This window comes from Anser anser (assembly GCF_964211835.1).
Source record: "Anser anser genome assembly, chromosome: 6".
NCBI classification, from domain to species: domain Eukaryota; kingdom Metazoa; phylum Chordata; class Aves; order Anseriformes; family Anatidae; genus Anser; species Anser anser.
Window position 1 is genome coordinate 24,305,676 of NC_139726.1, and position 410,657 is coordinate 24,716,332.

At 37.1% G+C, this 410,657-nt stretch overlaps 3 protein-coding genes and 1 long non-coding RNA gene across 9 annotated transcripts; 1 reads left to right on the top strand and 3 right to left on the bottom strand.

Annotated features, from left to right (window-relative positions):
* The first annotated feature begins 638 nt into the window (after positions 1-638).
* LOC310901471 lies at positions 639-3,041 on the top strand. Its single transcript, XR_014585836.1, has 2 exons — positions 639-757; positions 2,807-3,041. It is a non-coding gene; the product is annotated as an uncharacterized lncRNA (long non-coding RNA).
* Positions 1,756-245,734, bottom strand: TTN (titin). The gene is made up of 323 exons (XM_083841011.1): positions 245,521-245,734; positions 243,313-243,416; positions 239,992-240,195; positions 239,043-239,330; positions 238,208-238,296; positions 237,873-238,117; positions 236,303-236,591; positions 235,929-236,081; positions 235,341-235,460; positions 234,220-234,354; positions 233,295-233,432; positions 232,686-232,823; positions 230,677-230,952; positions 230,439-230,564; positions 229,073-229,354; positions 228,769-228,834; positions 228,000-228,258; positions 227,616-227,676; positions 227,291-227,503; positions 226,441-226,583; positions 224,285-224,490; positions 223,913-224,143; positions 223,107-223,351; positions 222,154-222,377; positions 221,874-222,038; positions 221,602-221,770; positions 219,554-221,244; positions 219,167-219,448; positions 218,625-218,891; positions 218,218-218,490; positions 217,847-218,110; positions 217,488-217,748; positions 216,676-216,936; positions 215,920-216,183; positions 215,567-215,827; positions 215,127-215,387; positions 214,419-214,679; positions 214,191-214,332; positions 213,937-214,102; positions 213,491-213,722; positions 212,644-212,928; positions 212,410-212,535; positions 210,232-210,420; positions 205,866-205,922; positions 191,271-191,549; positions 189,626-190,189; positions 188,616-188,897; positions 188,238-188,516; positions 187,585-187,863; positions 187,211-187,489; positions 186,800-187,087; positions 186,394-186,672; positions 186,012-186,293; positions 185,622-185,900; positions 185,233-185,511; positions 184,821-185,099; positions 184,416-184,703; positions 184,038-184,316; positions 183,622-183,903; positions 183,217-183,495; positions 182,801-183,079; positions 182,419-182,697; positions 181,981-182,268; positions 181,467-181,745; positions 180,975-181,256; positions 180,082-180,360; positions 179,691-179,972; positions 178,885-179,163; positions 178,473-178,760; positions 177,988-178,266; positions 177,608-177,886; positions 177,225-177,503; positions 176,818-177,105; positions 176,386-176,673; positions 175,198-175,479; positions 174,133-174,411; positions 173,733-174,014; positions 173,309-173,587; positions 172,888-173,175; positions 172,403-172,681; positions 172,024-172,302; positions 171,669-171,947; positions 171,231-171,518; positions 170,773-171,060; positions 167,755-168,036; positions 167,220-167,498; positions 166,824-167,105; positions 166,423-166,701; positions 165,658-165,945; positions 165,234-165,512; positions 164,863-165,141; positions 164,491-164,769; positions 163,663-163,950; positions 163,221-163,508; positions 162,360-162,650; positions 160,351-160,638; positions 159,144-159,236; positions 158,736-159,018; positions 158,289-158,472; positions 157,847-157,936; positions 157,497-157,764; positions 157,134-157,394; positions 156,348-156,557; positions 156,137-156,214; positions 155,996-156,022; positions 155,242-155,289; positions 154,257-154,313; positions 154,077-154,154; positions 153,561-153,815; positions 152,898-152,990; positions 152,245-152,322; positions 151,480-151,545; positions 150,826-150,909; positions 150,488-150,550; positions 150,155-150,229; positions 149,734-149,811; positions 149,139-149,216; positions 148,897-148,977; positions 148,420-148,497; positions 148,121-148,201; positions 147,855-147,938; positions 147,437-147,535; positions 145,907-145,984; positions 144,967-145,041; positions 144,698-144,772; positions 144,361-144,444; positions 144,013-144,075; positions 143,634-143,711; positions 143,306-143,380; positions 142,232-142,315; positions 141,864-141,944; positions 139,615-139,698; positions 139,088-139,411; positions 137,007-137,084; positions 136,739-136,816; positions 136,444-136,527; positions 136,140-136,226; positions 135,525-135,605; positions 135,231-135,320; positions 134,929-135,012; positions 134,142-134,216; positions 133,873-133,956; positions 133,428-133,505; positions 133,142-133,225; positions 132,826-132,909; positions 132,287-132,610; positions 131,576-131,662; positions 130,536-130,619; positions 129,974-130,054; positions 129,242-129,325; positions 128,514-128,597; positions 128,228-128,305; positions 127,054-127,131; positions 126,407-126,487; positions 126,084-126,194; positions 125,217-125,297; positions 124,413-124,496; positions 124,023-124,103; positions 123,672-123,752; positions 123,231-123,314; positions 122,760-122,909; positions 120,992-122,011; positions 120,801-120,884; positions 120,491-120,565; positions 119,691-119,774; positions 118,636-118,719; positions 117,552-117,635; positions 117,187-117,297; positions 116,730-116,855; positions 116,380-116,463; positions 115,325-115,408; positions 114,241-114,324; positions 113,876-113,986; positions 113,329-113,544; positions 113,022-113,120; positions 112,675-112,758; positions 111,933-112,013; positions 111,458-111,553; positions 110,798-110,872; positions 109,798-109,878; positions 108,199-108,303; positions 107,578-107,655; positions 107,140-107,193; positions 106,812-106,895; positions 103,829-105,769; positions 102,804-102,854; positions 101,753-102,148; positions 101,266-101,541; positions 100,776-101,051; positions 100,478-100,617; positions 99,853-99,979; positions 99,498-99,761; positions 99,114-99,380; positions 98,713-98,976; positions 98,041-98,180; positions 97,790-97,916; positions 97,404-97,670; positions 97,035-97,301; positions 96,252-96,518; positions 96,015-96,154; positions 95,057-95,183; positions 94,179-94,321; positions 92,127-92,250; positions 90,992-91,258; positions 90,734-90,831; positions 90,391-90,559; positions 90,028-90,294; positions 89,636-89,902; positions 89,266-89,544; positions 88,751-89,159; positions 88,521-88,645; positions 88,159-88,425; positions 87,303-87,572; positions 86,905-87,207; positions 86,478-86,780; positions 85,924-86,111; positions 85,722-85,836; positions 84,913-85,197; positions 84,496-84,647; positions 84,211-84,358; positions 83,891-84,068; positions 83,066-83,187; positions 82,669-82,956; positions 82,279-82,575; positions 81,988-82,174; positions 81,284-81,399; positions 80,888-81,187; positions 80,346-80,645; positions 80,147-80,252; positions 78,863-79,059; positions 78,451-78,756; positions 78,073-78,351; positions 77,311-77,610; positions 76,910-77,212; positions 76,438-76,812; positions 76,036-76,338; positions 75,265-75,564; positions 74,880-75,176; positions 74,502-74,786; positions 74,117-74,410; positions 73,387-73,686; positions 72,967-73,275; positions 72,685-72,875; positions 71,769-72,198; positions 70,952-71,260; positions 70,400-70,548; positions 70,279-70,311; positions 70,051-70,180; positions 69,649-69,948; positions 69,244-69,561; positions 68,855-69,151; positions 68,447-68,746; positions 67,455-67,769; positions 67,210-67,358; positions 66,165-66,315; positions 65,783-66,064; positions 65,390-65,692; positions 64,911-65,213; positions 64,510-64,791; positions 63,761-64,060; positions 63,362-63,664; positions 62,933-63,241; positions 62,570-62,851; positions 62,027-62,326; positions 61,588-61,881; positions 58,511-61,477; positions 58,083-58,403; positions 57,686-57,970; positions 57,162-57,461; positions 56,560-56,862; positions 55,239-55,514; positions 54,827-55,126; positions 54,434-54,736; positions 53,906-54,205; positions 53,499-53,786; positions 53,110-53,406; positions 52,718-53,020; positions 52,319-52,624; positions 51,242-51,529; positions 50,840-51,130; positions 50,460-50,747; positions 49,705-50,295; positions 49,510-49,614; positions 48,825-49,022; positions 48,444-48,740; positions 47,743-48,330; positions 47,345-47,647; positions 30,108-47,213; positions 29,482-29,778; positions 28,791-29,378; positions 28,388-28,690; positions 27,951-28,247; positions 27,207-27,494; positions 26,821-27,120; positions 26,422-26,724; positions 25,955-26,260; positions 24,081-25,847; positions 23,686-23,982; positions 22,596-22,883; positions 22,204-22,503; positions 20,050-22,116; positions 19,656-19,958; positions 19,269-19,574; positions 18,883-19,173; positions 18,457-18,756; positions 18,041-18,346; positions 17,598-17,903; positions 17,217-17,498; positions 16,328-16,921; positions 15,946-16,233; positions 15,527-15,826; positions 14,792-15,094; positions 14,177-14,479; positions 13,481-14,065; positions 13,030-13,335; positions 12,633-12,932; positions 11,779-12,354; positions 11,384-11,689; positions 10,700-11,293; positions 4,627-10,577; positions 4,388-4,541; positions 3,172-3,465; positions 1,756-3,039 (listed from the first exon to the last, which is right to left on the bottom strand). The coding sequence occupies exons 2-323, from the start codon at positions 243,401-243,403 to the stop codon at positions 2,741-2,743; spliced, it is 103,383 nt and encodes a 34,460-aa protein (XP_083697137.1). The 5' UTR covers positions 243,404-243,416; positions 245,521-245,734; the 3' UTR covers positions 1,756-2,740.
* A 6,679-nt stretch (positions 245,735-252,413) lies between these two features.
* Positions 252,414-336,782, bottom strand: CCDC141 (coiled-coil domain containing 141). The gene is made up of 32 exons (XM_083841090.1): positions 336,634-336,782; positions 336,243-336,412; positions 334,259-334,329; positions 330,510-330,747; positions 328,826-328,948; positions 316,822-317,013; positions 314,590-314,698; positions 314,035-314,288; positions 309,429-309,548; positions 303,530-303,724; positions 299,370-299,542; positions 296,188-296,329; positions 294,390-294,509; positions 291,951-292,142; positions 290,705-290,881; positions 288,175-288,354; positions 287,174-287,296; positions 286,381-286,569; positions 285,916-286,095; positions 284,685-284,834; positions 277,798-277,938; positions 276,397-276,585; positions 274,657-274,840; positions 273,373-273,482; positions 271,452-271,556; positions 270,709-270,789; positions 266,236-267,122; positions 264,110-264,282; positions 255,614-255,768; positions 255,387-255,516; positions 255,127-255,292; positions 252,414-252,713 (listed from the first exon to the last, which is right to left on the bottom strand). Exons 4-32 carry the CDS (start codon positions 330,609-330,611, stop codon positions 252,593-252,595), a joined length of 5,163 nt encoding a protein of 1,720 aa, XP_083697216.1. The 5' UTR covers positions 330,612-330,747; positions 334,259-334,329; positions 336,243-336,412; positions 336,634-336,782; the 3' UTR covers positions 252,414-252,592.
* An 11,683-nt stretch (positions 336,783-348,465) lies between these two features.
* Positions 348,466-402,408, bottom strand: SESTD1 (SEC14 and spectrin domain containing 1). 6 transcript variants are annotated; one of them, XM_083841353.1, is made up of 21 exons: positions 398,686-401,538; positions 398,342-398,440; positions 396,079-396,216; positions 395,918-395,989; positions 388,168-388,247; positions 381,987-382,095; positions 378,494-378,584; positions 377,393-377,506; positions 372,996-373,109; positions 370,959-371,053; positions 370,030-370,085; positions 367,275-367,486; positions 363,807-363,929; positions 360,618-360,812; positions 359,899-360,013; positions 358,670-358,829; positions 354,786-354,867; positions 354,343-354,465; positions 352,811-353,002; positions 351,515-351,636; positions 348,466-349,219 (listed from the first exon to the last, which is right to left on the bottom strand). In XM_083841353.1, the coding sequence occupies exons 4-21, from the start codon at positions 395,947-395,949 to the stop codon at positions 349,090-349,092; spliced, it is 2,145 nt and encodes a 714-aa protein (XP_083697479.1). In that variant the 5' UTR covers positions 395,950-395,989; positions 396,079-396,216; positions 398,342-398,440; positions 398,686-401,538; the 3' UTR covers positions 348,466-349,089. The 6 variants fall into 6 exon arrangements, with proteins under 6 accessions (XP_083697479.1, XP_083697480.1, XP_083697482.1 ...); XM_083841354.1 differs by lacking the exons at positions 395,918-395,989; positions 396,079-396,216; positions 398,342-398,440; positions 398,686-401,538 and adding an exon at positions 401,964-402,117; XM_083841356.1 differs by lacking the exons at positions 395,918-395,989; positions 396,079-396,216; positions 398,342-398,440; positions 398,686-401,538 and adding an exon at positions 401,964-402,111 and having other exon boundaries at positions 367,284-367,486.
* Between the last annotated feature and the right edge of the window lie 8,249 nt (positions 402,409-410,657).

The following is a 410,657-nucleotide window of genomic DNA, read 5'->3' on the forward strand; positions in this document are numbered from 1 at the left end:
CAGCTCACTTTGGCTCTGGCTTTGTGACTTTAACACTATCTGTGTGATGCTGAGCTTGCACCATGGATGATTTCAGCCCTGTTAGTGCTGTATAGCACTAAGCTAAGATACCCTGTTGAGAAGCAAGGTCTGTTTTCCCAGCTGGTGAATGGTGCTAGATCTTGTGTTTCTGGTAACCTACGTAGGCTGATTAGCATGGGGCTTGAGGGTGTTAAGCCTCTGTGTACACTGCACAGTCTAAGTCCCCAGCTATGACAACATATCTAGGAATGTTTCATACTTCAGCTAAAACACGTTCTCATGCTCTTGGTAGGTTTACAGTGGTGTGAGTGCTGCAGCAGATGATTTTGAGGGCATTTACACTCAAGCTGTGGCTTCAAATAGTGATTTTATTTATTTATTTTTTAAGTACCTTAAAATTATTAAATACAAGCAGCTTTGTTTAAATTGCCCTGTCAAATTCTATTACTATAAAATTTTCTTCAGAATTTTTATATCCCTACTAGCTTGTCTGTGGTAGCCGTTAGAAATGTGTTAACAACAAGAAAGATAAATGTCAGGTGAGTGCAGGCCCCCCCCCGCCCCCCGCCACCAACCCCAGGGGTGGAACTGCCCTGCCTGGTAAGAGTGTAGAGTAGCAAGGATCAGGGAGGAGAGGTGGTGGATTTAGTAACAGCTTGCTGCTTTGGTCCCAATGCAGGGTTTGTCTCATCTAAGTTTAAAACTGCCCTACATAGGTACTTGCTGAAATAATTAAGTAAGTTTTTTTGTTATTTGTTGTCTGTTACACGATACATAAAAAAATGTATCATTTGGATAGCTAGTGGTTGATAGTATATAGGCTTATAGGAAAGAAAAAAGAATCAGTCTGTTTCTCTAGTGCATCTTTTTAGGATAAGCTTTTAAACATACTACCTGTGTTTACTGCTTTTGGCAAACTTGGGATCTTTCATTTTAGCAGTAGTACGCTGGGAGTCATAATACGTGGTGTTGCCAAATAACTCTCCTGCACCACTTACGAGACTTCTACAGGCTCTGAAGCAGTGTTGCATTGCTCTGAGTTTTTGCTCTCAAGCTCTTTCTACTGATCAGAGTGAATTCTAGAAACAGAATTGCTCTTTTGAACTTGATACTCTTTTCCCATAACCAAAACTGTGACCTGCCTGTATGGGATTTGTGATTTTCTCCCCCTGCCCCAGAATGTAAAAGCTTTGCTCCCCATAGGTGTGTCAGCTGACTTGAAGGGTGAAGAGCTGATGGGCTATGGGCCCTTAATGACCTGCAGCAGGTGAGAACTTTTAGGTCCAAGCAATTAGTCAATGGTCAACTAGTCTGCACTAGCTGCAGCTGCCAAAAAGAGGAGCCAATAGCTGGGTTTCCTGGAGGCAGTTTTTAAACTGGTTCCAGCAGAGACCAGCTGTTAAGAGATTACTAATGTTTCCATATAGGGTGTAGTGGAAGGCCTGGAAATTCACTCAACAGAGACATAAAAACAGCATAATGCTTAGGCATGTGCTAGAATTTATCCTTAGTCAGTGAAGAACCTATGAAAAATTTTTTACTTTTTGTTGTTAGTCCTCTATAGTCTGATGGCCAGGATGTTTCTGGTAGATGGCTAAATTTTCAACAGTTACCCAGCTTACAGTGGGGAATCACAGCTCTACCCAGACTTTTCTTTCAGCAACTCTCTTTCTGTAGTATAGTACATGAACTATAAAAGCAAAGCACAATAAATAAATAACAAGGAATCACACATTTTAAGGTGCAGATAGCATGCTTTATTTCAAATTAACAATTCTATCTCAAGGAGGCTCAACAGCTAACAAGATTTATTACTACATTAGGAGAACTACAGCAAATTGAAGTGCAGGGTGGTATTTGATGTTGTAACAACAGTTTGTTTTCAAACTGTGGTTCACTGCTTAGTTGCCTGGAAGTGACTACTAGGTATCTAATACTACCACACAAACTCAATCACTGCACCCTACGAACCTCCGAGAGTTGGTACTGCTGCTGCACTTGAGTACCTCAATAGCTTTGTTGATTAAGGGGATGGCCAGGTGATGTTACTTTTTAAAGCTATTCAGGCAGTCAGTGTGTCAGAAACAGTACCCAAACAGTGGGTGAACAAAGTGTTGGCCGCTTGCACTTTGTCCAAAAATTGTCAGTCAGGCATGGAAAGTATGACATAATCAGATAAAACGTAAAACATTAAAGCAATGCTTACAGGAGGGTAATTGCAAACATCACTAATGCCTTACATTTCTGATTCAACATAAATAGTTGTGCACGTAAGAAATACAATGCACAGTATCATCTCTTAGGTGTAGGTAATCTTCAACAGGGAGCCTCTCTACCTGTTGAGGCATTCTTAGACATCAACAATGAGTTGAGGCACAAAAATTAGTTAAATGTTGAGCAGGGTAGTCGTTTGCTAGGAAACTTTCTCCTACCAACTGTTAATTCCAAAAGTTACATTTCAAAATGTCATAAAATAAATGGTACAAAACTTCATAACCGTTAACTTCGGCTATATACAGTATGTACATGTCAGTGAAAAAAGTGTTTAAAATTCTTAGGTCAATAATGACTATAAGTCATAATGTATATCTTTGGACTTTGTCTCATTCAGGTAGGTACAAAAATATTTTTTTTTTATTATTATTTACAGATCAGATATTTCAGTCCATATATTAATCACTTGTAAAAAGACAAGTGTAAATAATACAGATCAAGCTCTCTAAATTGATCGAATATTAATATTCACAGTGGCAGAATCAGTACCAAATTCATTTCCTAAATTCAGGGTATAAAGTCCACCGTCGTTCTTCTGGACATCCATGATGATCAAGGTGGTTAGATCTTCGCTGGTTTCAATGTGGAATCTGCCTTGCTGGTCCTGACTGGTAATTTTTCTTCCTCTGCAGTACCATGTTATTTCAGGAGCAGGTTCACCCGAAAAGGCACAAGATACTGTGAGAACTTTTCCTTCATCAATACTGATATCAGATGGGAGAGCTTCAATTTTGGGTGGTATTCCTTTACAAAACAGGAGAAGAAATATCAAGTTAGTCTGTTTCCACTAAGCCCTTTTGACATGCAGCAGGTTTACTCTAGGGACTACTTCAGGAGATTCAAAGCACTAACTCTACCAATAATTGTATTGCTCACCTCTCAGACCTGATTTAAGCATCTTACTAGTTGAACTTTCCAGTTGAGCCACACTAGATTTCCCCATAATACTGCTGGAGCTCATCTCTACAAAGGATTCTTTCATGGAGGACATGCTTTTGGCAGACATGCTCGCAAATTTCATTTCAGTCATGCTGCTACTGCTGAAACTGCTGAATGAAGCCTCTTGTTTAGAAGAAGCCATTTGAAAGGACTGAGAAGAAAAACTTTCGTGCATGCTTGCGTCGCCACTTGTCTTCAATACTACCTCTTTTGGAGGTTCTTCAATTAGAGCTGGGAGCATCGCAAACATAGAAGAAAAACCAATAACATTGCATTAACTAAAGAAGTCATGCAGTCTATATGGTTAATTTCACAGAAATGAAGAGCGCATTGTTTGCTTTCAATGGAAAACTGCAGTGGAGAATAAAATTTCATTTGATTCAAGATGTCCAAGTTACAAACGCTAATTTGTAAATGAAACAAGTAGGAAGCAGAACTGTTACTAGTATGTATGAGCTTGAAGGAAAAACATACTTAAGAAGAAATAGGTCATCACACAGCATTTCCTATTAAAGCTATTATTAGAATTTGACATTGAGAAATTGTGTGTTCAGTTCATATTTGTAGAAGTTGTGAAACATTTTCAAGTTCTTACAGGTATGGTATTGTGAGTTCTATACTTCACTGCACTGTTCTGTAACTATCAAAGAAAGCAGAAGAGATCGGTCACTGCAGCTTTCCTTTAAGCACAAACACATTCATCCAAGCAAACTATAGTAACCTGTTGGTGCTAGGAACGGAGATGTCCTTGTACAGCCAGTAAAATCCTAAACCTGGTTTAGTTATGGATAAGTTACCCTAACAGTTTTTAAATGCAGAATTACTTTATCAAAACAGATTCTGGTTAGCAATTGAGAAAAGAGTACTTGCCAGACCAAGGTCTTAGTAACAGGGTCATCCTAGAAGGAATGTTCACAGCTTTCTGTTAACACTCATCTATGGATGTAACGGAGCATCTGTGTGCTCCTCTGTGGGAAGATTTCTAATGCTGTTTTAGTTTTGCAGATATATAAATATATAAAATAAATAGAAACTTGTTAAACTACCTGTATCAACTTTACCGGAGTTTTATTTATCAAAAATCGTTTTAGTGGATGCACCACAGCAAAAAGTCCTGATTAGTCTGAACACAAGACCCAGAGAACAAACTTACGGAGTACAGTCAAAGATGCTGTAGCAGAGCACTGCCCATGGTAATTTTTAGCTTTGACTGTGTATTTTCCAGTGTCACTTACTGCAGCATTTTGAATCTGAAGAGAATATATATTTTTAGAGCGAGTTACTCTGATGTGTGATGAAACAGCAATCTGAGGAGGGAAAAAAATGTTTCATTAAGATCAGATTTATGAAGAAATCTAAATTTTCAAGTAAATACCTGAAGCAAATACTTACAGGTTGATTATTCTTAAACCACTCAATTTCAGGAGAAGGATCCCCAGAAACTTCACAGGTGAACAATACATCTTGTCCTTCATTGACATTTTGAGACTTAGGTTGCATGATAAATGCTGGTTCATTTGAGCGCTCTTTAGAAAAGGTAAGAACATACTGGCATTTAATAATGCCCTCGTCAGTTTTACCTTCACAGGTGAGTATACCTTCATCTTTATTGCTAGCCTTCTTGATAGTTAGTGTGTGATCACTTCCAGAAACACCGTATCTGTAATCATCTGAATTTCTTAGCTCCATTCCATTCAGCACCCATTTTACTTCAGAGGCACCAGGAATGCTGGCTTTCAAAGTCACTTTTTGTCCTTCAGACACTGTCATTTGAGTTGAAGAAGCTCTAACTTCTGCTTTCAATTGTTTGACATCTTCAGTAACAATTGACTTTTTAATGACTTCTTGAACTGCTGCTTTTCCTTCAGTTGCCACTGATGATTTCTTCTGGGTAGAAACTGTAAGTACTTCATCTTCTTTCTGAACTGATTTACGAGTTTCAGATGATACCCCTCTTATCTGGGAATGGATATTTTTAAATACTTGTCCAGTAAACTGGAAGTTAGTTTTTGAAATGCCTCCTTCCCCAGTAATTTCACAGGTGTATTCTCCTTTATCAGATTCCATGAGGTCATGAATTTTGAGCTCATAGGTGCCATCTGCTGCGTAATGAAACTTGAAATGATGGTCTTCTTTCAGTTTTTTGCCATCCTTATACCAAGCCACTTCTCTGACACTTAAAACACTGCTTTCAACTGCACAGGATAACTTTACCTTATCTCCAAGAGTTTCTGCTTTCAGCTGCTGTTTTATCTTTGGAGGAGAAGCAGTTGGTAATTGTACTTTCTCTGTTGGTACTGTTTTGTCTGCAGGCGGTGACTTTGCTTTTGGGGGGCTACTGATGGTTTCAGGAGATTTCACTCGTTTTGGAGACTTAACTGGTTCTGGAGACTTTACACGGGGCTCAGGAGATTTGATTCTTGGAGGTGATGTAATTGTTTTTTCAGGAACTTTTGCTCTTTGAACGGTCAAAGTAAAGTGTGCTTCCTGTCTTCCTTCTGAGTTTTCCACCACAACAGTATAACTCCCTTCATCTGACATCTGGACCAAGGAAATCTCAAAAGTAGACTTGTACTGTGTGCGTGTTACTTGGAAGCGCCTTGAAGAAACAATAGGTTGACCTGCACGGAACCATGTTATTGTTGGTGCTGGTTCACCATCAACATCACAGGAAAATCTTGCAGTCTCCCCTTCAGAAACTGTGATCGATCGTGGTTTTGTAAGGATTGTTGCTGGCAGAGTGCTTTTAAATGCTTTATGTACAGTCCTTTCTTCCAATGATTTTTCTTCTGCTGCAGTGATTTTTTCTTCAGAAGAAGCATAGTGTTCATATGATAAAAGTGATTCTCTTGTTGCTGATATCTCTGATTTGACCTCTCTTACTGAAGAACTTGCTTCTGTAGCAGATGCTTTCTTGAATGAGGAGACTGCATATGCCTCTGTTTTTGTCAGGTCAGGTAAAATTGATCTTGGTACTTCTTCATCTCTCCGCTGGGAAGAGTATGTAGTGTAGTCTCCTCCAGTAACATCTAATGTTGCATAATCAGAACATTCTCCTTTGTAGTTTGTGCATACAGCCCGGTATGTTCCACTATCGTCAATATGGCAGTCAAGAATCTCCAGAGTTAATACCCCACTGGTATTAGTGAAATGTATCTTGCTGCTCTCTTGCAGCTCGATACCATTGTGGTACCACTTCACTTCAGCAGTTGGTTTTGACTGGACATTCAGAATGAACCGGGTATTATGGCCACACGGCACCCGATGTGAGCGCATTCTCAGGGTGATGCGGGGAGCATGGTCAAGTGTGAAAGGCTGTTGAGTTAGAACTTCATATTTCCTTTCCATAGTTTTCTGAGTTTTCAAAGCAGATTTCATGGACTCATATCGAGAAAATATATCAAATCTTGCCATCCTCTCAAACCGAGAGAGTGATCTTTCACTAGAAACTGGGCTAGGTGAGCGAGGTCGAGTTCTCTCTGGTGTTGGGGATCTTCTCTCACTTTCTTCAGGAGGCCGTGAGCGGGGTCTAATTAATTCAGATACAGGGCGCATCAACTCAATGTAAGTTGGAGAGAGAGATCTTCTTCTTCTTAGTAATCTAGAGGGAGGTGAAAATTCCCTGTGAACATGTTGCACCATTTCTATTTCTTCTTCTTCTTCTGATGTGATCTCAGTTATTTCTCTTTCCCTCCTTCTCCTAAGTCTACTCTTTTCCTCTTCTGCCATATATTCCAGCTCACTCTTGTACTCAGAGAGCCGTTGAGCAGTGCCAACTGGACGGAGCAATTCTTCATCCTCTCTTTCATCCATTATTCTTTGTTTTTGTTTTGGTGGTCTGTAGGCAGCCCTGTCATGCCGCTGACGAAGCTCTGCATAGCTTGCACTGGTTTCAGCTTTAATTGGAATGTGGTAGCTTGAATACCTCATCTCTCTTTTTCTTTCTTCCTCTGAACTGACCTGTGCTCCCGCAGTAGAATACCGAAGTGCAGACAATTCAAAGCGTGGGGGGCTCCTACTTGGTGGGGAAGCAGAAAAGCCTAACTCAAGCTCTTCTTCAAGGCGCAGTCTTTCCTCTTCAGTTCTCTTCATGGCTAAATAGTCATCAATAGGCAGGAGTAATTCCTCATCAGACAAGTCACCAAGTGATCGCCTCCTTGGTCTATAGTAAAATTCATAATCTGGAGATGGGGTACGCCTACGTGCTGGTCTCACAGTTTCAAGATCATCTTGTGTTAGCTTTGGTATGCGCCACTTAGGTTTATACTGATCAGAAATGCGTGGCAGTGGCATCACGTAGAACTGCTCCCACCTGGAAAGACGTATGCGTTTCTGGCGTTTCTGAACAGTTCTCTCAAGTTTTCCTGGCATTTCATACTGGTCTCTCAGCCTCTTGTACCACTTCATATCTGACAGAGGCACAAAGTGTTTTATGTTCTGATCTTCTTCAATAGTAGTGCGCACATGTTTGCGAGGCTCTGGGACCTCGTATGGCATACGAAGTCTTCTTTCTTCCTTCTTCTCTTCTTTCTTAATTTCATATTCACCTTTGACAGTCTTAGTGCTGACAGCTGGTTTGTATAAGATAGCAGCTTCTCTGAGAGCCTCTTGTGCCGTTTGTGTCAATGGAACAGGTTCAACCCCAGAAAGGATTTCTGCCATTCTTAAGGTTTTGTCAATTTGCCTCTGTACATGCTTCTCCCGCTCTTCTTCAGTCTTGTACTCACGTTTGACATATTTCAAGCGTTCAACTTTTAGATAAGCCTGACAGCTTGTAGATCCAGCACTGTTTGTAGCAGTAACTCTGTAATAACCGCTGTCTTCTGGTAAAGTATCTCTGATATGTAAAGCATAGTAATCTAAACCTTCATGAATTATATCAAAGTTAGGGCCAAAGGACAGAGGTTGACCATCTTTCTCCCATGTCAGTGTTGGTTTTGGTACACCAGATACCCTGATCTCAAAACTGACATTTTGGCCTTCTTGACATTCAGCATTTGCCAGCAGTCTTTTAAACATCGGCCTTAGTGTAGCGTCTGCTGGAGGTGGATGTGGAATCACAGTCAGCTTAGCTTTGCAGCTGTCTTCCCCATATTTATTGCGTGCCACAATACTATATTCAGCATCATCCTCTTCAGTGACTTTATTGATGACAAGTTGGTAAAGACCCTTGTCTGATTCAAAAGTATACTTCTTATCATCATCACCAGGTTTGATTTTCTGGCCTGATTTGAACCATGTTACACGAGGTTCTGGGTGGACTGTTATAGTTACACCAAACCTGACATTTTCTCCAATGTATGCGGTGCGATTATACAAAGGCAGAGTAAATTCTGGTGGACGCTCTAGTAGTCTCATTGTATCAACCCGGCGTTTCACTTTCCTAATAGTTCTACATCTGTAGTGCTCAGAAATTTCTCTCACACCTTTAACAAAAAGTTCTGCATAAGAGCTGTCTTCACCATAGTCATTTACAACCTTGCATCTGTAGGTCCCGTCATCTGATTTAGACACATCTTTGACATACATGGTTGCCACACCTTCTTCGTATTTGATTTCATATTTCTCATTGCTTTCTAATTGCCTCATACCAAAGTACCAGGTGACTTGTGTGGACTGATCATAGTTTTCAATCCTACATACATATTTGGCATGCCCTCCTTCTTCTGTAACAGTATGGTTTATCTGCCCAGCAATAGGACCAATGTCTATTGGTGCAACTTTAACTTTAGCCACTGTTACACCTTTCTGAGATCTAATTGCACCTCCACAGGAAATGCGGGCTACTGACACAACTGTGTTCCACTCCTTCTTTACTAGAGTTTGGTAGTAACGCCGGTGTCTTAAGGTCTTGATGGCTTTAGTGCTGGTCTTTTCTATTTGCTGTTTTAGCCACACGTGGTTAAGTGCTTCAGCAGCTGTCATCCGAGCTTTTCTTTCCTTTACTAGTAGGCGATCAATGAAGTCCATGGCCTCAATGCTTATATCTTTGAATGATTCATCATCAAAGCTGTATTCAGCATTTAGAATATTTTCAATAACCTGTTGGTTTGTTTCAGCAATGAAAGGATTAATGCCACTGAGAAGTATATATGTTAGAGCACCAACTGACCACATGTCAGTCGCTGTGCTGACCAAATCATGATGATGCACTTCAGGTGCATAATATTCAGGAGAAGTGAACTGAAGTCTAAAGCTGTCTCCAGGCTTCAATTGTCTGGCTTGACCAAATTCAACAATTTTAACTACTGAGCTTCTTCTTGTGAAGTAAATAATATTGTCTGGTCTGATATCAAAATGTCCAATGCTGTGGCGATGTAAAAATTCTAGTGCATCACAGACCTGCCGTATATAACTCACTATTTCTCTTTCATTCAGTTCAAATGAAGCAGTGCTGATTCTTTCAAAGATGTCAACTCCAGAAATAAATTCAAAGATCATAACCAATTCCTCCAGGCTCTCAAATGATTCATGAAGATATAGGATATTTCGGTGCCTAGCAATGTTTAGAATGGAAATTTCCTTCTTTACCAAAACTTGGTCAGCACCTTTTACTTTGACAAACTTAGCCAGGTAAGTCTTTTTTGAAACTGCCTCAACACAGCGGTGTGAAATGCCAAACTGCCCACGTCCAAGCTCTTCTGCAATCATGTACTTGTCATAGAGTTCCTTTGTAGAATAGTGAGCCGCTTTAACTGTGGTGACTTCTCTGGTCTCATCAACTTCTTCATCATAGTTCATTATTCTGGTCTTATCTTCCTTTGTTATAATTGGTTCAGTAGGTTCAGAGGGCTGGCTTTGGCCAAACTTGTTTTCTGCAATTACACGGAACTGGTAAGTGGTCTTGCCAAACAGGTTCACCACTGTGTATCGTGTATCACGAGCTTGTGCAACACGAATCCATCTCTCTGCTGTTGTAGCACGTTTCTCAATAATGTAGTTTATGATTCTGCTTCCTCCATCTGTAGCTGGTTCATTCCAGGTTAAGTTAACTGAATCCCTTGAAATGTCAGTTACCTTTAGACCTCTTGGTGGGTCAGGCACATCAGCCACATCTAATTCAACTGTTTTTTGATCAATTCCAAATCTGTTTTTGGCACAAACAATGTAAAACCCTGCATCTTTTCTGTCAACACCGTTTGGGAAAACAAGAGATGTGAATGATCGTGTAACAATGACTTGGTAATGTCCATTAGTGTCAATGAGATCTTGTCCCTTCTGCCATGTGATCACGGGGTGTGGCTTGCCACTGAACGGAATCTTGATGCTCACTACTTCTCCTCGGAGGGCATGAACAGCTCCCATGCCTTCCAGGTTCTTGGGCAAGTGAATCTTTGCAGGAACTGGAAAGGAAAGAGGAAGGAAAAAACAACACTTGAGCAAAAACACCTGAAAAGAGCACCAATAATTTAAATATTCAAAACTTAAAAAATAATTTATCTTGGGAATCAAGATCCTTCATTACCTTCAACATCTAAAGAGGCAGTGCCAGACACAGATCCTCCTTGGTTGGTAGCTCTAACTTGATATACTGTGGCATCATCATCCGTTACATTTGTTATGACCAGCTGATGATATCCACCCTTGAATTCCTGTATTTTGATCTTTTCACCATCTGGCATGATTTCCTTGCCCTGCCTGTACCACTTGACAATTGGTTTAGGATGACCAGTGACTTTGCAGACAAAGGTGGCATTAGCTTGAAATTTCACATTCAGATTTCTTAGTTCTTCTTTGAAATGTGGTGCTTGAATCGGTACATCAGATTTTGGAATGACTGGTTGTGATACCTCACTCCACTCGCTTTCACCACCTAGATTTTCACATTTTACACGGAACTCATACTCAAGACCTTCAATAAGATCTTTCACAGAATAGACAGTTTCACGAATTTCGTCTGTTGTGACGGAAATCCACTTGTTTTGTTTTTTCTCACGCTTCTCGAGATAGTAAGTTCTAATCTTTGCCCCTCCATCACTTGCAGGTGGCTTCCATGAGACAACACAAGAATCCTTTGTGACAGCACTTGCTACTGGCTGACCAGGTTGTCCTGGTTTTTCTATAAAGAATAAAATAATTCAAAGATTAAGTGAGCTTGCCTTAGTAATTATAGGGACATACACAACTGGATATTTTGGTGTTCACTTACCAAATGGAGGCTTCATAACAACAACTGATGAGACCTCCAGTGCTTCACTAATGCCATATGTATTCTGAGCAGAAACACGGAAATAATAGCCTGCATTTTCAGTTAGGTTAACAATTCTACAGGTTGTGCCTGAAATGCTTGAAGAAACAAGTTGCCATTCAGTTCCTTCCTTGGCTTCACGTTTCTCTATGATGTAGTTTGTTATCATAGCACCTCCATCATCCTCTGGTGGTTTCCAGCTAATCACCACAGAGTTCTTCAGTATAGACTCTATAATGATAGGTCCTATTGGTTTATCTGGCTTATCTGTAAAAGAAAAAAGCAGCATATTTTTAGTTCTTTTGCCAGTTAATATTTCATAAAATATTCCACAAAAATAATGAACATAAAATTACCTTGTATTTCCACATTAAGTACGGTGTCAACTGTTCCAAATGTGTTACTGAGTTGCACTTTGTACTTCCCAGCATGAGTCTTGTGTTGAACATTCTTAATAGCAAGATGAGTATAATGTTCTGTGTTCTCAATAGTAACTGTTTCTGATCCTCTCAGAGGTTTGTTGCCATGGAACCAAGTTATTGCTGGTACTGGTCGGCCAATATACACAACGTGAAGGCGGAGGGTGCCACCTGCACCCGCATAGTATTTCTCCTTCAATGGAAAGCCTGGGTGGAACTGAGGAGGAGCCTGCAATAATAGCTTGCCACTAGTTTCAATTTCTCCGACATCATTGGTAGCCATACAAGTGTAGAGACCTTCATCCTCTTGTTCGTCTGTTATTACTGTTAGCGTATGGTTGCGTCCATCAGATGACATTTTATATTTTCGGCTTTGCAGCAGCTCTTTGCCAAAGCGATACCATTTAATATCAGGAAGAGGTCTCCCAACAATCTGGCATGTCAGTTGAGCTGCTTCACCCAGTTTAGTTGTAACATCCTGCATTTCTTTTCTTATGGCAGGTGCTTCTCCAGCTAGAAGAAAGAAAATTAAAAAAATAATGAAGATGAAATGTTCCTCATTAAAAAATAATGAAGAATAAATGTTCCTCTATTACTATGGTGCTGGAATTTAACCTTTATTTAAAATTGTGCCTCTTATATTTGAATGACTGGGCTGTGCTTTAAGACAGTCATGTTGGCAATTAACATGTAAAGCAAACAGCATATTAAGTGCAGCACCATGGTTTATGAAACACAAGATCATGGCAATATCACAGTAAATATTACTTTTTTTTTTTTTTTTTTCTTACATGTTAGTTTAGTTTTCACGGCCATAGCAGTCCTTCGAGGTCTACTGAGTCCAGTCTGGTTTTCTGCAAAAACACGGAATTCATATTCTGTGGCCTCTAGTAAACCTCCTACTGTAAACTGTCTGTCCTTGATCCGTTCTTTATTGCATTTTTTCCAGGTGCTTTCTCCGGACTGTCGATACTCAACCCAATAGCCAAGGATTTCTTTGCCACCATCACTTTCAGGTCGTTCCCATTCTAATGTAATGCTGTCTTTAAATATAGAAGTGATCTCAATTTCTCCAGGTTGGCTTGGTTTGTCTGAAAATTGCAGAATATACAGAAGTTAAATTCCTCTTTGAATGTCACTAAATTGCTGTACACAAGCAATTAATTGTTAATGCAAACATTTTCTTACCAAAAGGATCCTTGCAAACTACTGGTTCAGAAGCAGGACTTGCTTCACTTTCACCAATATCATTTTGAGCAATGACACGGAACTGATATTCTGCATCTGGAACAAGTCCTGTGACCGTGTACATTGTAGTGGTGATCTGTGTTTTATTATGCCGGACCCATTTTTCTGTAGATGTCTCTTTACGTTCAATGTAGTAGCCGGTTACACGAGAACCACCGTCATCTTTAGGTCTGGACCAGGACAAGTTAACAGAACTCTTTGTGACATCAAGTACTTCAGGTGGGTTGTTTGGAGGCTCTGGAGGATCTGTTAATAACGATAACAACATAAGTAATAGAAATAATAATGACAGCATTAAAAAAATTGCATAGTCTATGGCACTTTTAGAACCATACTGTAGTAAGTAAACAGTAGTAAAAAAATATTTAAAAAATATAAAATGGGGACTTACTTAGAGGTGTCTTTGGTATGGCTGGTTCTTCAGATTTGAGAGATTTGCTAATACCAAAATGGTTTTCTGCAGAAACACGGAAGTGATACTCCACATTTTCTTTCAGCCCTTTCACTACTAATGATGTCCCTTTTACTCTAGAGTCAACAGTGTACCAGGCAGTCTTTGGTACTTCTCGTCTCTCAACAATATAACCTAGTATATCTGCACCACCATCATCTGTAGGAGGTCTCCAGCTTACTCTGACAGAACGAGCTTGTATATCATCATACTCAAGTGGCCCTTCTGGTGGATTTGGTATGCCAATCACTCTGACTTTAATATACACAGCTTTTTTGCCACACTTATTTTCAAGTGCCAGATCATAGGTGCCGGAATCTTCTCTTTCTGCATCTTTGATCACAAGTTCTGTGTGAGTGTCAGAAGTTGCAATCATGGCCCTCTTGCTGATGTCATGTCCTTCTTTCGTCCATTTGCATATTGGGATGGGCTTACCCTTAATGGGTATTGTAAGCCTGATAACTCCACCTTGTCTCACCATGAGACCTTCCTGGTATTTTTCATCAAGTTCATAGTCAGGATATTCTGAAAGAAAATTAACATGTCATGCTATGTCTGTTTTACAGACAATATGCCTCCTTTAGGCAAATAGGTCTTTAGGACAGCTTTCAATGGGAGTTAAGACAAGTGTCTTACCAAGCATTTCTGTTATTTTGACTGTTCCTGGCACTTCAGCAGGTTCTCCTGGCCCACCAGCATTACAGGCTAGCACACGGAATCTGTACTCTGCACCTTGAGGGAGATGTGTCAAGGTATATTCACGAATCTTGGTTGGAGTAGTATTGCATTTGGTCCATTCAAATTGATCAACCTTCTGCATCTCAATTAAGTAGCCAGTAACTTTAGAACCACCTTCATCTTCTGGTGGACTCCAAGCCAGGGAGACAGATGTTCTTGTAGTATCAGTGACTCTTGGATTCTGAGGTTTACCGGGAGGAGCTGGAAGAGAAGACCAGATGGGGGGGTGGGGAAGGGGGAGGCTCAGTGGGAACTTTTTTATGAACATTTAAAAGACATAACAAATGCTAACTTCTAGCATATGATCTGTATTAAGTCATAATAGGATTTATATAGGGCAACTTGGAATGAAAGATTTTCACTAATATTTTCCTTGGTTTCCTCCAGTCAGAATCTCCCCTGACATTCATTTTCATAGCCAGATAAATTTCCAAATTACAAAAAAGAGTGACTTCTAGTAGGATCATTTCCATTCTGCTATCATGTGCTTAATCTATATAGGAAATTACTTACCAATTGGATCTCTTGCAATGGCAGTCTTGGAAGGACGGCTGGGTTTCCCAGCACCTCTGGCATTGATTGCTGTAACCCGGTGTTCATATTCTAATCCTTCAACCAACCCAGTGGAACGGTAACGAGTCATAGTAACTGGAACTTTATTTACACGGATCCATCTATCTGCTCTAACTTCTTTGCGTTCCACAATATAACCAGTAATCTGTGAATCACCATCATCTTCTGGAGGATACCAAGTTAATGTCATGCCATCTCGAGAGACATCAAACACTTCTGGAGTGCCAGGAGGGCCAGGAATACCTGTAAAAAGAAAACACAGAATTAGTGAAGAAAGCACCAGATGGTTCTACACAGAAATATGCAACATACTATATAGGACAAGGTAACATCAATGTCCTATCAAATTCTTTTTATCAGCAGATATCAAAGTAGTTTAGAAACTAGATCAGTGAAATAATCCTGCTTTTATAATGGGGTAAAGCAATTTTTCAAGGTCAACTGTAGACCTGAGCATAAAATCCAATTTTACTGTCCAGGTTCTGTGCAGTGCATCTATAATACCTGCACAGGTTTGTGGATGGCATTGTTCCCTGGAAGTATAACAAGACTACTGTGCATGATAATGTATATTATTTGAACAAAAGAGGTAGTTGCATCTAGAAAATTGTATTTTTGTGTGGCTACATAAGCCCATGTACATGTATTTTTTTATATTTTTAAAGGTAGACTTACGAATTCTACTCTTGCATTCTATAATTTCAGACTGCAGATAAGATCCAATTCCAAAGCGGTTTGTAGCAGCCACACGGAATACATATTCTGCACCTTCAACAAGCCTGGTAAACTTGTATGTTGTCCTGGTTACTGACTCCGAGACTGGAAGCCATCCAGGACGGTGAGCATCACGCTGTTCTACCACATAGCCACTAAGTGTAGCTCCACCATCCAGCTCAGGTGGCTCCCAGGAGATGGTAACATAATTTGAATCAATTTCATCAATTCGGATAGGTCCAACAGGTGGTCCAGGTTTGTCTATGAAAAAATAAATAAATTTAAAGGCCAAAAAATAATGTTGAGAAAAGGAATCATATCACTGGTGACAAAGTTCAGACAGTTAAAGATCGTGGACAATTACTTGCATAGGTTCTTACCAAGGATTATAACTTTTATTGTATCAGTAACTGTTCCAGTTGTGTTCTTCAGTTCAAGTGTATACTCGCCAGTGTCATGTATGGTGGTCTCACGCACAGTTAATTTAGCCATTTTGGCAACGGTCTCCATTTTGATGCGTTCTGATTCTTTTAGTTTAGAACCAGCCAAGAACCAAGATGCAGCTGGAGGTGGCCGTCCTTCAATTGGAATAGCTAACTCAATGGGCTTGCCAGCAGGTACATGAATTGTTTTCTGAGGTATTCCAGCAAGGTCAATTGTTGGCAGAACTAAGAAAAGAAAAACATTAATATTTTTGGTAACCATTTTATAAATAATACGTTCATTTGGTGTCAGCTGTTATTTTTAACAGTAGATACCTACCTTTTTGGTCCTGTACTGTCACTGCTGTGACAATCTCTCGTGGTTCTGACACACCCTTCTGATTCTGTGCTCTGACCCTGAACAAGTACTGCTCACCTTCATTGAGAGAGATAATTGTATGTTCATAAATAGTAGGCTTCACTGTCACTACCTTCAACCATCTTTCTGTTCCAGCTTTGCTGGCCTCAATAACATAGCCAGTCAGTCTGCTTCCACCATCATGTGGTGGTTTCTCCCATGCAAGAGTGACAGTTGACTTAGTGGTATCAATCACTTCAAGTTTTTGTGGTACCATAGGTACATCAGATACTAGCATTGCGTCAGATGTCTCACAAGCTTCACCAATGCCATAAATATTTTCTGGCAGTACTCTGAAATAATACAAAGCTCCTTCTAGAAGTCCAGTAACTCTATAAAATGTCTTGCTGCATTTGGTAGTGACAGTCTTGTAAGCTCTCATGGAAGCTTCACGTTTCTCAATTATATAATTGCTGACTGGGGCTCCACCATCAATGGTTGGAATATCCCAAGTAAGTGTCACAGAATCTTTTGATACTTCCTTAATTCTCACTGCAGCTGGTGGACCAGGTGTATCTAAAACAACAACAACAACAAATTATTTTTTTCTTCCAGATCCCTTCCTCTTCTGGTCAATGATTCAGTTCTGAATAAAAAAAGAGGAAAAACAACATTTGGATTTGATTTATAAACTAGCACAGCTTTTAAAAACTACTTATTTTCCTCTGGGTTGAATTGTTTCTTTGAGTTCCCAAACATTCTTATGTTATTTAAACTAAAAAATTCCTTTGGAAATAACTTAGTTTCTTACTCCCAAGCAACATGCACTATGAGTGGTGTAATACCCATACATAACTGTAGCAGTACTTACCATACACTTTTACAGAAATAGTCGCTGATTTTTTTCCTGATTGATTTTCAGCCTCAATGACGTATTTTCCAGCATCATACCGATTAACTTTATCCACAATAAGTAGAGTGTAACTGTCGGTAGTATCAATAATAGCTCGACTTACAAGGTCAACACCCTGCTTGCTCCATGTGATTACAGGAGCAGGTCTGCCAGACACAGAGACCATTAGGCGCAGGGAACCACCAGCTCTCACTGTTACTGTTCTCTTCAGATCATCGGCAAGCTCAAGCTCAGGTATTTCTGATGAAGGGGTGTAAGAAACAGAATGAATTAATCTTTTAGTAGTTTTGAAGGAAAACATAATTATTCCTTAAAATACACACTGAGTTTTCAAATTACCTATTCTTTCCACAGGTTCTATTTCTGCTGATGATTCACTAAATTCACTCATACCATTCACGTTTGTAGCAGCAACTCTGAATTGGTATTTCTGGTTTGTTTTAAGGCCAGTTACAGTGAACTCAGCATTCCTCAGAGTGGGAGTTGTATGTGGTCGGTACCACTGTTCAGTACCTTCTTCTTTCATTTCAAGCACATAGCCTAAGATGTCAGCACCACCATCATATGTGGGCTTTGACCATGCTAAACTTATGCTGTGCATGGTAGTATCCACAACTCTTGGAGCTGAAGGTGGTGCAGGAGTATCTTTGAAAAAGAAGAAAATGTATTTCATATTGGTGCAGGGAACATTTCACAGTTTATATATAAAAATATATTTTAACATAAAATATATTTTATATTAAATATATTTATAAAAATATATTTTAAATGTGGCAACTTACATGATGGCTCTTTGCATAACATGTATTGTGAAGCTTCACTAGGCTCACTGTTTCCAGCAGCATTCACTGCAGTGACTCGGAACTGGTACTGGCTGCCTTCCATAAGACCAGTGACTTTCAGTCTGGTATCATAAATTGTGTAATCTCTGTTCACTCGTGTCCAGCGCAGACTTTTCCTTTCACGTTTGTCTACAAGATAGTCCTTAATCTCACTGCCACCATCTGATTCTGGTTTTGTCCACTGAATAATGACGTGTTCCTTGCCAACACTCACTTCTTCAGGAGCACCAGGCTGCGTTGGGATAGCTGTTTTTTTTTTTTTAAATGTGGGAAAAAAAAAAGTTTTACCATTTTTTTTTAATCTATGAGAAACATTCCACACATTCTGACACAGGATGGAAGGTATTAACACTCACTGAAAGCATTCCTGGCAATGACAGGTTCTGTTTCAAGTGGAACACCTGGCCCATATTTGTTGACAGCTCTGACACGGAAGATGTACTCATTATTTTTAATAAGTTTTGTTACCACACATGATAACGTCTGGCATTCAGCCTCAACAATAACCCAGTGAAGTCTGCTGGTTTCACGCCTTTCGACGATGTAGTGAGTGATTTGTGCACCTCCATCTTCCTCAGGAATATTCCATGCCAGAGTACATTTCTCTTCTGTTACTCTGCTAACTGTGATTTTGCCTGAGCATGGACCTGGTGAATCTGAGTAGAGGTGAAAATAGGTATTGTTATTAGCAGCTAAGAAAAACTTCTCACTTATTTAAAATAATGCCTTTTTTTTTTTTTTTTTAGTATATTATATAAGAATATTAATCATGGAATACATACCAAGCACTTTGACAAGAACAGAAATTTGTTTTGTCCCACTGGCATTTTTAACTGTTAGAGTATATTTTCCACTATCGCTTCTGTCACAGAACTTGATAATTGCAATGGCTCGTTTGCTGGTGTATTGCAGAGAGATCTTTTCACATAGGTCCAGTTCCCTGTCGCCTTTGGACCAGAAGACTTTTGGTTCTGGTTTCCCACCAACAGCTGCATCGAGAACAAGATCAGATCCAGCCCTAATGGTCACAACTTCTCCGTGCAATCTAGCATCGAGTTCAGCCTTTGGTGGTGCTGTCATAAAGAAAAAAAAAGATTAAAAACAAATTACATGACAGTATTAAAAATGGAATGTTATATTTTATTTGTTCCAAATGAGTATTTCTTACAGTATTCATCTTTGCAAATGACAGCACCAGTTGATTCAGATCCTTTGCTAATCACACCAGCAGCATTCTTTGCTAGTACACGGAATTCATATGCTTCATCTTCACTAAGAGCTGTCACAGTAAAAAAGTTTTCCGAGACAATGGTATAATTGCATTTCAGCCAGCGTCCATCACCAGATTCATTATATGGTTTACGCTCTATAATATATCCAATAATTTTACTTCCACCATCGTAAAGTGGTGCTGACCAGCTCAGGGAAACGGTAGATCTGGTGACATCTGTTACTTCCGGTCTTCCTGGTGGATCTGGAGAAATAAAACAAAAAATGAGAAATGTAATTCTCTTTTAACTTAATTAACAAAACAACTATTGAAAGTAATACTTACCAACTGGATTTTGAGCCACTACAGGTCTGGAAGCTTCACTAGCTTTGCTAACACCTGCAGCATTTAGAGCATACGTTCTGAATTGATATTCTAGGCCTTCCACCAATCCTGTGACTTTGTAGTTGCATTCACAGCAGGGCACTTTGTTTTCCTTCACCCAAAGAATAGTGTTGCGCTCCTTCTTTTCAACCCAGTATCCAATGACTCTGCTGCCACCATCATGATAGGGTTCCTCCCAGCGAATTGCCATGGCAGTTGCAGACACAGAATAGACTTCTGGCCTTGAGGGTGGGCTTGGTGGGACTAAACACAAATGGGAGGTGAGGAGAATGTTAGTTGTTACAAATAGTTACAGTAGTCCGACGAAAACAACAGATTTAAAAGTTTCACTTACCAAATGGATGCTCAGCTACCACAGTTTTTGATTCAAGGGGTTTGCTGACACCAAATCTGTTTTCTGAGCTTACTCTAAAACTGTACTCCTGGTATTTTGTAAGATGAGTAACTTTGATCTGTGTACGTTTTACACTGGAATTTACCAGTTGCCACGCTGTTGTTCCAGATTCACGTTTCTCTACAATGTAGTTTGTAATGTCACTGCCACCATCATCTTCAGGTTCTTTCCAGGTCAGCACACAGGATTCAGCAGAGACAGACGATATTTCAATTGGGCCAGTGACTGGACCTGGCCTTCCTATGACTACCACTGTGACAGTAAATGTTTTCACACCAGCAGTGTTTTCAAGTGTGAGGTAGTATTTCCCAGAGTCACCTCTCATACTGTCCTTTACAGTAAGTGTTGTTCTGTCTTTTGTTGTCTTGATGGTCACTCTCTCAGTTTCCTTCAGCCTCATCTCCTCAAGTTTCCATGTCACTTTTGGAGCTGGGCGGCCACTAATCGGTATATCAATAGTAAAGGTGCCTCCAGCCTTGCATGTTATGAGCTGTCTGCTTATTTCACTGAGATCTGCTGTTGGTTCAATCTGTGGCTCCTTAATAATAACAGAAGAGAAAGCTTCTCTTGGCTCACTGTAGCCAGCATCATTCTTTGCCTTGACCCGGAACTCATATTCAGTGTTCTCCACCAGGCCTTCAACAGTGAAAGTAAGTTGTTTTGTTTGACCAGCTTCAATCCAGTAGTCAGATCCTTTTTGTTTCATTTCAAGAAGGTACCCAGTAACACGACTACCACCATCATGGTCAGGTTTAAGCCAAGCTAATACTACAGAAGATTTAGTTGTATCAACAATATCTAGTCTCTTAGGTGGAGCAGGTTCTTCAGTGGCTATAATTGGTTCCGTCAGTTCACAGGGTTCACCTACACCATATTCATTTTCTGCTGACACTCGGTAGTAATATGGGACACCTTCTGCCAGATCAGTGACCTTAAAGATTTGTCGAGTGCATTTTGAACTCACCACTTGCCAGCTACGACGGCTTGCTTCCCGTTTTTCCACAATGTAGTGATGGATACGTGAACCTCCATCCAAAACAGGAGCATCCCACATTAAAGTAATAGATCCTCGAGTCACATCCTTAAATGTAATAGGACCAGGTGGACCAGGAGTGTCCAAAACTTTGACAGTGAATGTAATTGACTTACTTCCACTGTTGTTTTCCACAGTAAAGACATACTTGCCAGCATCATTTCTATTGCATTCCTCCACAGTCAATGTGCTGAATGAATCAGTTGTTTGAATGTCAGCACGCAAGCTAAGATTTGCATCTGCTTTGGACCACACAGCAGTAGGAATAGGTTTTCCAGAGAAGGCAATAAACAGACGAATGCTTGCACCTGCTCGTACAATATGAGTCTGCTTGAAGTTTGCATCGATATCAATTTCAGGTGCAGAAAGCCTGTCCACGGTTTGGACTGAAGCAGGAACTTCACAGCTTTCTCCTTTTCCAGCACCATTGACAGCACTAACTCTGAATTTATAGTGTTCTCCTGCCTCCAAATCAACAACAGTATATTTAGTAGCAAGAACGGTCTCTGCATTGACTTTCTGCCATGCTTCTAGGTCAGCTTTGCACATCTCAATAATGTACCCAATTATTTCCATACCTCCATCAAAAACTGGCTTGGTCCACTCTAAGCTTACACTAGTCTTTGATGTATCTGTCACCTTTACAACATTAGGAGCACTTGGTGGGCTCACGGGTTCTCTACATTTAATCAACTTTGAAGCATCACTTGGAGGTCCAACTCCTGCAGCATTTTCAGCCATGACACGAAATTCATACTCGTTGCCTTCAATAAGGCCAGTTACTCTGTATCTGTTCTCAGCAATGGGCCTCTTACTGGATACTTTAACCCAGCGCATGCTCTTCTTTTCTCTCCTTTCTAGAATATACTCATTTATCTCACTTCCGCCATCTGAACTTGGTCTTTCCCATGTGAGTGTGATACTGTCTCCTGTTACATTCGTGGGCTCTGGAGTTCCTGGGGCATCAGGAAGAGCTAAAATAAAAATAAAAAGAAAAACATCGTTAGAAATACAAAATGTTAACTCAACAGTTACTTCTACAGAATGAGACGGAAACTTACTGTAAGGTATTTGTGCTGTAACTGGATCAGACTCCAGTGGTCTGCCAACTCCAAATTTGTTTACTGCAGAGACACGGAACTGGTACTCATTGCCCTTTATTAATTTAAGTGCAGTGTAGCTGCAAGCTTCACACTTGTCTTCAACTAAAGCCCAAGCAATCCTGCTGGTTTCACGTTTTTCAATTATGTAGTGGGAAATAGAAGCACAACCATCATTAGCTGGGGGCTCCCACCATAATGTCACTTTTTCTCCAGTAATGTTTGTGAATCGTATTGGTCCACCAACTTTTCCTGGTGTGTCTGCAAAATTAAAGGTTCAGAATTAAAATTTGCTGGCACTTAGATTAAAATTCTATTAAAAAAATACAGGCTGAAAGTGTATGGTGCAGTACCTTGTATTCTGAATGTAATATCTTCTCGTTTAGTGCCTGATGCATTTTTGGCTTCTACTGTGTACACTCCACGATGATCCCGGGTCGCATCTCTAATGAAGATTGTGCTATATCCAATAGCTGTAGTTATTTCTATACTCATTGTTTTTTCAATCTCCTTACCATCTTTAAACCATGTCACCTTAGGTACTGGACGTCCTTTGATTAAAGCTTTAAGTCTAATGCTCTCTCCAGCTTTAACAGTAAGGCCTTCGAAGTGCTCAGGGCCAAATTCAATTGTTGGAGCAACTAAAAAAGGAAAATATAAATTAATTCTCATATAGCTAAGTAATTTTTCCTGATACTATTTTATAGTAATTATAAACGATTGTTGTATAAGAATTATGAACTGTAAACGTATTTATCCTGTTAGCAATCAGTGCAATGTATTACCATAGGTGAAATAAATTAATGTTTGTTGTTACAGCATGTCAAGCTGAGTCAAATTTTCATTTCTAAATTACTCAGTGCATCAGATTATTACAGTCTATTATTCCTTTCCAACTTTTCTGTTGCTTCTTATCCAACACATGTAGAGTGCCATGACTTTCAGCAAAAGTATCTGGAAACTGATTTCCCTGGACAGGTTTAAATTACTCTGAATACCTTCCTGAAGGTCACAATCATCAGTAACTTTGGAAAGGAAAACCAGAGGGCTGCCATCCAGAATAACTATGGCTGCCAAGTCTGAGAGTACATTATAAGAACTGTTAAAGTTGCCACAGAGTAACAAAACCATAACTACATCAAAAACATATTGTAGGACGATATTTCATTTTCAAATAAATCCCAGCAAAATTCTATTTATAAGACAAAAGAAGTCTATTAGTACATTGAATAAAAAATTACTGCTTTACTCTAATACAGCAATTGATTACCTATGTCTACCAGATTTAGGTTATAATTTAGCTCCTCCCACCTTGGACTCAAACAGAAATGATTCTGAGTTGGCTGGAAGGGCAGTCATGTATTCCTCCCACTTTGGCCTCCCATCTTCCGGAAGCTCTAGTTGGCTTCAGTACCCAAATACAATTATATTAAGAAATCTTACCATTTTCATCTCTGGTCATGATATAGCCTGAAGACTGTGAAGGTGGGCTAATTGTGCCAACAGCATTTCTTGCAAGAACTCTGAATTCATATCGGTCACCTGGACTGAGTCCTGTAACTGTATATTGGCATTCACTGACATCAGTAAAGTTGCATCGGAGCCAACGGTCTTCACTTCCTTGCCGCTTCTCAATACTGTAGGCCACAATCTTACTGCCTCCATCACGCAGTGGGGGGGTCCATTTAAGAGTGACTGTTTCCCTGGTGACATCAATGTAATCAGGAGTACCAGGCGGGTCTGGAAAAAAAAAAAAAAATATTTATTTCTATTACTGTTCACCATAGTCTACAACACCAGAATTTTCTTAGGTGAAGTGTGACTGGTCATTCACTCACCTACTGGAGAAACTGCCAAAGTAAACTTGCTCGGCTCACTAGCTCGGCTTAGACCAGCAGTGTTTTCTGCATACACTTGGAACTGGTAATCCAGGCCCTCAAGCAGTCCAGTAATTCTGTATTCTCTGTTAGATATTAATGCAACATTAACCTTCTGCCACAAAATACTGTTTCTTTCCTTCTTTTCAACATGGTATCCAATAATCTCCGAGCCGCCATCATAAACAGGAGCATCCCAAGCTATGGTCATTCCATCAGCAGTTACATTGTATACAACAGGTTTGCCTGGGGCACCTGGTGGTCTAAATTGATGCTTTGCCACAACGTCTGCTGAGACAAGAGGTGGGCTTACTCCGTATCTGTTTTCCGCACGAACTCTAAACTGATATTCAGTGTCTTTAACAAGGTTTGGTACTTTGAAAATTGTTCTAGCAGCACTCGAGCACACCAGCTTCCAGTTCATTTGTGAAGTTTCTCTTTTCTCAATACTGTAGCCAGTAATTTCTCCTCCACCGTCATCTTCAGGAGCTTCCCATGACAAAACTACACTATCTGCTTTGATTTCATCTAGTCTTAAAGGTCCTTTTGGCTTAGATGGAGGACCAAGAGTGATGACAGTGATTGCAAATGTTTTTCTGCAGATGACATTATCAAGAATCAAAGTATATTTGCCACCATGTTCCTTTTTCACATTCTTGATACTTAAGCTTATCTTGTTTTCAGTTTTCTTGAAACGAAGCTGTTCAGTTTCTTTAAGAGGGAGGTTGTCCTTGAGCCAGCTCATTGATGGCTTAGGTTTACCTTTATAGGGCAATTCAATATGCAGGTTATGTCCAATTCTTACAGCAATTTGACCTCCAGGAATGTCAGAAAGGTCAGCTTCAGGTGTTATTGTATGTTCTTTCACTGTAATGGGTCCAACCATAACACTATCACTCATGCCCTTTTCATTTTTTGCAAAAACTCTGAATTCCATGACAGAAAGTTCTTTAAGTTTTTCAACTTCAAATTCACAGCTCTTGCTTGTGCCTGCATATGTCCATTCTTTTTCTTCCTGCTGCTTCTTTTCAATAACATAGTCTGATATAATGCTACCACCATCATAGTCAGGTTTGCTCCACTGCAGTTTAACAGATGTCTTTGTAGAATCTTTCATAGCTAGGTCTTTTATAGGTCCAGGTATGTCTGCAGCTTTCACCGGTTCAGACGTCTCACAAGGTTCACCCAGTCCAATTTCATTTTCAGCAAGAACACGGAAGAAGAATGCAGTCTTTTCTGACAGGTTAGTTAGCTTAAAAGTGGTATGAGAACACTTTGTCGTTACAGTTGACCAGGCCCTCTTTGTAGCATCTCTTTTTTCCACAACATAATTTGTTATTTCAGAACCACCATTAATGAGAGGTGGCTCCCATACTAGTGTAACTGTTCCACGAGAAACATGCTTAAGCTGTAGCTTCTGGCAGGCAGATGGCGTGTCAAGTACTTTTACATTCACAAATGATGATTTTGGTTCTCCAACTCCATTTTCAATTGTAAGAACATATTTTCCTGTATCATTTCGGGTAACTTGAGGAATAGTAAGTAATGTAGATGATTCTGTATTCTGGATGATATATCTTTCATCAGTCCCAAGATTCTTGTCACCCTTTCTCCATGTGACAGTTGGAGGAGGTCTTCCTTTGAATGGAATTGTTATTTGCACATCTTCACCTGCTTTAGCAACAATAGAGGTCCGGAGGGCAACATCCAGATCGATTTCTGGTGCCACTGTGGAAATAAATAAAAATGAATAATGCATATTTGGAATGTAAAATAAAAAGTGCTTTGAAAAATCAAAACACGGGAAAGTGGTAAGTCACTGAAAGGTACAGTACCAAGAATATCTTTAGCTTGAACAGGTTCTGTCATTTCAATAGGCTCTCCTTGTCCAGCAGAATTTATAGCAGACACACGGAAATAGTAATTAACACTTGGCTGAAGGTGGGATACAACATACTCAGTTGTTCTCACTTCTCCTTTAGTGCTGACTACAGTCCATTCTTGCTCTTCACCCTCCCTTTTCTCAACCACATAGCTTGTAACTGGACTTCCTCCATCATAAGCAGGCTTAATCCAGCCAAGGGTGACAGATGTCTTCGTTGTATCCACAACCTTCAACTTTGTTGGTGAGCCTGGTTTATCTGTAAGTTATGGTTAAAAAAAATAAATCAATCAAAAGACATACTTACATTTAATCATAAAAAGGAAAAAAATCTGTCTCAGTTATATTTATGCAAGCCACCCTAATTGTTCGCTGTCCACTGATCTCTAACCAATTAGACATATTGTGATTGTCTCTTACCAACAGGATCTGCGGCTTTGTAGAAGTCAGAAGCTTCAGAGAATGGACCTTGTCCAGCTGCATTGACAGCACAAACTCTGAAATGATATTCGCTATTTTCAGTCAAACCTGTTACTTTCTGTCTGGTGTCACGAATGGTTTCTTTAGTAACCTTGAACCAACTAAGACTTTTCTTGTCACGTTTCTCAAGAAAATATCCTGATATTTCATTGCCTCCATCAACAGTGGGCCTATTCCAGACAACAGTCATAGAACTTTTGGTTATCATTGTGACTTCTGGTACACTAGGTGGTCCAGGCGCAACTGAAATAAAAATACATATATGTTAGTTGATCAATACCATGTACAAATAATACACAAGATGATCCAGTTACATTAGCTATTTTATATGTTTCTTACCAAATGAATTTTTGGCTATAACTGGTTCAGACTCCAGTGAATCACCAACTCCAAACTTGTTCACACCACGGACACGGAACACATACTCATTTCCTTTGATGAGTTTTGTTGTAGTTACAATACACCCCTCCAGTTTTTCAGAAATTAAAGACCATACAACCCGACTTGTCTCCCGCTTTTCAACAACATAGTGTGTTACAGGTGCACCACCATCATCTGTTGGAGGGTCCCACATTACTGTAATCTTTTCAGCAGTGACTGTCTTAAACTGTATAGGTCCACTTGGGGGTCCTGGCTTGTCTGTGGAAGGTGCAAGAAATCATATGTAAGTATTTATTAGTAGATTACTGTTTAATAATGTAGTACAGTCATATCTCAAGACATACCAAGTATTTGTACTCTAACATGGGCTGACGCTGAACCCATGGCATTCTTCAGTTTTAATTCATAAGTTCCACTGTTGAGTCGGGTTGCATCCTTGATGAGTATAGAAGCAAATTCTGTTGTGTTTTCCATTGAGAGTAGTGCACTGGTTTGTACCTCATTGCCATTTTTGAACCATTCAATTGTAGGTACAGGCTTTCCTGAGATGCCTAGTTTTAATGTAACTGAAGTTCCTGCTTTATATTTTACCACTTCTGTATATTCCGGTGGTACATCGATTTCAGGTGCACCTTAAGAAAAAATAAGAAAAAAAAAACATAGTTATTTTAAACTTGTATTTAATAAAGATAAAATAAATAATATTTTTTCTAAGTGAACAGTTACAGGCATTTTGTAAATATTGGTTAAAGTAAAGCTAGCATGCATAACTTAAATCAGAATCCTGGAACAAGTTAGAACTAACACTACCAAAAAGGCAACAAAATGTATAAATATTATTACTTTGGCCATGGGCTGACTTCCATTGTCAAAAGAATAAAAATATCATAAGACTGTAAAAATGCAGATACAGCCAAAGATGCTCATTACAACCATGCCCAAATAGCTCAAAATCATTCAAGCTTAGTAAATCAATCAAGGTAAATTAGCTTTCTGTATTAAAAAAGCTGTGGTTCTGCAAAGTAGTGCTGCCTTTAAGCTTTCTAGTAACATAAAATGATACCATTATATCATTACAAAACACTTACCATATGTATCAACACATGTAATAGGACCCACTACATCTGATGGATTACTAATGGAACCAACGGCATTCTTAGCAAAGACACGGAATTCATACCGAGAATTCTGTGTCAGACCAGATACTGTGAACTGAGTCTCAATAACATTGGTGAAGCTAGCTTTTGTCCATCTGCCATCTGGAAGATCACGTTTTTCTACGATGTATCCAGTGATCTTGCTACCGCCATCAAATGCTGGCTTCTTCCATGACAGAGTAATAGCAGTCTTCGAGATATCTGAGACACGAACGTTTCTTGGTGGTTCTGAAGTAGGAAACATGAAAGTATTTGTAATGAATAACGGCTGTTTTGGCTTCCTGTATAAGACAGAGTATCATGGGGGGTGGGGATGGGTAAACATTACTTCAGTGGTTGGGCTTCTTTATCTTCTGGAGAATACATACCACAAGCATCAATTGCAAGGACTGGATCAGATGGATGACTTGCTTTTCCAATGCCAGCTGCATTTTCTGCATAAACTCTAAATTCATAGATAAGGCCAGCACTGATGGTGGTGACCTTAAAGTGAGTTGTACGAATGAGGGTCTTGTTAGCCTTCTGCCATAATATACTATTTCTGTCCTTCATTTCCAGGTGGTATCCAATGACTGCACTGCCACCATTAGTGACTGGTTCATGCCATCCAACAGTAATACTCTCTCGGGTGACATTAGTGACCCATGGTGTAGAAGGAGGACCAGGGGTAGCTGATGATATCAAAAGAATTGATTAATTGTTAACAAAATGAGACTTCAAACATCTGAACATTAAAATGTTGATGTACAGTGTGAGAAATATATTACTTACTGTAAGGAAGCTTGACAACCACACATTGTGAGTCAATGTGATCACTAATGCCAAAACGGTTCTCAGCTTTGATGCGGAATTGGTATTCTTCTCCTGTTGTAAGCTTCATGACTTTAATAACAGTTCTAGCCACAGTTGCAGACACTTCAGACCAGACAGCAGTGCTTGTTTCTCTTTTCAGTACAATATAGTTGGTAACTTGACTTCCACCATCATAAGTTGGTGGCTGCCATCTGAGTGTTATACTCTCTTCAGTGATATCACTAAGGACAACAGGACCAACAGGAGGACCTGGTCTATCCAACACAACAATATTAATGAATGACTTTGTGGTGCCACTCGAGTTGGCAGCAGTAATGTCATATCTGCCAGCATCAGCAGCTACGCTTTCTTTAAGGTTAATAATGAAACTTTCTGCTGTAGTTTCGGTGTGAAATCTCATGGTGGGTTTGAGTGGGACACCATCTCTTGACAATGTCACCTTTGGTAATGGTTTTCCAGAAACTGGAATTTCAACTTTCAGGTTTGAACCCGCTCGAATATACACAGTATTATGAGGGAAGCCCTTCATGTCAATCTCAGGAGATTCTGAAAAAGAAAACATTTTCAAATCATTAAAAAATATTATCTCTTTTGAAGTATGAACCCAATTTAATGTATATCAACTTTTGTCTCATGTCAGGAAGCTTACCTAATTGTTCTTTAACTGTAACAGGGAGCAGTAGTTCCTTAGGATCACTTAAACCTGCTTGGTTTTCTGCAGACACTCTGAAGAAATAGTCAACATTCTCCTTAAGACCATGGACAACATGATGAGTTGTCTTTACAACTGCACACTTAACCCATTTTTGCTGTCCTTTCTCAAGAGCTTCAATGAGGTAGCTCACAATTCTGCTTCCACCATCATGTTCTGGTTTTAGCCATGAAAGAGAAACGCTGTCCTTTGTGACATTTGTTACTCCCAGTTTTTCTGGTGGGCTGGGTTTTTCTGACAAGAAAAAAAAAAAAAGTTTAACAGCTTAAGCAATATACGAAGTATTTCCTTTTTATGTTACAATTACATAGGAATGCCATCTGGATTGGGAAAATATATTTTTAATGAATTCGTATATTAGAAACATTTTAAGTAAAATGCAAGCAAAACTTAACATTCAAGCTACTACTTAGCATTTACTTTTGTAAAACCACAGACATAACCACCACATATTTACCTTTCTTACAGTTAATAGATTTAACATTTTTATATTATTTTGAAGTAAACATTTTAGAATATGTATTGCTACATAATATTAAATTATTTTTATTAGTGAAACATACCTGTTATTTTAGTTCCCTCCTTGGTCTCACAAGGCATTCCAACACCATACTCATTTTCTCCAGAAACTCGGAAGTAGTAAATGGCACCTTCTTGTAAGCCAGTTACTTTATATGACAGACGGTGACAATTATTGGTCACAGTGACCCATGCTTTTTTGCTAGCTTCTCGTTTTTCAATAATATAGTTCTTCACAGGTGCCCCACCATCATTTTCAGGAACATCCCACGATAACACAGCAGACTCTTTAGTTACATCTTTTGCTGCAATATGAGATGGTGGGCCAGGAGTATCAAGAACTTTGACAACTAAAGTCAAGGTAGCAGTATTGAGGATGTTTTGTAATGTCAATGTATATTTTCCAGAATCACTTCTTGTTGCTTTTTCAATAGTAAGAGATGTGCGATTATCTGAAATATCGATGCTTGCTCGTGTACGGAGATCAGTATCTGGTTTGTTCCATGTTACATTTGGGACTGGTTTGCCTCTGAAAGGAACTGTCATTGTGAATGATTCACCAGCTTTTACAATTAGTGTCTTCCGCATTTCACTATCAATATCAAAAGTAGGTTCCTCCTCTCTTTCTTTTGCCACCTGAGGTTCTGAGATATCACTTGGTTCACTGACACCAATTTTATTGATGGATCTCACTCTAAAGACATACTCAGAGCCTGATGCTAACCCAGTTATTGTGTACTCTGTACCTCTTAAGTTCTGAATAGCAGTTGTCCAGTCAGTTTCATCAATTTTCTTGTATTCAACTGTGTATGCAGTTACTGGAGCACCTCCATCAAATAGTGGTTTTGTCCACCCAATTGTGATATTTGACCTTGTAGAATCCATAATCTTAGGTTTAGATGGGGGAGATGGCAAGAAAATTGGATCTTCTGCCCGAATCAATGGTGTGCTTTGACTCGGAAGACTGAGGCCAGCAGCATTTTCTGCATAAACTCGGAATTCATATTCACATCCTTCACGGAGACCAGATGATTTCACTCTTAAATCATAAACTGGCTTTTTGTTTACCCGGATCCATCTTAGGCTAGTTTTCTCACGTCTTTCAATTACATAGCCAGAGATCTCATTGCCTCCATCAGTCTCAGGTCTTGCCCAGCACAAAGTGATTGAATCTTTGCTCACACTGGTTATCTCTAAAGATGTAGGTGGACTGGGAACTGTAAATGGGTCTAGGGCTTTGACAGCAACACTTTCTAGAGGCTCACCAACACCATACTTGTTAACTCCCATCACTCTAAAAATATACTCATTACCCTTCAGCAGTTTTGTCACTTTACAGGATGTTGTTCTAAGCTCTCCTTCACAAAGAGTCCATGCAATTCTACTGGTCTCACGTTTTTCTACAATATAATAATCAATATCTGCACCTCCATTTTCTTGAGGGGGTCCCCATGATAAATGACACTTTTCAGCAGTAAGGCCATTTATTTCTAATGGGCCTGCAGGTGGGCCAGGTCTATCAAGTACTTTGCAATTAACTGCCAAAGATCTTGTTCCTGCAATATTTTGTAATGTTAGTACATACTGTCCTGAATCACCTCGGATACAGTCCTTAACAGTTATTGCAGTAGTGTTGTCTGTTGAGGCTATTTCAACTCTAGCTTTTCCCTCAAGCTCTTTGCCATCTTTTGTCCACGAAATCACTGGAATTGGCCGTCCTGCAAAATCAGCATTGACTTTAAACACTTCTCCGGCTTTCACAACTACAACATCTCTGAATTTGACATCCATCATAATTCTTGGAGCCTCTACATCATCTTTTACAGTCACAGGTCCAGTTGATTCAGACGGCTGACTGAAAAGTCCAGCAGCATTCTTTGCAATCACACGGAATTCATATCGCTGGTCTTCTGTAAGTCCACCTACATCAAAATACGTTTCTTGCACATTAGTAAAATTACACTTTAGCCAGCGACCATCTGGTATCTCTCTGCGTTCAATAATATATCCTGTTACTTTAGCTCCACCATCATATTCTGGTTTAGTCCATTTCAGTGAGACACATGTTCTTGTAATATTAGTAACTTCTGGTTGACCAGGAGGATCACATGGATCTCTTGCAGCAACTGGTTCACATGATTTACTGCATTTGCCTATGCCTGCAATGTTTTCAGCATATACACGATATTCATATAGCAGTCCTTCATCAAGACCTGTAACTTTCATTTGTGTATCCGGTATAAGGCTTTTGTTGACTTTTGCCCAAAGAATGCTGCTTCTTTCTTTACGCTCCAAGTGATACCCTAGTATTCTGCTACCTCCATCATTAACTGGTATCTGCCATGTTACAATCATGGAAGTTTTAGTTGCGTGTACCACATGAGGAGTTCCAGGTGGTCCTGGAGGCTTAAATGGATACTCTGCCACAACAGATGGAGAATTAGTGTAAGTGCTTTTCCCATACCGATTTTCTGCACAAATACGGAACTGATATTCAGAACCAGTGGTAAGTCGAGCTACTTTAATTGATGTTCTTGCAACTGCTGCAGATACTACATCCCATGTTGTTGTGGTAGTTTCTCGCTTCTCTACAATGTAATTGCTAATATGGCACCCACCATCATATTCAGGAGGTTTCCAAGACAGAGTTACACTATCAGCACTAACTTCATCAATATGAACATCAAGTGGTGGTCCTGGTCTGTCAAGGACAACTACAGTTAAAGAAGCTGTTGATGATCCAGCAGTATTTGAAAGATGTAATTCGTAATGTCCCAAATCTTCATTTGAAGCTTCCTTAATGAATAGTGAAGTTGAAGTCTTTGATGTCTGAACATTTACCCTGGTTGTCTCTTTTAAGGGATTCCCATCCTTCTTCCAGCTAATGGATGGAAGAGGTCGCCCTCTGAATGGCACTTCAATCTTAAGATCATCTCCAGCTTTCACAGTGAATGTGTTGAAAAGGAGCTCGGCAGATGGCTGGATTTCAATATCTTTTGCAACAACTGGGACACCAAGTTCTCTTGGATCACTTTTTCCTTTTTCGTTAATAGCAATCACTCTGAAACTATACTCTTCTCCCATGCTTAAGCCTGTTATTGTTGCTTCTAATGTTTTCACTTGGGTACATGCACTCCATTTTATACTTCCTTTGGTTTGCATTTCTACTATATAACCAGTAATTTTACTGCCACCATCACTCTCTGGCTTTTCCCATTTAATTGAAGCAGAGTTGCGAGTCACATCAACAAGGATGACCTTTGCAGGTGGAGAAGGTGGTTCAGAAACCTTAATTGGGTCAGGTGTTTCTGCTGGTAAGCCAACCCCATATTCATTTACAGCTAGAACACGGAAGTAGTAACTACATCCTTCTTGCAGTTGAGTAATTTTGAAGGAATTCTTAGTGCAGTTGCTTGTAACCGTGGCATATGCTTTTCTTGTGGATTCTCGCTTTTCAACTACATAGTTGGTAATTTTAGCTCCACCATCAATAAGTGGTGGTTCCCAGGCTAGTGTTACAAAATCTTTTTTCACTTCTCTGATTGTCAGATTTATGGGTGCACTGGGCGTATCAAGCACTCTGACATTAACAAAAGCTGATTTTTTGCCACTGTTGTTCTCTAAAGTTAGATTATATCTACCACTATCAAATCTATTCACATTGTCAATTACCAGCATTGTATAGGAACTGGTGACTTCAATCTGAGCTCGATCACTAATTGTTCCTTCTGCTTTCTCCCATTTAACTTCAGGTTCTGGTCTTCCTTTGATGGTGACAAACAGACGTAACGTACCACTAGCACGTACAGTAACTACTTTTCTGAGATCTGCATCAAGTTCAATTTCAGGAGGTTCAATCTTGTCTGCTGCTATAACTGTACCAGGTATAGTAGCAGGTTCTCCTACTCCTTCTGAGTTAATGGCACAGATGCGGAAGTTGTACTCCTGGTTCTCTTTAAGTTTTGTTACAGTGAACTGTTTTGCTTGTAATCCTGTTGGTGGGGTGCAGGTAGTCCATTCATCAGCAGCTGCTTCTTTTGCTTCTACTATATATCCCTTAACTGGAGCACCACCATCATAAATGGGCTTACTCCAGGCAAGGGAAACTGATGACCTGGAAGTATCTGTAACCTTTGGATTGCTTGGTGGACCTGGTGGATATAAAACATCACAAGCACGATAGAAAACGGATGGCTCACTGGGTTCCCCTATACCTGCAGCATTTTCAGCAGAAACCCTGAATTCATAGAAATGCCCATCACTAAGACCTGTTACTCTGAATCGCAAGTCTGTCAGCCTTTTCTTGTTACATTTTGTCCACCGGACACCATCTTTGTCTCGTTTTTCAAGTATGTAACCTTCGATTTCAGCACCCCCGTTGTCTTCTGGACGACCCCATGTTACAACCATAGAATCTTTTGTGATTGCTGAAACTTCAGGTGTTGAAGGAGGACCAGGGGGTTTGTACGGATTACGAGCCACAACTGGCTCAGACTCCAAGGGTTCTCCAGTTCCATATTTGTTCACTGCCATTACACGGAAAATGTACTCATTGCCAGCAAGGAGTCTGGTTACTTTGTGGTTAAGAGCCTGCACATCTGTAGCTACTTGTGTCCATGAAAGCCTGCTTGTCTCTCTCTTCTCAATGATATAATGTGAGATACTAGAACCACCATCATGTAAAGGTGGAGACCATGCCAAGTAGCATTTTTCTGCTGTGACACCGGTAACCTTCAAAGGTCCTTCTGGAGGTCCTGGCCTGTCAAGAACTTTTACAGTGATAGGTATAGATTTTGTGCCACCCACATTCCTGAGGTTAAGAGTATAGTGACCTCCATCTACTCTTACACAGTCCTTGACAGTAAGAGTTGTTTTTTGAATGGTAGATTTAATTTCCATTCTTGCAGTTGCTTCTTCAAGATCTTTACCATCTTTTGACCATGCAATGTCAGGAATAGGTTTGCCGTGGATATCAGCTTCAAGAGCAAAGGTTTCTCCAGCATGAACAACAATTACATCTTTGTATTTAGGATCCAGTGAAGCCCATGGTGCTTCAATTTCATCTCTGGCAGTAATGGGCCCTGTACTTTCAGATGGTTCACTCAAGCAACCTGCTGCATTTCTTGCAATGACTCTAAATTCATATCGTTGGTCTTCAACAAGACCACTTACTGTAAATTCTGTTTCTAACACATTTGTAAAGCTGGCTTTCATCCACCGACCATCTGGTAGTTCTTTCTTTTCTACAATATATCCAGTTATTTTGCTTCCACCATCATATTCTGGTTTCTTCCACTTCAGTGTGATATTATTTCTTGTAACGACAATGGCCTCGGGGCGGCCAGGTGGGTCACATGGATCTCGGGCAACAAACAATTCTGACACTTTGCTGACTTTGCCAATGCCAACGATGTTTTCAGCAGAAACTCTGAACTCATATTCAAGACCTTCTTCAAGGCCATCTGTTTTATATTTGGTGTCTGCAATGAGTGACTTGTTCTGTTTCATCCAAAGAATGCTGTTCTTATCTTTACGTTCGAGATGGTAGCCAAGAACTTTGCTTCCTCCATCATTAACTGGTTCATTCCATTGTACAATCATATGGTCCTTGGAAGCTGCTGTTACGAATGGTGTTCCAGGTGGCCCAGGCACCTTGTAGGGGTATTGCACAACAACTGGCTTAGAGTCCAAAGGAGAGCTCTTTCCATATCTATTTTCAGCAGAAATCCTGAACTGGTATTCAGAACCTGTTTTAAGCTTTGTTGATTTGATAGTTGTTCTTGCAACAGTTGCTGACACAATACTCCACGTGGTAGTGCTTGTGTCACGCTTTTCCACTATATAGTTGCTTATCTGACAGCCACCAGTATAATCAGGTGGATCCCATGATAAAACAACAAAGTCTGCACTAACTTCATCAAAGCGCACAGGTCCTCGTGGTGGGCCAGGCTTCTCCAATACAATGATGCTCAGGTGCTCTGTTGCTGTACCTGCTGTGTTTGATGCTGTTACTGTATATTTACCGAAGTCCTCTTTGTTGCTTTCCTTAATATGTAAGATAGTTGATGTTGATGTATCCTGAATATTTAATCTGGTTGTCTGTTTCAGTGGCTGCTCATCTTTTGTCCAAGTAATAGTAGGTTTGGGTCTACCTATAAATGGTACTTCTACCTTTAGATCTTCTCCAGCCTGTACGCTATATGTATTAAACATCAGCTTGAAACTTGGCGCAATTGTCAAGTCTTCAGCTATCACAGGAACTCCAAGTGCTCGGGGATCACTTTTGCCTTTTTCGTTGTAGGCAATCACATGGAATTGATATTCCTGTCCTGGACTCAGACCAGACACAACTGCGGTGCATGTTTTGGTCTCACTAACAACACTCCATTTTTCTGTTCCTTTAGGCAGCATTTCAACAATGTATCCCAAAATTCTGCTACCTCCATCATGTTCAGGTTTTTCCCATGTGAGTGATGCACTTCTCTGAGTCACATCAGTGAGAGTTACTTTTCCAGGAGGCAGAGGTGGCTCTGAGGCTTTCACAGCATCTGTGGTTTCAGCTGGAACGCCAATTCCAAATTCATTTTCAGCCATGACTCTGAAGTAATAGATTGCTCCTTCTGTAAGATTTTCAACTCTAAAGCTTGTCTTGCCACACTTAGCACTGACATTTGCAAATGCCTTCCTGGTTGACTCACGCTTGTCTATTACATAGTTCTTCACCTTTGCACCACCATCGATAATGGGTGGTTCCCAAGATAATACAGCAGAATCCTTCTTTATATCCTTTACTACTAAGTTTTGTGGTGGCCCTGGTGTGTCTAAGACTTTTACGGTAACAAATGCAGATTTAGAACCACTGCTGTTCTCCAACATAAGAATATACTTTCCAGCATCATTTCTATCACAGTTGTCAATTGAGAGTTGTGTGTAGTTTATGCCTTTATCAATTTGAACTTTATCCGTGAATTCACCTTCTTCTCGAGACCACGTGATATCAGGTGTTGGTCGTCCCCTGAATGGTATATGAATCCTTGCAGACCCACCAGCTCTAACCACTATCCCTTTCCTTAGTTCTGAATCAATATCAAGTTCTGGAGCTTCAAGTTTGTCTTCTGGTTTAATAGTACCAGGAACTGATGCAGCCTCTCCTACACCGACCTTGTTGAGAGCACACACTCGTAGTTTATATTCCTGATGTTCAACAAGCTTTGTGATTTCAAATCGAGTAGCACGTACACCTGTCTGTGGAGTAACAAGTGACCATTCATCTTCATCTGCTTTACAGATTTCTACAAGGTATCCTTGGATTTCACAACCACCATCATAAATAGGTTTACTCCAACCAAGTGTAACTGAACTTTTGGTGGTATCTACGACATGGGCATTTGTAGGTGGACCAGGCTTGAATATGGGGTCACAAGCTTTAAAGTAAGGGGAAACTTGGCTTGGCTCACCCACTCCAGCAGCATTTTCAGCAGAAACTCTGAATTCATACTCATGATCCTCTGCTAATCCTGTAACTCTTAATCGCAAATCTGTAATTCGTCGTTTATTGCATTTTATCCATCTGATGCCTGCTCGATCTCTCTTTTCCACAATGTAACCTATGATTTCACTACCTCCATCACTATCTGGTCGGTTCCAGCAGACAGTCATAGAATCCTTTGTGATATTGGTAATTTCCAAGGCCTTTGGTGGACCAGGAACTACAAATGGATTTTTCATCATCACCGGCACAGATTCTAATGGCTCACCAACCCCATACTTGTTAACTGCCATAATACGGAAAATATATTCATTTCCTTCCAAGAGTTTTGTTACTTTGAGCATTGTAGGTAAAACCTCTGAAGCAACAACAGTCCATGCTAGGCGACTAGTTTCTCTTTTCTCTACAATGTAATGAGAAATATCACTGCCACCATCATGAAGAGGAGGAGCCCATGCCAATGAACATTTTTCAGCTGTAACTCCTGTCACTTGGACAGGCCCCTCAGGAGGGCCTGGCCTGTCCAGGACTTTTACATTTACTGGTACTGTCTTTGTTCCTGCAACATTAGAAGCTTCTAAAATATACTGTCCACCATCAACTCTAATAGCATCTTTTACAATTATTAATGCACTGAAATCTGTGTTCTTTATTTCATATCTAGCAGTTTCCTCAAGCTCTTTATCTCCTTTGTACCACTTAATAGCTGGTAGTGGCTTTCCGTGAACATCAGCCTCAAGTCTGAATGTATCACCAGCATTTACAACAATTGTGTCTTTATATTTTGGATCCATTGAAATTCGTGGAAGTTCAACTTCATCCCTTGCTGTTATTGGCCCTGTACTGTCAGAAGGTTTACTTACTGCACCTACAGCATTCTTTGCAATTACTCTAAATTCATACCTTTGGTCTTCAGTAAGCCCTGTTACAGTGAATTGAGTTTCAATGACATTTGTGAAGCTAGCTTTCATCCAGCGACCATCAGGTAAGTCACGTTTCTCTACAATATAACCTGTAATTTTACTTCCACCATCGTATTCTGGTTTGGTCCACTGTAGAGTAATAGAACTTCTCTTTATTATTATAGCTTCTGGGCGACCTGGAGGATCACATGGGTCACGAGCTACATAGCACTCAGAAACTTTACTTGTTTTGCCTATACCAACAATATTTTCTGCAGAAACTCTAAATTCATATTCAATTCCTTCTTCAAGGTTAGTTGTCTTGAAACTTGTATCCTGAATAATAGTCTTGTTCACTTTAGTCCACAAAATGCTGTTTTTCTCCTTTCTCTCAAGATGGTAGCCCAACACCCTACTGCCACCATCATTTATCGGTTCATGCCATTGTACGACCATGGAGTCTTTTGTAACCGTTGTCACAAATGGTGTGCCAGGAGGTCCTGGTTCTTTGTAGGGGTACTGTGCTACAACCATTGCAGATTCCAATGCAAAGCTTTGCCCATACCTGTTCTCAGCAAATATTCTGAACTGATATTCTGAACCAGTTTTTAGTTTAGTCACCTTCAGTGTAGTTCTTGCAACAGTAGCTGAAACTGTTTCCCAAACAGTGGTTGTGGTATCTCTCTTATGAACAACATAGTTGGTGATTTGGCAACCGCCTGTGTACACTGGAGGATTCCATGACAGAGTAATACTTTCTGCACTTATTTCATCAAACTTCACGGGTCCTACTGGAGGGTCAGGTTTGTCTAGAGTTATAATTTCAACAGAGGCAGACTTCTGCCCAACAACATTAGCCACAGTGATTTCATAAGTGCCACTGTCCTCTTTGCTAGTTTCTTTAATATTAAGTATAGTGAGATCAGTTAAATCACTAACATTGACTCTTGTTGTCTGCCTTAATTTCTGGCCATCTTTTAGCCACGTAACAGTTGGTTTAGGTCGACCTGCAACTGGTACTTCTACTTTCAGATCTTGTCCCACTTGAATACTATAACTGTGAAAAGCAGGTCTTACATCAGGTTCAATCACCAGATCTTTGGCAACTATTGGAACAGCAAGGGCTCTAGGATCACTCTTACCCTTTTCGTTTACAGCCATTACTCTAAAAAGATATTCTTCCCCTTGAGTTAGGTTAGTAATAACTGCTTCAAGTGTTTTCACACGAGCACACTCCGACCACTTCTCACTACCCTTTGCCTGCATTTCAACAATATATTGTATGATTTTGCTGCCACCATCATGTTCAGGTTTTGCCCAGCTTAGTGAAACACTGTTTCTTGTGACATCATCCACTGTTATTTTCCCAGGAGGCTGTGGAACTTCAGCAACTTTAACTGGGTCACTGGTTTCTGCAGGGAGGCCAATTCCATATTCATTCTCAGCAGAGATTCTAAAGAAGTAATAGCAGCCCTCCTGAAGTTGATCTACTTTCCATGAAGTCTTGTGGCAGTTTGTTACAACAGCTGCATATGCCTTTCTTGTCGCTTCACGCTTTTCAATAATGTAATTCTTTATTTTTGCTCCACCATCCAAGAGAGGAGGCTCCCATGAAAGTGAGACAGAGTCTTTAGTGATCTCTCTAATTTTTAAATTAACAGGTGCACTTGGGGTATCCAGTACTCTTACACTGACAAAGGCAGACTTTGTTCCACTGCTGTTTTCTAAAGTCAGAGTATATTTTCCAGTATCAAATCTGTTAACATTGTCTAGAACAAGGGAAGTAAAGCTGCTAGTGGTGTCTATAATAGCTGCTTCTCTGATCTCACCATCCATTTTACCCCATTTTACTTCAGGTGTTGGACGACCTCTGATGGGAACAAACAGTCTTAAGGAACCTCCTGCACGCACATTTACAATCTTCCTTAATTCCATGTCAAGGTCAAGGTCTGGTGCCTCCATCTTTTCTTCCACAATAACAGAACCAGGAACATCTGCATGCTCTCCAACTCCTACTTTATTAACCGCACAGATGCGGAATTTGTATTCATGTTTTTCCACTAGTTTTTCTACTTCCATATGGGTATTCTTAATTCCAGTTGGAGGGGTACAAATTGCCCATTCACCATCATTTACATCACATTTTTCCACAATGTATCCCTGAATTTCAGAGCCACCATCATAGATAGGTTTGCCCCATGAAAGGAAAACTGATGATCTTGTAACATCCGTGACTTTAGGATTATTGGGTGGTCCTGGCTTGTAAATAGGATCACATGCCTTATAGTAAATGGAAGGCAGGCTTGGTTCACTAAGACCAGCAGCATTTTCAGCTGAAACTCTGTATTCATAATCATGATTTTCTATCAGTCCAGTCACTCTATATCGCAGTTCACTTATCAGGCGTTTGTTACATCTTGTCCAGCGAATACCTTCCTTATCTCGTTTTTCAAGGATGTAGCCCAGGATTTCACTACCTCCATCTGAAGCTGGCCTTTCCCATACAACTATCATAGAATCCTTGGTAATGGCGGTGACTTCTGGTGCCTTTGGTGGAAGTGGCACTACAAATGGGTTCTTTGCAAGTACTGGTTCAGACTCAAGAGGTTCACCAACACCATATTTATTTACTGCCATGATGCGGAAAACATACTCATTTCCTTCTAAAAGTTTAGTAACTTTGCAGTTAAGGGTCTGCACATTTGAATCAACAACAGTCCAAACCAGGCGACTGGTTTCCCTTTTTTCCACAACATAGTGTGAAATATCACTACCACCATCTTGTAGTGGAGGTTTCCATGACAACATGCATTTTTCAGCAGTAACACCTGTAATCTCAACAGGTCCTTCTGGTGGTCCAGGTCTGTCAAGAACTTTGACATTAACAGGAACTTTCTTTTCACCTGCAACATTCTTTGCCAACAGTATATACTGACCACTGTCAACTCTAATGGCTTCCTTCACACTAAGACTTGTTGCAAAATCGGTACTTTTAATTTCCATACGAGCAGTATTTGTCAGTTCACGATCACCTTTTAGCCACTGAATGGAAGGTATTGGTTTCCCATGTACATCGGCTTCAAGCTTGAATGACTCACCAGCATGTACTACAATTGTGTCTTTGTATTTTGGATCCATACTTATATGAGGTGGTTCTACTTCATCTCTGGCTGTAATGGCACCTGAACTCTCAGATGGTTCACTGAAAACACCTGCAGCATTTCGTGCTATAACACGGAACTCATACCTCTGGTTTTCAACCAGACCAGTTACTTCAAAGTGGGTATCAATGACATTTGTAAAACTTGCTTTCATCCAGCGACCATCAGGTAGCTCCTTCTTTTCAACAACATAGCCTGTGATCTTACTTCCACCATCATATACAGGTTTCTTCCACTGAAGTGTTACTGAGCTTCTTGTGACAATTATAGGTTCTGGACGACCTGGAGGGTCACATGGGTCGTGTGCGGTATAGCATTCAGATGTTCTACTTGCTTTTCCAATGCCCACTATGTTTTCTGCATAAACTCTGAATTCATATTCCAGACCTTCCTCAAGGCCAGTTGTCTTAAATTTGGTATCTGGAATAGGCGTTTTATTTAGTTTAGCCCACAAAATGCTATTTCTTTCTTTGCGCTCCAAGTGATAACCAATGATCTTGCTACCACCGTCATTGACTGGTTCATTCCATTGTACCACCATACTGTCTTTTGAGACACTTGTTACAAAAGGTGTTCCAGGTGGACCAGGAACTTTAAATGGGTATTGGGCTACAATCGGCTCTGAAGTAAGATATGTACTCTTCCCATATCTGTTCTCAGCTGTGATTCTGAACTGGTATTCACAGCCAGTCTTTAACCGACATGCTTTTATGGTTGTTCTTGCAACAGTAGCTGACACAATCTGCCAAGTGGTGGTGGATGTGTCCCTTTTTTCGACAATATAATTATTGATAGAGCTACCACCATCATACTTGGGTGGCTCCCAGGAAATGGTAATACTATCTGCTGTTACTTCATCTACTTTGACTGGGCCGGTTGGAGGTCCTGGTTTGTCAAGGACAACAATATTTAGGGTCTCAGTTGCTTCACCTGCAGAGTTTGTAAGTTTAACTAAATATGCTCCCACATCTTCTCTGCATGCTTCTTTTATTGTTAACACTGTGATATTTTCTGAACTTTCAGCATTTACTCTGGTAGTCTGCTTCAATGCCACATTATCTTTATGCCAAAACACTGCTGGTTTGGGCCGACCAACAAAAGGAACATCAACCTTTAAGTCCTCTCCTGCTAGAACACTGAAAGTGGTAAACAGTAGTTTGAAAGCTGGTGGAATCACAAGATCTTTTGCAACAACAGGTATACCCAGCTGGCGAGGATCACTGATACCTTTTTCATTCTGAGCTGAAACACGGAAGGTGTATTCTTCACCTTGGATCAATCCTGTGATAGTGGCTTCAGTAACTTTTACTGTAGCACAAGTTGACCACTTTTCACTGCCTTTGCTTTGCATTTCTACAATGTAGCCCAGAATTCTGCTACCGCCATCATGTTCAGGTTTTTCCCAAGATAAGGACACGCTATTTCTTGTCACATCCAACAAGGTTATCTTCCCTGGTGGAAGTGGTCTTTCTGAGACTTTTACTGATTCTGAAGTTTCAACTGGAAGGCCTATTCCGTACTCATTTTCAGCTAGGACTCTGAAGTAGTAGTTGCAGCCTTCTTGTAATGAATCGACTTTCCAGCTGGTCTTGTGGCAATTGGCATTAACAGTTGAATAAGCTTTTCTTGTTGATTCACGCTTTTCAACAATATAATTTTTTATTTTAGAGCCACCATCTATGAGAGGAGGCTCCCATGTGAGTGTAACAGATGATTTTGTAACTTCTTTTATTTTCAAATCTTGAGGTGCCCCTGGGGTATCAAGAACTCTGACATTCACAAATGCTGACTTACTACCTGAGCTGTTTTCGATTGTCAGCATGTATTTCCCACTATCAAATCTATTTACATTTTCAACAATAAGCAGAGTATAAGAGCTTGTTGATTCAATGCTTGCTCTATCCAAAGATTCACCCTGTTCTCTTGTCCATTTTACTTCAGGTGCTGGTCTTCCTTTAATTGGGACAAAGAGTCTTAGAGTACAGCAGGCTCTAATAGTTACAACTTTACGTAGTTCTGCATCAAGTTCAATCTCTGGAGGTAGCAGTCTTTCTTCAGCTTTTGGAGTCCCAGGAACAAGAGCAGGTTCTCCAAGACCTTCAGAGTTCATAGCATATATCCGGATCTTATACTCTTGGTTTTCCTTTAGGTCAGTGATGGTAAAAGAAGTGGCCTTTAGACCTACTGGTGGAGTTACAATCTTCCACTCATCTTCCTCAGGCAGTGCAATCTCAACCATGTAACCCGTGATCTCTGAACCACCATCATATATTGGCTTGTTCCATGCTATTGTAATAGAGGACCTGCTGCTATCCAGAACACGAGGATTACCTGGGGGACCAGGCTTAAACACAGTGTCACAAGCTTTGTAGAATGGACTGGTTGGGCTTGGCTCACTGACTCCAGCAGCATTTTCAGCCATGACTCTGTATTCATATTCATGGCCTTCTGTTAGTCCCGACACCTTATAACGTAAGTCAGTAACAACCCGTTTGTTACATTTTACCCACCGAAGACCAGCTCTGTCACGACGTTCCACAATGTAGTTAGTTATTGGGCTCCCGCCATCAGAATCAGGATGGCCCCAACAGACAACCATAGAATCTTTTGTAATTGCTGTTACTTCAGGTGTTTTAGGTGGATCAGGTGGCACATATGGATTTACAGCAAGAATGGGCTCTGATTCCAGAGGCTCGCCAACTCCATATTTGTTAACAGCCATAACACGGAACACATATTCATTGCCCTTCAACAGCTTAGTAACCTTCAGTTTAGTTAATGGAACTTCTGTGGCTACAGCTGTCCATGCCAATCTACTGGTTTCACGTTTTTCAACCACATAATGGTCAATCTTTGCACCTCCATCATCCAGTGGAGGTAACCATGACAGCACACATTTTTCTGCAGTGACTTCAGACGCAGCCAAAGGCCCTTCTGGGGGACCGGGTCTATCAAGAACCTTAACATTGAAGATATGTTTGGCAAAGCCACCAGGATTTGTTGCAGTAAGTGTATAGGCACCACCATCTCTTCTTGAAGAATCTTTATTGATAAGAACAGTAGAGAAATCTGCTATTTTTATTTCTAATTTTGCTGTGTCTTCAAGCTCTTTTTCTCCTTTTGTCCATGTCATTGACGGTGGAGGGCGACCTGAAACATCAGCCTCAAGTCGGAAAACTTCACCTGCTTTCAGCACTAAGGTGTCTTTGTATTTAGCATCCACCTTTATCTTTGGTGCTTCAATGTCATCTCTACAAGTTATTGCATCTGATGGCTCAGAGGGCTGACTGACAGCCCCACCAGCATTCCTAGCAATCACACGGAATTCATAGGCAGCATCTTCTGTCAGACCACTTACAGTGAATTCAGTCTCTAGTATATTGCTGAAATTAGCCTTCAGCCAACGGCCATTAGGAAGGTCTCGTTTTTCAACAGTGTAGCCAGTTATCTTAAAACCGCCATTATATTCTGGTTTAGTCCACTTCAACGTCACTGCATGTCTGGTAATGTTCAGAGGTATTGGCTTACCAGGTGGATCTATTGGGTCTAGAGCAAATACAGGCTCAGATGGCTTGCTTGGCTTACTCTTGCCAGCCAGATTTTCTGCTATAACACGGAATTCATATGCAATGCCATCAGTAAGGCCAGTTGATTTAAAGATATTGCCCGATACCAGCATTTTACTTACAGTCTGCCAAAGAATGCTATTTCGTTCTTTTCTTTCAACATGATATCCCAGAATGGGGCTTCCGCCATCAGTAACTGGCTCATTCCAGCTAATGGTCATGGTTTCTTTGGTGACTGCAGTCACCTGAGGAGTACCAGGAGGCCCAGGTACCTTAAATGGATAGTTTGCAACAACAGATTCTGAAGTAATGGCTGGACCAATTCCATACCTATTTTGAGCTTTAACTCGGAACTGATACTCTACTCCAGTAGTAAGACGAGTAGCTTTAAATATAGTACGTATCACTGTGGTTGCCAATTCAGTCCATGTGGTACTGTCAGTTTGACGCATCTCCACAACATAATTACTTATTGGTACACCTCCATCATTCAAAGGAGGCTGCCATGAAAATGTAACAAAGTCAGATGAAATTTCATCAAACTTGATTGGTCCAGTAGGAGGTCCAGGTATGTCATGAACTTGAACTGTAATAACTTCACTAACTTCTCCAACAATATTTTTAGCTGACAGTGGATATTGACCACTATCACTTCGTGTACATTCATTAATGGTTAGTATGGTTGCAGTTGCAGTATTTTCATAATTTACTCTTTGTGTTTGCTTAAGCATCTGGTCTTCTTTCTTCCAAGTCACAGTTGGCCTTGGACGACCAAGCACAGGGATTTCAATCTTGATATTGTCACCAGCTTTGGCAATGACTGTTTTCTGGTAGATACCACGGAGGTCAAACTCTGGAAGCATCATTTGCTCCTTGATAATAACTGGTCTGCTTTCTCTTGGGGCACTTCTTCCAGCACTGTTAACTGCCATAACCTGGAAAGTATACTCTTCATTTTCAGTTAGATTCTTCACTATACAGTCCAGTGTTTTTACAGTTGTGATGTGTGCCCATTGGTTGGTTCCTTTTCTTTGTGCTTCAATTACATACCCGGTGATCTTACTACCACCATCATGTTCTGGTTTTGGCCAAGCCAGGCTAACTGAGTTTCGTGTCACATCCATAATATTAAGGCTCTCAGGTGGGGATGGTGCCTCAGAAGCTCTTACTGGTTCTGCAGTTTCAGCTGGTTCACCAATACCAAACTCATTTTCAGCCAGCACTCTGAAATAGTATTCACACCCCTCCACCAAATTAGGAATCCTGAAAGAACACTTCTGGCAGTTGGTTGTGACTGTTGAATATGCTTTCCGAGTTGATTCACGTTTCTCAACAATATAGTTGGTTATACGTGAACCGCCATCTATCAGAGGCATATCCCATTGGAGGGTGATGCTGTCCTTCGTTATTTCTCTAGGCTTAAGGTTTATTGGTGGACCTGGTGTATCCAAGACTTTTACATTTACAAAGCCAGTCTTCTTACCAGCAGCATTTTCAAGAGTCATTACATATTTTCCTGCATCGTATCTGGTGCACTCTGTGACAATCAAGAGTGTAAAAGAGTCTGTATTTTCAATACTGGCACGTCCTTTGAGTGAAACATCATCTTTTGTCCACGTAACTTCTGGAGTTGGACGTCCTTTAATTGGCACAAAAATCCGAATAGTTAACCCAGCTCTAACAACAAGTGTTCTTCTTAGCTCAGCATCTAATTCAAAGTCAGGAATCTCTTCCCGGTCTTTAATTTCCACACTTGGAATTACTGCTGGTTCACCAACACCTACAGCATTCATGGCAGAGATTCTGAAATTGTATTTGGCTCCTGGCTGCAGATGAGCAACAACAAACTGAGTGATTCTTAAAGCAGTCCCTGTCGTATCTTTTACCCATTCTTCTTCTCCTTCCTTTTGATGCTCCACTATATAGCCAATGATGTCAAGACCACCATCATAATGAGGCTTGCCCCAGGCTAAAGATGCACTTGTCTTTGTAGTGTCAGTCACTCTTGGATTTGCAGGTGGACCTGGTGGGTCTGAAAAGTGAGCAAAAGATAAAATACCATATTATACGACATCATTACATTACAGAGGAAGTCACTCTTACACTGTCTGAACTTATCCCCCACCTACCACACTATTGAAAAACAAAAGGCATGATACTAACATGCAACATCCTTGCATATGACTGAGTTTGAAGCATCGCTTGGTGGTCCAACTCCTGCTCTATTTTCTGCACTGACACGAAATTCATATTCATTTCCTTCCAGGAGACCAGTTACTTTGCACCTAAGATCTGAAACTGGTTTCTTTGTTGCTCTGACCCATCTTAAACCTTTCTTCTCTCTCCTCTCCACATAGTAACCTGTGATTTCACTTCCACCATCATCTACTGGCCTTTTCCAGGTAACTGTCACAGTATTTTTAGTCACATTTGTTACTTCTGGTTTTCCAGGAGGACCTGGGGGACCTGGTAAGAAAGAAAAAAGTACAAAGTTTAAACAAAAATCAAGTCTTCAGAGATTAATAAAAGCACACTTGAACCTTTTAACTTGTTCTACTTACCGAATCTGTCCACCATTTTAACTGGTTCTGATTGTACTGGTTCACCCTTGCCATATTGATTTACTGCTGATACACGGAAAACATACTCATTTCCTTGAATCAGCTTGCTAACAACATGCCTACAACTCTCAATATTTTCAGCAACTAATGTCCAGAGCAGTCGACTAGTCTCTCTCTTTTCAAGAACATATGATTTGATTGGTGAACCACCATCTTCTGCAGGAGGTGACCATGTAAGAGTGGCTTTTTCTGCTGAAACATTGCTGATCTCAATAGGCCCTGGAGGTCCTGGAACATCTAAAACTTTCACATGTACACTCTCCTGCTTAGTGCCAAAAGGATTGGTTGCAGTGATCGTGTATTCTCCAGAATCCTTTCTAGTTGCATATTTGATGTTTAGAGTAGAAGAAGTTGGTGTGGTTTCAATGTGCACAAGCTCTGAAGGTCTAAAATCTTTTCCAGCTTTTGACCATGCTGAAGTTGGAGGTGGTTTGCCATGAATACTAATAGCAGACACTGTAATTGTGTCTCCTGCTTTCACTGTTAAACCTTCCTTCAAAGTAGGATCAATAACAATTGTTGGTGCCTCTGTAAAAAAACAAAACAAAACAAAACAAGTTTGTCATAACAAGAAGAAAGTAAAAAAAAAAAACACGTTTTAATGAGTTAAATAAAATTTATTTCTGATATCTTCCACATACCATACTCATCCTTGCATATTATGGTTCCTGTGGATTCAGATGGAGGACTGATAGCTCCAGCAGTGTTCTTAGCTCTAATTCTGAACTCATACTTGGAGCCTTCAGTAAGGTCAGTTACAGTAAATGCACAGTCTGGAACATTCACATGATTAGCTTTTGTCCAAGTTTTTGAGGGCAAATCACGCTTTTCAACTATATAGCCAGTTAACTTATGTCCACCATCATATTTTGGTTCTGTCCAAATGAGTGTTACTGAGTTCCTAGTTACATTGATAACTTCAGGTTTCCCAGGAGGATCTAAAAGAAAAAACAATAAACCATGGTCAGACAAAAGTGATTTCAACTTTCAGAATTTTTATTTTTGTTCTTCTGATGACTTACCAATAGGATCAAGTGCAACAACTGGTTCAGATGGCAGACTTGGTTTACCTACTCCAGCCATATTGATTGCCATTACTCTGAATTCGTATTCCAGTCCTTCAGTTAATCCCGTCACTCTGAAATCTTTCATTCTTATTGGAGTTTTATTGGCTCTCTTCCACAGAAGACTATTTCTTTCTTTGACTTCAATGTGATAACCTAAAAGATAAATGATGAGGTGAAAATGAGGAATTTTCTATAAATCTTCATTTAACCTAGCTTTGCAAAATATCATAATGTCTGTACGGCATGCCACATAAGAATTGCGCCGGAACAACATTGAAAACCGGATTAAGAAATGGATATGAACATACATTAAAGATGTATGTAATTGTAAGAATGAGATGCTTGCAAATGCAAATTTCTGATTTTACAGCCTCAAGTGATGTAACATGTAGTTGAGTTTGTTATTTGTTCTTTAGATGTTTTGTCTCTCTGCAAAAATATTGTTTCTTAGTTAGTCTCTTCCTGATTTTTAAGGTAAGCCTTTGAAAGTTTCATCATACAGAAAGAGTAGGAAGGAAAACAGTGAAATCATTAACTCACTCACTCACTCAGTTTAAATAATAAACACCTTATCTTACCCTTTGGCAAAGAGAAAGAAGTATTAAGAACTGTAATATTAACGAGACTTTTGGGGATATACCTGTGATTGGTGAGCCTCCAGTTCTTCTGGGATCAGTCCAAGTTAAAGCTACAGAGTCATGCCGAACATCAACAATGTTGGGAGGTGGAGGAGCATCTGGCACATCTAAACAACATAAAAAAATGCAGAAGCATTAAAAATAAGTATCACCTGTAAAACTTTTTTTTTTTTTTTTAAATTATAATGTATACTTACCAAATGGATGTTTTGCAATGACAGGGTCAGATTTAAGACCTTCACCTACTCCATATTTATTTTCAGCCCTGATCCTGAATGTATATTCATTTCCTTCGTGAAGTCTTGTAACTCTAAATGTAGTTTTCTGGACTGCAGAGGCACAAGTCACCCACTTATTGTTTACATTATCTCTCTTCTCTAGGACATAGTTAGTGATTTCTGAACCACCGTCATCTTTTGGAGGACCCCACTTTAAGGTTATGGCATCGGCTGTGACTTCTTCAAATTTTACTGGACCTGTTGGTATGCCAGGTTTTCCAACAACTTTCACAGAAATAGTGCCTTCCTTGCTGCCAATGACATTCTTCAGGGTGATTGTGTATTTTCCAGCATCAGCTTTCTGGCAGTCACGTACTACAAGGGTGGTGTTAACTGCTGTAGATTCAAATGCAACTCTTCCACTCTCGGTAAGTGCCTGGTCTTCATCTTTCTTCCAAGTTACAGTTGGGACAGGCTTGCCTTTAATTGGGATTTTAAGACGGAAATTGCTACCCTCTTTAGCTACATAGCACAAATCAGGTAGATCTCTTAAATCAAGATCAGGAGCCACTGTGAAAAATCAAGGCACCAATTATTCAACTATGCATAAACTCTGATAAAATTCAGATGCTCTTTTAAAGGCATCTGATTTGTACACATGTATAACAATGATGTTATGCATGAAATAAATGTGGTTTAGATAAAAGAATTAATTATCTGAAGTTGTTTCTTACCAACATCATCTCTTGCCACAACTGTGATCTCTGTTGGAGTTCCATATCCAGCATCATTTTGGGCTCTTACTCTGAAAGTGTATTCTTGTCCTTCTTTTAGATCTCTCATTGAAAAATGGAGGTTTTTTGCTCGCATGACTTCTTGCCATTTATCTTCACCAGTGAGAACCTCCACAACATATGCAAAAATACGGCTTCCACCATCGCTGACAGGTTTTTTCCATACTAAATTGCAGGACGATTTTGTCACAGCTGAAGCCTTTAGATCCACAACTGGCCCAGGAGTTTCTAGAAGAGGAAGAAAAGCATAGTAAGTGTCCTTTCAAACTAAAAATAAAAATGAAAATAAAAAATAGGAGAAATTGATTCATTTTTCTTACCAGAGGCTTTAACAGCATCACGAGTTTCACAGGGGTCACCGATACCATATTCATTTTCAGCAAAAACCCTGAAGAAGTAGGATTTGCCTTCTTCTAAGTTAGTTATCCTGCAGCTTGTCTTTGGACATTCTGTTGTTACTGTGGACCATGATTTTCTCTCTGCATCACGTTTTTCAATGACATAATTTGTGATTGGACTGCCACCATCTATTAGTGGAGGTTCCCATGTAATGAAGGCAGAATCCTTAGATGCTTCTTTTACAATAAGGTTAACAGGAGGGCCTGGAGTATCTGGAAGAACACAATCCCCCCACCCCAAATTTGATTTAGTAAACAAAAATACAAAAAAAAATCAGTTAAAAAGTGAACAAATATATTATACTGGGGAAAACTGACACTTACCAAGTACTTTCACAACAATGGTGTATGCCTTTTTGCCACAACTGTTCTCTAGACTGAGAATGTATTTTCCAGCATCATATTTGTTTACGTTTTCACAACGTAGGAAGGTATCAAAGTCAGTTGACTTGATGTCTAATCCTTGTCTATCTCTTAGGTTAGCACCCACTTTAGACCACGTAATCTTGGGAGGTGGACGTCCTCTTACTGGCACGTAAAGCCTCATTGTGACTCCAGCACGCAAAACAAGGACTTTCCTTAGTTCTGCATCAAGTTCTCCTTCAGGAGGAACTGTGTTTAACAAAAAAGATGTGATTAAAACTTTATCTTTAAGACTATCACTAAAGAGTCTGTGACATGAAGTACCTCTTTACAGGCATTTCACTAGATTAACTAGCTTGTTCTTATGTCATGATGATATCAATGAGTTAATGTCCTGACTCCCATTTCAAGCTCATTTGTAAACCTGCTTTTTTTTTTTTTTCCCCCAGTGATTTCACTTGCTTTTCTTCTGTCTTTTCCACCATTTACGTTGCTTATCATATGAAAAGGACTCCCTTTTCCTCTGTAATTCAAAGGAGTTTCAAAGACTGCACTGCTTTTCTTGAACTGAGGCAATTCTCTGAAGCAATGCTTTTCTACAGATAGCAAAATATATACAGAAGCCAGCATGGCTCTTAAGGAATGTGTGTCATATAATTAAATTGTGTGTCAGTGGATTTTTTGGATAATAGTCTGGCTTCAAACTATTTAGAAGACACGAAGACTAAAGTTTTCAGAAGAGAAGAGAGGCATGGAAAGTCTGATTTTAGGATCAGATAGAAAAAAACAAAACAGGAGATGGAAGAGCATCTGGGATACAAATTAAAAATGCAGACACTGGGAAGATTCTTCTCAGTTCCTAACTGCCCCATTCTCTTCCAAATTAGCCACTTTTAAACTACATTTATTTGAGAAATGACACATTCCAAATTAATCTTTTTTTTTTTTTTTGGTGATCTGTGACAAACCCTTCATTTAGAAGCCATCCCATGAATTAAAACAAAAGTTAATGTCACAATATGTTTTCAGTGAACATACTTAAAATATCTTTGGCAGTGTGTGTATCAGGAACATCACTTGGATCACTGTATCCAATCTTATTGACAGCATAAACGCGGAACTGGTACTCTGTATCTTCTATCAGCCCTGTTACCACAAATCGTGTAGCCTGTAAATTCTTAGGTAGATTGCATCTGACCCAGTTGTCTGTGTCAACTCTTTTTGCTTCCACTAGATAACCAATAATAGGGCTTCCACCATCATATGCTGGTTTGCTCCATGACAGGCTTATTGAATTACGAGTACTATCAACCACCTTCGGGAAGGCAGGTGGGCCAGGAGGATCTGAGAATTAAAAGAGCAGAAAGTTACTCATACCGAATGCTGTACAAAAGTATTTGGAAATACCATAGAAAATGTCTGAGACTTTTAGCTTACATTGAGGATCACGAGCATACACAGCTTTGGATGGTGCACTAGGCTTGCCAGGTCCAGCCTTATTCAATGCTATCACCCGGAATTCATATTCTGTTCCTTCTTGGAGTCCTGTAGCCTTAACAGTTCTTTCAATGACAGGCTTTCTGTTTACCTTTGTCCAGTTAAGGGCTTTAGTTTCACGCTTCTCAAGTATATAACCAGTTATTGGGGATCCACCATCACTAGCTGGTGGCTTCCAGCTAACAGTCATAAAGTCTTTTGTTACATTACTGATAATCGGTGGATCACAAGGTCCAGGTACATCTGTGAAGATTTATTTGAAAGTTATTTTCATATGTGTAAGTGTACATAAAAAAACAGTGACTCATGAAACTATCCTACAAAACACTTACCATATGGATTCTTAGCAACTGCTGGTTCAGTCAAGATAGGGTCTCCAACACCATATTTGTTTTCAGCACATATGCGGAACTGGTACTCATGTCCTTCTATTAGTTTCTCCACTGTGCAGCTTGTAATGGGTACATTGGCACTGACTTGGGCCCAGTTTGGTCTGCTTGTTTCACGTTTGTCAACAATGTAGTTAGTAATTTCTGAACCTCCATCTTCTAAGGGAGGCTCCCAAGAAAGCATTGCACGATCTGCATACATATGTTTGATTTTTACAGAGGCTGGAGGTCCAGGCTTATCTGGAAGAAATAACATCCCATTATTACAGCTACAGTTCTTGCTATATCATTTAACCATAAATGTATTTATTAACAGACAGTGTTTAGCTTACCAAGTACTTTAAGCTTAATGGTTGCTGACTTTGATCCACTTGCATTTTCAGCAGTAATAGTATAGTCTCCTGTCTGCTTCCTGTTAACACTGAACAGTTCAACAGTAGCAAGATTTCTTTTAGTGGTGATCTTAACACCTTCTGAAGGCTTTAAAACTTCTCCTTCTTTCTTCCAGGTGATGCTTGGCATAGGCTTTCCATATACATTTGCCTCCAGACGCACATTAGTTCCAGCTTTTACTGTAAGCTGTGATTGCATAGATAGATCCAGCTCTATTCTGGGAGGAACTGAAGGGAAAAAGCAAAAGAGTAAATCAATATAGTATGAGGTGAACACCTCATTCTTCACATGAATTCAGTATGGAGAGACTCTCATCAGAGTTCTTAAATGCTTTTGCATTTCTTACCATTTTCTGGACGAATGGTCACTGGGTCAGAAGGTTCTGAAGGTCTGCTAATATTAACTGCTGTCTTAGCAATTGCTCTAAATTGATATTGAGCATTTTCTTCCAAATCAGTAGCAGTGTACTCTTCTAGGGGTATTTGATGTGGAGTTGTATTGCACCGGACCCACTTATCACCAGGTAATTTGCAAGCTTCAACAAAGTAGCCAATAAGCTTGCTACCACCATCATGCTTTGGTCTTGTCCATGCCAGTGACACAGTACTCTTAGTGACATCAATAACTTCAGGTTTTCCAGGGGGATCTAAGGCAAGTAAGATCATGTTATAGTCTGTTTTGCCAAAAGGGTTAACATATTAAAAAGTAGCTTTAATTGTGATGAATCGTGTTTACAGTACAACCACACAGTGCACTCACAGCAAACACAAAGACATAAATGTAAATGCAAACTGAAGATTATAGAGTTGCAGATATACTGAAAATAACCATAAAAACAACAGCCTGCTGCAAATCATTGATACGTTTGACTTACCGACTGGTGCTCTTGCTGTGACAAATTCAGTTGGTTTACTAGGTTTACTTGCTCCAGCTCTGTTCAGCGCATAAATTCTGAAAGTATACTCAAGACCTTCGATGAGCCCTACACAAGGGTACTCCGTGGAGCGAACAGCTGTGTCATTAGCTTTCACCCACAGTAAACTGTTCCTTTCTTTTCGCTCAATGAGATAACCAGTGATTGGACTGCCTCCATCACTATCCGGTCTATCCCAGGCAACAAAAATGCAGTCCTTATTAACCTTGGTAATACGTGCATTCTTTGGTTCACTGGGAACATCTATAAAGAAATACAAAATTGGATATCAATCACATGCCTTCTTATTAGGAGGACTGAAAAGAGAAATGCCACTACTAAAAACTGACGTACCAAATGGGAACCTTGCAATCATCTTGCCAGAATTAAGTGGCTCAGAAATCCCAAAACGATTTTCGGCACGAACTCGAAACATGTACTCTTCTCCAGGAATCAGTTTTCCAATTCTACAGGTTGTCTTTGTGACAGAAGCTAAAGCTGTTACCCAGTCTCCTCGGCTTACATCACATTTTTCAACGATGTAGTTTGTAATGTTACTGCCACCATCTTCAAGAGGTATATGCCACGCAAGAGTGCAAGCATCAGCATCTATTTCAGAAATGTCAAATGGGGGCTGTGGTGGACCTGGCTTATCTACACAAAGAAATACATTAGGAAAAAGGTATAAGGGAAAATGGCAAACATTGGGATACACTAAAAATAGTTTTGTATAAAGCTGGATTTAAAATAATTAAATGAAACATACCCATGACTATCACTCTGATTTTCTGACTATCAGTACCAGAGCTATTTTCTGCAGTAAGAGTGTAAAAATCAGAATCTTTTCTAGTCACATCCTTAATGATAAGAACAGAAGACTTTTCTGCTTTATGGACAGCAAGGCGACTGGATGTAATTACATCTTGATCTCCTTTCAGCCATTTGCAGACTGGCTGAGGCTTCCCATATACATGTGCTTCAATTCTCAGTTTCTTCCCAGCTTTAATGTGAACATGATCAGGCATCAGGATCTTAGGCGGGACTGGAGAAAAATACACAGAGACATATAAATTCAACTTCTGTGACATATTAATTCACTTTTTCTTATGTTTTCATGTGAAAGTTCTTTTCCTTTTCCGTAAGTGGAATCACCAGTAAGAATGACTCGGTAATTTTTAATTTAGGTTCCACTTATGTACGACTAGAGATTCTGCAGTGTGCAATATCCACTCCAGTCTTACTTTCACATTCTCATCCAGATTATAAGAGAATATTTTAAAGTTTGGATCACCTTCCTGCACACATAATTCCCCTGTGTATGTGGAATTTGTCATTGCTAACCGACTGGACATATGGGTTCCTGCTGACTTTCTGCAAGACAGACATGAAGGAAGAGAAAAGAAAGACTGGAATTCTTACTGAATTAAACCCATTTCTGCAGCCTCTTTTTACTACTTTTGAATTATTCTTCAACTAGAGCCCCTTCTCCCACTTCTTCTGCACAAAATTTTCCCAATTTATAGCAAAAGATGCCTGGCTATATGGTTAGTGTACTTTTCTTCCTGCCATTGGCTACGTTTCAGTGTCTTGCTCCTGTACCTATTTCCACGTCATGGATGAAGAAGGCTGTTCTTATCTGTCCCATACTCCTGCATCTTCCTGTGCCTCAGGGTCTCCCCAGTTTGTCCTCGGTACCTTTAGCTTTACATTCCCAACTGACTCTACAATATAAGCAATTTATTTTCTATTGTCTTAAAACAACGCACACTTCTGGGCCCACTTATCTCCCAAACTACTGTTCTGTTTTTTTCTTTCATTTTTAGTTAATTGGATGTATTTATTATTTCTCTCTCTCTCATCTTCTGGTTCAAACTGAAACCACACCCACAAAATTCTTTAACGATTCTCAATTAGTGGTCATGCATCATCCTTTCTGAGCTGTCAAAATATTCAGTACAGTTAACTGTAATCCTTCAGCTGACTTCATAAAGTATTTGACTTTCCGGGTCTCAGTCTAAGAACAAGAATGGTTGTTCATTTCATTATTAAAGAGACTATTGCAACATGGGTAGTATTTAATTACTTACTGAGTTGTTCCTTAATTTCAAATACTCCTTCAGTTTCTCTTGGCAAACTTACTCCTACAGCATTTCGAGCTGCCACTCTAAATTTGTACTTCTTTCCTTCTTTCAGACCAGCTACAACAATGGAGAGATCTTTGACAATTGAATATTCTGTCCAGCGATCTGCTGGTTGGTCATCTTCTTTGTAGCTTACAATGTACCCATCAATTTTAGAGCCTCCATCACGCAGTGGTGGCAGCCAGCCTAAAGTGGCACTGTTCTTTGTAATTTCAGTAACTTCAAGTTTTCTTGGTGGATCAGGTTCACCTTTTGCAGATGGGGAGAAGGAAAGGAAACATTAAACACTGAATTACCAAGAATTTCTGAAATACTGGATACTATCTATGCTAAGTCAACAAGGACAATACAGAAAAGAGGAAAAATTTGAATGATTGCAAAGGTACTATATTCACAGATTGTGTTATTTGAAAATAACTGACACAAATATTTATGCTTGTTGCTAAGTAGATAGTAGCATTGCCCTGTTTAGAAACAACTGCTTTCATAAATGCAAAATCTTACTTAAATTTGAGAAAATGATAAAATGTGCATAAAGGCATACTTACATAGGGGATCTGTTGCTAAGACTGGTTTTGGTATGTCACTTGGAACACCTGACCCATATTCATTTACTGCTGTTACTCTAAAGAAATATTCATTTCCAGGTACAAGATTAGCAATTTGGAAACTAGTTTTCTTTAGTTCTGCAGTGACTGTTCCCCAGGTCTTCCTGTCAGCCTCACGTTTCTGCAGGATGTAATGAGTCACTGGGCTACCACCATCATTCTCTGGAGGTGCCCATGAAAGATGGCATGACATCTTGGTGACATCTGAAGCCTTGAAGTCTGACACAGGTCCAGGAGTATCTATAAAGGAATTTCAATTTATGTTAGTCTTTCCTTCTTTAATAAATTAAAATTAAAGGGGGTTAATAGGCTCTTAGACAGGGGGAGGTAGCATTAGTTGATACATTTGTATTCAAAAATTATAGCATTGGGGGAATAAAGATTTTTGTGTAGAACATACAATATAATTAAAACAATGTAAAAAGTTAAAATGATGTCTACATGTAGTTCTCTCAGTTACTCACCCAGAACTCTGACGTTCACAAACACAGCCTTTTCCCCAGCTGCATTAACAAGTGTCAATGAATATTTGCCTGAGTCATCACGTGTTGAATTAGGGATGACACAGAAGGCCATAGTGTCAACTAGATCAACTTGTCCTTTTCTGATAACATTATCAACACCCATTCTCCGCCAGGTGACTTTTGGTGCTGGGCGACCCCTAATAATAGCAAAAAGTCTAATAGGGCAACCTGCCCTGACTGTGACCAACTTTCTCATGCTTGCATCCAATTCAATCTCAGGAGGTTCTGAAAGACAAATTCACAGAAATAAAATGCAAAGTTTAGTACATGAAAAAAGGAAAAAAAGAGCAAATAAAGTTTATGTGCAAGTACACATGAAGAAGATGGGAAAAATCACCAAGTATTTCTTTGGGAGACACAGCTTCTTTCAGTTCAGCTGGCCGGCCAAGGCCAACCTGGTTTTGGGCAGAAACTCTGAACTCATATAATTGGTTCTCATCCAGGCTAGTGGCTGTGAATTCTGTATGAATAACTTGGGCAGCAACATTGCATCGTTTCCATCCTGCTTCAGGATCAGCACCTTCCACTTTTGGTCTAATTTCCACAACATATCCAATAATTGGAGCACCACCATCATACACTGGTTTTCCCCAGCCAAGGGTTATGGAACTCTTTGTGCTATCAACCACCCTCAAGTTTGTGGGAGGACCAGGCGGTTCTGAAAGACAATAGAAGTTACAGATAAGAATATAGTTATGCAATTTAACAATCTGTTCACATTAAAAACAAACAAACAAACAACAGTAGTATACAGTAGTACGATACCTATTGGGTCTTTTGCTACTACTGGTCTTGATGGTAAGCTTGGTTCTCCAAGTCCAACCTCATTTTCAGCACTGACGCGGAACTGATATTCATGACCAGGGATGAGATTAGTAACCTTCTTTCGTCTCTCAGGGATTGCAGTCTTAGTAACAGGAACCCATCTTAATGATCGTTTCTCTTTCTTCTCTAAAATGTATCCTGTAATTGACTTGCCACCATCATATTCTGGTGGATTCCAAACTACAGTCATCTCTTCTTTACTAACTCTTGTGACCTCCGGAGGGTCAGGGCGTCCAGGTCTATCGTATTTAGTTTTTGCAATAATTGGATGTGTTTCTGTTGGCGGACCAGTGCCCATCTTATTCTCTGCACGAACTCTGAATATATATTCATTACCTTCAATGAGACGTGTCACATTTGCATAGTTTGTTAGGACAGAGGAAGAGTATGTAGACCAAACCATACGCTTGCTTTCACATTTTTCTAGGATGTAGTTTTGTATTTCACAACCGCCATCGTCCTCTGGAGGTTCCCAGGTAACAGTACATCTATCACTCGAAATGTCAGTGACTTTCAAGTTTCTTACAGGACCTGGTTTATCCAAAACAATAACAGTAGCATATGCCACAAAGCTACCAGCTGTGTTAGTCGCAGTAATCACATACTTCCCACCATCACTGCGCCTGGATTGTGTGAGAACAAACTTAGATGTGTCAGAAGTTGTTTCAATACTGATTCTTGGAGATCTGGTAAGATCTGTAGCATCTTTGTCTTTTGTCCATACAACTTCAGGCTGTGGTTTTCCTCTGACTCCAGCCTCAATTCTAATTGGATCACCTGCTTTCACAGTTAACACCCCACTTAACTTCAAGTCTAACACTGGTTTCTGCAGATCTTCCTTCACAGTGACTTCAGCGGTTTTTACCCAGTCACTTTCACCTGCCTCATTCTTGGTTTGAACTCTGAATTGGTAGATCTTATTTTCAACACATTTATCTACCATGTAGTGTGTTTCCTTAATGCTGCCTTTGTGAACCCTTTCCCATTCATCTGAATCTTTCAGTTTTCTCTCCACATGATAACTTAAGTTAGGGCTTCCACCGTCATAATCAGGCCTTCTCCATTTCAGATATACAAATGTTTTTCCTTTCTCTGCAATGTGAAGATTTTCTGGCTCTCCAGGCTTGTCAATAGGATTTATGGCAAGGATGGGAGTTTTAGTCTCAATGCAAGGACCTGGACCTATTTTGTTTTCTGCACAAACTCTGAAGAAATATTCACGGTTCTCTATAAGATTTGCTTTCACTAACCGTTTAGTGATATCAGAAGACACAATTGACCATCCCCTCTGGTTTGGTTGACGGTACTCTACTATATAATTTGTAATTTCTGAGCCACCATTATCCACCGGACTTTCCCAAGCAATCATGCAAGAATCTTTTGTAACATAGCTTATTTTCAGGTTCTGACATGGTCCAGGTCTGTCAAGTACATTAACAATGGCAAAAGCTTGAGCATGTCCACAGCTGTTCTTAGCTGCTATTATATATTTGCCATGATCAGATCTTTTGGCTTCTTTCACTTGCAGTTCAACATTAGGTAGATCATGGACTATTTCAACACGTTTTTCTTGGACCAGTACTTTTCCATCCTTAGACCATGTTATTTCAGGATCTGGCCTGCCTTTTACTTTACCAGTAATACGGATTGTTTGACCTACTCGGACAGTAATTAAGTCTCGACAGGTCACATCTAGGTTTACTTCTGGAGGAGAAAGAATATCCTTTGCAAGTACAGTTTCTGCCAGTTCTCGTGGTTCTCCCTCTCCCACAATATTGACAGCTTTTATTCGGAATTTATATTCATTTCCTTCTATTAACCCAGGTACTCTAAAGGCACATTGTCGAATGAGTTCATCTTTGTTAATCCTATTCCACTGTGTAGTTCCAGTTTTCTGACATTCCACAATGTATCCCAGAATTGGGCTGCCACCATCTTTGAGGGGCTTTGTCCATACAAGATCAGCTGTTTCTTTGGTTTTGTCTTTTAATTTTGGATTAATGGGTGGTCCAGGAGGAGTGATAGGACGTGATGCTTTTATTGGATCAGAGCTTGGGGATGGTTTGCTTAAGCCCACCATGTTTTCTGCAAAAACTCTGAATTCATATGTGTTGCCTTCAAAGAGACCAGTGACTCTGTATTTCATATCAAGTATTGGAGCCTTATTGACACGCACCCATTTACCAGATGCTTCCCGACGTTCGAGTATGTAACCAGTTATTGGAGTTCCACCATCAGACTTTGGTAGGGTCCAAGACACTGTTGCAGCATTTTCTGTAATATCATAAACTGTTGGTTTACCAGGTGGGGATGGTGGATCAAACATATGTTTAGCAACTGTTGGTTCTGAATCAAGAGGTGCACCAATGCCTATCTTATTTTCTGCCCGAACACGGAAAATATATTCACAGCCTTTCTGTAGTCGTGGAATCTTAATTTTTGTGTGACTTGTTCCAGAGCTAACCACTCCCCAAGTTTCTTTCTTTGATTGACGCTTCTCAACAATATAGTTTATTATAGGACTCCCACCATCATCTTTAGGAGGGCGCCAAGAAATAACCATATGTTCTGGTGTTACTTCAAGAATATTAATAGGACCTGTTGGTGGGCCAGGGACATCCAAAACTGTAAGATGTAGAGCAACAGTTTTGCTGCCAGCTGAATTAGATACTGTGAGTAGATATTCTCCTGTATCTTTTCTTACACAGTCTTTGATGGTAAGCACAGTTGAATAATTATCAGTCTCAATCTTATGTCTGCCATCTGTTTTAATTTCAGTGCCATCAGTAACCCATTTTGCAGTTGGAACTGGCACACCTCTCATAATTGCAGGAAGTCTCACTGTGGTACCAGCTTTAACAACAAGACCTTCAATTAACTTCACATCTAGTTCCACAGATGGTGGTACTGAAATTAGAAAAAAAAAAAAAACACACAGAAATTACGTTATGTTTTTCAGAGAGAATACTTAAAGGTGAGAAAGAATCAGTGAAACAACATGAAAAACTAAAAATTACCTAGTTTTTCTTGACATTCTATTGGTATAGTTGTATCTGGAAGGCTAAGGCCAATAATATTCTGAGCCCTCACACGGAATTTGTATATTTTTCCTTTTTGTAAGCCTGTAACAACACAGTCTAGCATGGGGACTGTCTGGAACTTTGTCCACTCATCTGCACCATCTTCTTGATATTCCACCAAATATCCAGTTATCTCAGCACCACCATCACGATCTGGTCGATTCCAAACAAGGGAAACTTCAGTCTTGTCAACATCTACATGATGTAGATTCTTTGGTGGCCCTGGAGGATCTTTTAAAATACAAAACCCAAACCAGTTACTAGATGGCCGATATATAGTAGCAGCATACCATGTTCACATTAGTACCAACAAAATCATTCAAAAATTACCTAGAGCAATATGAACACACGAATAACACAGATGAATAACACTTACGCAGTGGATCTATAGCTTTAATTGGCTTGAGCGTTTCCACATATGGTCCTCTACCAAACTGATTCTCAGCAGCAACTCGGAAGAGATACTGAGTGCCTTCCATCAGATATTTAGCCATGTGACTACGTTTCTTGGAGGATGATGAGACGGGTACCCACTGTGCAGAAGCTACATCTTTCCTTTCCACCACATAGTTGGTAATGACAGAACCACCATCATCTTCTGGTTCCTTCCAAGTGAGGTAGCAAGAATCACTTCTAACTTCACTGATTTGCAGATTTCTAGGTGGACCAGGCTTATCTAATATTGCCAAAAACAAATCTGTTATCTATTTGATAATCAAAGCATTAAAAAAAAATCAACAACAAACAACTAGCAAACCTCAAGAGAAAAAGTATTTCCTATAAGCTTCAGTTTTTCTCCCTACTGAGTATTTTGTAATTTCTTATATTTTAATTTACTGATATTTTCCTGACATTCCTTTCTTAATCTCTAATTAAAGAATAAAACCAGGCAGTACAAAAGGAACATCAAAAAGATTACCTAAGACAACAACTTTTACTGAAACGGTCTTTGAACCAGCTGGATTCTCAACTGTCAGGGAGTAAATTCCACCATCTTCATGGACAGTGTTACGAATTTCAAGTTTACTGCCAACTCCTGTAATCTCAATATCAGCTTTCGGTGAGACCTCATGATCTTCTTTCTTCCAAGAAACTTTTGGGAATGGAACACCTTTAATAACAGCACTAAGTCTCAGGGTATCTCCAGCTTTTACATGCTGTTCTCGGGCCATATTAGCATCCAGTATCAGCTCGGGAGGTTCTGGAATCAAGATGATATTTTTTTATAAAATGGGAGAAAAAAAAAATCTTAAGTAAACTTATGTGATTTTATTATACTCACCAAGTCTGTCCTTTACTTCTATTGGATCAGGAACATAGGCTGGTTCAGATTCACCTGCTGCATTGACTGCCTTGACCCTGAATTTATAGGTCAAACCTTCAGTAAGTCCTGTGACTTTATATTTTGTTTCAGGACATGAATCTGCTGTAAGATTGGCCTTTTTCCATTCTTCGTCTCCAACTTTCTGATATTCAACAAGATAGCCAATTATCTTGCCGTTACCATCATGGCGTGGTGGTTGCCAAGATAAATCAACTGTATTCTTAGTTTTATCTATTGCTTCTGGATTAACAGGTGGACTTGGTTTTACTGTTAAAAAATGAACCAAAAAAAAAAAAAAAAGGAAAAAAGAAAACCGTTAATACAGATTTCTAACTAAAATCAAGAATGCATTAAAAATTCAATGAAAAATAAAATTTAATACTTTACCAATTGGATCTCTAGCGAAAATTGGCTTTGACGGTGGACTAGGATCACCAATGCCAATTTCATTTTCTGCTGAAACACGGAATTCATATTGACAGCCTTCAAGGAGGTCAGGTACTTTGAACTGAGTACTGGGGAAAATTGGGTCTTTGGTAACTCTGACCCATCTAGTTGCCATTGTTTCCTTCTTTTCTACAATATAGTTTGTTATTGGCTTGCCTCCATCATATGGTTTGTTCCAAACCACCACTGCAGAGTCTTTTGTAACATCCTTAATGATTGGTTGCTCAGGTGCATCAGGAACATCTAGAAAAAAAGCAACCAAAAAAACAAGAATTAATGAGCACAATAAACAGGTTAAAGATTAAAGTATCAAAATAAGATAGCAAATGAGTGGCATACTGAAACGGTCTTTGGCTTTCATCTCATCAGAGATGAGAGGATCACTTATGCCGTATAGATTTTCAGCATAAATTCGAATTTGATATTCTCTTCCTTCAAGCAGCTTAGGAATTTTGCATGTTGTCTTAACCGTGGCAGATGTAACTGGCATCCACATATCCCTGTGTGCATCCTTCTTCTCAACAATGTAATTTGTAATTTCACTACCTCCATCATCTAGTGGAGGTTTCCAGGAAACTACCATATGATCTTTATGAACTTCATCAAATATAACTGGGCCCACTGGAGGTGATGGGCGATCTGTTTAAGAAAAAAAAAAAAAATCATACTTATATTTTTATAAGAACTTCAGATAATGATGTAGATTAAAATAGTGTCAATATAATAAATATAATATGAAAACAGAAACCTGGGATCATATTCTTAATAAGGAGTCAAAACCTCAAGACTATTTTTCTTTAAAACTTGTTTGACTCACTGGATCTTATTCCTCAATGTGTATAAGGTATTTGATGACTGACATTTTCTACTGACGTTATTTAAGTGCATGTAAAAATATTAACTTATTCATATGGAATAAACTAAGTCAGAGTTAACTATGAATCAAAATCAGTAAATAGTATTTCAGTAAAATACAATTGCAATACATCAAAATATTGTAATAAAGGATGCATTAACATTTTACAAATTCAATGAATTCTAATCACTGTAAAACATCAAAGACAATACTATTTATCAGGAAAACCTACCAACAACATTAACTTGACAAAACCCTTTTCTTGATCCTGTGCTGTTCTCTACAGTAATACAATATTTGCCTGAGTCTTCACGGACAGATTTTAGTATCCCCAAACAAAGAGTTGTAGGAGTTGTCTTGATCTTTGTACGGTCATCTTCTTTCACAACAGTATCATCTTTTAGCCAAGTAACTTTTGGTGTAGGCTTTCCTGAGTAACGTCCAGTCAGGCTGAATGCTTCACCAACCCGAACAATAAGCTTGTCTCTAAAGTCAAGGTCAAGTGATGGCGGAGCTGAAAAATGAAATAAAAAAACTACAATGTCCACAAATGTCAACAATATTAATAAGAAAAAAATATGAAACCAGTAAATGTGATAACTGTTTTCAAAAAAAATATGGAAATATACATACCAATTTCATCTTTGCATGTGATTGGTTTTGTGCAAAATGATGGCTTGCCTTGCCCCACAATATTGCAAGCACTCACACGATATTCATAGGTGTCACCCTCTTTCAAGCCTTCTATAGTATATTTCCTATCAAGCATTTTCTCTTTTGTAACTTTGTGGAATTTCTCTTTTCCAATGAGACGACTCTCTAGAACATACATGGTGATATCCGATCCTCCATTATATTTTGGAGGGTTCCAAGTTAATGTAACAGAGTTCTTGGTAACTGCTTTTACCTCCAGGTCTTCTGGACGGTCAGGAACAGCTGTGAATAAATATAAAAATATGGTAAATATGATAATTTTTTGTAAAAAATATGGTAAATACCATATTTTTACCAAAATTTACCATTTTTTTTTTGTAAAAAATATGGTAAATATGGTAAATTTTTCTGCAAATTCGTCTCATATGACAATAATCTAAACCGTCAAATGTACTTACTTATTGGATCTCTAATGACGATCTCTTTTGTTGTCTCTGTGAATGGACCCATGCCAATTATATTCTCAGCTGCAATTCGGAAGAAGTAGGCTTTCCCTTCAGTCAGCCCCTGAACAGTAGCATTCTGTCTTGTAACTGTATAGCTTACTGGAGTCCAAGCTCTATGGTCAGATTCACGTTTTTCAATTATATAGTTGGTAATAGGAGAACCGCCATCATCTTCTGGAGTAAACCATGTCAATTTACAAGAATCATTGGTTAGGTTCTCAGTAAGGAATGGCATACCAACAGGGCCTGGCACATCTGAAAGCAAAGAAGAAACGGAGTATTTAAGTGTACATACTGAATGTTATGAAATTTAACTTGTTCACAAGAAGTAGAATTGCTCTTTACCTAGCACATCAACAATAATGGTCTTCTTCCGCTCACCACCTGCATTTTTAGCCAGAAGAGTGTATACACCCTGGTGGCTCCTTTTGCAATTCTTGATGACTAAGGAAGAACTAATAGCTGTTTCTTCAATTTTAGCTTCTTCAGGTAAAGCTTGGTCATCTCTGCTCCAAGTCACTGTTGGGGCTGGTTTTCCTGAGACATACGCTATAATCCGAATTACTCCTCCAGCATGAACAACAATTCTGTCCCTGACACTTGCATCCAAGTTAATATCAGGAGCCACTGTGGGAGGTAAGAAAAAAAAATCAGTGTTTTTTATTCTGATTTTGAGAAAATGTAACTAAAAATGTAAATGTAAATGAGAAAAATGTAAATGTAATACCAATTCTGTCCTTCATTTCAATAATGTCTGTAACTTCTCCAGGCTCTCCGATGCCAGCAGCATTCACTGCCCTAACTCTAAATTTGTAAAAACATCCTTCTTTTAATCCTGCCACAACAAACTTGGTTCCTCTAACTTCTTTATCTTTTACCTGGAAGAAATATTATAAAATCAGCCACCATCAAGGTACCATCAAATTCTTTGTGATGTTTGAAACAGATGAGATTTTTTTTTTTTCCATTTATAAGCACAAGACAGTATTAAGCATACAGTGATATAGCTCATATGTTAGTCTTCAGAAACTGTAAAGAAATACAGGACATATAAACTATTGTTCTGAAGACTGACATTTCTGGTACTTTTAACAACCAAGAAGGTTACAGAAATTACAATAGTCTGTAGTCTCAGAAGAATTATTTGTCAAATAATTTTATATAAGTGACTATGGTGGAAAAAGGGAATTCTTTGTTCTTTTATAAACCCCAATATGAAGCCTGTTCGCAAGGAAACAGTGCAGAAAATTTAGGTATTACTTTAAATGCAGCCCAGTGTCTATGGAGATACAAAAAACTGGCCAAGGTATGCATCACTTAAGTTGTCAGAAATGCATTGCTGAAAACAATAGGAAAATGTAGGGACATAGGAGTTATAAATAATTTGGCACAGATTAATCCAGTGATAAGTTGTTTTTTTCTTCTTTTTTTTGTTTTGTTTTGTTTTTGGTTTGTTTTTATCAAAGATTACATAACTTTGTCAAATATTTAATCACGGAATTTAAAAAAAAATATCACAGATACCTACCTATTTTGTCACATCTTTAAATACAGAATTAAAATCTAAGATTAGGAAACTACAATGGCACTTACTGACTTTTAAATTTGGTCTTATATTTTAAACATATGAAAATAATTATGGTGCAAAAATATGAAGTTTTAGAAAATAACTTGCAAAATGAAAATTTGTGAAAATGTATTTTCTGGAGGGATTTCATTTGATAACCACACTGAGAGAAGAAATTCAGATTCTGTAATATTTTTCCACCTACCCTTTCCCATTCTTCCTTTCCTTCCTCTTTATACTCAACAATGTAGCCAGTGATCCTAGAGCCACCATCCTTTAATGGTGGTGTCCATTCCAAGTCTACAGAAGATTTTGTCCAATCAGTAACTTTTGGGATAGGAGGGCCAGGTGGGGCTGAAAGATATTATTACACAGTTGCAGCATAACAATATACTATATGTTCTCATTTTATTATTTTCAAATACAAAAATAGGAACCTAAAAACTTTACCAATAGGATCTCTAGCAATTGCTGGATCAGATGGCATGCTTGGTGGACCAACACCAGCTGCATTAATAGCTGATACACGGAATTGATATTCAGAGCCTTCAATGAGACCTGTAACTTTGTATGAAACACCCAGTGTCATAGGTTTGATTGGATCACGGTTAACCCTGGTCCATCTCTTTCCGGTAGTTTCTTTGCGCTCCAACCAGTAACCAGTAATAGGTGAGCCACCATCATGTTCTGGTTCTTCCCAGTTTACAGTCATGGAGTCACGTGTTATACTGCTAACTGTTGGCTTCTCACATGGTCCAGGAACAGCTGGGGGGAAAAAATTATACATAGCTTGGAAAAAAATGCTACAGGAAAATGAAGACATCTAAGGTACAAAACAACTGTGCAGTTACATGACAGTAATTGCATTAGGTAGTTACCCATCTGCACAAGACTCCTTCCTTTATTCATCTTCCTATCCCTTTTCATGTATGTACACTTCTGTGAAAAAGTATCTTTCTTTCTAATAACAATAGTGAAGAATGAGTTTTCCTTCCCTTCCTTGACCAGTACCTCATTTCAATGTCTGGCCTAATCTTGAATGTTTTAAACATTGATTTCTCTCGTCCGTCTAACATTCTTTTTACATCAGAGCTACTTAGTTTAATTTCTCTTTCAATATTCAAAGCAGAAAAATTTTGATGTATAAGATCAATGCTATCTCAAAGACAACAGAATCTGACCTAAATCTTTAAGATAAAACCTTATTTGTATATTTACATCTTAAAAAAACTGGAAATAATTTAAATTTATAGCAAGGGGAAAAAAAGTGTTTTTCCAATATTACACATGCTTTTAAGAACCAAATACTAATGATAAACCTCTTTAATCTACTCTAGAAAGTTTACTTAAGTGAAGAGAGAAAAGCAGTAGTAGTATTTTGCAGATGCTGCACACAGACCGGTGTATGAAGACAACTGACATAATTTGAAATTCCTACTTACTGAAAAGGTTTCTTGCTGTTTCTGGTTCACTATCCAAAGGTTCTCCAACACCATATTTATTTTGTGCCATAATGCGGAACACATATTCATGGCCTTCCATCAACTTGGGAATAGTGAATAAGCATTCCTTAGGCTCATTGGTAACCGGTACCCATGTCCTCCTATTTGCTTCTTTTTTCTCAATAACATAATTTGTAATCTTAGAACCACCATCATCTAATGGTGGAAGCCATGATATTGTAATTTTGTCAGCCAAAATGGATTCAAATTTAATAGGTCCCACTGGAGGTCCAGGACGACCTAAAAGATGAATTTTTATAAAGAAGAATTAATTTCAAATGTGATTCAAATAAAGCGTCACAGGAATGTTATCAATTTGTGTAACATATAAGAGTTCTTGATATCTACCTAGAACATTTAGTCTCATCTCTTTTGAAGCAGTTCCTAGATTATTTACAGCTGTTATAGTATATAAGCCTGTATCACTTCTGCGAGATTGTTGAACCAATAAAGTGCAAGAATCTTCACCAACAATCTTGTTGACGTGTTGGTCATACAGCACTGGTGTTTTGTCATCTGGTTTCTTTGGAGAAGCTTTTAGCCATGTTAATGTGGGGAAGGGTACACCTTTTATCTTAGCCACGATGTTAACATCTGTTCCTTCTTCAACCTCCATAAATTCTTTGAGTTCAATAGATGGTGGGCCTATGATGAAATGTTGGAAAAAAATTAACATTCAAAAATGCTTCATGATTGTAGAGTGGAATCTGTATTTACTGGTATTAGCTACTACTTACATGTCTGGTCTTTGACAATGAGAGGGCCAACAGTGGCTGACGGCCTACTAGGACCTGCTATATTTACAGCCTTGACTCTGAATTCATATTCTCCACCTTCTACAAGATCCTCAACAGTAAACTTTGTTTCCTCTACATCACGTCTGTTGCATTGTTTCCAAGTCTCTTTCACTTCTCCAGTACGATCCCATCGCAGACATTCAACATTATAATGAGTAACAGGAGCTCCACCATCATTCTTTGGTGGCTTCCATGTCAAGCTCACTGTGTTCTTGGTTACAAGGCCAATCTTTAATTTAATAGGTGGATCAGGAGGGTCTTCACAAAGGAAACAGAAATGTGAATAAATACACCGTACGGTACCATTTTGTTTCAAAGAATTCTATTCACCTTTATTTAACTTACGAATTGGATCCCTGGCTGTGGTCCGTTGAATAGTTTCTGCAGGAGGGCCAACACCAAAACGGTTTTCTGCACGTACCCGGAAGAAATATTCTTGGCCAGCTATGAGGTCAGGTACAACAAAGGAAGTGCTTCCACAGTTTGCATTGACTTTTGTCCAGGCTTTCCCGTCAATAGTTCTTTTTTCTATAACATATCCTCTGATTCTATCTCCACCATCATCGTCTGGCATCTTCCATGAAAGTTTGCAACTACCTCTTGTGATATCACTTACTTTTAGGTCTTTGGGTGGACCTGGGACATCTGTTAAGGTAAAAGCGCAATAGAAACAATGTCACATAACTACATAGAAAAAAAATAAAATAAAACCTACTATCTGAACATTTCAGTATGTGTAAACCATACCAAGCACATTGACTCTGATATGCACAGTTTTTTGTCCCGCTTTGTTTTTTGCTGTAATACTGTATCGTCCAGAATGACTTCTGTTGCACTCAGGAATGATAATCACTGAACGTGTATCAGTTGCTTCCACCTGTGCATCATATAAAGAAAAAGAAGTTATAGACCAACTTTAAATATTTACATTTGAAAGATGTTGCAATACTGAAGTTAAAAAAACATTTGTTTTACCTGAGCTTCTTCAGGTACATTATGACCTCCCTCCTATAAATAAAGGGAAAAAGTAAATATGAAGGGGATATACTTACATGTCTAGCAATAGATGAAAAAGAAAGTTTTTTCTTTTCCTAACCTTTGCTGTTGTCTTTGCTTTTCCTTCAAACTCCCAAAATGATTTTGGAACTGGACGACCCTTGATAACAGCTGGGATTTTAATCGTTGTGCCAGCACGACAAGAGAGAAAATCCTGTGCTCCAATATCAAGGAAGATTTCTGGCTCCTCTGCAAAAATATTTTAGTATATAAATTTTCAGAGCTACTGAGTAAATTTCTGTCAGCACTAGTCTAAACTCCTAGTCACACATGCAGAATGCATGTTTATGTGAAAAAGCTGAGTGTGCAAAAAGCTGGGAAGTATATAAATAAAGCATTTTTTGGGGGTAGTAATTTCTTCATAAAATACCAAGTATTTCCGTAACATAGCTGTCGGTGCTCATCTGTGTTATAATGTATCATACCCTCATAAGGACCATCATGACACTTTCCAAAATGTCAGTCTTGTGTTACACTCTTGCATAATTACTTGATTGGTTTTGACTCTGCTTGATTGTCTTCCTGCTCAACCATTTTCAGCAGTAGGTGGCATTTTGATATAAATATCTAAAATAATTCCCAAAACACTTACCGAGAATATCTTGGACAGGTATTTCAGATGTTGCAGGACTTGGTTCTGATTCTCCAGCAGCATTTACAGCTTTCACCCTAAACCGGTATTTTCTGAGCTCTTTCAAATTGGGTATAACACATTCACAAGTGGGAAAGAGTTTGTCTCCTTCGTTCACCTTTTTCCAATCAGTACTTCCTTCATCTTGCATTTCAACAATATATCCTTTTATTGGGCTGCCACCATCCTTCTGTGGAGGCTTCCATGCTAAAGCCACAGATGATTTGGTTTTGTCTTTGACCTCGGGGCAAGACGGTGGACCAGGCACAACTTGTAAAACAAGAGCAAGCAAGCAAAAGTTACCTGAGAGTTAGTGTCTACCTATGTATTCCTGAATAGTTTCTAGGAGAATGCAAGCACTTTTTTTTTTTTTTCCAGTCATATGTAGAGTGCATAATTCCAGAACGTGCATAGTAATTACATATGTTACATATATTATTGAGGAATATTTAAGGTAAAAGGCACAAATGTTGAACTCTAACAACAAAAGAAAATAATTATATAAAAATCTGATTCTGAACTCAGGTATATTTGGCAACATTTGCACAGATATAATCACAGTTTAATGTACATAAAGGACATGTCAGAAAGTAAAATTAGCTAATTATCTTAAAAACAGTGAAAAATAGAAAAATAGGCAACTATTTTGCATCAACAACATCTTTTTGGTTTAAGGAAAACAATGCATTTGATTAACTGCACTAAATTCAACATTTAGCACACTGTGGTTCTAGTCTGATACAGTCCTTAAAAGTAGACATACAAATTATAGACTTACATATAGGATCTGCTGCTAAAGCAGGATCTGATGGTTCACTGGGAGGGCCAATTCCAGCAAGATTTTCGGCCATAACTCTGAACTGGTATTCCACACCTTCAGCCAAACGAAGCACGTTGTACTCTAGACCTTTTACTGATGGTTTTGTTACTGGAGCCCTGTTAACACGTGACCAGTAAACACCTCCCACCTCTCTCTTTTCCAGCCAATAACCAGTTATTGGGCTGCCACCGTTGTTCAAAGGAGGCTCCCATGTCACCAGCATTGATGATCTAGTGCGATCTAAAATTTTTGGCTTTCCAGGAGGTCCAGGAAGGCCATAGGGATCCTTAATAACAACTTTTTCTGAGAGGCATTCATCACTTATTCCATATTTGTTTACAGCCCGGACTCTAAATTGATACTTTTCATTTGTTGCAAGATTCCACACCTGAAAAATAAGATTTCAGTCAATATGCGTCTATTTTCAGAATAAGTTTATTTGCAGTTATTTAGGGGTTTTGGCTTTAAATTATATCTTGGAACATTATTGATATACTTTTGCATATGTAGCTACATAGCCACATGCCATGCCCTGGGTATATTTTTATTTCCTGTTCATAGGACCAAATATAAATAAAAATGTCACCGGGTTTCTCTTTGCATTTGGTAAAGCTACAAATAAGACTGAAAAATGGAAAAGAAGGTGTCATCCAAACTCAGCTGAGATTAAACGGCAAAAAGGAACAACTTATTTTGTTTTGTCACATGAGGAAAATACATACACACAGATAGGCAACATGCATCCAGTAATTATGGACTCTAAATGAAACACTAGCATAGGTATCTACGCAAGTAGCAGTTTTCATTTAGTGTGAATTATTGCCATTTTTTTTAAGCAAACTGAAGTATATAATAAAAATATTTTATAAATTACCCCATATCTTCTCTCAACAGCACTTTTGGAGACTTCTTCCCACTCAGATTTCTTTCTACTCGCATCACGTTTCTCAATAATGTAATGGGTAATTTCACTACCACCATTATCGAGAGGTGCATCCCATGTTAAATAACATGATTCTGCTTTAATATCAGAAACAGCAAGGTTTCTTGGTGGAGAAGGACGATCTGCATGAAAGCAAAAGAACACAGAATTACATTAAGAAAAAGATAAAAACATTTTATTAGCTGTCATTTTATTTAAATGTCACATCCTTACCATACACTTCAACATGCACATTGCGAAATGCAGTACCAAGACGATTGGAAGCTCGCACAGTGTAAGTGCCTTTATCATCTCTCACTGCTGCAGGCAGGATAAGTTCAGTTTTTGCCTCACTTCTAGATACTTCTTCCTTGGTTATCTTAAGTGCACTGGATGTTTGGTCAATTAAAACTTCATTCTTGTCCCATTCAATCTTTGGCATTGGCAGTCCTGTCACATCAGCAGGAATATTAACTGGTTCTCCTGCCTTCACTTTGATAGTATCTCCTCTCACAGCCAAGCGTAATGTTACAGTTGGAGGCACTGAAAAGCACAAACACACACAGACAAAGAGACAGTGAAGATTGAGATGAAATAGAAAATGTATTGCAGTTTTTGGAGATATTTGTATGGATCTCTTTAAAGCAGGTATACCTTCATCATCCTGTATAACTACATTGAGAGGCAACGATGGTTCACTCTCTCCAATGGCATTAACAGCTTTGACACGGAACTCATACATATGGAGCTCATCGAGTTTTTCAACGAGAAGTGATGTGGTAGGACAGAGCCTTGTGTTAACTCTTTCATAGTCTTTTGAATCATGTCTCTTCTTCTCAACAATGTATCCCAAGATAGGACTACCACCGTCGCTACGTGGAGGCTTCCAATCAAGTGTAATGGTTGACTTTGTCCTATCTGTGTACATGAACCTCTCAGGTGCTGTTGGAGGACCTATTAACACAGATAAATCATAAGAAAAAAACATTGACAATATTAAATAATTTTAAATTATATCAATACAGTAGCTACAATAGCTCTGGCTTTTTAAAGCTGCATCTTTCATATGCAAAATATCTGAGCATGGTTATGGATACTAGAAAGTTTCTAATGTATACGGATAAAAAGGCAACAAGCAGCACCTCAGTAGACACTGGTATTTCATTACATAAAGAGACATAGTAGTTTTACAGAACTGTTTTACAGATCTGAGTTAAGTAAATGATCTGTAAAGGTAGATGCCTTATCCAGGTAGTGAGAAAGAAAATACACTGTAACTGTACAGAAAGCAATCCACACAGCATTATTGTTTTATTAACCTGTATTCCTAGAGATTTAAATTATGTAAAAACAACAACAACAAAAACATAATTAATTATCTTACCTAATGGATCAACTGCAAGAATGGGTCCTATTTCAACAGGTGGACCAGTACCAAACTTGTTCTTGGCACTGACACGGAATTTATATTCCTGCCCTTCAACTAGACCTGTAATATCGCATTTAGATCTTTCTGTGTCTATAGCTAGTCTCCATGTATGCATTTTGGCATCCTTCCGTTCAACAATAAAGCCTATGATATCACTTCCTCCATCATCTTCAGGATCAGACCAGTTAAGCAAACACATCTTTCTGTTTGTGACCACTGGCTTTAGGTCAAGGACTGGCCCAGGAACATCTGAAAATAAAAATCAAAGAAGTAGGATAAAGTGCAAAGATTATTTTACCAAAAGAAATGCTTAGTTGATTTCAGAAAATATTTTTCTCACCAAATACTTCTACTCTTGTTCCTGCAGATTTGGAACCACTACTGTTGGTAGCAGTAATTACATATCTTCCATGGTCTTTTCTCAGTGCATTCTTAATAGTTAACTCTGATTTTGTGCCAACATTTTCAATAACAACTCTGTCTTTGTCTAATTCACCCTCCTCAACAGTCCATGCAATGGTGGGAGTAGGACGCCCTGTCACAGTAGCAGGAATTTTAATAGTTTGCCCAGCCATGATCTGAATGCCAGCTTTGACAGAAACATCCAGCTCAACAGTGGGAGGTTCTGCAGAAGAGAGAGAAATGGTTAATTCATTAGTTCAAAACAGAGATTCATATACACCTTTAGGAGCTGGACATTTCTTGAAAATTGCAATACCTTGAGGTTCTGCAACTGTTACCGGTTCCGTTTCACCAGGTGGCCCTTCACCAGCTGCATTAAGTGCAGTAACACGGAGTTTATAGTCTGCACCTTCTCTGACTTCTTTAACAGTATACTGCCGAACCTTAACGGGTTTCTCTGTGCAGCGTGACCACTCTTTTGTTCCCATTAGTTGTTTGTATACATGGTAACCAGTGATATCTCCACCACCATTATACATAGGAGGTTCCCACTCTAACTCAACAGAAGTCGAGCTTGTATCAGCAACCCTTGGAATGGGTGGACCAGGTGGCACTATAAAAAAATATATGTAAATTGAAGTTAAAGTTTATGAATCCTATTCTGTCATCAGTCTGCTACCATCTTCTGTTAAGCTACTTACTTATTGGGTCCTGTGCAGTTTTTGGATCTGATGGTGGACTAAATTTACCAGGGCCCGCTGCATTTTCAGCACATACTCTGAAGATATAGGTTAACCCTTCCAACAGTCCTTCAACTTTAATTTCTAGAGCATTCACAAGGTTCCTATTGACCCGAGCCCAGTGAGTGCTATTAATTTCACGTTTTTCAATCCAATATCCTATGATTGGGCTGCCATTGTCTTTTGGTTCATTCCATTTAACCAACATACTGTTGCTGGTAACATCTTCCACATCAGGCTTATTAGGAGGATCTGGTGGAGCTGAAAAAAAAGTTATAATTTTGTCATCACTGCTGTCTTATTCAGAGCTAAGATAGAACAAAGATATGAGAAATGACTGCTTTTAAGGAATTCTTAATTATTTTACTCTCTTTCATAGTAACTTTGATTCCTAAGTGCAATCAGTCATCAAACTTGCACTGGTTCTCTCTTTTGGTAAGAATATTAGTCTACGGAACACAGAATATCAAGGTTCAGATGCTAAGCAGTGTAAATGTAAAGTTTTATGACAGTGACTGTTATTCTTATTTCTTCATTCTTTCATATTGAAATTAGGATGCTTTTTCCCTTTATTTCCATGGATTTCAATAATGGTTTTCCATGGTGTTCAATAATTACATTGCTCAATTTTCTTCTGGGAAACTTTCACAAGGATGAAGTTGAATTATCTAAGAGCCTGTGAAGATTTACAGTGGTTTTCTGAAAAGACTGTATTTCAAAATGGAAACTTACAGAAAGGGTCTTTTGCAGTCAGTGGTTTTGAAACACACGGTGGCCCTGATCCAACTCTATTTTCAGCAAATACACGGAAGAGATATTCTTTCCCTTCAATCAGTTTTGTTACATGGAATTTACACTGCCTGAGTGTAGAACTGACAGTGACCCAACCCATTTCAGCTTTTGTGTTGTCTTTCTTTTCCAGTACATAGTTCAGGATTTCACTTCCACCATCATCAAGGGGAGGCTCCCACTTGCAAATGACAGAATTTTTCCTCACATCCTCAAATACAAAGTTTATTGGAGGTCCAGGAGTATCTGTTAGTAAAGCAAGGAAAAATGATGAATACTCATTTGGTGCAATTGCCACACAACTCTCTGAAAAATTAGCTGTTTACAAGCACATTCACTACACACCTAACACATTGACTTCACAGGAGGCTTTTGCAACACCATGATCATTTTCCACTTTAATTGTAAATGTGCCGTGGTCAGCTCTGATGGAGTCACGAATTGATAGCACAGACTCTCCTTCTTTATGGTTGTCAATACTCATACGTTCTTGCAGTGAAAGTTGAAAAGGTTGTTCTTCTTCAGCTTCACCCTTCTTCTTTCTAGTGTATGTCGTTACTCTCTTTTTAATTTCCTCTGGTCTGACAACTTCATCATTCCTCAGCCAAGTGATAGATGGATAAGGTGACCCTGAAATATGTGCCTCAAGTATGATCTCATCACCTCTCTTCACTTCAAGGCCAGACTGCAGGTTTGCAGCAAGGAAAACTTTTGGAGCCTCTGTAATAATACAGAATGACAAATTGAGAGTAGAATCTACCCACATGTTTGAGGATGAATGGCAATTACAAAAAACAATCAAAAAAGCAATTCATACCAATAGGATCCACAGCTTTCACAAAAGGAGTAATACGAGAAGGCTCACTGATGCCAGCAGCATTTTCAGCACGAACACGAAACTGGTATTCCTTCCCCTCCTCAAGACCTTTCACTGGATAGGTTAACAGAGGTACTAGATAGTCATTGCATCTCTCCCACCTCTCCTTGCCCTTAGCAAGCTTTTCTATTATATAGCCCATAATCTTGCTTCCACCGTCAAACAAAGGTGGTTTCCATGTAAGCGTTACTGATTTTGACGTTGGATTGTGGACCTCAAGGTCAACAGGAGGATCTGGTGGCTCTGTGGAATAGTAACAAAAAAGGGATCATATGAGAAAAAAAAAACATGAAAATTTTAGTTGAAATTCAACTTGCTATGTCACTTAGTAGCAAACTTACGTTTTGGATCTTCTGCAATAATTGGGTTTCTCAGTTCAAGATATTCACCTCCTCCAATTTTATTGACAGCTTTAACACGAAAGTAATATTCACTGTTTGGAATAAGATCTTTGACTTGCCATGAAAGTTTATTTTCACCAGACATAACTGGGATATACGTTCTACGACCAGCTTCTCTGCGTTCCAGAACATAATGCAGAATAGGAGTACCACCATCAAAGTCTGGAGGTTCCCAGGTTACCTTGCAAGAATTCTTAGTTACTTCGCTTGCCTTAATGTCTTTACACTGTCCAGGTGGACCTGTAATAAAAATAATAAAATTAATTAATACAAGAATTAACTAAATAGATGGGATATGTATTATTACAAATATACAATTATACTGCATTTCTTTGCTCTGCAGAAAGCAGACCAAACCCACAAATGTTGGCCATACAGCATATGTATGAATTTATGTTCTTAAAGGTGGAGAAAACCATAATTCTTAAAAGCTTTTTTAAATATTTATACGATGAATATTCATAGTAGTTGGACTTTGAGCAGACACAATACCCATTAAATAGCAGTTATAGCAATTTGGGATATAGTGTTTTTTTGGTGGGATTTTGTAACATTAAGGTATTTACAGCAATTTACATGGCGTCTGAGTTGAAGTGATTCCTTTACGTCATGGAAAAGAGATTTTACTAGTCTTTTCTCCCATCAGTTGGTGGGTTCAGGTGGAGATAAGTCTCTCTCACAGAGTGAACGAAATCTAGTTACCTATGACTTTGACATTGACTGAGCCAGTTGTTGATGCCAGCTTGTTCTCCAGTGTGATTGTATAAACACCAGCATCAGCATGAACACTGTCTGTGACTTCAAGCAGTGCAGAAGTGTAATCACTCTTCATTGTTGTTCTGTCACCAGCTTTCAACTCTTTGCCATCTTTGTGCCATGTTATAGTTGGGGATGGAACGGCTCTGAAGGGCACAGGGATACTTAATTTCTGTCCTTTTACAACAATAATGTCATGAGTTTTCAGATCAATTGTTGGATTACCTGTGAAAGTAAGTATAATATTATTAGAAAGTTGCCAAACAGTGAAGTCTTTTTTCAGTTATCAGTTATGCGGATTTGAAAAAGGAGATCTATTCTTACAGTCTGGGTCTTTGGTAACAACTTTTTCTGAGATGTCTGATGGCTCACTAGCTCCAACAGCATTGACTGCTCTGACTCTCAGCACATATTCTTTGTCTGGAACAACACCTTCCTCCACTTTGCATTTTAGATCTTTTATTGGACGAGAATTGATTCGCATCCATTTTTCTGTTCCTGCTTCACACATCTCAACATTGTACCCAATAATAGGACTTCCACCATTCTTCTCTGGTGGTTTCCATGCGATGCAAATATGCTTTCGACCTGCATCTGTGACATGTAAATCCTGAGGAGGTGAAGGAGGGCCTGCAGAAATCAAAAAGAATTGTTTGATTTTTTCCCCCAGAATATCTGTTCTAGATAGACACCCTGTTTCCATAACTCACTCACTGTACGTTACAACACTACTTACTTGTTGGATCTTCAATATGAATGAGGTCAGTTGGTTCACTGGGATGACCACAGCCAGCTTCATTTTCTGCACGAACCTGGAACTGTACATCTGTACCTTCAATGACATCAGTCACTCTGAAATTGCAATCTGGACCAGATGTCTTGCCAGCTTTTACCCAGCGGGTAGCTAGTTTTTCCTTCTTTTCAATAACATATCTGAATAAATAGGAGTAAATAATATCAGGCATGTGAAATATGAACATTTTGGACTTCATGCTCAATAAAATAGATAGTGAGAGACTGGAATGATGTGGCCAATTGAAAGGTAAAGACAGTCATGGGTGACAGACTCAGTAGGCTTTATTTCATATATCAGCGACATATTCCTGATTGCCCTAATAGGTCTTGGATATAATGAGGTTGACATTAATGACAGAGCCAATTTTGAGAGACTATTCCTGAACTTCTGCTGTGTTCTCAGGACTTGAAGAGTTGCAGAAGTGAAGAAAAGAACCTCCATGCTAAATTTAAATATTCACTAGTTCAGTCATCAGTGGATAAGTTCCACTGAGAACATTTGTAGATATTATCTATTAGTTCTTCAGCTGTCAAAATTTTGTCTATGACAGGCTATGGGAAAGTAATGCAAATTGAGTGATTTACGTTGCTTCAGGCAGATCTCTGTAGTTGTCAGTTTGTTTAGAATATGCTTGCTGTGATTGGGAAGAAGAGGAATGGTGAAAATATGAAGAGAAAAATCTAACTAGTATTCAAGATAAATTTCAAAGCTCAGATATTTGAGAAGTCACAGAAATTGAGAAGCTAGAAGAAACCCAAAGGAGGAAAAATGTCTGCTTGAAAAATTTAACAAGGAGAATAAACATAAAACAATGAGGCTTTGCACTAGCTGAGTTTGAATGAGAAACTCAGGCAAAAGGAAAATGTAACAATGTTACTTGGTAGATGGGGCCAAGTGGCTAGAGGTCCAGCTAGAGATGGAAACTACCGCTGCGTTACAGTTTGATTTTGTTTACAGTTCAATTTCATCTGATTTGATTAGATGCTCTTTTGATGATGTTTAGACACATTCACTGTTTATGCACATCAGGTAATATCTATTTGTATAATTTCCACTTTAAACTCTTAATTGCTGTAACCATACAGCTGCTGCTTTTTTCTTTCTCTTTTTTTTTTTTTTTTTAACATAAATTCACCTCTTTTTCATATAAAATGTGTTCATTTAAAATTTAAAAAATAAATTTTCATTTACAGGAAACACTACAGAAACATAAAATGAGCTTACCTTTGAATTGGTCTGCCACCATCATTCTTAGGTGGTTCCCATTTTAAATCAACATGACCTTTTGTCACTTCAACTATTGTAAGAGCATATGGAGGCCCAGGGGTTGCTAAAGAAAAAAACATACACACATGAAAAGAAGAGGAACTCATGACAAGTGAGCTGTTCTACTGACCACTCAGCTAGCAAATCTCATACTTACTAAAAGTATCTTTAGCAAGAACTGAATCTTCAATTTCACAATAGTCACTTTGACCAATGGCATTTTCAGCAGCCACACGGAAAACATACAGTGAGCCTTCAGTCAGTGGGCTCACTGTATACTTGGTATCTTTTACTGTTGTATCAACTGTCTGCCAGCCTTTTCTCCTTACGTCTCTCTTTTCAACAATGTAGTTGGTAATTGGGGAACCCCCATCTTTTTCTGGTACTGTCCATTTAAGATCCGCTGTGTTTTTAGTAATATTAATAACCTCAAGCCACCGAGGTGGTGAAGGAGGATCTGTAAAATATCAGTACAAGGAAAAGGTTGATATATTGCCCAGAAAAAGATCTTGGAAGACACAGAATAATACGGAAACTATAAAAACTTTGTGTTTTCCTAGATGAAGTAGGGTAGATTTTAGTATTTCATAAGCCTGGAAGAGTTCACTTGGTACCTACACAAGTAGGCAGACATAGGGCTTTTTAAAAATATAGTGAGAGCGTACTTGCAGTAGCAACACATTCTGAAACAGTACTTACACAGCCTCTCTTTGCACAGCACAGGGTCACTGGGTTCACTGGGCTCACTCTCTCCAGCCTTGTTCACAGCTCTTACACGGAATGAGTATTCTTGTTTCTCCATAAGCCCTTTGAGGAAGTGTTCAGTTGTGGGAACACCTTCAGCCACTCTCACCCACTCGTCTGTTCCAGTCTTTAATAGTTCAATGACATAAGATTCAATCTTTGCCCCTCCATCATGTTCTGGCTTTGTCCAGTTCAGGAATAATGATGTCTTGCCAACATCTTTCACTGTTGGCTTTCCAGGGGGCCACGGTGGATCTAGGCAGGAGCCCAATATTAATTACATGATTGAAAACAAACATACATATTTATATATTGTTAAATTAAACCAGTAAAAAGATGTGTTTATTATACCAATTGGGTCTTTCACTAAGATTGGCTCTGTTTCCTTGCTTGGTTTTCCAGGTCCTGCAAGATTCTCTGCCAAGACACGGAACTTATATTTCTTCTTATTAGTAAGACCTTTAACTCTGGAAATCAAAATTAAATTTGATTAAACAAAATCTATACATTAACTCTTGCCTAAAACGTTATCCTCCATACTCTTCATATTATAATTTTCTTTGACAATCTGAGACTACCTATGTTACTGTTAATGATATTATATGAAATGGTGAACATTCAGAATAGGTAAAATGCCAACAGTAGAATGGTGTGCTGTGATAGATAAATCGATGTGTTGAGAGCCATCTTGCATTTCTGCTTGTTGCATGATTGTTAGTTAATATGTTTCAGGAGGAAAAAAGAAAGGGATGTCAGCAAATCGATGCATTAGGTAGTTATGTCAGAGATTTTAGAATGTCTTATAAGTAATCACAAAGCACAGAAGTTATTAAGCATAACAGTTAAAAAAAATAATGAATGATTCAGTCTTCTGTAAAGACATTATTCTTTTTAAAGCTAATTATGAAATGAAGTATGTCACCGGATGTTAGTTGGATCTCAGCTTACTGAAGCAAGGAAAAAAGAGCAAGCACAATGTAAGAATTGTTTAAAAGGCTCCTTTTACATTTATATATCTCTGTTACCTATTTCAGTCTAAAGTGACTATATCTTACTTGAATGTTGTATCTTTCACTGGCATTTTATTGCATTTTATCCATTTATCCTGTTCAGGATCATATCGTTCAACCCAGTAGCCAGTTATGGGACTGCCACCATCTTCATCTGGTTCATTCCACGTTAGGGTCACTGAATCTTTAGTGACCTCTATAGGCTTGAGACCTGTTGGAGGGCCTGGTGGGTCTGTATAAAATAACAAATTAAAACCAACAAAATCAAAACCATCACAAATGTTTTTATTTCTGTTAAAATATTGTCAAAATTAAATATTCATTTAATCCACTAACCAAATGAATATTTTGCAATGATGGGGCTACACTGTGCTGGCTCTCCGATACCATACATGTTCTCAGCACTGACTCGGAAAACATATTCTTTATGAGGAGTTAAATTTGTAGCTCTGAATTTTGTGTCCTTGATAGTTGATGACAACTTATGCCATATTTCACTGTCCATAGCTCTTTTCTCAAGGACGTAGTTTGTAATTTTAGAACCCCCATCATCTCGGGGAGGATTCCATGTCAGAAGGCAGGATTCATTTGTGATTTCTGATACGTCAAATGCAGCTGGTGGACCAGGTTTATCTGTAGCAGACAAGATGCAAATGTTAATCTTCTGCTTGCATAACTCAGTATGTTACTGATGACTTTTATAAACAATACAAAATACAGGCATACCGAGAACATTAACTTCAACAACAGCAGTAGCACGTCCACTGGAATTTACAGCTTCTATAATATAGGTTCCACTGTCACTCCTTTTGCTGTCTGTAATAGTGACTGTAGAATGATTAGGTTTGGTTTCAATGGTGATTCTGTCATCAGGTCTTAGAATTTTGTCAGCCTTTGTCCAAGTAATCTGGGGCTCTGGCTTTCCAGTTACTTTAGCTGGCAGCTCAATTTTGGTTCCCGCTTTCACAGTGAGTCCAGCGAGCAGTTTCACATCTAAGAAAATTTCTGGAGCCTCTGATTTAGGAGAAAAGTAAGCCATTGTTATAGAAACCATATATCACATAATAAAGTGATAAAGGTAGAAATAAAGTGTCTATTGTAATTCAGTGATATACGTAATTACCTTTTGCATCAATGGCCTGAATATCATCTGTTGGCTTGCTTGGCTTGCTAGCTCCTATTCTGTTCAAAGCCTTAACCCGATATGCATACCACTCTCCTTCCTTCAGTTTTGTTACTTCCATTCTGGTTGTTAAAAACATCAACAAACAAATATTTAAAGTGTTGCAGATGATACAGTTACTTGAAGGGATATTATAGAATCATAGAACCCTTAAGGTTGGAAAAGACCTCCAAGACTATCTAGTCCAAATGTCTGCCTACCAGCAATATTACCCACTAAACCATGTCCCTGAGTACCACTTCCAGTCTTCCTTTAAACACCCCAGAGACGGTGACTCCACCACCTCCCTGGGCAATCTATTCCAATGACTAACCACACTTTCTGAGAAGAAATTTCTTCTAATTTCCACCGTGAATACTCGCCTGAACATGAGCCAGCAGTGTGCCCAGGTGGCCAAGAAGGCCAATGGCATCCTGGCTTGTATTGGGATCAGTGTGGCCAGCAGGACCAGGGAGGTGATTGTCCCCCTGTACTCAGCTCTGGTGAGGTAGCGCCTCAAGTACTGTGTTCGGTTTTGGGGCCCTTATTACAAGAAAGACATCAAGGCCCTTGGAGTGTGTCCAGAGAAGGGCTCTGAAGCTGTTGAAGGGCCTGGAACACAAGTCTCATGAGGAGCAGCTGAGGGAACTGTAGTTGTTTAGTGTGGAGGAGAGGAGGCTCAGGGGAAACCTTACTGCTCTCTACAACTCATGAAGTTGTGGCGAGCTGGAGGTCAGCCTCTTCTTGCAGATAAATAGTGATAGGACAAGATGTTAATTTACTTACTTCGTTTCAATAACAGGCTCCCCGCATGTCTCCCACTTATCTGTGCCACGTTGTGATTTTTCTACCAGATAGCCCTTGATGCGGGCACCACCATCATATTTGGGAGGTTCCCATGTTAGGAAGATTCCTTTTGATGTTGGATTTCTCCATTTAACATTCTCTGGTGGATCAGGCACCGCTATTGAAAATTAAATACAGATTAGTTTCTAAGATACCATATAAGGGAGATTTTTTTTTCTATCTTCTCATAAAGAAAATCAGCAATGTTTTCAGAAACAGTCAGCAAGAAAATCACCAACAATGTGAAAAAGGTGACTCACTTGCTGGTGCTGACATATTTACAGGTTCATCAATATATGCAGGTTCTCCTGGGCCACATTTATTGCATGCAGAAACTCTAAATAAATATTCTTTTCCTTGGATGAGATCAGGAACAGTGAATTCTTGGTCAACAACATGATCCATAACCTAAAGAGAAGGAAGAATCCACTGTGCTTCTAAAATTTATTTCCAAAGAAAAATCACAAAAGTATGACATAAAATTCAGTAGCACATGTGGAAACAATATAGCAAACAGAAGCAGAATTGAGAAAAAATGAACTTACTTTGATCCATGTTTTCCGGCTTACTTCACGTTTTTCAATGATATAGCCAGTAACTGGACTTCCACCATCATCTTCTGGAGGTTCCCATGACAGCTGAACTGTGTTCCTGATTATGTCTAAAACTTTAAGTTCTCTTGGTGCACTTGGGCGAGCTAGAAATCAAAGAAATTTTATTAATTCTTCTGTAATCAGAACTTGTCAGATCATCTCTATTTCATTTACCCATCAAAAGACTTACCGTACTCATTCTTCCTGAAACAACTAACAGCTGGATGTTGAAAACAAGAAAAAACTTTTATGGGATGGATTTCTAGTTTTTAGTTATGTTTTAATATTCTTGGTTTACTGCAAGTTGTGTAATTTCACATTATTAATCTAAAAATGTTCTTGTTGCAATATATGTATCCGTCCACTTACCAATAACGTTAACATTAATTTCTCCTGAAACAGATGACACAGGGTTTTCTAATGTTAAGGTATAAATTCCTTTGTCTGGACGTTCACTTGGAGTAATTACAAGTTCTGCAAAGGAGGCAGTGGTCTTTATTGTTACACGATCACCCCCTTCTAAGACTTGATCACCAAAAGACCATGTGGCAGTTGGCACAGGGTAGCCAGTGATAGGAACACGGATCTTGATTGGCTCTGGAACAATAACTTCCAGTCCATCTTTAAATGCACTTAGGTCCATTGTAGGTCCAACTGAAAAAGTGAAAAATTGATTCCATGAAATATTTTCAGATGTTCTGAATATGGCTAATTATTTCTGTATGATTTCTGTATTATTTCTGTATTATTCTGCCTTATTCCGACTGTATCTCTGCTAGCAGGTTGCAGCTGTCTAGGCAGCTGTAGCTTATGACTCCCTAACTCTCCCAGCTAAATGTTGTTGTTATTTTTTGTTTGTTTGTTTTTGTTTTTAGAAATATGTCAGATCATAAGCTATTTTAGCATTACTAGATAGGAGATTAATCTATCCTTTAATATAAAAACTTTATAGTCTTTATAGTCTTTTTTTTTTTTTTTTTTGAGTCTTCTCTGCCTTTTCCTCCTTCAGGAGGAAATGAAGGAGATGAAGGAGAAATAACTCAGAATCTCAAAGGTCTAAGGTTCTTTTTGCTAGTTGGCATCACTGATGGTGAAAGATATGCATCTTAGCCACTTGATGCGCTTTCATTGTGCATCTTTTCTGATAAAATATCTTTGATACATAGCATATGGCTTACCAAAAGTATCATCTGCAGTTAATGGCCCAATAGCCTCAGCTGGGTCAGACACACCAGCTGCATTTTCTGCTGAGACTCTGTAGTAATAACGGGATCCTGATTTCAATCCAGTTACCTAAAAAGCACAAATAATTATTTAGTAACTCATATTAAAGATGATCTACACATTTTGTGTACTTTGTTGATGAATCAAACATCTTACCTTAAAAGTAAGAGCTGGTACTAGCTTTGGGTTACAGCGGATCCATTTGTCTGTTCCTTCTTCCAGCCTTTCAATAATATACCCTAAGATTGGGCTTCCGCCATCTTTAAGAGGAGGTTCCCATGTGAGCTGCACTGATGTCTTAGTTTGATCTGAATGATCAAGGTTAATGGGAGGACTTGGTCTCTCTGAAAATAATTTGAGAGAAACAAATGTTGGCAACTGGTAGAGGAATGTATCTCTGCATATCAGCTGTCTGTATCTTAAAGTACTAGTTTTAAAGCCTATGCAGAGGTTTTTTTCCAAATTGTTTTTTAAATTGAGGTTCGGTCCTAATTTCAGAGCTGAAATATTGGAAGTTCTTATTGTGTCAAATAATAGTAAGGTACTTCTTGTATGTTTAAATACTAAAGTCAGGAGAAGTTTAGCTACGCCCGTTATTTTCAGCACCCATTTCTCTGATTGCTTTTGGGAACATTCCTGTACACTTAGTATTTAAATAGCCAAAATGTCCTTAACTTGTAATGCAATCACAATAGAACTTGCATACTTACCAATTGGGTCCATAATTTTTACCGCACGTGTAGCAGGACTTGGTTTGCCAACTCCAATCATATTTTGAGCTCTTACTCTGAAAAAGTATTCTTCATTTTCCACAACATCAGTCAGGACAGCTGACAGTTCATCAGCTCCCGTGGTCATAGTTGGCTCCCATTTGATGGAAGCTCTGTTACGCAGTTCAATAATGTAGCCAGTAATTGGAGTTCCTCCATCATACTCAGGTACTTCCCAGGTAAGTGTAGCACCAAACCTGTTCACATCAGTAACTTCTACATTTTGAGGAGGACCAGGAACTTCTGCATTTTATTTTAGAGACAAAAAGGAAAAACAAGGTATGTGTTTCTCTATCTATTCTCTAGAGTTAGTAGTATTTTTTCCACACAGTCATAAAACACTGAGTTTTTCATAACTTCCGCTCACCAAATTTGCTCTTAGCTTCCACAGGTCTCTCTGTTTCCACTGGCTCACCAGTACCAACTCGGTTCCGTGCACTAACACGAAAGAGATACTCAACTCCTCCTTTTTGAAGTCCAGTAACTGTGTATTCACAATTTTCCGCACGATCAGTGACCATAATCCAGGTCTTACGTTTGATATCACGTCTTTCAATGACGTAGCCAATGATTTTGCTTCCACCATCACTTTCTGGTTCCTGCCAGGCAAGGCCAACTTCACCATCGTAAGTTTCAGTGACTTCTAAGTTTCTAACTGGACCTGGAACATCTAAGAAACATACAACAATAATTTAGTGCATTGCATCTTTTATTTGTTTTGGCCTAAAATATGGTAGTCAAGGTTTTAACATTGGGAGCTCTTACCAATGACCTCTACATTGATGAATGCTTCTGCCTGGCCATGTTTGTTTCGAAGTATAATCTTGTACCTTCCCTTATCTGATTTCTTTGCTTCATAAATTTTGAAGGTAGTGCAGTCAGTTGTTGTATCAACAGTTGTTGTTGGCAGACCTTCCTCCCCTTTCAACCATTCTGCTTCTGCTCTTGGGTAGGCATCATATGGAACAGTCATAGTTAAAGGCTTCCCAACATCAACGACAAGGTTTTGATCACCAGTCTTGATCCTAGGAGCAGCTAAGGAAGATCAATATGACAAGTGAGTACTTACAAATTATAAGAATGATGTATGTGCGAAGTCATCTAAGAAGCACACATAGAAAAGTAAAAGGAACTGTTGTGTCAATTCTAAACAAATTCCTTCATATATTTATTGGATTGCTCCAGAGAGCAAGAAACTCAGACATTATGTACCGTGCTCTCCTATAAAATGAAGGAAGAGGGAGCTGCTTTTTGACTATTAATTTTATTGGTCTGATCCTGTAAAAGACAAATGAGGAACTCATTGTCTTATATGACTGAAATGAGTAGGTCAAATAATTTGCATACTTTACATCTGCAGTGACCTAATGAAAAGATTTTGTATCCTATAAGCTCAATTTTTGCTCTTTACTGTAGACATTGAAAAGTGACCTATAATTTCCTTGACAGCTGGACAAGCATGGTATAATAAAAAAAATTTGTTGTCTGAATCATAATTCATACAGTTTAACAGACTTGCACTTGTCTTAGCCTGATTTCATATTCATTTTAATAACTTTACTTGAAGAGTTAATTCTCTGATCTCAAATTTTATAAAATAAATACAAAGCAGACATCTTACCTGCTAATTCAAGTTTAGCTCTAGCTTCTTTATCTTTAGCAATAAATCTGTATTCCCCTTGGTCACGGGGCTTTATATCGCACACCTGCAGCCTATGGACCTTTCCTTCACTCATCATCTGATGTTTGTCACCTTGAACAATAATCATGTTGTTTCTCAGCCACTTGACCTCCACACCATCTTTGTTCAACTCAGCCATGAAGATGACATCTGCACCAGGAGCTTCATAGATATCTTGTGGTGGTCGGATAATCTCAACAGGGATTTCTGAAGTAAACATCAATTCATTTGGTGGTATTAGTGTGTCATTTCTACTATCACTAAATAATGAAGAAATTAATCCTATTTAATTTTATACATACCTTCAACAAAAAGTCTTGCCCTAGATTTCCTGTCATCCACTCCACAGGAATATTCACACTCATCATCTAGTCTACAGTCTTTTATGATTAATCTGTGCAGGTTTCCATCCTTTTCAAACTGATATCTTTATGGGGAGAAAATAAGTAAGCAGCATTATAATACCCAGATAAAGATACAAAGTAAAGCAAATGTGTTTCGCATATTAGCAAGCATAATAAAATGTGCATACTTTTTGCCTTCTTTGATTTCTCTGCCATTTCTGTACCATCTCACACTAGCTTTCTCCTTGGAAAGCTGGCAGGTGAAGACAGCATCATCAAATTCAGTGACTGTCTGGTCCCGGAGATGTTCAATGAAGTCTGCTGGTGCTTCTGTGATGAGAAGTTCTGCAATAGATTTGTCTTGTCCAGCAGTTACAGTGTATTCACCTTCATCTATAAAGCCACAATCTTTAATGATGAGCGAGTGTTTGTATTTATCGATTTTATACAAAATGCGCTTGTTGAATGTGATCTCTTCACCATTCTTTGTCCATTTGAGAGTTGCATTAAGGCGATTGACTTTGCACCAGAATGTGACAGTTTTCTTTTCCATGGTCTCAATATCTTCAAGGGGCTCAACAATCCTGAGATCCTCCTCTGTTAAGACAAAAAATAAAATGTGATTAATTTACATCCTCATTATCCTTACGTGAAATTGAATACAGGATGATTAAACAGCTTAAATACAGTGGAAGCTATTTACCTAATACTGTTAATGCAGCAGAGCTCTTGACTTGTTCTCCTCTCTGGTTTGATAGTGAAATAGTATAGGTAGCTTGATCTTTCAACTGTGCATCCCTGATTCTGAGAGTGTAAACTAAATTCTTCTGGACAATAATATATTTGGCACTATCAAATATTGCTTCATCATTTTTGTACCATTTCTCTTTGGCACCTTCTTTATTGACTTCACAGTTGAAGATAATTTCTTGACCCTCATTAACTTCTTGGTCTTTAAGGGGAGTTATAATCCTGAGTTTTTCTGAAATTCAGAAAACAGAAGAAATATGACATCATGTAGTAGAAGGAATACAGTAAAATATGTACCTGTACATTGATAAAATAAAGCTTACCAATCACTGTTAAGCGTGCTGTAGCTTTAGCTTCACCAACCATGACAGTATACTTTCCTGCATCTCCTAGAGTAGAGTCTTTTATCACAAGCGTCCTCTTTTTGCCATCTGAAATTATGTCATACTTATCACCAGGTTCCAGAACTGTGTCACCCCAAAGCCACTGTACTGTAATTGCCTCTTTGGATACTGAACACACAAATTCAGCTTTGTCTCCTTCAAGAACCTCAAGATTTTGTGGTCTGGTAAGAAATTCTGCTGCAAGTTCTGAAAGAAAATATTTTTGTAGGTAAACATTTTACTTTCTATTTATGAAGAGAATAAACCAAATTATGTATTCTTATTGACCTTTTTTTTTTCAGAAAATAAAGACACAAAAGTAACTCTCTTACCATGTACAGTAAGTTTTCCTGTTGTACTAGAGCTTGGGAGCTTGCAAGTGTATTTGCTAGCATCCTCAGGATGAGCATTACGTATGACAAGAATTCGCTTTCTACCATCAGAAATGTATTCAAATCTACCACCATCAGGCACTTCCTCATCTCCTTTAAACCAAGTAACTTCAGCATTAGGCTTTGAGATTTCACAGATCAATTTCACAGTGTCATTTTCATTTACTTCAAGATCAGGAAGATTTTTTGTGAAAACAGCCTCTTCCTCTGCAACAAGAATTTGGAAAAAAAACAATTAAAACCTTTCATCAAAATAAGATTTTTTCTTCTTCATATATTAGATTATTAAAAAGGTTTGTTCACCTAACACTGTAAGTAGGCCAGAAGTTCGAGCTGTTTTTGCTTCACAGGCATATTCAGCTTCATCATCAAGGACACATTTACTGATAACAAGAATGTGTTCTGTGCCTCTGGAAATTATGTCATATTTCTTGCCTTTTCTAATTTCAATGCCATCCTTAAACCACTTCACCTGTTTTAGAACAAATTGACATGCTTATTAACATTAATATACTTACAATAGATTTCAGTTGTGTATTGTTTTGCAACAACACTATGAAGTTGTGAACTAAAAACAAAACAAAATAAAAGCCCCAACAACCTGTAGTAAAAGGAATTACTCAGATTAAGAATTATTATTATTAACCTTAACACCTGGACGAGAAATTTCACATTCAAACCGAGCAGATTCTTTTTCTTTTACTTCAAGGTCAGTTAGTGGTCTCAGGAACTCAACACGAATTGCTACAGAAAAAGAAAGAAAGAAAAAAAGAAGATAAATTGCTGCACTTGATATTATTTATTGCTAGTCATAGACACTAGTACATAGTGTCTATATGCATAGACAATAGTACATAGTGTCTCTAGTACTTAGATATTTTCTGGAAATTTATAAATGACTCACGTTCTACATTGAGAAAACATGATGTCTTAAAATCTTTAGCATCACAGGTGTATGTTTTTGCATCATCCAGTGTACAGCCGTGGATAATGAGTTTTCTGACCCTGCCATCAGAAATGATATCATACTTCTTTGTCTTGTGAATTTCTTCTCCATTTTTGAACCATTTCACTTTTGCATTTTCCCTGGAAACTTCACATTCCAGTACTGCAGTGGCCTCCTCTTCAACAGTCTGGTCCTCAAGTGGTTTAGTAAATTCAACTGGAGGTTCTGAAAGGAGGAGACAGATTTTTGATAGAGAAGATCCAAATTTTATCCGGCCTTCTGCTAATACAGAACTTTCCCATGTGGTTTACTAACTTTTTTTTTTGACTGAATAATTAACAATGCTCTTAGACTTCTCTACTAAAGTTTTTTATTATTTTAATCCCTAATAATACTCAGTTAATTCAGCCAATTTCCTCATTTTCAGCTTACTGTAAAATAGTTTCAATGATCTCCTTGTCCAAGACTATTTTACTCACAAATCATTATCACAAAGACTTGCAACTCAGTTTCTTTAGCCACTCTACAGCCATGTGAGCTCAGTGACTCTGAAGTTCTACCCTGAACTTTAGGAACTTTTTTTTTCTTTGAATAGCTAAATTAGAAGCGTGTGCAGTTTTGTTTTTTTTTTTTTTTTTTTTTTTTGACTTCTTAGCTTCACATAGCTAAGAAATCTAGCCAATATTCTATCACTTGACTGGTGTCATAGTTGTACTCTCAGGTTTCTAGATACTCTAATGCAAGAATCAGAAGCAAGCTGTGAGGAGATACAATAGCCAGTATTCATGGGTTATGTTGAGGCCAGTTGAATGTTCAAATCTGCAGTGAAGCTCTGGAAACCTGAATTCAACTCCCACATCTGACATGTTTCCAGTATTCCTTTGTTTTCCCAGCCCTTCTGTGAAGCATAAACATTTTAACTAAGTGGATATTTTAATCATGAAAGTTGTCTACCAGTCCAGTATTGCATGTATGAACCTCCTAATCTGATATATGGTGTACATATAATATATACATATTATGTCCTTTTGCAGGGTGAATCATGAACAGACTATTAATAGAGACTATGGTATAATTAAAATGACTGACTTACCTTTCACAAAAAGATTTGCTTGAGTTCTGAAATCTTTTGCAGTCAGTGAAACTTCTCCTGCATCTGTTAACTTGACATCTCTAAGAGTAAGTGTGTGAACTCTCCCTTCAGCACGTGTGACAACCTTACAAAGTACATAAAAAAATACTTGCGTAAATATCTAGAACAAATATTTGAGGAACATTTAACGAAATAGTTAACTGTTATTTATTGTTACCTGTGGAGGTTTTTTTGTTTACTTTTATATGAAGTTTGGATTATTTCCTTTTGTATACACTAGATAGATCTCAAGATACAAATGTCGTGAGGATTTTGAGAATCATTTCTGTTTTGTTCTTTCACTTATGAGAAATTGGAATTTTATGTTACCACACATTTTACTTCTGTCTTTATATTAGAAAACCTGAGTTTACTACCAAAGTTCAGAATGAACCTTGAGATCACGTTCATTTTGAACATGTACTAATAAATGCCAAATTAAGTAGTTTATAAGTTTATAACTTTATGGGAAAATTTATTATTCCTGTCTACATCAAAGTAAAAACTTTTAGAGAAATTTAAAGGGGTCTGGCACCCTCCCCATATACCCCTTTTCAAATACTAAATTGACTTTCTATTATCAAGTTTTGGTAGGAAGTTCTGCCTAAAAGAACATTTCCATTTTTTTTTTCTTTGCATGATTAAAATACGTGATTCTTTGCAATCATGCATTTTAACAGGGTACTCCTACATAAACACCACTTCACAAAATTTCAGCTGAAGACAAATGACAGTTTTGAGTGTATATGTAAGCTGAAGGAAAATTTTTTTTCCCATGTAATGCAAATGACAACACAGATAAGAACAAAATAATATTCCATCATACAGAACTACTGAACTTGTAGTATCTTGTGAGGCAGTAATAACTAACAAGTCACTGTAGTGATTAATAGCTTTCCATATTTTTATAGCTAGGCTGAGAAGTGATTACCTTGATTTATTAAATGTCTCTTCTGTTGATTTTCAGTTTTGCCTATCTATCTTTAAACATAGTAATGGGGTTGCTACTTCTTTGATGTTTTTTTTCTGACTTCTATAATCTATTTTTTGTAGGAGATAGTTTTAATTTAAGCAAATTTGGTAAAGCTTTGAAAGATCTATTTCCCAAAACTGAAAACAAACTGTTAAAATTATATCTTAAGGTAAAAAATATGTACTGAAGTATTGTTAGCCACATTATTACAGTTTCTTAAACTTTGCTACATCATATGATGCCTTTAAAGTTTGCTTTGTATGAGGTTTGCAACTGATACTTTCATTTGCATTACCTTCCCTTAGGGCTAATATGTAAAAAACAAACAAACAAACAAACAAACAAAGAAAAACAAAATAAGTCTTAAAACCAGTCATATCATTTTTTTATTTTAGCTTTTTACAGTATCTCCTCTCCCATTAACTTCAAATATTAAATTGGCTGCATTCCACACTACTCAGATCTCAAAGCTAAGAGTCAGCACTTGATGAAGGGTTAAAAATAGTTAGTGAGAAGTGCTTGACAAGCAAACCTGCTTAGAAAGTTATCTGGAGAGCCAGAACAAATGCCTGAAATGGAATTCGAATCCTCTTAATCCCCTTATATGCAGAATTGGACTGCAACTCAGCATTCAGGAGAAAAAAAGCATTTCCTGATAGCACCTTTCAAAACCCCCTCACTGTTACTGCAATTAATCTGAGAAAAAAAAATAAAAATCATTCAGTATCTCTGTAGCTCAGTCTCCCACAGAATCAGGCACGTAAGTCATAGTTTCCCTTTGTACAATAAAAACTTATAGTATTCCAGATCCTCCAACTTCTCCAGGGGAAAAAAAAAAAAAATAGAAGAAAAAAAAAAAGAAAGCCATGTCTGATTCAGTGAGGATTTACCATTTTTCCATTCAACACAGTAGCACTATTACATTCTTGTGACTTAGCAATTCTACTGGTAGAAAGTAAATGAGAAATAATATGGAGAAGAAGAGTGAAAGAGAGGAAGGAGTAGCAAACATGAGGGAAAATAAAGTTTAGTCTCCTTACCTTATCACTGGGTTCCAGTTTCTTTCCTTGCAAGAACCACTCTACTGGGATTCCTTCATAAGAGAGTTCGCAGTCAAAGGTTGCTGATTCCCCAGCTGTCACTGTTACATCCTTGAGGGGTCTCAGCAAGCCTATTACTCGAGCTTGGTAAGAAGACAACATTATTTTCAGATTAGTCACTTGTACCCAAGAGAGAACCACTGTCCTTATGTACTAATCTCCATGGTGGCTTCCCTCAAGAGAGACAGACATCGCAGTGCTGCTTGTTTAATTCCCTAAATAGAAGGGGCCACCCTGGGGCTTTAGGGGGAGGGCTAGTGACCGAAAATTTCCTATTTGCAGAGTGCGTTTCTTTAAATTGAACAAGGTCAGCAGGAAAGTTGCTGTGCATCTGTCTCTCTGCCAAGCCCTGCATGCCTCTTGCTAGATAAGGCATGTGTTTTCCAAAATAGCGAGGGCTAGGATTGGAGTGGGAAACAAGTGGTCTTCAACCATGTGGTCTGTCCCTGTCCATCACATTCTTAACCCTATCCCCAAATATCACTGTGATCCCATCCTCTCAGGTTAACATGATATTTCAATGCTGTAAAGCCTCTGCTTATGATACTTTGATTTCATAACTGCATATGATGCCAGACCATGAAGAAGCATTCAAAGCCATCTCCTTACTTTTTCTTTTCCTATATGAATAAACTACATAAATTACAAACATAAATAAGTAAATGGAGAAAGAAAGAACATTCCTTAACTTAAAGAGGTGAAGACAGCTTGAGTAATTAATATTTGAATTGCTGTTCTAGAAATAATTGCTCTGGGTTGAGTATAGTGTAGAGATTTTTCCACCTTGTTTTCATTTAGGTAATTTCAAAGACACTTACGTTTCACTCGAAGGTGAGCACCAGATTTAGCATTTGCTGCTTGGAAATCTACTCCACCAGCTTGATCTAAGCGTACGTTATACAGTGTAAGGAAGTGCTTTTTGCCTTCTTCCTTGATTTCACAGTCCTTCAAAAAGAAAAGTGAAGCAAATTTTTTCAGTATCTTTTTCATGCTCAGCACAAGAGCCCATATTTCTCTTCATACCACGGGTCCATTATTTCCTCCACAAAACTCAGACCCAAACTCCCTAAAATATGCCCTCTAAACTTTCATCCATAGTCTAGCCCCTTTCCTTTCAGTCTCCTCTGTTCTAATACAATCTACTTCTTCTTAGCAAGAAAGGGCAAGAAGCAATGCATTAATGAGAGTGGCATGTATGTGCTGATTGACTAGCCAATATATGCAGATGCAGACCGGTCAGAAGGCTGAGAAGAAATAGGAAATACTAAGCTTTTGTTGTCCCTTTTCCTTGAGAAGGGTCTTTTTCTTTTACCCTCACACTGATTTTCTTGGAACTTTTTATCTTTGTGTATTTTTCACATCAGTACTGTAACATCAAAGCATTGCCAAATTACAGTTAGTCATGATTGTACCATTTTTTTAATTTCCATATCCTACCAGCTAGGACTTAAGAATATTTAATTAAGCATTATGCCATTTTAAACAAATTTCAGCTACCAGAGCAATAGTGAAGAGTTTGAAAATGTGATCCACATCTATCTAAAACAAACATAACCCAAAAAAACAAAAGGTAAATTCACTGAATCCAAAGGTTCAATTTTTAAATGCCGTTACGTTTAAGAGAATTATGTGTGGTCTTAGCACTTCAGATACATGATTATAGAAAGCAGAAAGAGTTTTCACTTAATTTCTGCAGCTGTCTGCTTCTCCCTCACATCCCAGTTCCATGCAAGTTGTTGAGCCACACGTAAGTAACATCTTAAAATATCTGCTTACAGGTGATTCAGTCAGGGGTTCTCCTTTTAGTTTCCAATTGCCATGGACACCTTCCTCAGAGATTTCAATATCAAAACGGGCAGTCTCTGTCTCAATCACCTCCACGCTGTATAGCGGACGTATGATCTCAATATCCCTGTCTGGGGAGGTGGGTGCGAAAAAGTGATTGATTACCTCAGTCACTAATAAACATCCAAAAGTTCTCTTCAACATAGCAACCCAATAAAATAACCATACCTTCAATATTGAGGTTAGCAGAGGTTTGATCAGTACCACAATCACAAGTGTATTTTCCAATGTCTTTCTTCAAAGCTTTCTTGAGGATAAGTATTCTCTTTTTGCCATCAGCCTTAATAACAACATTCTTTGATGGAGTAATTGGTTTGCCATCCTTCATCCATTTCACCGGGGCATCTGCTTTGCTGATTTCACATTGTAAAATCACTTCGTCTTTCTCTACAGCAGTATAATCCTGAAGCTTCCCAGTGAAGTAAGGGTCTCCCTCTGCAAGTAAAAGTTAAGACATCTTTTAATGTGAAGATTAAGTCTTTCAGAAAGGAAAAGGGTTCTTACCATCAGATACATTTCATGCTTATGCCCTGCAAGGGGGATTAAATACAGTCCTTATAATTATTGCATAGTTATGTCGCAAAAAGAGAGAATAACAAATAGCTAAGAAAAAAGTCAGTGTACTACTCATGTTACTGACAACATGATTTTGCTGTTCTGGTAGATTCAGAGCACCATACAAGTATTTTATAGCTATTTTCACCACACTTGGATGAAATTTTGAAGAGATTTCAATTATCCTTTTGGAAAGTGGAGCCCCAAGGAATACAAGCAAATTGTCAAGTTGTCAAAAATCACCAAGTAAGTTTAGGCCAAACCCCCAAACCGAACCAAATCAAACCAAAAAAAAACCAAATCAAACAAATCCCAAGACTTTCTGATGATTATTCATTTTTCATTAATAATACTTCTGATAATATACATCATGTGAATTCTTTTGGGTATGCTTACCAAGAACAGTGAGTTTAGCTTCTGAGGATTTGCCCATAGCTTCCACTCTAATCTGAGAAGTATCATCAATAGTAAGATCTTTGATTGTGAGTGTATGAAATTTTCCATCATCTGTCATTGAAACCACTTTACTGGTATGTAATCGCTGGTCATTCTTGAACCAGACAACAGGAATATTTTCATGTGAGAGTTCCACCGTGAACACTGCAGTTTCTCGCTCCTTTTTTGTTATATCCTTGAGAGGAGTAATGAATTTCAGGCGAATACCTATATCAACAAAACATTTCATTAATAATAATGCTACCAATAAAAACTGTTCAAGGACAACTATGGTGTAACTCTTCCCTAGAAAGGCAAAGTCAGACAAACCTTCGATAATTAGTTTTGCGCTTGTTCTCTTATCTTCAGCTTCAAAACTATATTTAGCTTCATCGTCAAACACAACAGATTTAATAATCAGAGCATGTTTTGTTCCATCTGAAATAATTTCAAATCTTTCATCAGGAGTGATCTCTTGTGTTCCTTTTAACCAACGGAAAGCCTTGGGTTCTCTAGACACTTCACATTCAAACTTGGCTTCATCCTTCTCAAAGACCTTCACATCACTTAGTGGAGTGATAAAGATGAGAGGCAATTCTGAAATCAAAGAAGAGCACTTTCAGTTCTGTAATAGGTTTATATAGATCTTTCTGCTACTAGATTTGTTCTAGTGCCCTGAGACACACATGGAAATGTTGGCAAACTGCAGACTCTACCTTTCACTTTCAGACTGGCAGCACTTTTAGCATTAGCAGCTTGGAAAGACACTTCTCCAGTCATATCCAGTTTGCAGTTATGAAGGAGAAGAATATGCTTCTTCCCATCCTCAATTATTTCACACTCCTGGTAATAAAGAAAAAAGAACCCATCAAAATATGAGTATTCTAGGAAACTACTCAGCCAACATTATCATCAAATATGTTTTCCTAGTGTAAATTATGATCTAAAAATAGAGCAGCAGTCTCACAGGTGAAGGTGTTAGGGTCTCTCCCTTCAGCTTCCATATAGGATGAACATCAGGCTCAGAAATTTCAATTTCAAAACGTGCTGTTTCACCAACAAATACTTCCACTCCATACAGTGGGCGTTCCACTTTAATTAAGCGAGCTAAAAGACAAAAAAAAAAGTTCACATCTACTTATTCATTCTATAACATAGAAATGCAGGACTGGAAAGGATTTCAGCTCTCTTATTATCCCTTCTTTAGGAAATTCATATACTATCACCGACAAGTATTTATCTAACTTCTTTTTAAAAAAGCTCAAGTTTGGGCAGTATATAACCTCCTTCTGTAATATGTCTGAAAGTTTAGTTAGCTTCAGTAAGAATATTTTTCCATGTAATTAACTTATATGTTACAGTTAAATAAATTGATTTTTTTTCTCCTGACTGGAAATGGACATAGAGAAAAAAATGATCATCACTGTCATTAAAACAGCCATTTATATATCTTAAGATATATTGTCTCTTCTCATAAATATATTTGACAATTGTAAATTTAGATATTTCAACTAGTCATCATAACAACATGTTTTCTAAAGGCACAATTTTTGCTGCTGTACTCTAGAGAATGTCTGTTTGCCTATAGTGTTTTACAAAGGTTTCAGTACTTTCCCTTAGCCAAGGCATGATGACTTACGCTCAACGCCAACATTAGCATTTGTCTTGTCTGTTCCACAGTCACACTCATAAACACCCTTATCACTCTCTGCAGCCTTCTTGATCGTTAGGATACGGCGCAAGCCATCTGTTTTTATGGAAATTCTGCTTGAAGCAACTAGTTCTTCACCATCTTTGTACCATTTTACTGGAACATCTTTGCTAAGCTCACACTCCAGTGTAATATCATCTTTCTCCACAGCACTGTAGTCTTGTAATTTCACAGTGAAGTATGGATCAGCCTCTACAAAAGGCATATTGGATATGAAACATTAAATTAGTAATATAAATTTACTAAAAGATCAATATTTTGTCACACTCCACTTATTAACATTGTTTATACTTACGCTATAGTGTGTTTTATATTGTTTCTATAATTACCTAAGACTTTGAGGTTTGCTTGTGTGTTCAAGTCCTTGACTACAGCCTTTATTTCGGAGATATCATCAAGTGTCACTTCTCTCATTTCTAGTTTATGAACTTTGCCTTCTGAAGTAATTACAACTGTTCTGCTTGTGTGGAGTCTCTTATCATTTTTGTACCATTTCACTGGCATGTCTTCATGAGAAAGCTCAAACTGAAAGTGAGCTGTTTCTCCTTCTTTCACTGTTTGATCCTGTAGAGGTGAAATGAACTTCAGCCTCACACCTATAGCATAGAAAGAAGGCACACGTAAGTACCTCTGGAAAAAACGCTAATGTGATTTTAAAAGATACTTATTTACATATTTATTATTTATTGTTTTGTACGTAATAAGATACTTGCCTTCCACAAACAATCTTGCTGTGCTCTTCTTGCCATCAACTTCAGCAGTGTATTCTCCCTCATCATCAAACTGAGAATCATTGATTATAAGAATATGTTTCTTTCCATCTGCAATGATGTCGAATTTTTCTCCAATTTTCAGTATATCATTGCCCTTAGACCATATAACATTGGCTTCTCTGGTAAGGACACATTCAAACCTTGCTTGGCGTTTCTCAGGGACAGTGACATCTTTTAGGGGAACTGCAAAGTCCAGTTCAATTTCTGGAAACAAAATGGAACACGTAGTTTGTAACATACTCAAAGTGAATTCTTTGTAAGTTGATGTTGTACTCCATTTCATGGTGCATTGTACCTTTCACTGTCAGGATAGCTGTAGTAACTGCATTAAGTGCTTGGTAAAGGACTTCACCAGCTTGGTCTAACTTGACTTTGTGCAAGGTTAGGAAGCGTTTCCCTCCTTCAGCTTTGATTTCACATGTCTGCAGGGATGACAGACTTTGGTAAATAAAATGCAGATACCTTGCTGCTATATATTTTTAATAAAGGAATTCTATAAATATTTGATACACAGTAATGAGTCAGTCAGAAAGAAGACTGGACTTATTCCTCAGTTAAAAGTAACAATTTTAACTCAAAAATTATAATAATAATAAAAAAAAGAGCACATTTCTTCAGCCTTCCAGAGTTTTTTTAAATGTCAGCATAGTCCTCTGCAATGTACGTAAGATGTTTTTATTATTGTCATAATAATATGCTGCAATTCTGTGAGAAAATAAAGCAGTTCAAAAGATTGCCTTTAAGGTACATAACTCTTATTTCAATAAACATTTTTTTAATAACCAAAATGTTTAGACTTTCTACATTCTGGACTGAGTAAAAATGGCATGCCTGCAAAGATCATACCACAATGACTGAAGTGAACCTGATCACAGTGTTTAATTTTAAGTAAACTATGTTATTAAATCAAGGATGCTTACAGGTGAGGGTCTCAGGGTTTCACCTTTCAGCTTCCATTCACCAGGAATATCTTCCTCAGATATTTCTGTATCAAAGTTTGCTGTTTCTTTCTCGTAAACTGTGACATCCTCTAACGGCTTCAGAAGTTCAACTTCACGTTCTAGAATATACAAATTAGCACATAAATAATTAGGGCAAGTTTTGATAGAGCTTTATAGGAAGTCAGGTTACCTTTTTTTTTTTTTTGCTTGTTTGTTTAGAGATTTTTGAATTTTGACTTTTCATTTTTGAATATAAAGCAAATAAAAGGTTCCTTACCCCCAAGGGTTAGTTTAGCTGGGTATCTGCGACCTTCAACTTCCACTGAATATTCTCCAATATCAGCAGGGCCAGCATTCTTGATTTTCAGGAAAATTTTATTTCCTTCTTTCAAGATTTCTGTCTTGTCAGTCGGTTCAGCAGGAATTTCCTCATCTCCTTTAAACCACTTAATGTTTGGTGTATCCTTAACAATATCACAGGTGAAAGTAGCTGTTCCTTTTGGTTTCACATGCTGGTCTCTTATAGGCTTTACTAACCAGTCTCTTATCACTTCTGCATAACAAGTTACACAATAATACAGGTTAATGGACTTTTAATATAAATAAAATAGAAGAAACAGAACTTACAGATTTTATATTACAACAAGCTTTTAATATCTGTAAAATGTTATCTGCCAGTTTATATTGTAATGCTATGTGGAAAATACTAATTTTAAAACAGCCCCAATATCCCACAGAGAAAGGAGAACATGATTTTGATTGCTTACCTACTACCTTAACACAAGATGAGCATGACAACTCAGAGTCTTCCACAGTAACAGTATAGGTGCCAGTATCAGCATCATCTGAATCAGTGATGGTGAGGGAATGCGACAAACCAATAATACCCAGAGCAAATTTCCCAGGCTTGTCTTTGATGATCTTCCCATCCTTTCTCCAAACCACACTTCTTTCTTTATTAAGCTCACAGGTCAAGTACAGTGGCTGGCCTTTAATCACAGTGACTTCTTCTTCAAGTGTTTTCACAAACCGCACTGGGAGTTCTGCGGGAAAAACAATGTTTTGATTTGTCTCATTTGTATACAGAATGTGTGATGTAGAATATCTTACATATTAAATCAAATTGTGTAGTGATCAATGAAAATCAAAGAATGCATCTAACGATCGCTGTAAATTCAGAATGTACCAGTAAAGCTAGAAAGCTTTAGGAGTAGCTAGCCTTTAAATTATTGACAGATCTGAAACAGGGATTACCTTCAACAATGAGTTTGGCTGTAGAGGTCTTCTCTTTGTTACCCAGTCGTAACACACAAGTATATTCACCAGCATCTGATAGCTGGACATCAATAATATGCAGCTTCCTATCTTTGCCATCTGCGATAAACTTGTGCTTTGGGCTCTCTCGGATGTTACTTCCATCTTTCATCCAGCTGGTAATTGCAGTGGATGGTGAAATAAGGACTTCAAAGATTGCAGAAGACCCAACAGATTCTGCTTCTGTCAGGACTATATCTTTCATCTCCTTGACAAACTTCAGTGGCACAGCCTTGAGTTGATAAGTGAATGGAGGCTCTTCAGGAGGTTTTTCACCACCACTGCCTGGCCTGAGTTTCCTTCTTTCTGCATCTGCTGGTGAAGGTGTCTTCTTGGCTGTAATTCAGATACAGAAATTAATAATCTAACCCTGATTTATTGCTTTTATTGTAAGTATTCTGCAGAGCCAAACTTGAATGGGTTTGTGACCCACCTGTTTCACTGATGCATTTCAGTGTTGCTGGACCCTATGCCTCTAATGGAATTTCAACAGAGCTAGCAAGTAATGTTAAATTTTTGTTATATTACCTGAACTGAAATAATTGGGTCTCTGTTAGTACAATTGTGCTGACCAAGTTTTACTATGTCATCTTTCAAAGATTTACTCCTGATTACCAAATCTCATCTACTGAGACCAAAACATGGGAGAACAGAATCATGCATTTATGTCTTGAATCTGAAGGGATAGGTATTTTGAGGGTAACTGTGTTTAAACTTCACAACTGTTTGATTTTTATGAATTTCAAAGGAGGTGAAGTAGTTCTGCCACTGTCTCTTCTTTGCCCCAAGTGGACTAGTTGTGCCCTGAAGGGGAATGCATAGCCTTGCTTACATGATGAAGCTGTGCCGGGAGGCTGCACAACCTCTAACTACATACATACTATATCTGACTCTGGACCTACCTAACATTCTCATAATGTCTAACTATTGAAACAAGCATGGAAAGGTTAACAGTCATTCCCCATCATAGGCATTTTATAATAACTTTTACCTTTGACTGGGCTGATACCCTTCGGAGTTTCTTCTTTTGATGGCTTGGCCTCTGAAGCAGAACAGCAATAGCATTAGGAATGGAGTTTAATAGACTTACATATGAAAATTAAGACAAGCATTTTTTTTTATTTTTTTATTTCTTTTTTACAAATCAGATATTCTCTTTCTTTAGTTATATACACATACAAGGGAAGGAAGATATAGACATACATATATATCTGTACAGCTTATACAATCTATATCTGAATGGTAAGTTCAGCATCTTCAAGGGTGGAAAAGTCATATATTCAGCAGTGAGGACTGAAAGGCAGCTTAGGAACTCCTAGTTCCTCAATTTATTGTCTTGTCCCTTATTTTGTAAAATTCTGCCATTCCCTGACACTTTTCTCACAATTAAACTCTTGATCAATACTCAACCATCAACCAAAATAGTTCAAGTATCTATTAAAAAATGTGTTAACTGAGCAAAGCACACACTTTTACTAACGAAGACAACAAAAATATATGTTGTAAAAATTAAATATATGTTTTGGTACAATGTGACATTCTCACGCGTTCCATCAGTTGCCCAAATTGTGACGACACATCTAAAACTTTTGAAAATATTTCCCCCAGTATACTGCTTCTCATCATCATTTTGTGTAAGAAAATATAAAATACACTTTTAATGTCAGAATGATGTGAATGAAATGCAGGACAGATTTTATTGCAGTGGATGGAAAAATGAATACTAGGAGAAAAGTTTTAGTTTTTCTGAGGAGATAATGACATGTAACATGATTTATACTGTCTTACAAAAAGGTAAGGCTCAGACAATGAACATAAACTACATGGATATACATACATAGAGTACGACAAACATATCAAGAGTGGCTGAATGCCAATGCAGCCAGCTAATACACTGGATGGAAATGTAATTGGTGTTAAAGAAGAAAAACAAACATCACAATGGAAAATGGTATTTTCTCTTGAAGCAAATAATATGAGCACTTTGTGGAAGAATTTGGCAGCAGTCTTCCTCACCTCGCTTTGCATGAGACTTTGCAGGAACATCCAGAAATTCATGTGATTCTCCAGGTGCATCCAAATTCCTGCCCTCACTTAAAAGGCTACTGGCTTGCTCATTCATGTGAGTGGGTTCTGATTTCCAGTACTCCTTCTTTCCTACATTCTTCGGAGTGATTATCTTACCTATGCTTGAGGAGTGAGTGATTGTTTCACTTGCAGAGATTCCTTTGCTTGATGATATTTTGTCTGGAAGGTTTTCCTTCTCTTTTTTCTTGCTAAGAGATGTGCTTTTTCTAATGCCATTTTTAGCTGCTGTTTTTTCATCTGAAGTAGGTTCTGTACCTTGAAGCTCTCTTCCAGAAATCTTCACTTCTTCCACAGTCAAAGAGTCTTTCTTTTCTTCAGTTTTAGCTTTGCTGCCTTTAAGGGATGGAGCTTCTTCACTTTCATCTGGAGAGGTATGAACTTTATGGAATTGTTCTTTATCTTGGCGCTTTGGTGGCTGAATAGGAGCTTTCTTTACGGACTCAGTTCTGTCAGCTATTTCATCTGTGACTCCCTTTTCATGTTCTCCTATGGAAACTTCACCTTCCATTCCTCCTCCTGTAATCACTGTATCAAATTCTTCTTTCTCCACAGGCAACTTTTCAGGGGCACTTGACTGTCTAAATTTCTCTTTTAAGTGGGTGCTGAAAGTAGTTTTGTCTTTATTCTCTGATGTTATCCTCTTGCTGATTTTTCTATCACTTAGTAGTGCTTTCTCAGTCAGTATTTCTGAACCCTCCACATAATGAACTTCAGTGGGTTCTCCTTCCTGCGCAGAATATTTAGCTCCTGCTTTCATTTCCACTATTTGTGGCTTAGGAATAGACTGTTCAAAGATTCTGTAAGATTTTTCTCTGGGAACCTCCTCTTCTTCAGTGGGGTATTCTAGATCAACACCTTTTTTCAATGCTGGTTCAGTAGTCTTATTCAACAGTTCTAAGGAATATAGTTCTGCTGATGTAAGGTCCATTTTCTCATCATCTTGAATAGTTTCCATTTTATTTGCTTCTTTACTAAGAATCTTATCAATACAAATTTCAGCTACTGTAGTACCGTATTTCTTTATCTGTTGAGTTTTCTTCTGTATGTCACTGTGTTTCATAGATTCTTCAAGAGGAACTTCAGATTTCTCTAGAGTAAATCCTCCACTCTCCTCACTTCTAATCAGAGGAGTTTCAGTTATTTTTGCTTCTGTGATATTCTTTACAAATGAAGTTTCATCCTTAATGGGAGATTCTTCAGGCTGCAACCTGATTTTTGATTTTCTCCCTTTTCTTAGTCTTTTTTGGTCTCCGGGCTCATAAGGCTCTTTGAGTATATGTTTAGGTACATAAATTGACTCAGTTACCTCTCCTTTTTCATGCACAGGAATCTTTCTTTCCCGAAGAACCCTAGACTTGTCAGAGACTCTCTCTATAGCACGTTCCTTATGAACAGCCAATGTAGTTCCACCCCCCCTTTCTTCTCTGGAATCACTTTCCTCATATTCAGATGACATATAGATCAATTTCAATTCCCCATCAGGTAGTAGTGGTTCATCCTTTTCATAAATAAGGTGATCTATTGTAACTTCTCTTTTCTCACCTGTAGGGGTAGGAGTTTTTCTTGAAACTGTGTGTGTCATTTCTGGCTCCCCTCCTTCAGGAGCCAGCACAAAATATTTAAGAGCCACTTGATCATCTCTCTCTAGGTTCAGTATTCCATCAGCTGTTTCCAGTGAGATTTTCAACTCAAGTGGCTCTACCATTTGAACATCCAGAACTGTCTCCTTAGGACTTACTCTCTCTTTGACATGTATGTGTTTCTCAACTGAAATCTTCTTTAACACAATTGACTCGGTCTTGTCTTCTTCCACTGGGGACATTTTACCTTTATGCTTTAGTACAGATGGTGCATCGGGCTTTTCTGCAGCTACAAAGGTTTCACAGGTAATTTAGAGAGTTAAAATCCATAAGAATAAGCATCAAGAATAATAAATTTTAAGACAAAATTTCCAGCTATACCTGAAATAAAATGAACATAGAACACTATCTTCATATAACACAAAATTTACAACACAACACACACACAGAAAAGATAAGAATTGCACACACAAACAGCACAGAGGACTCAAGGAAACCTCTGTTATGGTGCAGAGCATCATCCCACTAGTTTGCCAGTCCAAATCTAATCCAGGTTGAAAGTACCAGAAAATAATGGTTCTCTAAGACATGGCCATCTATATAGAATGGTTTAGTGGTGCCACTGCAGGTCTGACTACATCACCAAATCAATGACCATGAGACATTCATGAGCAGGCTTCTCAAGTGCCCAAGGTCTGAGCTGTGCTTTAAGATAAGGCTCTCTGAATGATGGGCAAGCAGCATGTACATCAACTCTATTGACAGACTTCAGACCTGGAGTGCTTCCAGGAGAAAGGACTCTCTTTTTTCCACAGTGGATATGACCTAGGATCCTAAGCATATAACAGGAAACTAGTAATACTCTAGTTTTTCAAGACTACTGCTACTGTTCCTCATGATTTCAGTAACAATTTATAAAACAGAAAACCAAATAATGCAGGAATTGTTTAGAAATACGTGTAACCTTTCATTTGCTACACAGAAAACTTAAGATGTGAGTCAGAAGACATACATCAAAACACAGAACTGCATAAAGGAATCAACAGAAAACACAATTTTCATAGTTTCATATTAATTTTTGACAATAAAAGCAAACATTTAACCATCCAGAAACAAGAGTACAGATTTATCTCAACGGTTTTTCACAGAGACAAGCTTCTTTTACATTAGGTGGCAGTATCAAGAATAACACGATCCTGGGATAGGATCTCAAATCTCCTTGTAATGAATGAGTTGTATGATTGTACAGCTTGTAATTCTCTTTATCTTGAAGGTATTTATGTATCTAAGAGAGAAAAACCCTATGAATAGAATAGAACTAACACAAATACCTGCTTTCTTTCCAACCACAGGGACTGTCACTGGAGTAGTAATAGCTGGCGTTGGTTCTGCTACTGGTTTTGGAGATTTTAAAGCTGGAGGAAAAAAAAAAGAAAGAGTTCTCATTTATTTATTTCAATAAATAATTGTGTTTTAGGCACCATGTTCTCTACGATGTTCTGCAGAATGTATGGATGTTCCAGTCATTATAGTACTAAAGCTGAGATGTATTTTTAATGTCCTTTTAACCAGAAATCTCCAAATTTAAAATTCTGAATGGAAAATAAAAAAGATGCACAGGAAAGGCTGCATTGGTATTCATGACTAAAGAAGACTTACCTACTGCAGGCTTAGATTCAGGCCCAGGAACTGGGATAGCTGCTTGCTTAGGTTCTGGCATTTCAAACACAATGATTACAAATAGGTTAATTTACATGTTTTAAAATCTCATTGAATATTAAAATCAGAAGCAACATTACAGAGAAAGTTAATAGAAGACAGACTTTATTTGTATCTTATTTAGCCAAAAAGCAAGAAATTTACTTGGAATGAATTCTTGTAAAGCCAGATACAACAGAAAAAAAAAAAAAAAGATGAATTTTTCAAGCACTGAAGAATCAAAGACAAAAAGAAATCCAGAAGAAAGCAAAGTGGTTAATCAGTATATGTGACAGACAGACTGGATGACAGTAATGCATTAGTATAATATAGCATGAAACGCAGCAAGGAATATAATCTAGTTGCTGCAATAAGGAAAATAGCACCACACATCTGTACCTTTTGGTGGTTCAGGCACATGTTTCTCCTCCTTTTTTATGACAGGTATCTCAATTTTCTTTTTAGGAACTTCTGGGACTTTAAAATATTATTTTGTAAGATATTTTGAAACATCTTGCATCCCCAAATACCAATTTCTCTAATGTATTTAAATGTTTTCATTCTTTTTAGACTTTGAATTTTAGATGTTTGTAAGTTTGGGGAACATCTATCTTTAATACAAGGACTTGAACAGAAACACTAAGGGGGCAAAAGGACAAATATTTGCAAGACCTTAACTAAAGAATATTTGGATTAACTATTTCAACATAGTTATATTTTTATCAGTGTTATAAATTACTTGTAAAGTTCTCTACTAACAGTGAAGATGAGAAGTAATCACATGACACAGAAACCAGATCCAAATTTGGAAAAGGCGATGACAAATTTGGATGTGCTTTCAGCAAAGCTTTAACTCACACAATTAGGTTTATGACAGCCACCCATTAAAATATGAATTTTAAAATTCAGAGAATTTCGAACTCTGAATTTCAGAGAATATTGTGGGATTTATTTATATATTTTTAATTTTTCAGTTTTGGCATTATGTTTTACCAGATAGGTTTGAATGAAAACTAATACCTTCAGGTTTCTTAATTTTTTCTACTGGTGTAGGTACTGGTTTAACTTCAGGTTTAGGTTCTTTCTCTGGTTTAATTTCTTCCTCTTCTGGCTTCTTTTTAAGAACTTTAAAAGAAAAGGAATTTCAGTTTTTAAAGCACAGATAAACAAAAGAATAGTATAGCGAGCAAGACAAGACTAAACATATGTAAACAACAATAAAGAACTAAGCACATAAAATACTTAGTAAGATACTATTCTGAAAGCATTTTAAAATTCAAAATCATCTAGAGCAAAAAGATGCTTATTTAAGACCATTCCCTCTGAGAGGAAAGATGTGAACGTTAACTGTCTATGATAGAACAAAATTTCTTATTGCAGAACCTTCATGGAAAAGATATGGTGGATATATATTCTGGAAGAACAGTAAAAGATATTATTATAATACTGAGATTTAAAAAATAACATTATCTATTCACACATGTATGTGCGTAAAGTAGGTTAGTTAATAATGACATTTCATGTCAAGTTGTTTTTAATCTACAAACTCATAAACAGTATGAGATTAAAAATGTGTTAGATTAAATAACATCACTTCAGTTTCCTACTGCTTGCTTTTCAATACATTTTAGGAACTGTTCCTAATGTATTTTTGCATCTACATTGAGTAAATATTAGATTTATTCTTTGAAGCTTTAGTCAGCAGACAAGTGCCTGTATAGAATATTTGAATGACTTCTGTTAGTCCCATGCCTTCTTCTGCCAAAAATGACAAGTAGTACATTTGAATGATAAATTACTGTACATATTCATGCCTTAATAACTGAAGTTACAGGCAATTTTCAGGGACAAAACAGAGGATTCTGGATTAAACTCCTATTGACTTCAGTGAGGGAAGAAGGCTAAATAATTTGTTGTGTTTGGAGAGCTCAAATTTTTATTGTGACTGTTTTTCATTTTGCTTATAATTGTCGTCTCAGATATCCATTTTGGGTATCTGATGAGACATGTCAGAAAAATGAACATTATGTTTTACTAGACTGTCTGAAATTAGAAGGTGAGCTGCAAGGTACGTGGGCATGAATAATGATCCCTGCCCGTATTTCAAAGAGAATGGGAATTAGTGCTATCTATTTTTTAAGCAGTAACTGAGCACAAAGTAATTTATAAGGCCCCAGACTTTGCAGAAAACAGGACTGATGTCCAACAGTCCCACTAACCCTTGGGAATGGTGCAGTACTTTTAAGAAAAACGTAAAAGAGAATACTGTTTTACTTATGTGATTTTTAAGAACATTTACACTATTGCTGGAAAATATTTAAGTGTCCACAAGCTGAAGAAACTGGAAATTTTCCATAAGCTTTACATGGAACAGGAAAACAGAAGAGAGCTATAAAAGGGAAGCAGTTTTCAGTGTTCTTGCCTGTTTTCTGCATAGATCCTTTGGATTTGTTAGACTCTTGCTTCATTCCTGCAGCTATAAACTCTTTCCCCGATAAACATACATGAAGTAGTACTTTGTTCATGTAATTTTTCACACCATACAAACCAATGTTATTTAGGGAATACACTGAGCAATGTTAATATGCTGGGATTTTATACCACTACAAGCTACTATACCTCTTTTCAAAACAACTTCTTCTTTTGGTGGTGGGGTAACTTCAGGAATTACTCTGCGAGGTTTCTTTACAAGTCCAGGAACTTAAAAGAATATTATTCCAGATTTTATTACAGGTTCATAACAGTAGTAAGAGCTAATCAACAACTAACCACTCCAAACACACACAGATAAAATGATGGTCCACTACTGAACATTCAAAGCAAAGGTAAAACTGCTGAGATTGAAGTCAATTATTTTTAATCTTTTTTCCACATTATTTGTTTTCAGTTGCCTTACAAGCTTATACATAAAGGTAAATTTTCATACAAAACAACAAAAGAGAAATATGGTCTAACAAGACTAGAAAAGTTATGTATTCAAAGAGAGTTATAGTTACATTTTAATCACCCTTTTCTCTTGAATTACATGGTTATGTAGCTCATCTGCACTGTCTATGATACTCATAAAGATACAGTCAGCTTAGTCGCTAAACCTTAAGCAGCATTAACAAGATATGTTTACTGTGCTGCTTAGCAGCTTGTCTAAAGGTCCAGTACATATGAAAAATATAAGGGAATACTTGTAAAGCTGCTTGCTCAATTCACAATTCATTGCCAACTCTAAATTTTCTTCTCACAAAATTAAGTTACATTTCAGACAAATAGTTACTATGGTTGAGCTATGCCATACACATTTAAACAGTATAGTACTTTTTATTCCTCCTTAAGCAGAGAACTGAAATGAACATCTACACAAGTGACAAACTCATAAAACCACTCTCTTTCTTACTCTTCCGTGATTATCTTTTTTGCAGTTTGTTAATATCATGATGGGAAATTAAAGTGAACATAAATACAACAAAATGAACATATATATTCAAGACTGGAGTCCACTCTTGAATTATAACCTAATAAAGACACCATTTGATATTTCTAAGCAAATTGAAGAGGATACTGAAAACTACAACTCTGGGCTCAAAAGAGGCTTCAATGAAGTAAGATGCTTCTATTAGGTAGGTACCTTTAGCAGGTGGGGGTTCCAATTTCGGAGACTCAACAGGTTTTGCAGTCACAACTTTCTTCTTTGATTCAGGAGCTTTAAAGAAAAATATTTGAATTTTATCATACACATCATTAGATTAAAAAAACCCTCAAACTTTCCAAAAAAATCAAACAACTGATTAATACTGTTGACCTAGTAGAAAGACAAGATCTACAAAGTTAAGATTCTGGCTGATTAACTGTTTAGAAGTCTGATGAACCACAGTTGATCTGAAAACCATGTTCACAAAGTAGCACCAGTAAATTATTTCTGGTAGTTCTTTTCATTTGTAAGAATGTATTAAAGATAGCAGAATTATGTTAAGAATAGAAGAATGTGTTAACTTTCAAAAGATTTTTTTTTAAATACATGGATTTAATCAATAAGTTTTGAAAAGAACCCATGTAAACTGACTTGGCATGACACTGGTGAAGTAAAAAATATTTATCCACAATATGGTGAAAATTCATACAGGCTTTAGCATTAGTAAGACGCACCATTAGAATAATAAAAAATAAGAAAAAAAAAAGAACCATGGTGATATGTTTTAAAGCACGCTTTTCAAGATTCATCAGTATAATTAAAAAAGGATTATATGTTTGAATTCCCATTGTTAATGGTGGATTCAGATGCTTATACCTTTAAGTAGTTCTCTTGCCAATTTAATATCTTCTGTTGGTGGAGTAGGTGCTGCTGGTTTTCGCTTTTCAGGAAGCTTCTTTTCAGGTTCCGGCACTTTAAATAACATTAGGTAGATTTAGTACAAACTCACTACCACAGTAGGTGTGTGAAGAGTGCAAATATAAAGATGGTAATTTTCCATTTCCAGTGAAGTTAATGAAAAATCACACAATTAATTGGAGTATAAAAGAGCTTTAGGCTGTTGCTTTGTAGCTTGCACACAACACAAATATTCAAGTTGATATAAAAAAAAACACGTTAATAACATGAGAACAAATGTGGGAAACAAAATGATGAGAAGACTCCAGTTGACGGGAAACAAAGTGAAAGCAACTAAAATAAGAGCATACTAGTATACATACAACAGAGCAAGAAAAAAATAATAATGCACAATAATAAAAGGTGTCTGAAAGCCTCTAGGTACTTTGTATACCTTCAACTGGCAAAGCCTCTACTTCTGCAACTGAAATTTCTTCTGTTTCTTCAAGTTCAACTTCCTTTAAGATTTCATATTCTTCAAAGAACATTGATAACTGGTGTAAGTTTCCAATGATAAGATCATTTCACATGAACATGCAAATATCACTAAAAAGAACACTAATTCAATATACACAGACAAATAACACATTAGGATACATAAGTCACTCAGAATCTGTTCATACTGTTAACTCTGCAGTTAATGCATGCCTTGAGAAAACTATTTATATGTAATTTTAATTCAAGGTTGTGTGAAGAATAGTGTTTTTTATGCATACAATATAAATTAAACATTAAATTTGTGGATAAATAATTGTTACTGGGAAGAATAAAAATGGTAATGTTCTCAGTTCATTCTAGATTATAGCATGAATATAACACCAAATAGTAGGTTTCAAGAGACTTGAATTTAGTGAGAACTGATTATTATATAAAAGAGAATAATATAGGATACTCATTCTCAAGAATATCCCATGCAGAATCATGTGAAAATACTTCATTTAAAAAACTATATTTTACTCTCATATATGAAAATATAATATTAGATATAAGAAACAGACTGATATAATCTAAAACATGAAGTGAAAAACTTACAAACACTAGAATGGCGAAAAAGAGGAAAAATTATTTTTAAAGCTTATGTTTGGAAGAACTGGAAAAACGATTATCTTTACAATAATAGCCATGATGGCCTGTACCTTCACTTGGTAGTGGTTCAGGTGTTTTAGGAAGAGCAACGGGTATTTCCTCCTCTGGGATAGCTTTCTTGGGCACCTCAGGCACTTTAAAAAATATTAGGTTGTTTTACATGCATGTGTATAAAGATACGTACGAAACATAAGAAAGACAAAGACAACTAGCACACAGAAAATCACAGTGAATGAGTCCATAACAATAAAAGAGTGTTTATGCTCCAAAAGATCTTTCCCTGGGTAGTCAACAAGGTAATATAACTGACATATTTTATATACAGAGTTATAAGTAAAGAAAAGGGAAAAGAATAGAAAGGACGTATTTTCAGGAAGCACCTCCTAGCAATATGTACCTTTGGTTGGAGGAGGCTCTGGTTGCTTAAATTCTGGCTTTTTAGGTGTTGCAAGAATCGCTTTCTCTCCTGGGACAGTTTTCTGTGGCACTTCAGGTGCTTTAAAGACATAAGTTAATTTTCATTTTTGGGAATATTAAGATGCATATATATGCAAAATACTGAAAAGTACAATGATGAGGAAGAGATTCAAAATATGAGGAATAAAAATTTCAGTGAAATTACACACTCAGATGTTTAAGCATTGTCTATAAAGTTGAATGGAGAGAAAATTAAAAAGGATGGCCTCAGTCACTGACATATGTACCTTTAACTGGAAGAACTTCATGTTTTTTAAGAACAGGAATAGGTTCTGTTACTTTGGGCACAGCAACAGGCTTCTTGGGCACTGCCACAGGCTTCTTGGGCACAGCCACAGGCGGCTTGGGCACAGCCACAGGCTTCTTGGGCACTGCCACAGGCTTTTGGGGAACAACCACCGACACCTCCTCTTCTGGCTCTTCCTCCTCAACCACCTCAGGCACTTTAAAGATATTAGTTCCTTTTACTTGACAGGGACAAAGATCCGCAAACAGCTTAATGGTAAGCAGTGAAGCAGGAAAGGAAGAGTCCTTTTCAGATAACACCACTTCCTTCAGGTGGACTACTTGCAGCAAAGAGCCCAAGCGGGGGCTTATGATAGAGCGTTTGCCAACCAGCCCCACCCTCTGCCACAGGCCCATACAGACTCGTACAGACACAGCATGGCTAAATGCTGCTCACACCCCTCCCCACAGAAGGCAGAGGGGCAGAGAACAGTCAGTACTGTGTCAACACCCAGAGCACGGCAGGCACTTTGGGACACCACCATATACCTTCAGCTGGAGGAGCTTCTGGCTCTCCAGGCTCGGCAACTGCTACCGCTTCCTCTGGTGGTACTTCCACCTCTTCCTCTTCTGAGACCTCTGCCTCCGGCATCTCATGCACTTCAAAGATATTAGTGTGTTTCATTTTACATTGCTGAAAAGACATGCCACGCAGGACAAAAAACAGGGCAACGCAGACGCTGAACACCACAAAAGCCTGTTCAAAACCTCACACGCACAGCACAGTACGCCCAGCATGCATAACTTTGCAAGTCTCAGATTTAAGACAAAGACAGGCCAAGAGAGGGTAGGACAACACTTAAGAGAAGGAGATAAAGTATCTTCTTTGTCAAGTTATCCATGAAGTCAGGTACCTCTGGGTGCTGGAGGCTCTGGGGCTTTGGCAACGGCCACAGGTATTTTTTCCTCACGAATAGCCTTCCTGGGCACTTCGGGCACTTTAAAGATATTAGTAACAGTCAGTTTTATACATTGAACAGGATAATGAACAGTGAAACATAAACGAAAGGTGCCCTCGAGAAACTAACCAAACTGGTCTCATGGTATCAACCCCACCTCTCCCTCACTTGCTCACAAAAACACAAACAGATACAGAGTGCCTGTGTTTATGTACGACTCAAGAGCGAGGTGAGAATAAAGGTACCCCTCCATGTACTCAGCAGCCTTCCCTCCCAGGGAAGAGAGACTGTCATTCTCAGCCCTGCTGGGATCTGATGGTTCGCTGGGAACAACCTCAGCCCATACCTTATCTATTGTCATTCCTCATACAGGCATTGATAGAGAGAGGAACAGAAATCCCACTGGTTTTCCTTCATCTCTATTCCTGTCCTTCTCCGTTTCCATTCTTTCTTTATGCTTTTCACTTCCCTGGTTTATTTTCTTATCTTGAGTAGTTCTCATCCCTCAATTCTCCTCTCACTGTGGCAACTCCCACAGCTAATATGGTTCACTGGATTTTATAACCATTCTTTCTTCACTACATTCTCTGAAATGGTCAGATATTTCTTTAAGCACTTAATATGCTATCAGTTCTTATAACTCCCTTCGTATGTGCATTTCTGAGTAACTTGTTTTGTTTTATAAATTCTGAAAGACTCATGCTTATGGTACACAGTCACTGAGACTGTCAAAATAGTCATGGGGACATTTGTGTCATCAATTTAAGATAATGTTTGGCAATACTCTACAAAAAAGCAATGATCAAATTTTAAAAATCAAATTTTTGTGTCTGAAGATTTAGAATATGAAAGTGAAACAGTAAATTCAAAATATCTTTTGGGTTGTTCATAAAAATACTAAATAATGGAATTCCCAATTCACACAAAGAACTTGGAAATTTCAGGTAATCACAAATGGACAGGATATCAGATTTCAGAAGTAACATTTCAGATAGTAAGAAACAGTCTTGTTCAGGTCAATGTGCAGGGCAACAAGTACCTCGAGCTGGTGCAGGTTCTGGCTTTTTTGGCACAGCTACAGGTATGGGTTCTTCCAGAACAGCCTTCTTGGGTACCTTGGGCACTTCAAAGATATCAGTATATTTTAGTTTTGTGGGCTGTACAGATGTATATGAAACAATAAGACAATCAATAACATGCGCACACAGTCTTCCCTGAGAAAGCGCTGTGCTTACACTCAGTCACTGGTTGTGCTTTGCTTCACACACGTTGTATGCCAAGGGTGTCAAAGATGTCATGCAGGACATGGGAAGTCTTTGTTTAGTTTCAGTTTTTGAGGCAAGGTGGAAATGCAGAAAACACACCCCATCTTTCTAACAGCTGGTCAGAAACTTATGTATGGAATCCAACCGTACTTGAAGGTCTGTTGCTTAGCATTCATGACTGCTTGGTCAACTCTAACAATTGTTAACAAAATTTCCAGTTGCTTTAACTATTACCCTCCTTTTTCCTATGTTATTTCCAGTATTTTAACCTCCTTTTCATTTTCAGTTTTCCACAGTTCCTGTCTTTGCAGATCCCTCTTCCTACAGAAATGTGTACTTTCTCTCCTCTCTGCTGGCTGGTATTAATGAATGGCCCTTTCATGTGCTAAAAGAATAATCAGCAGATATATCCAGTCTTTTGGTAGTAAGTCCACCTCCAGTTTAGTGGAATTTACTCACTTTTAAAGAGATAGAGAACTGATATGGCTGCTCTCATCCATTAATAATGATTATTGAAAGATTCTGGGATGCAAAATTATGTATTTTAAACTGAAGCCATATTTGCAGCCTGTTTTTCAAAACAACTTTTTATACTCTTTAAAGTAACTATTCTGCAAATCTTAATTTTTAAAGTTTACAAGAAGGTCAGAAAGCTGATGATATTTTTAAATGAAGTAGATTTATCTGTAATGCATGCCACATTTTTGCCTCTCCATTTCGTATTACTTAAGCACGTATCTCAGAGCATAATTCATAAAGTTAGTTCAATTTAATTCCAGAAGAGCACTATGTTTATTTCAAATAATGACAGTATAATGATGATATATACCTTTGGCTGGTGGTAGTTCTGGTTTTTTGGGTTCAGCAGCAGGTGTTTTTTCTTGTGGGACAGCTTTCTTGGGCACCTTAAGCACTTTAAAAATATTATTTTCTCTTAAATTCACAGTTTAGAAAAATACAAAAGATCATAAAACTGATGACAGAATCAAAGAGTTTAGATATTTCTTAAAATAGAGGTTCATCTAGTGACTGGTTGGCTAATTACATACGCAGCCTTACGCACAGTAGAAGATGGGGCTGGAGACACATAAGAAATCTTAAACAAAAAAAGTGGCTAACAAGAAATTAAAGTATTAATCAAGATACTAAAATAAAAAGCAGCTCTTCTCACAAATATACCTTTAGCTTCTGGAACTTCCGGTTTCTTGGGCACAGCCACAGGCTTCTTGGGCACTGCCACAGGCTTTTGGGGAACAATCACCGACACCTCCTCTTCTGGCTCTTCCTCCTCAACCACCTCAGGCACTTTAAAGATATTAGTTCCTTTTACTTGACAGGGACAAAGATCCGCAAACAGCTTAATGGTAAGCAGTGAAGCAGGAAAGGAAGAGTCCTTTTCAGATAACACCACTTCCTTCAGGTGGACTACTTGCAGCAAAGAGCCCAAGCGGGGGCTTATGATAGAGCGTTTGCCAACCAGCCCCACCCTCTGCCACAGGCCCATACAGACTCGTACAGACACAGCATGGCTAAATGCTGCTCACACCCCTCCCCACAGAAGGCAGAGGGGCAGAGAACAGTCAGTACTGTGTCAACACCCAGAGCACGGCAGGCACTTTGGGACACCACCATATACCTTCAGCTGGAGGAGCTTCTGGCTCTCCAGGCTCGGCAACTGCTACCGCTTCCTCTGGTGGTACTTCCACCTCTTCCTCTTCTGAGACCTCTGCCTCCGGCATCTCATGCACTTCAAAGATATTAGTGTGTTTCATTTTACATTGCTGAAAAGACATGCCACGCAGGACAAAAAACAGGGCAACGCAGACGCTGAACACCACAAAAGCCTGTTCAAAACCTCACACGCACAGCACAGTACGCCCAGCATGCATAACTTTGCAAGTCTCAGATTTAAGACAAAGACAGGCCAAGAGAGGGTAGGACAACACTTAAGAGAAGGAGATAAAGTATCTTCTTTGTCAAGTTATCCATGAAGTCAGGTACCTCTGGGTGCTGGAGGCTCTGGGGCTTTGGCAACGGCCACAGGTATTTTTTCCTCACGAATAGCCTTCCTGGGCACTTCGGGCACTTTAAAGATATTAGTAACAGTCAGTTTTATACATTGAACAGGATAATGAACAGTGAAACATAAACGAAAGGTGCCCTCGAGAAACTAACCAAACTGGTCTCATGGTATCAACCCCACCTCTCCCTCACTTGCTCACAAAAACACAAACAGATACAGAGTGCCTGTGTTTATGTACGACTCAAGAGCGAGGTGAGAATAAAGGTACCCCTCCATGTACTCAGCAGCCTTCCCTCCCAGGGAAGAGAGACTGTCATTCTCAGCCCTGCTGGGATCTGATGGTTCGCTGGGAACAACCTCAGCCCATACCTTATCTATTGTCATTCCTCATACAGGCATTGATAGAGAGAGGAACAGAAATCCCACTGGTTTTCCTTCATCTCTATTCCTGTCCTTCTCCGTTTCCATTCTTTCTTTATGCTTTTCACTTCCCTGGTTTATTTTCTTATCTTGAGTAGTTCTCATCCCTCAATTCTCCTCTCACTGTGGCAACTCCCACAGCTAATATGGTTCACTGGATTTTATAACCATTCTTTCTTCACTACATTCTCTGAAATGGTCAGATATTTCTTTAAGCACTTAATATGCTATCAGTTCTTATAACTCCCTTCGTATGTGCATTTCTGAGTAACTTGTTTTGTTTTATAAATTCTGAAAGACTCATGCTTATGGTACACAGTCACTGAGACTGTCAAAATAGTCATGGGGACATTTGTGTCATCAATTTAAGATAATGTTTGGCAATACTCTACAAAAAAGCAATGATCAAATTTTAAAAATCAAATTTTTGTGTCTGAAGATTTAGAATATGAAAGTGAAACAGTAAATTCAAAATATCTTTTGGGTTGTTCATAAAAATACTAAATAATGGAATTCCCAATTCACACAAAGAACTTGGAAATTTCAGGTAATCACAAATGGACAGGATATCAGATTTCAGAAGTAACATTTCAGATAGTAAGAAACAGTCTTGTTCAGGTCAATGTGCAGGGCAACAAGTACCTCGAGCTGGTGCAGGTTCTGGCTTTTTTGGCACAGCTACAGGTATGGGTTCTTCCAGAACAGCCTTCTTGGGTACCTTGGGCACTTCAAAGATATCAGTATATTTTAGTTTTGTGGGCTGTACAGATGTATATGAAACAATAAGACAATCAATAACATGCGCACACAGTCTTCCCTGAGAAAGCGCTGTGCTTACACTCAGTCACTGGTTGTGCTTTGCTTCACACACGTTGTATGCCAAGGGTGTCAAAGATGTCATGCAGGACATGGGAAGTCTTTGTTTAGTTTCAGTTTTTGAGGCAAGGTGGAAATGCAGAAAACACACCCCATCTTTCTAACAGCTGGTCAGAAACTTATGTATGGAATCCAACCGTACTTGAAGGTCTGTTGCTTAGCATTCATGACTGCTTGGTCAACTCTAACAATTGTTAACAAAATTTCCAGTTGCTTTAACTATTACCCTCCTTTTTCCTATGTTATTTCCAGTATTTTAACCTCCTTTTCATTTTCAGTTTTCCACAGTTCCTGTCTTTGCAGATCCCTCTTCCTACAGAAATGTGTACTTTCTCTCCTCTCTGCTGGCTGGTATTAATGAATGGCCCTTTCATGTGCTAAAAGAATAATCAGCAGATATATCCAGTCTTTTGGTAGTAAGTCCACCTCCAGTTTAGTGGAATTTACTCACTTTTAAAGAGATAGAGAACTGATATGGCTGCTCTCATCCATTAATAATGATTATTGAAAGATTCTGGGATGCAAAATTATGTATTTTAAACTGAAGCCATATTTGCAGCCTGTTTTTCAAAACAACTTTTTATACTCTTTAAAGTAACTATTCTGCAAATCTTAATTTTTAAAGTTTACAAGAAGGTCAGAAAGCTGATGATATTTTTAAATGAAGTAGATTTATCTGTAATGCATGCCACATTTTTGCCTCTCCATTTCGTATTACTTAAGCACGTATCTCAGAGCATAATTCATAAAGTTAGTTCAATTTAATTCCAGAAGAGCACTATGTTTATTTCAAATAATGACAGTATAATGATGATATATACCTTTGGCTGGTGGTAGTTCTGGTTTTTTGGGTTCAGCAGCAGGTGTTTTTTCTTGTGGGACAGCTTTCTTGGGCACCTTAAGCACTTTAAAAATATTATTTTCTCTTAAATTCACAGTTTAGAAAAATACAAAAGATCATAAAACTGATGACAGAATCAAAGAGTTTAGATATTTCTTAAAATAGAGGTTCATCTAGTGACTGGTTGGCTAATTACATATGCAGCCTTATGCACAGTAGAAGATGGGGCTGGAGACGCTGTGGGCTATGGGCTTGGGTTTGCTTTCATTGTCCTCTTTTCATTTCTTTTTTCAGTATTACACTATATGCTGCTTACAGCTGTTTCATGTAATATTCATTTTAAATATTTCTAGTATTTAAATACTCTCAACGTCATCATTGGCAAATGGCACTTCACTTGAATTATGTCCTTGTGTTTTGGATGGACGGAATCTGGTGCTAGAGAAAATGTTTACTTCTCTAGACAGTATTTGGTACTTTCTAAAAGTAATGAAATGGTGAAGCAGTGCATCAATTTTTTGTGCATACAGGTTTTGAGTATTTCAACTTTAACATCTTTCATCTGAGTATTCTGAGAAAATCAAGTCCTCATATGACAACCTTGCATATTAATTCGTATCTGGTACATCTCTCTCACATTTTAGATGCTAGAGTATGACTATAAAAGATCAATTTAAAATGGGATTCATTGAAAGAAAAAAAAAAAAGAAAGAAAGACAAATACACAAACAGGAACAACAAAACCACCATCCCTGTAATGGTGCTCATGATGACATGTACCTTTAGCAAGTGGAGCTCCTGTTTTTTTAGGTACACCATCAGACACTTTCTCCTTTGGGACAGCCCTCTCAGGCACTTCAAAGATATTAGTTCAATTCATTTTACAATTCAAATACATTTAAACATATGTACACAGATTGAAACATAGAAGATGTGAAATCTTGTGAAATAACAATCTGTCACAAACATGCTCAGTGTGATTTGTAGCGGCAAGCACAATTTAAAATCTAAGGTTCAAAATGACAGAAGAGGTTAAAATCATGTTTAAGAAGATTAGGTGTGTTTATCATGTATTCATGATAATATGTACCTCTGGCTGATGGAGGTTCTGATTTTTCAGGAACAGCTACAGGAATTTTCTCTCCTGGGACAGCCTTCTCAGGCATTACAGGCTCTTTAAAGATATTAGTATATTTTAGTTATTCATATTAAGCTTTATTATGAGCAGTGAAACATACTATACTTGAGAGAAGGAATAGACATCCTACTCATAAGATGTACCTTTAGCTTGTAGAGCTGCTTGTTTTTTATGTATGGCAACAATCTCTGGCTTTTCAGCCGTCTTGGCCAGTGGTGGTTCCTCAGGTGATAAAACAGGCTCTGGCTTCTCAGATGCCACTTCAGGCTTCGGTTTTTGAAGTGCTGTAAAATTCTCTGGTTTTCGGGGTGCCAAAATTTGTTCTGAATCCTTAGGCACCATAACAGGTTCTGGCTTGCCTTGCACCGCAACAGGCTTTGATTTTTGTGACACTGCAATAGGCTTCGATTTTTTGAAATCTCCAGCAAACTCTGTTTCTTCCGGTGCCACAACAAGCTCTGCTTTTTGGGGTGCCACACGAAGTTTTGTTTTGGGGGGCACCACAATGTGCTCTGTTTTTGAGGGTGCTGCAGCTGCCTCCAAGTCATCAGGTACCACAGTGATCTCAGGTTCCTCAGGGGCCATGAATGGCTCCAATTTGGGGGGTTCCACAATAGGCTTTTGTTTTGAGTGCATCACACCATGCTTTATTTTTTGGGGTGCCACATCAGGCACGGGTTTCTCAGGTACCCCAGCAAGGTCTCGTTTCTCAGGCAAACCAGCATGATCTGTTTTCTTGGCTGCCACAACAGGCCTTTGTTTTGGGGACATCACACCATGCTTTAGTTTTTGGGGTGCCACATCGAGCTTAGGTTCCTCAGGTACCACAGTAAGGTCGGTTTTCTCAGGCACCACAACATGTAGTGTTTTTTGGGCTGCCACAACTGGCTCTGTTTCCTCAGGTGCCGCAACGGTTTCTGCTTTTCGGTGTGCCAAGACAGCCTCAGGCTCCTCAGATGCCACAACACCCTCTGTTTCTTGGCGTGCCACAACAGACCTTGTAACCTCAGGTGACACAGCATGCACTGGTTTTAGGGCCACTGTCACAGGTTCTACTTCTTGAGGTGCCACAAAGTGTTTTACTTTGGGGGGTCCTGCAATGTCCTTTGGTTTTCGTGAAACTGCAACAGGTACTTTCTTTTCTAGAACAGTTGTCTTGACCACTTCATGTACATAAAAGATATTAGTTCTAAATTAACAGTTGCTCAGACACATATACCTACTTTAAGTAAATCATAAAACATAAAAAGACAATTGGAATGGAAACATTAAAAACGTATGAGGTACCAAGCATTTATGTTAGCCTTTTTAAGGATGGAGATAACACACATTGGCTTTTCTTCCTTCAAATACACACACATACACACCTCATGCCCCCACATATGTAAGCATACACATGCAATGACAGTATATCTTAAGCTCTACGTAGAATTCACAGTATTTACAAAGTGGACAGGACAAAAGATATTAATCATTTTGCAGGTAATAAGCTGAAGACTCAAGAATTATCAGTGATGGCATCCAGCTTTTCTTGGTAGGGCTTCTGATATTTCAAGTATATTGATATGTTCTGCTCCTAGCTACTATAATGGATAGTTTCTCCTCTACTACTACTGTAACTTGAAAAATATTAGTTACAGTTGTTTTCATGAACCAAAGCATGTAGTAAGTAGAATGGTAAGAATACTCCAAATAGTAAGAAGAATTGAAGTGAAAAACGCAGGTAATTCAGACATCCCGAATTTGTCACTATTCTTCAAAAAGACCCGTGTATGCCTACTTCACACAGATATGCAGATACATAGAACGAATACAGTCTGGTCTCTCAGAAGACAGAAGACCTGGAAAACCACAGTGTTTAGGAAAAGAGGAAAATATTGCTCATATTATTTTATTAGTGTTGAGATTTACCTTTCTCTAGTAGAGGTTTTGGTTCTTCAGGTACAGCCTCTGGTTCTGGGACAACCACAGGTTCTTGTTCTTTAGGCAAAATCTCAGGTTCTGGTGTTTTAGGAACAGGTAATTTCTTCTCTGGAACAAGCTTCTTCGACACTTCAGGTTCTTTAAAAATATTTATTTATTTTACTTTCAGGAATTTGAAGAATTGGAATTAAAAAGGGGACAATAGCTCCAAGGAGAAAATTATCAGACAACATCAGAAAAATATACCCCTCATAAATAGTCTATTTGTTTTTAATATTGCCCAATGTGCACCAATAATAGCCATTGTTGCTAAATAAGTTATTCACAAGGGATGACAACACAAACCATAACACCTACAAATATTAGAATATAACAAAGAGGATAACATAGAATTAAAAAGATGATATTCAGATAAACCAATTAAAATGTTGTGTGACTTTATCAGTACTGAAAATGTACCTTTAGGTGATGGAGGTTCTGGTTTTTTAGGAACTTCAGTGTATACTTTTTCTTCTGGAACCACTTTCTTGGGCACTTCAGGCACTTTAAAGAAAGTAATTTCTATTATTTGTATGAAATTCAAACAGAGTGTCTTTAGTACTTGGGACATAAAAAGTAAAACTCAGGGACATCAACAACATCAGTGGTTTTGGATGTAAATATCAACTTTTTCGTATTCCTACAGAAAATATTCTCTGAGGTAATGGTCTTTCACGGGCTACAAATAGGTTAGCTTCTCTGTTTATCTCTCTCACACATATAAAAGGTACAATTTAAACAACAACAACAAATATAAAACATTTATAATACAAGAAAATAACCATTTATTAAAATAATACACTAATTTATTAAAATAATACACAAAGGGTTTTTCTGTCATTCATTGTTTACAGCAGTTACCTTTAGCTGGTGGAGGTTCTGGCTTCTTTGGTACTTTGACTGAAATCTCTTCTGTGACCACTTTCTTTGGTACCTCAGGCACTTGAAAAATATTAATAAATTTTACTATAAGAATTTCATGAACAGCATTAAAGAACAACAGCAGAATAGTGTTAGTGAGTACACCAATTACAAGGATTATCTTTTTCCATGTTGAAAAACAAAACATTTGTTCACTTGGAAAACCTCAGACAACAGAAGAAAATCTCCACAAGGGACTTGGGTATTGTCTTCTATAGTGTCAAAACAATAAAGAGCAATATTTTCCATTTTGTTTTTTATTATTTTATTTTTCTCCATAATGACAAATACCTTTAGGTGGTGGAACTTCTGGTTTTTTAGGCTCCATGACTGGTATTTTCTTGTCTGGGACTTTCTTGGGCTCTTCATGCACTTTAAAATTAATACTTAAGTTAATACAAAGAATATAAAGAAATTTAGATAGCATTAAATTAGAAAAAGAAACAAACAAAAGGACACCAAGTAGGATCAATTAAAGATAATATCCTTTACCAAACATGCTTTTTGCTCTCAATCAAGATTGATAGACGTTTGAGAGTATCAAGTAGAAAAAGAGTCTGCTTCAAAAATGAAGTATATAAATCGCAGTTGAGGAGATAGAAAAGATGAGGAAATAGTATCAAAAGATTTTATCAGTGAAGGAAAACAAATTATTGTTATGGATTTATTAATGACAAGTACCTTTAGCTGGTGGTACTTCTGGCTTTTTAGGCACAGGAACTTTGATTTTTTCTTCTAGAACTACTTCCTTGGGTGCTTCAGGTTCTTTGAGGAAAAAAATTATTTTCAATCAGTATATAGGATTTTACAGTTATGTTCAAAACTTTGGAGTAGAAACTGAAAATTAATGGAACCACTGATTTCATATGTTTATTCACTTTACATTCCTTTATGCCCCTGTAAAGTCTGAGGTAAAACCTCAGAGCCTTTTAAAGCCTTAATCAAATGCAGATCAGCAAGGTGGCTGACTTAAACACATCCCTCTACATTAAATTATTTTTCCATTTAAGTCAATGACCTCCCTGGATCTGCATTCGACTGAAGACTGCTGTTGTCCATTCTGCCTTCCTTGTCACATTCTTCTATGCATGATGATATCATCTCGTTATCAATTTTTTGTCTCTTCATGGAGGGTTTTCCCCTGTGTTAGACGACTGTATCACTGTGTATTTTGAGTTTCTTAAACACTCTTTTGCAGCTAATTTTTTACTGTAGGATTTCTGCTGTGGTCCTTGAGGATTGATCTCATCTCTGCCCAGTTACATGAGCATTTCTAACTCACCGATATGCTAATTACAGCTATCGCTCAAGAAAGAGAGTTTCGAAAGCAGTAACATATACAAACTGTGGCCACAGAAAATAAATATAATAGTACAAAACATACAAACAGTCAAAAACTAATTCACCAAATCAAGGTAGAGTTCTTTTTGTTTGTTTGTTTGTTTTTTTCTCTTCCATGTTTTAGTTCTATGTAATGAAACATACCTTTGGCTGGCGTTGGTTCCAGTTTTTTAGGCACAGTAATAGGTACTTTCTCTTCTGTAATTTTCTTGGGCACTTCTGGCACTTTAAAGAAAACAACATTTATTTTTGTTATGTTTAAGGCATTTAAAGATATGTGATATTAAGAAGAAAGAGTGTCACAAGAAGAATATTGTCAAGATTCATAAGATCAGATATGGAAAGAAATATGTAATGCAAAAAGATTTGTATAGTACTACACAGTACTAGGAATTTTTTATTAATTTTATTAATTTTAATTATTAATTTTTATAAATGAGAAATAAAGGGTATTTTTTTTATTTTCATATTAACCCTTCTGCCCAAGAGGAAGAGAAATCTCAGAGTGTCACCTTTATTGACATGTAACCTTCAGGTGGTACTCCTGCCTTTTTAAGTAAAGCAAAAGGTACTTTCTCTTCTGAGACAGATTCCTTAGGTAGCTTGGAAATTTTAAAGATATGTACTTTTGAGAAATAGAAAAATAAAATATGGAATACAGAGAAGTAATACAAAACAAGTAGATGTTAAAGGACAGTCTGACAACAGTTACATGTTCAAAAAAGTCTCAGCAAAAAACAAATTGAAGTTTGAAGAACAGGTTTCTGTTCAGGGATACCTTTCGTGGGCACTTCAGGCACTTTAAACATATTTATTGATTTTAATTTTTATTATTTAAAGTAAACATACAAATAAATAAGACTAGTAGGGAAACAGAAGAACAGGCATGTGTAACACGAGTATCACAAAACTGACGTGGATTATAAAATATTAAATGAGTAACTACGTAAGAAACACAAAATATATTATCATCAAAAGACAAGACCTCAATTTATTGGGCTACTAAAGTACCTTTAGATAGTGGAGATTCTGGCCTTTTAGACATTGGTGTAGGTTCTGTTGTTTTAGGCACAGCAATAGGCACTTTTTCTTCTGAAGCATCTTTCTTAACTACTGTAGGCACTTTAAAGATATTAGTTCATTTTAAGAATTTATATAGGACAGAAAGACAAGTCACACAGAAAAATAAGTTTGACAAGTAAGTAAGGAACAAAAAGAATGAACACAAATATTAGTTATACTGAACAATACCTAAACTATGGACATTATTAAATTTTTTTTTTTTGGAGGTCATTACTTTGCAAGTTTCAGGAAAGATGATCAAGATCATATACCTCTAGGTGGTGGAGCCTCCTCTTTTCTATGAACAGTAGAAATTTCTTCTTCTATGTACATTTCCTCATAAACTTCATGTACTTGAAAGATATTAGTTTAAATATTTAAATTAACTCAGAGTAGTATCTTCAGACAACAAGACAATGTGGAAAACAAATAACAGAGAAAATCAAATATTCAAGCTCAGCTTAAGACACACAGGTCTATTTTGTATCAACCCTCAAATTTAGTCTTGTTATAAGTGAGGGAAGAAATAACCTTGTATAGTACCATGATCTGACCTCTGCAGGTTGCGAGAAGAAAGATTTTTGTTATGTCCTAAACTGAGTTACTTCTCGAGTGCTGAGAGATGGACTTCTCTGACTACTCTATATCAATTTTTCAATGTCTGTTTTATAATTATTGCTTTCCTTGGACTGATCTCATGTAGCAGGGTCCCTTGCTTTTTGCCGTTAAATCTAAACAATTTTTTCCCCTCAAGAACAACTCCAGGTGATATATATATATATATATATAAATAAATTTTATACCGTGGCTGCTAACTACACTTTAGATTATGATATGTAGAATTTTCTCAAAATCATTAAAGATATATACATGAAAACAGATCTTTTAGCCTTCAAACCCCGCTCAGAATGTCTTGTACCTTTAAGGTGCGTAGCTTCTTTTGGTAGAGCAGGAGGTATTTTTTCTTTGTGGACATCTTTCTTTGGTACTTCAGGAACTTAAAAAGATTGGTTTATTTTACAAATTTGCACTAGGAAATAAGTATTACAGTTTTGTAAAACAATAAAAAATGCTACTAGAAAAATATTAAAATATATGGTATTAAGCTATGAATACAACTCGGCAACTTAACTTCATGCATTTCTCTGTTTTTGGAACTCCTAACACTTACAGGTCTGAATTTTCTCTTCTCTGAAAGGATAATATTTGTTGTTGTTGTTGTTATCAAACAACCTTTAGGAATTTTGTCAATTCAAATGTTTTTATTTCTTTAAAAATTTCCTAAAAAAGGCAAAGCAAAACTCCAGTGAAGTTAATCAAATATTTTGTCAAACTTTTCAATACTGGAATTGTATTTTATTACAAAACTATGTTTCTATAAAATATTTTATGGGTTTTTTGAATTTTTTTTTCTGAATTGAAGTCTTAACCTAATCTTTATCAGAACCCCTGACATGACTGGAAAAAGTGCTTCAGGAACAAGCTCTGTCACGACTTTTTTTTTTTTTTAATAGCAACATAGAATGTAGTTTGGGAAATGGAATATGACAAGAAGTCAAAAAATATAAGGTTAATCCCTGGGCCTGTAACGAATTACCTGTCTACTAATTTTTATTTATTTATTTATCTATTTATTTATTTATTTAATTTTCTGAGGGGGGAGAGTAGTTGTATAAATTTGTCTGTTTAAATTTTAAATTCTTGATGCAAAATGTATCAATATGTTTGAGCAGTCCCTGACACAAACCAAAAATAAGAATTTACACAGAATGATCATTGAATTTGTTTTCCTGAATGATGAATGATTGTCTTAGTAGTTGCTCATTCATTAGTTTAACATATGAAGAAAGCTGCTGAAATATTTGGATTTCTTTGTGTTTGCAAAATGATTATATGTTTTTCATCTCTGATCTCCCTGTATACATGCTCTCTTCCTGAGATAAATAAATTACTTTTAAAATAGGAAATCAAAGGGAAGAAAACGGTGTGTATATAGCACTTTATAATGCTGTTCAGAAAAAGCAAGCATGAGGGGTTTCTTAGTACCTCAATTTTGAGAGAATAGAAAAAAAAATCATTTGGAGATCGTATACCTTTAGTTTGAGGAGCTTCTTTAGGGACAGCAGCAGGTATTTTCTTAAGTGGGACAGTTTTCTTTGTCACCGCAGGTTCTTCAAAGATATTATATTTTTAAGAACATTATCATATAACAAAATGTAAGTAACAAAACAAAGAAGCAATGACAAGCACATAGTATCTAAGGAAACATTAGAATGAATACATTAAATAGCTGACCGGAGCACAGATGGAATGATGACAATGAATAACTGATTTGTAGGGTACACGTCACTTTATATATTGTTTGAATAGTTGCAGTACCTTTAGCTGCTGGAGCTTCTGGTTTACTAGGAATAACAACAGGGAGTTTTTCTTCTGTTGGAAGATCTTCATAAACTTCAGGCTCTTTAAAGATATTAGTTTATTTTACGGATTTTAATAGTATTTACAAGACAAAATTAGAAAGACAACTTATAATGCACAGACATGTATATAGACAAAGACCTGTTTGAACATAAATTATTTAAATATCTCATTTCAGCCTGATCATTTACCTACTATTGCTAGAAGTGATCATTATCAATTAGTAAAATACAAATTTTCAAAAATATTTCATTTTATTTTCTAGTTACTTAGTTTTCTGTGTTACATAGGACATTGTATTTGAATTGAGTTTCCCATTTCCCCATCTGGAGTTAATTATCTATATCCCAGCTCAAAAATTAATTAAGACATACTCAGGATGGTTTTTAAGCCAACATCTACTTTAGTCCATTTTTTTGTTCTAATATGGCTGAAGGGTTTTCCTGGATCAGAAATTTAGTTTCTCTCTTATGCTTTTTTCACCCAACAACAGGAGAGAAAAGAACATCTAAAAAATGTTAAACTATAAATGTTGGGGTTAGAGAGTCTCAAAGACATGCATAGAAATTACTTTTAAATAACTAAAAAATAATAATACATAAATTGAAAATGTCTCATGTTTTAAAAAACAACCTAGAACATGAATCTCTGCAGTTTACTTCTTGGTAGATATTTCACTGATGTACCTTCATACAAAGTAGGTTCATCTTCTCCAACAATAAAGGTGGGTACTTTATCTTCAAGGACAGCTCTCTTATGAATCTCAGGAACTTGAAAAGATATTATCCCTTTTTTAGTAACCTCAAAATATTTTTCAACTTTTAAATTCCCAAACAGAAATAAACCCAGAAACCTAAGATTTTTTGATGGCTCAAATACTATGCATTTTGATGAAAGATATATTATACAGTCTAGAACAATGAATTATGTAGAAAATTCATTGTTTCTGCTCTCAAAGAGCATAAGCCATTTGCTTTTCACACTGTATCTTCATGCTGATATTTCCTTCTGATATTTATAACAGCTTTATTGGTTTAAACTTGCTCTTGCTGTATTACTTCTCAGAATATCATGACCATTATACTCGTTTCCAACTCCCAGTTTAAACTGAATTTACAACTACATCACAAAAATAAAAGCACTGAAGCTTTTATGTACAGATGGTGTAAGTAGCAATAAGTTCTCGTCACATTTTCTGTCATAAATCAGTTTATTTACCGTCTAGCATATGTATAGCACATATATGAAATGTTTGCCTAAGAGCATTCAATTTATCACTCAGAACTGAATCTGCAGTTAGAGACTAGATTATATCCTTGTCATGGCCTAAAGAATTTTAGTATTCTTTTAGAAGATGTTAGTTGGAGTAAACAATGCAAATATTTCCTTTCCGTAAAATCTCATATCAAATGTTCTACCTTTCTTTGGTGGAACTTCTATTTCAGCTGCATGTGTAGGTTTCTTTTCTTCAGGAACAGGTCTTTTGAGAACAGCCAGCCCTTTAAGACATTGTTTGCTTTTAGGGCTTTTAAATTTTCTTGGAAGAAGTTAGAAAGAAGAACAAATCTAACAAATCTACGACAGATTCATGAAGCAACAAAAGACTAAATGTTTCCTGAAAGAATATCTACATTAATTTTGAAGATTAAACTGAAGAATAACATATTAAAAACATTTTCTTGAAAGACAACCATAGTCTTGGATGATGAAATCTGCTTCCTTTTCACAATGACCAAAAATACTCTTTCTTTCTGAACTTCTTTCATATGTATCTTAAAGACAGAACACACATTTTTCAATGCAACTCACATGTTTTCAAAAAATGACTTGACATAAACAGGCAAAAAAGACTCAATCACAAACAGCTGAAAAAGCACCATGAAGACATAAAACAGACACATGTTTCTCAACAAATAATGAGGACAAAAGACTGAAATCAGAGTTCATGGTTTGTGAGGACAATGCAGAGGAAGTATATACCTTTAGCTGGTGGAATCATTTCCTTTTTAGGAACAGTAGGTAGTACTTTTTCCTTTGGAACAGGCTTCTTCACCACCGCTGGCACTTTAAAAACATTGTTGTGTTTTTAAGAATATTTGCAGTATTAATATTATGTAAGAATAAAAGGTAAACAAAAAGCAAGCAATGCAAAGAGTCACAGAAGTTAGAAAAATAAAAATACACTGTACTCATTTGCTATTCAGTGCTGACCTTGAAGGCCACGCATCTCAAATATTTTGCTTGGATTCAAGCTGATTGTTTGGTGAACATTTGAGCAGGATATGGCTTAATAATCAGGTTTTATGGACTGTCAGCTGTATTAATACCAGCTGGGAATATGGTAAAGTTATAATTTTCTATCAATTAACTCCAAGTCATCATGCAAAAATTAACCCCCTTCCCACTGATTTCATTCTGATAATTTGAATGAGAAACAGCTAAAAAAAATGAGTGCAAGATGAGTTTCTGGCAAATTAAGTGCTCTGAAAAGAAAACTACAGAACTCTGGACTAGTACAGGAACTCTACTAACATACACTGACAATTTCTATTCATGACCCTTAGCTTTTATAAAGACTGAACAGTGAACACATATTAACATTATACCCACTCTAGCATGTAATTAGGGTGAATAAAGCCCTTGGTTTTGGGGATTTGATGGGAAACTAGATTTTAACTGACATAGACTTTGAGCTCAATGGACTTTTATTAATTTTTACATCTGCTTGTTTTCAATCATTAGATAAAAAATGTAATTTACATTCTGATGGTATTAATTAAATAGTGGAGGTCCTCCTCACAATTCCTTTGCCCTCAGTATGCATGTAATTTGTCTAAGTTTTGATTCATTTAAGAAGTATTTACTTATCTTTTTAGTATGTTAATCCCAGTCTTTGACCGTATTGGGAAGAAAAGTTAAGGGTCTAGTAGTCAAATCTGATATTCTGATTTGACTACTAGATGGGGGATTCTGAGAAGACAAAGGGCTGTGTTTTCAGATTTATCTTATAGCTCATGTACCTTTAGCTGGAGGAGCTTCTTTTTTAGGAACAGGAACAGGTACAGGTACTTTTTCTTCTGGCAGAGGTCTTTTAGGCACCTCAGGCACTTTAAGAAATATTTAATTATGGATTTTAAGTTATTTATGAGGAATTACAACAGACACAAAGACAGCAAGCAGAGCAACCACTCATAGAAGAATCACCTAATTTATGCAGAGACAGGAGAGCAGACATTTGACTCAGATCTTGAGCAACAAAAGCTAAGAAATTTCAGTGTACATGTTTCTGGCACATTTTGGATGCAATTTCTGTTTGGCATGAGGGATCCTATGATCCTGTAATCGTAAACATGATAAGACGGAAAGCCCTACTTGAGTTTTAACATCTCTGTTACTCATTGGAGCTAAACTGGGAAAAAGAAACACATTGACACACGGAAGTGTTGAATCCAGACTGAATCTGAACTGCACCAGAAAATTATAATTTACTTTGCTTGTATCATATCTACACTAGCTCTGTCAGTCAGATGGGGAATCTTTCTATTCCACTTTGAAAGGAAGAATTCCTTAGGAAGGAGTAGGACACAAACAAACTTTGAATGGATGTATCATCACCAGCAGCAGACATACATAGATGTATAAATGGGGAAATATATAAAGATGGAGGCTTAAACAGCAGCTGGAAACTCAACAAACAATGATAAGAATAAAGAAATCATGACATGATGTACCTATAGCTGGTGGGATTTCGTAAGTCTCCTCGTAAACCTCCTCATGTTTCTCATAGATCTCTTCCTTCTCCTTAAACGCATACTTCTCATAGATATCTTCCTTCTCCTCAGCCTCCTCTTCATACTCCTGTTCCTGAATCTCCTTATATCCCTCAGGTTCTTCAGGTTCCTCATAAGCTTCAATTTCTTCATATTCCTCAACCTTCTCAAAATCTTCAATACTTTCGTATGTCTCATACTTCTCATACTCCTCATATGTATATTCATACTTCTCCACTACAGGAGCAGGGACTTTCTGGACGAGTTTCTTGGATATTTCAGGCACTTTAGAGACAGTATTATTGTTACTAACTTTACAATTATTTAATATTCTTTACAGTTGTTCAAGACCATCCACACAGAACAGAAAATGTGATTGATAACCACAAGCATAAGTTACTTTAAAATAAAAGAACATGCTCCTGAAACAATATATATATTCTAAAAGATTTTAGGAGGGAAGAGTAAAAAAAAAATGTGATTAAGGAAAATATCTGTACCTTTACTCAGTGGTGGTTCTTTGGGTTTTGGGACAACAGCAGGTACTTTCTCTTCTGCAACAGCTCTTTTATGCACCTCAGGGACTTTAAAGATATGGTTTTCTTTTAGCAATTAAAATGAAAACTTAAAGCAGTATAAGTAAAAACAAAAACAAACACAATAAGCAGTGTTATGGTTTTACAATGCAAACACTGATACTGAAGAGTTTTGACATAAATTAGAGCAAAAATCTCATACAACAAAGACAAAAGTTAGAACGAAGAAGATCAAAAGTATTTTAGCATGTATATTAATAACATTATGGAGCATATGTACCTTTTGCAGCAGGAGCTTCCACTTTTTTAGGGGGAGCAACAGTTACCTTCTCTTCAGGAACAACTTTCTTAGGCACCTTGGGTACTTTAAAGATATGACTGACTTCAGTGTACTTGCTGCACAGTTTTTAAATAAACACAAACCCAGAAGCTTACCACCAGCAGAACAAAAACTTATAGTGTAGCGACAAATATAATGCAAGACAGACATACTAAGTCTTGTGCTAAGGTCAACTTGTATGAAGAATATTATCTATTAATGACACAGCATTTACAAACTGAAATACCTTTGGCTGGTGGAGCTGGCACCTTTTTAGGAACAGGTAATTTCTCTTCAGAAATGGGTTTCTTAGGCATCTCAGGCACTTTAAAGATATTATTTTCTTTTTAGAATGTCCTCTACCAGTAATATTAGAAAGACAACAGAAGACATATACATACATACATAATGAAATAACTGATTTGCAGAACATATTTAAAGTATTTAAAAAAGAAGTTGAAGTAAAAAGACATTTTATATCCATGCAAGACTTTATGAGCAAGTCAGATCATTTCAGAAATTATTTTTTGCCAGGAATCTGACAGGTATTCTGAGACATCAATACAGAAAGACAGCAGGGACACAAAAATAACATAAATAACAAACAATATAAAATAAAATGAATATAGCTAGTGAATGAGACTAACAGCACAGATTGCTTTCTTAGTTATTAAAGTTATTAATTTATGTACCTTTTGATGGAGGAAGCTCCAGTTTCTCAGGAGTGGGTACAGGTATTTTTTCTTTTGGGACTGGTTTCTTAGGAATCTCCAGCTCTTTAAAGATATTATTTTGCAAACACATTTTAAAATTACTTTCAGAGCACCAAAAACATTAAAAAACATGAAACAAGATCACAAACTCCCTGATAAGATCATCAAGGTTTACACAGAAAAAGAAATAAAGAAGCATTTTAATCAGCTCAAAAGATCACATGGGTAGCTTGCAAGAGATGTTGTACCTTTTGCTGGTACAGTTTCCTCTGGAAAAGCTTCCTCTCCTTCATCATGCACAACTTTCTGTGGCACCTCATGCACTTTAAAGATATTAAAAACTTTACTTGCGCAACATCCCAAAGAAAACATCACAACACAAAACACAAGGACACCAACTTTAAAATAACAACACTAATAAGCATGAGGCAAACTAAATTCGTTATTTTTAATTCTTTCCCTAAGGATAGCAAAATGCAATTGGGTTATAAGAATTACATGAGGGTTAGCTCTTTTGCCCAATTCTGAATTACACATCATCATTGCCAAACATATTACCAACATATGCTACAAATGAAAGATTGTTGAAGATTTTTAGTCTAATTTTTAACATAAAAAATTGTCAGTGTTTGCTGACAGGGTCCATCTTCTAGTTATTTATAGAGTCCATTGTGCTTTCATTTTATTTTTGTATAAATTTAGCTAAAAAGCTTGAAATTTTAACATATATTCTCAAGGTGCATGTCGGAAAGATCTCTCTGAATTGAAGAATTTCCAGATAAAGTCCCATAGGACATTATTCCAGGAACGTTGTTTAAACATTGTTCCTTGGGAACATGAGTTCTGATTGGTCAAGAACAAAATGAAAAATCAAGCCCTATCTGTGATCTAGTACTGCTTGCTGGGAAGCAAAAGTGTGCTAGAACCAAGGATCTGACTTTGAATGACTATAAATTGATCTTTAAAAGGAGATTTCTTTGAAATACGAAAATATAAGGAAGAAGAATTATCTGCACACACTGCAAAGTGATATACCTTTAGCTGGAGGAATTTTCTTTGCTTTAGGAACTGCAACATGCACTTTTTCTTCTGGGACAGCTGTCTTGGGCACCTCTGGCACTTTAAAGATATTGTTTTGATAAGAAATTTTCAATTATATTTAGAGCATCAAAACTACTAAAACATGGAAAATGATCACAAAGACCCGTAAGAAGAAGAAAACTCACTTCAAAAAGATAATTAAGATTTACATCCAGCTTAAAACAAGTAACAGAGATGAAGGTCTTTTAATTAACTGGACAGAGCTCTTTGGTAATTTTCAGGAAGAAATGCTATACCTTTTGCTGGTATCTCTGGAATAGTTTCCTCTTCTTCCTCTTCCTCAGGAACAAAGACAGGTACCTCTTCAGGGGAAAGTCTTGATATTTCTGTCATTTCAAAGATAGTATTTATTTGTAAGAAGATTAAACACAACATCAGACACAGACGGATGATTTACACAGAAGATGAAGAGTTTAAATTAGCAAGTACATTTGTCACAAACTGCTATGATACTTCAGTGAAATTCTAATAACAAACATACAGAAACAACAAGAAACATTGTCCATGGATTCACTTATGAGAAAAGATACCTTTAGCTGTTGGAGTTTCTGGCTTTTTATGTACATGGACAGGTATTTTCTTTTCTGGAACTTTCTTGGGTACTTCAGGCACTTTAAAGATATTTTTGTTTAAGAAATTCATTTTCAGTGTAATATAAAACAATAACTGTGCAACTAACATAAGGTAACTACACAAATATGATTAATTTGTGTATGAAAAAATCATTGATTTAAAAGTATATAATTTTCCACAGATTTATGCACAGATGCGAACTTACAAACATCCGAACTACCACATTACAAGTTGATGTAGTAAGGCTGGGGGGAAGTCTGGCTGTTTGGAATGTTTATCTCTGGAAGATAAATATTGTTTATCTTCTGGAGCAGCTGTTTTTGAAACAGCAAGTACATTTAAAGAATTCAGATATGTAAATAACAATTATCTTTTTTTCCTCTCCAAAAAAGACAAACAATAGTACAACACAAACATAGACATTTTCAAAGCACAGAATATCACCCATGACAAAAAGAAATGCTCATAACAGAGTCACAATACAGTGAAGAGGAATGGGTTTGTTACTTGCTGTCTTCTAAAGCCAAAGAAATAAAATTAGAATTACTTGGTTGAATCAGAAATCGGTGTACCTTTGGCTGGTGGAGGCTCTTGCACCTTTTTAGTTACTGGGACAAGTACCTTCTCTTCTGGCACAGGTTTCTTTGGTACTTCAGGCACTTTAAAAATATAGTTGCAGTTTAAGAATTTCATTTTTCATTACACCACAGTGTAAAGAATCAATAAAAATGGAACGAATCAATATGAATGACATGAATCAATATAATGGAATGACAAAATGAACTAACAAGAATAGACTGTTCATATTATGTTAAAGAGGAAAGGTGAACAAAGAACATTTTGTTTTATCAAACATTTAGGCAAGAGCTGATATACCTTTAGCTGGTGGGACATCCTTCTTTTTCTTTACAAGAACAGGAACCTGCTCTTCTTGCATAGGTTTCTTTGACACTTCAGGAACTTTAAAGATATTATTGTAAAATGAGTTTAGAATAAGCAGCTAAAACACCTTTACATAAAAGCCAGTGACACAAAACAATTTAACACAAACACATAGAATCACCATTCTTAAGATCAATAATCCTTTTGGTTTCACATGGTTTAACACAAGTGAGAAGATAAATAAAGTCTAGAAGACATTTCTGATCACAGCTAATACAAGTTGCTATACCTTTAGGTGGGGGAGCTTCCTGTTTCTTTGGCACTTGGACTTTCTTTTCAGGTGCAGGTTTCTTCGGCACCTCAGCCACTTCAAAAACATTATTTTGATTAAAACATAATCCACAAACTATTTAAAACAGAAATAAAACAAAAAAGACAGCAGCACAAATATTTCATATGCAGAGCCCCCTCCCAAAGAACAGAAAAAGTAATGCATCTAAGATATAGTGTGAATTACACATCCAGAGAATGTCTGCTAACATCAAGAGATTATATACCTTTTGCTGGAGGAGCTTCTTTTTTCTTCAGAATTGGTATTTTTTCCTCTGGAACAGCCTTCTTGGGCACGTCAGGCACTTGAAAGATACCATTAATATCTTAGGTATTTACTTGGAAAACAACAGGAAAATAAAGCGCAAGCAAGCACCCCTAGCACAAATCCCAAGTACATAACCAAAACATACAGCTATGATTTAAAATGGTTTGAGCACTAAGACAAAGTAAAACAGCAAACAGGATATATTCACTGCTTTTAAGCCCATTCTCCCTGCTCAGCCACTAATGCCATCAAAAAAAAAAAAAAAGTTTTGATTTCAAGGGTTTATTTATTGCTTAGAGTAAGACAGAGAGTGACTTTTTAGAACCAGCTATTAAAGAAGATCAAGAAACATCATGGCAGGGAAACTTGCAAAAATACAAATTTAATTTTTTCCTCCAATTTTTGGAGCAAACTAAAATGCTATCAGTGGATGAAAACAAACATTGCAATAAAAGCCTGCTTTAATTACTTTATTAAATACTTTAAGGTTTCACTACTTTTCTCCTTATTTTCCCCCAGAGCTATGATGCTAACACTTCTCAGGCATGTAATATGCTAATTTTATCATGTTGAATAAGCTGGTTTTGTATATTGAATATATATTGCCGATTACATTTTACTTTTCAGATTTTTCCAAGTGCTATCTACATATAAAAAGCAAGCAGATCAAGTTTGTTAATTGATTTAACTCTAACACACAACTATGAATATATGACAAGTACACAGCAGTTTATACCACAATTTGGTGGGTACTGACATTGTATATGAGTGGTGTACTTCAATGAAAATAATAAAATAAAATAAAATAAAATAAAATAAAATAAAATAAAATAAAATAAAATAAAATAAAATAAATAAAATAAAATAAAATCCTGAATGCTGAAATAAGTAGAATTTTTCCCTTTAACTACAGTGGGGCAAAAATTTCAACTAAACTTTATCTTAACAGTTTTTGTACTCCAAAATGGCTAAATATCCATACAAGTTTTATGATGATAGGAGAGTAATCATTTGATCTGAGCATACTGGAGAAAGATTGATGCACATATGAATTAAAGTTAACTGCTAGGATAAAGTCAATAAAACTTTAGCCAATCCTAATATTTCCTGTTCAGGATAAACTTCGCTTTTGCTGTGTGCAGCATGGCCTTTTCTTTACTAGGAAAATGTGCTAACCAATGTATCAAAATTCTAGTGCAAACGATGTTATAAATAGTTTTGAAATTCATTAGTTAGTCAAAAGAAATCCTGACCTTCCTTTTGGAGAAGAAGCACTATGTGATTTGAATCAGGACTGGAAAATATACATTTTTATGTACTCTTAGATGATTATATAATTTTGGAAAAATAGATATAGTTAGCCTATGTCTTCATGTAGCAAAACTTTATTAGCAAGACCTAGACCAAAGCTAGTTGTCCTCTCTAAGTAGTGAAAATTTACACCATCACTATATACATTATTCCTAAGGAAAACATCTAAACGTAAGAGCTTTTAACTATGGCGATTTAATAGAACTTCTGTATTTTTGTGTTCCATGAAAATATACTGTTCCCTTTCAAAAATAAATACATTAACAAATATAGATTTTCTCAAACATTTCTGAGAGGAAGTAAAAAAGACTAGTGTTCCAAAATCACTTATTTTCAAATACCCCACGTATTTTCTAGATACAAATAATTTTGTTCATGACACACAGTTCTCATATGCAATTCTAAACATTTCAGACAGAGACTGATAGGAAAATTTGATCTCAGACAAGGACAAGATAAATTTAAATTAATTTTTCTTAGTGGGTTATACAGAATTTATGTAAAGAGGAATGAACATTTATGGCATAGAACATTTAAATTTGTAGAAGTAGTAGTGAAGAGTAGGCATACAGCAGCCCAGCTTGTTTTCTACAGTATATTCTATTCATAAAATGCCTTGGAAAAAGTAAGATGTAAACCAAACTGGAACATATAAAACAAAACTTGGATACATTAACTGAAGGAACAGATACTATTTTTTCCTCACACAGTCCTAAAATAAAAGTATACCTCTAACTGGTGGGGGAGTCTCCTGTTCATACTGGGGAGCTTCCACCTCCTCCTCTTCATATTGAGGAACTTCCTCTTCGTAATAAGCAGCTTCTTCTTCATAATGGGTGACTTCTTCCTCTTCATATTGAGAAACTTCATACTGAGGAACTTCTTCCTCATAGGGACTAACTTCTTCATAAGGGTGGACTTCCTCCTTGTAATGGATTACTTCCTTCTCATATCTGGTTACTTCTTCATATTGTGGAACTTCTTCCTCTTCATCCTGAGGAACTTCAACATACACTTTTTCTTTTCGGACAACTGTCTTGCGTATTTCAGGCGCTTAAAAAGATATCAATGAAAAGAATCTTAAAATTTAGCATGTAGATCTTACTGACACTAAGGATCACAAGCATTGTCAAGTAAGAATTATACCAAAGGACAAACATTCCTTAGAAAAAAAAAATCAGTATTATCCTCTGTACATGGAACACACAAGACACAAAAAACATTTGTATCATATTTCAGCACTCTATCCAGTATACCTTTGGCTGGTGCTCTTGGCATTTTTTTAGGAGGAGAAATTGGTACTCTTTCTTCAATGATAGCCCTCTCTGGTACATCAGGCACTTAAAAAATACAGTACATTTATATTTAATAACTTGAAAAAGTGGTGTTTAAGAGCAAAAATATTATTGTCAAAACACATTAAAAATATCTTACAAATACATGGCTGACACATAGAAGACAACCACATATATTGACACTGGACTCGTAATTATGGAAGCAATTAGACTGCTATTCAATAAATCAACAACAAACATTTCAAGGTTCCAACATAAGTATCTGAGATGATTCCTGCTTCACCTTCTTCTGCCAGCAGTGGATTTAAGCTTCTTAATGGGCAGAGCTCAAAATCCAAATTCAACCAGCTACAAAATCACTAAATTCCATTTGTGTCCTCTGTGGCTGCCATTATCCACAACAGTGACATCTTATACTACCTCAGCAATAGAGCAAAGTCTCAGTCATTGCTAACAAAAGATTTGCAAAGGAAACTCCAAATGAAGAAAAAGGAGCACATAGAAAAAAAGCTGTGTGAGTGGATGACTATGGATAAGAGTTCTGGCCTAATTAAAGGCAAAAGAATTCATTGTTCAGTGGGGAAGGTACTGTTTGTCTTCTGTCAATTGCTTTATACAATTACTTTTTATTCAGGCATGGCAAGCAATCATTGCCTATAATGGCAGAAAAAGTTCCAAAAGATTAAGATACAAATATGTTCAGTTTGTAAGATTTATTCAGGAAAGAATGCACACTATACTCAAGCAGCATATTCTCTTTTTTTAGAGCAGCAGTGCATAGGTTTTGTCTTCTGAGGCAGGTCTCATGGGACTTTCTGACCAATATCAAGGGAAACTGAACAAAAAAATTACTCTAGCATTTTAACACCTGGGAGACAGCTGGGCTTGCTAAGATGATAACTTTGGACTTTTCTTAACAGATCAGAGATATTTTGATATTTAGAGATGGAATCCCTTTTGTCAGTGATAGATTTGAGAATTTATACAGGTTTTTTCATGGTAGGCTACAGTGAGGGTAGAGGTGAAGTGAATGGCTACCATGATTCTTGATGTTTGCTGTGGGTGTTAGTTTTAGGGCAATGTGAACACTGACCACCTCCTTAAAGATTTTCTTGCAGAATCCTTCCTGATGTATAATTGTAAAGGTCAGGTACTTGTGCATTTAAAATCTTAAACTAAAACTGATTGGACCTGGTAACTTCAGTTGATTCGATTAGAAAACCTGCATTGTGCGTCAGTATCTTTGTCAGGAAACTCAAGTATTTTTTGGATTGTTTTGTCCCAGCTACACCACCTCTCTTTGGCATCCCATGGGAGAACTGTTGAATTTGACGTCCTTTTGCTTTGACCCTTCTATTACGAGAGCAGCTAGAATATTATTCCTGCCTTATAGACAGTCAAAGGTCCCCTTCTATCCTTATAATAATCATGATCTGCCTTTACCCTCATCATTCTCCAATAGAGAGACTAAATAAATTATTTAACTTCACATTGGTGTGATTATATTAATCTTTCAATTCATACTGATATGTTCAGAGTGATTGATAATGTTTATCAACAACAACAGGACTGAATGCAGTAAATATGAGGCATCTTGTGACTCATTTTCCACAAATCAATAGACTGCTACCCAAAGTAATAGGATAATGAATTAAGAGACTTTCTTCAAAGCCATTGAACTGGTACGTCCAATACATGGGATTGTGCTAAGTGTCTTAGCCAGCTGGGAAACAGAGCAAAGGTAAAGGCTGCTGCTTTGACTTTCAGATTTAGGTGAGAGATTGCTGTCACAGAAGAGGAAAGCACACACTTTCTTTTCAGAAGAGGAAAGCATATTAATATAAATAAGAAAAAGGCTGCACTGTTTTTCCTCAAAGGTCTGAGAGGTGGCAAGATTTGCAAAGGGTGGGCTAGTGAAATGGTTGGTTTTCCGCTATGACAAAAGCAATAAGCCAGGAGGGAAAATTTCAGCCTTTTGTGAGAATGGAATGCTGTTCTGGTATCCCTTTGGTACCTTTAGTACTCTACAAGATATACCTTTGGGATAAACCAATTACTGGTGATCTGCATAGGACAAGAAATTATGATTGGCTGTTTTTTGTTGTTGTTGTTGTTTTCTTGTTTGTTTGTTTGCTTTTTTGTTTGTTTGTTTTGCTAAGTAGTTGACAATTTGTAAATTTGGACATAGAATCTTTTTAGTCTGTTCATACCTGTGTATGAAATCTCCTCTTCTGTGTGAAGAGAAATGGATACTTCCTCTGAGATAGCCCAGTGTTCTTCTTCTGTTGGTACTTCAAAGACAGAGTCCAACTTTAATATTTTTTCTCTGGTGCAATATTGTGTAGAATAATAAATATCCCATTAAGTGTTTCTTAGAAAACTAATTATTATTTCCTGATACCTCCCACACCCAGGGTAATTGGGGAAAATCTAGTGTTTTTCAAAGGCACTGTTAAGGTTCATTTGGGACGATGCTGAGGCAGTAGAACTATAAGCAACATGCCAGTGGCAGGTTTGAAGCTCTGATGGTATTGCTTTAGGGAAGTTGGTTCATAGATTAATCCATGGGCAGGAATACCTTCTGGTGGTGGTGACACTTTTCTTTTTGGAACAGCAATGGATACTCTTTCTTCTTTGATAATTTTCTTTGGCTCTCCTGGCACTTTAAAAGATAATAGTTGTAAGAATACTAAATTCTAAAAGGAAAAACACACTTCCATACAAAGTTCATAGGAAAGAATTAAGGGCAAACAATTATGGGGAAATAGTACACTTTTACATATCAAGGATACTTATAATAAACACAACAATTACATTGAACATACAAAGATAAAGACACTTAATTCAATGAGAAAATGACCAGCTGAAATTTTAGTGCATAGTAGCTATATATGCATTAAGTATTTTGTATAGGATTAGTTTGGGGTTTTTCCAAGAATAAATTCCCTAGGTAAATTTGATGCTTTGAAACACCTTGCAAGTTTAGTAACAGCAGAAATATCATCAAGTGTTAATATTATAAGATACTAAAATAATACATAGAATATTAGAATAAGAAATACAGAGACAGAATAGAAATACAAATCACATCATAAAGCAAACAGCATATCGACACAATTTGAAGATACAAAGATGGAGATGAAGGTGAGATGTCTCCAGGCTCTTCAGAAATATTATTTAATCACAAAACACCACATATAAAGCATACATTACAAAATTACTTTTCAAACACAAGAAAAGCAGAAGACACAAAAAAACACAGAAGCAGAAGACATATTTCTAAGTCTGAAACCCTCCACTCTGAATATTGACTATGTTATAAAACATTGATAGTTTTTTTCTAAATGTGTTGATATTTGTTGAATAAATTGTCTTCGCTGAGTAAATGTCTTTGTTCAGCTTTCCAAAGCTCTCAAGCAGATAGTATAATCAATTAAGTTACTAGTAGCTTAGAAAATGCAAGGAACGCAGGTGTGTGACTGTTCTCCATTACCTTCTGCATTTTTTTTGCAAGGGAGATGACAAAGCTGCTTTTCATTTAAAATCTAGTTGGGAGAGCCTGGGGTTTTATTACCCATTCAGATGATGAATATGATGCATGCATACATCTGATATTTAGAAGCCTTCTCTACATTCAAAAGAACTTATATACCTTTAGCTGGTGGAACTGCCACTTTCCGTGAAACTGGAACAGGAACTTTCTCTTCTGGCACAGTCTTCCTCACTGCTGGCATTAAATTTATTTATTTATTTATTTATTTATTAAACAAATTCTTATTTTAAAAGATTTTGAATTAATCACAGTTTGCTAACATGATCAGATGACAAAACACAAAAGCAGAGACCTGGCAATTCTTTAAGTCAAATAAAGAAATGACAGCAAACATTGAAACAACTTTTTTTATACAATCAGACATTATAAATATAAATCAGTATTCTGAAACAAGACTTCTCTTGTGTAGCTCTGAAAAATTATATACCTCTTTTGGGTGGAGTCTCATCTTTTTTAGCAACTGCAACTTTTTCTTCTGTGATAATTTTCCTGTGCACTTCAGTCACTTAAAAAGAATAAGAATATTTAATTGTAGTATTTTAAATGCAGGCATATTTGATTTTTTCTACTTCATCTGACTTTTTTGTAAAAGAAAATGTTAAAGAAACTTCAATAACAAAAATGAGACACTGAAGAAGAGTGTACTTTACAGGCACAGTGCAGACAAAGCAGAGTAAATAACCAAAAGAACGGGGAGATGCAAACAGATTTCAGATATTAACAAAAACAATTTTTATGTAAAATGCCTAAATACAAGTACCACAAGACCAACCAAAAAATTCTCCATGATGTCATTCTCTGTTTACCTTTGGTTGAGGGAGTTTCTTCAACATCTGTCTCGAAAGTGGACACTTGTTCTTCTGGAGGTTCTTAAAAAAGATTGTGCAACTTTAGAAAATTGGATTGATCTCACCAAAAGGGATAACATAAAAGATGAAATAGCATATAAATACCATCAGCAAGACAGAGAACACAGTCCATGTTGTAGACAATCAGACATAAGCACATGTTTAATGTTGAAGAAATTTGTTATTAATGTTGAAGAAAATTGGTATGATATATATATATTTATAGATATCTATCATGATAAATGTCAAAGAAAGAATGCAGCAGTAAAGTCATTTTTTTGCAACAGGAGCAAACCACTGATATACCTCTTGCTGGTGGAGCCTCCACTTTCTTAGGAACAGGGATCAGTACTTTCTCTTTAGGAGCTGCTTTCTTATGAACTTCAGGCACTTCAGAAAAATAAGTAAGATGGAAAGATGAGAAAGAATACTAAACTGCTTTATTTGTAATTGTCTTTTTTTTTTTAACTAGTAACATTTTGCTGAGTTAACACAAACTTTTCATAGTACGAGATGGAATTTGAGACAACCATTCATCACTGAAAGCAGACATTGCACATGTCAACACAGAAAGACAGTAAGGCAAACAATACCCCCTGGAAGAAACAAGAATACATGACCCAGATGAGGAACTGTTTTATACCTTTAGCTGCTGGAGCTTCCTGAGGGGCAGCTGGAATTTTTGGTTCAGGAGCAACTCTCCTAGGCTTCTCAGGCACTTTAAGAGATTACAATACATAGTTTTACAAAGAGGAATAGTACCACTTTAACATGCAAGCATTTCCTTAATATATTAAAAACAAAACAACAACAACAAAAAACAACTAGAGAAACGTGTAGTGACAACACTCAGACTGATGAAACAAGGAACACTGAAACAATCAATATTTCGTAAATGAAATTAATGTGTACCTTTAGTGGGTGGGACCTCCTCTCTTATAGGAAGAGTTACCTTCTCCTCTATGTAGTAAGACTCTTCTTCAGTCACTTGAAAATAGTAAAATAAAGATACTTGATTTCAGTATTTGACATTTATTACCATCTTTATGGCCTTTGTAAGTAATAAAATATTTGATAAGACAAGAATAAGCAGTGTGCATTACTAAAAGACACCTCTGGTATTACTAGGTTACAAAAACTAGATTCAAACCCTCCTGCTTGCTCTGAAGCTGATGAAACAAGTCCAAGCAATTTAAACGGAACTGAGATTGAGCTCCTATCTTGTATTTCTGTGGAATTTGAAAATGTTCAGCATTTAAAATGCCAGATCAGCACTTCCATTCCTCTGCTCACTAGTTCACTAATATTAGAATTTGTCTATTTTGAGAAAGCCTCTCTCCCAGATTTTGAGAAAATTTTTTGGCTAGAGCCATCCTTTGTAAATACTTTCTACGGTGTCACCTGTAAAAGTAATTGAGACAATCAGGGTATGTTACCACCAATGAATTTACAGGTGGAAACAACTTAGTCATTTTGCCATGAAACAGCCTGAGGAAACAGAGTACATCATGATATTCTGAAGAGATTTTACTTCATTTGAGAAACAAGGTGAAAGAGTAATTTTCAACAGAGAATTTTTGTAAAAAATAATGAAGGGCTGATAATTCTCAACACCCAAGAGATAACTCATTATTTTCAGTGTTAAAACAGGATTAACCGCACTTTTCAAAAGCAAGTCAAAGAAATTGTAGACATTCATAGTGTTAAAGTTTATAAAATATGAAACTTAAGGCATATTTATGCAGTAGTAAATTTTCCTTTTAAATAGAATAAATCTTAATCTATGATATTTTTGATATAAAATAAAAATCTCTGTTTGCTTCTGCCTAGTATTCTTGAATTGTGGTCATACCTTCAGAAATCTCCTCTCTGTGAATGGAAATAGATACTTCCTCCATTTCTTCTTCAGCCCATTCTTCAACTGTTGGTTCTTCAAAGAAAATACTTAGTTTTAGTGTTTTTGGTGGATGGATTGATGGATCAGTGGATGGGCAAGAAGATCAAGAAAAGTTGGCAGATATGCATACCATACGGAAACTTGCAGAAGTTTCAGAAAATATACAGAAACTATGCATACTATACAGAAACTGGCCTTCATTCAAGGCCAGGCTGGATGCGGCTCTGGGCAGCCTGCTCTAGTGGCTGGCAACCCTGACCAGAGCCGGTGGGTTGAAATTAGATGATCTTTAAGGTCTGTTTCAACCTAGGCCATTCTATGATTGTATGATTCATTCTGTGAAACTGCCATGCACACACATAAGTATGACTTGCACTAAATGATGTCTGTTATGCATGCCTCATGTACCCTATTGTGTGCTGTTATCTGTCTCAAATATCTTTTGCTGGTCAATGGTCAGTACATCAGAATGCCTCAACTCCCCAAACCTCTCCATCACAACAACTGATGTGGGGAGACAAGGGCCAAAGAATTAGATGTTTCTCTTTGATCCAGCTACATAAAAGTAAGAGGGACAAAAACAAGATGATAAGGATAGGTCAAGTATTGAAAGGAAAACCTGGCATACGTATATCTACAAATATGACTGTATCAGGGAAAACATCAACTTGTTTGAGGGTAAAAGGTTGACAAGCAGGGGACAGAAATTAACAGTATATCTACCCATATGAATATATGTATTTGCATGTTCATATTTGACATGAATAACTTCACAGAATCACAGAATCATCTAGGTTGGAAGAGACCTCCAAGATCACCTAGTCCAACCTCTGACCTAACACTAACAAGTCCTCCACTAAACTTCCGTAACTATTTTTAAAAATTATTTTTATTTTTGAAGAGAATATGTAAATTGTATTGACTGGCAAGTCATGAATGGGATAGGAAAACAGTCAGAATGTTGATTTTGGATATCTCCAAACAGGTCTTTGTTAAAATTATGCCAACTTAAAATAAGTGATCTCAACCTCCCTTGAGTATGAGAATCTGATCTAAAAGAGCTAGTGAGAAGCTAAAGCTGCAGAGAGAATAGTACTGTTATCTATCTGCAGTGCTTCAGAGGACATTGTAGGGCTTATAAGAAATCCATAGCTACAGTCCTAAGTACTGGAGTCTAACCTCAACACTATACACCTATACATACATCTTACTATGATTTCATGAAAACTTGATCCTGAGATCATTGTGTTTGGTAGTAGAATTTCCATTCATGTCAGTGGGTTGGGATCCTGGCATTCAGGACTGAAATGGTAAGTGGCACTCAGAAGATCTTAACTGCCTGCAAGTCCATAAAGTATTCCAGTAGAAAACTCATTCAAGGTAAATAACACAATTTTTTTTTTTTTCTTATTTTGATCTTGGTTTTAGAACAACAGACTTCTAGTAAAAGCACAAGTTTCTCATTAGTGTTTGTTTATAGAGTACCTTCAGGTGGTGAAATTTCCTCTGGAATGGCTACAGATATTCTTTCTTCTGTTTTGAATATTCTTTCTTCAAAAGTTGCTTTCTTCTGCACTTCAGGCACTTTGAAAGATAATAACATTAAATGGATGAATTTCTAATCCTAGTGTGGAAGCAATGTTGCAAGATGCTAAATCTAAGTTTCCAAAGAATTGCTTAAGGGCATTGAGCAAATAACATATAACAGAGATTCAACATTTACAAATAGTATTTTTGTAAGTACTGCACAACACATACAAAATAATCCATTGATGCATTGTCACAAAATCAGTACAGCACAATTCACAGAGCAAGCACAAATCAATGACTGAAAACAGCACAGAACATACACCACACAGAAGTTGAGAAACAGCATATTCTTTCATTCTACTGGAAAGCGTACCTTTAGCTCGAGGAGCTTCAACTTTCTTAGGAACAGCAGGAGGTACTTTTTCTTTAGGGACAGGTTTTATAGGAACTGCAGGCACTTAAAAAAAAATGCATTTAGTTTTAGGATCTAGAAAGTGCAAAACTGGAAAAGGAAACACATAACAGAAATGTATTATTGGAAAAGATTACACACGGACATATTCTGTTAACAAAACACAACAGCTGAGCAAATTGAAGTAAATATTAATGTTCTGAAGACTGCAGTAAACAATATCGTACCTTTTGCAGGTGGAGCCTCTTCTACTTTGGGAGCATAAGGTAGTTTTTCTTCTGGAGCTGTTTTCTTGGGTACTTCTGGCACTTCAGGTATATTAATTAAAATAATATTAAATAACTCAAATTACAGGTGTTTTAAGACTACATCTAAAGGACTGACAAAACTGACACAAAAGGTACATAGCTAATATAACTGAAGTACAACCAAAACCAGATTCACTTAACAATCAAAATGAAAATTTACCCACACAATCAAGATGTTTAAGATAACAAGAAAAGAGTGATATTTTATTTAGGTATACCTTTAGGTGGTGGAGCTTCTTCTCTTTTTGGAACAGAAATTTTTTTCTCTGGGGGAGCTCTCTTGGGCACCTCTGGCACTTAAAAAAGATAAAATGTAAGACAACTGAATTCTGTTTTTGAAAGATCTACTGGAGTATTATAGAAAGACATCTGTTTAGAAGGATATCAAGAAACATCATAGAACACATAAATAATACACTTAACATGGAAAGATATAAGATGATCAACAAATATTTGTAAAAAATATTAAACTATTCACTGCAACGTGTTTTGAAATTGATTTCTTAACTGAGGAAAGAGCTGTTCAAGTATGTTACCTGGCCTTAAAAAGTGTTATATATGCACAAACAATTATACATTAAATATATATACATATATATGTACTTTCCTGACATAGATAAGTTAAGAACAGCGACAAAAACAACAACAGAAACAGATATTTAAGAGGTACATGTATAGTCCATCACCAAGTATACCTTTGGCAGGTGGAAGTTCTTCTCTAGGAACAGGAACGTGTACTTTTTCTTCAGGAACAGGTTTTTTAGGCACTTCAGGCACTTTAAAGATATTAAAATGTGTTTCAGTAATCTTTCCAGTGTTTTTGAATTTGTCTTAGGTGAGAACAGACATATAACATAGCACACAAAGTCTACATATATTTAGAAGTTAGAACAATAGTACAGGACTGGTAAAAGTCCACTTTCAAAAGATGCTGTACCTTTTGCTGGGGGAGCCACTTCCTTTCTAGTAACAGCAACTTTCTTTTCTGGAACGTGTTTCTTAGGTACCTCAGGAACTTTGGAAAGCATTGTCAAAGTGAGAGGGCTTTAGTTTTTGTAACACTTATCCAGATTTCAGTGACAAAATTGCTTTATAAAGCATAATATTTGGACAAGCAGCTGAGGACCACAGCACAATGCACTGTAAAACCTTTTGGACAAGCAGCAGACTACTTAGGAGAGACAATAAAATACAGTATAAAATATCTACGTTAATATTAATGTACTATCATCTTTCATGGCACTGTATTGAAGCAAAAACACCCTACACTTATCTGCAAAATCCACACAATCTAAATACAAACAAACACAAAATTGTTAGGAAAGGGAAGAGCCAAAGCTGAGACACCTAAGCACTGTAAATAAAGTTATAGAACAAAGCAAAAAAAGAGAAAGGAGATAGTGCAGAGCCAAAACCACATAAATATCAAATTTATAAATACATTCAAGACAACTTAAAAAACATATAATGAAAGACAATAACTTTTTTTTTCTTTTGTTTGTTTGTGTTTTATACTAGGGCAGTAGAAATACCTTTAGCTGGTGGAACTTCTTTTGGGACAGGAACAGGCTTTCTTTCTTCTGATACATGCCTCTCTGGTATCTCAGGCACTTTGAAGAGAGAAGTGGTGAACATTTAGAAGACTGAAAATATTTAGTAAATCACTGTAGGCTGCCTTCAACATGCTGGGTAAGCAAACACGGTATTGTCAAAAAATATTTTGTTTTATCAGACAGATACAACAGTCTCATTTAAAAAATATTCAAAAAATTAATTAAAGCAGTCATGAAGAAGTAGAGGTTAGAAATGCAGTAGGTATAGAACTTTTGGGAGTAGAGCCATAGTGAAATGGAATGATCTGAATTCTAATATGCTGTCCTTTGGTAAAGAGCAGTACAGCCAAATAAGATGAAAACTCTAAAAAATTAGGCACATGATGATGATATTGTTCACCTTCATCATGAGGGATCTCCAGTTCTGCAGAAATGACCTCTTCTTCTTCTTCCTCCTCTTTGACTTCCTTACGTGCTGCAATGGGAATTTGAAAGATGTTAAACTTGGAGATATGAAATGTCAATGTCTGTAGTAAATCTGAAATACTTTTAAGAAGATACTACGTGTATCCAGTACACCAAGGTCCACTGAAACACATACATTAATATGTTAAGAAAAAGGCAGCCAGAAAATTAACAGCATGTGCAAATCTCACAGTGAGTTTTGATTGACAAATGAATTCAAAATGTTTTAAAAATCTTAAATATTAACTTCTCATTATAATCGATCTACCTTCAATTGGGTAAACAGCTTCAAAGAATCTTTCTTCAACTGTCTTCTCATGCTCTGCTGGCTCTTCAAATAAAAGCATTTTAACAAGGTAAAATAGCTTAGATATTAACATCTGTTAATCTAAAGAAAACTGAGGCTACATAACACAACAAACAAAAAGAAGCAATGCATATTGAAACGTAGATGTACATTATGTCTAAATATGTAATTTGCCACATATAAAAACAGATTTAAAGAAAGTATAGCAAGGTAGATTTTTTTTCAATTTTATTTTTCATTGTATTTAATTTTATTTATTTATTTTTTTGGGGTGTACAGATTTTTGGTTTTGTACATACCTGTGACATATGAGTACTCTTCTTCTCTGTGGACAGAAACCGACATCTTTTCTTCTGAAACAGTCCATGTTTCTACTGTCGGTACTTTAAAGATAGGATTTTGTTTTAGTATTTTATATCCTAGATCCACAGTAGTGGTAGAAAGCATGTGAGTTTTTACAAAATCTCTATCTGTATTATGTACTTAAATCTTAGACATATTTAGACAGTATTCACATTCTAAAATACTGAACACAAAACAAGCATAACAAGTAAAAATGTAGTATCTATTAAGAGTCTAAAGACACAGACACTTTTAACCCCAGAATTTAAAATAAATGCATGCACAGACTTTCAGAACTAGTGTATCAGAATAACACCAAAGGCATTTCTTCAAAGAAGTGTGTTGGGACACTGGGCCATTATTATGTAAGCATATGTCAGCAGGCAGAGTATATGAAGAGAAAAAACTAAATCACACAGCAATATCCTATAAGTTATTTAAAGATGAATCACAAGGCCAATCACAAATGCTTTAAACAATGCAACTAGTCACAGCATGACCAATACAAAAAATTCAGGTACATAAACAGCCCTACATATTCACAAGAGATGCGAAAATACTCAGGGTGCTGGTGAAAACATAAACTGCAATTGAAAGATGTTGATCTGTACCTTTCTTTTTTATAACTTTTTCTTCAACGATCATTGAAGGTTTTGGTGGTGGAACTTTCTTTGTTACTGTTGACATTAAATTTGGTTAATCAGTCATGTATTTGTCAAGGAGATCAAAATAAATCTACAGCTATTTAGGAATAATGCTGAAAACACAAAAAACGTGACAAACATGATCTAGCTCAGCAGCTAAGCCAGGCTCTTCAGAACTGTGCAAAGCAACAGAAGGAATGTGTTTGCTTCATTCATTTTATTGCTGCCTTCTAAAGGGGGTGGGTAGCTCAGGATGTATGACAGAAGGTCATATCCCAATATGTTCTGAATTCTATTCAACAGACTCCTGCTGCAGAATGGTAAATGTTATACAAGAAGAGTGAGTTACCAAGAGAATAAGGATGCATCTTTATTTCAAACATTTATTCAAGACACCCTGGTAGACAAGTCAAGGTGGAAAGCTGAGGAAGACAGGGATTTCATGTCTTGAGCTCAGAGTGGAACATATTTTGTCACTTGATGCAAATTTACGCACCCTTCCTGTTTTAAAGCATTCAATGTTAATATCTACATTTCCTATTTTCCCCTAAATTTTTTTGTCTTCCTTTTACACAATTCACCAGAAGCTTTTACTAGAGCTGTTTCAGGCTGAAAAATTGTTCAGATCCATGTTAAATGAAGACAAAGCATATGCAGATCACCTAAGTAACAACAACTGCAACTTTCATGTAAAGATGACACTAAACAGTATGACATTTAAACAGTAGTTACCCTCAGCCTGTTTGACTTTTTCTTCTGCGACCCTCTGAGTGGTAATCTCAACTTTTTCTTCAACAGGTTTCTTGACAACTGTAAGTGATTCATATATATTTATCATTTAAATCATCTTGCAAATTATTTTCTAGACATAAAACAGGTAGAACTGGATCCTCCCCCCCCCCCCTCCCCCCCCCCCCCGCTTAAGATGTGATAAACTTTGTGTATCCAATACTTTATTTAGGGCATTGTTCACTACAATAATGGTAAAGGTACATGTGAAAGAGGTGATATGGCCCACTTCCCCTGACAGATATGCAGTGATCTATTTGGAGGACACTTCTCAGAAGTGCAGCTTTCACTGGCTCAAAAGCACCACCCAGACCCAAAGCTAATATATAGTGAGAAGGAAAGATAACTGAAGCTTAGCTTGATTTTGCTAGCAATTCTTGGTTTGCTTCAACCACCCTTGCCAGTATTCTCTCTCTGCTGGAAAATCTGAGGTGGAAGAAGAGGAAGGTTTGCCATGACCCTTGGTCATGTAACTGTCCAACATGAGGAAAATTCCTATTCAAGGATATCTGAATAGCAATCACAGTTCAGCTTGAAGGGGATGTATTAGAGAGAGAAATCTGAATGTTGCTGTTAGTTTTGCAGGAAAGTCATACCTTTACGAACTGTTACTTCTTTCTTTTCTTTCTTTTCTGCTGTAATTGCTGGAGGCTTCTGCTCAGGAACAGGCTTCTTAGGAACTTCAGCCACTTTAAAAATAAAAACAATTTTTAATGATGAAAAATGCATTGTCTAAAGGCTCACTAAGGACAGAAGTAATTAGTTATACTATTATATGATTATGAAGTTGAAACATACACAGAGTTTTGAAGATCTAACTGTTGCAGTAAAATTTTTTGTTCATTTCCGTGTTTGATGTTTTCTCAACAGAACCATTTTCTAGTCCTAGAGGCATACACATTACTACCACCTTAGACAGTTAAAGTATACAAGGACTTGCAAAATTATCCAGTTATTAACATCAAAAAATTAATGTCTGAAACATCTAACCTAAATCAAGTTTATGTAGAATGCATGAAAATGATAGGAGAAATAACTAAAACAACTAAAAATAACACATAACCTTACAAACTAGAAATTCATATTAAGTTTTAAAGATGGTCCAATCTGCGAAGTCCATTGGTAATCATATTATAATGTATCACTTTCTATCTGCATCTATATCTTGCCATACCATGCTCCTTGTATTATCAAGTAGCAATCGCAACTTGGCAGTATATTAAGATTCAAACTGTAAGATAATTAAAACTCTTTTATACCTTCTTCATGAATGACTCGTGTTTCTTCATAAGCCACTTCTCTTTTCTCATAAGCTTCTTCCCATTCTTCTTCCCCTTCATCATAACCTTCTTCCCTGAAATAATAATCATGCTCTTCTCCATAATCTTCTTCCCATTCTTCATAAGGCTCTTTGGACTTTTCATATATTTCCATTTTTTCTTCATGAATCTCTTCTCTCCTTGCCATAGATGTTATTTTGACCTCTTTGGGCTTCTCTGGCAGAACCTCAGGAACTTAATAAATAAATAAATAAATAAAATATAGCCTGGAATCTGCAAGGTGTATTGAATGTTCACAGTTAATGAAATGATTTCTCCCTTACGGACAGTTTAGTTTAAGTGCCTTTTTTTTTTTTTTTCCCCAGCAGTCCTAATCAGCTTGGATTTTAAATGTGTATGTATTTAACATATAGACAGAAATCAAACAGATGTCTGTTCCAGAAAGTAAATTTACTATTCTTAAGAGACTTTTTTTTGTTTGTTTTTTAAAGTTACCTTTAGGTGGTTGGATGTCTTCAGGACCCTTTTTAACCACCTTTTTGGAGACTTTCTTTACTGAAACCTTCTTTTCTGCTTAGAAAAAAAAAAAAAGTTAAATTTTAATTAAAACAAACCAAAACAACACAGTCATAATTAAACATACACATGCTATCCAAATACTTTAAATATTCTTACCTGGCTTCTTCTCCTCTGGTGGTGGAACAAGAGGCAGAAGAATAGGAATAGGGGCAGCTTATGAGAAAAACAATATATTTAGAATAAAGTGTGAGTATGGTATTGTCTTCTTGAAGAAATATCTTAGTGCATTTGGAAAATAGGCAGAGGAGATTATTTTATTATAACTATGAATAAAAGGAAAAATGGTGCTCATGCTGACCACCCACTGTATCTGGAACAATATATTTTGAATGTGAATCTCCAGCCTACTGTTACTTGAACCCCAACCCTTCACAGCTTTGTTTTCTTTACTGCCATCACTCTCCTATCTTTGCTGATAGTAATTCATCTAAATTTCAGTCTTTTCCCTCCTGCTGCCACTCCAAGCATTTACAAAATTGTCATGGAAATGTAACCAAGAAGACTGCACTTCTCAATCTGTACTAAATGATTGAATCTAGCAGAAACATTTGTAATGTTTGTAGTCTGTAGACCAATAACAGAGCCTGGGTAGAGAAGTCCACTGACAATACACATGCGACCTGTTTATTCTGTCTTCAAAAGACAATTATTTTCAATTTATTATTACTGTTTTACTTTTTTTTTATTTTTCAAAATTGCAGTTCAGAGAGCTTGTTTAAAAGATATTTATGTGGTAAAAATGAAGAATGATTGTAACAGGAAAATAGAAATAAAGGGAAAGTGGAGTTAACAGCAGACTGACGGGAAAACAAGCTGGAATGATGGGCAATTTTTTTTTTTAAGAGACATAGCTTCGTTCTTGTCTGTGTATAATTTTCATCTCTGATGCTGCAAAAGAAGTCTATTCACATCAATGCTTGCTCTTATAATATTTCTACAGGGAGAATCAACTAGATTTTATCACTGGAGCTGTCTAAGATTTTTCTCTGAGGTACCCATGACTCTGCTGCTTCAGTGATGATATAAAAGAGCACTATGCAACAAGTATTTTGTTTGTTTGTTTGTTTGTTTTTTATCCTACCTTCAGCTGGTTTTTGAGGTGGAACTGCAACCTTGGCATCAGGAACATCTGGAAAGTCAAAATGTTTAACTGAATAAAAAATACAGATCTGAATTTGCTATCCCCAAGATTAGTTCATGGGCCTTTATTTGTTTATGTTCTAGCATACAATTATTGTAACTTGCTCCTGAAGCATAAGCAAGCCAATGTATAGATAATTACTTGAATTAATCTTTCTATCTGGCCAAACTTTCCATGGTTTCATTTTATTTATTTATATATATATATATATTTGCCTCATTTTGGAGTAGGCTCTTTCTTAAGAACATTCAGAAAGGAAGGTCATTATATATCATAAGGAGATGATTGCTACCCATTTTGCTTCCTTGGTTAACTGTTTTTCAGCTGTGCAGAAGATGTTGAATGTATTCATTGGTACCTCTTCATTGTTCTATTCCTCAGTCATTTAAATAAAAATATACTTGTTTGTTTTAGAGAATGTGGCTTCTCATATTGTACAAAATAAGACCAGACACAACCAGACCAAAATAAGACCCAGACACAACAATAATCACTGCTTTCAGAGTTATCAAAGTAGTCATTGCCACTATGTATAAGAATAAATAGTTCCTCATATTCACGGCTGAGGAATATTTTTCCAGACTGTAGGTTTGACTTACTATAGCCAGGGGAAAAAGGATAAAGCAGAACAATGCAATATATCTATGACAGATAACAGACATGATCTTGTGGTAATCTTGTGCATTATCTTTACCTGGTGGCTTCAGCTCCAGTTTGATTTCTGCAAAAGAGTAATACATTTCTTTTAGAACTATTTGTTTTTCCAGAATCATGTTTCAAACTCACAAATTTGTATGTAGCTAGGATCATAAATTTGTTTAGAAAATTCACTAACCTTTGGTTACCAGATAGAGCTCTGCAGTGCTTCTTGCTTCTCCCCTTGGTTCAAGACGAGCAATTACAGAATATACACCTGCACCAGATACAAATTTTCATAACATTACGTATCATTATGTAGGTATTATGTATGCTTGTATCATTAGAAAAGAAGAACACAAAATCATGGAAAAGAATGGCATTGGCCAAAATACGCCATGAATTTTTACCTTCATCTTCTGCAGTAACATTGTGGATAGTCATATAATGACAACGACCTTCACTTCTGAAGCTGTACTTAGGACTCTCTCTCAGTTCAGTGGGGCCTTTATACCATGTCACAACTGCATCATCAAAAGACACCTCACACTCGAAGGTTGCAGATTGGTGTTCACTCACTACAATATTCTGTATGCTCTTCGTGAACTGGATTGGTTCAGCTGTTTCAGGGACAACAAAAAAATATCTGTTATTAACTAAGACCAGGTCATTTAGTTTACCTAATCCCTTCTCACTGTTTTCATAAAAATAGCTACACTACAATGAGATGTAATAACAAATAAGAGAAAAGGAATTCCATCTACCATGAAGTATTATACATAAGAATGAAGATTAGAAGATGTAAGAATAAAAATATAATAAGATTGCTGTAGAGAAAATATACAAGAGAAGCCATTAGGGAAATGAGAAGATAAAGAATAATTAAGGAAAAAGAGGAAATATGAGGAAAATAGGAGAGTAACAGAATAAAAGAAGATAAAAGAAAGTATGACAAACAATTTGAAAGCAAGGGGTCATTAGTAATGATGATTTAGTTAAAAATACTAACTTATATGAATATGTCACATATTTATTGTTCGAAGAGAAAGAACAACAAAATTTCTTGTTTAATCCATTTCCAAGTTCAAGGATATTTCTTTAAGAAATCCATTTTATTTTCATTTGTTCTGTTAATGGAACATCCAGCAACTCTTTACCACTAATGTAATATTGAGATTCTACATCTTTTTACAAACCTTCAATGGCCAGATCTGCAGTTGTTTCTAGATTCTCAAGCTTGCAGGTATACTGTCCCTGGTCTTCTGTTCTAACATCCTTGATGATGAGTTTGTGTACTTTGTCGGAGACTTGTGTTGAATATCTCCCTCCTATCTTAATGGGCCTCCCGTTTCTATACCACTGAGACTTGGCATTTGGGATAGAAAACTGACAAGAGAGCGTGCATATGTTTCCTTCCTTGAAAGTAGTGTCATGAAGATGCCGTTCAACTGCAGGTTCTATTAGCATGTTAAAATATATATATATATTTAGCAGACATCCGACAGTAGAATAATCAAAGAAAAAATTAATTCAAATACTTAGTTCAAAAGTACACTTACCAATCACAGTTAGCCTAGCACTGGCAATGTGTGGTCCACACACTATTCTGAAATTTCCCTGATCTTCAAGTTGGCAGTTCTTGATTCTCAGTATGTGGCGATCACCTTCAATTCTAATTTCATATTTGTCACTGGAGTCCAGTTTCTGTGTTCCCTTGTACCATGAAAGTTTAATTTCTGGATAGTTAATTTTAATTTCACATTCAAAGATAGCATCCTCATCTGTTAAAACTGTCTGATTTTCAATGTCTCTGACCAGAGTAATAGGCTGAAAAATATTAATTTAAATTAGTTTCAAGTTCCCTGTTATGGGTTTGAATATTTCACAAATCAGGACAAAAATAGGTTACCTCTGTCTGTGATAGTCGTTGCTGAATAAATGATACAAGTTCATCAAATTCCTGTTCTTCTCTTTGAGCCTTTTCTGTAAGCTCAATTTCCTGTGATAAGACAGAATGTACTTAAAGATTAAAGGATCCTAAATGTCAAGCTGTCACTTTTATCCAACATATAACTGGTTCCTACATCAAATTTGCTGTAGCCATACTGTATCTAGCCTGTCTTCTCATCTTAAAAAATAGCAACCAAGTTGTCAAGACAGAACATACCTGGCCAGAAGGGCCATTCCTTTCTTCTTCAGTTTGAGCATGCAAGAATTTGAGAACTAAAAGATCTAAACAGCTACCAGAAAATCCTGTTCACACAGTAACATCACATCATGGACACCAAGTCTGTTCACAGGGGCTGTGTTACTCTTAACAAGGCCAATGCTGTAGTCACACTGTATCTTACCAATCTATGGCTTTCTTCCTCTCGGGTTTGCTTTAGTAACTCAAAGGCTTGCAGGAGGCCACGGAAATCTGTAATTCCATACATGCGAGCGTATTTCTCATATTCTTTAGGATCAACGTTTTTGAGAAGTTCCAAGATATCAATAGTTTGATCTTCCTCATCTTCCTTCCTTTTTGTTGGAGTTCTATTCAAATCAATGACATAAGTTAAATATACAATATATACAATACTTCATTTCTAGAAAGATGTTCAATGAAAAAATGAATCAACTTAGAACTACTGCATGTAGTGCACTCTTTTAGTGTAACCTGGTTAGGTGCTTCTATTTTAAGTACACAGCTACACTTTTATCATGAATATCAAAATATTATATCGTGATCTGACACATTTAATCAGAAAGTTTTTCTGTGTTGATTGCAAAGTAATCTATAAAATCTTTGCATATACCTTTTTAGTTTTCCCCTGACATCCCCTTCAATGACTTCTTGCTTCCTTTCTTCAACTTGTAGGTTGACACTCCTCTCAATTTCCCCATGTTGGTTAAAAGCTACACATTTGTACATGCCAGAATCAGTTTTTGTTGTGTCCTTTATTTCTAGTTTGGCTTCATCTCCTCTCTGCTGGATGAAAATACGACCTCCCTGGTTGAGTTGTCTCCATTTCCCCTTCATCCACTTAACATTTGGAATTGGGTCTCCTCCAACTTTTGCAATAAATGTTGCAACAGTCTCTACAGAAAGATGCAAATGAGGAAGATAAGTCTTTGCAGGTGTTTCTATGACAACAGGACATAATCTCAAGCAACAGGTATAGACAAATAGAAGACAATATAATTTTTTGAAAAAGAGTTCTTACTTTCCATGACTTTGATACTCTGAGGCTCTGACACAAAATAGAGTTTTCCCTCCACTTCTGCTTTCTTAGCTGCTGGTGCAGCTGCTACTTTTTCTAAAATAAATAAATAAATAAATAAAATGAGTCAAATAATTAAACAGACTGTTTTATCAGAATCACAGAATGGATGAGGTTGGAAGGGACCTCTGAAGGTCATCTTTTCCAACTGCTCAGGCAGAGACACCTAAAGCTGTTTGCCCAGGACCATGTCCAGATGGTTTTTGAAAATCTCCAAAACTACCTGTGTGAAAAGGAATGAGTTACAAGATGAAACAAAACATTATGCAAAATACAGAAAATGTAAAGTACTTTCATATTTTAAGTAACTTGTATTTTACATTGCAAATGAAACTGAGCATTGTAGGCCATGTTATGCTTTCCACTAACATCAGTCAGATCATTTTTATTCTGCATAGATGCAAGCTCATAGATGGCTATGCAAATAAGAAGAATTTTCTAAAATGAGACATTTTTTTTTAGCGAGGTGTTCTCTTTTCTACTTCTGGAAATCTCACCCTCAGAATTATCTGAACTTTTTGTAACACTGATGTGTTAAATTCTTTTTTTTTTTTCTCATTTTTTTTTCTTTTGACTAGTTCTTAGTTCTGCTGCCACCCATGCAGTGAAAAAGATGCTGCTTCTACATCTTACTGAACCTGCATATCTTGAATGCAATGGTAAAACAAGACTCTACACGGAAGCTCTCATGCTTAGGCAACATTTACTTCTAGCTAAAATTCCCAAAGGTGTTGGAGCTGTAATAGTTTTGAAGCAGCTAACCTCTAAGGCCACACTATCAATAAAATTATTTTTGTACTTTTTAAAATAAACACCACTGTTCCCATAAAATATGCAGACCCAAGTAATTTTCACTTACTTGCATTTTTCTTAAATTCTGTGTTTAGCTATAGGAACTAAATCCTTAACCTTTTTGGTAAGAATATCCTATTGATTTGACAATGATATTCCATTGTTTATGTTGCTATTTATATATAAATTATTATTAAATGCACCGTTTTCCCAGATTCTACAGTTTTGAAAAGAACCGAAAGATACTAATTACAGTCTATTACTATTACAATGTTAGTGTCTTTGTTCCACACAAAACGAAGTAGGATGGAGTTTTAAATTTCCATCACAATCCTTGATTTTGTTCATGTTACTGTACCTTTAACAGTCACTTTAGATCTGCAAGCATCAGTGCCAGCCACATTTGAAGCTTTGCACACATATTCTCCTGAATCAGATTTGGTAACTGCAGCAAGTTCCAGAAGAGCTACTCCATTAGCAAAGCTGAAGTTGCATCTGTCTGAAGCTCTTATTTCTCTTCCTGCCTTCAGCCACTGAATCCGGATTGGCTGTGATCCTTGGACGTGGCAGCTGAGCTGTATGTTACCACCTTCCTCTGCTGTTGCTGGCTGAAGGGGCTGGTCAAAAACTGGAGGCTTTTTAGGTTCTGGAATGTGAAAGTGCTTCAGTGAATTCTTTTTATCCTCTTTAATGTCTTTATTGATGATTTGGATGAGGGAATTGAGTGTACACTCAGTAAGTTTGCAGACAACACCAAGTTGGGGGGAAATGTTGATCTGCCAGAGGGTAGAAAGGCCCTGCAGAGGGACCTGGACAAGTTGGATCGACGGACAGAGGCCAATGGGATGAGGTTCAATATGCCTAAGTCTCGGGTCCTGCACTTTGGTCACAACAACCCCATGCAACTCTACAGGCTGGGTCCAGAGTGGCTGGAAAGCTGTGCGGAGGAAAAGGACCTGGAGGTGCTGGTCAATGCTTGCCTGAACATGAGCCAGCAGTGTGCCCAGGTGGCCAAGAAGGCCAACAGCGTCCTGGCTTGTATCAGGAATAGTGTAGCCAGGAGGACCGGGGAGGTGATCATTCCTCTGTAGTTAGCTTTGGTGAGGCTACACCTTGAGAATCGCATTCAGTTTTGGGCCTCTCACTACGAGAAAGACATCAAGGCTCTGGAGCACGTCCAGAAAAGGGCTATGAAGCTGGTGAAGGGCCTGGAACACAAGTCCTCTGAGGAGCGGCTGAGGAAACTGGTATTCTTTAGTCTGGAGAAGAGGAGGCTCAGGGGAGACCTTATTGCTCTCTAGAACTACCTGAAAAGAAGGTGTGGGGAGCTGGGGGTCAGCCTCTTCTCGCAGATAACTGGTGATAGGACTACAGGGAGTGGACTCAAGTTGCACCATGGGAGGTTCAGGTTGGTTGGAAATTAGAAATTTCTTCTCAGAAAGAGTAGTCAGGTATTGTAATGGATTGCCCAGGGAGGTGGTGGCGTCACTGTCTCTGCGGGTGTTTAGGGAAAGGTTGGACCTGGTGCTTATGGACATAGTTTAGTGGGTAATAGTGGTGGTATGGGGATGGTTGGATCAGATGGTCTTGGAGGTCTTTTCCAACCTTATTGATTCTATGATTCAAGGAAGGAAAATATGAAGAGCATAGGAGAAAAAGAAATACATGCGATTCTTAAGACATAGGAAAGCAATGAACAAGGATAAGAAGAAGTCTGAGAATATGAATCAGTTTTAGAAAATAGAATTAATAACAAGACAGTATATGTTTTGCATGCAAACATGCAAGAAATGTTTTATATAACACATCTTTTCTCCACAAAATAAGGACGGTAGCATGCAAAAAGTATTAGAATAACTAAAACAGTTATTAGACTGCAAAACTACAATAGGCATCTGTAGAGAATCAAATATGCAATCTCCTACAATAGTATTAGGATGGTGTGCCATGCTGCCACAACACACCATCAAAGCCGCCCAAGCTTAGTTGTAATTGCACAGGAAAACTGTTTTTCAATAAACAAACAAATAAATAAAGTTAAAAAAGGCAAAATAAAAAAAAGAAAAAAAATCACATTAAACATTTCAGATTTCAATGTTTACTCTAGATCAGTCATAGCAAGTACTGAAAAAGAAGCTCCTAAACACACAAATTTAAATCACAAAATCAAAAGAATTTATTGATTTTGTGGTTTACCTCAGTTTTATCATGTCCATCTCAGTACAAATTATTAATATTAAGGCAAATAAAAACAATTAAGCACAGCACAATTATTTTACTGGCTGCACAAACTCACAAGACAGAAGCTATTTGCAGCTAACACAGAAAGAAAATTAAGAAGTAAAGAAAAGCATGATTTCTACTAACCTCTGATAACAACAGAGGATGTACACAACACGCTTCCTGCTTCATTGGACACTTTACAGGTATATAAACCAGCATCTGATTGCTCTACACTCTTTATATGCAAAAGTAAGGTATTGTTTTTGAATGATATTTCACAATGAGGACTTGAGTGAACTTCCTGATTGTTTTTATACCAAGCAACAGTCAAAGGTTGAGAGCCAGCAACACGGCCCTCAAGTTTAAGTTCATTCCCTTCTGTTTCTTCTACTGCTTCAGACAATTTCTTAGTAAAAGTAGGTGGAGTTTTTCGTTCTGTGAAAAAAGAAAATATGCACCAAAGCTGAAATAAAAAATTCTAAAGAAAGCATTTCAAGAAAAAAATAACATTGGGGAATCAATAGTTGCTCTCATTTAAATAGGATTTTTTTTGTTTGTTTGTTTTAGTGAAAGTACTCCAAGAACAATGGCAAGTGTTTTACTTGTACAGTCACTGTGTTAGTGGATTTTCTTATTTGTGAAAAACAACAGGAAAAAAACACACCTATTTGATTGATTGATGATTGATCTAAGTCAAATGCCTTTAAAAACACAAGATTTTTTGATGAGTTATCAAGGAAGAAATAGGCCTATAGAATATAAAGACTATAACGAAATTAGGCTGAAGAAAATATCCTTTCTTTCCTCCTCCCCTTGTTGTTAATGATCCTTTCAATTTCTTTTTAAAGATCCATGGGTATTATACCATCCAGATAGATATTTTTGAGCTATATCTCAAAAGTTATGTTTAAAGTTTTTTCTCAAACTTTTCTTGCAGCAATAATGCCAACTTCCTTTACAATTAAAAGAAGAAAAATTACACACAATGTATTATCTGTTCAGTACCTTTAACATTCAGTTGAGCTGTGCAAGAATCCTTTCCAACTTCATTGCTAGCATAGCATGTATACTTTCCAGAATCTCCCCTCTCAACTCTCAAGATGGTCAAATGGGCTGTGTTTTCTACATAACTGATTTGATAGTTTCCTCCTGTTCTAATCTCCTGGTTATCTTTTGCCCATGTGACTCTAACAGGCTGTGTTCCAGAAATGTGACACTCAAAGTCAGCACTTTCTCCAATAATACCATCCAAAGATGTAATTGGCGTGTCAAAGAATGGAGGAGTCTTCCCTTCTAAAGAGTGAAAGAAATTAAAAAGCATCACTTTAACATCACAATTTGCTTTAAATCTTTTCGAAATAAATATTATTTGTACAATATTTAATACATGTATAAAGTAAAAGCAAGTTTTAAGATACTTCCATTAAATATTTCACAGCCCACCAACCTGTAAGGACAAGTCTTCCACTAGAAGAAGCAGTTCCAATAGCATTGGTTGCTGTGCAGGTATATTGCCCAATAAGGCTCCTGTCCGTCTTCAAAATCCGCAGAGTTGCTACATTATCTATGAAGGTTGTGTGAACATTGTAGTCCTCTTTTACACGTACGCTGTCTTTAAACCAAGATACTTCAATAGGTTCTGAACCAGCAATGCCACAATCAAATGTAACTGGTAAGCCAACAGTTTCATGAACATCTCTTACTTTTCGGGTAAAAGAAGGAGGAAGTTTACGCTCTGTAAGAAAACAGGTATTGTACCATGAGGTCTTTCAAAAGCTATGCACCTATTGTACTCACCAATACTGTAAAGTATTATGGATTTTTGCTTTTAACTTATTAAAAATGTTACATTTAAATGTACATCATTTAATTTGGGAGCTCATGTGAAAAGAACACAGTGCATATGGATTCAAGAAAATATATAACCATTCTGCCCTTATTTACACCCAGTGAGACTATTTAACCCTCAGGACTGCCTAGCTAGCTTATGATCTCAGGACTCTTGAACTGCAGAAACAGTCAAAACGATATCCTAAATGGGGAATGAAGATGCAGAAGCTACTATCCCTACAGAAGAAATGTGGTCAGTAAGAGATATATTTAAGTTAGGTTTACTGTTAGACCTTTGTTAATAGAACACATTACCACAGGTTATCTTACTGGTCAGAAAAGAATAGAGCTTTTAAAAATTAAAAGACAATCTTTGTATTTGAAAGAAAAAACATACCGAAGAAATATAGGCCATTTTCCTAATTTTTAAAAAAGAATGATTCACCTTGAACTGTGAGCAAAGATGATGAAGCAGCCTCTCCAACAGCGTTTTCTACTTTGCAGATGTACTCCCCACTGTCACTACTGTCCACCTGGCTGAAAACCAGAGTGGCAACTTGGTTCTTAAAGTGCATTTTCACAGTAGCCGTTCCTCTCAGTTTTGTATCGCCTTTGTACCATGACACAATCATTTCTGGTGTTCCAGCAACCCGGCACTGTAAGGATGCTGAATCCCCAACAGTCACCTGCACTGGCTCCAAGGGTGTAATGAAATAAGGTGGTTCTGAAGAACAAACAGCACAAAAAAAGGTATTGCACAATGACCACAAGTAGTTGAAATAACACTTGATGAAGTGATGGTGGCTTGATGACGCACCTAGTATTGTGATTGCACCATGACAATTATCTTGTCCAGAGTCATTTTCAATATGACAAGAATATTGCCCTTGATCTTCTAGTTTGCTACTAGGGATTTCCAGTATGGCAGATGTTTCTGTAGTGGTGATGCTACACTTTTCAGAGTGTTTTAATATTACTCCATTTTTCTTCCATGTCACTGAAATTGGTGGAGTACCTGTATATGTGCATTCCAGGAGTAAATTTCTCCCTTTCTCTACACTTAAATCATTCACCTTCTTCACAAATTTTGCTGGTTCTATAATGAACAATATAAAAATATAAATTAAATAAAGCCAGGAGATTTTTTTTTTTCTTTAAGAAGCATAAGAAACAGTAGTCTGGACAAACCTTTAACAAAAAGATGTGTTGTGCAAGAAATCTTCCCTGCCTCATTAGAGACTTGGCAGGTGTAGTCTCCACTCAGAAGTGGATGTACATCAAACAGCTCCAGCTCTGCAAGTGAGTCTTGCAAGGTTATATTGCATTTGTGCCCTGGTACTAGCTCAACACTACCTCTAAACCATTTAACTTCCAATGGAGGGGAGCCTTTTATGATACTCGTAAATGTTATGTTTGTCCCAGAGAAAACATTCAGCGGTTCGGGTTTCTTCATGAAAGATGGTGGTTCTAAGCATATAAATAAAACAGAGAAGAAGTACATTCAGCTTTTGATGAAGAGCATAATTATCAGAAATATACAACAAAACCAAGAATTAAGTCTTTTTGAAAACAAATTTGAGTCATCCAGCTCTGGCTTCTTATTGATACTGACCTCTAACACTCAAAAATGCGCTGCATTCATCTGATCCAGCTACATTAGTAGCTGTGCACAGATAAGTTCCCATATCAGATTCCTGAAGTACATTCACTTTCAGAGAACAGGTGTTGTCTGTAAGGGTAGCCTGATACTTGTCTCCACTGGTAATCTCCTGTCCATCATGAAACCAGGAAACAAGAATAGGTGGTGACCCATAAACTTTGCATTCCAGTACAGCAGAAGAACCCAGCTGACCATATGTTTCTTTCAGTTTTCTTGTGAAAGAAGGAGGTATAATACGATCTGCATTTGTTTAAACATAAAACAAAAAAACAACAAAAAAACTTACAGTACAGGAGCTTAAAATACAGAGGGTTTTCAGAGCATAATAAAACCAGTTTATTTTGATGTATCTGCATTAGCAATCTGCTCCTGCATGTCTAAAACACTGAAAAATAGATAGTTGATGGTTAAGGAATCAACTTAAGGAATACCTTTTCTTTTTGCAGTTCTTTTTCATATGAAACAATATTGCACCAGTTGTCTGGAAAAGACAAATGGATTAAAGCTGAAGAAATCAAACTGCACTATAACTCCTGCCCCTCAGATGCTAGGTAGGCATCTGTTCCTGATGCTTGTCACAGTGGAGTGCCAAGCATTCAAAGATTATACAAGCAGTGAGCCCCCTCAGACTGCCAGTCATGGGAAACAGTATGCTATCTAAAAGCATTATAAAAGAACTTTGGATCAGATGTGACTCAAAAGGAGTAGTCAACTAACCTGAAACGTGCACCGAAGCTGTGCAGCTGCTTTTACCAACACTGTTTTTCACCTCAAAAGTATATTCTCCACTATCTTCTAGTCCTGTATTGAGGATCTTAAGCCCAGATACTTTGTTGAAGAAGCTGATTTTATATTTATGGTCAGTAGACAATTCATTCCCATCCTTAAACCATCTAGCAGTAAGCTCTGGTGTGCCGTCTACTGTGCATTCCAGAGTACAAGAGTCTCCAGCTGTAACTTTCACGGGGCCTGGTTTCTCTACAATGATTGCAGGTTCTGCAATGAGACGCAAGTCACAGCATTTTTAAAAACAACAATGTGATAGTAATTAGCACCATAAAAATTAAAAATTTTAAGCATTGTAAAACATATTATGTTTTTTATACCATGCTACCCACCAAGCACTGTAAGTGTGGCAAAGCACTCCTGAACTCCAGCATCATTTTTTATCTGACAAACATATTTCCCAGCATTGGCTGGTTCTGTGTTTCCAATCCGCATAGTTGCAACATTTTCTGAATAGGAAATCCAAAGATTTTCACTTTCTCTAATGATCTCCCCTTTGTCTTTTAACCACAGAACAGAAATGGGCTGTGATCCTTCAACTGCAGCCTGCAGTTCGATCGACTCCCCAGCTACAACAGTGAGATCACTCAGCTTCTTCACAAAGGTTGGTGGTGCTATTTAAGAGAAGATATTTAACAGTAAAAAACACTCCAGGACGGGAAAAGTAGGAGGAAAATAACAGGAAAAATGAAATTCCAAGAAGGTGAATTAACAGTCCTTATACAAACCTCTCAGTGTTACAGAGCCAATACAGGAGTCACTTCCCACATCATTTACAGCTTTACAGTGATATTCACCAACATCTGCAGTATCCACACTGAGAATGTGAATGCTAGCAAGGTAGTTCTCAGACATGATCTTGTACTTCTTGCTGCTCCGAATTTCTCGTTTGTCTTTATACCATGAAATCTGGAATGGAGGAGTGCCCTGAAGCTCACATTCCAGACGAATATCAGACCCTTTCAAGGTCTGGACTGGATGGGGCCTCTTGATAAAAATAGGGGGTGCTGAAACAAAGGAGTTAAAGTTTGTGTTATTTGAGCTGATGATATTAAAGAAGAGAGTATGCAAGTAGCCAAACTGATAGTGAGCAGCAAAGGAGCACTGTGAGAGATCTCCCACGATATAACAAGCAGGCAACAGAGTTGCCATCTTTTCAGACAGGCTTTGGTCTGTCTGATTAAAGAAAGTGGGATTTAACAGCTCTTCCGCACAAGAGTACACATACAGATAGAAAGGCAAGGGAAGAGCTGGGATTCTGACCTTTTACTTTCAGTGAGGTACTGGTACTAGCACTACCAGCTGGATTCTGAGCTTCACAACTGTAGTCACCGCTGTCTTCAACTCTGAGGTTGTGCATTTCAATGATTGCCACTGAATCCACAAACGACATTCGGTATTTTTCACAGGGGTGGATCTCAGTTTCACCTTTGTACCAGATGACTTTGATTTCTGGAGATCCCCCTACTTTGCATTCGTACCTAGTGGAGTCATGCTCTTTCACAAGTCTTGAGGAGTCTAGTTTCTTAATAAACCTTGGCGGTTCTGGAAAGCCAAAAATGGAAGATGATGTTTTTAACTGCACAGATTTTTGAATAAACAGATAAATATCTAACAGAAAATATAAACTTTTGGGGACTTATGCAATCATTCTAATTTTGTAATTGCCATTTTTTTTTTTAGATGATTTGAAGTTTGTCCAAAATGTAGATTAGGCAGCAAACAAGTTCTCTATTTGCATTTTAGATAGTTTCTCCTTATTTTGTTTTCTCGTTCTGCTTCTCTATGTTCAGCTGACACGTGTGGTTTTCTTTAAGTAATATCCTCTTGTAGTACATTGGTAATAAAAATGCCTGATGGAAATTCAAGAATCCAAACTGTTCATCTAAGTACTATTGTTCAGAGAATTTAGGCTGAGCATTATAGCAACTGCTTTATAACTTAATATGTCATTAAGAATTGATACAGTCAATAAGTGTATTTGAGTTATAACCCTTTGCACATTTATTGCAAAGCCAAACATAAAGGTGCATATAAGGACTATAAGTCAAGGATCTTAGGTAGCAAATAAGAGAAGTTCAAAACAATCATGCTGGGAAGAATTATGAGATGGTTGGTACTAGTGAAATTGGTTTTAAAGGTCATATGACTGGAAAGTAAACCAGATGGCTACGTTTTACTCTGTAAGGAGAGAAGGAAAGGGCGGTTTGACACTTTACATCAAAAGTACCGTGCAGACGATTCAGAATCACATGACTGAATGCTCATGGATCAAAGATAAAAGTAGTAAAACCAAGAGGTGGTAATGTGGGAACAACTAACAAATCTCTCTACAGAACAGGATGAATTGCCTTTTTGTGTATCTGTAACATGTGGGAAGAATATCTATTTTACTGTGGGTCACTTCAATCTGTGGGACATTTGCAGAACATCCTATGTTGTTAGTAACAAAACTTCCTTAGAGTTTCTAAAAATAGAAATTATGTCTTGTTAAAACAAGAACTCTTGGAATCTCATTACTTTGTTTTCAGATTTCATTTTGATAAACAGTTGATTACCTATCTGCATACTAACAGACTAACATTGCTGACTAGTCACACAGTACTTCCATTCCTTTCCAAAAATGTGAGTATATGTTAGTAAAGTATATACTTAGAATGTTAGGTAGTTTCTAGAACCTAAGGCAGGTGTTAAAACTACAGATTGGGAACACTAGATTTAAAAAAAAAAAGCGGGGGGGGGGGGTAGGGAGGTGTTGGAAGTCAATTGGATATAAGATCTTGATTCTACAAACAAAAGACTGTACGTCATAGAGATAAGACAGCATCTTCTCAAATTAAAACCATGCAAATCAATGCACATATGAGCTTGCACTTCCAAGTTTTGTAGGAATAGGCTGACAAGCAATGAGCAAAATTAATTTTACATCATTGGGAAATCTGCACAAAATCTAAAGAATTAAAGGAAAAATAATCCTGGAAAAAGTAATAAAAGAATAATTTACAATTTTATGAATAAAGAGTTGAAGAGTAAAGAGTTGAAGAGTAAGAAAATGAATAAGGTCAGTTAGAATCATTTTATGTAGAGTAATTCCAGTCAAATTAACCTATTAGTACTGTTATCATTAATAATAAACAGAATTATGATTCTGTTGGAAACAAACTTGAAATCTTTAAAAGAGCTTAGATTTCTTGCTACAGTATTTCAATTTTTTTTTTTTTTTTTTTAAGTCAAACTGTGTAATAACAGCATCCCTATTTGCCATTGAGTCCACAGGCAGTGCAGTTTTCCACACTCCTCCCACCCCCACCAAGAAAAATCCCTATGGATAGAATATACTCCAGACATAATATATTTGACATGCACTTGTTAAAAAATCTTGCTCATGGTAGTTCAGTTTCTTGTGTTATTTGTCTCAGAGAGTAAAAGCCATTATATTTATTCTTGTAAAGTGTTTGATTTCCCCTCCAAACTTATACAGAAGAAAAAAAAAAAAAGAGAGAGAGAGAGAGGGAAAAGAAGAATGCCCTGAAACAACAGGGACATTTAATCTTATGCATCATTTAAGTAGTGTATTTTACATTTGTCCTTTAATAAAATCAGTAGGAATAAAGTATCTGGAACATCTATTTATAAATCCAAGGTTCCCACCTACATCAAGGAAATTACAGTAAGGTACAAGTGTCACTTGTACCAGGACAGTTTGATCCAGTTATAAATTTAGATCTTTGAAAATCATAAGATCCACACACTATGTAGAGAAGTAAAGTGTTGGCGGAGCAGATATTTGTCACCAAGTCTGCCCTCAGATCCGTCAATTTTTCCTATTCAACAACAGGAGTTTTCAAATATTTTCAGGAACTGCACACCCGTTAAAAATACATTTAAGCCTCATAAGTGAACTTGCTTCTTTCAGGTACCTTTCCCTCTTCTGGACAACTTAGCAAATGACACTACTAGAGAAAGAGTTTAAGACAGACAGATTTTGCTGGCCAACAGTTATTAATAAAAGCACAACAGGGTACTAAGTCAGAGTTAATATCTCAGTGACAGAATTCCCTTGATAAGACTCACTGTACCAGACCAGAAGAAAGATGGATAAGCATTTAGGTTTTAAAATAACATTTAAATGAAATAAAATAATATTTAAATGAAATGAAAGATCTCAACATGACATCTTGTAAAGATTGTTAGTCTCACGCGTCTGCACTATTCAGGGTTTTTTGTGGGTGTCTGCCTTGCAAAGAAATGCCTGATGAACAGTAAAGATCCCAGCAATACCTTGTACAGCCAGCTGAGCTGCGCATGCATCCTTTCCAACGCTGTTGCTAGCAGTACATGTGTAGAGTCCAGCATCTCCTTTACCCACTTTTAGGACCGTCAAGCTGGCCATGTTTTCCACCAGTGTCATCTTGTAGTTGCCACCTGGGCGGATTTCTCTGTTGTCTCTGGTCCATGTAATTCTCATAGGTACAGAGCCAGTCACATGGCACTTAAAGGTTGCACTTTCCCCTAGTGCCACATCAGTAGATACTGGCTTGACATCAAAGAAGGGAGGTTGTAGATGTTCTGCAAAGAGGAAAGCATGGCAGAGCTCACCACTAAGCTCCCCTTCAACACACACCTGACCATGCCATGCCCACACTCCCTTACCACCATGCAGTGGGTAGAATGGGAGAAAGAGTAAAAGAATAAGAGCGCAAATAGGTACAAAATATCTTTAGGTGTGAGCTACAAACCTGTGAGGAGAAGCTTGGCACTGGAAGATGAAGTCCCCAGAGCATTTTGCGCTGAGCAAGTATATTGGCCACAGTAAGCCATGCTAGTTTGCAAGATCTGAAGAGCTGCAACATTATTTAAGAAGGTTGTCTGCACGTTATCACTGTCGCTTAAAAGAACCCCATCCTTGTACCAGGAGACCTGGATAGGCTCTGAGCCATTTATGCGACAATCAAAAGTCACTGGGGCACCAACTGTCTCTTGAATATCTTTCAGTTTTCTGGCAAATGTAGGGGGAAGTTGACGTTCTGCAAAATAATAATAATCATCACCATAAGTAGGAAGCTACCTTGTCAACCTAGAATTAGTTAACACTGAACTTAATAAGAACCCCTTTCTATAGACAACAAAGAGTTCCTACAAACTACCCCAGGAAAGAGTGGCCCCAGGACCATCACCTTTAATGACAAGCAAAGCTGTGGAGGTAGCAAAGCCAACACTATTTTCTGCTTTGCAGGTATATTCTCCAACGTCGCTTTCCTCCACGGTAGAGAACGCCAGTGTTGCCACATTATTCTTGAAGTGCATTTTGTAAGCCTGTGTTGATCTGAGCTTGGTGTCTTCTTTGTACCAAGACACCTTGATTTCTGGTGCACCACCAATCTGGCATTTTAAAATCAAAGGCTCGCCAACCTTCACCTCCACACGGTCCAGGTGTGTGACAAAATAGGGTGGTTCTAGGGGAGGAAAGAGCATAGTGAGCAGAGACAGAGCATCACTGGGGTCCCCTTGGGGATCAGGGGTGATGCATACCTAAGATGGATACAAGGCTGTGGCAAACATCCCCACCCGCCTCATTTGCCACCTCACAGGTGTATTCGCCTTCGTCACTCTTGGTGCTGTTGAAGATTTCGAGAATGCCAGATTTGTCAGTAGTTGTAAGACTGCAGCGTGGAGACTGAGCAATAGGCATTCCATTTCTTTTCCAGGTGACAGAAATGGGAGGGGTGCCCATGTAGGTGCTTTCCAGAACAATGGACTTCCCCTGCTCCACACTGAAATCACTTAGTTTCTTCATGAAGACTGCAGGCTCTGTGTGGAGGCACAGGTCAATAGTGAGAGGGACAAATGCGGCAGAGCTGCAGGCAGAGCATGAAGAGAGAGATACCTACACATACACACACACACACACCTTTCACAAAGAGTTGAGTTGTGCATGAGATGCTGCCAGCATCATTTGTGACCACGCAGGCATAATCTCCACTGTGGCCCGGCTCCACGTTGTGCAGCTGTAGCTGTGCCACAGACTCATCCAGAGAAATGGAACAGGTGCTGTCCAGCACCAGCTCCCTGATGCCTCGGAACCAGGTGACTTTGAAGGGGGTGCTGCCCTTGATGTAGCTGGTGAATGTCACACTTGATCCGGGCAAAACTTCCTGGGGATCAGGTGTCTTCACAAAAGAAGGTGGTTCTAAGTGTCACGCAAAGAAGTGAAGAGGGAGAAAAATGTTAATAGGAGATTTCCTGTTGGGGATGAAAACTGAAGCAGGTTAGAAATAGAAATAACAAGGGAGAAAACAGAAAAAGAAACTAAGAAAAAGCCATAGGAAATCAGAGGTAAGAAAGAAAGAGGAAAGAAGTGTTCTGTAGAAGGGGTTGTAACATCCTTCCACTGACCTTGTACAGTCAAGAAGGCACTACATTCATCAGATCCAGCCACATTTGCTGCCACACAGGTGTATGGCCCGGTATCTGTGACATCCAGGGCATTGAGCTTCAAAGCACAAATGTTATCCAAGAATGAGATTTCATATTTTTCTCCACTAACAATCTCATTCCCATCCTGAAACCAGGCCACTGATATGGGGGATGTGCCAGACACTTTGCATTCCAGCAGCACTGAAGATCCCAGCACCCCATTTGTTTCCTTTAATTTTCTTGAGAATGAAGGAGGAACAAGGCGATCTAAGTAAGACAAGGCAGAAGAAGAATAAGAAAAATGTTTTTTTTTTTTTTTAGTGCAAAGGAAAACAAAAACAAGAAAACAAACAAACAAACAAAAAACAACAGTTTTTTAAAGACAAGATATAGAGCTGACCTGAAACATCAACTGAAGAAGTGCAGCTGCTGTCCCCCACCTCATTGTGCACCTCAAAAGTATATAAGCCCCTGTCTCCCCTCTCTGCAGAAAAGACTTTCAGAGTGGAGATATTGTTGAAAAAGGTAATTTGGTATTTGCGATCACTCCTTAGTTCTCTGCCATCTTTGTACCACTTGGCGATAAGTTCAGGTGTTCCTCCTACTTTGCACTCCAAGGTAAAAGGGTTGCCAGCCATCACTGTGATCGGCTCAGTCTTCTCTAAGATTACTGCTGGTTCTGAAATAGGAAGGGAGGGGACAGTGTGTCACCAGGAAATCCACCTGCAAACCAGTGAGCACAGGATACAAGCAGCAAACAAGGGGTGGCAGAGACAACTGTGAGAGCCGCAAGATAGAATACTTGTGGAACAGGCTATACCCACCTAGGACTTGTAAAAAAGCAGAGCACTCCCGCATGCCAGCATCATTTTTGATCTGGCAAATGTACTTTCCAACATCAGTTCCCTCTGCACTGGCAATCTCAAGAGTTGCAATGTTGTCCATAAACCACATTTGGACATTTTCACTCTCCCTAATAACTTCACCCTTGTCCTTCAGCCAGACAACAGAAATTGGTGGGGATCCTTCCACCACTGCCTGTAGAGCTGTTGGCTCTCCAACGAAGATTGCAATGTCACTCAGCTTCCTGGCAAAGCGTGGGGGCTCTGATGGCAAAAACAAGGAGGCAGAAGAAGGTTAATCACGCGTGCCTGCTTGGAAGAGGTACAGCCAGAAGATCAAGAAAAGAAGGTGCTGGTGCTGTTGGTCTTCTACCATACAAACCTTTGAATTTTACTGGGCAGGTGCAAGTGTCACTTCCCACCTCATTCATTGCTTTGCACTGATATTCTCCAGTATCCTGGGATTCCAGATTGAGGATGTGAAGACTGGCAATGGAGTGCTTTGCTGTCACCTTGAACTTCTTGCTGCTCCGGACCTGTCTCCGGTCCTTGAACCAAGCCACCTCAAAGGGTGGAGTCCCTGCTATCTCACACTGGAGAATAACATCCGAGCCTTTAAGTGTGTCCACAGGACTCGGCACCTTGCTAAAAACAGGTGGTTCTATAAAAAAAAAAAGAATCACATCATAACATTTGAGACTGCTTCCCTGAGTAGGTTTCTGGATAGTAGCAAGACACAATATACTCAGGAAGGAGGCCTACACTTCTTCTTGTAAACCTATATTTAGCATCCTCATCTTATGTGGTCTCATCTCTAAAAGATGCTGAGCCTCTGGCATCTCCCAGAAAGCCATCCCAAGCACTCCCAAGGGCAGAAAATATGACACTTCTGCACCTGTTTGGAGTTAGCACTTAGGGCCTCTCCCCAAATGCCCCTCTCCCCTTTCTTCAGGACCATATTCCAGTTTTCCTCACCTCTTTCCAATCATGAAAGCTACCACCAGTGAGGCTCAGTACAACAGCCCTCTCTTGCTTCTTAAATTTCACTCCTGATAGAATCACTGTACATAAAAAACAGGCAGAGGGATGTCTGCAAAGTGTGTCCATCTCTCTCACCATGGCTGGTGCTTCATCTAGTTCATACATCCCATGTGACCCAACAACCTTGCCTTATTCGGCTTGCAATTGGCTTAAACAGGAAGGCAAGGGAGTGGCTGCACAGTGCTCAACACCCACTACCATTTCCTGCCTAGTCTCTCTGATGTCTACAACGCATCAGCATATTAATCTGAGAGCAGCTGGAAAGAAACTGCCCTGGCAGCCACTGACTGCCACAGCAGTAGCTCCCTGTTTGGGGAGGAGGGGGGGACATGGGGGGGAGGGTGTGCAGCTGAGAGCAGGACCAGGAGCCAGGGATTCTAGTTATGTGCGGAGCCATGCTGCTAACCTTTCACTGCTACTGAAGCGCTACAGCTGGCAGTGCCGGCAGAATTTTGGGCTTCACATATGTAATCGCCGCCATCCTCAGTGCTGGCATCCAAGATAGTTAGCACCGCTATGGAGTCTACAAAAGACATGTGGAGCCTGTTGCTTGCGTGGAGTGCCTGATCGTTCTTGTACCACACGGTCCTGATCTCTGGCGTGCCACTGATTTTACATTCAAGTTGAACTGTGTCTCCGTGCTTCACAAATCGCAAAGCTTCAGGCTTCTTGATGAACTTAGGAGGTTCTGCAGAACAAATAAGCATGTAGAGAGTGACAACACGTTTGCCATGTGAAATCTACAGTGCTGAGCAAGAGTCATAGAGAGCACAAGAATACTGGGGTGCAACAAGGTGAGTTTGCTACAGCAGCTGGCTGTATCTCCAAGAGCTTCCTCTCAAGAAACGATGCAAGGAGAAGACAGCAAAACCAACTACAACTGGTTCTATCAACTCTGGAGCCTGCTGCTTGAGACAACTGGAGCTGTAAAAGACACGTGAAGGATGATTGCTCCACCCAAGAGACTTTTTTTGCAGTTTCCTTTGGGGGGCAAAAATGTCCCCAAGCCAACATGAAAGCATCAACAATCCCATCACCCCCAAGTTCTTACCCCAGGAGCAGCAGAAACATGGTATGTACAGTTTCACTTGCTTGCACATCTTTAAAGTGTATTTCTACTTGAAGAACTTAAATGATTTAGAGCCTAGATTAAATCAGCAATTCATTACTCCAACTGAAACATTCAGAAAAGTTGAAAGAGACACCAATGCTGGTCTACAAATGCAAAGTAATTGTATTTACCCTATTACTCTTGTTCCATATAGTAATGATATGTATGAATACCCATGCAATTGTAGTTTAAGCACTAATGATAAAGTAAAAAGCAGGGAAGTGTTGTGTGCATTTATCCATACCAACAAACAGCTTAGCAAGAAGACCTGTCCCCTTGGAGATTTTGCAGGTACACAAGGCTTCTACTGTCATGCAGTATTATAAAAGCAGAGAGTTACCTCATGGTATGTCTGCTTTTTGATAAGCTACTTTCTGTATATGTCCAAGCTGGAATGGGTGGAAGATGAAGCTCAGTAACAAAGAGACCTTTTATATCCAAGAGAAAGAAAAACAACAAATGAAGGTGACTTAATCTCAATACCTTTGACACTGAGTTGGGCTGAGCAAAAGTCTTTCCCAGCTTCATTACTAGCTTGGCAAGTATATTGGCCAGAGTCTCCTTTACCCACTCTGAGCACTCGAAGGTGAGCTGTGTTAGCTACAAATGTAATATTGTAATTTCCTCCAGTTCGTATCTCCCGACCATCCTTGGACCAGGTGATGTGTATTGGCTGGGCTCCAGTAACACGGCATTCAAGGTCAGCACTTTCTCCCAAAGGCACATCAATAGATTCTGGTTTGGTATCAAAGATAGGTGCCTGCTTGGGTTCTAGAAACACAAGAAAACAAAATAATACTCGTATCTCATAAAAAAAAAAAAAAGCTAGTTAATCCAACATACAAATACCATTGCACACATAAAAAGGGATGGGGGTGCCTAAGATCTGGGCAAAAGTTCTGTAAGCCAACACACCTGCCACTGTGAGCCTAGCACTTGAGGTGGCAGTGCCCACAGCATTGGTGGCTGTGCAGGTGTACTGTCCAGTGTGATTCATCTCAGTTCGTGCCAGTTGTAGCACTGCTACATTATCTACAAAGGATGTGTGCACATTGTGGTCATCGCTTAGCAGCACACCATCTTTATGCCAAGTCACAGTAATGGGCTCTGAGCCATTGAGTCGACACATAAATTTTAGGGGTAAGCCAGCAGGGTGTTCAATGTCCTTTAATTTTCTTGCAAAGGAAGGTGGTCGTTTGCGCTCTGGAAGAAAGCAAGTAAAGGATAAATATGCACCAGGAAGCTTTTTTTTTTTAATATATTTTTTCAAGAGAAAAAGTACTGTAAAGAAGAATTTGCAACAAGTAAATATAAATCATCACCTTGAACTGTTAAGAGAGCCTTTGTAGATGCAGTTCCTACACTGTTTTCTGCCTTGCAGATATACTCGCCGCTGTCATTGCTAACCACTTTGTTGAAAATGAGTGTAGCAATGTTGTCTTTAAAGAACACTTTGTACTCAGGAGTAGACCTTAGTTTTGTATCACCTTTGTACCAAGACACAGTAATTTCTGGTGTTCCAGCAATGTGGCATTGCAATGTTGTATAATCCCCAACCGACACCTCAAGAGGTTCCAAGTGTGTAACAAAATATGGAGGTTCTAAAAAAAGAAGAAATTAGAAAGGCTCATCATAGTGCCAGGCCTTGGAAAGCATACACTCAAAAGAACAGGCAAGAAAAAAAAGAAGCAAAGGTAGCACACACCTAGGGTAGAGACTACAGCCTCACAAACATCTCTTCCTGCCTCATTTTCAACATGGCAGGTGTATTCTCCTGCATCCTCTTTGGTGCTGTCAAGGATCTCCAGGATGCAGGATTTCTCTGTGGTGGTGATGCTACACTTCTGAGACTGAGCGAGTGTGTGGCCATTCTTCTTCCATGTCACAGAAATGGGCAAGCTGCCTGTGTAAGTGCCCTCCAGGATGATGGACTTGCCAGGTTCCACATACTGATCACTCAGTTTCTTCACAAAGACAGCTGGCTCTAATGGAGGGTAAGAAGTCACAAATGTTGAGCACAGCAGTACAAATGGAGGGAAGGAAACAACATTTTAGGGTAAATATAGAAATGCAATTTTTACAAACCTTTTACTGTAAGGTGTGCCGTACAATTTGCCCTGCCAGCTTCATTAGTCACTAGACAAGTGTACTCTCCACTTTGGAGAGGAGTTACATCAAATAACTCAAGCTCCACAATGGAGTCCTCCAAGTAGATATTACATTTGTCCCCTGGCACAAGCTCATTGGCCCCTCTAAACCAGTTCACCTTAAAAGGAGGGGTTCCTCTGATAACACCTGTAAAAGTTATGCTTGTGCCTGGCAAAACATCCAAAGGTTCAGGTGTTCTCTCAAAAGAAGGTGGTTCTAAACACACAAGAGAAAAGAAGAGATAAGACAGACTAATACAGCGTATCCCTGGCATTTCCACACACCTACCAAAGATAAAGAACAAAGCCTTTACTTTCTAGTCAATACATTTTCCTCAGTATACTTACAAAAGGCCACAGGGAATTTCAAGAGGAAAAGAGAAAAGAGTAGCTCAGAGAGGTTGCTGACCATCATATACTGACCTTGTACGGTCAATACAGCACTGCATTCATCTGAACCAGCTATGTTGGTAGCTTTGCAGGTATAAGTTCCAGTATCTGAGTTGCTCAGTGAATTCACTTCTAAGATACATAGGTTATCCGAAAAGGTGATATGATGTTTTTCCCCACTAACTAACTTAAGTCCATTCTGGAACCAGGCAATAGAAATAGGAGGTGAACCCGACACTTTGCATTCCAGCAGTGCTGAGGAGCCCAGGACACCAGGTGTTTCCTTTAGTTTTCTTGTGAAAGAAGGAGGAATGATTCGATCTGCATAAGAAAATATAATACATCCATTGTTAGAGAGAAAAGGAGTAAATGAATGGAAGGAAGAAAAGAGAACATGGCCAAAAAAAAGTTTTGATAAAAGATGAAGACAAACTACCCAACCAACCTAAAACATCAACCGATGCTGTGCAACTGCTTTTGCCCACGTCGTTCTGCACTGCAAAAGTGTACAATCCACCATCTTCCTTCTCTGCATCCATAATTTTAAGTGTAGATACTTTGTTGAGGAAAGTAATTCTGTATTTTTGGCTGCTGGTCAGCTCTTTGCCGTCTTTAAACCACCCAGTAGAAAGCTCTGGTGTGCCTGCCACTTTGCACTCCAAAGTACAGGCATCTCCTATAGTAACCCTCATTGGTTCTGCCTTCTCTACAATGACTGCAGGCTCTGGAAGGAGAGACAAGTAACATGTATGGTGAAAACTGGATTTGATTAGTACTAGCTATAAGTATTATTGCATTATAAGATGGGGCTTATACATTTGATACTAAGGATATCTCAGTTCATTGGGTTTGGGAATTTTTTCAGCTCTCCTTTTTCCACCCTTTATTCCACCCTAATCTGGAGATTTCAGAAGCTCTCCAAAATAAAGTAAAAACATTTTGGAACTCCTAGGAGTGAAATACACCTATCTGTCCTCTTCCAAGCAGGCATGAGCAGAAGATGTGACTGTGAATACAGTCAACTGAATTCCATCATAATGTAAAGGCCTGTATTTTTTTTTTTCACTACTATCCCTACACAACTGGAAAAAAAGGAACCCAAATAAGATTTAATGGAGACACAAGGATTCTCTGTTTTGACTATTTGAAGTCAGGGCTATAAGCAAAGCATGCAGCTGATATTAAATTAACAAGTTCCTAACTTAAAAAAAAATATGTATATCTTTTTATGAATTTATGCTTTTTACCAACCTAGAATAGTTAAGGTAGCCATGCACTCGCGACTTCCAGCATCATTTCTGATCTGACAGATATATTTTCCAGCACTGCTTGTCTCTGTGTGTACAAGTTGTAAAGTTGCAGTATTTTCCATAAATGTGATCTTTGTGTTTTCACTTTCTCTAATAACTTCCTCCTTGTCTTTAAGCCACTGTACAGAAATTGGCTGTGAGCCTTCCACTCTTGCTTGTAACTCTACTGGTTCACCAACCACAACAGTCACGCTGTTTATTTTTGTCAGAAATTTCGGTGGTTCTGGATAAGAAACATGCAGTTGTAGTAAATACTTATGGTATCCATGTAAAAGAAGAGCAATGCAGTGCCATTGGGAGCACTAAAGAAGGCATATGTGCCAATACCTTACCTTTCAGCTTAACAGTGCAAAAACAAGTGTCACTTCCTACGTCGTTCTGAGCTTTGCACTGATATTCACCAACATCTGCAGCTTCAACGTTAAGAATGCGAATGCTTGTATGGTAGTTTTTGGCTGTAACCTTATACTTCTTACTACTGCGGATTTGTCTCCTGTCTTTGTACCAGGTAACGTCAAATGGTGGTGTTCCTGAAATCTCACATTCCAGGCTAACCTCAGTTCCTCGGAGCATGTCTACCGGAGAGGGCTTTCTGCTAAAGACAGGAGGTTCTACCAAGGGAAGAAAGAAGCATTTTTAGAAAAGAGACTGAAGGTATTTGACCAACAGTTTACTGATATCAGCTTTTCCACAACAAGATTGCTGGGAAAACTAACTGAACGGGACATGATTTTCCTCATTTTCTGCACACATCATGAAACGATCTAACAGGCAGGTGAGCATTCAGAGCTCTGAGCTCCTCTGTATAAAAGGTAAACAGAAGGGTGACCCTTGATAGAGAGGATATAGGTCCCATTTAGCTGTCAGTAGTCTCAAATGCAGGGTGTAAAGCTGACACTGATCAGTTTGGGTCTGTTATTTTACTTCATATTTTGGCTTCATGGTATATCAGATCTACCTGTCTTGGACCCTGCAATCATAGAGCTGGGGAACACCTAGACTAGGACATGTTTGTATTAAGAACAACAACTGCCTTGTACAGACCCTGGCAGAGAGGGTAAGGGGTCATCAAAAAACGAACAGAATGTGAGGAAAAAGGCATTCCCTGAATAAGGAATTAATTTCATGTTCCTATGGATTTCCAAGGAAGAAAACCACACACGCCCAAAAAAAAAAAAAAAAAAAAAAAAGAAGGATGTAACTGGAGAACAAGAGAACAGCTGACCTTTCACTGTGACTTTGGTGCTGCAACTGGCCTTGCCAGCAGGATTGTGAGCTTCACAGATATAGTCACCACTCTCATCAGTACTGAGATGATTCATTTCAAGCACAGCCACAGAGTCGATGAACGAGGTCCGGAATTTTTCACTGGCAATAATTTCATGGTCATTTCTGAACCACACTATTTTCATTTCTGGAGAACCACTTACTTTGCACTCAAGTCGGGCTGAATCGCCCTGCTTGACTACTCTTGCCGTCTCTAGCTTCTTAGCAAACTTGGGTGGTTCTAAAAAACCAGAAAAGTGGTGTCAGAAGGTCTGAATTAATACTGGAAAGGAAAGAGGAGGGAAAAGAGCAAAACAAACAAGAGTTGGTTGCAAACACAGGGCAGAGAATTCACTTGACAGGGTATCAGAGATCATTAAGGTGGGCTTGTTAGAAAGGAAAGAAAACAAATAGATGAAAAGACTGCAAAACAGCTAGAAAGTGTGCACACCTGTTACCATCAACATTGTAGTGCAAGAGTCACTGCCAACATCATTTGAAACATGGCAAGTGTAGTGCCCACTCCTAGAAGCATCCACTGAATAGAGGGTTAAGAACACAGTTGACCCTTCAATCCCAATGAAACAAGTTGGACCAGATACAAGTTCTAAGTCCTCTTTGAACCACTTTACTGTAAATGGCAGCGTTCCTTTTAGCGTGGCCTTAAACTCCACCGTGGAATCTGGGATGGCTTGCTGGCTTTCAGGTTTTAGTAAGAAGCTTGGAGGCTCTGCAGTTTTTAAGAAAAAGAAATATTCAGTTAAATCAGGAATGTCTAAGAATGAAGAAAGTTAGTGAGGCAAGCAGAGACTCTGAATGCATAAGAGGTTAAAGATCCACAGTAAGAAAAGGGAGACCAAGTTTTCAGCATTAGTGTTAAGAAGTATAAGAGTGTTATGTTAGCACAAGATATAATATATTCTCCCAGCATTCATCTCCAGTAAAAGTAGCAAAGAGTTTCAAACCTTTCACTGTCAGGACAGCACTGCAAGAATCATTTCCGGCAATGTTAGAGATATTGCATGTGTAATTTGCACTGTCTGACAGCTCTAGATTAGCAATCTCGAGTGACATGGTGTTCTCATGGCACAGGCTTCTATATTTTGCACTGTCAGTTATCTCCTTTCCATCCTTAAACCATTTTGCAGTAATGGGAAGTGATCCAGAGACTTTGCACTCCATTCTGATAGAAGATCCCAGAACAGTATCCTTTTTGGTTAGCCTTTTGATAAATGTGGGTGGAATTGATTGATCTGCCCAACACAAAACATGGCAAAAACATAACGGTTACCTTATTGCTTATCTTTCAGAAACTCTTCTTATTTTTAGTTGTTTCTTTGTTTTGTTTGTTAGTTTGTTTTTAATCCCTCCCTGCTGGCTTCACGAATTTGCCAAATACAAACCTAACACAGTCAGGACAGCTTCACAGGTGCTACTTCCAAAGTCATTTTCAACCTTAAAACTGTATGTACCACTATCCTCCTTTGATACAGGTTCAATCCTGAAACTGGCCACATTGTTTTCAAAGCTCATTGTGTAGTATCTACTGGGCAGAAGCTGTTTGCCGTCTTTGTACCATCTTATTCGGAGTTCTGGTGTCCCCTCCACAGTACACTCCAAAGTTACGGGGTCTCTTTCAGTGACTTTAAGTGATTTAGCCTTTTCTGTGATCCGTGCAGGCTCTGGGGTACAAAGTGTATAAAAATGGTTGTTAGCTACAGAGAGGTGACTGACTTCCGAAGCACTCATCCAGGATGAGCTTGAAGGGGCACAACTTCTACACACCTTGCACAAAAAGCAAACCAAAGCACTTCTCCACTCCAGACTCGTTCTTTGCCTGGCAGGTGTATCTCCCTCTGTGGCTGAGGTCAACATTGGTAAGTTTCAGTGTAGCCACTTTGTTCTCAAAGGTAATATGGTGGTAATCATCATCTTCCAGTATTTTCTCATCTTTTATCCATGACACAGATAAGGGTTGAGCACCTGCTACAACGCACTGGAAGAATGCAGTGCCTTTCAAAACGCTAGTGACATTCTCCAGCTTCTTGACAAAAGATGGTGGTTCTGTGGTGTGAGGTTTTGTTTGTTTAGAAGAGAAGTCATGGAAAGGGAAGAGGGAAAAGAGATCATATAAGGTCATCCTAGTCACTACATTTCATCTGGGGGATACAATGTTTGGGGTATGTTTCTTAGTGACTGACCTTTCAAGCTGAGCCTTGTACTACAAGAACAACTCCCACCTTCATTTGATATAATGCATTGATATTCACCAACATCTGAGACATCACAGTTGGTCACATTAAGGGTAAATATTGATTCTTTGGTGGAGATGGCATATTTCTTGCTGCTGAACATCTCCTTATTGTTCTTCAGCCACTTCACCTCAAATGGAGGCGTACCAGTCACCTCACACTCGAGTGTGGCCTCCAATCCCTTTACTACCTCGGTAGGTCTCAACTCCCGAACAAACGTTGGAGGCTCTACAAAGAAGAATAAGGGAAAAGTAGATAGTAACCTTGATGGTTATTAGGGAAGAAGAGGTCTCCTTTATTCCATCACCCCAACTACATGGCATAGCTGGGTGGTGAAAAATGTTCAAGACCAACCTTTTACTTTCAACTCGATGCTGCAGCTCTCACTACCTGCATCATTGTGGGCTTCACAGACATAAATACCACTATCCGATACTCTGGCTTGAGTGACTTTCAAAGTGGCTAGACCATCTATGAAAGAGATGCCATACTTAGCTCCATCAGTCACTTCATTCCCATCAAGGTACCATGCGACATGGATCTCTGGTGTGCCTACTATCTGGCACTCAAAAGTGGTGGACTGTCCTTCACGCAAAGCTACTACAGGAGTAGGCATCTGAACAAACCTTGGAGGCTCTAGAAGATAGAAGAAAAAGTGAGGCTTTATAATATTCATGGTAGTTTGTGGAAATAGAAGTATTTCCTACCTCCTCCCCCCAGATTGCATAGAAAAATCAGAAACACAACAATGAGAACACTGGGCTTCACACCTTTTACAAACAGAGCTGCTTTGCAAGTGGCAGTCCCCACATCATTGCTTATCTGACAAGTGTAGTTCCCGGAGTCAGACATCCTTGCTGAGAAGAGCTCCAGCACACTAGATGTGTCATCCTTCCAAACAGAGCGATTGGCTCCAGAAAGGAGCTCTTGGCTGTCTTTAAACCACTTTATCTGCAGAGGAGTAGAGCCTTTCACCATTGCTTTGAACTGAACCCTAGCATGGGGCACAACCTCTTGGGACTGGGGCTTTTCCACAAAATATGGCGGTTCTATAACATGTTAAAAAGAAGAAAGAGGATTACTCAAGGATAGGTGAATTCCCAAATTATGAATAAGCGACCTAACACAAGAGAAGAAGAATTTCAAACCTTTCACTGTTAAGAACCCACTGCATTGGTTGCTTCCTGCCTTATTTGTTGCTTCACAGGTGTAAGAGCCACTGTCTGTGCCTTCCAGTTTATTGATTTCCAGAAAGGCGGTGTTATCATGGAAAGAGTATTTGTGCTTTTCACTTGCTGTTATTTCTTGGCCATCCTTGTACCACTGGATACTTATAGGATGTGAACCAGACACTATGCATTCCAGGTGAACAAAAGACCCCTTAATGCTGTCCATTTTCTTGAGCTTTTTGGTGAACTTAGGTGGTATAATGAGATCTATCCAAGACAGAGTAAAAAGACAAAATATGGAATTCAACCATGATTGTAGTAGACACAAAGTCAGGAGAAGAGATCGTAAGTAAAAACAAATACTAAAAGACAGCTCATACACACCTAGGACATTGATGCTGGCAGAACATCTACTGCTCCCAACATCATTGTGAACCTCAAATACATACTCTCCACTATCTTTCTTTTCCGCATGGAGCACCTTTAGGACTGAGACGGTATCTGTAACACTGATCTTATATTTTGGGCCTAAAGTCAGTTCCTTGCCATCTTTGAACCATTTGGCTGTAATGTCTTTTGTTCCCGAAAATTTACATTGCAATGTTGCTGGGTCTCCCTCAGTCACATCTATGGACACAGCCTTGTCCGTGATTGTAGCAGGCTCTGTTTTAAACAGAGATACAGAGAAGGGAGTTAGGGGCATCTGTAAAACCAAACCAAACCAAACCAACCAAAAAAAAAAACAACAACAAGAGAACTGTCTGAGATCACTGCCAGCACTCAGTGTAGGACTAACCTTTGACAGTCAGCAGAGCAGAGCACCTCTGAATTCCTGCCTCATTTTTAGCTTGACAGAAATATTTTCCATCATGTTTCAGTTCAATAGACCTCACCAGAAGAGTGGCAATGTTGTTCACAAAGGTCATTTTGATATTATTGTCTTCAATCACTTCATCATTGTCTTTCAGCCAGGATACAGTGATGGGCAAAGAGCCTTTAACAGCAGCCTGAAACACGACTGTGCCTCCTCGAAGGGAGCTAATGTTTTCTATCCTCTTCAAAAACTGTGGGGGTTCTAGCAGGAAGAAAGTGGCTAAGTAAGTACAGGTTTGGTACATGACCATGTGGCATGAAACCCACACCAGCATAAGATCATGCTAGTGGCATTCTCCACCTTGCACTAACCTTTCAGTGTGACCTCTGAACTGCAGAGGCAGCTTCCAACATCATTTGTTACTCTACACTGATACTCTCCAACATCAGAAGCATCAAACCTGAAGATATGGAGGCTAATCAAAGATTTCTCAGTGCTTATTCTGTGCTTCTTACTGCTCCGCACAGGCTTATCATCCTTCACCCAAAACACTTCAAAGGGAGGTGTGCCAAGCACCTCACACTCCAAAACCACATCAGAATCCTTCAAGACTTCCATGGATTGAAACTCCTTGCTAAAATAAGGTGACTCTACAGTGCGAAAGAGAGAGTGTAATTTGCATTAATCACACTTTGGAAGCCTGGAAAGTTGCACTGAGTTTAAAGAGAAAAACTGGTTGAGTGGTCGGATGTCACACACACCTTTGATTGTAACAACACTACTGCAAGTATCTTTCCCAGCATCATTTTTGGCTTCACAAATATATTCCCCACTGTCTTCAGTCTCAACTTCTGAAAGATGGAGTATTGCCAAAGATTTTGTAAAAGACATCCTGTGTTTGTCACTCTCTTTCAGTTCCCTGTCATCCTTGAACCACGTGATTTTAATCTCAGGAGTGCCAGTGACTTTACAGGTCAGCTCAGCATATCCGCCTTTCTTGACCAGGTGAGTTGGCTCTAGCTTCTCCTTGAAGGCAGCAGGTTCTGTGGATTTAAGAAAAGCTTTCAGTATCAACAAGGCAGCAAAAAGTGCCACTGGGTCAATCCAGTAGCTGAAAGTTAAAAAGAGAGTAAGAATGCAAACCTTTTACAAACAAGTTTGCACTGCATGTTACTGAACCAGCTACATTGGAGACTTTGCAGATATATTTTCCCGAGTCATTTGGTTTGACTGCGTAAAGCTCCAAGTAACTTGCTAGTGCCTCTGTCATAATATAGCAGGCTCCTCCTGTCACCAGCTCAGTATCACCTTTAAACCATTTCACTGTCAGTGGTGTTGTGCCTTTAAATGTGCCCTTGAAACGTACAGTTGATGCTGGCAGCACATCTTGAGACTCCGGTTCTACAATGAAGCTGGGTGGTTCTAGATTGCATTGAAAGGAAACAATTGCCAAGAATAAGACACACAGCTTGCACTGTGGGGAAGAAAAGTATTATCACAAGAAAATCATAATAAAAAAAAGAGCAAGAATTTTGAAACATTGCCAAACCTTTTATAAACAAAGTACTACTGCTGTCCTTGCTACCAGCAGAGTTTGTGGCTCTGCAAATGTAAACTCCAGCATCACTTGCATCTAGGTGTTTTATTTCCAAAGATGCAGAGCCTTCTGCAAAGTGTATTGTGTACTTGGCACTTGAAGTGATTTCAGTGTCCTGCTTAAACCAAGAGACGGTCATTGGAAGAGAGCCAGAAATTTTGCAGTCTAGATGGCATGAGGTGTTAATGATGCTGTCAATATTCTTCAGTGGTTTGGTAAAGAAGGGAGGGAGAGTGCGATCTGTTGGGTATGAAAAAAAAATAAATAAACCAACACATGAGCAAAAGAGAATACAGTTCTGCTTCTGGCTCTGCTGGGCTCAGGGCAGAATAACAGGCCTCTTTGCCAAGGGTCAGTACCGACCTAGCACCGTAAAGCTGGTAGTAAAAGAGCTGGTCCCCACATCATTGGATATCTCAAAGGTGTACTCTCCACTGTCCTGCATTTCGGTGGCATAAAACTTGAGCTGGGCAATGTTATTTTTAAAGCTGATCCTGTATTTTTTGCTGGCAGGTAGTGGCTTTCCATCTTTGAACCATTTGGTTTTCAACTCTGGAGTGCCTGTGACAATGTACTCCAAAATGGCTGGATCCCCTGCTGTCACCTGAATCACTTCGGATTTTTCAATGATTTTGGCAGGTTCTACAACAGAATTAAACAATCAGTGTTAAGAACAAAAGTAAATTGCTCTTCTTAGGTGGGAGACAATGCAGAAGTCGCAGCACTCCTCCACTGACCTTTAACTGCTAGTTCACCAAAGCAAGACTGACTTCCTGCATCGTTCTCAGCTACACAGGTGTATTTACCACCAGAGCTCAGCTGGACACCAGTAATTTGCAGTGTTGCTAGCCCATGGTCAAATGTCACTCTCACTTTGTTATCATCTTGAATAATGTCTTTGCCTTTCATCCACATCACAGAAATAGGTTCTGACCCTTTCACCACAGCCTGTAACGTAATATTGTCTCCAGCCAGAGCTGTCACATTTTCGATTTTTTTAACGAAAGATGGTGGTTCTAGTTCAAAGAAAAGAGACATAAAGAAATATGCATCTGCTATGACACTTTTTCATGAAATCTAATGCTCAAAAGATAGTTTTATGAGACAATGTACACAGTACATGGCACAATTCAGCTAAAGAGCAGGAAAAGGGAAGAGCTGCACTATTCAGCTAAAAGAGTAATGCTTTTAAGCATAAGAATAATACTTCTTTAAGCCCAACGTTCTTCAAATTAATGGGTTTGATGCCAAGTAAGAGTTAAGATATATACAATTTTTTTAAGAGAAGATACCCTCCATCCCCAACCACCCTAGCTACGCAGAAATTCAGAGAAAATATAAGAAATAAGAGGTTCCCTGCAGTAAGTGGAGTGTTCTCTCTCCCACTGACCTTTCAAGATGTATGTTGCACTGCAAATGCACTTTCCAACTTCGTTAGCTATCACACACTCATATTCACCAACATCCGCACTATTAAATGATGACACCTCCAGGGAAATAACAGCTTTCTGAGAGGTCAGCCTGTATTTTTTACTACTGCGAATCTGTTTCTTGTCTTTGTACCAACTAATCTCAAATGGTCCAGTGCCAGCAACCTCACACTGAAGAACGGCGTTCGTTCCCTTCACTACCTCTGCTGGTTCGAGTGTTCGGATGAAAGATGGAGGCTCTATAAAAGCAGCAAGAAAGAATTAATTGCCCAGGAAAAAAAAAAAAAAAGCTTTTTCCTCAAGAGTGTGACTGGCAGTAAGTAGCAGGAAGAACAGACCTTTGACAACTACTTCTGTGGTGCAGCTGTCACTTCCAACCTCATTTACAGCTTCACATGAGTAGCTTCCGCTGTCATCAACTTTCATCTCCAAAATATCTAACACAGCCACAGAATTGGTAAAAGACATCTTGTGTGTGTTGGTTTCACGGATTTCCTTATTGTCCTTGAACCAAGTAACTTGGATTTCAGGAGACCCTTTGACTTTGCATTGAAGGCGTGCAGAGTCACCTGGGGTCAGTAAGTAAGACGGATCGACCTTCTTCACAAAAGATGGTGGTTCTAAAAATGGGAAGAAAACGGAAGGGAAGGGAAGGGAAGGGAAGGGAAGGGAAGGGAAGGGAAGGGAAGGGAAGGGAAGGGAAGGGAAGGGAAGGGAAGGGAAGGGAAGGGAAGGGAAGGGAAGGGAAGGGAAGGGAAGGGAAGGGAAGGGAAGGGAAGGGAAGGGAAGGGAAGGGAAGGGAAGGGAAGGGAAGGGAAGGGAAGGGAAGGGAAGGGAAGGGAAGGGAAGGGAAGGGAAGGGAAGGGAAGGGAAGGGAAGGGAAGGGAAGGGAAGGGAAGGGAAGGGAAGGGAAGGGAAGGGAAGGGAAGACAGGAGAGCGAGTAGAGAAGAAGAAAATGGAAAAGGGGAAAAAGAAGAGGGAAAGAAAAGCAGTCTGAAATACAAAGCCTTAAAGACATTGGTTCCTAGTGAAAGAACAAAACATGACTTTAGAAAAGATCAGCATAATATTTGCTGAGCTGCAGTTCTTGTGGTCTCTCTTGCCCCCTCCCACCATCTCTCCCCTACATGCAGGAGTGACTCTTGGATGTGGCTAACAAAAGAAATATTGAAGCAATACACAGTGCTTTGGAAGATAGTTGGGTAAAAAGCAAGAGGTGAATGGAGCTGATGGAAGATTTCAGAAGACTTCACAGTGTGATTTCACCCCAGAGAAGACTTCACCTGCAAAAGAAAAAAGCAGAAACCGAAGAAGAGCAAAGGTAAACAGTACCTAGGACAATCTTACCTCGGACTGTGACACTGGCAGAAGAGGAGCTGCTTCCTGCCTCATTTGAGACAGTGCATACGTAATGGCCCGAATCCTTGAGTTTAGCCAGAGGAATCTCAAGCGAGGCTATTTTGTCTTCAAAGTAAATCTTATAATCTTTGCCTGGAGGGATTTTGTTTCCATCTTTTGTCCATCCTACTGTTACTTTCCTGTCTTCATCTACCTGGCATTCAAGACGTATTTTTTTATTGACTGCTGACTGCACTGACTGCAAAACTTTAATAAAGTGCGGCTTGTCTATAATGACCATTTCAGCCTGGCAAATGTCAGCCCCAAACTTGTTGGAAGCTTTGCAAGTATAAACCCCTCTGTCACTGGTGGTGAGAAGGGAAATTTCTAAGACATGCTTATTTTCCACTTTGGAGATCTTGTGGTGGTCCGAAGGTGAAATGGTCGTGCCATCTTTCTGCCAGGCGACTTCAATGACTGGAGTGCCCGAAACAGTACACAGGAACTTGGCGCTTTTGCCCACAAAAGTGGTGATAGATTCGGGTCTGGTAAGAAATGTTGGTGGAAGTGCTTCTGCAAAATAAAGGGGTTCATTGTTATCCGGAGGTGGAGAATAGAGCTTATGCTGTTTCTCCAAGTTTCCCAAGGACAGAGAGCAGGAGGGGGCAGTTTGTTTTTAGACACTCTTAAGCAAAAGAGGCCAGAGCAGTGAAGGAGAAAAGAGATGTTAAAGATTACGAATTTTGGCTTTTTGTTTTGTACTTCTTGGGTCTGTATATTGCTCTAGAGCTTGAAGGCATTTTGACTCTAGAACAATGCACAAGCCAAAGGAAAATAAAGCAAAAGACAGAATTTCCTTTCCCAGGAGTGACATGTTTGTGCATGATTCCCTTAAGATAGACAAGTTTGCATATGTTGCACAGTTTGAGTATCCTTCTTTAGTCTGTAGCATCTGGCACTTAGCAAAGACTACATAAAGACTCTTCCCACAAAAAGAAAAATAGGAATGAAAAAAAAATGCACCCACAAAGGTCCACAAGATATTTAAAAGAAAAAAAAAAAGGAAGAAAAAAAGGAAGATAATTGCATAGTTATCAATAGACAAAAAAAAAAAGTTTTTTAAAATGAAATACTTTTGAACTGTCTTTTGTTTGTTTAAGATGATCTATTCCCCCATCACACAGAGTTTCCTCTGGCACACAGATTTTAGGTAAGCATCGCCACACAGCCTGCCTCACAAGTATAGCTGAAGAATAAATGTAAGATTGTAGGGTAATTGCCCAGTGATTACTACACCAAATAAATCAGATTTAAAACTGCACATTTGCTTGTTGTCTGTAAGTACAATAAACTCTCTTCAAGAATGTTTTCACAAAGCAATCCCATTCTATAGACAACATAGTTCTTCCCAGTCTCTTTATCCCATTTTTCTTCCCTCCTGAAACTTTTCATACTATGTACAAAAAAAACCACCTAAAAGCAGCATTTTCAAAAATTATTCCTTCTCTGTGCTTGTACTTATCAAAATTAGGTATGGATTATGTATAACAATGACAATCAATAGCACTACCACAAATGTTTGTAGGTACCCCACAGAAAGCATTACAATATACCAAGACATTTTTTGAAGAAGTGCTTTTGACTTTGTACTTACCAGTTACCGTTAAAAGGGCTGTAGAGCTTACACTGCCATGCTGGTTGGAGGCCTTACAGCTATACTCTCCATAGTCAACAACCTGAGGCCTCAGAATCTCCAGTGTAGAAAGGTAGTTGGAGGTGTGAATGGAATACTTGTCCCCATCATATATCTCTCGGCCAGCTTTGTACCACTGGAATCTGACATTGGGAGCAGTCTCTACCTCACAGGTAAACTTGGCCACGTGGTTTACGGCCACCTCCAGAGACTCAAGCCTTCTTCTCAGGATTGGTGCAACTGAAATCAGAAGCAGAGAGTAATTCAAAGCCATGCATACTGGCATTCTAGAAAGTAACAGTGAAGTGACTAACTGAAACAAAACAGATTATTTATTTGCAATCCACATTAAGTGATTGTAAAGGAGAAAAACTGTGGACAGACAGTGTCATGGTGCTTAATGACATCAGAAAACACAGTGGTGAAACTGGAAAACTAATGTTTAATAGCAATGTGGTAATATTGCAATATAAACATATACACACTATCTTAGAGCTGTGAGAAATGGTGGTGTGGTTAAGAAATTGTGCTGAAACAGTGCAATGACTCTGAAGACTGGATGCAGCAGTGAGAAGAGTGGCAAGTATAGCTGAACTTCATCATGGGATGAAGCAGTCAGGACTGCAGTATAACTTGTCCTGATCTTGCTTGTGTGATGCAGGAGTAAGAGACTGCAATGTGGTAAAAGGAGACCATAAATCCAGGGAGAAAGGGGACCCTGTCATTAGTGTTGTGATTATATTAGTATTGTATCTGTATCCAGATAGACAGAGTAGGGCAGTTTCATTAGCACAACCGTGTATTAGAAAGGCAGAATTTTATCCCCATTATCCAACCTCTTTTAACAACTGTGACTTTTGCTGTTGTTGCTCTTTTTCCACCTTGATTCAGTGCCTCACATGTGTATTCTCCTTGGTGGATGTCCCCACACACTTGGCTGATTACTAGTGTGTATGTGTCTTGATCCTGCAAACACTTGAATTTGTTGCCTGAAGACACCAGTTTACCCTCAAAGTACCAATTCACCTCTCTGACATTTGTTATGACAGACACTAGATTGACAGTCTCCCCTTCTTCCACAGTAGTGTTGACCAGTTTGCTGCGTATAATAGGGTAATTCTCTTTGCCCAGCTCATCCTCTAGACTCCCACCTTTATTTTCCAGACCCCCTTTGCCCTCTTGCTCACATATTTCTTCCCTTTTCTCCTTCCTTTTCAGTACTTCTGTGGGTTTCTCAACAGGAACACCTGCATAGGCTACATCAGCAGTGGATGCAGCTGCCCCTACATCCTTGATTTGACCGTGTTCAGTCACAGTATTGATTACTTTTGCATGCAAAGGCTGCTCCAGGGGTATTTCTGCCTCCATAGTTCTCTCAGCCTGCTGGGGCTCCAGCTCAGAGGTTTCATCACAGGATTTTCCTGAGTTAAGTGAATGGGGATGGACTGGCAATGCTTTGGATTTTTCATCTGTTAAGAGATGTTTTTCTTCATAAATAAGAGAATAGAAAGCCTCCTTCAAGACTTTTTTCTGGTCTGCTGTCTGAATGCTGACTTCTGCCAGGGAGATTGGGACTTCTGCGGGAGTGAGTCCTCCTGTGGTCACAACATAGGTGCACCAGGTGTGTTTATGTTCCTTGGTGATTTTTATTGTCTGTACTTCAATGCTTTCTTTATCAGCCAACCATTCTGTAAATAAGACATTTTGCTCACTTACAACTGCAGCTTTTAGTGCATCTCTAATTTGGGACTTTATGTCGAGGTTGCAGCTCTTGGGAACTTGATCAGTGAGCTGGCTCTCTTTGGTAAGGACTTGGCTTGCCTGGAGCTGGTGAGTGTACATTGTTTCACGTGGTTGTCTCTCTACCCTTGGACACTGCCTAAGTGGGCTGGCAAGATTGACAACATGTTCTTCCTCCAATGGCTGTTTTTCTTCTAGCAGTAAGGGAAATCTTATAGCCTGTCCCTCACAAATTCTTGCAGCAAAATCTTCCTCTGCTGTTTCCAGGGCAGAAATGTTCTCCAAGGGAACAGCTTGACTCCCAGTGCAGGCCAATTCAGAAGGAAATCCGGGTTCAGCCTTTAGCTCACCTTTCATTGCCTGGAAGCCATCTAGGACTTTTAAGTGGTCACCATCTATGGCATAACTCTCAGTGGTGCTTGACACCTGCAGAAGGGCTTGGGAAACTTCTGTCTCCAGGACAGCCATCTGCTCCTCCTCCTCAGGGATGACTCGCTCTTTGGGCAAGAGCATCTGTGCAGCCACAATCCCAAGGCAGCCTGGCAGTTGTGTTTCAATTGCTGCTCCAGGCACTGCACCTTGGGGGCCAGTAGGAAGGTTTTGCAGTGACTCTGCCCGAAGTCTGCTGTTCTCTTGTGTTGTGGCTGCCTGGGCCAGCATCCCTTCAACACTCTGCACAGCGAGGCAGGCTGGTGGCAGGCTAGGCAAGATGTCCTCCTTGGGCAGCATGTGCTCCACCTGGCTTACTTGGAGCTGGAAGAAAGCCCCGGGCTCCCTCACGGCCTCAAGACTGAGTGCTTCTTTCACAGTGGGAAGCTCGCTGGCCTCCTCATAGGAGAGGGGGCTTTGGTCTTCTGCCACTGCAGAGTGCTGCAAGGCTGGGCTCTGCCTACACACGGCATGTTCCTTGGGCAGCACAAGGAGCTCAATGGAGCATGCAGCCTCACCCAAGGTGCTCACTGCCCTGCATGTGTAAAGACCAGTGTCCTCCTCCATGCACTCCCACACCATCAGGGAGCCCGAGCCATCAGGGTTGTGAGACACAGAATGACGTGCATCAGAGAAAAGCCGCTCGGTCCCCTTGAACCATTCCACATCAGGGCATGGCTCCCCAGCCACGGTGTACTCAAAGACAGCGGTGAAGCCTGGTGCACACTGCACACTGTCTGGTGCCCTGGCAAAACAAGGAGCCCCAGGTACCCGCTGCCTCACATGGAGGTGGGCACTGCATGCAGCCTCACCATGTACATTGCTGGCCATGCACGTGTACTTGCCCTCATCCTGCATGCCCACATATGGGAGGATGAGACTGTGGTCATTTCCAGCAAACACTAACTTACAGTCTGAGGATGGGGTTAACTTGACATCACTGAAAAACCACAAGATTTTGGGTGTGGGACTTCCAGTAACAGTAACAGAAAGCCTAGCTACATCTCCCTGCCAGACTTCAACATCTGAGACCTGTTTGAGGAAAACAGGTGCACTGCCCCCCTCCTCCATTTTCATCTTTGTTTGGCTGGAATAAACTGTTTTTTCAGGCTCAAATTCAAGTGTTTTTTCTCTATCAGGCAACTGAAGGCTGCTGCTGTAGCCTTCACTTCTTCCCTCCTCAGAAGGCACAGTAAGAGAACTAGAGAAGTCTGTATGGGAAAAAAAATATGTTTAGTTTTACTAGAATGTTGAAGTGACCACTTGAAGGCAGCAATAAACAGCAAAGAGTAATATACAACTCTGTTAGTGCAACTGTTTTTGTATATGTGGAGGTTTTCTCCACAGCAGGTAACAATCTCCTGTGCAGCAGGTAACAATGAACGTGAACAGAAGGTCCTCCTTCTGTTAAATATGCACTTACCATAAATAACCACACACAGTGTGCTGTTAGGTTACTTATGAACTTGCTATCTTGATCAACATGGGCATCTCTTTAAACCTAACATCACAGTATGGGTTAGTCATAACCTCTTGTGGTATTCAATGTATGCTGCAAGTAACAGTTGCACAACATTGATGCATTTCAAAAATATAATTAAAGTGGTATGTGCTGTAGATACTTATATGTGCAGTCATACAAACAAGTACAGGAGAACAGTGCTAAGGCTCTGGTTTAATTTAAAACACCAAGAAAAAACAGATTGTTAGATTTAGTTTTGGAAAAATATGACAAACTTTACAGCACACCAGACTTCCTTCTGGTGCAGTTACTTCACTACTTTCAACTCTATTTTTTGTCTAACACAAGATATTTCCACTCCCTTACCAGCTTTTCCTGCCCCCCACGCCCCCCCCCCTTTTTTTTTTTTAAATCAGTAGACCCTTGCACTTACAACACCATTATTACTAAAACCATGAGTTTACATTCTTGATTTAATGTCATTGCTTTTCCTTTCTGCTTTTAAACTCCTCCCTAGCACTATCCTGCATATTAAAACCATTGTTAGACCCAAGAAAAATACATTAGAGCACTTCAAGGTCTTTCTTCTTGCCTTTGTGAACTTGGACAGTTATATGATGAACCGCTTTGTTCTAATGGTGATTTTGAAATGTGAGGAAACAGACATCATGGAAAGAACATGTTGTCTGTCCTCTGCAGATCCTAGACACTAGAAACATCAGTGAATTCTGAGATTTCCAGGAACAAAACAAGCTATCCAGGAAAAGCACAATGCAAATAAAACCTTTGGAAATCAAATCCTGTTGTCCTCACAGCTATGGAGAAGAACAGAATATGCCATACCCAATTATTTCTCATTGGTTTTAGCAATTATTAATCTTTCTACAAACATCATAGTGTACTTGACATAACACAGTGCGTACAGTGATCACCTGCACAGAAGAGACACTTCGGGAAAAAAAAAAAGAAAATTACATCTATCCCTTAGTATTAACTAACAGCCTCATTAAACCAGTAGAGCAGCTTCCTCAGAAATACAATGTGCTAGTGAACTTGAGGATGATCAATTGAAATGGGGCCCATAAGAAAGTATAAAAATTGCAGAAGGGAACTTACGATAACAGACATGAGAAGGCATTATATACAGGAGTGGAGTACAAATTAATGCACTTTTTTGTGTTCATGTTTGTCATATTTATGACAAAAAATACAGATTATTTTATATTGTAGCTATGTCTGTGAAATGAATAAAGTACAAGAAGCGACGGACTTAAATATTTTACATATTTATTTCACAAATTAGCCATACATGCTAACATTTACACATTGGTGACAAACAAACATAATTCATTCTTTTTTTTTTTTAAAGATACATGACTTGTAAAATTGAAGACATTAAACCTGACAATAAAATTGTGATATTTTTAGCTCCTTTGAAAGCAAAACATTTTGAAGGTTGGTGATCAAACATAGCTTAAAGCTATACCAATTGCCCCAGAGGAAGTTTATTTAAACTAGAATTATTCCAGATTTATACTGTTGTATCTTAGGTCAGGCTTTCTATCTTCACAAGCACAACACTGTGCTCCTGGCCAATGTATGAAACTTAAAATCAGACTTTTAAACTTACAAAAAAACACAAACACTGCTGCACAGATAGAGATAAATATGCCTGGCCATATATTTCAGATGTGATTACGAACTTGGACCTGTTTGGATACAAGGCTTTGAAGCAGACCTATTTCTACTGAAAAAATCAGTTAATTTATGTGCAAATTAAACACAGGTCATAATTGCTTAGGGCCTAACCAAAGGCTTTCTGGCCTCATTGACTTTGTACCTAAAAGACTCATGTCACAGCTAATGCATAGCATAGAACAATTCATGCCAACTTCCCTAGGGACCTCTGCTGCCTAATGAATCAGTTAGTGTTACACATCTGCACACGGAATGGACAGATGAAGAAGCAATTAACTCCAATCACAATGTTGGGTCAGACACTCCCACTTCTCTTTCCTACCAATGTTACCTAAAAAAAAAATAAAATTATCTCCACCTATTAACAACATACTTAAATATTGATTATGGGGTCATGACTGGGAAGAAACCGAAGTGACACAATGGTATTAACCTAACCACTCCAGTCACATACTGGGTCATTAGAAGTTGCCTCTCCTACAAGTTGAGTTTATACTGGGCAGCACAATTGGGCAAAGTGAATCTTTTGAACAAAAATGACTATCCTGAGTAAGTGATGAGATTATCTTAAAAGACTGAGTTTTTGAGGCATACTGACCTCATTGTGAGGATATGTCAAACTCAGAAACAAGAACATGCATAAACATAGCTGGCTGTACTATAGTAATAGTTCTCTCACACTTAAAATCACCATTCTCCTTAAAGAGGTTTGCAAGGCAACAGACAGCAATTTGTAAATAATGTGATGAACATCATAAACAAATAATTAAAGTAAAAGTAATTTTTGCTAAGGGTTGTTTAGGGTTTCACTTTGGCATATAGGCAACTGGAAAGCTGGCACATGCATTACAGTTATTTAACTTCTGATAAATATTAATTAATAACTTTTATACCTTTAACATACTTGCTTAATCAATTTATCATTGCTTATGTAAGACAGATTACTTTAGTTTTGATTTAATTATGTCAGCTACTGCTGATTCCTCCTCCTAAATATTAGTTTTAAATACAAAAATATATACTCAAACTGAGAACATCAATGTAAAAATCTTTTATGCTGAGAAAATGCCAGAGGTAACAATTGAATGTATTCTATTTATTTCTGGTCATATTGAAACATAGCATACCTAACTTTTACTAATAAAAAAAAAAGAAAGGAAAAAAAAGAATTTGTAGAGATTTAGTTCTAATGTGAAACAAGAATACTGCATAAAAAAATCTCTTACTTTTTTTTACTACTATGTATTTCCTATGAATGACACTGGAATATGGGGACAAAAAAAATATGTTAATGAATTTACAGTTACATCGATTTATTAAGCTCCCTCTCCTTTCTCTTTAACTTTTAAAGATACAGTACAAAATAGATTTTTATGTTTATTACTTGGTAATAGAGTAAAAATCCTGTCCAGTCTCTACTAAAGCAAAACTTCTATTCTCTTTCCATTGTATCACTTTTCTTTGCAACAGAATACTTTATTTGACTCATGGAATCCTATGATTTATTTTTTTAATTAAGTCAACAGAGTGAGACCAATGGATGTAAGAGTTTTGCAATGACAGAAACTGTAGACACAGGATTTGAATCAGAGAGACTCACATTTTCTGACACAACATTGTGAGAAGGGGAAATACCAGTTTAAGGAGTTCTTTCATGGAATTATGTCCAAACTAAAAAGTAAGCCATAAGCCTAAGTCAGTATTCCATACTGTTAGATTCCAAGAAAAAGGTAAATTTAGCATTTTTAGGTGATTTCTAGCCTATGTAAAATAATAATTGCATGGCTACAGACACACAGGGATATGTACACTATACAAATGATTCCTATATATATGAACGTCAATTAAATTATCTTTACAAGAATGAGTAAGGAGCTTGGGAGGAATCTGAAATGCACCTCAGTACAGAAAGTGTGCATAAAACTTATGCACACCATAAATCTCACTTAAATTTCACAGTGAAAGTAAATTTAAATGAGATAGAAACATGCCCATGTGGAGTGAATTTCACCCCTAAAGAGACGAAAAACAATGCCCCTAAAATGATTGTTACATTTTTACCTGTAGTGAACGACAGTATATAACATTTAGTGTTTCAGAAGAGACTCTATGTTATGGACATTTAGTATAACGTTAACACTGCACAAGTCTCAGCAGTTCCTGCCCTGTTAGTAGCTATACATTTGTACTTCCCACTGTCACTTTGCATCAAATTTTCAATAGTTAGGCTATGAGAACCCCCCTGCTCTTCCTGCACACAGTACCTGTCTCCTTCCAACAACATCTCATCCTTGTACCAATGAACGCTCGGGTAAGGGGAACCAGTCACAAGACACTGGAAACAAGCTGAGGCACCTACAAATGTACTGTAGTCAGAAATGAGCCTCAGAAATTTGGGAGGGGTTTCTGTGGCCTGAAACTCAAAGCTGCAGCTCTCTGAGTCCTCTGCTTTAAACTCAATCTGTTCTTCTTGGGATGGCTCTCCAAACACATCAAAACTAATATCGACATATTTCTGCCCTTCCACCTCTTGCTCTTGTTCAGTCACTGCAAGCAGCTGTATTGCTCTCTCCGAGTTCTCCATGTGTGGTTTAAATTCTAGCTCTACTTCTGACCAGTTGCCTGGGGACACAGTCTTACTCATAAGCAAGTCACACTTCTGGGGCCTCTCTGGTTCACTGCTCATGTCTGCCTCACTGCTTAACTTAGCACTTGCTCCCCGCTGAGCTCTGACTATGAGGGAGCCTTTACACATTGCTTCTCCCAGCCTATTGATCGCCCGGCAGTGATACCAGCCACCATCAGAAGAACCTACATTAAGGACCTTCAAACTGTGAAGTCCCTCTTTCTGACTCACAACATACTTCCCTGAGGCGGGTGTCACACAGGTGTCACCTTTAAACCACTGCACTACTGGGACAGGAGTACCTGTTACCACACACTCAAAGGCTACCTCTGAGCTTTCTGTAACTTCCACATCTGCAAAGGGCACAGCAAAGCGGGGAGGCATTTCTGTCACTTGGAAATCAATTTTCACATCCTCACTCTCCTCTGAGGCCAAGCCTGAAACTTGTTCCAACAGGGCAAGTGGAAGGACATCCAGGGAAACCACCATGCTCTTCTTATCTGGGCTAAACTCAGGACTAGTTATGATTTTGACCTGCTTCTCAAACTCCTTCACCTCATTTTCATCCAGCTCCACTTCCAGAAGGATTTCCTGTGGTGAAGGTGACCGTGAGGATGTGTTTCGCTCCAGGTCAAAGTGTATAACATGCTGGTGGGTCACAGGGGGTGGCAGTGCTAGTGATCGCCCATCTTCAGACAAAACTTCCACCTGGGCAATGCTTTTAGCTTCCCCGACAATGTTCACTGCATGGCACAGATACTGTCCTTCATCGTTTTTCTGGATCTCAGTGATCTCCAGCATGCACTTGTTCCCATCCTTCTCTATCCGCACTCTCTTATCCATCTCCAGAAGAGATTTATTATGATACCACTTCACCCCTGGATCAGGCACACCCACCACCTCAGCCACAAAACTGAGTGTGCTGCCCTTGTACAGCCTCCTCCTGCTCAATGCCTTGAGGAACGCAGGTGGCATCTCATTGCCTGATGGCTCCAGGGCTTCACGGGGGGTCCTAAACACCTCAGCCCATGAGTGGTCTGGAGTCTGACAGCTTTCCTCACAGGGAGTAAACATTGCCAGGGCATCCATATACTCTCCAGTGGGTGTCCGGTAACGCTCTGGTGGTGTTCTGTCCCCTAATGCAGAGCTAGGTCCCTCGAAGGGTGTGAAGTAGCGCTCAGAGGGTGTGTTGCACTTTGAACCTTCAGAGGGTGTGGAGTAGTGCTCAGGTGGTGTGTTGTACTCTGATCCCTCAGATGGTGTGGAGTAGTGCTCAGGTGGCATGCTGTACTCTGATCCATCAGATGGTGTAGAGTAGTGCTCAGGTGGTGTGCCATACTCTGAGCCCTCAGATGGAGTGGAATAGCGCTCAGGTGTGCTGAGTGGTGTGTGGTAGGATGCTGATGAAGCAGTTTCAAAGATCTCCACTGAGGAGGGAGGTGTGTAGAAGCGGTCTGAATCAGGTGAATCCTCTCCGTTCCCACTCTCTAGCTCTATGGACATTTCTGACTCAGGAGAGAAGGGCCGGGCCAGCTCCTGCTGGTTGTTGTAATAGTCATAAACCGTGCTGAAGGTAACCTCCTCCACTTCCAGGGAAGTGATGGTTTCTCGCTGTTTCTTTTGAGCTGTGCCTTTGACATCTGGAGCTTCCTGCATCCCTGCTGACCTTAAATACTTGGCCAGGGAGAAGTCAGGCTCCAACTCTGAGGCTTGAACAGCACTGGGCTCTGGACCTGCAGAAACATCTTCCCATAGTCCTCCACCATCCAAGCTGTTCTCAGAGGCTTTCTTAGTGGGAGTCCTCTTCTTGCCCCCACAGTCCTTCCTTTGCTCCTTCTGTGCCACAGAATCATCCATTATCGAACCAAGTTGGAGTTGCCCAAAGGAGAAACCGTTAGTTGTGTTTGGTTCTGGATGGATGTCTCTGAGCATTCCCTCAGGATAACTTGTGCTTTCTATTTCACAAGTGGAACTGCTCACTACTTTCTCAAAGATCTTTTCTACCCCAGAGACATCTTCCTCCTCTGTTTGATGCCCAGGCTGGGGTTTCCTCTCAAGTGCAGCTTTTTTCAAGTCACTGATGAAGCTGTCACTCTGAGTGTCTGTTGACTCCAGCCTCTCCCCACTCCCCCACACACGTGTTTCCTGTACTGTCCTTTGGAAATCTGCTGTGGGCTGCACCAGAAAACTATGATTTTGTCCCTCAAGTGAATCCTCCCCACAGACGTTTGCCTCTGACTCATGAATTTCTTCAGCAGAAGTCCTCTCTTCAGCAGATAGTGCGATGCTGCCACGGTTCCCACTGGGGATTCGCAAATGAGGCTGCCTGATTTCTGTTGGCTGCGCTTCTTCCTGGGCACTGACCTCCTCCAGCTGCATCCTATAGATCTGACACAGCTCCTCACTTAGAGAAATCTCTTCCACAAGCACTTCATGTTTGTGCACAGGAGAGATGGGCCCAGTTTCTTCCGGCTGCACACTCTCCAAACCTGCAGGGGGTTGTGCCTGTTTTGTGTCCACAGATTCTTTAGCTGGGAAAGGCTCCACAAACTTCTTCAAATCAAATATGATACTGGTATCATCGGTCTCAGATGACAGTAATTGCTCTTTGAAATGAGCTTCTGGGTGAACTTCAACTTCCTCAGTAAAATCCTGACCTGATTTTGCTATGTCAGCAGGAGTAAGAATTAGATCCAAAGAGTAGTCAGGCTCTGCTTCCTGAAGCACTTGTCTATCATTGTATATTTCCCAGTGTGCAGCATCCCCAGCACCAATCATTTCTTCTTTATGAAGATGGTCATCAACCTCAATGTTCTGTTCAATATCTACTGATCTCTCTTGCTCCTTAGCCTTTTCCTCCTGCTGCTCTTCTGCACAGAAGTTATAAAAGCCTAATGGCTCTTTTGTGGGTGTGCTTGTAATGTTGTCCTGTAGGTGGGGCACACTTGGCTCATCTACAGGAGATCCATCAGAAGGCATTGCCTCCCAGGCAGGTGCATCACTCTCCTCCAAGTAGCTGTCACTCTCCTCTTGCACCAGTGGTGATACAGGAATGAAAAACTCTGGATCCTCACACTCACTTGTCAGAGCAGACTGCTCAGAGGCAGGCATTTGCCCTTTCACTTCCATAAATGGTGACTTCAAGAATTCCCAGGACAGACTGTCTGTATGTTGTGCCAGCTTGTCTCCTTCAGCCTCCAGCTCCTCTGAAAAGTGACCTGAGTCCTTGGCCACAAGTTCATGCTCTTCCCTTGACATACTTGGGTGCAGGACAGTGGCATCAATTCCAAAGCCATGTTCCTCAGAGACTGCTTTTCCCCTATGCTGCCTCATCTTAGAAATATCATCTGTATCCCTTACACACTCTTCTGTATAACCCATTTCCTGCCTTGAACAAACCTCCATGATATCCAGCACCACTGTTTCCTCCATCTTACCTTCCCTGAAATCCTTTTCAACCTGCTCACCAGAAGATGGAGACCACTGCAAGGGCCAGGGCAGATGGGATTCTTCCTCCTTGGAGCATGTGATTTGTTCCTCTTCCTCCTTCCCAAGTTTTTTGAGGCCTTGGAGTTGCGGGGTATGGTTCATGCCAGCCAGTTCCTCAGTACCTCCATCCTTGCTATACAACTTGTGTGCACTAGGCTGCACTGTCAGCTCAGAGACAGTCTGGGCTGTTCCAGCCACATTCTTGGCCACACAACAATACAGCCCAGCATCTGAGACAGAGACCCCTCGGATGTGTAAGCGATGAATGCCATTCTCACCCTCCTCAAACATAAGCCTCTCACTTGCAGAGAGACTCTGTCTGTTCTGGGACCAGGCCACAGCAGGTGGAGGCTGCCCAGACACAGCACACTCCAACACAACTGCCTCCCCTTCATAGCAATGGATGCGTGCTGGGGTTTCTGCCACAATTTGGGGTGGCTCATTTCCCACATCAAATGAAAACTTGAACTTGTGCTTTATGGCAGGTGCAGCCTGATCTGGAGAGGGCTGTGTGGTCTCCCTCATGTCTGTGTCTTGCTCTGGTGTTGGAGTGGGGGCAGTGATTTTGATTTCCACAGGCAGTGACAGTAGGTCTGAGTCTGGAATGGTATTTGGCAATCCCTGCTCCACTGCAAAGGCCAGGCTGACTTCCTCCTCTTCCTCTTCTTCCTCCTCCTCATTCTCTTTCTCCCCTTCTTTCTCTTTCTCCTTCTCCTTCTCTTCTTCCCCTTCTTCTTCTTCTTTTTCCTCCTCCTTCTCTTCTTCCTTTTCTTTTTCTTCCTCCTCTTTCTTCTCTTCCTCTTTCTCCCTCTCCTTAATGGCGTCATAGGCTGGCATCTGCCGCCTCACATGAAGTGCAGCTGAGGTGCTGACTGTGCCCAGTGGATTGAAGATCACGCAGGTGACTCTGCCACCATGCTGTGGGAGCAGAGATGGGAAGGTCAGTGTAGAGCGGCACCCTGTGGTGTGAACTGCGGTGCCCCGGATGCGCCCCACAGGCTCAGCATTGTTGTACCAAGTAACTGTTGGCTGTGGGCGGCCATGGAAGAGGCAGGAGAAGGTAACACTGTGCCCCTCAACAGCCTCCTGGGGCTTGACCTCCTGGACGAAGAGAGGTGGGCAGGGCTCCAGGAGCCCACCTGGTGCCTGCCATCGCTTCCCTGCTGCCTTGGGCCTGCCATACCCTTCCATAACCTGCACCTTGAAGGACTCAGAGCCATCCACCTTGCCAGGTGCCTCAGGTGGGCTGAGCTTCCCAGGAGGACCCTCCTGGGGCATAGACATGAAGGATTCCTGCTTCTTTTTCAGTGCTGCCCTCTTTGCCTCCCGCAGCCGCTGCAGCTTCCAGCGGATTTCCTCATCCAACAGCTCATCAGCATTCATCACTGTGTCTCTCTGCTCCCCACCACATGCTGGCCTCAGACGATGAGATCCCACTAGTGGCAACCTCTGGAAATGGATGGTTCGTACCCTGCCCTGGGCTGGGGAGAGGTTCTGGAGCAGCTGCTCAGCCTCCTGCCCCTTGTCAAAGGGTGAACCAGTGCAGCGAAGCACGACCCGCAGCCGGTCCTGCTGCCGCTGCTGCAGCAGGCACTCCCAGCTCTCCTGCATCAACTCCACTTTCCCCCTGAAACCCAAGCCCTGAAGCTCACCACTACGTGCCACTAGCAGTGAGGCAGTGGATTCAGCTGAGCCCTCACTGTTAATGGCAAATACTCTGTAGCTGCCAGCATCATGTTCTCGCACATCCCGCACCTCCAGGCTGGCACTATGCATGTGCTCCTCACTCTCAGTGCGAATCACTTTGCGGCAGTCCTGGTGGACTGGCCGGTTGTTGTGAAACCATGCCATGTGGGGTGGCGGGCATGCCACCAGCTTGCACTGGAAGACAGCAGGGTCCCCCTCCAAAACAGACCTACATTTGAGGCCCTGCATGAAGGTGGGTTTGCAGTTCTGGGGACAGTCCAGCACTGCTGCTGCCTCAGGTCCCTCAAGGTTCAACTTGCTGTGCTGCCCTGCAAGAAAAGGAGATGGGATTACAGCATGCCCCACTCTGTCTGCTATCTGATTGAAAAAATTAAATAGCAATATATTGAATTAAAAAATGGGCATGCAACATTTCATCACACACCCAGGAAAAAAAAGTAATTCACTCACCATATTTGTTCGAATAAACGCAACGCCTTGCTCTGTTTAAAAGATTGACACGAAAATCGTTCGTTGTCTTTTCTTTCTTCAGACTGTGGAAATTTCTTCTTGAACAAGCAAAAATGAATTTCAAAATAACACGTTCTTCTGTGTGTGTGTTTTTGCTGCCTGGAAAAGCTGTGTGTCTTTGGGTAGCAAAGAAGAAAATCTTACCTGACTTGCAGACAGTAGAATAAACGCCCTTTCTGACCCTTCTGTTTATAGATTAAATGTTCAAACAATTGAGAAAAAATATTTTGAAAGATATACAAAAAAACATAAGTAATTAGCTAACATGAAATGAGAAGGCGTTTATTCGAACTAATACAGCCACTAACTTCACAGTGTTATGCACAGGGGAAAAAAAAAAAAGCAAGCAACATGAACCACATATGCTATCTGCAAGCCAGGGTAAGAGATGTATAATGATGAATTAATGTATGTAAATGAAGTGCAAGGAATCAATGGGAATGTATAGCTTTCACATATCCTAAACAACAAATGCTTTCTAGTAGAATTCATCCATCTGATAACGTCCATTGAACTGATTAAGGTTAGGTTGATAACTTGCTTAAAAATAATATGATTAAAATTTGTATAGCTTCCTTCTGAAGTAAACTATTCCATGCATTCAAAAGGAAATTGAACAAATAAAAGCTCTGTGAATAGCTGCAAAGCATGAAGTAAAAGTTCAGAATATAGCTGCAAAATTATAAATTTGAAGTTTTAAACAATTTAAAACTTAAATAACTTTATAAAGCAGGTAATCCTTTGCATATCAAAACAAACATGCAACATGTTCCAATATGCTTTAAAATTTGTCTGTTTTTCCCCATCAGACACTACACAGAAGCAGATAAATACTTTTCAGTGTTACTAAATACTGGTAACTACTTATTCAGTGTAACATTATTAGTGACTGTACCTTTCACTTCCATTTCAATCTCTTCCTCTAGCTTCTCATGAATAATTTTTTCAGGAGCTAGAAAAACAAAACAAAACAAAACAAAAAAAAACAGATTTTTTTGAGCTAAAATTGCTAAATGTACCAGCCAACATTTTAGGAAGTAAAAACATTCACTCTCTCTTGCAAAGATACAGAAATTCACACATAAATACACATAAATGCATGCCAAACAACTCAAATACTTGATAAACTTTGAGAACAGAGTAATTGAATGCTTTCAAACTTGTTTGCCATGTATACTTTTCTACAAGATTTGCTTCTGTTTTTTGGAAGGGTGAGGGAAGGTTTCTATTGTAACATGCCTTTATCATGCCTTAAATTCCTGAAGAAAACATTCAGCAACCCACAGGCTTATGAGATGTTTCTTGTTCTTTATCATCTCCCAGGGAATGAATGTACTGTAATGCAATGATGTTATGAAAGAGGAATTGATACTTGGAAGGAGCATGCAGTTGCCAACCTGTCACTCTCAGATGGGTGCTGCACTCGGCTTGTCCTGCAGGATTAACTATTCTGCACTTGTATATACCCTTGTGGTTCTGACCAACTTTCAACAATCTTAAACTGCACAGTGGCCCATCATGTTTTAAGGAACACAGTGCAGACTCCTCAACTATTAGCTGATTGCACAGCCAGAGCACACAAGGTGTAGGCACGCCCTTCATTACACAAAAGAGTAAAACATCATCTCCTTCTTTTACAATGGTTTCTGAAGGCAGAGTTTCAAGAAACTTTGGTGCTCTGGCATCAGTTTCTGCAATGTCTTCCCATGGCACAACATCAGGATAGTAGACTCTGCTTCTTTGCTTCTCAGCTTCATGTAGTCTTTGGGAGGTAGATATAAATAAGCTTGAGGTTTTCTTGGATGATTCTTGTTTAACTTCAGATGCTTTAAACTGACAATCTTTGGCTGCTTTAAAGCTTTTAGTATCTGATTCAAGGGTAATTTTTGTTACTGCTTTGGCTTGTGCTTCTTTAGCTAGGTAAGAATAAAGTTAGGAAAAGGATTAGGTCAGATGTTTTGCAGGAATAAAAAGCATCCTTATATTTAGGCGGGGAAGAAAAACAAGCATTAATTAGTACTGAAAAGAATGTCTAACACGTTAGTGTCATAAGGCTATTAAATATGACTGATCACACATTTAAGAGCTTTTTTCCTGCTGGGCTGAGGTCCCTGTTGAGTCTATATGACTTTCATGGGACCAAGATTTGGTCCATAAGGCCTAATACACACCTATCTTCAATTTTTTAGAGCTTCAATGTAACAGCGGAAGTAGCTGCAGAAAAGTAGCAGCAGAAAATTATGTAAACTACTACGCACAACTCAGCAATGAATAAAGAAATGTCAGCATGTAAGAGTCAAATCAATGTCACTGCATCAATAATTTCTTCATTACTTTTCTGCTCTTGATTCCTTCAAGCTCAGAAATACTATAACCTGTCTATTGTAGTGATAATACATTTTTGAGTTTTCACTAGTAATCCAACTAACATTTTAATATGATGATGTCAGGAAGAAGGGAAAGGAGCCTTGGCAAAAATAAATACTTAGATCAGGGCAAGTGAAAGGAAGAAGACAATCCATTAGTGCAGTCATACAGAACCTGCACCCATTAATCCTTTCAAGCAAATTACAATCCTGATGAATGCGAATCAAGTTGGACCCCTACAATCTGAAATGACCAGGGACGTAGTTTAATATTGCTTACCTGACACCCCTATATCCCTTAAACTCCATCTTCAGGAATTCTCAAAATGCAAAATTTCCTACCAGCCTGTTCTACTTTACATCTCATTGCATATCATGAAGAATATGAGGAATAAAAAGCCACAGACTTCTGTTACGTACTGGGAAGAAGCGTGAAGTTACAACACTTATGAATAGAGCCATAAAGTTATGTGCGTGTGGGAGCCCAAAGAATTATTACTAGAGCTTTCTCAATTAAATGCTGATAATTAAAGAAATATTAGTGAGCTATAGGCTGTGATAATGAAGTTACAAAAGGTAAGTCATAATTTTTAAAGTCAGATAACCACCTTTGACTGTTAGTATTGCAGTAGTTGTTGTCCCTCCGTGATCATTATATACAGTACAACTGTACAGTCCTTGATCTGTCAGCTGGGCATTTAAGATCGTCAGCAGTAGGACACTTCCATTTTGTGATATCTTCAGTTTTTCAGACACTTCTATCCTTTCACCTTCATGAGCCCAAAGAAACTCGGAGAAGAATTCATTTTCTAAGGCACATATGAACTGAGCAATGTCACCAGATTTCACAGTTAAGTCTCTGAGTTGCAGAAGAATCTTTGGAGGAACATCTTTCAGTTCCTGAGCAGTGGCCATAGAGATTCTGGTGTCCTGAGATGTTTGGGAAAGGATTGTTGTGTGCATGGCTTCTGTTTCTTCAAGTGACGTAGCTTTCATGGTCAAACTTTCAGATATGCTTTCAAAAACCTGTACACTCAATTCCTGTGATGGTTGTTGCACTGATTTAAATTCTTTTTGAAAAGCTTTAATGTTCTTCTTTGTGAAAGGAGCAACATGAAGTTCTGATAGAGCCTGCGACCGCATAGAATCTTTTACATCTTTCCCAGAACTTTTCCTATCTAGGGCTTGCACTGTGTAATCAAGTAACAAGAAATAACAATATTAGTATCTAAAGAACTTTACTGGGCCATGATGTGAACAAAATCATACAGCACGGAGGATGAAAATGAGTGATCTTCACTTGAAAACTCAGCATGCCAGATGTACTATGCTCTTGACAGAAAGAATATCTATTCACAAATGTGAATGACAAATGATGCCTAGTCTAGTCATGCAGTTGATACACAGTTGATGCTTGTTTCTTCTTTCACTTGTGAATTTCAGTATTAGATAGCTTAGTATGGAACTTTTAAAGGAGGTATTTTCTTTTTCTTTTCTACATGATAATGCAAAATACCTCAAGTCAATGCTACAGCCATTACTTAATTCCATTTTTAAAAATCTGAACTCCTTCAGTAAAATGATTCTATTTCTTGATCTACATCAAGATAGAAATTTGCAAATCTTCAAATATGTTATAGTTTAAACAGAAGAAATGAGAGTGGCTGGGTTACAGATAGTAGGTACTAATAACATTAGCTGCTAAAGAAAAGGTGTGAAATGAGGAAAGAACGTTAGTAACATTGTAAAAGAGTGGTATACAACAAACTGAATCCCTTTGAAATAAAAATGGGGCTTTACCTTCTTCAGTCACTGTAAGTGTAGCTGTACAAGTTGTTTCTCCAGCACTATTTCTTGCCTTGCAAGAGTATTGGCCAGAATGCTCTAAGAAAGCATCTACTATTATGAGCATAGCTGCACCTGTAGACTCATCAAAGTGGAAAACTAAGTCTTTTGTTGGTAACATGAGGTGCTGATTATGAAACCACTGGATTTCTGGTTTGGGTATGCCAGAGACTCTAGCTTGAAATCTGACTGTTTCCCCACTGCACACCCTGCAGCTTGAAATAGGCTGGATAAAGGTGGGCCTTTGGCCAATAGATTCCTCCTTAAGTGAAATAGATGAAGAAACATGCCAATGGGACTTTGTTGTAAGTTCTTCAACCTTTTTAAATCCTGAAAAGAAGCATGCCAACTTTTAATTTCTTACTCTACGCTGTTTTCTCTTTCAAGATTTTTTTTCTTACTTGCAACTTAACAGCATTAATTATTCTAACGCATCATTTAAAAAATCTGTTGCAAAAAAAAAAAGAAAAAGAAAAAAGAAAAAGAAAATGTTTATGGTTAAGTAATATCAAGGACAATACAAAATTTAAATATCAGATTCTCCCAACAATATTTATGCTCTAAAACTCTGATGAATGTTTCATCAATTTGTATTTCTAGATGATTTTAAGGTCCCTTCCAACCCAAACCAATCTATGTATCAATGTGAACTATATCTTTTCAGCTTCCCAAGGCTACTACACATCCTTATTTAACATGTTTTCAAAATTTTCAAAGCAATATATTTTACACAAAATCTCTTCTTAGGTCCTCCTCACAATCAAAAGCAAGAATGTGTAAACAAAGCACTTCCATTAGAGAGAAGATTACTACGATGTTTGGTGCATGCCAGACTATAATACTGGAGAGAAAGAAAAGGTCATGTGAATGGAACATTGCAAAATTGTGAAATACTTTTTCCTTTGCATAACGTGTATGTTGTGGACATTGTAAACGGTAGCAATTAGTTGAGTTAAAAGACAACAGACAATGACTCACATATCATCAGTGTATATTAAGATTAGTATTGGAACATGACCTAAACAAGACATCTTTAATTGTACACTGTACCTTCTAACTTCAATGTGGCAGTGCTTGTCACTTGGCCTACAGAATTACTAGCCACAAAAGTATAGATTCCTTCATCCTCTGGATAAGCTTCGGCAATCTCCAGCTGGTAAGTGTCTTCAAACTGAGTCATCCTAAAGAAACGTGATGGCTTGATCTCTTTGTCTTTGCTATACCAAGAGACTTTCAGATCTGCTCAACCAACAGAAAGAAAAAAAATAAATCTGTAAGTTATGATATGAGACTTGTAAATAAATACTATTTTTATATTTCTATTTGTGAGAGAAATCTCAATCTTTATCTCAAGTATCAGTTTGAATATGCCTTGCATTACTCTGATAACATATGATCACTGGAAAATGGCCTATGTAGTTTTTAAGTTTTGATTTCTACCCTGAAAATATTTGTATGGGAAAACTTATTCTAGTGCGGCTATAGTCCTGAATAAAAATCATTTTTTCCCTTTCCTCTCTTAAAGTATAAATTTAAAAATATTTTTCTACTGCTAAAATTAGTGAAAGTCACATTTTTTAAAAGGGATTATGCTACAATTGCCTGATTAAACAGGTTATAAAATCACTAGGTTAGGCTGAACTGTTTGAACAAATTAAAATGGATTTTTAATTTTTTTTCATTTTTCATTTTTTTTACTAAGAAGGACAATATATTGCCTTTTTATCATAAATATTTTAAGTTTTACAGATCATATTTCTCCAGAAAGATCCTGTCTTTGATTCTTTGTAACAGTCCTAAATAAGAAGTATTACTTCTGTAGATTTCATACACTTGGAAAAGAAAAGGAATGAAGCCTGACTTTAAGTGTGCTTCTTTACCTGTCACTGTATTATATTATGAATCTTTTTTTTTTTTCCACACAAATAGTGTGATTACTGTCATTAGAAGAAAAAGGCAGTGTTTTCAATAGCCAGCTGCAGCGTGCAACCTTAAACAATGTTTTTAAATAGTGTATTACTTAAGGTAATAGAAACATTTTTCATAACACAAGTGAGCGGTATTCAAATCCATTTGGGTATTCAATAAAGGGGACTTAGATGAAAGGTTCCTTATGCTCTGTGCTGTAAATAAAACTGCAACATTTACATAAATATGGTTCTTTCAAAAAAAGTTAAACCAGCGTGCTTAGCATAGGGGGCAGGCCAGTCTTTCGAATATGTATTTTCTGAGTTTATCATCACTTTTATGGCAGAAATAGATTTGTCCAGCCTTTTTAAAGGGAGAAGCATATCAAAACTGAATTTTGACTTTAAGTGATGGAAATGCAACTTTTATATATTTGTCTGTGTATATATATATATATATATACATATCTACACACACATGTGCTAACAATTTATTGTGGATTTTTACACAGATATCACTCAAGATTATTTCTAAAGTTGGAATGTTTTTTACCTTTTAAAATTGCAAATTCTTTGGGATTGGACCTAGATCTTGTTCTACACTTTACCATGTGAATATTTTATTACTAATCATACTCAAGACCATTTGCTGAAGTGAAGAAATGTAGTTTGATTTGGTTTTTAATTAACTTGGAATTATTTAAATTTTAAGATGATATCCTATTTACTTAAAAGTAGAAAACATATTTAAGGAAAATTCTACACTTAAAAAGACAATGAGTAAACAGAAATCCTTTTAAAGCTAGGAAAATAATGCAGTGGCAGTTTAGAGTTTGTAGAAGTGCTCAGCAATAATAGGATGATCAAAGTACAATTTTGGTCTGTTTCTTCAGATAATTGATGCAATGCTGTGTGACATCAGAAACTTTGCCATGTTCATGTAACAGGATAATGGTTTTCTCTCTTGATATTCTGTTTAGAAAGTCTGCATGTTATTACAGTGACAAAGTTTTGCAACTTCGGATAGCATTTGAAACACCGAAGTCTCCAAGACATTTTTTTTTTAATCAGATGTGCTATTCTTTTCAGAAATACTTATTTTTTAAGACAGAATATAATTTCCATGCTTGCTACCACCCTGTGATGTATAACTTGCTTAATAGCTAGTTGTCAATGAGTAACAATCTGCAGTGTGTATATATCAGACAACTGTACCTCTAGGGAAAGACTGATTTCAGCACATACAGTGCAGCATTTTTTCTGAGTTGAAGATGAAAAATTCTGAGAGATGAAAAGATGTACAGTATTTCATTAAACCCACCTGTCCCTGTAACTCTGCACTGAAAACGAGCAGATTGTCCCTCAGATGTAACAGCATCACGAAGTGGTATTATGACAGCAGGTGGATACACTGGCACCTCTAGCTCAGGAGAAACAACTTCTGGGACTAAAGGATAAGAAAAAGGAAGCCATTTTTCAAGATGAAGATCAGATACAGCTGATTACTGACAATGTCATTTCATAGACATGCTCGATGTGAGCATGGGAAACTCACTTTCCACTGAAAGTGAAGCTGAAGTTGTAGCAACTCCATAGTCATTTTTTGCTTCACAGGTGTACACTGCTGAATCTTCAGGGAAAGTCTCGATCAGCAATAGAGTATATTCTTGTGCATCATGAAGAAATTTGCATTTGAAACCTGGAGAAAGCTGTTGATCGTCTTTGTACCAGGAAATTTTGGGCTGGGGTTTGCCTGATATCATAGCACTGAAGCGGGCAGGTTTACCAGACTCCACAGTGGTTGGCTCTAGCTCCTGAATAATCTGGGGTGGCTCTGGAGCTGCAAATTGGGAGGCAAGGGGAAGGGGAGGAGTGAGAGGGAGAAAAAGACAGAAAAATCTTATTAATTATATTTACTGAGGCTTCAAAAATATTAGCAAGGAAATTTCCAATTTTAATCTTGTTGTTCCCAGCCTTGCTTGCTCATGAAAATCTGCCCTTGGTAGAAGCAAGAATGATAAGCAACTGCCTTAACAGAACTAGCTGCATTAAAATAAGTGTTTTTTGGCAAAATGCCTCCAATGACTGTTTGGTTGGTCCCTCTCTGTCAAGGTGTATTTGTCCATATGAGCAAATTAGTTTTATTTGGACTTCAGAATTTCCCGGTCTAAACAAATACAGAGGGAAAAAGAAATGTCACTGCACTTTCAGCAGCTAAACAGCGATTTCAGTAGAGCAAGAAACATCCAGGTACATGAGGATTCTGGCAGTGTTCCATAGATAAAATTCCCTTTGGATTTATTTTTTTATTTCCAAGGTTAGAATTTGAGAAAAGCTATATAAATATCAGAAAAATTAAGGGTAATAAATGCAGTCAAAGTATTGGTTTTGGATATACGTACCATTCACATAGAGAATAACAGAACTCCTATTACGTCCTGCAACAAAAGTATATTCTCCAGCATCGGAGTAAGTGGTTTCAAAGATGCTCATTCGATGAACTCTCCGTTCCACTACATAATTGTATCTTTCCTCATACTGGAAGTTGATCTCAATACCATCCTTGTACCACTGTGGTTCAATGTCATCTTCATTAACTTCAAATTCAATTTCAGCTCTTTGTCTCTCAATGACCTAAGAACAAGTATTAGAAATATTACAAATAGCATTTGTATTTACAGATGGTCTCACACTTCACCAAACCTTCCTAGAGGAATGCTCTGACCTTACATTTACAGTTTGTCCTGCTATGACATTTGCAGGTTAGATATTGTTGCTCTTCCTTTGCATGATTATTTGAGTAGAATGATAAAGTTATGAAATATTTATTCTCCTATGTATGCTGTACCTGAATGTCTTTACGGATGCTTCTGATACGAATGTCACGACCTTCCACTAACAAATTGGCACTGGATGTGTTTCCACCTGCTACTACAGTGTACTGACCAGCATCAGACATTCTTGTGGAAGGAATGATGAGACGGTGGACATATCTCTCACGCTGAATTTTCATCCTAAGGAAATCAGAAAAGAAAGTGAACAAGTTATTTCCTGGGAGAGAATATATAACAAAAGGCTATATGTGTAGAAGCAATCATTTACCTGTCACCAATCTGAAGTTCTTGTCCATCCTTCATCCACTGAACCTGAATGTCAGGTTCTGAAATCTCACATTCAAAAATAGCTCTCTTCTTCTCCACAACCTTAATGTCTTTAATATGTTTCCTAAATTCAATGTGACGAGCTGTGGGAGGGTGGAATAGAATGAGAGCCATACTTCTATTTAAGTCACTGTAAGCCACTAAATATACAAATCAAGAGAGCAAATACCTTCCACATATAAAGTCGCTGATGAAGCTGCTTTTCCAGCAACAAAAGTGTATTCTGCAGCGTCACCAAAATGCACATTCCTTATTGAGAGGGAGTGCGTGAGCTTCTTTGTTCGTATCTGGCATTTGTCAGTTGATTTTATTTCTACCCCATTCTTGAGCCATTTATATGAGATACCTTCATAGTTAACGGTAACTTCAAATGTTATTGTATCTTTCTCTTCAGCATTGATGTCCTTCAGCATGGAGGTAATTAGGATAGCTAAAAGAAAAGAAATGAACCTGGTTTAGGGTTTGGGGTTTTGTTTTGTTTTGTTCTAAACACACTTTAACTTAGAGATGTTTAAAATTCTTTTAGACAGATCCCGATTTTTGGAAATATGAAAATGAAAGCCTGAGTCTCTGTGTCCAGAATCAATACTGCAGTTAAATTTCCTAAAGCTTCTGAATGACATAGGAATCCCAAATCTGTCTCCTATAGTGACCTGGTGCTTAGGGATGTTGGTATAAACAGAAGGATCAAGGACCTGACTTTCAAGCGCACAGCTTCTATATCTCTTTTTAAAATGTAACTTATGTGGCATACAGTTATTTGAAAATATCTTCACAAGACTGCTGTTTTTGTCTGAATTGTACCAAGTACCTGTATTAAAATAAATTCTATTATTGCTAACTGTAAAATATTCTGGTTAATTTAATATTCACATACGTTTTACAGTCAGAGTTGCACTGACTCTGTCATTTCCACAGACAAATGTGTATTCTGCAGAATCTTCACTGCTTGTGTTCATGATGTTCAGCTGATGGAGTTTCCCCTGGACCACTATTTTGAACTTCTCACTCATTTCAATCTCCACACCATTTTTCAACCAGACAGCAGGTACATTGAAATGAGAAACTTCACACTGAAAAGAGGCAGTTTTGGTCTCAGGGATCTCAATATTTTTCATGGTCTTTGTGATGTGTATGGCTGTGAGTTAAAAAAAAGAAAAAAAAAAGGAAAAGAATAAAAGTATTTTTTAAAAGTCAGTATGTGTGCAAGACAGCAAAAAACAAGAGTAAAGTCTATGAAGTGTGAGATCGAGTTGTTCTATATGAGTTGGTATAGCAACTCATATAATTACTTTCTTACAAACTTAAAATACTTACTTTCCACAAACAGCTTAGCTTTACACTCAAGTTGTCCAACAAGAGCTGTATATTCTCCAGCATCATCAGGAGATATGTTATGCAGCATCAGCTTGTGAACTTTCCTTTGAGAGATCATCTTGTATTTATCACTTTGTTTAAGCTCAACATTTTTGTGGAACCACCGGACTGGTACCGTATCATGGGATACACTTAGTTCAAAGGAGACAACAGCATTTTCCAAAGCAGTCACATCCTTTGGTTTTTTGATGATCTTGACAGCTTAAGGAAGAAAGTTAGCAAGATTCATCAATGTGCTTGATTTGTATTTCAAACCACACATTAAAGCAAATTTTCAAAATAGATTGACTTACTTTCCACATGAAGTCTGGCATTTGCTCCTATTTTTCCAAGCTTAAAGCTATAAACAGACTCATCAGTGACAACACAGTGTTTGATTTTCAGTGTGTGAACAGTTCCTTTCACTGAAATTTCATATTTGTCATTTGATTCAAGTTCAACACCATTTTTAATCCACAGAGCTCCTTTCACATCAGGGTGAGTCAGTTCCACACTGAAAACTGCCTCTTGTGTTTCTGTCACAGTCAAGTTCTTTAGAGTTTTCTTTATCTTAACAGCTGGGAAAAAAATAAAATATTGATAAAACAGACCAAAATTTAAAAATTATAGTAAATATAATAATCTTAATAAAACGGAATTACGGTGTTTCATTTTAAAATCTATTATGTATATATTAATTTATACAGTTTCCACCAAAGTGATGTGCTTGGAACACAAAAAAAGAACATTTACTTGTACTATCCACGAGAAACAAATTTTATTTATTTGATATGTTAGCAATTTTGATATGCTAGCAATTATTTCTATCTGCCAGTACCACAAATAAAATGCTTTTTATTAAAATATCATGCTAACTTCCAAATATGGACAGTTTGAAATACAGTAAGTTTTGCTACCTCACAAAGCGTGTCGTAATACAAAATTATTTTCAAAATATGAAATAAAATATGTTTGTATCTCAGGGCCTGATCTAAGACACAGTGAGTGATGCTAGACTGTCTTAAAGGCATCAGATAGTTATTATACAAACAAAACCACTAAATACTGACCTTCAACTTTGAGTTTAGCAGATGTCTTTGAGCTTGCTATTTCATAGCTATATTCACCCATATCATCTAGTTTTGTGGCAGGGATATTAAGCCTCCTCTTTACACCATCAGATTCAGCACGGTACTGATCGGTCATAGGTAATGGTTTACCATTTTTTAGCCACTGGCCATCCGATTCAGGATTTGCTACCTCACATTCAAAAATAGCTCTCTGGGACTCAGCCACCGTCAGGTCAGTGAGAGGCTTTGAAATGGCACCGCCTGTTGGAAAGCAAAAGCACATTTGTTGCTGTTGCACATCTGTTCAGCTTGCCCCTATACAGAAATGCAACCACATGAAAAGCAGGTTCTGAATACAATTCTCTGCCCTAGTTTTCAATGTGCCCATAGTCATACTGAGTTCTGTGAAAAATCAAGAATAGAATCTGACCTGAATGTCATGAAAAATATTTCTTACTTCTATCCTAGTTATTCTAACTTATTATTTTTGCTATCAACACAGGCACACCAAACATTTAAGAAAAAAAACAACCTTCTTTCTTACATTAATTTTATCAAAAGCATACTATAGTGTTTGTTACTATGATTCTGATTTAGCAAAATGTATAAACACTTACTCAAAAGCTCTGTTGAATTCATATTTTATGGATTAGAAAAGATAAGGGGAAGATCAAGGAAAACAGAATAAACGATAAAATGAAGGCAAAGAAAGTATAGAAATAACAAAATTGCTACATTTAAAAACTACAGTACATTGAGCATTGTTTCTAAATCACAATAAAATAAGAATCTTGGACTTCAAGCCTACTAACCCGCTACTATCAGCTTTCCAGATGTTTTCTTCTCTCCAGCATAAAATACATATTCTCCTTCATCATCTTTCATCATTTTCACCACTGTCAATTTGTAGATTTTGCCATGTGCTTCAATTTTATATTTAGGACCAGCCTTGATCTCTTGCCCTTTGAAATGCCAAATTACATCAATCCCCGAATGGGAAAGCTCGACCTCAAAAGATACATTCTGTGTTTCAGTGCAAGTGATGTCACGAAGACCTCTGATAATCTGAATTTCTACAGAAAAGAGCACATTACAAATATATTAGTTTCTTCCACTACTTTGTATTTAAAGAAATTATTTCAAAAATAATTGCACCATAAACAAAACCTACTTTCAACGGTGACATTGCAACTTGTTTCAACTTTGCCAACCATCAACTTGTAATGTCCTTCATCTGATGCATGGGTTCTGGTAATCACTAGCCTCTGTTTAGTGCCTTTACACACAGCTTGTACACGTTCATCAGGCTTTATCTGATGATCATTTAGGTACCATTTGGATGAAGATACATCAGGTGCTGAAACTTTGCATTCAAGAACAGCTTTTGTTCCTTCAACTACATGAACATCTTTGAGGGGTACTATTATTTCCACACCTGCCAAGTCACAAACATAAACATCATGAAAAAGCTATACTTTTAAAGAGTTATCATAAAGAACTCAAAAAATCAAGCACAAAATCAAATTCATGATAATGACTTACTGTACACAGTGACCTGTCCAGTGGTGGATAGACCAAGACCAGGAACACTAAAAGAGTAAGTTCCACTATCTTCCTTTGTTGCATCTTCTATCAACAACATATGAGACTGTTTATCCAACACAATATGAATGCGATCACTTGATTGAATTTCATGTCCATCTTTCATCCAGACACCTTCCGCATTTTCTAGAGAGACTTTAACTTCAAGTTGCACAATATCTCCCTCACACACTTTTTGATCAGTAAGTCCTTGAAGAATAATCATGGGACGAGCTATGGAATGAAATGAAATTAATTAATCCTCAAAATAGATAAGAAGAATATTGAATATTAAGAGAGTGTGAGATATAACAATACATAATATAAAACATATTAATATAGATGATATAAATATTAGAAATACTTACGCTTCATCTTTAGCTTGCAGTGAGTTCTTTTCCCGTCAACAACAAAGCTATACTCTCCCTGATCATCTTTATTAACATCTTTAATAGTGAGGATTTGCCGACCACGGCGGGATGCAATCACATATTTATGATTAGAAGTGAGTTCAATATCACCATGATACCATTTTCCCTCAACATCTTCTGGGGAAACCTCACATTCAAGTTCACCTGAGAAGGACTCTGGGACTTCAACATCTTCAAGTTCTTTAATAAACTCAACCACAGCACCTACAGGTAAAAATAATTACGTTCCTGAATGAGCTTGATTAGATACCCATGATGAAAACATTTCTTACGAAACTGAGCCTAAGGAAATATATATATATACACAAAATGTAACCACTTTACATGAATATATATATGAACTTTAATACCGGATTTCAAAACTATGAAAGTAGCTTGAACACTTCATGCATCAGACAGTAGTCTAAATTGTTTTATTTCTTCCTGAAGCAGATTTCACTTTAAAAGTACTCCATGGTATGGAGCTGTGTGCTTCTTACCTTCAACATTAAGCTTTGCAGTAGTTTTTATGGATTCATCTTCTACCAGTGCACAGCTGTAGTCATCAGCATCAGACACTTCAATAGCTAGTACAGAAAGAAAGTGAGCCTTTCGGTCTGAGTGCATCCTGTATTTGTCTCCAGAATGAATCTCAATTCCATCCTTAAACCATTTCACTTTGACAAAAGGTTCTGATGTCTCACATTCAAATGTTGCCATGGAGTCCCTCTCTTTAGCAACAATATCTTGTAACTTCTGGGTGAAGCTAATTAACTGTTTGGCTGCAAAACAATATGCAATTAATCAACAGCGCAGTGGCCATGTAAACTTAAATATAATAGGCACTATGAGAGGCAGCAGAATAAAAGTAAGAGATTTAAAATTACCTTGTACTAACAGGAAAGCGTGGCTAGAAGTTTCACCAGCTATATTGACTGCTTTCACCATGATGCTGGCAGAATCATCAGAAGTCACATCTCTGATGACCAGTTCACAAACATTATCTTCAGGCCAGTACCAATACACGCGATCAGTCCTTTCAATCTGCACACCATTTTTGAACCATTGGCACTCAGGGTCTGGTTTCCCCACCACTCTCACACGGAAGTGGGCATCTGACCCCTGGGCTACAGTCTGGCTTTGAATTCGTTCAAATATCTTGGGAGCCTCCATGCTTGGACTAAGCTCAACCTTCTCTGGTTTGAATGTTGGAATGGTGACTTTGCCTTCAGGAGGAAGTGCTTTCTTCTCTTCCTCTGGGATCTCTTTGGTCCAGTGAAGAAGTTCTTCTTTTGTCTTTTTTAACATTTCCTCATATGATTCATCTTTTTTGCGAGACTTAAGTTCCACAGCAGTGATGGCTTCGTAATAGCCCTCTTCTGTCCTTCTCTTGAATTTACTGCGTAGCTCCTCAGATTCCTCTGAAAGTTTCTCATGAGTGATTCTTTCAGCCCTTTTAAGCTTCACCACCTCTTTGGTTGTTGTCTCTGCAGGTTTGTCTACCTTCTGTACCTCAAAGAGAAGTTTTCCAGGCTCTGTCACTACAGGTTCATGTTTGGGTTCAGGAGCCCGACGAAGAACTGATCTGAAGTCTTCCCTCTGCTGGATCTCAACTCTCACCTTATGTTCAATAAAGCCTTCTGGATTCTCTGCAGTGACTTTCACCTCTCCTGTGTCATATGATTTGCAGTCTACAATATCCAGGTAGTAAATCCCATCATAACGGAGTCTAAACCTTTTGCTCTTACGAATGAGCTGTCCATTGAGGTACCAGTTGACCTTGGGTAGAGGATAACCAGTCACACGGCAGCGGAATCGAGCTGTTTCACCTTCCAGGACTCTTGCAGGCTCAGGAACCAAAACAATTTCTGGTTTTTGTTTTTCCTTTTGATCCACTGCAACTGCAGGAAGAGCACCTTCATGTGCCATTCTTTCTAACTCTTCAATTCGCTGCAGTCCCCTTCTGCCTTCTGGCAACTGGGATTCTTCCACAAGGCTTTTCTCATCCTTCACAATAAGGGTAGCAGATGTATGATCTGTACCATATTTGTTAGTTGCCCTGCAAGTGATCACACCACTATCTCTAGAATAGGCTACTCCATAGTCCAGGCTACAGTACCCAAACTCATTGATCATGCGGAGCCTGTTAGCCGCTTCTAAGGGTTTGCCATCATGCAACCATTCCACCACCATGGTTGGATCACCAATTGGTGTAAGCCTGCACTCAAAGTGTGCTGGTCCAAATTGCTTGAGTCTTAACGATGTGAGCTTCTTCTTAAAAAAAGGTTTCTGTTGTTTTTCTTTGTCATAAAGATCCCCCTCCTCCCATTGCTCTTGACCATAACGCAAATGGAGAGGCTCTAACTCTGGTGCAGCAATTTCCTTGGCTTTGTAGGTCCCTTTTGGAATGATTAACCTCCTTTCTGGTTCTGGTTCGGCATGTTCAACTTCAACATTTACTTTGCACCGAGTAGTGTCCCGCCCAGCTTTATTGATAGCAGTAGCTGTATACCATGCAGCATCTTGCCTGGCAGTAGATTCAATTTTAAGGGCAGCGGCCCCTTTTGTTCCTTCAATCCTGAAATATTAAAACAATTTATAAAAAAAATTTTAGCACTTCATTGTTATCCATTTTTGCACTTTTTTGTTACTCATTTTTGCACTTCTCGAAAATGAGATCAAAGCTTCCAAAGGCAACTCACTGGAGCAATTTTTTGTAAGCAAAAATGCTGCTTACATTTATTCATGTTTATGAGTTCAATGCCTACAAATCAAGCAGAAAACGATGATAATATGAAGCCTTGAATTCAATGGCAGTTTTGCCTGCAGAGTACTGAGAAATCAGTGCTTTACATGACTGATTATTAACTCCTTTACTATTACAAACAAAACCAACCAACCAACCAACCAACCAACAAAAACCACAACTGCTTACTTTATTTTGGGATATTTATGAGGTACAATGATGTCACTGTTCTTCAGCCATACAATGTCAGGATTAGGGTTACCAGTAGCTTTCACAGCCATCTCCAGTCTAGAGCCCTCTTTTACACTAACATTTTTCAGCCTTTCCACAAAGTGTGGTCTGACTAGGTCTTCCTTAGCTGAAAGAGCAAGGGAAGGTTACCACAAGAGGAATTGACATAACTACATTTTTTAATAGAAAACATTGCCCAGCCACCTAAAAATAGCATGCACAGTAGATACCTTCCACAGTCAATGTCATTGATACTGAAGCTTTGCCTGCCCTGTTCTGAGCAATTACAGCCCATTCACCAGAGTCTTCGGGCATAGCAGGAACAATGATCAATGACTGGGTGCCATCTTCTTTTATCACTATTTTATGGGTGTAATCATTAACCACTTGTTGGCCTGCAGAAACAAATGAACAAAAAAGAATGCACTCAGAATGTGTCCCAACAAGATGTAAAATTCTCATAAGATTATTTTTTTAAATTATTCTTTGATGAAAATGAAACTGATGTACCATTATGGAACCAGTATGTCTCTGGCATAGGTCTGCCAACAACTTTTAAGTCAAATCTTGCTGTCTGCCCTTGTGAGCATTTGAATGATGTAGGTTTCAGCACAAAAACTGGCTTATATAGTCTCTCTAATTGTCCTTCATCAGTTTCTTCTAATCTGCGGGCAGGAGAACGAGAAGGAGAGCTGCGGGCAGGAGAACGGCTTGGAGAGCGTGGAGAAATAGATCTGGAAGGATTAGAAAAGATATGGCACTGTTATGTAGCAATGGGCTGACATGATAATCAAAGCTCAAATTTTGCCTTTAACAAGATATTTTAAAGTGTTTAAATTTATCTATGTGAGAAATTGTGTAGTCAATTTTCTTTCTTTTTGACAGCAATTTATATGGACAAATCGTATTAGGATACACCACAGTCAGTGAAATTTATTTTTTTCAGATACTGTACAGACACAGATGTAATCCAGTGTATGCTTTTTGCATGTGTGTGCATATATGTATATTTAGATAGAATATGGCATCATTGGATTTTTTCTGTTATAGAAATACAGCTGTTTCAAGAGTGGAAAATAAGAGTTGCATACAGTACTAAACTTCCAAATACAATTCTTTTCTTTTTTTTTTCTTTTTTTTTTTCTTTTTTTTTTTCTTTTTTTCTTTCTGAAACATAACCACTTTAAGAAAGACATGGCTATTGAGGTTGTAAATCTGACACCGTGGCTGGATATGCATGTGAAAGATAGTACTCTGGGAACTGCAGTGCTCACTAAGAAGGCAAATCAGACATTAACTTGGCACATAAATCAGTGCAAGCCATGAAAACAGCATTTAGAACCTCTCCAGAAGTATGCAAGCTTTGATAACCTAAGTGGTTTAGCCTCTGTATAATGAGGTTTTGGACAGTCTTTATTGCAGAAGAGTGAAGTCTCAAGAAATGTGTATTAGTGTGTACCTACCTATATCTTCTCATAATTTCTGGTCCTGGCATATAACCTGGAGTTGCCGTGGGTGCAACTGGCTCAACATAGAGCTTTGCTGAGCAAATGGCATTTCCTTTCATATTACTGGCAAAAACAGTATAAATTCCTTCGTCTTCAGGTAAAACAACAGGCAAACGCAGACTGGCACTGCCGTCTTGCAGAACTTCCATGTGGTAGTGCTCTCCGTGCCTTATGCGCTTACCATCTTTGTACCATGCAATCTGCATGGAAAGAAACAGGAATGCTAAGTGAACCCTGCTAAAGACAAATATCCAGTAATGGCCCATACATACAACAATTACAACGTTCTATTTTTCAGCTGATGCATTGTTGCTCTAGAGGTATTAACATTTTCTTAGTTTAAGTAAAAATGTTAGACTAAAGTAATATGTTTCCACAGTAGCCTGAAACATAAATTTTGATATTCTTGAGCTAGAAACAGAAATAAAGCCTTTTTTTTGAGGGAGAGCAAAGTGACCTAGACCAGACTTGTTACTGTGCTCCCCACTTGTGAGTGCTAACTCACAGAAATTCAGAAGCAAGACCTACTTAACTGTTAAACCTAATGTACCTTTGAAATAGCTAACCAATCTAACACTGCTGTATTAAGGGACAAATGAAAAATTCAGACTGATATCAAAACAAAAGATGGCATTTCTTTTGAGATTTGCCATTTTCTGTGTAGAATGTAGAATTTATGACAGTGAGATGGTTAAGGGTGTTTTCAAGTAGAGCACCAGAGGGTTTTTTAAATACAAAAATGTCATACAGGTTTGGAGTACCTTTGGCAATGGATATCCGGTTGTCTTGCAATGGAAAGTAACTCCCGTGCCTTCAAAGGTTCTGTAATTCTTTAATCTTAAATCAAATCCTGCCTCAATAGCTTCAGATTCAGAAATATCAACCATCATCTCCTCTCCATCTTCCTCGAGGAGTTCATCTAAGGTGGTCTTAATAATTCTGAGTTCAATTTCCTTGATAAGTCTTTCTTCAAAAGAAGAAATATGGAATTCCTGTACAAAAAAGCAAGACCATTAGTTCCATATGTCAGGTAATGCCCTTGAAAAGAAATGACTTGTACTGGTAAAATTAAAAAAGATTTCAAACAGTTCTTTTCGTCAGGATACAAAATGAGCATGGAGTGGTAGACATACCTCATCTTCCACAAAAGTTCTGACCACCGTGGTATCTTTTGCCATTTTCTTCCTAATTAGGGCTTGTTCTTTTTCATATTCTTTTTCAAAGTCACCATATGAAATAGGTGGGGCTACCTCAGCCACTTTAGGTTCCTGTACATATGCAGCCACTTGAGTTTGGTACATCAATTCTTGTTGCGATTTTATGTAGGCCTCGTAATCAGCTAAGAATTAACAAAACATTAACTTTGCTAAGTGTTTGTGGTTTTCACTGGATTGAAATAGAAAAGAAGTACAAACTTAATTTACTGTTGCTTTTGTACAACAGTGAAACTAATTAACATTAGTAAAACTAATGTTATTTTGTACAATGATGGGGGGAGGGTTGTGATTTGAGCAGAGATTCTGTCTGCCTAGGCAATAAAATGCAACTAATAATAAAATGTAGACTGCTGCCCTCAGATTAGTTTTATAAACAGGTAAAAGTTTTATTCTGCATTATAAGTATTCTAGTTCTTTAAGTGAAAGCACTTTTAGTGACTATATTTACTTCCTTCCCCACAGCTCTGTCTCCTGTAACCTCTTTTAGTGGTAGATGTGACAGTGCTGGGTTAATGTTTGGACTTGATGATCTTAGAGGTCTTTTCCAACCTAAATGATTCTCATGCTTTTTACATGGACAGCTGAAAATAATCATAGAATTTTATCATAGAATGGCTTGGGTTGTAAGGGACCTTAAAGATCATTTAGTTCCAACCCCAATGCAATGTGCAGGGATGCCACCTGCTAGATCAGGTTGCCCAGAGACCCATCCAACCTGAAACCGACCACTTCCAGGAATGAGGCATCCACTACTTCTCTGTGCAACCTGTCCTAGTGCTTCACCACCCTCTAAGCGAAGAATTTCCTCCTAACACCTAATCTAAATCTCTCCTCTTTTAATATAAAACCATTCCCCCTTGTCCTATCATCATCTGCCCATGTAAAATGTCAATTTCCATTTCTTTTTATAAACCCCTTTTAAGTAGTGAAAGGCCACAGTGAGGTCTCCCCAGTGCCTACTCTAACTCCTGGCTGAACATCCCCACCTCTCTCAGCCTTTCTTCATAGAAAGAGTGCTTAAGCTCTCTGACCATCTTCGAGGACTTCCTCTGGACTTGCTCCAACAGGTTCACGTCCTTCTTATGTTGGGAGTCCCAGACCTGGATGTAGTACTCCAAGAAGTGGGGCCTCATGAGGACAGAGTAGAGGGGGACTATCACCTCCCTCAACCTGTTGGCCATGCCTCTGTTGATGCAGCCCAGGATGCAAAGGGCCTTCTGGGCTGAAAGTGCACATTGCTGGCTCATGTCAAGCTTTTTGTCCACCAGAACCCCTAAGTTCTTCTTTGCAGGGCTGCTCTCAATGAGTTCTCCCATTCTGTCTCTACTCATGTCTGGGATTGCACCAACCCAGGTGCAACACCTTGCACCTGAACTTGTGGAACCTCATTATGTTCACATGGGCCCACTTTTCAAGCCTGTCCAGCTCCCTTTGGATGGCATCCCTTTCTTCTGTTCTATCAACTGCACCTACTCAGCTTGGTGTCATTTACAAACTTGCTGACGGTGCAATGGATCCCAATGTCTATGTCATTGATAAAGATACCAAACATCACCGGTCCTAAGACAGAGCCCTGAGGGACACCACTTTTCACTGGCCTCCAACTGGGCATAGAGCTGTTGACCACAACTCTCTGGTTGCAGCCATCCAGCCAATCCCTTATCTACCAAATAGTCCACTTCTCAAACCCATCTCTCTTCAATTTATAGATGAGGATATTGTGTGGATCTAAGCTAACTTCTTTTCCTGTAATAGAAAAGCCTGTTACTTTTTTAACCTCCTTTCCCCACATAACTCTGCAAATGTGTTACATACACTCTTAAAACATACAGAACATTTCTATAGCTACACATTCTAGAAAAGAACATAAATCCATCATGAACCTGATGTCAAACTCTTTACCTGGCAGAAACAGAGCCACCAGTTAGTACAGGTATCAGCACATTCTCTTTATGTTTCTTGAACTGAACCAACTAAACTGCAAAGAATTTGCAGCACAATTTAGAATTTTTTTCTCTTTTTTAAATGAATTGTAAAAAGTATTTTCCCCATTCCTTTAATTTACAATGTACCTTCTTCTAGTAAGGAGACCGTTGCAGAAGCTTCTCCGTGTTTATTACGAACAATAATAGTATATTCTCCGGCGTCATCGGCAAAAGTCATGGAAATTTCAAGTTTGCATTCCCCAGTTTCTCGTTTGTAACTCACTTTGTATCTATAGAAAACATAAAAGTACAAGATCTCCATAATTCTTATGAGCAGACTTTTTCATGAATTTCCTTTAACAGTGATTCTGATTAGTTGTACAACTAATACAAGACCCCAAAAAAAAAAAAAAGAGAGAAACTTTTGCAGGCAATTCTAACTCAATGAATCTGCAGAAAAGCTCAGGAAAAGTAACCATACTGAAACTAGAGAACAGGCCTATTTTCTTTTAGCTGTCACTAAAAAATTAAATACAAAGAGCAGAATTGAAGTATCAGAGATCTACTTATTAGACATGGTAAAACATTACATGCAGCGTGCATATAGTTTATTCTAATACGGGTCATTAAATGAGTCAATATATGAGTCAGTTCTACAGAAGCATATTTTTTCTGCTAGAAAGTGTTTTGCTTTCCATAGACATTTGCATAGACAGAATGCAAACACTGTACAGACAGTGTAAAACAAATGCAACATTTCTTCCAGATTTTTTTTTAAATATGTAGCATTTCTCATTTTATGATCTTTTGAATATTTATATTTTTAAAATCAGCAGACCTCAAGTTACACATCACAATCCTATCATTTTCACAGAAATGAGTGAAAAGACAGATTAATTTAGCTCAGCATCAATAAGGAATCAAAATTATGGTATTACCGATTAAACATTTATTAAAAATATGCTTAAAGAGTTTTTGTGCATTGTTTTTAAGATACCTGTAGCCAGTCGTAAGAGGAACTCCACCTTTTTTCCAGTAGACATGTGGCTTTGGGTTGCCCCCTACTTGGCACTCAAAAATAATGCTCCCACCTTCAATTAGTTTGTGTACTACAGGTTTTCTTATGAAGAAAGGAGGTATGGGTTCTCCCGTTACTTCCTCTGCTGCAACAGAGACATCTTCCATTACAACATCCTTTGTCTCCACATAGCTGAAACAAGATTAAAGTACAGGTAAGTGATCTGATGTCTGAAGCTCTCATAAATATAGTGCAAGAAACTAATGATCACAGTAGGACCAATCTGTTTAGGAAGTAACTTTACCGTTTCTCTTCTGTAACAGCCTTCTCAAAAATGGTTTCTCGAGCTTCAGTTTCTTCTGAAACTGCAAGGCAAATATGATATAGTGAATGGTAGAATACTTGAGAATAATGCTTAAGAAATGAGTTTAGCTAACACAAAGAGAAAGAAGAAGGCTAAGTAGCTAGTTGGCCAGAGGACCAGGAACTTGCACTGAGAGTACAAATTAAGAGTCTGTCAGCCTTCTTTTTTTTTTTCTTATATTCTTCCAGTTCTGTTTCCTAACTGCCCTGGAGTGTAAATCAAGGCACGTGTTCTACTTGACAACTGACGAAATATCTAAGTTACATTATAAGTAATATGCAGTTAATAAAATAATAATCTTTCTACAGTGATACGTATACTTACCCTTCACATGTAAGTGGCAAGATGTGCTGACGCTCCCAGCCTTGTTGGTAGCAGTGCAGGTAAATCTTCCACTGTCTTCTGCAAAGGCTTCACGAATCACAAGGCGAGCAAGTCCTGCTTTGAAAGTGATCTGGAAGTCCATTGAGCTCTCAATCTTGTAGTCTTCCCTGTACCATGTCACAGTAGGTGGAGGATGACCAGAGATATGGCACTCCAGAGTGACAGACTCACCTTCAGTCACAGTCTTATTTTTGAGACCCTGTGTAACAAAAAATAAGTATCACAGTCAATACACATTTTCACTAGAAAAGAGATATTTAAACAACTAAAACCTCTTTAAATGGAAAATTTAATGACTACTACAAAAAAGTGTTCAGTTCAGCAGTGTATCCATCAAAAAAAAAAAAAGAGGCAGTTTTAAAAGGGAAGTATTTGAAACTGGATTTGGGATCTTTGAACATTATTTTCATTAAAAAGAAAATGAAAAAGTAGCTTGATGTTTATTCCAGATCATGGTGAGAATTTTTTTTCAGAACATCAAAGGTCAACCTACTGTGTTACATGATTGTGAACACTCACCCCCATAACACACATTCAGGGTAGTTTGTATAAGAGATTAAGCGTATGGCTGAGTAAGTCTAATACAGGGTAAAAAGATTAAATAAAACCAAATGTTCACAGTCAAGTTTTCAAAGATTAAAAAAAAATCACAATACAAAATGGTTGTAAACATAGTGTAACTCCCTTAATCTACATAAAAATTCCTTACCCAGACTAAGGTGGGTGGAGTAGCAGGGCTTTCTGTAGGCACAGGAACTCTGGCAGTTTCTGTCACCTAGGTTGTTTAAAACATAATTAATAAAGCCAAGGAAATAAACAGCAGAATTAAGTAAGAAAAGAAATTAGAAAGGTAAATATTAGGTCCTTAGTAGATTTTGAGCTAAACAGCAAAGAAATAAAAGTCAGTCAAATGTTGTAAAAGTGAGAAAACTGCAAGGAGGAAATAGCAAATAAGCTATACTTCATTTTTAAAGATAAAAGTCCGAGAGATTGAAATTTGCTTAACGACATACCTTTGCTTCGCCTTCTTTCTGCAACACCAAGTGATCTTCCCGCGCTGCTTCACCTTTAATGCTTACACCTGTCTCTTTTTTAGTCTCAACATCATAATGACTCTTATAGGTCTCAGTAGTCTCTGCAAAGGGAAACTGTGGAGGTGCAACTGGCTCTGCTTTTATCCTGACTTCATGTGGCTTTAGCTGAGGTGGTTTCACAGGCTTGGTGATCTTTTGCACAGCGGAAGTAGCTGATAGCTCTTTTTCCAGAGTAGCCATGGCAGACCCTGCTATTGAAACCTACAGAATAGAAGAGAAAGGGTTGCAGTTTGTAGTTTTCTTATTTTCAGAGAAGGCATAGTGTATTTCTTCAGCAGGTTGTATATGTAACAGTTGCTCCCCTTGTTCCTTTGTCGATGCTGCAAAAGGTATATCTATAAAAATGACTTGTAGGTTTGGATTCCAGTAGTAGAGTAATGGAGATGTAAAATCCCTCCATTATTATTCCTATTTGGCTAATATTCAAATATTTTATCAGTTTTTACTTTAGAATTTGATCTTTGAACAGTCAAGAAACTCTTAAGTGAAACTTGTAAAAAGTCCTCTAGATTTGTTTACTTTAGGCCTTAACTTTCCATTTTATCAGTTTGATAGATTCTACATCAAACTATACCTCTAATTATATAAATGGCATGCATTAAAATACCTGAAGAGATTTCAAAATGTTATTGCAGGTGTAATAAATTTGGAAAACGCATAAATCTATAGAGAAATATTTATTAAGTTTATAGTGTTTAATTATGTTTGAGAAAAAAACAGCTCATTCTTAAAGTCGAGAGGAGGAGAAAAGGTTTGCTTGAATGAGAGATTAACTGTGAACTTTTAATATTATGTGAAGGGGTCAGATGAATGGAAAATACAACACTAAAAACAGTGTGATATAATGCAGTTTGGATTTTTTTTTATAAATAGCTTAGCACGTGCTAATCTGCAAAGAAGAAAGCACTGTTATCAATGTGCTAGTGAAGTGATGCAAATAGTAAGCTTGAAAAGGGATATTTCTGCTCTAAAAAATGTAAGTTGTATGAAAAGTGTTTATGGTTTCACCGCATGGCAAAATATTGAAGCAGAATCCTTATATATGTTATAATCTTCTTTAAACCAGTAATAGTTACACATCACATTTTAGCAGTTTGTGTGTTTGTTTACAGCATTACTCTTTATTAGTCAAAGAAGATGACAACAACAACAACTGTAGAGAACATACAACCCTTCTTCTCGAGAAAGCACCATACTGGATTTGGAGGAAGAGAAAAATGGGTGGCTAGTGGTTATTATAAATGAGCATGTTGTTCTCCTTACATACACTGTTTTCACTTCTTACCTCATATGTATGATCTGGTTTCGGAACTGCAATTTTGGAGACTGTGAAGTGAGGACTTGCTGTGCGGGGTCGCGGGTGTTCTATATGAATTGTTTTCTCTATCTTGGTTTCTGTGTCTCTTTTAATCTACATGAAGCAATGAAAAGGTTGTTGAGAATGTGATGCTGTTCTCCAAACTGAAACAGATTTAATCAGGACATAGTTTTTGGAAAAGAATGCAACATAAACAGAATCTAACCTCTGTTGATACATGAACTTCCTTCTTTTCAGCAGCTGAAATATGTTTCTCAGGAGGAACATAGACAGTTTTAACTTCTTTAGTGACAACCTGATGTTCTGCTGGTGCCTCAGAAACATGTTCTCTTACAGCATGCTCCTTATATCCATATTCCAAACCTTTCTGCTTGACATAAGCTTCATCTGCTTGCTCTGGTTCCCAGGGTGATCTAACACGTGCCTGATCAACAGCTGCAACAACTGTAGCTACAGCTTCAGCCCTTTTTCCAGCTTCAATCTACAAATAACATGGGCAGAATTTATACAGATACTCATCATTATACTAACCGCTAGCATATTTGACAAATATTTATATTTTACTTGGCACATACTGCTCAGTAAAGTATATTCAAGACAAAGAGATAGTGCATTCCATACAAAGATATGCAAAAGTAATAACAAACATCAAATATGTTCACCCATACACTTCAGAGTCAGTAGATTCAAATATAGACATATTTTTTCCAAGCTGTCTACACAAATTCAGAACATAACTATGCTTGAATGCTTTATGAATATCAATATTTCTATGCAAGTGCATTTTTAATACTTTATAGTCACATTTATGACTACTTTCAGTGAGTACAACAGGTATGTTGTATACACAATTGTGTATACACAATTTTAAAGTCAGCATGCTCATCAACTCCATATAACAGTTAGATGCTACTAAAAATGTGTGAAATGTCTGGCATCTGATACAAATGTATTTACAAAGGAATATATCCATAGAAATATCTACTGCAAGCATATCTGTAAATTCAGATGCTAATCTATTTTAAATTACTTTACTAAACAATGAAATCTATGCTTTCTGAGAAATTGGAAATAATGTACTTTTATCAGGACCTTTTTTTTTTTTTTTTTTCTGATAACCAATGAATAACGTCAGCTTCAATGTTATCAGGGTGCAAACTTCTGTCCAGTCATTGAACAGTAGATATTAGGATGATTAGTCCTACTGTATATTATTATTGCTGTAACTGGCCTGGATGTCCTCTGTAGCAACACAGCATATGAAACATATGCCTTTTGGATGACAAAAAAACCTCCACAACTAATTTATAATTTAATGTTGATTTCAAAATTATTATTGCATTAAAATAAGTTGACTTAAGCAAGGCCAAAATATGATTGTTTACAAACATGTTTAATTATTTCATTAGTGTTTAGGTAACAGGGACCTCAGTTCAGTTTGCTGCCAATTTCAAAATTGTTGTTTATACCAGCTTGAATTTGGTCCTCAATTCACATCTTCTACCAATTAGTTGTGATCTTTTTGCATTCTGATTCCTTTTAGTCATCTTCAAATGCCATGATCTTTAAATTATATTTTATAACAGTACTGCATGAATGTACCATACTGTTTCTAACAAAGTAGATAGACTTTAAGTAAAAGCTATTTGCAACTGTAGTGTTCTGCCATAGATAAGAGTTCCTAGCTGTACTACAGTAGAAAAACTTTTCTACTATGGTAATCCTACTGCAACAAAGCAGTGTCAACAAGTGTCTGATTGTCAGAAATAATAAACTGGACAGAACTGAATTGATGTTAAAGTTTTCATTGTACAAAGAACAATACAATCCCAGCCTTAATATAGATAAGTTGTTTAATCTGACAACCATAAAATTGCAAGGAATCCGCTTGTATAAAAAAAGATTTCTGAGTCAGAAATTTGGACAAGTAAACACTACTTGAAAGTCATTGGTAGTAAGTAAGGTTTCACAGAGATATCTGAATGTAGTCTTAAAAGTGGCATTTCCTAACAGGGTGAGGCATCAATCTTGGTATCACTAGAAACTTAATTAATCACACTGACTTTATTACTTGACATCAACCCACCTAACAGGCATATTATCACAAATTAATTTGAATACATTCTATTGTACTCAAGTAGGTCTTAAAAGGTGAGTTTTGCAGATAAGACAAGTTGTAACAGCGCATTTCACATCTGCAACAGCTGTATTCACCTGATCATAAGCTAGATGAATTTGTTCTTTCTTGGCTGTAATTTCTTCTCTAGTTCTGGACACTGTGACTGGTGCACTGGTTTTATCAGTGGCAATTATTTTCGGAACTACAGTAGTTTTCTTAGCTTCCTTTTTAATCTAATTATTACAGCAGAAATAAAAGTTTCAGTTATCTTGAAAGATACTTGAACAATGGAAAAGCTTTTTTGGAATGGGAACAGGGAAGGTAAATTAAGGGGTTACAACCTTGTGCACTGCAGACAGCTCTGTATTAAATGTATACTGATAAGTATTGTTACTCCCTGACACCTATTTAAATACAAGTCATGATTTAAAAAAAAAAAAAAAGTTAAAATTCAGGAGTCAGTCAGTCCATTCCACAAGTCAGTCAAAAATAATTATGGGCATCCTATTAATGAAGGCATTTAGCAGAGGAAGAGAGGTGGAATAATATAATCTAATTAATAGCAGTCCCAAAAGTTTGTAAGTGGAATAAATCTTAGAAAAAAATGAGCTGTAAATGTATAGTTAGTATTTGTTCAGGGAAAGAAACTATTTGCATAGACTAGAGGATAACAAAACAAATAAGGTTTTTATAGTGCTATTCACCTTTTCATGGGTTATGCTCACTTGTTCTTGTTTGGTAGCAATTCCTTCTTTACTTTTCGATATTATGACCGGTGGTTTAGGTTTATCAGTGGTAATTACTACCTTAGGTACAGAAGGTTTCACATCTTCCTTTCTTATCTAGTTTTTATGGTAAAGAAAAATAATAGTAATCAATAATGTCTGTCATCAAAATTACACAGTTTTTCATGAAATTGGGACAAGATTTCAGAATGTATATCAATACAAATATCAATACAAAAAACATTACTGCTGAAATGGAATAATTCCTTTGTACAGTCCAAGTTGTACCCTATTTTACATGCTAGCTGAACCAAGTCCATTCAAAACCATTAATATATTGCATTAATCTGTGTGTGAACTACAGAAGACACTTTTGGTCAATTGTACTATATTATTGCTATGTTTTGTAGAAAAAGATTGAATAAAAATGAGTATTATTGACTTAATTTATTTCCATCAATACATGGAACTATTTCATTGGTTACTTCAATGAACAATAGTTCCAGAATATGATCTAGCAGGTGCATTCAGTCCTCACACAAATATGAAATTCATTAAATCCATCTGAACATGTAAATAAGGATTATCCTATCATGATAATTAACCTTTACAATTATCTTCATAAATCTGCTTTCAGACGAAAAGCAAAGGTCATTAATCATCAAATGAAATTGGCAATGAAAGCTATAATCCTCACAGGACCTAGAGCTACATTCTTCCTCTGTAAACAGAGCTGATACGAATTCAGTAGATCTAGAGCAGCAAAGCTGGGCCTATATCTGGATAGGTTGTTTAATAAAGTTTTCACTTTGTGACCTCTTCATAAAGAAGCAGAGGACATCTGATGAGGAATGACGTATTATAAACTTGTTAGAGTATAAAAATCTATAACGTCTTTACTCACCTTTTCATGAGCAATGTGCACTTGCTCATGTCTGGAAGATACTTCTCTAGCTCTTGATATTCTTTCTTGTTCTTTGGCTTTGTCTGTGGCAATTATTACTGTGGGCACTGGAGTTTTCTCTGGTTCTTTTCTTACCTGGATGTTTACAAATATGGAATTTAAAATTATATATTGCTCAAAATATAAGGTATGTGATTTTCTGTAAATTTGGAAAAGAGGATACGAAAGAAAAAAAATAAACACAAAATAAAGAGAGGAAAAATGTCCAAATCTGGATTTCAAAATCATCTAGTCTGAAAACAATGCTAACAACATAAATAACCCTTTTATAAAATGTATATGCATTTAACATAAAAATCATAGAACATTGAAAAAATGCTTGTTTTGCTAGTGAAAGCAGTAATAAAAGAAATTGGATCAGAGAAAAACTGTTCTGCATCATAATCACTTTGAAAAAGTGTAGGATATTTAAAGCAAGTTTTAGGTAAGTTTCATTTTGCAAAGAAGTCCAGATGTAACCTGAACTCAAGCATGTAATTTTCTGTCCAGGTGGATTTTTGTTTCTCAGTACTCATGGGTTACAGTTTCTTCCTCACATTTCAGCATTTCAGAAAGCAAACGTAACATTTCTCTGCAAAAGCTGATATTCCATTAAATCAATTTATCTTATAAAACATATGCTAAAATAACCTGAACCCCAAATCACTTGCTAGTATTGTCAAAACTGATTTCAATGCAGAATGAGTTTTTCCTCCTTATTTTGACCCACTGTGCTGCCAACAAACAAAGCAGGCTACAAGCTTAGAAACATATGAAAATTTAACATAAACAATAGTTTTTTTTCTAAGTTAAATTTTCAGAAAGTTATATATCACATTCTTAAGTATTAACTGTGGAAATGAAATTTAAAAAAGGAAAAAAAAAAGGAAAGACATCACCAAGGAGGGGCAGGAGAATGATAGCAATGTAAACTAGAAGAATGAAAAAATATCAAAGGAGAAAATAATTTCACTGGATGTCATTTTCATTGTTCATAGGCTTGTCTTCTTCATATTTGTTTTTTGTTTTTTTTTTTTCAAATAAGATAGGGTATGAAAATTGTGGGTAACATCTGTATTCACCTTTTCATGAGAGATGTGCCTTTGTTCTTGTGAAGTAACAATTCCTTCTCTAGATCTTGATATTACTGTTTGTTTTGTAGCTCTATCACTGGTAAGTACTACCGTTGCCTCCTTTCTCATCTGATTTTTGTAGTAACAGACAAACAAAAAACCAAAGCCTTAAAATTAATTTTAACAAATTGATCATGAAAAGAAGGAAAAATAAGATAGGAATGCAAGTGAAGGAAAAATACTAAGGGAGAATTATTTTATTTCTAGTGGGGAAAGTATAAAGACATTAGAGGAAAGACTTCATCAGGGTATGAAAAATGTTAGAAAATAACTGACAAGGGAAAATACAGGATCACTTTCATAGAAGGCATTCTTAAACTTAGAAAAAGTTTAAGAATAATTAGTTCAATCCTGCTATGAAGGGAAGTGATGGAATAAGTGATCCATGAGCATTCCTTTACAGTCCAGATGCTCTATATGAGTATGCATGCTTTTGTGGTAATAGCTTGTTAATTCTTCACATTGAATCATGCTTTGTTTGCATGTTGGATGAAGGGATAAAGGGGAAATCATTGAATGTCTGTGTTCTACTTCTACCTGCTCCTGAACAGGCTGAACATGTACTGCAGTCATTGCTGTCCTTTTAGCAGTTTGTTCTACAACACTTGGAGCTGGCTCTCTCACCATGGCTTGATCCACAGCAGCAACAACTGTAGCAACAGCTGCTGTTTTTTCACTGTCCTTTCTCACCTAAATTAGTCACATCAGAAGACATTTCTTCATGTTTTGCATACACTCAAAAGAAGCACAAAACAAGTACATAGAAAAAACACTGCAGTCAAACAAAGATTTGCAGCAGGACTCTCTCAACAGCAGTTACACCCAAGTCTTTATACACAGCCTCTCAGATTCAGCAGTAGTGAGTCCACACACAGAGCAAAAACAATGTTCTTTCCAAAAATAGACTTTACCTCTTTAGCACTAGCTGCAACCTCACCAGCGGTGCCACCACTAACGGTAACTTGTTCTTGGACCCCGTATCTCCCCTCCCATCTTTCTTCTGTTCTTATTTGGGTAGCGCTTGTAGATACTCTGGTTTCCTTCACCTGGGCTTCAGTGGTTGCACTGTATCCTTCCTGTTTCCAAGGAGGAAGGACTTCAGCCCCAGCTGTTGTCACTACCTGTGTTTTACGGATTGGCGATGGAGATTTCACTGGTCTAATAGGAGAGGTGGAGATTCTTCCAGCAGGAGAAACGGACCTAATGACAAGATATAGTATTAATATAGTGTAATAAATTAAGCTTTTGAGATGCTACACTTGAAAATTACATACACCTATTTTTAAAATTATACCTAATGTGTATTCTTTTCCTACTCATCACTATAACCACATTGTTTTAGTAGCTTAGATTTCCAAGTTGAAATAAGGGCAAATCTCAAAGTGCATTTCACACAAGCACATATATTTAAATATAAAAATATATTATTAGTCTCTATTTCCTCTGTCTTCATTCTCCTAATAGGAATGACATAAAAGGCCTTTTCAAAATGCTTTCACAGGCTTTCTAACTTACATTTTCTTGGAGATATTATGCCTCATTTCCCAGATAACGTTCATAAATGTTGCACTATTACAGCAGTAGGGGGCAGCAGCATCACATTAACTTTTAGATTTATTTCCTAATGTAATGTTGGTCTAGGAGTGGTTTGACTAGCATAGCAGAACGGGACTTCTAGTTCCACATGCACTCTAGATGGCGCTATTGAATTATTCTTTCACCTAGCGTCTTTGTTATTGGTAGCTAGCATCAATTCATTTTTGTCTGTACTTGCAAGTTATTCTCATTGGGGCAAAATTCATCAGCACATCTAGTATTGGCAATTTAGATGGGGTTCTGCTGAGCTTGGAGATATTGCTTTGGGATGCTGGGACTACAGGACTTCTGAAACAATTATCTCTTTACCTATCTCTCAGCATACACCTACCAGGGTCTCCCAGACCACAGGTCCTGCTCTTCAAATCACTCACCTTCCTCCTCAAGACCCTTTACACAGCAGAGCTAGATTTCATTTTCCATAACCACATTCACCCTGCCTACATTCCAAACGTGATTTCTGAAGTCATTACGAGCACATACATTGAACATTTTTAATATATTCTTCCATTCTGTTTGCCACTCATCAAAGTGTCATTGCTCTTTTCTCTGTTTGTATAAAATAATCATCAAAGGACAACTGCCCAACTGTTTTCTTCTTTCATCACGAGCCTGGAGCTTTGTGTGCTACTTCAGTTGTATGTAAAATAGTCAAAAGGGATTTATTCTCTAAACGAATTTCTTCTTCCATATGGGATTGAAAATTTACAGAAGGGAGGTACATACTTCTTTTTTAGCAATGTCAAATACAGCATTTTATAACTCACAGTCAGAATAAACTCATAGTCGATATTAAGTCAGTGTATTTTCATTTCTCTCAATTGCATTTCTGCTGGTGGTGGAAGTGATTCAAAACCTATTATTTGAAAGAATAATGAGGTTTACCTTACTGGTGAGGGTGTTGGTGCTCTGACATGTCTTACAGGTGATGGTGATTGTCTTACAGGTGACGGTGATTGCTGTCGTGCCATTTGAGCTTTTGCAGCAATTATTGGTGGGGTTGGTGATTTTGATGTAGGTCTGGGAGGCATTCGTGGAGGTGCTTTGTGTGGGAGCTGTTGGGCTGTTGCACCTTCTATGACCATTTCAACACTTGTAAGTGATCTGGCATCAAAGTGGGTTTCAATCTTCTGCAATGAAACCAAGAAGAAAAGTCTGAGATACTGTAGACATAATCATTCACGTTTAAGCTTTACCTCCTTTGTTTTTGAAGAGTATACCTTTTCAATTCTGGCTTGTCTTGTTTGTGAAATCTGAGCAGTCGAAACAATTGTCTTTGTCTTTTTAGCAGGAACGGCTTCTTCCTCACCTTTTGGAAGAGAAAATATGGTCAGGAGAATTGCATATGGCAACAATAAATATTTGCAGAAATAAATGAATGGTCAATTTATATAAAAATGTATATAAACAACGGAGAAAGAATAAAGCAGTCATCTGTTTTTCCTGCAATATCCATAGAATGATAATTGTGAAAAAAAAATCAAAATAATATTTGTCTTTCTGAATTACTATGTCATTAGAACATACATAAATAAAAACACATTTATTGCAGATTCTTCAGAATCAGTCCTGGACCCCACATGACTATACAGGCAGTCTGGAAGTCTAACAAAGATGAAATCCAAGTGAGGCTTCTCTGGGTAGAATGATTCAGTATTATAATTCTCCTCTAAGAACATTTGTCATTTTTACCCAGCTTACTTACAAGACCATGTACAGTTATGTAGGGTAATATATCTATTTTACCAAAGCCAGATTAAAAATATAACCTTGATAAATATGCTGAACAAAGAGAGAACAACAGAAACTATTCCACTCTTGATTCTCTCTATGGTATTCCTCAGATTAAAGAAGACCTATGTTGGATAAAGGGTCCTTTTAAATTCTCAGACAACAACCTTTGGCAAATTTCACCAGAGAATGCTTTTTTATAAGAAATTAGTAACTCTTGAGAAAGAAGTTTTAAATTAACTTTGATGTAGTGGTGCATTATAATGGTACCATTATAACAACAAATACTCTTATTTTTATACTTTGTAATCTCAGCTTCATTACCTTGAATCAGCAATTCAGCTGTTGAAGTAGCACGTCCCATGTTATTTGTGGCATTTACTGAATAGGTACCGGAGTCTTCAGGATATGCTTCTGCAATTATTAGGCTATAAAGGTCTCCTTCTTGTAAAATTTGAAAATCGGGGGAGCTTTGAATTTCTACTCCATCCCGATAAAACTTCACCACAGGTGTAGGGATTCCAGTCACTCTCACGTCAAGACGGACTTGACTTCCCTGCCTTGCAGTCATGCTCTGTAGTCGTTGTGAGAAGTTTGGTGGAGCTGTTGCAGCTGCAGTTTTATTGAAGAAATAAGTAGAAAATAATAACTTAAGTTTAAAAGAATTATAAGGGCTAGGTATTTTCTTTACTATAAGCGCACAAGGTCTATTTCTCCTTCATGTGCTACTGACAGAGACCTTCTCGAATATTCAAAACATTAGAAGTTGATTTGCCAAAGCACAAGCACCCTTAACTTTTTTCCATATGTTTAACATTTCTGTTATTTCTGATTACGTCCATGATTAGAAATGTTTCTAGAATTAGAAGTACATTGATTATAACCACAGAGGGTGTCTGACTCTATAAGTGAGTTACTCTTCTAAATATCATTGAGGGTTCCATTCTGCAGAACTTTATCCTTCTTCTATGACTGGTTTGAATGTAGTCAATACGACAGATCAGATGAGTAGTAGTATACAGGGGTAGGACAGATGTTTGTAATTCTGATTAAGAGTTTACAAAATGAAGATTATACAGTTAAAGTGTGAAGGATGCTATTATAAATTATCGGTGAGGATATATGCTGAAGTCTAGGCTGCTTGAGAAAAAAATTTTTTTTTTTATTTCTTTGCTGATCATCCAACCTTTTTCATCATCTGTGACACTTCTGCTATTGCTCCCTTTCTCACGTTACTAGCAGAGAGGAACATCTTTTTTTAGCTGCCTGATACCTGTTACAAGTAGCTCAGCAGTACTAGTGGCTTGCCCAGATCCATTGGTGGCTTGTACGGTGTATCTTCCACTGTTTGCTTCTGTCACGGTGGGGATCACCAGTTTAGCGCGGCCATCACTAAACGAGATCTGCACACCAGGCAGAGTTGCAGAAGAGAGAACCTGGCCATCCCGATACCAGCTCACCTCAGGAACTGGGAAACCTAGAGAAAAAGAGAAATTGAGATTGAGATTCTATGAAATCCTGTATGTCCCAAACCACCAAAATACTTGATCATGCATACACAGTTACAGCAATGGCATAGGCACAGATTTATGATTATACCTCCAGTGACACAATAGTAAAGGAAATTCTTTTTTAGAAAAGACTGTAAAATACATAGAACATTAGGATAAGGGCACTGGCAACTGCATTCAGGAAATTGCTTGAATAAGGAGTGGACTGCAGTTTCTGGCGATCCTGTTGAGGAAGGACTGTAGTCACACTAGATGTTTAGGAAAGTTTTACTCATAGCTGAAAAACATTTTTACACACATGTAAAATATAAACACAAACACACTGAATGAGAAAATGCAGCTAATATTAGAGGAGATTAGAAATTAAGGTAGTGAATTTCTTGAAATATTGTCAACATCTTTTATTTTCTTTATGCGGCATCATGATTAGTGAACACGGGTTTGTGGGGTAAATCAAACAAGGGAAATATTTTTTAAATATGAGGCTATTTTGATTTCTCAAAGTGTCATGTTCAAGGGATCCAAAGTTAGAAGCCATTTTGAAACTCTGAACCTGAGTTCCATGCCACAAAGCTTGGGTACTAAAAGATACAATCAACTTCAGATTATTGCTATTTTTGCCTGGTTTATATGGAGTAGGGATTTACTTTTATACATACCATATTACACTATGACTTAAGTTTTTTTGAGATTTATTGCTAAAAAAGAAGAATATGAGCATGAAGTGTCTCAGCTTTACTGTTTAAGAAGTTGAATTCTATTAAATTGTCCTGACAATGATGTAAGTGATGGGAATTGCCAACCTATAACCTATATATATATGTGCTGCTTTTAACAGTATGTGGAATGTAAAGAGTGCTTGCATTGGGTAATACAACAAAATATTGGTTCAAAGAAAGTCAAGCAGAGTACTCATTAATTCTTTAAAAAGCAAAAACAAAACAAAACAAACAAAGAAACAGAACTTCTTGATCAGTACTGTGAAGACATGAGGATGGGCACAGTTCTAACACCTGCTGCACTGCAGACCTTCTTGACAGTGACATGCTGTCTCATTTCCCCTCAGCCACTGCTCACCCGGTAGAGCTACCCCTATGATTATGCACCAGCTGCTCCAGCATTTGCTGCTTCCGAATCATGGGGTTTGAGTGTGCTGTGCTTTCTGAGTGCATAGAGAAAGACTGGATATTTTTATCAGGTATCAATCCTCTGCAATATGGCACTTAATGCACAGTCTGATACCATACAGTACAGTTTCACCTTACAGATCACAAAATTGCATCTCAGGCAGTTGCTAAACTCTTCGTGGTATTCCTAGATTAACCGGGCTTTTCACATTCAAATGGCAGCTCTGTATTAATACTTAACATTGCCCTTTATATATGAGTCATCAGAGATAAACCAAAAGTTTGAATTTCAAGTTCCTAATAGTTCGTGACTGATGGGAAGGACAGACTAATGCAGCAGGAATAAAGCTGTGTAGGCCATTATTAACACAATTAGTTCAAGAAAGAAAACTGTCACTTTTTATGCATTAGAAAAACTAAACCACAGTCCAATTTGTCAATCTTGGTGAATGCTTTTTGTGCAGAAGTATTCCAAAATACCACAGTGTGTGTAAGATCTGATGAGAGATATCCTCACATGAGATTTGGAACTAAAATAAAAATATGGTAAATATGTATATACAGTTAGAAAAAATACAATATCTTCTCAAAGTAGGAAAATCAAGTTCCCTAAGTACTCCATGATATTACACAAATGAAAAGAGCTGAAATCACACATTGAGCCATAATATTAGCATCCTAACTGTTTCTGATGGCATATTTATGTATTTGTTTGTAATGGTCAGTGGATTTATTTGATAAAAGTTTTTCATATAAATGTACAGACAACAAGAGAGGGTGAGGACAATTAACTGAAGGATAGAGGACCAAACAGCAAAAAATGACATGAAAAAATATCACAGATTTAGTCTTCAGAAATGAAGGTGTTCAAACACCTTGTGTGAATCAGTGCTGGCCAAAGGGTCCAAGTGATGAATCACAGTGGACCATAGATGTCAGTGGTTTATAGCTGGACAGATCATGTGTTTGCACCTGTCACAGAGCATCTGTGTAGTTCCAGACTCAGAAGAGTATTTTATGGTATGTGGATCATCACATTGCTAATGCCTGTAAGACAGTATAATTCCCTCAGCAAGACATGTGCCTTTTCTACTTAGTCATTGCTGAGGTCAGAGACACACTTAGAACAGTGTTGGTTATCTGGTAATGTTGTCTCAGGGTTTGAATGTTTGTTTTGTTTTTTTTCCACATGCTAGGGTGTTTTCATTTTGTGTGGATTGGCAAAAAGAATTAAATAAAATTATATAAATATATATATAAAATGAGGGTGCATCTTCAAATTGCAATAACAACTTAGATTATATTAATCCAGAATTGTACTACTATCATGATCAATATAAACCTCTACTGCCTAGCAAATTAGAGTTTGCTACTCTCTTCATTGGCCATGTGAACCTAGAGTTTGTGCTTCTAACCTGTCAGAACTCTGAAATTAACTAAACTCAAGGGCACAGAAGGAGAAGCATGCCCTAACCAAAATAAGGCTTAGCACTAGGTCAACGAAGAACTGGCACTTGCCCTCACTTTTGCACCTTGGTTTCTCATTCCGTCTCATTATCACCCAAGCAAGACTACTTTCTGCATCAATATGAAGGTCCCTAATTTGAACAGTACCCATTTTTCTGTATATACATTTTTTATGCTATTTTCCCCCAGTTTTGACAACTGTAACATACATGAGAACTTGCAATACCAGTCTCATTGGCAGGATGATTGGCTATTGACTGGGAACCATTGTAACTTTGTAAAGTATGTTTGTGGAAATCTGACAGCACCTCACAGAACCAACCGGTACTGTCTGAGGGGATGCATTCATATTTCAACGTATTTCAACTGATCTTTACCCATTCAGATTATGAGCTATGACAAGTGTTTTCATTTGTCTTCCACAGCATAAATGTTATCAACCACAATAATAATAAAAATTAATCTTGCAAGAATGAAGCAAAACCTTACCACTAATATGAGCCTCAAAGGTTGCGGCACTACCCTCCAATGCCACAACACTTTGTAACGGCTGCGTAAATGTTGGTGCTTTTGTCGTCATCTTTACAGGCACTCTGAAAGCAACAAAAACAAAATTAGATTTCACTGGTCATATTGCTACTCTGCACACATTCTTCTTGCTAGATATTAGAAATGTCTGTACTCATAATAATTCACACTTATCAGTTTTAAATCACATTGACCTGGTGAAAGGGGAAAAGGGGAAAAATGTAGGTTTTGAAAAGTTGTATAGCAAGTTAATCTTAGGGCACGCTTAGCTGAGTTGGATGTGAAACGTATATTTAGTAAAGCTGTGAATTGGCATTACAAATGTGCAGCAGAAGTTCTGCCTGACTCATTGTGTGACCTTGTACAGGTCATCTAGTCTCTATTTCTCCATTAATCTCCCTTATCTAAAGAGAAAACAATCTCTATGTAAAAGTTCTTTGATATGATCTGAAAATATTTTGTTAGTGCAAATTATTTGCGTTCTGCAGTGGGAAGAGAACTAGGTCAGTAAGCAGCAACTTAACATGTGAAGGTCTAAAATCTATTTTGGCTTTTAATAATTAAAAAGTTGCCAGCAGGCTCTCTTTGAAATCCAGTCTGTAAGGAACTAATAATTTCATTTTACACAGAACCATGCAGATAAAACTATTCTTTCTTAGAGAGTATCTCAGTGGAATTTTGAATATGGGGAGACAACCACCTTCGAAATGTGAGCTAGGGTATAAGGTAGCCACTGACACTGATGGTTTGAACAACTGCAGACCCATGTGAAATCTGAAAGAAAAATAGTTTGCCTTCTCTTATGCCACTAGATCCTACTTTGAAATAGCATACTGCTACTAAAAAAAGTTTCTATCAGAAGTATTTTACATTTGCACGAACATATTTATTCAGTGATGTTAAACTCAAGGTTTTAAATTTGCAGTTTTTTAAAACTTAGCTAGTATCTTAATATCATGTATCTAAGTTACAATTTTTCTCATTAAAAAAATACTCCTCTGAGCATATCATGTTTTACTAAAAAATGGTTAACCTCATAATCTTTTCAAATTAATCTTACACATTTACTGGTGTTTACTTTGACTTTTGTACCTGATTTTGTGTCAGTTCCAGACTTCAAGATTAATGAGAAGGTGAAGTTCCTTTCACAACAAGCCACATTTACGCTACTTTTCAAAGGGGTGAAAATTTTTCATGACAAGTTCTCTCATTGAAATCAGTGGATATTATATTGGGATTTTGACCTGCTTTTTATTGCCCCTACTAGTTATCTGGATACTTGTTCAAGCTTGACAGAGAACAGCCTTCTATCAAACTTTTCAGCTTCAAGGGAGAAAATGTGTTAAAATTAGATAGAAATGGCCAACAGTTTGTCCTAGCACAATGGCAGTTTTCTGAAAGGAAGGTGAAAAAAAATATCTCTCACATGTAATTCACTGAGATCTACTTCTGTTACAACTGTAGGTTTTGAACCTCAGCTAAAATACATGGAAATTAGCTTACAATATAAATAAACAGTATGAAAGCTTATACATAAATTTGAAGACATTAGAATAGATTAGAAATCATTTAATTAAGTATAATTGTCATTGAGTTCACATAAAATTTATGTATTTCACTGTCTAGGCAAATTTTGGTGATGAAGATCTGATCTTATAAGGCTTTTCATACAATTAGGATTGGAAGTATGCATCTGAAATGTCATGTTCCAGAAATAACCTTCCCAGATATGAATGACAACAGACAAGTGTTCCAGAGCTGCCATGTAATTGATACCTTAGCAGTTGATTCCCTTAAAAAGTCATCAGCGCTTAGCTGATACCATATGCATTTTATCAGAGCTATTCTTGGAGCTTCTCAGTTTATCTCTTGGTGGCATAACCTTGAACACTCGGACCAGAAAGGAGTTTTTAATTTAAGCAGATGTTTCCATGCACTTTTCAAACCTTAATTTAAATCAACTTTAACAACATTCTGTAAAAACTTTTTTACTGAACGTTATCAAAATTTACCCCCTGAAATTTAAAACATAATCTTTTTAGAGAATTTATTTGATCCATGTCCATAGTCTGAAATCTATACCCCATATGAGCAAACACAGATAGTAGACCACATTAGGCTTATTGACTGATAAAATACTTGTTACTTTAGGAGAAATGTGTTACTAACCTGATCTCTCAAAGTGCCTGTAGGAGTGGGCTAAGCCCAACGAAATCTTCTTGAACGACGTCCTTATCCAGAGTAAGGTTTTTTTAGACAATCCCAGCATGAGAATTGTAGAGCCTCTAACCATAAAAACAAAACTACACAGTCTTGACAGTGTAGTTTTGTTTTTGCAATCCCTACACCCGAGGCGAGGCGGGGAATGCACGACTGCTCAGAAGTGCTAACATAGTTGTTTTACTTTATATACCCCAGCTCTGCTGACAGGTCTACATCACCATACCAGTAACAATTCTGATTGGTTTCCTAAAAGAAAGTATCCTGTGAGAGGTGACCTGCTCTATGTAACCATACACCACCTGTTGGTTTGATTGACAATACTAATTTTAGAAGCACAGAAGGGATTCACTGAAGAAACAGCATCTGTTCCAAAGATTTTGATTTATAATTCAGTTTGGTTTATAATGTACAATTTAGAAGCCATTGCAAATTTCCTAAGTTATAAGCACAAGAGGAAAAATTAATAAGAACTTTGGCAGAAGACATAGGCAAGTCAGTAGTAGTCATGTCAGTGAGATTTAGCCTTACTTTCTTGCCTTATAAAACGTACAAGAAACTACCAAATGCATCTGTCAATCACCAGACTAAATAAGTAAACTGATCTCAGACATGTGGCCGTATGCTATTAGAATATAGTTTAAATGCATGTTTGTTTATTTGTTTTTTCCCCATAACAGTAAATTGTAAAATTGTATTTACGAATGTATAGATTTGACTATTGATTCTTTTTATTTCCTTTATGATTTTTCTGTTGGATATTCCAAGCAGTTGAGCTTAAACACTAGTATCCAGAGTGCAGAAGTAAAAACTTGGTGAGCATAATTCAACATAGATAACTACGGTAACTGCTTAAAAAGTAGATTTTAAGTCTAACATTTTTTTTCTAGACCTGTGGTGGCCTCGTGCATACTGAAGATTTAATCTTTCATGGACTAGCATATTAGTTTGCAAACTTCCACTGCTGCAGCTTCTCCAGTCTGTGCAGCTAATTGTACTGTTAGATTGGTTCCCTCAGAAATAGTGGTCAGAATTAGAAGAGTGTTCTTGTCTATAGCTGGGAGTTTTATCACCACAGCTCCACATCTCCCTGTTTAAATTATTGTTGTCTTATTCAAAGATCCATTTCTTTCCCTATAAAACTGAATATATCTAACTCATGTAGCAAACTCTTTAAGCACATAATTGTCTCATAAGACTATTTATGTGGTTAAAGTCAAGCTTGTGCTTAGCCTTTTTGGTAAGTGGCTGTGTGCTTTTACCAAGATCCACACTGAAAATGATCCCCTGAGCACATCCCTGAGAGCTATCTTTATAATAGGTTTGCTCCCACTAAGGAAGGAAGGAGATCAACAGCTTCATAGTACCAATCCCATCTCTCAACCAAAAGGCTCTAGTAGTGCAAAATGCCAAAAATTAAGAAAAGTACAACTGGGAAAGGCAGTATAAAAAGAATACCTAGAAAATTAAACACAGTTGGAGTTTTGTAATACCAGCTAAACTTGTGTTTGAAAGTGATCTGAAGAAACTTTCAGCAAGAGCTCCAGAAACTGCCAACAACAGAGACCACCACCACTATAGTTCTTGTGAAGGGTGTTACACTATGGCTAACAGATCTGAAATAAACGAGAAAGGACATACTGCTGTGGTCTCTGCCCTTCAGTTTATCCATCTGTACTACAGTGGTCTCTGCCCTTTAAATTATCCATCCCTCAACATCAACTGGCATGCAGCAGTGACGAGCAACAGAAACTGGAATAGCCTCTTATACTGGTACCATCTAGACTCTTGCAGAGGTTAAAAGTCAGAGTACTATGCCTCATATTTGACTTCTGGTGCAAGTAGATGTCAGAGAACCTAATTTGTCTGCATAAGACTTAGCATGATAACAAATGCACCTCATTAGCAGAGAGGAAAAGTTGTCTTCTACTAAAGGATACAGAATGTCTGAAGAAATCTGTGTAAAGGTCTGACTCTAAATAGAGATGCTAAAATAACAGATGGCATTTTTTTCTGTACTTGAACACTCAAATATTCAGTGAAACATCAACTTGGAAAAAACACAATCTAAAATCTGCAAATTTAACAATTAAAAAAGAAAAAAGCCAGCTTATTCATGATGTCTAAGTCAAATAAACAATGAAAATGTTTATGAAATTGTGATAATTTCTAAGTGAGAGAAATGTGAAAACTGTCACTTTTGTAGATGAGATGGCCAGAAGTTCAATTTTTGCAATTTCAATCAAGTCAGCAACAATTGCTAACAATAGACATTTATAAGAAAAAGCATTGTACTGTATTCAAATATATAAACAGAATATTCTGGATTTTTAATAAAAGTCCCTTCCCATTTTTTTTCCCAGAAGGTTTACATTGCCTTTGATCACTACTAAATCTATTTGCATCCTAATAAAAGTTTGTACTTTCTCAACTTTTTCTTTTGTTGGTGGATTCAGAAATGAGATCAGTGAAATATTTCTTTCATGCTCTTAAGGAAATATGAATAATTTGCATCCCATGCTTTAACAGACGGTCAGCCCAGTGTGATTTCTGCATGCTTAGTGTCACATAGTGTATCTACAATACAAAGGCGAAGGATGAGTTCAACGTTCACACTGTGTAGCAAAGACATTGCTAATAAAAACATGACATTATTTCTTTGCTTCAGGATCAAGGAAAAATTAGATCAAGATAACGACGAAGATATTTTTTTTCACAAGCAGACAGAAAAACTGGGGATTATTATTCAAGTTTCAGCATTTGCTTCAGGCTGCTATTATTTTAAGTAGAAACTATTTATTGTCAATGTTACTACAGTATATATATTACACTGTAAGCCAACAATACACTAGAGAAATAGCAGGTAATGTTAAACATAATGAAACATTGCGGTATGGATACCAACAACCATTTTGTATGTGATTCACCTTGTTCAATTCTAATAATCCCATTGACTTGGTGAGCATAGCTAAACAAAAGAAACAATTACTTGAGTAGGCCCACATGAAGGTAGCTTGAAAGCTCAGTACTAATAGAGCTTAGAAACAAAATCTTTCTTTCTAAAATACTGAAAGCTTCAAATAGCTGCTTGGGCAAGTTTTAAATTTACTTCAGTTCCAGTGAAATGAAAATTCCTAGTTTGCTTTAAAACAACAACAACAAAAAAAAAACATAATTTTTCTTTATAATTTCTTAAACAGCAGTGGTTTGCTATGTGCTGCAGCTGCAAAGCCAATATAACGTAAACCCTGCTTTCTTTCCTAGGGTTCTGTTCATTGGTCTACAGGTTAATTTGCAAACTGCATGGAAAGAACCAGTATTTCTCTCATTTCCTTCTCTACTTCTATTTTCCCTTGGTTCTTTCATAATTTTTGTCCTTTCCTACGCGATGTGTTTTATACCTCCTTCTGTATACTATTTTCATGTCATTCTGCCTCCAAACTGAATATATAAAACCAAGCATGCCATGAAAAAAATCATTTGGTTATTTTAAATAAAACTTCTCACCTATAAGAAGCTGTCCTAAATCCTTACAGGACTGGTAAAACACAACTTGAAACGTAGTTATATCTTATATCCTTGCTGAATTTCCAGTTTTCTGAAGCCTACTTCTGAAAAAACAATTGGTTTCAGTTCTTCCTCCCCTTCACAGTCCTTCCTTCTTTAATCTTAGAAATGACTAAAAAATTCTTAACCATTTAACCATTAAATTCTCACCTGAAATCAACACACAAAAATTTCCACTACCCTCATCAACTCCCCTTCCCCTGTAAATCCTATAAACAGTGTTTTGTAATGAAACTTAGGGAACTTTAAATACACACTATAAACTGCATGATATTAAGAACCATGTTTGTGTGCTGCAGCTGGCTTCTGAAAAGCTGCTACATTTTCAAACGCTAACATCTCTTATCTGAGATATTGTACATGTTAATGCAAGATCTATTAATCCTTTTCAACATGAACTAAAACCTGCTTGAAGAAAATAGCTTTACTTACTAGTGAAAAAGGTACTGTCAGTTGCTCCCACCATAGAAAAGATACCTAACGCACTAAGCAATTTTTCAAACTACTGTAGTTATTTCATGTGTGAACAACTTACTGAGAACTGTGACAAGATTTGAAAGGGTGTGGAACGGTTATCAGGATCCATATACAATAACTTCATGTTGATAGTTGTCACTTGTCATATCCTTGGAAATATATACGGAGAAGATTTACAGACATTGCATTAGAGCTCATATTTAGCAAATTTTCCCGATGTATTTTTTTTTTTTTAATTTCAAATACATGTTTACATATGCAAAACAAGGAAGGCATATAAAAAAATACTTAGCTTCTCACCTGAGAAAACGTTGTCCTATTAACAACGCCTGAGACACCGAGTAAAGAATATATTTACTAATGTCTAAGCATTCCATTTCTTTTCGCAAAATAATAATAATTAAAATCTTAATACTGGGGACAAATATTAACTTGCACAGAGACATCCCTTAGAATTTAATAGATGCATGTGCCCCATCAAGTTTTTCATACCTTTTACCAGCAGCCTGGGCATCAACAATTTATAAAAAGAGAAGCAGAAAAGCAAACAAACAAACCAAGGAACAAACAATCAAAAAATTAACTTGTTTCATAACTGATACATTCCCTGGGATCATTTGGAGCAATAGCTGTGCTACTCATTGGCAAAAGAAGGTTGCCAGTTTTTTTCTTTATCTGTTTATAAACAAACCTTTCTACTGTTTCCTAAGAAAAACATGTGACAGAACAGATGCACAGATTTCTGTTTTGCCTTATGTATTATTTAGAAAAGTTTAAAGAAAATTATTTATTTATTTACTTAAATAAAGTCATGTTATGTGCATCAGGGAAAAAAAGCCCACCTCATATATAACATAAAGTTCTAGTTATTTCTGCAGACTGACAATCAAGAAGAAAAGCAAGAGCCACCCAACACCTTAGGCAACTTTGCTGAGGTATTAAGATCAGAAGGCACTTTCATTTTTACAGAATGGCTTTTTAAACAGGAAATCTTATAAGCCATACTTAAAAGTTCCACTGATAAAAGATCATTTATTATAGGGTGAGTTGATTTCATTCTTTGAGATATCTGATATGTATTCTGTCAGTCCTCTGAATGCTATTACAGTTAGAAACAATGTATTCTTTGAAATCTTTAAACAACACATGCAGAGGAGGGGTTTAGCAGAAATGTAGTTGTATGGGATCCACTGGCTGTTTAATATGTCTCCATTGCATTTTGGAAAAAACCTTTTTTTTTGGTGAAAGATACAGTGTAAATAAAAAGAGCAAGAACATCAGTCCTTAGTTACTATATTTATGTGCACATATACACAGCCTTGTGACTCTTTCATGGGCAGAATGCCATTGACTTTCCTATAATTTCAAGCGAGTGATTTATGTGATCAGGTGAAGACATGTACATGATATTTTTTCAGCTCATTTCCTCTCTAGGACTGTGCTTTAATTTGGAGAGAAATCTAGGTTTCTACCAGCCAACCTGCATACTGTTTGAAACATGTTTAATGTTTTGGTATTATGATTGAAGCAACTGTCAAAATATTCAATTCCCTGTTTTGCACAGATGACATCAACTTGGATGTAGCACAAAGATGTTGTGCTTCTTAAACCCTTGTATGCTCCCTCTGGGAAGTGTGAGTGCATTGTTGTCATATATATAAATCCAGTGTAAGACTAATCAATGTTTATAAAAAGAACGACAAATTGTTGCACAATAGGCAGTTGGAGAAAAAACATGTGCATCTGTTGTATTATACAAGCCACATGCAGTACACTAAATAGATAAATGAGTAACAGGAATCATTTGCTAACTATGACTTTGAAAATGTAAATCAGAAGGACCAAGGTGAAGAACAGATAGTCCCAAGTCTAACTAGATGTTCTGTGCCAGTCAAACAGCCAGCCAAAACAGGTCTTTTCCTCAGCCAATTGTTTTAATGCTGCAAGTGGATGACACTCCAAATGTCCTCCTCTTTCTCTGCAGGGAGCTTTCCAACTCAAAAAGGCACCTAGTCTCTGAATTCAAGAGATGAAAACAAAAATTTCATCTTGCTAATGATTGCCCTACAATCCATATGACTTTTCAGTTCAGGTTTTGTCTGTATCCTGAATGGATGCTGCAGGTCTTTGGCAATTTTACCACTGGGGAAGAATCCCCTTGGCTAAACTAAGGATGAGCTTAGAAACTAGCTGGGGTATTGCTTCATAAATCCACGCCTTTGGACCACAATGACATGCATCAACTGGAAATGGACTGCTTTGTTACAGCAATCCAATCCTGAAAACAGAAGCTATATAATTCTCCATTATGCTGCCTTGAAGAGATTCCCTGTTCCCTGAAGACATTATTTGTATTAAGTATGCATTAGACAAGGTTTGCAATAATTAGCTACCAGTTCTTTAGAAGCCCAGCCCCTTCTGGAAATGTCTCAATGCTGTTAGAAATAAGGTAACACAGTATTTATTATACAGGAATAGATATAAACAGTAAAGTAGTACAGTATAAACTGTACTACAGTTTATGAGCTTTATACTGTAAACAGTATAAACTCATAATTTCTCATTCTGCAAGCTGAGTTTATGTCTGAATTCTCTATATAAGGTAGTAGGAAGAACTATTGATGGAATTGATTGTCATCAACTGAATTAGTACAAAACAGTTGGTACTGCTGAATCAGCAAGGAGATATGCATTATTTATGTCTCCCTTTTCCCATCATCTTATTCTATTAGATTTGTCTAACAAACCACAAAGGAAAAAAAAAAACCAACATAAATTAAAAATCCCAGTCTAACAAATGCTGTGCACAGGTGAATTTTTATTAATGATGATTTATAGAGAAACCAAAATACAAATTGTAACCTACATATAAACCAAATAGCACTCAAAGACTCATTTTCTCCTCACACATGATCAGCACCCAATAATGGACACAGCAAACAAAATGAACACCCTCATGAATCAGGTATTTTGCAGTTCAGTCCATCTGATCCTCTGAAGCATGCAGAAGAACAGGATCATGTTCCAAATTGAAGCTAACCTCTGTTGGCCTCACAAGTTCAAGATACACTCCTTGAAGCCAGAGTTTCTCTTTAAACCTATTAAAAAAAAAAAGCCAGTTAATATTTCCTATATTTTAAAATGGTGGCTGTTGCAGCATTTCCTTTCATAATCAGCACCATGGTAGTTAACATAGGTTGTTGGTCTTAAAGCAGTAAGAGATCAAAGAGCAAATGCAAAGTGACTCCAGACAGAACATAAATTATCCTAAAACTATCTTACTGACGATAACAAATAACCAGAGAGTACTTTAGGTATAATGAACAAAAGAGATTTTTTTTTTTTTAAAAGAGAATTTTAATCTTTCTGCATGATCTACATGTTTTAATCATACTGAATTCTATGTTAGCACCACAGAAAATTAACATGACCTTGCATTTGATTTCATTGCTTTGGAATACCCATCACCTCACAGTGATACAGAAAACACAGAACAAAACACAAGGGATCAACGCTTGATCGGTCATACATTAGGGAAAGCATGTAGGCAGCTTCTGAAACATGAACAGCTTTTTTTTATCAACATATGAAATAACTTTGCTTTCCATTTGCATGGTGCTCTACAACTAGATAGGTAAACCTCAAGAACTGATGAAAGAAAAAAAATTGCTCTTGCTCTTTTCTATGACCTTTTGCATAATACTCACTATGTATGAAAAAATATATATATTTAGATATTTTCAGGAAGCAAATGCATTTTTATGTGACCAGTGTAAAATTAATATTTTGAGCAGACCATGAAGGAGAAGCCTGACAGCAGTCCCACAGGGTGTCAACCACTTTTCAAAGTTATATTAACCATTACTTCTTCCTTGAGACCCACAGGGCCTCTTTTCCATTATATTGCTCCAAATAAGTTCAAGAAATAAAGCTATTTTACCATACCTAGTGAAAACATCTTTTCACTGTAAAACAGTGAAACTCTTACTAGTTTCAGTCATGCAATACACATGATCAGTAGAGCTGTTCAGTTATTTTATGCTGAAAACCTCTGACAGCAAAACTGTATATATAAATCTTTTCCCAACACCCAAGTCCCAATCTTATGTCATCTTACCTGATGTTTGCAATGAAACAATGAACTGACAATGGAGTAAACTAGATTAGTAACAGTCCCAAGATATAAAAACTCTCTCTCACCCCTGAACGCATTACTACAAAGCACGTGAAGTTCTAGCATTATAAACTACAGTTGGCTATCAGAGCCTAAATTCAGAAGGCAAGATACAATCTTGTGCAGGAAGTCAACACAAAGACTATTGACTTTAAATACCGTACTTAATCTCCTCAAAGTGCATAATGGAAGGCTTTGGCATCTTAAATCAGTTAATGATTGCTCCTGTGCTAGTAGGATTGCTACTAATACTTCTAAAAAGATGCTTACCTAGTAGAAAATTTTGCTTGCATATTCATTTATTGAGACTTCATGTTCTAGATGTATGGCATTGAAATGAGGCCTACTGTCATAAGGAACATTTTCCTTTTGCTTATTAAAGGTCCAAAATATTACAAATTTCTGCATGGCACAGCAGACAAGGAGCTGCTTTATCAACTTCACAACTTTGTCCTGGAGGCTTCAACTATTTTATTCATTAATACATCACAATTTTTAAATGTAGATCACATAACATGAGATTATTTTGCAGACAAATAGTCCTTCACTGCGGTCAAATTCTACCTGCGTATTACGATTACTTAGAGATCCAATATTTGGTTAATATGCTGATCTTTCACATAATAAGAAATCAATGGCTACTAGAGGTTTTTGTGCACGTTTCTTTTACCATTTTAATAAACAATAATAATAATGAATAATATACTGCAGCAATACAAGAGAATTAGTGTCTATGCATATATATATATATATATGCACATACAGAAAATATCAACTGCTCTACTTAGGCAACATGCTCTTGCAAAGAAAATGATTCAAGGCTTATGCAAAATGTACAACAGTGTTCTGCAAATGTTAAATAGGGAAGTTATGTATAGCAACTACTTTCTCCCTTAAAAAGGAAATGCTAATGGGCTAAAAATCAGTGTTTTCTAATGTCATGTCAAAAGCCCATCTGCACAACGAAGGAAAAATACTTAAGTGATATCAACCTGAACTTCTGGAATACTTTTTACCTTCGAGTTGTAGGTAATATTGTTCAGTTGTAGGTTAATATTAAGATTAATATAGCTAGATATAAAAAATAAATCACCAAACTAAATATCTTGTTCCACATAAATTCACTTCTCTATTGTATTACAAGGTCTTTAAACTAACAAAATTTTATACCTTTTAATGCAGGATTAAGCACAAAAAGCAGTCACAATATGTGCTTCATTTCCATTATGCAAAAATTCATAGGAACAGAAAGAGTGTTTGATGGGTGCTTCATAAATTAAAGTTTTTAGAGCTATTTGAGTATTACAAGATGTAGCACAGAGTAAGCTGCAAATTACCTTAATGGGAGATGTTTAGTGAGTGGCCTTTGATCTCTCACATAAAATGTGTCCTGGGTTTGTAGTAGTTCACCTGTGGTGACATTCACTTTTTCTGAAAAATATCCATCTTTCCATTCTGATTTAGTCTGAGTTACAGTGGAAATTTCTGGGGTTTTATTTTTCTCTGAAACAAGACATTTACATCAGTAAGTGGAAATTAGGTTCTCAATTAATATGCCAATGTGCCTTAAAGCATGCAGCTGGCCAGGGTGAGTCACCTATCACTGTTACAACAGCAGAACAGTGTGCCTTCCCAACTTCATTGCTGGCAACACAGATATATTTCCCAGTATCAGCAAGGACTACATTTCTTTTTAAGAGGTAATAGGTATCTCCTAATTTCTCAATCTGTAAAACAATAGAATGCACATAGGAAATTATAAGGAGCATAAAGCAAAATGTATTATCTTTCTCCAAGAAATATTTCAAGAACTTTAGAACATACACTGATATCTCCAGCTACCACTTGGATATCATCCTTCGTCCAGCAGACGTGGGGTTTGGGTTTTCCATGTATAGTGCAATGCAGGATTAAATCTTCTCCTTCTTGTAGAGTTGTATGTCCAAATTTTTGTATGAAGTTTGGCTGTTTTCCCTGTACTGAAAAAAAGACTAACTTCACTCTACTTTAAATGGCAAAACTAAAGCAACTGAAGCAAAAATCCATTCTCATAGTTAGAACTTTACCACATTCCATGACAAAGAGAGCCTTCATTGACACCTGGAACTCAGGATAACTTGTTTGCAAGACAGGAGTAGGCACACATCATTTATCTATATAATATAAAGTTTGCTGAAACACATGGATATCAAGCATCCAAGAATTTCATGCATCAGCAGTGATATTAGATCCACAGTAATGATAATGAATCACGTTCTTTGCATAGGTAATAGTTAAATATATGTGGATTACTGTGTTTCAGTGAAGAGTAAATAAATATCGCACACAAATTTAAAGGAAAAAGGTTAAGACAGCTAACTTGCATTTAGCATACTGTCATACATCACACTTACTTCGCTTTTTTTTATTCCAATGTTCCAGTCTAATATGTTGTTGAAAAAAAAATATATTGTTCTATATTTACAGCAATGATTACAGCCAGAACATGGTCTCTGTACTACTATCATCAAGATCAATATTTTGGCCATCATTAACACTAAGGCCACACACTATGAGATTATGCAGCACATATTTGATTTAGATGAAGCATGGGCACATAACTGCATTTATTTTGCAATAACCAGAGCACATGAGGTGGAGTTTGTATTGGTTTCATGCCAACTGTAGGAGGACAGATGATACCTGAGCCAATACCAGAGTACAAAGTCTGGCCAATAAAAATTAACTCATCAGAAATGTTTGAAGAAATTTCAGTCATCTGAGTCAGTTTGTACTGATTCAGAGCTTTGCTTCATGTGACAATAAATTTAATGAGCTGTAAAGCTGGATGTACTGAAACATCATATTTCTACCCAAAGTTCCACTTAAATTCTACCTCCATGGCCACATTAAAAGAAGAAAAATACCTCAGAATTCAAATCAAGTATTCATGACACAGGGAATTCAAAGCAGCCCTGATGCTAACACACAGAACACACACAAAGATATATACCACAACAAAAATAAACATTTTGCTTCCCTAATTCTTGTTCCTCTTTATGGTAAACTATAATATATCTCCATAATATTGAGCAAAACTAATCATCAGTCTTTTCAGAAATTGAAGTTACTGAAATGTACTACGAACTATGCCAGCATCACCCCATTGTATTACAATAAATAATTTTGCTTTATGCTATTGTGAAACAAAAAACAGCATACGTCACAAAAGTAGCCAGCAACATCTAAATCCATAATATATGGATTATTAGCCACTGTCCTTTGGATGTATTTGCCTAATGGGGGACTGTCAACATGGTGAGGCAGACATTTTCACCTCCTGTATTAACAAATTCTTTGCTTAGGTGAGCTATTACTCAAAAGAAGCTTTCAATAAAGTCTTAGCTGCGTAACATTCTTCCCATCCTGTAGGTCTGAGGCCACAATACAAAGCAGAAGTATGTGACTTTTACTCTCATACTCTTGCTAACCTAATATAGCTCAGTAGATCAACAGTTGAGTTCTCAGCTGTTGAAAGCTAGCATACACACGCTGCCACCATTGTTACATTGCAGAGATTTGGAGTCTACAGCTTCACTTCAACAGGAGAAACAACCAACCAACCAAAGAATAAAAGATTTGAATGGTACTGTGACAATGATCAATCAGATAACATCTTGATGTTGAATCAGTAAATCAGCAGAACACAGAAACTAAAATGACCAGTTTCTAGACAGCAAAGTGAAAAGTATGTGCAAACAAAACCATGAAGTGGCAGTAACTACAACTCTTTGAGGAACATGCTACAGTACTCAATAAAGGAACATTCTGATGTAAAAAGGAGAGATCTTCCTCTGACAGCAACCTTCAAGAGGAAATATATGATTATATTTCGCCAGTGATTTGCCCATGATATCATAATGAAATGCCAGAATAAGCTAAAACAACTTGCCAATTAAAATTGATTCCTAGGATAGACATTGTATGAACCACAAACGATTAGCAGGAACAGATTTTTTTTTTTTTCCCTGCCTTATGGAAGGAAACAACATTTCAGGCTGTCAGGGCTACTGAAAACCCACTCTGTCAACTTCATCCAAGAAATTTGTCTATTCATTTCATAATATTAAATGTTATATATTTGTTGGAAACAGTACAATTCTGCTGCAAGCTGGGGAACTGGCAAGCATGAAAAGGAAAACTCAGAGGTCTGGAACAATGCAAAAACTGCAGGTGTGGAGAAAACCTGGGCTTGACTTTATCACATGTTTTTTACCACCCCCACTGATGCTCAAGCACAGGTGGTACCAGATCAAGCCAAATTGTTTTCAGCAGCCAGTTTTGATTACTATGATTCACAGTTATTCTTAGTCTGTTTACTCTGTGCACATAATTTCAAATCTCTGAATGTCTTGAAATGTAACGTTAGGAAATTTTCTCAACTTCTAACTGTATCTTCTAAAAAAAATTTAGACTAGACTGAGATTCATACCATTCTGCTCAGAGAATTTGGATTCTGTCAGCATTACTCTTACTTGAAACTGTATTTTATTGTTTGGCGATTTTTGTTTTAGTCAAGCTACTAACACACTCACAAGGAATTTTATTAAGAAACATCAAGTGGGTTGATGATCCCAGCTGATCGGAAATAACCATATCCAGAGCTCAAGTCTCATCGAACACCATGGTATAGCCTCAAAAAGGAAACTGAGCTGTAATTTTTAAAGACAAAACTCCCCCGCACACACAAAATAATACTACCTTAGCCTACCAAAGTCTCCAGAAAAAGGAGCAGAAATAGGCATACCTTACCAGTCATTTGAGAGGAAGCCACCTTCTCCACTGCAGCTCCATCCACATCTGATCCAAAGCCAACCAGAGGAATGCCTCAGCTTCCCTTTGCCTATTGACTCACCTAGGCCAACAATCAGGCTGCTTCTTTTGAAAAATAAAAAGAATTAACCCCTTTCCCCTCCAAATTTGTACACCTTGTGTAAGCACCCTTTCACATAATTCCACTTCTTCTAGTCAGGCAATCTTGTTCACCGCTTTCTTTTTTAATGGGTGCCTGTATATGGGGAAGGAGGAAGGGAGGTTAGGTTAGTAAAGTGCCTAAGCAGACTATTTTTGTTGTGAGTCTGAAGAGATATCTAAAACTGCTTCTTAAGACAGCAGTCAGGATGATGTAAATATTCTTGGATCTTACATTAATTATAGGTTCAAAACTGTGACCGTGGGAGTTCCGTATGGTAAAACAAGAACACAGAAAAAACAGAATTCAAAACACCCATCGTAGTATTCTGCTTGTACGGAATGGTTAAAAGAAGGAGGAAGCAAGGTATACACAAAACAAACTATTTAGAGAAAAAAAAAAGGGGTGGGGGGTGGGGAGAGGGAAGGAGGCTGGCAGGAATTTTCCAGCAATTTTTTGGGGGGAACTCAGAGTCATCAAATCAAGAGTATTTAACCCAGACTACCAACAAAGCACTACTCAGTATTGACTACACCTTTGTTTACAAAGCAAAGCATTAAAAACCAGGACGCTTTCAAGTATCTCGCTGTGTAGTCGGTATCTCTAACCTCTTTCTTTTAAAATTTTATTTCTTGCAGCTATTAAAAATGTGGCTGATATCCACATAATTATTAAAAATTACACATTTTAAAATATTTCTGATTAAAGTTTGATGCAATACAGTACTCACTCTGAGATACGTGAAAATCAAGTTTTGTTAATCTAAAATTCACAGAAATTTCCAAATTCTCTGAGGAAAGTTTTATTGAACAATGAGATTAAAAACTTCTGCACTGATTTAAGATCTATAGACGTGCTACAGTATTTTTACCTTATGTTTATACCTTTTTGATTAATAATTATATCCGACTATGCAAAAATGGTATTTTCAGAAAAGACAATATGTTGGTTTTGACCTTTTACAATTTCACGGTGTCTGTCACATAGTAACAGCATGAATGTAATACTTGTGTGCACCCTTAAATACAATTGTATACTTAGATTTTGAAAGTTGGATTCCTTTGCATCTCACTCTCTTTTAACAACTTGAAAGATGTTATTTAATATTTAAATAGAAGCTTAATTCTAGGATTTAATCCAATAGTAGGAAACTCATTCTTTCACAAATAACACGTTTGAGTAAAAATGAAAGTGGATGTGCTGGCAAGGGCACAGATTATAAGCCACTTCATCTGCTTTTGAATTGAACAGCAAAACTGCTGCTTACTTTCTTTAGAAAGGCAGCTGGCTTCCCTGGGTGACAGGTAATCTACTGGGGTCTTCCATATAATCTTTAGACGCATATAATTTTACTCAGTGTTCAAAGACTGTTATCAGCATTCTAGTCATCCCCATTGGAATAATTTTTATTTTGTCTTTGTTTGACGTAGTTGGAGACAAGACCACCATTGACTTTTTTTTTTTTCTCTCTTTGGTGACGATCTGTTGAAATCTGAGCTACGGAATTTGTCCGTTAGAACTGGCATTTACGGTTCAAGTTGGAAAAGGAGTGTTAACCTCACCAAGCGTGGCTTTTCACTACCATTCTTCCTTGGTAGTTTTGCAGTCAGAGGGCAGCTTTCCTTTAGTGACTTCCTAGACAGAAGTAGCTTAAGAATGTCCTCCTCTAGCCAACAAAATTGAGCATGGATGGTGTTTCAACATCATATCGTAGCAGTGATCATCTACAGGGACATCACATCAATGCAGCTTCCTCATCTGCAAAGTATTCCAGACTATCATCCCAAATCAAGACTCAAATAGCAATGCCTTAAAAAAGTCCATTAAGATAAACTACTTCCATGTCTTGTTCAGTATATGAATAGGAATAGTATACCAATAGGACTTTCAAAATATGATTTTAAAAAAGATAAAAATAAATATGGAAAACACAATCTTTAGCAACAATCCTCATTTCATGAATTATTTAAACTATAACTCAGAAGAACAAAATCGGGTTTTAAATGTTTTTCTGCAAAGGGGGGAAAAAAGTTAACTATACAAGACTAGAAATATGAAGCATGGTACATATGCAGAGTTTTACTGTAAAAGGTAGAATATACTTGTTCATAAGCATACAGAGCATAGATTTGCAACAGTTTGAACAAAATCTACTTTCTCTTGCTCTGAAGCATCTCTTAATCTCTTCCTCTCTCGGAGCAAAGATTACAGTCTTCCTTGCTATGCTTGGGAGTGCGTGTGTAACCCAAACTCCAATATCAGATAACATTACTAGTTAGTTTCTAATAATAATAATAATGAAAAGACTGAATAAATCCCACTTGGGTTCAAAGCTTTCTCTCACCTAATTTTGCAAACTACCTTTAGATATTGTCTGTCAAATCTCACGTGAACCAAGTAACTGAGCTCTCTTCTGCTTGTTCTAAAGCCTTTTAAGTAACATTAAGAATAAGAGCAGAAACAGATTTAATGTAATTTGTATGAGAGAAAAGGTCTGCATAGCTGTTCCCTTGTAATACCTCAGTCTGGATGTACATTAGGAAGGAGAAAGAATACCCCTCTAGGAGTTGTCTGGTTCCTTTTCAACTCATAGAGCTGATTATTGTAAATAGTCTTTCTTGAAGTGCTATCAAGCAATTGGATCTGACTACCAGTCTATATCCAAGCTACCTCTGGTTTCTGCTCCATGACAAGATGAAAAGTTCAAGTTTTTTCACTTCGATGGAACTACAAGTGGGGTTGTGACAAGATCTTCTGAACAGGATTAGAATCCTTGACTCCTGAAGGACAGAAGCTCACCCTGCACTGCTGTTTTACTCCACAAGTGGCTCTCCTCCAACCAAAATGTCAACTTTGTGCTGAACTCACCCACTCACCGTATAAAGATGACAGAACAATGATTATTCTAGCAATGAACTTTCTGTAGTTTTCAAGATGAAGCATCCACACATTAAAACAGAGATGCAGCTTCGAGTCCAGCCTCTACAGAGCTATGACTCTGGTACTAGCTTTGTGACAGTTAGTGAATAATTTAAAGGCCTGATTCTGGAAGTGGCAAGGCAGAAGAGAACATCTTTGCTTTCACTCCTGTTTTTTTGGCTCCCCCCCCCCCCCCCCCCCAATTTTTTCCTTTCTCGGTGCATAAACTTAGCCTCAAGATTGAAGGAAAAAATGCCTGGGAAAGCGATCTGAGTGTTCTATAAAGTTAGCTAGAAAGCAGAAAGCAAATCAAAACAACATCCATGAGTACTTTTAATTTTTGAATGATGGGCTTCTGGAAGAGTCACAATTCTCAGTAAAAACAGAGCACTGAAGGCAGCCATCACCTAAGATTTTTTTTTCAAACAGAAAATAAGCGTTATAAACAGGATACGGTTATCAAGCACTGGCAGCTGTGCAGCAGACAAAACCTTACAGAGTGTAGGAGAGGCATGTGGGGTTTGTTCTTACCGTAATACTACTTAATGTAATGATCAGTTAGGTAAGTCAGCTTGCTCATGAAGGTTTTGCTGAATGTTTGTAACAACTACTAAAGGCAGATAATGTCACAAGGGCATAAGCACACTAAACTGAATTTTACTTTTATGAAAATTGAAACATTCAAAATTGTACTAATTAAAAATAGTTTTATTGTGAAATGGAAAGTAAACTTTTAGAGAAGTGATTTTTATAGCTGGGAGATGGAACAACCTTTTCAGGAGATGACTGAACTCAGAAAATTGTTCGTTCAGGGTTTAGTTAAATATTTTGTTCTGTCATTTGCCCACCACCTCCTCTCCTCTTCCTCCAGCTCCCTCTTATAGTTGTGAGGTTGTATTCCCTTAAGAACTTCTCCTGTTTCAAAGTTACAAGAATTTTAATAAAGTTACAGTCACTGGGCCAGAATATCTAAATGTCAGTGTTCAATTTCATTGGCGCCCTGCAATTTGCAATATGTATTCTGCTCACAGCATGCTGCACAGTAGAAGGCTTATTTTCTTTCAGCAAAATGTGGAAGAGAAAGTAAATATTTCCTCTCTCTAAATTTTCCACACCACCATAATCATAACATGAAAGAAGAAAGATTATGAAAGAATATTTCATAATATGAAAGATGAAAATCAAAGATGCAGGAAAAATCATGTGTCTTCCTCTCAATTGGTTTTACCGTACTTAAACAAATACTAGAAGTAAAGAAGAATTCAAGTGACATTTAAGGATTTATGAATGAATTCTTCCACTAGCAGTTATGTTGCTTTTATCAAATATTTAAGCAAAGTACTTAATAAATAACATCTACGGCTGTCCTGGTCAAGAATGAAATGCAATATGTTGATAAATTTCTGTTTTGGATTAACTACTTTGAAGTTACAGAAGAATTCTATTTGACTGATCTTTTAATTATTTTTTGGTGTGAGTATACTTTTGAGTATTTCTACAATGTGATTGTTTGAAATAAGTGCATTAAAATTTTTAAATGTGCATAAATGCTCATTTCATAAACTATTATTTTTCTTTTCCTATATATTAACAATATGGAGAACTATCATAAATATTTATAATTTTAATTTTTAAGAAGGCAGAGAAGTATCACAAGCATCTCTCTAAGCAGATGGATATGTTGGAAGGTCTCATTTTGTAAGCATGTACAGGTTTTGTTCTACTGTATGCTAAGTGCTGCTTATACAAATCCTGACAATTCTGGGTCAAATCTCTGTAGTGCAGATTATCACATCTCTACTGGAACTACTGCAGCTTTTATTTGTGGAGACGATCCTCTGGAATGAGACTGAAATTTAAATCTGATCTATGGCAGTGCAATCATGAATATTACCATTTTATACTAAGAAGCTTTACCTTACAGATAAAAAAAATAAAAATAAAGGTAGATGAGAAAAATGTCATTGGAAATAATAAATCTTATGTTTAAAATAAAATTCAGTGTCCTCCTTCATCCCCACCAAAAACTGTATCATAAAAAATATGTTGATCTGAGTGCACTACCTGTGTGTATTTTGACATGTAATAGCCAGTAAAACTGTTTTCAACACTTCATATTGCCAACATATTTAGAATGGAAACCGGGTCTTAGATTCTAGAAAATCTTTGTAACTTATTTTTATCTCAACATCACTATGAGAAAGAAAAACAATCATATAATACTGGTATTAAGAAACAAGCAATATATCGAGCGTGGCATAGAAGTAGTTTGGTACAGATGGTGAAAGATTCAGTGTAGGACAATAAATTTCATGTTGCCTTAGCATGTGAGAATTAAGTCCAGTGCAGTCAATATTGTACTTTTGTGAATAGCCAGTACATTAGTGATATGCTAATATAGATGACACACAGCATTATCCAGTCTATTCTTGTAATAGGTGGCCTGTTACCTTTCACGTGGAGAATGGCACTTGATGATATGGTGCCACTAGAATTTTTAGCCCGAACAACATAGAGGCCAGCATCTTTATCACACACCTTCTGAATGAGTAAAGTATGCTTTGTCTCCTTTTGTAAAAGCGTTAAGTGCTCATCTGCAGTCAGTTTCTGGCCCTTCTTGTACCTGAAGCAGAGAGTCAGTTTTCAAGTCAGATTTGTATCATTGTATGTCAAGCAGAAACTTCCAAATTCAGAAAACCTCTAGAACACAAAGTTGGCAGCAAGAGAGAGTTCACTGTCATGCTCTCAATCCTCATTTTTCCAAATTATATACAAATATGGATGCATATTTAAATTATTCAAATTGTTGGAGAAGACAATCTTAACACTAGAAAACGTGGCTCTGAAAATGGTTTTGCATTGACAAGTCACCCAGTTATCTCACTGCAGTAGTCAAGGAGAGAGTAGCACAAAGGCCCGTCCCCTCAATTTTTTGCTGAAACATTTTTGCTAGTAAGGTGTTCAGTCAATCCATATTCAAATCAGGGGAAATAGCATCTTAAATGCACAAGCAACATACAAACTTTCTGTCTTATAAAGAACTTTCTAAACAGTCAGGGACCCATTCCTCCACACGAGCCCACTTACGTTTACTTAGCTCACATAACAGACAGAACAACGTATCGTGACTTATTTCAGAAAATTGGTGTCATATTCTAACACTTGAGGATCAGTCACCATGTATTGGTATTGACTCCTGATTTATGAATTGGAAGTGAGAGAAAATTCTGGCTCTTCTTGCCTGATAGTGTTTCAGTATAAGCTGCTTTTAACCTAATCCAAATGCATACATGATTTTCCAACTATATATCCAACAAAGTGTCTATATCAGTACAAAATACATGGTATTGGTGTTACCATACTAATTTTTTTTTATCACAAAGATATTAATTTTCTATTTTCATAAATTTATCATTTGCAAAATGCTTTCAGTTGAATGTTATTCTTAAAAAGACCATGTATCATCAGTATACATACTTTTGAGCTAAATTAATGCTTTCTTATGATAAAACAAAATTGAAGGTACCTCGTTTCACCAGCAATACTCCTCAAAGTGCAGAATAATTGGATTTAAATTAAATTTATTGATACCAATAGAGTATACCACCAAGGCTGCAGAGTCCAGTATTTTTCTCAGTGCTATAGAAGAAAATTCAGCTTACTAAGAGCTTATAGTTTACTTATTTTGTCTTCTGCACAATATATATGTTTTACATGTGTAGTATTAGAAATGTCTTCAAGTTAAGGTTATTAAGAGGCATATCTTACTTTAATCCATTAAAGGAAGGCCTCCACTGTGAAAGGCTAATGGAATAAGCCAAGGAATGGCAAACAAGGTAAAAGTTTATGAAAATAGGCCAGCAAATACAGGACTAACACTGAAATCTCGGAATCCTGCCTCCTCTTTCAGTCCCTATCTATCTTTGCATGGAACTTATAAAAAGTCATATTAAAATATGTTTGTATTAAAATATCTGTATTTCTCACAATAGAGTATAAAGAAATCTAATTAGACATATAGCCATTCAGAGTGAGAGACAGAGAGAGCAAGTATTTCATATTAAACGGGTACTCATAGTGTAGACACTAGAGTTTTGGTTTTTTAACCTGTAACCTCTCCTGGTTTTGACAATTCTTTCACTTATATGTATATATGTGTGTGCACCCCTATACATAGTGACTATAAATATTTGTGTCTGTCTGTATATTGTGGCAAGTTCCTGAAACAACACAGGTGAATTACTTACAGTAAATCTGGATTGAGTCTTTCTTTTAAGACATTACTGAACAAGTGGATTGTTATAGCCTAGAACATAAAAAGTTCTTGACATACTTGCTCAAAGAATGTTGGATATGCTTGCAGTTGTTTGATACTCTCATTATTCATAAAATCATAAGATTATTTCAAGTAGGTTAATTGTTAAAACAATTTTGAAAGTGGGAAACATGCAGAACTGTGGAGTGGTAAGGATACAAGCCATTTATTATAGTCTATAGATTAATGAATATAGATATAAGTGGTTCAATGTGCCTCACTAATAGGTATATTTAGTTTTTCTCGTTATAATCTACCCACCATGTCAGTGTAGGCTCTGGGAATCCTGTTACTTCTACTTCCAAGGTTACTGGAGAACCTTCCATGACGGTTACATTAGAGAGAAGCTGGGAGAAGTTAGGCGCCTGTCCAGTTAGGCTGGCCATGCTGTTCTTTTCTGATGCACTTTTAATCTCTTCTCGGGTAACCATCTGCCTCTGACAGCTTCTGGTGGCGTCTGATTGAAACATGAAACCTGAGAATGCATCAGGCAAAGCATGCAGCCTGTCCTGGGTTTTAGTACAGTTATTCAAGTCATGCAATTGTTCTTGTGCTTCTGCCATGCTTTTACAAAGTTCAAGGTGTTGCAAGTGTGTTTTGCACACTTCACTCCTCATGCTATATACTGGTTTGGCATTCACTGTGCAGGAAGCAGTGCTAGCCTCAGATACTGCTCGTAAACTATAAGCCAAAGGAGCTTCTGCTCTGACTTTTGGATCAGAATCTGCTGAAGAGATATAAAACTTCTCAAACTGATCAGATGGAATTTCCATTCTAATATTTGTAGCATCAGCATAAGCAGAATTTGTTAAGAGATCAGATGCTTCCATCAACTTTTTACCAATAGTGTTTTTCTGTATTTGCAAGCTATAGGAACTGGCATGCGGATTATGAGAACTACAACAGCACTGCTCTTCTAGCTCTGTTTCAGAAAATAAGACGTTGGATTCTGGTGTCTCAGAAAGTGGTGGCAAAGAGATATCATCAGGTGATATACACTCATATTCATCTCCAGAGGGTATTTCTTCTGCCAGGAACTCAGTCTGTGAGCTCTTCTCTTTCGCTGAAGATGGCAACTCTGCATCCTGTGAAACAAGATCCTTACCAGCTGGGCAGATAATTGGAATATCAGCCAATTTATTCCTCTCCTTAAATTAGGAGGGGACAGAACAGAAGTGAAAGAAGAAAAACAGAGAGAGGAAGAATGAGTTACTGTTCTAAGCATCGCCTTTTCATGCAGAAGCTATAAACAATATTTGAAATATTTCCTCTAATTAAGCTTAATTATTCTGAGAAGCAGGAGGAAACACGAGGAAAGGATAGTCATTAGAAAAGTTTGCAGAAGTTAACTGGAATTTCTAACTGTTTGGATGGACTAGCAGAAAACATAGTACAAGAACTTAATAGAGCAGTAACAATAAAAATACCTCTTTCTGTAAACAAATGACAACTTGTGGATTTCCTGCTCTTTTTATGAGTGCTTTTTATAAGAGCATTTGTAGTGTGTGCATGTGTGTGTGTGAAAGATGGCATAATGACGTCTCAATGGGAAACAGTTACATAACAAAAAATAGATTAACAGCTAAGTTACTGGACTTCTGTTATTTGAGAGTCACTGGTCATATTCAAGATTTACAATTAAATCTTTAAGATATTTTTTCAAGCATTTTATCTTTTCCTTATTTTGTGACAGTTGTTACAAGATCTTGTTCAGATATTAACAGAAATTAATGGTAAAATTATTTTTTATTTCCTTGAACCCATCATATTTTACAAGTAATTGGATTTATCATGAGTGCATTCACTTCAATTGCAAAACATCAAAGACATTTGATTTATTATTGTCTGCCTCTTGATTTTTGTTTAGTGTGTAACCACATAGTCGGGCCTATCAGGCTTCACTTGTGTCGGGGCTCACAGCAAAAATGTTCACAATATTTTCTTATGGTATTCTCTTGCTCTCTTAAAAATATATTTAATCCACTAAGCAATGTTTCTGTCACCTATAAACTGTTCATTCAAAGCTATTGTGTGGTACACCCGGTGTCTTTGTTCTCCAAATCAGACTTCTTTGGCAGTACCCAGTACACAACTGCAGCAGCACAGTTGTTTGGACTTTTTTTGTTTTGTTTTGTTTTATTGCTTTATTATAGAACCTAATCATTGGAATGCTAATTACCACAGTAAAAGAAAAAAACAGTACCTCACATGCACACTTGGTCTGTACACACGCACCCATATCTGTAGATATGGTAAAATTAATACAGATTTTTTTCTAAGTTAATAAAATCATTATTTAAAAGCCAGGTGACCGGTGCCAAGTATGCAAATGAATGAATGGAAGAAAGTTTGTTTTTTACTGTGTCTATTTTATCTAAAACATTCATTTCACTTGTAAGATGAAGCTCAAGTTTGTGTATTAAGTGCTTTCCACATGCATCCTCTGAAGATGAGCACCAACTCCCAAAATATCTTTGAATATGAATATATCATGGATGTAAACATAATAATTCTCTTTCCAATTTAGTGAAATATGTCAATTTTTCACCTTTCCAATTACTAAGAAAAAAATAAATACTTGAGTTGCTTCTTCACTTGGCATGTATTCAAATTTTTTACTGGGGTTCTAACTAATTGTCAACTATTCCTAAGAAATAGTTATTTTTAGCAATAGATTTCAGTTTGCTTATACAATGTATTTTTCTTGGGTTTGCAAATTTGTCATCCAGCTCTTTTATCCTTACCAGTATTGTTCTAAGTAACCATGTCAGTTATAAGCCTGACCAGATTTGCAAGCCTTTCTTAAATTAAGTTTTAATAGACACTTTGGCAGCAAAAATCAGGCTATTATAGTTTGAATTGCACTAACAAATTTAATAAACCAAATCTAATTAAATATTAAGTTAAGTGTCTCAAGAATATTACATTCTGAGCAGGTATATGTAAAAAGCATAGGTCAAAATGTCCAAATTGACAGTTTCTACTGTCTGAATGAAATTAATGATCCAGATCCATCCTATTGAAGAGCATATGTATATGTGCACACATTGACATACGTTTGGGCAACTATGGGAAAGCCAAAACGATGTTGGAGTCCTCCACTAACTAATCTAGTATCCTAGTGCAGGGCTGTGCTGCCAGTTTCATGGTCAACACATCTCGGGGGCAGGCTACAGAATAGAGCAGAGTTATTCCAAACACTGCTGCTGTGCTGATGAAAAAAATTGCAGGTGGGCAGTGAGCCAACCGTCAGACAGGTTTTGGCAGCATGAGGTCTTTCAGCCCTGGTGTGATACCTGCAATCAAATAAGCACGAGAAGTACCCACTTTCTAGAGGGTGCTACTTATTACTGAAGCAAATTAATACTGCAAAAATAGCTTGCAGAAGTGTAGACAAAATTATATACTGTTGGCTCACTGGATGAGAGGCTGGGAGTGGGCCAGGTCTTTTCTCAGAAGGCATGAAAATGGAATACAGAAAAGCCCTAGTAAGAAGAAGCTGCTACTTCTTTAAGTGAAGTATGGTGTGATGAAAAGACTGGAGGTATCATAGTTGCCATACTTCACATCTGATATTTGCTGTTCTACATACCCTTTACTTCTTCCATCGGCAGCTGATGTGCAGTCTGACAAGGACTGACAGGGCTGTGGCCGAGCAAAATAGGAAATAGAGCTATGGCCATCTGCTGGGTGAGGTGATTTTCCGGAGGGTGGCTTTTTGGAACAGACAAAATTCTGAGTGAAATCTAGGCTACAAGTCAACGGTGAAACTCTCATTGGCTTGGAACAGAGGTGACAAAGTTAATTAAACTCAATTTTGGCTCATCAGCAGAGAAGAGGATATTCTGTATTGAACTGAAGGGAATGTTAATGTTGTTTGAGTCTCTATAAAACACAACTTAATGTCTTGTAGTATTGGTCTACATTATCAGCTTGCAAAATAGAAATTTTAGAGCTCTAAATCAATTGCTAATGCATCCTACCTTTGTAAAGACTTATATATACTAACATCCATTCACATGTTCATGAAAGATTTCACATAGTGAATTATTTACTTTTGCAGACCAAGACCCCAAGGCATCAAAATGTTCTATAAGATAAAGGAATTAAAGTCAATTATATTTTTTATTTTTGTAAAGCCTGTCTTTCTAAGACTACATTTATTCATTGACAATTTGAAATCTTTCACGTTCATTTACCATGTATTCATAAATAAGACATTCGTCTTCTAGAACTTCTACCATTCTAATACATACCTAATAACTAATTTGCTTTTGTGTATGATCTTCAACATGCAATTCATACTTCAGAACTTATGATCTCTGTTGCATGGAATTTTGGCAACTGAAATGTAACTAAAGTGTTTTGATGTGAGAGTGAAGTAAACTATTTGATGTTGATTTCTGCTGTTTTGTTGATGTATAATGTCATACCAAGTGTACAGCAGATTGTGTGATGTCATCATACTGAACTACTGACAGCTGTAGTTTTGTTCCATCGTGTTTTTGCTATGACTGCTTTTCTGTTATTCACACTGCTGCAAAAGTGAAGCAGTTCTGGCTTTGTATTGGATTTCTAATACTGTAATTAAGAGAATCTAAGCCCATTAATGTCTGTAAAAATGTGTTATTTCTGACAAGCAATGAAACAAGGAGTAAAATTCCTTTAAAAATACACAACAATGCCCATCGATATGATTTAAAATAAATAAATCTCAACATGAAAAGCAGATACCTGTTTAGTGTTGGTAGGAGACATGCTGTTTCTCTTCTCACTAACGCTTTTTGAATTTGTAAGCAATATATCTGATCCCATCTGAAATAAAAATGTTTATTTTTTTCTGATGAAGACCTCAGTGATTCAAAATATCTTAATTCCCACCATTATTTGTTCAAGTTCTAAGCTATGAGTCTTCTCTCATAGCATATTATTTTTAATTCAAATACTTCCATACCTTGTCACTAGAGGTTATATGACTATTAGGGTTCTGAGAAATGCTAACAGCAGTCTCCTTTATTACTTCCTACATTCCCTTAAGTCTCCCTTAAGGAGAGTGCATAATGTATTCTCCCTTGAGGAAGGAGGAACAGTCAAACGTAAGATGGCTGTGTTATGAATACTGTGGTAATAGTACCACATTGGGAAATTGGTAAAAGAGTATGAAAAGAAGATTTTCAAAAAAATAAAAGTGGTGCTCTGTTGGGGGAGAATGAGAAGACACATAGATGAGTAAAAAGTCTAAAAAAAAATAAAGTGAGTAAGGAAGAATATATGCATTGGATGGAGGGCAAAGGGGTATCTAAAAAACTTGAAATAGAAATTAAAATACCAAGACTACACTGAGAGCATTCAATTTCAGGGAAGCTCAAGCCTGAAAAGTAAAAAAGTTTCCAGTAATGCACAAAATGTTTTAAGAAATAAAGTTCTGGTAAAAACAAATACAATAATAATAATTAAAAAAAAAATATCGAACTGACCTGCTGCTTTTTTTCCTCTGCTTCATCTATAACAGCCTCACATGCATATTGGCAATTTCTTTCTTCTTTTTGCACAGTAACCAATTCTTCAGCAAACTCATCTTTCTGCCATGTGAAAAGAAAATTAAGGTTATACACAACAGAAGGTAGTACTTGGTAGTTACTCATGCTCTACTCATATAGTTAAACAATAAAAATCGACCTGTCCTTTCATCAGGACAGGTGTATATGGCTTATGGAAAAAATATGCCACAAAACCTGATGTATTCATTCCTGGATAAGAAAAAAAAAAGCATTTTTCAAAGCTGAGGGGATCTTTTTCAAGGTAGGGAAAGCACAGGACACTAAAGACTGAGGAACTCAAGTGGGTGGCCAGGAATCTGAGGAACCCATTTGTACCTGATATAAAGAAAGGAAAATAAGGGATAGGCAATATGACATTTTTCTTTCAATTTGTTAGTTTAAAAATGACAGGAAATTGAATTATTATCCATGGCATTGCATACTCATGGTGTCTATTTGTCTGGATAATTTGCTAAACGATTTCTCATAAGATTCAGACATCAACTATTGAGATGCAGTGGAAAACAATAAAAATGTTAGTTTTAGAATCTCAGAATACTCCATGTAATACAAAAAAAAATCTTTCATCTGAAAAAAGTTGCATAACTACTCTCTATTGCAGAAAATTCCCTTTTGATAATGTTCATTTTGAGTAAGAAGTACTTTTTCTTTTAATCATCTCCAAGAATCACATAAATGAAAGGTTAAAGCAATCAGTAAAAATTTATGAATGATTATGTGAGGAAAAGGAAAATGTTCTCCAAAAACCTCTGTTAAAGAGATAACTACATTTATCAAAATTAGTCAAAGTATTACATTGTATTAAGCTAACAAGAAATCAAAAGATAAAAGCCCTGTTCTGACAGAACCAGGTGCTACCGCTCTGCACAAAATACCATTTTGTACCATTATGTACATGTGAACCAGAAGGAGAACCTTGAAGAAGCTAATTGTTATTTATATTCAATTTTATTTATGCTAGCAATGACAGGCAAAGTTTCTTTCCATTCATTTAATGACTTTTGAAACTCATTCGTACTTTTGGCATCTCTTACTGCTTTTAAGTGTATTAATGGATAATTTGAATGTTGATCAGTTTTTATATTATAAGAAATAATGAAAAATTCCACCAAAGAAAAGTGAAACAGCATTCAACATAAACAAAACCAGGATATTTAAGCCTGTAACTCTTCTAACTTCACAGTTACCCCACCATCTATTGCTGAATGTGGTTTCATGCATTACTTTGAGACTGAGGGATGGAGTAGACTGAGTCATTATTACAGAAATCTATCCCTCCAACTGTCTTCCATAATTCGGGTTTAGCTGATACATTTTACCTAGGTATGCTTAAAGAAGCGTACCAGAATACAAAACTAATACATTTGTTGTTGTCTTTATAAGTCAGGCTTTTTAAATTTAAACGACTTTGATTTTAACACGATTTGTATTTGGGGATAATTTTTCCTATAATGTAATAAACTACATTGTTTTGCATTCTGTAGATCTGGCAGTTATCTGTATTTCAGTACCAAGGGAAAAAGAAATATGAAAAAAGTATTTGTCTAGGTATTTAAAGAAAGAAATTGTGACACTTTCCCCTAAAGGTTACTTGAAAGCAGTAACAGGTCTGAAAGAAGTCCAGGAAACAAAACAAAACAAACAACAACAACCACAAACAAAAAAAAAAGCACACAATGAGTATCTAGTGTCCAAAGAAGTGGCATTTCATTGATTTATAATCATTACTTCAGGTAATGGAAAAGTGAATCAAGAAATGTTTCACACTCCCATAGATGACACTAAACCTGATATGTTCATGCAGATGAAATATATTCTACAGATAAAAGAAAAATACCTGAATCTCCTTAAATTCTCTCAGAGATCTACACAACTCATCAACAGAATTAAGAATTTCTTTGTACTTTGATACAGATTTTTCAACATATTTCTTTCCTTCTTCAAAACCTGCAAAGGCAAAATAACATAAAAGTTCTTTTATGAAAAACAAAACCCCAAATGCCTCAAACAGACATATAACATTCAATATACATTATATCCTCCATATAATGCAATAATTATATTTTTCTCTGTGTTTATTTTTTGCTGGAGTCCAATGATGCAGAACAATGTGTTTTCCGACCTATTACTAGTTTACTTGAGATTGGACCTCACAGTATCTGCATGTCTTCTGTTGGGCTTCTCCTTGATCAGAATTACTACTGTCTGATTAGTGACATTGCTTAAAAAACCCACTGCCCTCAAAGTGTCTCCTAAACTATTAGACCAATTATATAGCTAGAAGACACCTAGATCCCTGCTATAAGCTATAAAAAACAAAAGACAGAATGGAGAAGAGAGTATGAGAGGAGGGAGGGTAAGAGTAGGGGAGGGAGGGAAGGAGGGAAGGAAGGACAAAAGGTGATCAGTTCTCTGAATAGTCTTTTTGACATAAAATTAGAGGAATTTAAAAACACAGCACTGAAATCTTATATTTACTACTTGACTTTCTAGGCTACACATTATCCTTTCACATTTGGATGGATACCTTATTTTTTGGATAAAGTTAACTTCAACAGGTATACAAACATTTTGAGCTGGAGAAAAAAAAAAAAAAACAACAAGATCCTGAAGCTGGCTGACCTTCATTCTTTTCAATCAACAAGTCAACATTACAAATCAATACAATTGTAAATTCAATATTTACAGAACAATCCACCTTTTTTTGCTAATAAAGTTAGCAATCACATTCCACTAGCTATTTACAATATTAATGTAAAAATTCAGTCAACACTGAAGTATAACTCTCTAATATATTTTGACTTCAAAGGGTTGGTCTATTATGAATTACCATAAGCCACGAAGCCTTAATTCCAAGCTCAAAAATATTACATGGACATCCACATTAAGATTTCAGGGTGAACTCAGTCTGTATATGGAAACCCAAATAGCTACCAGACTATTTAGTACTTTCATATTTCTATTTTTTTAAGTATTTGTTCTGAAGTCTTTCACCTCTTCTAGTCAATTCTTTAAAACACCTTTTCTTCTTAAATCAACAAATCCAGGAATCCTCTTCCTTCTGTCCTAAGCTATTGTGTTTCTATTTTTATTTTTTCAACATTTCCAGACAGCTCCTCACCATATAACTGTTTAGCCAAGTCTATAATCTGCTGAACTTTTTCTTCTTGTTGAGGCACTGTAGACTCAATAAACTTATTGAATTGCTTGTAGAGAGTCTCTATTGCTTCTCTTGTTTTGCATTCTGCAGAATACTTGCCAACTCTAATGACTGTTGCACTCACATCTTCAAAGCAAAATTGACACTAAAGTAGATTGAGAAGGATAAAACACTATTATAATGAATAATTATTAGCAGTTCAAGCTTTTGTAGAATAGACTGGACTATTAGACTTTTTTTTGTTCAATTTCAGTGGCATATACTATGCCTTAAATACTGTGATTACAACTTAACCTGGAAAACATTTTTTTCATTACAAATGTTGTTGTAAGTATTAATAGCTGCTACATTTTCTTTAATCATTAGATCCATTAAGTTATTAGTTAAAGCTTTTGCAACACGTTTTATTTCTGAGTTCTTTCTATTTTGTGCATCTACTGTCTAATTTCACAGACTTCATATCATGGCCACGGTTATACCCATGTAAGGGCAGCAAGATTGCTTAGATGTAGTCTGCTGGCAAATAGAGTTACTCTCAGCAACCATTAAAGATGCTGAGGTTCTTTCTACTTACAAAAAAGGTCTTTAGAATGTACCCTTAATAAACACTTTTGGTTAACAATACTGAGAAAATTGAATCTGGTATTCACTCAATATCATCTGCATTACATCATTATGGAAAGCAGCTAACAATCAGTATACTTAAGTACCATTAAAATCATCATTTAAGATTGTGCCTATCCTCTGAAAGAAAACAAGTAAAAGGTGCTACTTCACAATGAGTAAAAAACATCTTGATGTTTATCTCTGGAAAATAAGTTCTGCTCTCCAAAGTTTAAGGCTGGGCAAGGCATATGTTAAACAATGAAAATGTACAAATTAAATTTCTTTGCTAACAACAGATGAAATAACACCTTTATGTGATCACTGGACAATGAAAACATGTTTTAAAACATACTTTAGTATTGTGATCCATAATTAAGGGAATTTATTCATCAGACATTTAGATGAATTTGGAGATTTGAACAGTGTTATTTCTAAAAATAAACAGTGATGACAGGAATGTGCTTGACTCACAGCAGATCCACCAATGCAGTGTGGCACAAGGGAAAATACTTTTACAAACTTAAAAAAAAAATATGGCAACATTAAGGCAGTCCTCAGATATATTAAATTAGAGAATTCCCCCCAAAGACTTAGACTGTGCTACAGGCCAAAAAAAAAAAAAAAAGTATGTTTACCAAGCATGAGTATTAAAAAAAAGGTGTTAAGATATTGAATATTTTACATTTTTGTTAATTTATTGAATATTTTAAATTTCAATTCCAAAATGGCACACTTCACAGACAGCTCTTCCTGACAACTGGGTATTGTGATGACCTGTCTCTTGTCATTTGGCTGCTATCAAAGAATGCCCCAGAATACACCTACAGTAAATGAGCTCAAAAGTATGATCACAGCTAAGCTGAAACCTGGTCTTATGCGCAGCAGTGCAAGAACACAGTCAAGCTGCATGTTTTTCCTCTTTTCTCTACAAAGTTACAAAGAAAAAACAGAAGAAAATCTAGATTTTTAGCAATCCTTTGGAACCTTCCAAACCTTTGGAAGTCACAAATTCTCCCTGTATTTATCAGCACTTTTATTTACCCCAGCCCTGGATCACTATTACAGCCTTAGTAAGGATCTCAGGTTTACTAGTACCTCTTCCATCATCTGTTGCAGATGTTCCATGAGATTCAGATTTTGACTGTAATCCTCCACAACTCTGCCAAAGTCACTCAACTGTTTTTGTAACTCATTAATTGACCCCAAGAGGACTCTACCATTAAGTTCATTTGCTGCAGAGTCAATGAATTTCTTCTCTAAATTATCCATCTTCTTTTTAAGCACCTGTTTAAAGATGCAGCAATGTTAAACACCACAAAAAATATTTGTTTTTAGAAATAAAAAGTTAAAAGAGTATGAAAAATATACAAATCTAATTCTCTTTCCATATTTTAAAATGACAAGTAAGTATAACGTGCATTTCCAAAAGCAAAGCAAATCTACAATGTGATTGAAATCAACATAATTATTTGTTAAATATGGAATTGAATTAAACTTTCAGTTTATAAACAAATATCTCTGGTAATAAAACATTGGATCTTGAATAAAATAACATTCACTGAATAGGCAAAGTAAAAAAAAAGAAATATTATTAATCCTTCAAACTCTTACTTCAACTGAATACAAGTCAATTTAAACCAAGTCATTTTTTGCCCTACAATATTAGCATATTGCACAAGAATCTGATATTGGACATTACACAGAGCAATCTGCTGTGGTTGACCCTGTTCTGACCAAGGAGTTTGGACTAGATGATCCCCAGAAGTCCATTTCAACCCCACTGATTCTGTGATCTGAATTTACATTTGTAGATAAAATCACCAAGAAAGGAGAAAAAAAAAAAAAAAAGGTTTTAGAAGTAATAACAAAATAAATAGCACGAAAAGAATCACAGAAGCTACTGAAACCTTGAGAAAAATTATGAAGGAGGACACTGACAGTGCTAGCTCCGGATACTAAAAGGATAATTTGGTTACTAAAATGGCCATTGGAGGATTTGGAAGAAGAGTTTCCAGTGAGAAGGGCTCTAAGGTGCCATAAGCATGATCAACTCTAGGCAATGGATTCAGAAAAGGGCTCTGAAAGCTTACATGATGAAATGAGAAAGGAAAATAGATGAATACAAAAGGGAATATGCTCATTTGTTCATAATTTTGATAGGATATATGATTTATTTATTTATTTTAAGGAGAGAGAAAACTAGATCACACATTGTGAAGGAATAGAGGCAGAAAGAATAAAAAGTTATGCAGAAAAAAAACACAGGATAAACAGGATAAAAAGACAACTTTAGGAAGTCAGCAATTGGGATGAGATCATTTTACTGAAGAATTAAAGGAACAGAACAATGAAATATGTCTTAGTGATTGAGACAGGAGGACGATATCAAGCTTAGTGAAAGGGAAACTCAATACATTTTGTGTTATCTCTTACTGCTAAGCACAGGCCATTTCAATTCAGTCAAGCCTTTATCAAGACTAATATTTCTAGTATTACCTGTATTTTCTCAGCATATGTATCAACTTGCTGAATATTTATTTTAAGTGCTTTCAAATTTCTAGCTTTTTCAGTTTTCTTGGTATAGTTAAACTTCAAATTGTTGAATTTCTTTTTGAGATCCTTAAATGATTCTCTGAGCTGAAAGAGTAAGCATATTTGTCAGTAAAAAAAAAAAAATCAGCACACTTCCATGTATTTTTTTTCCATGAGCTTTTTGTCCACAATCTGAACACTGAGAATTTAATACAGAAATTATTAACACTGTGCCATCTCATAAAACATCCTTATTTCCTCGGATTTTTTTTTCTAGTAGTGGAAACTCATAATCTTGCTACATCAAAAGTTTTGCAGTCTGACTGCTGAGTATTGTTTCCAGACTGGCTGAGTTAAAAAGGTTTGACTCAAAGGTTGAGATCCTTGCTCAGACAATCCTGTCCTAGAGCTTTCAATGACTTCAACTACAGACAGGTGACTTACACATACATTAGTACATTTGGTGGAAATGGTAGCTGTGTAAATGTATACTCACATTTAGTTTGCAGAAAAACATCATTTTACTGGGTTTGGGCAAGTATATTTGTATTTGCAAATAGTATCTTTCTCCTGCAGTACAATATTTCACTTATGTCAGATTTTTATTAGTTATTTTTTTTTCCAAATAGGAATTTATCCCTATACTGGGAACTAATATTCAGTAGTCAGAAAAGTTGATAGATTCTTAGGAGTTTATCTCAAGAGTAGATGGAGTTTCTCCCAAACTAAATTGTTCAGTGATTCTATAATCCTTATACTACAGCAGCTATGGACTAATATGTAATAAAATTTGTGGGGAAATAAGATGGAAATAAACAACAGTTATTAGCATTGGAATAAGACTGGAAACCTTGCTTCTGAAGAGGTTACACAGGTGCTCAATTTTACAATGTCCAAACAAAATGTTCAAACATTTCAACATGATTATTCACAGCATACAAAGATGAATCTGGTTCTTTGCAGAATCAGGATGTAGATTATATGAGCACCTACATTTTAAGTAACTGTTCTGTATGGTAGCAGAGCGACTCTGCCTAACAGACACCCAAATAAAACCTCACCCAGCTACTGCTACATAAACATGGTACGACGACAGTATTTTTACCAGTTAGTACTGGCTTGATACAGCAAATTCAACATAAGGGGAAATGATTACTGTAATAATATAAATTACGAACTAGTAGCTCTGATAATGAACTACTAAGTGCCTTTCCAGACTTTTCAGGGGGACCTATCAGCTGAGACTTCCTCAGAGAAACTGTGGATGCCTCATCCCTAGGAGTTTAAGACCAGGTTGGATGGGGCTTTGAGTAACCTGATCTAGTGGGAGGTGTCCCTGCCCATGGCAGGGGGGTTGGAATTAAATGATCTTTAAGGTCCCCTCCAACCCAAACCATTCTATGATTCTATGAGATAATTAATATTAAATTTACTTTGCTAAATTTTCTGAAGAACTTTTCTGTTACTTAGATGGAATTTGGCTATATCTTCTTCAATCTATAAAATATTTTAAAAATCCAGAATGATAGAAATAATACTGATGAGTTCTAGGAAACTACACTTTTTTTTGCTAGACAATTTACCAGGATTATTTTAAAACACACCAAAAAGAAGGGTTATACACGATCAATACTTGTAAAGACGGTATTTCTTTACCATGGGAGCTTTAACTATATTTCTTTACCATAACACATAGCATATTTGCATTTTCTTTTCTTTCCTTTTTTTTTTTTTTTTTTTCCAACTCTAAGTATCTGTTTGCTTCATTGTCATTGTATGGGTGTGTACGCCATATACACTTAATAAAACATATAACTGTATCTCATTCTTTGTATTAGTAACAATCTATAAAGAACCATATCAAACATACTCAGATAGAATATATTTATAGCACTATATATACATATATTTTTAAGTATAAAAGTTTTTTTTCCAGTATTCTTTTTCTCTAGAAGTTATGTAATTTTAATTTTATTTACATCTGTAAAATATATTTTTATATATTACAGTTATTTTTAAATGACTTTAATGAGCAGGGAAAAGAACCAGACAAAACAAACAACAACAACAACAAAAACCTGCTTAAAATATGGTGCTGATACCTTAGAAAAGGTACTATTTTAATTACTTTTCAATTCCATAATTACAAAAAATGTGGAAGTGTTAATTCGTAACATTTGAAATGGAAGGATATAAAAAGGACTGAAAGATTTTTTTTTTTTTTTGAGATTTTCACTTCTTTCAGATTGACAATCTTTTGCATTTAGAAGAATGTAGAATAAACTCTGTAAAGTGGTATTTATCCAAAGGAACCAATATAAAAGAAATGCAGCAGTTCTATTACTTTAGGATTTATTCTTCCAGATAAAAATAAATGAAAATAACTTCACTTACTTGATTAATGTTAAAAAGTTTAGGTGACACCCACAATTTGATATTTAGTTAAAATATTTGAAGCTCATTATACGGATCTCTCTTCCCCTACCCTCCCTTACCCCCCTCCAAATCCAGAGAGTAATGAATGCTCATTTTGCAGTTGCTGTTATTGGGAGAGCTAGCAATTCATCATTATCATTACATACTAATGTTAATCCCTCAAGGGATATTCTTTTCATTTTCATTTCATCTAGTGGGATTCTCTCACATTATTTCAGCACTGAACAGACAGATGGTATACACTCAGTGTAATGGAAAGGAAGGGAATTCTATCACCTACACTGTGATCTCCAATTAGTTTAAATTCTTTATCCCACCTAAGTATGCAGAATAATAAAATCTACCTAACAGTATTCTGTTAATAAAGCCACCTCTGTAGAACAGTATTTTGTATTCAGAACACAAATGCCATATTTGCTGATTTAATTTTGAGGAAAACAAGAGATGAGTGAGAGTTTATTTTAGTTTATTCACTGGCTTAGGCACATACATAAGCTAGTGATCGGTTATAAGGACAGAAGCTCTCCTCAAAGAAGTATGTGAAATGAGATCGCCTTGTTTCAGATATGATGGCTCATGTGTCAAAGGTCTGCACCTGCTGTCACTTTTCTCTTTTAGCCTCAGTAGAAAACCAGTTTCAGCTCAGAGTTGTATATTATCCTCTCAGAGTGCATGTACCCAATGCCTGTTAACAGCAGCAACTGTACCAAGGCTATATAGCTCAATTTTTAGAAAACAGAAACCTGACCACATCTCCATTTTTCACTATTTCCTGAAAAATACAATGAGAATAACTTAAGTCTATATACATCCTAATATGCTTCAGTGACTTCAGCCAAGTTTAATGGAACTTTGTGACTTCTCCATTGTGTCATAGTCATTAATCCAGCAGCTGTTCCTAACTATAGTTGGCCTGTCACGGGTGGAGAGGGGTTTAAATGCCAATTGCTAAGATTTATCACACAATTATGAAATAAATGAAAAAGCAAGCTATAAAACTGCTTTAAACTTTTTTGTTTGTTTTTGTTAACAGTACAATTCCACTAAAACATTTTGATTTCTGTGTTTCCTTTCCAGGAGGTACTTCAGTGTCATTAACCACTTATCCTTCCCTTTTTATTCACACACAAAACTTTTAATAGCACTAGGAATCAAAATAGTCCATGAAAGTAAGTTGCTAAAAACAGATTTTCAGCATGGCAAAGATTAAAGAACAGGCTGAAGTAAAGCCAGCCAGGAGATGGAAAGTAAGAAAAAAGGTGCTGTTCAAGTCATTAATGGCTATTTAATTCTGGGACCACAAGCATTTATAAATTACAAGTTGAGAATTATGCTAAGAAATATCAGCTCCTACTGCCTAATGAACTAAGATACCTTATTACTCTCTGTGGTTAAAATTCATATCTTCAGTCATACCTTTTTATAAGCGTATAAAGAAGTGGAAAGAAAAGAATTGAGATGGCTGGGGAGAGCAGAGAACCTATTTCAGAATCTGTCACTCTTCTGTTACAAGTTTTGTGCAGACACACAAATGTTATTTGTAAAGTGAAAAGGCTTTTGAAGTGCAAGGGTTATCATATTAAAAGAAGGTTATAAAATGTTATAAGAGGGTTATAAGAAACTGTTAATCTCAGCATATTCAATGCAGTATTAAGCTACATGAGGCTTGATTAATCTCTTTCACAAGTCATTGCTGTGTAATGTTGTGTAGAGTTGTGGTTCTTCAGAGGCTGCTACTCAAGCTAGTTAGTGAAGCAGGAAGCCCAAATTTACAAATGCAGATCTCAAAGGTCATTGTAAAGTTATACTTTTGATGTATATATATACTTTATGATGTAGAAGGCATAAATCATTTTTTGGCCTTTGTACATTCTCTTTAAGTTAGCAAAAGCACACAAAAGACATACATTTTACTGTTCTGTCCTCCTAGACTGTTTCCAAACCCACTCTATGTATCCTATGCTATAATTTTTTGTTTCTGTGCTTCTCATAAAAGTACTAACATGTTACAAACACATGGAGCTAGTAAAGTACTCTGTCTTAAGTACTGTATTTTCAAACACCAGTGAGTCCTAATCGCCAAATGTCTTTATTTGTATGTACTTAAATTCACCACATTAAATGTATATGAATTTATACATTTACATCACAATTTTAAATATTTTCTGTCATTTTAAAGTTTCTGTACACTGGTAAATCACAACTAAGTTGTCTGGCTGGCTGTTTACTCTGTGACAGCTATGAGCAGCTACTGCTTGCTGCTGGAACATGAAATATTTTCTTAGACATAGTAGATGGTAAAGAAATAATTATTTTAAACAATTCTATCAGATACTAGCAATATTCAGACTAACTTCTGATGTTAAAATTAACAGAATATAAAATACTCAAGTGAATACTCATAACTTTTAGTTTGTTGCAATGTCTTTGTTCTTTATCTCTAAACAGACTTAGTTATAAATAATTAATGAAAAAATGAAGAAAAATAGCAGTGGATTAACATATATACAGGTATACTAGCCTAGCTTTGTTTAGGAAATATCTTCTATGCTAACTTGCAATAGAAATTGAATATAATTAAAGAAAAAGATATTCACAGGGCAAGTTGTATTTCTGTTAGATTACACTCAACGTTCAAGTAGGTCTGATGTAACATGTATTAACCTATACAGCCAAGATGGTATTCCCAACTTAAAATCTAAAATATATAATTAATATTGTAATTAAAAATATGCTATACAATTATTTTGCAGTGGGTTTCCATCAACTATGAAAAGTTTTGACATCATATTTTATAATATAGGACTTGTGGTGAGTAAGAAGTGTCATTGACATGCTCTTCATTTAAATTTGAAAGAGATTATTGTTTTTTTCTTCTACATCCTGCTTTCACTAGAAGTAGAATGAGCAATGAAAATAAAAAAATAAAAATAATTCTTAGAAAGGAATCATGATCTCCTGCACTCATTACATAATCCAAGAAACTAAGGAAAGAGGCAAGAACCATCTAATGCAAGTTTCTCTCCAAATATGGCCAGTCTTACACACAGGCTGCTGAGCAAGCATTTTTCTTTTCTTCAGCAAAGTAGAGGTGTTTTCAGCAAAAAAAAACTAGAATAGTTAAATTCAAATTACAAATATTCTGAATCTGCTGTGTCACTGCAAAGCATAATGGGACCTATTGTTTAGGTACTTCATGCTTTCATTAATTTATACAGCATGGCTCCTCAGCCTGAGTGCTTCTAATTTATCACCTGACATTCTAATCGCCTTATACCATCACCCAAGAATTTACATCACAGGAGACTGAGGCACAGATCATCACAGGGTGCAACACATTCAGATTATAACTGACAATGGAGTAGAACAGCTGTTGAGATTAAATATATATATATATTGTTGCACATGTTCTCTCAAACTACCTTTTACATTTTTTTCACAAACAAATATTTTGTAAAAGAAAAGATTTCCTCATTAAAATAATTGGGACAAAAATCTCAGTCACCTCATTGTTGGTGATTCTGAGAAAATATAGTCTTCCTTCATTCAGGTCTGGATTTACTTACTGAAAGATAAAGTAAGAAAAAATAATTTTCAATGCCTTTATTTCCAAAAAACACCACCTCCTGTGTATCTACTACATATGTTTCACAGTTCTGGGAACATTTAGTGGTGGACTTTAGCACCACGTTAAAAGTTGGACTAGATGATCTTAGAGGTCTTAGGTCTTTTCCAACCTGAATAATTCTATGACTCTATGAAATGATTCTATGAAATCTTTCCAGGTAAGAATCTCCACGTAAGAGTTTCTGTACTTTTTCTGTACTGTCCAGAAGTGCCATCTACAGAACATCAAGTGCAGTTGCTAATGCCATCAACCTCTCATTTTAATAGATCACTTTAGGAAGATTCATTCTATGGGATATTTCTCCTAAACTGATTTTTGCAGAGACAAATGTCTTTACATTTTACTTGCAAAATTGTGAGTGGATTTACATTTGGCCTACTAAGATGTTAAATTAATGATCATATTAACTAAGAATTTTTTCCTAGCCTATGTTCTATAATAAAAAATTCTAATATATTATGTCACGGAATATTTCTTTCTCCTCTAACAATTTTTCTGAGCATCACATCTTGGATTTCTGACAAAACGTCAAGCAGTAAATTATTCTGAACTCATTAAAAGACTGAAACTTCTTAATAGTACAAGAAACGGCCCTAACAATTGCAAGAGGTGTAAATTCTACTTCTGTTTCAAGCTTTAGCTTAATAAGGAAGACATCTGAAGATCCTTACATTTCAGATGAAGCTGATAGAACTGAAAGCCTGTAACAGTAAACAGTAATGTATATATATGTAATATATACATATAGAATACAATAGCCTTTTTAACGGGTATTTATATCATTTACCTCATTTATCTCTTCTTGATTGGTACAGTATTGGAAATGCTGTGACAGTTCTTCCTCATATTTATCTGCTTTGGAACTCCAGTTAATGCTGTCGCACTCAAGTCTAGCAAGTTCTTGCTTCAGATTCTTTACAGAAACATTCAAGCAATTCTGAACCGAGAACAGACAAAGTATGAAATTCAGGGCATACACTAATTCAATCAATCTAAAATGAAAATTGTTTTGAGGCAAAGCATGCGTAAATAATAACAATGGGTTAGATTAAACTATTATACCTCCCCTGTAACAAGAGCAAGTACATAGACATTTCATTCACTGGTATTCTGGGGGGTTATTTCCAGGAAACAAAGTCACAACTCACACATGGTATCTTCTCTGAGCCAAGAGAAATTGGAATACTCTGTCTCTAACATTTGGATGGTAGCTCATTTCTGCTGCCAACCAAGCCATGGAGCGTGAAGAACAGGCTGGCAATATGGATAACCTAAGCAGGTCAGAAGGGAATGTCTTGCTTTCTCCATAGTAAATGGATACAGGGCAATGACGATCCTGCCCTGAATATATAACTCCTTTCTAAATTATATCCATTTCACAATACAAGCAAGTCTGGAATCCACTAATAAGGTAACACATTTTATTTCCTTTTTGTTCTTTTGTTAACCTTTGTTTATAGGAGAATAAATACGCAAAACAACCTTTAAAAAGTATCAGGAGTCTAATACATAGGTGTGGCATTCAAGAAATGACCAACAGGGCCTTGACCTGCACAAAAATTACTAGAGAACAGAAAGTCATGCTTTCTCTCTCCCTGCCCCAATGCTTATATTTTTAAAACTTCCTCCTTATCTCAAACCTATTTTGAGGCTTTCCAATGTAAGATCTGTTCACAGATCATTAAAAAATTAAAACAGGATTTGAAAAATGTCATGTTTTTCTTCTTGGCAAAACCAATTCATAATGTGACAGTAACTAATGAAGAATAAATATAATTCCCAGATGTTTTGTTTAATTTGATGGCTGTACATCAGCAAACTCTAAAAGCAAAAATCTTCAAATGATTAGCTACTATGGATTCTATATTTTGTTTTCTTTTGAAAGTTTTCTCAAAGCGCTGTATTTATTTTTCTCACTGTATTAGTACATTGTTGTACATTTAAAAGCCAATAAGATAGCTCTATAATCTTATTTCATATTTATCCCTGATTTCACAGATCATTCTAATTCTACTCACAGTTTGCTGTACTGCAGACAAGATATCCACTCCCTGGGTAATAACCAGTTTATAAAGCTGTCTGATATGTGCATGTTTCTTCTGAGCATTCAAAAGGTGGGCTTTAGCATGGTGCACATCTTCAGGGCCCTCAGTTATTTCAGGAATATCCAGTTCTCCTGATTTTGATAGACATTCCAGCTAGAATATATTAAACTGAAAATCAGTGTGTGTTTTGAATGTGAGTGGAAGCTTACTATTCCTTTCAACATCCATAACTTGGTAACCTAAATTTTGAGTAATTAAATTTGGGTTCAGATCTTTATTTTAAATTTTCCAAATTTCATGCAGTTTTAGATCCAAAATTTCTGATCACCAGGCAGGGTAATGTTGTTTATTTGGGTAAAAAAGGAAAGATGACAGACACCAATATAAAAAAAGCGACTGGCTACAAAAGGAAGATGTATTTTAAAAGATTATACTCACTTCTTTTTTAACATGATGGAATTTAACTGTTTTGTTGAAAATCTCATCATATTCTGTCATCATGCTCTTTACCATTCGATGTAGATGAATAAGCTCACTTATTCTCTCAGAATTCTCTTTCACAGGAAATCCTTTCTGACTTGGTGATTCTAATACTTTTATCATGTACTCAAGTTCAGCATTCAGTTGCTAGCAAAAAGGAGCAGAAATTACAGAAATACGTTTGCACAATTTCCATCACATTTTATGAAATAAAACGACCTATGAAAAATAAATTATCTTAGGGAAAAATAAATGCCTCTTTAAAATACTCTCCATATTCTTTACTCTTTGCTAGGCTGAATATCAACTGTCACCCAGAAACAGTCTTTAATCAGAACAACAGTGTCAAGTTCTGATGCTTAGGGGAACAAGAGACTGTCCTACTCGCTAAAACTCAGTAACAGTATTCAGAAGATGCAGGACACTCAGTACGATATACCTCAGCCTCTGACCAGCTCTGACTCCAAAGCGTAAAGCTGATGATCTCCTTGTACTCTTCCCCACCTCAATGCCTGTGTGTCACTTCAATACACAGCTAACATTCCACAAGATATTCTGTGGATGCTGAAGGTAAAACATCTTCTCCCTTACCTCATCAACACAGACAAAACCTCTCTTCTGGAAAATCAATATGCAATGTAAAATAGACCCCAGGCACCCTGTCTAAAAGCAATGTCAATGTTATTATTTACTTGAGAAAAAAAAAAAATGGTTTTGATCCACCATGCACTCTGCTATCCCAGTTTCTCACCTGAAACTGTGGTTTTATTTGGTTAAGCTTTTGTAGTTCTAAGGCAATACAAAGGTCACTTCCAAGATCAACTGTTGACATAAGCCTGAGAGCCTCTTGAAGAATCTTCAGCCCATGGGTAGTCTAAAAGATAATCAGATATTTCAGTATTTCTTTAGTAAATAAAAAATATTTAAACCCAAATCTAAATTTGTAACAAGAACCTTTCCCAAACCAGATATAAAAGCTGTCAGTAAATTTCCTTAAAACAGAGTCTAGGAGGAAAATGGGGTGGGGGGTGGGGGGGATGGGGGGAAGGAGGAGATTCTGAAGTTGATTGTTGTATTTTTTCATGTAGTCTAACTTTTTTTTTTCCGGCTATAAACCTCTGTCTCAAACCCTCTGACTTTGACAAGGGTGACAAAAGATCTTGAACATAGTGCACAAAAACAATTCATACACTGAGATGGGAGGACCCATTCACACAGTGCATTCTTTGTGAAAACAGATGATGTGGTGGTTTAGTGGTTATTCACACTGGACATAAACAGTGCCCATAAGCCTCTGGTTCTGCTACTAGCACAGCTATCATTGCTTTTAAGGAACACTGCACACTGTACAGAGTGCCAAGGAGGTTTCAATCCTCTGTTCTTACAAACAGTGTTGGACTTGACTTTAATAACTAATAGGACACAGATTAGTTTGGTAACTTAAATTACAACAAGATGGCGCTAAAAATGGAAAAGCATATAAAAAGCACTTCTGCTATAGTATAGAGAACTGATTACAACTGAAAATTTGAAATGAGGACTTGTATGTGTTTGAATAAGGGCAAAAAAAAATCAAAAACATTTTGTGCTTTGTGATGACTATCTGAGTGGTGGAATAGACTATGGAGAATTATCTTACTGATGATTTCTCTTTCTTAAATGATACCTATAATAGTTGATGAGAGAGTCACAGACAAACCAGTAACAATCTAGAAATGCTTGTCGCAGTTGCTTTCTTGCTTTTTTACTTACCTTAGTTAGTTGTTCTTTAAATATCAAGCACTGTTGCTTGATGGGTTTTACTTGATTAATTTTAAAATTCCAGATTGCCCAAAGATCAGTCAGCTCTTTCTTTCCTTTACTCAGATTAATAATGGTATCTTCTGTTACTTGTACAGTATTTTCTGCTTTTAATAATAAGCTCTCATTTGCCTGGCAAATAAATAAACACACATTTTCCCACATTTGAATTTTTACAAAAAAAAATACAATAAAAAATCATTAAAGTCCCAAAACAACTTAATAAAAAGCAATTATTCTAGCATACTTTCTTTGAAAATTTCTGGTATTCTAGGTGTCTTTAAATAATTTCTGAATAGACAGACCTACCCAAAAACCTACTTCTGGGGAGTAGCAGCTGGAAAGTGAAGGGGATGAAGAACAGACCACTCTGTGCTGATAACCAAAGCAGCACTGAAGCATGGGAGAGATAACATGTTCAGCATTTGAATATTGGTGGGTTTTCCTCTTTTTAGTACACCTTATATCAGAAGCACTGTAGAAAACCTGGTAATGCTCTTTCTGCTTTTCTCATTTCAGAATTTCTCTTTTAAGAAAAGTGTTTGTAGATTACTAGTATGATCTGTATCCTTACAGACACTTAAAAACTACAACCTAAGAGTACCATGAGAAGAGAGTAGCAGAAAATATGGTGGCAACACACTTCCAGGTCTTTAGAGAGAGAACATCTGAATATACATTTAGATTTTAAGTGACATCATATTGAGACATATTCAGCTTGACTTTACACTATCTTATCTATGCCTGTCTGTATCCAGTTGTGACAGCACACTCTTTAGCCCACACTAACTGCCTGAATACCTTCCCGGAGTAGGTTTTTCCAGCTCATCTTACTTGCTCCTGTATGTTATCATGACCATCTCCCCCTTCTCACCCTCTCAGCTCATTGTAATTGCTCTCTAATCTCTCCAAGGAAAATAGAAATAACAGCTGTGTATCTAAGCTATCCACATTAATTGAGATCAGTTCAGGAGGCATGGCTTAGGGAATGACAGTATGCAAATCTCAACCAATCAATCATGAAGAGGTGTTGGAAAATTAGATAAGGATGCCCAGGCAATCCAGCTGAACCCAAGAAAGAATGTAACAACACCAGGAAAGATTATCTGTAAGGAAGCAGCTCTAGCACCCATTTTCTTAGAACTTCATACGCTACATTGGTAAAGTATAACTCTTAGTGGAAGTAAAATAAATCAAATCCTGCACTTACATATATGCTTCTTTCCAATATGAGCAAAATGGATACGTCCATGGATTATATTTATGTGCATATATTGGGTCACTTATTAAGGGTTACTTCATTGCCACTCAAGATTTTTTTTTATATTAATTACAAAGCCATTAGCACTCACACTTTCATATCTTACAAATACATAGCAGAATTACTCCCTTTAAGGACAGCTACTGGAGAAGTCACAAACCATCAGTCAGAATTAGGATTAAACCTCATCACAGGCAAACATCAAATACTCAGTGCAGTTTATCAGATTATGCTAATTTACACAGAAAACAAGAAGTCAATTCCCTCCTGCTAGAGAAAAGGCACACAGCAGATTTTCTTGATGAAAACCTCCAGAATTCTTCCTTTGATTTTTACTCTTTTTATATGAGCTTTCCTACACATCAACCAGGATAGGATGCTCAATCAACCCATGAATTTGACCATTTGCTGCAGAATTTCTACAGAGGTCCCGTACCTATACAGATTTTGTACTGTGCAGCTAATATCAACAAAAGGCATATTTCCATTACAACGGATTTGCAGGCTCTGATTTCAGTGAAATTTCAGGTTTTCAACAGAAAAACAAATAACATCACTAGCTGTATAATCTTTGTTGCCTAAACTCTATAGGATTGGCTTATTCAGTCTTACAACTTAGCTTTCTGGTCTCCATCTCCACATTCTTGGCCCTTCCTGTAAGTACCAAGCCTGCAGAGTGCATTTCATAAATGCAAAAGAACAGTGAACAATACCATGACACAGCTAACAATTCCATGCAGAACAAGAGAAATTTATATGTCAGAACTTTGGGAGATAATTTCTACCTCCAAAGTCATTCTACATATTATACATAGTTGTGTATAAATGGTGGTACAAAATGTTTGATCACCTTATGAACATTTCAGGTTAAAACTTTCCCTCACTTTGATTTTGTAAACATTTTGACATTTTCAAATCAACGGTTTTTTTACAACTCCATACTGTGAAAGTATGGATATTGTTTCTCATTCTGAGAAATTTCTCTTGGACTGGGAATGAGAAATTTACAGAATTATTCTGTATTAACTGTGATTCCATATAAACATCACAGTCATTTCATCTTCCCAACTCCCTACTCTCCTTACTGAAACAAAGGACAAATACACTTTGCCTTAGACAAGATCTTTGATGAAGGATAGCAGAACCAATACACCTATCTGTCATAATTTCAGTTTGTTCCTTGAGAAAGGTGATAACTCCATGAAAAAAAAAAAAACTCACCATATTTGCTAAATTAAGGAAATTGTGACCCAAATTTTCAGTGGAAAAAATCATCTTTATAGTCTTCTGCCACTTGGTATTAGCTGACTCTATTGCACTTTTATTTTCAACCTCCCTGCTTGTTTGTAGTGGTTCTGCTTGATAAAATTCCTTCAGATTTTGAATATGGTCATTCACCTATGAAAGATATAAAATAAACATTAAAAAAATCAATAGCTATAATCAGAAGGTATACAGACATGATAAAATCGAAGGTAAAATTAATGTTATACTGAATCTTTTACAGGTTTTAAAATCTATCTTCCTCCCTAAAACCTATACAAACACTAAAACAATGTTTCAAATAACCTGTAAACCAGTAGATAGCAAGCAGAGAGCAGTAATTCATTCAATTTGTCACATATCATTACATAAATATTATATAACATTATACCCATGCAATTATTTTCACAGATTATCAAGTAAATGGTATTAGCAAGAATCAGAAGTAGATATGATCCACTTTTTTGACTTTTTTAAACTCAAGGTACCAAATAAATCTTATGACTAATTTTATGTGATAGGTTCCATTCCATCCTCAATTTCTTTGTAGATATAAAAGAACAACAACAGTGCTGTAAAATATTAAAACAAACATTACTTCAAAATGAAAAAATAACTTCCCTGGGCATCATTAGCACAGTTAAAATTTTGTTGGTATTAATGGATTATGATCTCAGCTAGAACTAGTTTATATTTCATTTTTAAATCCATTCAGACAAATCAGCACTTCAGTGGAAGTGCAAGACTGCGATAAATATCCGTATCAACATATTGCATAAATATGTTATGAGAAATATTTTTTAAATATATGAAACAAAACCGGTAAATTTACAAGCCAGACTACATACATGTAAGCATTTTTATTATGTGTAGAATGAGAGAACAAGAGCGAACATACACACAAGAGAAAAAGTAAAAATCCAGTGATATTACTTCCTATGATGGTGATATAGATCAGTAGAAAATCTGTACGTAGGCTACTCATTATGGTGATACAAGTTCAATGATCAGGGCTGCTTGCCATGATGGAACAGCTCTCCTTTAAAGCAGAAAGAAGCTTACAAAGACTTCTGGAGCTTTCATGGCATACTTCTCATACAGGATGTCGTGGTATACAGGATACTTGTCTTAGCTAAATTAAAACATGTTTTCACTTCTAAGATTTTTGCACTGCTTAGTCAGAGAATAAGTAAAAAATCTGTACCTCCACTGCTGACTTTAAAAAGTTTACATAAGTTGTTAGGATTTCCAGTTTTGAATTAATATTTCTTTCAGTTTTTTTCAGTTCTTCATTCAGAAAGTCAGTTTTGCTAGAAAAAGCTGCCACTTGCTCGGGTTCAAACTCTTCCATATCTTTGATGATTCCCTTAGCTGCTTCCAGTTCATGTGAAGCTTCCTTTCAGGGCATAAACATAGAACAAAATGTATAATGACCACAATGAACTTGTGAATATTGGTAACACATTTTTAATTCTCAGTAGTATCACTTTCTTCTGTATAATTCAATTACTTAGTTGAAGAGCTCATAATGTCCATTGTGTGCTGAAACACACCATTTCTTTCCTGCAACATTTTAAACCTAAAATCTATTTAGTTATCATAATAGCCATTTTAAATGGAAAAGAATAGGAATCTCCATATTCAGATCAAGTAAACCACTTCACAGTGCAAGAATACGGGAACACAGCTATCCAGAATTGATATGCTACCTTGAATAAATGGTAATGCCCAATCTTCTGAACTGATTACTTGTGTCTAAATACTCCTTACCTGCTTCTATCTCATACCAATTTTTTTTCTCTAGTCACACTCTAGAGTTTGTCTCTGGGTCTTCATAAGTCTACTGCTGTAATTGTTTCAAGGTCTGTCCCTGTAGCCCTTTGGTTTATTAATCTAACTTCCACCCCTGATTTCACTGTTGAATCAATAATTGTTTCCTTGCTCGAGATTAGTCCTTATCTGTCAAGCTAGATTTTCTTGCATGGGGAAAACCTGTTGAAATCAGACTGGGATCAAAAAGTAGGTCACATCTGTTACTGCATCAACTGCTCAAACCCGGAAGAAAGTCACAGTATGCCGTCTATGCAGATACACTGGGAGTTACTAATATTTTCCACGGTTCAGCTGGGATTATAGTTTTCAGCTGCTTTGTTTTAACTCATAGCTTCATTCAAGGAATGAAGGCTTCATTTTAGTTGCAACTTTTTCCGTTGCATCATATCTAACATATATAAAGCACATGTACATTTTCCATTATTGAACGTTACCTTGAAATTGTACACCAAAAGAGAACTTCTAGAAACCATTTGTTCTCAACTGCATATGAAGAATGTAAAGAAAGAATGACATCCAGCTTAGGCCAAAGTAAATAGGTTTTAGTCAAACATGAGAAAACTGGGAAACAGGAAATCACTTCAGAAACCAAGGTATTCAATACCTATTTAAAATAGATTTTTACAGAATTATTACCTCATAAATTGTAAGACACTGTCTTGTAAGATCCTTTGACAATGGTGTCATACCTCTCGATACTAAGAATCACTGCATATCTATAGTGATGTGCTTATCTACTTCTAAATATTTAACTCAAACCACTTAGCAGATCTATTTCTGTCACTCAGCTAAGTGCACGAACTCTAGCATATCACAATCCATAGAAGGAATAGGTAGGTGACAGATTACTGTTGTCAAGGTTGATAGTACATTGCAAAAGAGATAACACCCTAGACTTACCTCCAAATAACAATTTGACAAAGACAGTAAAAATTATTATACAGTCATGTGCTACAAAAATGGGCTCTTGCTGATCTACTGAAAAGTTGCCTGAAACAAAAAACACCTCCATAGGAGTAATATGTTTTTTAAGAGCTCCTAAAACATAGGATACAGCTAAAATACATACTGCAACATTGTTCAGCTTAACCACAACAAAAGCACCTTTGTCAAGACCACAGAGGGAATGAAATATGGAGTGGCTTTAACCCACTTCTAGATACTGCAGCATTGCTAGAGGAATTGGAAAGGCCCTAGATGCGACTTGAAAACAACCTAATCTTTGTTACAGAGCTGAGTACTGCAGTGCTTTCATGTAGCGTCTGCATTCCCTACATGACCAGTGGATGCATCAGATGGTAGCTTTACAGCCCTCTTTGCAGTTCCTCTACCTGGCAACTACTTTTTCATGAAGAACCCCCCCCCCCTTTTTTTTTTTTGCTTATTCATCCCCTTTATTTGGCATAACAACCACAAGACACGAGAATAGTTTTCTGTGCCTCTAATATACACAATATTTAAATTTTGTGCCTCTGGAGGGAGCAGGAATCCACATTTGGAGTTGTTCTTTCAAGGGCTGACACTAGGATCTCGAGGTAGTGACACTTGGATCCTATCAACATTACAGTCTTGACACAGAAACAAATAACGAGATGAAGAGACAACATGGGCAAGGAGGACTGACTTGCAATGTTATCTGTGTTTTTAAACAAAACTATAGACCTATTTTCTTTCTGAGAACATACAAGAAACTTTCAGGCTCTCACCCTACTTAGAAATACATACAGTATGCATTTGTTTTTAAGACTAATTAACATTATTAAATCTGCCCCCCCCCTTCTTTTTTTTTTTTTTTTTTTTTTTTTTTTACCTTCATTTGATTAGCCAGTTCCAGGTATTTGTTCAAACTTCTTTCTGACTCAGACAAACAGGAATCAATCTCCACACCAATTGCAAGCTTCGGGGTGATTTTTTTAATCGACTCTGATACCTTTATTTGAAAGCATTATTTATATAGTTAATTGAAATAAGTAGACAGTATAATAAATCACTTTGCAGAGAAAAAAAGGAAGTAACACTTGACTGTTGCTATTATGTACTTTTTATAATCAGAGAAATTAAGAAATGAAAAGACCAAAGAATAAACTTCTACTATTGCACATCTAACAGGTACAGTCATAAACTGAAGAAAAAAAACCTCTCTGCTCTCATTTTGCTGGAATGCTTTTCCTTTATCCTAAGTACTCCAGGCTTGTTATTTCTATAAGGCACAGCTGTATTAATATCTAGGTATGTTGTTATCGGCATAAGTACTTTTGTGATGCTCCATTTTATGAAAAGAATGCACATTCTTTTTTCAGAAAGTTCATTTAAAGCTTCTCTGCCAAGCCAGAAGACCTATTTTCATGCTAATATACATACACAATTCCACTTCATTGTCACTGTAAGATGTTATATGAAGTAAATCTCAGGGCAGCTGAATTTAGCACCATGTTCTTTGAGATAGTTTGTATTAGCAGAAGATTAGAAATGTTTTGCTTGGTAGGAATATAACAATGAGCACTGTTCCTTGTAAAGAAAGATCATGTATTATGACTTAAATCTCCAAAATATTGTCTAATGGAAGACTGAGAACAAAGTTATTAGAACAAACTGTGCAGAATGAAACCATGTAAATATTAGGGTCTACCTTTTGAGTAAAAATTACCTTCATTATTGTAGCTTTAGCTTAAGATTGAGGGTATGCTGGTGACATCATTGCTCCAAAACCAAGAGGAGCTATCAGCAAATATACTTTCAACTAAACTCAACAATATTCTCATTGTATTCTAATATCATGAGGCCTCTTCTATTGAAAATGTGCTATGGGACCAATGTATTGCAAATTGCCTTCCCATTTGATTCAAAGTAGTTCATTATAAGCATCATGCAAATATGAAATATCAGATTACAGTCTTAATTATTCAGTAATCAAATTTCAGTACTTTTTTTTGGTCTACACTCTGGGGCTTCCTTCGTATGAACTTTGTTAAAAGATTACAAGTTTTTAAATTTGTTTTTAATTTACATATGGAACCTTAATTAGGAGTCATGAGTCTACTTCATCTCTGACAAATCATTAAAAAAGTCTGCAGTATTACAGAACATTCAAAAGCTTAAAAAAAGGCTGTGATCTCCTTAAAGCATATCTTAATGAATTAAAGGAATTATTTTAGTGAAGAGAATCCACTCTTCAGCCTAACTGAAAAATTTGCTGCAGTTCAGTCACCATGCTTATTAACCCTCAATTTTGCCATAATTCTACTTTTATCTGCAGCACAATGAAACAGAAGACAGAAACAGTATAGCAAACCTGTATGCAGGTCACAGTCCTAATTACTCACTTCATTTCCAAAAGAACAAGTTTTAATAGCTCATTATCTAAGCAAATCATTGCTTTATTAAAGATGGTTGGTAAAATGTTCTCATGGAAACATTTTTCAGAACAGTTTTAGGTTCACTGGTTCTGATAACAACATTCAGCATTCTAACTAAAACTGTGCGCTCTCTAACAAACCAGTGTTATTTGTAACTTGTGTTAGTTGAGTTAAGCTTAATATTCACATAGTTAAATTATGGAAATGCAATGCATTGCTAACACATTAACAAGAAAGCATGTTATGATGTACCATATTTAGATGATCTTCAAGTGAGGTACTCCATTGCTGTTTCTTCAAAGTAAGTTCTTTATAATCTGGACACTGCCTGAGTAATTGATCCACTTTTTTTTGAACATACTCTATGATTTTCTGAATTTCTGTTACCCAAGAGCTAAAATGGAAAAGTGCAACTATTAGCATTTCTCAGTTTTGCTCAGCAATCAGGCTGTTAATGACTTAAAAAACAAAATAACCTTTCTGATTATTTTTATGACAAGTAATTTCACAAGAACTTTAAGCTGTGACCCTTACAAGGAAAGTAATCAAGAAAAATATTAACCTGAATGCCAACAAAACTGATAAGTAGCACACAGACATGACATTTGCAAAAAAATAATTTACTGCCAGTTACATAAATTAGATTCACTTGCCGTATATCCATATCCACTGAGATATTTAATTTTACAAGTAGTTCCAATGACCTTAGTTATACCATCTAAAGACTGAGACCACAAGCAGAACAGCCCTGAAAAGAGCAAAATTATACAACATATAATTTCTACTTTAAAAAAAATATGTTTTCTTTGGACTTTAAAGTATTTCAGTGTTATTACATTAGGTAGACAAAGAATGTCTCATACATTCTAAGTCAACTTTTTTTTTTTTTTTTAAGGATGATGTTTTAACAGAAGAAAAGATGACAAAACAATTGTTTGTCTTGTAATTTATAACATTTAATATCAGGTAGGCAGTTCATAATCTGATGCTTGAGGCAATCCTCTTCAAATTGTAAAAAAAAAAAGTTACTGCATACAATTAAGGCCTGAAGTTCTGATATAAAAAAGAAACCCATGTATCAATTGATTTACGACCGAAATTTAATCATCATGAGAATTTTTGTAAGACAAATGTTCAAAATAAGGTTTTCATTAGTTTAGTTTCATCATAAACTTATTTTTATACAGGTACTTATGCAAGGTTTCTTCCTTTGTCCTCTAAAAATAAAGGAAATTTTCTACTGGCTTCAGATAGGGCTCAGAGAGCTAATAAATACACCTTTTTGCTGCACCCTCATTTTTCTAGCTTGTTTTAATTTAAAAATGTTAAATATGTTTAAATATGTCTTTTATTTTAAAATATGAGCTCAAAATCAAATTTATCAGTATTTCCATTTGAAACACTCTAGGGACTGTAAGAATTGCCTTCTGTGCTCTTCTGTTCCTCTTCCAATGTGAATATTTTCAGTATTTTAGCTTACTTGGTATTATCTTTTAGAATCATAGAATGGTTTGGGTTGCAAGGGACTTTAAAGATCATCTAATTCCAACTTTAGTATAGGGTTGTAATGTGCTTTAAGAAGATTTGAAAATAATACAGAAATAAAATCTTATGTCTTCATTTATACTGTGATTTGGCTTTATAATTATGCCACTGAAGTCAGTGCACTATCCTTAAACACAGTCCAACTACTATAAACATCTGTCCAATGGAAAAGCAGTTTTTTTGTGAAAGTAATCACATTTTTTCAGATTCACCCATTTCACTGCCTTCAAATGGCACCTGCCCATATTTGTCAGGACTTCCAGTCCTAGGGAAGTAGGAAAAGGGAAGTTTTTGAAGGCAGTTAAGGCTATCAGTGAACTGTACAATAATGGGAACAGAATATAGTATCAGGATTTAGTCTTCATAGGAGTCCTGTTTCCTGTACAAATATTCCTCCTTTGGCCCTCAGCTGTTCATACAAATCTTGTTGTCCCATTGGGTTAATCTCTGGGCTAAATATTGGCCAGTATTAATGGACAGCATACTAGTTTATACATGACAAGGACAAAGGCCTCTGTCTTCCCTCTTTCAAAACATGAATATTTCTGGGGGAAATTATTGTTCTAGAATATAAACACTTTATCACATTTGCAGACAGAACTCATTGCTTCAGCCATTACTAGGTTTATGAGTTGGCTGGGAGTATTCTGGGTATCTCCAAAAGCTATGGATTGAGAGGAAAAAAAAAAAAAAGAAACCCAGTCTTGGTGTACAAAAAATTGGCCGTGAGTCAGGATCATTGTGGCATTGAAAACTAGCATCGGGGAGAGCCTAGCCAGCAGGTCACTCCCCTCCATTAAGGGCTTAAGAAGCTGCATCTAGAGGCCAGTTTGAGTCCCCACAGTACAAGAAAGACATAGACAAGCTGGAGCAGAACTGAGCTGAACTAAACAGAGGCCACCAAGATGGTTGGGGCTTGGAGGACATGATGTACATTGGCAAGCTGACGGAACTGTGCAGAGTAAAGACAAGAAGGTGAAGAGGTGATCTAAATGTTGTCTTCCATTATCTATAAGGAAGTGGGGTTACACAAAAGGCAGGATCAGAGTCTTTTCAGAGGTGTACAGCACAAGGTCAAGAGGCAATGCTCACAAGTTGCAGCAAGAAAAATTTTGGCTAGATAAAAGGAAAACATGTTTCATACGAAAAAGGCGTAAGCACTAAAACAGGATGCCCAAGAGGCTCTGAAGTCTGTCCTTGGAGATATTCAAACCCTGGCCCAGAGTAACCTGAGCTAAGCTGAAAGTTTTGAACAAGAAATTGCACTAAATGATCTCCAAAGTTCCTTGCCAATATAAATTATTCCATGATTGTAATCCTTACCTATTGCACATACCTAGGCATGTAAAGTGTTCCACATGCACAGAAGTACTAGCACTACTCATTGAAATATATGGCAAACTCATATTTGTGCTATGAGGTCTAATGACAGCAGGGAAACATTGAAAAGTCATATTATGTTTGTTTTCTCAGAACAGGGCCTATTTTTATGATGCAAGCAGACATTAAAATATACATATATATATTTTTTTTTCTTTAGAAGCAGAAAAAAAGGTCTAAAAGGATTACATTGGCCTGCAGGAAGAGTTTGCAGCTGCTGACATTTTCTTTTACATATTTTTTTTTTAAGTGTTAACTAAACCACTATTTCTGAACCATGCCCTATTGCATCAATTGCACTACTTGACACCACTCTTAAAGTAGAATGTAGTGTTCCTGAACATTTTTGTTAAATAGATTGGTTTGTATAAATGCCAGCAGCGAGATATGAAAGGTAAGTATGGCTGAAATGGTCATTTAGAACCACGCTTACTTAGTTAACTAGTACAGTAATAAAGCAACAGGTAGATATGGAGAAACACAGCAAATATGAAAAACGGAGGGAATACCTGTGAGAATCTGCTTTATGAACTAAAGTTTGTCCTTTTCGCAAAGTACTTGCTGTGCAGCCTTTAATTTCTTCCTTTAATTCCTTGTACTTCATTGCCAAGACAGGCAGACTTAAGCCTTCTGAATTAACGATTCTAAGGTATTTCTCAATACCTTCAAGAGCATCAAGTGCCTGGAAAAAAAAATAATAATCTGTTGTCAATATTTCTATTTAAAATGCAAGCATAAATTCTTTTACATAAGCAGATGATCAATGGGCAATTAACATTCCCCATTTCTTCAGTTTCCCCATTTCTCAGAACAACATTTTAATTTAGGGTCTGATATTGATTTTGCAGGTCACGGAAGAAAAGAGGTATAATTCAGCAAAAGTTCATGCAAGTATGGGCATACAAAATCATAATTAGTTTGAATTTAAAACTATTCAATTTTCAGAAATAGGCCAATTGGATACTGAAGCAGAACCAAAATAGCAATAGTAATACAACTGACAGTGTTAGCACTCTAAGGTTTGTTGAAGCACACTCAAGGAGCTTCGCCGTTATTTTTTTTAATGTTTTAAATATATCAAACTTACATTAAACAAATAAATTATAATTAAATCTATTTTTATTAAAAACAGTCTTTGATTTTGCAGACATGCACTTTTGTTTTCTTATACCTGTTCTCCATTTTTCTTTAATGCAAGAAGGTTCTCGTTCAAATAACAGAAGAAAGTGACAGAAGTATTCTTAGACAACTCCTGCCTTTTAATGCTGAATGAAGGCAACATTTAAATACTCCATTAGTAAAGTTAGTAAACAGTAATTTCAGTAAAAATAGAAATGGCAAAATGCACACCAGAAATTATGAACACAAACACAATGCAAGTATTATGCTTTCCAGCGACCTGAAAAGTAGCATCAAAACAGCTAATAATCTGCTTCGCTTATTTGTTCATTACATGTAAACAGTCCAAAGGTTCAGATATGCCCTCATAATAAATAGAAAATGTGTCTTTTCTGAACTAAAGTAATTCAGTTTCAGTGCACCACAGGAGTAGCAGATCCCGTTTTATTCACTCTTACACATAACAGGAGTAGCGGCATGCTGAGCAGACACACAATAGCTAGTCCTGTCTTCATCAAGTACTTTCACAAAGCACAGCCCTGTATTATGAAAAGATGCTACCTTTGCTCTCAAAGCAACAGACCTATATTCATGTAGCTCACTGTTCAAATTAGAAGGGGATTCACTATCAAGGAGTTTTTGCACTGTTTCCACCTAACCTTCTCTGTTTCTTTATTGTAAATGAGATCAAGAAAGATCATAGTTGCTGGAGGAAAAGATCTTTGTCACTTCAAGGGTCTACAAATAATTTCAATACTAAGTATTGTTTACATGTTGTTTAATAAAAAAAATACTGAAGGAACATATAGGTTAAAAGACACATGATTAGAGCCCCACCTGGTGCTCAAAACAAAAATCAGTGCAGGCTGCTGGTTGTTTTTTCAGCATATATAATAGATATATCAAGTTTATTGTTGGAGCTATCCCTGGAAATTATCTGCTTATAAAGCTTCTGTAAGTGATCTACAAAGAACATGCTTTGAAAATTACAGAAGATCACTTGGTTTTTGGCCACCTTAAATTGGGAACTTTAACTAGTTTTCTAACTAAAAAGGTTTGGAAAAATGTTTGCATAGCTAATACTACTTGCTGTATGTGCCCATCAAGAACAGGTTTATTGTAAAATTGAAATAAATAGCTTTCATGTTTTAAGTCTGGTCATTAATTTTGAGGTCCTGCTTTGCAGTAGAAAATTTTCAAATGCAGCAACAGATTTTCAAGGCTCTAAAGGACTTACAAATCAATTGGACTATGGGATATCTTCAGATAGTAGATTCTAAGCACTTAGTATCTCCAAAAAGTTTACAAGTCCTTGTTTTCTGTAACTTTAGTGTAACATGTACTTGGTCCAGCACTGCTGGCTAAACACCTCATGTTTCAAAAGGTTTATGCCCCAAATCAAGGCAACAAAATTGACAAACCATTTTTAAAAAGAGAGCTCACCAATCTGATACAGGGTTCCTTGCTTAATCCTTCTGCTCTAAATTAGAGTTCATTTAACAAATTGTTGCATATTAATATTAGAACGCAATACCAGAAAACACTTTCATCGTATATTTGGCAGACACACTGCATCATCCTCCTTCCCTCCCCAGCATTTTAAATGCTAGAACAACACTGGTGTTCTAACAGTTTGGGGTGAAACTGGAAGTTAAAGATTTTTCAAGTAGTATTTGAAAGGGGAAAAATTGTCTTATTCAATTTTATTTTCACCTCTGATGAGTTTCTAGAAGACAGTGCAAGCTGTCTCAAGTTTCAAATTAGCATTTAAAGAGAATTTTCATTTTTATTATATGAGCACACATCCACTAGAAACTGGATTACAACCATTTTTCTTATACCAAGAGCAATTGGCCAGTGGATCATTTTATTTTTTGGAAGACTAATTTGAAATTCAATCTAGTCTCTCAAAAAATAAAGGCTCAAAAGAACTACAAGTGCATATACTTCTAGTAACATGTGTACCTGCCTGTAAATATTTCAGATTTTAACCAGGAGCATTTTGAAGCAAAGACAGTGGTGTCCGAGGACTCATTTTGCTTCCACATAAGAGGACACTTTCACCATTTTAATTCTACTTGGCTGAATGTGAGGTCATTTCCATTATGTCAATTATTTTATTCCTTTCTACACGTGCTTCCTTGATTGTATTGTACTCCTATAGAGTGATTTAAAAAAAAAAGTCTTTTTTCTTGACCGTTCTACTTTTTTTTTTTTTTTAAACTGGAGACCTATGAAAAGGGCTGTCCCTTCAATCAATATAATTTAAAAAATAATTCTATATCTTTAGCTGCAAATAACATTTAAAAATAATTTTAAAATCTTAAGTCCTGAGCTAGTAAAAATATCAGAAGAAATATAACCCACATTAGACTACAAAATTACTATCCTAAAACAACTTCAGGAGATGACTGAAGAAAAAAAATGGTATTTTTGCTTTGGAATTGGGATTTGAAGAGTAATTCTACAAGAATATTCCTATCATGCTTACATAAGAGTTAATAAAAAAAATAGAAATAACAAACAGAATTCTTAAATTGTATTAAAGTATCCAAATATGATAATGAGCTTTTAAGGGGAAAAAAAGATTGCAGGTAGGATGTAACAAAAATTAATGGCCAAATTTATGAAAATATTTTTCATACAAGTAACTATTATTAGACTTGATGTGTGGAGAAGCAAAAAATTTAGCTTTAAAATATTCATTTTTTTGTCAACAATAATTTACCCATTTTCAACACACAAGATTAGGAAATGACTTAAAATTAAATAGAGATACTAGTTAAGGCTGCGTGTATCTAAACAACCTCCACAAAACAAGCAATTCAGTAGACAGGTAGGTCCCCTTCTTAGCCTTCTCCACTGAGAGCTATAAGAGTCTAATTCTGGAACCTGAATCACTGTCTGCAGGTGAGCACACCTGTGATGGAAATTACTACCTACACATTATCTTGCTGACCTCAGTGTCAAGCAAGGACCCCAAGTGTGAGCCTTGTCTCATCATTAGCACTCTGATTAAGGGAGTTTTGTGTCTTAACTGACCGCTTTTTTATTATGTCATGTATAGACCATGTACTGTATGGTATGCCATATATGAGTAATTGTATATTGTTCTTGATTTTCCTCATGTCTGATTATACATTAGCCCCTGTGGAGACCACTGCGAATAAAGATAATCGATTTCTGGTATCCTAACTAGCCTGTAATAGTTTGAGTATTATAGAACAGCTTCTGTCCCTTCATACAGCTTGCTGATATCATGGCAGAGACAATGACCTTTAAATTCATTTTTTGGCAAACTATGTTTCCCAAATACCTTTTTGGGAAACTGAGTGTTCTTCTCAATATAATTTTTTTTAATGCTTCTTAAAAATACATCTGCCATTTTGGATAGAAGTTTCAGAAAAGAGATCATATTAAAGGGTAATCAGATTAGCAATTCTCCATTCAAAATTGTTTAGAAAACTGTTTGCATAATCTCACATCTATCATCCCACAAATGTACACTAATGTTATGATCACATTATTACAAGCTTGGCTTTTTACCAACCTTGCCAGCAGCATTAAAAAAGTCATTGGCCTCTTGTAGCAGGGCTTTCCTTTCTTCCATATGGCAGCACACTTCTTCTTGCAACAGACAGATTTTCTGATTTGTGAGGTTTAGATGTTCTTTTTCTGTGTAGTCCTCCGAAAGCAAAATCTTAAGTGCTTCAGCCTCTAATTGTTCCACAGTGGAGTTCCATTCCTGATAGGAAAAATTCCGCTTTAATCAACTACCAATAGGAAAACAATATACCTGCACAATGATCATATTAATACTTGAAAACATATATTGTGTTTACAAGCCTGAAATTTATCACTGTTTGAAGCTATTTCTTCCAGGATGAATTTCTCAGCAAATTATGTTTTTTGTAACAGCTGTCAGTGGTCGCATCCTACATTCTTTTACAGAGTTTCACAGGCAAGATGGCCTGGACAACATAAAACCAAAAAAACTTTTATGACAAACATCCCCTTAAAACCAACTGTTCATCAAAGAATAAATTAAAATATTGCCTGGGTAATAGCTGCTTCCAGTAAGACAATTTTTGCTGAGAGCTGTCTGGCAATCAATTAAATCAGATGACTTCCCCTTTACAGTGAAGTGTGGTAGCACTCCTGAAACTCTCAGTTGTACATTTGCCCTGATTTCCTGATGGACAAAAATACAAGTCCATTCAAAGCCTTACCTGATCTTGAACCTTCCTAGTGGCAGTGACAGACAGAAGGAAAGGTACTTTAGAAAGGAAGACCATCATTTGGAATTCAAGCCACAGTCGAAAACATTATTGACACTTAATTGAGGTAGGTCCTTTAAAACTGAGGTGCTTTAAAATGGATTCAGATGAATCAGTACAAGTTTACATATACTTTGTATACATTGCACCAGTTGGAAGCATCTAATCAGAACTGATTGTCTATGTTGACTCCTATTTCTTTTTTCAACTACTCACACTGAACTGACTTGTGCTTCTAGTGTTCTGACCCAAATTATACATAAAAATTAGGGATTAAGCCTTCATGCACAAAACTTTTTTTTTTTTCCCTAAACCTATGAAAAATACTATTACAGTATTCAGTCCCATTATCTTTTTTAGGTTATGACTTAACCGTATAGAAAAGAGTTTAATCATATGAAAAAGAGTTTTACTTTAAGAGTAATTTCACCTTTTCCTGTCTTACAACTACTGCTTTGGTTTTTAGTCATTTGATTTTGCTGCATTTTTATAAAGAAAATGATAAAATACCAAAACATTTGCATTATGTACTTTGACCATGCTGTGTTTGTCAGTACTTAGAATTGGTGTCTTATCATGCTATTCAAAACAAAAGGAGCATCTGCTATTATCCTGCAATTTCCCACGCCTTAGGTAGCATCTTTCTTCCACATTTTCTGGTAATGAATTAAATGTATTTTGAAATAAGACAAACTTTAAAACATTCACTTAGCATTTCATCCCACAGAATTGTATCAAATGTCTGGTAAATCAGACAGAAAAATATCTAAAAGTATGAGAGCGATTTTTCCATGCAAACTCTCTGAAGTGTGCACAAAGAAATTGCACGTTTTTCAAGAAAACACTCTAATTCTATATAAATATTCCTTAAGAACCTGAACCAAACACCTCTATTTTCCTAGAGAAATAAAGAGAGATTAATCGGGGAAACAATGAAAGCAAATTTTTTTTTAAATATTTTCATTTTGTCTGTTACTGACAAACAGCTGTAGCAAACTCATTTTTTTAATGTTAATTTGAAACAAAAAATAATGACCACATATGGATTCCAAATGCAATAATTTTCAGTCTGCACTTTTAATCAAGTGAAATCATACACTGTATTCCTTAATGCATAACTCCCCTTTCACAGAATTCTTTCATTGTCTCTCTGACCTAAGTAATGTTGAGCAAGAATGATGCTTTTGAGGTTAATTATAGTCTAATGTGCTATATTTATTCCTGTTTACCTTAAGTGCTTATTTTGGGAATAGTACAGGATCTCTCTCCATACACACAACTTTAATTGACCTAGTTATGAGCAAATCATGTTAAATCGGACTCCTGACATACAATTGTATCAGCACCACAACATCACCATCTTCCAGCACATGTGACTGGAACGAGTGGTACCAAACGTATTCTGTGGTCATATTCAAAAAAGCTTTGTTCACATTAAAACATATAGATGTTAATGAGAATTAGAAAACAACATTACAGTTGGGAGCTTTTAACTGGGACTAATAAACTAAAAAAAGGCCAGGAAAGTGCAGTTGGATATGTGCATTCTCATTTTTTATGCTATTCATATCATAATTAAAAATATTTCATGCAAGAATGAAAAAGGCATATTTTAATGGAACAAAAAGGGAAATTTTCTAGAGTTAGCTTAGAAGCAGATAAAGAAAAACAGAAAAAAGTTCTGAGTTGTTACAGTGTATTGCAACGTGTAAATCATCATTACAGCAGGCAAGGCTAATTGTAAGAAAATGACCCAATTTGTAGAGTTGCAAGAGGATTTCACTGTAAAAACATTCAAAAATCCATTGGGTATATATTACCCAATAGAAGTTCTCAAATAATCTTGAAGCAAAGGTTAAACTCTGTCTCTTTTATACTCAGCCAAACTTCTTTCATAACCTTTCTCACACACTCATTAAAAACAAAATAAAATAACACAATTTATTGCAATAATTTATAGGTTTTTTTTAAAGTATGGAAATTACAACCTTTCACACTCTAAAAGTATTTTCATCTCTCTAAAAGCTATTTGATCACCACTCAAAACCAGTTCAACTTTCTATAAAATAGCTGGAGAATTTCTAGTACTTCCAGCTCTCTATTCGTAAGGAAAGATTTCTACACATAAAAAGCCTATACTTCCTGTCAATAAGGACATACAAACTCAGCAGAAAAATCCTTGTTCTTTCTGTACTTCAGCATTCAACATGTTAAATTTGTAACAGTCTGTTTGTCAGCACTAAAATACTTGTTACTCATTTCCCCTGTAAAGAACACAAAGCCTACTATTACTTTGACTTTTTTATTTGACAAGAAATGTGCATGAATTCCTCTGACCTACTGAAGATGCAATGCACAGTATATGCCTATATTCGATGTGTCTCCTTAGCTTATATCATTATTCCTTTTTTTTTCCTCAGAGTAGTAAGCCTTTTAAACATTTACTTTCACTACTTTCACTATTCCATCTGGCATGAAAAAAAAAAAACAAAAAACAGCTCTTCCTAGCTTATTTGATTGATCAGGTATTTTTCAAGAGGGTTATAACTGATGGATGAAATGTCAAAAAACATAGTTAATGTCAGTGATGGTGATACTGAATTTTGCCATTAAGAACTATCCTGAAACATTGGTACAGCATGCTATTACCTATGACGGCTATGACAGACTCAATAACCATGCAGATATATTATACAGGAAAGAAGTGATCTCCAAATAATCCTTATTAAAAGGGGAACTGATTCCAGCACTCTTTACTCCTTTTCTTCATCTCTAAAGCTATTTGGCCACAAAGTGCTGCTAGCGGTTCTTTCCTACCACGCCAAGCAACCCACAGAACTGTGACAGAAAGTACCAGCATAGTCCCACTGAAATATGAATTCCAGACATGAACTCGGAAAGAACTAGAATCACTCTCCCTTCAATCTGTCTCTCCTCTATTCTCAAATCTTACCTGGTGTGAGAGTGTGTAGGGGGTCCATTTAATGTTTGCGAGGGTGGCATTGTACTGTTTTGTTTTATTTTTCCTCCATTTATGAATCATTGTTTTTGCTCTTGATCATTGCACAATATAGTGCTACCGTTCAATGGTTTCACCCCTCAACAAGGTCAAGAGAAGATACCAACTTAAGAATGTAATAAACCATTCTCCTATCTTCTGTCAGCCCAGTCACACAAACAAAAGTCTAAATCCTTTTTAGTCTTGCCTCTGAGCAATTTAAACAAATCATGTGCCCTGATAATCTTAATGCAAAAATACATGCAAGTAAACGAAAGTGTATTTTCTGTTTGAAACCGTTCACAACACAGTTCTAATACTTTCCATTATCTTACTCCCTATGGGAACACTTAACACTTGTCTATATGACAGCAACTTTTCACCACACTCTCAAAACTACAGTATACATATGAAATGTTACTTGAAAAGATGCATTTACACCACTGTAAGACCTAATACAGAAATCCCAAAATTGATTATTTTATCAGTCCTTATTGTTTCTGATAGAATGTTATTAGAAATTGTAGTGGCCATTCAGACAGTACGGGAAAGACACTAATCAAGATCTACCTTTATTATTGCAGTGCAATAAATAAAATATTTTAAAGCTACTAATTGCTTTTTGGAAACATTCACAGTTTATCGAATCAGGGAACTATCACACAGTATCACAGATTTCTAGGTTGGAAGAGACCTCAAGATCATCTAGATAACTAGACAGAAATGACAACAGACATCAGCTATGCTCTAAGCAATCACCAAGCCACAGAAAGCATGTAACTAATTAATTAGCCAAGTATTGTGTAAGGTCCTCCTCAGAGTTATGCCTGCACATAAACTGAAAAGTTCTTCACAACTGTTTTCATGTTTGCTCACATGAACTGATAAAACAGTTATCTGTTTGATCTAATACAACTTCTGAACACTTCTGGAAACTACATTTCACTTTGAAATTAATGTAGAATATTAACAGTTTACTTCTTACTTAGAATATAAGACACTAAAGGGATTCCTGAAGGGAGGGCAATTCTAACTGTAGTTTTTGTGTTACCAGAAAAATCTGATACTGTATTTTTCCTATTGCTTAATAGATTGCTTTCAATATGTATACAGCAAAAATTGGTGTCTGCTTTTACCTTGAAGAATCAGAGGTAATAAAATTACTCAGTAAAATTGTAGAAGAGAAATTTTAAAGCACTAGTGCAGTTCATGGGCTTCTTAATAAAGAAACTTTTAGTTTCTGCTCCAAGATTTTCCAAACAACATGGAATTGTACCACATTTACGTAATATTTTTTTTGTGTGTGCTTCCTTTTTTTTCTTTTCTCCTGCTTTGCTTGTGCGAGCATTGCAGCAGAATTTAGCTCTTCATACACAAACTTCTCTAAATGAGGAAAATCTGTTTTCTGACATGCTGTATTTGTTTCTATAGGAATGGTCTTTGGATGAAAACAGGCTGTGTGGTCATGTGAGTTATCCAAACACAACTGTTAGAAATGATATCATGATGAATTATCCTGACCCAGCAACAGCACTTACCTGATGAGAGCACAATTGAGCACCTAAAGAAATGTTCTAAACTATATGCAATTTACATTATAAAAATAAACTTTTTTGATATCAACATTTTCTTAGATACCATCTTGCTTTTATGAGTCACGATAAAAGATTTATTCTCTAGAAAACTGATATTCACATTGAAAATAAAATTTCATTTACTTTCGTACCCAATAAATAAATGGATATGCACCAGTTTCAACCACATACGCAGTTCAGTAACAATGGATTATGGTAGTAGTGGCTGCCTTTTTATATTCTATCAAAATTTTAATTTTAATACATTTTATTAAATTGTTTTTCTTTAATTTTTGCAATGTTGTTTAATGCGTAAACTACCAGTCTAGAAAATTGCCACTAAATTGAAAAACTAATTAAACGACATAAAGAATTACTCTTCTTTTGCCTTGTAAATAGCTTTTAAAGTTTTAAATGTGAAAAATACTGGCAAACATGGAGGTTTTTGTTAAACGAAGTAAAAAGAAAAAAATTCTAATTCAGACAAATATATGCCACACGTACACATACCGAGTACCTACTCATATATTAAACTCAAGAGTTCATGTTTTGATATTTATTTTTAAAGTTACTTCACTATTCAATTATCATATTTCTTACTTTCACTTTGACTTCCATTTCTTTATGTTCTTGAAGTAACTCTTCATTTTCCAATAAAGACGAGCCTAGGTTTTGCTTGTGTACATAATCTCTGATGTTCTTCTTGTACCAAGATGTTACCTACATAAATAATATAAAGAATTCTCAGTCAATGAAAGACTTGAAAAACGTCTGTCCATTCTTTGAATATGTATAACACTGTTTCATCTATAAAAGCAGCCCTAATTTTCATTCTTTTCATTTTTCATTCCTAATGTTGATACTTTTATTCAAATGTTTGCATTTGTATTATTTTAAAGTTAATAAATACATAATGAAAGGATTGTGATCAAAATAAACACATACTGGAATATATATAACAAGACAGCTTTAATAGCTTTCAAAAGGAAAAAAAAATCCTACATCTCACAGATGTAGACTTTAGCAAATGTCTACAGCAAACACTTTCAGTAGTTAAACTATTGCAAACTGCACAGAATGACTTGCATTTATTTCTACTTGATTCATGTTAGGTACCTCTCACTTTCATGGTAAACAGCACATGGCAAGAATTCCTGAGTGAAGCTTTGCATTTTAAAATAGTAGTATCAAGTAGACTTCTTTCATTCTTTTTCAAAGTCTGGAAAATCACCACCATAATTAAATCGTGAATAGCATACTCAGAATTACTTTGTACTGCAGGTACTATGTATTTTTAAAGCACGCTCCAGATTTTTTCCTATCTGCTCATGTAGAAGCTATTTTTAATACATTTAAAGGATTCTAAGAATGAAAGAACCTTAAAACTGAAAATGTTTCCAACACATCTAAAAAAAAAAACAAAAAAACAAAAAAATGAGCAAATTATCAAATTATTCAACAGAGCTTGGAAGGTAAACAATTTATTTTGCTGCTAAGCCTTCAATTTCTTGAGCATATCCTCCAGACGTGTACTTACTGACAGAAGATTTATTTTTTTTTCTGGAAGCAGATTTTTCACAGAACGGGGGGAGAAAACAGGATGAAAAAGCTCTTCAATAAAAATAAAGGTATCAACTTACCATCACTGGCAAAACAGACTCAACATCAGGAAAATTCATTTAATTTGTTGCCAGTTTCAGATTTAGATGGTGAGAAACGATGACAAAAATGAAAACACTTTTTTCCCCCTCTTCACCATGCCAGCCTTTTCTCCAGGCTCAACCTCACTCCTTCAGTCCCAATTCTTCTACATCTCTCCCCTCACAAAGCAGCACGGGGGGGCAGGGAGTTATGGTCAGTACATAACAGCTCTTTGCTGCTCCTTCCTCCTCACACTTTTATCCTCCTCCAGCATGAGATCTCCAGGGGCTGCAGTTCCTGTCAGGACACCCTGCTCCAAAATGGGCTCTCTGTGGCTACTGTTCTGTCACGGATTACTCAATTGATACACCCTCTCCACAGTTTGGGTACCTACTCCCAGCTTGCTTCTCTCCATGGGCCGCAGGTGTCCTTCTCAGAGACCTGTGGGACCACCTCCTCCTTCTCCTCCTCTTCTCCCCTCTTCACTGACCTTGGTGTTCACAGGGCTGTTCCTCACAGTTTTTTTCCCCACCCTCACTCTTCACCCTGCTGGTGTAGCCCTTTTTCCTTTCTTAACTGTGCTTTCACTGAGGCACCAACAGCTTCGCTAACGGAGAGCTCAGCCAAGTCCCACCATGGCGCCCTTGGAACTTGCTAGAACCACCTGTGTCTGGCACAGCGCCACCCCGGACTCTCCTCACAGAGGCTGCCCTGCAGCCACTGGCTTCCAGACCAGGGCATGTGCACCCAGTACACTTGTGAAACTGGGGGTATTTTAAGGAGGGGAATTCTTACACATGTTAATTCAAAGCTTATACACACATATGTTGTCCCATGCCATGCTGAAGCTCTTGTACAATCAGACACTATGTGTGAGACTACAAATACAGTAGTGAAGGGAAATTAAGTAACACACTTTTCTTTCTAAAAATTATTCACATCAGGAGAAACTTTGTTTTTCACTCCCTTTCTTCCAGTATGTATTAAAGCACACATGTATACACACCATAAATTAAGTCTGACACCTTAATTCAGGGAGCTCGAACTTGAGCAGCCTGTAAAATATATTCTGACATACTAATGCTGAACTGCAAGCATCATATTTTCATGTGGATGAGCTATTCTCAATTAATTACTGTATTCACAATTAATTGACATACATACATAAAGTCTCTAAAAGTTAATTTTCCAGTGTTTGTATTTAAATATGAATATATTACTTGTGCAAGATGCAGACATTATACTAGGCTTGATTGGTAATGAATCATGATTGAATGGCTAAACACAAGTATATTCCAAAAAGCATGATTCTAAAAACTATTTGAATTTGTCACTCCTTGTGTATACCAGCCTCAAACTGGATGCAGATACGAGCTAACAGGTAGTTAAATACTAGTCCCTCTTTCCAGATAACCAGAAAACTTGCCAGTAGATAACTGTTTTTATTCTTACTCTTTGTGAGACGAGCACCTACCTGAAAGGAAAAGGAAGCATACACACACAACTCACTGCACAGTATTTTCAATTATGCCTAAATTAGGGTCAGTCTGGTTGCTCCCAAATACCTATCTGGTTATCTACCTGCTGTTTGGTTACTCCCAAGTATTTAGCCCTTGCATGATGAGGACATGTAGAAACATTTGGCAAATTTCATGAAATTGTGTGGCCTTTACCATCTCAGGCAATGTGAATTGTTTTTGAGAAGTGTGCTTGAGTCAAAAAAAAAAAAAGAAAAAACACCCTGCACATATTTATCTCTTACTCTTCAATAGCAAAAATTCTTCCATTTGAGTGTTCCTCTGTATTTGAATACTATGGGACAACACAGGGATTATGAGGTAGTTGTATTTATATCTAACACTTTTTAATGCAAAGGATTTTTTTTTTTTTAATCCTAGATGAAAAACAACATGGTTCCAATCTACTGAGTTAGACTGATACTGAAAGTTCAATTCTTGCTGTTGTAAATTTATTAGAATTCACTAAACTTAAGATCTTTCTTTTATGCGATAGCTATGTGGTAATACTGAGAAAAAAAAAAAGAAAAAAGAAAAAAAGCCATGAAAAACAGTAACAGCAATATGCATCTCTAAGCAGGCACTAGATATTTTTTAATGATTTGCATAGAAATGGATAAAGCCTCCCATATTGTCATTCATTTTCCATTATTTCCATGTAGGCCTATAAGATCAAGGGCTTTTTTCTGCTATTTTATAATTAGATATTGAGATTAGGGCATTTGTATAAAGACCACACTATTTTTATCTGTTCTATCTAATCATTAAATAATTCTTGCAGCTACTCATATTGAGTGCTCCAGAAGTAAGGCTTTCAGTTTGCTTGTATACCGTAACAATTATGTTGTCTCTATGCAAAACTGCAAGTAGTTTTGTTTGTTGAGTAAGGTGCTTCTCAGCTTAAGCAACCTCACAGGCAAAGCAGGTGCCTACAGAATGGATTATGGTTCATAGGCTGGCGTTTTCCACTGATATAATGGGGAACTATTTTGGAGGCAAGGAATGAATACAGAGGCATTACAATCAGAACTGTACTGTTTGTGGTCCATATAAAATTTAAACCTATTAACAAAACACTTAAAATAACTCAGCTTTAATCTTATTAGACTTTGGCAGTTAAATTTGCATATGTTCCCCCTTCTCAGAGCATGCTTACTATCCAAAGACATGGCGGCAGAGCAGGACTCTCCCTGTATCTTTTCTCTGGTAAAGTCTGTGGTGTCTCTCAATGAAAATGACAGGCAAGAGTCTGCTGTTGCAGAAGTTTATCAAATAATGCACATCACAAACAGAGAAAAGTTATCTGATCTGAACACTGGGAGATGAAGAGTGAAAAGGAAAAGGGCAGTAGGACTGGAAAGAGGAAAAGAAAGAGTAAGATTCAGATATACCTAGGCTTTGAAAGTAAGGTACAAAAGCAAGATGTATTTGAGAGATTCAGTAAGAGATGGGAGCTAAGCTGGAAGAAAGAAGAAAGATTGCAGGCATGGAAAACCTTTAAACAATATAGAAACCTAAAGACTTTTGATTTGACTCTAAGAACACAATAATCAGTCAGACTTTCACTCACACCAATTTGCTAACTACACTATATCTTCTCTTTAACTGACTAGTCCAAAAACAGCCTTCTGCAGCTGTCATTGCTATTATCAGTTGCTGTTATAGCTCATTTAGCTAGAGATGATTTAGCTAGCTGTGCTGGGAATCTGATTTGAAGGCAATCTAGTTTGGTTTGAAGCACCACATTTGATAACTCAGAGAAGGATATATTTTTCAGAAATAATACAGAAGAAACTTACGCTATGGAAATACTGCTTTGAAGGCATTAAACATATTAAAATAAATTATGAGGATGTTATATATAAAGTCAAATATTCAAGTTAGGATCTCATAGAAAAGAAAAAAAAAAAAGAGCCAGGGATGTTACTCTAATAAATATACTTAAGCTCCTTTTCTATAATAGTTTACTGTGAAACAGTCCTTGATTTTTTTTATTGTTTTATTTTATTTTTTTTTAAACTGTGGCTTGCCGTACTATTATGTCTTACCTTGTTCTCTTGTTGATGCCACAAAAAAATTTGCAGAACCTGCTCCAGTCCTTGGCGCTGATGTTTAAGAAATCTGTCCAGTTGCCGCCGCCTGTCTTGTAGCAGTTCAAGGAGATTGTCAATTTTCAAGCAGCTGCTATGGGCTCCCTGAATCAGCTCAGGATTTGCATTTGGCCCCTCACATTTGAATCCTTCTATAAATTCAGTTAGCTCTTGGCTTTTGTTTAGAAGTGTAAGCGACTTTTCCAAGAGCTCTGTAAGAAAAGAATTTCACAAGGAAAAAATAATAATTTGTAAATCTAACAGCATTTTTCAAATGTTACTCAAATATTTTTAAAATGGCATACCTATTAACATGCACAAGCATAATACATTTTCATTTAACACAAGAAAAACTGCTAGATAGTTAAATTCTTTCAGCAGCATATTAAAAAAAAAAGGAACATTTTCATATTTGTTCTGAGATGCTTTTCAAAAAATTATTCAGGGGAAAAGGAAAACTATCCAAGGAGCCAGAACACACTCACACTGCCAGGAGCAGAATATTGTTTGTACCTTTTGTGTGATGCTCTTGTTGCAGAAGGAGTTCTCTCAAAGTGTCAATATTGTCAAATTCTTGAGCATTTTTTAAGAAATCTTCAACTTGGTCAATTTTAACAGCAAACTGCATTAGGAAAACAAAGGATGGGAGGAAATGCAATATAACTGTCTTTTACAGAACTCAATCCTAATTTCCGTATTATAGGGCAAAATCATTATAATTTGTAAGTTCTTGGAAAAAAGCATTCTTAATGACTGATAAATACAGGTTCTCAGTACATCTTCTTTTGAGGTTCTCATTGATTAAGAGGACCCAAAATTCAGTTGTAATGCTCTGAAACTAGAGTTTCGGTTGATGTCAATCATCTTTTCAATATAGTCTTCAAACACACTTTAAATATATAGTTTTACGGAAAAATCTGTTAATTTTAAAACTTTCAGTAAAATCTCATTTAACAGGAATTAAGCATTTAACTTAGATCTCCTTCCCAGAAATTATTTCCCATGTTGCCCAGAGATTATCTCCCACGTTAATATGTTGATGGAAAGAAACATTTGAGGGAAACATCAGACAGATACAATATTCAATATTTTGAAGGTAGTAATAAGTAGAAAATTTAAGCTAATATTATGGTAAACATATTAATTGCCTATACTGGGAATATAAAATCCTATTAAAAATAGGATTGAAATTCTTTGACTTGCACCTTTGTAGGCACAACTCATGTATGAGTACCTCAGACAGAGTCTAGGCACATATAATGTATCTTAGCTAATCTTTATTAATTCTATTGCTTCATTTCAAGAATGAAGAAACAAGTAGAGTTCATATTTGCATTTCAGTGTAATAAAAGACATTGAAACCCATGATGAAATTAAGGAAGATGAAAAACTGTCTGCTTTTTCTCCCTTTTCTATTTTTCCAGATTTCCTTCCCTCTTGCTCTAAAAGAAATGTATTAGTTATCAACATTTGGGATTTGATTTCTGATTTTCATTAAAGAGAATTCTTGAGATAATGTTTGTGTTCTATCACAATAAAAGATTTCCATAATCACTGGTTGTCATATAAAGAAAAGCCTTTCCATAAGAAGTTTCAGTTATTCCTATTTAAATCAATATTGGTTTTTTTTTTTCTTTCCATCTGTACATAACAGATATGATCTGTGCTACGATTCAGCTGCTGCCTTGTGCTTTAATGATATAAGCCTGTTGCTTGAACAATTCGACTACCCCTTAAAGGATTTAATTTGCACTAGGTCAACATTTTGTGGTACAGAATTTATCATATAGAATATGATCAGAATCATATCAATATGATAGAATCATATCAGAATTTATTTATCGACTTTGTACTCATTTCTTCATATAATACACACGGCCAGGACACAACAATTAGTAGTCTGTTGATCTTATAGATCCTTCATTGGAGCTCTTGGGGCAGTTAGCATTTGAATGATTGCTTTGGTAATTTATATGTAACCCTTAGCCATTGTAGAAGGAAATTTATAAAGGTGAATTATTAAACAATTATTATAAGTTCCAGAGATTATAGGAAAATTGAAGGCAGGGAGCTACAGAAATTATCACCACTTTGACAAGTTAGGGTAAGAGATACAGAGAAATGAATAAGCAGGGGAAAGAACAACATTCTGAAATCTGTCTTCTGGAATCACACAAATATCTTTTTGTGTATTTCTGCACATGGAAGTCTTGAGTAAAGGACTGGAAAGTTAGATTAATGTTTAGTTTGCAAGCATAATTACAATAACTGTAAGTATATTATAGTGTAAAACCTTCTGTGGCCAATCATTAATAATCGTTAGTGAAGACATCTGAGAATTCAGCTGTTCCAGTGCCAAATAATTTGAATCACAATGAATGAAACAAACTCTGGAGAATGTCCACAGCCACTGAATTATGCATTTTAGGTTTTGGTCCAGTTCCATTTTTCACTGTCACTTTTCTGTCAAGTACAAATCTTGGAGAAATCATGACTAAGGTATTTTTTTTTTTTTAAGTCTACGTGATTTTTGTTCCATTTCATCCTGAACTACAGAGTAGGAGGAAAAGAAAGGATACATCAAGAGATTATTATTTTCTTAATCACTTCAACCCTTAGGACTGCAATAAACCATTAACATGTTAATTAACATTAACATGTATAACAGAGTAAAAATACAATGGAAAGAGTTTCTGTAAGACGTGGGAGGTTTCCAATCAAGAGACATTTGATTTAAAAACAAACCTCCAGAGCATTTTCAAAGAACACTGAAGTAAGTTCCAGAAGTGTCTGTCGCTTCTCTAACATAATGATGAGGGCATCCCATGCATCTCCGAGTGTCTCTGCCATGGCATCATACACCTGACTCTTGTCTTTGTTCTCCTCTGCAGCCTTGTCTGCTTCATGCAGCAGGTCCCACACTTGGGCTTCCAAAGCCTGAGAAGAAAAAGATAAAGAATTCTGTAAACAGAACCTAAAATGCAGTGCTGATACTGGCATTAGGATACTTTTTCAGTCGGTCTGAAACTACCCACAAATCTCTCATTCATGCTCGATTTCCAGCTCCTAAAGATATGAGTGTAGCTGTTAATGATTGTTTCATTGTGAACTTCTGAATTACTTCTGTTCTTAAGAGGGGACATTTTTATGAAATTTCATATGAAAACAAGTGTTAAGAGTATTTATCATTCTCTCTCTAAAATTTAGACTCATTTACTTTTACATCTGCTTATGCACAGGAATATTCCTGGAAGTAGTAGCAATACAAATATTTTGGATCTTCTTCCATATGCCGTCATGCTCTACTGATATTAAAAGGGAAAGAAAAAAAAAAATCAAAGCTTTAAAAATTTATCTTGTAACTTACTAATAAGTCTGCAATTACTTCAATGCTATCCAGAAAAGAGTAGTTTGAACACATGCATGCATTGTCCAGAAAACACCAAATACATGCAAAGTTTCAAGGATCAGCTTACTGCATATTGCCAAGGCTGGCCACCAAATAATCTATATTCTCTGGTCAAAACAATCATTCTATTGTGTTTCATTCCCTTTGCTAATTTCACCATGACAAAGGTAACTGCTGGGCCATTTCCAGCTTATATTAAAATGTTTAGTATCAAGAAAATTGATTAATGTTTGTTGTATTTTATTTTTTTTTCTATCTCAGGTCTTCATCATAGGCATGACTTAATAAAGTGTCAATTTCTGCTGTTATTACAAGTACTATCACATGAATTTGTAATGGGGAAAGAAATCTATATTAGGCAAATTAAAATCCATGATAAATCACCCTCGTGACACAGAATAATGAAGACTAAGAAATTGAAAAACTCAAAAATCTCTTGACAGTTCAAACTGTCAGCTTCAAGAGGGTCATCACCTGCTTCTAAAAGCAGTACTGTAAGAGTGGTATAAAAATATGGATTTTTTTATTCTTTTACTGAAAAAAATAGAAAGAAATTAACTTACCTTCACACACTGATAACTAAAAAGAATTTAGATAATTTTTGTTGGCTTTACCCAAAATTTGATATATGAAAGATGCATCTGTCATATAAGTGGCAAAATGGGCACCAAGCAAACCTTTTTTTTTCTGAAGTACGTGGAAGAGTCATTATTAGCAGCAGCACGAATGGCACTAATGAAATTAAGTACACTTACTGTTTGGTGAGAAACCCATGATAAAGAGCACCTAATAAAAACCCAGTGTTTTAGAGAACAATACAAATGTTCCATTTTATTTCCTGAATACCAGGAAGGGGAAATACTGTTTTCTAATGTCTCAGTGAAACTAGCTCTTTTTGTTCTGCTGAATCCCTTTCCTAATAGCCTCATAGTACAAGATCAAATCCTCCAGATCCCGTATTTAAGTATATAATATGTATAAATAATATATAGTATATATAACAATACATACAAATATCTAAAAATAATAAATATATAACAACATATATAATGAATGATATATATATATAAATCCCCCAGATGCTACCTATCCCGTATTTAAGTATATAATATATAATAAAGGGTATATAATAAAGGGTAATTGGATCTCTTTATGCTTTCAGTACAATTTGAATTTGAATTCATAAACTAAAATTAAATTTAGTCTTTAAAAAAATAGTGTGTGAAATGGAGTTATGTGGCAGGTGTTGCCAGCTCCATGCTCCCTGCACAGCAGATGAAATGTTTTTCAGACAATATATATTATTAAGAGAAGTGAAGAAAAATATTTCCTTGGCTCTGGGGCCAAGGAAGTGCTTTGCTTTAACCTTTGTATAGCATGTTTAAGAAATATTTGAAAACTGTCAAAGACAGTACAGCAATGAGTGTGGGGTAAGGAAGAACAATATGTTTTACAGGTAAAATGGCTTACAGTTAAGTCTTCTAATGTTCAATTCACTCAGAGTTTAACTTAAATAGCTCTTTAAAAATATACAACAGTTTTTCCCAAGCCAAAAGTGTTCTGAATAATAATAATAATAGTAATAATAACAACGACAACAATAATAGTAGAAGTTGTGTAGTGAATCACATCTTAGCCTTCCTAACCAAAAACATACATTGTTCATTTCTGTTTTTCTTGAGACAGCAAAACTTCATGCTAGATTAAAAAAGCATCGAGAGTTGGATGAGCAGGCAGAATGAAGCATTCCATTCCTATACTGACAACTCCAGAACACTGCTAAAACAGCAATGGCAGAGTCATTTGGATAACCCATGCAAGGTTGCTCCTGGGCATCTCTTTTACAGATATAAACTGCTGTAGTAGATTCTGCACAAATAATCATTTTTCCAGCACAAATTTGGTGGCATTTGTTAGGAGGATAGTCTGTGAATCTCTCAACCGAGCAACAATTATGGAATGCTATATCATCAAATACTTTCAATTCAGTATTGGTTATGTGAGCTAAATCAATCGATGAATAAAAATAAAACTTTTTTTTTTTATTAAATCCCATCATAGTTATTGTGACCATTTACAGAAATGTACGATTTAGAATTTGACCATGATAGCTGAAAAATCACTGTTTGCATGTATAGTTTTATGGTCCATACATGTTTTTTTCAGCCTTACAAGTAGTATTTTTATTTTGCAGAACATAGCCAAATAACAATGTTTAGTAAGATATGCAAATCCATTCTTCTTCCTCTACCTCCCAATATTTGCATTGACCCTTACGGTGGAAGGAAATCAGCTCCTGCTTTTCCACTTTTATCTACAGCTAGAAGCTAGAATAATCTAATGCCTTGAAGCATAGTGATCTTCTCTGTTCATTAGGTTTATTAATTTTATTGAAAGATTTCAGACTAGAACCTGCACCGGGAAAAAAAAAAAGGCAAAACAGCAATGGGCAGATAGAATTTATGGTGCCTTTTGACAGGCTATTTTGAAGAAAAGAGGAAAAAAGGCAACATTTAATTGTGTCTGGGCCATAGAAAAAACATATTGGTAGTCCCTGCTGAGGAAATTCAGAACATTTCCACACATCCTTGGAAAGGTTTTGTCCTTTAGGAAACGCCCTCTCCCATCAGACTTACAATTATTCCCAGGATCTGAATTTACTTCATCAGGAGTAGCTATGACTCTAAACTGAATTTAATCACAAGTGTTTTTTCCACACTCAGTTAATATCAATTAAACCACTTTCACACTCATGATAGACATTTGAATCATCAGAGAAATATATGGAAAAGCTAGTTCATGAAACATGTAAAGAAAGATTTTAAACATTTTTATCTTATTGAGTATCTGTAATTTTGCCACTAAAATACTCCGTCTCCAAGATAGATATTGACAGCCTCTGTCAATTAGATCAGGTTACACAAGAACTTATTGAATGAAGTCTTGAACATCAATAATGGAAATTTCAAAAGCTCTTTAGGCAATCTGTTCTAGTATTTGACTATCTTTCACAGACAAACGTTTTTTCCCTAATATCTAATCAGAATTACCTTTTCTTTTTTTCCCCCTCCAAATTGTATTTTTTGTTCTAGAAGCAATCTTAGTAGGAAGAAAAAAAGTGTAAAAAAGTGTGCTTTTTTTTTTTTTTTTTTTTCAAATTTCCAGAATTTTTTCCATTCAAAAAATTGACTCATGGAAAGCAAAAATATTTCACAGTAACCTGAATTTTGATGAGGGCTGTTTTATTTTTGTTTGGGGGAGGCATTTTTTGTCTTGTTTTAATTGGTTTAACTTTACAGAGCATTCCAATGAAGCCTTAAATTTATTTCAGTTATTTTTGAATCAGATGTTTTAGTTTTCTGGTTTGGTTTGGCTTCCTCTCTCTAAAATAACAGAAAGAAAAATCAGAACCAGTTTCAATGAAACGAATCTGTGAAGATTTTGTTTCCTGGAAAGGTCTTTTTTTTTTTTTTTTCCCCAATTAAGGTTGGGGGAAAGAAAAGAAACACAGCTCTGATTATATGATTTTGTTATTTCTCAGATTAACAATTATGGGATATGAACACATCCAGAGTACTTTTCACTTCATGTACTATTTGTTTCCTTTTGTGATCTTTCATTGCCTTTAAAGCCCCAAAAATAGAACTGTTTCTCTGAACTCAGATGAGCTGGCATGAAGCTTGCCAATATAAGCAATGCCTGGCATGTAATCAAAATGGAGTTTGTACAAACATGCAGCTTCTGTTGCTCTCAGTAAAACCACATCAGAAAAACATTGTTTTAAAAACTACAGGGCAATTTCAATTTCATTGTGAGGTGCTATTTTTCCTCTCCATTTACACTCTGTTGTATTCACCATACTATAAAGGAACACTGGTTGCTTGAAAGGAACAATGTTCTGATTAAGACTTACTGACAGGAAACTAACAGGGGCACAAACCCAGGCCTGTGGTATATATGACCATTGTCACAAAATGCAGCAGTTGTGCAGCCATACAACACTCACCCCACCCATTCTCAGGGCATTCCGTTTGGCCTGATATCATACCAAAGACAGAGACGAAATAGCTGAAGGTCTAGAAACTCGTGTTATCTTTTTATGCAAGCTGTGATGGATAAGATAGTACAGCTTTTGCATTTTTTTGAAGAAATGAGAAAACTGTCCCTCTCTGGAGGGATGCAAAATTCTGCCTTCCTGAGTGAACATCTCAGAACACCCTTACTGCGCATTGAGAAAGCTTCTTGAGTGGGAAGCAGAGCAGACAGAGCAAGATAACTAGCTATTAGAGAGCTTGAAGCACTGTCAGAAACTAGCAAACTCCTGATCAAAATAAGGACTAGATACTAGACCTTTAACATTCCAGGGACCTAGAGGGGATAGCATAGAGCATGTTGCAATCCAAAAAGATGCATGGAGCTATTGACCTCAGGGTAAAACTAAACGAAAAGACAAGATTTATGAGGACAAGTTAGAGTAAGATTGATTTAGAAGGCCAATAAATTTACAACAGAAGAGAGCTCTATAGAACCTTTCTGTTGGTGTTGGTATGTTCACTTGAAGAAAAAGTTCAAAGTCATGGTGTTTTAGCATTCTGGAGCTTTATGGTCGTGGAGTCCTAAGACAGACTGTAATGCTTGTGATTATGACACTGTCATTTTAAGACTCTTGTTGCTTGTGAATTTATCAAAGAAAGTGTTCAGAATTAAGTTTCATGTAACAGGATCTGTGCCAAGCTCATTTTTTTTCTGAAAAGTTTCAACTAAAACAAACAATAGATCATTTCTAAAAAGAAGAGGAAGGAAAAATACAACATTACAGGGTACACACTTTGCTGAGGAGCTCTAGCATCCAGAGTCTGAAGGGGCTTCAGAGACTGGAGGACCCTGTAGACTGAGGGAGCACAGGATTAAAACTGTACCTTTTTCAGTTCTGAGTATTTTGGCACTCAACACTAAGTACTTTGCAGTCTTTATGTTTTCTGTACTGCAATACAAGGTGTAACAGTAATGGATAAAACGTATAATTTAGCAATTGTTTAGTTATTGCAGTACTAAAGAATGATGGAGCCACTTTATTTCAGTACAAAGTTGCTGTAAGTTTATATTCCAGGTCTAGCTAAAATTAAGAGTGCAGACATAGCATACCACAGAATCATAATTAGCATACCATACAACTGAACCAAACAGAACAATAGAAAATGAGTTAAAAATAGGTCAAATTCTGCATTTTCACTCTTACTTTTCATGAGTGGCAGACATTTGTGAAACTTTGTTCTACCAGTCTCGTTACAAAAAGAACGTAACCCAGTTTATGTTAAAAAATGGCTCAAAGTATTTTAAAAATGAATACAAGTATTTTGTTTTGCAGATAAATTAACTATTTAATTAAACAAAAATGTATATTTCCCTACTTCATTGCGTGAAAATATTTTTTATTTGTTTAACCAGTGAAAAAAATGTGAATCAATCCCACAGGTTCAGTTATGTTATGACTGGGGCCTCCAGGCATTACCAACAATTTGGATTACTAAAATTTCATAAGTAAAAGGGATTTAACAGTGTTCCTTACACTTTGGCCTACACCAGAAGGCTGCTAATATCAGATATGAATTTATGCTTTGGTAATGCAAGCATGGCATGTGACTTGAAATTAGTCACTGAATACTGCATGGCAGTGTTTGCAGTTAAGTACAGTTAGAATTTAAGTAGAACTGTTCTCATTCTTCTTAAAAATCCTTACTGCTTTGCATCTCAAAAAATCTAAAATTGTATGTCAGTAAAGCATTTACCTTTTGTTTCTTGAAACCAGTCATCTGTGCAACAGGATTATCATAAAATATTCTTTGCCCTTAAATACTATCTGATATTTCTTCTTAAACAGGTAGCAGCTCCTGACTCAGTTCTTGACCCAATCTAATTTATAACAAACCAAAAACAAACAAAGAAACACATCACAATTTGCAGTAGTTTATGCCAATGTGAACTATAGATATTATTAGCTATAGTATAATTAGGATCTCAGAAGTGAAGGTGAACTCAAATAAAACACAGATCCTTGAATTTTCATCCTCTGTTAAGATTACACAACACTTCGGTCATAAAAATCAGGTGCCTGGGTCTTGGAAACACTAATTTCAGGCAGTCCTTTTCATGCATCAGATAGTACAAAAGGTCAAAATCATATCATACGAAAGCCTAGCTTCAGATTCTTACAGTGAATATTGTAACTTAAAATTTGCAGTGTTGTAAACTACCCTCATCCCTGAGATGATGCTAAAGTTTATAGAATGGATTTGTTTCTGTTTTGTAGCACTTCCGTAAGTCTGCTTCATGATAAAAAACAGAACTTTGGAGACAAACCAAGAATGCTGCAGTTTGTTTTATTGGAGATTTTAACATTGTCATAGCCAAAAGCATGGCAATACATGTGCACACACTTTTTTAATGATCCAGAAAGAATAAGTATTGGGAGATTTAAACACTGAGACAGCATGTTATCTCCAGGTAGAGCTTCTGTTAGAAAAAACTGAATGACGGAGAATGGGAGAAAGGCAGTATATGCACTGTAATTGATATTATTTTACCCCCAGAATTTTAGTCTCTTAAGCTTTTGGGGGTTGATTCCACTCACATTTTTGAGACTGTAAAAAATCAACACATACTTTGTTTGTTTTCTCCCCAGAACACAGAACCCTGATGATCTAAAAAAAAAAAAAAAAAAAAAGATGAAGGAAATGACAGGAAAAAGACTTGCATGAAATTACAGATATTGATGTTTCCTACAAAACTGCCTTTGCTGATACGGTCTAATTTACCAAAACAATAGAACATACTAGTTTAAAATCAGAATATATTAGATGACAATACTGAATGGTCAAATCACAAAGAGAAAAGGCTCTGGTTCCAAACCTTAAAACATTTATGATTATTCTTAACCTTGTTCATAAGAGACATTTTATTTCAGTTCTTTAACACATACAAACTCTAAATTTATGTCCACAAGAAAACAAAACTGTATGTTTGTCTAAAAAGAAAAAAAAGATGAGTATATATAGGTTTTCCTGATCAATTAGGCATCAATGAACAAAATAAGGCAACTGAACTATAGTTTATCTTTTAAGTGTCTGTTGCTAAACAAGTTTCATTAACCTTCTGAGATGCTGTTAGTCAATATGACAATTTAGCAAAATGGAATAATTCCACTCTAAAGGACATCCTCATCATACAAATAAAATGAGATCTGTAGAACATGAAGGAATTTTAACTAGATACTGTAAAGACCAAGTACATATTTCCTGCTCAGCATTTTTTCTTTCACTTTATTAACAATATGTCTCTTTCCTAATCCATAAACATTTTAAATGTGGACCTTCTGAAAAGTTTTATTTTGCTTTTCATTTAAAAAGTAGAGTGTTTCCAATCCCAAATTAAATGGAAGAAGTTTAAATCAGTCATGAGTATAACTGAGTACTTTCTCCCAAAGGATATTATTTTGTATATGTGGTGTTTTTTTCTTCCTAATATCCTAATGCACACACAATTTTTGTCCCAATTCTGATAATCAAAAGCAGAGAATAAATTTTCCAGAAATTACTTATTTCTCAGTCATCAGGTCTTCTCCTAATGTATTTTAATGTACCCCATCTGTATACCTGTGTGTCAAACTGGTTATTTATTTTCTTATATATTTAACATGTTCGCATTGCTGAGCCAATAACAGTTCCCTGTAATAGCGAGCTGGATTACATTCCTTTTCCTGTACCATCATACTTACTATAAACTTATTACAGGCTACCATGCCAAATTTTGTCCTTCCTTATACCTGCAAAAGCTCAACTTTTAAAGCTGACAAAAGAGTTTGGACTGAATATTTTGAATATAACTTACAATACGTGTATATTTGTATGAGACTAACAAAACTAAAAATCAAAAGGATGATCAAAACCCAGATCACCCAGATCATTTCACAATCTTTTTTAATACAACATAAAAGAGAAACTGAAAAAAAAAATCAAAGATGACTCAGTGTTGTACTTTAACTTCCAGTGATTGAAAAATTGCACGACATATAGAATTGCAACTATTTCCTCGGGATCCAAGTGGAGACATTTTTAATTACACTGTTTTCTATTGTAAACTATTTCCAGCTCCAGAATTCAAAAATAGAAGGATTACATCCTTCTTTTTACTGAAATATAGTAGAAAGAACTTTTTTTCCCCTCTTGCTATACTGTAACTCGCTAATATATTTTTAAAAAGTTTAAGGATGATAAAAAGCAATGAAGCTAATAAGTTCTCTACCAACTTTTCATATTCAGTTAAGTTTAATTACTGAAGCGATTCCAGTTGTCATCAATATAATATTAAGTGTAATAAATTTACTATTTTTAACTAAAATTACTTGTTTGAAGGATATTCATCATTTATTTCTTGGAAACCTTTCATTTTCATAAACATGCTGTTCTAACAAGATATGTATGATTTGCTATATGAAACTGTAGTAAGGCTAGCTGTACCTGAGCAGAAGACCCTAGCTTCATCTTTTTTAGACTATTTATAATACATTCCGAATGACAAGATTTAATTAATAGCAAAGTATATACAAGTTACAAACTGCTGTAGACCACATTGTTAGAGTCAGCTGGAACAAGACAGTGAATTACTATAACAATTTGTAGCCCAAAGGAAAGCATTAAAAGCTGCATTGGATAAGATAGCAGCTAAAGCCCTGTTTATGCATAATTCTTTATTGTTAAGATTTATAAAATTTTGTTTCTCACTAAGGGTAAAAGACCAAACAGAATTACTGGACTACATCAAAATGTGTCATCTGACAACTGCAATTTTGTGTCATCTTTTTAACTTCTCTCCTACCCACATTTCTAAATTCTTTTTTATCCTCTCATAAATAATCAAAACTTTATGTTCATAGATGTTGAAGACTGAAAAACATTACCACCTCTTTAACGTTCTTCACATAACTTATGCATAAATCATGAACAAATGTACATTGGACAAAGTTGTCAGTACTTCTAAGATTGAGAACCATTCTTGTGAAAACTTTTGATGAGTGGATTTAGTAACTTAGGGCTCAATAAGTACTGGCAAGGGTTAACAGACTATTGTAAGACAGAAAGGGTCATGTCCGATAACGCACAGTCAGTAAGAATTATAAAGACATTGTAGTTTTGTTTTATTGCAGCTCTTAAATTATTGAGAAAAATACTTATTTTGCGCTTAATCCTTTTGAAGAATTTTCAATAACAATCCTGAATTTTGCTAGGATAACAGGTATGAAATATGAAATCATGAGTTTTGTTTTTTTTTAACCAATTAGGATTCTTTAACAGTTTATGCATAATACCCTTTCTGATCCAATCTACCATGCTTTTCAAACCCATATAAAGATGGGTTATCTGGGTTCAAGTAGCCAGTCATAAGGTTTCAAAAATGGGAGTGAAAAATGTTAGTATTTTCATTAATATTAACTAAAATATCTGTGATTATTTTATTATCCTACTACTTGTTTAGAGTAGAAGTAGTAAGTGCTGCTAAATTAAAAACAAACTTAAGGCTCCATGCATCTAAACTAACAGGAATAGAAAAATTATACTAGTCAAACATCTGAATTAGCATCAGAGAGCATGAAATGCTTTTGAATTATTTGATTTTCTCACTATTTAAGCAAATTGCAATGAAAAGAAACATCCAAAACTTAACTTTAGTTTAAAGATTTTAAAACAAAAATAGAAAAAAAAAAGAATAGCTTGGGGATGCATCTAGGGACTTCACCAATCAAAGCATACTCTTTTTTAAAAAAAAAAAAAAAGTTTTCTGTTTTCTATAATATAGTAATTTTAAGTTGAAGTCCAGAGAGAGGATTCTATTGGTTTACTGTCATTGTTCATGTCCTTATAAGTTTCAGTAACACCACAAGATCTCTTAGAACAATATTTACAGTAGTTTTTCCCCTCAGCAAACAATATTTAATATGAATATATAAAGTTTTAAGGTTTGACTCATCAGTAAAATGTTATTTGAACATCTGTTTTTCTTTTAAAGATTTTTATTGAATTATGTTTTCTTTTTCCACGCTTTACAATTATTTTTGAGTATTAGAAGACAAAATTCAGTTTCATGTTGTCAGTGTGTAAAGAATTCGGCTAATTCTGAATTGTTCAAACAGGATACAGCAGCTTGTTCCAAGAATGCCTGAGTCTAACACTGATGGCAATAAAAATGAGACACTTGCACAAGTAAAGACAGCAGAACCACTTTTTTTTTTTTTGTAATGCTATTCTTCATACTGTTCAAATTCCATACTATATTAGATTATATTCTCTGTATACCGTATTAAATTACCTTACCTATGTTTTAGATATGACTGTGGAAGCACATGGTCACTAATATTAAATCAAGAGAACACCTATCCAGATCATGTTTGCTCAGTCAGCTCTGATTTTTATCTAATCTCAATAAATAAGTTAATAAATAAAATAGATAGAACCCAGTAAGATAAGTCACTGCACACAGCTGAAAGATTTTAGAGGAATTTATTTGTCTACAAATAATTCACTGTGCATAGCTCTAAGATTTTAAAGGAATTTGTCTACAGATATAAAATCAATCTGCCTTTTCAAATCAGGAAAACATTTTCTTCGTGTAAGACTTTATATTCTTCTCCACGTCAACATTTAAGATACATCAGCTTTTTTGTACAAGCATGTCACTGTGTCCAAATGTAACTGTTATATCCTACTCTCACAAATGCTAAAATTTAATTTCAGTTCTGTTACTTAGCTAAAATCTTCCTATCTCAAGACAAGCAATACTCAGTGTTACAGTATCATTCTTACCATAACTTACAGCAATTAATATTCAATAAAAATGTGCCTGGAATATCCACTTTATACTTGTGAAGAGCTTAGTTAGTTTCTAGGAAGTTGCAAACACAACCAAACTTTTCACACTATTGGAGCAAAAATACTAATTAAAAAAAAAAGACATTCTTTTACATTTAGCAGTTACTGAAGACTGCAGGAACTTTTTACTTGACAATAACGCATAAAGCAGAAAAAATAGTGCACCTTTGCTTCTATTATCAGAATAATAATAATTGTCATTGAACATATTTTCTTCAATGCAGAGGCCTAAGATTTATTTACTATACTGACAACTGGTGAGATATTTTTTCTATGTGGAGTTAACAAACACATCAACAAACACAACCATGTGGATCTAACAAACACATCACAACAGGAGGCCCAAGCAACTATGCCAACTGTTGTATCTGAAATATAATGATTCAATAAACTTTTGTGTTGCCTTATCAGAGCTTACCTTAAGTTTAGTTAGGAGGAGTTCGTGATCTTGTAGTAGTTTTTTAGTCTCATCTTGATTGCTGCCAATTTCTAATAAATTTGGTGTTGATTCAGCCAGCTGAAGCTTCACCCATTTTCCACACTGTAATAAGTTAAAATTACAGGGTTCAGAAAACACAAGATTTTCTTTATTTATTTACTCACAGAGACTCTCTGTTCACACTTACTTTCCATGGTAATAGGATCACAGGTACACACAGACAAGTCCTGAGTTGCAGAACGAAGACACAGAGGTTACAATATAAACCTAGATTTATTTGAAGAAGCTATCAGAATGACGGACTCTAGTTCTTCAGTCTCTGAGGGGATTTTGCTTTTGCCTATGAAGAGTAAGATTATCACAATGAATTAAAAAATTTCCACCAACTTGTCTCCCCTTTCAGCTAAAGACTCTGTAGTTAAGGAAACTCAGATTGGGAAGGAACCAGGTACAGTAACTCTGATACCACTTTTTATTTCTAGCACACAGATCCAATATACCTGAATACTGAGTATATAGAGATTGCACAAAGCTGTGGGGACAATTAATAGCTGTTGGAATAGGAACCCAAACAGCTATCTCTCACACTGTCCTGGAGGATATACAAAGAAAGGAAGCATGACAGCAACCCAAAGCATAACTAATTCTTTCCTCCCTGTGCTGCAGAACTGCTACAGTCCGAGAAATACAAGTCAGAGAGGATGATGAGAAGGAACAAAACAGTGTTGCCATTGAAAGCTAGCACACAAGGAACCCAGAGCACTCAAGGGAAAAATTAGTGTCTTCATCCTACACTTAAGCATCTTTGCAACAAAACCACTGCCCTGTGATAGCAGATGGAGTCTCCCAGGAAGGGTCAGAACTGAAGATGAAACATTCCCACTGGCAAAACTGAAGTAACCCCATCCTGAATAATCACCCTAATTTGGTGACAGCCTTAGCACATTATCACCTTATTCTGCACTACAGACAAAGTCCAGTGGCTGAGGCTAGGGTACTTTCCAAGTTGCCTGGAAAATGAATAATTAAACTGCCAAAAAATTTCAGCTTGGATTCAGTACCTAGAGCTCCAGGTTTACTTTACTCCATGTGCCAAATTTTGTGTGAGATGAAGGTGCAGATTCCAGCTTATAAACAGGCCTTTAGGTTCTCATAAGTAAAACTATATACACACATAAGGGCTTCTGTAAGAACACGGAGGAATATGAATTCACAGCTTTCAAAAATAACCACTCATTATCAGTTATAGTATTTTTTTATTTCCAGCAAACACTCCAAAACAGATAAATGCAATCTGCATTTACAGAGTTGGTAGTAATAATTTTACGTAAAAGCAGTCTTATTTAAAATTAACTATTGTAGTTGAGTCTCCTCAAGAGGTAATACATGTTTATTAACACATTTTCATGGCACTCCTACTTTTTAAATGAAAAAAAAAAAAAAAAGGAATTCCTTGCCTCTAAGAGCCTACATATTTTGGGCAAATGATTTATTCTATTTAAAAATAAAATATGGGGACAGAAACAGTGTTTGTCCAAGGAATCTCTATCAGATATTAACTAAATTACCTTGCCTTGTCATTTTATACTATTTATTCATTTGTGCAGAATATTTAACAAAGTAACAGAAAGCTTATGAGACTTGCTAGCACTGGCTGCCTTACCTTAAGTACAGCTATAACGATACTGGCATTCCCGGCATGAACAGCAACCGAACTGACAGTTGTTGTAGAAAGCTTCTGCCCCGAACTGGCTTCATTTGACATTGTGTTTCAAAATGGGACTTTATACATTAAAGCAGTCTTGGAAACGCTCTTACAAGGTCCTCTGTTCATTTCAGAAAGCAACAAACAGAGCTTCTTGGATTCATTCCGTGAAAGAGCTCAGCTAACACTGATTACTCTGCCAAAAGGAAAGAACAGGAGGTTAAAAATAGACAACTCCATTGAGTTTATCATTCTTGAGAGAGAGATTTGACACACCCCTAGTTTGGTAGCATTAAGCTGTCTGTTCTTTTTTGTCACCATCTGAAGTGTCAAGTGCTGTAACCATGAACCTCATCTGGCACCGACTAACCAAAGGAAAAAAGTTTCTTAAATTAAAAGAGCTAGAAGCAATTATACTACTGAGGCTCTAGAGACAAATATGGTGTTCTGAGGTTTCAAAGCATGCAACTATACAATCTAAATTTTCACATTCTACAAATAAAAAAAATAAATCTTGTTTGCTAGTTACTGAATACGTCTGCTTAACATAATTCTTCCACTGAGTCAGAGCATTTAAACATGTGTATATGTCAGATGCTGAACTAAAACAGACAGGGGAATTTTAAGCTAAAATTTTAAAATATATAGTGACCATAAAAACCAAAGAAGGAAACTAAGCACACCGTATGAATTCTTAAGATGTCTTTTATTCCCTCCTAATGTTGTTATATCTGTTTTCAATTGAATCATAAATTGTTTCTATAGTTTTTATTTTGTTCTAAATCAGTGTTAGAAAGACCTCTTTAATTATTGTATAAAGGTTGCAATCCACTTAAGCTTTTAACTCAGTGTAAGAAATTAATAGTATTAATGGTATTGGTTTGGCATATTAATTCTATTGCCAGAAGCACTGAGCATGCCACAAGTAGCCTACAGTATGAGACAGCAGCTGCTAGGTTTTCTTCCACAGAACAGCTGAGAAAGCATCGTCAGTGTTTGAGTTTGCAGGTCACTCAGGCAACACAATTCCACCGAACAAACTATATGTGTAACTCTCCTCAAAGCATCTGCTTGCTTCATTTGTTTAAAAGTAACACACAAATTTTTTATCTAAATTAAATTTGCTAATTGGAGAGTAGAACCGACACCTGCAGTGAAACCAAGATCTGGAAGAAAAATATAAAATATTTTGGACTGGAATAAACTTAGTTAGTTACAGAGAATTTGAACTGATATGTCAAGATCTTTTCTTTTTCTTTGCTTGCTTGTTCATTGTCTCCTCCCTCCAATTAGTGGAAAATTATAATCTTTATCTGATTTTTTCTTCAGAACTTGAATTTGGAAAGGGTATCTGAAGTGTGTTGTAGTGATTTGTGCTGAACTAAGCAGGCTTGGCAAAACAGAACAATTCCCAAAACAGAACCTATTTCTTGTGCCAAAAGAGAACCATGAACCCTCAATCTGCCATCAGGAAAACAAATATGTACTTTTCTAAAATTTCTTGTAATACCTGCAAGAGGCCCCGGAATACCTGCCACTGAAAGAAGCATGACGTAGGTATTCATGAGACTCATGTGGGTATTCATATAATGGGTGTGGCAGAAAAAAAAGTTTGAAATTTAACAGCCACTCAAAAACTGGAGGATAGTCACGAAGAAAACTCAACAACTAAAGCTGAATAGAAAGCCCTATTTTAGATTGACTAGAAGATAGATCCCTTGTACAAAAATTATTAAATACTCAAGGTTTCTAAATAACATTCCAGAAGACAGTGACTTTGGGTTTTCCAACCTGTGGAGAAGACTGAGAGCAATTAGGGATTGACTACCGGAAAAACTTACTGGAAAAAATAGCCTGGCCTCTAATTAGTCTCATAAGAGGAATTCCCAGCCAATTTTGGTACTATGTTGAAGTGTCCTTGAGTTTCTCACAAGCACACTTAAACAGTGTTTTTAATGGCACAAGTTGGGTCATTCCATCATCTCAGAGTAACCAGGCATAAGAGATTTTTATCACTCAGGTTAAATGAGGAAGCATATTTTGCAGTACTAACAGCCAAAAATTGTGGAAAAAATACCACTCAAAAAGTTGACCATAAGCAATTTTGGCAACAGCAGAGTCAAATGATTCAAAATGTCTAATAATAAATGCATGGATATTCTATTGATTTGGCTTAAGCAAAGCATATGAGATAGAGACAGACAGATATGAGACAGAGTACCGGACAGAGAAATTTTAGCAAGGAATCAGAAAGGATCTGACAGCACAACTGTGAGAGAAAAATCTAAGAATTTTGGCATTGCATGATAATACACTTCAGCTGAGTCTAGGGAAACAAAATTTAACAAGCATGCTTTTCTCAGTCTTGTTTAGTTACCTGTCATCTCTTTCTGTCTGAAACAAACAAAAATCCTGCTAGAAGCCAGAAACAGGCAGGTTATCTGCATTAGTAAAGAGAAATGTTTTCCCTGTGCTACTGCTGTGTCTTCCAAGACACAAGAAAAAATGAAAAGAAACTGTAGCATTCACCAGCTGTCCATAAGAAATAACAAAACAGAGCAAATGAACAGAAATGAACAAAAAACAATAGATAAAAATCTTGGGAAAACAGTAGAAAAGGTGAGGTCTCTGTAGTCTAAATTATCACAAAATCTTTCAGGTTGGAAAAGACCTCAAAGATCATCTAGTTCAACCTTTAACTTAGCACTAACGTCCACCACTAAACCATGCTATTAAGTTCTAAACCTACACGTTTCTTGAAGTCTTCCAGGGATGGTGACTCAACCACTTCCCTAAGTAGCCTATTCCAATGCTGCACAATGCTTTCAGTAAAGACATTTCTCCTAATATACAACCTAAACCTCCCCTAGAATAACTTGAAGCCATTTATCTTCATCTTATAACCTGGTGCCTGGGAGAAGAGCCCAATCCCCACCTTACTACAACCCCCTTTAAAGTAATTGTAAAATACAATAAGGTCTCACCTGCCCCTTGTCTTCTCCAAGCTAAACAGCCCCAGCTCCCTCAGCCACTCCTCATAAGACTTGTTTTCTAGATCCTTGACCAGCTTCATTGCTCTTCGCTGGGTACACTCCAGGGCCTTGATTTCCTTCTTGTAGCGCCAGGCCCCAAACTGAAAACAGTATTCAAGATGCAGCCTCACCAGAATCAAGTACAAGGAGACGACCAGTTCCCTAGTCCTGTTGGCTATGCTGTTCCTGATACAAGCCAGGATGCTATTGGCCTTCTTGGCCACCTGAGCACTCTGCTGGCTCATGTTCAGCAAGCTGTTGAACAAAACCCCTGGGTCCCTTTCCATCAGGCAGCTTTCCAGCCACTCTTCCTCCAGCCTGTAGCATTGCATGGGTTTGTTGTGCCCCACGTACAGGACCAGGCACGTAGCCTTGTTGAACTTCATACAGTTGGCCTTAGCCCCTCAGTCCAGCCTAACCAAATCCCTCTGTAGAGCTCTCCTACCCTCAAATAGATCAACACTCACGCCTAACTTGTTGTGTCTACAAACTTAATGAAGGTGCGCTCAACTATCCTCATCCAGATCATTGATAAATATACTGAAGAGAACAGTCCCCAGTACTGAGCCCTGGGGGACACCACTAGTGACCAGCCTCCAGATGGATTTAACTCCATTCACCACACCTCTTTGGGTCCAGCCACCCAGCTAGTTTTTAATCAAACAAAGCGCACACCTGTTCAAGCCTTGAGCAGCCAGCTTCCTCAGGAGAATTCTGTGGGAAATGCCAGGTATCATCTATAACAACTGTAGAAAGGATTTGAAGAGGTAAATATGATAAAACATTTCCCTTTCAACATGGAGAGTATCTTATCAGTGGCAAGGGAAACCCTAATCACAATTTTGACATGTGTACAGGGAAAACACTGAAATAAGTGCTTCTTGCAGAGACCTGTGCTGTGAAGGCTACAAGAAAACAGAAGGAAATGGAAGCACTTGCAGACATTACCCTCAGCCATTACTCAGGGAAAGAGAGACAGGACAAGAGGGTGCTGGGCATGAAATGTCATCCCAGTGCTCAGAAGGCAGAGCAGGGAAGAGAACGAGAGCAGGGTTATTATTATTTGTAAGGGAGGGGAAGAGCCAGCCCAGGTGAAGGAGATTAACTTCAGGTGGATAATGGTTGAAGTATGGGCAGAAGCCATTTCCCGGTCAGTGACAAGTCCATCAGCTTAAGAAAAGGCATGTGTAAAACAGCGACCCCAGTGGCCCCCCATTTTTATTTTTTTTTTTTTGCCATATTTGCATACTACAAAAAGAAAGGGCACAGAAATCCCAGTAAAGGGCTGGGAAATAGCTGTAAAAGAGTACCCAAGGAACAAGAGACAACCCCCAGCAAAAAGTGTTGAGAAAGAACCATCATCCATGTCTGAATTATTGTTTTACAGTTCCCAGATTTATCTTATTTAAAATCATATTAGCATATTTAAGCATTATAGCTTGTATCTTTCCACTCATCCTATACATCACCCTAATGAAAACCCTTCTATTCACTCTAGATTATCACCAGTCCCAAGGACACTTCATACCACCCAAAAAAAAACAGCACATTAAGAAAAAGCTACTTGAAAAGCACTGTCACATAAAGCAGAGAAAAGACCAAAAAAGAGTTATCCTGGTTGATCCCTGATGTACTGAATGTGTTTCTGTGAAAGCAAAACAGTCTGCTGTGTAAAATCAGAGTGTATCAGAGATCAAGAAACTGGCAAACAGTTTAAGCTAATTCAGTGTATATGAGCAAAATCACTATTTATGTTCTTCCAAGAACAACAACATTTAAAACAACCCATACAGTAAATAGACCTGGAAAGCAGTAACAGCTGATACTTTTCAATCCATTAGTCATTAATTTTTCATGTTCCTCTTTCATCGCAAAGCACTCTCTTCCCTGTAACCCTCTTATTGGACCCTAGTTGAGTTCCACAAAGTATACATACTATTTGTACTTGGCACTTGTCAAAACAGTACCTAAGTCCTTACTATTTCCTCAATGATAGAAAAGATCCACCAAATTTAACTAGGGCTTACAAGCACATGTTATATCACTTCAGCCTCCATGCTTATTTTAAGGAAGGTCATATAACCTTTAAATTTAGAAGTCCAGCTTCAAATTTTGTGTAATAGACCATTATTTCTAACATGTTTTTTCAAAAAAAAAAAAAAAGTCTTGCTATTCTTTACTTGACTCATATACAGGGTAAAAAGGAATGCTGACAAATAGGGACCGATTACATTTTTATTCACTAGGCATCACAGAGGGGGTGGGGGACAAGCAACACAGGTCTCTGCAATAATTCTGAGGACATTGGCAGCTGTGACTGATTAACAGATGCATCTCTAAACCAACTTATCTGAACAGATGTCTCCAAATCCAAACACATTAATTTCTCAGTATCATTTTTCTTTGCAAGTTTAATTTTATTTCTGCTGTCACAGCCAATAGAAAAAAAATAAACACACAAGCTGGATTTATAACTTTCCTTAAAATAACAGCTACAGGAAAGACTGAAAGAAAAGAGTGACTTGATGACTTCTCAAATGTCAATGTAATGGCAAAACATAAATAAGGAAAATGTTAACTGTTGAATAGGGTGACAAGATTAAACAAAAAAGAAAACAACACCAAGCGTGAAACATGAAACAATCACATCTCATTCCACCTGGGATGTGGGAGAGAGCGACTTGTGTGTCCTCTTAAGTTTACTGGAGAAATGGCAGAGACCACCTTCATTCTCCATATGATTCTGAGGAAACTGGACTTTCCACATCAGCACCAGAGGGGAAGCTCAAAATTTATATCTCACCAGGAGTTGTCCAAAACACCTGTACTCTGTAGAATACAAAAATGCAGCAGTTTTTAACAGTTAGCTCACAGGTATAAGCCTGTCAACAGAAAAAAACAAACAAATAAACAAAAAAAAACTGGCCCAGTGCATTCAATTCTGTCAGGAGAACAAAGATATTAGATAGCTCATTAATCTGTTATTTGGGCTTCATGAACAGCAGGAGAAAAAGAACAGTTTATTAAACAGGATTAGTGTGTTCCCTCACCCATGCACGTAGGGAAAGTCAGCGGGACTTTTGTTACTGAATTCCTCGGGAGCATTTGAATTCCTTCCTGATGTGGTGTGTTAGTGCAGAGGAGTATGCACCCTGCACCAAATATAGATGTTAGCCAAGCGACGTTTTCTCCCTGAAAAAAATAAATAAATAAATAAATAAAAATTAAGATGCAGATTGTAACCTAGGTCTGGTCTGAAGGCAGCTACAAACTGTCCAGCTAATAAGGTAATTATGCTCCATGTTGCCAATTTCTGGTTTATATTTACAAATTAGCTTTATTAAAAAACTATTTCCCTTTATTTGTCAATGTTTATACACATAGATGCATATATTAAACTCATAAAATAAAACTAGCAGTTAAAAAACACATGGACTGCTCAAAAATATACCATTAGGGTAACTAGGTTTGGGGTCTACCATTTAAGAGTGAGACATCTGTTTAACCTCTTCAAAAGTAGTCAGTGAGCAATTATACCAAAAAAGATCGGTATGAGTCATTTATTTAACAAGACTAATTTTATAGAGTGATAAACATACTAACCACACACACACACAAAGAAAAAAGTCAAGCCATGTTGTTTCTATTGTTTGGAAGAGTTGATTTAAATAGGCACAAATTTCAGAAAGATAAATTTAGAGCACAAAGCAAAGTATGTTACACAGCCCCACTTCTAATAACACATTGCTTTAGACATCTAATACTAGGGAGAATTTATCCAGAAAAGCTAGATTCAATAGGGTAGCTCAATTTCAAGCATTAAGAGCCATGAGACTTTAGAGGGCTTTTTAAAAAGTCATTTATCGGCGAAGTTATAAATAGGCGCATTTTGTTTTGTTTTAAAAAGATAACTCCATATTGTGCAACTCTGCTACTTGAAGGTTCGTGCTGCTTAGCATTCCTCTATACGTTCTAGTCATGCACTTCCATCTTCCAAATCATGGTACCTCAAACAGCAAGCACACAACAGGTCCTTGTCGTCCCTGTCACTTAGGTGCTGAATTGTGTTATCTACTCAAGAGGTAAAAAAGCAGGAATAATTGAGCTCTCCCCCCGCAACCCCATTTGTCTGGAACTGGGTTGTTAAACAAATGTGCGCTCACTGCTGACACCCAATATAACTGGGGTGTGACTACAGAACATGAGAATTAGCCCCCTCTCTTCCCAGGTTATCTAAGTGACCCTTCATGCCCTATGCCCTACAAAGGATGGCATGTTACAGTACATAATTTAAGTCCCACATAAAATTAGGAAGCATTGCCTATAATAAAAAACTTTTCCCCCCTTAATACTCTTTCAGTACTAACTGAAGTTAAGGTGGATTGGCACGCTACAGAACCATGTGCCATCCACAGCAAAAACTACTGCTGTATGCCAGTAGAAGTAGGTGATTTGTTCCTTGTTCTGGGACTGTGTGCTCAGAGTTCATTGGATATGAATGCTGCTGGCAGCAGTAGCAGGTGGGTCAGTGCAAAAGGATCAGTTCAGTAGACAAACTTGGTACCAAGACTCCTTTTCTCTCTCTCTTCCCACCCCTCTTCTCAGTTCATGTTGCTGCCAAATGATACTATAGTGACCAAACTGTCTGCATGGCAACATGATTTATTTTTTTATTTTTGCCTGTGGTCTACCAAAGGCTCTGGGCCTGGAAATCTAAGGGCTGGCTGGTGAGAGTGTGTGATCCTTAGGACAGCATCACCTTTCCTATATCTTAGCTAGTGGTTTTGATATCTTCCTCCAGAACCTCAAGAATGTTTTTTCCTCTCCTTTCTCCGGAGGGGTATCCACTGGCTCCCTAGGTCTTGGCTGCTGGAAAGATGTCATCTCTCCCTGCCCTCAGCCACTGGAGTGGACAGGGTGGAAATGAGAGCCTGTGACTGTTTCCTGCTCAGGGAGGAACTGACTGGAGAAAGGGGAGATTAAAAGGAGTTAGCTCGCTTGGTCTGCTAAAAGCTGCCATGAGACAGGGTTGGGGAAAGCAAGTTTGGGAATAGTTGTTTAAGGAGCAGCCACAGCTGTAGAAGGAGAAATTGACAATAGTTTGGAAGGCAGTAGGAGCCAGCTAATTGTGTTTCTAAAAGACTTCATTTCTCCCCACACACAAATAAATGATTAGCCACCTTTGGACCTCAGGTTTCTCCTCTTGGAATTCAGCAGGAGACGGAAGTCATAGTTCTCACCATGGTAAAATAGTTTAAAACCAGGAAAAAAGGACAATTTAAAGAATAAAAGTGATGAGAAGAAGGAATTTAAGTAGGGATGGGAAAGAGAAAAACTGGAAAACATTTTGAAACAGGAGAAGGCTGTTTCAAAGGAGAAGCTGAGAACTTCAGGAATGAATTAGAGGTTGACAACCAACAGTAAGTGCGAAGGCATACACAGCACTTTGCCCTTTGTAGCAAGAGAACCATGTCAGAAATAACCTGAAGCAGTTTGTGGGGAGGTGACACACAGATTAGTCAAATACCTGATCTCGGAGAGTTGGAACAATTTAGATCATATTTGGATTTGAGCTTCCAGATTAGTTTTCTTCTGAAAAATAAATTTTATACATCACAAGAGTGCTCTGGTAGCCTAACATGCAGTGAAAGGAGTCAGAAATTCACTTCAAAACTGCACTATTGTTGCAAACCTGATCACTAAATTTACTGTGACCCCTCTGTTGTTGTTAGACCTGCAAGACGGAAGTTCTAGCTATGACCCTTTTCACCTTAGGTCACCAGCATTGATCAAAAAAATCATTTACTCAGATGTATCTTTTCCAAGAGCTTTAACTTTCTTACAGCATCCAGTAATGTGACCAGGATCCTTTTTTCCTGATAGAAGTCTTGTCCCGTGAATCACTGAATATTTTATTTTTGTCTACTTTTTCCAGTTTCTCAAACAAGTATCTTCTGAATTGTCAGTCCACTAATGAGCTCTGCAGTCAGCTGTCTCGACCAAGAATTGCTTAATTACCTTGAATTTCACACTTGAAAACAGATTTGCACAGGACAATAATCACTGTTTGAAAAAGGATACAAACTGAAGTTTAAAGATACAGTGGTTGCAAGATTTTCTGGCGTAACCTCCTGTGATCTTCTTCACAGTATGGTGACAAAAGGCAGGCAACATATATGCAAGACTCTATACATGAAACAGAATTTGCAGCCTGTCACGAAGCAGCACTGGGTATCCTCTATATGTAGTAGGGTTGGGGACAGGAAGGAAGTGTCAAATCAAGTACAAATGTAAAAAGCCTTCCTTGCATTTTTAAAATTGCACAGAGGTGATTGATTTGTTTTTAACCTTAACCCACTTTCAATATTAGACTCTTTGAGACATAGTACTGGGGAATACAATCTCAGATGACACATTAATTTACTTGAATGTTACGGCCTGAGAACAGTACTGTGTCCCCACTGGCAACAACAGCATCACCAGAGTGCTGAGGTAAAGTTCACATCATGCAAAATAACTTTCATATCAAGGTTTTGACTGGTCACATTAAAAATCCACTGACATTTTACAGAAGGTTTATAGGAGATATCAAGGATATCTTCAGGGCAATGTGTTATACATTATACTTCTGATTTGAAAAAAAATCTTTAATCATCCTCATAGCCAAAGTGGCAAGATAGAATATCAGATTTACAAAGATTTATTTTCTTTCCAGCTATACAGTTACTGTGAGCCTTCTATTTCTTTAGCTAAATCATAAGGAAGTTAAAAAATAAACTATTTCACTGCCTTCATTTTTGAATTCCAAGACAGAGCTTTCATCAAACATAAGCAGTCCCAGGAGAGAATCAAAAGATTAAAAGCCTCACTTCAGTGAAGAAGCCCAGAACTTGGCCTAAATTAATTCGAACTCTTGAAAATTCCTGTCATCCTTTCATTATATGGAAGTCTTTTCAGAAGGCAGAGGTAGATGATGTACCTAGTCAATGCAACAGGATCTTCAGGAACTGCATTGTTTTAGAACCTTGCTTGATGTGTTCCAGGCATAAAAACGGCGTGCAGGACTGCTTAATAAGATTCATAGTTTTTTGAATACTTGATTTGATATTTACTAAATATTCTGTAGTTAAATCCTTTTCTCTGAGTTACTCTTTCTTGCTGTGCTAGATCTATTCTGTTTGCAGGATATTTGATTAACCACATTCAAGGGAGAAGCTTGATCTTCCCAAACATCCTTACAGCCCACCTGTTTGACACTATATGTTTTGTATAAATGTTTTCATTGCAGATAAAACCCTTCAGTTCACCAACTGGTTTTATTACATGTGCATGGTTTTCCCCTCCTTTCTTTTTGCTAACTACTGCTCCTCAGATTTCACTACCATATATAGGATAAAAAACCCATCACCTCATTGCTCTAAAATGAAAATGATTTCAGCTGTAGTTTTTATATCCTGTGTGCACGTACGTGACTTCCATGACTATAACATCTCACCCACTCCCAAACGTTAATGAGGTTTCCTTCCTAGCACCCCTGTGAAGCACGGAACTCAGCTGTCATCCCCTCCCAACACAGGCATGCGCGCACACACTCACTGGAAGTATGAACCATTTCAACCAATTCTTCCGTGGGAACAATGGAAGAACTCTTTAAAATATACATTGGATCACTTGCAAGGTCTTTTGCAAAACCGTTAGCAGAGAAGAAAATTTAGCAGTAGAAATGTGGACATCTCTCTGATCAGGCCCGGGAAACAAAACAATACTTAGAGAAGGGGCCACAGCTAACAATACCAAGGTGAACCCCAGAAGTTCACATTTCTGTTACCTGCAGGAGCAGAAGCCATGGCTTCTTCAGAAATGATTGGTCCTGCAGAGGTAACGCAGCATGAAATGATGTCTACAAATGGCTGCCACCTAACAAATTGGCCATATATGATGGAGAAAAATGAAAACCTTACAAGGCTCATTGAGCATGTAGCTCACAGCAGCCTTTTTATGCCATTTCAAGAAAAGCAGTAATAAAAACCCTGGCTACAGCTGACCACCTTACTGTGTGTCTTTGTATACATTTGTTTTGGAGAGGAAGGCCGTGCTCTAAGAGGCAGCAAGCAATATAAAACAGACAGTGGGGCATCACATTCACATCATCACTGCAGATAAGTGGAGCAGCAGTCAGATGTGTTGAATACATTGTACAATCTTCACCCTGCTGAGCCTAGCTTGCACTTATCTATCATCCAATAGAGGCATGCAGAGCTGCATACAAGCGTTCAGAAAGAACAGTCTGCACTTAGTACCAGTTTTAGAACATGGCTTGTCCCCAAGTCTCTCTGAAAGTCAGGCCCACATCACCACACAACCATAATAAATATCCAGTAACCATGCTGTGTATGTCTGTGAAAATGCTCAAAACACCATGAAAGCTACTCTTTTTCCTAGCAGTCCAAAAATCCTTAAGAGAACGGAATTTTAAGTGTTACTTACAACTTGCCAAGGGCTTTAATAAAAATAAATCCTGGCATTATACTTTAGACAAATGTCTTAATGGAGCTCTCCAACCCACCAGAGCTCTGCAACCTCCAGTCCCGTGAGGCACAGGGAACATCAGCAATCCATGCATGCCTGGAAAGTCAGCAATGACAATGGGAATGTGCTGTCACTTGCCCAGCATCTGCAACTCTTATTTAGAAAACGAATAGCGAACATGGAAAATAAATCCCGCCAAATGAGATGGTAAACCATATACTACAAACCTTGCATAAGTGAAACGTGTCTAAAAGTTACACCACTGAAATTAATGCATTGACTAATTCTGAAAAAAAAAGATAACAGTAACAAGTAAAAATCCGGATTTTTGAGAGGTGAAGTATTTGTTCATACTTTGTTCTGATGTAAAGTGTCTTGAGTAATGGGTCTCCCATCAGTGTCTCTAAGAAGCTGTTCTTACTGTTAAGATAAACTTCACTCTCCATTTCATTTCTAAAATTTAACTTTTACCATCACACCAGTGAAACAGCTGAGTGACACTTCCTTTCGGGTTCTGTGTAGCTGGAAGTTGTTAGCTGTTTTTGAAAATAAAACTTGGGGTTGGTGAGAGCATCTAAAACTGATGCTATGATTTAGGAATCAAAGTAGAAACTGCACTTTTAATTAATCCAAGAATGATCTACCAGTTCCTTCAATACAGAATCAAAGTCACAAACAGGGCTAGTTTCAAAAGGAGGGACCAAACTACACCAACCCTGCAATTTTCTTCACAGAATCGTCTAGGTTGGAAGAGACCTTCAAGATCACCAAGTCCAACCTCTGAGCTAACACTAACAAGTCCTCCACTAAACCATATCACTAAGCTCGACATCTAAACGTCTCTTAAAGACCTCCAGGGATGGTGACTCAACCACCTCCCTGGGCAGCCCATTCCAATGCCTAACAACCCTTTCAGTAAAGAAGTTCTTCCTAACATCCAACCTAAACCTCCCCTGGCACAACTTTAGCCCATTCCCCCTCATCCTGTCACCAGGCACGTGGGAGAATAGACCAACCCCTACCTCGCTACAGCCTCCTTTAAGGTACCTGTAGAGAGCGATAAGGTCGCCCCTGAGCCTCCTCTTCTCCAGGCTGAACAATCCCAGCTCCCTCAGCCGCTCCTCCTAAGACCTGTTCTCCAGACCCCTCACCTGCGTAGTGAGGAGTGACAATTTCTTGGCACATATATGTCCTAACTGTTCTTAAAGATTGCTATCAGTGGAGATCCCCCAGTGTTTCCAGACTATTGAATCCAGAACTTTAATTACTGCTGTTTGAGAATCTTTCATGTCAATCCCATTCCTAATCATCATCACCACAAAGATCATTATTTTTCCCTGGACAACATCTTTCTACATATGTTCTTACATATTTCCATGACATCAAAACCTTTCTGTTAGCCTGAATCACCTCACGTCTTGCACTATTCGCTCATGGATGTATCTGAGATCTCTACTCACCCTTATCGAATTCCTTTGGGAAAATAGAATTGAAAGGTAATCTGTTGCACTGATTATTCACTCCCTCTTTTCCTATAAACATCTTGAGCATAGATTATTAGAATTAGTGTTTTGTTTAAGATGTGGGAACAAACTGAAAATTTTTAAGGCCCAACCTATAGGTACATTGTTAGTGAGCATTTTCATCTGTTCATATGGAGCCAGTGATTCTCAGTACTTCACAAAGCCTTGAGCCTCTTCCGCACTGAGCTGTCAGTCTTACTCTAACATGTGATATATACCAATAGTGAACTGCCCAAGCATCTGCTTACTGTGCCTGTTCCAGGACCCACAGCTACCATGGGACCACTTTTTGATTATTTTTTTTTAATTTGCTTAACATACATGTTGCTTTCCGATTGTGACAGTAATTGCAGCAGAACAGACAGAACAAGATTGGGATATGTAATGTTCGGATCCTCAGTGGAGCTCAGTATATTTGTACTTCCATAAAAGAACCTATGTTAGCTAGCTGTGAAAAGCGGTCATACAGATAATTTTGGTCATATCCAGATAGTGGCACAGTTTACTATAGAAGACTTACAGGTGATCTGAAGCTAAATCAGCCTTACCAGAGAAAGACTGTTACATACGAAGTGTTAGAAGCCAAGGATAATTACATTATACATTAGGTCTACTCAGACATTTTAAGCAGAGATATTTGAGCTTAATAAATCAGAAGAATATTTTACATAGCATATAATGTTCCTTCTATTTACATACATCTCCAAGGTACAAGAGATATTTCCTGACAGGAGCTTGTATCAGTACTGCATGAGAGTAGTCAGTGGCTAGCTGTCTGCAAAACAGCTAAGAGGCTTGCAGATAAGTAAAATATTGATTGTTATATTTAAAATTGTCACCCATATAAAGTCACAGAGAAATGGTTCTAAGCTACCATGTATCTAAGATTTGTACAAAGGGACCTGCAAGAAGCTGGAAATCAAACTCATTTTGAGTGGGTATTTATTCTCAGCTGTATATCCACAGACAATAAATCTTCACAAAAATGCTACTTGCTACAAGCATCAGATGAAAAATATCTTGAAGAACTCCTGAACTCCATATCCTTGCAAAAGGTATATAATCAGTCTATTTTTAATAGAGCTTTCAATTAAGATAAAGTCTTGACAGAAAAGCATCAGTACCATAATGATGAACTATTCAGTGCAGGAAACAGAAGTAGAATGCTTGTGAGAATTAATTTTTATTTTTAAAATGACAGACCTGCAGCTCTGCAGTAGCTAGCACTTTGGTTGCTGCATATTAGGAAATGAAGGAAGGGGCACAATACAGAAGAGAAGGGGCACAATACAGAAGAGAATCGGTCTACTTGTTTCCAGTCTGTATTCATTTTGAATCTCCATAATGCACTACTTAACACTATTCACATCTTTGTAATTTTTTTGGAGTACACCACTTTTCCACTAACATGAAAAAAGATGACAGATAATGAATTAATTACCTTGGTGGAAGAATGTATTTAAATTCAGATACTCTTAACAGTTTTTGGCTCTTAAGTTCACTTTTACAACTTTTATATGTTTATGGGCTGAGATCCTGACTGCTTAGACCAACCTTCTGTTCTCATTTAAGAAAATGAGCAGAAATCTTACTTAACTGAGCACTTCTAAACTGCTGTCTCTTTTCACTATTCCAAGAGTCTCGAGAGATATATGGAAGCTAGACTTTGAAAGCAGGAATCACAGACCTTTTCTTTTATCTCCATTTCCCCAGCATTTTAGCTCCTGACTTCAAGTAATGTGCTATTCAACACACCTAGTATTTCAGCTGTAGCTACAAAAAACTGTAGCTACAAAAGCTTCTACTCTTCCTCCTTCCTAATAATTCCAACACTATTTTAAAAAATCCTTTTTGAAGAATTTAGGAAACTGAAGGTAGCAAAATATTTACAATGTTAGTGTTGTTGAAAGCCCACGACAACCTCAGCTTACAAAAGTGTCCTCGTCACAATTTTACCTTTTTTTTTTTTTTTTTTAAATAAACTGGGTTAGAAAAATCTTCCCCTATCTTGCTCCCAGCTGATAGGGATATCCCTAGGCTAGTATGATTGTATAAAAAGTACTATACAACCCCACTACACACACAACCTTTCTCCATCCTCTGCTGTACCTCCAGAGTAACTCTATGTGAATGCTAAGTCAGTCACGCCTACTATACAAGACTGTGCTCCAAACCTGTTTCCCCCCGCCCCCCAAGAAAAAAATAATCCCACTAGTCCTCCTAATTACAATACAAAGCTAACAAGTAAATAGAATTAATCATTTTTATGGAAATGAATGTCCGTACATACTTCACAATTACAAGAACTTAACAGGTATAGGCATTTTGATAAGACCACCTATCTGACTGACACCCTATTAAAAATGAATGACAACTATCAATGCTGTTGCTCTGTTCATTGTCACAAAAAACACTCAGGATTACATTAGCAGAAATAAAATATCTTGAAACATTTCAAATACATCCAAAGTTGGCTCACTGGAACATAAAAATTCTTGTTATTGACTTCATAAGTACATGTTCCATATTGACCATGGAACAGGGCTGACCTCATCACTTTCAAGTCATTAATCACAGTTCACTTGCAATAACGATAATCCTTCTGTATTCCACTTGTATCTCCCCGTTTTACATGTAGCACTGTATCCCTCACCTCAGTGCAAGTCAATTATGTTAAAAATATCTTATTTCTATCCTTTCGAACTTCGATGCTTGCAATGTTTTTGCTATCAGAAAGCTACTCTAAGTGCGTAGCAAGAGTCACCATCAGTCAACACTACTGCCTGCAGCAGTTCCTGCACAGCTAAATTACAACAGATTACTTAAGTACAGTTTTACATTTTAGCATTTCTCTGTTTCATTTTAGGTTGTGAGCCCTTATGGGTTGTATATTTCTAAAGGTTCGGTAGCAAGTACAACTGTAGACAATGAGTTAGCTAAGACCAGCACAAGAATCTGTTACACTTAACAGCATTCTTAATGGATGGTGTTTATTCCATTTTTTTCAGTAGGACAGGAAGCCTCAGAGTTCACAGGAAGTATTCAGAAATATCTGGCAGATCCATGCAACATGACCTAGAAAGCCACTGCTATCTCTCCTGAGGCATGGAAAATTAGAAAAAAAGTCACAACTGCTGGTAAAATAGCGCTTTACTAGCCACTGATTTCCCTAAAGGCAAGGAATTCCAGAGAGGAAGGAAAGGAGAGCAGAGAGGGAGAGACAAAGCTGGCATAGCCCAAGGTGTCATATCAGAGGCTTGATTAGAGACAATAAGATGAAAGTCAGAATTCCACTGGGCTCCAGGAATGCCGGATGACAAATAAGAACAGCCTCAAGACTGGACTTCATACATGGAGCCACAATTAACATCAGTGTTATTAGGGTGAACAGTCATCAGTTACAAGCTGTGCACACAGCAGTCACGTGAATGAGTCAGAAGCCGCTGATACTGCTCTCTTTTTGCATGTTATGCCCCTTGACAGAATAAAAATAAAAACCTTGCAAATATGTTATAATTTGTAATACATACTCATTATAAGCTACTATTTTAACAGGACTTCATAGTGCAGACCATTAACTACTGTAACTAATTCAGTTTATAAACAAATGATGCAGAATTGGAGACATAGTGCTTATTAATGACTATAGTCTTAGTTTACTTTTGTGTTTGCATTTTGTATTAAATATCAGATTTTTCTTGTTTTGGATGTTTCAGAATAAAGTTATCTCATCCAAACATTAGCAACAGTGTCAGCAGCTTTCTCAAAGAGAATTGAACAACCAAATCCAATTTTAAATTATTACATTGAAAAAGTCTATATAAAAAAGGTCTGTGAAACTACAGTTGATTTTAAGCTAGTATTAATGTAATACTGCAGTACTACATCAAATGCATCAGAAGAATAATTGGATTTCCTCTGCCAAAATACCCTGAGAGGGGGAAAAAATACCTTTATCACTTTATCAAAGAGAAACCATTGATTTCGAACGTTTTTTTGTTGTGTTTGAAGAGAAATTGCTTTATTTGACGCATCACTTTCCTGTGGAAAAAATATGGAAAAAACTGAGACAAGTAAATACAACATTTGAATGACAGATGCATCAAGAAAACCTAGTGAGCAATAAAATGTTCTTTTCCTGCAGGCACTGATCTTTACTGTGAGCACAATATAGTTAGATGACAACACAATACGCTTAGATCTAGTTGTTTGTTCCTCACAGTATTCTAAAATGGTCAGATACCACACCACCTTCCAGCAAATATAATATTCAATTTATGCAGGTTAAGTCCTGAAGAGTAAGAAGTTAGCTAAATTAAGCACACAGCTGATTTTGTTTCAATCCAATTCCCTTCCCTTAATAAATTTCACTTTATGACTAATCTCATGGTTTTACAATGTTTACAAACATCATGTTAACAATTTCATATTAGACAAACATCTTTAACCTCAAAGGTACTACACACCAAGGGCATTCACATTATTCAAGATTCCCAATTCAAAAAGAAACAAGACCTAAAAATAAAGCACAAGAGATGTATATCAGTCTTACCTGGGAAGACAATTATTGTTAATAAAACACTGACTTAGGCACATAGTATCTTAGCTTTGTGTGAGTTCTGCTATCAGAAAAAAAAAAGGCACAGCCTCTCACTCCTGTATAATAATTGTTTAGAGCAGTTCCTCTTACAGGTACAGTGTTAAAGAGTTCATAACAAAGTTCATAACAAAAATGAGGCGTAAATATATTGGGGAAGTGAGGGTGTTTACTACCATTTATCACAAAATATAACAATAACATTTGGGAACACAGGCCAGAACAGATTTATATTAGATTTTAAAAAGATGATTTTTATTAAGCACAAACAGCTTTTAATACATTATCAATACAAATAGGAAAACATATGTTTAATGAATCTGATATACCAAAGATTTGATGGGTAGGTTGCATACTGGCACAATATATGATCTCTTTTATTTTAAAGTATTTCAAATTAAAATCTTAAAATTATAGGGTCACCACTGTCTACACTGCAGGTACTTTACCTACAGTCTAAAATTACCACATCACCTGGGCATAGGGGGAAGCAAAGAACTACAATTTTGTAATATGGAACTCCTAACACTTTCATTAGCACCATTCAAAGCTTGCATCAGCTGTTTAACTAAGAAGCAGCTGACAGGTCAGATAAAGCTTTACAGCAAATTTCAGTGCAAAGTTTACAGTTCCTTTTCATAAGATACTTGGAATCTATGGTTTCATAGCATGTTAAATAATTATGGCTTGATAGATGTACAATGTTAAGATGCTGAGAACATTTACTTTGAAAAAAAGATGAGACATAACAGCTGTGAAATGCATTTTAATATATTATGCCAAATTCTGTAATATGCAAACAACATGCTGGATTACAAACTGAAGTCCTATTATGAATTGATAGACAAGGGTCAGTATTAGCTCTCTGGGGTAGTGACTTCTGGTTGTCTCAGCTGCTGCTTTTTCAGGCTAACTAGCTTCATCTTCTCTCTAATGTGTTCTGCTGCAGACGCCATATCACTTGGGCTCCCGAAGTACTGCTCAGAACTAAAAAAGACAAAAAAGAAATCAGCGACAAGTTAGACTGTGCAAATATACATGTGAATGACAATCTATAAAACAAGAAACATAAGGAAAATAGGCACTTTTTCTCTTGAAATTTAAAAACTACCTTTAAAAAGCTTTGTAGATGCAGTGATGAGACTTGTCTGGCAATCCTGATGAAATTACTATAAAATAGCAAATGACCCTCTTACATCCAAAATATTCTCTAAACAGCAGGGCACCATTCTGTAAGCTCTACTAGAGACTTCCCAACACTATTTTCATCTCCATTCTCCAACCCAGTCTTGCAGTTTTTAATACTATGACAATCAAGGAAATCTGTCTATACATGAATTCTAACTGAGGTTATACAATTGCTGCTTTATTGAAGGACTCTATATATGAAATCAGCCACATGCTGACAGTCATATTATATAATCTCTCTCTCAAATTGAAAAGAACACATGGCTGTTAAATCAGATTTCTCCTATTTAAATATAACAAAAGAGAGCTGAAATGTTAGGGAAACCACTAGCTGAGCTGTCAGCAAAGCCAGGATTTGAACAGAAGAAATCTTTCAGAAGAGCAGGTATCAAATCTAATTATGAAGCACAGAGGAAATGGTGGCTGGACAAAGGACTTGGGATTGAGTGAGGTATGGACAAACTGACAGAAAAGTTATTCCATATGGAAGTTGACTAGTTTGACTTGGGATCTCCAGAAATACAATAGATTGCACAGCTGCAAATGTGATCGCAAATAAGGGCAGACATTTTGTTTGATGCAGATTAAAAGCCATGAATAGGACAGGGAACAGTGACCCGGACTTTCAAGAAGACACTGACCTAAGTCCAAAATGAAGACTAAAGAAGTACGCCTGCAGGCATTTTATGACATTTTCTTTATCCCTACATTTTAAAAATTATTTGTACTAATGGCTGAACCCTTTGCAATTTTTTGTTTATGTTTAGCTTTAAAAATAGAATGCTGTGGGCACATCAGCAGGGTATCTTGGGATCTGGGACAGCTAAGATGCCACCCATCTTTGAAAATGGGGACAAGCAGAACCCATCTGAAATGCCAGAGGGGACGTAAGTAACATTCAGGATTCAGTCAACCTAATACATAATTATATACATCTAGAATTATAAGAGCACTCTGTTAGGACTCAAATCACAAAGTGCACTAAGTGCCTTCTTTCATGGAGAGCTTTCCCAGGTTCTAACAGGTGCCATGCAAATTTAACAAAACAGTAACATTAGCGTTTACGCTTGAGTAGTCTATCTGCAAATTACACCAGTTTTAAGAATAAGTTACTGTATTTACCAGGTCATTATACATCTACAACTGCTATATGAAAGTTAAACCAAAATGTTTCAAACGTAACATTTCTCCGCTTCTCTTTTCTTGCAGCTGTTAAATACTCCACTATTTTCAAATACGCTACTGGAAAGGCATTAAAATCACTACTAGTTCAGCTGCTGGTCTGTCTTCAAATACTCCTTGCCAAAGAAAACTACAACACACAGGGAACATGATATTTTGGCAATATGACAAAACTAATTTTCATGACCATCTTCTTTTAACTATTTTTCAGATCAACTTCAAGTAGCCCATAATGAAGTTGCTTGATATCATTTCAAAGTAATCAAAACACAGATTTCAAATCCCATTCATTACGGTGTGCTCTTACATACCCAGAGACTAGTTCCAGGACTAGATAATACTAAGGTGGAAGAAGTTAACCACAAGCTCAACATGGCAACAGACAACTTTACTTTGCTGAACAGAATAGTTGTCATTGTGGTTGAAATTCCAAATTCAGTTTTGTTTTGTAGCCTGATACGGCCACCAATTTTAAATTAGTATGAGTAGATCATGAAGGAAGTAATGTTTTATTAGCTGAATAAATCAAATGTAAATATATCTTCAATGTATTGGCTTAAGACTTTAGATGGCTAAAAGGCTGAATAAATCAAATATCACAATTCAAATGTGATTTTTTTTTCAGGGAGAGACACTGGGACTGGTCGCTTCTGTTGCTTCTACATACTTTGCCGGTGTAATAACTGCATATATCTAATAATTACTGTGTGAGAATAGTGGGCATGTTGTCTTTGGAAAGTCTGAAATCAGATCTGCCTGCTTTCTCTGAAAAGACGGGAAAAATTAATGAGAATTAGTGCATTATCTTTTTAATTTCAGCAATAAGCATTCAGGATTCTTCTGCATATTGAAAGCATTATGAAAATTTACCAAAAACATATTCAAAAGCCATTACAATAACATTTTCCTTACCCATCAGGATAAACTACAGGCACTGTTAATCTGTCCAACAACGATTTCCCAACTGCTTCAATTTCATCAAATTGCTCCATTTCATTAAAAGCTTCAGGCTGCTCTGGACATTCTTGCAGTATCTATAATAAAAAAACAAAACCCCCAAAAATATAATAAGGTAGACAAGGCATAGAATGTAATTTATTTATTTAAGTGCCAAAGTGCCATTACAGGGCAGAGTGAATGTTCCTTCAGCATCTTCACTGCCACATTTAAATGAGCTCAATGAAAATATTCATAAAATTCCAGAACAAAAAACATCAGTTAAGCTACCACTGAGTAAGAAGATAGGTTGGGGCTACCAATATTCTGTACTGGTATGTTTTACAGTACTGTTCAGTGGGAACAGAGAACTAAAAAAAGTAAGTTTTGCTAGACAACATTCCAACAACAAATTCAAAATGCATGAGTATGGTAGTCCACATCAAGCAGCTTGCAAGACAGTCACATAAAATGGAAAAAACATCAATTATGAAGGGCCTGTTACAAGCTGCTTCAAAACAAATATCTGTATCTGGCAGAAAACTCAGACCGGTTTATAAAATATGAACCTAAGTTTCTAGACTGGATTGGAACCCAATATTTGTACTGAATTCCATATTTTCTTCCACTTTTCCCTCTGACACTTCTTATTTTTTTTGTATGAACCATAGGTATTAGCAATATAATTTCATCAGTCTCATTAATAATGCCACAACAGTGCTAGAAGAATCACGCTTATGAACAGATGATTTTTTTCAGCCATCCACTTACTTGCTTACAATTGCCTGAAAATACAGCAATTAACTACTGAAATAATGAAAGAACATCCATAATATGGGCTAAGATAATCAACTTTAAGTTTATGAACCACTGAATTCTAATTTGGTATCAGGTAAAACCTTTTCCAGCCATCTGTGGCAGCACAGATGACATATTTCTGCTTTCATGAATTACCAGCAACTCCCAATGCCGATGGATCCAAAGTATCTTCCATTTATACAAACAAGAAATGAATACAAGCAAGGAGCATACAAACCTGCTTTGCAGCCCATGCCTTCCTTCAATGACAGACTGAATTTTTTTCTTTTACCATGTCCTAGGTTGGCTTTTTTTTTTCCTTAAGTACTGAAATTAACTAATAAAAGATTCTAAATCTTTTATTTTTATATTTAGGGAGGTAAAAAAAAGTTGTTTTAAATGCTAAGAACTTCATTTTTCTTACATTGTTTCCTTAAATTCTAATAGATTTTTCTTCTCAAAAACACAACTCACCTTTTCAGCACTTGAATGAAATGCAACAGCTGTTTCCAGCCTCTGTACTCTTTCTTCAGAAGTTAATGTAAACTGTTTCCACACTCTGTTCAATCTTGGAAGTGTGTCCCCTGAGGACCTTGAAGTGCATCGTAGGGACTGGCACAGCACAACAGTTGCCTGCAGTAACTGTCTTCCATAATCATAAGTACTCTAAAAGTTGGAGGACAGGAAGATACACATAAGAACTCTGCATTTAACTTAAGAGCAAGTTATCTTAAAATGACAGCAGACACGTTTGTGAAACCTCCTCAGCTTAGATCCACCGAGTACGTTGAACAAATCTGGTCTACTAGAAAATGCTGCTGATGACCACAAACAGTTCTTTGTTCTATAAGAATACGCTCCCCAAAAAATAATGAAAAATACCAATTTCTAGTGTTCATACTGGCAAAGTGGCAGACCTTCTGGAAAACAGAGAATAGCCGCTTGTATCTTGCATTGTATGCTTGGTATCTACTGCCAAGATGACCGTCTCACTGACACCACCGTCACCATGTTTCTGGTCACACAGCATCCAGGTGCTTTATGGCACACAATTATGACAACAAGCTATTCCCTTGTCATGGTCAGTTCTAATTCCTCCTCATTATTACATGGTCTCCATTCATCAAAAGAGAGAATCAGTTCCAGTGTAACTGGTGTAACTACAAAATATTGCATCTGTTAATTAGCAACAGTGATTTAGACATTCCCCAAAACAGTATATATCTGAAATAGCACCTAAAGAAGGTGTAGCTTTTACATATTCTACTCTTCGGTGAAATTCACATGTACCTGTGTACCGGGTCTTGCTTGGGATGGAGTTTGCTTTCCCTGCAGCAGCCCATAGAGTGCTGTGCTCTGCACTTGGAGCTACAACAGCACTGGTATCACACCAGTGTTTTGTCTATTGATGAGCAGTGCTGGCACAGCACCAAGACTCCCTCCAAAGCCCCCCAAAGCCAGTAAGCTAGGGGCAGGCAAGAGGTGGGGAGGGGACATTGCCAGGACAGCTTATCTAAACTTACCAAAGGGATATTCCTTGAGCAGGACTATCGTATGCCAATAATAAACTACCTGGAAAATCAACAGTCTCCGTTTCATGAAGTACAGCACAAAATAGACTGAAATTATGTTGCTCACCAACATTTCATTATTTTGTTTGGAGTCCTTCAAAAATCATTATAAAGACTGTTTGAAATACACGCCTTTAAAAGGTCAATGTGAAATTCAAGTTCTGTGGTTTGCACTGCATGTGCATAGCCGAGTAAACTACGGTAGTAGAACTGCAGCATCACTGTTGGTGATGGATCACCAAAATCTTCACTTCAAAATCTCATTAGACTCATCACTAATTTCAGGAATCATGATTTATTCATTCAAGCATGAAAACAAAACATGAAGACAAGGAACAGCTGTTCTATTACTGTACGTATAGATGGCAATCCTATTTAAGACATTTTCTGAAACTGTACAAAACCCATACTACTTCTACAAGTAGTCCATTTTACCTGTGCAACATCAACAAATTTTCGATGTTTCTCCAGCAAAACTTTTGTTTCTTGTGAATCATCTCCCAGTCGGATATGTGTCTTCAGCAGAGCATCCAACAGTTCACTTAACCATTCTACTGCCTTAAAAGAAAAAAATAAGAAGAATAAAAGCCAGGAAATTAAAATGACATTCATCCATCAGGGTGAATTAACTACAGCACTACTGTATACTTTTGATTTGGAAAAAGTTAAGGTATCAGTTAAACTAGTAGATCATGCATGAAATCCCCCAAACCACTATTTTCAGTCTTTGCCATATCCTTTATTTTCACTGTACAAATTCATTAGATAAGGCATCTGAAAGTGACAAAAAATAATGCTGTACAACTATCAACCCCCCCTAAATTTAGCCAGAGGATTACAAAGACCAGAATAATGAAATTCTGTAGCCATTTCCATACCTGAGCGGCATCTTCTTCACATTTAAATAACTGTACCATCTGAAGCATCTTCAGTCGTCGCACATCTACCATATCCTCACACCTTTAACAGTAGCACACATATACATAGCAGACAAAATACACTCTGAGTTTGACAATAATGTTTTCAAGGAGCAACATTAAAATGCAAGTGTTCATGGAAAGGTGACCAAAGCATTTTTGTGCTGCTTAGAATGATCAAAATAAATACTGTCTGCCATAATAATAAGAAACAAGTAAGCAATAAAAAGAACTGAGCACTACAACCCACAGACATCATCATCTTAACGAGTCCAGACATGGTTATGCTACAGAAAGTAATGCCAGCAGTAGATACATGACCTTCCAGATTCCTTACCCTGTTGCACTGGTGAGATTTGCAGGCCAGAGGCTTTCATGGCTAAGACAGACTTTTTCCTGCTGAAGTATTTAGGCAAAAGCTGTCTTGAACCTGCCATAACTGTGATTTGTTCTGTCAGCTGGTGACAAAGCTTTATTGGTGAATAAAATGTAAAACTGTTTAAAATCACAGTATAATTTTTTTTAAGCTAAAGATTGCAGCAATTGAACCCTTATGATTCTAATTCATATAAAAACTAATTCCAATTCTCTTGCTCTGAATTAAGAACATTTCGCAGTTTTGTGTAGCCAGAATTAACAAGTATTGAAAGCCATTTTCCTTCAACTGTGAGAGCTAAATGTTAAAACATTTAGCAGAATGACCCTTCTACTTCAATTTCAGAGCCTAAGTAGACAGCAAGATTCAGACTCCTGCCTCACACAGCAAATCAAATCACTAATGTCAACAACAGTTAGCACTATAAGCAAATGCTAAAGACCGCATGCACATCTCTCTTTTTCAAACTAGTTGCAAACATAAGCACTTCCAAAGAACAGTTCATTATAATCCTGTGTTTTGTTAAGTGCCTTGCAGTGCTGTAATGCTTATAAAAACTAAATTTTTTGCTCTAATAACACAGGGAAAGAGTTTGTGTGTTCTGAAAGCGTAAATAAGGCAGAAAAATGTCCCTAGAAATACACATTACACTACTTGTATGTATATGTAAATAAGAAACATTCCACTGAATTTGAGGAAAATGAAATGTCAGAAAATACTACTGAACGTTATGGTGCCCTTCTGTATTTTTCAGTGGACAATGACAATTTGGTAATTAAATTAATTAAAGTAATTAAAAAAGTTTTTATCCAATTATAACTTAAGACAATTTTGTTTTCCATCTAAGTAAAGTCGCACTGATTCTTTTGCAAATAAGTGTCAGAAGGCAGAAATAAATTACATTAATTTCCCAGCCACTTATTTTCTATTTCTCTCTACAAACATCTTTTTGATGAGAAAAGACTACCGTTAAACCCTGCTCTCTTGTATGTACTTAACCAAGAAACCTCTGGTGTTATGATAAAAAGTATTACATGGCTGGTTAAGCTTATCTTGTTAGCTGGAATAAGCTATCCAGATTAGTTACATGAACCTAATAAAAATTTAATTTCCCATTCTAAAATTCAAATTCCCATTTTTCACCATCTGAAGGATACTACAATGATAAAACTAATAAAATGTACAGATTCTATTCAGTCTTGATTTGAATTTCATTTAGTTTCACTTGATATATTGCAATATTACATAAAAAAATCTAGTTCACAAACTGAACACAAAAGCAAGTAAAGTTCCAACAATCACTACAACAAGTACAAGAAGCTATGGTTAACCTAGGGCAACTGGGTTAAGATTATGGATACTGACAATTAAGTCAGATTCAGAATGTGCCAGAATGAGAGTTTCTGCTAGTTTTGAAACCTTGTCAAGTTAAACACATTCATGAGATTATAAGATCCTTGCTGAATCTGAAGTATAAAGACTGAAACAGAGAAGACGTGAGCTAAAACAATGTCCTACAACATGTAGGACATTACAGGCATGTAATGTAACTGACTTTAGAGAGTTGAGGCAGCATTTAAAGACCTATTTAATCATATAGGCATAGCAGATGCTTAGGAAAGAGCATCCAAACAGATTAAGTATACAGCAATATTTTACAGTAACGCAAGTGTGCTTGCTTCCAGCAATTCCCAGTCCATTGACTTCGAGGCACAAGCTGCATCTATATTTAAAGACCTTTGATATGTTTATCCTCCCACCATTTGTCCAAACTCTTCCTGAAACTAGTTAAGCTTAAACTTGTGGCAAAGAGTTCCACAGCTTATTTACATACTTAATTACCAGCTTTAGTTTTCAGTGTTTAAGCCAGTTCCATTTGATGCCTTCAGCTTTTGTACTGAAAGAGGCAATGAAAAAAAAAAAAACTATCCCTATCTTTTCCTTGGCTCACTCTTTCTTGCAGACCTTTATCTTACTTTTTGTCTCCCTTCCAGGCTGAAGATCCTCGGTTTAATCATTCATTATCTGAAAGCCATTTCATACCTTTGTCTAAGCATTTTATTGCTTTTTTTTTTGTCCTCTGACTTCCTAGATTTCTATATCCCTTCTGAGAAGACGGACAAGAATTATAGAATGCTTAAAACACAAATGCACCACACACCTATACAGTGGCACCAAGATGTTTTTAGTTTTCAACTCCTTTGCCAATAATAATTAGCATTCTACTTGCTTCTCATAGTATGACGAAACACTTTTTTGAAAAAATTCTCCAACTTTCATCTCCTGAGGTAGCAGCTAGTTCAGAGTCCATCACTACATATATCAAGTTTTTCCCTTTCCTATGTACTTTACTTTTCTTACTTCTGAATTCCAACTGCTGTTTTACTGCAGTGACGCCAGGTCCTCTAAAACTTTGTGCAGTTGGCCCTCTAAACAACAGTGCTGTGCAAGTAAACAGGATTCAGAGGACATACTTAAAACAGGATGTTCTTTAAGTGCTATCAAAATATGTAGTTCCTTACACTGAGTTCCCTAAGAAAACAATTTGTGTTTAGAAGTAATTCCTAAAATGATCAACTTCACACGCATTAAACCTCATTGCTCCCTAGCTGCCCCTCTTTGTTCAACCATTATCCGCAAAGTTCAGGCACTTTCTATGGAGAGTACTTTATTGTCTCAGGTGTTACAATAGTAATGATGAGCATCATCATCTGATTCTCTCAGACTGGGGATAGAACAGAACGCAGTAATATAGCCAATCCACAGTACTATTATATCGTAAAAAAAAAAAAATCAATTGAAAGTTTGGATGAAGTGAGCGGTGTCAAAATCCATCCTTCTCACAATTCTCCACAGCATTTTCCTCTACTGAAATTTCATCCCCCACCCTATCTTTTTCCAAAATTTACATAAAACACCAAACATGTTTTGAAAGCTGAACACTGTGCTTCCCTTTTGCTGGTCAGGGGGGACAGAGCTAAAAGGGTAGAGGTTGGGGAAAGAAAGGAGAAAATCTGGAACATTACCACTGCATACTTTTAGAGCCACGATCACTACTGTAGTATTGGTATATTGGTGTTATTATCTCAAACGGATAACGTTTAGAAGCTCTCCTGCATCTGTTCCATAACTGCATATAAAAGGAATGTGTAATTCTTGAACATTTATGAGTATAGAAAAGCATTCAAATTCTCCCAACAAATACTGAAATGCAAAGGTGCCTGGATTTAGGAATATGCTCCAGTAGACCAGACATGGAAACTTGTCTTTTTAAAAAATATATTATGAAGAGTATAAATTGCAATATATCTCTTAACTGAAAATAAAGCAAAATGGTCTCTCTAAAAAGAGATTTTTTAGGATGACTTTTTAAAAAGAGATTTTTTTATAAGAGATGATTTTTTAAAAAGAGATATTTTAAGATGATTTATCAGTACATGAAAATCTTAGTGACTCTAACTGTTATTACCTTTGTTTTCTAAGCTGCATATCTTCCATCACTCCTTGGATGTGGTCCACATTTTCTTTGTTTTCAATAGTCACATCTTTTCCATAGGCCCAGGATGCCTGATTAGATATCTGATCAAGAAGACTTTGACCTTTCTCACGCAAGCCTTGCAGGCCTAAATCTAAAGAAAAAAAGAAAAAAGAAAAAGTAAAAGCAAAAATTTAACTTTCACATTTGTTATTTTTTTCCCCCAAGTCAAGAGAAGAAATGAAATAGAAACTCTGAGATGAGTGGCTGGAAAGTGAAAAGGACATTACTACATCTATTTCTCTACTCTTTCCAACTTTTAAGTTTGTACAAGTATTCTTCCAGATGAAAAAAGAGCTAAGTCTTCACTATTTTATGATCTAGCAGATAAAAAGAAAAGGAATAAAAGCTGACAGTGAGTGTTAAATTTTCAGCATACAAAAAGCTAATTAACATCTTTCATCCACACAGTTGCACAATACCCGTAATGTTCATCACTGCTAGGCAGTTGTAACCTAAACATTCCACCACGGCAGAAGTTAGTATTTTCTAATGCATCTGATATGGTTGATACATTTTTCAATACTGAAATACACTGTTACAATCTGCCGTCACATTTATTATTTGGCAGGTCTACTATTCATTCTCCTAAAGGAATATCTGTTTTATGCATAAGACACTGTTAAAGTCTAAGCATAATTATTTCTACCATATGCAATTTTGCTTTACAATTCTTCTTCCACATAAGCTTGACAGTGTAACAAGCTTAAGTGTTGCATTTATTAACATACACATTCCAAAACACTGCAAAATACTTGTTAGAAACAATCATTCTAAAACCGAGAGGAAGACAATCTTAAGTCATTAAAGTCAGTTCTTGGAACAAAAAGGGGACAATTTAAGCACTATATTCTCAAGGTATTAAGAACGATTAGTGGGAAAAAAAGTCTGTTAACAGATGAAATGCATAGTAATGGTGTATAACCAATATATAAATTACAAGTAAAACATTTAAAAGACAACTCCAGAACACTTCCCAGACTAGATAGCAGCAGCAAGTCAAAGGTAGTTAGGTGGAATTTTACTCAGCTAGAAATCTGAAGAGACAGATACTCCTTTGACTGCTGTCCTTTTTAGAAGGGATCTGGGGGGCAAGGACACTTTTTTCCTGTAATGCATTCATCAGAATGTATCCGTCTGAAATGCAGGAATATTATGCTTACCAACGCTCTTCAATTTCTCTTCCAGTAGTTTTAAAGTTTGTTGAATTGATGCTCCATCTGCTGGTGCTACGTCTACACACAACATTCCTAGTAAGCCATCCAATTGCTGAGACAACTAAAACAAAAAACAAATACCGCTGTTTAAAAAGAAGTCTGGGGCTTGAGATGCTTGGGTCTGCAATCTACTTCCTAAACGTTTGGGAATCTGTCATTTCAGAAGTGTCTTTTCACATCTTTAGGAAATCAATTCAAGATGAGAGACAAATGTCCCACCTGCTTATAAAATTCCAAAAGCATACATCCCTAGATGGGGGAAAAAAAGCCAAGATTGTTTAAACAACTATAGAAAAGGAATAAATATCAATTTTAAAAAGAAACTATGAAGAGTATATCCAATACTCTTTAAAATGAGAATATATCATCGTGGTACAGGTAATGCACATGATTTTAATAAAAAAGCAAGAGCAAGACTATATATATTTTTTTAATTACTAGCCATTCCGTTTCAAATGCTATTGAAATTTAAGATATATCGCAATGAACTTTTCTCCCAAAAATGGGAAATTCATCTTCCCAGTGTTTCAATCAGTAAACGAAGACTTAGGCCATTTTCCAAGTGACATTCTATGTCTTCCCTCTTAATGTACTGAAAGCTTACACTACTACAGTAATAACACATTGACAGGTGAGCCTGTGAAAAGTTAGGAAGAACAACTTACATCTTGGGCAACACTGTGAAATTCAAGTGCTGCTTGTAATAGATTCTGCCTGAATTCCAGCTGACTGGCCTGCCGGTAACACACATCACTCAGCTGTTGCTGTAATGCTTTTAATTCCACAAGGTCCTCCTCGTCCCCTGCATTTAGAAGAGCTGCAATCTGCTGATTAAGCTCAACATAAACAGCAAACCACTCCTACAGACAAAAAAAAAATACTATTAAAATAATACCAAACATTTTTCTCTTAATATGGCATGCATCTAACTGCAGATTAATAAATAATCAGATTTTAAAATGATTTTATTACAGCTTACACTATAATTATGAAATCTCACAGGAGAGGAGAACTTTTGTAGTTTTAAATCAACTCAAAAAGTGCTTAGAACATTTTAAATAATACATGTACTGCACTATAAAAAATGGTGTACAAAGATGGGAAAATTACAAACCATAAGCAGCATAGTTACTAGCTCCCAGCACAAACTCCCACTCGAACTACTTTACTGAACCAACAGAAGAATTCCACCATTTTAAAACAAACTTCTAATTCTTACATGTCTATAGTGCTCTGTTGAATAAAGCAATTTTTGACAAGTGGTAAGCCATTCCAAAGGGTGTTCAAAAGACTATCTAGATGTTACTTTCAGTGACAATTGAAACCAGCAGTAGTTTTCCTAAACCTTTAGAGAAAAGGTACTACTGTTCACAAAGTGAAAGTAATCATCATCTTCTAAATATAACGGGCTTTCCGTATATAGAAACTTCCAAATGACCCTTCTTTCTTATTTAAGGAAAACTTTATACTACTGAATTCAAAATGTGTAGACTTCATTTTCAAGTGCTTTGATTACTGAATGCATACACAGGAGTTAATTAACGTTGTCATGGTGGTATATTTGCAAAAGAAAGTACTTCAAATATTTACCAATTCCAGGAGATTTAAAAATTACTTGATATGTCAAGATCACATTCACATCTTGCATTATTTAGATGCCTAAAAAATAAAACGTTTGCCCGACAGCTTTTATTTTAGCCTGCAGTAAAATGACATTCAAATGCCCTATGCATTTCTAACAACATTGAACAGCACCATCTATTGGCCTAAAATATCTGAATGAATTAGTATTCTTGTCAATCTCCAGTGAGGATGTTTGTCTTTTTTTTTTTTTTAAAGTTATGTCTTCAGCTTTTGCTTCATTTATTTACAAAGCATGTAAACTATAGAATAAAAATATTCATGTTCTTGTTTTTTTTTTTTTTGTTTTTTTTTTTTTTTGTTTTTTTTTTTATCTTTTTACCCAAAGCTCTCTCTACCATCTGCTCACAGGAAGAAAGAATATAAGAAGATGCAATGAGGTCACAAAAAAAAGTCACAAAAAAGTTGAATTGGCAATCAACCAAAATTTTAAGAGCAGAATAAATCTTTCATCTACCCCAGAAGAGCCAGCTAGGATGACATAATACTGAAAAATCTTCCATCATCCCACTTGTGCTATAGATACATAGATACACAAGCTCATTAAACTCAGTTTACACATCATAACTCGTTATTACCTTTAGATATTGAACATACAAATCAAGCTTACCAAGCATGACAAATCAAATATAATATGGCAAGTCAAACAAAAAATCTAGGTCGACAATTAATTTTCATCATTAAAGAAAGAAAAATGATTGCAGTAATTGATTTTCAGCAAGCTATCAGTGCAACTAAGAGACTGGTAAACCATACAACATGGTTTATAATATAATGTCTAATTAATAATTATATAATATTTATTTATAATTAAATTATATAATATTTATAATATAATTACCAATAAAATGTGTATTTCTGATATTTTCCACTGGGGACATATAGAAGATGCTCATGAGACCTCAACCATGTAAAAAATACTCAAAAATAACAGCTCAAGTATACTGCCCATCAATAAAACAGGCAGGAAATGAGGATACCTCCAAACAAAACAAATACCCTATTTTTTTTTCCACTTTCAAAGTAAACTGAAGCAGAAAAGGCTACTTTGATAACAAATCTAACAAGATAAGAAATTTTGTTTGCATCTTTGGAATTGTCTTTAAAATACAAGCAACATAATCAGCAATAAATGAAAAAGAAAAGATGAATGAAAAAGAAAACAAGCTGTCAAATCAATTTTTAGGAGAGAAAATACCCAGCTATTATGAGATGTTTAGAAATCACAGAAAAAGGCCAACCACATTCCATTGCTGTTTTCAAAAAACTGTTTTAATTTATAAACAGGAATCCTAATAATTACTGTTGGTATAAAAATGGAAAGTAACTTTTCCGTTTCTACAAAATCCTGCCTGAACCAGAGAACCAGGAAATGTTTGGCATTTTCTGTGCCTTACAGCGATGAGCAAGCTATAGGTCATATTGTAAACTTCATTGGGATTTCACTGACTTCAAAGACTGTATTTAGCCACAGCTAAAGCATAGTTCTCTATGCTACAGACAGTGAGAACAAAGTCTATTCTAACTCGTTTTCTCTTGTTAGTCTGAAGTGCTAGTACGATTAAAAGGTTTTCACAATTATTTTTGTCAATAAAGAATGCAGTTGAATTTTTTTTTTTAAATTAGGATTCTAAGCGTAAGATGGTTTAAACTTCAGAAGATACTGTTTTTCAACATAGAACATTGCTCAAAGAGCTTAAAGCAATGAAAACACAAAGGAGATGAGATCACTTGACCAAAACAGACAAATACCTACAATGCACGCTTCTTCATCTGAGCAACAAAAGCATAGTAAAGATGTAGCCAACAGAAGCAAAGTAGTCTAAGGCACAGTTATTAACTTATTAACAGAAGTTATTAACAGATTATTAACTTATTCACCCAAGAAATACAGGATTTCTCAGCCCTTGCCTGCCCAACTAGAGGCAGGGATGAAAAAAATTCACTCCACCTGTTCTACAGGAAACCTTAAAAAAATGCTCTACCATAATAAAACAAAAAAAAAAATCATAAATAGAAATAATTTTTCTACACTGGAAAACAAAATAAATAACATCTACATACAGTGAACATAAGTTCCTAAATTGCTTAAGTAGTAAACCATAAGATCATTCACTATCCAAAATTTCTAGGTACTCTAACCAAAAAACATTGCATGCAACTGCAAGCACTTAGAATTGTTTTGCTACTTGAAAAGACAGTGGAAGTCTCACACTGTGCTGACTCTCAATCTCTTCATGCTTCTGTTGCAATGCTTGTGAAGCTCTAATTGAGTCGCCTATTCCCCACTGGGTCCTTAGCTGTTCTGATCCAGGTCCTTCAAGCCAATTGACTACCTGTAATTAAGATAAAGATGACAAAGAACAAAACAGCAGATCAATTACATGAAAACTGGTATAAAAATAATTCTAACATAAGCAGAAATATATTTATATATATCTTGTTAAATCCATTCATATCTTCAAAAGTATTATGTAGAAGTTACTTTTCATTAACCTTAGCCTGTCAGCTCGCAAAGATTGGTGTCACTTCATATCTGTCAATAACAAGTTAAAACACGATTTTCTTGATAACGACACTTAAACAAGATATTTTTTTTAAACTGAATTGCAATGCAGAGCTGTATTCAACCTCACACCTGAGAGTTTTCTCCCAATTTTGTTGAATATCTTAACACACAAGTACATCATACGTATTTATTCCAAAATCAAAATTTATACTTTTAGTATTTTAGATGTTTATTTCGTTCAACTTGCTCCATTCAAACTACATAAGCCTCTTACAGAGTTTTAATGGCATCATTTTATTGGATCTGCCCTGGCAGAACTCTGCAGGGTCCTGGTGATAGAGTTTTGGATTATGACATGAGATTTTATTATTATTAAAACTATTCTCATTTTTGCTAATATTATTTAAATTAAAGCAGAGCATCTCAAATTTATACACATCTGAATTACCACATTATACCTTAAGGGAAAACAAAGCTTTAAATTTCTAGGAAGTATACAGCCATAATGAAACCAAGAAAGTCTCTTACTACCGAGTCCTGAAGTAAGGAAATCTGTGAATACCCCCATATTTTGAACTTTAATGCAAGAGCATTGAAAGCCAGCTTCTTCTTTGGTTAGGCTTTGGAATGGGTTGCCCAGGGAGGTGGTGGGGTCACCACCCCTGGGGGTGTTTAAGCAAAGGTTGGATGTGGCACTTAGGGACATGTTTAGTGGGTAATGTTGGTGGAAGGAGGATGGTTGGACCAGATGACCTTGGAGGTCTTTTCCAACTTTAATGATTCCATGATTCTATGATTTTTTACTGCATCTTTTGTTTAAACAAAGACAACAGAACAGATCCAAAGTTTTTCAGGAAAAATACAGTAACAGTGCAACACCGTAACTATAAAGATAAATGAAACACCCAGGAGACAACTGGACAATTTTTCTAGTGCTGCTAGGCCGCTTGGTAACAGTAAGCAAGAAGAGCCATCATCCTTACCGAAGGTAATTCAATTCACTCCATGCTTATTCATTATGTCTGTGGTTTCCCCCCCAGCCTCCTTCTTATAAGCAGCATCATTTCAGAACACACAATATTTGTTCCAAAAGCATCCTGGGGTTTCCCTACTTTTATCACTTCTAGTAACCCTCAGTTGTCATATAAAGACTCTACTGCTCTTGATTTTTTTCTTCTGTTTCAAGATTAACCTTGTGGTGTGCTCACCATCTCTGCTGTGCCTTGTTAAATATGGTAGGAACCTGAACTGGAGGCGCGTAGATGACTTACTGTAACTTCAGTATGGTAAGGGCAGCTCACATATGGAAACCATGGTTTGGGTTCACACCAGCAACATGTGCAAGACCACTGCTTAGCAGTCTCCACTCTGACCAAGGCCACCACTTCATTTCAAACTACTGCTTAGCAGAGCATGTGAACATCCTTGTGTGACAAATATTTGATCTGAGAAGAGTCACCGAAGGAGCTGGAGTACGGCAGCAATGTTATTTTTGTAAAATATATACTTTTAATTGTTAATGACTAGAGATGCAATTGTAATGAAAATAACAGGAAATCAAAACAGAAAAAATTAGCAACACAGCAAGTAACTTTTCTCTGTACACACTCATTCCAACTGAAAATACTGCAAGCATGTTATACCGTAAGTTGTTTGTTTTGACAAAATAAATTCCACTTCAGTTTACCTCCAACAGTCCATCATTACCTTCTTTACTTTTCTCTATTAGATCAATTTTTTCCCCACAAGCCAAAAAGAAACTACATCAGTTTATAGATTTAGTAATTTTTAGTTTGTATAACATTTAGAGAGCTTTAAAATGCACTTTATAAAACAGATTAATTCAGTAAAATATTAAAGCACATTCTTGCTGTGTACCGAGACTGTTCACTTACTATGCAGCATCCGTAGTGTAGACAGAAAAAAGAAAAGACTATTTCTAATAAAAATATTGCAAAATGAGGCTGATGCCGCAGTAAACAAGTTATTTAAATGCATTAACAATGGCAGTTGGCCAAGCTAGTTATAAATTTCTTTTTTCAATCAGCACATCTTGTTCAGCCACTATAACTTTACCACAGGGAATAAAATTCTCATCACCCCATTATATACACTGCCATGCTAATGCGTTCTATACAGTACAAAGGGTGAACCCTTTGCATATTTTTTTTTTTATTTCCAACTCAAAATATCAGAAGATAACTTTATTTTTCACTATGATCTGAATGACTACACAAGTGAAAAAGATTCCTCTCAGTAGATTAATATTTTTACTCCTAGAAATAAAAACAAGATTGATTAGTTTTTATCTTCCCATACCTGGAACACTGAAGTTTTTGAAGTTTTGATTTGCACCTGCCGTGCTTTAGAAATGTCAGTGTGTAAAGGTTAAGAGCAATATCCATTCCATTTTCTGCATGGTCAAGCTTCACAGAAGCTTAAAAACATAAATCTAATTTCAAGTAACAAACACTTGAGAAATAATCAAAGAAATTGAATTAATTTATCTCTACTGAGACTATGCTGATAAAATATTGAAAGTGCCAATTACAAGCCTGTTTCCGAAGGACCAGATCAACTCATTATGACCTTTAACACACAATTGATTAGGAAGATTTCTGTTCATTCTGGTCAGAGTAACCTCAAAATACAGTGTTAAAAATCACTTCAACTTAGTTAAACCATCAAACATTAGACAAATAAAGGAATAAATGATGGCTTACCTTCAGTAACAGGAACTTTCAGTAACAGTAACAGATGTGTCAGGGAAGTTTTCCAACTCTCAAGCAAAACTACAGTCAACTGTGTCTCATTTGTCAATGTTCTTTCTTTTGCTAATATGTCAGGTTTCTACCCTCTAACAACGTAAGAGTACGTTGTCACAGACAAAGGGACAATGTGAAGGTTCTTCAACGTGGGGGTGAAAGCAGGTTGAGCTGAGCTCTGCATTCTTACCACCCCCACGTACCAGAGGAATCTTTAAAAAGTCCCTCCTAGTAGCCAAAACATAAAGCATCCAGTCAAACTAGCATGCTGCAGTTTCAGGAGTGAAAGGAATCATGAAGAATAGCAAGAAGCTCCTCATCTGATTCTTAGTTTTGCAGAGAACACAGTCTGGAATTTGAGCTCAAGCCTTCTTCCCCACCTTATTCAAGAACAACTTCATCCTTACCTGCATTACCTTCTGCTGAATCTCCTCTAGTTGAGTTCTCTTGCTACGTTGCCTACAGACTTCCTGGTAGCGGGTATATTGCTCTCGCAGGGAGTCTAGTAGCTTCATGACCTGTGGCTGAGCAAGTAGTTCATCATCCATTGGAGACCATGATACTCCTCCATCTGAACCATTAAATCGACGCTGTTGTAGCTCAGATAGCAACTCATGGCCTTTAAAGGAATGTATAATGGTATGGTTAATTTGGATACGAAACAAGCACACAAATGATGAGTCAGCAAATGTACTTTTAGACCACCCAGCAGTACATTTCCATAGCTAATCTTTCATACATTGTACACATTTAATGATGTCATTTTATTAACATGCAGAGCACAAGGCAGTCTGCAGGGCTGTATCAGTCATAAAATAGGGCAGAAATGTGGTATATTTAAGACATATAACAGATAACATGAATTTAACATTCACTGACAGTAATATTAATATAAGAAAACACTTGCAAAGCACAATGCTGAGTCAGAAACAACTGTAAGTGTTCTGGTTTACTTCAAAATATCGTATAGCATCCAAAGTATTTCTCTTATACAATTTGTATTCTTAGAATAAATGAACAATCTAAAAGCACTAACAAATTAAACATATCACTTCTGTTAGCTAACAAGATTTTATAACATGCACATAAGTTTCTATGAAAGCGTGTAGCTGAATCCAAAGTATTTTGATTAAAAATATTTTCTCAGTGGCCTCATGTTTTAATTTGTGCTTTTAAGCACCATGTTATGCTACAGAATCCCAGCAGTATAAAGACTGTCATATATATGAAAATAGCATGGTTGGCTAGTTAACCTTCCAATTAAACTGTTCAAAGAATGTAAGTTATTGTTAAGTTGTGGTAAAATTTTCTGCATATAAATACTATACTACTAGTCAACTCAGATAACCTATTTGTACTCCCAAAAGCTTGATGAACAAGTTAACAAATAAAACAGTGTTTGGTCAGTAAAGAAGTGTTGACGTACAAGTAAAAATCTGCCAATCCCACATCAGCCATTCAGGTCTTAAAATGGTAACATGCCAGTTCACCAAAACAAGCAAACAACAAAAAAAAAGACACCAGAAAAAAAAAGACACCAGAATAGTAATTACAGTACCTCGAGAAAAATGCAGAAAAATAGACTCTAAATTCAACCAGTATCATCGAGAATCAAAATGCCAAAGGCTTTGGAGATTGCAGCAAGCAATTACTCTGCATTTCTTATTGTGAGATGAATGTACCTTAAGAATTCAAATACATTTTGCCATGCTATGGAAATAAACATCCTTTATTCCATCTTATAAAACACTACAAGGCACAGATAGCTGCACGGCAAGCAGTGTAAGGTTTTTACAAGTCAGTTATACTAGGATAATTTTGATTTTTACTGTATTTTTTCAGCAGTAAATAATTAATATTTTCAAGGTAAAAACTTTTTTTTAAAAACTAGATTCTTATTAAACTAAGAACTACAGTTTTTATTTTGATTTGGAGCCTGTGAAAGCAACAGTACTTATTACGGAAGACAAGGTTTTTATTTAAAACCCTAGAACATCACCCCAACAAATTTTACCATTTTTCCTTCTTTTCATTTGGTTTGTTCATATTTGCATTTATGAGACAGAAAACTAATCAGGGAATTTTTTTTTTTATTCTCTTTCAATATAGTGGAGCTGACAAAAAAAGAAAGTGAAGTTATCTGTGAGGAACTCCCATGACTTGATAAAAGTTAATAAATTTTAAAAGCTCCAACATTTTTTTATGCAATAATTAAGAAAATAGACAATGCTTCCAAACTTCCTTGGGAGCCACCTATTCAACAAATTGAAATGTTTTTTCCAAACATCTTACCATTAGAGGATATATAATTAGACTAAAATCTACTGACAGTGTCTACAGACACTTTGTATTTTAAAAGCTTTAAAGACTCCAGAAAGGAACTGTGATGTCACTTTTTAACTCAAACAATATTCTTCCGCATCTAAATAAGCTAAAACTTTGCAAAGAGTGCATGCAGAGTCAGCAGTTCTCTGTAGCATATATTACATGACTCACACATTACATTGTAGGAAGCTGTAAGGATTTTGAGCACTCCTCAGACTCTGATCACCATCTTAACATGGTTCATTACTTAATACTCTACAAAGGCACAAACCTTTAAGCAAATTTCTACTCCAAATCAACAGTGCCACTGTGCTTTATGGTGAATAAGAAATCCACCTGAAAAAAACATTTTGTTCAAAGAAAATTAATTGTTTAAGGTTCAAGGGAGATTCCAAGCAGTGAAGAGTCAGAAGACTGTGTTTCACTTTTTCAGATAGTCAACTCAGAACAAGGCTGATGCAAATTATCTGAATTGTGTAGGAAAATGCTATTTGTGTTGTAGCCATTTGACAGCTACTGAGATTAATTCATTACATAAGGCCAACATATTAGATTCATCTAGAAGCAATGTATTCTCAAATTAAACCTATTAATTTATGGTAACACTGTGAAAATGGTATCAGCACTACTAAAACCTATTTTAAACAGACAAGTATCATTTGGAGTTCTTCCATGTATTTGCTAAGATTTCTTTTTTAACCTAAAGATTACATTAACTGGTAAGTTTATTACACTGAGATGTTCATTAAGATAGTTATCGTGCCCTCTGTGCTTTCATGCGGGGCATGAAAATGAATAATGAACTTTATTAACCAACATGATCATTTTTCAACTTACCTGTCTGCAGTACCATCTCAGGATCAACTGATGGAAGGAAGTTCAAATCTACTGATCTTGAATAAAGTAATAAACACGTTATTAATCATTCATTTCTAATACAGTAGCACTACAAGGCTTCAACCAACACCGGAGCTACCACAAAGCATTAAGAGACTCTATGTTACTTTCCTCCACACCTCTCCTTCCTTCACACCCCAAAGAACTAACATATTATATACAACAAAATAGGTAAAGAACAGATCAAGTGACAGCTGCATTCATAGCTTACAGAACTGCATAACAGTGGCAGCAGCTTTGTTCTTAAATGTGGCCTGCCAGCAGGGATAACTGAACAAGATCATAGCCCCACCAGCTTGTGCACTGTCTGTCGTAAGAGACTTCCAACAAAGTATAAAACTGAAATACAAATATCCTGCATCCCAGCCTAATACCTTAACTGAACAGGCTCTTTGTAAATCTATACAAAGAGCTATCATTTATCAAAGTCACAGGAAATAACCGAAAACATCAGCTTGCCTTTGACATTGTTTAGAGATGTATTGTAATACACTCGTTAAAAAAATCTTAGAGTCCTTTAGTTTCTTTTGGAGCCTGTTTACATCTGGTACACAACTACTTATTAGAAAGCAAAGTACTGGGAGTAAATCCCTCTCCCCCATCTTGATTCTAAGTATCAGTAAAAGCAGCCAGTCATAAAATTCTCACTTTCTGTACTCATTTTTATCAAACCAGAAGTGCAGCTATATGCAATCAATAGCCAAGCGAGCATCCATATATCACAAATTTTGTAGTCTGTATTTTAAACTTTGAAAATTTCCTTACATATTTTGTATGACATTTAAGACATTATTGCATTTTCAATATCATTTTGAATTCCAATGCAATTTTATATCGAAAACATTAATTTCAAGAAGCTAACCACACACCTCTCTTTTTCTTGAGTTCCTTTATCACTTCCATTGTTAATTAGAGCAAGCTCATCTAGTAAGGATGTTGATTCTTTTGTGAATTTTTCAAATACCTAAATAAAACATGTTTTACATTTAGAAAAACAATTTGAAGTGACAGTATTTGAAGGCATCACTACAAATTTATCCGCTAGTTCTGATAATATACTTCAACCTTCATATTGTTGCCCAGCATTCAGATGGCACAGTAAAAATAGCAGAAAATAAAAAGGGTTGTTCATGGAACACTTAGGAGCACTAAGATTCCTCAGAGAAATAAGAAACAGAACACTGAATATAACAAAGAAGGGCTGAATTCTAAAACACTCACAAATCTTTGGATTTTTGCAAAACCTGTAAGCCCTTGTGGTCATATATATTCCACCATTTCATTTAAGCCTCAATCTTTAAGTAAATCGTAACAATAATGCTGAATGAAGATGTTACAAAAACATCTGACAGCTCACTTGAACGGATTAAAATAACCAACTTTGTGAAGATGACAGTTTTTCATTGCTACAAATAAGAGCTATAGCGTAACAAATAACTGATATAAAAGAAGGAGTAGTTATAAATTAAAAAATACTCCTAATCAGTTTCTTCAAATGTAGGAGTATGTATAGATAGCAGGGCCTGTTTAGTCAGACATTGGGTACTGCTCACATGACCCCTCTAGAACAGAGTTTTAACAGAACCGGACACGATCTGGTACCAGAACTGATATAGGCAGTAACTTTCAGGTCTTTCTCATGTTCATAATTTATTAATTCATGGTCTAGAGCTGAAGTTTCCTTAACCGATGTAGGACCAGTTAAATTTCAGGAAAAAACAAGAAGGACAAGAGGTGGACAGCTCTTAAAACCTAATTTATAAGAGAGTGGTTTATAAAACAAAAATCCACAAAACTAAAATGTATAAAACAGAAGTCCCAGCTACAGTGGAAATACTGTGCTTATCAACTCTGTGAACGTAAGAAGTAGTAAGCAGAAGCCAGATTTGTATATACCAGACAAAAAAAATGAAAGACAAAGATATTAAATATCCCTGCCCCACCCTCTGCCCTAACATGTGCCCAGACTCTCTTGGTTTCAGGAAAAGCAGAAACAAGCTGCCTTGCCCTAGCCTACACACACATACTGCTCCTCATGAAAGTCCAATAGAAAAAAGCTGCACAGTAGATTGTCCTTCTGCCCTCAGGTCTGAACACTTATATCTCAATTTGCTAAGATCCAGATGGGGAAAAAAGTATAGCCCTCAGATTTTTTTCAGGGGAAGTTCTATTATGAGATTGGCTGCATGGTACTTTTGGAGGCTTTGGGCAGTTGGAGTTGGAAAGCACTGTGGAGAATCTGTGTCCAGAATCCCACCTATAGACCCTAGAGGGGGATACACATTTGAAGAACACATTGCACAGGAGAACAGTTTCTTTCAAGATTAAATGTTGTATTGAAGATTCAAGTAACTGGAAAACAAATACCAGTGGAGAACTGATGAGAAACGTTCTGCAGTGCTATGTGCACCTACAGTCGCTGTAACAATTTATGTGTATTAATGATTTAGGGGCATATTTGCTCCTAGACGTTTACTGCATCCCTGTATCCAACAGCACTGACAGAGATTTCAGTGTAGGGCAGCTTAAAGACAGGCTCTCAGTCCACAGGAACTGAGGCATAAGAAAACTTTAAAACACCTGCAGAGTCCAAGTATTTCCTCCTTGCTTGGGATTTCTCCTATGAGTAGGCAAAAAGTTTCCCTTTGCAGCCACTATACCATTCATTCAGGCTCTTCTAGAGTGATGATCTAAGAGAGCTTCAGTAAGGAACACGCTAGTTCAATAAATTGATTACATTAGCTTAATCACCCCCTTGAGTAAAATCCAGTGTTAGTAATTATGTATATTCATCCATTTGAATTGCAATACTATGCATAGGAAAAAATCTACACACTTAGCAGTTCCTACACAAATAAAAATTCATAGATCAAGAATGAGACATTTGAAAGAAAGAGGAAACTAACCAGCCTCTTATTCAACCAATCCATGTGATCATAGGTGAGAGTTCCTCCAAAATCTTCTGTTAGTTGGCATGGTTCAATATACCGAGTCAGTTTGTTAGCAGATACTAGAATAACCTGCAACAATAGAAGAAATTTTAGGTACAGGTGTAGGCAATGTTTATACTTAAGTACTTGACAAGCTGTGCAAAGTGTCCAGAAGTACTGACCAGAACTTCTCTGTGATTCACAAGAAGGGACCCTCTTACTGCTAAACACTTATATCAATTATGACTGGTTGCAGTTAACTGGGACCTAAACCAGGCATGTAGTTTTGATACGCAGCCTACATCTCATGCATAATCCTTTAACAGAACCACCTGTACCACCTTGTCTATGTACAGCAGGAGAAATAAACATGGTTCCTGGCTGTTTTCTTTGTGGTAATTGATGCTTCTTAAGCCATACTTCACATGATCTATTTTTAGCGAACTTAGTAGCAGGATATCACTCTGCAAAGTACTTAGAAGTGTTTGCACTATTCTCTTGCAGTAAAAGTATTTGCAGTACACTCTTGCAGTCCTTTATGCCGCTCAAGTTAAGCACCTCTATTTACTGTGCAAATGTGCTGAACATATTTATAGTTTAAGTAATTTTTACATTCTGTTTCCATGCCTCTCAGTTAATAAAAAAAAGAAAATTAATTTACTCATTCGGGATATTTCAGAAGTGAAACAAATGTAAATAAGGTAGCTGGTTCATACCACTGAAATACCACTTCTAAAAAAAAGAAAACTGCCTCAATAAACGGATGGACTGCACTGAGACTGCTTATGTCTGAGTATTTTATTGAAATACTTTAAGGGAGGGCTAAGACCAGGGGATATGCTTTACAAACTTGTTCCATGGAGACATTAAAAAAAAATCTTTTCTAGCAAAGCAAAACCTTCATGTAACAAATATTAGCAACATGAGATAAAAATCTTTCTCCCCACCCACCCCCCACAAGTAAGATTTGATCGAAGAACACAAATTTCACTTGCATCTTATTAGCAAGATCTTGAAGATGACAAAATTTCAAATAGTAAGCCTTGTTGTAACTTATGATGTTGCTCCAAAAAAATACTTATTCTCTACAGTTCAAAAACTTTGAGCTAACGGAGTTATTGACTTATCTCAGACAACTGCAGTAAGCCTGTTTGAAAACTTCAAAAAAAGGAAAGCAATCATTTGAAATTTTGATGAAATGGAAGCGGAAGGGAGGTTCCTCAACAGAATTTAGCTCTTGTACTGAATTAGACTAGTGACAGTGTTAATGTTAACTCCCTCCATTTGCTTCACATTAATAACTTTCTCTGCATTACTCTTTTAGTTAGCTACCACAGATCTCTACTTGAACATGGACTGAGAGGCAAGGAAAAAAAAAGGTTGAAAACTGGAAGGTGTGATGTTGTAGAACAGATAAGACCCTTCTCAAAGACACACTAATAGAATATTGTCTTAGACTGCCTTTACTTATTATTCTAGACAATTCTATTGTAAGGTCAGCACTTAGAGCATACAAACTGTTACCATCAGATCCCTAAAACTTTTTCAAAATCTGATCACAGTAATTGTCTTTGACCTTCTGTGAAAATTAATGGCAGATCACCACATTCTGCCAATTTTTTCTTTATGAATTAGCGTTCTATCCTCTTTGCATCCGAATTTCACGATTTAACATAAAGAACACAAAGAACATCTTCATTAATTTCTTTCCTCTGTGAAGACTGCCATTCTCTGTGATGGCTTCTCATTGCTATCATCTCTATCGCCAGCTCTGAATATTGGTTAAGACACAGGTATAAACGAAGACAATTTACAATTATAAATAGAAGTATCCCACTGTTTGCTTGCAACTGGACTGATTTTTCTTTTCCAAAGTGATCTTATTATGTTGGCTTTAGAATTTTTTTATTTTTTTTTCAATCTCAAGCAAAAGCCTTTGGACAGCAGACTATAATGTCAACAGCTTAAATCTCCTAAGGGAAAAATGAATAGGTCTGGACAGATGGCAAGACAGGGTCTTTCAAAGACTGGGAAAAGTACTACCTGTTGAATCCTTAAGTCTTTGCTTCCCTCCCCACTCGGCCCACCCCTTCTGACAAAGTGACAGCTAGTAAGGTGACTGGTAACAGGTTTCAAATGTGTCCCATTTGGTACTGATCAGAGCTTACCACCATCTGTACTTACTTCTTTTTATAACCTAGAAGAGTGGTAACACCTCTCATCATTGTTCTACTCTAATCGACAATACTGGCCTGCCAAAACATTGTTAAAGCCTTTTCAGAAATAATACAGACAATTGTTTGGGGAAAAGTAGAAGTGCTGTATTTTATTCCTCTGGACACTACAGTTATTGTTTTCTAGTAGCATGATTTTGATTGATGCAACAGTGCCATTAACGCTAATCTCTAATAATGCAAGAGCTCTGAATACTGTTTGTACAAAGCTGACCTCTCCCTCTACGTCATTTCCATTTTTTTCCCCAACTGTTTTCATCAATTGTCTGCAACCAGATGGAGGCAGATGTCAAAATCAGCAAAGGAAACTTCTGAATATTCAATAGGACATGCAAAAGGATCCCCCCAAATGATAAAAACATCCATGTAAGCTTCCTTTAGGGAATAAAAAGGCTCCTTAATACAAATGTCATATATCCATTTGTGGTAAAGTCCATGAAAACTATAAATTCTGGTGCCTCAGCATTAAAACAATAAACTTCTTAGTAGAGATGGTTGCTTCGGTTGCTTTCTTAATGCTCATCTCAGATGTGCTACAAACAATTGACTAGCATATAACAGGTGGACATCACCTACTCATCTCTTTTTGCTCTGGTAATCTTGTTTGTGATGAAACAAGCTATGACTGAGCTGCTACACACTGAACTTCAAGACAGAAACCCTGACTACCCCCCCTTGCCAGTCCCCTCAAGGGATTTAGGTGAAGGTAAACAGACATCTGTGAAACCCAGGAGAACACAACTGTATCTTAAAGTCACAATATTACCACAGTTGGAACCACTTCCAGCCCTTAACTTCAGGCACTTAATTACCTTTATTACCTTTATTAACAAACACCTAGCTGTCCGAAACACAGACAGGGCTTTCGGGGGTTCTTTGCATTGCTCTGTTGTATTTGGGCTACTTTTCAAAGGAAAGTGTCTTTAGGGAACTACTTGAAAATATGATCTTATTCTGTAAGATAAACATCCTGAAGACAAAGATGTATGATTTCCTTACTTATAAGGCTCTAAAGCACATTACAAGAATGAAAATGAAGTAATGCAATGAAAAAAAAAATGAAAAAATAAAGAGGTTGGCCACTTGACTGAAAATCAGAACCCATGCCATCTGTTCCACTCCTTCACACCACTTTGACATGCAGGAATTGTTTCTAAAAAAAGAAACGAAGCCATTTATTTTACGTAAAGTCTGATAAAAGACTTAAGAGAACAAAAATCATACGAATTAACAGTGTTTTATCTGGATGATAGTCTCTTTCCTAATATAGGACTATATTACTTATTAGTTACATAACCTTTAGCTGCCAATTTCCAAGTCTCATTTTCCCTGAACTAGCTTTTCTACAGGAGTATTCAAGAACGTTATAACCTTACCATCTGAGAGAATTTACCAGTGTAAGATAAGGCTGCAAAAAATCTTTTCTTTTCAACCTCTTTCACAAAAAAAAAGATGCTTTCATAGTGCCTTGTACAAAACAAGCAGGCATTTTAGTATTTGGAAAACACAGCAAACCTGTCCTAGTTCAAACAAGATTAGCTTCAAAAACAGTTGGAAAGATTGATGATATGGGTAATTTTCTAAAAATAGGGAAAACTGAAGTTTCCATTAACTTCCCAAAAAGATAAAAAATGGAACTGATAACATTAGTGTGTAACCTCTTGTACACACTCTGCCTCATGAGGTAATACTATCAGCTTATTTTTGGAAAGCTGAAAGACCCTGTAACCTTTGTTGCTAATGTCAGAAAAAAATCAAAGTTGAGAGAGGCATTCGGCGGCAATAAGATGTTCTGCAAAATGGTAACTACTCATTTGGTGACACTATACAACAATGCATCTCTACAATCTACTACAAAAGTCATGAACAAAATTCACACTAAACACTGCAGCAATTTTTCGGTCAAAACATCAGCCAAATGTACCATACAGTTTTATCCTCTTGCTGAGGAAAATATTTCTAATTTGAAATTACTACATTTAATATTATTTCCAAGTAGAAAACCCGAAAACAGTGGTTTATTAAGGATACACAATGAGCATCTAAAATAAAACTATTTTAAGATTATTCATTTGCATCCAATTATTCTAGTATTCCAAAAATAGTATTTCTGACTGAAGAAGACAAAACTCTACATACCTCAAAGCCAAGTCTATCTTTTTCTTTCCAAAAACAGAAGTGTGTAACCTTCTTATCCCAAAACTCATCCGGCTTTACTACACAAACAAGTGATACTTCAGCTGGAACAACATTCTGTAAAAAAAATTGGGGTGAGAGGGGGAAGAAACTAGTAAAACATTCAAGATTTAGCTTTCTTGTTCCACAGAACTGAATTCCATTTGAGTGTCGCTATCTATTCAAAAACTTACATTTGCAGACAGAAATTAAACAAATTTTTCTGCATCTATGTCCCATGTTGGCTCCATCATACTTAATATTAGATTGCATTAAACTGCATAGCAAAAAAGTGTCAGAACTAAAAAGAAAATCTAACCTCTTTACTCCCAGTCCTGAAGTCCAACCACTAGTCCATGCTGTACTAATACAGAAAAACATGAATGATTGGCTTCACTAAAATTGCAGTACGAAAGTCAGTAGTCCAAGTTCTCTCCTCTGTTTCAGTGTGCTGTATCTTGCATTTTCTTTGACCACTGAGACCAGAAAATAACCTACACTGTTTAGCAGAAATAAGACTTTTTCATTACCCCACTGTTCTGAAGAGATAAAATAATATATTATTATGAACTTCTCTAGCTGGGAATTAGCACTTTTTCCCCTCTCTATTTTGAATAGCATCCAGGATATAATTTGACTGAAACTATTACATGCAACAAAATCAACTACTACACTCAATTTCAATGGAAGCCAATTAGTACAGCATATTGCATCAAAGCCTACTTAGATGCACTACCAGTGCCAACTGTCCCCTGCAGACATTCCTACTACTCATAGTTGTTGATGTCAGGAGCATACTTCTGTATTCTTTAAATTAAAACTCTGTTTTAGAAAAAAATCTACAATCTCATGTTTTGAGCTGGTAATGAACTTGACACTCACTTGAGGGAAGAAATCATTCCCTTTTCATATTGTTTCTTCCTGTACAGAACACATTCTGTGATTGTAAAAGGCCATAAATTGTCTCTCGCTATTAAGAAATTACTACCTCTACAGTAAAACAGTTATTAGGTTTACATCTATAGAACTAATCTGTCAACCATGAACGTATAAAAATTGATTTACCTGCAGCATTAACACAACTGTCTTCACCACATTCCACTGAGATTTTCTGCCATCCACAATCACAGTAAATCCTCTAGCTTTGCATTTTTCACTAAAAAGAAGAAAAATGCTTAGAAAAAAGTAAAAAATTCATCAACAAGTGTCAGACCACAATGACTTTGGATTTAAATATACTGGAAAATACAGCTATAAACTTTTTAATTATGTTAATACTATTTACAAAACTTAGGTTTGCTCACTTAGGAGTAATTTTCAATTTTAATGCACAATTATTACAAATTACAATAGATACTACAAATTATAATTTCTCAGTAGCACTGAAGTGTATTTCACACTAATGAAAGTATATGTTTAAACTTTAGCATCTCTGGAAAGGTTTCATAACTACACCATAAACTTCACCACTTCACTATAAACTTCACAAAATCCTCAGAAAGACATGAAACTGGAAATCAACCTTTCCTATGAAAGGCAAAGGGATGCCAGTTTTCATGAGGTCACTGTGAATTGGCACAGACTTGAGGATACAGCTATATATCATTTGATGCACTTCCAAGCAGGAATTTATCTAAGCGTCCTTGAATTTCTTCCCTGAACAAGTTGTCTAAATGTTACAGTGCAAAGAAAGTCTCTACAAGGACAGAGGCTTTGCCTACAGATCTAGAAAACAGTATTTTAAACGGACATCTTTTCTAATAAGAAGGTTTGAGTCTGGGCATACTACGTACAAAAGCTCTGCTTAAAATCAGTTGCAAAGACAAGCAGAAATAGCTTTTGAATTTTTAAGTACTGAATGAGAAAAAAACAGTAAAAACTTTCCTTGCTCTCAGTACATTAACACAAGCAGATGGCAAGCTCATTCCTAACTGAAGCAGGCAGCAAGGTGCCCAACAAGAACAGCTCGGAGTTCAAAGGTGGCAGCAACCCCTGGATATGACCATCAGCACAGCAGCAGCCAGAAGAGGCCAGGGAAAGATGTTTGTATTTTTTAGCATTAGTTACCACATTAGATAGAAAAACTTCAACCTGAGAAAACATATCTGGCAAAGTTGTAAGTAACTAAAAAAACATGACATTTACATGAGGTAGAAAAGCACTGTACAGTCTCTTTAGTGACCAGGCTCTCAAACCTGTAATTATAAAACAAAACCATTTCTCCTTAGCTTACAAAAAGCAACATAACTTGCTTGTAACAGTAAGCATTATGTTTCACATGTCTATTCAGGAAAATGTTAATTACAAAGTTGGCTGCCAATCCCTAACTCGTTTTGATTTTGCTTAAGGAACCTGTAAAATCAAATGTGATTTTCCTGGAAGCACTCTGAAAAAAAAAAAAAACAGTAATCACACCTTGTGCATGCAATGTTTATTCAGAATGAACTCAAAGACTGACTACCAGTACTTTCAAGAACAAGATGAATAGTGGCACTATAACATCTTGAAGTATTGCAGGTATCCATACCTGTTCTCTACAACTACTAAATCCATTCCAAAAAAAAAAAAAAAATCAAATCCAAAAGTGAACTACTACTTATGAAATGTTCAGCAACCGATCAAACAAATGCTCATATGAAAATTTAAGAAAAAATAAAACTCGGTGATTTGAACTACAGTACAGAGAACACAACAAAGCAAGCAACCTTTTACCAGCACAGGCAATAGGATAACACTGCTGCTTTTGCTTTTCTTATATTCTTAATAGGGCTCTAATTTTCAATAGCATCAAAGCAAAGTGTAACAGGTGACTTGAAACTTTAGAAAAGTGCTTTCTGAAGATCTAGGAGTGTTACTCACACACAGAATGTTACCCAAGACACTAAACGGTTATGCCTCTTAAATTTGTAAACAACTATCCACTAATGCTAAAAAACCTGCCTTACAAAACAGTTACAATTATAATATGTAGCATGCACAACTAAATTCAAAGTTAAACATACTAGGTTACCTTATAGATAGAACTTGGGGGGAAAAAAGTAACATTAATGTTTCTTGGACAGCTATCCAGGGTTGGGACAACATTAATTCCTACAACCCTCCTTTTCAAACACTGTTCAGCAACTCTTTCCAGAACACAAAAGGCATGAGCTTAGGCCAAAAAGTACACACTTCCCACTAACCAAACAAAATGCAAACAAAAATGACAATGATCTTTCCATACTGCCACCATAAAAGAGGTCATTTTTTCCACATGACTGAAAAACAGAACATTCAAAGTGGTAACACAACTTTTCTTTCAAACAGATTTCCCAGTTTGTACAGAGTACAAAGAGTGCTTTGGTTGAATTTTCAGACAGTTATTTTTACACTAATATATGTAAAAACATACACCAGGATGAGACTGCAGAATAATTAATGCTTGCGAGAACAACAATGCCTGCATCTGTTCCATAAACGTGGCCAAGTCCTTAAGTCAATGAGATGACTTGCATGGATGACAATTTGGGATTTTCATGACTTTAAAAAAGACAAGCTCTTTGAAAAACCCTAAAGCTTCCACAGCTAAAATGCTGTTCAACATACACATTTTGATGTTTTATCTATAAACATACTGAACTTATTCTTTGACACTCTCTCCCTAACCAGAACTTTTTTTTTCCAACAACCTTAACTGCAAAAAGAAGTTGGACTTTTAACCATGTTTTTAACACATTTGTAGATTCCAATAAACAAAGTGCACTAAACATTCTTCAGTTATTCTTATTTCCAAAAAAACATACTTAAAGGGATACAAACAAACATTTAGTTGATGGGCTTCTTTCCTTTTTAGATAAATACAACACAACTATAAAGACCAGTCTCTACATTTTAAGAAATAAAATGCAGCTAAGCTAGGGCCAAAAACTGTCATTATAAATTTACAGAGTTACATGAGCAGAACATAATTATTTTACAGTGAGGACTGAACAACAAAACACTCAAGTCGTAATTCAGCACATTTAAGCGGTATCAACTTTAAACACTTGAGTAAACTCATTAACTTCCGTGAGATTTTATCTATTTTTAAACTTAGTGCATGTTTAAGCTCTAGAGATTACCAAGAGTATGCACATAGCAAAGTAAAAAAAGATGAGGAAGCTTTATTACTGTGGGTAAATTCAGCAACTGCAATGATACCTTTGTAAGCTTAAGAATTTCAATGGTAGCTCATTAATTTACAAGGCAGTTTAAATGCACTGTCATTAGAAATAAATAACCAAAAATATCCCAAGAAAGGAGTGAGGAAATACATAAGGAAAACAAAACAAAAAAAAACACACCACAACCAAAGCCAGATACAGAGAATGAAAGGACTCAGGCAAGCCTTAATAGATATCTCTAGGTTTATTCAAACTTATGTTTCTGATTAAATCAAATTATAGTACATTTTAAACAACCAATTACATAAAATTTATTTTGTATTGAAAGTCAAATTGAAAAAAAAAAAGAAACAACAAGAGACCCCTTCTATCACTGGAAAAGCAAGCAGCCCTGAGCCAAACACCTTTGAAATCACCTTGGAATGCTTAGCAGGTAGTCTAGCGTGACACTCAGCTCATCCATACTCGTCTGCTCAAGGCATAATGGAATTGTCAGAATGAGGCCGCTTCTTCTGTCCTTCCCTCCTATTTGGGGGGAGTGAAAAAGTCATTAGAAAGTTAACGTTAAAAAAAAACACCACCACCAAAAAACTTTGTAGCTACATGGTCCCAAAACACACCATGAAACTAGTATTTCTAGTTGCTATGAAAATCACAAGTGAAGCTTCTCCTCTCAGACTTGAGAATTCATTCACCACACTAATATTTAATGCATCACCAAAGCTTCAGAGCATAGATCCCATTCATATTGATCAGTCTTTCATTCTGTGCTTTCAACACAAACGTCACCCTAAATCAAGTTTTACAGAAGCATTTTTTTTGCATATCTAGATAATGTTTTCCAAAAAGCATTTCCTAAACCATCTACAATACCAGCCTGACAGAAACATGGTAAGCTTCCAAGGTGAGCGAGCACACAGCAGCTCTCAAAATAACACAGGACCTCCTCGAAACACCCACTATACAAAGGAGGATCTTTTTACCACACAGGCTGCCCATGGAATATATTCTAAGTTGGTAATTCAAGCATCAAACTCGTAAGATTTCCATACCTACTTACAAACGTGTAACAGTCACCTCACAATTAAGATAAATACTTCAAGCCAGTTGCTTTAATCTTTGTATGTGTTTTAAACCCTTCTAATAAAAGTAATACAGGCCGTAACAGTTACAAAGATCCAGTAAGATCAACTGTTAAGTGATGCTAAGGTGCTGCATTTAAGTAGAATGTTCTACAGCTGTGGTTTCGGTCATTTTTGATTACACAGGATCCAGATAGTCTCTGGAAAAGTACAGTTTAAATGGAAAAAAGTTTTCTTTAAAGAGCTGAAATTTTCTCTTTGGTCCTTTCCTTTTTTTTTTTTTGATGGTCCTTTGGGGACACAGAAATTGGACTTGATGATCCTCATGGGTCCCTTCCAACCCAGATATTCTGTGATTCCTCTAAAAGACTGACTTTTGAGTCACATGGCTATAAACCAGCAACCAAAATTGATTTGGACTGAGTTTTCTCATAGTTTAAACTGCAACTGAAGCTAAAAATACTTAATAGAACAAGATCACATGAAAAATAAATACTGACACAGCTTCCTACCACGTGCTTCTATTCTATCAGAAAGGTCAACCAGAAAATCTTGTAGTGTGAAGGAAACCAGTCAGGTGTGCAGCAGACCCTTCTGTATTCACTGCATCTCCAAGTACAGGGATATCGTTGGTGATCTTCTGAACGCACAAGGTCTTGGGATCAAAAAATTTGTTCCTAAATAGCTGTTAACTTGGAGAACTAAATTCAGTAACGGGCCAGAGGTAGCTGTGCTGTATCTTTCCACATAATTTGGAACAGTTCCTATCTAGTTCATGTATTCACTATTTTGAGCAAATCAGCTTATCTATTTTTCTTCCTCTCTAGCCTTAAATCTTTTAATGTCTGTAATCAGCTAAAAAAAAGATTATTTCAGACTCCAACTATTTTTATTAATTTGTTGTTGTTGTTCCGGGGGAACAGAAGAAAAAGTAAAGAAGTGGAGAACGGAACTTGCACATGAAGTGAAAAACATGACTGAATGTGAAGACTCCAGAAGGACCTCTCCAGAAGGACCTACTGCTTGACTTTATAGCTTATTACAGTTTTGCTTTAATTATCAGCTGTTTGTATTTAAAAAATATTAATACCCATCTCTAGATTAAACCAGCTTCAAAGTAAGTTTCCCACAGTCTGGAGCATTGGAAAGGCTTTTCCATTTTATTCAAAACTTACTCTAAAAAAAGTATTAACTTTTTTTTAAAAAATCAGTCCAAAATAGCATGGAACCATTTAAGTACATATAAGGAGGCAGTTAGTAACTTCAGATTTTAAACACGTAATTGTACCAAGGTGATTGACAATCTCAGCTTCATTGGAGATGAGAAAGAAAAGTAATTTTTCTGTGTCCTGAAGGGGAAAAAAAAATATTTTCAAATTGTAAATGTGCTGTTTATGTGGTTAAAGCCATGAAATCATGTTTTTGCCTTCCCTCTCCCCCTGAAATCAGGGAGCATAACTTTTTAAAGAATAGCAACAGCTGTGGAGAAATAAGACAAAGCACACAAGTACGGCACAGTAACACTTGCATATGTATATATCTAAATTGGCGTAATTTGAGAATTCCCCCCAAAATGTTAGAGATGCAGGTGTGATAATGAAAAGTTTGTTTGCACAATATATGTTGGCATCTTAATTGCAATTTTTTCCTTGCTTCCAAAGCTGCCTAATCTCCACAAATAGTACTGAAGATCTACTGATATCCAGGTGAGTTTATTCCACATCTTCAAAACTACTGCTTTACAGGTGATCTATTCAAACAGTTGTTTCCCTTCCCCCTCCCCTTCTTTTTTTGGGTGTGTGTGAGGGAAAAAAAAAATCAATGGAGGGGAGGAATTGTTGGAAAACCAACAACACAGATTTTAATAACTATTTCTAAACATAAGAGTGGTGCTACATGAGACAGGATAAACAGGTAGATCCTTTCTCCAGAATCCATGAAGGAGTTCAAAGTCTGAAGGAACAGTTGTTTACAGACTGTTCATCCTTGTCTGTTTCAGGCCAAAAGCCTTTCCAGTCAGAAAGCCTGCAAAATGGATAGGGGAAGGGGAAGAAAAAAGGAAGGAAAAGTAACTCAATCCTTACAAGAAAATTGAGATTTGTTCTCATCTGTACACTTGGAGTGGAAAAAAATGATTTCTCCCCACTGTCTACACTGGCTAGTGAACCCACATTAAATCCAACAAATAAGAGGAAAATGCTGTGTGGATGTGAAATAATACCTCAGAAGCCATACTGATTCAACAGTAGCTTGTTAGCTATCTCAACAAGAAAAAAACAGAACATTAAGATGAAGAATGAAGCCTTTCCCTATGTGGTTGGGCATCATTTGGTCTTTCCCTATCCAAAAAGCTGTGATTTTTTTTTTTTTTTTTAAGTTCTGAAAGGCAGGAGGACAGCAATTTTCAAGAATTTGGAAAACAAATTGGTTGAAACTAAAAGCTGAAAACTGCAATAGCTAAGTTCAAAAATAGTTTAGATGTATCAAAATGGAGAAGTATGAAAAACTAACACAGTAAAGAAAAATGTCACAACCATAAAAATTAAAAACACAGAATGGACAGAAGCTGGTGATCAAACTGAGTGAGCTCATGATAGGAAAAGTAATAACACCAGAAGTTATGAAGGCATTTCTATAAGGAACAACTGAAAGTTCTATGAGGAACAACTGAAAGTTGGCCTTGGTCTGACCTCCAGAGACAGAAACTCCATCAGGAGCCATGGCAGCAACTCTGGATTTGTAGGTATTGTATCTAATGCTCCCTCTTCACCTCCTCCCATGAACTCAAGAGCGATCTTGAGATGGAGGCTTAAAGATGTTCATTTCATTTAAGTTATTTGCAGTGGGGGGTGGGACGGTTTGCAGAAACATGTGTTCTTGCATTTATACGAAGTTACTCTTATCATGGCTGATTCACAGCTGAAAGACTTGCTCTTCTACATGCTATTTCTGGATTCATGAGACTAGCACCAATCCACACAAAGGAAGTTAACAATTAATAGTAGTTCATATGTAGTTTACAGACTTGAAAGACTCCAGTGTTGAAAAGGGTCTTACAAGTCAAAATTTAGAATTAGCACTTGAAGTCCACTTGTGTAAAATACTAGCCACCCAGAAATTTTCACTTTTATATCTAGATTAAAACAGCACTTGCTGAACCCACAGAAAAACACTTCTCTTTACATTTCACACAGACTGGAATAATTTCCTAAAATTACTAATTTTCAGTACAAGTCATCTTGAGTAACTGAAGTTTTTTTCCTCCATCTTGTAAACATTAGCAGAAAAGATTCAAACATCTATATTCTGCTTGCACAGTGATTTTTGCCTTCTTGTCTGAAATACACATATCAGGTAAATATTCTGCCAACCTGTCATAGCATAAAATGAGGACAAAGCAGGAATTATAACTCATTCTTTTGTTCAGTGTAGGATAGCCAGTGATTTACATAAAAGCTAACTCATTTTTACCCATCTAAAAATCATTTTAACTCAAAATTGTATTTTTAAAGGAAATACTGAAAAACTGAGGCTTTAAAGGAACATTACCCTAAAGGTACCAGTTAAGAATTGATAGCTATCATACAGTGTACATTTGCCAGTATTAACACATTAAACAAAAACCATTAAATCGAATAAAAGTAAATTGCTCTTTTATCTTAGCTGTATTACATTTAACACCTTTCTAAATATTAGAGATTCCATAAACATTTACTACCACCTTCAGAATACAATGGTGAGAGAGAAACACAAAATCCGATTATGATTTTAGGCATAATAAACTTGGAATTTCTTTGTCTTACAAAAGAGCACTACTCTCAGGCTAAGTCCCTAGGCTTCGAACTAAAACCGAAAAAAAAATCAAGAGACGCATCATGGTGATTTGCCATAACTTAGAAGTGATACAGTTTACAAACTGAGAACTGAAAAAAAATACATGTAAGCTAAAGAAAGCAACTAAGAACATAAAAAAAGAAATTCCATAATTTATTTTGCACTCAAGTGGTTCTTTTTGTTGGTGGTGTTTTTTTTGTTGGTTGTTTCTTGTTTTGTCTGCACACCACCATGAATTCCAAACCTGAGGAGACACTGTTCCACTAGAAACCACTGTGTTCTGCTTCCAGAAAGAGGTGGCAGTGCCAACATTTGTACCCACATAATTTAAAATAACAAGAGGCTTCAACATACAAACACCAGAGAACTTTTCCCTAAAATATCATTTTTCTGATTTTTTTTTTAATCATTATGGCTTTATTTATGGAACTACAGGGAATAATATTGCTTTAAAGAGACATGATAAACTGGTTTGTCTGCTGGGTTCCTTTACTTATACTGAAGAATGCTTAAAAGAACTAATGCATCAATCTTTACCATTTATTAAATTAAAACATCCTTTAATACTATGCAATTCCAAAGAGGTCAAACCTATTACATAAGTTCAGAAAGGTTGCTAGCATTTACCTGGTACTCAATAAATTACTTTTCACCTAAGAATATCTATATTTCAAAGTGGATCAGGCAGCTTTAATGGCCAAACTGCAAAGGCACTCTAGTTAATGAGAATTTCCTTGTAGTATAATGCTGAACAACTATGCATCTACTGATATTATTGAAGAAGTTTTCCACTGTTCCAGACTGTAAATATATGCTCATTTCTTTTTTTTTTAATTAGTTGTTTGATTTGAAGTTCCTTGGGACAGCGAGCAAATTCAAATAAAAAGAAACTGTATTTAAAAAGGAACACCCTTCCCTTCAAGTGAATTGGCAGGTTAAAATAGACCAGCTGAAATAAAATAAAACAGAAGAATATTTAGTTATTGCAACACTTGTCAATTTGTAAAGTTGAGATGTTTTCTGCAAATTAACTACCTTCCCTGAAGGGGACATTTAAACACCAAGAACTAAGACCGCTATCTATAACAGCAGTGAAATCAGGAAAAGAATATCATTCATCATTTCAAGCATTCCCTTTTGTTTTTCTTTGGCTTGGGGAGATGAGAAAGTTGCATTTAATCCAAGACTCAAGAAGTTTGAATAAATAAAAGAACAGTCATTTAAACCTTGCCGGAATTAACTAGGTGGTAAAAAAGTGTGACAATGCCTGGCTAATTCTGCTTCCATCTATTTCTACGTTGGAAAAAAGGCAAGGGTGACAAGGAAGGAAAAATTTTCTAAAGGAAATCCTGAAACTAACCACCTGCATTTCTAAAACCACTTACAAAACAAAAAGGGTTATTCTTGAATGTCTGCTAAATTATCATTATTTTACTTATATGCTGCAACTTCATGACATCAGCTTTGTGGAGTTGAGTTACGGGCTACAGTGAAAAGTGCTAGATGCCAACTACAATAGCTTGGCTACTAGATAAAAAATGTTCACAGATGCTTCTGAAATATGATAAAGTGCTAGCCTATAATTTATTTCCATTACATATATCCAATAAATACAAGAAAGCAAACTAAAAATCCCATCCAAATATGCAGAAAGGAACAAGTTGAGGAAAACAAACTGTACCTGAAAGAAAAGCCAATTTTTTCTTCAGAATGGGTAATATTACTGACGCTTCCATTCTACTGCAGTTAATTTCCACAGCTCTGAAATACAAGAAATTGAAGTCACCAAGCAGGGAAAATCAACTGCAATGTTTCACTAGAAAGCACACTGGCCAAAGCACTTCTATACTCTTCTGAAGAAAGTGTAGAACACCAAAATCAAAAGTCAGCTCATTACATTTAATAAATTCAAAGTATTGTAAAAACTGAGGAAAAATAAATACTTACATGAAAAATGCGTAAGATTATAAACAAGCATATCTTCCTCCTCCTCATAAAAAAGAAAAATCAAAGCGGAATCTCAACCAAGGATACAGAAACAATTCATATAAAAGCCTTATTTCCCCAACTCCATTAAAGTAAAATTAATTTACATGTAAATCATCTTTTTGCTCTGTCATTCAGATATAGAAAGTGTGAATAAGATTGGTGCTCTCACCCACTTTTGGGTAGTCTACCTTAAATTACCGGGGATATTGTCATTAAACACCTTATGCCACATTTATGTTAGGACACTGTCGCTACCATGCCATTAGAAAGTCTTCAATTAAAGAAAAAACATCTAACAGCCAAAATAAGCAAGTCTAGCCTACAGATGGAAATGCTTCTGCTCTTTTTTCTGCTCTGTCTCCAAATCCCTTCTTACCTTCATCTCACTTCCATTGTGTTATAAATCGCTGTTCATTGTGATAATGCTTCAGTGTTTCATCGGCTATGAACAGGATGCTAGAACTACAACCTTGTCTTCCAGCCCACACAAAGCATCAACTGCCATCCTCCCCTAAGTATCTGAGTTCATGCTTGTTTTTACTATGTCCTATTGTACTACGCAGCACCACATACAGTGCTTTCCCCATAACAAACTTACTTCACCCAACTTTCGTCATTCATACCCTCCCATTACCCCTGCACCAAGATCAGTATCACAATTTTCAGATTCATTTATTCTTCCCAATTAGACAAACTTTCTTCAGAAAAGCACGTAGAGACAAATCTTCCTGACAAAACTGAAAATCCAATTGTGAAATAATTAAGACAACTTGCTCACATCCCCAAGAAAACCACCAAAGCACACTGTTTCTTTAGAAACTGGTTTGATACTCAAACACTACTTTCCACTCCCCCTCTATTTCTAAGTGTCACAAAAATGACATGCAAGTTATTCGGTTCATGAAATTTATTTGTAGTTAAAAGCACAGAGAAACATTTCATTTACTAGGCATAAACTTGTTATTGGTGTATTGAGTTTACTGGTTTTCAGAAAAATCTCAGTGCTGAAGTAAACAGATACATTTTGTGGTTGCAACGTACAACCAGAATTATATAGAATAACTATATTAGAAGTGACTTACTGAGTAAGCTAAGCAGCTGAAGGAAGTAAAGAGCTGGAGCCAATTCCAAACATTAGGATACAATACTAACTTAGACAAACCAGGTAGAGTTATTTCACAGAAATAAAAGGAGGAATTTTGACACAGACTGACTAGGGTTCTAGCCACACCAAAACCTGCAGCCTCAACACTAGTAAATGACAAGCTGCAAAAGAGCAGAAACTTTTAGGAAAAAAGTTCCTAGGGATGATGAAGAGTAAAAGCATCTCTAAGAATATAAATGGTAAATGTGAAACAATTAAAAAAATAAATTTGTATTTTCTCAAGCATGCCAGAGATAGTGACAAGTACCCAAAAAGATGCATATATGATTTAGAGAGGACTCTTGACTGAGTGGTTTTTAATCACCTTGGATGAATATGGGGTCCACATATCACGGACTCCATGGCAGACTCCATGGCAGCTCCACCAACCTCCACTAAGTCCGGATCTACATCTGGGAAGGTACACTCCAGTCCACCAGTCAAAACAGACAAAAGGCTAGGATACGATCATCAAGATTTAGCATCAGATTAGCTTTTTGTTGCTAACATTCAAACTGTGGGCCGTACTGTTTCTTGGATAAAATGATGCCAAAATATTTCAGGTGGCATTCACTGTGCCAAGAAAAACTGTCCATTATTTTTGTCAATTTATACTTTCCCAATATTTGACAAGCCTGCCAATTTACTACTTTATACATTTCTATGTATACATCTGTATTTGAAGATTAAAATCGCTGTCATAGTATTATTGCTGTCATATAATGCTGTCGGAGTCTTTTCTTTCTGTACTTGTGCCATGCACTTGGTTTCACTCAACCCCAAGCAAAACAGCACTCCTACAGTAATATGCAAGCACAACAACAAATGACTATCACTGCACATCTTTATCACACAATGATTTTCATCCTGAAAGAATGACCACCCACTCTTTTTAATACAAATAAAAAAAAATATTTACCATCTCATTGTGCACAGCAGCACAATGCAGTTATCTTGCACCTGAAGTCCACCCCAGCCCCACCGAGAATAAGAACTACAGACATTCATCCAGGCAGCAGTTGACAAATAGCATGCTGGCTTTCTTCCCTAGCTTTTTAAGAAAACATAAAAGCCATGGAAGAGAGACCTAAGAAAAGAAACAGAAGGCTGATCAAGGAGAAAACTTCACAAATACTTTATTTCCATACATTTGTCATGATGCTCCCACTGAGATAGTACTGAAAGTGTGACTGTTATTTTACATTAACTCCTACTGTGTAGCTCACGATCACCATCCCAGTGGGGAAGATCATTTTTGCTGTAGCTGAAAGGATAAAGCAAGACCCAGAGCTCCTAAGCATGTCTAATTTCAAAGAACATATATAATTAACTCAATCCTTACATGATTAAGTTAATTTCCTTCTCACATACCTCAAACCAGAAGGAAAAGAAAAATACACAAAACCATGTCCAGGCACAGGGCTTCAGACTGAGACCTGAAGCTCACCGGGCAATTCTGTATTTATGTATACAAATAACATCTTTCCTTGGAAAAGAAACAGGTAAGAGAATCAAGACTGTAAGCGATCTAGTGGAAGCGGAAAAAAAAGCCTCAAACAGAACACCCAAGGCAAAATATATTAGTTCGTTTTTGTTAAAGCAATGAGCTTCACTGCAGACAGAAAGAAGCCAAATAACTATTATTAGGAAACAAAAATATCTCAAGAACTTTTTACTCTACCTCCCTATTTTAATGTGTAAAGATTCTCAATGTTCATTCCATCCCTTAATTCAAAATCTCCATATTTAAGTGTCTTTTTCATCAATTATATAAAACATTTCACACATTACAGAAAGAAACAAACAAGTTCTGGCTCTTTCAGGAAACTGAGTCTCAAGACAGCTTGCACTTTAAACAATCACCCAGATAAGCATCCTATTAAAGCTTCCTGTATGATTCAGGCAAAAAATTGTGGGCTATTTGTTGCATAAAATACAAAACTCAAGAATGACTCAAGCAGACATTTTTGCCTCTCCACTACAACCATGCTCAAACCATGCTGTATGAGCAATTTAGCTTTGACAGTATTCATTTTTCTTTCTTAACATGTGGAACACACCTGGTAATGATTTTTTCCCTTTTTCTCAAGAGGGATTTCAAACTTATTACAAATGGCTCTGTATTATAATCAAAGAAGGCAAATTTGCACACTCACACTTCAGAATTTTCATACTTTCACATATGAACAAAAGCTTGCATCAGCTTAGTGATTTTAAGGAACACATTACTTCTCTGTTGTAAAAGCACCGATTTATTTCACATTCAAGTGCTGCTTGCTTTTCTGCCACAATAGTGGCACTGTCCACAGATTAAAATAGTTCGTTTGTTCAGCATTTCCTGAAACCAAAGGAAGTATTTTGTTCATTGAGAGTGGAGGGAGGTGAGTCAGAGCTATGACAATTTCAAACACCTAGCCTTTGTTCCATAACCTCTGGAAGTTTTCGATTACCTCTCTTCTGTAAGAGCTCTGATTTGTTCTATCTAGAAGAGAGCTCTCACAACAGCAGGCTATCACAACATGCCAGATAAAAACCTCCAAGACTAACAAAACGTTTACTGTCTCTCACTAGCACACTAGAGAATCTCAGGTTGAATTAAAACTAAGTGACATTTTTCTACTGGAAAGTGAAACAATTTCAAGCAAGTTGTCATCTACTTTCCACTGGTAACTGTCAAAGGTTTTTTTTTTTTTTTTTAAAAGTATGCTGTTAAAAAAAAGTATATTTAGTCCTATTAAAAAAAGTCTTTAACTTGTTTGGAAGAAGACAAAATGACAGTCTTAAGCTGACCTTCAAGCTTTTTATTTAGTATGAGGAAAGAATGATGTGATGCTCAGTATTGTAATGCTGTCTAGCTGAAAGCTGCAGACCCAGTGCCTACTTTAAAAATTAAAAGAAAATTTTTAAAAAATTAAAATTAAAAAAGGCACTTGGACTCAGAGAAAAAAGCTACACAGGAAAAACAAGAGCACTGAAGAGAACACATTTCACTTGCAGAAATACAAGTGCTTCAACAGGCTGCGTTTTATCATTCCAAAACAAAGACTAACTTTTATAATCCTTCATTATACAGATATGAAACAAGTTAAAGAGATTAAATCCATTTGCTCAAGGTCAGAAACAATCTAGAGTGCTGTATGTATACCTCCCTTCTACTCGGCATATGGTATTTTAATTGGCTAAGTTATAAAACTTGTGTGTACAGGAAACATGCTAAAAATAAAAAACACACCGAAGAATCTCAATGAACTCCTTTAGAATGACCTGGGCTTACAGGTTTTTAAATCAATACATGAAAGTTCACCTCCAACAACATATTTGTTCTTTTGAAGATTTCTATGGAAATACAGCAAGATTAAATCCAGACAATATTTGTATTTAAGACCTAAACATTTGAAAGGTGTTCCAGAGAAAGAAGAAGAGAAATATCTTCTCATCACCCCACAAAGTATAAACTAATTCTATCTGAGAATAAAATTCTCTTGAAGACATACTTGAATTAAATAGATATAGTTTAGGGGTAGGAAAAAGGACTGGAGAGACACTAAGTTGTCAAAAAAAATTATAGAACAAAAATGCAAACTATTTTAGGCTGCACTCCAATGTGAAATCAAATCATGACTAGGCAGGCTGCATTTCCTGTCATTTCTAAGCTCTGGAAAGCTAAGCTCTAGAAAGACTGTAAATTACTTTTTTTTTTTAATTCAAGGCAGTTTGAAATTCTAAAAATTCCTTTAAAAAAATAAAACATTCACAAAAAGGACCTACAATTAAAACTGTGTGTTAGTCAGAGTTAAAGTGTGTAATTCTGATGAATGAAGAATATCATTTGCTCTGTATACATCTTCAGTCTCCTACAATAAAACTAATCAAGTAAGAACCAATGATCAGACACTGTTTAAAAGCATTTTAAAAGTCTATTAAAGAGAGAGGGCAGATGAAGTTGAAGGTCGTGCACCAACCTGATGACTGGAAGTAAGATGCCCTGAGGATGCTAGAGCGAACCTCACTCTGCAATTAACAAATGTTTTCTTTCTAATCAATCCAATGGGAACCACTGGTAAAAACATCAGCAATCAAAATGAATTCAGGATCACAGAGAATTAATACACATGCAATTACTCAGAGCTGTTAGCACTGAAATATTCAGCACAGTACACAGAGCAAGATCCTTAAATTGGTTAGTCTGTTCATGAATACCTACTGCAAGTTTCAAAGAGCAGGTAATTTCACCATTTTCTCATCACGTATCAGACAATGCAGCATGGCTGGTCTGCTAAGCAGGACCAAAACTGAGAAAAAAAATCTGGTTCCCATTCCTTGTTCTGCTATGAAATATACATATGGCTTTCAGCAAGTCATTTATCCCTTTTAGTCTTCATTCAATCTCCCCATCTGTAAAATGGGGATGTTATACATTAGTCCCCTTTTTACAAGAGTATTGTTATGTTTAATTCATTAATGTTTTGCAGACTTGGGAGATTATAAGGAGTTCCATAGATTTGCCTATAAATAACCAGAGAGCAGATGGGCAGCTACATTCAAAACTGTAGCAGCTTGCAAGTCCAGGCACAAACAATATCACGAATAACAATAGATATTCTGAAGTACTGCAAAAACAAAAAAAGCCTCAATCATATAGGGTGAAGGTTTTTTTTTTTCTTTAAAAATCAACTTCTGAATTGCAGACCTTCAAAATTAACAGCTTCATTCCCTGAAACCAGCATGCAAGTTCTTTCAGACATTAACTTCAACCCACAAAGTATTAGCCCAAACAACCTGGATGAGCTTTAAAAAGTTCATCCATTCAACACAAATAAAATTCATGTGTGAGAGAGAAAACTGAATATCACGATCATCCAAGTAGATTATTATTCCACCTTCCTTAAAAGCTACATTAAAGCTATGCGCGAGACAACATCATAAGTAGCAAAAAGACAAGAAGGACACAGTATCTCCAGCACTGATACTTCAGGGCAATTTGAGAACACTAAACCTACCCAAGGAGTGAGAAAAGACTGTAAACATTCATTTGTTACCTTTGTCTCTAATTAAAGAGCACACAGAACTGGGTCACTCAGCTGGACAGTTTCAAATTCACCATAAAACCTGGTAGATGAACATCAGCTTAGGTACTCAAATGCAGATAACTAGCAAATCAGGAGCAACTACTTATTTATTTTTTAGTGTCAGAGTCTTTTAAGACCTCAGAAAAAGAAAATTTAGGGATGATATTTTTTTCCAACCATTTTGTTCAGTCATAAAATGATTATTCTTTTTGACCAAATCATCAGTGGAAAAGAGAAGGCATACTCAAATTTTACATTGTGCCTGATTTTCAAATTGTACCAAAAGAAATTATTCCCAATCTTCCACAAACTGTTAATTCACTCTAAGGGGTTAAAAAATAAAAGCTATAGACTCAGATTTCATCAGTATATAAACATATTTACTTTGAAAGCAAAACACAATCATACAATGCCAGTTACATTACAGACACACAATTAGTACTTTAACTCAGCAACTCGTGACAGCAGATAAATGCCAATTGGAAAACACGTCCAAATTTTGTTTAAATTTGTGTTAACAGTTTTGCCAAGCCATCAAAAAGCACGTTGTCACAGACATACCAAATTTAAGCTCAGAAAGAGTACTCAATTTCTCCTGCCCCATCTTCATCTGGACATTCAAGTCCTAACTTTCACACTTTGTCAATTAACTACAGCTAGCAACAAAATTTAAAAGAGCTGTCTCTAACAACTCCTTCCTCTATTTGATCCATCTTCCATATTCATTTCCCACCCTCTTCCTCCCCCTCAACATTCTGTGAGCAGTGAATAAATGATGACTGGCAAAAAGAAGTGATGAGCAAGTTAATGAATGGTGAGCAAGCAAACGGAGAACAAGTGAGTAAGAGCGGCTATGCAATCTAAGACAGACACTGTGCTCTTAAGTTTTAACTTTGATCTCTGTCAACCATTCATTTCACAGAATGAGAGCTTTTCCTCAGACTTGGAGCAAACATCAGAGGTAAAGAAAAGAAGGAAGGAAGAGCACAAACAATTTAACAAACAACCCACAGTTATGACACAAGGTACCTAAACCTCAGTCATCTCATAGAGTAAGGGCAAGCACGGGACTATGCAGCAATTAGCACTCTACAGGAACAGCACTTCATTGGATTTAAAAGTCACATCCACAGACAGCCTTACACCAACCCACAGAAACGCATGCGGAAGTCTGTAATACTGCTATGACATGTTATACACAAAACTATAGCTTGCTTGAGTTTTCTAACCTTTCCAGCCTCAGGCCAAGCCAAACACACATGGTACATGTTAAATTACAGCAGTTTCCAGGCTTCTTTAACCTACAATAGGAGAGAAAGTAAGTCTCAGGTTTTGGATGGATCTCCATATTTCCTTTTCTGCCACATCTACAGAGAGCCCTGGTGTTTACCTTTCTGTAGAACTCCATAGCTTGCTCTTTTAGGACGTTTCCCCAGGCAGCAAAAGACTCTGGTCTACCTTATTCCCTCCCTTGCAACAGGCAGCCAACACAGCAGAAGCTGCAGTCATCTGGAACAGTCCCAACGCACTTCAGAGCATCGAATGACCACAGAATAAGCAAAGTGAGGCAATTAGGGGGATGGCTTCTTCCATCCCTTCCTACTTCCCAATAGGTCAGTTGAAATGTTATGTTCAAAGCATAGCACAAACACTTTTTTTCCCCCCTCATGACACTTCCCTAATTACCACAAAAAACACAGGTTCAGCTCTTAAAAATGTTACTTAGTTGGAAACCATGTGGAAACATGACAAATCATATAGATTGCAAACTCTCACATAGAGATGGTTTGCGTTTCAGGTTGTAAAAATAAATAACTCATAGAATAATAAAATAAACTGACAGACTCCTACTCTAGCTCCCTCTACTGAAAAAAGAAAAACAAACCAACAGCCATAAAAGCTTGCGTGAAAGAGCTGGCCAAAACAAGTCCCTTATCACCAGTTCTTTAAATAACTGGCCAAAACCAGTTCGTGATGAAAGATCAGAGAGCTCTTATGCCTTCAGTACTTTATAAAGCTAACTAAATAGTAAGAGGAGAGGGATTGGACAATACCATAAACAGCTGTATCAAAAGACAAAGTCAAAAGACAAACAGCTGCACCGATGAGTGCAATTGTTGGCAGTCTAGAGCAAATGAAAAATAACTTTTCTCTGGGGGTGCCAGATTAGAACTTCTTGTTCCTTTTATAACATTTATGCAAGAAAACAATCTAGTTCTACAACTTCATAACAATACACATACTTGGCATTGGTTACAAGTACGTGCGACTCAGGCCCTCAGAATCACTTCTCAGCCCAGTATAACGTCACTACAATTACATGGAAGCAAAAAGAAATGCTCTTCTAAACTGACAGCCAGATAGAGTCTGGGGCAGGGGCCAAGGGGTTGTTTGAGAGGAAAGTCCAGTGGGGAACACAGACATAAGCAGAGCAGACAAAAGCAGTTATCCTTTTTAGGTGGAGAAAACTGAGCCTAAACAAAAAGAAAACAAAAGAGAGGCTAATAAAGAGACTGTTTACACATCTCTAAAACGTCGTGTTTGATATCTGACAAACAAAGTTACTAGCTCCAAAATAAGTCTGCATGTGGGCCTCAAAGCACTATGAACAATTTCCTCTGTATTTACAAATAATATATATGGGAGTGGCCTCCTTCCTCAAACCCCACTGCACAGCACAGAAGGTAGACACAATGAAGATAATTAAAATCCCTGCATAAGAAATACGTAAGTAATTTGAGAACTTTGCTAATCTTAACCAAACGTTAAAGTAAAATAGAAGATTGAAATATTCCAGAGTTGGGCCATAAATACTTTTCATGCACATCTGTAAGTTTCAAAATATTTCAGAACTACAGATTCATTGCTATACAAAATAACTGTGCTGGCCTTAAGTTACTGTGTGAAAGAAATAAATCTTAAATCTTTCCTTAAGTTGAACAGTTATCTTCAATTTTGTTCTCATGTGAAAAATCCTGAACATTACAGCTCCAAACCACAGGAGAACCTGACCACAGCAACCACCTGCAGTAACCACAGCACCTCTCTTCCATTCCCTCGCAATAAAACATAGTATTCCACCGTCATAAATAAATAGATGGTCACATGTTTCAGAGAACATAAAAGTCAAGCTCTCAAAACTGCTACCTGAAGCATAGGTATAACAAGTTCATGCATTTTCCACTGATACTATTTTCTAGGGCTGAATTAGAACATATCATGAAAGAATTTGCAAATGCTATGCTAGCATAGGAAAAACAGACAAGAGTAAGAGTATACATTAAGAGTACACTGATTTGAAACCATTGTTTCCATTAACACCCAATAACAGATAAGCCACAGCACCTTTCATCTATGTATTTGATGTTATCCCTAACCCTCTCCCTTAAGAATGTCCATTTATTCTCTCAAGTTCAGCCATACAGGCAATTTAATGACCAAAACATTATGTTAACATCAAATCCATTTATCCTACGCTTCCAGTGCCCTTTTTTGCCTTATTTTGTCTGGTCTATATTTATCCTTTAATGATACTTTCTAAGAACACATCTCAAAGTCAACTCTGCCAACACCATTGTCTATCTCTGCATTCTCATGTGCCTACTACATTTATCTCCCTTGAATCATTGCTGCTGCAAAGCCCTAAGTTATACCTTCACCACCTCTTAACTATTGCGATTTCCTTCTTAACAGGTTATGTCCTAGCATTCCAAACTTCAGTTTGTCCAAAATGCTGCAGCTCCTCTTCTCTCCTAGAAACAGGAAAACAACACTTCATATTCATTTTTACTTGTTTCCTTGTCAAGTTTAGTTTCTCCCATAAGGATATCCTCACTTCAAGATCTCTCATTCTCATTTAGTCTAAGACTAAGAAGACTTGCCAGTGGGTTATTCTACTTGCTCGAGTCTCTTATTTTTCTTCTGTACACAGGCTTATCATTAGCAGAGCAGCAACAATTTACCTTGATGCTTTTAGAACTTCTGTCCTTACTCTCACCTGCAATCACAGCTCTCTCTTTAGAATCCAGGTATCTCCATTCTTCTGCGTAAGCATCCTCTACATTTGAGAGTGCTGCTCTGAAACACTAACACTATGAGACAATAACACAAATTGCACTATTTTATAATGCCAAAGACAAACTGCAAACATAACTTCAGTATCTGAAGCTTTGGTTTAGTTATATCAGCTTTTAAAGATTTTACAACATCACAAGATGAAAAAACAAGTGGGTAAGTTAAACACAAAAGTAACAGCTTAACAAGGAGCTCGTGCAACACCAGCTGCAAAGATAGTTTTCAACACAGCATATTCATCAGCTTTATAAGACCCAAGTAAGTCATATGAAGTTTTTAACAATCTACTTTTCAGAACAGATTGATCTTTCTTACCATTGGAACTGGAATACACTGCTTTCTGTAGGCATTAAAGTTTGAGCTCCAGATCCTGGATACTGCAAGTTTAAATTTTAAAAATAAAAACGTATTTGACCATATTTTTAGACATGGATCCTGAAACTAAAATTTTATTTCCTTTGGGACTGAAAACAAGGGTTTATTAGAAAGCTATGTGATAAAGAAAACAACTTCTCCACTACACATTCACAAATACTTACTTATAAGCTAGGCATCCGACTTGAGTAGGACAGCAGGAATCCCATATTTTCTACCAAAACATATGGTAGACATCAACATTGTTTATAATTAGCATGCAATGCTCCTGAGGCAGCACCGGAAGCAGTGGGAAAGTAACAAGAACCAGAATCCCTGCAGTACACTTTCTAGCGGAGGTAATCTACACAGTGTTTTAGGCAAAAGGAAAACAGTGTGGGTTTTTTTTGTGAAAAGAAGATGAATGTATTCCTACAAACTAAGTTAACCAAGTTAAATACTAATATTAAGAAAGCAAATTAGAAATTGAACTCAAGATATAGTCCCTCTACATATTAGAAAATGCAGGATTAAGAGATAAGCATTAGATGAAAAACCTCAGCAAATGCTTCAAGATTTGCATGAAATGTTGCAGCCATGATCAAACTCCACCCAACAATAACATCCAACAACTCAAATCTGTGTTTATTGTATCACAGGTGAAGCCAATACATTGAACACATTTCCCGGGTTTTATATTTACTCAGCTGCAGCAGTCATTGCAGCACTCTCTCACAACACGAGTTCAGTTCATAAAGAGAGATATTACCAGAAATTTGCCACTCAGGCAAATACACCAGAAAGATGGAGAGAAGGCAATAGTACACACCCATAGATCAGGAACAAGAATATCAATAGCAAGTGCTCAAGATAGCTTGAGCAAAGATGCTGTGGAAGACCTGTGCCACCATTTCTTACCCCTACTAGATCATTGTGCAGGCTTTGCCTACTTTATCAGGAGCTGCCTACTATAAGTGTGCCTTATTTCCCCAACTACTCATTGTCACTGAGGGGGATACAATTATTCCTCTTCGTGCTCTACTCCTAAAAACTTCACCAGTTGTGTAGCATCATTAGTAAGCTCACCACTAACACATTTAGTCTCTTCCACAAGTACCTGCCATTCTCCCCCCTCTCAAGCAGCAGCAAACTAACACTGACCTGAAGTCTACCTTACTCCTTCTGCTGATGGCAAACAGCAATCAACACCAAAACCATGTGCACTTCCCTTCTTAGTGTAAGCTTTACTGAGCAGTATGATTCCGCAGCTAATTGGGAATTAGAGCCTATAATGCAAGTAGACATCAGGGTACTGTTTCTTATAAGACACTCAAAGTTTTCTTAATTTCTGTTTCTCAGAAAAGCAATGTTACAGACCATCTAAACTGTGAATAAAATATCAACTATTATGTTATTTTAAGAAAAACAGTTGGCTAAGATGATTTCACAGGATTCTTCAAGATGCAACAGCTTACGCTGTAAAGAATTGTGCACACTCCCCAGAGCCATCACTAGAAGCAACACTGTAGTTGTCTCTAGTTTTGTTTGTTTTGCTCTTCCCCACAAAACAAAGCACAAGCAGCAGGCCTCTCTGACCAAGCTTCAGTTCTACGCTGTGGTCCACCTTCCCCCTTCCATCATTATTAAGTTTGTGCTTGGCATGGACAACGTCACTAGGACTATAAAGAGACATACATTCAGAAAAACGACAGCCCTTATTAGCACACAAGTTCATCCCCATAGCTGTTCCTGTAATGTAATTGTGGTATTTGTTATTTACTGTGCACTGAACCTTATCAGACATCACGGAACAGGGAAGGGGAAAAAGCATTGCTTCCTCACCACAGTGAATTTTAATGAGGGAACAAAGTCAGCATCCAATCGTTAGGACAATGCAAACACCACAGTGCTAAGAACGCAGCGGACCAGTATTTCCTTTGGGATGAAGATGAAAGAGCAAATGATGAGAGCATCTATTAACACCAATCCGTGTAAGCACTGCCAGTTTTGCTTACTGAGAGGAAGAGAGAAATTCATGAAACACAGAGCCACACTGCAGCAATCCACACAAGTCTTAAACAGTTGCTTCCACGCAGTGACACACACAGTTTCAGAGCGCTTTAGAGCATCTCCTGCCCACAACCATCTGCCTGAAAGGCTCTATTAGTGGATATCACGAGACGCTACGGTTATGGAGGAAGAAAAGGCAAAATCGCTAGACAAGAGACCTGCCAAAACCCGAAGAAACAGCAACCACGGCTCTAAGCAGCCTCTGCTCCGGCCGTGAATCACCTTTCCCGACCAGGCAGCGCTTCCACGCCGAGGCAGCGCCAGGGCCGCGGCTCCCAGGGCGAGCCCTTAGGGCGGCCGAGGCGGCTCCCGACGGAGCCCCGGGCCGGGAGGGGGCCGCCGCCCTGCGGCGCCCGCACAAAAGCAGGTCCCGGTGATGCCCCAGGAGCCCCCCCCCCCCATCCCCACGCACCCCCGCCCCGCCGCGGCCCCGTCCGTAGCGCCGGGACGAACAATGCCCGGACCTGTTGCGCCGGTTCCCGCGGCCAGAGACCCGCGAGGGGTCAGGGAAGCGAGCGGCCAGGCAGCCGTCAGCTCGCCCGCGGCGGGCGAGGAGGCGGCGCCGCGCGGGGAGGCCGGGCGCGCAGTGCCCCCGGCCCCGCCGCCGGGCCCGGCCACCGCCGCTCGGCGCCCGGCAGGGCCGCGAGGCAGCCGGCCAGCCGCCACCCGACAGAGCTCCGCCGCCTCCCGGGGAACAAAGCGCGGCCTGGCCGCGGGGCCTGCGCCGCGCTCGGGGCTGCGGCGGGGGGGAGAGCCCCCGCCCGGGCGCCTACTCACCGGGCTGCGGCGCTCCGGGGGCCCGGCCAGGCTGGAGGCCGGCGGCAGGGCGGACGCGGGGCGGAGCCGGGACCCACCCGCCCGCTCCGGCCGGGCTCGCAGCGCCTCGCTGGGCCGGCGGCGGCCCCCGGCGAGGGGCGGGCGGCTCCGACCCCTCCCCTGCCAGCAAGGAGACGGTGGCTTGCCGGGGCCGCCCCCGCGCCGCTGCAGCCCCCGCCTGCGGGGCGCGGAGCCGACCGCCCCTGCCTCCTTCCCTGCCTCCTTCTTTCCCTCCCTCCGAGCCGCTGCGCGGGTCCCGGCCCGGCCGACAGCCGGCGAGGAGAATCCCCACCCCACCCCGGCGGCAGACAATGCGCGGCCGCCTTCCCGCTAGGGGGTGCCGAGTGCCGGCCCCGGCCCTTCGCGGCCGGCTGAGGGGGTGCGGCTGCATGGGGCGGGGCGCAGCGCTCCCCCGAGAAACGCAACCGTGCGAGGCACCCTGTGGTAAATGAGGTAGTGCCAGGCGTGCTGCCCCTTTCTCGTTAATTACTGAGGGCCCTTGTATGAGCTAGCCTGCGGGCGGCGTGTTGGACGCCAGCTGATTCGGGTCACCGCGGGTGAGAAGTGGTCTTTGATAACGGCATGGGCAGAGCCGGTATCTGCTACCTCCACCTGTTGTGGCCCTTTGACAGCGGTGTTTCGGTCACCACACAGCTAATAATTTGTTGCCCCGGACTGCAGCTGATAACCTCTCATCTTGACCCTATCCTGGACGCACATCCTGAAACTACATGATGCCAAGACTAAAATGATACAAGCAAAAATGTGCAAGCTGGAAAGAAATCTGAAGAAAACCAGCCAGGACTCTTGTCTTGCTTTCAGTCTAACTGCCCTAGGTCAAGTTGCTGTCAGTCTTAAAGCTGCTGAACACATCATTTTTGGGCTATGTAATTGCTCATAATAAAAAATAGTATCTACAAACTTCAACCTAACAATAATCTTGCTCTTGTTATTTGCAGAATGATTGGATATTACTATATCTCAATCCACATATGAGACCTGTAACTAGCAGAGGCTCCAACTGTTTGGTTTTCCTCAGTAAAACAGTTTGCAAAAGCACCACTGCTTTCCCTGTAGCTGCCAGTCAACATCTGCTGTAGGACTCGCCCGCAGCGTCCCTGTTGGAGCACATCTGTGGTACTGACCTCATCCGTGGCCTCCGCTGAGTCACAAAGCTCTCCCTCTCTCAGGGAACACAACCCATCAGACGTGCGAGAGCTGAAGATAAAGAATTGTCCATGTATCCTCTGCTGGGGGATTTGCTAGGATAGACTCTGAGATGAATAATTTTTTTTGAAGTTATACTGGAAGTTCAGAGTTGTAGTTAGTGGCCTTTGCCATGCAAACTACCAGTAAAAAGAACTCACAGCGTATTTTTGTATCAAGGATCAATCTGATCAAAACAGGCCTGCATATATGTTATAATATTCCAGCAGCCATGCCAGATTTACTCAACTATGAATAGAAGTAAATAGGCTGAAAACATCCTGAGCCTTGGGAGCTGTGCTGTGTGCCAGCACAACCGAGCCTTTGTTACAGGCAGAGCCATGCTCTCACAATAGAGTTACTGCTTCCAGCTTCAGCTGCTGTGCTTCCAGAAAAATCAGCCATCAAAGAAAACCAAACCAACCCACACACACACTTCTAGTAGGCAGCAGCTCTTCACCATGACACTGGTCCCAGGTGCCACCAGGTGTGACAGCGGCCATCCTGTGCAGCACCCCATGCCACACTCAGAGGAGCCTCCCACAGCTTTCTCTTGCTCCACTTAGCGCTGCCGGGCACAGCCTTGCACCAGGTAGGCTGGAAATCCTCCAGCTGCAATGATTTACTCTGCTGCCTTGCTTGCTATTTGCTTCTACATCTCCATGCAGCAGATAGACAATTGTTTTTACCTGCAGGTCAAAAATGACTGTGAAGGGTTAATTAGCACAAGTTAGCACTATCTAGCATAAGTAAGTAGAGATATAGTTTGCAGACCATTGCATTTCATAAATTGTATATTTGCAAGTCAGTAAATAACTTTATGCACTAGGGTTAGTGTAGGCTGGCAATGATAAATTGTAAATAAAGAACAGTGAATGTTTTCTATGTGGCATTTTATGATCATAACAAGATGGTATCGTTGTATTCACGGGTAAGCAGCAAAGATATCTACTACTTTAAAGCCTTACGTGTTTGTCATACAGGCAGATTCATGTTGGCAAAACAGTGGGAAAAGTCCCTCCTATGTTGATAAATATTAGAAGGCTTGGGAAGTGAAACTGACAGAAACATAAGCATTCAGAGCACATTCAAAACATCACAGAAACAAACAAAAGATCTGCTACAGTATTCAATATGTGAACTGAATTCTGAAAGTAGCCACATTCACCTGATATTAGCATAAAAATTTGCAATGTCCTTTTAAACACAAAACATAGAATCATAGAATCATAGAATATCCCGAGTTGGAAGGGACCCATAAGGACCATCAGGTCCAACTCCTGGCACCGCACAGGTCTGCCCAAAAGTTCAGACCATGTGACTAAGGGCACAGTCCAATCTCTTCTTAAATTCAGACAGGCTTGGTGCAGTGACTGCTTCACTGGGGAGCCTGTTCCAGTGTGCGACCACCCTTTCGGTGAAGAACCTCTTCCTGATGTCCAGCCTAAACTTCCCCTGCCTCAGCTTGACACCGTTCCCACGGGTCCTGTCACTGGTGATAACGGAGAATAGGTCACCTGCCTCTCCACTCCTCCTCGCGAGGAAGTTGTAGACCACGATGATTAAAAATGATAGTTTTTAATCATGAACCAAGAAGAGATTGGTTCTTCTGAAACAATTGCAACAAAGCCTTAAATCACACTCCTAATGGAATCCACACTCGAGTCCCAGGTAGCCCAAACCAGTGAGATTGCATTTACTGATCAACACAGGCTGGCACTCTGTGGAGGCAACAGGTTTTGAAGCACCTATGTTTCATTAAGATCATACTTGCCAAAGAGTGCATAAAACAATATTGTAAATAGCTATCTCATGTTGGCAATAACTTTGAAGTTCATCACTTAAATTATTTTTTAAAAAAGATAAAGCCTTTGTTTTACAAAGGTCTTTGCATGAGTGACATGTCTGTAATGAGACAGTAGTATGAATCCTTGCAAGATTCTGAAGAAACTGTATTTTGTGTCTTTTTTTCATATGCTTTGTGCTCAGGTGGAAACAATAAAGCATTGATCTCATTGTATCCATCTAAGTACTATTACAGCCTGTTGGATTGCATGTCCCGCAGCAAGCTCTGCAGTGATTTATTACTTTGTTTAATTACTTTTTATCTTCTATAAAATACTTCATAACTTGTCCTTTCCTTTCTACTGAGGAAATAAGGGCTTTCTTGTGAAAAAAATAAAATAGAAGCCTAAAAGCTGCATTGCTTGTGTTAGCTACCTGAGAAATGTCAGAAACGTTTCATGGGAAGCAAAGCTATCTGTGGTCAGCGTCCTGCTGCACACATTTCTTCAACACAGTTTCCTCAGGAATTTATTTCAGCTTGCAAAGGAGAAATAGTTTCTGCCTGGCAACAGACCCTGAGCCCCTATAGTATAAGGGGAACATCCTCCTTTCTATGCAGCAAAATGGTCTACCAGGTCTGGCCTGAGTCTCCCTGTGGCATAACAAGGGTATGAATCTTGATCCGGTCTCTGTAGGTTCAATGGGAAGGCACCCGACAGCAAAACGGAGATGGGCATGCCTCCGGTCACCTTTGTGCCTGCTGGGGAAGGAGATGAGCACCAACCTACCTGTCCTGTTAGGTGCTTGTGCCATCCCACAGAGCAGGTTTGGTGGGTTGTCTACAGCATACCCTGGTGATGGGTGGCTCAGAATGATGAGGGATTACTGCTGTGGTGCTTGCTGAAGAAGAGGAACAAGTGTGCTCACCATATCAGTTGTCATACAAGGCATAACAGCTCTGAAAAAACAGGACTCTGAAGCGCTAACTCTAGAAGTAGCAGAGAGAGCACTGGTCATCAGTGATGCTTTTGAATGACTCTTAGACAAAGTGCCTAACGTTCTGCCAGAACCGCACTGCTTGCTTCTTCTGCTTGCATATAAAAATAATAAATAAATAAATAAATAAATAAATAAATAAATAAAGACTTTTCTCAGGAAGCTTGATTACTTACTCTCTGCAGCTTGCTTACTCTTTGGCCATGGGGTTTATTATATTGAAAAAGCTATATGCAGTACCACCACATTTTCTTTTGTTTACGTTAGGTTTACATATAGTTTCCAGCTTCAAAATGAACTGCTAGCAGGTATAGCAAAATGTTGACAGGATAAAGGTGGTTGGATGGTGATAAAAGTCAAAAATCGAGGAATGGGTGTTCTGCAGTGTAGTCTTAGATGGCTTTACACTTTTGTGCACATTCCCCATATTGGGTGATTCTGGAGATTTGCACAGTTCTGACCAGGAGCAGTTAACAAGTGTGTTCATGAGAAAAAAAAAATCTGTGCTTTTCTTCTGTGGGTCAGACTGGGATCATTTGGAAAGGGAATACATTGAAAGGGAATACATCTCAGGAATAGTTTTTTTTTCTGTAGTGTAAAAATAGCAAATCTGCCTATGTTAACAAGAACTGGTCAGTTACAGATTTTAAATATATTTTTTTTTTTTATATAGGTTCATCTTCTTTATAGGTTGGTTTTCTAACTTTACAAACAGCAGTTGGCTTCCAGGGTGTATACTAATACTAATCACAATAATTGTGAGACACGGTGAATTGAAGGAAGATAAGAAATATGAAGTATTTTTAGAGGCAATAACCCAAAACTCCTTGCTGTCTTGCTCTCTCTCTCTCTCTCTCTCTCTCTCTCTCTCTCTCTCAAAAAAAAAAAAAAAAGCCATTGTTAAGAGTAAATGCCTGAGCTGGTTAAAATTCATCACTGTGTCTGCTAGTCTATAGATATTCTTAAAGCTTCCTTGCTTCATAGTTTATTATGTTTATTAAGCATTTATGAATCTTAAAATGCAACCTTTGGTGTAGAAGAGTGGTCATTTTACAGAGACAGGGTGTTACTTGGTGTTCAGTTACTCAGTATGTGGTGTTCACCCCATGTGTCAGAAATCCTCTTCAAGGATAGAATTTCATGCCTAAAAAAATAACAATTTCACCAAAGAAAGGAATTACATCTGTAATTATAATTGAGAAGTAAAATATTTTGGAATGTGCAGAAGTAATTTCTCATTGCTTTATCAACATTGTTGTGTGCAAACAAAGTAGTCTCAAATATAATTCATTGTGTTGATCCTTAACCTTAAAATATTTCTAAAACCTTACTCGGAATGGCCAGGATTTTCAAACACATCCAAAACCCTTGGAAGCTAATCACAGGATTTTTTTTCTAATCCACAGAGGTGTTTTAAAATCCCACTCATTGGTAGTTGTTTTGCACCGTTTACAACTAGTTTGTAACCCTAGGACTTCCTGTGTCGCTTCTCTGCACACGTGCATCAGAAGTCATGGGGAATCAGGTGGCAATGCTGACCTCCTTCAATGAGGTCACAGGCATTACAAGTAGGTTGTTAAAGTCACTCAGGCCACTTTGGTAATAAGGTACTATTTAAGCAGAGTATCACGAGTACTGTCTAAACCAAAGTGCTGATAATTTTCTAGTCTGAGGCAAGGATTTCTTGAGCTTTTTGTCTTTACAGTATTTGGTGTTAACAACTGAAATTTGGATGTAACTGTTGAGTACTAAAATAGGTACTTGGCACTTTGTCTTCTAGTACATGAACATAATTTCAGAACAGCTCATACTGAGAGATGGGAAAAATAGGGCAGAGATGAACGAAGTCATGCAACAATTTTTACTTAATAAGGTAACACAAAAACTTCCATAAAAAGAAAGGTTATCAAAGAATGTTATCCTGTACTGAATCACTGCATATATATGTATATATAGTATATAACAGTATATAACAAAATTTCACAAAACATGTAAAATGTGCATTTCTGTGTGTAAAGGAAAAAAAAAAGGATAAAAAAATCTTACAGACTCATAGCATATATTACTTCATCAAATGATCCTTTCTAAAGATAAGACCATTAAAAGTCCTCATATTCTTCCTGTGAGTCAGTGAGCAGGTTGAAAACCCAATGTACCATGAATTACATCTTCCCAATAACTTTTGGTTTTACAAATTCTAAGGAAATTTACCACGTGCATGCAGATAAAGGGAAAGGATTCTCAGGGAGCACAGCCAGACACAGCTCATGTACACGTATGCAACTCCGCTTCTAAGGCATGGCACTGTGAGAAAACATTTCTGTTCTTTCATTAAGTAAGAAATTTTAAATTTGTCCTTTTGCATGTATACAAACAGATTCCTTACACAGTAACAAATATCTATGGGTACCTTATTGCTTCAATAGCATCTTTCTTGTACTGTGACTAAAGGCATTTAAATCCATTTCATGTTTCAGGAATAAGAGCTAAGGTCTTGTTATTTCTTACATGTAACTGGTTTGGCTTCAGGGAGCTGGCTAGACACCTTCCTCCCCCTCCTGGTGCAGGGCGTGCAGCAGCTGACTCACAGCGTTCCCGCCAGCCTGCCTGTGCCCACCCAACAGATCTGGCCCGCTGATCTGCCTGGCTCCTACATCCTTTTAGGGTGAGCTATCCAGGCTGCTGTGTTTGTCCTCAGACTGCACCGAAAAGCTATTTGCAACATCGCACACTTAAGCCTTTCAGCAAAACTGTGGCAGTTCTATTCCTTTTCAGGTATTGCAAGGTTGTTTGAGACGGAGGGGGAAGCAGAATTTATACTGAATGAAAGCTGGCTTCTCAGGCTCTGTGTTTCTTCAACAGATGCATTGCTTTCTAAGAGTTTGAAACTGTTACTGACATTTATTGCTTATCTCTACATGGCCTTGCGTTTCAGGATTTTAGAAATGCTTGCTTTAACTGAATCAGAAGTACATTTCAAATACAGATGGGTTTGAAGTAACACAATAAAGGCAGGGATGTGAAATTCTTTTGCTTAAAAATTTTACAAGGACTCTGCTGAATTCACATTATTTTATGAAATAATTGTTTTTCATTCTTCTTCTAAACCCTCTTTCATAACTGGCTGTGGCTATCTTCCACACTTTATCATTAAGAAAACCAGTGTCCTCTAACAATAATCAGTGACTGGATCCAGACTGCTATTTGCCTTTTATCCTAAATACATATCTTTTGTTTATAATTTGCTAACGTATTATTTAAAATATATAAAAACTATAAAGTTTATAGGAAAAAAACTATAAAAAGTTAGAGTTTTCAGGACTGGCAAGAAGCATTTGAGTTGTCTGTATTGCAGCAAATTGTCCTAATGAACCTTCCTACTTAAAATTCACAAGCATACCGAGGTTGTGTCATCAGAGGCAGCATGGATTTAAACCTTCCTTAGGCTAAACAGGGCCCATCTGTTTTCACTGGCTTCTGTGCCACCCAGGCCACCTATTACTCCTTCCCAGAAACATGTCCTTATGCCTGCTGGTTGCTGTTACCAGCACTAACACTAGTGGCAACTCTTCCCCTTCACCTTCCTCACCATCCTTACCAGCTCACACGAAACCCTTCTCTGGACTCACTGACCTGTTCGGCACCCAGCAATTACCCCATCAGTACCATGCTGTAACAGAAATAAACGGCCTTCTCAGCTTTGACTTAGCTAACAGGAGAAACCTGGTTGTGCATTTCTCTGTTTGGTTTCCTCCCTGCTCTAAACACGTTTTGGATTTAGGTTAAACTCTCGCTGTGCCCAAGCTACCTGCCAGCCTGTACCTCTGGAACCTGAAGGATGGCACAGGTCTCCTCCAGATTTCTCTAGCAGTCTCTCCTCTGCAGGTGCTCATCTCAGGCCAGATTTGATGTGCCCTTGCTTCATTTGCAGCTGCCCCTCTTGCCCCTTCCTTTTCAGGGAGTATTTTGGTTTGTGCAGCTGCATGGTGAGCCAGGCTGGAGAACAGACCAAAGTCAGAAATAGCTCCTTTTCTGCTCCCTGGGACTGATTCAGCCAGTACTTTCACCAAGGACACACTCATCAAACTCCACCTGAAGGTATAAAGCAATTCTCTCCTGTTAAGTGATGCATGCCCTTCCCTGTGAGTACACTGAGTTCTTTGCCCCTTCTCTAGTGTCAGTCCTTGACTTCGCCAGTCTCCTCTTCAAAGACTTTTCTCTTGTCCAATTGATTTGAATCGTCAGGCTTTTCTAAGCTTCGTTCTTCCATGAAGCTTGAGTGGAACCAGCCCACGTTAGGTGCCTTCCAAGCTTCCTGGTTTTGAATGCACATCACACCCTTTGGCAGATCGCACAGACGCTGAGATGTTTGGTAATACAGAGAAGCTTTGAAATCAGTCAGTATTTGTATACTGCACAACGATTCCCCAGGCTGTCATGTATGACTTCTTCCTTCATTCTTTTTAAATTACTATTCATTGTAGGAAATTAAACCAGTTTTGATAGAATAGGAAGAAAAAACTTTTAATAGTCCTGTTCCAGTCTTGCTAGGCCTCATAAATATAATTAGTTCTCTTATATTTATAATTCAAGGTGACTATTGACACATATAAAGTTGCTTATGTGAGTAAAATATCTGCAGAAATAGATATTTTGCACCAGAGTGCA

What these genes read in the sequence shown, in the direction of transcription:
- CCDC141 (XM_083841090.1), bottom strand. Translation starts at nt 330,611, where the DNA reads ATGTCAAATGAAGCCAGTTCGGGGCAGAAGCTTTCTACAACAACTGTC. An exon ending in GGCATCAACAAGAGAACAAG is followed by an intron (nt 309,549 to 314,034) that starts GTAAGACATAAT and finishes TTATTTATGTAG; the next exon opens with GTAACATCTTGGTACAAGAA. An exon ending in AAATAAAACCACAGTTTCAG is followed by an intron (nt 286,570 to 287,173) that starts GTGAGAAACTGG and finishes CCTTTTTGCTAG; the next exon opens with CAACTGAATGCTGAACTTGA.
- SESTD1 (XM_083841351.1), bottom strand. Translation starts at nt 402,393, where the DNA reads ATGCAGCCGCACCCCCTCAGCCGGCCGCGAAGGGCCGGGGCCGGCACT. An exon ending in AAGATAGACTTGGCTTTGAG is followed by an intron (nt 373,110 to 377,392) that starts GTATGTAGAGTT and finishes CTATTGTTGCAG; the next exon opens with GTTATTCTAGTATCTGCTAA. An exon ending in AGAGAAATTGAAGAGCGTTG is followed by an intron (nt 358,830 to 359,898) that starts GTAAGCATAATA and finishes TTTTTTCTTTAG; the next exon opens with ATTTAGGCCTGCAAGGCTTG.
- TTN (XM_083841011.1), bottom strand. Translation starts at nt 243,403, where the DNA reads ATGACGACAAAAGCACCAACATTTACGCAGCCGTTACAAAGTGTTGTG. An exon ending in GATTGAAATGGAAGTGAAAG is followed by an intron (nt 191,550 to 205,865) that starts GTACAGTCACTA and finishes TTCTGATTTCAG; the next exon opens with TTGCACCAATCCTGAGAAGA. An exon ending in CACAGCAAGAGCACCAGTCG is followed by an intron (nt 54,206 to 54,433) that starts GTAAGTCAAACG and finishes TACTTGCCTTAG; the next exon opens with ATCCCCCTGGAAAACCTGAA.